The 576716-nt window shown below is 41.8% G+C and overlaps 2 protein-coding genes across 14 annotated transcripts; one reads left to right on the top strand and one right to left on the bottom strand.

The window, feature by feature from the left end:
- The first annotated feature begins 163961 nt into the window (after positions 1-163961).
- On the top strand, positions 163962-167752 carry LOC125456158 (paired mesoderm homeobox protein 2B-like). The gene is made up of 3 exons (XM_048538952.2): positions 163962-164446; positions 165305-165492; positions 166309-167752. Exons 1-3 carry the CDS (start codon positions 164206-164208, stop codon positions 166813-166815), a joined length of 936 nt encoding a protein of 311 aa, XP_048394909.1. The 5' UTR covers positions 163962-164205; the 3' UTR covers positions 166816-167752.
- A 30807-nt stretch (positions 167753-198559) lies between these two features.
- LOC125451149 (LIM and calponin homology domains-containing protein 1-like) lies at positions 198560-574478 on the bottom strand. 13 transcript variants are annotated; one of them, XM_048527931.2, is made up of 33 exons: positions 574116-574478; positions 413685-413755; positions 386722-386791; positions 351488-351594; positions 322198-322228; positions 319284-319394; positions 317477-317672; positions 315359-315611; positions 312536-312856; positions 302529-302840; positions 300149-300406; positions 295662-296045; positions 283298-283630; positions 277783-277818; positions 263675-263801; positions 261938-262092; positions 257435-257846; positions 254718-254954; positions 253934-254060; positions 249992-250164; positions 249528-249654; positions 241671-241745; positions 239664-239692; positions 230071-230184; positions 224766-224858; positions 221474-221653; positions 216562-216773; positions 213363-213481; positions 211985-212144; positions 207479-207559; positions 207150-207258; positions 204792-204894; positions 198560-202978 (listed from the first exon to the last, which is right to left on the bottom strand). In XM_048527931.2, the coding sequence occupies exons 1-33, from the start codon at positions 574212-574214 to the stop codon at positions 202953-202955; spliced, it is 5241 nt and encodes a 1746-aa protein (XP_048383888.1). In that variant the 5' UTR covers positions 574215-574478; the 3' UTR covers positions 198560-202952. The 13 variants fall into 13 exon arrangements, with proteins under 13 accessions (XP_048383888.1, XP_048383906.1, XP_048383898.1 ...); XM_048527949.2 differs by having other exon boundaries at positions 254718-254951; XM_048527941.2 differs by having other exon boundaries at positions 239664-239689; positions 574116-574477.
- Between the last annotated feature and the right edge of the window lie 2238 nt (positions 574479-576716).

Here is a 576716-nt window from a genome sequence, read left to right as displayed (position 1 = left end):
AGTCTTACAGCTACAGAGAAGGTGCATAGAAAGATCAAATTTAACATGTGAGAGGTTCATTCAAAAGCTGATAACAGCAGTGACAAAGCTGTTCTTGAATCTGTTGGTACGTGTTTTCAAACTCTTGTACCTTCTGCCTCATGAAGAGGGTGGAAGAAAGTATAACCAGGATGGGAGGAGCCTTTGATTTTGTTGACTGCTTACCTATAGGAGGAGTCAATGGATGGAAGGCTGGTTTGCATGATGGACTGGGCTGTGTTCACAGCTCTCTTAATTTCTTAAGGTCTTGGGCAGAGCAGTTGCTGTACCACACTGTGATCCATCCATAATGGATGTTTTCTGTGATGCATGTCTAAAAATTGGTCAGAGTCATTATGGACATACCAAATTTCCTTAGCCTTCTGAGGAAGCAGAGGTATTAGTGGGCTTTCTTGACCATAATGTCAATGTAGATGGTCCAAGACAGATTGTTGGTGACATTTATTCCTTGGAACTTGAAGCTGTTGATCATCTCCACCTCAGCATCATTGATATAGACAGGGGCATGTCCACCAATCCACTTCTTGAAGTTGATGACCAACTTCCTAATTTTGCTGATATTGAGGGAGAGACTGTTGTCTTTACACCATGCCGCTATCTCTATCTCTTTCCTGTATTCTGTCTCATCAGTGTTTAAGATCTGAACCATTACAGTGGTGTCATCAGTAAACCTGTAAATGGAGTTAGAGTAGAAGTTGACCACACAGTTGTGAGTGTATAAGGAATATACTAAGGGGCTAGTATGCAGCCTTGAGGATCACCAGTGTTGAGGATTACCCTGAAGGAGATGTTGTCGCCTTTCCTTACTTTTTACAGCCTGAGTCAGAAAGTGAAGGATCCAGTTCCTGGGGTGGGAGTGTGGGGGAGGAGTGGTGAGCACAGTCCGAGGTCTTAATGTTTGGAAATGAATTGGCTGGAATTATGGTATTGAAGTTAGATCTAGTGTCAATAAATAGGAGTCTGATTTAGGCGCCCTTATTGTCCAGATGTTCCAGAGATAAGTGTAGGGCCATGGAGATGGCATCTGCTGTGGAACTATTGCAATGGTAAGCGAATTGTAGCAGATCACTGCAATCTGAGAGGCTGGTGTATACATGTGTTCCGTTTCTAACCTCTCAAAGCATTTCACCGTGATGAATTTCAGAGCCCCTGCGTGGTTGCCATTAAGGCACGCTGTCTGATTTTCTTTGGCACAGGGTTGATTGTGATCTTCCTGAAGCAGATGGGAACCTCACACTGTAGTAAGGACAGATTAAAGATGTCTGCAAATCCTCCCCTCAGCTGGTCCATGTAGATCTGAGTGCACGACTAGGGATTCCATCCACTTGCTTTCCGTGTGTTCATTGTCAAGAAGGCCAACCTGACATTTGCAGCTGTGACTGTGGGTACAGGTTCACCCAAGGCTGTCAGGACAGATGACATAATTTCACTGATCACCTGTTCAAATGGAGCATAGAATGCATCGAGTTCATCGGGGAGGTACACATTGTTGTCAGCAATTCTACTTCATTTTGTAGCCCATTATATCATGTAAGCCTGCTACAGTCAACATGTGTTTGTTTGGTTAATCTGCGACTCCAACTTAGTCAGGTATTGTCTATTTGCATTCTTGATGGCTTTCCAAAGGATGTACATAGATTTCCCATATAGATCAGGATCACCTGACCTAAATGTCTCAGATCTGGATCAGTAGGGAGTGGATCTCCTGGTTTATCCATGGTTTCCATTTGGAGAATGCTCAGATTAACTTCTTTGGCATGCAGTCCTCTGCACACCTGCAGATGAAGTCTGGTCTGCACAGATAAGTCGGGCTGAAGGGTTTGTTTCTATGCTGTATGACTATTACTCTAAATAAGCATAACTGGGAGTACTCTCTAATTACAATGTTAGTATCATTGTATAAAATGGAATTACTTGCTAACATAAAATCAAAACAGAAATTGCTGTTAAATCTGAACTGGTTGGATATCATCTGTAGAGAGAGGAACAGGATTAATCTTTCAGGCCGACTGTGCAAACCTAATAGGTTTTAACCAGTACAAAGACCAAGAAGAGCATTGAAAGGTGAAATTTCTTTCACTCTTTCAGATAAAGGTATCTGGCAGTATGCTCTGAGAAAGTCCAAATTAGAAATATAAGTTGCTTGTCCCACCTTCTCAATGCAGTCTTCCAAATGTGGAATAGGATAGGAGACAGATTTTATTATTGCATTGACTTTGCGATAGTCCACACATAATTGTTGGGTACCATCTTGTTTTGATACCGTTAGTATGGGTGAGTTCCATTCACTGCAACTCGCTACAATTATATTGTCCTTCAGCATGCTTTCAAATTCTTTTTGAACACATGCCAATTTTAGAGGGTTGAGTTGAGAAGGATGTTGTTTGATTGGAACAGCATTTTCCTATATCTAACTCATGCAAATTTAGTTGATTCATTAGGTGTATCCATAATTACAAAAAAAACACATGGATGTCCTTTATCCCAAATCTTTGGATGGTCTTAACTATAAGTCCTCAATATGGTTTTTAAAGCTTGATGTCACTGTTCTAATGCTAACTGCAATTCTGGATGGTATGCAATGGATTTGAATTGTTTCATTCCTAAGCTATCCATATCCAGTTTATTTGTTATGGATCAGATCAAACCACCTCAAGCTATATTAAGAAGGTATCCTAGACCCCAACATTTCTTATTTTTAAGGGTAAGTGTAAGGCATTGTGTTCCAGGTGTAATTCAATTTGTCAAACTACCAGGACTGAAGCAAAACACACTTCATCTTGCGCTACCATTAAAATACAAATAAAAGAATTAAGAACTGGAATAACAACTCTGTTGGATATCTTAACAGAATATTAGATTATTTAACTACTAAACAGCAACTGTTCCAATATTGAAACATGCTGTAAACACACGCTTGACAAAGGCAAATTCAGTGAAATACATTGCCTCACATGCATTTCTCCAGTCCAGGAGGAAAGCACATCAAGAAAAAAAACTGAGAGAGAAAACAAAACTGAAGCATTGTGCTGTAGCAAAGAAAGATGTATAGCAGCCGCCAAACCCCAACAACTACTGAAAGCCTGGTTCTGTGGCAGCTTGACCACACCCCTTCATGCTGCTTCTTTTGTTCCAACTTAACAAAAAACCAAGGTCTCACAAGCTATTTATTTTATTGGTTTGGAGCAGACTGCTTGTTACCTCCATCTCAACCTCCCTTCATAAAAAGAAGGGACAAAATACATCTCTTGAAGCCATAGTATCATTACAAGAGGGCAAGTAATGAATAGTTCAGAAAGTCTGAGATAGGTTGGTAGTCATGTGGGATTCAGTGACTTGAGATTTCCAGCATTTTGCATCCTTAGCATTTTTTTCTAGCCAAGATTTTGTCAAAGGCTACATCCCAGTATCTACCCATATATCTTGTTTCCAATGTAAATTCAGTAATTGGCCGTAGTGAGGTTGGAATTGCCAACATCTAAAGAACAATATGTCTTAAGAAGTAAAGTGAAAATCTTTTGATCATTATGGCGACTTATTGCCCAAGTATACTACAATTGATTTTCATAGTTTAAAGCAGAATAATGCAAGTAGTGCCTATTTGGCAGTTAATTTAGCTATTGAATAAATAGGAAGCAGTCTAAAATTCAGCTTTGCTTCCCCAGTTAAGAACATATTCTCTTCAATTACACTTGAGAACAGTAAATTCTGAATATTGATCAACATTATACCAACGTAGTTAAAATCAGGAAATACAAGACTTAGTGTCATGGTGAATTTTGGTGGTCATCCTGCCAACTTCCTTTTCTAATACGAGCTTCTACAATATTGGCTTGCTAGAGAATGAAGATATTAAGTTACAAGTAAATGTAAGAGAGTATTTGCCTTTAATTATAGATGTTGTGGCTGATTGCTTACTCCAAAACATAAAGTTAGACCTTTGGGCTCATAAGCTTGACTCATGCAAAGAAAAAGAAAATAAGAATAAAATGTTTTTTGAATTAGATTTTTTGGGATTGAAGAAACTAATCTTCCACTCTTTTTTTCTACAATTCTACTCATTTTATTCTTCACTGTCCCATAAGAATTGTTCCTTACATTGTGTCTACGTTCTTCTGAAATGCATTGTGTTCACATTGCTTTCTTTCTTGCCCTGTCTGTAGTAGTACTGGATTTGCTATTAACATTTCAGTTCTATTTCCTTTTCAGGCTTGTGGCCTGTTGTTCAGAATTCATCCCCACTCCATTCTAGGCACAGGCATGACCATTCTTTCTTCTTCCTGAGTTTTTTTTAATGTAATGTGGGGTATAGCCCTCTTTATTGACTTCACGAGTGATTGCTACCATACACTAAGGGACTGGAAAGGTGTTTTGCCAGTAAATGCCAATGATTAACCTAATGTGACCAGTTGGCTCAGTTGGTAGGAAGAATGGTGTGGATTGGATCTGTACAGTGACATATAGTTGGAGTGACTATAAAAGCAATTGGAATATTTCAAACCAAATATTAGAGGGAAAAATACAATTTTTGAAATAAGTTGATGTGAAATGAAACAAAATACAAATAATTGCAAAATTACCAGTAATTGTTTTTCATGTTTTAAAATATTTTTGTACTTGGGCAAAAATTAAAATCACTGTTAGTTTAATTAAATGTTAATATAAATTCCTATAGTTATTGATCTTCATTGCAGGCTCAGTGGTGTTCTTTTCCTGAAAGAAAAAGAAACTGTTGAGAAATTAAATGGCAGACATCAACACTAATGAAATTGATACAACAGTTTGTCTAATAACAATATGGACACAGTAATCATTAAGTTTTCTGAAGATATATTTAAAGAATGTGTCTCTATATAAATTTCAGCACATTGATTTATTGGAGGGAATTAGCCTCCAACCTGGGAAATGCAGAGGATGCATGAGTTTGGAGGTCCATTACCTCAATAACCACATTTTCACATATTAACCTAATTGTCTAGTAAGTCACTACCTAAAGAAAAAGTGACTATTTTCCCTACTGTAAAATCATTTATAATTTGAACGAAAAAAGCCCCCTCAAACTTAGAATCCAAATGTCAGCTGACCTTTGTGGTCATGCTTTACTTTATGAATTTGAGGTTTGGATTGCCTCAGGAAGAAACAGAAACCAGACCATGAGATATCTATCTGCCACATTCCAATGTATCTCATGGTACAATGACTCAAAAAAGCTGGATCAGCTTTGATTACAAATCAGAATTATCTTATTCTACATCCTAATCAAGAGAAGACAGGAGGAAAAGAAAGGAGATGAGAGAATAGGAGAAAATATTGTTTCTAATGACACATTTAATCAAAGGTTATTACAATTGTTTTGGTATTGGTATTTAATATGAAGGTAGCCATTAAATAATAGCTACTAGTTGCAGATCAACAAAGTTCAATGTGAGCCTTAGAATGATGCTTTGATGTATCTTCTGCAGACTGAAGATCAGTGAAAGAAACGCTATGCATGACTTTGAAATGTGTGGTGTGCTCTTATTCTCTAGGGGCTGTTGTTCAAAGCTGTGAGGAATTATGGGGCAGCATGTGATTTCCTTTCAATTTTTATGGAGAGAGATAATTGTTAGAAAACAGCAAACATAAAATTACCAGAAGTTCATGGGGGCCAGAGGGTATATTTTTCCAAATGTGTCTGAACACTGAGACGGGGTCGCACGTTTCGGGTACCTAACCCGAGCGGGGGAGTCCTGTTAATAGCTATGGCCTGACAATTCCTCAGTTGGGCTCTTAGGGCACTGTGGTAGTGTCTCTACCTCGGTGCCAGGAGAACCGGTTTAAATCCCTACCTGCTTCAGATGTGTATCATACGAAAATATCTACAATTCCTTGGCTCAGCACAGAGCCATCCAATCTGCTGATTTGCATCGCTGCTTTCAGACTGACCTGCAGCGGTTTAACCTTGGGAAGCGGCAAGAGCAAGAAAGCCTAAAGTTCACGTCAAAAGTGCAAAATAAAGTTAAATGTTACGGCTAACAACTGGCACGTAACCCATTTCTACACGTGGTACGTTACACATTAGATTTCTCGAATACCTGGAATAGAAGTGGCCAGCCCCATATATTAACGCAGTTAGGGCGTGTGATGAACGTTGCAAATACAATTCTCCTCTTCCACTTCACTAGATGCAGAATGCTTGTTCATTTATAACTGTAGACTACACGACCAATCATATTCATTCATATCACGATGACCCTCTACATTTACAATAATTGGTTCCAGACTTGAGGTCGATTTCATGAACAGTGAATCATTGCGTTTCACATTTACCTTGTCCATGCGATCGAAAAGGGCGATTTCGCTTAAATAATCTTCACGGTGGTGTGTTTTGCGGAACTACTGCGAACACGCAAAGTGCCCTGATTACTAACGATAATGCCGCGAATTCGCCATGCAGCAAGCTAGAGTTTGGAAAAGCAAAAATGAAATCTATCCTGTCCCTTCAATCTCTTTACCAATAGTTTTCCAATGGGATCAATGAGAACATTTGAGCGAACCTCTCTGTGTTATCAGTATTTCTGGCGGGTAGCGACGCGGTGGAGAACCGCACGGTTCCAGTCCAACAGGCTCCTTTTGGGACCTGCGGAGCTGCTAGATTAGGGTGAAAACTATATGATCCAGTCGAGGTTTAATGAACTTATTGCTTCCCCTGAAATCGAACATATAGTTGCTTGCGGGCTTGTTTTTTTTTATTCTGCGCTGACAATATATGTTTGGAATTCCATCCCGCTTGTCGCAATGCAATAAAGAATCATCAGAAACTTAACTTGGTGCTAATTTGTCACAGGTAAAAATGAATATTGCAGGCTTACTTACACATTGGAACATGGAAGTTGGATCAAAGAGGCCATTCAGCCAGTCAAGCCTGCTTTCCCGTTCTATTAGATATCGGCTAATCTCCCTCAGTCATCTTTCCCCAGTATCTCCATAGTCTCGCTGTCATTCGAGTTCAGAAAGCCTTTCTATCTTGAGCCTGCTCAACGAATGAGTCTCCACAGCTGACTAGGATAAAGAATTCCGAAGATTCACCGACCTGAGGGAAGAAATTCTTCCTCATCTCCCTTCTATATGATATAGAAGCTTTCACGTTTGAACGGCGCCTCAATATTTTTCACACAGAATTAGAAATATTTGTTCAAAAATACACGTGTAGCAAACAATGAGCTCTTTGTTTTCCGAGTTTAGTTTGGCTTCCTCTACATCTGGAGCTGTTAACAAAAAGAACACCTTATTTGTTTGTTAGAAACAATGACATAATATTCAACCAAGGCCTGGAAGCGGACTGCTCGCCATATGCATAATTTAGATTTTTAAATAATCAAAGTTATTTGAAGTGGAGTGAATAATAGATTGATGCAATGCGAAGAACAGTCGCAGACGAAATACATCTCTTGATATTTCAGTAAGATTAATTTCCTCCTGGGTTCCTAGGTGACACAAGCTGTAAATGTCAAACTGTAAAGGAAAACATTTTTTCAATAATTTGTACAGAATAAACATGTCCTCCGATGCGACCGTGGAAAGGCTGTGATTGAAACAATGACCAGGTCAATCTGTTTCTCCGGAATTTCAAGGATGGAAATAATCCAATTGCTCGAGAGGCATTAAAGGAGGATGTGTCCACAGGGGGGCGCCGTGAATCTCTGGCTTTCAAGTAATTGACAGAGGCAGCAGCGGATTCTAATTAGTTTATGTGTATAATATTAGCTCGTAGAGTTGGTGAATAATCACAACTTATTTCTAAAGAAACAAATATAGCAAAAACTGAGCGTGTGTTAAAATGTAAAGTTGTATGTTACTTTAGAACAGCTGGAATGCTTTTGTACTGTTAATATTGCAATGTGACTGGAAATAGCTTAACCATCAACAAAAATGGTAAGCAATGTAGAATCTAATTTTTCAGTTCAAAACTTAATTAGCCATTTTAAAAGGTTAACGCCAGCGCCTGAGACTGTTTTTTGTTTAATAATCCTATTACTGATGGCTCATCATATATAAAATGGTGCGGTATGATGCAAAAAAAAACCCACATTAGTTTATGTGTGGTTTGTAACAGAAATATGTTACATATTCTGTAAGGACAAAATGCAATAATTTCGAACTGGACGTTTGCCTGTTCACTGTGTAAGTATTAGTACTTAGCTTATTTGATTCTTTCTTATTCTTGAACATCAACCCTAAAGTTAGGTTCGGACCAGCTTGGTTTTTTCGAATAATTGTAGTTTTAAACCGCGATTGTGGTCTTAATGCTTGTCTCGATGTGGATCGGTAACATTAGAGATGAATCATTTGCTTTGCGTGTTTTTTCTGAAGTACGCAACATTTATACTCTCAAAACAAAAGAAAAATCAGTTTGTAGTATTTCTTTAAACCAATGAAAGCGAATGAAAATGTATATATATCCCGTTCACTCGCTTTGCCAAAAAAACCATCCCGCTGAAATCAAATAGCTAAATGTTTTTGATATTCTTTTCGCCCTTCCGGATTGATTTACTTCTGATGGTTCTGGATAGATTATTGAAGCATTTATTTGGAAATCCAAAAACACTAAGTTAGGAAACAGGTCGATATGAGGTTTCATTTTTATTTTTAGAAGGCTTCTAACCTATTAGCGTTTGTGCATGTGAATTGAGAAATAGTTTATCAGAATTATTAATGGCCGTGTTAATTGTCTATTTTAAGACACAGCCCTCCAAAAGGTGATTTGGTTTGAAGTTTTGTAACATATACATTTTAAAATGTTCAGTCTTTTAATGTATTTCTCTTGTGAATTTTCCAGCTTTCTTTGAACTCATAGTTTTAATGAAAATTATTAAAAATAACATTCAGGTTTTTCAGAGTCAAAAAGATTAATTTCCTCACATTGTAGGGTTGTTTATAATCAAATGAATGCTTTTACCTCGGAAATGTGGAATGCATCGTTTGAAAGAGTGGAATTTTGTGCTCGATGCTTTTAAAGTGAGATGGGGGAGGGGATTCATTCTGAATGCATTACTTTTTATTATCTAACCTGATCCAGTCTTTCTGTATGAGTTATTACATAGCTACAATAACAGCAATGTCGAAAAAAACTCTGCAGATTTCCTCGACATATTTTGATTAAAATTACAGTATATGGATTTCTGTAATCTTACAAAATCACAATCAATTTATGTTCTTGCTCCAAAAAAATTGAAATCCCAGTGTAGCGCCGGATTGATGTTATTTATCACCTTGAAAACAATAAAGTCAAACGTCAAATGTGAGAAAACAAAGCAAAGAATATAATATCTTTTGGTAAGGTTAAATAATAAAATGTACTTAGAGAGAAAATGTATTGCTCTGTTTATGCCGATGTAAATTTGTGGCGAGACAGCTGACTTGATCTGTGTAATACAGTGCAAAATGGTTAAATGCTGCAGTGATATAATTTTCAGACAGTTGAATTATTTTGCAACTTTAAAGAAAATTATTTTGTTTCTTTGTAAACCGCCACCTTGCTGTGGTTTTGAAATTCTAACAAGGCCTCTAATAAGTGATAGTCTATAGTGCAATAGGGAAAAATCAAATTGGATAAGGACACGTTTTTGTTCTAAATAATTCTTTCTTTAAAACTGATTTAACCTGCGCATACTTCAGAATGAATAAAATCGAATAGTAGCACAAAATAACCATTCCTCTCTAATCTTTATTTTAAAACCCCTGCTGTTATGATGCACCAACAATGAAGGGAATATATGCATTTTCACCAAAACAAGAGCAATTACTAAGGAAACCAACTTCCTCAGTATTCGTTTCATTTGCTCCGTTTTAAAGCTGATTCATCACCGGGTACCAAGCGTTTTCTCAAGAATTTCCTATAGAATATGTGGGAGGAGACAAAAGAATGCAGCCCGACACGACTGACAAGAGAAGTCAAAGCCAGTAAATGGAAGAATCAAAGCTACAAAAAAATAGGAATTCAGATGAAATCGAAAAATAAAAGGCTCCGATTCTTTTCTCAGCTGTAAAGAAAAGTTCACCAAAGCAAACAGAGCGAAGAAAGAGGACCAGAGAACACAAATGAGAAAATAGAAAGAGGAGAAAAAAGGGGGAAAGGAAACATTCATATGAATACATTTCCTTTGTAGCTGAATACAGTGGCAGCAAAAAAAAGGAGCAGCAACCCCATTGGAAATGTCAAGATAGACAAAGTTTAATACAAACATGTCTTCTTAATGTTAATCGAATTATACACTTTATCGAGATCTCATCGGATTGATATCCTTCCTCTTTCTTATCTATAATCGGCAAATGCATCAAAGAACATGTAACTGACCGTACAAACGATTTCATTATCGAATCTAAAGCGTTTAGAGTTTATTTTCAGAGATGTTTATTTTCGCCTTGTTTTGAACTGCGCTGCAGCAGTTAGTTTCCCTGTTAAGCACTAAAATATTTTCAATTGTTACCCAACAATAGACGTCTTCTCTTCCCGTATTTATTTTAATTTGCCATTGGTTTTCCCTATGATTTTCAATATTTGCAACTTCAGTTATACATCGACCCAACAAACAACACACACAATGGACATCATTATCTTGTATTAGTCTTTAACCCTGGTTGCAGGTGCTCAATGCTTTTACTCCGTAGTGTTTGATACGAGAGGATAAAGAGAACGCCATGTGAATGGTGGAAGAGGAGAGAAATTTGCCTCTTTCAGGCGAAGTGGTTTTGTCCAGTCTCTGCATGTGTTCGATAATGTGACAGGATTCAGTCGGGTTAGTCCTAGGGCAGGGAGGAGCTTCACAGAGTGAAGACATAACACGTTCCGTTTTGGTTTCAGATTGAACATTCTGCAACGAAAAGACATCATTGAAGATGCAAGATTTTCGTAATTAAACTGTATATATACCAGACTGTTTATCCACACCAAATCCCGCCAAAACAGCAGGAAAGAACTTTACCCAGAACCTCTCTTTGAATTAAAATTTTCCATTATTTGTCGATGAAACATAAACTAACAAGGGAAGGGGGACAGGTTAAATGTTGAAGACAGCCAGAGTTCTTCATGTAGGTGTATATTTCACTTCCCCGATGCTGTCCCTTTGGCTGGATAAACCTAGCTGGTTGTTAGTTATTCATTCCCATGTCAGACGTTAGATTGCTTTTACAAAGGGGAAGCGCGCTCTATTGAACCATTTTGAACAGTGCAATCGCAGGTCGCATCTCATCAGTGTTATTTTGCGGTGTTCGCCTGCCCGTGCGGTACGACAGTGTTGTGGGCGCTGAGTATTAGTGTGTCACTCGATCAGTCAGGTGTAAAGGTGTCTCAGAAAGCATAAGGTCCAATGCAATGACCGACAATGTAGAATGCCACCGGGAAAATTAAGAGTAAGCGCGAGGATTTCACTAAATCAGGAATTAGGAATGTAGAGGTACCGTAATTCCACAGCAAAGGTGGACAAAAACGGTCGAAACAAAATTATGCCAGAAAGATATGAATTGCGTTTTCCATTGGAACAGACCGCTTTTCTAGCGAGAAGTGACAAAAGGCAGTGAGAGAGCACAGTGGGAGGTAATGTTTTGTCGGGCGTGGATAGATGGCAGTAACCTGCAACCTCTCAACATCCAGATAAAAGGCTTCAGTGAAATGCGTGCACATAAACGGTGCATTCAGCACCTTGTACTTTTACCTGTCAATAATTCCAGGGAATTCCATTGTCTTCCGACTCTTTGAACTTAGTATCTCCTTGACCTGATCTCCGACTATTTTGCAAGACCGTATAAACATTCACTTAGAATTTAAAAACAATCCACCAATTATGACATTCAGATTATATTAGGGAGGTCCTGTGAAGGTCGGAACTTAGTCCTTACCCAAATGAGGATCCCGAAAACTTATTACAAGCTCTCGCTTCCATGCATTGTCTCTGCTAAATTATGGAAGCACATGACAACTTGTCAAACACGTGTGTCAGAAAGTAAGTTGCAGTGTTTATTTGCGTTTCATGCGATGGGCATCATTTCTCATTAGTTCGTGTACAGCATTGAACTTGGCGTGGAAAATGCTCCCAGCGCCATTAACCCCCTTCTCGTAAGTCAACCGATTCCAATCTCAACTTCGGAAATCAGATTTCTCAGGAATGCAGGTGTTCAGTTCCCCACTCCGATTCTGCTGTGGAGACTGCTATTTCTTTTTGTCCTGTGCCTAGCCGCTGCCTATGTTATCGCTTGGAATTCTTCGTCCCGATTGCTGACTGTGTGTCTGTATACATTTGTTTTCTCTGAGAGCAATGCTGCATTGAAGTGCTATCAAACATATCAATATTATAAATAAACATACTCATTGTTTACATTAGACGGTGGAGAAACTTAGAGCCGCATGTGTAGTGAATAAAGATGTTCCTTGTCAATTTCCCTGGGTTTCATTGGGGTTTGGTCAATCTCTATAAAAAATTGATTATTTTTCTTTTTTTGCAAAGCAATGTGGAAAATTAATTGCAAACAATTAATTATTAATAACGCTTAAACAGCTTCATCATCTCACTTTAATGAGAGATATTCGCCTATGTGCCCCCAGTGAAGAGCAAATGTCAGGCTCATCGTAATACTTATTGCTTTATCAAAAATAATCTGCAAATAAATTAATCAAAGTTAAATATACCATGCGTGTAGATCATTTGTCAGTAATAGATGTATATTAAGATTTGCCGATATTATTTTCTGTCATTCATTGTAACAAAGTGAACATTTATTGCATATATATTAAAAATTATCCCGTAATCGACTGTTGCAAGAATTGACGTTATTGGAGAGTTCCTTGAGGTGAAGTCCCGTTGGAATAATTCTATGCTGGCGATTCCCTTCGGAAAAATGCTTCAAGAACCGCTTGAAACCACTGCTAAATTGAGCTGTTTGACTAACAGTCCATCATTAAACTATAAACTGTTTGAGTATGTAACAGACGAGGGATTTTACTGTAAAACATTTATTGTAAAGAAGTCATACATTATATAAGTTCATTTGACAAATTTTTGGAAGAGTGAACAGTTCACTTTCTTATTTGGTGCAGGTTACGTCATGTTCCAGACCAGCATAAACTCTCATTAATACATAGGAAACATTGGTCCATAAACATGATCGGTTAGGCACATAAGGGTGCATTGTATATAGTTGTTGACCTAAAAATCGTCCTAAAATAGACAGGGAATTGGACATTCATAAAGAAAAGCCGGTCTTTGTTTTCGGTTCCTGGGTAGATGAATGGAGTATGTCATGCAGATGATTAGTTTGTACTATTAAATTGTCAGAAAAGGAAGGGTTTCTCTAATAATCACATTTTTATGAAGAAATATGAAGCAAGACAACGAAGGAGACAGAAATGGTTGGAAATGTGGAGACTGAGAGGGTAAGGGAAACTAAGTGGTGAGATGTGTGGAGACTGGAAGTTTAAAAAAGTTACTTGGCGTACTCCGATTAAAATACCGAAATGCATTTAAAAGAAGGAAATTACACGGAAGGTAAAGATAAAACGAAGAGATGGAAAACCCGGGAAAAACGGTGGAAAGTCAAATGAAAAAGGTTATATACGGCAAAGTCAATTCAGAGTAAATAAAACTGACAGATATCCAGTGCACCAGATGAAAAGACAGTCAAGATTGTTGTGACTTTATGCTTAGACGAAAAAAAGAAAACAAAACATTAGCGTTGTACAGACAAATCCTTGCTCAGCTATTGATGATATGGCCAAAATATAAGTAAAATGTTGAATTGATGAGCCGGATTAGCAAGCCGTGCACAATGGGATAACTGGATGGAGATTGATGGCGTCTCCAGAAGTGCACGACATTCTGTCAGACCTGAGGCAATTACTGTCTCCTAATGGATGGACTGACTGCCACTGACCTCAGCACACGGTGGAACATACCACCCAAATGATCTAATCTGTAACTTTCCGCATTTAACAGATATTGCACCCCAGAATTACACTGGAAAATAGGAATATTGTGCGCTGTGTCCGAGGCAGTGAAGCAGGAACTTGTACGGCTTTTGAAACAGAGGCGAGGCTATTCCTGACCCTGCAGCAAGCATCAGCAGGTGTATACAGACAGATGTGTTGCTCTTACAACTCGTTTAATCGGATCCGTTTAGAGCCGTTCACTGAACAGAACTCACTTCACTCCTTACCATGAGGGACTCTCAAACTTCTGAAGAAAACTGTTGCGGCCGCAGCTCCCACCACACCACCATCCCGCCCCCACCCCCTCAATAGTACAGGTATATTTTAACAGCACTGCCAGTGTTTTTATCTTATTTTCAGTCAAACCTCAATATTGCCTTGACTCGATCTGGTGCGTCCGGTGGCACGCGTCAAACTGTTAAAAAATCTTCACCCCACCGGTTTGTGAGGGGTTGATTTTGGTTTCATCTATTTCAGCTTTCTCAATAATTTCTCTTGGTACAATCAGTTATAAGTTGCGTATTATTTTCGAATTGCCTTTTGCTGTTTGTTTTGTATGAAGCACAATTTAGGTGCATACATTTGTATGCTGACATCCTTCGGACTACTCAAAGCTTTTTAACCCGTGTTAACTTTTTACATCGCATGTTAACAAGGGGAAATCCCTTTCCCTGCTATTATCAAATCAATGTTGACTCGGACACTCGTCCTTTTTTGTGTTCATAATGTCGTTGGCCTCATTTGAAGATTTATGTATTTTTGATATTAAATTCCTTCATTCATTAAACCTGCTCTCTTGTTGACTTTTCTTGACCTCTGCCCCATACCTAAACTTTCCCATATTTAATACTGGATCTTTTTTTTCAATGTCATGCGCTTTGTTGCCTTCCAGTTGACTGCCGTTCCCCTTGGCATGTGCTGTTTGTTCTGTTCTTGAACTTCATAGGGTCACCTAGTCAGTGTTGTGATGTTGCCTGTTCCCCTGCAATCTGAACCTTGCCTTCCCCCAGCGGTATCATGTCGAACAAACCACTTGCCCCACCCCTCCCCCCACCAACTACCAGTTCCCCTAATTAGTTAAACAAACACCTTCACTAATGATCCCACAGGCCTCCGTGTCCCTCTGGGTTTTGTTTCGTTCAGTTCCTGGTGTATTTGTAGTCCTGCTGGAAGCTTGGCCTCTCTGACCTGAGGCATCCCAGTTGTGCTCCGCAGAGCGGTATCCCTTGTCCAATCCTCCCGGGCCAAAGGCCAGGACCATGGGAGAGTTGCATGCCACCAGCTGCTGGAGGTGACACTGGTCACAAAGGACGCGGGAAGGGGAGAACATTTACTCGTAGATGATAAATAATGTCTTCATTCATCTTCACTGGTACATGGTGCGTGCCACAGCCTAGGAGCCTGGCAGATCGAATGAGGACATGCACTGAAAAGTCTTTGCATGAGCTCTGGAGAGAACACATTCACAAATGGCCCCTCGTAATCTGCTCAGCTTCATTCGAGTTTCCGGCCGTTTCTGGGTTTGGCTTTGCCTGTTGTTTTGTTTCTTACTTGGCTGTGCATTTGTGCCCTCGGGGTCTCTGTAAAAATTGATACTAATTGTAGGGGCTGCACACTGCTGGCTGCTCAATGCCCCAGGGCTGGTGTGGACCTGCTTGTCAATGCCTTAATTGACAAGAGCTTGTCTGTATTTAGGAGCAGCTGTTCCTGAACATTGGCACACCAACACACTCTTACTCTTAACACAGAACCCCCGCCCCGCCCGAAGCAGTCGAAGGGCAGAACTGGTTAAAACTTAAATAAGATTTATTGAAACCCCTTTGGTAATGTGACAAGAGACAGCATCCAAATTCCACCCACCCACCCCCACCCCCCCCCCCCCCCCGCAGTAGGATTGCATTCATCAACTTTGCAGTCTATCAGCTTGTCTGGGAGCTATGTTCCCTTTATTAAGAGGTGGCAATTTAGAACCATTAGGCAGGTGTCAATATTCTGCAGCAATATATCAAAGCAAACAAGACAAGACATGCACGGTAACGATCCGGTTAATCAGTGCATTACCGGGTCGCCGAATAGTTTGTCTGCATGCTATACACTAGGAATACTAACCGCTTTGTTCCAGATTCAAAGCTCAAATATACCAGAGGTTAGAAATCTACTTTAACGGCTACAACCCAACTTGTAGCTCACTGAAGCTACAGAGGTTACTTTTCACAGGCTGTCTTTGGCACAGTTTTCTTAAGTGATTAACAAGTTAAAAGTATGTTAGATTTTTAAGTAATTGAAATGATGATTACAGAATTTTTATGCTCGTTTGCTTATAAAAGTGCTGGTTTAGCATTTGGGGAGGCGTTCAGTGAAGGACAGCGAATTTCCACATTTATATAAAACAATCAGATCTCAAGAGTCGAATTTTAGCGTTGTACTTTACCTTCACCATATGATCAATAAGGTCCAACTCTGACTGTACAGCGTTCCAGAGCAACCAACATATATGAGTCAATTTCGATAGTATCTTAAAGACCATTCAATAATACGCAAATTCTCGCCCCTTCGTTATTTATGTAGCGACCGATGAACGATATAAAAACAATAAGCTTATTTATTATTTTTGAAGGCGACCCCTTTGGTATTTCTATGTACTCTTTGAGAAACTGTTATCATCAATTACGGGGAGAATATCATTGAACCGAACAATTATGTTTTTCAATACACTCAGACGTTTCCTTAAGGGAATAGTCACAGTCCAATGAAAATTGTTGTCGATTGCATAAAAACAGTTACATTGTGTAAATATGTTTATATGCGGGGTAGGCAGAAATATATTTCGAATACACACAGGGATAATATGCCTGTGTGACGCGTGAACATGAATAATAAGCTTGTTATCTCCTCTTGACGTTTGTGGATTTTTAACAAAAAATCGCTAACTTTTTACCCGTTTTCCACTTTTTTTTCTGCAGGGACAATACCAACATTGATGCACTCAGTTGGAGTTCCACTGCTGGGGATCTTTGGTGCCGTTTTAGGCGCCTTTAGATTTCATCAATCAAACTGACTGCAATTTTCCATAAAAATGCTGAATTTGGGTCAGAATCTGGGCAAAGCAGATAAAGATCATTGAAGCTGTCTTGTGAATGATAAATGGAGCGCCTTTCAGGCAAATAAAACAAGAGTTTTAGTTTGGTTTCACTATCATTGATTATGGATATACTCGTTATATATATAATATATATATGTATATACATCCCTTTGATGCTGATCTTTGTGCCCTGTTTGGGCTCCAGGAAAGCGTTTAAATGACCAGGCGTCTCACTCCAATCTTAGGTGTTGGAAACTTTATTCATTTTGTTGAAGGTAATTAAGATTTAACAGCGAAGGTGCACTGGGCGGACGTGTTGAAACTTTAAACAGTTCTGACCCAGATGACAATTCTTCATTGAAGCATCCTTCTTAAAATTGTTAGACATTTTGCATTGAAAGTTTTAGTTATTCCGGCATTCTTCGTTTGAAACAACTCAATTGTATCTCATGTGTGTTTAAATCTCGGAGAAAATAAAGGACAAAAGAAGCCCGGACATGAATTAGAAGAAAGGGGTCATCTTTTACAAAGTTTGAAACGATTACCACGCTGCCATAGATAATGACACACTATAGCAACACGGTATCAATGAATGTAATCCCAGCTCCAAGTTTGTATTCTTGTAGCTTATCAAAGCAGTTAAGAAGAAAAATGCCTGAGCGCATCACACCAATAAATCACATCCAGTCACAAAACTGGATCTTTACTTTCTGAGAGTTACAAAGTCTTTTCAAGGATCTAGGTCACACATTATATGATTGTGAATCTGACATGGCTTTACTGTGAGGTTGTAAGGAAAGAGGGATAAAGAAAGCGCCGAATGGAAAAACGATGCTTAATAATGTTACAGAAACAAAACTAGGCACAACGTATGAAAGCGAAGGAAATGGAAGATCCAGAACACGTGGGAGGGAAGTGTGACCATCAAACCATACAATAACATGGACCAGAGTTCAAGAGATGAAAACACGAAGAATCCACATGGAAGCTGAGCAGTGAAAAAACTAATATTGCTTAAATAACAGCAAACTGGGAAAGGGATAAAAGCGATTACATAATGTTTGACAGAAGAAATATTTCATGGGCTTCGAATTAAATAATACATAGAAAAGCAAATCAGATTATTAGCTACAAGGCGACCATTGGAGATCCACAAGGAGCAGAGGGGAACTGGGAGAAGGAAGGAAACAGCAAAGGGTGCACACTACAGGGAGAAAGAAATAAATAGATTAGAATGAGAAAAGGGTACTGATAATTGCCAAGGTACCGACAGGAGAGGGGGAGAGAGAGAAAGAGGAAGGGATAACAGTGGCGAGGTGTTTGCGGTCGCGGTGAATTGCTCTTGGAAATGCGCATTTTAAATAGGAGGCTCCTGCCGCAGTCGAGGTGCTGCACGCAGAGGAAGAGCAGCCCCGGTCGGGGCACTTAGTGCCACTCACTTCGGCGGGGGGTTCGCAGCTCCGAGCTGCCCGCCTCTGCTCATTCTCAAAGACTCTTTGACCAGCTCTGCGGGCTCCTCACCGGAGGAGTCTAGCGCAACATAAAAGAGCATTATGAAAATTATAATATTAACCACAGAGCATGTCCATCTTAGCTGCTTTGCAGCTTTTATGCATTGACCAGAGACTTCAGCTGGTTTTATTTGTAAATATCCATTTCAATTCACTGCCTTGAATAGAGCAACAGTACTTTCTTTATACACAAACTTTTCTGCTTCGCGAGTTCCTTGATTTTTTTTGCTTAGTTTATCGCAGATTCGGTCTTTGTCACTGTAAGGCAGAGACACAGTTGTCATACTGCCAAACTATCGTTGATGATAAATGATCTCGTCTGTTGTTGGCATTTTTTTTGTGTGAAAAGTACTTGATTTTAGTTATATGGAGCGAGAAAAAAGACATTCAATGAACACCAAACAAAAGGTGAGTATCTTTAGTGCAGTATTCGTGCAAAAGACGCTATTGTCAAATTCAAAGTTTAAAAAGGTTGCCATTTGCTCTTCAAAGGTTTAAAGCACTGACGGCAGCAGTTAGATATAACTGAGCCAGCTTCATCTCGACCCTTTGAAGTTTGATTGAGAGGTTTTGATCAATGCATTTCACTTCATCAAACAAAACAGAATTTAGGTGAGTACTGACCATAAGAAATGTTAGTTGCAGTTGAGTGATTTAAATGTAATTGTATTTCATTTTAAGATTCTCTTTTCTTAGTTAAAAAGTTTGTTGTGAAGTTAATAGAGCTACTCCAATGCCCTTAGAAGGTTTGATACTCACGTGTGTGGTAAGATATTTGCTTGCTCAACATCTAGACTGTTGTAAATGGTTTATTTTCAATTAAACAGTCGTAAATAATAAAGTTGACCGCCAGTAGTGGGATACACGATATTTTGTACTTCACAGTAAAGGAGCTGCAGTTGGAAATGGTGAAGCAATTAGATTTTTCGACATTAGTGGAAAGAAAGGATGCATGAGATGATTTTCTTTGGTGCATTAGAGGCAAATCTGTTGTGCAGGTGCATGGGGAACCTCATCGTACAGCACTGTCGTGTATTTTTTTAAGGAGGGCGTCGTAAGCAGGTGCCGTGCTAAAAACAAAGGGGTTGTTTGGGTTATATTTCGAACCATGAAGAATTGTTTAATTTGACGAGAAAGTGAAAGCAGTGGATGTTCCTGTGAAGTGACATTTCCTGTGGCGAAGCCTGCATTGGCTGCTAATAGATATCTAATTGATGGGTGAAGTCCCATTTCCGCGCTGTTTGCTTTATTGCTCCATTCCGTCTGGTGGAAAATATAACGTTAATCAGATCTTTAATTCCTCCAGGATTTCGTGTGAGCTTGCTCCACAGAAAACAATCGTTATTAAAAACGTTTAAGTGGAGACCCAGCTCCCCCTTTCCCTCTCCTTTAATTTTGCTCGCTATTTAACCAAAATCTTTGGACTTAGAGACGTATTTGAGAGAACGAAACATCTTTGTGAATACAAATTAGCTTGCAATTAAAACGTAGATTATAACCATATCAGGATTCGACAGTTAGTTTATTTTGGAATTGCAGCTCAACACCTATTGAAATAGATAGTCCTGGAGGGAAATAAGCTAACACTTTGTATCCCGGGCGTTAACAGATGATTTGAAGTTCACCAGCTCACTGAAACGTCAGTACAGGCTCTCACAATATGGCGATCTGAAGTTGGCTTTTGCAGCCTGGCTGCTATTTTATAAACTTCATAAAGATGCTTCAAATTATTTAAAGGTGAGCCGCCTCAATGTAACTTTGTACATTGAAGATCATATAAGAGGTAGAACAATCAGTCGCCATTTGGATTCACAGGAGAATCATTTAAAAACAAACCTGACTTTATTTCCGGTAAGGGGAAAGAAAGATACGAAGAGGCCTGCGGCTTACTTTATGGCAGTGTTCAAGGCCATTCCAGTGTTTCAGTATTGTTGAGTATTTACTGTAATAACTTACCTCAACCTTTAAGAAAATTATCAAAATGGATACGCTAGAGGGGGGAAATAAAGTAATAATGAAAAGCACGTTTTATTACTTGTGTTATTTAAGATTGAAATTATAAAATTGTTAAATTTTGACGTTGATTTTAATTTATTCATTACTTTTTTAAATTAAGGACTTTTTTTTTCTATTACCAGCAACTTCAAGCACTGAAGCATTAAGTGTACAGGCATTCCGAGCTGCACAGCCTAGTTCTGATGCGATTAATAAGGCACGATTGTATGAAGGGGATCTGATCTGATCTAAATGATTGATGAAGTCCAGGGCAAGGCTGAGCCCTCGCCAGATAAAGCCCAATACAACCCCTGATAATAGATGCACACTACTTGGGTTGGACTCAGTCAAAGCCTCTTACCCAACTACATAGAACTTAAACAGCGAGGGAAGATGCTCAGTTGTTAGTTAATGATCCTTATGCATTGAACCACCAGCCGTCTGCTACAGGAAAAGTAGTGGTGAGGAAGTAACTGGGGTGAAAGGGGCGAGCTGAGACATACGGTCCCTCCCCCAGCTACACAAGTGCATGGTTTGTTTTCCAGCTGCCTGAGAACCCAGCATGAGACCAAAATGCTTATTTCATCCACGGCAAGGCTAGAATGAAAAAGAGGCAGTAACAGTTGTGTATATGGGTGCAATACTTCTGTACTTATGTCTGGCAGTAGTACCTAGAATTACTCGGAGGCCAGTTACGATATTACTGCATCCCAGGGGATGAAATCTACAAAATTTCTCCTTCCTAGTTGGAACAAAAATGCTCGCAATTATGTTACTATAGGCAAATTGCATCACTACATATGAATGCGTTCTACAGTTGACTGGTACTAAATATGACCTCTTCTGTAAAATGAGTCATAGGGTTTGTTTGGAATATCAACACACTTGCAATTTGAGCTGTTATTAATGTAACCAGAAAATGCTTTGCCCAGTAAAACAACCCGACTGATGTAAATGATTCACAAAATTTTCAAATGTATAGAAAGCTAGGAACAAAACTGTTGAACAAACCTGTGCAGAAACGTTTTGTGAAGTTCACAGAATAGATATATAACGACTTAACTCACTTACTTACAATGGTTTGTGCTGTATTCTTGTCTAATAATGTGAGCGCCCTTAAACCGCGCAAGAAAAAGGATGCGGTATTGCTATGGGAGCGTGCATCCACTCAGAAGTTCTGCTACTTCGGTCAAGAACGAAAAAGTTCAAGATGATGAAGAGACATATAGGTATTATGGTTACATTTGTTCGAGATTTTGCTTATTGTTTTGCTCATGGGATACACACAGACTCGTGAAGTGTCCAAAAAAATCTTCAAAGTAGTTTCTAATTCTATGGGGACAAATTCTTGTGTAACTTACATTGATTAAAACACTGTACAAAACTTCACTTTCCGTCCTTACTGTAGGACATGCTTAATACAGAAATAGTCTCTCTGTAAACTGGTAACTGATCTATTTTGGTAGATGGTAGATATATTGGTCTTGACAGGTATGGTCGTGAAAAGCTATGAACCAAAAGACAACTGTACAGCATTTCCTGCAATTGCTAAATAAACTGTGATCAGCAAACTGAAATTATTGGAAGCAGAAAATTAAACAAAACTGACTGGTAGCTCAGGCAAACGAATACTTTTTTTAAATCCCCGCATCCATGGACATTGGCATCCATGTGCCATCCTCTATGAACCATTGGAACACATCTCCCATCCATTTACATATTCTTCTATGCTTCGGTGATGCACCTCTGGCCTCATCAGCAACTGTTAATGTAATGCTACTGCAAGGACACTGTGTTCTCAAGGCCATGAACCCAGCTGATGAACTGGACCAGGCTGGTTCTTCAAGCTCCTTACTTGCTGTCATAGCACATGCTCATACTGAGCCTAACAGGATGCTCACAGCATCCCTGCCTTGCATGGCTTTGGCTTACCTTTGAGCTCATCACCACCTCAGCCAAACGTACCAGGCTTTGCCATTCAATGCGGACACAAAGCCTCAGTCAAGGGTGTTAGCTTTCTCTCAGAGATTCCTGACACAGTAAGTCAAGTGCAATCTCAATGCCAGTCCATGCCCTGTTTGGGTGGGTGTCAGAGCAAGGTTCCTCTGCTGAGAAGATGCTAGGGGCAACTAGGGACAGCCCACCACCCGATTTGACTCTTGCTGCACTGGGAGTTTTTTTTTGCTCCTGGAATGAGAGAGAAGCAGGTATTATGGGAAGTGAAAGTGGGTGGCCCAGCTATTATTAGTGGTGTAGATGAAGAGTTTATCTGAATCAGTGGTGCAGGAGGCATGCAAGGATATTGGTATCATGGATTGGGGTAGGTGAAAGAGAAGAGAAAGAAGTTGCAGGCAATAAAGAGAGTAATGGAGCATTAACCTTGGTGGGAGCTGGATCCAGTAACAGAGATAGAGTGAGCGTGAGATATCAGGGAGAAGATAAAGGTACTTATGCAGGCAAAGTGGAGAAGGATTTTCTTCCTACACTGTGGGCCATTCCTCCAGATGGCTAAGATTACATTGACCTGGTCAGTGAATTTGAACCAGAATGGCACAGTTTGATGTAGTTGACCTTATTGCTGCTTCTTGGTGTAGCAGAAGTCCTGCCTATGCACCACCACATTCAACAAGAGCCATGCAGAGTGGATGCCGGTTTCCCCCTGCCTGCCAAGCCCAGGACCCATGCAGGGCAACTCAATACTTGTCCAGGTGCGCAGCAATCTTTAATTATGGTAATGGTGCCAGGGATACTGATCAATTCCAGGATCTCCAGTGAGATGGGGCAGAAGTAGGAGATAATATTTGCTCTAAGTGCTGAAATGCCGATTCATGCACTCTTTGGGAAGATACAGTAGAAAAACCCATTTAGCTTTACAGTGAGAACCATTCCTCCAAGCTCATCACAACTTGCAGTTAGCCAAAAAGCGTACAATTCATCCTTTAGTTTCACATCCACAGATGCTATCAGCCTGCTGAGTTTCTTCAGCACTTTCTGTCTTATTCCAAATAATGGTGGTATAATTTATTAATCCCTTCTGATAGTATAATTCTTTCACCTTCGGATTCAGTTTGGTAAACCTTTACTGCACTCTCTCTGTTTGAATATTTTCATTTCAAACATACATCTACTGAATTGGTAGACTGAAATGGGAAGTAAACAAAAGATAACGAGAGTGAAAATAAATAAGACAGATGCCAACACTTCCATGAGATTTTGAATGCACAATGGAACTGCATCTCTTGGACTAAAAATGCCAATGTTCACAATAATTTTAAAAAATAGTCTCTTTTGATTGCATTCAAAGTCACTGCTCAGAATTTTCAATAACTAGACAGGGAACATATCTTTTTGGAGTATTAAAAACTACTGCCTATAAGCTCTGTGTAAATTGTAATAAATAATTAAATGGACCAAAATAAGTTATAGAAAATGTTTCCCTATTTAATTGAGGATACATTGTTGGAAAAACACCTATTGGGAATTTCACCAGCCTAGGGGGTACAGTTCAAAAACCTTTTGTCAAATTAATATTTTACATAGCAGGAGCATTTATTTACCTGGAATTGACATTAAAACATTGTGACTATGCTCTGTTGTATAATAATGTGTATAATTTAAGAGACTTCAACAAATATGCACTATTTAATGGCATTGTTATATTTGGATGCAAATAATATTGCAATGCACAAATTCAGCATACACAGAAACTTGACAAATCTGGGCTTAAACTAATAAATACCAGACATTTTGTGCCACCAACTGAAACAAATTTGTAGCTCTAAGATTTTATTAATGAAAATGGAAAACAATAGGTCAAGTACATGACAATGAAAAAAACACAAGATTTTTATGTGGTACTAATATTTTGTACTTATGAAGCCTGAGAAACTCAGAAAGCTTTGACCATAGGATGTTCTTCACAGTAGAAAATAATACGTTCTTGTTTGTTAGAAATTGGATTCATTCATTCTATGAGAGCATCTCCTTCCCTGATATAGATTATTTGTGATGACGAAGTTCTCAATCAATAGAAAAGCTGTATAGGTCTATCTTGCAATGGCCTCAGTTAACTATTGGAAAGCTATGCTATTTTAACATGCTATGCTAGTTTGTATTTTGTTGATGGGATCTTTGGGCCTCAGGACAAAACAGTGAAATGGAATTTAAAGTAGCCTAAAGGGAGGGGAGGGGTGGAGGTAGGATGTGAGTGGTGTGGCAATGTTAGAGAATTGGAGGTGTGGAGAAGGGCCAGTAATTGGTGGAATGGGACTTGGAGTGCATGTGAGGGAAACCTCCTAATTGGGCACCCTCTGGCCCTCTGTGGGTGCCCTGGATGGCAAGGACCTCCCCCTTACAGAAAAACCCGTTTGCTTGTCATCAATGACTCACCTCATCACTTGGGCCTGCCTGACTGCAACTCTGTTGCATTAAAGAAGACTGAGTGTTATTTGCCCAGAGCAGGGTGGACTCATTCAGTGTGATTTTCCTCTTGCTGCTCATTATCCTGGAGACAGCTCTGGAGGTTGCCTCTGTTTGATGTGCAACTTATCAAACATTGTCACCTCACCAGTTTAACATCTCATTGTTAGGTCTGCCCTCCTGCACTCTACATTAAATCCAGGTGGATCCCTGGCTAGTGGTAGAGTGAAGAATATGTCAACAATGAGATTATAGATTGTGTTTCAATACAATTCTGCAGTTTTTGATGGCCTGCATCACTTCATGGATACTCTCATATTTGCAAATCTATCCCAAGGGCTGCACAGTGATCACTCTCATTGATATTACTATGGACAGGTGTATCTGCTATTGATGTGTTAGTGAGGACAAAATCACTGAGAATTTCCCTCTTGTTCCTATGTTCGTTAGGGCCAGTTCAGTCTATGATGGCGCTACCATGCCAGCCTTGGTGGTGGGTATTGATGTTCCTTACGCAGAGTAACGTTTGTGCACTTGTTGCCATCAGTGCAGCCTCCGAACGTTGTTCAATGTGAAGGAGCATAGATTCATCAGCTGATGGGTGTGGTATGTAGCAATCAGCAGGATGTTTCCTTGCCCATGTTTGATCTGATGATGTGAGGCTTCATGAGGCCCAGACCTAATGACCCAGATATTCCACTGGCCAAATAATCGTTAGAAAAGCATAAACCTGATTTGCACATCAGGAGTATGCAGATCCTCTGACCCAGCTGACAATGAGGTGAATTTGCTGGACAAATAAAAACACCAACGTATAATTCCCCTGAAACTGGAACCCTTCGGGAAAACCCCTTGTCAATGATTTCCGAAGGATTTGACTCACTTAAGTTCAACAGTTAACAGAAATTGAGAAATCTGCTCCAAATGCTGGGTAACTGTTAAACTGAACCCTGACTCACCACTAATGCCCACAACCCTAAACTCCACAACACCTGACAACCTCTGGCCTCGACATTCAACACTGCTCGAACTGATTGCCACCCAGCTGATCTAGCTCTGCTGGATGAGACATTTTCACATCCACCCCGCTGCATAACCCAGCATCCCCCCTGATGTGATAACCAGCTGAACCAAAATCCCACCAACACATTCCAAACCTTCTTCCTCACACAGCCCCTCAACCTAACACACCACTGCCAGATACAGCACTCAACTGTCTGAGCCAACACTATACCCTGACCCAGCCAATGCCTCCCTTCAACCTGATTGACCCCTGCTGGATCTGACCCCGATCTAACTTGACACTCACCTCCTACTAGCCCTGACACTCCTGACCCAACCTGATACCCACCCTTATTTGACACCCTGACCTAAGCACTTATCCACATATCTGGTACCCTGTCCACCTCGCACCCTATTCACCTGGTACCCTGCTCCTCACTTTCCTCACATTCTTACCCTTCCGCAATAGCTATCACACAGACATTTACATTGCAGATTATGGCACTCAGTGCTGTAAAGATGTGTCTACAATGATCTTCTGCACTGCTGTATTCAAGGATTCTTGGACTGGTTCAGATCAGGAGCCACTTTTCCAGGATGTTCCAGCATAGAAGCCATCAATGTGGTTGACTCTTAACTGTCCCATGGGCAATTAGGGATAAACAATAAATGCCAGCCTAACCAGGGACACCCACATCTTGTGAATGAATAAGAAGACATCTAAAGTAGGTGGGCATTTTTCACTAGGAATTTCTGGGCCAGCATTGAGAATTCCTAGGCAAGTTTCTTCCAGTTGTGTACCACTATGCCACCACTTCTGTGGGATGTTGCACATCTGGGGATTGTAATGGTATAGTCTATGAGGTTTGATTCAGGTTGTTACTTGACTAGCCTGTGAGACAGCTCTCCAAATTTTGGCATAATGCTCCCAGATATTAGTAAGAAGGACTTTGTAGGGTCATCAGACATTTCTGTGCCATTACCATTTACTGTGCTTTGATTTATGCTGGCTGGTCTGTACAGTTTAGTCACTTTTATCAGATTGTGTGGCAGTTAGATATAAATGAGGGGCTTATTAGGTCAATTCAGAGGGCATTTAATCAAGCACTTTGCTGTGGATCTAGGCTCCAGATCAGGTGTAGAGTTTTGCGAACCAGATGTGGTTTTACAACACTCAATGAGGGTTTCATTGACTCCATTTGACTAACTTTGAACTGTAAACTTATTAATAGAATTTAAAGTTTACCATGTGTCATGGTGAGTTTCAGAACACTTGGCCTTGATGATTAATTCCAGTGACATTACCACTAAACTCCTTTTGTTTGTCCATATATGTGTTCAACTTGTAATAAAAAAAAGATTTGAAAGACAAGCAAAACTATTTTTACTTTTTTGGAAGAAGTAAACTATTCTGTAGCCACCCAATGAAGTCAAAACAAAATATCGCCAAGGCTATTTGAAGGATCAATAGTAATTATCCCAACCTTCCAACTGTACGAACTGCATGAACTTTAGCTCAGTGATTCTGAATTCAATGTTAAAATCTGCGACATGTTGCAATGCCTACAGTATGAAGGCTTTGAGTAAAGAAGAGGGCACCATCCAGTAATTTTCCATAATATGGTGAGCACATGTCTATGGCCTGAACATGTGCAGAGTCAGAAAGACATTCCCTAAAGATCTTACTTCCTGAAATTGAGCATTTCAGATATATGCAAATTTCTCAAAACATTAGCGTGCTAAAAACATCAGGAAACATGAAATGGAAAAAACCACATTGTCCATCAATCTATTCCTTCTATCTATATTTGTCTATATTTTCCTCGCCACCATCTGTTCTGAGGAAGTGTTACCGGGCCCAAAACTTTAACCCGTTTTTCCCTTCACAGATGCTGCCAGACCTGCTGAGCTTTTCTAGCAACTTTGTTTTTGAATCTATTCCTTTTATTGCCTATGCAGAGTTGGGAAATTTAACATTTTTAATTTCCTGAAGAAGAATTCTGTGTTTTTCCCACTTCACTGTCAGTCAGAAACAAAACAAAACTAGAATGGTATTGAAGTTTTATTCAAAAATGAAACACCTTACATTCTTTGTGTTCAACTTTAAACCTTAGGCCCAGGTTTTGGTGAAAGTAATTACGGTGGGCTGTCAGCATTTTTCTCCGAAACTGGCAGCAACATCTGGAGCCCTACATGTGCAGTTCATTGTAGAAATCAGAGATTTCTCTGAGTGATGCTATGCTTTTCTGTAGAGTGCAGTGTTGAAATCTCCAAAGACTGCAGTCAAATATAAATCAGTAAATTAACTTTAACTGTCCTTTTATGCTGTTAGTCTTGCTGTAAAAATGCTTGAAAAATGTTACATTTTTAAATGAGTTATGATTGTATTTATAATAGCCGAGTAAGTTCATAAATATTGTTGAAAGACTCCCTTTGCTGTGAAAAACTAATTGCAGAATTATGGAATGTCAAAATTCTAAATTATCATTTTAAAATATATCATTTTGATTCTCTTTTAGTTGAGTTTTGATGTATCAATTTCTACATAATTCCAGATACAAGTCCCAATTGTTTATTTCCTTTACTGGAAAATGTAACTTGAAGTGAAAAATAATTACTACATTTTCCTTCCTGTTTGTCTTCTGTGCGAAAACGGCACTGTAATTTGTCGGTTACTCTGATACTTACATTCCATGCCACCAAGATCACTAATTCTGTGTGGGCAGCTTTCTTCGAGGTTGGCAGTGAGTGCCTATTGTTTGACGCTAACTGTGAAGTCCAAACCAATATAATCATTTGGTATTGAGACTACCATAAGGGATGAATGTTTACAGCCTGGTAATGGCAAGCTTGGCGGTGGGGAGAGGAACAGGCTGGGAAAATAGGGGTGTTGCTCTCAGGGACAGATTTATGGGATATTCCTACTATTGGGAATGTTTCACAGGCCTGACTTGTGAAGCAGATTGGCTACTTGCTCCAGAACGGTGGCAAGCCAATTACAAAGTTACTAACCAATTAAGGTCAACATTATGGGCATACCAGAAATTTTGCTGGCATTGGAACACTGCTAGATGTATAAGATAGAAACAAGCTCAACCTCCCATCAGTAGGTGTACCCTGTCAATTCCAAAAACATTAATGGCTTCATGCATCAGAATCATCCATTTTACTTTATACAACGGACTTGCCTCTCTCGTGCCACTTTTCTGACATAGATCTACCAAACCTGTGGAGTTGCTGATCCTTTAATTGGACTGGCAGCATTGAGATTCTGCTCAACCTGCACAAAGGAAGTCAATGAGGAAGCTACCTCAAGAAAGGTTGTTCTGCAGTCTCAGTGTCAGCAAGTGTGGGCTTGGGACTCACGTTTGTTCCTAATGTCAGGGTCAGAAAGGCAGTAGAAAAGTGCTGCTGAATTTGTATTTCATCCCTGTCTGAATATTTTAAGTATAAATTCTAGTTGCCTTTGTTTTGAAAGTGCAGTGATTATTCTTCAAAAGTCTTAAAAAAAATTGTGGCCATCCAGTTAGGAAATGTCCTGCAGTGCTATTTTCGACCGGATATTTGGAATATAAAACAATCCTGATAAAGTGTTATGTGGAGACTGAATTACATTTCAACAAGACATTTCCAGCATATTACATACTGATGTTGTTAACCCGAGTACATGGAGGCATAAAAAGCTTCATCAGTAGCTACTAGCTATAACATTCAATTAGTAGCTATATATTAGTTTAATAAAGTACAACAGCAACCTTGATACACATTATTCACAAAACTAAACAAAATCCGATTGTAGCTTTCTTGAAAAGAATGCATATTGACTTTGCTACTTATTTCTGTCAAAATTAGTTACTTTATAACAACAAATACCACTCAGTGGTTAAAAGATTAATAAAAGGGACTATAATAGGGTCAAAATCCTAAAATTACAGAATCAGGTGAGCCTATAGTGAACTTGCAAACAAAGCACGCCAAATTGTTAATCACTAATGCAGCATCACTACTTTTATTTCTGAAAGCTGCAAATAATAAATATGTCAAATAATTTTTCAGCTAATAGTATTAAAAAGGAAAATTGAAAATTTATTTTGTCAGAAATATTCACTTGCATTCAACACATTGACTCGCCATTGGCTATGTCTTAATCAGAACATGAAGATCTTTTGGTATCCTCAACTTGTGAAATAACCAAACAAACAGGATTATGCTTTTAAATGTTTGTGTCTGTGAAGCTTGGAGTAGTCCATTTATACAAAAAGATTGCAAACATCAGCACTACCTCAAGCATGAAAGTGCATTACTAAATTCTTTGAAACTTATTTAACCACAATTATATTGCTGGGATCATGTTCTCTAGATTTTTAAATTCTTCAATGTGGAGCAGTTACCTAATTTATCACCAGTTTTATGTTTTAAACAATTAGAAGCTAATTAGAGCTGAAACAGAAAAGGGAAACATATAAATAACTGAGATTCTTGCAGATTCACAGAACGATCATAATTCAAACTAGATATTTTATGAAGGGTCTAGGCCTGAAATGTCAGCCATTACTGCTCCTGAGATGCTGCTTGGCTTGCTGTGTTCATCCAGCTCCACACCTTGGTATTTTTTGTACTTGCTTCAATACATTCTCAATGCAATAACATCGTCACAATATTTACTATAGTTTGAATCCAGTCTGCACCATGACAGTAAACAGACCATGATAACAAAGTGTGGAGCTGGATGAACACAGCAGGCCAAGCAGCATCTCAGGAGCACAAAAGCTGACGTTTCAGGCCTAGACCCTTCATCAGAGAGGGGGATGGGGAGAGGGTTCTCGAATAAATAGGGAGAGAGGGGGAGGCCGACCGAAGATGGAGAGAAAAAAAGATAGGTGGAGAGGAGAGTATAGCTGGGGAGGTAGGGAGGGGATAGGTCAGTCCAGGGAAGACGGACAGGTCAAGGAGGTGGGATGAGGTTAGTAGGTAGGAAATGGAGGTGCGGCTTGAGATGGGAGGAAGGGATGGGTGAGAGGATGAACAGGTTAGGGAGGCAGAGACAGGCTGGGCTGGTTTTGGGATGCAGTGGGACGAGGGGACGAGCTGGGCTGGTTGTGGGATGCGGTGGGGGAAGGGGAGATTTTGAAGCTGGTGAAGTCCACATTGATACCATTGGGCTGCAGGGTTCCCAAGGGGAATATGAGTTGCTGTTTCTGCAACCTTCGGGTGGCATCCTTGTGGCACTGCAGGAGGCCCATGATGGACATGTCATCTGAAGAATGGGAGGGGGAGCTAAAATGGTTCGCGACTGGGAGGTGCAGTTGTTTATTGCGAACTGAGTGGAGGTGTTCTGCAAAGCAGTCCCCAAGCCTACGCTTGGTATCCCCAATGTAGAGGAAGCCACACCGGGTGCAATGGATACAGTATACCACATTGGCGGATGTGGAGGTGAACCTCTGCTTAATATGTAAAGTCATCTTGAGGCCTGGGATGGGGGTGAGGGAGGAGGTGTGGGGGCAAGTGTAGCACTTCCTGTGGTTGCAGGGGAAGGTACCGGGTGTGGTGGGGTTGGAGGGCAGTGTGGAGCGAAGAAGGGAGTCACGGAGAGAATGGTCTCTCCGGAAGGCAGACAAGGGTGGGGATGGAAAATTGTCTTGGGTGGTGGTGTCGGTGGGGACTTCACCAGCTTCAACATGTCCCCTTCCCCCACCGCATCCCACAACCAGCCCAGCTCATCCCCTCCCCCCACTGCATCCCAAAACCAGCCCAGCCTGTCTCTGCCTCCCTAACCTGTTCTTCCTCTCACCCATCCCTTCCTCCCATCTCAAACCGCACCTCCATTTCCTACCTACTAACCTCATCCCACCTCCTTGACCTGTCCGTCTTCCCTGGACTGACCTATCCCCTCCCTACCTCCCCAGCTATACTCTCCTCTCCACCTATCTTCTTTTCTGTCCATCTTCAGTCCCCCTCCCCCTCTCTCCCTATTTATTCCAGAACCCTCTCCCCATCCCCCTCTCTGATGAAGGGTCCAGGCCCGAAACGTCAGCTTTTGTGCTCCTGAGATGCTGCTTGGCCTGCTGTGTTCATCCAGCTCCACGCTTTGTTATCTTGGATTCTCCAGCATCTGCAGTTCCCATTATCTCTGATACGGTAAACAGACCATTTTTTTTACAGGTGCCAAACCTTGCAACAAAGATTAAACCAAATATGTGATTAGTAGTTTGGATTTTACTTACTGTTTAAGAAATAGGATAGTCATTAATTTATTTTCTTTGTTAAAATTTGATCAGATATCGAATTCAATTATGTGAACATGCAGCTTTTTAACCAAAATGAAACTGAATAGTTTAATACAGAGCATAAGAAATAAAAACTGAACATACTGGAAATACTGAGCAGGATTTGCAGCATCTGTGGAGAGAGACGCTGGGTGGATGTCTCAAGTCAAATACCTTACACTGTTCTGTAATTGATTCTAAAATCTATTCTTCTTTCTCCACGGATGTTGCAAGATATACTGAGTACTGTGTTTTTTTTCTGATTTCTAGTATTTTGTTCTCATATGAACAATAAAATAGATTGGATGGGTAACATAGTCCATTTACATAGAGAAGAACTCTATTTGCTTTTTTTGGAGAAGTTATGGAGAGCTTGTCCACCTGGAAGAGACATTGGCTGGAAGCTGACTCACACATTGGAATCCCATACTGGAATTTTAATAGTCTTGGGAGAAGGAACATTGGTAATCTGTGGGACTTACCCTCACTCAAGTGTTTGATAGCTGGAAGCTCCTTCACATGCAGTAGTGCCTAAGTTCAGTTGTGGGTGCTGCCAGTCATATAGGAAGAAGTCCAAAGAGGAACTGGGCTGTTACAGAAAGGTAAGTCTCAGGCTTTCACAGTGAGGAGACATCGTGAAGCCCAGGAAAGTGAGAGAGGCAGCAAAGATACTGTGGAAGAAACGGTGGGGTGGCATAGCACCCCTGTTGCATGCAGGACTCTCCTTCAGTGAAGCACTGTTCCTTCCTTTCACATGTAGGTGTTTAAAAATGGGCTGCCCGCTCCCTGTCCAAACACCCACAGCAGCATATTTGGGCATGGTCTGTATGTTATCATGATCGCTTGAGCTCTTATCCACATTTGTTAAGTGAGCTGCCGATTCCAACACATATAGACGTACATAGAATAGTGTAGGTTAGATGGGCTTGAGATCGATATGACAGGTCGGCACAACATCGAGGGCCGAAGGGCCTGTACTGTGCTGTTATGTTCTATGTTCTATATATCCACCCTCTATGTCATAGGAATAAGTTCAAGTGTCAGAAGGTGACATGCTGGGCATCTACCCTATTTTTGATGCAGCAAGCCCCCAGCAAAATCACATCCAACAAGTGCATATGTTATACGCAATCCGTAATATGTTATGGGTCTCCATATATAGACATACTACTGTTTAATCAGCTGCTAGAAAGTATTAAAAAATTCAACTCCCTGTTAAGCAGCTGCTTTAAGAATATCTTAAGTCTTAAAGAGATGCAAGTTCCTGAGAAGCTGGCCGCTGAAACAAAACTGTGAAAAAAAGGAAAACCAATGGCACTATATATTTTCCACTCTTAAAAAGCACACTTTTCATCTTTGAGTAACTGTAACAACATGACCTGCAGAAGGCTAATTCCAAATATCATGCAGTAGAATTATTTAACATTAGAGAATTACTATAAAATGTATTACAATTCTCCAATCTGAATTACTTTTCAACTGTCCAATTTACAGTTCTGAAACAAGTCACATCAGTCATGTCCATTATGCTAGTGTTTTCCTCCACATGAATCATTCGGACTAACTTGCTTCCCAAAAGCCCCTACCCCTTCAGCTTGCTTCACACTACATTAATATTTTCATTTGCTAAACAACTACTGATTCCACTTTAAAATTTAAAGGCTCTGTTTCAACAAGTACAATAGGTTTCAGCCTCATAGAAACTGCAGGCCGCTGAGGATAAATAAATATGATACTAAAACACATCTTTATGTATTTCAAAAATGCATTTTGGTCTTAAATATTCTTTTAATTAATTATATTATTGTGATATCTAGGCTCACACTAATGAAAGGCCCTTGTGCGGGAAGCTTTTAAAACAAATAAGGTGATTTTTTAAAAAGTTGAATTTAAAATAGTTTTGTCCTTTTCCATTGTAGGCAAGGAATGAAGTGGATGCTTTGATTTAGATTATGTTCCTTTTCATTTGTGTTGTGACTTCACTTGAGAAACAGGCACAAAAACTCTTGTTAAAACAAACTGCTTTAGACTCATCACTATTTCTTTGTGAGACTCTTATTTATACTTTTGGAATACTTTCTACAATAAAGTAAAAAGAAAACACAATATTTGAGTGTACTGTATGATATAGGTTTCAAATGCATTCATTTTACAATGTACTTATAACATCACATTTATAAAAAACACAGTTTCTAACCTAAATGTTGAAGAAGGTTATTTAAGCTTTTCAAACCAGATTCTTTCTATGACTCTTTTCTTCTTTCCTGATGGGGCCACTTTTTTTTTTCTGTGGTCAGTTATCATAAAAGAAAGCGCAACTTCATGGATGTTTGAAGAAAAGCTGCCTGTGGTTCCATTCAAATACTTTGTTGCCCAACAAGCGGACAGACAGACCAGCCAGCTACCAGCAGGCAGACCTTGGCAGACACACTTCAAAACTCCAGGAGCAATCAATAGATCCATAACTTTCAACCCTCCAGATATGGGGTCATGCTTCAATACTATCCCACAGCCATGCATTGCATTTGTCTTGTCCCACATTCATGCCGATATGTCAGACCATGGGGCAACTATGTCTACAATAGCATAATACAAGCAATAATCTCTTACCCAGCGCCTCTATTTATTTAAGTGCTATTACACAGTTTCCTGCAGTAGTGGGTTGCTGAGAACGTACAAAACCATCCTATTTGTATATTTGAACCCCTACTTAGAGAGGCCATGTTGTTGGGAGCAGCATTCTTCTCATTAGCATTAAATATAAGCTTATCCAGTGTTCATTATGTCCAGCATTATGTTAACTCCAGAATGCAAACAACAATTCAATGATATACTCTTGTGTGTATATATAAATATATCGATATACATACACATTCAATTATTGTTGTCTTGTTGCAAAATGTTAGTGCAATATATTTAAACATAGTACACAAAAGACATTTAGTATTACTTCATTTATCGTTCATATAATGTAATATAAGGCTACTACTTATTTGTACTTTAACCTTTCACAGTACTAAATATGTCTTCTGTATAAAATAATTTTTAATTTTATCCCAGTTGATTGATATTACACGTACAACAATTCTTTAAAATGTTTATATAAGGTATGTATTTAATCTCAGCTTAAATATTTAAAAAGAATAGTGCAATCTGTTACTCACGTCGTGCCCACTTATTGAATGTACACAAACATCCGCCTCTCAGAAAATAATTGTGAGTAATTCAATTTCAGATCCGATAATGGATACTCAAATAAATAAAAAAAATTCCAGGCAAATTTGTGCAAATGAAAAAAGATTTCCTGTGACATAATGGCATGGTGTAAGGCTGTTTGTAATGAGCTGTAATTTGTCTGAAACAGCATTTTAGATGGTTTGATCCATCTATTGGAAGACCAGGGCCTGCTTTAAAACTGGAAGCAATGAGCCTGACTGCCTTGTCTCTGAGGAAATTATACCACCAGCAGTCCAAATTTCTGACAACTTCCATAAATTATTTTGGATTTTCATATTTCAAATTTCATCTGCATTCATCAAGCAACTTTGACTGGAAAAGATGTCTAGGAGGAGCTATCCTGGTATTCAGTGCAGCAGCCTCAGGAGCCTGTCCTGGGAATAGATAATTGAATTTAGTTTTGATTAGATTATTCTTGCTGCAGCCTGCTGCCAATCTGAAGTATTGTGCCTTCTTCTGTACTTAACCTTCCTGCCCCATGCCTGCTCCAGCCTGCGTGGAGCTTTCTGTGTTGTAGAATATATTTGAACAATCAGACTTGGGAGATATTATTTTGCTTTTCATCGTCCATCTCCATAAAAGCACCCATCGTTCACTGGAAGCCTCCAAAGCTGTAAAATCTTTCCAGAAATTTGATTATTTCTTTTTTTGGCTTGTAATAATGTCTTCGATTTTCTGGAGAAAGGGGGAGAGAGAGGCCTGTAATTTACGCGGTATGTCAAAAATCATTATTAACCCTCTTGGTAATGTCAGTTGGCAAATCAAGGGTTACTTCTGCGTATGTAGTGGAGGTGATTATTAGCAGAAAGTCTACAACTACAGAAGTGAATGCAAAGCTGAAGTAAGTTATATATTGGCACCCATGTTTGATGGAGCATCCCTTATGCATATTTTCTCAACAATAAGGCTTATGATTAATAAAAATCTGTAAGCAGTGCTACTGAAATAAAAGTAAATTTATTACTCAGAAAAATAATGCAAAAGTATGTTTAATAATTTCTTACGTTATCAATATAAAATACAACAAATATCACATTTCTTTGTGCCCTTCACTTAAAGCCACATGGATAGTATTGCCTCACATGTATAATAGATCCATTCATTCTTATAGTTTATGGCAACACCACAGGCTTTTTATTGTCATACTGACAAAATAAAACAAACAGATTGCTACAGTATTGCTTTTGGGTACAGGAATCCACTACACCTACAGTAATTTTCTTCTGTTAAAGATCTCTTAGCTAAAAACATATGAAGTGAAAAGAAAGTAAATTTATCAACTAATGCAGTCTTGAAGGTAATATCTTACAATTTTCCTTTAATTACCTGTTTCCTCAATTCACAATGCATGCTGCTGTTTGATACGTGTCTGAATTGAAGCCTGTTGGATCTTTATTGTTTCCACTGTGATGAAAACGATTGAACTAGTGTCTGCAATATTCAATTTTGTTCAATAAAATATACTGAAATCTGATTCTTTTTTGTTAGAATCTATCAGTCAATCTTATATAAGGAAAGTAATAAGATACAAATATCAACAGGAGCTTTGCTAAGGAAATATCTGCAGACAGTGTCCTTTGAAAATATTTCAGGAATATTAAGCCAGTCCAAATTATCCCAGTTGTCTTGTGGATAAATGCAAAGAACCTATGTTTTCCCTAACAAAATCTTTTCCTTCTAACAAAAGTAAAATCAATTTACCAATAATTCAAGTGAATTCAGATGTCAAACAATGTTAGAAACAACACTAAGAACATACGTTGGTATTTACAGTGGCAGAATTGGGATGGCTACTTTGTGTTTTACTTTCGGGTTAAATCCAGGGTCAATTACAAAAGCAATGAGCTAAATCATCCCTTGCCTGGCATAAATGTAGAAAAGTAAAGCTGTGATATTACTTTTCAAAGGGTTTTTTTTTGACAATTTTTAACAATCTGTCATGGACAATCCAGCAATCTTATACTAGCTCTACCTGCCTTAGTTAAAAAGATGTTTCATCATCTGCAATTATATTTGAGATTATTTGAAACAACAATATGATAAAGATGTTGCAATTTTAGTGAAGAATTATTTCAGCTTTCTTAAAATGTTAAACATTTGCTTATGTATAGGAAGATCACTATAGTGACAGAATGTTACTCCCTTTGACTCAATGTCCCTCAATGTTCTTAAGCAGACTCTATGTTCATAGGATACACTCTCTTTATCCTATTGAAGTATGCCGTGGCCTTGGGAATGATCATGTAGACAACAGTAATGAGCTCTGCTCACAAACAGTGTCCAAAGGAATTAATTTCTTTTTGGTTCAAATGTGCTTTTCTGGACAGAAATTGTTTCATCCAAGAGGACTTGATTTATCTTAATGGAACATGGTTGAACATACTGGTGAAGAAACAAACATCAGGAAAGCAATATTAAATTAAAGATAAGAATATTCTTGCTAGCAGCATTAGTGAAATTATTGAAAGGAGACAGATATGAAAGCTCATAGAAAGGGTATCTCTGTGCTACTCAATAATATCCCGTTAAAGTTTACCCAACAGGTTTACAGTAAACAAACAGATATATGACTGAGGGCATTCAAAATAGAAATCATTACAACAGCTTCAATTTAATGCTGTATCAGGATGTTAATGACTAGAAAAGATCCATTCAGCCTAGGTATTGACTGATAGTTGATCAGTTTTTAAAAGGAAGATTCTATTTTTGTTGTAACAAAATGATAATCAATAGTGGCCAGCAATGCATTCCCAAAGAATGAAAACATTTTACTTTATTTAATTTTATAAAATCATTTATAAATTAAAGTTTTAGTAATATGATTTATAATAAAGGCAGGCACACTGTATCTTCCAAAATTTCTATTAATGCATTTTTCAGTAGGTCTAATGCAGCTGGATATCTCCATTATCTCATTGTGCAACAACGGCAATTTCACAACAATATAGGCTCATGACAAAAGTGGTATTGAGGTGATATGCATGAAAGAGAGCAGCAAGGCATGATAAATATTTTACATTAGTGAAGGTGATCAGAACTCATTTATAACGTAATTACTATGCAGTTACCTGCTGAGGCACATATGCACACTATTAGAATGTAACCTACTGCCATCCAAAGCATCAGTACATAAAACCTATACTTTTATAATGTAAACATCATGTGTTACTAGTTAGAAACTGAAACTATTTACTTATTTATAAAGTACGGTCTGCTCTTTTATAATAGATTTTTACATAAATATGCAGTGGTCTGGATAGCCCAAAGATATGTTTTCTTTAATTCTTTCATCTTAATTCCAGCACTAAGTGACTATCTACTTAGGAAGATGGCATACTTAACAACTTTTTCAATACGATTTCTATTAATAATTATTAAATGCCATTGTCAATAATCAGCAAATTATAGTTTTATTGATTGCAATATTGCTTATGTAATTTAAATTTTACATCATTTTTTCAATTACAAAGAATGTTGCTTTTGATCTGTATCTGAATCACGTGGGCTCTTTAATGATTCTACTAGAAAGGACCTAGTGTCTGGATATTACTTCTGCATATTTGGTGTGAGATTCCTTATAAATGCATATGTCACTTTGGACTTTGTGTTCGTATGTTTGAAAACTTGAGTTGGCTGGAAATATTGAAGCACAGATAATAATTTATAATTTTAGAATTCAGATATTCTTTATTACTTTCCGTTCGAGCAAACACTTTTATTGTTTTTCAGCAAATGAAGTGAAAATATAAAATTGTTGACTTGTCCACCAAACTTGCTTGCTTTCGTTCATACATTTCATCACTGTGCTAGATAACATCACCAGTGAGGCCTCTGATGAAGCAATGTTGTTCTACGCTGCTTGATATTTATGCTATCCAGTCCATTATGGTGAGGTGTGTCATTTCCGGTTTCATTCTGTATGGGCTTGTATATGTGGCCCAAGTCTGTATGTTTGTTGATTGCATTATGGGCTGAGAACCATGCCTCTAGGAATTCCCGGACGTGTCTATGTTTGCCTTGGGCTGCTATGGTTACATTGTCCAATTAACTGATGGCCTGCATTGTTCGATTTTACTGATAGTCAGCAAAGTGTGTCATGTTGTTTTGCTGCTAGCCGATGTTCATGTATTCTGATGGCTAGTTTCCTTCCTGACTGAATGATGTAATGTTATGGCAATCGTTGCATGGTACTTTGTAAACTACATTGGTTCTGCATGTCTTGGGTATGGGGTCTTTAATTTCTGTGAGTGTTTGTCATAACGAGACTGTGGGCTTGTGTGCCACCTTGATTCCTAATGGTTGTTGGAGTCTCGTTGTCAGTTCTGATATCTTACTGATGCAGGACAGTGTGGCCAGTGGATTAGGGCATACTGTAACCATTTATTGTTGCCTATTTAGTAGGCATTTGCGGATGACATTGGAGGAGCATCAGTTTGGAGCACAGATTTTGTATAGGTGCTCTTCCACTTTGATATATAGTTCTGGTGTGTTGCTGTGAGTCGTGACCCATTTCAATAGTGATCTTTGTTTGTGGATATTGCGAAGGTTGTCGTGGAAGTTAAGGATTTGGCCAGTGTGGGATACTTTTCTGTATACCAAGGTTTGGAACACTTCGTTGGTCATATGTTCAACCCTGACATCCAGAAACAGAAGTTGGTTATTGTTTTATTCTTCTCTTGTGAATCTGATTCCGGCGAATAAGTTGTTGATGAGATAGTGGGTCTATTTGAGTTTTGTACATTTGATAAAGATAAATATATCGTCTACATACCAGATCTACAGTTTAAGTTGAGTGAGAGGGCAGAGTTGCGTGTTCTCGTCTTTTCCTGACTGACTCTGATGAGTCTTGAGATGAATGACCCCATGTGTGTGCCATTGATCTGTTTGTATACTCGACCATTAAAGACAAAGTGTGTGGTGAGGCACAAGTGTAGTAGTTTGAGTATGTTGTCATTGCTGATGGACCCGTTGGTCTGCGTTCCTGCTTCCTCTAGTAATGTGGCCAATGTTTCTTTGGCTAGTGGGATGTCAATTGCTGTGATGCTGAAGGATACCATGATCTTGTTGTCACTGATTTTTATGCTCTTGAGGATATTGAGGAATTCATCGGCTGAGTGGATGAAATGGAGTGTACCATCAGCTATGTATTTCAGTGTCTGTTGGAGGTCATTAGCCAGTTTGTGTGAAGGTGTGCCTGGTAGGCAGACAATGGGTCTGAGCGGGATGTCTGGATCGTGTACTTTAGGGAGTCCGTAGAAGCAGGTACTGTTTGTGCCGTCTGGTTTCATTCTCGCGTAGTCCATCTCAGCTATTTGTCGTGCATCCTTTAGCCTCTTCAGTGTTTGGATGATCCTATTTCCTAGCTGCAGTGTTGGGTCAATTGCCACCTGTTGGTAAGTGTTTCCATCTGCGAGCAATACCTGTGATTTCTCAACTTAGATTGGTTTGTTCATAATGAGAGTTATGTGCTTATTGTCCACTGCAAGGGTTAAAATGTTGTCGTCTTTCCTGAGTTTTGTGTGGCTTAAATGTCACTTTCATTCAGAGGTTTCATCACCACACTAGGTATCACCATCAGTGATGCTTCCGAAGCAATGTTGTTCTACTCTGCTTAGTATTTATACTGTCTGGTCTGTTATGGTGAGTTGTGTGATTTCCAGTTCTGTTCTGTATGGATTCGTATATGGGGTCAAATTCTATTTCTTTGTTGATTGCATTACGGATTGAGAACCATGCCTCTAGGAATTCCCATGAGTGTCTATGTTTGGCTTGGGCTACTGTGGTTATCTTGTCCGAGTTAAACTGATAGCCTTCGATGCCTGAGAGTCCTGATATCACAGAAACTTCTTCATGTTGTTGTGCTGCTATCCTATGTTAATGTATTCTGATGGCTAGTTTCACTCCTGTTTGTCTGATGTAATGTCTATAGCCAATGTAATGATGCTCATAACCGACTCTACAAGTACAATTGGGAAATTTTGCACCAAAAATCACAGTACCGAAACACTACAGACCAGCAGAGGACTACACCCTAGAACAGGCTATCACCATCAAACAATACGTGACCAAAACAAAGAAGAGACACAAGCTACAGGAGAAAATTACCAAACTGATCCACCACAAAGTCAAGGATAACAACAAACTGGACACTTGGATAAGAAACCTATCCAGCAGACGACTCACAGAAACTGAGAAAGCTGTCCTATTACATGGACTGAACTATAACCACAAAGATGCGAACAGAAGGGACTTCATGGCCGCCCTGGAAACTACTGTACAAGACAATAGACTCACGGACAAAATGCAACAAGCCATCCGACAATCCCCACACTAAGGTGAAGGAAAGAATGGGACACCCGGAACACATGAGAGAGAAAAACATGAGAAAAGCTCATAATTGGCCCAACACTGCAGCTAGGAAATAGGATCATCCAAACACTGAAGAGACTAAAGGATGCACGACAAATAGCTGAGATGGACTACGCGAGAATGAAACCAGACGGCACAAACAGCACCCGCTTCTACGGACTCCCTAAAGTACACGATCCAGACATCCCGCTCAGACCCATTGTCTGCCTACCAGGCACACCTTCACACAAACTGGCTAATGACCTCCAACAGACACTGAAATACATAGCTGATGGTACACTCCATTTCATCCACTCAGCCGATGAATTCCTCAATATCCTCAAGAGCATAAAAATCAGTGACAACAAGATCATGGTATCCTTCGGCATCACAGCATTCATAGCAATTGACATCCCACTAGCCAAAGAAACATTGGCCACATTACTAGAGGAAGCAGGAACGCAGACCAACGGGTCCATCAGCAATGACAACATACTCAAACTATTACACTTGTGCCTCACCACACACTTTGTCTTTAATGGTCGAGTATACAAACAGATCAATGGCACACCCATGGGGTCATTCATCTCAAGACTGACTCATCACAGAGATCATGCAAAGACCGGAACACACTACCCACCCCCTCATTCAACCTAAACTGTGGATCTGGTATGTAGACGACACATTTGTCATTATTAAAAGTACCAAACTAGAAGAAACCCACCAACTCATCAACAACGTATTCGCTGGGATTAAGTTCACAAGAGAAGAATAAAACAACACTCAGCTTCCGTTTCTGGCTGTCAGGATTAAATATATACCAACGGAGCATTCCAAACCTTGGTATATAGAAAAGCATTCCACACTGACCAAATCCTTAACTTCCACAGCAACCACCTCAACATCCACAAACAAAGCTGCGGCTAAGACACTATTTAAACAGGACACTACTCACTGCAACATGCCAGAACTACGGAAGAAAGAGGAAGAACGCCTCTACAAAATCTTTGCTATGAATGGATAGCCCCTCAATGTCATCCACAAATGCTTACGAAACAGACAACACCAAAAGGACACAGTACACCCTAACCCATGGCCACACTGCCATACATCAATAAGATATCAGAACTGACAATGAGACTCCTATGGCCAGTGCAAAGCATGTTAGTACACAAGCCCACAGTCGCGCTACGACTAACATTCACAAGGATTAACGAGACCATACCCATGATGTGTACAACCAATGTAGCTTACAAAATACCATGCAACAACTGCCACAAGCTAGCGAGTTTTGAGAAGATTTGTAGCTCAGGTTGAGGTTCTGGATGTGAGTTTGCTCGCTGAGCTGGAAGGTTAGTTTTCAGATGTTTCGTCACCATTCTAGGTAACATCATCAGTGAGCCTCCGACGAAGCGCTGGTGTTATGTCCCGCTTTCTATTTATCTGGTTAGGTTTCCTTGGGTTGGTGATGTCATTTCCTGTTCTTTTTCTCAGGGGGTGGTAGATTGGCTCCAAGTCAATGTGTTTGTTGATGGAATTCCGGTTGGAATGCATTACATTGGACAGACAGGAAGGAAACCGGCCATCAGAATACACAAACATTGGTTAGCAGCAAAACAACACGACAAACGTTCCCTAATATCAGAGGGAGAAATGGAGAAAGCCTTCAGAAAACTGAAGCACAAATGGATTTAGGTGTCCTAGTTCAGGATTTTCTTAAGTTTAACATGCAGATTCAGTTGGCAATCAGGAAGGGAAGTGCAATGTTAGCATTCATGTCAAGAGAGTTAGAATTCCAGAGTGGATTGTACTGCTGAGGTTGTATGAGGCTCTGGTCAGACCACATCTGGAATATTATGAGCAGTTTCAGGCCCTGTATCGAAGGAAGCATGTGCAGACATTGGAGTTTTAGTAGAATGATCCCAGGGATGAAGGACTTGTCATGCAAGAAGTGATTGAGCCCTTTTGCTGTGTATTCGATGGGGTTAAGAAAAATGAGGGGAAATCTGATTGAAACTTACAGAATCCTGAAAGACATGAGTAGAGTGCACTTGAAGATGTTCCACTATTAGGAGAGGCCTGGAACCAAGGACACAGCCTCAGGGTGAAGAGATGATCCTTTAGAACTGAGATAGAACATAGAACATAGAACATAGAACATTACAGCACAGTACAGGCCCTTCGGCCCTCGATGTTGTGCCGACCTGTCACACCAATCTGAAGCCCATCTAACCTACACTATTCCATGATGCCATGAAAAACAAAACCACAGAACACGATGCAAACTGCAGAATGCAACACCAACCACAGACACCTCACCCCAGAATGCAATGCTGTAGGGAGTTCTGGTCTGTGTGACTGGTAACCCTGCAGGAGCACTCAGGCAGCCTAGATCACCCACCAGGTCACTGGTTCAGACACTGCACTTAGGTTAGTGAAGGTAGAGTAATAAATCAGGAGGAAGGTGTTTCAGGGCAAAGAATCTCTGCTTTTATTAAATACTAAGGTGTATATCTCAAGAAATAAAAAAGGCAAAAGTAATAAACAGGGAAATAATACTAAGGTGAATGAATTGCAAGAGATAAAAAACAAAGCAAAACAGTGAAACTGACCTACCAGTTATTATTAACAGTAGCCAATTACTATTATAAACTAAACAGTAGTTTAAACACAGATGCTTTAATCAGCATTTCTGACCCTAGGGTGCCCTGTACTGTCAACAACCCACCTTTCCCTCCCTGCTCGCTAGGTTGGATATTTTGGGTCTCAAGGAAATAAGCTTAGCACTGAGGATTAATGCATTTTGAATTACAGCTGTCCATTCCCGCTTGTCGTAGCCAGGGCTTCGGTGAAGACTTCAGACGATGTAGGCCTTCAGTCTGGGTGGAGTCCATTGACGCGGAAAGGCATATTGTGGATGTATCGGGTGAGTACTTTGGTTTTCTTATTTTTGTTGAGTTTTGCGAGCAAGTTTTCACCTCAGGACGTGTCTGAGGCCTTGTGGTGTTGATAGTGTCAGTGGTTCTCGGAGATCGTTGGTTGTTCGATCTGCAGGTCATGGTCAGTGGCCAGTAGTTGCAGATGGCTGTAGGAGTCCTTCTCAGTGCCATAGCTCTATGGATTCCTTCTCCTGTTGGTGGCTGCTAGGGAAAGCTCTTGAGGCAGATTGTTCTCCTTTCTGCTCTTCTCTTTCTTTCCTTTCCCCTGTCTCCAGATACGATGGGGGCCTGCCATTATATTAAACTGCAGGTCTCTTATGTTGGTGCCTAGTCTGGCTATAGCGATACTATTACAGTTGATCTTCTGGAAGTGAATTGTCTTCTTGATCCTTAGTGTAGGTGTAAATATTTTTCAATCAGGGCGAATAGGTATTCTGATTGTTTGGAGTAAGTGTAAATATATTTCAACTGGGTGGAATTTCTGGTAATTCTTTGAATCTATATCCCACAATCAGACTTACCAGGGGCTACTCTTTAGAATGAGTCTCACTCTTAGACACACATCTCCAACAGGGACGACACCTCAGTACATCACTCTACTGCCAGCCTACAAATTATCTCAGGATGCTGCACTTCTCTAGCTTCCACCTGAAACATGTTAAAACAGCTGAACAGACAAACCTACAGGCCAGACAAACCCTGCGCATACACAGAATCTGTTCGGATGCAGAGGAACAAGGCGGACACTTTAAGGTGTTGAAGGATGCCCTCACAGGAACATGTTACAATGCTCAACTCATAGATCACCAGTTCCAACGTGCCACAGCAAAAAACCATAATGACCTCCTTAGAAGACAGACAAAGGATACATCCAATAGGGTCCCCTTCGTCACCCAGCATTTCCCAAGAGCACAAAAAACTATGCTTGTTCTTAGCTGCCTTCAACACATTATCAATGACAAATGAGTGCCTTGCTAAGATCTTCGCCACGCCTCCACTTCTCGCCTTCATACAACCACCATTATTCACAAAAAAACTACCCAGCCTTCAGGACAACATCGAAAAAAACATTCTAAAATATACTTGAATACTTGACTACGGACACATACATATAAATAGTTGATCTTGAACTCCCAGGAATATGTCATGACTTAATTCAAACACCAATCAATGCCTAAGACTCTGAAGCTATTTTAATAGATGTTCAACCCTTTCTTTTCTAAGCAAGCTATTCCTGTTAAGATACCAGATAAGAAAATTACAACTCAATGCATTAATCATTTATATACTAATGTTTACAGATACTTCAAGGCCTAGCTGTTATAAGATAAATAATTTCTTGGCATTGACATATTAATAATTAAACCACCAAACAGTAAACCAGAGCCCATGTCTCAATTATGCAGCTAACTTCAGCCAATACTCAACATTGTATATAAATACATATACAAACTAACTAGCACATGTTACAGTTACTTTGCGAATAGTACTTTCGCTAATGCTTTCATCCTTTGAAATTTATTGCTGATACTAAGCAAGCATTCCTAATGGAAATCATATACAAATGTTTCAGATAGAAACACTGCATTTAAACAATTTTCTGTTGTGGATGTTGTTATAGTTTTCAGCCATAATTGAGCTTAACTGTCTCCCAGGATCTGTTAGCCATTTTGCTTTTCCTAATTCTCATTCGGTGAAAATTTAACAGGCAATTTTCTGTGTGGCATCCAATAAACAGGACAGGTAGGACCCTCTTGCTCTTTTGCAGTTCTCTACCTGCCACCAGAAGCTCAATTTCAGGGTAATGTCTACCTGACCCTTTTCTGAATTGTTCCTGGTCCAAACACCCACATTGCCTGGATGGTGTTACTGTAACAGATGACTTGGTGAATTTCTGCACTGCACCTTTGCAGCCACTGCGTGATGAGGAGGAATTTCTTCAGCCAGGGTGTACTCAATGCTGCAGACAGCTATGGAGGTCAAGTTATTGTGCATCTCTAAGACAGAGATGGATGACTTCTTGATTGATAAAGAGGTCAAAGGGTTATAGGGAGAACGCAGGAGAATGAGACTGAGAAACTACCAGCCATGATTGAATGATGGAGAAGACCCTATTGCCTGATTGGCCTAATTCTGCTCCTATGTGTTATGGTCTAATAGACATTGTTCATCTGTCTTCACTATAGACGATAGAACAAATATTCCAGAAGTAACAATAAAACAGGAAATGGAAGGGAGGGGAAGACTCAAGTCTCCACAGAAATGGTACTGAGAAAACTGTTGCAGCTGTAGACTGATTGGTTCTCAGACTGTGATGGAATTCATCCTATGTACCTGGAAGGAGTGGCTATGAGATAATTGATATATTGATTTTAATTTTCCAAAGCCTTCTTGATTTGGGACAGTCCCATTGGAATGGAAGGTAGAAAATATAACACCTTTGTTTAAAGTCCGAGGGGACAAAAGGCAGAAACCATAGTCCAGTTAGCTTAACATCTGACAGAAGCAAAATGTTAGAAGCTATTACTAAATAAGCTGCAACAGGGCACTTGGATAAAGTTGAAGGCAATCAGATTGAGTCAACACAGTTTTGCGAAAGCGAAATGATGTTTGACCAAACAATAGGAGTTTTTTGAGGAGAGGTCACATGTTTAGGGTTAAGTGCAGACAGTGGATATACTGTACTTTGATTTCCAGAGACATTTGGGAAGATGCCACATCAAAGGTTATTGTGGAAAATAAAGACTCATGGTGTAGAGTGTGGTATATTGGCCTGGATAAAAGATTGGCTGGCTAACAGGAAATACAGAGTAGCTATAACTGGGGTATTTTTTGAGTTGGTAAGATGCAACAAATGATGAGCCACAGGGCTTTGCACTAGAACCTCAACAGTTTACAGTTTATTTTAACTTCTTAGATACAGGGATGGAAGATATGGTTGCCAGATTTTTTGATCTTAGAAAGTTAGTAAGGAAAATTAGTTGTGAAGAGGCCACAAGGTCTTTGGAAAAGATATAGATAGGTTGAGTAAATGGGGAAAGATGTGGCAAATGGAGGGTAATGTTAGGAAATGTGAATCTGTCCATTGTGGTGGGAAAAATAAAAAAGAAGCATATTCTATAAAGAATGAACGATTGAAGAGCTCAGAGATGCAGAGAGATCTAATTGTTCTTATGCATAGATTACGGAAGGTTAGTATGCAGATACAACAAATAGGGAAGCTATTAGTACATCATTGATTGTGAAGGAAATTGAATGGAAAAGCAGGGAGGATATGTTTTAGTTATGTAGGACTCTGGTGAGACTGCATCTGGAGTGTTGTGCACAGTATGGGTCTTCTTATGTGAGCAAGGATAGAAATGTGTTTGCGGTAGTTTAGAGAATTTTTTTCTGGACCAGTGCCTGGAAAGGGTGGATTACCTGAAAAGAAAATGTTGGACTTGTTAGGCTTAAGTCACGAGAGGTGGAACATAAAGAGATGACTTGGCTGAAGAGTCTTAACAAATTACGCAGGGAAAGTATGTGTCCTCTCCTGTGAGACTCTAGAACTAGGCGTTTCCATTTAAAAATCAGGGCTGTCGCATTTAATGCTTGGCTGAGGCAAAAAAGTTTCTCAGTGTCATGAGCTTTTGGAACTCTATTCCTGAAACACAGAAAGAAGTGAAATCCTGAAATATTTTTATGCAGAGGTTGGTAGATTCTTGTTAAGTAAATTGTTGAAAGATGATCAGGGCTAGGTGGGAATGTGGCTTTAAGATTACAACCAGATCAGCCAGAGCAGGCCCAAGGAATTGAACTGCAAAGTAATGTGTGTGATTGTACAATACTCATTCTCAGATGACTTCAACCCTTCAACATCTCACTTTGGAGCTCAGGGGCACCTGCAATTTCTTTACTTCTGCCAGGTCACCCTGCGTGTAGGACATAAACATACCTCATGCATATACACTGGAAGTATCTTGTGCTCTTGGCTTGCTTTCTGAGCATTCACTCATTTTGCATTTACTTGGAGTTGCTTCTAGCCACCATCTCCTTCATTTTGCTACCTTAGCATCCACCCACAGACTGCGGCACTGACTTACGAGCTGCCAGTCTGTGTGCGGATCATGTTAATTTGTTAGTACACAGGGTCTTCCTTGGTCAGTTATCCTTTGTGCCTTACACTGCCTTTTAGCACAGATGGAAAAACAAGCAGCTTGTGGATGGTGGGAAGCACAGAACAGTCACCCGGGTGGATATACTGCTGTACAGCACGGAATACGTCAATGTCATGTCTGCAGAATATACCAGCAGCTTACATGGGTAAATGCAAATGGTCATGTGTTGAAGCCAACAGTCATTAGCAAGGTCAAGTGGAACTACATTCGGTTGGGGGAACCACCATTGTCAGCCAAAGGGCTCATCCCACTTCTGTGCAGGGAGTTGGCCACAGTTAGAGAGGCTCAGGGATCCATGACTGAGGACCGGGCCATGGTCAGTGCTGCAACTCAAGTGCAAGCAGTTCAGGAATTACAGGTTTGTTGAGGTTCTGGGGATGGGAGGGGATGGTGTTTATCCTGCAATGAGGTAAATGGAGACATTGATTTTGATGAAAGTGATTGGAAGAGCATTTAGAGGTGATGAATGAGCAGGAGTAGTAGGGAATGTTCTCCAGTGAGTGAGCAGGAATTCTTCGTAATTTGGAAGCATGAGATGGGTCAGCACTCTGGGCTGGACATGCTGTAAGCAATGGTGAGGGTTGTTGTCTATGTGCTTTAGTAAAAGGTGTGTCGAGTGGAAGGGCTAGAGTGGTGTCCTTATGAGTGTGAGATAGCAGAGCAAAGCTGATGATTTTATTTTTATTTTTCCACAGCGTTGTAGACCATTGACTTTCTTCCTGCTGGGCATTTAATTTGGCTGTAATTTGGGTCCAGGATGGGTCCGTCTGATGGTGTGGCCTGTTTCGAAGAAAAAAGCACTCTGAATACCACCACCTTCAGGACCTTGTCCATGAGGTTGAGAGTGAGCTTTCCTTTCCTCTGAATCATGTGTTTGGTTAGTGTTGAGGACCACAATGTGGGGCATCTGAAGTGCAGCTTATTTTTAAATATGATGCCAGCAGCATGAATGCCAGGAGGTTCTGGAAGTGGAGGGCATTTTGACATCTCCAGCCACATGATTCCCTGGGAATGACCCCCAAGAGCCCAGTAACATAAGTAACGAGGTGGGGAGCAGAAGATTACGTGAGAAAAGTCATTTCAAACCATGGTGGCTGGGCACTAGAAATCTCACTCAACAAAACACTTGACGAAATACAGGAAAATTTCACCCTAAATATTCTTTCTGATTCAACAGAAGAGCTATTCAATTAACCTCACACCACTGCTCTCATCCTTTAGTTGATTTTCTTTCCTCATCATGTATCAAGCAATTCTGTCTGGTCAATGTTACTATTGAATCTGTTTTCACCGCTCTTTCCGGGAATACATTCCAGGTCACAACAATTCACTGTATAACAATAAGTGATTTTGTTGCTTCTCATTCTAACGCCAAACATTTTAAATCTGTTTCCTTTAGTTACTGTCCTTTTCTTCATTGGAAAATATTACTCCCTATGTATCCTGGCAAAGCCCTTCATGATTTTGGGTACCTCTATCACATTTCCTCTTAAAGCCTCTCTACTCAAAGAGAAATAACTTGTTACTCTATTCTCTCTGAATAATGGACATCCCTCATTACTGGAACTGTGCACCCAAGTCTCATTTGCTCTCTGTCCAAGACTATGACTTCATTCCTGATATGGAGTACCAGAATCATAAAGCTCTATCCAATATTTTATAAAGCCTATGTAGCAACATTTGATAATGAGCTCATTCGTCATTAAAATTTGATTTTGATGAAACACAATTTTGAAAAGTTTTGTATTAATGAAGTAAAGGATATTCATAGTATAATGAATGATAAAGAGAATGGACAATAGCATCATACTGATCATCTTAGATGGAATAAAAGTAAGGTTGTGGGCCTCAAGGAACTGCCTACCTGCTGTGGGGTACAAAGAAATATTCTAAGATTCAGGACGCAATCAAGAAAATTTCAAAAATCACACAATATCAGAGCTGCCAACTTCTGAAAAAAATTATAATTTCTATTTTAGCAACTGTAGTAAAGCATTGTTTTATTATTTTAAAAGCAAAATCCAAAAGTTATTATAATGGAGCTTGATTTAATTTATAGGAATCTCATGTTGAATTCAAAATTTAAGAGTTAGAATTCCCTAAAGATTGTGCACCTAACCAAGTCAAGCAGTCCTGCATTATAGGGCATCTGCTTTCAGACTGAAACATTAAACCTTGGCCTCAACTGCTTACTTTGCTGGATGTAAAATGTGCAATACTTGCAACAGAGCAGCAATTCCATCTGGTGGTTAGTACATATTATGAAATCCACACCATGTAATATGGGATATTTTTGGATACAAGCATGGTATTTGGTCATGTCCACTGAACCATCTGCAATGTCATAGGTAGATTTATTGCTCTAAACTTTCTTATTGGTAAAAGTCTACGTTATAAATACCATTTAGGAAAGGATACCCATCCAAAGTTCTTGTCAGAAGTAAGGCTTAGTTTTAAACAGAATAAGTTCATTACATAATACTTAATGGCTAGTTATACAATAGGCTCCTTAAGGCATTAGAATATACTTAAGAGTAAGTAAACTTTATTGTTAGCATGAAACTTAGAAATACCGGTTAGCTTCTCTTTATATCCTAATTGCTGAGCTTATCAAATGTCAGTTAACTCTTTGAGGAATTAACTGCCTTACACTACAATGTTGTGCTCAGTTATCTACTATGAACAGAATATGTTGGCCTGGAGTTTTCATTAGTTTGCATAAGTTTTATCACTAAAATCTTGCTTGTGTAGGTCACACCAGTACAAAAGATTGTGGAATTTTACAGACATAACACAGTGTGGAGCTGGAGGAACATAGCAGCCCAGGCAACATCAGAAGAGCAGGAAAGTTAACGTTTCAGGTTGGAACCCTTCTTCAGAAATGGGGAGGGGGAAGGGAGCTCAGAAATAAATAGGGAGAGGAGTTGTGGGGCTGGGGAAGGTAGGTGGGATAGTGATAGGTAAGTGCAGGTAGGGAGAGGTGAGGATTGGTCAGTGAGGTGGGGGGGCGGATAGGTGGGAGATAAGAAGGACTGACCCTGAACCTCCCCGCTAACCTCCATTCAAGGCACAAAACAAACCTTCCACATTAGACAGGGGTTCACCTGCACATCCATCGACTCGGTCTACTGCATCTGCTGCTCCCAACGTGGCCTCCTCTACATCAGTGAGACCAAGTGGAGACTCAGAGATTGCAAACAGATGCTCTGTAAAACAACAAATGTCTTTGTGGCTTTCTCTACCCAAAAAAACCCCTTAATTTTGTCATAATTATTTATTGCTAGACATATTGGATGAACGTAACTACATGTACGACATGTTCATGATATTAGCAGCCAGCATTTAACACATTAGTGATAACATTTCTTTTTTGTTACTTCAATGATTACGTAAATCAGTTAGTGTTTATGTTAAAATGACAGCTGCAAGGCCCTTATAATATCACCAACAGTAATGTCTTGCATCAAAAATGATGTAAAAAGGACATTATTTTGCAAATAAAGGATTATCATAATGTATCTGATTTCTTGATTCAGCAAATTGCAACAGCTTCTTTATCACATAGGAAATAAACGTCAGAAAATATTTACAAATGCAAGATGACTGGCCCAAAGCACATTAAATAAAATGTAAGAAAAATCCTTGGGGAACAGGCCTTTTCCATGTTATACTCACACATTGCATCATATTTTCTGTAGAACAGCAGATTTGTGACTAAAGTTTAAAAGTCCTCATGGCTGTAACAAGACAACTTTCCTTGCTTCATCAGGTTGAATTATCCCAAGTCCTTTTAAATAATGGTCACTTTTCACTCAAACTCTTGAGCATACTCAAATGGGTTTCAATCATGAGGTCCTCTCTAGTGATTCCAAGGTCCTTAATCTTCACAATCCTCAGTTCCTCATGAGGCCTTTGTCAGGTGAATAAGATCAACCTGTTCAGGAATGTAAAGATATACCAGAAAAGCTGTTATTTTCTTCGGCATGGCATAATCGCAACTGTAGTGGATCATCCAAAACTCTTAGTCTGACTGACTCTAAGAGTCTACAAGCAGCAAGCATAGCTGCCATCCACTTTATGTTCAAATGGTAAAATGCTCATTTTACTTTCAGTATCATCTCATGGTAACCAGGCCATATGAATTTACCTCTAGACAGTCTTTGCATGCCCTGTCCAATATTCCCTATTCCTTTGAATTAAAGGAGGCAGTTTAAAATATAAACATAGCTACCAGTGATCAGACCAGTATTATTTGGGGGAAGACAGAGGATATGAGAAAATCTAAATTGGGCTTGCAATGCACAAACCGTGTGAAATGAGTCTGGTGGGTTTTAAGCAGAGGAAATGGCTTGGTGGTACTCTTGATAAATTATTAATCCATAGACCCAGGTAACTTTCTGGGGACCAGGGTTCAAATCCCACCATGGCAGATGGTGGAATTTGAACTTAATAAAAAAGAACTGGTATTAAGTGTCTACTGATGACCATGAAACCACTGTTTCATAAAAACCAAACTTATTCACTAATTTTTTTTAAGGAAGGAAAGTGCCATCCTTACCTGGTCTGGTCTACATGTGTCTCCAGACCCATAGCAATATAGTTGACTCTTAACTGCCCTCTGGGAAATTAGGGATGGGCAAAGAATGCTAACTTAGTCAGTGTTGCCCATTTCCTGCGAATGAATTTAAATAAAGGCACCGGGAAATATGATGTTGTGGTGATAATGGAGACCAGACTTCAAAACAGGGAAAGTTGGGTAATAAGTAATCCTAGATGCAACGTTTTCAGGAAAGATGGGCTAGGAACGAGATGAGGGGAAGTCCTACAATAAATTACAAAGTACATAAGACCATAAGAAATGGGGACATTAGGGCCAATGATTCTACTCCACCATTCTATGAAGTTGTGCCTGATTTGACAATCATCAAGTCCACTTTCCTGTCTTTTCTTAAAAATTTGTTTATCTCAGCTCTGGATATACTTAACAAACCAACCTTGAAAACCCCTGGGCAGTAAAGAATTCCACAGATTCACAAGCTTTTGAGAGAACAAATTCTTCCTCATCTCTCTCTTTAATGGGCAGCCTCTTCTCTGACATTATGCTCTCTAGATTTAGACTCACCCATACAGGAAACGACCTTTAGCATCTACCCTGTTGAGACCCCTAAAAATCTTACAAGGTCTCCTCTCATTTTTTCCAATCTCCAAATTGTGCAGGTCCAAAATATTCAACCTCTCCTTGGAAGAAAATCCCTCCATACCTGGATCAACTTCCTCTGGATTGTTTTCAAAGTTAGTAAATCTTAAATAAGGAGACCAAAACTGTTTATAGTATTTAAGATAAAGTTTAACTAGTGCCTTTAATAGTTTGAGCAGGACTTCCCTATTTTTATATTCCTTTCCCTTCAAAATAAAGGCTTACATTCTATTTGCCTTCCCAATTACCCTTTGGACCTCGATAACACAGTGTGTAGCTGGAGGAAAACAGCAAGCCAGGGAGCATCAGAGGAGCAGGAAAGTTGATGTTTTGGGTCGGAGCCCTTCTTCACAAATGGTGGCTTCACATTCTTGAAATGAAATGTCAGCTTTCCTGCTCCTCTGATGCTGCCTGGCCTGCTGTGTTCCTCCAGCCCCACACCGTACTATCTCTGACTTGAGCATTGAGGGCCGAAGGGCCTGTACTGCACTGTAGTGTTCTAAACTGCACTTCTTACTATCTCTGAACCCATTGAACCTAGATGTGATTGATGGGCAATGACTCCCAAATCCCTCTATGTGTAGCTCTCTGCAATCTTTGTCCACTTAAATAATACTCAATACCTCTAACCTTTCTGCCAAAGTGCACAATTTCATATTTTCCCATGTTATATTCCATCCGCAAAGATTTTGCCCACTTACATAACCCATAAACATCCCTCTGTTGACTCCATCATCACATCACCTTTCCATCTTTCTCTTCATCAGCAAACCTGGCTATAGTACATTCACTTTCCTCATCCCAGATGTCAATTTATATTGTAAAGAATTGTAGCCCCAGCACTCATCCCTGTGACACTCCACCAGTGACTAGTTGCCACCCTGAGAATGCCCCCACTTACCCAAACTCTTGGGGCTAAATATTACTTGTTTTGGCTAAGTGCCAGCCACCTTGGGCTTTTTGGAGGTATTTTCATTGCAAGGTCTAGAGAGGTTTCTCATTGTGCCATCCTACCCTCTGGCATCCCTCTCACAAAACTCCAGCCCTATCTAACCAAGTACCATTCCCAGAATGACTCAGCACTCAGCGACATCTGCTTAAAGACTAGCATCCCTGGCACTGGTGCCATCTTTAAAGGGCCGCTGTGCACCTGACACATACTGGAATTCTGAAGCTGCCCTGTTTGGTGATAGACAGTCATTCTGAAGATGTTGGAAAAGGGGGAGATGGCACCATTTTTCTCAAGGGGATTTCGGATGTCCCTTTCTCCAGTGCCAGGGTAAGTGCCAAGCTCTCTTCCCTGTGATTTGATATTCACTATATCTTTGCCGTTGTGCCCATCTCCAACCAAGGCTCATGATCCACCACTCTCACTATTGCCTTCACTATCTTCCCTGACTTGCTCTTACCTTCCACCCCAAAACCCAACCCTTTCACATCACTAGCCCTGCGTGGCCTCTGCACTGCCATCTTAGTTCCTTAGAACTGCTCTCCATCTTTTTGATCACCTGCACCAGCTGTGCTACCCCACTCACTCTCATCTCACTCATGCCAAACTTTCTCTCATTTCAGGAGTAGATAGAAAGACCCTGGATGCATGCATGACATCAGAATCCTCACCTTTGCTGAGGAGAGAATTCAGGGCCTCATATGAGAGTACTGCTCCTGTGGGCATGCCAAAACATTCATGTCCCAACAACCGAGTACATGCCACTCCTCATTCCACTGCAACTCTCACAAGTATCCTGCTGTCAGGTCATTCATTGCAAAGCACTTCTAACCATTGGTTGCAACATCATGTTATAAAGCAGAGGTTGGCCCCCCTCTGATAACTAAAACTGAAACATCCAAAAGGTCTTGCCTCACCCTATGATCTGTTAAAAGAAATGTGAAAAGTTTCTGAAGAAGGGTCTAGGCACGAAACATCTGCCTTCCTGATCCTCTGACGCGTCTTGGCCTGCTGTGTTCATCCAGTTCCACGCCTTGTTATGTGAAAAGTGGTATATCCTGTCTCTCAACTCCATCTGCTTTAATGGAGTGGTTTTATGAAATAAACTCCTGAAACTTACTCTATAATCAACAAGTAACAATCTATTTTTCTAACTCTAACGCTGAAGAAATTAACTGAACTATTAACAAATCAAACAATTCTCCTCTAATTACCAACTATTCTTGAATGAAACGAGATTCTAATGGTATGCTGTTCCAATAAATACAAAATCCCATGTGTCTGATGTTGTGCCCTAACTATACAGCCTTTAATACAAATGTTTCAATTCAGATAGCTGCTCTACACCTGCAAACCCACAAGCTGCCTACAGAACTTCTTTTTCTCTCCAAGCCCAGAAAAAAACACATCAACTTTTAAAGGGACCATACACCTCATTCTCCCAGCTATTATTTTACAAACATCAAATTCTAATCTCCTACCTTCCAGTTCACAAATACTCTATTCTCAATTTCTCAACACCTCACCCTTTGGAGAAAAAAAACCATCACTATGGAAAGATGGTTTCATTTTTTTAAACTTAAACACCATTATTGCTAGATCTGTAGTTCATTAATCTAGAGTTACACCTTTCATACTAATTCTGTCTACATAGAACATTGAACACCACCCTTTCTATCTTATATGTACATTTTCTGCTAAACCTGCGATAAAGCATCCGCAATAACATTTGCATGACTGCAACATATACAACCTGTAAATTAATTGCTTGTAACTGAAGATTCCAACAAAATAATCTGGTGTTCTGGAGATAGTAGGAACTACAGATGCTGGAGAATCCGAGATAACAAGGTAAAGAGTTGGATGAACACTTAAGCCAAGCAGCATCATAGGAGCAGGAAGGCTGATGTTTCGGGCCTAGACCCTTCTTCAGAAAATGGGCCTGAATTTCTGAAGAAGGGCTTAGGCCCGAAACATCAGCTTTCCTGCTCCTATGAGGCTGCTTGGCCTACTGCTTCCTCCAGCTCTACACCTTGTAGTCTGGTGTTCTTATCCTTAAATATTGCCAAAAATGTTAAAAGATTGTGATTAGTATACACAGCCATCTCTGATGCATTGTTTGCAAAGTAAACATTAAAATGTTATAATGCTAGTACCAAACTCGTGAAGTCCTTTTCAGTGACTGAATATCATTTCTGGTGGATAAGGAATTTCTTTGGTAAACAACCAATTGGCCTTTCAATTTCACAATCATCCACCTGTCACAGCACAGCTCCAACACCGATTTTGCTCACATTGATGGCGACTTTAAAAAGTTTGAAAATATTTGGTGTGGCTAAAACTGGTGTGGTGGTTAACATCGCTTTTAAATTCTCAAATGTCTCCTAGCATTGTTCTATCCACCAAAAATTCATGCTCTTTTTTAACAAACCTGTCAATGGTGCCACCATGCTACTAAAGTTTGGTACAAATTTCTTGTGGGATCAGCTCAATCTAAAAATCATAGCACTTCCTTTTTCAAGGATGGATTGAAAATTCCTCAATGGCCTTCGTTTTCATGTTCCTTGGTGCTGTCTGCTCATATCACTTCTGCCTTCAATTCTATTTTTGCCAAGTTTATGACCAACTTTGCCCTTCGTAATCTCTCAAAGAGCTATGCCAAATGTGCCAAGTGATCTGCCCACGAATGGGGAAAGATCACTAAGCTGTCTATGTAGATGCACAATTAGTTAATTGTGCAACAACTCCGTTCATAAGTCTCTGAAAAGTGACTGGTGTGTTTTTCATTCCAAAGGGCATTACTTTAAATTGATGTAGCCCAGTTAGGGTTACAAAAGCAGAAACCACTTTTGCTGTCTCCAACAAAGGTACTTGCCAGTAACAGCGAAGTAAGCCCAACTTTGTGATGTAAGTGGCTTGTCCTACCTTTTGCATACAATCATCCAGCCTTGGAATTGGGTATTGGTCTGATTTAGTCATGGCAATGACCTTTCAATAATCCATGCAGATTCGTTGAGTACTATCAGGTTTGGGAACAAACATGATCTGCAAACTCCATTTGCTTTGACTTGGTTCTATGATGTCTTCTTGGAGCATCACTTCCACTTCCTTCTGAACCTGTGCTGCTTTGAGAGGATTAAGCCTGTAGGGATGTTGTTTGATCGGCACAACATTCCTACGTCAACCTCATCTACTAATGCATTAGTCCTCCCCTTCCTATTACTACATATGTCCTCATAATCCTGCAACAAGTCTTTCAATGCAGTTCCCTGTTCTTGGGATTGTTAGCACATCAACCTATCCCATTCTTTAAGGACTTCCTCATTTTTCAATTTATTCTCAGGCACATCAAAATCTGAATCATCTGGATTGATTCCTCATTTTGCATGGCTGTAACTAATACCTGTTTCTCAGGCTCCCTTTCCCTGTCATTGTAAGGTTTCAACATGTTCACATGACATACCGTATAATTTTTTTTTCCTATCTGGCATCTTTACCAGATAAATCACCTGACTTAACTTCTCCTCAATATGATAGGGGCCACTGAAGCTTGCTTTGAAGGGTCACTGGTAACAGCACTAATAATTTATACCCATGGGCAAAGGTATCAATTTTAGATTTCTTATCTTCTTCTTATTTTATTATATGCTGTGCCACCTTAAAATTTTGGCTAGTTAATTCACCTACTCTGTTTAATCTTTCTCTCACCTCAGACACATAATCCAACCTTGAGGCTTTGGACCTATCAACTTTTCCTTAATTATTTTTAAAGGCCCTCGTATTTCATGTCCAAATATCAATTCAAATGGAATAAACTGAGTTGATTCATTTGGAACATCTCTAATAGCAAATAATGTAAATGGGATACCTTTATCCCAATCATTTGGATAATCCTGGCAATAAGCCCTCACCATTGTCTGTAAGGTCTGATGCTTCCTTTCCAATGCTCCCTGGGATTCAGGATGTTATGCACTTTGTGTAAAGTGTTTGATGCCTAAACTATCCATGATCTCCTCAAATAATTTGGCAGTAAAATTGGACCCTTGATCTGACTGAATCTCCCTGGGTAGGCCATAAAGGGCAAAGGAAGCAACCAACTCTTCCTCAACCTTTTTTGCCTTGACACCCTGTGATGGAATTGCCTCTGGAAATCTGGCAGACAAATCCATTATGGTTAGCAAATACTGGTTCCCACTTTTTTTTTAAGGAGGGGATCTACACAATCAATCATAACACGTTCGAAAGGTTCTTCAAATGCGTGAATTGGATCAAAGGTGCTGGTTTATCACTACCTGTGGCTTTTCTATCATCTGACATATATGACCGATACAGCAAAATTCAAGCACATCTTTAAGTAATTCAGGCCAACAGAATTGTTTCTGTATCTTAGCCCGAGTCTTCTTTGCTGCTATATGACCTCCTACAGGTAATTTGTGTGCTACCTGCAATATTTCCTGTCTGTTTTTTACTGGCATCACAATATGTTGAACTTCTACCCATTTCTCATTTGCGCTAACCTGGAATACATTCTGATTTTTTTTCCTGAGTAGGCTTTATGATATAAATCCATTATTGTCTCATCTTTTTGTTGTAACTCCATTAATCTTTCAGAACTAAGCACCTCTGCTTGACCCACTATCTCCTTAGATTATAAAATGTGAGGCTGGATGAACACAGCAGGCCAAGCAGCATCTCAGGAGCCCCTGAGATGCTGCTTGGCCTGCTGTGTTCATCCAGCCTCACATTTTATTATCTTGGAATTCTCCAGCATCTGCAGTTCCCATTATCTCCTTAGATTGTTCCGTTACAATTTCAGCAGTGTCAGCTAACTAGATGTCAACTCTTTCATCTTTCTCTTTTCTTTTCCTTTCTTGTTTTAACTTGTGGCTGTGGGATCCTGTCACCACAGTCTGGAAAATTTCCAAGATATTTTGCTCAGTTCCCTGGTTTTCTTTTGGCTTCTCCACTACAATAGACATCATTCCACCTTTAACTCAGTTATATTATTTCCAAGAACAAACTGTATTCCTGGATTAGTCACTCTTTCAATCACTCCCACTATCACTTCCCCAGTCGTGATTGGACTTTCGAGACATCTTACACAGGGGAACACCAAATATCTCTCCATTTATACCACCGATCATGACTCTCTCAAGCAACATTTCAGAAGGAAAGCGAATATTTTCATCTCTTACTATTAGAGACTGACCAGCTCCAGTGGCTCTCAATATTTTAACTTCTTTACCTCCTCCCCCTGTTCTTCCTGAGTAAGCCTTACCTATAGAGGTGAAGTCTTTGAAGAGATCGAGTGCGATTTTTTTATCCAGCCCAAGACTAGGCTGTGCACTCTCCTGCAGCTCCTCAACTCCTCTTGGGATTTCCTTCACTACCTCAACTAATCCCACTGGTTTAGACTTTTTTACTGCAACAGTTTTCTCAGTGTCTCTTTTAAACCACCAGCACTGTGACTTTGTGTGTCCCACTCTATTACAGTAAAAACACCTGAGGTTTTTCTCCTCTTTTCCACACTCCTAGGTTTCTTTTTTCACAAATGGTAAACTGTTCACAGTGTGATCAACACTGTTTCTGTTCCTCAAAATGAGTTCTTATCACTTCTCGAATGGAGTTTTTAAACTCCTCCAACAGAATAACATCTCTAAGATATTTACAAAGCATCTACATTGCTGTGCTTCTCTAACTGTCAGAATCTGATTTCATATGAATAGGCTGGTATGCCCAATGCCCATTCAGCAGGCAAGCTGCCACTATTGACGGTATTCCCATATACCAGCCAAAAATGTAAGTTAGCGACCTGTGGTGTGTCACAGCGTGCTGTAAACGAAATGGGTGAACCTCTTAACTTCGAACATGATGCCCAATTCTTCGCTTTCTACTTGAGCATACTTCTCCTTCATCTTTGTTAGTGACCATGATGCAAACACAATGGACCTTTCTTCTCCATTCAGTAAAATGTGTGATAGTACAGCACCTCAAGGCAAGACTTCACACACCAACTACCGTGGCAGTTTTGGGTCAAAATGAGTCAACATGTATGACTTTCTTTTAGGGCTGCCTTCACCTCCTGGTAAGCCTCCTCACATTCCTGGGACCATTTTCAGCAACCGATGGAAGGGTTTTAGAAATTAGCAAATCAGACACAAACTTGCCATGGTAGTTTACAAGTCCCAAGCATGATCTCAGTTGAGACATTCTCTGATCTAGGGGCCTTCATTATAGTCTCCGCCTTCTTGGGTTCCATGTGTAGTCCCTCACCATCTTCTACAGAGTAAAGTTCTCCCTTTTTAGTTGTAGGACGTGCTCAAAAGAGAAGAACAAAGAGAACAAAACAGAAACATGACATAGGAACAGGCTTTCAGCCCTCCAAGCCTGTGCTGATCATCAAGCCCTGACTAAACTAAAAAAAAACCTTCTGCCCTTATTTGGTCTGTGTCCCACTATTCCCTCCCTACTCAAGTAACCATCCAGGTGCCTCTTAAATGTCACCAAAGTACCTGCTTCCGCTACCACCTCTGGCAGTATATTCCAGGCTGCTACCACTTTCTGTGTGAAAAACTTCCCTCGCACATCTCCTTTGGGGTGGCACCGTGGCTCAGTGGTTAGCACTGCAGCCTCACAGTACCAGGGACCCAGGCTCGATTCCACCCTCGGGCAACTGTCTGTGTGGAGTTTGCACATTCTCCCCGTGTATGCATGGGTTTCCTCTGGGTGCTCCGGTTTCCTCCCATAGTCCAAAGATGTGCAGTCTAGGTGGATTGGCCATGCTAAATTGCCCATAGTGTTCAGGGGTGCGTGGGTTATGGGGGATGGGTCTGGGTGGGATGCTTCAAGGGGTGGTGTGGACTTGTTGGGCCGAAGGGCTTGTTTCCACACTGTAGGGAATCTAAAAGAAAATCCTCTTTCCTATCTTTAATGCTCTCAACCATCTATCAACATTGCTCTGTTTAATTCTTTTAAACTCGGTATAAGTCTGATCTGATTCCTTTCTTGCATTTCTGAATCATTGTCTACATGCTTCTGGTAATAATTAATAGGCCCTCAAAATAGCCTGTTGTACTGCTTCATATTTTCTTGACAGCGCTGCAAGCACCTCATTAGCCCTGCCTATCAACTTGGTCTGCATTAAGATTACCCACAAAGTCTCTGGCCTGTTCATCTGTTTAGCCAATTTCTCAAAGGAAATGAAAAAGCCTTCTTCATCATTTTCTTTGAATTTTGGTAATGTTTTGAATGTTTGTATATATCCCTACTAGGCCTTTGGTACAATGGGTTTGCTCATCATCAGTCTCCTCTTCTCTAAGACAACCTTCTACCCTCATCTCCATCCTTTTAAATTGACTTTGCTGCCTAATTGTTAACTTTTGAAGTTCAAACTCTCCCTCTTTTCCCCTTTCATGTTTAAGCTGCTTCATGCTTTCCAACTCCAACATTCTTTCCTTTTCTTTCTCTTCTGCCCTGGCTCTCCTTTCTCTTCCTCTACTTTTAACCATAATTCAAACTGTTTCATTTCCTTTTTTCTCTAACTGTAGCCTTTTAAGTTCACTTTCAAACTCCAATTGTCTCATTTGCAGTTTTTTTTTTCTAACTCCATTGTACCTAGTTGTTTCTTTGGAATACCTAAATGTTTGACTAACTCCACTTCAGCTTTCTTCTTATCCTAGTTAAACCCAAAATTCTAGCCTGTCTGCTAATTCTAAAAATTTTTCCTTTTCCTGTCTTACTAAACTTTCTTGGCAAATTTGAGAAGCATCTTCAAACCCCAGAACCTCTTTAGCGAAGTTGAGAACTGTTTCCTCGCTTTTGATTTAACCAACTACTAACAACCGAAATTAAACAGATTTTCCACTTCTCACCTGAATATTATGTAACAATATAGGACTCTAGTCCCCAAGTCTGTTTAAATATGCTGGGACCTTTCATACTCCAAATCTGTTCAAATCTGTCCAGAGTGCTTCAGATCTGTCCAGATCTGTCCAAACCCCAGACCTGATCTTTCCCATCCTGTCTAAATCCCATCCTCGACCTGACCAGATCCTGGACAAGCACCTAATCTGTTGTAAAGCGGAGGATGATCTCCCTTCTGATAAATAAAACTGAAACACTCAGAGAGGCTCACTTCACCCTATAATCCATTTAAAGAAATGTGCAAAGTGGTATTCCCTGCCTCTCACTCCAATCTGTCATAAAGGAGTGGTTAAATGAAATAAACTCCTGACAATCACTCTATAATCATCAAATAGCAATTTATTTATCTAACTCTCTGTGGATGTTCTCTCTGTGAATTCTTCTCTCTGGATTATTAGCTATGAGTGCTGTGGTACCATTATTAATTAGATCATGCTTTCTCTAAGAGCTGAGGGAGCTGATCTCTTAACAGATGGCAGTTAGTTCTGTACCGACTTTTCAAATGCCCTCATTTTATACCTTTGATGACATTTCAATTTCTTACAATAAGATTGGTCCTATGTTGTCAATACCATCAGTTTCACATTTAATTGGTTTCTGTCTCTAAGTGCATGGTGAAAATTAATTGGCTAAATTTAAACTTGTTGTGTTGATAACAAAACAAAACCTGTAGATTAGACTACTAACTACACTGTCTTTTGATACAAATATTTTAATTTAGCTGTCCTCTGTGCACCTGCATACCCATAAGCAACCCAAAGACATTTTTTTCTCTCCAAGCTTAGAAAAAGCACATCATCTTTTAAAGGGAGCACACACTGCTTTCCCCCCTACCCTTATAATTTTACAAACATCAAATTCTAACTTCCTGCCTTCTAATTCAAAGTACTTGATCCAACTTTGCAACTGTCTTTTCTCCACAGTGTGCAGGGAGCAGCAGGATGTCAGAAGGCACCTCCTTGAGCTATGAGGCCTTGGCATTGCCATCCTCAGTGGAAGCATCAGCAAGGCTGCCTCCTGCAGCATCCACACCAGACCCCCACCACCACCCCCCCCCCCCCCCCCCGCCACACTGCATCCCCGCCCCCGACTAGCCCTGATACTGACACCTTAGTGGGAATATCACACTTGGAAAGTTTGAGAGCATAAGACAGTGAATGCCTCACTATTTCAGAGGTAGCAGGAAATGCAGATGCTGGAGAATCTGAGATAACAAGGTGTAGAGCTGGATGAACACAGCAGGCCAAGCAATATCTTAGGAGCAGGAACGCTGACGTTTCGGGCCTCAACCCTTCTTCATTTTCTGAAGAGGGGTCTGGGCCCGAAACGTCAGCCTTCTTGCTCCTCTGATGCTGCTTGGTCTGCTGTATTCATCCAGTTCTACACCTTGTTAACTTGAATGCCTCACTGTGATAGCTTTTCAGCTGGCTATGGAAGAAACGCCCCCTGTCACTAACACTCAGAGGACCACTAGACATGTTGAGGGTCTTCATACCAGAGGCAACTGGATGATTCTTAGCTTAAACTTCCATGAGTTGGAGTGGGACAGAGAGAGTAGAGATGGAGTTTCCACCCATCTCAGGAGTTCCTAAGAGAAGATCTTTAAGGGTCTATGTATGGTTTGCCCATCAACTGGGTATCTCCTGGCACTGCCCTGTCTTCTTGTAAGGAGACTGCCAGAGAGCAGGCCCCTGCTTAGCCCCAGGCAGAATGGAGCCTGTAGTATCAGCAACTATCCACCTGCACAGGGAGGAACAGGTCTTACAGATAGTTGTGTAGGACACAATGGCCCTTATTGTACAGAACATGCAGGAGTGTAGCTATACTCTGCTGCTGCAGCTCCTCTGAGGTTGGTGCCTGCAATGGAGAGTCAGGTCCAGCACCCTCAGGGTCGGCTGAAGAGGCACACACGCCTACACTCCAGGCCCAAGGCACAGCAACAGTGGGAAACCTGGTTCTAACTCCCAGTGGAACTTGCTCACAAGGAGACAATCCAGTCAATTTGCTTTTCCCAAACTACGAGAAGGTCTAAATCACGATTGATCTACTGCGCTTCTGCATACCCATGTTAACTCCAGATTTATTCATTGTCCTACCGGACAGCTACAGTTGGGGCCCTATAAACTACACTCACCAGTGTTGCATTCCTTTCTTATTTATTACCTTCACCCAAATGATTTCTATGTCATCCAATATGATTTCTTTCTATTGTACCAATTCAGTTCCAACAATGCCATGTCACCATCCTTTCTTTCCTGCCTGTACTTTCAAAAATTCACATAACCTGAATGTTTAGTTCCCAGATAATAAAATGTGAGGCTGGATGAACACAGCAGGCCAAGCAGCATCTCAGGAGCACAAAAGCTGACGTTTCGGGCCTAGACCCTTCATCAGAGAGGGGGATGGGGGGAGGGAACTGGAATAAATAGGGAGAGAGGGGGAGGCGGACCGAAGATGGAGAGTAAAGAAGATAGGTGGAGAGGGTGTAGGTGGGGAGGTAGGGAGGGGATAGGTCAGTCCAGGGAAGACGGACAGGTCAAGGAGGTGGGATGAGGTTAGTAGGTAGCTGGGGGTGCGGCTTGGGGTGGGAGGAAGGGATGGGTGAGAGGAAGAACCGGTTAGGGAGGCAGAGACAGGTTGGACTGGTTTTGGGATGCAGTGGGTGGGGGGGAAGAGCTGGGCTGGTTGTGTGGTGCAGTGGGGGGAGGGGATGAACTGGGCTGGTTGAGGGATGCAGTGGGGGAAGGGGAGATTTTGAAACTGGTGAAGTCCACATTGATACCATATGGCTGCAGGGTTCCCAGGCGGAATATGAGTTGCTGTTGATTTCTTTAAGTTCTGTCTCAGCAATGGTGATGCAATCATTCCCATGAAGCTCTCACTCTACCATTGATTCATTTGTTTTATTTTGAATAGTACATCAGAGCCATTAATTCTGCCTATTTTTAAATGAATTTTTCCCATCTTTGACCCGATTTGCTGTTACTTCCTATGCTTGTATATTCTGTCCACCCAGGGTATAATCACCTAAATAGCTGTCTTACATCCTTTTCCGTTGTAAGCCTCCATATTCAATATAGCATCCTTTCTCTACCAACATCCCTTTTCTCCACAATACTCCTTCACAGCACTATTTAATTTAAAGCCCTCTTTAGCTACTAAGTGTGTGATTTGCGAGGATGCTGGTCTGGACACAGTTCAAGTGAAGCCTATCTCACTGAATCAACTCACCTCTGTATCAGTGCTAATGTCAATGCCCCTTGCACTAAAATTCATTCAACCCACATTGGTCTTTGAACTATACATTTATCTTGACTTCATTTATCCTGTGCCAATTTGCCCCTAGCTCAAATTGTGATCCTGAGCTTATTACCTTCTGCTTTTTAATTTAACTCCTAACTGTTCAAATTGTTTCGGCAAAAGCTCCTTTGATGTCCTTTCAGTGTTGTTGGTCTACCATAGATACTGACAACTATACCCCTTCCCTCCCGCTCAAATTTTCTGTCACAACCCAGATGTTCTTCATCCTGACATCAGACTGGCAACACAGCCTTTGGAACTCATGCTCACAGTATCGAGCCTCTTAATGATACTGTTCCCTACCACTACAACGTTCTTATTTCCTCCTACCACTCGAATCGGTTCCATGTTAGTCCTCCCTTCAATCTATACTCTCATCTACTCAACTTACATGGAAATTTGCAGGAACTAAGGGTCCTTGAGCACTACTCCCTCATCCCCACGCCTCTCTCATTGACATTCACAACCTCCTAACCTGATCATTGACCAAATTTTATTATCTAATCTGAGGAATATTAGCACATCCTAGAACAAAGTGTACAGGTAAATTTCCCCTCTCCTTCATGTGGTGCAATGTCTGAGTTCAGATCCCAGTTTATCAACTCAGATTCATCGTTACTTGAGCTGTGAACACTGTATTCACAAGGATTACCTTAGTGCTCAGCTGTTGACACATACTGCAGCAGCAGCAGTTCACTTGTCCTGCCATCACTACCATATTCTAGTTAATTAATTTCTGTAGTATCCCTGCTCTATACACTCATGCTCTTTACAGTTTATCCTTTTTTCTATACCAAATAAAAATAGTATCATATTAGACTTGAAAAATTAACTGAGTTCCTCTCACCACAGATGCTGCAAAACCTTTCTTCAACATTTCCTCTTTTCATTGTTAATTTCCAATATCTGCAGTATGTTGTTTCATCTTGAGGAGTTGTTTAAGAGATTGGAGATTTCCCAGCCCATACAAATATCCTGCTGGACAAACTGCCCTTATAAGAATGCAGAAGACCCCACTGGATGAAATTGTGAAAGTTGATCAGCAATGGAAGAATGACGATCTATCGAAGAATGATAATCTATCATGTATTGCCAAAAAATATTCCAGCAAATTTCCAGAGGCTGATGAACTCAGTGGTAGCCAATGTACCTAACCATACAAAAATCAAAAAAAACTGTGGATGCTGTAAATCAGGAACAAAAGCAAAGTTGCTGGAAAAGCTCAGCAGGTCTGGCAGCATCTGTGAAGGAGAAAACAGAGTTAACGTTTCAGGTCCAATGACTCTTCCTCAGAATTTCGGGCCCGAAACGTTAACTCTGTTTTCTCCTCCACAGATGCTGCCAGACCTGCTGAGCTGTTGCAGCAGCTTTGCTTTTGCACCTAACTATATGTTTTACATTGATAATGTACAGGTATACAGTGAGATTTGAAAGGACAACTTGGAACAATAAACTTTGTTTGGAAAATTAATCATCTGATTTGTTGATAAACTTTTCCTAAGTTATCAAAAACACAGACAACCTATCCAAGGGTACAGGTAATCTATCAAGTGAATGAAAAAGTGGGTCCAAGAACAACAAAAGTACAACCACTAATGGAGTTTATATCTCCTGAGACTAAATGACAAATTATAACGTTTTTATGATGTATGATCTCCACCACAAATTTATACCAAATGTCAGCATTAAAGCTGCCCCATTGATATGTTTAATATCAAAGAAAGTTATGGTAATGTGACTAGAGGACTGCTAAGCACCATGTGAGAAGCTGAAAGCAATTTCTATCATCGAACCAGTGTTAGTTTTCCCAAATTTCACTGAGTCCTTCAAGGTGGAAATCAATGTTAATGACCTGGAGTGAGGTATAGTCCCTTTACAAGAAGATGGTTGGGCACAGCAAAACCAGTGGGATATTTTGACAAAAACTAAATCAATTCCAAAAAGAGATATTCTGTCATGGAAAAATAAACCTTGGGATTGCTACTTACTTTTAAACATTTTGAAATATGTGTCCATCATGCTACAGAAAGACAATAGTGTATGTTGATAATAACCCCTTAGCATATGTGGAATATTTTTAAAAAACACAATGCTAGGCTATTTTAGTTGAGTTTACTATTATAACCTTATCACGCAGAGATAGGGGTCCTTCCAGGCAAAAATGTAAATAGTGACATTTTGACTTTTAATTATCTGAGCATTAACGATGGTAGTTGCTATCTTAATATTTTTCTATATTTTGTTTTATTTAGCTGATATAATGAAAAGTTTGTAACATACTATTGCATTCTTTCAAGCGTAGATGTGTTGTGCAGATACTTCCTTTTTTAAGTATTCTTTGAGGACTCGTGCCTAAATGATTGTGAAAACAGGTTCATTTGAAGAACTGAAATGATACCTGAGCCTTTTTGTTTTTTAATGGTCACAGAAGAAACATTGTGGGCATTTGTTTTAAGAAACACACTTACTGGAAATGTCATGACTTAAGCAAAATGCTTGTACCTGTTTACTGGAAGTCACATTTCTTGATTTAATTGCTCAGATTTATTGGAAGTCATATGCTCAGTTTTTGGCTATCAGGAGTCACTGTCAATATTTCAATATTGCTGTAACGTTCTGTTTAGGTTGAAAGCTGTGAAGGGATGGGAGCCCCAGCTCAACCTTTGCCACTCTTCGAAGAAATCCTCTTGAAGATTTCATGCAAGAGTTGAAAAGCAGAAAGAACTAGTTTCCCTGCAAGGCTTTGAGAAGACTTCCTTGTGACCGCTCCTGAATAAGCTGTGTCAGAAGAGATCACAATGACAACCGTCTGTGCTTAGTGACCCCTCTACATAAACAAGAACTTCAGACTGAAAGCAACTTTAATTATTTCATATCTTATCCTTTCTTATCCTTTTATTCTCGGAGAATTAACACCTATTTAACCAAAGTACTCTTTAAAAATAAATTTCATGTCTGCATTTTTTCCCTTTAACTGCAGTTGTAAATATTATTCTGTGTATTTAAAACCATTACTAAATATTGCATCTTTATTGAAGAATTTTTTATAATTTATAATTACATTCTCTATGATAAGTCAATAATTTTGTTGGATTCTAGTTTGATGGATCTCTTTATTCCGAACCTAATGCTGAGAAAGTGTGTTATTGGCCATATGAGTAATGGGGTAAAACATTTAAATATATATTACACCCAGTGGAACAGTGGGAAGGAGACAGACAGTGCACTCATTCAACCTTGAGCATAACACAAGAACCAATGAACTCTTATGTCACTAAAATTGAAGCCATCCAAACAACTGCCTCTACTGTTTCCCTCCATTGCCCTGGTCCATTTAAAGTTCTACTTTGGATGGACTTCCCACCTGATTAAGTCCCAACAGATATTGCTGCTAGCTTCTGATCAGGTACCCTTACATTGTCTGGAAGGATTAAACATGAAAATCAGTCATACACAGTACCCCCTATAATCGTAAACAGAATTTCAGGTGCCTGCCAGCACTGTTACGATATCTTTGTTAATGGAAACTGATATTGGAACATTCCATGTATAATTGAATATTCCATGTATTAAATTTTATGCATGATAACATGTTTACAGCTGACAAGTTTTAACCGCATGCATCAACTCCTGCCCAGATTGTTTAGAGCAAAGAAAAATACACATCAATATAGCAACAGATTTGCTTTCTACAGTCTTCCTCTATTTAAATAGTACTTGCTTTCTCTATTCTTCTGCTCAGACAAGACTACTTCATAAGACAAAAGCTCCTGGTGTTGAGGGTAGTGTATGAGCATGGAGAGAGGATTGGCTAACTAATACAAATTTGGATAAGGGGGGTTTTTTTCAGCTGACAACCTGCAATAGTGGACTGCCACAGGGAAAATTGCAGGAGCTACACTTATTTATAACAGATATATAGTAATGACTTTGGTGAAGAAAATGAACATACTATTTGCCAAGTTTGCAGATAACTCAAAGACTGGTGGGAAATATTCACTGAAAAGATACTTCTCAGGGCCAGTTTCTGCATGAAATGTCAATGTGATGTGTGAGCAATCCTGCTAATCTTGTTCTTAAGGGATACCAAGGATAATTTATCATTGTATTATGACTGAGATGAAAGGAGAACACAGTACCAAGTTTGCAAATGATACAAAAATAATTGGGAAGGCAAGCAGTGAGGAAGACACAAAGCATTTGCAGAGGAAGAGACAGGTTGAATGAGTAGACAAAAGTTTACAGATGGAGTATAATGTGGGGAAATGTGAGGGTATGCACTTTAGCAGGAAGAATAGAGGAGTTGCTGTTACTTAAATGGAGAAAAGCTGCAGAAATTTATAGAACAGAGGGTTTTGGGTGTGCTCATTAATGAATAACAAAAAAAGGCAGCCAGTAGGGACAACAAATGGAATGTTATTTTTGTGTATAAAAGTCAGAAAATTTTGCTAAACCTATACAAGGCATTTGTCAAACCACACTTGAAATATTGTGAACACTTTTGGACCCCTTATTTAAGGATAGGTTTTCTGATACTGGAGGCATTCCAGAGAAGGTTCACCAGACTGATAGGGGCTATGGAGGGACTGTCAAATGAAGAGAGGTTGAGTAGTTTGGTCCTGTGCTCATTGGAATTTACAAGAATGAGAGGACAATTTATTGAAACATACAAATACTCTGTAAACTTGGACGTGTGGATGCGGAAATGTTGTTTCTCTTGTGGGAGAGCCTGGGACCAGAGAACATAATCTCCTGATAAAAAGAAGCACATTTAATACAGAGATGAGGAGGAATTTCTTCTCTCAGAGGGTAGTGAATCAGTGACATTCTTTACTGCAGAGGGTTTATGAGATTGGAATGTTAGTATAATCAAGACTAAGGTAGACAGATTTTCAATCATGTAACAATCAATGATTACAGGGTTAAGGCAGGAAAAACGTGCTGAGAATTACCAAATCAAGCACAAACTAACTGAGTGGACGAGTGGGCTTGATAGGCCTACTTCTGTTCGTATTTCTTATGGTGTTATGATATACATATACATATATGATATGACATATCTTTTGCAATCACTATGGCTTCAGCGAAGATGACTGTCACATCCCTCTCCAGTCCATTAGAAAAATGTGAAATCTCAGTCTTTGTCCATGTTTAAAGTACAGATTGATAAATTTCTTATTGCTCATGACATACAACATTATGGGGATGGGGTGGGTAGAAGCATATGATCAACCACAATCGTAATGAATGGTGACTCAGATACATCAGCTGAATGACCTACTCGTTTTCCTACGTTTCTTGTGGGAGAGACAGGAACTGGAGAGCTTGATAGATTGATTGATTTGTTGCCATTTGTACCAAAATATAGTGAAAAACTTTGTTTACGAGTGGTACAGGCAGATCACAGCAAGCAAAGGATGTATAGATCAAAAAGACCTAGAAGCATGAAGATTACATTGCAAGTTACAATATTTGAGAATAGAGTCCATTCAATAGTCTGATAAAGGCCAATAAAAGCTGTTCCTGAACCTGCTTGTGTGTGTGTTCTGGCTTCTGTATCTTCCGTCTGATGGAAGAGGTTGTGGGAGGTCATTACCAGGGTGCAATCGGTCTTAGATGATGTTGGCCACCTTTCCACAGCAGCAAGCCATGGAAATAGAGTCCATGGATGGAAGGTTGGCTTCCATGATGGCCTGAGGTGTGCACACATCCTTCTTATGGTCCTGGGCAGAGCAATTGCCATACCAGGCTGTTATGCACCAGGACAGTATGTTTTCAGTGGTGCATTTGTAGAAGTTGGAGAGGGATATTATGGACATGCCTAATTTCCTGAGCTGCCTATGAAGAAGAGGTGTAGTTGTGCCTTCTTGACTGTTGCATCTACGTGGAAAGTTTGGGGCAGGTCTTCAGTTATTGTCACTCCAAGGAACTGGATGCTCTTCCCTCTCTCAACCTCAGCTCCGTCGATGTAGATATCCTCCTTTCCTTCTGAAGTTGATGATCAGTTCTTTAGTTTTGCCAACATTGAAAGACAGATTGTTCTCAATGCACAACATCACCAAATCCTCTATCTCCCTTCTGTACTTGACTCACCGTTGTTAGATATCTGTCCCACTACGGTGGTGTCATCAGCGAACTCGTAGATAGCGTTAATTCGGAATTTGGCGTCACAGTCATAGGTGTTCAGGGAATACTGCAGGGGGCTGAGGACGCATCCTTGAGGGGCTCTAGTGTTGTTTTATTGTGGAGAAGGTGTATCCTCACTGATTGTGGCCTATGGGTCAGAAAGTTGAGGATCCAGTTACTTGAGGGTGGAGCTGAGACCAAAGCCACAGTGTTTTAAGATCAGTCTAGAGGGGATAATGGCATTAAGGACAGAGCTGCAGTAGCTGCAGAAGTCTGGCATAGGTGTCTTTGTTGTCCACATGTTCCAGGGAAGACTACGGACTAGGGATAAGGCATCCTCCGTGAGTCTGTCATGTCGGTAGGCAAACTGTAGGGGATCGAAGCAGGTTGGGAGATTAAGTTAAAGTGGGCCATGACCAGCCTCTTCAAACACTTCATGATTATTGAAGTCAGAGCAATTGGGCCATCGTCATTAAGGCACACTGCATGCGTTTTCTTGGGTATAGGGATGATGATGATCTTCTTGCAGCAGGTTGGGACTTAGGCTTGTAGGAGGGAGAGGTTGAGGATGTCAGTGAATACCTCCTCGATTATTTGAATAGCAAGACATTTAAATAAAATTGAACTCCTCTATTCTACTTGCCAAAGTGCTTAAACTCACATTTTCCCTATTAAATTTCATTTGCTACATTTTTGCCCATTCACTTAACCTCTCTTTATCCCTCTGCAGAAAATTGTTATCCCCAGTCCTTGTCTTTCCATTAATTTTTGTGTCAACTGTGAACTTCATAATAATACATTCACTTCCATCATCCAGGTCATTAATATATTGCAAATACTTGTGGCCCCAGCACTGATCACTGCATTAAACCATGAGTTACAGATGGCTATCCTGAAAATACCCTCTTTATCCCAATGCTCTATCTTCTGGTGGTGAGCCAATCTTCTATTTATGTTAATTTTACTGCACCTATCATCTTGGAATTTTAGCTTGTTATGTAGCCTTATTGCCTTTTGGAAATCTCAATATATTACTGATTCCCCTTTATCTATTTGCATGTTTTATTCCCAAAGGACTGTGAGAAGTTTGTCAGGCATGATTACTCTTCATGAAACCATGTTGACTGTACTGGAGAATATTATTTATTTCTAAGTGCTCTGCTGTTTCATCCTTTATAATAGACTCTAGCATTTTTGCATTAACAGATGTTAAGCTAACTGGCCTATGGTTATCTGTGTTTTGTCTCCATCTTTTTTTAAATAAAGATATTACATTGGCAGTTTTCCAGACCTCTGGGACTTTTCCAGAAAGTAAGGATTCTTAGAAGATTATTACCAATGTATCCACTACTTCATTTTCTAAGAGCCTTATGGTCAGAGTTGCCTATGTCTTCATTTTAAGTCATTAAAGAAGCTTTTACTGTGCATTTTTATGTTACTTGCTCATTTACTTGCCCTATTAGTTTATTTTTCCCTCATTTTTGGCATCTTTTGTTGGTTTTTAAAACTTTTGCAATCCTTAAATTTAGCACTAATGTTTACCATGTTGTAAGTTTTTTTCTTTTAGCATGAAACTGTCCTTAACTTCCCTTGTTGGACATGGTTGGTTTATCCTCTTACCACTATCTTTCTTCCTCAGTAAGATATATTTTACTGCGAGTCATCAATCATTTTTAAAAATATCTACCATTGTACGTCATCTGCTAAATTTCTTTCCTAGTCCAATCCAGCCAAGTCTGCCTTCATTCTGAAATAATTATATTTATTTCAGTTCACCACAGCTGTATTCAACCCAAGGTTCTCACTTTCAAACTTCATGCTAAATTCTACCATGTAATGGCCATTGCTCACCAGGGATCTTTTATACGGAGATAATTTACTAAACCTGCCTCATTACAGATTACCAGATCCAAAGTAGCTTGATCAGAGATAATGGGAACTGCAGATGCTGGAGAATCCAAGATAACAAAGTGTGGAGCTGGATGAACACAACAGGCCAAGAGCATCTGGTGCTTGGCCTGCTGTATTTATCCAGCTCCACACTTTGTTACCAAAGTAGCTTGATCCCTGGTTGGATCCAGAACATTAGTACGACAGGAAGAGAAGGAGTAAAAATTGTAGTTGCGTGAGTGTATGAGCTGCATGGATATTATTCACTTACATCACTTTTCCCTCATACCAATTTTGTCTGTTATCTGCCAAGTGGCTTTTTCCTTTGTGAAGAATGATAACATATAAGGATGGGCAATAGACACAGTTATAGGAATACTTGTTTGATAGCAGAATTGCTTTATGTTGGGGAAAGTTTGGGTAGCCAAGTGAGTTTAGTATGTGCCATTGGGTTGTTTCACTGCTTTTACTTAACAGAATTCTACTTGGGTACCCCAGGCAGTATTGAGTACCAGGATCATCCATTGGCCCCGTTATATTCCTCTTTCTTCTCCAAAGGAATTCTGTGCTATGTCCCTAGCTCTCTCTAATGATCCAAACCTTGCTGCTGCGCAATATTGTGCAGAATGCAGCACAACTTCATCTGTCAGCAGACTGATTAGTGCATGTGAAGGGCTATTCCAGATTAGTCATAGGCTAGTCAGAAGCGCAAATCCAGGTGCCCACTCATTCATACTGGCATCAACAGTAATGAGGTGTACATAACTACCACAACAGCTGTCCTTCCTGCTCACACAGTTCTTTGATTACTTATCCTTCTAAGCAAAATTTTTAGAGCACAAAGCTGGGTTAAGCAGTTCTTTTTTCAATTTCCTTCTGATCAATGAATTGCCCCGACTTAGGATCCATTAACGCCAAAAAGACAAGTAATTTTATGGCCATATTCTTCACAATGTCTTTTGTATATTTTCTCACTATTGTTGCGAACAGCTCTAACTTTGATCTTGTTGATGTGAAGTATTTCAGGTAAAATTTGTGGTTGAAGGTAATGGTTCTGAAAAGATTAATGTTGGAGGCTGCCTGATGTTCCACCCAATCTGATGATGCCATGCAGGTTTTGGTGAACATCAGATGTCCACCTAGATATCCCAATAGGATTAGATGTGTCATCCCTGATTCCTGATAATGTCAGAAATTATTTTTAACAAGCCAAAGTACCTTGCGTTTCTATCATTCAATTGAGTACATCATGTTGTGAAGACAAGAGCCTTTTCTTATCAAGACTCAATTGTGGTTTTTTGTCCACTGCTATTAACCTTAGATCCAGTATGAAAAAGCAGCAATCTACCCCAATCAATAGCTGGTAGCAATTAGTTCCACAGCAAGAACAACAATATTATTATTGATCTATTATTATTCATTCTTGGGATATGGGCATCTTTGGCGTGATCAAGATTCATTTGTTATCCATAGCTACCCTTGTGAAGCTGCTGGCTTTCTGTCCTTTTCAAGATTTGATTTTTCTTGGCATCACAATGATTTAGCATGTTCCATTCAATGGAATGGCTGCTATTTCAAATCATAACTCAGAGATGGTTCTTGGCAGGGACTAGATTTGGGGCTAAAACCACTGTGTATATTCACAACTGTGTGTCCATTGGCACTGGTGTTGTGGAATCTGCTGTGAAATATGTGCATCAGATTTCACATCATCAGATATTTCAGTGTATATGAGAAACACTTATAAGTGACAAGTCTTTTTTATGTATAAATTGAAAAGGAAAACATTGCAACAATACGAGCAAAAGATAGGGAAGTGGAAGTAATGGGATAACTGTTACAAAGATCAGCACAATGGGCCAAATGGCCTCCTTCCACATTGTATAATTTAATGATTGATTTTTATCACTATTAAGTACCACCTATGAAGGTCACAAATTTTGAATTTTTCACAGTAGCTGTCAGGTTCTGGGAAGCATACTGTTTTGTTAATTTAATTAAAAAGTCTCATAGCTGTCAAACTAATACCTGCAATACATTAGCAATACAAAACAGAGTAATTGTGAAGTATCCTCGCATTTCCCTTCAGATATGTCAGGGATATTATTCTCGGAAGCAGAATACATTCAGGACAAATTTACTTTATGAATTGCTGTAAGTATGTCTCATTCATTGACAAATGGCTCTCTTTCAAGCAAAATTAAAGGCATTGCTTTCTGAATTTCAATGCACAAAGTTCTGTTTTACATACGACAGATTTCTTACCCTATGTAATGCAATTTTTAGAGATTTAAATCAAAATGGATGATTTTGGAACAAAGAGCCATATCAAAAGATTAACAGAAGTAAAGGCAATGAAATCTTAATAAAATGAGATCATATTCTATTCCATGGATTAACAAAAACAAAGCAGTGAATGATTTTATATTCAACAGATTTGTAACATAAAACTGTGAATAATGTTAGCCATCTTCTACTAATGGACAAGTGAAGCAGAAGAAACCTACACAGGCGCAATAGGTACAGGGATTAACTTTTTAAAGATTCTTGGTGGTTCCAGGATTTCACATCAATTAATTTCAATAGTTGAAAAATCAGATCACAGACATCCATTTCTGATTCTCTGATCCTGTCTCTCTCTCTTTCTCAGGTAGTCCCTTGAGATCATTTGCTTCCACTTTTGTTGGATGGAATGTGAGATAACTGATAAATCCATTCTTTAATCTGAGCACTCTGCCATGAGTGAGGCAGCTGCTGGCTGAAGCATCAGATAGCTGAGTTTTAGAGAATAGAATCATACAGCACGGAACAGACACTTTGGTCTTTGCCGACCACATTCCTAATTAAACTAGTTGCACCTGCCTGCAACATTAATGATGGAGGGAATGTCGTAGATGAAAATGGTTGCGGCTAGGACACTGTCCTTAGGAACTCCCGCAGAGATATCCCAGAGATGACAAAAGTTGACCTCCAACAATCAAAACCGTCTTCCTCCGTACTAGGTATAACTTCAACTATTGGATTATCTTCCCCCTGATTCCCATTGATTGTAGTGTTGCCAGTGCTTGTTGATGCCACACTCAGTCAACTGTGGTCTTGCTGTAAGGCAATCACTCTCACCTCACCTTGAGCCTTGTCATTCAGTTTAGGGAATCAGGATACGAGTCATCGACTACACAATTTTTAACCTCCGACCAGACCTCATAGCCACAGTATTTAAATGGCTGTTTCTGCTCAATGCTAACACTAAGGATGTTGCTAGTGAAAAAATACAGCAATGGTAACGCCATTAAACATCAAGGGAAGGTGGTTAAATTCTCTTCACAAGTATGGTCACTCACTAGCAGTTGTATGGTACCTGAATGTTCCTTGCAACTTATTAGTGTAAGACAGAATGTTATAAACAAAATCAGAAATTGTTGAAGAAACTCAACAGGTTGGCAGCAGCTGGAGAGAGAGAACAAAATTAATGTTTTAATCCAGTGATCTTTCTTGAACGTTGTCGTAGTCTTGCTGAATATGGGCATGATTATTTCAGTATCTGAGGAGTAGAGAATTTCACTGAACCCTGTGAAATCATCAGTAAATATCTCAATTTCCAACCCTACTAGCACGCTGATCAGTATGTGACGATCCTCAGAGTAGCTCCACAGCCTTCCAGTCTCAGAGCTTACACGGAATCTTGAACTTGAGCAGGCCTACTGTCTCCTCCACAGTGGGGCCTGGTTGAAGATTGGGCTGTATTGTATTTATATTCCCTCTCAGTTGGGGCTTGGAGCCGTGGCTGTCGAAGGCAGCCCTTATCTGCCAACAATCATCCTTGTACGACATCCAGACCTTGAAATGAAGCAGAAACCTTAGAATTCTCAAGTACATAGGTAAAACTGCAGCTCCCAGGGTTCCTGGTACTAATGATCACTAACAACTTTTACACTGGCTGCATATAAATGTTTTCTGTCGATGATGTCAACTGCATAATGATATAACACTCTCGACACAGCATGATTACAGTCTAAAGCATGCCATACTTGAGGGAGTACAACTTTGTTGCCAAAGCTTACCACACAAGAACAGCACTAACTTCGAAGAGGTATGATCTGACACACATTGTGTTGAGAACAACCTTGGTATGTTTGCGTTGGGGACTGAGCGATCCCACACAACTCCCTAGTGGTTCATCAGATACAGCCAAGGAAATAAAAATTTAACACAACTGTCAATTTGATGGCCCTGGGATAGGATGGCCACCCACTGTGGAATATATAATTAGCAAGTTTGCAGGTGACATGAAAATTGGTGGTGTCATTGATACTGAGGAGGATGATCTGTATCTGAAGAATGGTCTGATATTGATCAGCTGTTAAACTGGGCAAAGCAATGGCAGATGGAGTTTAATCCTGATAACTCCGAGGTAATGCATTTTGGGAGGTTTAATGAAGGATGAACAAACACAATGAATGGTGGGTCCCTAGGAAGTACTGAGAAACAAAGGGACCTTGGTGACCGCGTCCATAGATCCCTGATGGTGTCAGCACAGGTAGACAGGATGGTTAAGAATGCAATACAGGATGCTGGCCTTCATTAGCCAGAACATAGCATATAGTATCAAGGAAGTCTTATGCTAACTTTATAGAAAATTGGTTAGGCCATCTTTTCTGTTCTGTTCATTTCTGAAGAAGTGTCTATGCCCAAAACGTCACCTTTCCTGCTCCTCTGATGCTGCTAGGCCTGCTGTGTTCATCCAGCTCTACACCTTGTTATCTCTTTTGTTCTTCAAAGCTGTGTTTTTATGAAGAGAAAATTACTTCATTGACTGAGTACCATTTGACCACTAGCGACATTGCAGAGTCGCTTAGACACTCTTTTAGATGGAACGGTGTCATCGATTTGTATATAGCAATGTTCCACAAAAAGCAAGTAAATGTATTCATACATAATCCGTTTTTGCTGAGGGAAGAATGTTGCCCTGAAAACTAAGAGAAACTGTTCTTCAAATAATATTATTGAATTTTAGACAGAGAAAATAAGGTTAATGTTTTGTTTGGAATATTGCACTTCAAACAACTCATCATTGCATCACTGTTGTTCTGAAAGTCTAGCCTAGTGGAGGTTTAGAGGTCTGTACTGCTGCTGGAATCCACATCCACCTGAGTTGGAGATCAGCTTAAATTACAATGGGCCTGTAATTTGTGACCTGTATTTGTAGTGTTTCAGGATTCAGAAGATAGATCCCATAGTTTTTCATAGCTTCCAAGAGAAAAGCAGTTACAATTATGTAACATTTCTTGACACAACTTCACAATATCAAAATTTGTGCAACATTTATTTCAAAGAATATTTAAAATATCTTTATCTCCCATAGCTTGTAGTATGCACATGGCTACAATCATTTGCAGAAGAATGAATTCTTCTACACTGTTTACACTACATTTTTGGACTATAATTCTTCCTCTCAACATGTGTTAGGGAGGGATATTTCAAACCACCTGCTTCTTCCCATAATACATGTTTTGTGTCACCAAGCTTTTGAATATGCTTGTCCTAAAAGCTATTTGACTTCCTTATAATAAGGACACAGCAGGGCCAGAGGCAGGCTGCATGCTTGATATCTAAATACACCAATGTTACCCTGACAGGTTTTTTTCAGTTATGAAGAGTGTGGGTGTAAGGGTTACCCATTATGATGAGATCAAGGGCAGTTTATATTTGAAACAAGTTGTTCCCCTGCTGCTGATGGCTAGTTTAGAGGGTGTGTAGAGAACTTGTATCTCTCCAGGAAATTTGAAATGAAGGTAACCTTGTTTGACCTTGAATGGCACATGCTGCAGGACACTACATCAAAAAGGATCTGAAAGAAAAATATGAAGCATGACTTCTATTGTTATTCATAACACAGGTCATGCATTAGCATTTAAAAGAGATACCAATTATTGACCAAAGTCAAAGAACTTTGAAACTTGCAAAGGTTTTTTTTTCTTTCTATGTATGGTATCTGTCTCCTCATAACGTTCAACAGATCTGCAGTAAGTGATCATGGCAGTGTAATTACAACTATCATGTAGTGTCATTGTAGAACATGCCTGAGCGCAGCACTTAGATTTCTTTTAGAAGGCATTGTGCGGACTTTATCGTGAGACCCTGGGTCTTTTAAAAGGAAATCTATGGAGGCGTGACTTTAAATGCAGCCTAAGCAGGCCAAGAAAATAATTACTGGTGAAGTATATGAAATCTTGAACTGAAAGGAATATCTTAAGTTGTACAGCTCTGCCTCAGTACAGAACAACACACAGTTTTTTGGACTGGTTTAAAATGTTATTGATTAGAAGCTGGGCTGCAAATTTTTTTTTGAATGTGTCGGTGATAAATTATGCAGTAATGCATCCTGTGAACATAACCAATGATACTACAAACAAAGCATTACACTTTAAAATGTACAATTAGTGTCATCCATGATTTCTACTCAATGTTACAGATTTGGATATTGAAACTGAGGAATCTGCTAATGAGAGCACATTAAAAACTCTAACAGAACTACCTATTCTCAGCATCATGCCATTGATCATCTGACTTCACAGCTAAGATTAAAATTTAATTTAAATATTGAATAAAATAAATTTTGCAACTATTTCTCCAAAATCAAAAATAAAACGGGCTGGAAGAAAACCACTAAATTTTTTTACCATCTTTCCATTTTCCCAAGTGTGTTGGCAAAAAACAAAGTAAGACAAAAGTAAATTAGTTATAATTTGAAATTAAGATTTGAATATACAGGGTATTACAATATGAATGTTCAAATAAGGCGCAGGAGTAGGGCATTTTTCTCTCGAGCTTGCTCTGCCATTTAGTAAGATTATGGCTGATGTGGTTGTAATCACAAATTCATGTTCCTGATGACAAATTAACCTTTCACCTCTTGCTTACCAGGAATCTATTCACGTCAGCCCTAAAAATAGTCAAAGGCTATTTCCATCACCTTTTCAAAAAGACAGTTCCAAGGACTCACCACTGTCTGTGAGAAAGGAATTCATCTCAACTTTGTTTACGTGGCCACCCCTTTACTTTGGAACATTGACCCATAGTTCTATATTCTCCCACCAGAGGAAACATCCTCTCCACATCTAACCTGTCAACACCTTTCAGGACCACATATATTTCAATCAAGGTGCCTCTTACTCTTCCAAACTCCAGCAAATAGAAGCCTACACTGCTCAAACCTTCTGGGTATGTTAGCCAGCCCATTCTAGTTTAAACCTTTGCTGAACTACTTTCAATGTATTTACAATCTTCCATAAATTTGATGACCAGTACTATTCAGTCTCTGGATGTGGTCTTACCAGTGCCTCACATGTCTAAAGCATAATCATTCCATCTTTGTATCCAATTCCCCTTGAATAGATAATAACATTTTATGCTTATTGTAAGCTATGTTTTCACAATACATGTACTGAAAGTTTAGGAAATTAAAATCAAGGCATCAATTAGCTAACTAACAACTTTGTTTTTTCACAATAGAATAGAATAGCCTTTATTTAAAACCTTGGATAGGGTTATTCAGGACCCGAGTATTTGTCAGTCTGCAACTCCAACACACCATTTCCCTGTGATTATAATTTTCCTGAGTTCCTCCCCTTTTCCTACTTCCTGACTGATTACACTTCTGGAATATTACTTGTATTCTCAACAATGAAGACAGATGCAAATTACTTCCTCAATTAAAATCCCATTTCCTTAGTTTCCATTCCACTTTCAAGAGGACCATAGCTCATTTGGTTAACTTTTTTCCTTTCAAGAATATTTATAAAAATCATTAATCTCTGTTTTTAAAATGTTAGCAACTTTTCTTTGATGCAGTAATTTTTCCCTCCTTAGATATGTTTTAGTCATTGTTTGCGGCTTTTTATGTTCTATCCGAACTTCTGATGTGTCACACGTCTTTGCACACTACATTACAATACGTGCTTTTTCTTTAATTTTGAAACAATCTTTAATTTTTTGAGTTAACCATGGAGGATGGGCCCATCTCTTGAAATTTTTTGTACTCATTAGAATATATCTATTTTGTGTATTCTGAAATATCCACTTAAATGTCTACCGCTGCATCACTCAACTCTGCCTTCTTTTTTTCTTCTTTATTCATACACAGGATGATTGGATCATAGTTGCTTTAAGTTTCAGTAAAGTCACAAACCCTGCCCATCTCCCAGACTGAATGTTAAATTCAATCATATTATATTCACTGCCTTCACTGTGAGATTATTAATGTTTTCACATTGTATCATAGTGGGTCTAATATAACTTGCTCTCAGGTCAGCACCAGAACATACTGTTGTCAGAAACTAGACTGAAAAGATTCAAGAACTGCTCACCCAGGCTACCTGCACTCTCCGCTTATGGATTGAAATCTCCAACTATTGACACTATGCCTTCTGACAAGATCCCATTATTTCTTCTTTTCTGCTCAACTGTATGTGTGGTTACTGTTGGGGGACCTGGACACCACTCCCACAACAGACATCCTGCTTTTATAATTTCTCATCTTTACCCAACATTTTGATTAGATTAGATTCCCTACAGTGTGGAAACAGGCCCTTCAGCCCAACAAGTTCACACTGCCACTTGAAGCATCCCACCCAGACCCATCCCCCTATAACCCACACTCCCCTGAACACTACGGGCAATTTAGCATGGCCAATCCACCTAGCCTGCACATCTTTGGACTATGGGAGGAAACCGGAGCACCCGGACGAAACCCACGCAGACATGGGGAGAATGTGCAAACTCCACACAGACAATCATTCAAGGCTGGAATCGAACCCGGGTGCCTGGCGCCGTGAGGCTGCAGTGTGAACCACTGAGCCACTGAGCCCTTGTTTCCACATCCTGGTTTCCTGAGCTCAGGTCATCCCTTTCAGTTGTGCTAACATCATAGTTACCTATGACATGAAAAGAGCACATGGTGCAGGGGACATAATCATAGCATTGATTAAAAAATTGGTCAGTTAACAGGAGGCAAGGAGTAGAGATAAATCGGTCTTATTGAATTGGAAAATTGTAACTAGTGCAGTGCCATAGGGATCAGTGGGGGCTTCAACCATTTACAATTTCTAACAATGACTTGATTTGATTTATTGTAGCCATGTGTACCCAAGTACAGTGAAAAGTTTTGTTTTGTGAACAATATAGGAAGAACATGGCAAACAAGGACATACCGATCATAAGGTGTTAAGACAAAACAAGGCATACAAGGTTGTAGCTGCACGGGAGGCGCACAAAACAAGATCAACATTATATTTGAAATTAGAGAGGTCCATTCAGCAGTCTAATATTGGTAGGGATGAAACTGTTCTTAAGCCTGTTGATGCATGTGTTCAAGCTTCTGTATCTGCTGCCTGACGGAACTGCTGCCTGATGGAACTGCTGCCTGACGGGAGAGGTTAGAAGAGAACATTGCCTGAGTGGGAGGTGTCTTTGATAGTGTTGGCAGCATTTCCACAGCAACGAGAAGTGTAAATGGAATCCATGGATGGAAGGTTAGCTTTAGTGATGGTCTGAGCTGTGCGCACAACTTCCTGTAGTTTCTTTCAGTCCAGTTCAGAAAAGTTGCTGTGTCGGGCTGTTATGCCCCTGGATAGAATGCTTTCTATGGTGCATCTGTAAAAGTTGGTGAGGTCCCTGATGGACATATCAAATGTCCTAAGCAGTCTGAGGAAGAAGAGACATTTTTGGTCCTTCTTGACCATCATATCTATGTGGGAGATCTAGAACAGATTGTTGGCTATGGTCACTCCTACAAGCTTAATGCTTGCCCTCTCCACCTCAGCTCCTTCATGTAGATGGGGAATGTGTGCTCCTCCTTTCTTCCTGAAGTCAATGGTCAGCTCTTTTGATTTGCTGATATTGAGAGAGAGATTGTTACCACTGTACCATGATACTAAGCATTCTATCTCTATTTTGTATTTTGACTCATCGTTGTTTAATATCCGGCCTACCACAGTGATATCATCTGCAAACTCGTAGGTGGCATTCATACAGAATTTGGCGATATAGTTGTGGTTGTACAGGCAGTACGGTAGGGGCTGAGGATGCACCCTTGTAGAAGAGGTGCTGTTGCCTGTCTTCACTGACTGAAGTCTGTGTGCCAGGAAGCTGAGGATCCAATTGCAAGGGCACAGCTGAGACCTAGGTCTTGAGGTTTTGAGATTAGTCTGGCAGAGATTAATGTGTTGAAGGCTGCAGTCGACGAGTAAGGATCTGACGTAGGTGTCCTTATTATCTAGATGTCCCAGGGTTGAGTGTAGGGCTAGGGAAATAGTGTCTGCTATGGGCCTATTTCTCCGGTAGGCAAATTGCAGGGATTAAGGCAGATTGAGAGACTGGAGTTGATGTGGGCCACAAACGGCCTCTCAAAGCACTTCATGATTACTGAAGTCAGAACCACTGGTAGTAGAGGGAACAGGTGCATCCGAGGCTGTTGGGAGCAGGTGACACTGCGCCACTGGCATTCTGCTTGAACCAAGCATAGAAAGCATTAAGCGCATCAGGGAAGGATGTGTTGTATTAGGCAGTTAAATGCATGGTAGTAAAATCTGCCAATGACACCAAAGTAGGTAGGAAAATAAGTTGTTGAGATTTATAGACATGTTAAATGAGCAGGGCAAAAATAATAGATGGAACATCTGTCTGCATTTAGTTATCCTCATGATAGTAAAAGCTTCTTTCTATACATAAGAAAAAAACGAGAGGCAAAAGTAGACATTGGGCCGCTCCAAATTGATGCTGGAAGGCTAGTGATGGGAGATTAGGAAATAGCTGAAGAACTTAATAAGCACTTTGCGTCAGTCTTCACAGTGGAAGACATGAGTAGTATGCCAACTATTAGGGAGAGTCAGGGGGCAGAGTTGAGTATGGTAGGCATTACAAAAGAGAAAGTGCTAGAAAAGCTAAAGGGTCTAAAAATTGATAAATCTCCTGGCCCCGATGGGCTACATCCTAGAGTTCTGAGGGACGTGGCTGAAGAAATAGCGGAGGCTTTGGTCGTGATCTTTCAAAAGTCACTGGAGTCAGGGAAAGTCCCAGATGATTGGAAAAATGCTGTTGTTACTCTCTTGTTTAAGAAAGGATCAAGGCAAAAGATGGAAAATTATAGGCCGATTAGCTTAACCTCGGTAGTTGGTAAAATTCTAGAATTCATTGTCAAGGATGAGGTTTCTAAATTCCTGCAAGTACAGGGTCAGATTAAAACAAGTCAGCATGGTTTTAGCAAGGGGAGGTCGTGCCTGACGTACCTGTTAGAATTCTTTGAAGAGGTAACAAGTATGTTAGACCAGGGAAACCCAGTAGATGTTATCTATCTAGACTTGCAACAGGCCTTTGATACAGAGCCTCACAGGAGGCTGCTGAGCAAGGTGAGGGCCCATGGTGTTCAAGGTGAGCTACTGGCTTGGATTGAGAATTGGCTATCTGACAGAAGGCAGAGAGTTGGGATAAAAAGCTCTTTTTCAGAATGTCAACCGGTGACAAGTGGTGTCCCGCAGGGTTCAGTGTTGGGGCCACAGCTGTTTACCTTGTATATTAATGATCTGGATGAAGGGACTGGGGGGCATTCTGGCGAAGTTTGCCGATGATATGAAGATAGGTGGACAGGCAGGTAGTACTGAGGAGGTGGAGAAGCTGCAGAAAGATTTAGACAGTTTAGGAGAATGGTCCAGGAAATGGCTGATGAAATTCAATGTGAGTAAATGTGAGGTTTTGCACTTTGGAAAAAAGAATACAGGCATGGACTATTTTTTAAACGGTGAGAAAATTCGCAAATCAGAAGTGCAAATGGATCTGAGAGTGTTGGTCCAGGATTCTCTATAGGTTAACTTGCAGGTAGAGTCCGTGATTAAGAAAGCGAATACAATGTTGTCGTTATCTCAAGAGGGTTGGAATATAAAAGCAGCAATGTGCTTCTGAGGCTTTATAAGGCTCTAGTTCGGCCCCATTTAGAATACTGTGTCCAATTTTGGGCCCCACACCTCAGGAAGGACATACTAGCCCTGGAGCGTGTCCAGCATAGATTCACATGGATGATCCCTGGAATGGTAGGTTTAACGTATGATGAATGGCTAAGGATCCTGGGATTGTACTCATTAGAGTTTAAAATGTTGAGGGGAGATCTAATAGAAACTTACAAGATAATGTATGGTTTAGAAGGGGTGGACGCTAGCAAGTTGTTTCCATTAGGCGGGGAGACTAGGACCCGTGAGCACAGCCTTAAAATTAGAGGGGCTAAATTTAAAACTGAAATGAGACGACATTTCTTCAGCCAGAGAATGGTGGGCTTGTGGAATTCATTGCCGCAGAGTGCAGTGGAGGCCGGGACGTTGGATGCCTCCAAGGCAGACATCGACAAATTCTTGATCTCAGAAGGAATCAAGGGCTACAGGGGGAGTGCAGGGAAGTGGTGTTGAAATGCCCATCAGCCATGATTGAAATGGCGGAGTGGACTTGATGGGCCAAATGGCCTTACTTCCACTCCTATGTCTTATGGACTTATGGTCTTATGATACAAAGATAGGTGGAGGGACAGGTAGTATAGAGGAGGCAGGGAGACTGCAGAAGGATTTGGACGGGTTCGGAAAGTAGGCAAATAAATGTCAGATGGAGTACAAAGTAGGAGAGTGTGAAGTGATGCACTTTGGTAAGAAGAATAAAAGCACGGACTATTTTCTAAATGGGGAGAAAATTCAGAAGTCTGAAGTGCAAAGAGACTTGGGCGTTCTAGTCCAGGATTCTCTCGAGGTAAACTTGCAGGTTGAGACAGTAGTTAGGAAGGCAAATGCAACTTTGGCATTTATTTTGAGAGGCCTTGAATGTAAAAGCAGGGATGTACTTCTGAGTCTCTGCATGGCTCTCCTCGTGCCACATTTGGATAATTGCATGCAGCTTTAGGCCTTTACTTCAGGAAAGATGTACTGGCCCTGGAGCAGGTTCAGAGGAGGTTCATGTAAATTGTCCCAGGAATGAAGAGCTGAATATATGAGCAATGTTTGAGGACTCTGGGTCCATACTTGATGGAATTTAGAAGGATGAAGGGGGATCTAATTGAAACTTACAGAATACTGAATGGTCTGGACAGAGTGGATGTTGGGAAGATGTTTCCATTGTTAGGAGAGATTAGATTCCAAGGGCACAGCCTTAGAGTAATGGGAAGACCTTTTAGAGTGGAGAGAAGGAGAAACTTCTTCAGCTAGACAGTAGTGAATCTATGGAATTCACTGTCTCAGAAAGCTGTGGAGGCCAGTTTATTGAGTAGATTTAAGACAGAGATAAACAAGTTCTTGATTGTCAAGGCGATCAAGGGTTATGGGGAGAAAGCAGGAGAATGAGGTTGAGAAACTTATCAGCCAGGATTGAATTGTGGAGCAGATTCGATGGGCTGAATGGCCTAATTTCTGCTCCCATGACTTTTGATCTTATGGTCTTATGTTGTAATCAAGATGCTCTAGACACATGGGTAGTCTAGATATTGAAGATCCTTCACCTTTTGGGAAGAACAGAAAAATGGGACACTTTGAAAATAAGAAGTCAACCTTCTAAATGCAGAAGATGAAGTGAATTTTTTCCCCTAAAATTTGTTATTCTCTGGAATTTTCTTCCCTAGAAAGTAGTGATGGCTGTGGCAGTGGATATAGTCAAGGCAGGATTAAATAGATTTTTGATAGAAAAGGGTACAGACAGAAAAGTGGGGTGAGACAACAACCACATCAGCCATGTTCTTACTGAAATGTGAAACAGTTTCAAAAGTCTCATTAGCATTCTCCTGTCACTGCATTATGTTCCTATGTTGTAAACTCATTCTACAGGAGTATGAAGCATATTCAAGTCACCATAAATTTCATTCCCATCACAGTGTATATGCTGCATAATGAAAAGCCATGTTATTTTCACTTGCAATCTTTTTCCTATGAATTGTTCTTAAGATGTGGACCTTATAGGCAAGGTAACATTTATTGTCTGTCAACTGTTGGCCCGAACTTAGAATGATGGATACGTTCTGCTTGAAACTTCTACAGTCCTTGTGGTGATGGTATTCCTGCAATGGGGTTAGGAAGGCAATCCTAGGATACCGGCCCTTCAGTGATTTAGGAATGATAGTAAATGTTCAAGTCAGAAGTATTTGTGATTTGGAATGAATATTAGATTAATTAGTTGTCCCTCAAAATGTCTCATTTTGTCTCTTGCAGTCGTACAAATCACAGAAGCAGAGGGTGCAATCAAAGTAACGTTGGCAAGCTGCTGCAGAGAATTAAGCATATATTGTATCTATAGTACAGGACCTTTAGGACTTCACATAGTATACCACAGCACTGGTACAGTACGACATCTATATAGTACACTCTGAAGGTATGCCCTCCAGTAAAGCCAGGAGGATTTGTGATTTGCAAGGGCACTGTCAATATGCAGCTGTTGTGGAGCCACATTTTTGCAGATGAGGTCTCAGGTTGCCCTGTAATAGATCAAGTTCTTTTTACTTTGGACCTGTACAGACATGTAAGAGCTGGCTGCAGGAAAAAAGTGAAATCCAATTCAAGCATAGTGGATGACTCCTGACAGAAATACAGCAGTGCTATGGTGATTTAGCACCACTAGGTGTGTAATGGAACAGGCTGTCAGCATGTTGAAGATATACTTCAGTTGCTTAACTGGATCTGGAGACACCCTTGAGCTAGTCAGGGTGTCCTGAATAATTTTGGTGTGCCACAATCTGAGCAATATTGAGCAGCAGTGAGCTTTGAATTAATTAACCCTGCAGGAGGAGCAAGGCACAAAATGCCTATCATCTGTAGATAATTCTGAGGAGGGGGAAGGGGAGAAAGAGGTGAAAGGTGATGGAAGTAATGCAGCTACAGGAATGTATAGTGTTAGCCAGATGTATTTATTAATACATAATTCACTTTAGTTGCTCCAGTGGTTTGATGTCATAATCACATGTGATGGACACACTTCCTGCCACCCCACACCAATCACCAGGCCTATGGTCATGACACAAAGCAGTCCTGCAAATAACCAAAAACTCCTTACATACCCTTCAACAATTCATGGTTTCTCATTCACCATCCAACAGGTTAAAAGGTGTCTTATCACCCAGAACTCAGAAATAGACAAAAATAGAGAAACTGGTGCAAACTAACAAAGCCTAGATGGTTCTGCTAAAGCATGAAAATATTATAATAAGTGGAGAGATATGACTTTGTGGATTTGCATTTGCTAAATAAATTAAATAAGTTCATAACATGTTTTTAATAAACTTAGAGTCATGCAGTAATACAGCATGGAAGCAGGCCCTTCGGCACAAAGTGGTCCATACTGAACATGATGTCCACTCAGCTACTCACTTGTGCATGTACACTGGTGCAAGTAACAATGCTCCTTCCTTTTCTGCCTTTTACATGGTACAACCCCTGGATCTTCAGCAAAGGTAGAGCGTAAGATTTCATGGACCTTGCAATGTCCCTGTACTGAATGCTGAGATGCCTTTGGCCTATTTCTCCTCAGTCATGATCCTGGAAAAGATTGCTCCACCTGCATCTCTGCAGGCACAAACTCAACCATTGGGATCAAAAGCAGCATTGAGTTACTGACTAAGAATGGGCCTGGGACTGTGCGGTAATGGGTGTGAAATATTAATGCTTGGGGTGGAGCTTCCACTTCTATCTCCTCTGTTGCCCATCTCTGTGAGACAACAGTAAAATATTGACGGAGATACAGCGAAATACACTGAGAGCTCTATAAAAATCAATTAATTGATTAAGCACTTAAATGAATAATACACACTTTTAACTTCTAGAGATATCTCAATAGCCATCTTTCACTGTCCTGGGTTCTGTAACCAACCCCAAATATTAATGCCCAGGAGAGTTGGCTGCTTGGCCAGGCCGGAACTCTTCTCTGCATCTTCACCAAGCCTCCTGACATAGGGTACCCCATCACAATGGTCAGTCTCTGGAGTTCTGCTGAAAAATCAATGATTTCCCAGGCTGCTTTACACACAGACCTCTATGCCAAGTATCTGCCTTATTTTGAATTGTTTGAGCATGTAATGAATCCCAAATGTTTTGTCCTTATTTGGTAAAGACAGCAGTTGGTAAATTTCTGCAATCTTAGCTCTCAGCAGACCTGAATGACTCAGCGTAACTCCATGTAGGAGCAATTACTGCACATGTTAGAATCTGTACTGAAAACAAAAACTCTGGAGATCACAGCCAGTCAGGCAGCATCCATGGAGTTTAAGTTCACTTACATAACAGCCCATTGTAAGGGATCTCATTAGCTCCTCTATCTCCAGCCTTCTCCAACACCTCTTTTCCCATCAGGGCCCTCATAGGCCAGGCACAGTTCATTGCTATCATCGTGGTGGAAAATACATTGGTAAAGATGTATTGTAAAATCAACATTAAGCTGTCTGGTAAGCAAGTAAGGGGTGGCAGGCATTTTAGCATCCAGACTATGCACAGTCATGGTAAAGGAATTTGTGGACTAATTTGATTTATGTGTTTGGTGTATTATTGGGTTGGCCACTATATTCATGCAAGAAGTAACTGTTGCAATTTCCTGCATCACAATCCCAACTTTGCAGAAGATGCTTGAATCTATTCTCCCTGCATCATTGTCTGTCTGCTCAGAAGACCACACTTAAGATTGCACATTCTCTACTGCTCCTCAATGACTCACTTTAGAGTCAGGAATCTTTGGAACTCTTCGCCTCAAAAGGTGGAGGAAATAGAGTCTTTGAACATTTTAAAGGAAGGGGATGAAAGATTATTGGGGTTAAGTGGGAATGCGGAGTGATCAGATCAGCTGTGATCATGTTGGATGGCCTTGTAGGTTCAAAGGGCAAGTGCCCTACCTCAGTTCCTAATTCATAAGTTCATGTGCATGGATGTTCATATATACCTTTCAAGAGTAGCCATCGGGATACAGCATCTGTCTCTGCCTGGGCAAAACATGGAGAGTCTGTGCCCTCAATTACAGACCCAATAGGTGCCTTGCCACCATCATCTGCTCTTTCCCAACTCTGCAGTGTGGGATGCCTGATGAAAATTGAACTACTTATCTAGTTTGTATACATTGTGTAAGTCTCTGAGTTGGTGCATGGTGAGTGTAATTCCTGTGACAATGCAACTTCGGAAGGAATCAGCTCATCTTAAAATTCAACCTCCATGAGGGTATGGACCGCTTCTGTGCACATGAAGTCCTGGGAGAGAAAAACGATACAAATTAGTACTGACCAGGCAAGTATGTTACAGCTTAGCTGCATGAAAATGATTACATTTCATGTACTTTTGAAATCACATCAACACAACTGAGTATTGTATGACATTTGACTGCCAATGATTTTTTATGTTTCCTTGCAGATGGGAACACCAAATCACCATCGGTCGGAGATGATCACCAGTGCTTCTTCCCCTGCTATTGTTACTTGGGAGGACAGCTTGTATTTTACTTCCTCTTCCTAATGGTCCTGTATCACACTTTCTGTGCAACTCCATCTCTTTTTATTTCTTGTCTGTACTTCCTAAACATTGAATATGCTATAATACTCAGTTCCCTGTCCTGGTCACCATACAGCCATGTTTCTGTAAAAGCAATTATATCACACCATTTAGCACTATGTGCATTTTTAGATTATCATCTCATTGCAAATGCTGATGCATTTATGTAGAATGCCTTTAACTTTGTTTCTTTGACATCATTTTCACATTTGCACTATATTTGATGCTTGATTTAATTTTTCCTTTCTTCTAGTCTCTCTTGAAATTTTTCCACTTTCTGTTACCAGTTTAATTCCCTTTGAGATTCTGGTCACCCCTCACACTTTCGTTCTTCGGTCATTCTCTCCTTAAGTAATATTTGTTCTTTTTATTCTTTCTGACAATGTAATCAACTTCACAGTTTCCCACATTATGCTCCATCTGCTAGATTTTTATCCACTGTCTCAATCTATATATTCTTGTATTCTCCTTATGTCCTAAGATCTTAAATGAAATGGCAAATGAGATCATTGAAACATTGGTTTTAATCTTCTAAACAACTGTAGATAGTAAGTATAACTCCTTTATTTTAAAAAGAGGAACTAAATAGCAAACAGCAAACTACAGGCCAGTTAGCATAACATCTGTCATAGGAAAAATGTTAGAGGTGAGTATTGAAGAAGTCATAGCAGAGCACTTGGTAATCAAACAGAAGCAGTCCGGTTTTCTGAAAGGGAAGTGATTTTTAACCAATCTATTAGAGTTCTTTAAGGGTGTAACACATGCTGGGGATAAAGGGGAATCAATCAATATATTATATTTAAATGTCCAGAAGGGAATTCATTAGGTGCCACATAAAAGATGTCGACAGAAAATAAAACTCAAGGTGTACGGGCAGCATATTGGCATAGATAGAATAGGGCTGGCTAACAGGAAGCAGAATATGATCCATAAATAGGTCTTTATAAGGTTAGCAAGAAGTAATAAGTAGCGTGCCACAGTATTGCGAACCGAACAATTTACAATATAAGTCAGTGATTTCATTGAAGGGATGAAAGGAATGGTCGCCAAATATGCTGATGGCACAAAGATAGGTAGAAAAGTAAATTATGAAGAGGACATAAGGAAGCTGCAAATTGTTAGTGGTAGGTTGTGATTTGACCAAAATCTGGCAAACAGATTGCATTGTGGGAAAGTATAAACCTGCGTTTTTGGCAGAAAATATAAAATAAGTACATTATCTAAATGGTGAGGGATTGCAGAGATGTGAGATGCAAAGAGATTTGGGTGTTGTGCTGCCTGACTTGCAATAGGTTAATATGCAAATACAGCAAGTGATTAGGAAAGTTCATAGAGTGGTATCTTTTATTGTGAGATAAATTGAATAAGAATATGACTAAAAACTTGAGTGTATGGCTACTCACATGGGTCCTAGTTATGCCTGCTTGTTTGTTGGGTATGTGAATCATTCCTCATTTGAATCCTACTGGAGACTCTCCCACAACTCCATCTCTAATATATCAATTATGTCAATGGTGCTGGTTCTTACTTTTATCTGGAATGGGAACAATGAATAATTTTGCTTCCAATATCCATTCTTCTGTTATCTTCATGTGGTCAATCTATGACTACTTCCTTCCCTTCCTTTGCTTCACTGTTTCCATTTCTGGGAGAGGTTGGCTACTCAGATCCATTGCGAGCCCACTGAACACCACATTTACCTTATTTACACTTACTCACACTTCGACTCCTGTAAGGATTCCATTTCATTCGCCCAGATTTTCCATCTCTGTCACATCTGTTTGATGATGTAGCCTTAATCGAGATTACATACCCATGTTTAACAGGGCCTTTAGCAACGTCCAATGCATCTCCTGCACTTCTGCCCTGACCTCTTCCTTTCCTTCCCAGATCCATGACAGCATTCCCCTGGCCCTGGCTTTTCACCCCATTTGTAGGAAAGAATTGGCTCAGTTATTTCTGCTACCTACAGCAGGATGCCATCGCCAAACTCATCTTCCCCTCCCCTCTGCTGCCAGTATTCCACAAGGACCACTCCATGACATTCTGGTCCACTCCTCTATCACTCCAATCACTTCCCCATTTTCCAATGTTATCTTCCCATGCTTTCACAGGAGTAACATTTAACCTTTTACTTCCACCTTCCTCGCTACCTAAGACCCCATATCCAACATACAGGTAAAGCAATGACTTATTATGCTTCTTTCAATCTAGTCTATTATACTCACAGTTCACAATACCATCTTTGCAACATTGGTGAGACTAAAGAACAATTGGATGTCCGCTTTGTGGAACACCTCCCTTCAGTCCATCAGATTGACCACAGTCTTATGTTTGTTATCATTTCAATACACCATCTTCTTCTGGTGCTAACTTTCCTATCCTAGTGCCTGCTGCAAAATTCCAGAGAAATATACTACAAACTCATAGAACAGCACCTCATTTCCTGTTTGGGCACTTTACAGCATTCAGGGCTCAATTGAGTTTAGCAACTTCAGAACATAAACATTGTTTTTCATTTTCATTACATGACCTGCCCACCCAACCCTGCCAATGTTTTGTTTTCATGGGATTTCGCTCACCAAATTGGCCTAATTTTCTCCTCTTTATATCTAATGTCACCACTTATTTGGCATCTCACTTATCCCTTTAACTGTCATAGCATTCCCTTTGTCTGTTGCTCTGGGCACACTCACATCTATTCCATTTGCCTTCCTCACCTTTGTCAACATTTTCCAGCCTCCTTCAGTTCCAAAGAACAGTTTTGAAATGATAATTCTGTTTCTACCTCTGCAGCTGCTGCCAGTTCAGTTTCTCCAACACTTTCCGTATACAAATAAAATTAAAAAGGTTTTTTTTTCTAGTTATTCAGGGCACAAGTGAGACCACATATGGAGTACTGTGTATGGCATTGGTCACTTTGTTTAAGAAAGAATGCAAGTAGTCTTGAAACACTTCAGCAATGGTTTTCCATGAAATACCTGGAATCAAAAGGTTGTCTCATGAGGAAAAGCTGAAAAAGCTGGGCTTTTAAACCCTGGTGTTAAGGCAAAGGGGATGCTTGATTAAAACACATGAGATGGTGATGGATCTTGGCATGTTGTCATAGGGAGGATATTTCATCTACAGAAGGATCCGGAACAAGGAGTCATTGTTTAAAAATAAAGGGTCACCCATTTAAACAGAAATGAAGCCATTTTATTTTCTTACAAGAGTTGTTAGAAGCAGAATTTTTGAATATTTTTAAGACTGAGATGGGTAGATTCATGATAAGCAAAGAGGTTGAACCATTCTCAGGTTCAATAGAAAAGTGGATTTGCAGTTACAGTCAGAGCAGCCATGACCTGATTAAAATGTGCAGAAGGGTGAGAGGTTGAATGAAGTATTCCTGCTCCTTGTTCATATGTTTATATGTTCAAATGTAACATTCTTTCATTAATTTCTTCGTGTTATATGCAAATATAGGTACCACGCCTTTGTTCCACTCATTTCCATCATTGATATAAATTATAAAAAGCCGTGGCCCCAGTAAAAAGTGCCATGGGACTCCATGGTCATATCCTGCCAATGAAAAAAACCCACCCAATCTGGTCTTCGATCCAATCTAATCTAATATGTCACCTTTACACGATGAGTGCCTATATTGGATATTTACCAAGGGACCCTGTCAAATACTTTCTGGAAATCCTAATTGCAACACATTTATTTGCAGGATCCTTTTATCCACAGAACATGTTACTCCTTCAAAGAACCCCAAATACTGTAGTTAAAATGAGATTCCTTTCGCAAAATCATCTTGATTTATCTTAAGTGTTCCACACACCCAGCTAATAACCTCCTTACTGATCGATTCTAACACCTATTATTCTGACTTTTACATGGTCTTTAAATCTCTTTTACTTCCCAAGTACATGTTTCCAGGAAAAAATAATGAATGGTTCAACTGCAGTGGAGGGCTCTGTTAAAGGGAACATTTTATTTTCGGTTTCTGACAGCAAAGTGAAGTCACTGCTGAAGGGGAATGAGTAAGAGTCAAGTTACAGGGAGGAGAAATATAGATCTATGATACATCCAAAATTAGTCAGTAAATTAGTGAAAACGTAATAAGCGGGATATACAAGGATGCATCTCAGCTTCAGTCTATTTGTGATCCACTGAGTAATGTTTCTGCTGTGAATGTTAACCTACTAGCAAATCTACTAAATAACATTTCGTTTAAGTAATTCAGTGCATGCATGAATGTAGTGAGTAAACCGTGATGTAAATAGTTGCATGGCAGTGCACTTGGTAATAACAAATCCAGAACTAATCCTTCGACATAGCATTTTCTGGGTGTAAACAAATATTTTGATGATCACACAAAATAACATGTTCTCTCTCTTTCTCATAAACTCGACAAATATTTTCAGTAACTCACCCTCACGAACAGACCTACAGTGCCGCAAAGTTACTATCAGCAAAGTTTACAGTGAATGGCTTGAATAAGAAACACAACAGGAAGCTTTACTTTCCAATATCAGAGATCCTCAATTCAGTTTGCATAAAATAAAAAAGAATGATGAGCATTTTAAAAATAAATTTGATCTAAGAACTCATGCGCTGCAAATGGTTAATAATTAGAATATTTCAAAAATGAGCCAAAGTGCAGTATCCCATGAGACCAAAAGGTGCAGCAGAATTAAGCCATTTAGCCCATTGAGACTGCTCCACCATTTAATTGTGGCTGATAGGTTTCTCAACCCCATTCTCCTGCCTTCTCTCCATAACCTTTGATCCCCTCACTAATCACTATCTATCTCTGTCTAAAGTACACTTGATGACTTGGCCTCCTCAGTCCTCTGCAGCGATGAGTTCCATACATTTACAACACTCTGGCTGAAGAAATTCCTCCTCATCTCAGTTCTAAAGGTCGTCCCTTCACCCCGAGGCTGTGCCCTCAGGTCTTGGTCTCTCCTGGTAGTGGAAATGTCTTCTCCATGTCCACTCTATCCAGATCTGTCAACATTCTCAAGTTTCAATCAACTCCTCTCTCAGCCTCTTAATTCCATCAGGTACAGACTCAAGGTCTTCAAACACTCTTCATATGACAAGGTCTTAATTCCTGGGATTATTCTTGAAAACCCTCTCTGGAGCCTCTCCAATGCCAGCACATCCTTGCTTAGAAATGGGGCCAAAAACTACTCACAACATTCCAAATGTGGTTTGACCAAGCCTTATAAAACCTCAATAATACATCGCTGCTTCACTCTCTAGCCCTCTTGAAATGAATGCTAACATTGCACTTCCTTCCTAACTTCCAACTGAACCTGTACATTAACCTTAAGAGAAACATGAACAAAGGCTCCCAGTTCTCTTTGTGCTCAGATTTCTAAAGCCTTTCCCTCTTTAGAGTGTAGTCTACATCTCTATTCCTCCTATCAAACTGCACCACCTCCTATTTTTCCACATTGTATTCAATCTGACACTTCTTTGCCCACTCTCCTTGCCTGTCCAGGTCCTTTTTTACCTCTCTACTTCTTCAATACAATTTAGCTCTCCACCTATCTTTGTGTCATCTGCAAACTTAGCAACAATGCCTTCAGCTCCTTCATCCAGATTGTTAATATATAATGGGATTTGTTGTGGCGTCCCAACATCAGCTGCCATCCTGAAAAAGACTTCTTTATCCTCACTCTGCCTTTTGCCAGTCAGCTAGTCCTCTATCCATGGCAGCTCCTTGCCCAAGCACCACAAGCTCTTATCTTATTTAACAACCTTGTGTGCAGCATATTGGCAAAGCCCTTCTGGAAATCCAAACAGATCACACCCACTGGTTCTCCTTTGGTTAATTTGCTAATTACCTCCACAAAGATTTCAAACATTTGTTAGACATGACATCCCCTTAAAAAAATCTTACCAATCAGTCAAGCTAACCAGCCTATAGTTTCCCGTCTTCTGCCTCTCTCCATTCTTAAACAGGGGTATTACATTAACCATTTTCCCGTCCTTTGGGACCCTCCCTGACTCCAGTGATTCCTGTAAGATCACTACCAATGTTCCACAATTTTCTCAGTGACCTCCTTTGGAAGTCTGGGTTTGGTCCATTTGGTCTGGGTGATTTATCCGCCTTCAGGATTTTCAGCTTTCTCTCCACCTTGTCCTTAGTGATGGTTACTACACTCACCTCTGCCTCCTGACTGCCTTGAGGTTCTGGTATGTTGTTGAGGTCTTCCAGTGTGAAAACTGATGCAAAGTACCTACTCAGTTCCTCTTCTATTCCTTCATTCTCCATTACTACTTCTCCAGCCTCATTTTCCAATGGCCTATGTCTACTCTGGCCCCTCTCTTGTCATTTATCTGTCAAAAAAAGCTATTGCTACCTAGCTTACTTGCATATTGCTTTTTTAGTTATCCTTAGCTGGTTTTTAAAGTTTTCCCAATCCTTTGATTTCCTGCTAACCTTCACCACTTTGTATGCTTTCCTTTTGTTTTTATACTGTCCTTGACTTCCCTATTTATCCACAGTTGCCTCATTCTCCCCTTAGGATGAGTATTCTTCTGTTGGATGAATTTCTGCGGTGCCTCTTGAAATACCCTCAAAACTCCCAGCATCACTGCCCCACCTCCTTCCTGCTAGTCTTCCCTTCCAATCAACTCTGGCCAGCTCCTCCCTCATGTCTTTGTAGTTACCCTCTTTTAATTGCAATACCATTACATCCAATTCCAGCTCCTCCCTCTCAAACTTCAGGGTGAATTTATCATATTGTGGTAACTGCCACTTAGAGGTTCCTCCACCTTTAGCTCCTTGATCAAGTGTATCCCATTACACACTACCACCAAATCCAGAATTGCCTAGAGTGAAATCTACCACAAGCCGCTCCAAAAAGCCAACTTGTAGACACTCCACAAATTCATTTTTTTATGAACCGCTACCAATCTGATTTTCCCCATCAATCTGCAAGTTGAAATCCTAATTATTGTTGTAATAGTGCCCTTCTTACATGCCTTTTCTAGCTTCAATTTTCTTCCCCACATCCTGACTACTGTTCGGAGACCCGTACACAAATCCCCCCAGGGTCTTTGGGCTCCTTAACTCTACCCGCACAGATTCTAAGCTTTGCAACCCTGTATCACTCCTTGCTATCAGTTTATTTCATCTCTTTCATCAATTTCATCTCTTACTAAGAAGACAACCCCACTCCCTCTACCCATCTGCCTGTCTTGTCAATAGGATATGTAGCCTTGAATATTTAGTTCCAAGCCCTGATTCCTTTACAGCTACATCTCTGCTTACCCACAACATGGTACCCACTCATTTCAATCTGCACTACCTTGTTTTATAAATGGATGCATTTAAGTACAATATTTCAGTTGTGTGCTGACTGCATCTTTTCTCATAGCTGTCCCCCAATGTATTATGCCTGAAGTTAGATTCCTGACGTTTTCCTTACTCTCTGTCCTATTACTTGTTCTAGAAACTTTAATAATCTCTGCTGAGTCCTCCCCACTTTAACCTTTTCAATAATTTTCCATTCAACTGCCTCCCCCAATGCGCCCCCCATCACAATATTTAGTTTAAAGTTTTAGTTTAGTCATATACTTTAAAATCCCAGTCTTTCTGTGATAATTGATTTATTATATCTTTGAATGTTAGCTTATTTAGTACGGGAATATAATATATAAATTTATATAATATATAAATTATAATTATATAAATTATGCCATAAATTTGTGACAGAGAGAGCAATAGCTGTTATTTCATTTCCTGAAGCTTTCGCTCCTGTAACGTTGCAAGGTAGGACTGATTTCCCTGGGAATAATGTCCAGAAGTACATGATCAGAAGATGCAGTCAGTCAGTAACATGGCTGAAGACTTGCACTGCTGGATTATGATTCCCACTAAACTGTCCACAAAAAATTCTGCCTCTCTGTCTAAGCATACCTTTGCAGCTCTATGCCTGACGGAGGCGCAGGGATTCAGTTCAATTAGGGTTGTCATATTTATGACATTAAAATGACCTGCGACCTGATTTCCTGTCCCAACGCCAATCACAGGTCGTATCCTGGCTGCCCTCGTAAATAGTGGCCGACAGCAAATAACAAAGGGCTTTTTGAGTAAAGCAAATCCTGAGCCAACAAAAATTCTGAAGTTCAGGATCTTTGGTTACTGAGAAAATTTCATTCCTTTTTTTCTGCTCTTGAGATTCCAAGAAATAGAGGTTTGAAGATCCATGATGGCTTTACCCTTTAACACCCATTTCCTCGTGGTTCCATTGATGGTATGATTGGGCAAACCTCTGTGGAATTTTGACTGGTAGTATCCAGAAATGACGCGGAAGCAATGAATACAGTTGCTAAATATTTAAGATAAAGCCCTTTTTGGAATTTATTCTGGGGCAGAGAAGCAGGAAAGAGGGTGGTAAAGAAGGCAAAGGGGGAATGTAAGTATGAAGCTTTCTTTGCATACAGTAGCAACAGAGCAGCTTCAGAAAAGAAGAGGACCAACTCATCGGCATCTGTTTGAGTGCCTTTATGAACTCCAGTGGACATTCCTGGAGCTTGCTGAGAATCAATGCTTCCAGTGGCTGTGGTTGAGTGGGAAGATTACCTAGAGAAACTGCCGCTACCGACTCACTCAGTGATAGTGAAGATCATCTCAGAACTCATTTTCTACAATGTGCAGCAGGCACCAAGGACCCAAGGCAAGGGCCTTGGAAAGAGGCAGACACCTGACAGTGTTAAAGTACATATGAATCATGACATCCCCAAGTATATCTGATGTAGATGACCGAAATGGCATTGATGGTCACAAACTGGTTGAATGTTAAGGGAATGGAATCCTATCATGTTATCAAATGCCACCAGTTGGCTGTCAAAGCAATATTGGGTAAAATCATTAGCATCTTGAATTTGTGGGAAGATGAAGTTAGCAGAAAATCCTAATGTCCTTGCTGTTCGACTCTCTTCTTCAAAATTGAAGACAATGAAGAGATTGGTTCTTGCGAAAATGGTATTGGTAACATTGGATGCACGTATTAGTGGGGCCTGGGAGATGGTACCGACATTCCCAGACACTCTCTGAACTGAGTTGCCAGAGTCAAATTGGACAAAGGATTGACATTGCATCCGAGTGAGCACCAATCCTCATCCATCAAGATTTAGAAGAAGGTTGCCAGGATTGGAGGGTTTGAGTTATAGGGAGAGGCTGAATAGGCTGGGGCTATTTTCTCCGCAGCATTGGATGCTGAGGGATGACCTTTATAAAGGTTTATAAAACAATGAGGGGCATGGATAGGATAAAATGACAAGGACTTTTCCCTGGAGTGGGGAGTCCAAGACTAGAGGGCATGGGTTTAAGATGAGATGGGAAAGATTTAAAACGGACCTAAGGAACAGTGCTGTCATGCAGAGGGTGGTGAATGTATGGAATGAGCTGCCAGAGGATGTGGTGGAGGCTGGTACAAATAACATTTAAAAGGTATTCGGATGGGTATATGAATAGGAAGGGTTTAGAAGGATATGGGCCAAATGCTGGGCAAATGGCACTAGATTTATTTAGGATTTCTGGTCAGTATGGACGGGTTGGACTGAAGAGTCTGTTTCTATGCTGTACAGCTCTCTCTCTGACTATCAGTTGGCATCAATCTGAGGGATATCTTTAGTCTTCTGCAGCATTGTCATTTACACATTTGTACATAACTGCAGCAAAGCCAATAAACACTAATTCTCACCATTCCTGTGGGCCTCTTTGTGCTTCTGCTTCTCTTTCTTGTGGCTGGCCAGCAACCTCTGGAGATTGGAGATAATGGGAACTGCAGATGCCGAAGAATCCAAGATAACAAAGTGTGGAGCTGGATGAACACAGCAGGCCAAGCAGCATCTCAGGAGCACAAAAGCTGACGTTTCGGGCCTAGACCCTTCATCAGAGAGGGGGATGGGGAGAGCTTTCTGGAATAAATAGGGAGAGAGGGGGAGGCGGTCCAGAGGGAGGAGGGTAACTTCTTCAGGTTAGGTATCCCTGGAAGTGGCTTCGCAGTAAGGTTAAAATATCTTCCTCCATTACATCGATGACTGTATCGGCACCGCCTCTTGCTCCCCAGAGGAGCTCGAACAGTTCATTCACTTCACCAACACCTTCCACCCCAACCTCAAGTTCACCTGGGCCATCTCCAACACATCCCTCACCTTCCTGGACCTCTCAGTCTCTATCTCAGGTAACCAGCTAGAAACTGATGTCCATTTCAAGCCCACCGACTCCCACAGCTACCTAGAATACACCTCCTCCCACGCACCCTCCTGCAAAAATTCCATCCCCTATTCCCAATTCCTCCGCCTCCGCCCCCAGGATGATGCATTCCACTCCCGCACATCCCAGATGTCCACGTTCTTCAAGGACCGCAAATTTCCCCCCGCAGTGGTCGAGAACACCCTTGACCGTGTCTCCCGCATTTCCTGCAACACATCCGTCACACCCCGCCCCCACCACAATCGCCCCAAGAGGATCCCCCTCATTCTCACGTACCACCCCACCAACCTCCAGATACAACGCATCATCCTCCGACATTTCCACCATCTACAATCCGACCCCATCACCCAAGACATTTTTCCATCCCCACCCTTGTCTGCCTTCTGGAGGGACCACTCTCTCCATGACTCCCTTGTCCGCTCCACACTCCCCTCCAACCCCACCACACCTGGCACCTTCCCCTATAACCACAGGAAGTGCTACACTTGCCCCCACACCTCCTCCCTCACCCCCATCCCAGGCCCCAAGATGACTTTCCATATTAAGCAGATGTTCACCTGCACATCTGCCAATGTGGTATACTGTATCCATTGTACCCGATGTGGCTTCCTCAACATTGGGGAAACCAAGCAGAGGCTTGGGGATTGTTTTGCAGAGCACCTCCGCTTGGTTTGCAATAAACAACTGCATCTCCCAGTCACGAACCATTTTAACTCCCCCTCCCATTCCTCAGATGACATGTCCATCATGGGCCTCCTGCAGTGCCACAATGATGCCACCTGAAGGTTGCAGGAACAGCAACTCATATTCGGCTTGGGAACCCAGCAGCCCAATGGTATCAATGTGGACTTCACAAGCTTCAAAATCTCCCCTCCCCCCACTGCATCCCAAAACCAGCCCAGCTCGTCCCCTCCCCCCACTGCATCCCAAAACCAGCCCACCTTGTCCCCGCCTTCCTAACCTGCTCTTCCTTTCACCTATCCCTTCCTCCCACCTCAAGCTGCACCTTCATTTCCTACCTGCTAACCTCATCCCACCTCCTTGATCTATCCGTCTTCCCTGGACTGACCTATCCCCTCTCTATCTCTCCACCTATACTCTCCTCTCCACCTATCTTCTTTTCTCTCCATCTTCGAACCCCCTTCCCCTCTCTCCCTATTTATTCCAGAACCCTCTCCCCATCCCCCTCTCTGATGAAGGGTCTAGGCCCGAAATGTCAGCTTTTGTGCTCCTGAGATGCTGCTTGGCCTGCTGTGTTCATCCAGCTTCACACTTTGTTATCTTAACCTCTGGAGATTGCTGTTCTTGCTGGGCTGGCCAAAGTTCTTGTGTTTGCTGTCTCCTTCTCTGGTTCATTGCCAATAGGGACAAGACTACAGGAAATTCAGGGATGGTATTTGATATTTCATCTCCAAAATTTCAAACCAATGTGACAAGGTTCCAATTTTGCATTTGCATGAATAACTTGCAACCTCTATCTGAGACCCATGATTTTCCAATCATTCCTCACGTTCCCTCATGTGGTGTTCTACCATTGACAAATCGATACATTTCAGCAAAGTTAACCGTCATGCTTTAACATTCTACACTTGGTATTGCAGCTTAACAAGAATACAACAGAATAGTTAATTTAAACAAACCATAAAAAGTCATTAAACATCACAGACTGGAGATCTATGAAGATGCCATTGTCATCTGCATTGCAAATTTTCTGCCTGTGTCAGAGTGCTGATGGTCTGAGGTTCATAGTTCTTGACTTCTTACGTCCCTCTGGCACTCAATAACCATTAGATCATAAGTCAGAACAGGCGTGGAATATTCAGCCCATTGAGTCTGCTCTGCAATTCAGTCAGATGATAAGTGATCAAATGACTACAAATTCCACTTTCCTGCCTAATCCCCATAACTTGTGGTGCCCTTATTGATTAAAAATCTATCTCAGCCTTAAATATAATGACCCAGCCTCAGTAGACTTCTGCAGTAAAGAGTTCTGCAGATTAACTACCCTCAGAGAAAAAAAATCTTCCTCGGCTCTGTTTTAAATGTCCATCCCTTTCTCTGAGACTATGCGACTGCTCCTAAAACAACCTCTCAGTCTCTATCCTTACTGCTCCTCTGTTGCTGCTTGGTCTGCTGCATTCATCCAGCTGTACACCTTGTTATCTAAGACCCCAAAGAATCCTTTTTGATAAGGTCATCTTTCCTTCACCTAAATTTCAATGATTACAGGCCAAAACAATTCAGCTATTTCACAGTAGAAAATCCAAGAAGCAAATTAATTCCACTAATACCAGTATAACTTTCCTGAGATAAAGGGCCCCAAACTGATCTCAGTTTTCCAGTTGTGCTACTGCCTTATATCATTTGAGCAAAACCTTCCTACTTTTATACTCTATTCTCTCTGAAATAAAGACCAAACTTCTACTTGATTCCTGAACTTGGAAGTGAGCTTTTTGTGATTCATTCGCAAAGACACTTAAATCCCTCTGAGCTGCAGCTTTCTGCAGTCTTTCTTCATTTAAAAAATGTTCAGCCCTCATGCTGTTCCTGCCAAAGAGCATAATGTCATATTTTCCCACATCCTTTTCCATCTGACATGTTGTTTGTCTATTCACTTAACCTGCTGATATCCATCTGTAGACTCTTTCTGTCATCCTAACTGCTTGCCTTCCCAGCTATCTTTGGGTCTTCTACAAACTTAGATTAAGTACACTCACTTTCCTCATCCAAGTCATAAATCTGTACTGTGAGTAACTGTGACCACAGCACTGATTCTTGTGACATTTCACTATTTACAAGATGTCATCCTGAAAATGCACCTCCCCAATTCCACCCCCCCACCACTGCGCATCCCCCAACACCGTATCCCAACTCTGTTTTTAATTAAATATAACAAAGTGTGGAGCTGGATGAACACAGCAGGCCAAGCAACATCTCAGGAGCACAAAAGCTGACGTATGAAGGGTCTAGGCCCGAAACGTCAGCTTTTGTGCTCCTGAGATGCTGCTGGGCCTGCTGTGTTCATCCAGCTTCACACTTTGTTATCTTGGATTCTCCAGCATCTGCAATTCCCATTATCTCTGTTTTTAATTAATTCTGCTTTTCATTCTAATATACTAACCCCATAACCATAGCATTTTATCTTATCTCATTAGGCAGCCTCAGTACCTTATCAAATGGTATTTGGAAATCCAAATATTTAACATTTATACTTTTCCCTTTATCTGTCCTGCCTGTTAACTCAAAGAGCTGAAAAGAATTTCTCAGGCATGATTTTCCCTTCATGCTGACTCTGCTTGATTAAATTACTTATTTCAAATGTTCTGCCATTAAATCCTTTAAAGTATACTTGAACAATTTACCAATTACAGCTGTTAAGCTAACTGGCCCATATCTACCTGTTTGTTGTCTTCCCCCAACCTTTCTTACATTAAAAACGGAAGGAACTGTGAACACTGCAAATCAGGAACAAAAATAGAAGTTGCTGGAAAACTTAGTAGGTCTGTGAAGAAAAAAATCTGAGTTAACATTTCAGGTCCGGTGACCCTTTCTCAGAAGTTCTGAGGAAGGGTCACCAGACCTGAAACATTAACTCTGACTTTTTTCTTCACAGATGCTGCCAGACCTACTGAGGTTTTCCAGCGACTTCTGTTTTTGTTCCTCTTATACATTAGTTGTTCTCCATTCGTCTGGAACTTTTCCAGAATCTAAGATTCCTTGGAAGATTACAATGGTGCATCCATTATCTTTAAGCCACACTCCTTCATATCATAGCATTCAATCTATCAATTCCAGAACCCTTCCGTCTTTAGCCCAATATATCTTTTTTCATATTCATTTGTGGGATAAGGGAGTCATTGGCTGACCAGCATTTATTGCCCATCCCTAGTTGCCCTTGTTGGTGGTAAACTTCCTTCTTGAACTTCTGCAGTCCACCTGCTGTGGGTTGACCCACAATGCCCGCAGGGAGAAAATTCCAGGATATTGGCTGAGCGACAGTGAAGGATTTCCAAGTCAGGATGGTGAGTGGCTTGAAGGGCAACTTGAAGGTTGTATTGTTCCCTTATATCTACTGCCCTTGTCCTTCTAGATAGAAGTGGTCATGGATTTGAAAGGTGCTGTCAAAGGATCGTTGGTGAATTTCTGCAGTGCGTCTTGTAGATAGTACACACTGCTGCTCCTAGGCATCAGTGGTGGAGGGAGTGGATGCTTGTGGATGTGGTGCCAATTAAGCTGGCTGCTCTGTCCTGGATGTTGTTGAGCCTCTTGAGTGTTGTTGCGGTTGCACTCATCCAGGCAAGTGGGGAGTATTCCATTCACACTCCTGACTTGTGCCTTGTAGAGGGTGGACATGCTACAGGGAGTCAGGAGGTGAGCTACTGGCCAAATAAATTCAGCAGTATACTTTTGAATTGTGATTGCATGAACATAGCACAGGAGTAGGCCATTTGGCCCTTGGAAACTCTTCTACAATTCAACCAGATCATGGCTGATTTATGGCTTAACTCCATATATTTGTTGTGGCCTATTACCCTCAATACCTTTATTTAATAAAATTAATTACTTAATTAATTTATTTATCTCAGATTTAAAATTACTAACTTATCCAGCGCACATTGACATTTGTGGAAGACAGCTCCAAACACCTGTTATGTGTAGCAATGGTTCCTAACACCTGCCCTGAATGCCTGGCCCTTAATCACAGACTATGGCTCTCAGGTCATGGAATCCCTACAGTGTGCAAACAGGCCCTTCAGCCCAACAAGTCCACACTGAACCTCAGAGCATCCCACCCAGACCCATCACCCTTTAACCTACCTAACCTACACATCCCTGAACACTACAGGCAATTTAGCATGGCCAATCCACCAAACCTGCAAATCTTTGGACAGTGGGAGGAAACTGGAGTACCCGGAGGAAACCCACGCAGACACGAGGAGAATGTGCAAACTCCATACAGTTGCCTGAGGGTGGAATCAAACCCGGGTTGCTGGCGCTGTGACGCAGCAGTGATAACCATTGAGCCACCGTGCCACCCATAGGTCAAGAATCTCCAGCCAGTGCAAATAGTTTATCTTCATCTACCCTGTCTTTTCCTGTTAATATCTTGAAGACTTCGATCAGATCACGCCTTAAGCTTCTAAATTCCAGAGAATACAGGCCTTCTTCCTGCTCCTGTGGTGCTGCTTGGCCTGCTGTGTTCATCCAGCTCTACACCTTGCTTTCTTAGATTCTCCAGCATCTGCAGTTCCTACTATCTCTGAACCAAGAGGCCTGTGTTCAGGCCCCATCTACACTAGAAGTGTATAATAAAATCTTTGCACAGGTTGGTTAGAAAATGTCTGCAACAAGGGTTGGTTTTCTATGTCCTTGATGGGAAGTGGTTGATGTGGTGGTTATTTCGTTATTTAAAAAAAGACTGGTTTTCTGCAGTCGTGGGAATGAGTCAGAGAACGGAGATTTCAGTGAGCTATTGAAATGCAAATAAAATGTTGTGGAAGTCAGACTGACTCCTCCTTTGGCTAGCAGGTGACTTGCAACATAACACTCTTGACTCTAAAATGGAATAACTCCTGATTGGAAACAGATCCCAATCCTGTCACTTCAGACTACCTTCTCTAATTGGAGGCCGGTGAGTCAGCACTCATTGTGTCTCAGCTGGTACCATCCTGACACAATGTCATTTTAACAGTGAGAGGGATAAATTAGGCTTTATCACATGACTCACAAACCGGTCTTCTTGATGCTGGTGAGACTGAAGAGCTGCTAGCCTCCTGATGATGGGCAGCTCTCAGAGGTGGGAACGTTCTGCCTGTTAGAGGCAAAGAGCTCTTAAGCCAATCAATGATGAGGCAGTCAGAGGACGATAATGATACCATGTATCCTGCTTAAAAATCCAACCCAGCATTGCCACATCTCTTGTGTTGCTTAAGCTTCATGAGCTTCCCTCATGACAGGAAATAATTCATCCCTGCTCTGTTCAAGCTTCGACTAATAACTGCTCAATGGTGAAGCTCATATGTAACTAAGTGCCTTCCCTTATATGCCAATGAATTGTGTTTTAGATGGCAGCCATGAAAAAAAATGGTCATTGATAGCAACTATTACCTTGCAAATATTACTTCTCAAAAGAGACAAGGGAAGTCAGGGACAGCATAAAATTCAAAGAGAAAGCATTCAAGATGGCAAAGATTAGTGAGAAGCCAGAGGATTGGGAAGCCTTTGAAAAGCAGCAGAGGATAACCATAAAAGCAATAAGGGAAGAGGAAATGAAATAGGAGATTAAGCTAGCTTGTTATACAAAGAAAAATTATACGATTTTTTTTAGATACATGAAAAGCGACGGAGAGACAAAAGTAGACATTGGACTGCTCGTAAATTATGTTGGAGAAGTAGTAATGGGGGACAAAGAATTAGTGAAGGAAATGAGCAGATACGCTGCATCAGTTTTCACTGCGGAAGACACCAGCAGCATACCAGAACTTCAAGACAGTTGGGGGGTGCTGCGGGTTTAGATGTGAGTGTAGTGGCCATCACGAAGGAGAGGTGCTGAGGAAACTGAAAGATCTGAAGGTGGATAGATGATCAGGCCCAGATCAACTACATCCCAGGTTTCTGAAGGAGATAGCTGAGAAGATTGTGAATGCGTTGGTCATGATTATTCAGGAAGTACTGGAGTCAAGGAGGGCCCCATGGGACTGGAAAATGTTAATGTAACACTCATGTTTAAGAATGGAGGGAGAACGAAAGGATGACTGTTTAGAACTGAGAGCAGGAGGAATTTCTTCAGTGAAGTGATTGTGTACCATGGAATTCATTCCTGCAGAAAGCTGTGGAGGCCAATTCATTGAGTGCATTTAAGACAGTGATAGATAAGTTCTAAATTAGTAAGGGAGAAGGCAGGCGAATGGCGTTGAGAAACGTATCAGTCATAATCAAATCATGCAGTAGACCTGATGGGCTAAATGGCCTAATTCTGTCCCTACATCTTATGGTCTAAGCATTTCAATATGCAAATTGTCTGTTCCAGTTGTTTATTCAGGCACAGGCTTTTTTGTCCCTCACCAGACTCATTGAAGTTCTCAGTGGGTTTCAGCCTCATAAAACAGCTACAAACATTTAAAGTTGTAGCTGGGGTGCCTTGTTTAATTTCTCCAAATTTTTCTTTAATTACAGGCAAGTCTGTTCATTAGCCCAAGGTCGTTCTATTCTCTCCCACTTCCAATTGCTTGTTTGCTTTGTCCATGGGTGATATTAAGCCAATCGAGACTCCCAGGATAAGTAGGGTGGAACTTATCAGAAATATAATACATGAAACCACAATTTGTACTGCAGCTTGAGGGAAATCCAACCAGTAGACACACCCCACAGATTGCACAGTGGCCTGAAGAGCAAAGCTAAATTTTGGACGTTTTCCTTAACGACTAGGAGTAATAAATGCCCTCCTAATCCTACAGGGGCACTTTTGGCATTCTTTGCCTGGGCACTTCCTCCCCTTCTCACAAATAGCAGTGGGTCTGCAAACCATTGCCTACCCCACTCCCTTCCAAAACCAGCAATACCACCATCCAAAACTCACCTCTTTATTGAGGACCCATCCAATCTATGCCACTATCCAAATTCCATTTGTGCTTCCATCGACAGGTTCTGAACTCATTCCTGTCAATTTTGGACCAAAGTCAAATGCAAACCATGAATGGGAGGCCTAGCAATTTAAAATTGAACATGCTTCTCTTACTTGCTTCATTCCTGGACACACAGAAATTGACCCAGTTAGAATTGACCCTCCTATAGACATTTCTTTGGGCCTAGAAAACTGGGCCACATTGATACATTTTGTATCATTAGGGTGATAACAGTGGTGTTTGGAATTACACAACATGGACTTTATTCTGAAATAGTAACAAGAAAATTTGCATAAAATTCGACTGTGACCGTTTCTCCATCAAAAAAGAAGCCTGTATTTTACTTTTATTATCAATGATAATAAGTCTCTTGAATTCACTGAGGCACTAATCCAATCTTGGGGTTCAGATGACAATAAACCACTCAAGTATCACTCTCAGGGGATTATGACATCACCTGAACCCCTCGATTGGATTACTGCCATGTAATTCACTTACGGTATCCATTACATCCTCTATATATAGTGGAAAAAGAGAGAGGCAGCATATCCCTATTCAACCATTTCTATGTTTATTTTAATTCCTTATAAGATAAGTTATCGAATCATGTGTTCACTATATCTGTGCAGCTATTTATCTGTGTGCATCTACAAGAGTTATTGCTGAGCATGTGTATTTATCTATTTATATGTCCAAGTAAATGATTGCACCAGGAAATGTCCAGCAAAAATATCCATGTGAATTGGGAATGTCATCTGTATAATAAGGGTTAAAAGTTGGAGAATGAAGATAAACTGTTCAGAACTTGAAAGGCACATGGGCCACTCAGATGGATAACGTCTGCAGGGCCCAGACCCCCTCCCCAACCCTTGGGGAAATGGAGGGCCAGGTGCATCTTTTTCTAAATCAAATTAACCACAAGATGCCACATCCAATCTTGGTAAATTGATGTGAGACTTTGTGCTGCCTATAGTGGATCTTACAGCAAAGGTCAATGCTGGTGTGTGCTCAGACACAACGCATAAGCCTGCTGCATGGCAACACATATAATGGAAAGAAAATATCTGAAAAAATCCAGCAATCAGTAAAAATGGCTCTTGGAAAATTATGCCTGCAATTATGTAAGTGATAATATTTCTTCATTAGCCTGTAGTACAACCTAAGCACACTATAAATTTTATATAATCGAGTAGACTTGTTGAAAAAGAATGTAACATGCCAATAAATAAATACATCCAAGAAGGCTTTGTTATTACAATACTGTTGAAATGATGTGATAATATCCAAAGAAAACATATTTACACTTTCAGCATAATGCGATCCCACTCTGCATCTGGTTCCTCATTTTTTCTCCATTTTTTGTTCGCTCTATCACTTCACTCCACGTTAAACATAAAACTTACCTTTTTCTGTTGCATCAAAAATCTCTTAAACTGACTTCAGATTTCCTCTATAAAATGGAAATGATCTTGATACATCTATTTATGATGGATGTTCTCTGTTGACTATAATGTACAGCTTTCAAAAGGCTGCATTAAAATGAGAAAAATGAGTGTAGTGTTCGCATCACTTGCCTTCTGTGTTGGTTGTTTGACTGAGAATGTGTGAACTGTTTAGTAGATTTGACATCTGTGCTGTAAGTCACATTGGCACAGTTTAATAGAAATTAATTTAAATCCTGAATCCAATGACACTGGTTCTTCAGCGAATGCTGCAGGACTCACTTCTCGATTTCTATTGATCCAGAAAGGTTTAAAGGGCCATATTGGCAAAACAATTCAAATTAATAACTTTCATCAGAATTTTAACAAGCCTGCAACTGCAGCATCTTTTAACCATGAGACAGTTGTGGAATAGCATGCTTTATTAATTTTAAGATATATATTGCACATCTTATATCCAACACTTTGGTTCTATGACCTAAATATTTTGTTTATTTTGCAGTTTTATGAATTTATGATGTTATGTATTTTGCAGCTTGTGTTAGAAAATGCATTTACTGTTTAGGTTTTGACAATCATCTCTAACATATAATTTTATGTTGTCTTGTTTCTGAAATATGTATTTACTATTGATTTTTCAAACATAACTAACAAGCATATTTTTACATGAACATCTTTTCATCCTTTTTATGATTTTGGCCAGTGCAAGAAATATATTGCTTCCATTTTGAAGTAATTTTGGAAAACATTGATGACTTTAATGTGCTTATAAAAGCATAATTAACAAATTTCTGTCACACATAGGCAATGCATTTGTTAAATTATAAATTCCCTTATTAATTATTATGCAAAAATAAGACTTCCCAGTTAATCAGAAATCCTAAATTGCAATGCTTGCCTGTATCAATAAGGTTTTCACATAGCATCATTCATTTTTTGTCATCTTCTACTTGAATTCAATTGAATTTGGAGAAATTAAATGAAGCACAGTTATAAATTATGCCTTTCCATTGCAGAGTCTAAAGTGGTCACTGCAGACCATTAAAGATCTTTTAACCAATTCATGTTGTTGGAGAATGTTACAAACTGAATTTTGTATGGTGTCCCTATCCTGAATTGAGCAGGATAGGGGTAGATAATCGAGTAAAATGAGGCAGGAAAATTATTGCTGCAACTCTACCTCAAGATGAAGTTTCCTCTACATGGTGCCACTACAATGCTTGTCCTTTCACTTTAGAACATAGAACATAGAACATAGAACAGTACAGCACAGAACAGGCCCTTCAGCCCACAATGTTGTGCCGACCATTGATCCTCATGTATGCACCCTCAAATTTCTGTGACCATATACATGTCCAGCAGTCTCTTAAATGACCCCAATGACCTTGCTTCCACAACTGCTGCTGGCAACGCATTCCATGCTCTCACAACTCTCTGAGTAAAGAACCTGCCTCTGACATCCCCTCTATACTTTCCACCAACCAGCTTAAAACTATGACCCCTCGTGCTAGCCATTTCTGCCCTGGGAAATAGTCTCTGGCTATCAACTCTATCTATGCCTCTCATTATCTTGTATACCTCAATTAGGTCCCCTCTCCTCCTCCTTTTCTCCAATGAAAAGAGACCGAGCTCAATCAACCTCTCTTCATAAGATAAGCCCTCCAGTCCAGGCAGCATCCTGGTAAACCTCCTCTGAACCCTCTCCAAAGCATCCACATCTTTCCTGTAATAGGGCGCCCAGAACTGAACGCAGTATTCCAAGTGCGGTCTATCACCTGTTAGCCCCAGGACTGACCAGAGGAAGGGTGGCAATAGGTCTGTGGCAGCAGTGACAAACCCATGGTCATTGGATGGGTGAGAGACCTCTGGTAGTGGTCCATTTTCCAAGATATAGCACCATAAATATTGCCCGTAGCTTTCTATTCTAAATGTACAAAACATGCAAAGTTCTGTTACAACAGTTCTCATCTTGAATTTGAATTTCACATGGGTGCAGTTTCATAACTTCATATGTGAGTATTGTTGGAGATTTAAAAAAAGAAAGTGACATGTTTAATTCGTTTCTGATTCTTATCACTCTTATCAATATCCCTTGGTAACACAGGAAATATTCCACTGTAACAACACACTTTGTACTTTTGCACTAGTGGAATATTTCTTGATGACAGAGATTTCACCAGGATTTAATCCTTGGAGATAATGGACAGTGCAGACGGTAGATTTGGAGCAACCTTTGGGTGAGATATTGAGGTCAAACATGACTGCTATAGTTAGACTTGTAAAGACAGATCAAGTAGATTATTTCCATGTATTATTTCTCCTATTTAGCTTAATGAACATCCTATCTAGTACCTATGCCCTGACTTTGCATGAAATAATATGGTGAGGTTAATGGTGCTCAATGTTACTATTGAATACGTTATAGATTAGTCATGCTTTTTGGGCACAGGGCATACTGGGCATTTTTCGCATGTTGCCGTTTTGATGGCAATGTTGTTGTCACTGTACTTGAACAGGGATGCAACAGTTCTGAAGCACAAATCTTGCTGGAATCTTGTCAGGGCCCATAGTATTCATAGTGTCCCATGTCGTTGCTCTTCATCACATAGAAACAATCAAATTGGCTGTAGACTGGCATCTGTGTTGTTGGGGATCTTAGGAGAGGGCTGAAAGAAATTATCCACTAGGCATTCCTGGCTGAATGTGGGTGCCATTGAATGTGGGTGCCATTTGGCCCATCGAGTCTGCTCCGCCATTCAATGAGACAATGGCTAATCTGTCTTTTTCACGTAACTCATCATTCCATTACGGATTAAAAAATCTAATCATCACAGCCTTCAGTTAATTAAGGGTCCAGCTTCCACAGTCTTCTGTTGTAAAGAAATACTGAATCATTTTAAAAATGTGATTGCTATTTATTTATTTTAATGCTAAAATTAAAGGGTAGGTTTTCTGAGTTTATACTGCACATGGGGATTTGTCTTTTGTCATATTTATTAGATTATAGTGCATTTCATGTTAGTGCAAGTGAAACTAAATTTAGGCAATACAATAATAAAACAATAATTCAATACAGACAGGAATCGGCCCTTTGGCTGGCCAATTCAATTCCTAATCCTTATTTAGAACCACTAGTGATTGCCCATATGCAGTTTCTACCCGACTATTCACCTCCTCTTCATGCTTATATCAAGATACACCTTAAATGTTGCTAACGTGCCTGCTTCCACCAACTCCACTACCAGTGCGTTCCAGACACCCAACAGCCTCTGGGTGAAAACTTTTCTCTGCACTTCTCCCCTAAATATGCCCCCTCCCCTCACCTTGAATCTGTGCCCTCTTGTAGCTGACTTTTCTACACTGGGAAAAAGCCTCTGACTATCCACCATATCAATGCCTCATAATTCTGTAGAACTCTATCAGGTAACTCCTCAACCTTTATCCTTCCGGTGAAGATAGTTGAAGTTTATCCAACCTCTCCTCATAACTGAAACCCTCCAGACCAGGCAATGTCCTGGTAAATTTTTTCTGCTCCCGCTCCAAAGCATCCATATTATTCTGGTAGTGTGGTGATCAGAGCTGACTATTATAGTTCAAATGTGGCCTAACTCAGGTTTCATACAGCTGTAACATAATTTGCTAGCTTTTACGTTCCACACCCAGCTGTTGAGAGCCAGCATACTGTATGCCTTCTTGACTGCATTACCCACCTGCATTGCCACTTCCAGGGATCCATGGACCTGTACACCCAGATCCCTCTCTATGTCATAGCGCCTGAGCGTTCTGCCACTTATTGTATAATTCACACCTGAATTTGATCTTCTAAAATGTTTCACCGCACATTTGTCCAGATTAAACACCATCTGCCACTTCTTTGTTCAAATCTGCAATCTATCTATATCCTGTTGTATCCCCCTTGACAAATCTCCTCACTATCAGCAGCTCTGCCAATTTTGGTGTCATCCACACACTTACAAATTAGACCACCTACAATTTCTTCCAGATTTTTTATATATATATTACAAACAACAAAGGTCCTAGTGCAGATCCCTGTGGAACACCACGAGTTACTGATCTCCATTTCGAAAAGCACCCATTCACAGCTACTTCCTGTCTTTTATGACCATTTTGTATCCATCTGGCCTGCGCATCTGGGATCCCATTAGACTCTACCTTTTGTACCAGCCCACCAAGAGGTATCTTATCAAATGCCATACTAAAGTCCATGTAGACAACATCCATTGGCCCTCCCTCAATCATTCTTGTCACCACCTCAAAAAACTGAATGAACTTGGCAAGACATGACCTTCCCCATACATACCCATGATGCCAATCACTAACAAGTCTATTGACTTCATCTATACTTCCTGCTGCATCCGAAAAGCAGCCGTAATAGTCAAAGATCCCGCCCACCTAAAATTATACTCTCTTCCACCCTCTTCCATTGGGCAAAAGATATAAAAATTTATACACATGTATAAACAGATCCAAGAACAGCTACTTCCTGGGGGTCATCAGACTTTTGAGTGGACTTGTAACACTGTATCCTGCACTCTGTTCTATTACACTGATGCACTTGCACAGTATGATCTGTGTGTAAAACACGTAAAACAGCACTGAAAATCTGTAATTAAAATACATTTGTTTTGTCTTTCTTATTTATTAGGTGTTATTCACAAAGCCAGCACTTCCCTGGTATATGTGACGGTAATAATCAAATCAAACGTTTAGCTTCCAAATGTGAATAAATCATATCTTTCTTCTCCAGCTGCTTCCCCAGCACTGAGAATGGGAAGTGCAGATGCTGGAGAATCCGAGATAACAAAGTGTGGAGCTGAATGAACACACAGCAGGCAAAAGAGCATCTTAGGAGCACAAAAGCTGATGTTTTGGGCCTAGACCCTTCATCAGAAAAGGGGGAGGGGCGGAGGGTTCTGAAATAAATTGGGAGAGATAGGGAGGCGGATTGAAGATGGATAGAGGAGAAGATAGGTGGAGAGGAGGCAGACAAGTTAAAGAGGCGGGGATGGAGCCAGTGGAGTTGAGTGTTGTGGGGAGGTGGGGAGGGGATAGGTCCGTCCGGAGAGGACGGACAGGGCAAGTGGGTGGGATGAAATTAGTAGGTAGAAAATGGGGGTGCGGCTTGAGGTGGGAGGAGGGGATAGGTGAGAAGGAGAACAGGTTGGGGAGGCGAGGACGAACTGGGCTGGTTTTGGGATGCAGTGGGGGGAGGGGAGATTTTGAAGCTTGTGAAATCCGTACTGGTACCATGGGGCTGCAGAGTTCCCAAGCAGAATATGAGGTGCTGTTCCTGCAACCTTCGGGTGGCATCGTTGTGGCACTGCAGGAGGCCCAGGATGGACATGTCATCTGAGGAATGGGAGAGCGGAGTTGAAATGGTTCGCGACTGTGGTGTTCTGCAAAGCAGTCCCCAAGGCTCTGCTTGGTTTCCCCAATGTAGAGGAAGCCACAATGGGTACAGTGGATGCGGTATACCACATTGGCAGATGTGCAGGTGAACATCTGCTTGATGTGGAAAGTCTTCTTGGGCCCTGGTGAAAGGCTGACAGACGAGTTATGGGGGCAAGTGTAGTACTTCCTGCGGTAGCAGGGAAAGTGCCAGGTGTGGTGGGGTTGGAGCGGACTGTGGAGCTGACAAGGGAGTCACGGAGAGAGTGGTCCCTCTGGAAAGCAGACAAGGGTGGGGTTGTAAAAATGTCTTTGGTGGTGGAGTCAGACTGTAGATGTCAGAAGTGTCAGAGGATGATGCGTTGGATCCGGAGATTGGTGGGGTGGTATGTGAGGATGAGGGGGATTCTCTTTTGGAGGTTATTGCAGGGGCGGGGTGTGAGGGATGAGATGCAGGAGACACGGTCGAGGGCGTTGTCAACCACTGCGGGGGGCGGGGGGGGAGGGGGGAAGTTGCGGTCCATGATTAACGAGGACATCTGAGATGTATGCGAGTGGAATGCCTCATCCTGGGAGCAGATGAGGTGGAGGCGAAGGAATTGGGAATAGGGGATGGAATTTTTGCAGGAGGGTGTTTGGGAGGAGGTGTATTTTAGGTAGCTGTGGGAGTTGGTGGGCTTGAAATGGACATCAGTTTCTAGCTGGTTACCTGAGATGGAGACTGAGAGGTCCAGGAAGGTGAGGGATGTGTTGGAGATGGTCCAGGTAAACTTGAGGTTGGGGTGGAAGGTGTTGGTGAAGTGGATGAACTGTTTGAGCTCCTTATGGGAGCACGAGGTGGCGCCGATACAGTCCTTAATGTAACGGAGGAAGAGGTGGGGTTGAGGGCCAGTGTAGGTACGGAAGAGGGACTGTTCCACGTAACCTACAAAGAGGCAGGCATAGCTTGGGCCCATGCGGGTACCCATGGCCACGCCCTGTCCCGCAGGCCCGAACAGTCCCCCTCCACCGACACCCTCATCCACCTAGCCAAACTCATCCTCACCCTCAACAACTTCTTTTTCGATTCCTCCCACTTCCTGCAGACAAAGGGGGTGGCCATGAACAGATGTGCAGGTGATATGTGCAGGATTTCACAAGCTTCAAGTGCTCCCCTCCTCCCACTGTATCCCAAAACCAGCCCAAGCCGCCTCCCTAACCTGTTCTTCCTCTCACCTCTCCCCTCCTCCCGCCTCAAGCCACGCCCCCATTTCCTACCTACTAACCTCATCCCGCCCTGTTGACCTGTCTGTCCTGCCCAGACTGACCTATCCTCTCCCTACCTCCCCACCTATACTCTCCTCTACTGGCTCCATCACTGCTTCTTTAACTTGTCTGTCTCCTCTCCATCTACCTTCTCCTCTATCCATCTTCGATCCACCTCCCCATCTCTCCCTATTTATTTCAGAACCCTCTCCCCCCACCTTTTCTGATGAAGGGTCTAGGCCCGAATCGTCAGCTTTTATGGTCCTAAGATGCTACTTGGCCTGCTGTGTTCATCCAGCTCCACACTTTGTTATCTCGGATTCTCCAGCATCTGCAGTTCCCATTATCTCTGGTGTTGTACAAGTCTTGATGCAAGTGAACATGAACTATTTCATTAATAGACAAATTGTGAAAAGAAATGAACATTGTACAATCGTTAGCAAAGAGTCTCTCTTATGACCTTTTGAAGGAGGAAAGATCATTGTTGAAACAATTGAAGATGGTTGGTTTGAGGACTACCCTAAAGAACTCTTGCCGTGGCTTCTTAGGCAACTTAATTGACCAAAAGTCTGATGCTGTGCTATTAAGTATCCGGTCCTGTTCTGGCTTGAGCCATGTTTCTGTCAATGTTACTATACCATTAACCCCCAGAGTGATTTTTGCTTCCAGTTCCCCCACTTTGTTCACTATACTCCATGCATTTAATTCTGCTCTTGTTCCTTTGTTCCCCATTAGAAGGTGACCAATTCTTTGTTCATTATCAATACTTAGGCCTTCCCTCACTCTTTTTCTCCATTCCTTCCTCTTTTGCCCTGTCTGGTGCTTCCAAACCAGGAAATTTGGTCATTCTGCTCCCCAGCACCTTCTCCTTAGTGATGACCACTACACTCACCTCTGCCCCTTGACTTTCTTGAAGTTCTGGTATTCCTCTGGTGTCTTCCACTGTGACATTTGATGCAAGGTGTCTATTCAGTTCCTCTGCCATTTCTTTGTCCCCCATCCTACTTCTCCAGCCTCATTTTCTAGCAGTCCAATCTCCACTCTAACTTCTATCTTACCTTTTATAAATCTAAAATTACTCTTGCTATCTTATATTATTAACTATCTTACCATCATATTTCATCTTCTCCCCCCTTATTGCTTTTTTAGTTATCCTCCTCTAGTTTTTAAAGATTTCTCAATCCAATGTCTCCCCACTAACTTTCACTACATTGAATGCTTTTTTCTTTTGCTTTTATTCTGTTCAGAGCATGGTGTATAAATGCAAGCTATATTTGCTTTTTAGGTGTGGGGTTAATCAAGAATAGTCTAGATGAGAGTGCATTTATTCCACTAATAGCAATCATGTTGCATGTTAATTTCAGTGAATGAGGAGCATCATGAAAAGCAGTTGAAATAAGTGAGTAAAAAATATTATTCTGTCCTTTCATCTTATTGTTGGTTAAATGAATCAGCCTCTGTGAAGAGTGATCCCTTGGGCAAGGTATTGGAGCAGCTAACACTTCAGCAGCAGACCCCAGCTGAAGTCAATACCTTCAGTGAAGCAGGGGAGAAAATTAGAAAATATAGATTAAACCAGAAACAAACTGGACATATTAGCCTCCATTAAGTCAATCATCTCATAATCATTTTTTTACAATTCAACAGAATGCCAAGGAGTATGCTTGTCTCAAGCAATCAGTGAATTAAATCAAAATTATGAGCTATTGAAATTACAATACATAAACAGTGCATTCATCCATAGTGTCTGTGCCACGTCTTAAACTGGAGCTACTTATTCTATCGCATTTCTGAGTCTTCTCCTCATTATACCTGGCATGTGACTGATCTCGTAGTTCATTGCTAAATCTGGCTTGAACAGCTGAGGAATTGCCATGGCTCCTCTCTCTGGCATAATCTACTGTTATTCTAAAATTATCATTCATAGTGGCAGCAATTTCAAAATTTCTATATTTTACTATCAGGACACATTTTGTCGTTTCCTTTTACATGATCCACAGTTGCCTCACTTTCTAAATTCAAAGATCTCATGCAGTTCGTGAATTTACATGTGCTGAATCTTCTGAGTCACATGGCTGCCTTATTGTATCCCTTAACTGTAATTTTTAAATTCATTTGTGGGATGTGGAAACTGCTGGCTGGCCAACATTTATTGGCCATCTGTTGTTGCCCTTGAGAAGGTGATGGTCGGCTCCCTTTTTGAACCACTGCAGTCCACCTGCTTCGGGTTGACCCACAATGCCTTTGGGGAGAGAATTCCAGGATTCTGAGACCCAGCAGCAGTGAAGGAACGGCAACGTATTTTCAAGTCGGGATGGTGAATGGTTTGGAGGGGAACTCGAAGGTGGTGGTGTTCCAATATATCTACTTCCCTTGTCCTTCTAGATGGAAGTAGTTGTGGGTTTGAAAAGTACAGACTGAGGCTGTTTGGTGAATTTCTGCAGTGCGTCTTGTAGAAAGTACACAATGCTGCTACTGAACATCGTTGGTAGAGGCAGTGGATGCTTGTGGATGTAGTGCCTATCAAGCGGGCTACTTTGTCCAGGATGGTGTCAAGCTTCTTGAGTGTTGCTGGAGCTGCACTCATCCAAGCAAATGGGGAGTATTCCTTCACACTCCTGACCTGTACCTTGTAGATGGTGGACAGACTTTGAGGAGCCAGGCATTCCCATCATTTCTTCTCTTCCAAAACTACACCCACCCATTATCCCGCTGATTTTCCCAAAACTAAGATGGTGTTATCATTGAAGTCCCCAGTCTGCAAAATCCACTATCTCACCATCAATTAACCTCCTTATCTCCACTTTATTGTCCAAATTCCCCTTTTCATTCTTCTGCTTGGTAATAGCATCCAGCAACTATCATCACCCAGTTTTGTCTCCATCTTGTAACCCATTCCCATTATCCTGTTTTGAGGAAGGGTCACCGGACCCAAAATGCGAACTCAGCTTTTCCTTCATAGATGCTGCCAGACCTGCTGAGCCTCTCCAGCAATTTTGTTTTTGTTCCTGATTTACAGCATCCACAGTTCTTTCAGTTTTTATCCTGTTATCAACAAATCTCAAATCTTCTTTTTCTCTCTAAAATCCTCCAATGTACTATTGCCTCATAACCACACACCCAGCCCGCTTACTATTCTTTACACCATGGTGCTTTGGTCAAAGAGACATATTCTGCACTGTACCTCTTTATCCTTTTTGACCTCATTGCTGTTTTGACAATGTCTTCATTCAATTGTCCTCAGAAGTTTCTTCACAGCATGTTTCCACTCTACCCTGTCCTTCATAAGTGTCTGTAATAATATTATGGATCTTCACATGGCTTCTCCTCTCATGTCTACACAGTCAATAAAGTCTTTATAGTGATAACACCCAGCTTAATACTTTCAGTCTTTTGGTTTCACTTTAAGGTCAGTGTTTGTGCAACTGCTATTCTGACATTCTTATTGATAAAATTCTACATAGCCAAAACTGGAATCATCCCCTTTAATTTAGGAACTATATAGCTTTGCTCTTCCAATCCATCTAACCTCTTTGATTGAAATTTCTGCCAAATTTAATGATCTGAAACTTTGAAGTAATGTCTGATCTAAGACTCAGATTTCTCCCAAAGTTGACCAAGAGATTACAGTCTATCATGTTTTGTGACATAAATCTGGTTCATAATTGAAATGTTATGGTATAGTGCTTTTAGTTATATGGGTTGAAGTTTAACTGTAGAAAATTAGGACATCCATTTGATAAGGTGGTGAAATGAAACAGTTGTAAATGTAATTCAAACCAGTCTGTGTTTTCTCCACTTAAAATGTAACTTCTGTTGTCTTGCAAACTCAGAGTTGACAGTTAAAAAAAAACTTAGGTAATACATGTTCCATCTCCAAGCTTCTAAGCCTGGGAAAGTTAAAGATGTCATAAAATTCCATTAGCAGTAAGGTAAGGGAAGTCACCACAGTGTCACCAAACCATAGGGCTGCTCTCTCTTTCTAGAGCGATGACTGCCGGTGGACAGAATCAAAGGGCAGAATATCACATTCACAGGTGGAGGGGAACAGAGTATAACATTTCTCAAATAGACCTCCCACTGGCCTTTCACCCAACCAATACTTTCCAACATTTTATATTGGGACAGGTGAGGCCTAGGATGGACCACATTTCACCTATTTAGACCCATAAGCAGTCAATTGACAATGATGTAAGAGCTGTTCCCAGCTCTACCTCAACTTTCAGTCTGGCAGGAAGAGTTCAAGGCTGAGTGGGTACCTGAAATGTGACCCTGATCAGGCCATAGATGGGGAAGGATGGATGGGTGAGGAGTACGTCCTTCAACAGCCTCCTTTCAACATTGTGTGTCCAGTCCCACTAGGCCTTCCTGTTGCAGATACTTCCTTCACTCAGCTTTGCCTTCAACATCCTTACCGTCACCTCCTCACATACATTCCCCGAACCTCAAGAAATTACCTCCCCTTGGTGACCTGAGGTCCACTCACCTCATCCTGGATTCCTAGGACTGAGACAAGGAGGCTGCTTGTAGGCCCAGAGTTATCCACTGCAGCTGCTAGCACCACTGTGACTCGAGAGCTGCTGCCAATCAGATTGAGGTGGGATTTCCTTCTAATTAATGGACACAAGTCTCATCTCCAGCCAAAGGCTGTGGAGCAGTAATTATAGGAAGCGATAGTATTGGCATTGTCCACTCATTGGGCAGTCACAAAGCCAACCTCACCACCACTAAAACTGTGGCCAAAGAATTATGTTGAAAGTGAAAGAATTTCTTTACATTTCTGTTTGAGTCAATCCCAAAGCAGGCCAGCTTTCCAAGAGATAGTTAATCAGGGTTGAACCTTGGTGAGAAGATCCTTCTGTTTAATTTGTTTAAATGTGTTTACTGTCAGAAGCAAGCAGTTCAATTTGGGAGCAGATAGACGTAGTTAAAGAGCTAAAGGAAATGAATATTAGTCAGACATACTTTTAAGCTGAGAAGCTACCAACTTTTTCGGTTATTATGGTGTATGTGTGGACATTTGTACACAGGTTAGGCATGTGAAAGGGAATGAATTTTGAAAATGTGCCAGGTTTGAAGGTCCTACAGTGATCCTCACAGAGCTGAGTAGAGGAAATAAATCAGCTCGATTAGTTAACTATGAAATAGCTGTACACAAGTTACAGAAAGAGCTGGGAAAATTAATCTATGTATGTCCAAAATCAACATAAGGGGTTGAAGAATCCACTGGCATGACGTTTTGAAGACAATGGAGAATCACTCAACCAAAACCTAATGGAAACCAAAAGAACCGTGGATGCTGTAAATCAGGAACAAAAACAAAGTTGCTGGAAAACCTCAGCAGGTCTGGCAGCATTTGTGAAGCAAAAAAATGAGTTAATGTTTCATATCTGGTGACCTTTCCTCAGAGTTTCCCAATAAATCATGCACCATGAAGAAAGCTAAAATATCAAGGAGAATCAAAATCATTTCCAGACGTCTGTGGCATACTTTTTGTCGCAGGAAAAATGAAGTTCAAGGTTCCATAAGAAACTCTTTGGGGTAAGTAAAAATTAAAACTGTTTTCACAACACATAAAATGTAAAAATAAATCACAGTATTAATAGTCTTTACTTTATTTAATTACTTTTGATATACAATAAAGTTTGTTTAATTGAAAACTGTACCATTTGTGGTATAGTTTAATCAGTTAATTGATAGGTGTTGGTCCATAATGGGCTGGTAAAACTTTCAGACATGGCTTGTTTACATTGCTGAATCTCCTCTACTTTTGGATCTTAATTCACCCCCTGACCACCTCAAAACCTGATGTCTATAATGTTGTTAAGTACATCTCCCATGCTATCACCTTGCATGAATTGGAACTTGTTCAGATAGCTGTAATCAACATCTTGACTTTCACACTCCTCCTTCTGAATGCAGCAGTTTCTTTCTGCCATATTGAAATGTATTTAAGGTCTTTTACCTTCTTAGTCTGACCATATCCTATCTCACCAGCTTCCTTTAGGATCTTCTTTCTTTAATTCTGCATATATAACTTCACAACTTGTTTCACCTCTTATTAACATCAACAATAAGGATTATTATTTCAGCACTATTCTGTACTAAAGCTTTACCATTTTTCTCCCAATTTCCAAACCATTTTCAATACTTTTTTTTCACTTGCTCCATTGGCTAATTCAATTTTTTCTGCTCTTCCCCTCTAGGTCTATAATGCACACTAAAACACATTTCCAATTTTAAGAGTAGTAAGTAAACATAAAGACGAAAATAATGGAGAAAGTCAGCAATCAGAGACAAGGATTCCAACAGCGTGGCAAGGCGGCTCAGTGGTTAGCACTGCTGCCTCATAGAGGCAGGGACCTGGGTTTGATTCCACCGTCAGGTGACTGTGTGGAGTTTGCAGGTTTTCCCCATGTCTGTGTGGGTTCCCTCCAAAAATCCAAAGATGTGTTTGTTAAGTGGATTGGCCATGCTAAATTTCCCATAGTGTCTAGGGATGTGCAGAGTAGGTCGGCTATCCATGGGAAATGCAGAGTTACAGGGATAGTATAGGATAGGGGGCGTGACTCTGGGTGGGATGCTGTTTGGAGAGTTGGTGTGGATTTGATGGGCCAAATGGCCAGCTTCCACACTGTAGGGATTCAATGGTGATAAATCCCTACCATTTTTAATGATGTAGGCAAAGCATCTTGGTTCAGAATCCCTATTTCCAATCCAAATGAGATTAAAAATTTACAATCGTCTCCTCACATTATTTTACAGGCCCGTTTTCTAATACCGGATCTGTCCCAACAAACACATCCTAACAATCCATGCTGGCAAGGAAATTTTGCCTGAGCCACATTACCTTTTTACAGAAATGGCTGCTGTATTCTGCAAGTAAAATGCTGAAAGGCCCAAAACCACTTTGGCAGTGACTTAGCGAAGCTACGTGTGTCAGGTAAGTGGGTCGAGGGCAAAAACAGAAATAGCTGGAGAAACTGAGCAGGTCTGGCAGTATCTGTGAAGAAAAAGCCACGTTAAAGTTTCAAGTCGAGTAACACTTCTTCACAAAGTCCAGGATCGTTAGATTCTGAAATGTTAACTCTGGTTTCCCTCCAAAGATACTGCAAGACCTGCTCAGGTTCCCCAGCTATTTCTGTTTATTTCAGATTTCCAGCATCCATTGGGTGAAGAAATTGCTCCTGATATCAAACCTAGATGGCCTATCCTTATTCTTAAACTGTGACCCCTGGTTCTGGTCTCCCCCAGTCATCAGGGACATACTTTCTGTGCTCAGCCTATCTTGTCTTGTTAGAATTTTGTAGGTTTCTTTGATTCCTCCTCATTCTTCTAAATTCCAGTGAATAAAACCCTAACTGATCAAGCTTCTCGGCAAATGTCAGTCCTACCATCCCAGGAATTCATTGCACACCTTCCATAACTCTGATTCTGTACTTGAATTCTCTTACTGTGAAGGCCATCATACTATGTGCATCCTTCACACTTGCTGCACTTGCACACGTCTCCACAGTGACTGATCAGGCCTCATTACATTCCTCCCTTTCTCAATGAATCTCCATTCCAATAATAGTAAGTCTTTCTTTATTTGCCACCAGAGTGGGTAACCTCACATTTATCCACATTATACTTCACCTGTCATGGATTTGCCCATTCACTCAATTTGCCCAAATTACATTGAAGCATCTCTGCATCCTCCGCAGAGCTCATCCTCCCACCCAGCCTTGTATCGCTCTTATGTGATGCTTTTCACCATCTTCCACTGCATCAGAAAGGTGAGAGATACTCTTAATGCCAGGATAGGAGATGGCTCATTTTATTGTCTCTGACCAGAGAGAAGCAGGTGGAGACTGCATGTGGCTTTGCCAGAGCAGTAGGCAATCCCATATTGCAAAGTCCTATCAACGCACAGATATGACTTTGTCGGCACTGCATTGCAATCCTGAGACGTTCAGCAACTGTGGAAGTTGCCACTTGCTGAGCATATGTGAATATGTGACTGTGCTGAGTAGTTCCTGGAGTGTTAATGCTAATTTGCTTGCATTTCAAGAGCTATATGAGTAGCTAGAATTGAGGAGAATAAGGCTGCTTTCAGTTAGAAGTAACAAGTTTTTTTCATCTTAAGCGAAACACCTAAAGATTAGAACGTAGTTTGGTTTGAATTTGTAGGAGCCCTAGTTCATGTTAGAAGTAAGGAAACAGATCTCCTGCAACAAATAGTTAGGTCAGAAAAGTTTTTTTAATAAAGGGTACCTCAGTGTAAGTTCTAAACCAGAAGTATTTGTTTTGAGCCCTGATGGGGTTATTAGAGGTTTACAGTCAGTTATAAGACTTTTTTTATTATTCCTTCATGAGATGATGGTGTCACTGGCTAGGCCAGTATTTATTGTCCATCCCTGACTACCCAGAGTGCAGTTAGGATTCAACCACATTGCTGTGGGTCTGGAGTCACATGTAGGCCAGGCCAGGTAAGGATGGCAGTTTCCTTCCCTAAAAGGGCATTTGTGAGCCAGATGGGCTTTTCCCCAACAGTCTTTCACAGACTTTTAATTCCAGATTTTTAAAAGTTGAATTCAAATTTCACAATCTTCCTTGGCAGGATTTGAACCCAAGTCTCCAGAGTTTTACTGGTGTTACTGGAATGGGATACAGGGGAACTTAGCTGCTTGGATACAGAATTGGCTGGCCAACAGAAGACAGCGAGTGGTAGTAGAAGGAAAATATTCTGCCTGGAAGTCAGTGGTGAGTGGAGTTCCACAGGGCTCTGTCCTTGGGCCTCTACTGTTTGTAATTTTTATTAATGACTTGGACGAGGGAATTGAAGGATGGGTCAGCAAGTTTGCAGACGACACAAAGGTCGGAGGTGCCGTTGACAGTGTAGAGGGCTGTTGTAGGCTGCAGCGGGACATTGACAGGATGCAGAGATGGGCTGAGAGGTGGCAGATGGAGTTCAACCTGGATAAATGCGAGGTGATGCATTTTGGAAGGTCGAATTTGAAAGCTGAGTACAGGATTAAGGATAGGATTCTTGGCAGCGTGGAGGAACAGAGGGATCTTGGTGTGCAGATACATAGATCCCTTAAAATGGCCACCCAAGTGGACAGGGTTGTTAAGAAAGCATATGGTGTTTCGGCTTTCATTAACAGGGGGATTGAGTTTAAGAGTCGTGAGATCTTGTTGCATCTCTATAAAACTTTGGTTAGACCGCACTTGGAATACTGCGTCCAGTTCTGGGCGCCCTATTATAGGAAAGATGTGGATGCTTTGGAGAGGGTTCAGAAGAGGTTTACCAGGATGCTGCCTGGACTGGAGGGTTTATCTTATGAAGAGAGGTTGACTGAGCTCGGTCTCTTTTCATTGGAGAAAAGGAGGAGGAGAGGGGACCTAATTGAGGTATACAAGATAATGAGAGGCATAGATAGAGTTGATAGCCAGAGACTATTTCCCAGGGCAGAAATGGCTAGCACGAGGGGTCATAGTTTTAAGCTGGTTGGTGGAAAGTATAGAGCGGATGTCAGAGGCAGGTTCTTTACACAGAGAGTTGTGAGAGCATGGAATGCGTTGCCAGCAGCAGTTGTGGAAGCAAGGTCATTGGGGTCATTTAAGAGACTGCTGGACATGTATATGGTCACAGAAATTTGAGGGTGCATACATGAGGATCAATGGTCGGCACAACATTGTGGGCTGAAGGGCCTGTTCTGTGCTGTACTGTTCTATGTTCTATGTTCTATTAATAGAGGGATCGAGTTCCGGAACCAAGAGGTTATGGTGAAGCTGTACAAAACTCTGGTGCGGCCGCACTTGGAGTATTGCGTACAGTTCTGGTCACCGCATTATAGGAAGGATGTGGAGGCTTTGGAAAGGGTGCAGAGGAGATTTACTAGGATGTTGCCTGGTATGGAGGGAAGGTCTTACGAGGAAAGGCTGAGGGACTTGAGGCTGTTTTCATCAGAGAGAAGAAGGTTGAGAGGTGAATTAATTGAAACATATAAAATAATCAGAGGGTTAGATAGGGTGGATAGGGAGAGCCTTTTTCCTAGGATGGTGACGGCAAGCACGAGTGGGCATAGTTTTAAATTGAGGGGTGAAAGATATAGGACAGATGTCAGAGGTAGTTTCTTTACTCAGAGTAGTAAGGGAATGGAATGCTTTGCCTGCAACGGTAGTAGACTCGCTAACTTTAGGTACATTTAAGTTGTCATTGGATAAGCATATGGACGTACATGGAATAGTGTAGGTTAGATGGGCTTGAGATCGGTATGACAGGTCGGCACAACATCAAGGGCCGAAGGGCCTGTACTGTGCTGTAATGCTCTATGTTCTATGTTCTATGTTCTATGTTAATATGACTTGGATAGTTATATGTGTTAATAAGCTTGGAGGGGAAACTGCAGGTGGCAGTGCTCCCATGCATCCACTGCTCTTGTCCTTTTCACCGGTGTCATGGCATTGGAAAGTTCTGTCTAAGGAGCATTAGTAAATTTCTGCTGTGTATTTTGTAGATAGTCCGCACAACTGCTCCTGATCATCGACAGTGGAAGCGGTGAATATTTGCAGATATTCTGCAAATGGGCTGCTTTATTCTGGATGGTGCTGAACTTCTTGAATATTGTTGGAGCTGCACTCATTCAGGAAAGTGAGAGGTACTGGTGGACAGGCTTTGGGGAGTCAGGAGGTAAGTTACTTGCTGTAGGATTCCTAGCCTCTGCCAAAATTTACTGAAAACTTTTTGCGCTCTAAATAACTCCATGCATCAACTTTTGACTGTAATGTGCAAGGGTGAATATCCTGGGCATGAAGCTGGTTTAAAGACAGTGGCAAGAGAAGTTTCTAATTTTCTGGACTCTATGCACATGAATCCCCATCCAACCACATGTTATGAAGCTATGACTGTTATTTGAGTAGCCATTAATTGACATCGTACTATAAAGATAATTTTGGTGGGTATATAAGTAGAAATATAAATGTGAGACAACCTAGCCTATATTGTGAAAGTGTGTAAAACAAATAGAATGTGTACTTACTTTCCCAATAATACGGATTGCAAGTTCAATCCGGGCAAATGCGAGGTGATGCATTTTGGAAGATCAAATTAAAGGGCGAACTATACAGTAAATGAAAAAGTCCTAGGGAAAATTGATGAACAGAGAGATCTGGGTGCTCAGGTCCATTGTTCCCTGAAGGTGACAACGCAGGTCAATAGGGTGGTCAAGAAGGCATATGGCATGCTTTCCTTCATTGGACGGGGTATTGAGTACAAGAGTTGGCAGGTCATGTTGCAGTTGTATCGGACTTTGGTTCGGCCACATTTGGAGTACTGTGTACAGTTCTGGTCGCCACATTACCAAAAGGATGTGGATGCTTTGGAGATGGTGCCGAGGAAAACAGGAACTAGGACTGCTGAATACAAAATCAGAGAGATAATCTTAAACAGGTACAAAGCATTGGTTACATACCGATGGAGGGTGATAGCTCTGAAGAGAGGTTGAATAGATTAGGATTATTTTCATTAGAAAGACAGAGATTGAGGGGGGACCTGATTGAGGTCTACAAAATCATGAGGGGTATAGACAGGGTGGATAGCAAAAAGCTTTTTCCCAGAGTGGGGGACTCAATTACTAGGGGTCATGAGTTCAAAGTGAGAGGAGGAAAGTTTAAGGGAGATATGCGTGGAAAGTTCTTTACACAGAGGGTGGTGGGCACCTGGAACGCGTTGCCAGCGGAGGTGGTAGACGCAGACACGTTAGCGTCTTTTAAGATATATTTGGACAGGTACATGGTTGGGCAGGGAGCAAATGGACACAGGCCGTTAGAAAATAGATGACAGATTAAACAGAGGATCTTGATCAGCGCAGGCTTGGAGGGCCGAAGGGCCTGTTCCTGTGCTGTAGGTTTCTTTGTCTTTGTCTCTTTGTCTCTTCAACAACATTATGACTGTGAATATTAGTGATATTTTGCTGACAATATTACATTCAATTTCAGCCACCATATCTGATTCAGGATATTGGCACATTAGAAAAGGTGCAAAGGAAAGCCACAAAGGTAATTCGTGGACTCTGCTGCCTATAGTTCCTATAGGATAAAATACTATGGTCAAAGATTTAGTCCTATTGTATAAAATAATTTAAATGTCTTCATTGCATACTACCGCAATAAATAAGTGGAGAAAGAGTGTTAAATTTGGAGATAGAGATACAAGTGAAACTTTTAAATATAAGCAGGTAAGTGAGTTTGATGCCAAAGGAAATTCACTAAAGTGCAAAATCTGCAGTAAATTATAAAACTTGGTGAGGTAAAGAAATTATTGGTTTGGGTACTTAAACCTTTACAAGTAGGTGAATAAATTGAATAAATCTGTAAAGAAAACAGGAACTAGGACTGCTGAATACAAAATCAGAGACATAATCTTAAACAGGTACAAAGCATTGGTTACATACCAGTGAAAAATTGAGACTAACGGGTAAGTCATTTCAGTGGATCTCTGCCAAAATTCTGGTGGGAGTCCAACCGACTGGTTCAAAAATTTTGGACTGCAATTTTCAATTGCCCTTATTCAGAGTGGAAATCCTGGCCATCCTTTACAAAGTCGCCAACATGCAGTGGGAGGAATTGGGTGGGAGGAATGTTAGTTCTGGGAAGGTGGGGAGCAGAAAGAGACAGCAGCTGATACATCCAGTGTTGTGAGTTCCTACTGCGTTAGCGTTGCGTAACTTTGATCAGATGGGATCTCGTAGACAGGGTGGGTATTGCCTCTGCCATCTGCATATGGTGCAAATAGGCTGCCTACAAGAAAGATCGAGATCAGGCTTAATGGTCCTCTGAAGCTGAAGGCAGTTAAGAAAAACCTGAGCAGACCTGCCTGATCACAGAAGCGCAGGAGTTTACAGCAAAAACGAACTTTTGGGCACCCATGTTCTACTGGTAGACTCCCACTGCATGCTACAAATAGCCTTCTCACTGAGCTCATATACTCTGATGATATGGAAGCAGAGGCACCAGTGAGCAAAATGCTGGCCACATCTCATAGATTCTTGGTCGTGCGACTAAGAGAAGGTGGGGAAGATTTGTAAATTGACAAAGGCGGCAGCCCTTGCCTCCTCGCCTTTGATCTCTCTCCTGCCTTGATTTTTGTTTTGCTGCATCAAGGACAATACACCAAAGAAAACATTTATTGCCATCTCCTAGTGGTCTTTTCAACCTCCCATCAGGCACCCATGTTATTCCCAGAAACAGCTTTCCCTCATTAGAAAATGGAAATGTACATACTATGATGTTATTAAATGCCATTTTGAGACAGGACAACACAGGCTGCTAAGCACTGTCTCTGCCCACTTGTTATGAATGCTCTAGCCTGAAATAGTCATTTCCATTGCAATTTAAAAGGTCACTGACCTGCAATTAGTCAGATCATTGGAATGTTTTGTGAGGAATTTTGATTGCAATACTCTGATACTTATAACTGGAAAATTGCTGCAATTTAGTTTAAAGTTATACGAGATCTCAAGGAAGCTCAGAAAAGTATAGGTTACCACAGCTGTCAATCATTTTTGACATTTAAGTCTAGTTGGGTGAAAAGGAGGAAGGCCATAGAGTCACAGAGACACACAGGGCTGAAACAGACCCTTTGGCCCAACTCGTCCTGACAGACCAGGCATCCCAATCTGACTCAGCCCTATTTGCCAGCATTTGGCCCATATTCCTTTAAACCCATCCGGATGCCTTTTAAATGTTGTAATTATATCAGCCTCCACGACTTCCTCTGGCAGCTCGTTTCTTACAGGCACAGCCTCTGAATGGAAAAGTTACCCTTCAGGTCCTTTTTAAATCTTTCACCTCTCACCCTAAACCTATGCCCTCTAGTTTTGGATGCCCCTACCTTGGCTATTCAGCCTATCCATGCCCCTCATGATTTTATAAACCTCTATAAGGCCACCCTTCAGCCTCTGATGGTCCAGAGAAAAGACCCCCAGACTATCCAGCCTCTCCTTATAACTCAAAACCTCCAGTCCCAGGAACATTCTTGTAAAACTTTTCTGCACGCTTTCAAGTTTAACAACATCCTTTCTATACAAGGGCGATCAGAATTGTATGCAGTATTCTAAAAACAGCCTCTGTGGTGACAACATGACATCCCAAATCCAAAACTTAATGTTCTGACCAATGAAGGCAAGTGTGTCAAACGCCTTCTTCACCACCCCGTCTACCTGTGACTCCACTTCCAAGGAACTATATACCTGCACCCCTAGGTGCCTTTGTTTGGCAATGCTCCCCATGGCCCTAATATTAAGCATGTAAGTCCTGCCCAGGTTTGCCTTACCAGGACAGAGGACAGAGTCCTGCGCATCAGGCCCTCTTTTTAGTACACACCATTGTTGGCATCAGATTCTATTTCCGCACTGCTCAGGCTGTCTACTTACACACTGTCCTGAGCAGCACACTCCCTAGCTATGAAGAGGACACACGTCCTGAGTATTAGATAAAAAGCAAAAAACTGCAGATGCTGTAAATCAGAAACAAAAATAGAGATTGCTGGAAGAGCTCACCAGGACTGGCAGAATCTGCATAGAGAAATCAGAGTTAATGTTTCAGGTTGAGTAATCCTTCCTCAGAACTGGCATGTCTGTGCCAGAGGCAGTCACTGAAGAATGTGAAGTGGCTATAGAGACGAGTTGTAGCAAATATTTTGTCAAACACCAGAAGTGACAGCAAAATTAATGTCGGTGAACCAGAATAACGATTGGAACAGAAATCCTCTCTGAGAGAGGAACAGTACTTCTTAGAGGGGGGTATGCCTAGAAGTAAAGTGGCAGTGAATTGAATACTAACTAAAAGACAGAAAGAATCAAAGATGCTGTAAATCAGAAACAAAAATAGAGATTGAAAAATGGAATATGAAAATAGAAAACTGAGTTTTGAGGAACTGTCACTCGACCTGAAATGTTAACTCTGATCCACAAATGCTGCCAGACCTGCTGAGCTTTTCCAGCAATGTCTATTTTTGGTCCTGAGTATTAGGTTCTTTCTTTATGAAGGAGATACTGTTTTGGCCATTAGGCTATCTATTAACAGAAAGGGCACTATCCTGTGCATCAGGGATTTCTATTTATGGCGAGGACAATGATCTGGGCATTAGGATCTCTATTTCTAGTGAGCAGAGTGTCCTGGGCATTAGGATTTCTACTGACTATAAGAACAGTGTCCTATGCATTGGGAGGGAGGATCACATGGAGCAGCATTTTAAGCTGCAAGGAATCTACAGGCATTACAAATGAGGCCTATTAATCAAATAATTTATGCCTCTTATTTTAGTCAAAGAAGCAAATGAGAAAAACTTAAAACAATTGTTTTTGTTATGGCAAAAAGAATTAAAAGAAAAAAATTGCATTTATATGAAAGTTTTCACAAATTTAGGACATGCCAATTTGATTTTACATTATTTCAATACACTCTATAACCAATGAAGTACTTGTCAAGTGTGGTCCCTGTTGTAACATAGGGAACACAACAGCAAATTTACACACAGCAAGCTCTCACAAACAGTATGATAATGACAAGATCATTTTTTTATGTCAGTTGAAGGTTAAATGTTAGGGTTAGTCCATGGAGATAATGTCCCTTCCGTGTGATCTTTTCTACTCACTTGACAGAAAGCAAATGGGGCCATAGTTTAACATTGTGTTAGAAAGATCACAGCGCAGCACTCCCTCAGTACTGAAGTGTCTGGGCTCAAATCCTGGAATGGATCTGAAACCTTCAATCTTTTGGCATAGTGGCAAAAACATATACAATGCATTTGATTTGAAATGGATCAGTCTTTGATTTTAAAATAGAATATGCAGGGAGAGTACATTGTATGGCATCTCTGCACTCAGGGCCCATTATGCAATGCTTTTTCAGTGAACCAGCACAAAATGATGATGGTTCAGAAGACCTCCTGTGTTGTAATATTCCATTGAGTCAATTGTAACATTTCAGAATTGACAGAAATGGAACAGGAATAGCCACAAACTGGAGTTGGGTGAGTTTTTCCACTTAGATGATTGACCAGCTGCCAGTGTAGGGCAGTGAGGAACCTGCCTAGATTAGGAGATAGGGCCTTGCAATATGATTATAACATACACAGGAACTTGCCACTTTAGGGCTGAAGTGGTTGGAATGTGAACTGTCTATTCTTAGACTGGTGCCTCTGTTAATAGGGCAAAGCAGGCCCTTAGTTGAAATGCAAGCTTGAATTTATTTGGCTTGTGCTGGGAGGAGTGGTAGCAAGCTCCATAAACATCATTTTAAACAGTTGCAAATTGGACATCACCCCACACCCTCTCCTGTGAGAGTGACCCATTCACCTGTCATTTACAGACTTATTGTGTTGCAAGATGATTGAGATTGCAGTGGTCTGAATCTGGTGACATTATGCAGCTCACCAATTGTATAATTAAGACCTGATCTTAAAGTGCCTCTCACTGCTTCAATCAAATTCAACCACCACTGATACCATTGTTTCAGCTTTCTCCTCCAATAATCAACGTGCATGATAAAACTGGACAGCATGGGGAAAGTTTACTCTGATCCGCAAGCCTAAAGGTAACAAATCCAGGATGGCAATCACTGGGACATTTACACCCCTTTGGGAGAAGCAAACAACATCCAAATCTTGTAAAAATTCAGAGACCTTTTACTACAAAAAGGATCTAATTATCAGTTTCTAAATAATTTCCAGATCAGGAAAAGTCCAGGAGGAATGCTTTCAGACATGAGCAGTTTAGAAAGACATGGATCTCAGAAAATGAAAACACACAGCAATTCACAGTTATTAACTTGCTCACTGATGAACTGCTGCTGACCTTCTTTTGCTGCATTCTTTAGAACATAGAACATAGAACAGTACAGCACAGAACAGGCCCTTCAGCCCACAATGTTGTGCCGACCATTGATCCTCATGTATGCACCCTCAAATTTCTGTGACCATATGCATGTCCAGCAGTCTCTTAAATGACCCCAATGACCTTGCTTCCACAACTGCTGCTGATAACGCATTCCATGCTCTCACAACTCTGTGTAAAGAACCCGCCTCTGACATCCCCTCTATACTTTCCACCAACCAGCTTAAAACTATGACCCATCGTGCTAGCCATTTCTGCCCTGGGAAATAGTCTCTGGCTATCAACTCTATCTACGCCTCTCATTATCTTGTATACCTCAATTAGGTCCCCTCTCCTCCTCCTTTTCTCCAATGAAAAGAGACCGAGCTCAGTCAACCTCTCTTCATTAGAGAAGCCCTCTTTCTGTAACAATCAAGAGGGACGAGCAACTAACTACTTAATTCAAATATCTAATTTTAGGAACAAAAACAGAAATTCCTGGAAAAGCTCAGCAGATCCTGCAGCATCTGTGAAGGAAAAAAAAAAATCAGCTTAAACATTTCCAGGTCTAGTGACCCTTCCCCAGAACTGCTAGTAGCTAGAAAACTGTCATTTATATACAGAAAACAGGGAGGGGAATGGGGTAGGGAGTAGATGAGAGGGTAATGGATAGAGCCCAAAGAGAGAGAACAATTGGATAGACAAAATAGTTGATAACAATCTGGTTAGCAGGGTGATTAGCTGTTAATGGGGCCTGTTAGTGACTAACAATAGCTAGTGTGTAATGGCAGGCTATATGATAACCCTGGCTCCCACCATCAGTTTTCAGGAACTGTCACTGAACCCAAAATGTTAATTTTTTCTTCACAGATGCTACCAGACCTGTTGAGCTGTTCCAGCAACTTCTGTTTTTGTTCCTGATTTGGAGCCTTAGCAGTTCTTTTGGTTTTTATTTCATTTTACTTGCTTTACTGAAAGTTCCAGATAACAGTGGTCAGAGCAGGAGTTGTGGCCTACTTAATTAGTCAAAGTATATCTAGAGACAAAAGCTCACAGCTGCAGGAGAATGGAATCATGCGGAAATGTGCTTCAGCGGCAGGAGTGGTGAGAGTGACAGCCCAGTGACAGCTGGGTAAGTGAATCACTATATTCAGGCAGTGGCTAAACCCGAAACACTACACATGTTTATCCAGACTTCACCAGTTTCAAAATCTCCCCTTCCCCCACTGCATCCCTAAACCAGCCCAGTTCATCCCCTCCCCCCACTGCACCACACAACCAGCCCAGCTCTTCCCCCCCACCCACTGCATCCCAAAACCAGTCCAACCTGTCTCTGCCTCCCTAACCGGTTCTTCCTCTCACCCATCCCTTCCTCCCACCCCAAGCCGCACCCCCAGCTACCTACTAACCTCATCCCACCTCCTTGACCTGTCCGTCTTCCCTGGACTGACCTATCCCCTCCCTACCTCCCCACCTACACCCTCTCCACCTATCTTCTTTGCTCTCCATCTTCGGTCCGCCTCCCCCTCTCTCCCTATTTATTCCAGTTCCCTCCCCCCATCCCCCTCTCTGATGAAGGGTCTAGGCCTGAAACGTCAGCTTTTGTGCTCCTGAGATGCTGCTTGGCCTGCTGTGTTCATCCAGCCTCACATTTTATTATCTTGGAATCTCCAGCATCTGCAGTTCCCATTATCTCTGATACATGTTTATCCAGGTCCACACCTTGTTATAACACTACATGTGTAGTGCTTCCCACCCATCCTCCTCCTCTAACTGATAAAAAGACTGTGTGGAGAGTTGATAAGGGAAGCTTTCTTTTTTCCTTTTATATCTCTTTGGCAATGTAGAGTAGAGGGAATGGAAGCTAGGGCAGTTGCATGCTTGTCTTATAGGATGTGGGAGGTAAGGGCCACTACTAGTGTCCATTCTGACTTCACCTGCAAGAAGTGCACCCAAATCCAGCTCCTCGCAAACCACAGTGGGGAACTGAAGCTGGAGCTGGATGAACTCCGGATCATTCGGGAGGCTGAGGGGGTGATAGAGAGGAGCGACAGGGAGGTGGTCACACCCAGCTTACAGGATAAAGGTAGCTGGGTGACTGCCAGGAGAGGGAAAGGGAATAGGCAGATAGTGCAGGGATCCCCAGTGGCCATTCCCCTCAATAATAAGTAACTTAAGTCTGAGGTCAGCAAGGTTTTGGAAAGAATTCTGAGGCTTAGGATTTATGAATATTTGGAAAAGCATAGAGTGATTAAAGGGAGTCAGCATGGCTTTGTGAGGGGCAGGTCATGCCTTACAAATCTTACTGAGCTCTTTGAGGAAGTCACAAGACAGGTTGACGAGGGTCAAGCAGTGGATGTGGTGTACATGGACTTCAACAAGGCATTTGATAAGGTTCCCCACAGCAGGCTCATTCCCAAAGTCAGGAGGTATGGGATACAGAGTGATTTGGCTGTCTGGATTCAGAATTGGTTGGCTGACAGGAGGCAGAGAGTGGTTGTAGATGGTAAGTATTCTGTCTGGAGGTCAGTGCTGAGTGGTGTCCGCAGGGCTCTGTTCTTGGGCCTCTGCTCTTTGTAGTTTTTATAAATGACTTGGATGAGGAGGTTGAGGGGTGGGTTAGTATGTTTGCTGATGACACAAATGTTGGAGGTGCCGTTGATAATATCGAGGGCTATTGCAGGCTTCAGCGAGACATTGACAATATGAGGAGCTGGGCTGAGAAATGGCAGATGTAGTTCAACCTGGATAAATGCGAAGTGATGCATTTTGGAAGGTCGAACTTAAATGCTGAATATAGGATTAAAGGCAGGATTCTCGGCAGTGTGGAGGAACAACGGGATCTTGGTGTTCAAGTGCATAGCTCCCTCAAAGTTGCCACCCAAGTGGATAAGGTTGTTAAGAAAGCCTATTGTGTTTTGGCTTTCATTAACAGGGGGATCAAGTTTAAGAGCCACGAGGTTATGCTGCAGCTCTTCAAAACCCTGGTGAGACCACACTTGGAATACTGTATCCAGTTCTGGTCGCCCCATTATAGGAAAGATGTGGAGGCTTTGGAGAGGGTGCAAAGGAGGTTTACCAGGATGCTGCCTGGACTGGTGGGCTTGTCCTAGGAGGAGAGGTTGACTGAGCTCGGACTTTTCTCTCTGGAGAGAAGGAGGAAGAGAGGTGACCTGATCGAGCTGTACAAGGTAATGAGAGGCATGGATAGAGTTGATAGCCAGAGACCTTTCCCCAGGGCAGAATTGACTGCCACGAGGGGTCATAGTTTTAAGGTGTTAGGAGGAAGGTATAGAGGAGACGTCAGAGGGAGGTTCTTCACCCAGAGAGTTGTGAGCGCATGGAATAGTTTGCCAGTGGAAGTCGCAGAAGCAGAGTCATTAGTGACATTTAAGGGACTGCTGGACATGCACAAGGACAGCAGTGAATTGAGGGGAATGTAGGTCAGGTTATTTTATTTTTGGATTAGGATTATTCCACGGCAGAACATCGTGGGCCGAAGAACCTGTACTGTGCTGTACTTTTCTATGTTCTATGTTTTATGTAAGTATACCGTTTTGGATACTGCTGGAGGGAACGACCTACCAGGGGAAGGCTATAGCTGCCAGGTCTCTGGAACTGAGCCTGGCTCTGTGGTTGAAAAGGAATGAGGGAGAATAGGAGAGTGTTAGTGATAGGAGATTCTATGGTTAGAGGAGCCAACAGGAGATTCTGTGGTACTGAGCAAGATTCCCAGATGGTATGTTGTCTTCCGGGTGCCAGGGTCAGAGATATCTTGGATCAAGTCTACAGAGTCTACAGGATTCTTAAGGGGTAGGGTAAACAGCCAGAAGTCATGGTTCACATTGGTACTAATGACTAGCTAGGGAACGGGATGAGGACCTGAAAAGTGAATGGAGGGAGTTAGGTTGGAAGCTAAGAGGCAGGACAAGCAGAGTAGTAATCTCAGGATTAGTACTGTTGCCACAGGATAGTGAGGCCGGGAATAGAGATCGAGTGCAGCTGAACACATGGCTGGTGATCTGGTGTGGGAGGGAGGGCTTCAGCTTTGTTGATCATTGGGATACCTTCTGGGAAAGGTGGGACCTGTACAAGAAGGACGGATTTCACCTGAACTGGAGGGGCACCAATATACTGGGCAGAGGGTTTGCTGAGAGCTCTTCAGGAGCGTTTGGCAGGAGATGGGATATGGAGCTATGGATCAGAGGATGGGGTAGCTGGTGTACAAGCAGATGCAGCATGCAAAGAGTCTGTTAGGAAGGATAGATAGTTGATAGAGCAAAGTTATAGTCAGTGCAATGGGTTGAAGTGTGTCTGCTTTAACACTAGAAGTGTAAGGAATAAGAGAGACAAACCTAGAGTATGGATCAGTACTTGGAGCTATGATGTTGTGACCATTACAGAGACTTGGATAACCAGGGGCAGGAATAGTTGTTGGATGGTCCAGAGTTTAGATGTTAAAAAAGAAATGGGGAGGGTCTCTCTACTGAGTATGGGTGGAAGTCAGAAACAGAAAATGAGCATTCACTTTGGGAGTTTTCTATAGGCGCCCCCCAAATAGCAACAGAGACATCAAAAAACAGATTGGGAGGCAGATTTTGTAAAGTTGCAGAAGTAAAAGGGTTGTTGTCATGGGTGCCTTCAACTTCCCTAACATCGAATGCAACCTCCGAAATGCAAATAGTTTGGATGGAGCAGATTTTGTCAGGTGTCCAGGAAAGATTTCTGACTCAATATGTAGATAGGCTGACCAGAGGGGAGGCCATATTGGATTTGGTGCTTCGTAACGAACCAGGCCAGTTGTTAGATTTCTCAGTGGGAGAGTATTTCAGTGATAGTGATCACAAATTCCTGACTTTTACTATAGTCATGGAGATGGACAGGGGCAGACGGTATGGGAAAGAATTTAATTTGGGGGAAGGGAAATTACAATTCTATTAGGCAAGAACTGCAGAGCATAAATTGGGAATGAGTATTCTCAGGGAAATGTAAGACAGAAATATGGAAGTTGTTTAGTGCGCACTTGCCATAAGTACTGGATAGGTTTGTCCCACTAAGGCAGGGAAAGGATAATAAGGTGAAGGAACCTTGGATGACAAGATATGTGGAACATCTAGTGAAAAGGAAGAAGGAAGCTTATTCAAGATTGAGGAAGCAAGGAGTGGACAGGACTCTGGTGGGTGACAAGGTAGCCAGGAAGGAAGTGAAGAATGGACTTAGGAGAGCTAGGAGGTATGAACAAACCTTGGTGGGTAGGATTAAGGAAAACCCAAGGCATTCTACACTTGTGTGAGGAACAAGAGGATGGCCAGCACAAGGGTAGGACCAATCAGTGCCTGGAGTTGGAGCAGGTTGGGGATTTCCTTAACGAATATTCACTGGTATGCTCAAACAATTTGATGTTAGGAAAGAGGATATGCTAGAAATTTTGAAAAACATGAGCATAGACAAGTCAGAGATAGTAGGAACTGCAGATGCTGGAGAATCTGAGATAACAAAGTGTAGAGCTGGATGAACGCAGCAGACCAAGTGGCATCTTAGGAGCAGGAAAGCTTGACGCTTTGGGCTGAGACCCTTCTTCAGAAAATGATAAGTCCCCTGGGCCAGACAGTATATACCCAAGGTTACTGTGAGAAGTGAGAGAAGACATTGCTATGCCTTTTGCAATGATCTTTACATCCTCACTGTTCACTGGAGTAGTAACAGTTAATTGAAGGGCAGCAAATGTTATTCCCTTGTTCAAGAAAGGGAATAGGGATACTCCTGGGAATTACAGACTAGTCGTCTTTCTTCTGTGGCAGGCAAATTATTGGAGAGGATTCTGAGAGATAGTATTTATAATTATTTAGAAAAGCACAGTTTGATTAGAAATAGCCAGCATGGCTTAGTGAGGGGCAAATCATGCCTCACAAGCCTTATTGAATTGTTTGAGAATGTGACAAAACACATTGATGAAGGTAAAGCAATAGATGTGGTGTATATGGGTTTTAGCAAGGCATTTGATGAGGTTCCCCATGGTAGGCTCATTCAGAAAGTAAGGAGGCATGGGATTTGGGGAAATTTGGCTGTCTGGATACAGAATTGGCTGTCTAATAGAAGACAGAGAGTGGTAGTAGATGGAAGATATTCAGCCTGGAGCTCAGTAAACAATAGTGTTCCGCAGGGATCTGTTTGGGACCTCTGCTCTTTGTGATCTTTATCAATGACTTGGATGAGGAAGTAGGAGGGTGGATTAGTAAGTTTGCCAATGCCACTAAGGTTGGTGGAGTTGTGGGTAGTTTGGAGGGCTGTTGTAGGTTACGGGACATTGACTGGATGCAGAAGTCGGCAAAGAAGTGGAAGATGAAACTCAACTTGGAAAAGTGTGAAGTGATTCATTCTGGAAGGTCAAATTTGAATGTAGAATACAGGATTATTGGCAGTGTGGAGGAACAGTGGGATCTTGGGGTCTACATCCACAGCTCCCTCGAAGTTGCCACCCAAGTTGATAGAGTTGTAAAGAAGGCATATGGTGTGTTGGTTTTCATTGGTGGGGGAATTGAGTTTAAGAGATGCAAGGCTATGCTGCAGCTCTATAAAACCCTGGTTAGACCACACTTGGAATATTGTGTTCAGTTCTGGTCGCCTCAGTATGGGAAGGATGTGGAAGCTTAAGAAAGGGTGCAGAGGAGATTTAACCAGAATGCTGCCTTGACTAGAGGGCAGGTCTTATGAGGAAAGGTTGAGGCAGCTAGGGCTTTTCTCACTAGAGAGAAGAAGGGTGAGAAGTGACTTGATAGAGATGTACAAGATGATGAGAGGCATAGAGTGGATAGCCAGAGACTTTTTTCCAGGGCAGAAATGACAATTACGAGGGGGCGTAATTTTAAGGTGATTGGAGGAAGGTATAAGGGAGATGTCAGAGGTAGGTTCTTTACACAGAGAGTCGTGGGGGCATAGGATGCACTGCCAGTGGTGGTGGTAGAGTCAGATACTTTAGGGTCATTTAAGCGACTCTAGGATAGGCATATGGATGATAGTAAAATGTAGGGTATGCAGGATAGTTTGATCTTAGAGTAGGATAATAGGTTGGCACAACATCACAGGTGGAATGTCCTGTACTGTGTTGTGCTGTCCTATGTTCTATGGTCTATCGATGTGATTTGCTACCTCACAGCCATTTGTGAAGCCAGCCCCATTTTAAATAGAAAGGTTTCATAATGTAACTGGTGCGAAAACCCAGACTTGGGTGTAATCACAAGCTCAGTTTCGTTAGTTCGGGTATTGATCCTGTTATTGAGGTAACGTAAATAGTTTGTAAAATGTGCTCATGCAAAAGTCAATGCATGGAGTATACCGTTAGTCATTTTTTCCCGATTGTTCACAATTTTTTAAACTTTCCATGCTGAGATTAAACAAATTAAATAGAATATGCAGCTCAGAAACAGACCATTCGGCCCAACCAATTTATGCTGGCATTATGCTTCATACAACTCACATCTTTCCTATTTACTTCTATCATCAAAACTCCCTATTCCTTCCTACTTAATGGATACTTTTGGCTTTTGCTTAAATGTAACTCAACTATCCCCTTACCCATTTCCTGTTGTAGTACATTTTGCAGTGTGAACACACCCTCCAGGTAAATTGTTTCTTCCTGAATTTCTTACTTGACTTCGAGGTAAGATTCCTCCTTTGATGACTTATAGTTTTGCTCATCCTCTCAAGTGGGAGACACATTTGTCGTATCTACTCAATCATAACTCTTCAAAATGTCATGTCCCCTCCCTTAGCCTTCCCCTGCCCCTAATTCTCCCAGCCTTCTCTCTTACAGAGAAAAGGAACTCAGCTATTCATTATTTCCCAATTTGGTATAGCCTAACAATTCTGATTTCATCCTTGGAAATTTCCTTATGCACCTTTTCAAGTGTCTGCACTTCCTTTTTATAAACTAGCAGTTGGAAATACATATAATACGTTGCAAATGGTCAAATTCAAGTTTAGTATTAAATCCATTATTTTTAATCCGATCTCTCAAAATAAAACCTGTGCATGTTTCATTCTTGTTATGCTTTATTAATCTATATTGCAACTAATACTGATTTGTGGATTTGTATTCCACTCATTACTTGCACTGTGCAACCAAATTTAATCCATTGTGATTTATCTGCTCATTGCAAGATCTCTCCCCTTTGCCAGAAGTAACAGCATACAGCATCACTCGATACCAAACTGTCCTGGTTCCTACTTGATTATAGGACTACCGCTCATGCAACTACAGGGACAGCTACAGCGCTGTTGCTAATGGAGTGAAGGCTTCACAGGATGTAGAACCTGGTCTTCCTGGACCAGGAAGGAGGGGAGGGTGAAATGGCATCAGGAACCCCAATACCAGATACAAGACTCTGCTAAGCAAGAGGGACAATTTACTTCAGGGATCAAAGTTTGGTGTCGAAACCAGAGGAATGGCCCTGCATGGATAAGAGCCATGGTTGACGTGACGTCAGGTCCAGTGGTGTACAAGGTTCGGGTCTGAGAGGGCAGTTCTGAACGAGCACATGGACCACATGAAAGCTGCAACCTTGTAAACAGGGCAGAAGCAAAACCTACCTGGCTCCTCAGTATCCGTGTGTTCTCCCCCTCCACCTATCATCAAAGAAATTTGCCAGGATGAAATTGACACTGCAGATGTCGCAGCTTCAACATCATTACCTCCTGAAGAAGTAGATGAATTTCTTCCAAGATGCTCCAGGCACAAGGGATGAGCTATGGTGTAACACACACTGCCACTATCCGAGGCAGAGTCAGAAGAATTGGAGCTGGTCTAAAAATGTCCCACGAGAGGCTACAGGAAAAAGAATGGGCCTATGTCCCTAGAGGGGGACGAAGGTAATGATTGGAATGAGGTCATAGAATATGAGTTCTGTAACTGGGCCTGTTAACCTGGTCCAATCAGGGAATCCTGGCTGACAGATATAAACAGGAGTCTCAGGGTTTCCAATCACTCTAGGACCCAGCTCTGATCAAGCTGGATAAGTGTCATAAACTACGCATGTGTAAATAAAGGGTGGCTTGGTACTAGGATGATGGGCTTCATGAATTTATTTCATAGTGGACAGTGAAGAATATTACCTAAGAATACAAAGAAATTAGGTCAATAAACTGAGAAGTGGCAGATGGAGTTTGATTTGGATAAATGCGAGTGTTACACTTTGGTAATACAAACAAGTGCAGGGCTTATACAATTAATGGTAGGACCCTGGATATTGTTGCCGAATAGAGCAAAGTTGTGGTTCAGGTACATAGTTCTTTGAAATTTGTGTCACAGACAAGGGGGTTAAGAAGACATTTAGTATGCTTGCCTTCATTGCTCAGACCTTTCAGGTTAGGAGTTGGAACATCAAGTTGAAGTTGTACAGGACTCTTCTGGAGTTCTGGTCACCCTGATACAGGAAGGGTATTAATAAACAGGAGATTTACCGGGATGTTGCCGGGAATGGAGATTTTCAGATATAAAAATAGACTGGAAAGGCTGGAACTTTTTTCACTGGAATGTAGGAGGTTGAGGGTTCTTTAAGTTCAAATGTCATCATCATGTTAAACAAGTTTAGAAAGCAGCGACATGACCATAATTGGATCTAAGTGGAGAAAAAGAGCAGAAAATGTGCAGAGGAAACCAGGTACTAGGACAGTGAGGAAAGAAGAAGATGAGTGGAAAGAATGGGTCATTTTGGTAGGAACAATGAGGCTGCCTTACAAACACTTAATTCATTTAAATATTTACTCCAAATTTTCACTGTGCCAACCTGCCTGATGTTAAGTTATAGGGATGGAGGATTTTTTTCCTTCTAGTCTAGTCCAGCACTAATCCTACAATATTATGTACAGTCAGTTCATTTGAATGTCACGTGTACCTAGTCACATGTAACAGACTGGCTGGAAGTTTCAGGTGCTGTCTTCAAATAAACAAGTGGCTGAAAATTTCAGAAGCAGGTTGCTGAGGAGTAAGGTAAACAGCGAGCCTTTGGCATGAATGGGTTGTTTGATAGGTTATTACATTAGATCTTTCAAATAAGACTTTGTGACGCTTAAAAAAAATCTTCAAATGGAGAAAAAAATCATCAGGTGACCAAATAGAGACAAGTAAAGGATGGCAGAGGAGGAAATCACATGTTTATACCAAGGCCAACCGTCAGATATATCTTGATGAAAAGCAACAAAGAGGAAAAAGTTTGTTGGGTGCTATGGGAGAAAACTTCCTTTCTTAAAATGCTTTAAAGCTGAGGAGATCAGAAAATGATAGACAAAAAAAGTAATACCAAATACAAGGGAAAGGTAGAAGTCTGTCTTTGTGGCCTATGTCAGTGATTTTGAGTACAGGGGGTAGAGGAGTAGCCATATCAGTATATTTGTAGGGGGAGGGGATCAGATGATAAATTGGACAACATAGGCCAGTTAGCTTAATCTCAGTTGTTTACAAGCTTTTGAAATTCTTAGTCAAACTTAGGGCACACTTAGAAACATATCGGTTGGCCGAGGGAAGACAGCATGGATTTATTAACACAAAATAAAATGCAAAAATGTTGGAAAGACTCATGTTCAAAAATACTCACTATATAAGAAACAAACAGTCTTCAAACTTTGAGTCAAAGACTGCCACCAAAATTCTCCCTAAGTGCTGCCTGACTTGCTGAATATTTTGAGGATTTTCAATTTCTTTTACAAATTTATCAAAGGTATTTTTGCCTAATTAAATGTGCTTTTACTTAAGAAGTTATCAATCAGATAGATAATGGAAATGCAGTAAATCTCCAGGATTTTCAGAAACTATTAATGAAATACTTAATGAGAGATGTTAGGAAAAATGCTATGTATATGATATAACAGAAAATGTAACAGATTAGATGTTGGTTGACAGACAAGAAGCAGAGAGTTTGGGCAACTGGGTACTGGTTGCACATAAAACAAAATCAATAATATCCCAAGGGTGAGTTCTGGGTTCACTTTTGCTCCTGAAGTTAAAAATAAAGAGTATGAACTCAAAATTGGTTGATGATACATTAGTGTATCTGGTGACCAATACAAAACACTTCGGGGAAAAATTGGACAGGTTACTAGAATCAATATTAAATGGATATATAACAACTAGCACTGTATTACTAGATTTAGCCACATTAGTCACAGAAAAATTGCTAAAAATTAATGCTAGTCCTTGATTCCACTAGAGTTGAATTTACAAAAATGGCAGAGGATTTAGCTAGGGCAACTTGGTGTTACTGTTAAGGCAGGGCTATTACTAATATTACCGCACAATTTTTTTTTTAACAAGAGTATGACGCTAAAATAAAACTCTGTACATCACTGAAGTTAAAAAGGATATTTTGTAAAGAATGTCAATGGTGACTGGTCAAAGGCAGGGACAAATCAGACTTAAACCAAAGTATTTTTATAGATTTAAAGGTAAAATCCCTCAGGACACTCATGATAGAATTTATACCAAGCTTAAAGGCAACAGAAATTGTTACCAGAGATGGCTGGAAATCAGTAGTCTAGGAGCACATAAGAGGTCTCAAATCAGATTGTATTGCTGATCCAGACAACATTTACACAAGACAGCTGGAAGAAATGGAAGCTGTACTCAGTGAGCTCCTTATTAATATATTTGATAATTTCTTCGTGTCTGGCATTATTCCTAATAACTGGAGAGACTCACTACATCAACATTAAAAAGCACCGACAAGCCAGAACATGGAAGTTATAGGCTTATTTGCTTGAAGTCAGTTATAGGAATATTTTTATAAAGGATCATTGGCATTTACTTGGACAGAGGGAAGGTCAATAAGGGCAATATGACTTTTAAAAAAATGAAGATAGCCATTTCCAATTAGATGAATTCTTTAAAGAAGTTTCTGATGAATGACAGAATTCATATGGACATATAGTTGACTTTCAATGAGTCTTTGAGAAGGATTTTCTTTAATCAAAGACTCATTAAGAATCACAGCACAGCTGATCTCTGAAAGCTGAAGAATGAGAGGCAGTCACACCTTGTGCGACAGTGTGCTCTGAAATGGTGAGTGGTCGGGGACAGGAGGGTACAAGCACAGCTGAGACTGGAAAGGGATTCAGACGACAGAAGTACAGGAGTGGCAGCCTCTGCAATTGTCCAAATATAGAATCGTTCAGCCATGCAGCACAGAAACTGAGCCTTTAGCCCACTATGTCAACGTTGACCAACAAACACCAAACTACACTAATCTCATTTGTCTGCATTTGGTCCATGGCCAATTATGCCCTCTCATTTTAACTGCCCATCCAGATGCTTCTTAAATATAGCAAGACTATCTGTATCCACCACCCCCTCAGTTCTGCTCTCCTCTATACCACTCATTCCCACCTTAAACGTATACTCTCTGCTCTTAGACATGTCTGCCATGCAGGAAAGATTCTCATGATCTACTCAATCAGAACACCCTTCAGCCTCCACTACTCCAGGGGAAACAAACTTTTCATCCCAGGCAACATCCTGGTGAATCTACTCTGCACCCTCTCCAGTGCAATCGTGACCTTTCAATAGTGTGGTGACCAGAAATGCACACCATTTTCCATCTGTAGCCTAACCAATGTTTTATAATGATTTAACCAGAATTCTTGTTGCTATGTTCTACACTCCAGCTAATGAAGGCAAGCTTCCCATATGCCTTTTCACCTCCCTGTCTATCTATGCTGACACCTTGAGGGAGCAATATATAGTCAGTTCTGCTCTAACGCGTGTTCCATCAATGATGAATTGGTTGTAATGCAATTGACGAATAGGGCAACGCTATTTCTAAAATGCAAACTTGTGTTGGCTACAACGTGATTCCATCAGTGCTTGGAGGAGTGTGCGTTCACATCACAGGATCGTATCACAGCTTTTCGTGAACACATACAATGTTAGCGCTAAAAGAGTCTCCACACCAGCATCACATGATAATTTCGCAGGCTTTGTCATGAAGTGCTTTCTGTGAGGGGTACATCACAATCTCCTCCCCCATCAAGCCATCTTGACATTTCTTCAGGGTAAAGTGTTAAATTTACTTTTATTTCATGAAGAGATACGAATTAAACATTTATGCAAATTGAGCTATCCTTTGTGTTAGGCTTTTGAGTGATTTTTGAGCAATTTTGAGTGATTTCCTTTGGCGGTCCGCCCCTAACCCCACTTTTCCCAGAAGCCCCATTATTTTTATAGTACGATTTTCTAAAACACGATGTTGTACAGGAATGCAACTGTTACCGTATCGCAGGACTGACTATACCTATATACCAAGGCCCTTTTGATCTCCAGTACTCCCTTAGGGCTCACCATTCATTGTGTATATCCTTCCCTTATTAGATCCCAAAATGCATCAGCCCACACTTATCAGCGTTAATCTCCACCTGCTATTGCTCTGCCCAATTTAACAGCTGATCAATATCAGACTGTAGCCTAAGACCAGCCTCCTTACTATCAACAAGCAATTTTTGTGTCATCTGCAAACTTACAAATTATACCTTCTACATTCACATTCAAGTTGTTAATGTACATAACAAACAGCAAGGGTCCCAGCACTGATTCCTGTAGCACACCGCTGATCACAGACTTCCAATCACAAATCACCATCACCCATTGGTAAGCCAATTTTGGATCCTGTTACTGACTTGCGTTGGACCCAGTGGGCTCTTGCAACTTGTCAAAGGCCAACTAAAGTTCATGTCAATCACATCAATGGCACTACCCTCATCAATACGTCTCTTCAGTTTGACAAAAAAAACTCAACTAACTTAATCAGACTGGACCTCCCTCTACCAAATCTGTGATGACTGTCCCTGATCAATCCTTGCTTTTTGAAGTGTTTATTAATCCTGCTCCTCAGAACTTTTTCCAATAATTTTCCAACCACTGACATCAGACTAACTACTCTGGAATTATCTGGCCCACCCCTAATGCTCTACTTGAACAAAGAACACATTAGCTGTCCCACAGTCAATTGGCACGTCACCTGTGGCCAACAGTATATTAAATGCTTTCACCAAAGCCCCAATAATCTCTTTCTTTGCCTCCCATGGCAGCCATGGATACACCTCATCAGGCCCTAGGGAATCCATGCACCTTTACGCCTGATAAGACATTTAATACCTCTTCCTTTATCAATAGTGCAATGCTCCACCTTTCCTATTATCCTCCCTATCATGCCTGAAATTTCTCTATCCCGAAATGTTTATCTGCCAGTCCTGTCCTTCCTTCAACCTTCTCTCAATGATTGTGCCAATATCATATTCCCACATACTGATTGATGCTCCAGGTTAATCAACCTTACCAGTCAGGCTCCTTGCATTAAAAATAGTACAATTTAACTTTCTGAACTTCTCATATGCCTCACCCTGCCGAGGAAGTTCTCTCGCTTGCTTAGTTGAGAGTGGGGAGCTGTGGGAGGGATAAATAAAGTGACCAAGGCACTATTCATTATACAGGGAGCCTTCAAGAAGGGAGGCCAAAAGGAATGCATTGATATTAGGAGGCAGCACAGTCGGGTTGGGGGGCGGGCGGTGGAATGACACTGTTCTTTGCAGCAATGAGTGTGAGTCCAGATGGCTGTGTTGCCTGCTGGATATCTGCTCTGGATTGGAGAACTTGCAATAGAACATGAAGGATCCAGTTGTTGTGGTCCATGTAGACGCAGTGGCACATGTAGAACTAGGAAAGAGGTTCTAGACAGCCAGTATGAGAAGCTAGGAACCAAGTTAAGGAGCAGAACTTCAAGGATAATAATCTCTGGATTACTACCTAAACCATATTCAAATTGGAATAAGGTAAACAAGGTTAAATAAGTGAATACGTGACTGAAAGACTGTTGTAAGAGAAGTGGGTTCCTGTTCATGGAGCAATGGCACTGATACTGTGCAAAGTGGCATCTACACCAGTGGGACAGTCTACACCCGAAACCACACTGGGACTGGTGTTTTCACAAATCACACAATTACGGAAGTAGATCAGATTTTAAATGAAATAGCGGGGGGAAAGATCCAAACGTGGGAAGTTGTGGTGAATCAATAAGTGGATAAAATGCAAAACAGGAAGGAATTAATGGGGGAAATGATAAACAGATAATGACATGAAGGGACGGAGAATTTAGATCTAAGAGCAAATCAGCAAATAAGACTATAGGTTACAAAAATAATTACAGGACAAAACTTAAGGCACTGTGTTTGAATGCACATTGCATTTTGAAAAACAAAACAGATGAACTAGTTGAACAATTTGAGATAAATAACTATGATATCATGATCATTATTTAGACGTGGCTGTGGGATGGCCCACAGTTCTGAATATTGAAGGACATGTGACATTTAGGAAGAAATTGAATCTAGGAAACAGTGGAGGAGCTGATGCATTAATTAAAGATGGTAGTCGTACAATAGGGAAGGATGATGTAAATTTAGCAAAACTGGGATATAGAAACAATCTGAGTAGAGATCAGGAATGATAATGCCAAGAGGTCACTTGTGGGAGTTGTCAACAGGCTGCCTAATAGTAACCACATGGTAGGACAGGCCATCAAAGAAAAGATAATGGGTGTTTGTCAAAAATGTACAATAGTTATCATAGGGGATTTTGACTTACATATAGAGTGGAAAAATCAATCTGGAAAACTAATCAAAATAAGGAATTCATTGAATACTTTTGAGACAATTTCTTAAACAATATATTATGGTACCGACCAGAGAGAAAGCTATACTAGACCTGGCTTTGACCATGAAATGAGATTAAATACTGACCACATAGTGAGAGCGTCCCTGATTAGCAGTGACCATAATATGGTCAAATTTTACATTTAGTTTAAGGGAGACATGTGTGGGTCCAAGAGTTTCAACACTGGCACCAACCAGACAATGTGGAAAATTACCCAGGAGGTTCTGCACATGAAATGTAGGACAAATCCAACATGGCCAATTACAGCCCTATCAGACTACTTTCAATCATCAGTAAAGTGATGAAAGGTGTTATCAACAGTGCGATCAAACAGCACCTGCTCAGCAATAACCTACTCCCTGGTGCCCAGTTTGGGTTTCACTGGGGCCACTCAGTTCCTGACCTCATTATGGCCTTGGTTCAAACATGGTCAAAAGCACTGAGCCCAACGATAAGGTGAGAGTGAAAGCTCTTGACATCAAGGCTGTTTTTGACCAAGTGTAGCATTAAGGATTCCAAGCAAAACTGGAATCAGTTGTTATCAGGGGACAAACTCTCCACTGGTTGGTGTTGTACCAGGCACATAGGAAGGTGGTCGTGGTTGTTTGAGGTCCATCATCTCAGGTCCAGAACATCTGTGCAGGGCTTCCTCAGGATAGTCTCCTCGGCCCAACCATCCTCGGCTGCTTCACTAATGAACTTCCGTCCATCATAAGGTCAGAAGTGTTGGATATTTGCTGATGGTTGCACAATGTTCAGCGCCATTCATGACCCCTCAGACACTGAAGCAGTCCACATGCAAATGCAACAAGATGTGGACAATATCCAGGCTTGGGCTGACAAGTGGCAAGTAACATTCATGCCACACAAATGCCAGATTATGAACATCACCAATGAGAGTCAATCTAACCACTGCTCTTTGACATTCAATGGTATTACCATCATTGAAACCCCGACTATCAACATTCTAGGGATTACCATTGACCAGGACTGCAACTGAATTTGCCACAGAAACACAGTGGGCACAAGAGCAGTTCAGAGGCTAGGAATATTGTAGTGAGTAACCGACCTTTTGTCTTCCCAATGTCTGCCCATTATTTACAAGGCTCAAGTTGAGAGTGTGTTGGAATACTCTCACTTGCCTAGATGGGTGCATCTCCAACTACACTTAAGAAGATTGACATAATCGAGGACAAAGCAGCTCACTTTATTGACTCCACATCCACAAATATCCATTCCCTCCACCACTGATGCTCAGTAGCAGCAGTGTGTACTATCTACTAGATAAACTGCAGAAATTCACCAAAGAGCCTCAGACTGTACCTTCCAAACCCATGACCCAGAAGGTCAAGGGCAGCAGATACATGGGAACCACAGCACCTTCAAGATCCCATCCAAGCCACTCACCATTGTGACTTGGAAATATATTACTGTTCCTTCACTGTCACTGGATCAAACTCCTGGAATCTTCTCCCTCTTGGCATTGTGAGTTAACTCACAGCAGATGGACTACATGGAGTCAAGAAGGCAGCTCATCACCACCTTCCTGAGTGCAGCTAGAGATGGGCAATAAATGTCAACAACATCTGCATCTTGTGAATGAATGAAAAAACAAATCACTTCCTCAAAAGGCACAGATACAGAATGAATAAATATTTTTGGGGCAGAGATAGATAGATACTTGATTAACAAAGGAATAAAGGATTATCAGGGGTTCACAGGAATGTAGAATCCAAATTAAAATCAGATCAGCCATGAACTCATCGAATAGTAGAGCAAGCTTGAAGGGCCAAGTGGCATACTTTAGTTCCTCACTTGATGGAGAGAGACAGCCAGGAGTTTAAATCCAAAATCTGCAAAAAGTGCTTGGTAACCTCATAGGATCTTGGCTTATATAAATAAGGGGAAGAAATGTAAGAGTAAGGAATGAGTGATGAATTGATTGGTCAGGATAGACTGAGAACTGAGTTTGTAGCTTTGGGCACTCCATCACAGAAAGATCACTAAAGCAGCAGGGAATTTTCAGCATAGCTGCATTGGGATGATGCCAGTTAAGAATGGATAATTATGAGAAGAGAATTGAGATTTTTCCACTTGAGCAGAGATGGCTGAGAAGAGAATTAATCAAGTGTTTTTTTTTAAATTATATAGAGTTTTTTATTGTGAAATGGGAGGAAAACATTTCCTCTGGCTACAGCTTCTGCAATTGCAGCATCATCAATTCAAAATTTTCACTAACAAAGGAGGAGAGCAGGCATTTCTTTACACAGAGCACTGTTCATGTATGGAATGCTTTGCTACAAAGCATGGTTGAAACAGACAGAATCTCACCTTTTAAAAGAGATTGGATAAAATAATTGAAGCAGAATAATATGCAGTGGAATAGGGAGAGAGTAGGGTTCATCATGCAATATCCTATTTACCTATCTGTGCAGAAAAATTAACTACTTTCCCTTTCCCCTAATTCTGAAGAAGCGGCACTGAACCCAAATGGTTAATTCTGCTTCCTCTCAACAGATGCTTTCAGACTTGCTGAGTTTCTCCAGTAATTTCTGTTTTTTCTTCCTCTTTGGAATGTCTACAACAAATCTGCACCCACTGCGTGACTTGGTAATTAAACTGATTTAGGATTGTCCTAGCAGAGAACTTGTACTTACATGTTGGACCATATGGCCTCATTCCAGCTGTAAAGATCCACCATAGGCATGTCATTGAAGAGGAGGGCAGTGAAGAGGATCAGGCCATGCAGGAGCAGTATACATTCCTCTGTCTCAACTCATTTCAGTGTCATTTCCTTTCTCCTCCCATGCAACAGCTGAAAATGGTAGGTAGGGCATGGGAGACGAAATATATTAGGTGATGCTGATAAAAATTTGGCACTGGATGATTTACAGAGCTTGAGATAATGAGGATATATCTGCTTCATCTTAGACACTGCAGAATCAGATGTCTTTGGTTTTAGGTCTTGGAAACAGTATCTCCTGTACGCTCGATTAAAAAGATACATAAGGAAGTCAATCTATATAAAGAGTCAGATGAGTCAGTTTGGCAATTGATATTTGTGATTCTGTAATCTGCAACGCTCATTTGCAGTAATATTAAAGAAGAGCTACTCTCTGTGTAGATATGAATGGTAGTTGACCGAGTGTGGCATCAAGGTGACCAGCAAAACTCAAGCAAATGGAAATCAGGGGAAAACTCTTCACTGGTTAGAATTAAACTTGGCACAAATGAAGATAAATCTGAGCTTTAGGATATTGTTGCAAGGGCTTCTCAGGGTTATGCCCTAGGTCTAACCATCTTTAGCTGCTTCATAGAACATGGAATATAGAACGGTACAGCACAGTACAGGCCCTTCGGCCCACGATGTTGTGCCAAACTTTTACCCTAAACCTAAGGTCTATCTAATCTCCACCCCTACCTTGTACTATCATCCATATGCCTGTCTAATTGCAGCTTAAATGCCCCTAATGAGGCCAACTCCACTACCCTCTCCGGCAAAGCATTCCACACCCCTATCACTCTCTGAGTAAAGAACCTACCGCTGACGTCTCCCCTACATCTACCACCACTCACTTTAAAACTATGCCCCCTTGTAATAGTTACCTCCACCCTAGGAAAATGTCTCTGGCTGTCTGCTCTATCTATACCTCTGATCATTTTGTACACCTCTGTCAAGTCACCTCTCATCCTTCATTGTTCTGAAGAGAAAAGCCCTTGATCTCTCAACCTTTCCTCATAAGACCTTCCCTCCATTCCAGGCAACATCCTGGTAAATCTCCTCTTCACCTTTTCCAATGCTTCCACATCTTTCTTGCAATGAGGTGACCAGAACTGGACACAACATTCTGGATGTGGCTGAACCAGGCTTTTGTATAGCTGGAGCATAACTTCACAGCGCTTGAACTCAATCCCTCTATTAATGAAAACCTTCTTAACAACTCTATCCACCTGGGTGGCAGCTTTCAGGGAAACGTGAACATGAACATCAAGATCCCTCTGCTCCTCCACACTGCCAAGGATCTTTCCGTTAACCCTATATTCTGCTTTCAAGTTTGTCCTTCCAAAATGAATGATCCCAATGATATTCACAGCATCATATGATCAGAATTGGGTATGTTCTCTGATTAATCCATAATTTGGAACTCCTCAGATACTGAAGCAGTCCATGTTGAAGTGCAGCCACACCTGTTCAATATCCAATAAAACATTCACCTCACTCAAGTCTCAGACAATGATCATGTCTAACAAAAGAGACTCTGATCTTTTGCACCTTGACATTCCATAGCGTTAACATCACGAATCCCCACAATCAAGATCTTAAGTTACTATTAACCAGAAACTGAATCGTACTAGCCATATAAATACTGCAGCAAAAAGAGCAGGTCAGAGACTTCTCTGATGAAGGGTCTAGGCCCGAAACGTCAGCTTTTGTGCTCCTGAGATGCTGCTTGGCCTGCTGTGTTTATCCAGCCTCACATTTTATTATCTTGGATTCTCCAGCATCTGCAGTTCCCTTTATCTCAGGTCAGAGACTGTCATGAGTAATTCAACTCCTGACTCTCCAAAGTCTGTCCACCATTCATAAGGCCCAAGTCCAGAGTGTGATGGAATATTCCCCACTTGCCTGGGTGAGTGCATCTCCAAAAACACTCAAGAATCTTGACACCGTCCAGAAGAAAGGACCTCATTCATTGGTACCACATCAACAAATATTCACTCTCTCCAACACTGATGCTCAGTAGCAGCAGTGTGTACTAACTACAAGATGCACTGTAGAAATTCATCAGTATTTCTTAGACAGCACATTTCAAAAGCATGACTAGTTCTATCTCGAAGGACAATGGCAGCAAAAACATGGGAACGCCACCACCTGCAATTTTTCCTCCAAGCCACTCACAATTCTGACTTGGAAACAGAGTGTTATTCCTTCAATGTTGCTGGGTCAAAATCCTAGAATTCCCTCTCGAGCAGTATTTTAGTCTAATTATAGCATGTTGACTGAAACAGTTCAAGAAGTTAGCTTCATACCCGCTCTCAGTCTAGGACAGTGGGAAAGAGATTAGGCAGATATGTATGCACCAGCTTTGAGGTCCTAAGAGATGGGATTGCTTCTGCTCTTTCAAGACTGTCCTTTGACGAAGCTTCCAGCTATCTAATCTGCTCTATATGAGGCTTGTTCATGGCCACATGATACAATGTGGATCATTTGGGACCAAGATAAAGAAATACTCCAAGCAGAGGGTGGTCCCACTGCGTGATTCACTGTGAGTGAAGGCTGTGGGGGCTGTTTCTGAGCATATGCAAGAAAGATTGATAATTGATTAGATTTTAAAGGCATCAGAGAGTATGGAGAGGTAGTCCGAAAACGGTGTTGAGACAGAGGATCAGCCGTGATCATATTGAATGGCTTTCTCCTAACTCCTGGTTTCTATGTTTCTACATCTGTTCACGTGTTGCAGTGTCACGTTTTGTTTGATAACAGAGAGTCATATAATCGTCAGCGACTAGTGGTCTTGCCTTTGCTGGTCAGTGCTTCCAGGATCTGCTCGCGTCCCGATAGCTACATGGTGGCAACGGACAAGCAGACGCTAGGGAAACACAGGTAACAACTGAAGCACAGCTAGTGCCATGGACAACAGTAGATCAGTTTGTTATTCCGAGGCTGCAGCATTGGCTAAAAACACAGGTTTGTGAGCATTTACGAAGAGCGGGTTACAGCCATCTAACAGCCCGAAAACACCAAAGCCGAACACTACCGTGTGCATTTAATGGCGACACTCAACTAACAATATCGTATTGACTATAGCTGAAGGTTATTATTAAGCTAAGGGTTACAGAAGTGACCTGACTGTTTTATATGGTGTGCGAAGTCAAAGCCTGAGGATATTGCTGAGGGTTGAAAATCACACCCATAATCCACAAGAGCCAAAGGTTCATCAAGTGTAGCTCCCAAACTGGAGATGGAATTTGTTCTATTGTATCCTTAGACTAAATTAGTTTTTGCTTGAAAGAAGTTGATGAATGAGAAACGTTCAGTGACGCCAGCGGTCTGTATTTTTAAATCAAAATGTCAGGGTCGAATATTGCTCCATATGCTACCAGCGGGGAGGGGAGATGGTACACGTTTCGTTAAAAAAATAAGATTTTTCAGTTGCTCATGTTCAACCTGAACAGCCCAGGGACGTAATAATGTGAAATTTTCACACTTTACAAGTTTCGCCTGTCATAGAGGAGTCGCATTGGCTTTAAGATTTCCCGAAACACTTAATGCCCCTACCCTCAGGCGTTTTAATCTTCACTTTAAAAGATACTTCGATTCAGTGAAAGCAATGTCTGGCTGGACACTGTCTCCCAGTAGTATTCGCATTTTTAACTCGGGGATTCTATAAAACAAAGTCGGGTCTAGCATGTGGGTGTCAGCTGTTGCAGATACTCTGGTGGACCAGCATTGTGTGACTGTTCTGAATAGGGGCCTAGTTCTTGCAACAGCATGCTGATAACAGTAATGTTGGCCAAAGTTACGTGGATGTGTTTCCCGCTAATGAGAGCTGTGCGCATTCTCAACAACATTGTGAATCAATGTCTAAGTTCATCATTTTCTCTACTTTTGCTTACGCTGAATTGCAGAAATTAGAAAGCACAACTTAATAGGTCAAAGTTAAGGTCATCAGCCAAAAAGCAGAGAAAGCAACCCCCACTGTGAAACTCCCAGCTTTATTTAAATGTTAACTCTTATGTTAAATGAATGGCACGGAATTGTGAACAATGTTTTAACCTTAGAACTGGAAAACAGTAGAGAGAATCATTCACTTTCATGCATAATCGTTTTACTCTGCTTGTAGTCGCATAGATCACTTATGAGGTTAATAAATCGACTGATAAGACCATTGTAGATATGATTTAAAATATACATGAGTTACACACACAATTCCAGAAATATTAATATCGCAATGCTACGAATTAACCACCTTCAAGTAGTGTATGCGTTTTTGTTTTTCAGGTATGTTGCGATCGAAACTTTTACTTACAGATTTACACATTGTACTTAACTCACCACAGAAACAGGAACGAAAATTTTGCAGCGTCATAATTTGTTTACGCATCCATTTAATCTGCGCCTAAGGTTTACATTAAACGCTGCACCATGAATTAAAAGTGACTATCATTTTCTTCCTCGTAGGCGGAACACATTGTGTATGGTGACACTAATCAGTTAATTCCACTGAACCTCTGGATAAACAATAGCTGGTTGTTGAACAGTAATGGATGTGGCCAGCCCTGTGGATGTCCTTGCTGTGTGTGTATCCATACAGCTCTATGGCAGCCAGGTTGCCTGAGGGGTTGTACATGCAAAACTTAGGACAGAAGCTGGTTAATGAGCCTGACCCAGACTCCCCCAACAGCACTTCAATTGATGCTTAATAACGATTTGACAGGTGATGTGAATAATACTAATAATAACGTCAATTACTAATACAAAGGCAATTTGACAGCTTTAGTGCGATAAAGAGACCCCGTGATCATATATTTCTCTCCGTCTATCTGTCTGGCCTTCTGTGTTTTTAAAGGATATTTTATTTTTTCACGAGCAATCAATTTCATATTCAAGTGTTTAACTGGAAGTAAAATAGACCATACCGAATAGTGTGGCCACACGACACTTGCAAATATATTTTTCAAATATATATTTACCTCTGTCAGATTCTACACTTGGAAAGGGTGTTCTCTGATAATATAAAATCGAAACACACAAAACGTGACACTTCTTCGGACCACTACTGAAAGTTATCCCTGATATATAGGTTTGATTTCTTCCTAAAACTCTCTGCGAAGTTAAACAATCTGAATGCAAACTCAGCGCTGTGAGCAGTGTGTTTAGACTTTCGAAGATTGTTTTAATCACAAGGCTCTTTAAACACGGGTGCTCCTTGCAAAAAGTCCGTATTTAGTAGTATCATATTGTAACAGTCTATGCTGTGTTGTTCCAGATATAAAATTCAACGATTCGTGTTGAAACTCCAGTCAGAATAAGTTCATCCTTCCTTATTTTTGTTTGTCATGTTACCTGGTTGTGAAGACTGAGTGTCAGTGTTAAACCGTGCCACACTATATATACTTTAAATTGAAAGGCACGGCCATTTTGAACCTTAATGTCTTTATCGTAGTGATAAAGGGATGTAACATCCAACTCCGATTCAATTCTAAAGCATTGAAATCATGTCAGAGCACGGGATGCTAAATCGCTGGGAGAATAAATGAAATGTTGACAACGGATTCCGTTGAAAATTAAATTCCATCATATTTGTGCAGTTTCTTATGAATCAGCCTCGTGTTTAGTACTGGGAGATTTAATGATCGCAGATTTTTATCTCTCTGACTAAGGTCGATAGCAATTTTTGTTCTGTTAATGTCCACTAAAAGCTTAGGGTAATTTAGTAATTGATTCTAAGCACGGCGACTCTCCATTGCTCGGCCTGCATTTTGGGGTAATAACTTTGCTAATTTTATCCATCAGAATGAGATTACCATGCTAATTCATGGGCTGCACTTGTCTTCAGGTCACAAGGGGCACTGGGATGTAAATTGTCTGATTAAACACAATCCTTTCGGTGAGGACAGGCAAAGCAGGGAACTAAAATCACGCATGTGACAAATATCCAGCAAATTCCTTTACAAAATACCTCAGTTTGAACAACCACCCCCACCACACTGCCACCTTGTTATTGGAAATGCTCTGCTGAACGTCGATAGTATTATTTTTCATATTGCAGCAGCAAATGTAGATAATTGTATCGGTGGTAAAGCATGATTAAGAATGGTCTAGCGATTAGTTACTAATTAAAACCAGATTTGGGGGAAATGCAATGTATTGCTTAAAAGAATTCTTAAATGCGCCGTTTCCTGTATATTAGAGTGACATTTATTCTGGGGAGGGGATTCTCGCCCTCTAATTGTAAAACTGGTCATATAAAAATGAGCGTGATCTTGAGTGGGTACCGCCTTCAATACGATTGCGCAAGAGCAGGACTCATATACATCTCCTAATGATCGGTGCAATGGATAATCCAGTTCATAAAGATAACAAACGCGAAGAAGGAGAGAACACGAAGGCGAGTTGGTGGGTGGGGGCTGCCAGTGTGCCGGCTTGATCTTACAAGTTTAGGGACTGGTTCATGGCAGCCGGCAAAAAAAGGCCTCTCACTAATTGAATTTCGTTTTTCCTCCTTTGTCATGGGCAGATGTCACTTTACATCTGTGCCTCTGTTCAAACGCTCTGCTTCTTTAAGCTTAGCAGATGTTCCCTCTCTTATAAATACTGTGAAGCTGGCCGGGAGCCGATGCACAGTTTTTACATGCATTTGGAATCCCTTTTTCTTGAAAAAAAGGTCGGTGTAGTGGTAATAACCTGAATCATATACTTCGCCATAACGACCTCAAATAAGTGGAAGAAATTTCGATAGGACAATTTGCTTTCCATTATAACTTAGCGGAAACTGCTGATTGTTCATTTTCAAAACAAATTTAATGCCAATAGTGGATTAAAACTATTTCCAGTGATGTTAACCATGATGTTTCTGGTCAATATAAACTGAAAGGAACAAACATCCACGAGAATATATATCAAACACTGGTGAGGAATTGAACACAATAACACGAATAATGAACAGTCCTTTTTTGTTGCATAGTATTACCATTGTTGCAGGATGGCTGCATTGAACGGCGCTTCTTTTTAGCCACTACATGTTGATGAATCATATCTAATTGAAGAGATAGGAATATTTTCATATAATTCTCACTGGGGCTGCGATATTATAGCGGATCCCACGATGTTGTGTTTAGCCTCGGGTGAAACATCTCCTTAAAGTGAGACGTTATGCTGGCCTTGACAAGGCGTTTTCAGTCAATACATAACCGAAATACAAAGGCATTTTGTTACGAGTTGTTTTGTTTCGCTGTCTTTCAACATTCCAATCTCTTCTTTTAAAAAAAACACAAGGAAAGAGGGAAAAGAAAATGCTTTCTCCCTGATTCACGCCTGGAATGGAAAGAACAATTGCTATTTGCTCTCTATTTGTTACAAATCATAGCAAATACCTAAACTTGTCACTTCGTGCGTCCCCGTTCAAAACGATTGCTATATTTCTCAAATATCACTGCCACTCCACTGTATGATATTTGTAAATAGATTTTTATTGAAATATATTAGAAAGTTTTGTATTGTGTTTAAAAGGTACTGCGTTTGAATGTGAAATTAATAGACACTGCTCCCCTTTTTCCAGAAAAGAACCCCTTCAACTGATTTATTATTTGTGCTTCTCAAAGTTTCTATTCACATCTGGCACCAAAGTCGGTTCTGAGCTTTTTGTTTGTTGTTTTCCCGAGTTTGCAGACAACATTCATGGTCTGGCCCCTATTCGCGCCTTTAATTATGTTGGTCCCGGCTTAAAATTCGAAACGGGTGCTCCAGCTTTCAGTTCTATTAAATTATATTTGGCTCGGTCTTCCCCCCCTCCACCTCCCTCTCCCCAGACGCGTGGTGGATGCCTGCTGGAGCAGTTGGTCTATAGTTTTAATAATTGAATTAGCCATTTGGTACAACTTTTTAGCCGGAGCTAGGTCGCCAGAAGCTCGCGTGGAGAGCGCAAGTTTAACAAAACAGAGGGCTGCTGATTGTCAGCCCCAGTCATTTATCCTACAACTCCATAAAACGTGGCAACAAAAGATTTTTCTCCTTTTGGAGGCAAAGCAAACTTACAAAAACTAGAAAGAAAAGCAAGATGCAAGAAAAAACGCCTCCAATTGCGCAGTGGAGGCATTTCTGCTTTCACGTTGCTTTGTTTTTCTATTTTGTTTGATGCAACTGGGTTCCATGATTTGTCGGTTAGGTTCTGAAACGAAAAAAAAACGAATGTGTCAAATATACAGCGCCAAACATTGCTACTTGTCTCAAGGATTTTATACACCGGCCAATGATGCAGAATTAGACCCACAATCACTCGGTGAAAGACATACACATTGTTTTGTATTTTTTCTGGACGGGATTAACGGTTATCTAACAATTCAGGGGGGAGACGGTGGTGAATTTGACGTTATTTTATGGTAACAAGTTGGTAGTAGCAGCATTGATGAAATAACATTTTGAAACAAATCTCATTTGTCCTTCTGGTCTGCTTACAGGTCAATCGAAGGATTGAATAAGCAGCTTTCAGCTATGAGACAGGGCGAAGGCACTGTTGATCTTTGAGCAGGAGAGGTGACACGTGTCAAACATTACCACCTTCAAATGAGAATTCTCATAACCGGGCTCAATGGAGGTAGATTTCCACGTCTAAGTCTGTGCAGAGGTGGACAACTCAGCGTAAAGCCTCCCCTGGCGCTGCTACCTAGTGTACCTGTGCAATCAGACCAGGCCATTGTGGAGCTGCTCCATTCGGCTAGTTTGGTTTGTTGACTATGATCGGTACTAGCCAGTGAAACATTGCTGGTTTCTGCCTCTACTTCACCGAAATATTCAAATTACCTCAAACTTTAAATGGAACCTGAAAAGCAAGCGCTTATTCCTATTTATAACATTACGATGCAGCATTTGGAGAAAAAAAAACTTCATTCTTTTTCGCAGGACTATTTCAACATCAGCCATCGCTGTTTATTGTTACTCCGCAGAATGGGAGGAGGAGAGAAATGGCATTCATATTCATGACTGGGGGAATAAATAAAGATAAATTCTTGTAATAATACTCGGATTCACATTCGTCTTTGCAGCTCTTTAGGTTTGCGACTGAACAGATTTGGAAGACAGATGCTTCCCTCGCCTTTGTCGTCTGGCTGGAGACGGATGATGAGAAAGCAATTTAGTGCAATGTGCAATTTGTTTTCCAATGTCACTGGTAACTTTGTTTTCATTTCCCCGGTAAACAACAAAAAAAAAACAATGTGCACAAAGCACAAAAGAAAGCTCTTCTTTATCAAAACCACAACTCAACACGGATTAAATCGGCCATCATCAATAAGCCTACAGTTCTCCATAACCTACCTGCTTCTAAATCCTGCTGTTTTCATTTGTAAAATGGGATACAGCCTCATCAATCCAACCTCAGCCTCTTTAAATATTGTTTGTTGTACAACATTACCTAAAAATGATTTTTAAAATTCTGCTCCCTACTTTTACTTTATGCCCTATTTATCTTTACAGCCACTATTAACTAGAATACACCTACACATCTGAATAAGCTGTTTTTAAAATAATCAGGTTTTGTTTTCAGCTATTTGATGTTTACATTTTAAAAGTAATGTAAGCCTTTTATTTCCGGTTTTGTGCTGGTATTTTTTGTGATCCATCATGTGAGATGCGATTCCTCTTGGATACCAATAAACAATATATTGCATACTCTACACTTGGAATAATGTTTTTCAATTTCGCTTCGTATTTAACACATAAAAGACTCATTGATGTAATTACACTAATTTTCTAATTATTTAAAATCACATCAACTGTTGCCTTATATTAGAGTGTTTCTGTGTAAAACGCACTCTTCACAGTTGAAGGATTAATTAAAGAGTAAGAATATCCCGTAGAGCGTTGGATTAAATAACATTGTTCTTTTGATTCATGTTTTTAACCCAATTCAATTATTTTCCAAAATACTTCAGAAATTACCCGTCGGTGTACGTGGAGTGGTCCACGGATTTACGTGATTTACGGATTTTATACTGAATAGCTTCTTCCCGTATGTACAGTTCGGTTTTGTTTAAAGTACATAAATTGATAACTGGGCAATTTGGTCAAATCATATTCCTAATCTTTAATTATGTCGATGCAGAGTCATCTTTTTGCATTTCCGGCATTACAAATCGTCATAATATTTCCCGCACCCATTACAAGAAGCGCGGGATCTGCTGGCGACAGTCAAACGAAAATATTTTTTTCCCCTTTTATTGTTAATTATTTGAACAGATTAAACAAATGAGAAAACATTACTTCTAAAAACTATACCGTCGCATCGCAGAAAGATGTTCGAACTGGTTACCCTTCAATGTACACTATCGCCTTGCCCGCACATTTCCCAGCCAGGTGTGTTTAAAATAAAATCTCTTTATTTTTTTTCCCCTCTCTGTTTCTCTACGCCGGCTCTGTTTATGCACGGTGTCAGCGTCCAGCGAATGTCCACCCGTGATAACATTTCACGCACAACAGGGAAGAGACTTGTTGTTAAATTGAGCGTGTAACATTATTACAAAAAAGGCGGACCATGACACCCGGCTTCCTCTCCGAAAACAGAAAATATCTCAATTTGTGCCCTAGCTATGATCGCTTAAAAAGCTTAAAAGCGTAGGGAAATTGGATCAGGGAGAATCGTCACCCAACTTTCATTATTTAAAAGTAGTCTGATTGAATTAAGGGCAGGGATATGGTTAGAGGGATGATGGAGGGGACTCTGTGCGTAATGGTGTGGTATTAAATTCTAATTAGAGATGCAGGAATCAATGATAGGGAGGTTGGGCAGCTCAGTCCCCCTGTGCCAGCCCAATAGACTGATGAGTTATTGTCATGTAAAAGCGAAGGCAATAAGACCACCGCTTTGCTATTGTCCAAGTGGAAACAGCCAAGTTTATTATGAGGACTATATGCTCTAGAGACCTGAGGCAAGGCAGCTCATAGGAGGCATTTTGATAAAACTAAGCTCTCCTCTTAGAAAGAAGCCCAGTTTAAAGCAGACTCTGTGCTGTGCACATCTACCCACCAAAGGCACCTTCTTTTATTCTCTCTCTTCTCTTTCTCTTCTTCTCATTTTTTTTTTGGCCAGATATCCAGAGCCTTTTCAATGTATAAAATGGAATATTCTTACCTCAATTCTTCTGCCTACGAATCGTGTATGGCTGGTATGGACACTTCAAGCCTTGCTTCAGCTTACGCTGACTTCAGTTCTTGCAGCCAGGCGAGTGGATTCCAATATAATCCTATAAGGACCACATTCGGGGCCAGCTCGGGATGTCCATCTCTAACTCCAGGATCCTGCAGCCTTGGAACTCTTAGGGACCATCAGAGCAGTCCATATGCAGCAGGTAAGGACCCTTCGCAATCCTTTCCAAAGAGTACCCCTTCTACCCGCAACAAACATGTATATAGGAAGGTTGATTGCATTTGAAAATTGAAATGTGTTTAGTATTTACCAAACGAAATTTGCTTACACAAATGAAAGAATTTATCACGTTAGAAGCGATTGCAGGCAATGGGTAATTCAGTTACAGGGTTACACTATACTAGTCACACCCGAACCGCCAACAAAATTATCTTAAGCTGCCAAAATGATAGGCATAATTTATTTACTTTGCGATGATACGTAAAGCTTAGAAAATCTGTCCTGGTGTAATTAAATAACCAAAGACTAAAGCTCATTACCAGAGTGTCTTTAAAGCAGAGTGGCTTGGACTGGATACGACGATCATTTTAAAACGTTAGACGAACTTTAATGGGCATAAAATTTAGGAAAGGGAATTTATAGACAATTTTGCACAAAAAAATATATTTAAGCTAAATAAAAACATTAAAATGCTAAATCGTCTGATTCTATTTCCAGTTGCATTTCCCCTATATTTTGAAAGAAAACATTCTGAATAATTTCTTCATTTTTGTACCATTCTTCATTCCACTAATTATGGCTTGATTTAATCTCAGGTCGTGTCATACACTTAACTACACTTTTTGATACCTGGCTTCTCTTCAGCGAATTATACAGCGTAGTTGCAAACTGCCTCCTCATACATCTATCTTTATATTTAAGTACAGATCTCAATTTCAATGTTTTCTGGAGAAGAGCTCATTATGTTTCCCTACGTTATTTTAAGTGTACTTGCATTTCTTTTTGTTATAATTGCATTGATTTGTGGACTTGTCCCTTGGCTCTCTGCTTTCGCACCTAGTGCCATACAAGCTGTTCACGGATCACGGCGGCCTGAACGAAAAACGGAAACAGAGGCGGATCAGGACCACTTTCACCAGTGCTCAGCTGAAGGAACTGGAGCGGGTGTTCGCAGAGACCCACTACCCGGATATTTACACACGCGAGGAGCTGGCTCTGAAGATAGACCTCACCGAGGCCAGAGTGCAGGTATTATTGGGGAACACTTATTTAGGACAGCACCATTTCCGTTTAACAACTGCATTTTCTCAACTCTAAGTTACTACAATATCAATAATACTGACAGTAGATTGGTGCGTTTCTACACATCCAGTGACACAATTGCATATTTGAATAACGCCTTACTCTTGTATGCATTATTGACTACCGACTGTCCAAGAATTGGCCTTGTTAGAACGGAAGTAGAGTGACAATTTATGCGTACATATCTGTTTTGCAGGGTTATCTTATAGAATGTGCAATGTAATATTCTCTCTGCGGCTATGTAAGTTACTGCAACATAGAAGGGAAATTACATCAGAGATAGACCTCACTGAGCAGGGAAAATCTGAACTGTGAAATAAAACGGGACAACACGGACACTCTCCAGCATGTTCCTGAAACGTTCATATAGACGTAGAAGGGGACAATACGTGTGTATTTATACAACCGATAAACAACGAGTTAGATGGTGTGAGCCCTAAAGGAGCTAGCAGTTAACTCCTGAAATGCTTACACGGGAATGTCACCGCTCTTGAGTGACAGGATAGTCTCTTCATGCACTAACAGCAGGCTCAGGAACCCTTCCCCTCGACAAGTACACCATTAACCTTCACCCTTGACTTGTTTCTTTATTCACGCTCAGGACTGTCCAACGTTTGAGCACTTTCTGCCCATTTAGAGTCACGAGTTGATAGTGCGATTTGAGTCAATCTGTTCTTTGGTCGCATCGTAATTTCTCATTTACCAACGCACAGTCCGTTCGTGCCTCCAACTCTTCTGTTTCTATCCTTTCTCCTGCTTCAGGTTTGGTTTCAGAACCGGCGAGCTAAATTCCGCAAACAGGAGCGAGCGGCAGCGGCGGCTGCGGCCGCGGCGAAGAGCAGCGGCTCGACCAAGAAATCCGACCTGCGCTCCGAGGACGACAACAAAGACTCGAAGCCGGCCGACCCCGACAGCACGGCTCCGGGTAGCTGTGTGCCAACCCCAGGCACTGGCGGCGGGGTGTCTGGCAGCGGGGGAGGGGGAGGAGGTGGAGGCGGTGGGGCAGGAGGGGGTGGAGGTGGAGGAGGTGGTGGTGGTGGGAGCCTGGGGGTCGGGGACTCCGCCAAGGCGGCTAGTGCAGCGGCTGCAGCGGCGGCGGCGGCGGCGGCAGCGGCGGCTGCGGGAGTAGCGGGTACCGGCTGGGCCACAGGCCAGGGCGGAGTGAGCGCAGTGCCCGACTCAATAGGAGGGCCTTTCGCCAGTGTGCTGTCCTCACTGCAGAGACCCAATGGAACCAAAGCCACTTTAGTAAAAAGCAGCATGTTCTGAACCCCTTTCCCCTTTGACCTTTCAGCACTGGGATTTCAAAAAATGTTTAAAGAAAAAAAACGACAAAAAAAAATTTTGTGTGTCTTTCTACAGCAGTGTTCTGTGACTAAACTGTAAGTGTTATTCTCAGTATAAATTGTCTTCTCTAGTTGACCTCAAAAGTCCCTCCTTTCCCTATCCCCTTTCCCTCCCACCCCACACACACCTTGTAGTCTATCTAGAGTGTGTTTATGGATAATTCAATACAAAACAGATCATCACGGGTTGAGTTATTTTGTTTAGGTAAAAGCTGGTTCATATAATAATAATAATAATGGTATATATTTTTGTTAAAATGCATGTTGCCGTCCTCCCCGCCCCCACACCTCTCTCCCGTTCGAAATTATGGTGAGCATAATCTTCATAAATTATGTTCAGGAGTTCAGAATTATTTATATGTGGTATAATGGATGCTTATATTTAAATAAGGGAAATATTTCTACGTGTGCATATAGTTTTCCAAAAGTGTACCATTAACTTGATTGTTGATAATAAAATGCGAAGCAAAGGTTGGAATATGTTTCTGTTTTTTGTTACTAAAATTGTGGCGATATAACCTAGGAGCTGAGGGATGAAAAGTAACCTAAAACAGGGTAGCAACTGTGTGTTGTCAGCTTCAGGCTATAGGAGAATGTCAATGTGAATTTCTTAAATATTGTTGGCCTACCTAGAGTGAACATTATTCTAATATATATTAACATCTGTTTCGTCTTGTGTGGAGAAGCTCAAACACATTTTTAAATGGAGTGGTTTGAATTACGGTATTTATAAACAGATTGTGATTGTATTAGTTTTCATTTTTAAGTGTCATCTTTGATGGAAATACCAGAGACGACAGAAGCAAAACTGTGAAGTCATAATAATAAAAAAAGCAAAACCCATTTGCTGATTAATGCTACAGTTTCACTTTGTGTTGTCTGCATATTCGAAACGTTAATTATCAATCCGTTGCATTGACCCCTTTTTTCTCGAAGACGAATATTTCAGCTAATGGTAGAAAACAATGTTTCAATCTAAATAAACAGCTACTACATTTCGCTCGTCTTTTTTTAAACTCTCAGAATTATGTTGGATTTTCCTGATAAAAATACAGTGAGATCTTACGACGAATAAAGATGAATCGATTGTTTTTGCCACTTAATGTAGAATCAATCAAACTGATTTCAAATTTGTTGCACAAACATCCAGTATAGCAAAGCAATAGTTATTACAAGTTAATACCATAAAAACCGAGGGTTGAAAAGAAAATTAAACTTGCATTTATTAAATCCTTTCAGCGTCTTAATATGTACAGTTTTGAATTGTGCTCACTGTCATCATGACAGTCAAACCTCCCCCAGCATGATCCCACAGACTGCAACAAAGTATATGATCAGATCATAACAGCAAAATGCTGCAGAGCTAGAAATCTGAGGTAAACATTGAAAAACACTGAACAGGTCAGAACAGCACCTGTGGAGAGAAACAGCTTCTCCGTAGATGCTGTCTGACGTGCTGAGCATTTCCAGACTTTTCCCTGATTGTTGTACGTAATCAAACGGATGTGTTTTTGTGCTGGCGCTGACCGTGGTGAGGGAGAATCTATTTCCTGTTTGGTAATGAGGCCAAAGGAAGCACCAATTGGCCCACTCGAGTTATTTACGTACTATTCAGATTTAACTAATAAAAAGGTTATTAAGTCTTTCCTTCTGTCTTATGAAGGACGACCTGTATATGCCCACCATTACCTCGTTAATTAAAAGAAAGTGCGAGATCAAATGAAATGCAAAATTATTGATTTTGTCACATATTCCTCGAATATTAATGAATATGCATAAACCATGCACAATAGGAAACGACTTGTAATAACCAAAATTCATTAGGTTTTTCAAAAAGAAAATAGTATTTTGTTTTGCAGATTTGACTGCCCAGGTACAGTATCTCATCGACTATCAATATCCGTGAAAAATAGATCAAAACCGGGCATGCTCCCCACTGAGTTTAGGAAATGCGAAGAGATCTGTAGTACAGTACTGAATCTGGACGTTATTTGGTTTGTTTTGGATTAATTGAACCTAAGAGGTGGCTATTGGTAAGTAGTTGGTTGTCAGTAGAAATAAAGAGCGGTGGAAAAGATATTTTGTAATCGACCAGTTCAGAGGTGTTATTACAAAGCCCTGGAGCAAGGTGGGACGTGAGGCCGGGTTCTCTGGCTCAGAGGTTTATTCATTACGCCACATGAACAGTTAGGGAAAACAAACCGGCCCAATCTACTGTTAATAGCAAATAATTTATATCAATCATGGCCAGATTGTTTAAGGAACTTGAAAGATAAAATGCTCACACACATATGATAAAAAGGTAGTACATCGGCGTGTTCAATGGCACGGACAGTAATTGGCGCACAGCATGCAGCATCTATCAAAGAAATCTTTTCCATATCCCGAGACTTTTTAGCACATATTTAAAAAAAACACATCCTGCAAATAAACCTACAGATTCGAAAGGAATCTACTACGAAAAATGTTTGCAACGATTTTCACCTTTTCCCTTTTATATGAAATAAGGTTGGAATGATCCTCATTCAGGAAGGCGCTTTTGCCAGAAAGTTAGCACTCACACGACGACCAGTGCAACGAAGAAGTAGGACGCTTTTGGGCAAATCAAATATATTTTCATTGCTGGCTTCGAAAATCTCTCGAATAATTGAAGCAATTTCCTTTTTATATCAAAAATCACATTATTAAAGAAGAGTTAAATTCCGCACCATATCACAACATTTCAACACCCTGCTCAGACACCTTGTGCAAAAACCTGTGGCCAATAAAATTAGTGAAACAACTATCCTATAACGGATCACAAAAGAAAAGGCTGCTACACTATTTTCTCAACATAAAGCAATGATAGAAATCGAAGTAACGGGCTCTCCTAGATTGGTGCTGATGATTCCTGGTATGAGAATGAAAAATTATCTTGTATCCCAGCGATGTCACAGATTGCAAGCAGGTTGCAGAAGCAGCCATTGATATTTCTGTGCAGATCCGATCAAATAGATTAGGTGCCACTCTCCGATGTTCTAAGGAACTCCCGTCAGGTTTGAATTCTTTATATCTCCCAATAGCGATTTCCATCAAATAGTCGGTGTCAGACTCTGTTAAACTGCTGGGGATTCATGTCAAACAGTTTTGGTGCCGGTGGGTGATTCTCATCAAATAGACTGAGTGCGAAACCCTGATACAGTATTCCAAGACAGCTTCAATCAATGATATTAGACGCTAGTACAAGTCCCCAGTGCCTTACGAAAGAATGTGATCAAATAGATGAAAATGAGCCAAAATAGAGCCAATTCATAAAATCCCAAGAGCCGTTTCAAACAAAATGAACGGATTTCAATATTTGATGTTACAATAAAGTTTCCATAGAAAGGTGCCAGTCAGTAATTCGGTAATGGAATTTCCACCGGCTGTTAATCTCAATCTCAGTTTACCGATGGAGGTTTACATCATGCAAATTTCTTACCAGTCATTGGAAATCTATATTCTAGACAGCCTGACTGTGAGTTTTCAAATATTGTGACAGATTCCCTTTTTATCCAGAGTACTAGTTTGTGATAACCAATTAGATGTGATCATCAAACTGACTAGCTACAATTCCTCACTATTCCAAAAGAAAATTCCTCCTCAAAATCACATTGAAGTGTTTATCATCATCGTGCTAGCTATGATTCAATTGGTAGCATTCTTCCCTCTTGGCGAAAAAGTCGTGGATTTAAGATTCCCTTCAGAAATGTGAGCACAAAGCTCTAGGCTGACACTGGTTGAATACTGGGAGTACTGCACTGTTGGAGGTCCCTTCGATGAGATATAAATGGAGACCCTCTGTGTTCTCTTAGGTGGGGATTGAAAATCTTGTGATCAATCTTTATCCTTCAATCAGCATTACAAAAACAAATGGCCAGGTCATTATCACATTGCTGCAGGACAATCTTTTAGAAGAAGGTGAAGAGGCAGAGGTCATAGCCCACATTTGCACCAATGGCACAGAATGAAGGAGGAATAAGGTCCTAGTTTTGAGGCATGAGACAAGAGGCTGAAAATCAAGACCTTTATACAGAAATATTATGATTACTCCTGGTGTGACATGATAGTAAGAAGTGTGATGATTGAATGAGCACATCACTGAAAAAGTGAAGTAGGATGGACAACTTTAGATTTCTGGGGCTTTGAAATCTATAATGACTCAAGTGTGATCTCTTACAAGAGGGATGGCTTGCACTTTAGTACAAATGGGCTTAATATCCTCACAGGGAAATTTGTTGGTGCTATTGGTGGGGGTTCCAATTAGCTGCTCAGGGCGAAGGGAACCTGAGAGTAAACTCAGATAGAATCAAAACAAAGCTGATCATGACAAGTAGAAAAGACAAAATGAAAGTGGACAGAAATGGAAATGGTCCTAGAATCAATCAGGGTCAAATTACAGAACAGCGTCTTTTAAAAAACTGAAACAAATCACTCTACCTGAATTCACACAGCATTTTCGAAATGACAGGTGAATTGACCATGCTCACTGAAGTAAACGAGAATGATTTGATTTGATTTGATTTATTGTTGTCACAAGTGCCTAAGTACAGTAAAAAAAGTTTTATTTTGCAAGCAGTACAGACAGATCATTGCAAACAAGGACATACAGATCATAGGGTGCTTAGGCAGAGTAAAGCATACAAGGTTACATCTATACAGGAGGTGCACAAAGCAAGATTGTCATTTGATTTAAAGTTAGAGTGGTCTCTTTAGCAGTCTAATAATCACAGGAAGAAGCTTTTCTTGAACCTGTTGGTGCGAGTGGTCAAGCCTGCATTTCTTTTGCCACTGTGGATCTACCCAAAACACATGGACAACAGCAGTTCAAGAAGGCAGCTCACTACAACCTCCATAAAGGTAGCAAAGACAGGGCAATAAATGCTAGTCAGCTAGCAATTCCCTAATCCCATAAGAGGTATAAAAAAAATTACAAATTTATGGTAGCAAACTGAGGACTGAATATTAAAGTATACTCAACATTTTTGAAGGAAAGTCAAAAAGAAAAGTGGGTACTGCTAATAAGAAAGGGAACTGGTGCATTAAGGAAAGAGAATATCTGATCAGAAGGACAGGATATACTATCTGTTTGGATTGAGCTAAGAAACAGCAAGGGGCAGCACATGTTGAAAGGAGTGGTTTATAGAACACCAAAAACAGTGGTAATGCAGAGTGCAGTATAATACAGGAAATTATGTTCCCATGTAGGAACAGCATTCATTAATCATGGGTGATTTCAATCTATAATAGATAAAAATAAGACTGTATAAATCTAATGTGCACAAATTTTGTGAAGTCAGGATTTTTTAAAAGTGTTCAAAGTAGCTTGCTGAACTTTAGTGTTAAGGAACCAACTAGGGCACAGATATTTTAGATCTAGTACATTGCAATTCAACGAGAAACAACTAATTAAAAATCTTGTTGTAAAATAATCTTTAGGAAATAGTAACAAACATATGATAGAATTTCCAACAAGGGTCAAATTTTCTTCTTCTTTTATGAATTTTATCCCAGTAAGGATGTTGTTCATGTGTTGGTGGGTTTCTTCTAGTTTTGTGAGCTTTATAATCATGAAGGTGTTGTCTACGTATTGGACCCAATGTTTGGGTTGTACAGTGCGGAGCACTGTCCATTTTAACCTTGCATTACTGAGACTGCCATCAGTCCTGATATTGGGGATCCCATTTACTGCTGGTCGAGCCAAATAGATGGGCAAACCAGGACACCAACAACAGCAATAAGGACTCCACCATGAAACTACTTAATCTGTGCTTCATAACCCATTTCACCTTCACAAACAGCTTATACAAACATATCAATGGACCATCAATGGGATCCCCAATAGACCATACAACAAGGACTTTTCAGAAATGACCACAAGACTAGTCAGACCCATAGGTATCAGAATAGCCCACAAACTGACAACCATCCTATGACAGCTAATGACAAAAGTAAAGGATCCTATACCCAAAACCAACAAAACAAGTGGAATGTACAAAATTCCATGCAAGGACTGTGAGAAAGACTTCATAGACCAAACCAGAAGAAAACTGACAATACAGATACATGAACACCAACTCACCCCCAAGAGACACGACCAATTCTCATTTGTCTCACTACACACAGTCAATGAAGGATACAAATTCAACAGGAACAATGCATCCATTATTGTATAAGTCAAACAGAGATGTGCCTGGGAATTCCTGGAGGCCTGGTATTCCAACTGGAACTCTATTAGCAAACACATTGAATTAGACCCTGTGTACAAACCACTGAGAAGTAGAACCGGAAGTAATACCAACCACTCCAAACCCCAGCAAACTGAGGCATATAAATAACAAATGGGGCAGAGCACCGACACTTCACTGGACGCACACTGACAATGTTACCCAGCAGGGTGATGAAACATCTACAACCAAACCCATTGGCTCAGCGAGCATGTCTACAACCTCAGTAGAAAGGGATTTAAAGAAACAATGCTTGGTTTTAAAAAAAATTGAGGGGAAAAATACCCAACAGGAAAAGTGAGAGAATCATGGTGAATATGAGAAGTTAAATATTCGGTTAAATGAGGAGGCTTATAAAGTTGCAAAATTGTAGTCAGCCTGAAGATTGGGAGAGTTTTAGAATTTAGCCATGAAAGACAACAGAATTGATAAGGAAAAGTATCAAGAATGAATGTAAAATGGTATGAAGCATAAAAATGGATTTCTGAAGTTTACCAGAGATATGTAAAAGGAAAGATTAATGAAGACAAATGTGAGTCTGTTACAGGCAGAGAGATGAGAATTTATAATTGGAAATAGAGATATGTTATAGAAGCAAAATACATAATTTGCATCTGTCTGGATAGAAGAAAATGCAAGCAGTCCACCGGCAATAATTAAGTTCTAAGTGTCCGGTGAGAATGTGTGATTGGAAGAAAGCAGTATTGCAGCAATTGAAGGGATTGAAAGTTGCAGAGTCCCTCATGCTTAATGACAGTGTGTAAAGATGACTTTCAAGATAATGGGCACATTAGTGATCATCTCTCAAAATTCTATTAATTCTGCAATGGCACCTGCAGATGGGAAGTCTATAAAAATAATCCCATTGTTTCAGAAAGAAGGTAGAGAAAACTGGGAACTTTAGATAAATTTAGTTGTAGAGAATTATCAGAATCCATTATAAAGGACGTGACTACATGATATTTAGAAAATAATTATCTGATTGAGCAATGTCAACATGGTTTTATGAAGGGAAAACCATGTCTGACAACCTTGATTAAGCTTTTAAGGATGTTATTAACAGAGTTGATAAGAGAATATTTCAAAGCAGTAACGGATGGAATGCAATGTGGACATGTGTGAGGTTATCTACTTTGCTAAGAGGACTTAAATGGTGAGGAATTAGGAAGAATTGATGTCCAAATTGACTTAGATGTTTTGTTCATAAGTCACTTAAAGGTAGCATGCAATTACAACAAGTAATTCAGAGAGTGAGCAATATTTTAACCTTTGACATAGATCAATTTGAGACATGGGCAGAAAAATGGCAGATACAGTTTAATTCAGACAAATATGAGGTGATACATTTTTGAGGGTCCAGTACAGGTGGAAATTATACAGTGACTGGCAGAACACTTAAGAGCACTGAAATGCAGAGGGATCTGGGTATGCAGGTCTGCAGATCATGAATGTGGCAGTGCAGGTAGATATGGTAGTATGGCATGCTTGCCTTCATTAGAAGAGACATTGAGTGTAGGGATAGACAAGTTGTGCTGCAGCTACATAGAACTTTAGTTAGGCCACACTTAGAATATTGCGTACAGTTCTGGTCTCTATGCCACCAGAAGAATGTGGATGCTTTGGAGAGGGTACAGAAAATGTTTACCAGGATATTGCCTAGTGTGGGGATTTTAGATATGAAGAAAGGTTAACCAGAGTGGGTTTGTTTTCACTGCAACAGAGAATGTTGAGGGGTAACATGAAAGAAGTTTAGAATATTGTGAATGGCATGGATAGGGTAGAAAGTATAAGGCTTTTTCCCAGGGTGGAGGGATCAATTACTAGCGGATACAACTTCAAGGTGCGAGGGGGTAAGTTTAAAAGAGATGTGAGAGGTATGTTTTTCATACAAAAGGTGGTTAGCGCCCGGAACATATCAGAGGAGACAGTGGAAGCAGACCTTAACAGCAACACTCAAGAAGCATCCGGAAGAATACATGAACAGGAAGGGAGTAGAGGGATATGATCCTGTAAGTGAAGGCAGTTTTAGTATGGAGGGGCAAAATGTGGCAACACAGGCTTGGAGAGCTAAAGGGCTTGTTCCTGTGCTGTATTGTTCTTTGCTCTAATCACAAGTGGATTTGGTTATAGGAGCAAAGAACTCTTACTTCTATTGTATATAACACTGCACCTGGAGTAATGTGTACAATAACAGCCCCAAAGCCTAAGGATGAATACATTTGTCACAGAGCAAGTGAGCAATCATATTTGGTGATGATTCACTAGACTGATTCCTTAGACAGTGGGATTAAATCTAGGTCTGTATTCTTTGAGATGTAGATGAACGAGAGGCCATTTCATGGCAACTTTCAAACATTCTTAAAGAATTACTGAGTGGATGTAGAAATGACATTCCCCCTGACTATGGGATTTAGGACCAGGAGAAGCCGGGTCATGACCAAAGACAAGCTATTTAAGGCTGAGATGAAGAGGAATTTCTTCCCTCGCGGGGCGGTGACGTTCTTGAATTGCCTATCCAAGAAGCTCAGTAAATTCAGGAGAGAGACTGATGGACTTCTAGTTACTAATGACAGCAAGAGTTATGGCGGTAGTGTGGGAATATGGTATCCAGGCAGATCATTAGCCTTGATCTAGAATGACTCAGCAAGTTTGGCAGCATCAGTGGAGACAGAAACAGAGCTAACACAGTTCCGAAGAAGAGTCGGACCGAACTCGAAACGTTAACTCTGTTTCTCTCTTCACAGATGCTCCGAGACTTGCCAAGTTTTTTTTTCTAACACCTTGTCTTTATTTCAGACTTCCAGCATCCGTAATATTTCCGTTTTATTTAGATAGGTGGAGAAGGTTCTATGGACTGAATGACCTCCTTCTGCTCCTGTTTTCTTTATGGGTAGTTTGTTGTGTACAATTTAGCTGCATTTCAACAAACCCTACACCGCAAACGTAAAGTACTTAATTAACTTCAAAGTGAGTTAAAACTACTGTATTCGAAAAAGGCCGATATGAGTAAAACTCTTTCTTCTCATCCTAAAAGCAAATCCCAATAATGAACCTCCTCAGATGTGGTATATTCTGTTCTGACAATCTGTTATGTATCAGTGGAAATTCTCATTATAAGTCCGAACACGGGTCCATTATATCCCAACAGATCGTGTACGGGTCCTTTATATCTCAATGGATACTCCTGTCAATTTGTGCTTTAATTATATTGACAAAGTGACATGAAGTCCATTTCTGGACGTTCCTAGCCGCTGGCCGAGTTCCATGATCTTGCTGTGCGCGTCTGTCGCCCTCTGCAGTGTTTCTGAAGCATTCAGGTGCTCCGGCTGCACGCTGTCATATTTCTCCACGAGGCGAGTTAATGAGATTTTGTTCACATTTGCTTAAATAATTCATTGTTACACCTGATTAATTCAGCATCAACTTGATACTTAACGAATTTTAGCGAATAAGTGAGGGAACATTGAGAATCCCAGCCTAGATTAACTGTTCTCTAACATAAAGTACAATGAATCCTGGAGATCTAGATTAGGCGAATGACAAATTTATTACGCGCACCTTATTAATAAACAGCACATTTCTATGTCCCCATGTACAAGTATTGCTTTGAACTTTGGAATTTTGTCAAGGGATGGGTCCCATCTTTAGACATTCCTTCAACATTTTTATTGGAAAGAAACAGCCAGGCGCAGTTTAGGTATCAGAGAATGCGTGTAGTTGTTGAAGAAGGAGCTGACCCTGTATTGAGATCATTTCGATGTCCGTACTTTGTTAATTGAATTGAACTACTTTTGGTGCCAGGTTCCTGTGTACATTTCAGATTGCAATGAATTTCGGACACATTTGGAGATGGCTTTGTGAAATGGATTTGTATGAAGTGTGTGCCTGTTTCAATGCAAAACAAAAACATAATTTCACCGATACAATGTCATTAACTCGTAACTTGCTTTAATTTAAATTGGTAAACTTAGAGGAAACAGCACAATCAAAGGAACTGTACAAGCAATGCTGTTTTTAGATGTGTTTGAGTTAATGACGATAGAATGAATTTAAAATAACGCCTCTGGCGGAAGAGAAAAAAAAGCAGTTCCAGTGATTAAAACAAGCGAATGACACTCGGCTGAGGACTGCACCTATTAAAACTGATGTGGGAGAAGTTGGGTCGGGGAATTTGCAACGTCTTAAATGTTTCTGGGAAATGTCAGATGGAAAGGAATGTAGAAGATTAGTGGTGTTTCAACTAGCAATAATCGAGTTAAGTCAAAGTGACTGGCCTGTCATCCCTGATCCAAGCGAAGGGGATGCGAGATTTCTATGCTGTACCTTAGGAAATGCAAACAGTTTGCTCCTGCTCCCGCGGTCTTTCACAAGCGTTTCCGCCGTTTCCACGCCACAGCCTTGACTTGGACAACTGGACTGATGGTGGACTCAATGAAGTTTTCTACAAATGAAGCAGTGGATTGGATTCCGAATTGTCAGCCAGGGCATCAGGTTTGGGTATCAAGAATAACTGACAATGCTGGAAACCCATCTCAGGCCTAGCACGATCTCCAGAAGGGTCACTGGACTCGAAACATTTAACTCTGCTTCTCTCTCCACAGGTACTGCCGGACCTGCTGAGTTCCTCCAGCAATTTCTGTTTTTGTATGTGTGTGTGAGAGAGAGAGAGACAGCGTTAACGTTTCAGATTGATCGTTCTTGAATGAATAATTCATTCTGCCATCCCTTTCTCTCATGCTGCCGGACATGCTCTGAGCATTTCTGGCATTTTCTATTTTTATTTCAGATTTCTAGCCCCCGCAATACTTTTGTTTGAAGGTTTTGTCACAATTTAATACAACTGAGCTGTGTCAAGGGTCTAGGCCCGAAACGTCAGCTTTTGTGCTCCTGAGGTGCTGCTTGGCCTGCTGTGTTCATCCAGCTTCACACTTTGTTATCTTAAAGTACATTGTTGTCGCTCAGTGGAATTAAATTAAAGACAACGCCGTGTGCGGAAACAGAATTTACGAGCACATAACTGCAAGTCTAATGCAAATATGCCCAATTTCTTCTGTCGCATTAATGGTGAATTACACTGTTAAAACATTTTTCACTTTGCCTACGTGTATTATAACTTGTCTGTTTTCTGCAATTCTCGGTCTTTGCAGAAGTAGAAGGCCTAAATTTACATTTAAGTACGGAAACAGCAACAGTCGGGAGCCATGGAAATGGACGTAAACTAAAATATAAAATGTAAAGCGTAAATAGTACAAATTCAAATTTCAATTCAGAACATCTTGTCAATTAAGGTAGGAATCATAAATAACTGAAGAGACAGTGGCATAGTAGTCCTGGCAGATGGTGAGATTTAAGTTCGATTAGTTAAATGTGAAATTGAAAACTGACTTTGACAATGATACTGTAAGAACTATCTGGTTCACTAATAACTAACCTTTGGCGGAGGAAGTGTGTTGCCCTCACTAGGTCGGGCCTACATGTGACTCCAGGCCAAAGCAATGTCTTTGACTCTTAGGTGCCCTCTGAAACAGCTTAGTAAGCCATTCAGATCAAGCGGAGCCAGTGACTACATACTCTATTGAAACATTACTTTTAAAAGGTCAGAAACAAGCAGCAAATAAGGTAACATTTATGCACATTCTGAATATTTGGGATTCCATGTTCATAGTTGCACCCCCAAACATTTAACTGTAAGATATATACAATAGCAGTAATGTTTGCAGACAAAACACACACATGGATATTTTCCTAAGCAACCTGTTTAGAGATGCTATTACGCTAGATGAGATTTCAACTCCTGACTCAGAGGTAGAGACACTGCCACTGCACCACAAAAGCCTTCACACATGCACACGTATAGGACTGATTGTCCCATCTGATTTGTTCCAGGAGTATCCCGTAATGAAAAATATCTAAAAGGCACACTGCGTTCACACCAAAGCAACTTCCAAGGCTAGCTACAATGAATAATTAGTCTGAGTTCCCAAGAGAATTTTTTTCTCATCCTTGAAGGCTGGCCAAATTTGATATGTACTCAATTTGATAAACAACAGCAAGTTTGGATGCTGTGGCCACACATGGAGTCAAATATTGTTTTATCACTTAAAATACACTGTATCCATTCCATGCATTTCCTGGCCTTTGTGAAGATGTTAAAGGTGGTGGAGTGGGTTTAGGAGGTGCACGGGTGTGGTGGTAGTTTGGGATGGGGTTAGAATTCTTGTGAAAAATCCCCCTGAGAACAATTAAGGATATGGATCAAGGGAGAGTGCTCCTTAACTAAATTTGGACAGTAACCAGTTTCAACAGATAGTTCTTCCTGGTTAAAGGAATTAACATACCTCCTATAATGCAAAAGCATAAATGTATCTAACCAATCAAGAGATTGTTATGCTTAGGAAAGGATGAGCTTGCTTAGAACCTTATGGAAACCAGACCACATTCTGTTTTGTTTTCCTGGAAATCTTAATTTTGATTGAAATGTTGTGATGAAATTCATTTATTGCACCTTCCTAATGGACTGGGGAAGTGAGCAGTCTATTAAGGGCACTCAGTCCTTCAACACACTCTCAGTTCCAAGAGTTGTAGAGTAGCTACATTTAATTCTGCCTGGCAATAGCAACAGAACTTATTGCAAGCGTTTCAGTACATCACTCAGCACAGCTCAGGGGTTGCTGAAGAGGAGTTCAGACATTACAGGAGTGGGTAGGTCAGTGGGAATGTGGAGGGCAGACAGGGGTAGACATGTTAGGCTGTTCTATGTTTAGTCGTACTGCTGTGAAGATAACAGCACTATATGGGTCCTGTGTAGGGATGTGGTGAGATGTCAAGGCTAGTTTGATATCTCTGTGCAGCTGGAACTCTGGTAGATTTTTAGCAGCATTAGGCAGCTGTGTGTTGGAGTCAAGGCTTAGAAAAATTCTAGAGAACTGTAGGGGCTCAGAGGAAGCCCTGTGATGGATCACAGAAGTCCTATCGTGTGGAAAAAGGCTATTTGGCCCATTCAATCCACACCACCCCTCCAAAGAGCATCCTACGCAGACCCATTCCCTAGTCTAACCCACCTAACCATCCTGGGACACTAAGGGCAATTTAGCATGGCCCGTCCACCTAAACTGTACATCTTTGGACTGTGGGAGGAAACCACGCAGACACAAGGAGAATGTGCAAACTCCACACAGACAGTCGCCTGAGGCTGGAATCAAACCCTAGCCCCTGGCACTGTGAGGCAGCAGTGCTAACCACTGAGCCACCATGCTGCTGTGACACTAAAAAGTAAAATTCATGTTTATTTCAAAATCTTGGAATTTTGTGACTCTTTAAGTGAGTCACTGAGATTTCATGAACAAAAACAAAGTTGCTCGGCAAGTTTGGCAGCATCTGTGAAGGAGAAAACAGATTTAACATTTTGGGTCTGAGGAAGGGTCACCAGACCTGAAAAGTTAACTCTGTTTTCTCCTCCACTGATGCTACCAGACCTGCTGAGCTTTTCCAGCAACTTTGTTTTTGTTCCTGATTTACAGCATCCACAGTTCTTTTGCTTTTCACTGAGATTTCACATTTTGTTTACTTTAAAACAAAACTTATTTGTCTTAGCCAGGTCATAACAGAAATTTGGTGGTTTTGTCTGGGATCGTAGCAATGTCCTGCCTACAATCTGAGAGTAAAGCAAACTAATGTACTTGATCAGGTCAAAGATTCTGATGTAATGTACATGACCAGATCTTTTGTCTTTACTTTATCTTCTGTGCTCTTAGCTCTACATACAAATTCTACATACTCAATTTTGGTTTTTGGCAGTTATGATTGGGTATAGCGCTGATATTTTCTAAAAGGTTACCATGATTTAAGAAAAAAATCACTCATGGGATGAGGGTGTGACTGCTTGGGGCAGCACTAAATGCCCATTCCTAGCCAGAATTCAAGTCATAGAGTCATAGAGCTGTACTGTACAGAAACAGACCTCTCGGTCCAACTCATCCAATGCCAACCAGATTGTCTACATAAATCTGGTCCTATTTGCCAGTGTTTTGCCCATATCTCTTTAAACCCTTCCTATTCATACACACATCCAGATACCTTTTAAATAATGTAATTGCACCAGCCTCCATCAATTTCTCTGGCAGTTCATTCCATACATGCTGTATGAAAAAGTTGCTCCTTACGTCCCTTCTAAATCTTTTGCCTCTCACCTTAAACCATTGCCTCTCGTTTTGGACTCTCCCACCCCATTGATATATTCACACAACCCAAGTCCCTCATGATTTTATAAACCTCTGTATTATCACCCCTCAGTCTCTGAAACTCCAGGAAAAATAACCCCAGTCTAAGGAAATCATAGAATCCCTACAGTGTGGAAACTGGCCCTTCGGCCCAACAAGTTCACACCGACCCTCAGAGAATCTCACCCAGGCCCACCCTGCTATAACCCACCTAATCTACACATCCCTGAATACTATGGGCAATTTAGCATGGCCAATCCACCTAGCCTGCATATCTTTAGACTGTGGGAGGAAACTGAAGCACCCGAAGGAAAACCAGGCAGACATGGACAGAATTTGAAAACTCCACACAGACAGTCACCTGAGGGTGGAATTTAACCCCGGTTCCTGGCACTGTGAGGCAGCTTATTCAGCCTCTCCCTATAGCTCAAACCCTCTAACCCTGGTAACTTCCTCATAAATCTTTTCTGAACTCTTTCAAGTTTCACAACATCCTTCCTAAAGCAGGGAGAACAGAATTTGCATGCAGTGTTCCAAAAATGACCTCACCAATGTCCTAAACAGCTGCAACATGACCTCCCAACTCCTGTACGCAATGCACTGACCAATAAAGGCAAGCATACCAAACACCTTCATCACTATCCTATCTACCTGCATCAACACTTTCAAGGAGCTATGAACCTGCATGCCAAGGTCTCATTATTCATCAACGCTCCCCAGGACCTTAATTTTAAGTGTATAAGTCCTGCCCTGATTTGCCTTTCCAAAATGCAGCACCTCACATTTATCTAAATGAAACTCCATCTGCTTTTCCTCAGCTCATTGGCCCATCTCATCAAGATCACATTGTACTCTGAAATAACCTTTATTGCTGCCCACTACACCTCCAATTTCAGTGTCATCTGCAAATTTATTGGCCTTATGTTCACATCAAAATCATTTCTATAAATGACAAAAAGCAGTGGACCTAGCACCAATCCTTATGGTATACCGCTGGCCACAGGCCTCCAGTCTGAAAAACAACCTTCCACTAACACCCTCTTTCTTCTACATTCAAGCCAGTTCTGTATCCAAGTGGCCAGTTTCACTTGTATTCCATGTGACCCAACCTTGCTAACCTGTCTACCATGAGGGAACTGTTGAACTCCTTACTGAAGTCCATATAGATCACATTCACCACTCTGCCCTCATCAATCCTCTTTGCTACTTCTTCAAAAAACTCAATTAAGTTAGTGAGAAATGATTTCCCACAGACTAGGCCACTGCAGAAGGCTGTTAACAGTCAATCACATTTCTGTGGGTCTGGAGTCACGCGTAGGCCATTGTAAATAAGACGGGAGTATCCTTCCATAAAGGAACTAGGTGGCTTTTTGCAATAATGGTCATCACCAGATCTTAAACTCTAGATTTTTGTTGAGTTCAATTTCTACCATCTACCATGATAGAATCTGAATCAAAGTATTTAGAAATTACCTGAGTTCATTATTACTAGTCTAATGACAATACCACTAGGCCATTGCCTCCCCTTAATTATGTATAAAAAAACTGAATATTTGATATAATTTGTACATAACTGGCACAAGGTACTTGAGAGATGTAATTGTTAAGAGACATTAGAGGCATCAGTAAAATTAATGCAAATTTCACCATTATGAGAGCTGAATTTCCAAAGAATTTCTGTTTTCCTTTGTTACCTTACAGAGTCTCAGGTTCTATATTAAAAGGGAAAACCTCTTGACCACTGAACAAATATTTTGTCAATTATTTTCAAAGATTTTTTATATTCCCAGCAATGGCACCATGACTAGCAACAATAATAGCATTGTGACACTTTGTTGAGCTAGAGGAAACATTTTATATTGTTTCACCAACCTCTAGGGCTCGAAACTGTCAATTTGCTAGGAATAGTATGCATTTCTTAAATTGCTTCGTAACCTATTTATGTTTTTTTCCCCCTCAGGTAATTTAATGTGATTTCAGTACATTAAGGCTTTACGCTCTTTAGAACTATGTTTGGAAATGTCCTGTGCTTCGTACTTGAAAAGTTGTTAATGAAGAAAGAGCATCAGATGCATGGTCAATTTGATCAATCCACTAATCTGACAAAATTGTACATAAAGTACAATTCAGGAGCAAATATGATTCAACTATTTTCAATTGCTTCAAGATCTGTTTCATTGGCTGGGACTGACTTGGCTTTTATGCATAATTTTGTTCCATCACGGTGTGCTGGATAACTTGAAATTGGGTGAACTGCAATCTACATTTCTTGGGATTCAAGTGTTTGGTATGTGTTCGTTTCAATTAAGAGTATGATGACATTCCAAAACAGGTAGATAGATTCATCTGTTTTTACTGGACTATAGCGCATCTCTAATAATCCTTCCTGGAATATTTCAAATGATTTCTGAATTTAACTGCGCATAGCTGTGTTTTTTAACGGACCAGATTATTCTGATCAGGAACGTACTGCATAAAAGGTAAGCAGAAGCAGATTTCAAAGGGGAATTGGAGAAATAATTAAAGGAAAGAAAATGTAGGGCTTTCGGAAACATAAGAGGAAGATAAAAAGGCCAAATGACTCCTTTGAACCCTTGCCAGGATTCAATACAGTAATTGCAGCCCTTCTGCCTCAGCTCTATATATCATCATATCACCATTTTTCTTGATTTCCTGAGTGCCCAAATATCAGTTGATCTCAGTGATGTCCTCTACTGTGAATTCAGAGTGAAAATATCTATCCAACAGCTCTAGACATCTGCTTCTGCTCAATATAATTTTCCCCGTCTCCAACTCCAAGGCAAATGTTTTCACGGTGTGGGTTCTAACCTGAACCGGAGTCAATGAATCAGTAAGTCTTCAAGTTGTTTTTTACATAGTAAGTTTGACGCACGGCAGATGCCTGAGAGGTACTACCACTGCAGTCACATTAGTGTTACGCTGGCAGCTTCAATGAACAGAGAAAAATTCTGTGTATGAGACGTCTGATGGACATGTCTGGCACCCACATCCTGTGTTACAGTACTCTGCAGCTGCAACCTTACTATGCTAGCTCACGCTCAAGGGGACGTGCAGAGTAGGTGGTGTAACGTACTCTGGTGGAGTACAGCAGGTCATTCATCATCTTATGGTACTGCAGCCAGATCCTCCCAAGTTACAGGTTGATACTGACCTCTACAGCAACCTCTGTCCACTGCCTTCGCCAGTTGGGATGGCCTTTTAGTGCACCCCATAGGGAAAAGTATTTCCCTTCTATCCTGGACAGCCTTCAGGAGAACATCTAGGGAGGTGTCACGAAAATGTGGCATCGTTTATTTTCATTTGGTTTCTGACAACTGTGGGGCTGGATAGGATGAATATGCAAGGATTGAATGATGCTTGTGGATTATACACATGCTTGATGAGAAACTTTTAAATTTGGTGCCTCAGCGGTGATTTTGGGAGGTCCAGCAGGAGCTAGAACCTCTTGCCCATTAAAAGTGGTGTTTTATCCTTATATGCACATCTGAAGAAGAATGCACCCAAGCAGGAAGGCCTGTCCTCCGCCTCTATAATTAGTCTCAAAATTCCTCCCATTGAGTTTCTCCACCCACATTTCATTCTTCTCCAATTGAATCTTTCCTGGCACTGGCAGGACATTTTCTCAAAACAATTTAAATAAGATCACTTGAAGGGCGCGTGTGTGTGTGTGTGTGTGTGTGTGTGTGTGTGTGTGTGTGTGTCTGTGTCTGTGTGTGTCTGTCTGTGTGTGTGCGTGCGCACGTGCGCGCGCATGTGTGCATGTTTGTGTCTGTATGCTCGCGTGTCTCTGTATTTATTTATGTGCGTGTGAGTGTGTGTGTGTATGTGTGTGTGTCTGTGTGTGTGTGCCTGTGTTTCTGCATGTGTGTGTGTGTGTGGTGTTTCTGTGTGTGTGTGTGCGAATGTGTGTCTGTTTCTGCGTGTGTGTGTCTGTGTGTGTGTGCATGCATCTGTGTGTCTGTCTGTTTCTGCGTCTGTGTGTGTGTGCATGTGTGTATTTGTTAGTGTGTGTTGAAAGAGAGAGAGAACAAAGGGGCTTCACTGATTCATGGCATTTTCTGAACTAGGGAATATGAAGAGCTTGATTGAAATTGCAGTGGCTAATAATTGTGCACACTATGTTCGAAGCCTGTTCAAAAGCATTCTGTTCCCTCACAAAGTCCACTCCTGTGTTAGGAGCAGCATGACTCCAGATGCAATTTACGTACCCCTGAATTATATCCATTTTGTTTGAAAGTTGCATCACGTCTAGTACAATCTTCAGTGAATCTCTGGGATGATGAATAACATTTTATTTCATTTCATTTCAAATTGTCCATAGGATCCTGGAAGATGACCACAAATACATTCACTACCTCTAAAGCTACTTCCTTAAGTGTTCCGGGGTGTAGATTATCAGGCCTTGGGATTTATCCAAACCTGACCCTGTCGGGTTGTTGCGTCCCCGGACAAGCACTGTCAGTCTGGAGCTGCCCTACACAGTTTGTGACAATCGTCCCACACAAAGCAGAGAAGGGGTGATTAGTGCTCTATTTTGCAGACAGGCATTTGGAGCTCATTGTGCGTGCGGTGGTGCAGAGGAAAATTGTCCTCTTCCAGCAGGCTTATCAGAGAAAGCAATGATACCAAACCCTGCCATCCTGGTCCAAGCCTGCCACTCGGCTCATTGTGAATTCAGCCATCTGGAGGAATGCTCAGCAGTGTAGGAAGAAGGTCAATGACCTTTCTGGATCTGCAAGTGTAAGAGGCACTATCGTCTCTCTAGTGCCTCCCCCACTATCCCTGAATCTGTACCCACCTCCCATCGAGGCTCATGGTCTCTCATTCTCACTACTGCCTGCAGTATCTTACCTCACTCAATCTGACCCACTCTAATCGGCAGTCCTCCCCCACCCACACCACTAACCCTGCAAACCCTCGTTACAGCCAAACACTCCTATGGGTCAACTCATCACCCTTTCCTCTCCTGCACCAGCAGTAATGGCTGTACCAGCCACTTTCACTCTGACTGTGTCTTCTTTTCTCTCATTAAAGAGAAAGCAGCCCCGAGGAGGACATAAAGAGCCAATGTGGGTGGTGGCCTGTGTGATAGTTGTTCCTCACCCTTTATGAGGAAAGGATTCTGACCCTGATTGTCCCAAGTGGCTGACCGACTGTGTCCAAGCCCCAGGTGTCTGAAGCTGCCCTTACTTAAGTATGCAGGAATCCCCTGACTAAGTCTCCCTTGACTTGACTGATGACCGCTGACAACTATCACAAGCTTCTTGGCTTTGCTTCTGCATTAAACAGCCAGGCAAGTCAGAAATACTGTGAGCCTGGTAACTCTGGCTGAGAGGACAAAGTACAAACAGGCAGGGCATGAATGCTTGAGAACCCAGAAAGACTTAAATTGAGTAAATGCTAAGAGAGCAAGCAAACAGCTCGGAGATGCAAGCTGTTCCAATCCAGAGCTGGGTGGCAATCCTTGGATGTACAGTGTTCTTGCAGCAGCATTCCAAAATTTGTTGCTGGTGTGCCCCAAGGTGCAGCTTTAAAAGGCAGAAGTGTCCTGTTAGTGGATCATGATGATGCAGATGGACTAGAAAGTGCTCATGCCAAGATTTGTGGCCCTGGAATAAATGGAACGTGCTTTGTGATGGTGGTGGCAGGTATCCAAGAAGGAATCAAGTGGAGAGTTGGAGTCACCAGGTACTTGCACAGATCTCCATGTTGAAACTCCTGTGTATCTGCTTTGTTCCCAGTGGGTGACACAATAGGATGCTGCATATTATTGAGGCAGGATCTACAGTGAATTAGGCTAACAACAAACAATAAACAATAATGCCAAATAGAAACCAAAAGAACTGTGGATGCTGTAAATCAGAACAAAAACAAAGTTGCTGGAAAAGCTCAGCAGGTCTGGCAGCATCTGTGAAGGGAAAAACAGAGTTAACCATTTTGTGTCCGGTGACCCTTCCTCAATAATGCATAGACATCAATCTACTGCCTAGCAGGAATCTTGTCTTGATGACCAGAACTCTGTTGAAAGATACACCTAGTTGCTCCTGACATTGAGATACACTTTGCTGGATTTCTCCCATGATTTTTCCAAATTTCCTGCCATAGCTCACTATATTCTGGTCCCTATGTTGTCAATATGGCCATTTGGGAAATGCTGGTGTGATATGTTTAGAGATCAGTAATGCTAAATCAAACCTGATCATCCAGAATATGTGCAGCTGCAATGTTAACAGGGTATTGTCAGAACAGAGCAACTTTCTGATCAGAGAATCCGTCATGGATCTCAGGTAATCGAGGCTAAACAGGTTTCCATCACCTTGAGTAAGCAAATTGACATCATCAGTAGTTGACCTGGCAGTAGCAAAGAGATTGTGTCAAAGAGTGTCAATGCCAGAACACAGCCCTGCTTGACACTTCTGTGGATCCCACACAGTTTGGACGTTGTTTTATCATGTCTGACCTTGTCGATCAATTCATAGAAAGGGGAGATCACATTGAGCAGCTTTGACAGGCAGTCAGTTTTCTCCCAGAGCTTAAATAGACTGGTTTTGTTAACGTAGCAAGTGTTTTTGTGACATTAGGTCTGTTTTGTTCATAACTTTTTCCTTGGAACGTGAAGATGAAGATTTTGTCAATTCATAGAATCCATAGAATTCCTACAGTGTGGAACAGGTCCTTGGGCCCAACAAGTCCACACTGACCCTCAGTGAATCCCACCCAGATGCCTTCCCCAAACACATCTAATCCACACATCCCTGGACACTATGGGCGATTTAACATGGCCAATCCACCTAACCTGCACATCTTCAGTCTGTGGGAGGAATCTGGAGCACTCAGAGGAAACCCACACGGACATGGGTCGAATGTGCAAATTCCACACAGACAGTCACCTGATGTGTGAATTGAACATGGGCCCCTGGCTCTGGGAGGCACCAATGCAGGAATGGCTTCTTCTTGTGCAGGATACAGCCTCTGCACCTGGAATAAGTAAAACAATAGCCTCATTTCGCTCCTCTACTGTGGGTTCAATATCGAGCACTGCCATGGCAGCCAGACTCTCTAGGAAGCCTAGTGTTCCTTGATGACAATGCTCTACATAGAATATATCTCAAAGTGGTGTTTCACCCACCCCTCCAACTGTTTATTGCGGTCAGTTGTGACCTCCCTTGCCTTTGTTTTCAGTTTGCTTTGGTCACTTTGCTAGTGGACCTGGTGCCTTCTTGATTTCTTTGTACTCACTTCTAGCATGCCCTGTCTTGAAGGTATCTGAATATTAATAAAAACTTGCGTCAAGTGCATTACCCTTATAATAGTGGCAATCTTGACGAGCTTGGGTGCACTTCATTATATAATAGAAGTTGCTGGAGTCTAAGGCCTTTCAAGGTATTTATTTACACACTTAAATTTAGCATGAGGTCACTGCGGTTACATCTTCTTTCAGAGCCTCTCCATTATCATGTGATTTCCTAAGCACTGCTGGCAGTTTACGATGTACATTTCAAATACTAACCCGAAGGTCTACTCCACCTAGAAGTTGGATTTTACTTCATGTGGTCCTTAGCATAATCAGTCTTCTTGCTCTGATTATGAGAGATGACCACTTGACTTCAATGAGAGGTTCAATCAGTGATTTTCTACTTCACAGCCATCGGAATTTTGCTGACCTTGTCTCCCAAGTGTTGAGAGTGCAATGTTGTAATTGGTGCCTCAAAGTACGCTCCATTTTGCTCTGTGTGGGAACATGGGAGAAGGCCTGTTCAATCAACACAGAAGTACTGGTTTTTAACAGTATGGCTGATGGTGATTCAAGAAAAGGATTTGAATGACAGGTTTCAAGGTTTGAACCCTCACCCTGGTGCAGCCCACAAAGTGATTTGTACTGCAGCTTCCACTGTGGTAGCTGCATGTACTGAGAATGTGATTTAGAGAGTTACATTACATGAAATAATGATCAGACCAAACCGGTGCCAATGCCTTGATCTTGAAAGTATAAACAAAGAATAAGAGAAACGATCATAGGCTACATGGCCCTTTGAACCTACCCCACCATTCAAAAAGATCAAGGCGACCTGATTTTAACTTCAACTCTACATTTATGGATATCCCTGATAATCTTTTATCTCTTTGGTAATCGAACATTTATTGACATTTGTCTCAAATTTTTTTATGTAGATTCCACATCCATTGCCTTTTGAGGAAGGGGATTCAAAAGACTTACAACTCTCTGAGGTAAGACTATGTTTACTTATCTCTGATTTAATTGGGAACTGCCTTATTTTTAAAATCATGCCCCATAGTTCTAGATTGTCCCACAAGAGGAAACACGCTTTCAACATCCATTCAATCATTGGCAGGAGCTAAAGTTAACCTATTTGCATGGGATTTAATGTTTAAAATCTGTGGAAGAGTTGGGAGTCCAACTTGCAGTCACAAAGATTTAAAATGGTCCAAATAAAGATGACACATGGGGCAAATTAGCTCAGCCAACCAAATGCTGAAAATGAAATCTCTGAATTAGTTTTTATTTTGACCTGGACAGGATTTAGTAAGTTCAAATAGAGTCATAGAGCCATAGAGATGTACAGCATAGAAAAAGATCCTTTGGTCCAATTCATCAATGCCAACCAGATATCCTAAATTAAATTAGTCCCATTGTCAGCATTTGGCCTATACACGTCTAAGTCATTTCTATTCATGCACCCATTCATCTGCCTTTTAAATGTTGCAACTGTATCAACCCCTATCATGTCTTCTGTTAGCTCATTCCATACACACACCACCCTCTGTGTGAAGAAGTTGTCCTTTAGGTCCCTTTTAAATCTTTCCCCTTTCACCTTAAACCTGTGCCCTCTAGTTTGGGACTCCCTCACCCTGGGGAAAAGACCTTTGCTATCCACCCTATCTATGCCCCTCATGAGTTAATAAACCTCTAAAAGTTTACCCCTTAGCCTCCAATACTCCAAGGAAACTTGCCCTAGTAAATTCAATCTCTCCCTTCAGCTCAAATACTCAAATCCTGGCAACATCCTTGTAAATCATTTCTGAACCCTTTCAAGTTTCATGACATCCTTCCTATAGCAGGGAGACCAGAACCTAAACAATGTCCTCCACTGATGCAACATGACCTCCCAGCTCCTAAATTCGATGCATGGACCAATAAAGGCAAGCATACTAAACACCTTCTTCACTATCCTCTCTGCCTGTGGCTACATTTCCAAGGAACTATGAATCTGCACTCCATGATCGCTTTGTTCAGCAACATTCCCTGCAACCCTACCTTTGATTGTATAAGTCCTGTCCTGCAGCACCTCACATTTATCAAAATTAAATTCGATCTGCCACTCCTCACCCCGTTAGCCCAGCTGATCAATATCGCATTGTACCCTGAGGTAGCCTTCTTCGCTGTCTGCAAAAGCTCCAATTTTGGTGTCATCTGTAAACTTATTAACAACACCGCCTATGTTCACATCCAAATCATTTATATAAATAATAAAAAGCAATGGACCCAGCACCAATCCTTGTGGCATACCACTGGTCACAGGCCTCCAGTCTGAAAAGCAACTCTGATTGAAGGATGGGTCAGCAAGTTTGCAGATGACACGAAGGTTGGAGGTGTCGTTGACAGTATAGAGGGCTGTTGTAGGCTGCAGCGGGACATTGACAGGATGCAGAGATGGGCTGAGAGGTGGCAGATGGAGTTCAACCTGGATAAATGCGAGGTGATGCATTTTGGAAGGTCGAATTTGAAAGCTGAGTACAGGATTAAGGATAGGATTCTTGACAGTGTGGAGGAACAGAGGGATCTTGGTGTGCAGATACATAGATCCCTTAAAAAGGCCACCCAAGTGGACAGGGTTGTTAAGAAAGCATATGGTGTTTTGGCTTTCATTAACAGGGGGATTGAGTTTAAGAGTCGTGAGATCTTGTTGCAGCTCTATAAAACTTTGGTTAGACCGCACTTGGAATACTGCGTCCAGTTCTGGTCGCCGTATTATAGGAAAGATGTGGATGCTTTGGAGAGGGTTCAGAGGAGGTTTACCAGAATGCTGCGTGGATTGGAGGGCTTATCTTATGAAGAGAGGTTGACTGAGCTCGGACATTTTTCATTGGAGAAAAGGAGGAGGAGAGGGGACCTAATTGAGGTATACAAGATAATGAGAGGCATAGACAAAGTTGATAGCCAGAGACTATTTCCCAGGGCAGAAAAGGCTAACACGAGGGGTCATAGTTTTAAGCTGGTTGGAGGAAAGTATAGAGGGGATGTCAGAGGCAGGTTCTTTACACAGAGACTTGTGAGAGCATGGAATGCGTTGCCAGCAGCAGTTGTGGAAGCAAGGTCATTGGGGTCATTTAAGAGACTGCTGGACATGCATATGGTCACAGAAATTTGAGGGTGAATACATGAGGATCAATGGTCAGCACAGCATTGTGGGCTGAAGGGCCTGTTCTGTGCTGTACTGTTCTATGTTCTATGTTCTAACACCCTCTGTATAATATTTTTGAGCCAGTTCTGTACCCAAATGGCTAGTTCTCCCTCTATTCTGTGTGATCTAACCTTACTAACCAGACTACCATGAGGAACCTTGTCAAATGCTTTACTGAAATCCACATAGATCATGTCCACTGCGCTGCCCTCATAAATATTCTTTGCTACTTCTTCAAAAAACTTAATCCTGTTCATGAGACACAATTTCCAATGCACCAAAGGTATATTGATTATCTATCATCAGTCCCTGCTTTTCCAAGCACAGGTAAATCTTGTCTGTCAAGACTTGCGCTGACAACTTGCCCACCACGGATGTCAGGCTCACTGGTCTATAGTTCCCTGTCTTTTCTTTACCACCTTTCTAAAATAATGGCACCATGTTAGCTAACCTCCAGTCGTGCGGGACTTCGCCTATGGCTATCGATGGTACAAATATCTCAGAAAGGGGCCCAGCAATCACTTCTGTAGATTCCAACGGAGTTCTAGGGTACACCGGATCAGGTCCCAGGGATTTATCCACCTTTATGTGTTTTAAGCTGTTCAACACTTCCTCCTCTGTAATACAGACATTTTTCAAGATGTTGCTATTTATTTCCCCTTGTTCTCTCTCTTCCATATCCTTCTCCATAGTAAACACTGAAGCAAAATGCACATTCAGTATCTCTCCCATCTCCTGTGGTTCCAAACATAGATGAGCCTGCTGATCTTTAAGAGGCCCTATTCGCTCCCTAGTTACTCTTTTGTCCTAACTGTATTGTTGAATCCCTATGAATTCTCTTTAACCCTATTTTCCAAAGCTATCTCATGCCTCCCTTTGCCCTCCAGGTTTCCCTCTTACGTATACATCTACTGCTTTATGCCCTTCCAGAGATTCACTCAATCCCTGCTGTCTATATCTGATATATGCTTCCTCCTTATTCTCGACCAAAACCTCAAATTTTCCAGTTATTCGGCACTCCCTACATCTGTCAGCCTTACCCTTCACCCTAACTGGAACATACTGCCTCTGGGCTCTCGTTATCTTATTTTTGAAGGCTTTCCATTTTTCAGCTATCTCCTTACTTGCAAACATCTGCCCCCAATCAACAGTTGAAAGTCCTTGCCTAATGCTGTCAAAATTGACCTTCCTCCAATTTAAAACTTTAACTTTTAGATCCGATCTCTCCTTTTCCATCACTAGACTAATAAAATTATGGTCACTGGTCCCAAAGTGCTCCCCCACTGACACGTCAGTCACCTGCCCTGCTTTATTTCCGAAGACTAGGTCAAGTTTTGCACTTTCTCTAGTAGGTGTAGTTGTATACTATTCTGATCGCTATTTCTCAGTCCTAGTGAAGGACTCCACAATACCGTGTGTTATAATCAGTAATACCTGTATAATTAATAGAATGAGCTAAATAAGTATTGTCGAATAGAATTTGAAACTTGCTATGTGTTTGGTTACAGCATCATTGTGTTAGCCACATGCACTAATTATAGTAGAACCTGACATAAAGACACTTATAAATACAAGTAAATAAATTTTATACATATATTTTTCTAAACAGCAGAAAGCAAAGAATTAAAGCATTTATATTGACCAAAAATAACATTCACACATTCTGCTTTTCATTTTACAATTATTAACGAATGCACAAAAAGGTTAAAGCACACATGCACATGTTGTATTACGATCACATTGCACAAGGACAGTATATATTAGTCATTTATGATTTATTCATTCAAAATACAATTAGTCATGTTTCAGTTCACAATTAGTCTCATGTGGCTTTTGACTATCATATTGGATGACATAGTTTGAGGAAAAAACCAGACACTTTTTAATATCAGTTATGTAATCCATTTGAGTGAAGATGAATGGGCATGGTCTAAGAAATATAAAAGAAAGGTGAAACAATAGCCAGGATTTTATTGATTTGATGTGTGGGCTAGAAAAATTATGGGGAGTTGGGTTGGAATTCAACACCCCTCTCCCACATTGTCCTCCAACAACTGAAGAATGAATCAGAAATATAAAATTTAGAAGTTCACCTTCTACTATTCAGGTAAGGTAATATGGAGGTACTTAAAAGTTAGATGGAATTCTTCAGAAAAATATTGAAGAGGCTTACAAAATCTAATAGAAATATATAAATTGATTTGAGTGATTAGGCCAGGAAAAATGCCTTTGACTACATATTGAAATTAATCTAAGGGTTGCTTTGCCCATAATATAACATCCTTATTGACTCCATTCAGCAAAGTTATCTCAAGTGAAGAAAGAGATTAAGCTCATGGTGGACAATTACGTTACTGAACAGAATTATAGCAGCTGAAGTTCACTTAGGAAAATAGTGTCAAAACAATGGGTTACAAAGATTATGCTTTGATTATTGCTTGGTAACAATGTTGAATTTCCGATTCCAAAACTAGAAGAGCCCATTGAAAGAATGCAACATGCACAATACATCACCAAAGCTGATTTATCAAAAGGCTATTGTCAAGTTCCTTTGACTAATGGACCCAAAAAATTATCCTTTGTAACACAGAATGGGCTTTAGCAATGTAAAGGCATGCTATTTCGAATGAAAACAACGCTACAACTTTCCAATGATTAATCAAAAAAAGTTATTGAAGGATGGTGTAACTGTGCTGTTGATATCAATGACTTGGTTACATTCAACCAAACCTTTGGAGAATATTTGCAGTATTTAATTGAACTGTTTGGTAACAAATAGCCAATTTGATCATAAATCTAGCTAAAAATGAATTTTGCAAATCAAGAGTGATTTATTCGGGCCACATGGTGGAGCAAGGTAAAGTAGCCCCTGGAAAAACACAAGTAAAGACACTTTTAGATTTTTCCAAGCTTAAGTCACAATGGTAAAATTTGTAATATTTTGCATGAGTGGATTATATAAGGGCTTATTTTTGAAATTACCCATGGTAATGTCTGTTTTGACATATGTATTGTATAAAGGCAACACATTTGAAAAGGCAAAAGCATATCAGGGTGCCTTTGACACATTTGAAAGCTATGATGACAAAGGCACCAGTTCTAGGAGCACCAAACTGTTAAAATAAAAGCTTTCAAATTGTCCATTTATGCCAATGACATCAGTTAAGTGCCATTCCACTACAAGAAGATGAGAGGGGGGGTCAAATGACCAGTCAGTTATTTATCAAAAGAATGAAATGATTGTCAGCAACAATACTCAATGATGTGGAATGAAACATTGAATCTCATGCTGGCTCTACAGCAGTTTAAAATTTACAAGATTAATAACTTTGAAGAACCTTTTATACACGGCACAATGTCTTTAGAAAGATTTCATGACAAAAAATAAAACTGTTTCCTTGGAGTTTAAGCTACAGCTACACTAATTAAGAATCTGTAATTTAGCCGACAAGGACAATATTATAGTGAACATTTTGTCAAGTGCAAATATTAACCAAACTAAACGTTGTGATCTTTGCTTTTGTTGTTGCTGAATTCAAATTAACATTTACAATGTTTTGAAGGCTTTCCCAGTGTGTGATGGTCCCCCACTGAGCAATGAGAAGATGTTAGACAACACTGGACTTTGGAGAAGCTGTAACATTTCCTTAAACAGGATCTAGGATGAGTTGACAGTAAGGATCAGTATAGCTTGTTTCTAAAACAGTCATACATTTACAAATATGCACTTGCATTCATGATCAAGTGTCAGCTGTACCATGCATTTGGTCCCTTTTGCACTTCATGCTGTGTGCCTGGCGGGACTCTTAATTTGACCTGGTTCATGTTTGGGCTTTAAAAATAATGCCACGACAAGGAATCATGAGAAGTGGCTAGTACTTCAGCCGCTGGTGAGAGGGACGATATAATGAGTGCCATGTCATAGAGGCATGGCATGTAGGGAATGAGGCTATTACATAGAACAGAATCCCTACAGTTCTGACGCAGGCTATTTGGTCCATCAAGTCCACACCTTCCCTCCATAGAACATCTCATCTAGATCCACCCTCACCCTCTATTCCTGTAACCCTACATTTCCCATGGCTAACCCACCTAACCTGCACATCTTTGGAGGAAACCAGAGTACCTGGTTGAAACCGTATGCAGACATGGGGAGAATATGCACAGTTGCTGGAGGCTGGAATCAAATCCAGGTCTCTGGTGCTGTGATGAGGCAGAGATAATGAATGAGCCATTGTGCATGCCTGTGTGAAACTCACAAAGATTCATGGACAGAAACCCTCCATGGAACTCACTAAGAATGACATTTAACCAATTCCTAGTAAATTTCAGCCCAGTGTTTATACAGTTGGATTTATGGCAGGCAGAGGTAACACATTAAGACAATTAGTTTAGGTTTTGACAACAGAACAGAAGATTTAATCTCTTAGTTCAGATGAAGCCAGAGTTCAGTTCAGAAAGTAGAAAAATGTCTCCAATCAGAAGAATCAAGTCAGGTCAGGAAAGCCAGTCTCCTCAAGCAGAAGTGGTAACCAGCCTTGGGAGCTTCCCTGCAGGAGCATTTGAATAGAAATCTTCCAGTTATTAGAACTTGAGTAAGTTTACACCATCAGAATTATAAAAAGAATGGAATCAAGAAAGTGTTTCCATAGTTCAACTGGGGAGAAACTGGGGCCAGTCAGTTAAGTAAAAAAATTAAATAGGAGTGACATTTCTCTGGGATTGAGTCTCTGTGACAGATAATGTTAGCAAACAAGTTGGAACTTTATTTTGAGGTTTTTCAAGATCTTTATGTCCCTCGTATATATATGCATATAGTGTTGGGTTACTTCCTACTTTGTGTAATAAACTAATGTTCTGTATGTAAAGAACATCTGCAATCTCATAGGTACGTTTCAGTGTCTCATCATGTTAACTGATTGCAAAAATTAAATATATGATCTATCAAGACACGTTTGATTCTAGGATCTGCCCAGGTCCTCCTGACCGTCTTTGCAATAATATAGAATCTATTATAATAACTTGTAAATAAGTTGCATAGTTTCAATAAATTACAGTTTAGTTATTCTAAAAATCTTTCCTAGACTAGATGGTGACTCCCCTCAAACATCCTGAACAGTGTAAGTCCTGAGAGATCGAGACACCTAGAAGATACAGACAGAAATATAGGTGATCAATATAGGATCTGAAGGCTTAACTTCCCAGCACCAGTCCCAACGAAACAAATATGCTGGTAACCCAGAAGACTTCAAACAAACATTGCTGATTGTTGATGACATCAAATCCCCCCCAAAATCTTGTGCTGACAATACTGAACATTTGCAAAATACTTCAATGAAAGACACAGAATGCATTTCACACCGGCTTACAGAAATACAAGAATGGATGAAATTGATAACTCCAAGGCAGAACAACAGGCTGCATTGTGAAGCGGTGGTCTGTTGGACAGATCCTATGTCTGGGTTCTGCTGGTGACCAACCAGACATCAGAGTGTGCCTGAGGTCAAACCAAAAATTCCAGCAGCACAGTAAAAGCATGGGAATTCAGGCTGAAAGAACTGAATTTAAAGGACGAGTTGCAACTGGTGTTGACATTATTGCATGTGGGTGCCATGTGACAAAGTCGGAAGAATTTCAGTCTCAAAGAATGTTTACAGCAAAGAAAAAGGTCTTTCAGCCTGTTGTGCCTGCAATGGTTCTAACGCATAGTGTCAATCTCCTGCCTTTTGTCCCATATTCCTGTAGATCACTTCTATCCAAATAATCAAAAGCACTTTAAATGCTTCAGTTGAACCGGATTCAGAAATTCAGCCCAACATTTCAGCAATATCCTTTGGAAGACCTTCAAAGAAAGTTTAAAGCCAATCACCCCAAAGGAATTCTAGACTGCTAATACAAATTTTGAACTCCATCATAAAAGCAAGGACAGTTGTGTCATTCTCAAGGTATTGCTCATTGAATGATTTCTTTATCCTTTCTGATTTTCTCTCTTGGTGTGTGTTGGCAAGTATGCCTGTGCTATGAAGCTCCCCCAGACTACCCCACCCACCCATTACATCTGAGAGTGGGTGAATTGAACCGCATTTTGGATTTAACCTTATAACAGTGTTATTGCAAGGTCAGAGTCCACAAATGGAGGGAATGGGAAAATATGCCACTATTGCTTAGGAAAGTGAAAAATTAAATAAAAATCTGCTTACAGAATGACAGTGAGGATAGGGAATTTTAAAATTTGCAACCAGTCTTACTCCACATAGGCACAGAGACATTACTGGCTGAGGAAGAACCAAGTTTCGTTTAGTCATACTTCGATCACCCTGGTAGTGGCAGAAGATGATATTGAAGTTGTAAACAAATGCTAGCACTCAGGTAACAAAATGTAATTTTCCACAACAATTACATTTGTATTATAATGGTAGATTACTGCAAGCTCCAATCCTGTATTCTGGAGGATTAAAGCCCTCATTTTACATTGGCATGGATATTCCAAATTTTCCACCCCTGTGAATATATGGGCAGGTGCTCCAATATTGCTTTGGAGTGACATAGCCCAGTAGCACACTAATTCTGAAAATATGTGTGTGGTTCTCCACCTAGTGGCAGCAATGGCTTCAAATACAATCTAATTTTAGATGCACATAGAAGTGTATAATGGCTAAGTCTGCAGAAAGCTGGTGCAGACCTGAGGCTTTGAACATTCTAAGAAAAATGTACATTAAGATGGCTCAATCAGCGGAAAATAAAACATTGTAACAATATTATTTTTAAACGTTTTATTTATAAACGACATACATTCACTATAAAAGCTGTTGTATTATTTGAACACAATTTATTTCTTCTTTCAAGAGGCAGATCACTATACATGTGGCACAATAGTTGAATGTAGCATATACCAGACTACTTCAATTATTTACTAGCCCCAGCTACAATTATTCATCTAAAAATCACCAGTCCAAGTCCATATTTGGTTAAGTATGATTTGGAGAAGGGTTGTTAGTGGCATACAATCAGACCCAACAACTCTCTACACAGATGATAGTAGACGCTGGCAGAGATACATCACATGCTTCTAGAAGGACACTGCGTCCAATCATGCAAGCATGAATTGACAAGTCTTGCTGACAAAATGAGAAGAGTAATCACAAGAACAGGTATTTTACGAGAGTTTTATTGATTTATAAACCAAGTATGGACTTCCTCAAAATCAGTAAAAGTCAACCATACATACAGTGGAATCTTGTAAAACAAAATGTCATTTTCCAAAGAAAAAAATGATTATTTTGTTATTGAGTATGTATTTTCATATGCATTTTGGTAATCCAAAGTGTTCTTACCTCTGTTATGGCTCACTTCTGTAAATAGCTATATTAACATTTTAGTTGAGAATTTGCTGTTGTTGCTCATTGATGAGCACAATACATTTTATGATGTTCTACTTTTTGTCTTAAATGAGTTAACGTCTTTAAGGTAGCATGTTACAGTTCTGTTAGGGAGTTTGAGTTGCTGTAGCATTATGCATTTTTTATATGCAAGCTTTACTCTGGGGCTATGAATAGTGATGGCAGGGGCTCCTTTTCATCACACAGTTGACCAAGAATCTTTCCTACTTTTATAACCTGCTACTGATGAGTTGCAAAGATTTACAGATTGATACTCAACTCGTCAATGCTACAAATGCATCTCTTTTGGCCTTCAAATCCTGACATGGAGCTTGAATCTAAAACATATAAGGGACACTATCTACTGAGCCATAAAACTTTCTTAAAATAGTAGATGAATATCATACAAACCTGTTTATCATTCATTTTCAATATTGCTTACTGTATCATCCAGCCCATATTCTAAGTACTATTACTCATTGGCTTTGAATATTAATGCTTAACGCTGTATTAAATATAAAGCTGTACTGAAACAGTTTACTGCACAGGTAAAAAGTTTCAATATTACCACTTAAATGCTTAGTGACTATTGCCATGTTCAAGTTGTCACAACTTAAACTTTTTCTTAAGATGAAGAGAATTGCAAATGGGGCTACTGGAACAGGGGTACAATGTGCTACAATATATGCATTACTACTTCCTCTGTACTTCTTTAATTTCTGAGGAGAAAACAATGTACAAGAATATGTAAAAAGTCCTCTTTAAAAATCTTTTGAGTGCTGAACCATATATTTTACACAAAAGAGAGACTGCAAGATAAACATCAGCCTTTGCTGAAACCATGCAGAAGAGTAGGAAACTTCAGTTTAATATGAACTGGTCACATGAGATAAATCAATTAGGCCTCAGCTTCATGTCATTTCCTTTGCAGTATCACTTGTACCCAGCTCACTTGAGAGCTGATAAAGATGCCTCTCGAGTCGGATACCAATTATTTCACATTCACTGCAGATGCTCAACACTTTGACAGTCCATGTGCAACAACCTGCATTTTCTAAGGCACAGTTTTAATGTGGAAGAAATAAAATATTCTTCCACTAGTTAATCCAAAAATGGTTACAAATAAAAATACAGCAAACATTTATCACTTAGTACTTCAGCATAAGGACTTGACTAGCATGCAAAACATAGCTTTATCTATTTCAATAAATAATTGTCAAACATGTAACTTCAAGAAATAATTATAGCTGAGCTAGAGAAGAAGGGATTTATTTATTTGCATGTTAAATGATTATGGACTATAACATTTATCCTACTGAATGTAAATCAAGAGCTTCAGCGAGTATGGAGCTGACTTTGTATTGCTGTTGATTAAAGTAAGAACTATGTAGCTGGCTAATTAGGTGCTTTCCTTCTCCTCAGCATCACTTCATAGGTATCTGCCTGAAATATAAGTGTATTGCTAAGCAAGGAATCATGGCAAATCTCAGACTAGTTGTGATTACTTGGCTAGCCTCATTTGACTACAAAATAAGAACAGTGACATTTGAAAAGTCTGTGGTATCTCTAATGGTATTTTTTTAAAAAAAGAATTGCTTTCCTCAGCAGCTTTGCAGAATGTTCCATCAGACAGATTTAGAGATGATTTAAAATTGCTGAATGCAATCATTCTTTTTCTGCTTGGAAAGCTTCACTTTTTAAAATGTTTCAGAGTTTCAATGGTTCATAATAGGTAGAATGTTTTAAAATAAAAGGTGTAATAAACACCAAAACATTTGATACTATTTTGTAACCTTAATTACTTCACGTACTCACCACATACAGGGATGCTTGCACTTTAGACAAATCACTGGACTTAGTTTGAGGCAAAAATGTAAAAGTTCAAACTTGTGGCTCATCGTTGTCTCGCCAGATTCAGAATGTAAAATGGCACCATAGGCCATATTCATAGCTCAAATGGTAAGAATACATGCAGGAATATTGCATTTGAGTTACTTGAATTTTATTATATTAATTCTTGGCGCATCTTAACTCTGAGGAAATATACCAGATTATGGAAGAAAAAAAATCCACAGGTACCAAGCCAACATAAAACTTAGGGACTGGGGTCAATGCTGTACCAGAAAAACTCAACAAGGTGTGGAACAGTCAATTCTTTTTGTGATCTTGAATATGAATTGCAGCCTGTTAGTAGTCTACTAATTAATCATTAACTTGAAGATCATATCCACCTGGATGCTCCTTTATAAAAACTTAGCTCAACTGGCTAAAAATAGATGAGAGGAAGCCTGTGATGAACATGTGCAAAAACCTGATGCAATGTTAGAACCATTGGCCATTCACATTTGAAAACAGGTCCTTCCTAACACAGCAAATTGAAGAGATCTCCCTCAGACTGGGGCACTTATTTCCCTAAAAGATAAATATCTCAACTTTCTTTTTTCAAAAAGAAATACAATGTCTGGTTCATTGCTAAATCGTGCAGACGTATGCTGGTGAAATCTTGTATCAAAATACTTGGTTATTGCCTCATTATTCATTTATACAGATGCCAAACACAATATTACTTAGCAATCTATAATATCAAAATTAATGCAAATCTATCCGTTTAGAATGATCTCTATGTCTCCTCAGTGTTACACAGATGGCTCAAGTTAGTTCCAGAAAAAGGAAGACGACAGGTATTATCCACTATACGGGACAAACATAGGGCAGAATCTTGTGGAGGCAAGGGAGTATCTTAGCTATTGGTTAGAGAGACAATGAGGTGCTCATGTCATGTCATTTTAGGAGGATCTTCTGCCAGGTACTGAACCAGGTACTTTACCCCAGGGGTGGGTAACCCACCGGCCAACAGCTACTGGCCAATCGGAGGCTGGCAGCGCTTCTGCATTCAGAACTGGCACAATGGGGGCTCATACTACTGTTGACATGATCTACCCATTGGAGGCCTTGGATTGAGGGGGAGCCTGAGCACCAATGAGGATGGGGAGAGTGGGTTCAGGGTAAGAATGGGTTACAGCAAAGGCAGTGTTATGGAGTCAAAAAGCCCTCATTGCTGATAGCAGATCTCACAATCAGGCACTGAGTGCCTTTAAATGAGGGATCCACACATCACTCTTCTACCGCATCACCCACACCCCAGAGTCTGAAAGCAAACATGTGGTATGGTAGTTGTGCTCCTAGCTTGACAGGTTTCACCACCTTTTCCTACCCTAGTTTTATGCCAGTGCTGGGGGCATTAGGCCCTGAAATGGGTAGTAAATGGATTTAGTTGTGACGAAAGCAAGTTCCCATCTTTCCACCAAGTCATCATTCCCTTACCACTAAACTTGTCATGGGTGGAGCTCACAAGATTCAGTCCCCATTTTTATTCATCTACTCCAATAATCATTGCACCTTTAACGTGTTTTATTAATTGGAAGAGGCAACAAATAAATTATATATCACACAACATTAATTAAATAGGTGTTGAATCCAGTTAAAAGCTTTTATTTGACAGGAAATTTAGGATGCTACTTCTGTAACTCTGAGCAAAAAGAATGGTGGTTCCACTAAGTTTGAAAATGAGCCAAGGCGTAGACTGCCAAAGTAACAATGTAGGTAGAAGCTACTTTGGAAAATGATAGCTCTTCTAATGAGGAAGCCAGTGCATGACAGTTTCTATCCACGATTGTCCATGAAACAATCGTCACAATGATCAGCGTTGAGCATGGGCCATCCGTATTCTTCCCAACATCCAGTTGCTGTTGCTGATTGACATGTGGCACAGTCATAAAGTAGTGGGTTGTCCAGCAGCTAAAAAATGTAAGCATTTTTAAAGTAAGCAATATTCAGTTGAAGTTCGTCTCAGTCAATATATACATATGGACATCGCAATGCTGCAAATACAGCATTGAATAGAAGTCAAATACAATGATGAAATCACTCAGTGATTTAAGTTCAACTAACATCATTGAGGGCATCAAATTCTAACATTGAAGGGACTGCCATTTTAGAACTGGGATTCTAAACAGCTTGGCTCCAGTTTTGCAGGGGCAAGATTCTACTACTACTTCACTTTCATTATGAAGCATTTTAATTTTTTACTGGTATTCTATTCATTTTTAAAAACAACTTTGGAAATGATTAAGAATTCTTTAAATAGGTAACTAAGAGTAGAGAAAGTATTTCTATTTTGTGCATACCTCAAATAAATACTGCCAAACTACACACTTGAAGCCCACAATTTCCCATTCAGGAAAGTTGAACATTTCAAAATCATGAGCAGATGTTATTTCTTTTCTTGTTATAAGCCAGGAGTAAGTCAAGAGAGCTTTTGCTCGTAGGTTAAGGTCATTTAGAAAGCCAAGTAATAAATTTACAGGTTATACAATGTTCCACAAGAAAATCCGTTAATGAAAATTAAGTTTTAAATAACTGCTGAATTAACCAGATCACTTTTAAAAATGGCCTGCTTGCAGAAAATAGAATGCAAGAAGTAAATAGAATAAGCTTTGAACCAGGACGTTTTGAAGAAATCTGTTCTGAGTCCCCTGTTATAGGTATTTGTCATAAAGCACAAAGTAGAGTGTTTCATATAGTAAAAAAAATTTATTATTAATTTTCATCGTCACATTATCAATGTTAAGTTTACCATCTGTGATAATTCAATGGATAGCTAGATATGACAAACGGGTTTAAAATGTGAAGCATTGCATTTCAGAACAGTTACCAAGAAACTCATGAGGTCAAGGATCGGCAACTAGAGAAGGTGAAAACAAGGGTGAAAATGGTTGCAATAATGTACTATTCCTTTTTTTTCAATCAATGTGAAATATTTATCACCAAGACCGAAAGGTTAACAGGTGTAATGCCATTGCTGTAATCTATACAAAGAACTTTTTATTATTTATTACTATAAATCTGTTTGATTAGCATATGCTGTAATGTTTACCAGAGGTATTTAACTTTGGGTCTTGCATTGTTTTTATTTATAATCCTTCAGCTTTGTAACACAAGAGTAAAATTAACAAGAACACAGGCAAGCGGTGGAAGCTTGTAATCAAAATGGACGACTGATGTCAAGCTCTTGTGGAATTCAGTACTGTGATCACGAGACCATATGACCATGTGACCATATGACCATAAGAAACGCACACAAGAGTAGGCTGTTAACTTTGGGTCTTGCAGCCTTTTTATTTGAACTTCTACTTATAACCTGGGATAGAAGTGTTCTTTTATGAGTAAAAGGTTGGACAGACTGGGCCTATATTCACTGGAGGCCGCACAATTCAAAAATAATGTGTTTCCTGTTCACAATGCAGGAGGATTTCTTTCTCTCACAGTGTTGTACATCTTTGCAACTGTCTTTTCCACACAGCGGTGGGGGCAGGGGCATTAAATACTTTTAAAGCAGTGATAGACAGATTCTGGATTAACAACGGAGTCAAAGGTTATTGGGGGAAGGTGGGAATGAAGAGCTGGTAATAGAGTTAGATCAACCATCATCTCATTAAAGGATAGAGCAAAGCTGAATGTTCACACACATATTTGGATAGGACCTTTGAAAACTTTCAGCATGAAACAAAGGAATATTTTACATGAAACACAGTGCTCAAACGTAACTCACTTCTGGACCTGATGTAACAATCATTACAATTAAGAAGCCCATTCCGAATCCGGACATCTGTCCCAGTGGCTGCATCTCCAAGTTGACCTTTACAGATGCCACACTGTAATATCACAAAACAAGTTGATAGGCCATTTTAATTCTAAAAAAAAATTATCAGTTTATCAGGATTCATTATAAAATAAGAAATGAACAAGTATTAATTATGAAAGTACATGTGCAAAAACAAATTTGCTGGAAAAGCTCAGCCGGTCTGGCAGCATCTGTGAAAGAAACAACAGAGCTAACGATTTGGGTCTGCTGACCCTTCCTCAGAACTGGGGAACTGAGGAAGAGTCACTGGACCAGAAACATTAACTCTGCTTTTTCTTTAACAGATGCTTTTCCAGCAACTTTGTTTTTGTTCCTGATTTACAGCAAAGCAGCTCTTTTGGTTTTTATGAGAGTATATATGCTTTCTTGCCCTCATTTTAGGTTACATGTGCTTCTGAACACATCTCTTCTGTGAGCACATATGCACTGATAATTACTCTCTTTTCCTTTAAAAGAAGTTGATGAATCTCTCTTACATCTTTGACAAGGAAAACATTTTGTTGATGCATCCGAGGACGTGGCATAGACACCGATGGTAGTTACATGCACCTTTGAAATGGCTTGAGGAACATATTATTTGCATGAATAAGTGGGCAAACAATATAAACATCACAGAAAAACAAGGCACCTTCTGTGTATTAGGATAACAAAGTGTGGAGCTGGATGAACACAGCAGGCGAAGCAGCATCTCAGGAGCACAAAAGCTGACGTTTCGGGCCTAGACCCTTCATCAGAGAGGGGGGTGGGGAGAGGGAACTGATATGTCACACACCACCCCACCAACCTCCAGTTACAACGTATCATCCTCCGACACTTCCGCCATCTACAATCTGACCCCACCACCCAAGCCATTCTTCCATCCCCACCCTTGTCTGCCTTCCGAAGAGACCACTCTCTCCGCGACTCCCTTGTCCGCTCCACACTCCCCTCCAACCCCACCACACCCGGCACCTTCCCATGCAACCACAGGAAGTGCTACACTTGTCCCCACACCTTCTCCCTCACCCCCATTCCAGGCCCCAGGATGACCTTCCATATCAAACAGATGTTCACCTGCACATCTACCAATGTGGTATATTGTATCCATTGCACCCGGTGTGGCTTCCTCTACATTGGGGAAACCAAGCGGAGGCTTGGGGACGGCTTTGCAGAACACCTCCGCTCGGTTCGCAACAAACAACTGCACCTCCCAGTCGCGAACCATTTCAACTCCCCCTCCCATTCCTCAGACGACATGTCCCTCATGGGCCTCCTGCAGTGCCACAATGATGCCACCTGAAGGTTGCAGGAACAGCAGCTCATATTCCGCTTGGGAACCCTGCAGCCCAATGGTATCAACGTGGACTTCACAAGTTTCAAAATCTCCCCTTCCCCTACTGCATCCCAAAACCAGCCTAGTTCTTCCCCTCCCCCCACTGCATCACAAAACCAGCCCAGCTCGTCCCCTCCCCCCACTGCATCCCAAAACCAGCCCAGCCTGTCTCTGCTTCCCTAACCTGGTCTTCCTCTCACCCATCCCTTCCTCCCACCTCAAGCCGCACCTCCATTTCCTACCTGCCACCTCATCCCGCCTTCTTGACCTGTCCGTCTTCCCTGGACTGACCTATCCCCTCCCTACCTCCCCACCTATACTCTCCTCTCTACCTATCTTGTTTTCTCTCCATCTTCGGTCCGCTTCCCCCTCTCTCCCTATTTATTCCAGTTCCCTCTCTCCATCCCCCTCTCTGATGAAGGGTCTAGGCCCGAAACATCAGCTTTCGTGCTCCTGAGATGCTGCTTGGCCTGCTGTATTCATCCAGCTCCACACTTTGTTATCTTGGGTTCTCCAGCATCTGCAGTTCCCATTATGTCTGAAAGCTATCAAGTTTGTCAACTTTATCAGTGATGTAACATGAAAGCATCATCTTACCAGAAGCCTGAAAAGCCTCACTGCCAAATCTAGTTCACTATAAGTTTCTAATACTGTTTTTATTCCAGATTCCTAGATTGCATTGAGATTTTCAATATGCTGAAACTAAAAACATAACATGAAGCTGCAGGTGTCATCACAAACGCAAGAGTATCAGAGCAACAGGCTTGATGGGTCAAATAATCTGTTCACACTTTTTGAAATTATCAATTCTATGATCATTTCTACAAATAACTTTTTGTAACAAATGGTGATCAGAATGATATACTTATGATATATTTATGATCACCATCAACACAGACTTCTATCCAATTAGTTGTACAGTTTCATGAGCTAGGACAGGCAGGCAAACTCACCGTGAAACACTGAATATGGAAATATAGACTGAGTGTTTCAATAATCATGGCTGCACCTTTTCCAAGAGGAAGTCCACAAGTTGAGCATAACTTCTTCCCGCTGATTGATCTACAGACCAAGAGTGAGAAGCAATGCTCAAAGTTATTTCTTCAATGAATGAAACATTTTAAATATCTTTTATTGCTGACCTCAATATTCTGAATCATATTAATAGCAGTAATAGCAATCTTATATGCTTATATTTTGAACTAGTGTTAGGCAGTAGTGATATACTACAACTTAGCAGAGGTTAGTTGGTTGTGCCACAGCTCCATCCTGTGATGCCCACCTACTGGGTGCCTGAAGTTGAAGAGATGAGTGTGGGAGTGGCAGAGATTGGCCTGACTGTAAGTTTTCATGAGATCCCGACCTAGGAGAAGAAAAAAACAAAAATCTTGTCAATTTCTTCACGTACTTCGATTTATATGAGATCAATAATTAATTTGGTTAATAACTGGAGAAAATAGTAACAAATCAAGTTAAATGAAATTCTTCAGAAATCCGTATATAAATGGATACTATCTACCACACTGACAGTGCATAAAGGCTCAGTGTACTGTTTGAAGCTCTGACATAATGGCAGCTTTGGTCAAAACATAACACTTGGCCTTGACCTTTACCTCCTTCAAACATGCTATCTTCCTCTCTGAGAAGGTGGAACATCATGGGTTTATGCTGTGAGTTGTCACATGCTACAAAAAGGAAGGAATGTGTAGCCCACATAAAAAAACAACTTCAAAGTAAATGGCACCTAATGAGCACCATGGAATGGTTTGAGGAGAATGTGACATCCACCATCCCTCGTCAACCTGAGCATGGATGAAATTCTCTGGTTACCTATCTCATCAAAAAAACAGCACAGACATCAAGAAATGAGACTGGGACCCCTTTCATAAGACTGCTGTCAACAATTTAACGAGCCAGGAAAAGCATATGGATAATGATTCTCTATTTTTGAGAAACCCATATACTTTTTTTAAAGCTTTACATTAAGTTTGCAACATTAGAGGGGGTCAAATTATTTCTCAACAAACACCTCCAAAGTTCTGTGTTCAACACAGATCTCCAGACTATCAACAGATGCATTGTCTTAAAGGCATTTGCAGACTTCCAAACAACCAAATAAATGCTTGTTTGAACTTAACAATTGAATTTTGAAGTCTAGTACTTTAAGAACCTTTAAAACTTCATTTGCTATTCAGTGGAAAGGGACAGCATTATTGAATCCTCAGTTGTGAAGTGTGTACTGAATGAGTATGAATAGCAAGGTTTATTATCCAGAATAGGCTCTCCATGAGTCAAGGATGAAACTGGCAAATGATAAACTAGGCGTATGTTAGCCCAGCTTTTGCAGTAGTAATGAAGACAAGACAGTTAGTGTTCATTGCCACTGAAGAAAAATAGCCTTATATCTATATTGTAATTTTCATGACCACAGGATATCTCTAAAGTGCTTTACAGACAATGAAATACTTTTGAAATGTGGTCATCGTTACAAAATAGGCAATGCTGCAGTTTATTTGCGCTCAGCAAAATCCACGATTAACACTATTACAAGAACCAGATAATGTGAGTGATATATTTTGGCCCAGGCACAGAAATCACTCTCAGTTATTTTTGAAGTAGAGCTTTGAAATCTTTCATGTCCATCTTAGAAAGAAGGTAACACCTTGGTTAAGTACCTCGTCTAAAACATTACACCTTTAACAAAACAGCATACCCTGAGCAAATTAGCCTACACCTTTATGCTGAGATTGTGGAGCAGAACATTGTCATTTAAAAGTGAATGCTCTACCAATGCAAACCACAGCTGACGCAGATCCTTTGAAAATGATAATGACCTCTCGAATATGCATATGTGCAGTTCAATGTAGAAATCCAACATGTGCTGTCAGTGTTCCTACGTTTCTTCATAGGATGCACTGTTGATGTTCTTACACACTACAACCAAGTAGATATCATTGAACTATAAGAATTTTCCGCACTATTATTCTCAAGATAAAACACCTTTGAAAATGTTACATCTTGTTGAATGAAGTGTAACTGAGTTTTTAAACAATGTACGAAATTCATAATTAATGCTGAAACTTTTCTGTCCCTGGAAAACTAGCTTTAGATGTATGTCATGCCTTTTTTATGATTTTAAAAATATCCCATATTATAGAAATAATGTAACATGAGATTTGGACACAAGGACAACTGAAAGATCATGATGCAGGGATTCATTAGTCCACTAGCATCATCAGGCCATTACAAAGATAAAGGGAAATTAAGGTCAGATATGGAAAAGATAGTATTTCCATGGAATCAAGCATGTGATTTGTGTCTGGTTGAGAAAATCCTTTGGCTGTCTGAACCTTTTTCTCATTATGCTTCCATCCCCCAAAGATACTCTTTCCTCCTTTCAAAGCGCCCCAGCTGCCCTGCTCAATGCCCTCTGTCACGACTGCCACCTGCTGTTGAAGATTCCAACACAACTGTATGAACTATTCTCTCTTAATACTGCCACCTGCTGATGCAGGTTCCATTAAAATAATATTTTTAAAATTTATATTTCATCTTCTGCCTTAATCCCATGCAGGTGTCCCAATCATTTTCCACTGTCTGTAAAATTGGAAATGAAGGGTATCGGTGCAATTTAATTCCTGGCACATAGTTCTTTGAAAGTTGTATCACAAGTGGACAGAAGAGTTAAATAGCTGTTTAGCACACTTGCCATTATTCCTCAGGCCTTGGAGTATAAGAGTCGAGATGTCATGTTGAGGCACTTTGATAAGGCCGCTTTTGGAGCACTGTTTTCAATTCTGGTCACCCTGCTATGGGAAAGATATTATTCAACTGGAGAGGTTCCCAAAAAGAATGACCAGAATGTTGCCGGGTCTGAAGGGTTTGTGTTATGAAGATGGCCTGGATTGGCTGTGATCTTTATCACTGCCGTCTAGGAGGTTGAGGAGTGACCTTACAGAAGTTTGTAAAATCATGAGGGGCATAAACAAGGTGAATAGCAAAAGTCTTCTCCCTACAGTGGGGGGTTCAATACCAGAGGGCATAATTTTAAGGTGAGAGGAGAAAGATTTAAAGGGATATGAGGGGCAACTTTTTCACACACAGGGTGGTTCGTACGTGGAATGAATTACCAGTGAAATTGGTGGATGCAAGTGTAGGTGCAACATTTAAAGTGCATTTGGATAGATCCAAGCCTCTGCTTGGTTTCCCCGATGTACAGGAGGTCACAATGGGAACAGCGGATACAGTATACCACATTATCAGATGTGCAGGTGAGCATCTGCTTGATGTACAGGGTCTTCTTGGGGCCTGGGATGGGGTCGAGGAGGGAGGTGTAGGGGCAGGTGTAGCACATCCTGCGGTTGCAGGGAAAGGTGCCGGGTGTGGTGGGGATGGAGGGGAGTGTGGAGCGTTCAAGGGAGTCACAGAGAGAGTGGTCCCTCCGGAAAGCAGATAAGGGTGGGGAGGGAAAAATATCTTTGATTGTGGGGTCGTATCAATGTGGACTTCACAAGCTTCAAACTCTCCCCTCCCACTACACATCCCAAAACAATCCCAGCTCGTCTCTGCCTCCCTAACCTGTCCATCCTCCCACCTGTCCCGTCCTCCCACCTCAAGCTCCACCCCCATCTCCTACCTACTAACCTCACCCCACCTCCTTGACCTGTCTGTCCTCCCTGGACTGACCTATCTCCTTCCTAACTCCCCACCTACACTCAACTTTACTGGCTCCATCCCCGCCTCTTTGACCTGTCTGTCTCCTCTCCACCTATCTTCTCCTCTATCCATCTTCTATCTGCCTCCCCCTCTCTCCCTATTTAATTCAAAACCCCCTTCCCCTCCCCCATTTCTGAAAAAGGGTGTAGGCCCGAAACATCAGCCTTCCTGCTCCTCTGATGCTGCTTGCCCTGCTGTGTTCATCCAGCTCTATACCTTGTTATATCAGATTCTTCAGCATCTGCAGTTCCTACTATCTCTAAAAGGTTTAGAGGGATATGGGCCAAACCCAGGCAAGATGGACTAGTTTAGCTTGGGAAAGTTTGTCAGCACGGACAGGTTGGACCGAAGGGTCTTTTTCCGTGCCGTATGACTCTATGGTTTCCTGTTTGTGAAAACACTCAGCATTGTAGGTTGCTTACCATACTTGATGACATCACTGTTGCTGATTTCCTGGAAATCTCGTTGACTTGTTGCCAGGTTTAAACTGATGTCAAATAAATAAAAAAACTTACTGCAAAGAGCTCATGCAGTCAATATCTGTCAAGATCAGTGAAAAGTTGTATAGCTTCACCACTGAACACAGTATCTAAGTGAATTTGTCTCAATCCACATTGTTGTAGCCTGTAATAACTTGAACTTATGTTGCACCTTTAACAAAATAAATGTGCTGAAGTGTGGTGAATATAATTAAAACCAAGAAATAGAGGCTGCAGGATTTGATGATGACCAAAAGTGAGATCAAATATGAATATTTTGAGAAGGCCGCTTGATAGGAGTAGACAAGCACAAAATAAAAAGGGTTAAGTGATGGAATTCCAGAGTTTGGGACCACAGCAGCTGGAGATATTGCAGCATTAATCTTGTCACAACTGTAGCTTCTATTCCCAAAGCATCAGCAGATTTGTCCAGCATCATCAAGAGGCACAGTATTGTGCAATGCATAATGGAACCCTATGGCTTCACACCTTTTTAGTCAGAAGAATTTACTGCCAAACTAATACAAGGTTCACAATATCAAATATAAAATGCAGTTCTGGAAAAAATCGAACAGAATACTCTGACCACCAACCAGTTTTTTCTTTCCATTGTATTAGACTGAAGAGCCCAGCTTCTGTCCAGAGACCCAGTCTTTACTACATCTCCTTGTTGTTGCTTTCTTGGAATTTCAAGGAACGAAGGAAGTTCCTGTGCATTCCATGATCTGCTGGCAAATACTGGGGATCCCGCAGCTGAAATTAACATAAAAGGGTATGTGTGACATAAATGGGGATTCCCATGAATTAACATGCATCCGAAAACAATAAATTGTGTTTGAACCTACAGAATGATTTCATCTCAATTAAATGAAACTCCTGGTTGTAGGCACAGTGGGAGTTGGGAGACGTAAAGATGTAGGGAATCCAGACCCGCCAATGCCCTCTTCCTTGCATGCTGATCATCATGTTAGGTAGAGGGATGGCATGGACAATAGCCAGATCACAACATCGTACAGCATTAAACATGTCATTTTGGACCACAAACACCCCATTAATACCCTTTCTTAAACACATGTAGCCCTGCTCAAATGATCTCTTGTATAGCATCACTTAATATAATTCACCAAGAAGGTAGTTACTGACCAGTGTCATCTCTGTGAACATGATATTTATCTGCAGCATGTCAGTAGTTGTACATTGTAAACCTAGGCTTGCTAAGAGGCCTTGCGAATAATGTGTTGGGCTAAGTCCATGCAGGACCTACTGTTCTCACCATATTCACATTTTCATTGTGCAGCTATCACTATTGATTCCACTAGTATATGTACAACCACCCAGCTGAAATATCACTCATTTATACAGGAAGCTTTCAGAGAATTTTGAACAGGTTACTGTAGAATGCCAGGGGCTGTACAAGCCTAACAACTTCAGTTGATGAGTAGTTTCTTGGCTGGACTAGGCAAAATTTGTCCAACACAGTGCTCATTAGCCTAAGTACCAGGAAGAGATCATGAAAAATACTGGATAGCGATGGCTTGTGTATTACCAAAACAATCTACATTTTAAAGACTTACTTGTAGTGTTCAGTTCTGACAAACCCTGGAGACGAATTAGAAGGAATTTGTACGTACATTGCACCATTTTCATGAAAAAGAAGGCTGTAGAGACTTCCAATCCATGCTGTATCACCATAGCAACACCCTGCTAGAATCTACCTGCCTTTGCCTGAGAATTAAGATTGACAGTTAACTGTTCTTGCTATATTTCTGTGCTAATGATGACCCCGACCAATTAGCATCCTCTTCTCATGCTTTATACATTGGTGTCCCTTTCTTCAAGTCGGTTTCTTGCATCCTAGTCCTGATGAGTGCAAAATGAAAAGCTTTGACCTTTTGTCTCCTTTTAGCAATTTGTCAACAAGAAATTCAAAAAGCAAACACAGATCCAGAAGATATGTAGAAGATGCCTAACCTTGAGCTGGTAGTTTCTCCTGATCTGCAAAAGGTATTTGCCAGTCTGCCTGGTTCTGTCTTTCACGAATGGTCTCTTCATCCATTTGTAAAGTGTGTATTTCAGATTGGGCATTCAACCTGTTGAGACAGAACTCAAGTGTTATTGGAAATTATTTCATAAATCCAAGGTCAGTTGTTCCCTTTTCATACTTTCAGCAAGTGCAGTAGTGGAACAATGCATGTTGAAGCATTATCGAAAAGAAAAGATCAGTTTAAATTTTATCTGCACAGTCTTCATACCAGTTGCTCCTAATGTTCAGATCCATGGGAAGTTTGAATAACTTGGGATAGAATTAATAGTTACATAGACAAATGTGGTTCATTAGGACGATCCAGCATGGAATTTAGGGTAAAATTGTGTTGAACTGAGTTGTTGGAGTTTTTTGAAGAAGTAACAGAGAGAGTTGCTAATGCTGCTGAGGTAATTTACACAGACTTCCAAAAGAGATTTGTTACAGTACTGCTCAACAGATCTGCGAGCAAAGTTTTATGTCATGGAATAAAAGGGATAGTAGCAACATGGATACTAAAGTTACTGAATGATAGGAAACATAAAGAAGAGCAATGAATCAAAAATCAGAAGCATTTGTACTTAGAAAAAATGGTAAATTAACTTTCAAATGGAGGTAGGCAAGTAGACAACAGTAACAATGACTGAAGAGTATCTGTCCCATGGCCAGAAGCAACGGTGAGTTAGGTGATTGAGATAGCATTGAGATAGGCGCAAAAATAAAGGTATGTTAACAAGGACATGAGGGGAGGAAGGGACACAAAGATCCAGGGAGGTGAACCATCCCATTTCCTCGTAGGAAATCCAGAGATTTCCTTAAATCAGCCCAAGGGAAGAACAAAGTCTATTGGCATCGAGACCAAGGGTGTAGGAAGACTAGGCCATGGGAGTGTGCTGCCTCTACTCTTTCATTCTGTAGGACAGTTCCAGGATCAGTAAAATGTTCTAAGCTGTCAAGGGTCATATAGTTTCCTTCTTTGTCTAATTAATTAATGCACCACATCTAAACTGTTGCTTATCAAAAAATTATCCAAAAATCGTAATAATTGTTGCAATAAAAATGGGGTGAGTGCCAATTTTGTCTTCCAGTGAAATTTATCTTCCAGTTAAAATACAGAACTTTAGCTACAAAGGCCATTCTAACCATATTGGTTGAGTTTGTTTGTACAGACTAATGAAGGTTTAATTTTCAGTGGCACAACACAAGTTAACATTTCTCATGAAAACTCTTTTAATATATTCGCTTACATGGTAGGTTAAAACAAAATTAATTTTAAAAATAATTCTGCATTCCTGCAACACCGGGGTGAGACAGTGCTTTCAAACAAGGTTATTCACCTACATCTCATTTTCTTTAAGCTTCATTTCTGTCTGGAGGCATGGAATTTTTATTTAAAGAATGTGAATATGTTAAACAGCAGAAATTAAACTTTCTTGATCTTAGGGGCAAAAATCTAAAACCTTGTAAATACTTTGATACACCGCATGCACAAAAATAATGAATGATTGGTTAATTACCTAATGGGAGGTCAAAATATTCACACGTTGTGCTTTTAAGAATGCTAGGGAGATAATTTTCAGAGTTAGGCACCAGACCATAACGGTAATCCTGTGCTGCCTAAAATCTAAACATACATACCTGCGTTTGAGGAGATAGCAAGGACTATAGATGCTGGAAGTCAGAGTGGATAAAATGTGGAGCTGGAGCGGCATAGCAGGTCAGACAACATCTGAGGAGCAGGAATGTCAATGTTTCAGGTCAGGACCCTTCATCAGGACTGGGGAAGAAGAAGGGAGCTCTGAAATAAATAGAGGGAGGGGTGGAGCTCAGGAAAGGTAGGTGGGATGGTGATGGGTGGGTGTAGTTTGGGGGTTGCAGAGATTGGTCAATGGGAAGGGTGGGGTGGATAGGTGAGGAAAGAAGGCGGACAGGCTGTGTCAAGTTAAGGAGGTGGGGTTGAGAGGGATGGCTGGTCTCATATCTGAGTTTGAACCTGAAGAGGACCCACCACACTGTGGTGAAATAATAGCCATTGATCAACCAATGCTCATGGTGTGATTGTGCTGAAGATTTTGCACATTTTTAAGACAAATGTACTTGTCAAGGGAAGGAGACTGAGATTTGGAATACTTTGGACATCCAGTATCAGCACAAAACATTCATCAGATTATTCCTTACTTTAGCCCAACTGTGTCCTACAGTTGCAATCTCAGAAGAACACCCTTTCCCTGAGTGAAAGTTCATATTTTCTATCATACCTGTCCCACAGTTTCTCTATGTGAGATTCTCTGTCAGTGCCATATTAGGGACAATCTTATATGATGGGTCCATGGCCAATATGAATTAGTTGAGTCAACTCAAGCTCATTTCATACAGGAAAGGATTTGGGGCCTATAGACAGGGACCATTTTTATTCATTACGTAATAATTTCCTGTTTATGATTTTAACGCAACCTTATTTTTTTGATCTAAATGCTGTGTTGGGAATATTCCTTGTCTTTAAAGCTCAACATTGAAAAACTCAGAACATGAATTTTCAGACACTTCACTCATGCAATCTTGCTTAATGAGAGTACAGTTTGGATAATAAAGGTGTACAGGCCAAAATTCCTGCTTTGCAGCTTTCTTAATGCTTTAGTCAGTACATTTTCAGGGACTTCACGCCTGCTGCTGGGTCTGGTTCAATGGCAGCACAGACTGGGGAATGTGACCGAAGCACGATATTTTCGATTTAAAATGCACTTGGTTTTCCAAACACTAAATAGAAAATCAATGAGGAGAAATTGCAGTAATCAGAAAATGAAGTGTGTCTTACATTGAGCTCACTGATCTCCTACCCTTACTACGATCAAATGAACTCATACTAGAAACAGATGTTATTTGTTATTTGCCTTTGTTGTTAATTGATTACTCCTTTTCTAAATTGATCTTTGGCAGATTTAAAAGGCTCCAGGTCATTAGTATGTCAGAATTAGATATATCTAATTGGTACTCTCAGTGCCTAAACAAATAATGACTTATTACAAGCAAATCAAAATGTGCCTGCTATACAACTATAAAAGTAGTAATGGGAAATAAGCAGTGATACAACTATAGTATAGATCTAGAGAACTAGAAAGTTGCAAACTTTTTTCTACTTATACATACTTTTGCTCTTCAGGTTCTGGTTGTGTACTCTCCTGCCAGTGCTGTGTCTCCAGTTTGTTCTTCCAAGTTTCATCCCAGTTGTCCTGTTGTTCCGTCTCATCCTTTTTAAGGGTCTGTGACTCTGCTGGTTCCCACAGCTGTTTTTGTTGCTCCTCTTCTGCTTGCATTTGTCCCTTATCTTCTGCTTGCCAACTCTCTGCTTCTACCATTTGCTAGCAATTAAAGGCACATTTGCGTTTTTGAATTAAAATAGTATTCATTTGTCGACTACAAAAGCAAAATAATGTGGTCACTGAAGATTTGAAATAAAAACAGAAGTGCTAAGCACCACTGGCATTCATACAACATTTGGTACCTTAGGTAATGAGAAATAGAAGAGGCCGTGGGCCGGTGTGGCATCTCCCACACATGGGTGGAAAGGTACAATGGGAAAGGGATGGAAGGTAGTGAAAAGGGCTAGGTATCTCAGAGCAAACAGACCCTTGCTGAATGGCGTAGCAGCTTCAAATTGCATTTGGTGTGGTATTACACTGGAAGGGGCAGAAATGTTGGAGGATGATATGTTAACTGTGGAAGCTCCTAACTAATGTCCCTGTACTGGCTTTAAATCTGCTCCATCTCAAAATGTTTCCATTTCTGAGGAATGTCAATGACCTAAGGCATTGACTTCTCTGTTCACATATGCTGTTAGACCTGTTGAGCATCTCCAGCATTTTCGTATTCATTACAACTATTATCTTTTGATAACTAACGAATTAGCACAATGACAAACCATGGTTCATGCTAAACATCAGCTTTGCTTTAATATTGTTTCAGAGATAGCAGGAATTGCAGATGCTGGAGAATCTGAGATAACAAAGTGTAGAGCTGGATGAACACAGCAGGCCAAGTAGCATCAGAGGAGCAGGAAAGCTGATTTTTCAGGTCTAGACCCTTCTACAGAAAAAATATTTCTGTAGAAGGGTCTAGGCCTGAAACGTCAGCTTTCCTGCTTCTCTGATGCTGCTTGGCCTGCTGTGTTCATCCAGCTCTACACTTTGTTATGTCTTTGCTTTAATATTGTCCACGTGGCAGCAATACACTCTTTAAAGTTTGAAACAAAATTGATTGATTGATTAATCGTCATGTGTACCAAAATAGTTTTGCTTACGAGCTGCGCAGGCAGATCACAGCAAGCAAAGGATGTACAGATCAAAAGGCTTAGATGCATACAGGTTCATTATTTGAGGCTAGAGTCCACTCAACACTCTGATAATGGACAGAAAGAAATTGTTCCTGATAACAAAATGTGGAGCTGGGTGAACACAGCAGGCCAAGCAGCATCTCAGGAGCACAAAAGCTTCCAGAGGAAGGAGGGCAACTTCTTCAGGTTAGGCATCCTTGGAAGAGGCTTCACAGTGAGGTTAAAATTGTATCAGAGATAATGGGAACTGCAGATGCTGGAGAATCCAAGATAACAAAGCGTGGAGCTGGATGAACACAGCAGGCCAAGCAGCATCTTAGGAGCACAAACTTGCTGATGTGTGTATTCAGGCTAATGCATCTTTTGCCTGATGGAAGAGGTTGAAGGAGGTCCTTACCAGGGTGTGATGGGTCTTTGGTGATGTTGGCAGCTTTTCTGTGACAGCGAGCCATGCGAATAGGGTCCATGGATGGAAGGTTGGCTTCGTGATGGTCTGGGCTATGCACACCACCTTCTGTAGTTTCTTATGGTCCTAGGTAAAGCAATTGCCGTATCAGGCCGTTATACACCCGGACAGTAGCTTTCCGTGGTTCATCTGTAGAAGTTGATGAGGGACCTTATGGACCTGCAAAGTTTCCTGAGCTCCCTGATGAAGAATAGGCGTTATTGTGCCTCTTTGACTGTTACATTTATGTGGGAAGTCCGGGACAGGTCACCTGTTACTGTCACTGCAAAGAACTGGATGCTCTTCACTCTCAACCTCAGTTCCATTGATGTAAATGGGGGGGGGGGGTGTTCTCCTCCTTTCTTTCTGAAGTCGATGATCAGTTCTTTAGCTTTGCCAATGTTGAGAGACAAATTGTTTTCACTGCACCACATCACCGAGTCCTCGATCTCCCTTCTGTATTTTGACTGATCGTTGTTAGATATCCGTCCCACTACAATGGTGTTGTCAGCGAACTTGTAGATGGTGTTTGCTTGGAATTCAGGGACACAGTCATGGGTGTGCAGGGAGTACAGTTGGGGGTTGAGTGCTATTGTGGAGTTTATCCTCACTGATTGTGGCCTATGGGTCAGGAAGCTGAGGATCCTGTTGCAGAGGACAGAGCTGACACCAAAGTCATGTTGTTTTGAGAACAGTCTGGAGGGGATAATGGTATTGAAGGTGGAGTTGTAGTCAACAAGCAGGAGTCTGACGTAGGTGTCTTTGTTGTCCAGACATTGCAGGGATGAGTGCGGGCTGGGGACATAGCATCCTCTGTGAACCTGTTATGTCGGAAGCAAACTGTAAGGGATCGAGTCATGTTGGGACACTGGAGTTGATGTGAGCCATGACCGGCCATGACCAGCGTCTTGAAATACTTCATGGCAGAGAAAGAAAAGAATTCTACACTACTGGCCCTTCATCCTGTAACTGTGATGTAACTCATACTAGTCACATGCTGACTTCAAAGATGAAATTTGCTGACTCTACGCTAAATATTTCTACACTAACTCCTTTACTTAATAAGACAACATCTAGTCCATTAATAAGGCTTAAACTCAATCACTTTCACAGTTCAATGAACTTGTCTGAACTCGTAAGGTTTTACAAGACCTAATCTCGTTCTCCTTTTAACTTATCATTTGTCTCGGTTACTGTGGGATCATACTTTTCTTTTAATTCTTGCTAAACTACAAACTTCAACATGTTTGTTCCCAGACATCTCTTATCAGACTGTCTCTTACAGACATCTGCAGCTATGGGTTGTACAAAACTCCCTGTATATTAATTTGTAAGATTCTTTGTTTTGCCTAGACCCCGTTACCTTGGAATTATCTTCTTCTCAAAGCTATTATTGTCCTAGCGTATGATCTCACTGTAATGCTGAACCAGGCAAGCTAATTATGTCACTGCAGCTAAAAATCTTCTCTGCCGTATTTATGCTAACTAAAAGCCCACAGGTAGCCATCATGTGCTACCTCTGGCCATGGGATGCCCCAATAAGGCTACATTTGACTGAACACAGCATCAAGGAACTCTAGCAAAACTGAAGTCAATGGGAATAGGAGGAAAACTCGCCGCTGGTTGGAGCTGGTGAAAAGAAAGATGGTTGTGATTGTTGAGGTTAACTCCACAGTATCTCTTCAGGAGTTCCTTAGGGTAGTGTCCTAGGCCCAACCATCTTTAGCTGCTACATGAATGACCTTCCCTCCATCATAAGGTCAGAAATGGGGATGTTCACCAACGATCACACAATATTCAGCATCATTCATAATTCATTGGATACTGAGGTAAGTGTAGCAAAAATATGGATGATGTCCAGGCAATGGCTGACAAGTAGTGAGTAACATACATAATATGCTAGGCAATCATCATCTTCAACAGTAGAGAATCTAACCATCATCAGTTGATATTGAATAGCGTCATCATGACTGAATCCCCTACTATCAACATCCTGGGGGTTTATATTGACCAGAAACTGAACTGAACTAGCCACTTAAATACAGAGGCTATAAAAGCAGATCAGACACTCAGAGTCCTGCAGTAATTAAGTTCCTATCCAAGGAATATTCTAACTAGGATAACTGTTGGTACTATACCATATAGATGTTTAAATGATAGGCAAATAAAGGGTAATGTTCATCCTATTTTGTAACTCACCTCCTGACTTCGCTACAGTCTGTCTGCTACATACAGGACACAAGTCAGGAGTGTGTTCCATTACTCCCCACTTGTCTGGATGAGGGCAATTCCAACAACACAAGAAACTTTACACCATCCAGGATAATGCAGCCTGCTGATCGAACACATTCACTAATATTCATTCCTTCCGACACTCAGGAGCAGCAGTGTGCATTATGTATACGATGCACTGCGGAAATTCAGCAACCTTCCTTAAATAGCACTCTCCAAACCCACAACCACTTCAATCTGGGAGACAGATACAGCAGATATATGGGAACACCACAAGCTGCAAGTTCCCCACCAAGCCACTCACTGAATTGAAAATATATCACCGATCCTTCACTGTGGCTGGATAAAAATCCTGGCATTCCTTCCCAACTGGCATTGTTGGTCCATTTACAGCACAGGTGCTGCAGTAGCTCAAGAAGGCAATTCACCATCACTTTCTCAGGAGCAATAGGGATGGGCAATACATGCTGACCAGCCAGCAGCAGCTATGTCCCATTAAAGAATTGATAAACAAATCCAGCAGTTGTGATTCCAAATCCCACATGTTAAATTGTACAGGCAACATTACTAAATCTGGCACCATTAATAAAAATGATTATGAATTGCTAGATTATTGTAAAAACAAGTGGTTCTTGAATATTCTGCTTCCCCTGATCCATATCACTTACTTATTTATATCTCAGCTTTTATGATCATTAATTAAGAAATGATAAATGCAGATAAATACATTGTGGGATCCACTAAGAAGACAGGGCCTTGTCACAACTACTTTCCTTTTATTTGTGTGTCTGAGGGGACATTTCTTCCTGCTGCTACATGAGCACACTGAGATGATATGGTCTTCTTAGTTATTTTTCCTAGAAATCCAATAAAAGTTTAAACAATTTGTCTTTCAGATTAAGACGAGATTATTAATTAATTAAGCAAACGTCATGCACAGGGCTAGAATCAAATGAGGAATCTAGTATTTCTGATAACCGTAACACTAAAATAGTCAGTGATACATTTACAGAATTAAATGTTTCCACACACTCTAAGCAAAACCAGCTTACTGCATCTTTCTGCAATTGGACATTCCTGTTCTCCAGGTGCATGGAGGAATCCTCAATGAGCTCAGAATGAGAGTCTCCCTCAGTTTTTGACGGGCAGATCCACTCATTGGGATGACTGATAGGCAATGCTGGTGATCGTGGAGTCAGGGGTGGCACTGTTTCCTGAATGATTTTACGTTCCTAGAAAATGTAAAGTTGGAAAGATGTGAATCACAGTTGTGTATAAGTACTCTAAAGTTTCTTTGCAATTCTTTTTGTTCATGGGATATGGGCTAGCCGACTAGACTAGCATTTATTCCCCATCCAGAGGGCAGTTAAGGGTGTGAAGACACATGCAAGCCAGACCAGCTAAATATCTCAGGTTTCCTTCCCTAAAGAAAATGGGTGAGCCTGATGGTTTCTAAGAGCAAATTATTTTCATTACACAATCATTACTGGGCTAACTTTTTATTCCAGCTTGTCACTAAATTACAATTTCTCCATTGATCATGATGCAGTTAATAGGATAATCAGATTTTGTAGTGCTTGTGTTCATCAGTAGATATCACTATCACATTTATTAAAGGGATAACCTTATATATCATAGACAAAATATTGGCCATGAGATTGTGATGAAAACTATGATAAAATTATCCATGCTCACTGTCATGATTGCACCAAAAGTGACAGCAATTCTGGAAGAAGCAGAATATTGTGCAAACCAATAACTATTCTATGTTTTCCCAGAGACCTTCTCAAACTGCAATCAATGGAAAACCAATGAACTTACAAAAATTCTCACTCTTAAACACATATTGGAAAGTGAGTTTTGAGAAGATTTGTAGCTCATGTTGAGGTTCTGGATGTGAGTTTGCTCGCTGAGCTGGAAGGTTAGTTTTCAGACGTTTCGTCACCATTCTAGGTAACATCATCAGTGAGCCTTCGACGAAGCGCTGGTGTTATGTCCCGCTTTCTATTTATCTGGTTAGGTTTCCTTGGGTTGGTGATGTCATTTCCTGTTCTTTTTCTCAGGGGATGGTAGATTGGCTCCAAGTCAATGTGTTTGTTGATGGAATTCCAGTTGGAATGCCATGCTTCTAGGAATTCTCGTGCATGTCTCTGATTGGCTTGTCCTAGGATGGATGTGTTGTCCCAATCAAAGTGGTGTCCTTCCTTATCTGTACGTAAGGATATGAGTGATAGTGGGTCATGTCGTTTTGTGGCTAGTTGATGTTCATGAATGATGGATGCTGATGGATGGACCAGAGACATGACCTCAAATCCACTCGGGTAGCCATGGGAATTTGCTAAATAAATCAATACATTTGGAATAGTTTGATAATGATCATGAAATTACTGTATCATTGTAAAACTCTTTCAGAGGAGGAAATTTGCTGTCCTTTGGTGGTCTAGCCTACCTGTGAGTCCAGACCCACAGCTATGTGGTTGACTCATAACTGCCCCCCGAAATGGCCTAACAAGGCTCCCAGTTGTAGCCAGCTCACCACCATTTGTTGAAGTTCAATTAGGGATGTGCAAAGAAATGTTGGCCTCAGCAACGATCATACCCATAGCATAGGATTTAAAAAAAACAATCATTAGACGGCTGAAAGTTATGAGAGACTTTTTCTCTCAGAGATAATGGGAACTGCAGATGCTGGAGAATCCGCGATAACAAAGTGTGGAGCTGGATGAACACAGCAGGGGAGATGCTGCTTGGCCTGCTGTGTTCATCCAGCCCCACACTTTGTGATCTCAGAGACTTTTTCTCTCTTTTGTTTTGAAGGTAATGATTTGTGCTGGAGAAAGGTTCATGCAAATGATCTACTTTCTAGTTCATTTGTCGAGTACCTATTTCTGACATACAGATTAGTAATAAGTGTCAGTCGATTGTTTGACTGTGAGGTATGTCGCATTGAAACATAATCAAACCCTCATTTTAGAAATGACCATAAATGGGTCATTTTTTTAAACATTGTTTATGTTATGGCATTTTAGTGTGCACACTCTTACTCGGATGCTCGGGAAACAATGAAGACAAGGTAATATGTCTGTCCCTTTCCCTTTGTTATTGTCAGCAAAGATAAACACCCTAGTCTCGTCTGACCTTCAGCCATGTCCAACCCATTTCCTGTCCAGGCCTCTTCTCTTCTCTCCCATAACATCAATGGCATACCCTGGTCCTCACTTTCCACCCCCCTAGCATCCACATCCAGAGAATCATTTCCACCATCTTCAGTGGTATAACACCACCAGATACATATTCCCCTCCCCTTCCCTGTCAACCTTCCACAGGGACCAGTCCTACAGGGCACCCTGGTTCACTCCTCTTGACTCCCAACACCTCCCCAAGGCACCTTCCTATTCAATCACAGAAGGTGCAACATTTGCCCATTTTCTTCCTCCCTCCTCACTATCCAAGGTCTCAGACACACCTTCCAGGTGAAGCAGCAATTTACCTGAACTTCACTCAATGTGGTCCACTGTATTTGCTGCTCACAGTGTGGTCTCCTCTACACTGGGAGATAAAATGAAGACAGGATGACCACTGTGCAGAACACTTATGTTCTGTCCGCAGAAATGACCCTGAGCTTCCAGTTGTCTGCTGCTTCAACATACCACCAAGTTCCCTGGTCATCTCTCTGTCTTGGGTTTGCTGCAGTGCTCCAGCAAAGCTTAGTGCAAGCCGGAGTGACAGCATCTGATTTTCCGCATGTGGGCTCTGCAGCCTCCTGGACTCAATATCGAGATCAAAAATGTTTGGGCTTGAGCACCTTCCTCCATGTCCTTGCCCTACTCCCACACACCAGGCTTTCACCACGGCCGATTTCATCCATTAATGATCCCCATTAGCAGCTTTTCTTTCTCTCCAGCTCATCATTATCCATTCCTTTGTCTGCCCAACTACTGTCTTCGCTCTCTGGGCTCTACTGCCTCTTGTTGATTTGTTCTATCCCCTACCCCCATCACCATCACCCCAATATTTAACATTTATAAAAACCTTTTCCTAGTCACAATCAGTTCCGAAGAAGGGTCACTGGACCTGAAATGCTAACTCTGCTTTCTCTTCACATATGCTGCCAGACCTGCCAAGTTCGTCCAGCAATTTTTGTTTTTGTACCCTAGCCTTGTACCCTAGATCCAAAGGAAGGATAAAAGCTCATGCTGTACTAAATAATATTTGTTTACAGACCAATTAAACATATTGTCAGTGGGATTATATAAAGCGACTGAAATTTTAGTGACAGCAAAGTGATTTCAAAACTGAAGTTGAGCATTGGTCCACAAAACAGTGGATTGATTCCTTGCTTACCTCTTCATGATATCTGCGTTCCTCTTCCTCAACCTCTCTTTGTGCTTTTTCCCATTCCTGGCGGAGTTTTTCTTGCTCCTTTCTGTACCTTTCCTGTCACAGAGTAAAACATTGATGTCACTTTTCATTGCCAATGAATGAGTTAAACTTGGAGGAATAGATCAGTTATTAAGCTTTCCTCGCACAGACTCATGCCTTTGTCTCTTTTGGTGAAACTGTCATTAAGCTAGTTATTAAATGATTTATTTGTTGCTTGTAATGAAGTGTATGGAAATTTAGCAAGTTCATTACTTTCCTTGTAATTGCATTCAGCATTTCAGAGTACATTCAAGCAAGACAACCAAATATATTAAAAGATTATTAACTAGAGTGAGAATGCTAATTGCATCCAATATTACTGCCACCACCAATTTTAAAATACATAACATGTAAGATATACTTACAGAACAGGTATAGTCCATCCTAAAATAAGTTGGAGCACCCAGAAAATATTTAAGTATAATATTTACATAACTTTGCAAATGTATAATTAGGACATATTACAGTGAATGTTAGAAATGTCACAAAATTATTCCGATGGTCTTTCATCTTGGCCCTGAAAATGCCTGATTTTAAAACAAAGTTGAAATGTGGAATAACAAGAAATATGGATGACCAATGTCATTGAGCCGCATGCATGGTCTCAGATCTTAGCACAAACATTTGATATCCCATTGCTTTATTACCGCATCAAGGCCACAGACCAAGGTTATTGAGTATCAAAGGTTAAGTCCCATATGACCAGCACATGCATGACTGTTAGCAATCAGTCTACCTCTTAACATAATTCCATGCACTAAACTGTGACATAATTATGTTTAAATCGAGCCTAGAGAAGGAGGACATGTGGCTAGGATCTCATGATTGAAAAGAAAACTCAATTTATGGAGAACTCATGTTTTAGCACATGTATTGTCAATCTAATACTGAGCTTATTGTGTCAAATGTACAATCAATTCAGCATGAACATTATTAGACCAGCGCAGTCACATTTGACTTCTCCATCAATGATAACAATATGGTTTGTTGGCTTGACAATGTACTGGCATAGTTCTATCTTCACTGTGATAGCTGAAGACAGTTAAGTGCCTCAGAAATTGACTTTTATCATGCAATGCATTTAGCCATATCTATTCATGACCATGTTCTGACCCCACGGGCAGCTGGATTTAAATACATTTACAACCCTAAATCCGTAAACTGAAAAACTTGGCACTGCGATTGATTGCTGTGTCACTCTGAAGCCCTTTTAAATATTTTTGTGGGACGGAAGTTGCCAGTTGCTGGCTAGGCCAGCATTTATTGCTTATCCCTATCTAAGTGGCTACATGTGCAACGACGATATTTTTGCAGAAAGACAGACTAGTGTTGTCTATAGCAATTAAGGCCCTGTTAGAGTAAATGAGAGAGAATTTCCAAAAATGCCTCATTTGTGCCTGCAACATTCACACATGAATATTCAATGAAGGCAGGGGCTTGATGTTGTAATGCACTCATAGGAAGGGTGGAGAGTTAGCATTTCTTGCAAAGTTTGTAAGTGATGAATCAATCCTAACTCCCTCAACTTCACACTTGGACTCCTAAAGTATTTCATCTATACCAATTGCCCTTTGTCCCTGAGTAAAACATGCATTCTACAAATAGAAACCTAAACCATTGAGTATTCTAGAGAACTTCAGCTTGATCTCGCATACAGAGGAGTTACTGGATAGTATGCATGAATACAAATGTTGGTCAACTTCTCCTTCCTCCAGCATAATGAGTATCATTATACATACATCGGATATGGAGTTACCAGGGTTCATTGTTGGGAGTTTATTGATCCATTTTCTTTTTTCACATCTGTGTTCTCCCTTCAATAGTCCTAAACTCCATCAGGTAAACTGTGTCTAGAATATGCTTTAAAAATATTTATAGATATAGGATGACAATTATTGTCCCATATAGGTGAATGATATGGGGTATCCTCTCCAGAACTAATACCTCTAAAGATTCTGACCATACCATAATAGTTGAGGCTTATATGTTCACAGAGATAATTATTCTATATTCCCTTTCACTTTCAGGCCAAGGTCAACAGTTACTGCTCCACCCGAGTTACTCAAGGAAGCTGGTGCCAAGACTTCATTTATAAACCGCTGATAGTTTCTCTACGTTTCGATTTTACACAACAGTGTGACTTGCCTGATGACAGGCAATCAGAGTGCAGATGAGAGTCAACTAGGTGAAGAATCAACCAATTAATTTAAACCAGTGTAATACATGATTGATGTATATTTATAATATTGCTAAAAGTTTAATTCAAGCAGCCTAGGTGAAAGTTAAGAAAGCCAAGGATTTAACTATTCTAACTTAGATTCAATTTTCACAAGCCCTTAGCCCAGAGGTCACACTAATGAAATGATGATTGGGGATTTGGCAAAGCATCACGTTATTGTTAACCATGTCACCATCCCTGCTGAAAGTCAGGAGCAGTTATTTAGCTCTCACTAAAGGATGCAAGGCAGTTGCTTTGTATAGTTGATTAAGACAGCTCCACAGTACGTCCCTCTCTCTGTCAACTATGCCTAGTAACTTTTACTTCTGACTGTGTTGAGCTAATATGTCCAGCAAAACACATGCAGACATTTATGTTGATTGGAGACTGTGAATATCATGAGAAATATGCTCCATCAACTGGCTTCACAGATTAGTTTGTTTACCTACTTGCACTGGCGGGCACATCACACATACGCATCGCTTTAAGGATGTATTAAGCAAAGATGGTGACTACATGATCGACAAAAACAGATACATTTTATGCAGCAATGAAAAGAAACTAAGATCATGCAGAAAGTCACAATTATAGCTGCCACAGTTTGTATCACCTCACACAATACTAAGTATCTTTCCACTGAAGCAGTGCTGTCAGCCTTTTTCATTTTTTTAAGAAAACTAGTCATTCACCTCCCTATATATTTACAAATGTAAATCACTACAGTAGTCAGTAAATTACTGTTACAGTGAAGTTTTGTATTTATGGACAGTACAACTCTGTACTATTAGCAACAAGTGGAATCTTCCCAGGCCCTGAACAACATGGTGAATGAAGATGGGAAAATTGGGAGAGATGTCTCAGGAGGAATTTTTTTAACATTGAGTGCAAAACAAGTTACAATTTCAACCAGGTGTTGAAGTTCTTGCTACTGAGTGGTGAGAGGTTTATTTGCACAGATTAACACTCATTAATAGCATCATCATGACTGAATTACTTAGGCCTCATTAATATGCAGTTTCCTTTTCTCCCAGCTGCCAGATAGAAGCAAGTTACCTTGAATTCCTGACAAAAATGTTAGAGGTTACCTGACAACTCCAGCTTGCTGCTTGCTCCTCTAGATCTCCATCTTAGACACCTGGCACCAGCAGCTCAGGGTACACTCCATGACAAATGTGGATGTGCACATTCCACATCCATGATAGTTGGCACCCAACACATGCCAATTTCAGTGGGTCATCATGGCACATTGTAGATACTCAATGCACACAGCACACTCACTTTGCCTTTTTGAGCTTTGCACCTGTCACCTGGAGCTTGAAGATTCACAGGACTTGTGCCCTGCCAAAACCGGAAGTTTGTCATGGATGTCCACCGTCATAAATCCAGGGATTAGTCTTGTTGTTCTGTAGCACTGTGCTAAATCAATCTCTCAGCTTCAGCCAACAGCTCACATGGCAAATGCACTCCATGTGCATCAACCAACTGACAGGTCTCAACACTGAAGTGAAGCAGTCCTCAGTCAAGGTGGGGGTAGGGCTGGTGGTTGCGGTCAGTCAGGGGGAACATGGTACAGTCAGTCAGAACATCATCTGTTCACAGTTCAAGAGGCTAGGAATGATCATTTTTCTGCTTGGGTCAGTCAGTGTCAGGGAACTCTGTCTAACTGAAGACTGGGGAGAAGGCCATTCTTACTCCTGCACGGCCAGTGCAGACAGTGAGGGGATTCACAGAACATCATTTAGGATGGATCAGGGGTCTAGTCAGTGAATAGTCATGACTGCCTGTTCAAGCCACTTGTGAGATGAGCTACACTAAGTCTGGGTATAATTGGAAAGGTAGTGAAGGGAATATCAAGGGATATTGCTGTGTTAAGAAAATGGGGGAATCCACTGCTGGGGATTGGAGGCAGTAACTCGTGATACAGAAGGCAAAGGATGGAAAGGGGAGGAAACGTGACATTCTAGGTGGGGTGGGGGCACATAAGATGACAATGGGATACTTTAGGAAGGGTTGTGAGTGGAAATTATAGATTTTCAACACTGCAGTGGCCGTGATGGTGGGTGTACAAGACAGTGGTGGGCTGAGCAAACTGTGGGGATGGGGCTCGGTTGGGGGGGGGGGGGGGGCGGGAGAGGATGAGAGTTGCAGTTGTAATTTCCAGTGGTGTGTCAGACCATGTGAAGGAAAGGTACTGATGGAGCAAAGAGGGAGTGTTAATAGAAAGAAACAGGAAGGGTTGTGTTATAAGGGGGCCTGCTTATGATGACTAAGCTGAACCTGTGACTCATTGTCCAAATCGTGGCTTTGGCTCCTTATATATTCACTCAACTCCTAAACGCAAACTGTGAATCGTAAATGGCAGTGACCACTTCAACAGTAGGTGGAGTCAGGGTTTTTTTTTCCTGTTCCACTTATAGCGAGTGGGGCAGTAGGCTAGTATCAGAAGAACAAGGTGCTATAGGAGCCTGGTGCACAATTAATGAGGCAAGTTTGGGACAATAGTGCAATCAAACTCACTAGGCCTCATGGAGAGTTAATACAAGTGTCACTCTATCTCAGGGAAGTCATGAGTTAGAACATTAATAAAAGCTTTCAAACTTGAGTCAATTGCCCTGGAGCAGCTGGGCTGGATTTAATAAGTTAATGATTGCATGATTGCAAGTAGTATCAATTGTAACTCAATAAAATTTATACCAGAATCACATTTCCAGAAATATATTTTATTACATTCCAGTAATTTGCTTCCTACTGTAGCAATTCTATCAGTCATTTTCACATCAATTTTTTTGTGGCTCTGATCTGCTCAGTAGAACAATGATACACTGCATCGCTTTCATTACCATCTTCTAATTGGCTAATCAGAACTACATTTATGGAAAAAGCATTGAGGAAGGATTAGTGTTAAGAGCCATAAGGAGGGTGCACCATATCTACCGAGCCTATGAGAAAAGCAGCAGCAAAACAACAGCACTTAGTAGCAGAGGGTCAACGCAAGTTGTGTTAATGTACCTGGAGCAAGCGTTCCTGCTCTTTCTGCCATCTTTCCTGACGCTTGCGTTCTTCTTCTGGATCCCAATACCAGCAGTCAAAACGTTTAGGGAGATTTAAAGGAGCAACTGGGATCTAACAATCCACATCAAGAGAAAGTTGTGTGACAGACTGATGTCATTTCATGATTTGAGAAATGTTATTTAAGGTGATGCTTCCAGTAAGCAAGAGAAACAATGACAGCTACTGAGGAAGGCAAACAAAAGATTACAGCCAGGAATGGGGCAACCAAATTATCAGCAAGAGTTTATAAGAGCAGCTTGTTAAATATGAAGATTATTACCAGACATTTTTCACAATGAAACATTTTAATAATGTCACTTATGGTCATTCCTGACTGTTATGATGTAATCTATGTTGTACAATAACACTTATGCAATGAATTAAGAAAAGACAAGAGTGATATGAGCACTAATAATCTTTATTCCTTTCCCCCACTTCTGAAGTGATTATTTTCCTTTCTCCTGGGCATAGTCAAAGGAATTGCCAAGAGCCACGGCCTTCACCCCTTCAAGAAGGCACAAAAGAGGAACACGGCATGACACATTCTCTCCCATACCTCTGTTTAAATAGTTATGCTGTTTATGGAATCTCCACTAGATGACACACTTGAGATTACAGAAAGTAACATAGATCTTACAGAAATAGGCTACTTAGCCCAGCTGCTCTAGGCCAGTGTTTACAGTTCACTCAAGTCACCACAGATTCTTTGATCCCTTCTCTTTTTGTCTTTTTTGCGCTTCAGGTACAGCTTCACTTTTAATCAAATCTGTCATTAATGCACGTCACATGAACAGACCCACCGTTGATTCCTCTGCCTTGTCATAACTCTCTCCACCCTCCTATTCTTCCAAAAAGGTCCTTAAATGCACTATTGGCTCTCAAATCCATTCTCATCTTTCTCAGAATGGTGTCTGAATCTCCAATATGGTCTCTGCATGTAACAGATTACCAAAATCTCCCTTATCAACATTATAAATGAAATTCTCCCTGCCCTACTCTGACAAATTTTCTCCTCATCCCCCTCAACCTGGCTGCAGGCAATAACACTTCCATCAATGCCTCTGTACTGTTTCTCTGATAAACAACCTCATATCACTTCCATGTATGCTCATTATTCTAGGCCACTGCCGTGCTCTGTTATAACTCCCTTGTCAACCACCCATGCTCACTCATATCTCCTTTGCTAACTTCACTGCCACTCATCCAGAATCTACTAAAGGTAGCTGTCAGGATCCATATGGTGATGTAAGAAAATAAAACTTTTAACAATCTAAGATGATCCAAATATTTACAAACTGCAAAAAATGCCCCTAAACACTGCCAAATATTTTGGATTACCTGAAGTGGTAAAGCTTTTATAAAAATAAAGTTTCTACTCACTAACCACATTGAAGATGATTAATCCTTTAATAGCACCTCCAAACTTTCAAAATGTATATTAGTAATTGGGTGGCACGGTGGCTCAGTGGTTAGCACTGCAGCCTCACAGCTCCAGGGACCCAGGTTCGATTCCAACCTCGGGTGACTGTCTGTGTGGAGTCTGCACATTCTCCCCGTGTCTGCGTGGGTTTCCTCCGGGTGCTCCCGTTTCCTCCCACAGTCCAAAGATGTGCAGCTAGGTGGACTGGCCATGCTAAATTGCCCGTAGTGTTCAGGAGTATGTGGATTATAGGTGAATGGGTCTGGGTGGGATGCTTCAAGGGGCGGTGTGGACTTGTTCGGCGAAGGGCCTGTTTCCACACTGTAGGGAAACTAATCTAATCTAATACACCACTGCAGAGATAAGCGGTTTTAAACCCTGCAAAACTCAGACTAGTAGTCATCATGGGCTCAGCTGCAATTACGTTCCTTTGGAAACATCAATAATGAATATCTTGAAACTACAGAACAGATGGCTTTTTCTGTCCTAAGCTACACCAGACGGCCTGTAAATCAATGTACTCTAGCAGCAGTAGTCTGTTTATTTTTAACTCTAACTGGCACAGCATCTTACTTTTTATTTCATTTTTAAATAGCTGTTGCTTTAAATAATTTCAAATCACAAAACATAAACAGACCTTATCTATCGTTTACAAACCTGCGATGAGGTCAGCCAGGTGACCATCATTGATTGAGTTCCCTGATTGGACCAGGTTAACAGCCCCAATCAGGGACCCCTGGCTGACAGACATAAACAGGACTGACAGGTTGTGAACAATCAGAGCTGGCTCTGAGGAAGCTGGACTAGTGTCAAGTATGATGCATGCGTAACTGAACAGTGACTTGTTGATGAAATACCAAACTCTGCGGAGTTATTTCAAAACTTTAACATAACCTCCCCACATTTGTGACTCCAGGACTGTACTTGATACTCTTGCAACAATGAAAATGGGCCCCATTTGAATTCAACATTAATTTCAAGTGGCCCAACTAAGATCAGGTTTCCTGCTTGTGCACGTTATATTCAATCCCCCTTTCGCTGATGGCAAAAATAGAATTGTTCAGATGCGGAGTTAGGATCTCTGCATACAGGTTCCACCAGCAATTTTTAAAACCTCCGGAACCAGCCCAACTCTGAAAATTTGCCATGCAGTCTCCATACCTATTTTTTTAAAAGAATATATTTTGGTCTCTGCTATTTGTTATCTCATCTTCTAGAAAAGATTCAAGTGTCCTTCCTACTGCTGATAGCAAGAGGTTGATAGTTTACTGATTTAGTTCTATGCCCTTCTTTGAAAATAAGCACTGCAATCTCTGCTCACCAGTCCTTTAGATTTATTGACTGTTAAATTTAGATGTATGGATGCAATTCCACTTCCCATCCCTTCACATTCTATATATTCAGGAGCATCAATATTACATATTGCTGATATTAAAATATTTGTTCCTTAAATGTAACACTAAGTTGAATATTTTGAATTTTCATTTGCAAACTTGCATTGTGTGCGAAAATGATTTCTAGCATGCAGCACGTTTAAAATATGCAGCTGTATTTTAAGTCTTATTTTTGGGTACTCTGTTCAAATCGCATTTAAAATGTCCTTGATGCTCTACATGTGTCTTAGAATTTTAATGTGTACAAATGTACAAGAAAATGCAGCTAGTTTAAGAATACAGTGGCATAGAAATCATTGTGAGGTGGAAATGGAACAGAATATTGACACTCCAATTTAATCTTTGCTCTGAGGAGCTGGAAGAACACAGCAGGCCAGGCAGCAGCAGAGGAACGGGAAAGGTGATGTTTCGGGTCAGGGCCCTTCTTCAGAAATGGGCAGGAGGAAGCGAGCTCAGAAATAAATAGAGGGGTGGAGCTGGGGAAGATAGCTTTGATTGCGATCGGTGAATGCAGGTAGGGAGTGGTGGGGATTGGTCAGTTGGATGGATGGGGTGGATTGGAAGGGAGGGAAGATGGACAGGTTGTGTCAAGTCAAGGAGGTGGGGATGAGAGGGAGGGTTGAACGAGGGATGAGGCCGGGGGTGGGAAGATTTTAAAACTAATGAATTCCATGTTTAGGTCATCGGGCTATAGGCTCCTGAGGTGAAATATGACGTGCTGCTCCTCCAGTTTGCATGTGGTGTCATCGTGGCACTGGAGGAGGCTCAGGATAGACGAGTCGCACCGGCTTCCACCACCACCACCACCCTGTCACTTCTACTCCCGAGACAGTCTCCATTCCCACTGCCAGCCCCAGCCACAAGACCTGCTGGGTCTTCGCCATCCCCCCAGACCTCCCCCGCACTGAGAACGAACAGTCAGTCCTCAGTAAAGGACTCACCTTCATTGCCCTCCACCCACACATCAATGAATTCCATTCACGTTTGGACATCGAACGGGTTTTCTGCCACTTCCACCTCTGCACTTTATTCTTTAATCGTGAGTCTAACCCACCCTCTACAGACCCCTTCTCCCATCTCCAGCAGAGCCCCTATCCTCCTGGACACCACCCCAAGGTCTACTACACTCCCTCGACCTCTTCATCTCCAACTGCCATTGCAACATCAATTGGCGCAACCTCTCCACACCCTCACTCACTCCAACCTCTCCCCCACAGTACAGGCAGCCCTCCACTTCCTCCACTCCAACCCTAACCTCACTATCAAACCCACAGATAAAGGAGGTGCAGTGGTGGTCTGGCACACTGACCTTTACATAGCCGAGGCCAGGTGCCTCCTCACTGACACCTCCCCCTACGACTATCCCCTCAATTATGATCCCACCCCTAATCTCGAAACCATCGTCTCTCAGACCATTCATAACGTCATCAGTTCAGGTGTCCTCCCAACCACAGCCTCCAACCTCACTGTTCCCCAACCTGGCACCACCCGTTTCTATCTCCTTCCCCAAATCCACAAACCTGACTGTCACGGCCAGCTCATTGTCTCCGCCTGCTCCTGCCCCACTGAATTTATCTCTGCTTACTTTGACTCTGTCTTTTACCCCAGTCCAGGAACTCCCCACCTACTTCCAGGACATCACCCACACCCTCCACCTCCTCCAAGATTTCCAATTTCCTGGCGCCCAACACCTCATCTTCACTATGGACATCCAATCCGTACACACTTGTATCCCACACAGTTGGCCTAAAAGCCCTCTGCTTCTTTTTCTCCCCCAGGCCCAACTAGTCCCCTTCCACTTACATCCTCATCTGTTTTAACAAACTCATCCTCACCCTCAACAACTTCTCCTTTAATTCCTCCCATTTCCTACAGGCTAAGGGGGTGGCCATGGGCACCCACATGGGCCCAAGCTATACCTGTCTCTTCGTAGGTTACATGGAACAGACCCTCTTCCACTGTTACACTGGCACAATCGCCCACCTCTTCCTCTGCTACGTTGATGAATGTATTGGTGCTGTTTCGTGTTCCCACAAGGAGCTTGACAGTTCATCAACTTTTACAAACACCTTTCACCCCGACCTCAAATTCACCTGGGCCATCTCCGATACCTCCCTCTCCTTCCTGGACCTCTCTGTCTTCATCTCTGTTAACCGCCTCGAAACTGAATCTATTTCAAGCCCAGTAACTCCCATAGCCACCTGGATTACACCTCCTCTCACCCACTCTCCTTCAAGAATGCGATCCCCTACTCCCAATTTCTCTGCCTCCACCACCTCTGCTCCCAAGATGGAGGGTTCCACTCCCGAACATCCCAGATGTCCTCCTATTTCAAGGATTGCAACTTGCCCCCTCCAGTGATCAAAAATGCCCTCAACCGTATCTCTTGCATTTCCCACACTTCTGCACTCAAACTCCCTCCCCAACAAAAATAAAGACAGAATACTCCTTGACCTCACATACCACCCCACCAACCCTCACTTTCAGCGCATCATTCTCTGTCACTTCCCCCACCTACAAACCGACCCCACCACCAAAAAGCTATTCCCTTCCCATCCCTTTCTGCCTTTCATAGGGACTGCTCTCTCTGTGACTCTCTTGTCTGCTCCACGCTCCCCACTAACCCCAACACACCCGGCACACTTTTCCCTGCAACCGCAGGAAGTGCTACACCTGCCCCTACACCTCCCCCCCTCACCTCCATCCAAGGCCCAAAGCAAATCTTCTACATTACAAGATAAAAAAACTGTGCGGCTGGATGAACACAACAGGCCAAGCAATATCTTAGGAGCACAAAAGCTGATATTTCGGCCCTAGACTCTTCATCAGAAAAGGGGGATGGAGAGAGGATTCTGAAATAAATAGGGAGAGGGGGGAGGCGGACTGAAGATAGATAGCAGAGAAGATAGGTGCAGAGGAGAGTATAAGTGGGGAGGTATGGAGGGGATATGTCAGTCCAGGGAAGATGGACAGGTCAAGGGGGCGGGATGAGGCTAGTAGGTAGGAAATGGAGCACCTCTGCTTCCTTCCACATTACACATGGGTTCACCTGTATATCCGCCAACTTGGTTTACTGTATTCGTTGTTCCCAATGTGGCCTCCTGTACATCGGTGAGACCAAGCATAGACTCGGAGACTGTTTCATGGAGCATCTGTGTTCTGTATGCGTAAACGACAACACCTTCCGGTTGCTAACAATTTTAACTGTTCCTCCCACTCCCTGAGTGGCATGTCGATCCTGGGCCTCCTCCAGTGTCACAATGACACCACCCACAAACTGGAGGAGCAGCACCTCATATTCTGCCTCGGGAGCCTACAGTCTGATGGCCTAAACATAGAATTCACCAATTTTAAAATCTTCCCACCCCTGGCCTCATTACAAGCCCAACCCTCCCTCTCAACCCTGCCTCTTTGATCTGACACAACGTGTCCATCTTCTCTCCCACCTATCCACCCCATCCATCCCAATGACCAATCCCACCACTCCCTACCTACACTCACCTATCACCATCACACCTACCTTCCCTAGGCCCACCCCTCCTCTCTCTATTTATTTCCCAGCAACCTTCCCCCTCCCCTCTCTGAAGAAGGGTCCCAACCCTAAATGTCAACTTTCCTGCTCCTCTGATGCTGCTTGGCCTGCTGTGTTCATCCAGCTCCTCACTGTGTGTTGTCTCTGACTCCAGCATAGGCAGTTCTTGCTGTCTCCTAACCTATGCTCTGCCTGTTTTTCTGTGGAGGAAGTTAAAATTTGCCCTCAAGTTTCTAATACGTAGATTCCCTGTAGATTACTTTCATTCATGTTTCACTGAGCAAAGATAGTTTACCATAATAACTCACCGTAGCAAACTCTTTCAAGGGCCAGTCACTGAAAAATGTAATTCAACATTAACTTTGTACTTTTACTCCATGCTGTGGAAGTTTTTAATTATACTGAATGTTCCTTGCTGTATTTTTAAAAATCATATTGGGTGAACACAGGAATAAAGATAAACGTATTTTAATACTTATATTAATACTTACATTTTATGAAAATTCAATTTGAGTGCTTTGCATCAATAGTTTCTGTTGTTTATACTTAAAACTCAATAGGTGGAAGGGCATTTTTCTGTGCTATACATCTCTATAATCAATGACTCTATAAGGTGTCAAAGCTGTAACAAAACATCTAAGAGTGATTTTAAGGCTAAATCTCAATAACTACTAGCAGAATATCAAAATTAATCAGGGGATATTTTTTCTACTGATTATAGTGACTAGCACAAATAATTCAGGTGGGGAAGTTGCACATCCATTTGTCAACATGTTCAATTTTTGTCTATTCTTTTGTTTAAGACTTGCATGTTGGCAGTAAAGAAAGAAGAGCAGAATGTTATTTAAATGGATATACTGCTGCAATCTGTGGTCTAGATGGATCTGGGCGTTCAAGTATATGAATCACAAAAAGCAAGCATGCAGTGACAGCAAGTGGTCGAAAAGGGAAACAGAGTGTTTGCCTTTATTGCAAGGGGAATATAGCAAAAAGTCAGGAAGTATGACTACGTCTGTGCAGAGTCTTCATGGAACCACACTTGGAGTTTAGTTTACCGTTTTTATCGAATTACCAAAGAATTATATAATGTGTGCTGGAAACAGTTCAGGAAAAGTTCACTCAGTTAATTCCAATAACAAGACATTGTCTTCTGAGGATTGGCCGTGCAGGTTGGGCCTGTTGTTACTGAAACTCAAAAGAACAAGAGATCAACTTATTTGAATCTGTCAGATTCTGAGGGAGCTTATTTATACTGAGCTGAGGATGTTATTTCTTAGCAAAGTGTTTTCAAACTTGGAATTCTCTTCCCCACTGAGCAATTGAGATTGGGTCATTATATATATTTGAGGCTGAGGGAGACAGATTATTGTTTGTCAAGGGAAGTAAGGGTAGCGGATAGACAGGAAAGTGAAATCAGCTACAATCATACTGAGTTGCAGAGCAGCTCACATGCTTGAATTGCCTCCTACTGTTTCTATTTCTGATGATCTTTTTTGTGGTCAATTTAAAAATGGAAATTTGGCAGTATGTGCAAATGGAAGTGAAATTGGCTAGCTGGGTTGAATAGTTTGTTTCTGTGCTGTATATGCTGCATAATGTAACGTGCAATTTTCTACCAGCCTTCCCCTCATCTCCATTAGGAAGTCCTTTCCCAAAAGGTTCTATGTACCACTTTGTCCAGATAGAAGCTAATTCTTTTCTAAGTTCTGAAACTGACAAAAATGAATCTGAAAATAATTCAGCTTTCTCAAATCCAGGCTTTGTAGGCATACTGTCAATATCACATCTGCCTCAAGCCCACACCAAAATTTTTAATTTTGGAGTCTGCTGTCCCTAATTTCAGCCAGTAACTGAGGTTCCCTGAAAAGTGTCCAATTTCAATTTCAGCACCTTGATATACCGGATCACTTGTTGCTTAATATTATTTTACTCAGTAGCTTTAGGAGCAGAGTATTTAGCAATGTGTGCAAGTGGTACTTTTGACTACTGAAAGAACGTGCCTGTGGCAGGATCTTCTAAACTAAATAAGCCAATGAAATAGAACAAATTTAGAGTAAATCTGGAGAAAATGTTTTGTGTGAGGCAAAATAGCAATATTCAGATGGGTGAGGGGAATTTAGGGGAACTAAAGCCAGAAAGAACATTTTCACACATACAGCAACCAAAATTTGAAACAAACTTTAACTAAAGGAGATAAAGCAGCTTGATACTGTGATGGGGAGAAGAACTGTGGGTATTTGCTTTTGATTGAAAAAGCCTAAAATGAACTTTTCTTTCTTAGGATCTTGTGACTTCTGATGCAGATAAGACTACTTTAAGCCAAATAATCAAGATCCAAAGTTATATGCAGGTTTTCTGATGTGAATACATTCTGAGAGCAAGCTCCGTCGATGATTTCTAATTTTAACTTTGAAATTATGGTTCATTTTGGTTAGGAAACACAGAATTAAAACTGCTTAAAAGTCCACTTATGTCTTGCAGGAAGATAAAATCTGCATTCATTTAACAGAGATAATCTGCAAAATCAGAGGACACATGAATCATGAACAGGAATGGTGCCATCGTGGCAACAACCAAACATGTGAGGCAAAGACTGTGATGGTGTTAATGCATTCTGCTACAGAATAATGAAGGATGATTCCCATAAAGGATCCCATTACAGCAAGATCCTCTTATTTATCATGGAGATTTACCAGCACAAGACAAGAAGTCTACCCACTGTGCAAAAAGGAGGGAACCCAGTGGGTCCAAAGCAGACCATCAGGCTCTGGTCCGTTGCTTGGTAGATTGGTCTAGATCACGGTATATTGAGAACTAAAAAGATGTTCAAGATGAAATTGCACATTTGATAAAATGACTGTGTGCTACTTCAGTGTCAAATGTTCCAAAAGATCTAGAAGATTGTCTGATTCAGCAAATTTCTTTGGAACTTGAACAACATTCCTGGTGTGTCTTTGAAAGGCATCAGTTTTCACAGCATTGTGATTAACATTGTTTGAATATTCAACAACTTGAAAATAAAGTTAAAAACAGCTCCGTATGATGCTCAGAGATCCTGCATTGATCAAAGTGATTGTTCCATGTAATATTGAGATGCAAACCCCAACAATGTCACATAACACTACACTGGCAATGCTGGCTGTTGAGAACTGTTGCTCTTTCAAGCTCACATGACACAGATAAAATAATAATGTTACATACTTACATTTACATTTTCACTGTTTTTCACTTCTGCTGAAAGATAAAGAAAACGTATTTAATAAAAGGATTGAAAATGATGGGTTGAGGTTCCACCTGTCCATGAAGGAGTTCTACATACAGTGGGTAGTAACACTGGAAATATCTTTTTTCCAAATGGTTTATTGAAAGAATTTATTTTCTTTAGCACATGATGTTCAAATAGTCTGCCAACTACAATCAGGTTCATTAGTAGCCAATCAGCATCACAATGCCAGGCCAAAAAAGATCATTTAGAAATTTGTCATGAAATCTTTTGTAAATGCATTAGGTCCTGGAATTTGCAATCAACAGCACAAGTATGAACACGGATCGTAAAATACAAACATCAACTAATTTGATAGTGATCTTTGATTGATATTTTATTGTGATTAGTGTTACCAAACGGACAGGAAAGCAAAACTTGCATTTATTTTAGACGTTAGGACATTCTAAAGCTCTTTACAACAAATAAAGTATTTTTGAAGTATAGTTATTGCTGTAATGCAGAAAACATAACTGATTTAAATACAAGGTTCTATAAACAGCAGTGAAGTAAGTGACCTGAACATCTATTTCAGAGGTTAACTGAGGGATAAATATTGGCTTGGATACTAGGGAGCGCTCCCTGTTTCTTTGGAACTGTTAGAACCATCGATGGACAGGTGGAGCTCTAAGGTTAAATAACGTGCAAAATGTAAATAACGTGGAAACTTGCAGGACCCACCACCAACAGAATGATTTCCAAAAATGACAACTGAGCAGCAAGTGATGGTACAAGAAGTGAGCCAAATAGCCAGAATTTACCAACAACAATTGGCAATAACCAGTAGCTACTAATTTAAGCAACTTTAGGACACAGGCATGGATTGTGTAAAGATTTTATGCTAACACCATGCTGTCGTGATTCATTTCATTTTTGAAGTCTATTATTACTTGCCACCTGAAACAGGGAAACAGGCAAATTAGTAGGGAGAACACATTCGAGTCCCAAAAAGTTTGCAATGAACATAGTTGCCAACCTACCAATTTTAGGTATGGTTTTCTCTGGGTATCAGTACAGTGTTTTATGTAAAGGCAAATGATATCATTAGATTTAAAAGGTTATATAATGGCATGTATTGCTTATCTTACAATAATTAAATTTACCACAAAAAGAAATTGTTATGATGGACTAATTGTGTCTCCTTGCCCATCTCTGCACAAGTAGTTCAGAACGTTACGATGTTGATGCTCAGCATATATCAGCATAACTAGCAAGGGCTAGTTCTGACATTTCTTTTTTATATAATAGCTAGTTTTGACTGGTACTTCAATTCTCTGTGGGCACTAGATGCCCAGAAATACCAATTATTACTATTTTTACAAACAGTCCTCATATGGTGGTCAAGAGTAATATTCATTCTTTGTTCGGTTATCGTACAATAGTAATGATGGCCATTTTTGTTAAAATTAAAATTCTGAATCAAATCAATATGTTCAGATCACAGCATATTGAACAGAATTGTAAGAGTTTCTAAGTGGGTTCTAATTACAATAGCATTTTATAAATGAGTTAAAAAAGAGAAGTTATTGAAGTCCTGTTCAGTTGACTTTTTGCATTCTCTGTACATTTATGGACTTATTGTGTGCCAGAGATTTTTTTCTTTAACTCCAATATCCTATGTAGAAAAGGCACCAATTTTTATATCAGAAGAGAATAGGCAAGTTCCATTCAAAAATCTCCATCCATAAAGTGTTTAACAAGTTGTATTCAAGAAACAAAATTTTACTGGAAATCCTAAGAGTTGACATCAATGATAAAAGACAGCTATTAAGGATCTATTTTTAAGGCTGCTTTTTCCTACATTGGTATGCTTTGGCAACTATGCAGTTCATAATGAGAGAGGCAAATCTAGAAAAGCAGGGAATGACTCGTGATTATTAGTGTGTCCCAAAGCACTCCTGGGTTCAGGAAGCAAAACAGAAGGAGGAAATTACTAAGCACAACTTTTACCTGGCTGAGAGAAAAACTCTGAGCGTCGCCAAGAGTTCCGAACTGTGACCGGAACACTGGCAGTGTTAGGTGATTCTAAGATGGGTAGCAGAATAAAATAAAACAGGAAACAGAAATCATAAGCAAATGACTGAAAACAAAAATTTATTAAGTGGGTATTGAAATTACAAGAGAGGTTTATTTTTAGACATTGGCGTCTTAAATATATATAAAATTATCTAACATTATACATTATTCCAGCTGAATTTGACAAATAACCAATTGTGATCCAAAGATTTTGATGCAGAATTTACTGCCATGGAATTAGTTAGGTTTATGCTGCTTTGCATGCAGATCTGTGTTTACTTAAACCTATACCATAGAAATGTCAGGCTGTACCTCACTTCTTTTTTGGCTTTATCTGAGTTGCATTGAGTTTTTTGAAGGGTTTTTTTGCCACATGGCTTTGTAAGATTTCTCGCCATCTCATGCTAAACTCACATAATTAATTATCAAACTGCAATCCCCGGTTCCATGACATCTACCACATCTGATTCTAGGCCTATTTTACCACGCCCTGTTCTTGAACCAACACGCCATTCAGTGGATATCCACAAAAAAACTGGCATCCATTGCACCTATACCATTTTTGAAAGGCCACTGTGCAGCCAGATGAGTAATGGCATTCCAAAGCTCGCTTGCCTGTGAGCAATCAGAATCTGAACACTGAGAAGGGCAAGATGGCAGCCTGATTTTCTGATAAGGGACCAGGAAGTCCCCGTAGAGGACGTGTTGCAAAAGAGAGCAGTCATTTTTCCAGAGGGCTGACAGAGAAGGCTGTAGCACAAGACACTGACAACCGAGTGCCAGGTTGCCACCTGCATTAGTGTGGTCTCAATGGTGCAGAGAAAAAGCCAGCAGTGCTGTAAGAATGCCAATGATCTTCTTTACTCCTCCAGGCAAAGTGCCACACTCCTCTGTCTGCTACTTCACACTCAATCAAACTCTGGCGCTGTGCACACCTCCCTCACCCCGTCTCACCCTCCCCAACCTCCCAACTGTACTGCGTGGCTTCTGCATAACCTCCTTTAGTCTCTTTGCACCTTTCACCCACCTACACCAGCACTAACAGCCATGCCAGCCACTTCCACCTCATTTAATTCCTCCCTTTCTCTCATTAGGAACACAGGAACAGGAGTAAACCATTCAGCCCCTCGAGCCTGTTCCACTATTTAATGAGATCATGGCTGATCTGTGGCCTAACTCCATTGACTGACCTTTGGCCACATCCCTTAAAACTTTGCTTAACAAAAATGTATTCATCACATTAAAATAACAGGAGAAGACAGGTCACAACAGGGCACAGAAAGCCCTTTTGGGTGGAAGGGTGACATCATGAGCCTTATCAGCACCTACAAGCAGAGAATCCTGGCCCTCTCAGGAATAGACTGGGATTGCTCCGCTGGGAATGCTGAGACATCCATGTCTCACTGACCAAGTAGGTAGCACTCTTCATTCCAATGTACCTCTCACAGTAAGTAACCCTGCTGTTAGTCCTCATTCATTACACACCACTGTTAACTACTGGCTGTGGTGCCCGCTCGCTCACATTTTGCACGTGCAGCGAGCATCTCCACGGCCTCTGCGGAGAAATGACCAGCTCCCCAGAAGTTACTTCCTGGGTCTCTAAGGACAAGTATACCAAGGCCTCAGAGGAAGCATTGGCAAGGCTTCCCACCAGCCCAGGTGCTGTCATGTTTGTGGGAACATTAGTCATGAAAAGAGGGCGAACGCAATCATGTGAAGACCTCACCAATGACAGATCCATTGCTGGGTGAAGGAGAAATGCCCCAGGTCACTGGCATTCAGAGGACTGCCAAAGGCCAGGCACTTTCTCAGTGCTTCCAGTACAGTCTCACTCACATGTTTTGGGTGTTGCTGTTACATCACAACACACCTCAGAGGCTCACCTGCATATTCCTTAAATCCTATCTTGACAATGGATTCCACACATTGCCACCCAGAAAGCAAAGTTGAAACTCATCCCACAAAGTCCAGAGAAAAAAATACTTCAAAACTGGTCATCCAGAGTCAGCTAAAGTCCATGTGGGAGAAAGGACAGGTGTTACAATTAGCCTGGACCACGAATGGGAAAATGACAACAGATGAGGAAGAAATATTGGTACTTCAGAAATATTTCCTCAATACGATAAAGTTTATTTTGACATTTTTCTTTGGGAATTATTGGTTCCATCATTGTACCTTGATCTCAGATGCACAATTGTGAACGCAAGAACAGCAATATTTGCACAAAGGGATAGCAAGGCATGGAGTTGGATGAACACAGCAGGCCAAGCAGAATGAGAGCAGTAAGAAAGCTGACGTTTCAGGTCTGGGCCTTTCCTCAGAAATGTTTGCACAAAGTTGTTTTAACTGGTGTTTCACTGGTGAAACATATTAGATTCATAAGCCCTCACTTTAGAAATAGTTGGTCTCTAATGAAACTGTAATTATGATGCAAATATTGAGCATAATAAGAAATCTAGTAGTAGATCACTGCACTTACCTATTTCTACTTTGTACCATATAGCCCTGTCAGGTGACAGATTTTATTAGCATTTTTTTTAACAGGAGGCTGAGAAAAAGACTTGCATATATGTTTAAAAAGATTGTATTGTGACAAGGAATGGTTAAAATGTTAAAGAGTTATGCTTTGAAATTATTTCCCTTAAGATGATTATAGACTTTGTGGTGGTAGTGATGGCAAAAACTTTAGCATTCATACTCGTTATGTCCCTGAAACTGGCAACAGCTTCTGGTACCGCCAGTTCACAGTTAAACACAGAGGTTTGGGAGTTGCCGTCAGTAATGCTACATGAGCTCCTCCTGAGTGTGTGTAGTAAAAATTTCCCAGTGTTCAAAGTAATACAGAAATCAACATTCTGCCATGAATTAACTGTTGCACTTAGTTTCTTTGCAAGAACAGTTTAGAATGTACTAATGAAGTGCAGGGTGATATTCAATTAAGGTCATAGGATCTTTTCCCTTGGCTGGAAAGCCAACAAGGGTCCCATCTCAGATAAGAAAGTGTGAAGCTGGATGAACACGGCAGGCCAAGCAGCATCTCAGGAGCACAAAAACTGATGTTTCGGGCCTAGACCCTTCATCAGAGAGGGGGATGGGGAGAGGGCTCTGGAATAAATAGGGAGAGAGGGGGAGGCGGACCGAAGTTGGAGAGAAAAGAAGATAGGTAGAGAGGAGAGTATATGTGGGGAGGTGGGGAGGGGATAGGTCAGTCCAGGGAAGACGGACAGGTCAAGGAGGTGGGATGAGGTTAGTAGGTAGGAAATGGAGGTGCGGCTTGAGGTGGGAGGAAGGGATAGGTGAGAGGAAGAACAGGTTAGGGAGGCGGGGACAGGCTGGGCTGGTTTTGGGATGCAGTGGGGGGAGGGGACGAGCTGGGCTGGTTTTGTGATGCAGTGGGGGAAGGGGAGATTTTGAAGCTTGTGAAGTCCACATTCATACCATTGGGCTGCAGGGTTCCCAAGTGGAATATGAGTTGCTGTTCCTGCAACCTTCGGGTGGCACCATTGTGGCATTGCAGGAGGCCCATGATGGACATGTCGTCTGAGGAATGGGAGGGGGAGTTAAAATGGTTTGCGACTGGGAGGTGCAGTTGTTTATTGCAAACCAAGCGGAGGTGTTCGGCAAAGCGATCCCCAAGCCTCCGCTTGGTTTCCCCAATGTAGAGGAAGCCACACCGGATACAGTGGATACAGTATACCACATTGGCAGATGGGCAGGGGAACATCTGCTTGAAATGGAAAGTCATCTTGGGGTCTGGGATGGGGGTGAGGGAGGAGGTGTGGGGACAAGTGTAGCACTTCCTGCGGTTGCAGGGGAAGATGCCGGGTGTGGTGGGGTTGGAGGGGAGTGTGGAGCAGACAAGGGAGTCACGGAGAGAGTGGTCTCTCTGGAAGGCAGACAAGGGCGGGGATGGAAAAGTGTCTTGGGTGGTGGGGTCGGATTGTAGGGTTCCATCTCACTACTTTTACAGAAGGGCTGATAAAGCAAGTGTCACTCAGGCACTTAACTAGATAGCAGTGGGCCTTTTTTTTGGGATCAAAAGGCCCTGGTGACTGAAGTTCTGCCCAGCAGCAGCTGCTGGTCATTCAGTGCCACTGAGGAGGTAGTGCCTGCTGCTGGCACTAAACTCACCTCAGGTCTCAGATCATTGCTGCATTGTAGGCCACTGGTGAATAATGGCAGGTTGAGCTGAGGCAGGAGGGAGTGGATCACAGACAGTGGCAAGGCAAAGAGAGTGGTTCTCAGTCAGCTGTCTCCCCACTCCCAGTGCTAGATCAGGAATGAGGGCAACCTAAACAGAGGCTGGGCCCCAAGTAACAGCATGCAATGCCACACAGGTCTGCTTTCTACACGGTGAACCTCCTGTTAGTTGCTGGGTTCATTTCAGCATCTATGGGATGAGGCTGTTATTCGCCCACTTCAGTGCTTGTACTCGTAACTGGGGGCAGGAAGGCAATCCATAGACATTTCCCTCATAGATTCAATGGAGGTAGATGCAAAAAGGTCCCCACTGTCACCCTGTCACCCGATCACACGTTCACCGTCACCAAATCCACAGGGGTGAGGGGTGAGGGGAGGGGCATGCTTGGGATGGAATTAAATTCCATCCAAGTTATCTGAACTGATATTTGTGAACAGTTAATGAAATTACCATCATATTATGAAGAGATTCATATGGAATAACAAAATAGTTGCAAATTACTCTTCAGAATTACAAGTACTTTTAATTTTGCTTATACTTACATCAAATTATCTCACAAAATTTTGCCAATAAATTTAGCACTTCTAAGTGCATTGACGTTTAATGCAACTGCTTAAAAAAAAATTCCAAAGTCTATAACTTTTTATCGTGCTTTTAGCAGCTTCTAAAAGCCACCAATGCTGATGCCTCTCCAAGGTCTAGCCTGGATTTGTGGGCATCACTTTCCCAACAGTTCTGCCAGACTTTATGCCTCTTTTCAATGGGCCCATGTGCTCAGCCATGTTATCCAATGCTGCTTTGTTCCATGAAAGTTGATGTCGTACTAGAATCTCTGGGCTTGCCCTTGACAACTTCATCAAATGGACAGTCCTAATTTTGTGAGTATTTCCCTTCACGGTCAGAATCAAACATGATTGCCGTGTCACTGACCACATAATAGGCATAAAAGCTGTAAGACATTTGAATCCTGGCTGAGCAACTAATAATTCTCAGAAGGTAAACAAATTAAAACTGGCATATTAGTCGTATCGGGCTGGCAGTATACTTCAAAATAGAGGTCCAGTATGACAGTGAATTCATTTCCCTGTGTTACATTTTATTAATGTAACCTTCTTTCACTCTGTGGAAAATACCTCGCACCTTTTGTTTGAGAATCGCTGGTCTTGGGTGCTCAGCAGTGCACATGTGGCAGGGACCACACTTGACCATAAGATCATAAGATATAAGTGTGGAAGTAAGGCCATTTGGCCCATCAAGTCCACTCCGCCATTTAAACCATGGCTGATGGGCATTTCAACTCCACTTCCCTGTACTCTCCCTGTAGCCCTTGATTCCTTCTGAGATCAAGAATTTGTCGATTCGATCTCTGCCTTGAAGGCATCCAACGTCTCGGCCTCCACTGCACTCCGTGGCAATGAATTCCACAAGCCCACCACTCTTTGGCTGAAGAAATGTCGTCTCATTTCAGTTTTAAATTTACCCCCTCTAATTTTAAGGCTGTGCCCACGGGTCCTAGTCTCCCCGCCTAACGGAAACAACTTCCTAGCGTCCACCCCTTCTAAACCATACATTATCTTGTAAGTTTCTATTAGATCTCCCCTCAACCTTCTAAACTCTAATGAGTACAATCCCAGGATCCTTAGCCGTTCATCATACGTAAAACCTACCATTCCAGGGATCATCTGTGTGAATCTCCACTGGACACGCTCCAGGGCTAGTATGTCCTTCCTGAGGTGTGGGGCCCAAAATTGGGCACAGTATTCTAAATGGGGCCTAACTAGAGCTTTATAAAGCCTCAGAAGCACATCGCTGCTTTTATATTCCAACCCTCTTGAGATAAACGACAATATTACATTCGCTTTCTTAATTACGGACTCTACCTGCAAGTTAACCTTTAGAGAATCCTGGGCCAACACTCCCAGATCCCTTTGTACTTCTGCTTTACGAATTTTCTCACCGTTTAGAAAATAGTCCATGCTTGTATTCTTTTTTCCAAAGTGCAAAACCTCACATTTACTCACATTGAATTTCATGAGCCATTTCCTGGACCACTCTCCTAAACTGTCTAAATCTTTCTGCAGCTTCCCCACCTCCTCAGTACTACCTGCCTGTCCACCTATCTTTGTATCATCGGCAAACTTCACCAGAATGCCCCCAGTCCCTTCATCCAGATCATTAATGTATAAAGTGAACAGCTGCAGCCCCAACACTGAACCCTGCAGGAGATAAACAAGGATTTCTGCAAATTTTCCAACTAGTTAATACCTGCTACAGCTATTGATGACTAAAAATCCAGGAGAATTTATATAAATTCTTCGTAATCACCAGGACAAAATATCTGAGAAATCCTTTCAAATACAAGTTCATCACCAGTTATTTCAGAATGTCTTTTAATTCCTATCAAGTTCCAATTGAATAATATGAAGGGTCTCGACCCGAAATGTCAGCTTTCCCACTCCTCTGATGCTGCTTGGCCTGCTGTGTTCATCCAGCTCCACACCTTGTTATCTCAGACTCCAGCATCGGCAGACCCTACAATGTCTGAATAATTTCTGTTGTATTTGGGCCATTCTTCCTTCACTTCTAAAACAGATCTTCACACTTTGGATGTATATAACCTGAATCATTTGGTACCTACAAGTTAATTCTGCCAGTCATTTGGTTTGTTTTTAAAATTGGATAGTCGGTCACTCTTAATCCTAAGTGTCAGAATCACGCAGTCCCAGACCACACATGGCATTGGTCTGATCCAGTGTAAACCCCAGGAATGTAAGCAAGTGAACACAATCCTCTGCAGCAACAATATGATAATTTACAAACAGACCAGCTATCCTTGTAACTTAAGCTAGTTCTCAAATTGTCAGTCACAAAATCTATCAAGAGCTCAAAAGAATTATACTGCAATTTAAAATATGAATTCAAGATCAAATTTTGTGTTAAAAGATATTGCTAGAAATACTTAAGTGGCAAGCATTAAGTTTAATGGATGAATTGTTTTTGCAGCAAAAAAAAACACTTTTAGATTGCCATCTCATCTCAACACTTCGGTAATTTGATCTGAAAATGTTTTCTCGTCAGTTTCTTAAAAAAAGACTTTAAAATGTGTCTATCCATGTTTTTGCCCACAAACATTCCACCTTAATGTTTACAGCCTCCTCAAACGTCTGCAATCAGGCATGATTAGTGAAAACTGCAAACGGTGATTGCTTCTGCAGCCATCGCCAGTTTTATGGATGGGGCTGCTTATAGCATCATCGGCTCAAAACCAGTGCACAGGATCATGAAAACGCTGAACACAATTTGCCTTAAAATTAGGGAAATTCCGCCAAAACAATCATTGCAAAGTAGAAATTTTACTCCGTAATGTATCAATAAAGAAACAATTTTTGAAAAATTAATCACTGCTCAACAATGCAGCACATTTTCCACAGAATTTCTGAAGAAAATTGTTCGCAAAATTATTTTTAGTCAATTTTTACAGCTTCATTAATGAGTTAATTCGTAAATTAATTTACTAAACACTTGTGTATTTAAGATAATGGCACCTTACAATGCAACAGGCATGTTGTCCATGCTTTTTGATGTCTTACCTTGATGATTAATACCATCAACAGGCTGACTGTCCTCTATAGTCTCTTCCTCCACTTCACTTATCCTCTGAGTGGAATCAAATACATCTCCTCTTTCACCATGTTGAAGTGTCTCTGATTTTAATGTCTGTTTTGTGTTAAACACAATGAGTGACCTTGGCATTGCAAATATTAAATTATATGAGAAAACAACTGAGACCTAGTGAAGTTCACTTCCTGAAGTGAAAAACACAATTAAAGCAGACTGTTGGCTTCCAGCTTGATGTTACAGCTTCACAATCTCTTTTCAATAATAATTTTTAAGTTATTTAATAAAGTCATTTAAATATGAACATTTCCTGAAAATGTTCAGAAACTGAAACCTTGAATTACAGTAAAATGTTACAATTAGGTAATAATATGAACTTATTGCAACAATAAATGTAAGTTTTGAAGCTGGTGTGTTAGATTCAATCAGCGTTTACCTCTTGTTGGAGTTGTATCTGCACACTTTCACTGGGCTTGTCTTTCTCAGGAGTTAAACAGGCTTCATCAGTCATTAGAATTTTGCAATCAACTGTGTTCTTTGTTCCTGATCCTACATTATTTGACAGGGCAATGTGCAGTGTCGATGTTTCCAAGTTCCAAGGCTGATCTTCTATAATAAAATGAAAGTACAATTAGTCATTAAGTCGAAGCAAACAGATAGTTGTGATTGGAACACAGGAACAGCAGTAGTTCATTCAGACACTTATTTAGCAATTCCACATTGTTTAGCAATTAGTAATTCTCAGGGAATACAACAGTTACAATGGGACATCATGATGCTCCAAACTGGAGCAAGTGTCTTCAAATTCTAGACTTAACTGACATAAATGAAAAGCTGCAAGTCGGCAGCGTGCAGGTTTACAGGGGAGCAGGCTTCCCAGTTTCAGATGAAGGTTTTTCAAGGAGACTTTTTTTGTACAGATTACATTTCAGTCCAAGCAGTCTTAAAAAGAGATTGCAGCAAAGGTCATAATCCAGTCTCTTTCCCCCTCAAAAAAGAGGGAGGGTGGATTTAGGAGACAGGAAATGTAAGCTTACAAGGCAAGATGATATGGCAGCATTACAGGCCGGTTATGGGGGATAACAATACCCAGAGTGGGACAGTTAGGCACAGAGCATAGAAACATTGAGAGATGCAGGAAATAGGGTTGTAAAGATAAGGAAATTATTATTTTCTTTAATTTCCTAATCAACAATTTTAGAGATGTTATCACACATCAATAGAGCAGATGGGGCTTGAACCGATTCAAAGCGCTCTAATTAACCCGTTAGGAGATGATGAATAGCTCTCAGCATGAACAAATACATGTTAGTTCATATGATCTCATGGAATTACAGAGGAAAATTTACAAGGACATCAAAACTGAGTATTAAATATTCCAAAGTACATAACTTTTTCGAAGGACAAGGAGGAGCGAGAAGGTTGGGTTGCTTTGTTAGTATGGGCTGGAATAAACATGATAGCAAAAAATGATCTTGGATTAAAATGGGCAAAGCTAAGAAATAACAAAGAAGTGGCAGGAGTAGTCTTTAGTCTCCTGACAGTAACCATACTGTAGAAAAGAGAATAAATCAGGTTATAAAGATGACTGACTTTAATCATCATATAGATCGGGTCAATCAAATTGACACAGGTAACCAAGAAGGAGAACTTTCTGGGTGTCTTTGACACAGTTACCAAGAATAATATGTCATGGGTCCAAGCAGGGATCAGACTATTTTGTATCTGGTGAGGTAGAATGAGATAGGTTTAACTAACGATTTCAGAGTCAAGCATTCCCAAGTAAACAATGACTACAATAAGATAGAATTTAATATTCAGGTTGACAGGGAGAAACGTGGATCCAAACCACACATCCTAAACAGAAATCAGGGAATTACAAAGGAATGAGGGTAGATCTGTAGTAGACTGGGAAAGGATTTACATAGAAACAAAGAAAATATGAACGGGAGCAGGAAATTTGGCTCTTCAAGCCTACTCTGCCAAACATGGCTGATCATCCTACTCCATTCCCTTTTCCTGCATTCACCCTAATGCCTTTGATCCCTTTAGCCCAAAGAACTATGTTTATCTACTTCTTGAAAACATTTTATGTTTTGGTCAACAAATTTCTGTGGCAGAGATTATTACAATTTCACCACTCTCTGGATGAAGAAATTTCTCCTCATCTTAGTCCTATGTTAGACCATGACCCCTGTTTCTGGATTCCTGGTCATTGGGAACACCTGCTTGCATTTTACCTTGTCTCGTCCTGTTAAAAATTTACAAGTTTCTATGAGATGCCCCCCCACCCTCGTCATTCTTCTAAATTGCAATGAACATAGTCCTAACAAATCTAGTTTCTCTTTGTATGTCAGTACTGCCAGCCCAGGAAACAATCTGATAAACCTTTGCTGCACTCCCTCCATATTCAGAACATCCTTCCTCAGATAAGGAGACCAGAACTGCACACAATTCCAGGTGTGGTCTCACCCCGGCCCTGTGCAATTAGAAACCGAAAGAACTGCAGATGCTGTAAATCAGGAGCACAAACAATGTTGCTGGAAAAGCTCAGCAAGTCTGGCAGCCTCTGTGAACCCAAAAACAGAGTTAATGTTTTGGGTCCAGTGACCCTTCCTCAGAACTGATAGTGGCTGGGAAATCGTCAACTTATATGCGAAAAATAGGGAGGGGTTTAAGATGTGGAGTATACGATAGGATACAGCCTAAAGTGAGAGAACAGTTGGAGTAACAAAGGAGTTGCTAATGATCAGGCTAGGAGGGTGAGTAGTTGGTAATGGGGGCAGTTAGTGACTAACAACAGGGGGTGTGTAATGGCAGGCTATGTGATAACAAGGTCTGGTGTGTGGGGTCGGGGTTGGGATATGGGAGAGTTGAGGCCCTAAAATTATTGAACTCAATATTGAGTCCAGAGAGCTGCAGGGTCCCCAGGCAGAAAATGAGCTTTTGTTCTTCAAGCTTCGCTCAACTTTCAGTGACTGGTGTACAAGGTGACAAAGGTCTTGTTGCACCTCCCCCTTTCCCAACATGTTGCCATTCAGATATTAAACTGATTTCCTGTTTTTGCTATCAAAATGGATAAAGCTCACATTTATCCTATATTTCACCTGCCACACATTTGCCTGCTCACTCAACTTGTCCAAGACACAGTGAAGTATCTCTGCGTCTCCTCACAGTTCACCCTCCCATCCAGATTTGTATCAACTGTAAATGTGGAGGTATTACATTTAGTTCCCTCATCTAAATCATAATATATATTATGAAAAGGTAGGATGCAAGTACTGAGCCATGTGCTTACCACTCTTTATTGTGTGCCACTCAGAAAAATGACCTGTTTATTCCTAATTTGTTTCCTTTCTGCCAGTCAGTTCTCTCTCCATGTCAGCACACTACCTCCATTCCCATGCACATTAGATGCAGAAATATTATTTCCTTTATGGGAGAGTCTGGGGCGAGGGCATAATCTAAGATCAAGAGGGTGCCCATTTAAGATTGCAATAAGGAGAATATTATTCTCTCAGGAAGTAATGAATCTATGGAATTCTTTACCGCAGATGATTATCAAGTTTGGGTGGTTAAGTATAATCAAGGTTGAGACAGAATAATTTTAATCAGTAAGAGAATTGAGGGTCATGGAGAAGAGGCAGGAAGGTGTTGAGGATCACTGAATCAGCCATCAATTGAATTGTGGAGCAGACTCAATCGGTTGGATAGCCTTATTTTGTTCCTGTATATTATGACTTCAGATTCAGCCCTCAGAAAGATGTTTGAAAGCAACAAAAGAATGAATTGAAGGGACAGAGGTGGGGAATGGGGATGTGTGGTGGAATGATCTAAACATACAGAACAAATTTTAAAAATTTAATGAACTGGAATTACATCAGACATCACTTCCTTCATTGTAGAATTAAACCACAAACTCCAACACTGCCAATTTAGTATTGTTACAATCTCAAACCATCAAGGACTACTTCAGAAGCCTATTAACAGTCACTCCTATCACAGTTCACACATAGATTTTTTGCTTCTAGCCTCTAAGATAGCTTTTTTAAACTTAGTTTATGAGATATGGGTGCTGCTTCCAAGGCCAACAGTTATTGCTGATTTACAACTGCCCCTGAAAAGATAGTGGAGAGCTACCTTCTTGAACTGTTGCAGTCTGTGTTGTGTAGTTACACTCACAGTGAAGTAAGGATTTGGTTTCCCACTGGAAACCTACAAGGTGAGGCACACAAGTTAGAAAGTGGTTTCATTTTCATTGAGCCTCTCAGGTAAAATATTTCAAAATGCCAGACTTCAGAAAAGTCTGACGTGTTATACCACAGCACACAAGAGAGAACCGATACTTATTGCTTGCAGTTTGAAAGGAGCCTGACACCTTCTTGTGTTGCATCTTTTATTGTCGCTGTTGCAGTCTTATTGCAGCAAGATTTTAAATCAAATTCTTCTTCTGTGTTTGATTGTTGACTGGTGCCAGTGGTGATTGGCATCTCAGTTCGTTCCTCCTACAGGAAAAAGATGCCCCACACATTTATTATGAGATACAAACAACACAGTGGCACATCATGTAAGTGGAGTCTTTAGGAAGACAGTGCCACAAGTCCAGGCCATTTCAATTTTAAGAGCCTAGTTAAATATATTAAACGCGATTCCCTGTCAAAGCTTCTGATGGATGGGAGATGAATGCTTTATCTCCCTGTGGCTTGCTCCTGCACTCACCAGGTTTGCCGAATTGTACCAGAAACAGGCACCAACCTCATGACACAAATTTAATACAGCATTGGAGTCAGATTGGTGTTATTGATATTTGTACTTTAAGTTCTTACCCACCAGCCAAAAAGCAGGAAACAAATACCTTTTAACATGAGTGCAGTGTCAAGCTTCAGGGAATGACACTGCCTCCCTTTGAATTGCCACAAATTTTGTTCTCTTCAGGCATGGTGGTAGTAGGGTTAAAATTAGCTCACATTGTGAGGATTTACAAGCGGGAACACTCACAGAATGATAACATTGTGAGAATTTATTATCCATCTTAAACATCATGACTTGCAACAACTATAAATACTGTTCTCAAGGGGAGCTGTCATCTGGCATCGCACTAAAGAAATGACTCACTGTGCAGTGATGAGATACTGGTTTTTGCTTGTTGAGGGGATACTTACTTGCCCTGTATCTTCAGTTTCTGGTTCTTTTATGGATGAAGAAATTTCCTGTTCTGCTCCAGTAACGTGGCAGTAATCAATCTGAGACTGTAATGTGGGCGTGTCCTCACTTGTCACACTTTCAAACATCTGTGATGATGTAAAGGATGAGGAAGATATTGCAGATGTGGGCTCCCTCTCTTCAACTCTGGTGAATGTTGGGCTGGTGTCTCCATTTATTCTAATTTTCCCATCCTTCTGCACACAGGCATGTAAAGAAAATAACCCAGGTCCGATGTTAGTTCCTCAATTACAAAGTTCTACCAAAAAGCAAAATTAAATAATTGCCCAAGAGTCGGCCATGTTAGACACATGCCTGCTTTGATGATGGTAATACCCAGGTTGGATTCTGATGGAGTGAAAATGTTTACACTGACATATGTCCCTAGCTGACACAGCAGAGCTTTGTTAACCACATGCATGCCATCTGTCACACCCTGAAACCCAGCAATAGACATGCTGCTCCTCACTCTCTAGGGCTGACTAACTTCATAGATGAATGAGATGGCATTATTTGCTCACTTAAACATTACATCTGTCATGACCTTTAAGAAATGCTGTTTTGAAGTTTGTGAATGTGCTGCAAAGGTTAATAACGAAATAACCTCAATCCATAGAGGTTCAAGGCCACAGTAATCATAAGAGTGGCAAATATAGGGTCCCTACCAACACAAATTGCACTGATCTTTCCAGCTAGCAACTCACAAAGGAAGGTATTTGTCTCCTTGGAGAGACACAGTTTGTAAAATCCCTGGCACTCTGAAAGCTGAAGGTGATAATTCTTTACTTAGATTTCGGGCAGGCTAATGCCTTCTTCTACCCCTGATTGGCTGCTTTTGTTCTCAGGAGGGGTTGCTGGAGCCGAAATGTTAATTCTGCTTTCTCTCCACAGATACTGCCAGACCTGCTTGGATTTTACAGCAATTTCTGTTTTTGTTTCTGATTTCCAGCACCTGCAGCTCCCTGGTCTTTCTGAATGCTTTTTTTCTCTGTTATGGTTTTGACCTTGGGCAGAAGCAAGTCCCTAACTTGGCTAGACCACATTACCAGATACCAGTTCTTGGGCAGCTGAACTCTTCTGTCTCCTCATCCCCATTTCCCCTACTCACTGAAGGTACTTCCTCTAATGTACACAACGCCAAAAGGGACAGCGCGACTCTCTGGTTCCTTTGCTGGAGTTCTTGACTCCCAGGATATCTCCACCTCCAGACTCCCTTCTCTTTCACTCTCTCATTAACAATAAATAAATAAAGTTCACTAACAGTCACCTTCTACTACACGATCTGCTGCTACATGTAGTCACAGCCCCTACTTACATGCTTTTTCACTCAACCTTGTACTACCTCTTTAACATTTCACACCCAATGGCATGAGTTCTTATCTCCTGTAGTGACCTTTCATATAGTACCTTATTGTATACCCTTTAGAAATCCAAATACCTGTGCATTCTACTTACTGCCTCTTATTTATTCACCCAGCTGTTAATCCCCAAAGAACACCATTAAAGTTGTCAAAAATATGACTTATATTTCACAAAACCTGTCCTATTGTTTTATCATTTTCCAAATATCTAGCTACAACCTCCAATGACAGGTATTAGACTAACTAACCTATAATTTTCATCTTCTGCCTCCTTCCTTTTTTGAATCGTGTTGCTATATATGCGCTTTTCCAAACCAATGATACCCTTCCAGGATCTAGAGTATTTCGCCAGATTATAGCCAATGCATTCAATCTAGCTGTAACACATTCCTTTAAAACCATAGCCTGCAAAATTTAATTGATCTATCCAATTAGTCTTACAACCCTGTAAATTGTTCCTTTGAGGTATTTATCCAATCAAATATTTATTAATTTGTTCACAGGATAAAGGTTATGCTTGCTAGGCCCACCAATGATAGCTGTGATGGGTTACCATGACTAAAACTACCTTTATATTATAAATTTACTAACTGATTTTAAATTCCAACAGCACTATGATGAGATTTGAAATCATATGACCAGATAATGAACCTGGGCCTCTGGTTTACAGTCTAATCACATTACCATCTATCTCTGAGATGTCCTCTTTGTCCTTCTAGGTGCTAGAGGTCAGGTTTGGAAGGTAGTGTTGAAGGAGCTGTGGTCAGGTGATCTGATCTTTTGAATGTTTCTATTGAACTTGATTCCGCAACCCTTTCAGCCAATGTGTTCTAGAATACAACTCATTGTGTACAAACAAACAATTCTTCCTTATGTTGGCTCTATTTTACCACTTACCTTAAATCAGAATCCTCTGACAGCCTATTTTCTGCCACTGCAAACAGTTTCAACTTATTTACGCTGTCAAAACTGTCGATGATTTTGAACAGCTTTATCAAAGTCCCCTCTTAAACTTCTTTGTTTAAGGAGAACAATCCTAACTTCCTCACTCTTTCTACAAAATCTGAAACCCCTGATCCTGGCATCACTCACAGAAAACTCTTTTGCCCTCTCTCCAATGTCTTGTCATCCTTCCTAACTCTGATGCCCAGAACAGAAATTGATACTCCAGCTGAGTCCTAACCTCAAGAAGGAATCTCCTCCAATGGATTAATTGGCATTGAGCAATCTACCATTACATAGCGTAGAGACTAATGTCAGAATAGGTGGTCGGTCCACCAGCACATAGATCAAATACATTGGTTTTATTGGCTCACCTTAAATGATTTCAGCACAGTTTGTGAATCTTTTGGTTGTGAATAAGGCTTGGGGGTCAACATAGGCACTGCCTTACAGGCAACAGTTCTGGTTGGGGATGTTACTGTTGCAGAAACGTTCTTCTGGGACTGGCTGCTGGGAATGATCATTGCTTCAACAGTGGCAGTATATTTTTGGATAGGCAGTGATTGTTGTCGTAAGTACTTCAGTGAATTAGGATCTTTTGTTGGTGAGGATGGAGCCTCAGAATCCACAGATCGACTTCTCTCCAGGAATTTTGGCATCACAAGGTTTTCAAGAATAGGTTCACTGATGATAAATCTCTGTGAATATTTTTTTAAAATGGCTTCAGCCTCTTCTGGAGTCCTTGCATTTTTATACGCTTCTTGGAGAGCAAGTTCTCTGCATTCCCTGAGGTTCAAAATCGAATAATGATACATAGTTTAAATACTTCACTTTATAATCAAGCTTTCTCAGAATCTGTTTGATGCATTGAAGATGCAGATCATTGAAGATGCAGATCATTTTAAATTACAATGCCAATTATACTCCATTTCTAATTTTATTCTCTTTAATGTCTCCAATAAAACTTCCCCATCTGTTTATCTTGCGGTAAAGAAATACAGGAAATTAATATTCACTTTAAAGTCTCCTGGCGAGTACAGCGATTCTACTTCACTCTGCAATAAAAGTTTACAGAAGTTTTTGGATCTTGTGTTTTGCTGGATATATGGCAGACTTGCAGTCGTCTCAGGCTCAAACTCATGTCTAGCTCACAGACACACCAAGAGCTAGGATGTTGGAAAATGCACTAAAGTTGAATAAAATAAATTTTCAAACTGGAGAATGTTGCAGTTCTCCAAGGGTCAGTGCCAGGGCCTCCATTTTTTTAGATATAATATGTATATAAAATGGTCCTATTGTAAAAGCTGTGCAAGGACAAACATCCAAGCAGTTCATGAGTATCAATATTTTTAGGTGATAGAACACACATAGAGTAATTAGCAAAGTATATGGATATCATTAATAGCGATATTGAGTACAAAAGCAGAGAAGTCATTCTGCACCTTTTTATGCTCTGGCTAGGCGACAATTGGGTTTTTGCTTCCAATTCCGGCAGTCACATTTTATGAAGAATGTGAGGTTTCTTGAGAGGGTGCAAAACAGATTTACCTGGACAGTTCCAGGAGTGAGCAATTTTAGGTACATGGTTAGACGAGAGAAGCAGGTTGTTCCCCGTGGAGCCAAGAGGATTATGGGAGATTTGATAGAAGTTGACAAAATAATGAGAAGTTTGGGTCATGTGGACAAGAAAAGCTGTTCGCATCAATTCTTGTTTCAATGACCCAGAGAAACAGATTTAGGTTTTGGGCAATTAATACACGGGAAATATGAGGAAGAACATTCTTCTGCAGTGAGGGATAAGTTGGAACCTGTTGTCTGTCTTTATTCCCATTACCCTCATAATGGTTGATTTCAAAAGTATATTGTATGATACTTGAGGAAAATAAGCTTACAAGATTATATCAGGGAATGGGGCTGGTTGGCTGGCTTTGTGCAGAATTAGTATGAAGTTAATAAATCCAATGGCTTCCTTCTGTACTGTAATGACTCTCTGAGCTGGGTTTTGCTGAATTAAACATGGGCAAACCAGTGCCGCTTAGGGGAAAAAAAGACATAGGAACTGGGACTGAACTGATTCCCACCAGCCACAACTGAAACACGGTAGTCATGACCCAAAAAGCACAAAAAAGGATATCTTACTGCCTACTTCATTTGCCTGAATCTTTCCTGTAATTTGAAATTTTCAGAGAGATCAGTGGGCTTCCAAAACTTATTTGAACTATATCGGGTGAGAGGATTTGATAACTATGAAGAAATCTGTTCTGGAGTCAGAAACATTTGAAAAGTAAGTTTAAAAGTTGTTGTCAACTTCATAAATATCAATTAGATGCTAAATGATAGTTTTGGTATATGTTTAATGCAGTGATTAATGATAGGGTTTCTTTCTTAAAAGATATGCAACCTTTAATTGATCAGCACTACGAATCTCCAAATGTATTACAGAACATTAATTCACTGGATAAATTGCATTCTTGCATTGAACATGATTGAGATCTAGGTTTCACTGTGCTGTTTGGACACTGTGCTCTAAGTATTACATTAATTCACATTCCATTACTCTGTTAAACCTTTGAAGCAGTAGGCCAGGTGGCCATTTGGTCAGTTTATGTCAAAAAGTATTTAATTGTAATCAACTCAAACATGTTCAACCTTTGAAACATCAAACAGAGGCCATTTATTTCACTACTTCACAAGTTTTAATACTTTCTTTATTCAGCAACATAACTCCATTATAATGCCCAGTTGAGCTCCAAATCTCACTAAGTAAATTCAGCTCAGCAGGAGTTGATGCCACAGCTGTCAAACAGACTGTGCACATGAATCTGATTGGCAGGTATATGAGCAATTCAATATATACTGCTTTATTCAGAGATTTCTGAATGGCTGTTCTTTTTTACAGTTTCATAAGCACTTAAGAAAATTATTCTTCAAGTGGAGTCTGAACTTGTCTGATTGACTGTTTTATGAGCTCCAATAATGATCGAGGTGCTTTTTAAGAAATTGTTATATGGCTAATTTTTTTATGGTCTCATGAATATCCCAAAGGCATCATAACATCATAAATATTATTATATGACTTCTTCACATAGAGAATGGTATGTATATGGAACCAGCTACCAGCGAAAGTAGTAGAAGTAGTTACAAATATTATATTTAAAAGACATTTGGCCAAGTATTGGATAGAAAAGATTTAGAGGGATGTTGGCCAAAAGCAGGCAAATGGGACTAGCTCAGTTCAGGAAAATTGGTCAGCATGGATGAGTTAGGCTAAAGGGCACATTTCCATACTGGAAATCTATATGACTTTATGACTAATAAGTCTATTTTCTTCTAGTCGTTGTTGGCTGAATGGACATGGAGGTATAGAGAGGGCGTGGGAATGAATAAGGATGGGGATGGGGGTGATGAGTGAGGGATAGACTGTCTTGTACAAATCTTATACAATATTCTTGTACAAAACTGAGCCAATGTCCTAGTGAAGGACATAAAATCTTTTGGTCTGCTCTGCATAGCATCTTGCTACCATAATTCCCACCTAAGTCCCGTTTCCGATAGCCCACACTACAAAGTATCTCCCTCACCTCATGATGAAGACATCAAGGCCAGATACTGCTGCCCAGGAGGCAAAATCAGGTCTGAATACTCAACAAAATATGGGCTAAATTATTCACTATCTTTAATGCCTTCTAATTATGCTGTGGTATGTTAGTAAAGCATTATTATTCTTCCATTCTCACTTTTTAAGAAAATCTTTTGAGTTTTGAAAGATATTTGTTGGATCTAATTCAGTGTGATATTTAAGAGAGTATATTAAATACTTGGTATTTAAATACTTGGTAGGCAATAGGGCATCTAGGCGAGCTGCCTAATATTTGTGGGACCAAAGGCGAAACCTGGTTGGCATATGCAGGGTGACATACACTCACTAAATGGCTATGGCTACTAGCTTCAAATAAGCACAATATCAGCAGCAAACCCACATGCCAGAAATACAAGTTCTGCATTGTTTCTTTCTTTTTTGGGCGTATGTGAGCTGAAGACTTTGGGGTGGGGTGGCAGATACTCAGAGTGAGCAACCCACACTATTTTGCTGGAACCAAGAAGAGCATGCCTTCATCTACTTGCTCCAGAAAAAAAATAATTTTGAGATTTACCTTATCTCCATCCCAGGAAATCCAATCCCAGAGCTGCATGTGAATCTGATTGTGCACGCGAGTGTGCATGAATGAGCTTGTGTGTGAGTGTGTTTGTGCATGTGTGTGTGTGAGTTACTGCATGAGTGTGCATGTGTGAACATATGTGTAAGCACTTGCATATGCGCATGTATGAGTTTGTGTATGTGTGCATGTGTGTATGACTGTGTGTGTGTGCGAAGGGGTGGAGGTTGTTAGGAAATGGAGGTCTGCTCCCAGAGTTGGGTGAGGGCAGGATTGTCAGAGATGTGCCCTGAGGGATTGGAACACTGGGGCAGGAGAATAGTAGGAGGTGGATGTTTGGGAGACAGAGGCCTTAGGAAACAAGGTCTCAAGATGAAAGAAAGCAGAGTCATTGGGGTACTCTTAGGGACTCAGAAATGTCAGAACAGTGTGTCCTGTTGCAGGGTTTTGGTGAATTCACTGCAGAAATAACACAACACTTAGATCGCACATTCGCCTCCTTCAGGTGATTTGATCATTCTCCCACCCTACCTTCATTGAGAAGCTAGTTGTGGCAGGCTGCAGGCAGAATATTTCAATCCTTCAACCTCCAAGGTGACCCAAACCTACCATTTTTTGAGGGTTTAAAATTCATTCTGTGCACTAGTTTTTGGCAAATATGCTTCGCATTGATTGGAAAACAAGGTCAGGTTTGTACAATGTTATATTCAAAATTCATACTTCTCCTCCACAATTTCTCTATATGTTTTAATGCTCTTCCGCCTTTCTGAGCTGCGCTCCCCACTCATTATTTTTTCCACAATATCTCGTTCCTCCTTCCGTTTGATGAGATCCTGGGATGCACTCCTCCTCCGGTTCTTCCAGCGAGCCAGATCCTGCAGAAAGATAACGTTGGTCTTTACATTGTGTCACATAAATGTAAATGTCAGCCCCCTAAGCAGAAACAATTAACTTGCATTTATATAAAACTTTCATTTTGAAACAAAAGTTACAACTTGCTTCAAGAGGCATAAGGGACAAATTGATACCAAATCAAAGAAGTTAATTATCAGAAGAAAGATTCATAATATGGTTGAAGTAATGGGTTACTTCGGGGGGGTGGGGGGGTGGCAGAGTTTGGATAAGACTGGTAATGGTTACAAGAATTACGATGTACTGAAAACTACATGGCTGACCCAGTGGCTCAGTGGTTAGCACTGCTGCCTCACAATGCCAGTGACCCAGGTTTGATTCCAGCCTTGGGTAACTGTCTGTGTGGAGTTTGCACTGTCTCCCCATGTCTGTGTGGGGATGCTCTGGTTCCCTCCTCAGTCCAAAGATATGCAGGTTAGTTGGATTGGCCATGCTAAATTGCCCATTGTGTCCAAGGATTAGCCATGGGAAATGCAGAGCTACAGGGATAGTGTGTCGGGGTAGACTCAATGGATCGAATGGCCTACTTTTCCTCACTGTAGGGGTTCTATGTATCTTTAACCTACATCCAATCATAGTTCTTCTGGCATCACACTAACACTGCGCAGTTTGCTAATTTAAGGTAGTCTCTGCTGTCAGCACTAAAAAGGTTTTTATTACATGTGTGCAATAACAAATAAGGGCAAGGTTTATGGGAATGTTTCATGGTGTCAGCAGACACAGACGTCAAATATGCGAGTACAGTTGAGCCTAGTGCTTTAGGATTGGCCCCTCTGCTGAGACATGCAGCCAAAGGTTGGGTAAAGTTAGTTCCTCTTAACACTGGTCTACATCCATTTAAATTTAGTCTGCACCTACTGTCGGCAGACGCAGATGGCGGGAAAAGCTGGGGAAGGGTTTATATGCAGAAGGAGAGGGAGTAATCATGCATAAAACCAGAGAGATGCAGACCTGGAAGACCCGGTGTAAGAAGTGTAAAGGAACACTGAAGTTGTCAACCCTGAAAACATGAGGAGTACTCATGAGAGACATTATTAAGGCAGTGGGAAGATGTAGTTTTCAAGCAGCCTAGCAGTGTAGTATTGTGGAAATAGTGCCCATTAGCAACTATTAATTCTCCCAGGCTGACCTGTATCCGGTCCTTTCTCTGTTTGTCTCTCTCCTTTGGCTCTGTCTCTACCTATCATTTACACTGCACCCAACCAAATCTTCTTCATAAAGTCCAACTTTTTCCTAGCTTCCATCAGTTCTGAAGAAAAGTCACTGCACCCAAAATGTTAACTCTGTTTTCTCTGTGCAGATGCCGCCTGACCTGCTGAGTTTTTCTATAATCTTCACAAACTGCTCTTTGGTTCTAGTTGTATGGGCTGCAGGTAAAACAGAATGGTGAGCAGGGGTGAAGGTTATTAGATAAGAGAGGAGCATGAGGCCAGTGAGAAGCCAGGTTGACAGAGACATAAGACAAGAGGTGGTCTGTGTTATAAATGCCGCTTTAGAAGACATAGATAGATAACAATATCAAGCAGTTTCATTTTCTAATCTTACTTCTTGCCATTTGTCCTGGTCTTCACGTAGTAGGCTATGAATGTTGTGCAGTTCCTCATGGCGAGCTTTACTATGGGGCTGGACTGCAACATCTTCTTCAGGTCTCATATCATTCATACTAACGCTTCTGGAAAGCAGAGATATAAACGAGCAATGTGAGAATTTTTTTTCTTTCCTCCTGAAGATGATTTAATTAAGGTATATTCCCCCTCCACATAAGGGTACTAGGATTAATCAAACAAAACCCTATTCAGCATGAATAATGCTTATTCTACCCATGTGGTGGATTTATTTGTAACAACACACAGGATTTCTATAACAATCGACTAGAAATGTTAATCAAGTTTAAACGGTTTCTGACAGTTTTTAACTAACTCCTGATGTCATTCATGTGGATTAATCAAGTATCTATCTAAAATTAAAAAACAGGCAAAAATTGTGTTCAAATACATGAATAGATTTGCCTAACAGTGCATTTACAAAATACAGCAGTCTTTGTTTTAAACAACATACACTGATCTGCAGTTTAGTCCACAGGCTTACCTAATATCAAACAGCAACAGATAAGATCTGCTAAAACTTTCATTATCTAGAAACACATCTCTAAGGTTACAAGGGACTTTTTTTTGATTATGCAAGGTGTAACTGAATATTAACCAAATTGGTGGATAGTTCTGAAGTTAGAAGAAATTGCTTTTTATTTTATCCCCCATATCATATAATATCCCAGCTATGAAACAGTAAGGGGATTTCAGGCGATTGTGAAATTATGTCATGGGATTTCTCATTCAGAACTTGGACATTCTTCCAGGATGTTCCTGGAAAGGAATTACATTTGAATCAGATGAAAAATCCATTAGCCAGGTTTACAAATGTGTTCATAATCTGACTTCTCCAGTGTTTTCAGTTAAAAACAGATGGCTAAATGATTCATGTTCAAAACCTTTCTCATTATTCAGTGTGATTCATGATTTTAAAGAGGATGCAATGTCTATGCAAAATTTACAGATTTTTTGGCATTAGATATTCTCAAATGCTTAAATCCACAATGGGAAATGATCATGCATGACATTTTACACAGAATCTATTAAAATTAAATATAATGTTACAAGCATGCGTTTTAATAAAATGCGAGCCAAACCAAAGAAAGAGCCAACATGACAGAAGCAGCACCACATTCACACTAATGCAATTTTTCATAGAATGCAAATACCAAGTGAGTCAATGCACAAGATCAGCATCCACTTCCAGCCTACATCAAACCTGTTGCCACACAACATATGAGACAGGTATCTGCAAGGAAGATTTATAGAAGCATTTATCATTGTAAATACCCATAGAATGTTCTGTACAATAAGAATAGTGATATAAAGGGTTGTGCATGAATGGACATTAGGGTGCTTGTGATTATCTGAAGAAGCTAAGTAGGGCAAAGGTGATATTGCTTATTATTCTTTGATTTAGAAGTTTTGATAACTTCAGTGGTTGATTTTTTAAAAAAATCATAAGTACTTTGTGTCAGAGATAATGGGAACTGCAGATGCTGGAGATTCCAAGATAATAAAATGTGAGGCTGGATGAACACAGCAGGCCAAGCAGCGTCTCAGGAGCACAAAAGCTGACGTTTCGGGCCTAGACCCTTCATCAGAGAGGGGGATGGGGGGAGGGAACTGGAATAAATAGGGAGAGAGGGGGAGGCGGACCGAAGATGGAGAGTAAAGAAGATAGGTGGAGAGGGTGTAGGTGGGGAGGTAGGGAGGGGATAGGTCAGTCCAGGGAAGACGGACAGGTCAAGGAGGTGGGATGAGGTTAGTAGGTAGCTGGGGGTGCGGCTTGGGGTGGGAGGAAGGGATGGGTGAGAGGAAGAACCGGTTAGGGAGGCAGAGACAGGTTGGACTGGTTTTGGGATGCAGTGGGTGGGGGGGAAGAGCTGGGCTGGTTGTGTGGTGCAGTGGGGGGAGGGCTGGGCTGGTTGTGTGGTGCAGTGGGGGGAGGGCTGGGCTGGTTGTGTGGTGCAGTGGGGGGAGGGCTGGGCTGGTTGTGTGGTGCAGTGGGGGGAGGGCTGGGCTGGTGATTGAGAACGCCCTTGACCGCGTCTCCCGCATTTCCCGCGACACATCCCTCACACCCCGCCCCCGCCACAACTGCCCCAAGAGGATCCCCTCATTCTCACACACCACCCTACCAACCTCCGGATACAACGCATTATCCTCCGACACTTCCGCCATTTACAATCCGACCCCACCACCCAAGACATTTTTCCATCCCCTCCCCTGTCTGCTTTCCGGAGAGACCACTCTCTCTGTGACTCCCTTGTTCGCTCCACACTGCCCTCCAACCCCACCACACCCGGCACCTTCCCCTGCAACCGCAGGAAATGCTACACTTGTCCCCACACCTCCTCCCTCACCCCCATCCCAGGCCCCAAGATGACATTCCACATTAAGCAGAGGTTCACCTGCACATCTGCCAATGTGGTATACTGCATCCACTGTACCCGGTGCAGCTTCCTCTACATTGGGGAAACCAAGCGGAGGCTTGGGGACCGCTTTGCAGAACACCTCCGCTCAGTTCGCAACAAACAACTGCACCTCCCAGTCGCAAACCATTTCCACTCCCCCTCCCATTCTCTTGATGACATGTCCATCATGGGCCTCCTGCACTGCCACAATGATGCCACCCGAAGGTTGCAGGAACAGCAACTCATATTCCGCCTGGGAACCCTGCAGCCATATGGTATCAATGTGGACTTCACCAGTTTCAAAATCTCCCCTTCCACTACTGCATCCCTAAACCAGCCCAGTGCATCCCCTCCCCCCACTGCACCACACAACCAGCCCAGCTCTTCCCCCCCCACCCACTGCATCCCAAAACCAGTCCAACCTGTCTCTGCCTCCCTAACCGGTTCTTCCTCTCACCCATCCCTTCCTCCCACCCCAAGCCGCACCCCCAGCTACCTACTAACCTCATCCCACCTCCTTGACCTGTCCGTCTTCCCTGGACTGACCTATCCCCTCCCTACCTCCCCACCTACACCCTCTCCACCTATCTTCTTTACTCTCCATCTTCGGTCCGCCTCCCCCTCTCTCCCTATTTATTCCAGTTCCCTCCCCCCATCCCCCTCTCTGATGAAGGGTCTAGGCCCGAAACGTCAGCTTTTGTGCTCCTGAGATGCTGCTTGGCCTGCTGTGTTCATCCAGCCTCACATTTTATTATATAAGTACTTTGTGTAATGTGTATGCTGATGTATTATCCAAATGTGTACTTGTCAATGGACCAGTAACCATGTCGTATTTACATGATTCTAAGGTAAACAGAAAAGAATATCTAAATATCATGTCCTTGGTAAAAATCAGAGAATTTAGCAATGGTGGAAGATGATCTATTCTTCTATTCTTATTCACTCACAATGCCATTCTTAAGTAGTACCGTCAGTTCACTCTTTAATGAAATGCTTATTGTTTGTTCACCTATCAATTCAATATTTATTTTACTACATTGTGATGGTACTGTGCCTTTAAGAGGGATTTATTATGTGTGGTTAGTCTTGCAGAAAGGTGTTGCCAGTAGTATCAGAAAGTCTGCTTCAGAAGCAATGTGTAAACAGCTTTGAGATGCCTGAGCATTTCTTTTTCAAAATTAGACAAAAGTAGTATGAGCAGGTGGAGTCAGGCTCACATAGACCCAGAGTTTTAGTCTTGCTTGCACGTGGCATGTTTGGAGTTGAAGCTGATCATTTTAGGTCTCTCTCTACTGCAGCAAAAAGCTTGAGTTCTCTCTCTCTGCTGTGAGATTGTTTCTTTCAGCATTCCCTTCTCCTAGGCCAGAAGGGACATAGCATGTGAGAAAATCTGTTTTGCTGAATTTGCCTTTGGCGTATGCTTATGGGTTGCTGCTATTATTGGAACAGTTGATGATTAGTAGTTAAATAATATATAATTTTAAAGTATTTTGAAAGATCTAAAGTTATGGAAATTCTACTTTTTCTATTTATACTTTAACTGTGTTGTAAGAATAAATTGTGTTTTTCTTAAAGCCTAATAGTGGACTATTCGAACCATACCTCGAACACAGTGACTTACACTTGGTTTTAAATAAGAAAGAAGTTAGGGTCTAGGCTATCTCCCTTATATGTTTTGAAGGGGTTTAGTGTGGCCCATATCAACTTTGATTAAACAGGCTTATTTCTGAACCATACTGAATTCTCTCTGCTAATCTCTCCTATTAAAAAGCCATTCCTCCCTCCCTGTGTTTAACTGCTGTAACTTCAATTTTGTAAAACTTTGAAAATAATTCCAAAATAACAATGTACTCTAACCTACAGGAAGTAATCTAGTCTTGTCACCCAGAGCTGGGGTGAGTTAGTCTCTTATTAGAGAGATGACTGGTGGTGGGTTAACCGGAGGGTCACCACACCCCAGGTGAGAGGAACGATTGAAAAGAAGAGTAACCTCAATAACATCAATCAATGTATGCACTGATCACTTGCTGTTGGTGTCACTCTTGCATTGCAAACAAACTGCTCAATATAATTGAACTGACACTCCCATTCCCTCAGAAAGTAGAACTATACAACATAAGCCCAATTGCTCTGTATAGTCTAATGGCTTGTAAGCAGCACTATAAATATTTTATCGATAAGACTTACTCAGAGGCTGTGACTAATTTAAAGTTAGCTCCCACTCTACATGTCTGTCACCTCATCATTCCCTTCAACAGCTTCTCTTAGTTCCAACCACTGCCATTGAAGTCTCATCTCCTCCTAACTGTAACAAAATGCGTAATAAGAACATAAGAACTAAGAGCAGGAGTAGGCCACCTGGCCCCTCAAGCCTGTTCCACCATTTAATAAGATCATGGCTGATCTTTTTGAGACTCAGCTGCGCTTACCCGCCCACTCACCATAACCCTTAATTCCTTTACTGTTCAAAGATTTTTCTAGCCTTGCCTTAAAAACATTCAGTGAGGTAGTTTCAACCGTTTCACTGGGCAGGGAATTCCACAGATTCACAACCCTTTGGCTGAAGAAGTTCCTCTTGACCTCAGTCCTACATCTGCTTCCCTTTAGTTTGAGGTGATGCCCTCTAGTCCTACTTTCACCTGCTAGTGGAAACAATCTCCCTACCTCCACCTTATCTATTCCCTTCATAATCTCTTATGTTTCTATAAGATATCCCCTCATTCTTCTGAATTCCAATGAGTATAATCCCAGTCTACTCAGTCTCTCCTCATAATCCAACACTCTCAAGTCTGGAATCAACCGAGTGAATCTCCTCTGCACCCCCTCCAGTGCTAGTATATCTCTTCTCAGGTAAGGAGACCAAAAGTGCACACAGGACTCCAGGTGTGGCCTCATCAGGACCCTATACAGCTGCAGCATAGCCTCCCTGTTTTTAAACTCCATCCCTCTAGCAATGACAGACAAAATTCCACTTGCCTTTTTAATTACCTGCTGCACCTGCAATCCTACTTATAGCGATTCATGCACAAGGACACCCAAGTCCCTCTGCACAGCAGCGTGCTGCAATTTTTGCCATTTAAAACATAGTCCATTTTGCTGTTATTCCTACTAAAATGGATGATCTTACACTTATCAACATTGTACTCCATCTGCCAGACCTTTGCCCACTCACTTAGACTATCTATATCCCTCTGCAGACTTTCAGTGTCTTCTGCACACTTTGCTCTACCACTTACCTTAGTGTCATCTGCAAATTTTGACACACCACACTCAGTCCCCAACTCCAAATCATCTATGTAAATTGTAAACAATTCCAATCCCGACACTGATCCCTGCGGCATACCACTAGCCAGTGACCGCCAACCAGAAAAACACCCAATTCATCCAGCTTCATACTTTGTTATCTTGGATTCTCCAGCATCTGCAGTTCGCATTATCACTCACAATTACCCCTACTCTTTGTTTTCTACTAGTCAACAAATCCTCTATCCATGTCGTCAGTTGTTCAGTGGTGGGAGTCCAGGAGAGAGTGCGAGGGCAGCTGGGAAGGTAAGTTTTCATTATAAAAGTCTTACCTTGCGTGACTGCAGCCTTCAGTTGTTCAGCAGGGAAGGAGTCCCAAAGCGAGTGGTAGGGGTAGGCTGCGTAACGGTTATCTTTCACCCAATAACTTTGGGAAGTAACTAATATCCGAGTAACTAATATCTCCCACCCTTCCACCTCCTCTAATCTAATAATAAAGACTAAATGAGGTGCGCAGGAAAGCTTTTTGCATTTTTTTTGTCATCTCTTTGTTATCTTTCAGGGAAGTCACCAAGATGTCAAATCGTCTGGGAGCAGTTCGGAAGACAAAACCGGAGTCTGTTTGAGTGTATAATGGAGTAAACAATTTACAGTTTATATAGCCGGAGTTGGGGACCACGTGTAGGGTGTCAAAGTTTCGGATGACACTCAGATGAGCGGCAGAGCAAAGTGTGCAGAGGACTGTGAAACTTTGCAGAGGAACATAGATACATTGAGTGAGTGGGCAAAGGTGTGGCAGATGGAATACAATGTGAATAGATGTGAGGTCATACATTTTGGTAGGAGTAATGCTAAAAAGGATTATTACTTGAATGGTAAAAAGTTACAGCATGCTGCTCTGTAGAGAGACCTGGGTGTCCTTGTGCAGGAATCACAGAAGGGTGGCCTGCAGGTACAACAAGTAATTAGGAAGGCAAATGGAATTGTGTCCTTCATTGCTAAAGGGATTGAGTTTAAAAACAGAGAGGTCATTTTCCGAGGATGATGACTTCAGCTTGTACAAGGAGACATAGCTACAAATTGAGGGGTGGTAGATTTAAGACAGATGTCAGAGGCAGGTTCTTTACTCAGAGAGTGGTAAGAGCATGGAATGCCCTGCCTGCCAATGTAATTAACTCAGCCACGTTAGGGGCATTTAAACAGTCCTTGGATAAGCATATGGATGATGACGGGATAGTGTAGGGGGATGGGCTTAGATTAGTTCACAGGTCGGCACAACATCGAGGGCCGAAGGGCCTGTTCTGTGCTGTATTGTTCTATGTTCTATGTTCTATGTTATGTGCAGCTGTACCAGATGCTGGTGAGGCCACACCTTGAGTACTGTGTGCAGTTTTGGCTTTGTTACTTGAGAAAGGATGTACTAGCACTGCAGGGGGTGCAGGGGAGGTTCACTCGGTTGATTCCAGAGTTGAAGAGGTTGGCTTATGAGGAGAGCTGAGTACACTGGGATTATATTCATTGGAATTCGGAAGATTGAGGGGGGATCTTATAGAAACATATAAAATTATGAAGGGAATAGATAAGATAGAAGTAGAGAACGTTCCCACTGGCAGGTGAAGCTGGGAGAAAATGGCATAGCCTCAAAATCAGAGGGAGCAGATTTAGGGCTGAATTGAGAAGGAACTTCTTCACTCAGAGGGTCGTTAATCTATGGAATTCCAAGCCCAGTGAAGTAGTTGAAGTGTTTAAAGCTAAGGTAGATTTTTTTGAACAGTAAAGAAATTAAGGGATACGGTGAGAACACAGGTGAGTGGATCCGAGTCCATGAAAAGATCAGCCATGAACTTATTGAATGGCAGAGCAGGCTCGAAGGGCCGAATGGCCTACTCCTGGTCCTGATTCTTATCTTCTGTGTTCTTATGTAAACTTATTGGTGCAGAGAACACTGGAAAACTAAAACAAAAACCTAATTAATTTTAAATAATTAACTAACTACAGATGGCAGGCCAGGTGATGTAGCTGTATGATGTGGGAGCTGGCTGATCCCATTGAAAATGGCAGTGACCACATCTGCAGCAAGTGTTGGCTGCCTGAGGAGCTCCAGCTCAAAACTGACGAGCTGGAATCCGAGCTCCAAACACTGCGGCACATCCAGGGTGGGGAGAGATACCTGGATGTTGTGTTCCAGGAGGCAGTCACACCTGGCAGATTAACTAATGTTAATTCGATCAGCAGCCAGGGACAGCAGTGTGTGACTGCGAGTGGGGCAGGTAGAGGGACCCTGCAGACAGGAACACAGGAGCCACCATTATCTCTGGATTGCTGCCCGAGCCACGTGCAAATTGGCATAGGGAGGCGAGAATCAGGGAAGTAAACACGTGGCTAGAAGACTGGTGTGGGGAAAGAGGGTTTCCTTTTCATGGGGCACTGGCATTAGTTCTGGGACAGGAGGGATCTATACCGCTGGGATTGACCCCACCTGAACAGGGCTGGGTCCAGTGTTCTGGCCAAAAGGGTAAACAGGGTGGATAATAGGACTTGAACCTAGTAAGTAGGGGGGAAGGGAGAAGTGAGTGTAAAGGGAGAATAACAATTAATGTAAGGCAAAGCAGCAAGTTAGCAGGTGATGAGGAAGCTTCAACTCCACTGAAAATTAGGTCAAAAGTTAAAGGGAAGGAGAACTCGAGGTCTGTTAGTAATGGCGGTAAAAGGGCCCAAAAGGGTGTAAGGGCAATTTACCTGAAAGCTCGGAGCATTTGAAACAAGGTGGATGAGTTGATGGTGCAAATCATGGCAAATGGGTATGATTTAGTGGCCATTACAAAGACATGGTTACAGGATGGTCATGACAGAGAGCTAAGTATCCAGAGGTATCAAACTGTTCGGAATGACAGACAGGAAGGTAAGGGAGGTAGTGTTGCTCTGATTTTTAAGATGATATCAGGGCCATGGTGAGAAATGATATAGTTCAACTGAACAAAAGGTTGAATCCATTTGGGTGGAAATTAGGAATAGCAGGGAGAAAAAGTCACTGATAGGTGGGGTCTATAGGCCACCAAATAATGACATCGTGGTGGGGCAGGCAATAAACACAGAAATAGCTAATGCATGTAAAAATGGTACAGCAATTACCATGGGAAATTTTAATCTACGTATCGATTGGTCAAACCAGGTCGGCCATGGCAGCCTTGAGGAGGGGTTCATAGAATGCATCCGCGATAATCTCCTTGAACAATATGTAGTGGAACCTATGAGGGAGCAAGCTGTCCTGGATCTAATCCTGTGTAATGAGACAGGAATAAGTAATGATCTCACAGGTAGGGAACCTCTCGGAAGGAGCAATCACAGTATGGTCAAATTTAAAATACAGACAGAGCGTGAGAAGGTTGAATCCAGTACCAATGTCCTGTGCTTAAACAAAGGAGACTATGAAGGAATGAGGGAGGAGTTAGCTAAGGCAGAATGGGAGCAAAAACTTTAGGTTGGGTCAATTGAGGAACAGTGGAGGGCTTTCAAAACACTTTTTCACAGTGCTCAGCAGAAGTATATTCCAGTGATAATGAAGAACTGTAGGAAAAGAGATAGTCAGCCATGGATGTCTAAGGAAATAAAGGGAAGTATCGGTTTGAAAAAAAAACACATACGAAAAAAAAGAGTAGTGGGAAACTAGTAGACAGGGAAAACTTTAAAGGTCAAAAGAAAGGCACAAAAAAGTTATAAAGCAAAGTAAGATAGATTATGAGAGTAAACTAGCTCAGAATATAGAAACAGACGGCAAAAGTTTCTATAAATATGTAAATCATAAAACAGTGGCAAAGGTAAACATTGGTCCTTTAGAGGTTGAGAAGGCCAATTTAATTACTGGAAATGAGGAAATAGCCGAGACATTAAACAGTTATTTTGTGTCGGTCTTCACGTTTCAGCTTTTGTGCTCCTCAGATGCTGCTTGGCCTGCTGTGTTCATCCAGCTCCACACTTTGTTATCTTGGATTCTCCAGCATCTGCAGTTCCCATTATCTCTGGCAACAAGGTTATAGCAGGTGAGGACCTGGAAACTGTCACCATCATTAAGGAAGCAGTGCTGGGCCAGCTAATGGGGCTAAAGGTAGACAAGTCTCCTGGCCCTGATTAAATGCATCCTAGGGTACTAAAACAGGTGATGGGAGAAATAGAAAATGCACTAGTAATTATTTACCAAAATTCACTGGACTCTGGGATGGTTCCCGCAGATTGGAAAACAGCCAATGTGACGCCACTGTTTAAAAAAGGAAGTAGACAAAAAGCAGGTAACTATAGACCAGTTAGTTTAACTTTGGTGGTGGGGAAAATGCTTAAATCTATCATTAAGGAAGAAATAGCAAGACATCTGGATATAATTTGCCTCATAGGGAATACCCAGATTGGGATCATGAAGGACAGCTCATGTTTAACTAATCTGGTGGAATTCTTTGAGGACATTACTTGCATGGTGGACAATGGGGAACCTGAGGATGTGGTGTATCTGGATTTCCAGAAGACATTTGACAAAGTGCCACCCCAAAGTCTGCTACATAAGATAAAGTTGCCCAGTATTACAGGTAACGGCTGCTGTGAGACTGTACCTTTGGCAGGCTTTAGTAAGTAATTTAGGATCAGTGCAATTCTCAAAGATTTCACAAGACAAGATTTTTAAAGCTTTCACAAAATGCCCTGTGTCTCTCCTTCAAGTTGATTTTTTAATTGCAAGCTTTGTGGCATGTTGTTCCATTTCATGGTGTGCCTTCTGTGATCCTGACTCCATTCAGAAATGCTTTCGTAAAGTTTGCAGTCTGAGTAATATTGAACTCTGTTTCAAGTAGTATGTCTCACTCAATTTGCATGGTCATACTAGGACAGAATTTGCATGGTATTTCTCCAATTTGCATGGTATTTCTCCAAGCCTTCCTTTAGTAGGTGATTGGTGGACACCTTGCAGAAATGGCATAAGCTGGTGGTTTTCTAGTGACTGCGTCAAATGAAACTTTCGCATTGTGACAGCTGTATAATCCCTGTCACTGTCCTAGTATTGTTTAAGTCCTGCAAATACAAGAACAGAACTGCACTGCTCCTTTTTAAATAAGATAAAATGTGCTGGAAACTGTCCATCTGAGACATGACCCAAAATAAATCAAATCTTATACAAATCTTTACAAAGGTGAATATTATTCTACTACAAAAATTACATGGGTTATCTTTATTGGCACAAAGTATATACTAAGCTGGCACAGAGTCAAGGAGTATTTCATTAGTTTGGAAGGATCTTGATTATTTCAGGATCTGAATGAATCATATCATTTGTATCAAATTTTACAGCACAGGATTAGCTTGTTTACTCAAACAGGCCTGTGCAAATGTTTACACCTCACTTAAGTCTTCTCTCATCTCACTCCAACTACTCTTATCAATATATACTTCTCTTCTCCTCCATATACCTAATTAGCATTCACTGAAGCCTCAACTACTCCTTGTGATTGTTACTTTCATGCTCTAAGGGCTTTTCTTGTACAATATATTTTGTTAGTGACACATATGTTTATGGTCTCTAGTTCTGAGTTTGAACTTTTGCTTTTGGTTTGGGAGCTGAGAGTGGGGTTATTTCCGTATGCCGCAGTGTCAACTTCTAAAAAGCAGCTTGTTTTCATATATAGGTGTCTCGTGCAACTGAAGTCAGAGATGATACCTGCTTAGGCAGCAACAGAGGTGGGATGATGACATGGCCAACAGGCTGGAAAGTCCTTCTCCCTGTGCTGGGGCACTATCCTTGTATTCATGGTTGTTAGGCCCTCTGACCCTCATTATCCTGTCACCACCTCACCTCCACCAAATGCCCTTTACATACCACTCCTCCAGTATGCAGCTACATACAGAAAGAGTGCACCATATAAAACCAGCAAGACTTTGAAATGTTCATAATTTGTTTGAAGTCAGCCATTCAAAAATTCCCTTGAAAAACACTGCCCCTTTTGCATTCTCATAAATCTACCAAATACTGGCAGTGAAACTGCCAATGAAAAATCCGTTGATCGTCTTCACAATTTTCAATCTTGAGCAAGTAAACACACAGGCACTGAAAGAACACTTCAAGGTGAGATAAACATATTGCAAACTAACATGATGTGGAAGTGCGAGTGTTGGACTTATGTGGACAAGGTCAGAAGTCATGCAACACAAAAGCTTGTGATTTCGAATAAACCTGTTGGACTATAACCTGGTGTTGAGTGACTTCTGACCTTGAAAATTAATATGACTTTCAGTCAGACAAAGCCCTTCAAGTTCCATAAGTAACATATCACAGGGCTGTTCGCCCTAATCAGGCTTGTAGTTCAGTCAAACATTCATAATGAGGTCACCTGACAACTTCATTAACAAAGCAAGCTTAACAAATGGCCAGACATTTTGGTTTGTGATATTTAACAACACATTCTTCTTGGGCCAATTTTCTTTGATAATAGGATTCAAATTTGTTTGAACTCTATGAAACCTCATTCTTTAATATCTTTCAGAACAGAACGTTTTCCTTGTATAAACTGCTGGTTGAGTTTTGCACGCTGCTATATCCTCACTTCAGGTGTAACTTCCTTTTGATTGTTTTAGTGAAATGGTAAACATATGTTAAAATAATTATATTGTTACCATGATTCTTTATTTCATATTTACCAGATTTGCCAAAAGAAATCATAGTCAAATCTTTATCATCTGTTTCTTTTTTGTTCCCAAACATTTACTATAATATTTACGAAGTTTAAAAATTTCATAAAGTAATTTTGTTTTATTTTAGTCATATTAGTCATATTCAGAATCAATAATTGGCTGATGCTTTACTTGATTCTGTGTATCTAGGACATTTTAAAGCATTGGGTCAAGGAAGAAAGAATGCCAAATTGGAGCTAGGTAAGCTGACAAAGACTGAGAAACCAAATACGTAAGAAATGCAGAAGAAAGGTATGAGTCACTCTTCAACAAAACTGCATAAAATATACAGTATTACCCTACTTTATCTGAAGTTCTTGGGTGTTGTGTGAAATTCAGGTTCAATACGAAACTGATAACATTCTCCAAGAAATGGAACTTCATATCATAGCCATTCAGAGCTGAACAGTTACAATTCGAGCACCACTGCGAAGATTCACAAAACAAAATGTCTGGCCGTCTGTTGAGCTTGCTTTGTGAATGGAGTTGTCAGGTGACCTCATTATGAATGCTTGGCTGAACTACAAGCCTGATTAGGGCAAACAGCCCTGTGATACCATTGCAACTTAACATCTTACCCATGTAGTTGTGCTTTGAAAAGCATCTGGCCCCCAGCCAAAACCTCCGCCAATCCATACTGTGTTTTGAATATTTCAGTCAGACTGCAATGTGGTGATTATATCAAGATATTGGCCAGAGCTCAGAACTACCATTTCAATTTTGCCAGAACATTTAACCATCAATTTATTTCTCGTGCAAAGCAGCAGCATCCAAAATTGCATGCAACAGCAAGGAAAGAATTAGCTTGTCAAAAATTGTATTTTCGCAATTTTTCGAAAGCTGGCATATTATCTTGTTTTAAAAAAAAATTGAATTACAGAATCATACAACACAGAATGAAGTCAACTGGCCCTTCATAACAACAAAACAGCTGTCTAATTAATCCCCATACCCTGAGTCTTTCTCTATATTTCTAAGTTAAAAATAAGAACTGTTGTAAGCCTTTAGACTCTTGAGCATGATAATGCCATTTATTAAGAGGAGGTTGACCTTTTCCCAAGCAACCATGCATTTCACTTCCAACAGCTTCTCACATTTTTTTGGTAACCTATTTCATATTTGTGCAGATGTAAGAATGGAATGGAAAATTAAGTCATCATGTAGAGAATAAAAAACTCAAACCCAACTATGCAAATATAATATGTTTCAGGAACTGGTGCTCCTGACTGATCCTTCTCTCCCATCACGTCTTTCTCATGCATCCCAACTTTCCCACTCCCAAACTCTGATTGCTTCTGAGCCCGGTCTGTGCTTGCATTGTGCAATTAGTTGATATTAAACTTAAAAGGGCCAGATTCCAGCTGCTGTACAGTGTGTTTTGCACAGAGAATATATATAGAAATTTGTTTTGCAACAGTCTAATGACAATTGGCAATCACTACTATGAACTCCCATTGGAAAAACTGTTCCACATTCGGATCGTCCGAAATCTGGTGTCAAGTTTGCAAGTAAAATTCACCTGTTTTTGATAAAATGTTCTGTTGTCAGTAATCCTCAGCTGTGTGATTATACACAGTTGAAGTGGTTAAATATGCAAGGCCAGAGAACTTGTTATTCTTTGTGGTTTAATAAGCATTTGCAAATACTGATCAAGCACATGCAGTTCCACAAACTTCAGACACAAGTTACCACTTACCCTGCATCATCAGACAGTGCATCTGTAGGACTGTATCTACAGGAACAAATATAAGAGCACACTAAACATTTACAATAAAGCATAAGGAAAATCAAAATTCATAAAATTGAAACTTTCAAAATTGCACTTTGGAGAATTGTTTGTGTAATAGGTCTTTAATGTTTTGGTTCAACGTGGGTCCAGGGAACCTCCAGTCTCCCTGGGACTGTAAGTAGTAAATTTCCAGTTCATTTGGTGCTAATGTTTAAGATATTACTCAGATAACAGGATTAACTTAATTATTGCAATACCTATTGCACATTATAAACATGGACACCCGAAATATTCCCTGTTGCCTCTCTCCTTCAGTGGTTCTCCTAATTGGCCTTTATAACTTTAGCAGGAAATCAGCAAATGCTTGTTAAAGTTTCTAAAGTTACAGTGACCAATTTGGAGAACCACATGAAAACTCCCAGTGTTTTATGTTGAAATGCGAGCTTGTTGTTGCCTAACTGATCTATTCTGAAGGGTTCTCAGGAAGGGTCACCAAACTCGAAATGTTAACTCTGTTTTCTCCTTCACAGATGCTGCCAGACCTGCTGAGCTTTTCCAGAAAATTTGTTTTTGCTCCTGATTTACAGCATCCGTAGTTCTTTCAGTTTTTATTCTGAAGCATTGCTCGCTTTGCAGCTATGTTAAAAACCATTTTTTATGCTCTCCACTCAGTCTTGGACCAAACAATTTGGAGATTGATGAGAATTGCAAATCATTGGCTGCTCAAGGATAGAAGCTGGTTTTAATTGTTGATTTCCTTAACAAATAAAAGCCAAAACCTATTGTAATGACAAAACATGGGTGAGCCAAAACTTTGAAACAGAATTCTATTTGGCAGCAGGATCAACATATCTGTATTTAATAAAAGAATTTAAATAAGACATGTATTTTAATCCATTATAAACGCAGCACCATAACCTGCGTGTGGTACAAAATTGAGGGAGGAAATTGTTGAAGGGCTGACCAATCTTGGTGAATTTGAGTGGTCTCAAAGAGATACTGATAGCAATCAAAATCAGAAAATCCTCCCTGTGTTACGCAGGAGAGGAACTAGATAAGACAAAGAGGAGAAAAAAGACTTTGGACTGGATTTTCCCATCTCCTGCATCAGGCAAATTTTCAAAGTGGCACTTGTTATCAGTGGTAGATGGGAAAATGGATTTTGAAACACAAGCAAATTGCCCATTGCCGTATTAAATAGCGGAGCAGGCCTGAGGGGCCAAATGGATTATTTTTGCTCCCATTTTGTATGTATTTTAGAAAAAAACAATGACAGCGAGCTAGACTCTTAGAGCAGAATTAATTGAAAAAAAACAAATATTTTGTATCTATTTTCATAGTAAGTATCCCAGGACCAGTAGAAAACCATGGGGCAAAAGGGACAGTGGAATTTACAACAATAACAGTCACAAAACAAAAATAAATTCAGCATAGCTGAAAAACTACACATTTTGTTGAAGCATTTCATTTCGCAGTGATCAGGACAATTTGCAAGAATATCGAACTAAAGGGAAAACAACACTTATACAGTATGACAGGACAGTGTTGACTGGTTAGCAAGCACCTTTTGATTGGTAGAGACGTTGCCGTAGAAAGTACACTATGTAATGCTAACTAGCAGTTAACTTTCATGATTTGTTCAAATTTTAAATCAAGCAGTTTTACTCTGATTGGTAAAATTATCGCCTTGAGAAATGAACCAGAGAATGTCTGTCACCTATTTTGGGTGAATAAAGAACAAGACACAGTCTGTAGATGGTAGGAACTGCCGATGCTGAAGAATCTGTGATAACAAGGTGTTGAGCTGGATGAACATAGCAGGCCAAGCAGCGTCAGAGGAGCAGGAAGTCTGATTTTTCGGATCTGGACCCTTGTTTAGAAGGGTGATTTTTGAAAAAGGCTCCAGACCTGAAACATTAGCTTTTCCGCTCCTCTGATGCCACCTGGCCTGCTGTGTTCATCCAGCTCTGCACCTTGTTATCACAATATATAGATGCGTTTTTTTCTGCCTGTAAAGATGAGGGTCCATGTCCATGCTAATGATGATGAGTAAATTCAACTTTTAATTAGGATATTTAAATTACACTCTTTCAAACCCCTTTCATGGAATGTGGATGTCGCTAGCTAGGCCAGCATTTACTGCCATCACTGACTGCCATTAAAGCTGGTGATGAGCTGTCTTCTTGAACTGCCGCAGTCTGTGTAATGTAGCCACCACACATAGTAGTGTTCAGGTGTATGACCAGTGCAACTATGCTGAGAGTGAGGTGAAGCAATGAATATAAAGGTATGAGTCTCACAGAGAATGCTCGCAGGTGATTGGTGGGGTTGTGGTACATTGCACGTTTCAGGCTAATGTTCAACTGCAAGGCTATTTAGATTTGAGTACTGTATAGTCAGTAAAGTTGACAAAGACTGCACTTACAATCTGTGCATCATTAATTAAAGTGTAAAACTGTTTATGTCAACTCCCCTATCATTGAACTTGCTCATTGTTTCACACAAATTTCAAAGTGAATGTTCTGCTGGATGTGTACCTCACAGAATATGGTAACTACTGCCCTGTAAAAGGGGCGGGTGGTTTGCCTTCCCCAGAATATCCTGCTCTATGTGGACACAGTTGTATTTAAGGTATGGTCTATATTTCTGCAGGATCAGTGATTGAAACCTTCTGCTAGAAAGGCAGATCTGTCTTACAGAGGTGCAGAGAGGTAATCTGACTATGATTGCTACTTCTCAAAAATTCTAGCCCATTAAATTTGTTGGAAAGAATCAACAGCGACTGAGCAAAGAAATATAACACAAGAGAAAATGCAAAAAGTTTTTATTTAACGTGGACAAGAACATTTCACTTCTAGTTTTTTAGAAAATATTTGCCATGGAAACTTTGTGAATGACATTTGTAAGTATGACCTCATGCACAGAGACCTAGTACGTGCATTATCTATTTCCTCTGCCCTGGTTGCCGGCACTCGTGCCCAGAGACTCACATCATGTAGTTACCACTCCTCTGCCACTCACGAAATGACATACAGTGCTCGTATCTGAGCCATTGGCTGTGAGTAAGATCAAATGACTGTGTCTTTTCATCATCAGTGTATTGTTTCATAATACTGTGCCACCACCCGGCAAGGTGGCAGTTCTTGGGAACCTATAACGTTAAGGGTTCAATGATAGGATTGTTATGAAAGTAAAGGAGAAAATAAAAGGTTCATGCTCAGATCAACTTACTTGTTTATTACCTAGAAGAGATTATGGAATGACAGAAAGGCTGTATGTGAGAAGATGTAAGCATGTGTGAGCATTTTAACATCTTCTATGGTCTCAGCCCTACATAGTATCAGAGATGGTTACTCCAATTGTGGCAACCATTACCTCCTTCATAAGAATGAGGACACACAGCCGCGCCTGTCACCTGTGAGTTAGCTGATAATGTCGCTGATTGTGCATCACACTGGCCTGCAAGAGTGGGGACAATCAGTCAGTGAGTGTGGTGCAATGATTGACAATTTGGTCATCATGGTTGAATAGCTGGCAGTGTGTGCAAGCTGTGTGACGTGGGTGCAAGAACAACACTAAGTGAATGAGGGTGATGTGAAGCAATGAATGTTAGGTATAAGATATACTTAGGAATGCTGGTAGATTTAAAATGGAGGCAGTAGGTGTATAAGGCTAGTGGTTCACTTATAAAGATGTGGCCTTTGAATTTGAGTTCATTGATATTGGCCACTCATGTGACGCCCTTAAGCTTCTTGTGATATTGCTGCCATATCCTCAGGGTAACGTTGTTCACTTCGACCTCTGTTACCATCTGCTCCTTCTCACAATCATTGCTGAAATGTCCCTCTGAGTAGAGGGCTTCGCCCCATCTGACAGTCTCCTGTATAAGGAACTTGAGGGTGACAGTAAAAAATCAAGCTCGCTGTTCTCTGTTACACCATCTTCATTCTCCGTATGGGCCAGGCAGTCTTCCACAATGACTTCCTCCGACTGCTGCAGGACTGTGCAGTCCAATATTTAGTGGTACAAGCTTCGTACAAAGTTGGAGACTCTTGTTGAGTGAAGCAGCCACTCAACAGCACATTTGCTGCTGGGCCGTACACCACAGGCATTTAAATTAACAGGCAGCACCAAGTTTGCATGTTACCAGCATTATTTTGAAATGGTGCAGATTAATTTCACATTGTCTCCTTCTATTGATTGCAGAAACCATCGAATTATTAACATTTAACAGCTGGAGGAAGGAGAGCTCGGTTACTCAAGTCTATAGGGATAAATTGACGACAATACTGCCCAATATAGTCAGTATGTTCAATGTCTACTGAGCAGAATTATAATGGACTCAGGAATTCATATTCACAGCTTATTTTTCTCAGAGCAAAGCTTCACAAGTCAGGATTGCAGAGTCATGAGCACTTTCTGGTCTTCATTTTCCCGCCAGCTATTTTAATGTATGTGCCCAAGCTCTTTGGCAGGAACACAAAATATTAAAATTCATGTGCATTATGGGCTACTTATAGGTACATTTGCCTATAATTCATATTGACAGGTAATGATATTTGAACCGTTCAAAAACACATTAGCTGCTCAAAATATCCAAGGAAGGAAGGCTTTTGTGCAAAATGGATTGTTCCAGGGTTCATTCATGGCTGGTGATTCATAATTGGTCAAATATCAGTTCAAAATAGCCCAAAGCAATCAATCTCAGTCAACAGTTCTACCTGAATTAGAACTTTTCTCTATTTCATTCCAAATTTCTAGCTTCTCACATATTCTTTCAGAAAGTTATGTTGATGATCACTGTAGAAATTGGGTGAACTGTTAGAAATAAGTGGTTTTACATAAAATAAACCAATTACAACATTGGGTCAAATTAAATCAAAATTTGGTTTCTGTAAATTCAGCTAGAGCCCAGTGTCAACCACTGACATGCCTATTGTCTCATTATTAAAGACCTGGGACATTATCTCCTGATTTCCCTTTGTTACTCTGTTGTAACTTCAGAAATGCTGGCTAGATCTGTAATATTGAAACATTTTGCATAAAACTTTCCTATATGTAGCAATGGTTCCCTGGCAATACATCCACTTGACAAAGCAGAACTACTTCATTTTTAAGGCTGACATAGGTTTCAGTTAAAGTAACTGCTCACCTTTTGAATGGTCTAAGACAAAGGAATTTCCAAAGTGCAAAAAAGTTGCAAACTAAATGTTAAGATATAACAAACTACTAAATTTTCATTCTCATTACTCAAAGACATGAATATGTTAAAAATGCAATGCCATTTACCTTTATATTATTTTTGTGATTATTTCTACAATGGCACTTAACAATCACAATGAGTCACACAGATCAAGACAAATTCAGACATGTGCAAAGTGCTACTTGTTATCACTCAGGCTTTCCAAGCTTGCAGTTAGTTCACGTCAGGCTCCACCCCCACAGCAAACACTTAGTTAAACAAAATAAAACAGAAGCTCACGTCGCCAGAGATTCCTCCTTGGATTTGTTCATTTTCTTTGCAGTTTTCTCAGGTCCTTTATGAATTCCACCTTTGTACTGTGTTCGCTGTGAACTGGGGACTGGGAGGAATTTATTAAAGACAGCACTGCTCTGTTTGGAGGCGGCTTTTATCCGCCTGCTCATCATGTCATCTTTCTCTAGATCCGGGGTCTTCCCATCATCATCTTCATCACTGGAATCCTGACTGCTTTCACTGAGAGTTACAGTCTGGGCAACTAGGACAGGAGAAGGGGTTCGTCGAAAATACTCAGCCATGCATGTATCACTGTGGCAAGTTTCTTCAGATTTACAGCTATGGAAGAAGAGGTAAATTAAGGAAGGAAGGAACTAACTAGTAGAAAATAAGGTAACAACAGAACAAGATTCCTAGACAAGAATAAAACATTCATGTTTACAATCTGCTGGGTTAAAGCTTCAGCCAATAAACATGTTAAAAAAACAAATCTGTTCCTTAGCGTGTTCTGTGAGAATTGCATATCACATCACATTAGCGGTTATGACGGTAATGTTGACATTAATGGCAGTTGCATTGACAGGTCTAGAATTGATCCTGAACTGTGGCCACAATAAGCGGATGGAGGTTGGGATGTCGGGACGATTAAACCATTAAAAACCAACATTTCCCCAACCCACCATGTACCCAACAGTCATATGTTACAAATTACTTTGACATGATCAGATACTTAGCTATCAAGTTTCCAAGTTGCATTGACAGCTTGTTTTGGATACAATTTCAGCTGACTGGGTTTTCTGAGGCTTGGAAAATCCATCAGTAAAAAGAGACAGAAGCTTTTTATAGCACTCCATTTCACCCAGCAGGAGCTGAAGAGCTTCACTGGCCCCTCAGCCAACGTTTAGCTTCCTTTCTGCTATTCACAGTCTCACTGTAACCCCAAATTCATGATTAGAACAGACTATCACTATGAGCTCCTGGCTGCAGCCTTCCACCACTTCCATCCAGTAAGTTGGCAGCCTATCAGCTTGGAAATAGAGATAAATTACAGTGAGGTCCTGTTTCTAAGTTCATGTTACCCCTGCCTTGACTCACCTTATGGCACCCATACTCTGCTGCCTGGTATCCCCATTAATATTGGAACCCTTTATTTTTAGGGCCTCATGCAAAATGCAGATTCTTCTGATTCGCAACCAAATAATGACCAGCACCCACAGTCACTGTCTAACAGCATACAGTCAATGTAAAACCACAAGGCAGCAGGTAGGGAGATGGGAATATAAAAAGAACAAAAAACAAAGAAAAATCTATTAAGGATTAAACATGAATTAGGAAGTACATTCATGGTGAAATCTAAACTTCGTGAGTACTTAGTTTGGGGAAAGTTATTGATTTAATTGCACAGAGGTTAGTTTGATCCTTGGATCCTAGATTGTTAAGGCTTGCTGTCAACACCAGGGAATGACTTTCCTGTTTTATTGAGACTACATTTAAGGTCAGGCATCACACAGTTCGGAATACTTTAATGGCACACGGAGAATCATTGACCAAGTCTCAGTCTCCTCGGCCCATGCAGTATTCTGTTCTACTTTACTAACACAATGCTGTTCCGATGCTGGTAGGCAAGTGTATGTTATTCTAATATTTTTTATTATGAAAATTTTATTTTACAAAGTTGCTACTGTAGAAAAGAAATATTGGCTTCAATTTATTTTAGGTTTTCTACAATTAGTAGTAACAGTTATGTAGTTTCCTAAAATTATGAAGCTGCATAAAATTGAAATGTCTGTATAAAATCAAAGGTGGACATCAAGTTTAAATCAGTAATGATGTCGCCTATGACAGCAACACAATACCTTGAAAGATGAATATTGTATACTTTAGAAAAGTCTAATGTATGTTACTAGGATGCATTTGGTGAGATGTGAATGTTGAAACGGCTTGTGGACCAAGGTGAGCAAGAAGTCAGCCGGCTGCTCTCCTCCTGACCCTACGAAATAGAGTGAAAAATTTGACCATCTTTGGAATCTGCTGGCTAACCTACTCCACAACAAGCCCAATGCAGGGGAGTGGCTGCATGGTGCATTTCATCAACATTGCTCTGCAAAAATTTTTCCAATGGTCCCATATTGGTTAATTTACTTGGACTTAATAATTAAGAAGTTCTATTAACTTACATTACAACTAAAGCGAGAGAAAAACAGATGTTTTGCTTTTTAACTGGTTCTAAACCGATAGCCCAGAATATTGCTGTCAGTAGCAAGACTGTCAGTAATCACCATCATAACTAATCTGAAACTAAAAGCAACATTCAGAGTCTGTATAAGTCTGGGTTAAATGCAGAAATACTTGCTTCCAATAGGGTGCAGTGTTGAACTCATCTGCAGGCAAGTATAAAATCTTTGAACTAATTAGAATTTCATCATCTATGCATGAACTCATTGTAAAAACCGTTAAAACGCCTTGTGAATTATGTGTAACTGGGCTTTTACCAGTCTACTATGTTTGTAATTATTTCTTAATAGTTTCATTGACCTTGAGAAGCTAATCTTACATTTGTTGAATGTCAATCATTAATGAATGCCATTCACATAGTTTTTAATTATCATTTTTAAATGTTTACGAAACTTCAATTTCTACCCTAATCCTATTGCATGATTTTATTTAGATTCAAGAAAATTCACAGCATTTTCTTCCCTGTTTTGCTATCTGCGATAATACTTCAATCTGGTTGCCTGAAAATCATACTCGGTCATCTCTGCTTCTGGACTCCTGACAACTCCTTAACTTTTTGATACCAGATTCACAGTGACATTGTGTAGGGAAAGGTCCTGATCACAGAGATCGCTAGATGATTGTGGGCAGCTTTGCCTATGGTTCGTGATGGAGGCTACCAATTCAGCACAGATCATAAAATCAGGGTCAGACTCCAGATAATCAGAACCAGGAATAAACCTAAAATAGTGATAATGGGAACTGCAGATGCTGGAGAATCCAAGATTATAAAATGTGAGGCTGGATGAACACAGCAGGCCCAGCAGCATCTCAGGAGCACAAAAGCTGACTAGTATTCCGCATGCAAATGGCCTCAAGGCCTCCGCTTCTTCCTGTCCCGCAGGACCGACCAATCCCCCTCCACCGACACCCTCATCTGCCTAGCCGAACTCGTCCTCACCCTCAACAACTTCTCTTTCGATTCCTCCCACTTCCTACAGACAAAGGGGGTGGCCATGGGCACCCGCATGGGCCCCAGCTATGCCTGCCTCTTTGCAGGTTATGTGGAACAGTCCCTCTTCCGCACCTGCACAGGCCCCAAACCCCACTTCTTCCTCCGTTACATTGATGACTGTATCGGCGCCGCCTCTTGCTCCCCAGAGGAGCTCGAACAGTTCATCCACTTCACCAACACCTTCCCCCCAACCTCAAGTTCACCTGGGCCATCTCCAACACATCCCTCACCTTCCTGGACCTCTCAGTCTCCATCTCAGGCAACCAGCTTGTAACTGATGTCCATTTCAAGCCCACCGACTCCCACAGCCACCTAAAATACACCTCCTCCCTCCCACCCTCCTGCAAAAATTCCATCTTCTATTCCCAATTCCTCCGCCTCTGCCGCATCTGCTCTCACGATGAGGCATTCCACTCCCGCACATCCCAGATGTCCAAGTTCTTCAAGGACCGCATCTTTCCCCCCACAGTGATCGAGAACACCCTTGACCATGTCTACTCCCTTGTTCGCTCCACACTGCCCTCCAACCCCACCACACCCGGCACCTTCCCCTGCAACCGCAGGAAGTGCTACACTTGCCCCCACACCTCCTCCCTCACCCCTATCCCAGGCCCCAAGAGGACTTTCCATATTAAGCAGAGGTTCACCTGCACATCTGCCAATGTGGTATACTGCATCCATTGTACCCGGTGTGGCTTCCTCTACATTGGGGAAACCAAGCGGAGGTTTGGGGACCGCTTTGCAGAACACCTCCGCTCGGTTCGCAATAAACAACTGCAACCATTTCCACTCCCCCTCCCATTCTTTAGATGACATGTCCATCATGGGCCTCCTGCAGTGCCACAATGATGCCACCCGAAGGTTGCAGGAACAGCAACTCATATTCCGCTTGGGAACCCTGCAGCCCAATGGTATCAATGTGGACTTCACAAGATTCAAAATCTCCCCTTCCCCCACCGCATCCCAAAACCAGCCCAGTTCGTCCCCTCCCCCCATTGCACCACACAACCAGCCCAGCTCTTCCCCTCCACCCACTGCATCCCAAAACCAGTCCAACCTGTCTCTGCTTCCCTAACCTGTTCTTCCTCTCACCCATCCCTTCCTCCCACCTCAAGTCGCACCTCCATCTCCGACCTACTAACCTCATGCCACCTCCTTGACCTGTCCGTCTTCCCTGGACTGACCTATCCCCTCCCTACCTCCCCACCTATACTCTCCTCTCCACCTATCTTCTTTTCTCTCCATCTTCGGTCCGCCTCCCCCTCTCTCCCTATTTATTCCAGTTCCCTCACCCCATCCCCCTCTCTGATGAAGGGTCTAGGCCTGAAACGTCAGCTTTTGTGCTCCTGAAATGCTGCTGGGCCTGCTGTGTTCATCCAGCCTCACATGTTATAAACCTAAAGTAGTCAGTTTAGCCCATTACACTAATTTACAGAAGTTCAATGAAGGAAAAGCCAAAACTGCTTTGCACTTCCATTGAAGCTGTAGCGTAAATGTAGCCAAGAAACAAATGCAATAAGTTAGATGACAAAACTAGCCTCATTAAGTTCACTTCTGACAATGATAGTTTGGAATAAGGAGAAAGCTGGCTCATTCTGATGGCGAGATTGAATGTTTAAGCTATTAAAATTTATTAATGATTTTATTTAATATGACCTATGATTTGCAAATTCCATTTACTGACAATTAGTTTCAGTGAGGCAATCTAAATTTTAAAACATAAAATGTTCAAAAACTCAGTCTACTTATTCATTGTTGCACAATTGTGTAGCAGCATTTACAATTGCTTTCCCCGGATTGTTAATAGAAAACTCCACATTACTGCATTATGTAGAATTACAGTGTAAATAATTTGTTTAATCCATTTAATAATACATTAGCATTCTACATATCCTCTTCCCCTTCCTTATCAGCTTTCCAGAGGGACACTTTGGCTACTCCTCCTTTATTCCCAACACATCCCCACCCTCTGTGGCAACTTCCCATGCAATTGCAGAAGGTGCAACATTTCTCTGTCTACCTCTTCCCTCCTCACTATCCAAGGTTCCAAACACACCTTCCAGGTGAAGCAGCGATTTACCTGCACCTGCTCAACTGTAACCTACTGTACTCACTGCTCATAATGTGGTCTCTTTTACACTGGGGAGGTGAAACACAGTCTGCGTGACCGATCTTAAGCTTCCTGTTGCCTGCTGCTTCAACACACCAACATGTTCCCTGGCCAATATCTCTTCTCAGGCTTGCTGCAGTGCTCCAGTGAAGTTCAGCGCAAGCTGGAAGAACAGCATCTCATTTTCTACTTGGGAACCCTGCAGACTTCAGGACTCAAAATCAACTTCAATAATTTTGGATTTGAATACTTTTTCCCATATTCTTTACCCAATCCTCTCCAGGTCTTGTGAAGACTTCAATGATATTAATTTATTGAGTAAATGTTGCTATATAAACATAAGTCTTTCCTTTTCCTAGACCTCATCTTTCAGCAACGAACGCCAGGGAAAGGTAGTGAGCAGGAGGTGGTCCTCTTGTGATAGCCAGTTGCAGAGGAGGATGTGATGGGCATAAACTGGAACTCAGCAACCCTTGCCACTGAGAGATGGAGAAATGGATGTCTCCTGGTTATCTGGTTACAGAATTGGATGTAACATAGCACATGGCATTAAATATTCAATCATGCTGACTTGAAATCAGCAGTCAGTGCATGGTGATGATCCAATACAATTACGCCTTGGAATCCTTTTATCCTGTCATTTTTGATCCATGTCTCCTCTCCCGCCGATCCATCAGCCATCTCTCAGAAGGGCATGCAGGAGGTGAGTGAAGACCCCGCAAGGTAAAGATGCACCGTCTCAGGACATGTTTGATATGCATGCAGCTCGGATATACAAATCATAGACAAGACAGCGAAACATATGGTTTTGCAGTGACACAGTGAAATGCATATCACATGTTAGCTGAATCTGATGTTGCAAACAGGAACAGCAATGAATCCTTTAGGGTCTGCTCAGCCTGATGTCATGCTGAGCGTCCAAGATCATCAATGAAGAGGACAGTTTGAGAGTAGCAATGGGAAATGTGTGATTTCAAAAGTCTTTCAGGCTGCAATCCTCACCGCTGGAGAATTTGGAGGAGTCCACATTTATGATGAATGCATGGAGTCTTGTGGGGGCAAGGTGGCTCAGTGGTTAGTATTGTTGCCTCACGGTGTCAGGAACCCAGGTTCAATTCCACCCTTGGGCGACAGTCTGTGTGGAGTTCGCACATTCTCCCGATGTCTGCGTGGGTTTCCTCCGAGTGCTCCGGTTTCCTCCCAAAGTCCAAAGATGTACAGGATGTGTGGATTGGCCATGCTGCTAGGTGGATTACCCATACGAAGTGCAGGGTTACAAGGATAGGATCAGGGAATAGTTCTGGTTGGGATGCTTTTTGCAGAGTTCGTGGAGACTTGAGGGGCTGAACAGCCTGTTTCCACACTGTAATGATTCCATGATTGTTGAGCCTTCACACTGATGGCTTTAACCATGGAACGCCTCTGCATGGATAAATAAAAACGCAGCAGACAGCCAAGTGCATGCTGGCCTTGAACACTGAGACTGCCACATTATTGACGATTGATGCAAAGCTTGTCATGGTCATTCAGAACCATACTGATACAAAGCAGAACACTTTCTTGCTGTTCACTAGCAGTAAAGTTTAGGTAGGCCATGAGACAAAAGATGGAGAAAGAGGTCACACAAGTGGGAACTTCACTCAAAGCTTTCCTGTTTCGGGTGCCTTGCCCCACAACCAAACTCCATCCTATAACCAGAGGAATGGGATTGTGGGAGATATAGCAGTTTGCATCAGAAATTGGCTTGCTGAAAGAAGGCAAAGGGTGGTAGTTGATGGGAAATGTTCTTCCTGGAGACCAGTTACTAGTGGTGTACCTCAAGGGTCGGTGTTGGGTCCACTGCTGTTTATCATTTTTATAAATGACCTGGATGAGGGCGTAGAAGGATGGGTTAGTAAATTTGCAGACGACACTAAGGTCGGTGGAGTTGTAGATAGTGACGAAGGATGCTGCAGGTTGCAGGGAGACATAGATAAGCTGCAGAGCTGGGCTGAGAGGTAGCAAATGGAGTTTAATGCAGATAAGTGTGAGGTGATGCACTTTGGTAGGAGTAACCGGAAGGCAAAGTACTGGGCTAATGGTAAGATTCTTAGTAATGTAGATGAGCAGAGAGATCTCGGTGTCCATGTACACAAATCCTTGAAAGTTGTGACCCAGGTTGACAGGGCTGTTAAGAAGGCATACAGTGTTTTAGCTTTTATTAATAGAGGGATCGAGTTCCAGAACAAAGAGGTTATGCTGCAGCTGTACAAAACTCTGGTGCGGCCGCACTTGGAGTATTGTGTACAGTTCTGGTCACCGCATTATAAGGAGGATGTGGAAGCTTTGGAAAGGGTGCAGAGGAGATTTACTAGGATGTTGCCTGGTATGGAGGGAAGGTCTTACGAGGAAAGGCTGAGGGACTTGAGGCTGTTTTCATTAGAGAGAAGAAGGTTGAGAGGTGACCTAATTGAAACATATAAAATAATCAGAGGGTTAGATAGGATGGATAGGGAGAGCCTTTTTCCTAGGATGGTGACGCGAGCATGAGGGGGCAAAGCTTTAAATTGAGGGGTGAAAGATATAGGACAGATGTCAGAGGTGGTTTCTTTACTCAGAGAGTAGTAAGAGAATGGAACACTTTGCCTGCAACGGTAGTAGATTCGCCAACTTTAGGTACATTTAAGTCGTCATTGGATAAGCATATGGACGTACATGGAATAGTGTAGGTTAGCTGGGCTTCAGATCGGTATGACAGGTCAGCACAACATCGAGGGCCGAAGGGCCTGTACTGTGCTGTAATGTCCTATGTACTATGTAACCACCTCCTCCAGACAGAACTCTGTATTTTCCAATACTGAGTCGACCCTGCACAGATGCACGTGAGGCAATCTTTGATAACAGGCTCACAGGTTTTAAACCCTGAAGGACATTGGCCAAGACTATCTAACTAAGAGGAGGGATCTAAGCATTCTGGTCTGCAAAGGGAAGTTGACCATGTCTTAAACTGAAAGTGTTGATATGTATTATGGTACTTTTCCCAATGGAGAAAGTGACATAACACATCCACAACTACATAAAACTATGCGGGAAAGCTCTCCTCTTATGTTCTGGGCTGAGAGTTAAATATTCCATAATTTTTAATTATAATAAAAATGGACCTGCTATTGACAAAAATAATCTAAGCAGTTGTTTCATGTCATTGACAAACAGGCAACCAGCTTTGAAATGGAACTGAATGTCACCTACAGCTTTCAAAGAGGTGACCTGGTATTTCAATTTCAGTTGACTACACTGATAACACTTCTGGAGCTATTCTTTGATAAATAGGGCTATTGTGATGTTTGGTGTTTCAAAATATCCAGAACTATTTTTTAAGAAGGGGCTATGTTCACGTTTTAACTGACAATTTTAGAAAATTAACAAAGGAACTTTCTATGAAGTAACAGAGAAGGTTGATGATGGTAATGCTATTCATATATTATATATGGACTTCCAAGTGGCATCTAATTGACTGCTACATAACCTACTGGGAAAAATGTAAAGAGCTCGTGGAAGACAACTGATAGTAACAACATAATTGTAGAATTACCAAAGTGGTAGAAAACAGAAATAAGCGACTAATGGTTGATTTTAGTATGGTGGAAAGTTTATTGTGGAGTTCCCCAGGGCTCTGCTCTTCCTTATATATATTTATGACCTGGACATCTATATAGTGAGCACAATTTTAAATTTTGCAGGTGATACAAAATTAGGGGGTATTTTGGACCATGATTGGATTGTATAGAACTTTGAAAGGGCATAGACAGATTGGTAGAATGGGCAGACCAATATGAAATTTAAAGCAAGGAGAAGTGAATCATTTTAGAAGGAAGAATGCAGACAGTCAATATCAAATAAAGGGTACTGAAGAGGAAAAAGAGACAGAATAAGCTTTCTAGTAATCACAAGTACATAGCTCTGGTTTGAGGATGTACTTACAGGTGGAAGATATGAATATCTTACAATAGGTCTTGATAATATAATCACATGTATTTATTTGAACATGATTGAGTAATATAGTAATGTGTACAAAGCTGGAATGTAGATTATGAGACTACTGTTTGATAGCAATATGTGTAAATGTGTAATGTTTTGATTGGAAATTATAATTTATAGAAATAGCTGTTTGGAACATTGTTTTCAACAGAAATCATGTAAGGCTTTTGTTTTTGGTAATACAGCTTGAGCAGTACATCATCTTTTGACATGCAAAACTCCCCTGTATGCATCAATAAAAGTTTAAACGAAGCAAACTAACTCTCGTCTGGTCTACAGAGGAAACAAAGGATTAAAATCACACTTTCAGGTACAATTCAGGGTGTGGGAACAGAGGGGCCTACATCTACATATATATAAAATGTGGAAAGTGGCAAGATGTTGTCAGAAAACTTAAGCAAGTATATACCACGCTGAGCTTTAATAATGGGGCACAGAGTACAAAGGCAAGGAGGTAACAATAAACTTGCATAAAACACCAATTCAGTCTCAATCAGAGTCCAACTGCATTCAAGTCTGGGCACTAAACAGCAAGAAAGATGTGAAAGCATTGACACACACACAGATGGTTCTAGGGATGAGGACCTTCAGTCAAGCATAAAGATTGGAGCAATTGGAACTGTTCTATTTGATGGGCAGGTCGAGTGGAAATTTGATAGAGGTTTTTGAAAATCATGAGCTGTCTGGACAAAGCAGATTGGGGGAAACTATCCTATGAGAAGAAGAATCAAGAAGCAGCCAGAACCAATGTGAGTGTGTGTGTGTGTGTGTGTGTGTGTGTGTGTGTGTGTGTGTGTGTGTGTGTGTGTGTGTGTGTGTGTGTGTGCACGCACATATATAGGAGTGGGCCCTTGAGTCTGTTCCATTATTTGATAAGATTGCAAGATTGTAACCTCTGCCCTCCTGTCAATCTCCCATACCCTGTGACTGACTGACAGTCAAGATTTGATCTATACAGGAAAATCTTCTTCACACAGTGAGTGGCTAGTTTCTAGAATGCACCGCCTGAGAGAACGTTAGAGGCAGTTTCAACCAAGGCGTCCGAGAGGAAATCGGTATCCCTGTGGCAGGACCACAGGAGGAAGGCAGGCTCGTGGCACAAAGTGAACTGCATTCTCAGAGACATTACTAAAACAAAAAGTCCCGGCCTCCCCTGTGCTGTAATCTTTCTACAATTCTGACTTTGATATTGTAAGTGTATAAGTATTTATAAACAGCTTAACCACTTGAGGAAAATTCAATTTTTCTGTTCAGGTTTTATGCAAGAGTTTTTTTTCAGTATGCAATACATTTGCATGTAACAATTCTATTAGAATGTCAGAAGCTTTATTTTAAATTCCTATTGCAAAGATAACTTGAGATCCGTCTTCAGTACATACTGATGAGTGGCCATGGAGAATACATGGACTGGCTATGGAGAATATGTGGACAGGCCATGGAGAGGACATGGTGAATGTGAGGGTTGAGGGTTAATGAATAGAAGCTATGTTTGTGAGATGTCCTAGCAAACCAAGACAGCCCTTACAACCAGCCCACTTGGTACTCACATTCATCTGACGCTGCCTTGGGATTTGGAAAACCCAAACCTGAACTATCCAGGAGGTGAAGAGATGAAGGGTAGACGAGCAGAGGTGAGTTTTTAAATTTGGGAAACGGTCTAACTAACATTTTCCAAGCCCAACAGATGAAAATATGCCATGTACCTTCCAAGTTTCCACGTTCAACATACTGAATTAAAATGATGCTGATAACATTGAGGGACGGCTTGAGACTCCTCAACAACATTTCAGATGACTCGCAATAGATTTGCTCACTGGAGAGGCTATTGTTGGGTGCATTAACTCATGCTAGCTGCAGCTGTATGTGAATTCCCTTTGTCCAGTGGAGTAACAGGGGGCTAAGGAGAAAGCTGGTGTCCCTCCTGGATCCACAGTAGATTGAATCAGTGGATGATCTGAGGGATCGCAGCTATGAAGTGTAGCAACTGAACAAATCCAGCGAGTGAAAGCCTAAAAACCCAGGCAAATGAGCAGATGTCAGATCTCAGTATTTATAATGCTCACACCCAGCAAGCCCCTTTCTAGTTTTACCTTCTTTCTCTGTCAGGTCCTGGGAAGGCCAAAAAACAAACATACACACAATTAAACTCAAATTCTGAGTTAAATGGACAAATGATGAGCACCTTACACATTTAAACGAAAGAACTGCCTGATCTCTGGGGGATTACTGTACCTTATAGATCATGCTTGGATTAAGGGCAGAGATTAATTTGTCCCTGCCACCTGCACAGGAGCTCACACGCTCTGCAAAGTTGCATTTCATTCCAACATCTCGAGTATATTTTCAAGGAAAGATTGTTGAGGAGAGGGTGATTGTACCTTTCATCCTATAGTCTGGAGGCTTTGAACCAGCCATGTTACAAACTGTTACTATAGATTGTTTTCACTGTCCGTAAATGGCAATGAGCTATGATCTGAGACATTCCAAATGGTACTAAAACAGATCAGAGCAATTCATAATCCTGAGCCAATATTTCCCATTCTACAGCAACATATTTTCTAATATTACAAATGGTCTACTATTAAAGTAAACAAAATATAGCCCAAACGTACAATGAAAAGGATTAAGTACAGCTTAGCAGTGAGTGAAACATAACTGAGCGATTAAAAAAGCACTTACATTTCTGTAAACTCTAGTGAAGCAGTAATGGCTGAACTGCCTACCAGCACAAATGATCAGTGAACAATGTCTAGGCTACTGCAAGATCCACTTTCATATCTGTTATCGTTAAAAAACGCACATCAAACTACATATATAACGCAGAGGTGAAGTTTTAATAAAACAAAGCTATTTATCAAGCTAGGTTTTGTGAAGAAAACAACAGCTGTACAAATAGGACAATTCAGCCCTACATTGCAAATGCCATGCTCCATCAAAGGTTTATTATACTACATGCAATTACAATTGCTGAACCACACTTGAACCAGACTAACTAGATAAGTTGCGAAATGTACCTGGGGAGCTCAGACTGAGAATCAAGATTGACATCGCTGCCAGAAGTGGCCTGGGATTCACCTCTTATTACATTGTCCTGAGAACTGAGGATAATTGTTGAAGCAACTGAGGGTAAGAGATGGCATGTGTAGGTTTCGATGGTATTGCCATCTGCCCCTTCCTGTGCTTCACTGTCAGGATTGGCTCCAGCAATATTTAGCTTCTCCCAGTATTGCTGATCTATCTCCGTCACGGGGCCAAAATGCACAGAACGTTGACAGCTTCCTGAAGAACTTCTCCTTGCCCTACGGCAGGAAGGATTGTCTTGCGTTGTTTTTTCTACTTCAATTTCAGATATTGGCTTCACTTCGGAAACATTTTTATTTGGCTTGGAAGTCTCCTCACTGGAAGGTGTTGTGGAGAATAACGAAGATCAGAAACAGTCAACATAAAATCACTAGTCACTAGCTTGTATTGTTTAATAATAACAAGAGTCACTTTTTTTTAATGAACATGGATAGCTTTCTACAAAAAAACCCCTGAAGAACAAATACTTAAATGTGCACTGACAATGCCAAGGCATACAACGCTGTGGGCCAAGTGTTGGGAAATGGGATTCGTATAGTTGGGTGTTTGTTTTTGTATGGCGTTGACTCAATGGGCCAAAGAGCTTTTTTTCTGTGATGTAGACTTCTCAGACTCTTCGACCAGGACAGTGTTACTTAGCCAGTCCTTTGTACTCTGAGGACATTAGGTTATTTTATTATGAATCCTTTGGCCATTTTAGCAATAAAAATGAGTGTCTGGAATTGAAGGCTTTCATCCTGAATTGGTAGGAAATGTAGAAGAAACATACCAAAACAAAAGGAGCAGAAGTATGCCATTTGATGCTTTGAGCCTTCTCTAAATTCAATATGATCATGGTTGATCATCTAACTCAGTACCTTGTTGAGAGGCAAGGCTGGATCTTATAGTGGTGTTGAGCGTCCTGACAATGGCATCTGGCCAGTTAGATACTTCAGGATTATGTCCTCAGCAATCATGCACTGGGGCAGGCAAGAAGTAGACAACTCATGGGGCTGTAGGTCCAGTTGCCATATTTAAAGGAGAACTGGGCAGACATTCTTTCCCTTCAACTAGAAGTGTTACTTTGGTTGTGAATGGATGCCTCGAGGTCCCGTGTTTCAATAGCAGCAACAACAGGAGTATCCTCCTGGCACCAAAAGCTTTGATCTGTGGGCAGTTCTATACTTTGCAATGGCCACATCCTAGTTTTCACCTGCTCCATTATGGATATAACCAGACTCAAACTATACTTCAGAGAAGCCTGCATATTGTTGCAGGCATGCTACTGGACAGTCTCACACTGAAACTTAAAGCTTGACACCATCACTCTGCACCCTCTTTTGACCTTCCATCATCAATCTTCAGTCTCATGCAACACTCTTTTGCTTGCTCACTATTATCTCCAACTGGCAGGATCTCACCATTGACCTTCCCTCAACAACCTTGAAATATCCCACAATTGTGATTGATCTGCTGTCTATAGATATTGACCTTCATGACACAGTCTGGCTCCCTCTGTCTACCATGAACTCTCATGGGTCTGCCATGACCAAAGATCCTTCTCTCGAACAGCCAAGGCCTGATGCTCTCGGACAGGCAACACTTAATCTCAATGCATCGCCGCTTCTTCTCTCATGGTCCCACAAAGCGTCCTAAGAGAAACTGCTACGGAGTCCAATTCCACCAAGAAGACTATGTCACCTGATGTATGCTGCATTTAACCAGTCGTGATCCTAGAAGGCATGTGTTTCTTCTTTACTGCTCAGATTTTTTTCACAGGTACTGTTTTACATGGCAAAGTTGTATTTTAATGAATATGCAAGCATGCTAATACATTTCAAATTGGTTCCCACTACTTATTGTCAGGAAGCTTGAGCCCACTTCAATCAATATTAACCTTAATTGCCTCCTAATATCTCACTGTTCAAAGCTGAGATTTCACTTCCCACGCAACTGTTTGTACTCGCCCAATTCATTATCGCTGCTGGTAGTGACATAGTAACCTGCCCAGAGAGTAGAAAAAACGGCTATGTACTCAAATTAGCCCAATACAATTACTAGTGCCCCCCACACAGGATCTATGTGGTGGTGATGGCTTTTCACGGCATTTTTCAATTATTTGGATTATAGATGAATGAAGGATATATCCAAACATGCTTTTGAAACTAAGCAAGGTAGCACAAATAAATAGTGTAGATGGGGACAGAAAGCTGTAAAGGGGCATTGATAGATTAAATGAGTGAATAAAATTGGGGCAAATTAAAAACGTTGGTTCAAAGAAAAATAAATTTGAACATTTTCTAAATGCTGGGAAAATTGGAACTGTAGTTGGGCAAAAATACATAGAGGTACAAACATAGGAACAAACAGAAACCAGCTGACAGGCATAAAATGTCATTTAAAAGGCTGTTACAATGTTGGACTTTTCTCAAGGAAGTTAGAATAGAAGGGGTAGAAATTATGTCACAGCTGCATGAGGTTTTCAAGAGATCCTACTGGACTAGTTTATTCAGATCTAGGGATTGCAATTCAGGAAGGTTTGGGGGAGGGTGTAACACATAGATTAACCAAAATTATACCAGAGCTAAAAGGATTAAGTTATGAGGACAGGCTGCATAAAATGAGATTGTATTTGTTGTACAAGGCGTTAGGCTCTGAAAGGGTTAATGCTGAGGAGTGCAGTAAGCATCACCCATTCTGATGACATCATATAGACTTGGGTGGGATCTTGAAGGAGAGGGACCTACCATTTAGGCTTCTCTCACAGTCTCAGGAACAATGTAACATAAATGATTGCCATCATGCAATAAACTATATTATGTGTATATATATATATATATATATATATATAAAACATTTATATATGTGTATAAAAATCCTGTTTACGAGATAAGCATCTACTTCTTAGAGTGATTTTCCTCTCCACACTAGAGTTACTATGCCCGTTAGATCCCAGACTAAAAGGAGGATGATGGCAGAAAATCTACCTGACAGATGTTTCTCCAGGGAAAGTGTGAAGACGATCCAACAAACAATAGACTCTATCAACTGTAGAAGCTTAATTTAGTTGCCAATCTTATCATTATTCAAGTACCTGATAGCGTAATAGGGAGAAACTATTTTCTCTGGCAGTGGTGGAAGGTGGAGGGGTAGGGGGCAGGTCCTGTGAGAACAATTGGAATATCTATAAAATTACATCTAGTCTATTCAAGGGTTGATGTCCAAAGCTGTTGTACACAAGAAAGGTTTATAGAAATCTGGAAATCTCTCTTCCAAAAGCTTTTGAGGCTAAGTTAATAATAAATTTCAAAAATTTAGTTCAACTAATATCTGTCAGGCAAACGTTTATGGCTTTCAGAGCCAGGTTGAATAGATAGTATTAAGATGCAGATTACCCATGATTTATTTGAATAGTACAGCAGGCCTGAGAGGCTGAATGGCTTACTCCTATTCCACAGGCTGTAAAATTGTACCTTATATCTGCCTGCATACTGACTCAATGGATAGTTTTAATTCAAACCTCGCAGATCTGAGTGTTAGTAAATAAAGTTCCATTTAGTTCACCATTAACAAAATTTCGCTGACTGTCCTTGGTAAGGATGAAAGGCAGACAGAAATAATGTCAAAACGTCACCATCAATGGAAGGAAAGTAAGGAACAATACCCTAAAAATGATTGCTTGTCTTCAGGAAAGCATTGAACAATTTTAATGCGAATACACAGCAAAACTGTCAACAATCTTCCTTAACAGTATTGTTCATTAGCCAAACCTGATCACACCAGGATGATAATTTTAGTCCACAGACAGAACAGCCACCTACAAACAAATGTAGGCAAGTTTGTGTTGTACTGCCAAACATACAAAGCATATTTAATTCACTTAGTATTGTTAAAAACAAGCAAACAAATGATATTTTCATCCTAACCAATATGCCAGGATTAAAGCATTTATCCCAGGATGCTGCCACCATCCTCCTTTTAGCCTGGGATCTAAAGTGGGGGGCGGGGGGGTGGTATACTAACCCACGGCAATACAGTCTCCCACAGGTCAATTACTGGTAATTTTGATTTTGTTTTAAGGTAGGATTGGTACTCTATTAAAAATATTTAAGGCCAAATAATATTGTGAGATGTATGTAAACAAGCTACATATTTGTATTTTCTTTGCTTCTTAGAGGGTCAGTGTATGTACGGGAAAGAAGAAACGTAAACACTATACCACTGATATTGCATAATAATATAATGAATTTGGCTGCATAAATTGAAATAAAATTTGCAACAATTAACTGAGGTTCTCACACAAGCAATTATCACGTTTCCAAGTGATAGTTTGAATATTACAGAAGTACATATTATTCAGTCGTAAAAAATAGCTGAAGCAGGAAACATGAAAACAGCACCTCTCTATTCGAAAAAAACAGCACAGAAGGCGGGTAACAACCTGGTGTCAGTGGAGAGCTGAAGCTTCTGCCACATTTCCATATCAGCTGATGTGATCGAGGAAGGACTGAAGGTATGAGGCTTTTGTCGACCAGTAAAGCCAAACAAGGCCTTTCGCCGAGCCAGGTCATCACGCTCTATATCTGGGCCTTTCAGCCTCTCTTCCACTTTGGAGTCAATCTCCTGCTGTGACTTCAGGAGCACACTTGCTTTTTGTGGGACAATCAACTCACTCTCTGTAACTTCAATATGACTTTGGCTGAACAATTGTATGTAGGTCAAAGGAGGAAAAAGCACAGAACATCAAGTCAGAAGAGAGAAAACAAATTGGTAAGAAGAGAAGTTTTGTGGCACGTGCTGAATTGCAATAGATTAGTAAAATATGGTGGGAATAGGTGGCAGCATAGCTATTGCAGTGTGCATTATTGAGAATTAAATGATGTGAGTTTGTACAGAAACAAGAATGTATGTGAAATTAACTAATATAGCAAAACATTATTTTCTGACGGGGAAATCTAGAACATGGAACATAATCTTAGGAATTATAAATTATTCCATTCGGGAGCAAAATCAGGAAGCATATTTTCACAAAGTGGAGTAAAATGCTGGTCTTAGATGTTGAATCAATTTTCAATTTTTAATTGATCATCTGTTGTTGGCTAAGAACATGAAAGGGCATGGAGCAGTGGCAGGTAAATAGAGTTGAATACACGATCTAATTGAATAGAACAGCCTTGAGGAGGTGAATACTCCACTTACTCTGGTCACTATATTCATGAAAATAGTGTTTTTTTCATGTAAAAGCTAGGTATTCGTTCACAACTGTAAACTTGCATGGCCCACACATATCTGCAGTAACTCTCTTAGCCAGCATTGGTTATGCATGAGTGTGGAATTAGGGATATATCAGCTAAATATAATTCGCAATCCATATGAAGATTTTACATTATGAATTGGAAACAGAATACAAAACTGGGTGAAGTTTTATATGACTGAATGGCCTACACTCAAAAGGGAAACGTAAGTTCAAATGAACATGCAACCGTGGCATTTCTCCTCCATTGCATATGCATCTTTAGGATGCACTACAAACCTACGGAAATTCTGATGAAACTTTTTGAATATTTCTTTAATATATTTGGGACGTTACACTTTTTGGTCCATAAAACAAATGGAAATAATTGCATAATTTTCAACCGCCAACCACCCTGTTCTCAAAACACCCAGCAGATAAAAATAGCAGAGAAAGCAATGACTGTCGCTTTGACTGTCAAGCCCTCCCTGATGTAACTTTCAAGTGAGCATTTAAATGGTACTCACTCCACTTATTTGCAACAACTGGTGAGAAGGCACATTCCAATCACGGAATCTCAAAATCACAGATGGATTACAGCGAAGGAGGGCATTCAGCCGTCATGTCTGCACTAGCTCTCCAAATGAGTATCATGACTTAGTACCATACTCCTGCCTTTTCCCATAGTCATGCACATTGTTTTTATTTAAATAACAGAATTACACAGCATTAATCATGGCCAGGAGCTTTGTTGGGGGGGGGAACACTTAGGAAGAATGCTTCACCTAGACCCACATAAATTTTTACAACTGCCTGTGGGTTGCTGGATAGGCACCCCACCCATGAGCCTTCCCTCAGTGTTGACTCGAATTAAAATTTGCCTCCCACTAGTGAACTAGCCAGGAGCATGAATTGATCATTGAATTAATTGGGCAGTAATACAGCTACACTACGGAATTCATGCTCATCCTGATGGATTGTTCGGAACAGGTTCCTCCTCTTACTCTCAAATTGTCTTTCAGTGCTAAAGGGTTACAAAATAGAAGCAAATTCCTAAAAGAAAACTGAAGCTAGAAACAACTTGAGTGTGCCCAGTGGATACACGAGTCAAGTAAATAATGCTGCCTTCCCCATTTTAAAAAAGATAGTGAAACACACAAAGAGGAAGGGGTGAACACTAACGAGGTGACCAAAATCCAAGTATACAGGATATGAGTAGATAAAAGCATAGGATCCATCAGATTGTGACAAATGACTGTGATCCAGTCAGCCAGTCACAAGGTTAAAAAAGCTTACACATTGCACCATTTCTCCAGCATCTCCATTGCTTTCTCTGCTAAATATCTATCCAGCTTACTGATGAATTTTTTGAAATTACAGTTTACATTTTAACTGATGTAGACTTCAAGCAGCCTCACTGCGCACTCAATGACCACTCAATGGTCTAAAGAAAGCTTGGTCCATCTTGAAACTGTGTTAGTAAGCTGTGACCAAAAAAGTTGTTACGTAGATTTTAGGGAGGGATAGAGAACAGGAGGGCAGCTACATTGTCGGAAAGATACCAATTTGCATCTAATATAATGCACACCTGTCCATTTTCTGCTCTTTACTCTGTGAAGCTCTGACAGCCTCATTTGCAGATTGCTTAATACTCTCCCAGCGCTCCCTATCCTTTTTTGTGCATGGTCCAGGTAAGAATTGATTGACCGCAACTTTGGACTTGCACTGATGCACCTGGGCTTTTCTCAAAGCGAGGTCGTCTTTCTCAATATCTGGAACTTTTTGTTCTTCCTCCTCAGAGTCTGACTCATTGTCCTGATAGCTTGTCAAAAATGCATTCTCCCTGCGGAGGATGATATCTGGAGTGGTTTGCCCACAGCTTTCATCTTGCCGCTTTTGTCTACCATAAAGAGGCAAAACTTGTAAATATTTATCACCCAATAGAAATAAAAGCATTTTTCACAGGGTAAGTGCAAAGGCATGTGCTGTTAGCTGAAAAGCTTTTCTATTCTATTACTATAAATGTAACTGTCAGTGTTTTAATTTTACTCAGATGGATTCTTCATGCATGTTTCCACGCTGTCCTTTATAACTTGAGTTCCACTTTCATGCATGTTATTTTATTCCACATTGGCACTAACAAAACAATATTCAAAAAATTTAAAGTGTTGGAGGTGCCTTGCACCAAGTAAGAGGTTTAGGTGAAACATGAGAGCAAATCACTTGTGTTTTCCCATGTCTTGATTACAATTCTGCATCCACAATTTTGTGCTAAGTTGTATGTGATGGCTTGAACATCTTGAAAAATTTTAATCTTGAATTTATTAGAACACTATTGCATCACTTACTGCTCAGCTCATACCTAAACAAATGAAGTGTCTTAGTAGAAATTGATGCAATGATTAATAACATCACTATTGTGGTGATTTTTTTTGTATGCATCAGTTTGTATACTGTCAGAGCCAGCACTTGATGTGAGCTGTAGCATTTAGGGAAAAAGTGCAAAGTGCATACTGGAATACTATATAATTGTTATCGCATAGTCATGGTTAAGGGAAGGGTAAGGCTGTTAGCTCTGGCATATAGCACCTTGGCGGGGTCTGGAGGGATGTAAATATGTAATCCTGTATGATTGGGTTTTTGAGGAGGTGACTAGGTGTATAGATAAGGCTAGTGCACTCAATATAATCTACATGAAGGCAGACAAACAGGAAGCAGGAAGAACACAACAAGCCAGGCAGCAGGAAGGAAAAGTCAATATTTTGGGTATTACCCTTCTTCAGGACTGGATGTGGGGACATAGAGAGCTGCAGATAAAGAGAAGTAGGGGGATAGTGGAATGGTGGTGATTGGTGGGCACTGGTCATAGATATGACCTGGTTGGTCGATGGGAGGGCAGAATCTGGTTGGTGGCTGGAAGGAATAGCCAGAAGGTGGAATGGAAGGGAGGAGGTGGGGCTGGAAAGGGAACCGGGGGATGGGTGGGAAGGTTATTTGAAATTAGAGAACTCAGTGTTGAGTTCCTCCGGGCTATAGGGTGCCCACGTGGAAGATAAGGCATTGTTCCACAAATTTACATTCCGAGTTGTTGTGACACTAGAGAAGGCTGAAGATGGACATGTTGGAGGGGAGTGGGGGTGGGGTTGAACTGAAATGGGCGGTGACTAGGAGGTTAGGCTGGCTGTTTTGGGCCAGGCCAAGGTGCTCGGTGAAACGGTCTAGTCTACGTTTGGTCTCACAGGCGTAGGATAAAATGTATCAGGAGCACCGGATGGAATAGATGAGGTTGAAGAAGATGCAGGTAAGCTATGCCTCACCTGTTTACGGCCCTGAATGGAGGTGAGGGAGGTGGTGTGAGGGCAGGTGTTGCATCTTTTACGGTTTCAGGGGAAGGCACGGGGGTGGGAGTGGTAGGGGGTGTGGTGCGAACTAAGGAGTGGCAAAGGGAATGGCTCTTGCAGAAGGCAAAGAGGGGAGGGGAGTGGAAGATGTTCCAGGTGGTGGGGGTCTGACTGGAGTTCATATGTGTTTGAGGCTGATACATTGGATGCTGAGGTTGATAGGGTGGAAAGTGAGGACAAGGGGGACCCTACGTTTATTATATTTGGAGTGTGAGGGTGGTTAAGAGCTCTGGAGCAGGGAATGGAGGAGGCACTGTGGAGGGCTGTCTGGATGACAGAGGGTGAGAAAAGTGTTGTTGAAAAACGTGGAGATCTGGGATGCTCGGGAGTGCAACATCTCCTTGTCAGAGCAGATGTGATGGAAACTGAGGAATTGGTATAAAGGGATGGAATTTTTGCAGGATGCAGAGTTGAAGGAGGTGTAGTCTAGGTAGCTATAGGAGTCTGTGGGTTTATAGTAAATGTCAGTCTGCAAACAGCTGCCAGAAATGGAAACTGAGAGGTCAGGAAAGGGAAGGAGGTGTCCAAGATGGACCAAGTGAATTTGAGGGTGGGGTGGAAGTTGTTAGTGAAGTCTATGAACTGCTCCAGTTCACCCTGGGAGCAGGATGCAGCAACAATGCAGTCATTGATGTAACAGCAGAAGAACTGGTGATCAGTTCTTGTGTGCGTACTGAAGAGGGACTGTTCGACATAACCAACAAAAAGGCAGGTACGGCTGGGGCCCATGCGAGTGCCCACTTCAACCCCCTGGATACGGAGAAAGTGGGAAGAAATGAAGCAAAGGTTACTGAGGGGGAGGACAAGTTTGGTGAGGCATTGGAGCGTATTGGTGGTAGGGCACTGGATGGGCCTGTTGGAGTGGAAAAACTGACGGCCTGTAGGCTGCCCTGTGAGAATAAACATGTACTAGGGCTGCAAGTCCATAGTAAAGATTAAGCGCCAGGGACCAGGGAACTGGAAGTTTCCAAAGAGGTGTAGGGTGTGGTTTGAGTCTCGGATGTAGGTAGGGAATGTCTGGACCAAGGGAGAAGAGAATGGAGTCAAGGTAAGAAGAGATGAGTTCAGTGGGGCAGGAGCAAACGCAGACGATGGGTTGGCCGGGGTGGTTGGGCTTGTGGATCTTGGACAGAAGGTACAACTGGACAGTGCGGGGTTGGGGAGCAGGTAGAACTGGGCAGTGCGGGGTTGGGGAGCAGGTTGAACTGGACAGTGCGGGGTTGGGGAGCAGGTAGAACTGGGCAGTGCGGAGTTGGGGAGTAGAATTTGCAGGTGGAACATGAACTTCAGTAATGCTTTAGACAAATTTCTGCATGGGAGAACCCTGGAATCCAGAAATATTTGGCAAATTCAATCCAAAATCAACCTAGTGGCAGAAGGCCAAGGGTGAGAGTTGAAGAATGTTGTTGTGACTAGAGGCCTGTGTCCAGTGGCAGAGCACTGCATTCACTGCTGGATTCTTTGTTATTTGTAATGGACATTACTGATCTAGAGATGAATGAAGGAGCTATGATCAGCAAGTTCACTCAAAATTTGATCATGTGGTAAATATCGAGGAGGAAAGCCTTAGACTGCAGGGAGAATATGGCTACGTTGGCCAGATGTGCAAAACAGTGGCAAATGGGATTTAATCCTGAAAGTATGAGTTGATGTATTTTGAGAGGACAAACAAGGAAATGGAGTAAACCATAATGAGGAGCACCATTGGAAGCACAGAAGATCAGCGGAACCTTGGTGTGCATTCCCATCCTTGACAGCAGCAGGACACATGGTTGAGAAGGTATATGGGATACTTGTCTTATTTGATGAGGCACTGAACAGGCAAGTTATGATGCAGCTGTAGAAAACATTAGTCAGATCAGAGCTAGGGTACTGTGTGCAGTTCTAGTCACCACACAATAGGAAGAGTGTGAATGCACTAAAGACGATGTAAATTAGGTTTACCAGGATGTTAGACAGATTGGAGTATCGAGCCTTGAAGTGAGACCAGATTGACTGGGTGTTCTTTTTCCCTTTAGTGCAGAGAAAGTTGTGGGGAGGACATAAATAGGGTAAATCTGACCTTAGTACAGGATCAATAACTAGGGGGCAGAGATTGAAGTTACAGTGCAGGGAATTTGAGGAATTATTTTTCACCCAAGAGGGTGGTATCAAGACCTCACTATCTGAGGCAGATATAGAGGCAGGAACCTTCATAACATTCCGAAGTCTTGGAGTAACACTTGAAGTGCCTTCTCTTTGAGACATTCACAGACATGCAGAGCTGGGCTGAGAAATGGCAGATGGAGTTCAACCTGGATAAATGTGAGGTGATGCATTTTGGAAGGTCGAACTTAAATGCTGAATATAGGATTAAAGGCAGGATTCTTGGCAGTGTGGAGGAACAGTGAGATCTTGGTGTTCAAGTGCACAGCTCCCTCAAAGTTGCCACTCAAGTGGATGAGGTTGTTGAGAAAGCATATGGTGTTTTGGCTTTCGTTAACAGGGGGATCGCGTTTAAGAGCCGCAAGGTGATGCTGCAGCTCTACAAAACCCTGGTGAGACCACACTTGGAATGTTGTGTCCAGTTCTGGTCGCCCTATTATAGGAAAGATGTGGAGGCTTTGGAGAGGGTGCAAAGGAGGTTTACCAGGATGCTGCCTGGACTGGAGGGCTTGTCTTACGAGGAGAGGTTGACTGAGCTCGGACTTTTCTCTCTGGAGAGAAGGAGGAAGAGAGGTGACCTGATCGAGCTGTACAAGGTAATGAGAGGCATGGATAGAGTCGATAGCCAGAGACTTTTCCCCAGGGCAGGATTGACTGCCACGAGGGGTCATAGTGTTAAGGTGTTAGGAGGAAGGTATGGAGGAGATGTCAGAGGGAGGTTCTTCACCCAGAGAGTTGTGAGCGCATGGAATAGTTTGCCAGTGGAAGTTGCAGAAGCAGAGTCACTAGTGACATTTAAGCGACTGCTGGACATGCACATGGACAGCAGTGAATTGAGGGGAATGGAGGTTAGGTTATTTTATTTTTGGATTAGGATTATTCCACGGCAGAACATTGTGGGCCGAAGGGCCTGTACTGTGCTGTATTTTTCCGTGTTCTATGTTACCAGGCTACAGGCCAAGTGATGGAAAATTGGGAGTATAGCAGATGGACGCTAGATGACCAGCATGGACACATTGGGCTAAAGGGTCTTTTTCTGCGCTGTAAAATTCAATAATTCTAACAACTCTAAGGGCTTAAGTCTAAAACGTTTGAGTCTCATTGTTGACTGCTACATTGAACTGTTCCAAAACATTAGCTTCATTCTTAGGAACGAAGGTGGGTTGTGTTACAATGTATTCAATGGATCACACAAAACAGTATGTGGTTATAATCAGTTGAAGAAGAAAACAGAAAAAGACAGAAGCATGTTCCATGCAGAAAAGAACTGTTAAGCTGTAAAGCTGAGAAAGCAACTTAGTAAATGAGTCTTGTGTGTCTGCAGCCTCAATGAGAGGGAAAGTGCACTGGGATGTATTTGTATTATTAATATTCAGGAAGAAGCTCTACATATTACTAGGTTTTCATCTCCAAAGGCCCAAGGTGCTTGAGCTGTCTTCATGTAACAAACTGATCTTCCCAAGAACCAACCTAGTGAACCTTCCCTGTACTTCCTTAAATGCAAGTACATTCCTCATTAAGAGATAACAAGGTGTAGAGCTGGATGAACACAGCAGGCCAAGCAGCATCAGAAGAGCAGGAAGGCTGACATTTCAGGCCTAGACCCTTCATCAGAAAATCTGATAGAAGCAGGCAGTGTTGGGTTGGGGAACAAGAGGTTGGAAGCTGTGGGTGGGAAGTCACCTGAGGTGATGAGGTTGTGGATTGTTGGGGAGATAACGATTTGGTGGTTGGGGACGGGGTCTTGATCAAGGAGGCGGTAGGAGGAGGTTTCGGAGAGTTGGCGCATGGCCTTGGTGATGTGGAGGTCAGTGAGCCATGCTACAACTGTGCCTCCCTTGTCCGCAGGTTTTATGGTGAAGTTGGGATTGGAGCAGAAGGAGCAAAGGGCTGCATATTCTGCAGGGGAGAGGGTGGAGTCAGTGAGAGGGTTGGAGCGGTTGAGGCGATTGATGTCTCGAAAGCAGTTGGAGATGAAGAGGTTGAGGAAGGGTAGGGGGCCTTGGGGCGGTGTCCAGGAGGAGAACTTGTGTTGGAGGCAGGAGAGGGGGTCAGCAGAGGGATGGTTAGGCTCACAGTTGAAGAAGTAAGCGCGGAAGTGGAGGCGGTGGAAAAACTGCTCAATCTCCAAATGTGACCGGTATTTGCTGATGGGGTGGCAGAGGGGGACAAAGGTGAGCCCTTTACTGAGGGGTGACTGTTCGTCCTCAGTAAGGGGGAGGTCTGGGAGATGGTGAAGACTTGGCAGGGCTGGGTGCTATTGTATCGTCTGGAGCTGCTGGCTATGGAGGCGGTGGGCAGAGCATTGTTGGCATCGGCAGTGGGCGGAGTTGCGTGGCTGTGGGCAGAGTTGTGTTGGTGGTGGGCAGTATGCCATCGGTGGTGGGCGGAGCAGGGTAGGAGGTGGCAGCAGCGGTGATGGTAAGTTTGTCCTCAGTGTCTATGGTGTTGGCCTTGGAAATGGAGGCGGTGGCACCAGCAGCGGTGTCATGGCATTCGCTGTCCCGGAAGTGGTGTACCCAGCGGTGGTGGATATGACATCATTTGTGGGTTCTCCGACAGTGGCCACATGGCCAACGGTGGCGGGCACATTGTGGGCATGTCCTGGGTACGGCTGGGGATTTGGGAGATGGAGGAAGCCCATTTTGGGTGGTAGGCACCAGTAAGTTTACTGTACTTACAGTTTTTAGTTTCCAATAAAGCTGAGTAGATTTGTGAGTTCAGGATGTGGATCCTATGAAGAATAAAAAACAGGAGAGGTCCTTTGCAGGTCTGGGAGAGAGAGGCTCTGAGCTGGGGTAGGCTGGATTGCAGTGCCAGTAGATGCCGGCGCATTGTTGCGAGTGTGCGTTTCAGGAGTTGCAGGGAGAAACGCTTCTGAAGGATCTCAATGTTCTGAATGTCGACATTGTCACAGTTGGGGAAAAATTGGGAAGGCCTGAGTGTGGACTGTAGTCCATTGGGGATGATCTGAAGAAGGATCTAGGCCTGAAACGTCAGCCTTCCTGCTCCTCTGATGTTGCTTGCCCTGCTGTGTTCATCCAGCTCCACACCTTGTTATCTCAAATTCTCCAGTATCTGCAGTTCCTACTGTCTCTGAAACATTCCTCATTAAGTAAGGAGACTAAAAATGTACACAGTTCTTCAGGTGTGATTATTCACAGGAATCACTTTACATCTTCTTACTTTACTACAAACACTGCTTCACTCTTCAGTTTACCTCCTGTGCCTTACACAAACATATTATATGCCTTCTACTTACTTCATGATTACAAACAACAAATCGGTCCTGCATAGAAAACCTGTGTACTCAATTTGTCATCCTGATGTCGTACACTAGGTCCCTGCCTCAAAAAACCACCCATTGGATAACGCTACATTCCTGTGAACAATATCAGGCCAATTCAGTTTGCTGTCAATTTTTTCTCATGAGAAGAATGCACTGAACCTAGTTAAGAGGCAGCTGCAACTGGAAGGGGATTGGTCTCCCTTTACATACTTGGTCCATGTGAAGGTTGTCATGTTGGCCTTTCTGAGCAAGAAGGGTGCCATGGCCTTTGCATGTGGCAACATTGGAAGAGGGACATTCAGACTTTCTTCACACCTTACCCTGTTTTTCCTTGCCTCCTTCTGTTTAATGTCATGACAAACTGCAGCTACTTTCATCCATGGACTGCTCCAAGAAAAGCAGGCCATCCTTAAAGTACACACATGGCAACATTCAATTTGACCTAGCAAGCACCCACTCAAAAATGAACACCATGTCTCTTTAGAGGGTAAGCTAAATGAGGAATCATCACATAGTGCTTTGACGTGCAGAAGCCAGGATTGATTGTTAAAGATGCCAGTTCACTGGAGAGCAAGGTCACATTAAAATGCTCTTGCACAGGGCTCAAGTACCGATCTCGATGAGGACAATACATCAGGAAATGCACTGGACTAACTCCCAGCAAGCGCACTCACATAAACCAGAGCACTGAAGAGTCTAATCCTACTGGTGTTAAGTTTCGCACAGAGCAAAGAGACCATTCTATTCAATAGTCCCCAATAAGACAATGGCCGCAGTGAGAATTCCATGGTTTCTTCTCCTCACCCCCTCCACTCCAAAGGTAAACCTATCAGATCACCAATGACTGTAGCCGAACTGCATTCCAAAAACAAAGTTCCAACACCAGCACAAAGTTGTAGTTAGAAGCCACTATTTGTCTGAAGAATTAAGAAAAGAGCCAACAACAGACTTAACCAGCATCTTAAGAGGACAAATCAGTTAACAATGAAGGTAAGAACACATGAGCCTTCTAAAGGACACTACTACAGGATCCTTCCTAACTGTTACTGGCATGGTTCACTGAGCAGCTTAATCACACAGTGAAACATGCACTGGGGTCATAAAAGAATCCTACAACAAACTTCAGACTCTTAACACAAATATTCATTTGATCGGCCCAACCTCATAACCAACAGCCATTGTGGACCTTGAGCTGTCCATTTTACTGCCATAAATACTGGTGCAGCATGATCTAATTTCCTATTGGGAAAAATGTGGAATTTTGACATTTTCTTGTCAGAAAGCTGTGTTTATCTTGCAGATATAAATAATTATATAGAGAATAACATGCAGCAGGAAATATTAGAGAACAATGTGATATAGCACATGGGACCCAAACAGCATTCGTAATCACTAAAGCTTTCTCCCTGGCCATTTTCTATAATTACAATACTGGATTATAATCTCAACAGAAGCAGCTTGCAATGCAGTAAAGTCCAAAATTACTGTGGTGCACACCAAATGATTCAGTTCCTGGTAGTTCGTCATCTGATACTGATATGTGTTGTTGGCAAAATTAAATCCTAAAGAATTGAATAAGACCATCAGAATATGCCTGTGTATGTTGACAATTCCAGGACGAAATAATTACAGTTTCTTACTACATGTTACTATAAAGGATATTTTCCAATTTTGTCACCCGTGGGAAGCTCTATGTACCAGCGAGTTCATAGGAATTCAGCCACATGTTACTCAGTGTTATTCTAGGCTGAGAAGATCTCTCACAGCACAAGACTCCCATTAGGTGTGTCTCCCAATGGACTTAAAGTCAGAAAGGTATCCTTTGTATGCAGCACACATTTATTTACTTGATCCTGTATGTTACATCAATTCACCTCATACGCCATTATTTTGAAATAAGTTGAATTATATTAAAGTCAATTTTACAGTGTGCATCTCCATATTCATCTGCTGAAAAAGCACTTAAGAATTTGGGAATATACCCCCTTGCGATATTCAATTCATGAACATTTTCAAAGTGCATGTGGTGGTAAGTGTGTGCTGGGTGTGAGAACTCCTAAAATTGTATTTCTATCATGTCCAAAGCGTGTTTGTTCAATGGTGACAGCATTACAAATCCATGTTCAGGTACTACAATAACAAAAATTTACAAAATTGGTATCAAATTCCTAGATTCACAGTGTGCCATGAAAAGATGAGTAACCCAGTTTGGCTGTTTCAATAAATAGCAACATCTGCAGTACATATCTATTGTGATTTATGTATTCAAACACAGCACAAGAGTCATCGACTGAGAACCTTTCCAGATTATTGCAGAAAACATTGCATGAATGTGCTCCCATTAACAGTTAAAGACATTGCCAAAATGAGCATCAAGCAAGCACACTTATGTTATACTGATGCATTCCACAGCCTCATCACTTATTCCTATTATACCATGTCAAGATCAATAATTCAAGATCATTAAAACAATCATTCAAGATCAAAATTGTAAGGATGACTTTTCCACTTTCCATTTTAAAAGCACTTTATGTAACTACCTTCAAATTTAAATGAAATGAGATCTCCTTACGCTTAAATATTTTCTCTGATCACAATACCCCCCATGTTTAGTTTAAAGATTGACTTAATTTACAGAAATATCACAGAATATCACACCATGGTATAATAAAATCTTTATAAAGCTCAAACACATCGTGTCTCATTACAGAATCTCATGCCCTTACTTCATGTCTGAGAGCTCAACACAATGTTTCTGACCTGCAGTATCGTTTAGATGCTGGCATGACTGTGATACCAGCTTTCTGAATTCTCTTCAACTTCTTGATTTCTTCTTCATCTTTCCTCTCCCATTTTGCATCTTCTCTGGATACTCTGTGCCCTGAGTCTTCAGCCACACAAACTTGTAAATGCTTCTTAGGACTCCCAACATCCCCAGTAAGAGCTGGTTCACATTTCACTGCTGCCTTGGTATCATCAATGCCTTGAACTTCAGTAAATGTAGATGATGGCTGGCTAAGCTTTTCATCTTTATAGAATTCTTCATTTTGTTCCTCTTCTATAGTCTCTGGGTGACTATGACTAATGAGTTATATATATAAATATTAAGGTAAAAAAGTTGTAGATCTTACACAAACCTCCAACTTACATTGTTAGCACACACCATTTTTGCCCTTCTTTAGGATATCATTTATCTATAATTACAGACAGTGGAAACCTTTCCAAAGGGATTGCTTTAAGCATTCTATGTTATTACCTTAGAAGCAAGCAGTTAAGGTAGAAGCTATGTGAAACTCAACAACAATTTTTTCACAGCAATATTTTCACAATGGTCTGTAGTACCAACTAGATTTGGAAGTTTCAGGTTGAAGGCTCCTCTATGAAGGAATGTTGTTGAGACTATCACACTCACCTCCTCGTTGACCAACATCTTAACATTGAGCATGCCTTTTTCTCACAAACCAGGATTACAGAATATAACCAGAGATAATGGGAACTGCAGATGCTGGAGATTCCAAGATAATAAAATGTGAGGCTGGATGAACACAGCAGGCCAAGCAGCATCTCAGGAGCACAAAAGCTGACGTTTCGGGCCTAGACCCTTCATCAGAGAGGGGGATGGGGGGAGGGAACTGGAATAAATAGGGAGAGAGGGGGAGGCGGACCGAAGATGGAGAGTAAAGAAGATAGGTGGAGAGGGTGTAGGTGGGGAGGTAGGGAGGGGATAGGTCAGTCTAGGGAAGTCGGACAGGTCAAGGAGGTGGGATGAGGTTAGTAGGTAGCTGGGGGTGCGGCTTGGGGTGGGAGGAAGGGATGGGTGAGAGGAAGAACCGGTTAGGGAGGCAGAGACAGGTTGGACTGGTTTTGGGATGCAGTGGGTGGGGGGGAAGAGCTGGGCTGGTTGTGTGGTGCAGTGGGGGGAGGGGATGAACTGGGCTGGTTTAGGGATGCAGTAGGGGAAGGGGAGATTTTGAAACTGGTGAAGTCCACATTGATACCATATGGCTGCAGGGTTCCCAGGCGGAATATGAGTTGCTGTTCCTGCAACCTTCGGGTGGCATCATTGTGGCAGTGCAGGAGGCCCATGATGGACATGTCACACACCACCCTACCAACCTCCGGATACAACGCATTATCCTCCGACACTTCCGCCATTTACAATCCGACCCCACCACCCAAGACATTTTTCCATCCCCTCCCCTGTCTGCTTTCCGGAGAGACCACTCTCTCCGTGACTCCCTTGTTCGCTCCACACTGCCCTCCAACCCCACCACACCCGGCACCTTCCCCTGCAACCGCAGGAAATGCTACACTTGTCCCCACACCTCCTCCCTCACCCCCATCCCAGGCCCCAAGATGACATTCCACATTAAACAGAGGTTCACCTGCACATCTGCCAATGTGGTATACTGCATCCACTGTACCCGGTGCGGCTTCCTCTACATTGGGGAAACCAAGCGGAGGCTTGGGGACCGCTTTGCAGAACACCTCCGCTCAGTTCGCAACAAACAACTGCACCTCCCAGTCGCAAACCATTTCCACTCCCCCTCCCATTCTCTTGATGACATGTCCATCATGGGCCTCCTGCACTGCCACAATGATGCCACCCGAAGGTTGCAGGAACAGCAACTCATATTCCGCCTGGGAACCCTGCAGCCATATGGTATCAATGTGGACTTCACCAGTTTCAAAATCTCCCCTTCCCCTACTGCATCCCTAAACCAGCCCAGTTCATCCCCTCCCCCCACTGCACCACACAACCAGCCCAGCTCTTCCCCCCCACCCACTGCATCCCAAAACCAGTCCAACCTGTCTCTGCCTCCCTAACCGGTTCTTCCTCTCACCCATCCCTTCCTCCCACCCCAAGCCGCACCCCCAGCTACCTACTAACCTCATCCCACCTCCTTGACCTGTCCGTCTTCCCTGGACTGACCTATCCCCTCCCTACCTCCCCACCTACACCCTCTCCACCTATCTTCTTTACTCTCCATCTTCGGTCCGCCTCCCCCTCTCTCCCTATTTATTCCAGTTCCCTCCCCCCATCCCCCTCTCTGATGAAGGGTCTAGGCCCGAAACGTCAGCTTTTGTGCTCCTGAGATGCTGCTTGGCCTGCTGTGTTCATCCAGCCTCACATTTTATTATCTTACAGAATATAACCACACGTTTTACAACAATGCCCATTCAGCAGCCTGCTCATGTAATCATTGCTGGACTATTACCAAATACAGTCACTTGGTTCCCTTAATTGCATTTCAAATGAAAGGTGAATTTGTATCCGAATTCATGATGATGGTAACAAGTCCATTTTCATTGGACAAAAATGTAAGATGTTGTCTGCTGGGAACTAACAGACAGCAACTGGCATTGCTAGAACTAGGCATACTGTCCAACTAATAAAATCATCAAATGAACAACAAAAACCATTTGTAATCATATCAAAATGTTGAAATGTATAATTGAATCACATTGTAATAGCTCCACAAGTGGATAGATTAGAATTAAATTTTATTATCATGCAAATTGATTTGTGAATCCTGCTTAGCACCAGTAATTCACAACACATGACCTAATGATAGCACCTACCTGAACGGTCGCTCTGTTGCTATAGGTGAGGTAGTGTTACTCCAGCTTTTCCGATAATTTTCTCCTCGCTCTGCCCGTTTCTTCCGAAGAGGTGCTGGCATATAGGCTGTATGGTTGCTCTTGTTGGGTAGGTATTGGTTAAATGGCAAGGATGACTTGGGTTCACTGTAGGAAGTCCGTCTTACCGACATGTCGTCTCGTTTCATGTCAGGTGCCTTCTGTGTTACATCTGATTCAGAGTCACTGCCACGACCTTTCAGAGCACGCAAAAGAATGGAGTCAGAAAATGACACAACACCTTTCAGTAATGTGCACATAAATTTGCACGAATGGTGCTAGTCCAAAGGTTAGCTGTCTCCTTTTCACCTGCAGCTTGCCAGACCTCATGATCCATATAGTCCTGAGCCTCCATCCAGAACCTGCCTCTTCACACTCGGGGAAATGTAGAACCAGGACTGTTCTTTTTCCTGATTTTCTCTTGCCATCTAGAATCAAGTGGTGAGGGAATGATGTCAGGAAGCAGGATAATCCTAACTTCCTTACAGTGACTGAAAGAGTCTTAATGAAAACTATCCTCTGATCCCCTACAGTATAGCACATTGGAGAATACCTGAAATTGGCCCTTTTTCAGGATACTAGTTCGAAAAATGGCTCTTGTCAAAATATTGTAACATACATCATGGAGTCACAGGTATATTCTACATATGAACTTTTGTTTTTCTCTCTGAACTATATTTTAAATCTTTGTACAGATCAATAAGCTCTGTACAAAACTTTTACTCAGACCATCACTACGTTGGTGAGAAGGAACATTGTCCTGAATGAGAATACTAAGTATTAACACTAAGTAATATCTAAGTATGTTCGAAGCATTATTTTCCAAACGGCATGTTTTTACTGCTATTCAAATTTGCTGACTGTTTCATACAGAGAGCTGTTTTCTTTGTTAGTCTGTTCTAATGGTCAAAAATGAAACGTCCCACTCCCAATCCCTCATTTACACAACATCTCCAGAAATACTATCCAGGGCAAGGCTGTAATATGCTCTATTTCCCAAACTAACTCTAAGTGTATGTTTTCTTAAATTACAATTGGTGAGTTTACACACTTTGTAATTATATTTCCACTTTAAAAAGGGTCACTGACACTGGGTAGCACAGTGGCTCATCACTGCTGCCTCAGAGAGTCAGGGACCCGCATTCGATTCCAGCCTCAGGCTGTGTTGTTTACTCTCATAGTCCACCAAGGTTAGGTGGATTGGCCACGTTGAATTTCCATCAGTGTCCAAGGATGTGCGTGCCAAGTGGATTAGCCAGGGGAAAAGCAGGGTTACAGGGTAGGGTAAGTCTGGGTGGCAGGGTCGATGCGGACTTTATGGGCCAAATGGCCTGCTTCAACACTCTAGGGATTCTATAATTTCTGGTGTGGGTGTTTTCTCCTCTTCCGTCTATGACTTTTAGTGAAGGTACAATGTTCTTGTAAAGCACAAAAAACATTACAATTGAGTTGCTTTCTTTCTTATCTCTGGCAATTTAATCAGTTATAGTTATTGTCAAATATCACCTTTCATAGATAAGGTTTGCATGTATATCACATTAAATTGGTCAATTATCCTTCAGCATACATCAATGTAAAGCAGTTTAGCTTTGTAACAACACACGCTCATAGTATAACTTGTACCAGCTTGTCCAAATACAGTTTAACAAAGCAGTACGAAACTACTGCCAGGAAACTGTCGTACATTACTTCAGTGTCATTCTTGTTTCCAAATAACTGGAGCCCAATATGAAATAACGTGTAAAATCTGTAATATTAATAAAGGCATCAGTCTACCAATTAAAACAGCATTCTGATGGCACTCAGCAGATCTCCATGTACATGTACAGGTTTCCATGCTCAAGGCAATAAGTGTCCAAAGAGCAATACACGAGGTGCCCGTATGGCCAAGATGTGCTTGTTCCCTGTCACTCTCCATTCGAGTGGTGAGCTACAGGTTCATGTAACTACACACATCTTGGCAGATTTACCCAGTGCACCAAAGGTTGTAAACAATCTGAAATTTACTACAACTGCTGAATTTGCACATAGCTGATACCCAGGACATTCCTCATGACCTACCGTCACTGCTTCCTCTAAATATCACCTCTGGGGATGGTGTCTGCTGTGACCGTGATCCAAACGAATCCAGACTATCAAATGAATCGTCCCTGGTATGTCTGGGAGGTGACAGGGAGTCACTGCGTTCAGAGTCCCAGCTATCAATGTAGCCACTGTCACGGATGCTTCTTTTTGGACTGTCTGTATCGTCCATCTCCTGGTGACAGGCAGAACATGTCATATCACATTAAGATTGACCGGGATTTTTAATAAGTTACTTACCCCAATCTTCAATGGTTAAAACAAGGAAACAAAATCACCAACTCAAACATCATATTCCATTTGTGTACTATGGTCCAGAGAAGTAGATAAAATAAAGATTACACTGGCTGTGTTTGGTCTAGCTGTGCATTTTCCAACTTTGACGTTCTTCTAATGAAATATCCTCTTGTTTTCAAATTGCTCTCCAATTAGGGGCAATCGATCTTGCACTCCCCCATGTCTAGGACCCTGCCCCTGGCCATTCCCAGCACAGAGCAACAACTTGCAAATTGCAGTGTGACGAAGTCTGTTCTCAACTTGCCAGTGAAATGAAATTCTTGGATTAAGGAAAAGTAGCTTTCAGAGGCAATCAGCAATTAAAAAAATGTAAAAGCTTTTCCTCTTCCCTTAAAAAGAACTCGCTCCAGTGCTTTGCTGCTTGCCAACAATTGGCTTTGAAGGCTATGAACGCAGTTGCATCTGACCCGCATGGTTGGAACAGTGAGAACAATTGCTGCCTTTCACAGACCCTGATTATAAATTCTTTCCAAGGCAAGAAGCCCATACTAAACACTGAAACTCTAGCCCAAGGAAAGGTCAATGGCAGCCATCCTACATTACACTCAATCCACTGCCTTGTCTCAATTAAAAATTACTTCAACGTTAATTGTTACAGCAAAGAACTGATCGACAGATGCATGCTCAGGAGAGCGCAGTTTCACTTTTCAAACGTCTCCATTAATTGTTACAATTTAATCACGATATTTTCCAGGACTGAAATAAAAGTTACATCTGATATCTCGCCACAGAATTAACACTGGTAACATGTTAACAAGATATTCAGAAACAGCACACGATTGGAATACAGTGGTGTTTTTGTTCACTTCAGTACTCCTATCACATGGCTCAATGATTTAGTCCTTTTCAGATTTTGTTAGTCATTCTTTACCTCACCAATTGATTTTAATGCTTAAATTAAGAATGTTGAGAGTGAACTAAGAATGCAGGGATTGAGTACAGCAAGTGATGAAATGATATTTTTGTAAACGTATGAAATATTCAAAATGTCTCACACTGTGCCTATTTTAAAAGCAGTGAATGAAGGCAGTTATTGTCAAATTCAGTTAGACAGTAACGACAGTGAAACTTTCCCTCTCTCACCAGTTATGGGGAAAGCCTCTGACAAAAATGACATAAAAAATATGGAATTAAAAACTGGGACATCACTGGAGGTATTTATCACACAGGTTTAAAAACAATTACTTAACATTTTTAATGACTTTATTGTGCTAGTCCCTTGGTTACATTTGTAATGTTTAGAATGAATTTATAATGAATCCATCAAGCAAGCATTAGTACAGTAATATCACTAAGCATAATTTACATACGAAATTTCTTTTCCTGCTTAATATTAACCAAATACAAGGTTGATGTTTTTCTTAATTCCTACTTTTTCCACATTGTATTAATAATAACAGAAGTGAAAATGAGCATTTTGGGGGTTAAAGTTAACCGTCATATACATTAATTGCAACAATGTTGGCAAATGAAACTGAAAATATATTACCTTCTGGATCTGAGATAACAAGCCTTCAAATTCTTTCAGGTTCAGTGTCGGCCCACTGTAGGATGTGCAGCTGTTTGCTGTTTTTCCTAACCAATAAATAGTGATCAAAACCTGAGGGGTATAATAATGTTAGTGAATGACAATGCAGAATACTTTCATTGGGAAAAAAACTGTATTTCTAAAAATAGTTATTGCTAAATGAAGAGTATTTTCAATGATATACAAGACAGAATTTAATGAGGGTAGTGACCAGAGAGGTCAGGGAGAGCTGCATTTATCACCAAACTGGCTCCAGCAGCCTTTGAGAACCCAGGACTCCTGCTGAGCAGTGACCCCAAGGACAAGGTCGTTTAGGTGCAGTTTTGTTGTCAGATATGGGTGTTCTCTCTCATTCTTTCACGGTATGTGGTCATCTACTGGCAAGGACAGCATTTGTTGCTTATCCCTAGCTGCTTTTGTGAAGGCTGCAATGAACTCTTCTTAAAGCACTGCAGTCCATGAAGGGTACATACACCCACAATGCTTCTGTGAAAGGAGTTGCAGGATTTTGGCCTAGTGACTGGAAAGGAATGGCAGTATATTTCCAAATCTTTTTGCTGTGTGGCTTGTAGGGGATCTTGCAAATGGCAGTGTTCCCATGCACCTGTTACCCTTACCCTTCTAGCTAGGGTTAGGACGTTGTAGACAAAGGAACCTGAGTGATTTTCTGTAGTACCTCTTGTAGATGGGACACACTACTGCCAATGGATGTTTTATTGGATAGGATGCCAATCAAATAGGCTGCTTTACAAAGTGACCCACCATCCAGGATTTGATGAGGAAGGGTCACTGGATCCAAAACATTAACTCTGAATTTTTCTTCACAAATACTGCCAAGTCTGCTGAGCTTTTCCTGCAATTTCTGTTTTTGTTCAGTATTTTCTGGGATTGACCTGGAGTTTGGCTTGCCGGGCCACATCCCAGGCCTGGGATTCCAGGGATGCCATTTGTCCTGGTATCTCAGGGCAGAAGTGAGGAGAGTGCTCAAGGCCTCGACTTGTCACTGCCCAATCAATCATCACTGGTGTCTGTCCAATCCAGAACTGGGAAAGTGTCTTGCCAAGAGAAAATAGTGCATTAATATCCAGCACTATGCTCTTCCTGACATCACTATTTCACCAGCTGGATGGTTGGGGTCAAGGAAGTGTAGAGTTGGGGGAGCAGGGCCTCCAGGGGCAGGGGGAACTTTGAAATCAGGCATGGTGGTGGTAGTAGATAACATAGTGTGGAGCTGAAGGAACACAGCAGGCCAGGCAGCATCAGAGAAACAGAAAAGCTGATGTTTCAGGTTGGGACCCTTCTTCAGAAAATTGCAGTGGTTCAATTTGAGGTAAATCATTTTGGTACACAGAACATGGGGAGACAGTGTACAATAAAGTGTACTATTCTAAAGGTTCTGCAGGAGCAGAGACACCTGGGTGCAAAAATACATGAGGTATTAAAGATGGCAGGATAGGTAGAGAGATATTACCACTGCATTCTAGGATTCATTAATAGGAGCTTTGAGTGCGAGATCTAAGAGGTTAAAGAAGACACTGGTTAGATCATTGCTGAAATAATGAATATGGTTCTGGATGCCACACTTTAGGAAGGTTGTGAATGCTTTGGAGATGGTGAAGAAGAGGTTTACAAGAATGGTTCCATGATGAGAAGCTTCAACTATGAGGATAAATTGGAAGGATTTGGGCTGTTTTCCTTGGACAAGAGGAGGCTAAAATGACATTTGATAGAAGCTTTCAAAATCAGTACAGGACACCATAAATAAGAGAAACTATTCCCGCTCATAAAAGGATGGTGAACTGGGGGCACAAGAAGCAAACGTGAAGTCAGGAAAAAACTTTTTCACACTGCCAGTAGTTAGGGAAAAGAATGGAAATGATTTGTGGCATTAATGAGAGTATTGGATGATTAATACAGCAATCAATCATCAACCATTCACATAACAACTATGTCCAGCGTTATAGATTAAGGGCAGAAGTCAAATTGCTCAGAGAGCTGATCTAGACACGACAGGCTGAATGGCCTCCTTCTGTATGCTAAGTATTCTATAAGCGTGTGAAGAGAGGACTGAGATGTCACAGTTCAAATGGTGCATCTTTGACCCACTTCATCCTTGAGTACTGGATGATTTTCATGCTGCCCCTTGCTATCCTTCACCTCACAGACAGCCTTCCAGGTGTCCTCCAGGTCCCAACACAGATCTGAGATACAACTTTAAGGGGTGGCCTTATGATGCACAGTCCCTTTAAATTGCGCAGTCAGCTTTTCTGTTTCTAGCTCAGCACATTTTTCCAGTGCCAGGACTCTATCGCCAGCAAGTTCAAAAGACACTCACAGGAGGTTATATGCAAGTCGCCAGCTTTCACTGGGCCAACTGTAGAAGGCATGAAAAGCATGTGAATTTCAGTAAATTGGAGACACAGGATTAATTCATGTTGATTTATATGACACTTGTATTTAAATTACAAGAAAGTGGGATAAGAAATGTACCAATGAGCTTCCCACTGCTAATGGGCAAGTTTCTAGTTTTGTTGCCTTCCTGCTGTTGACTTGATCACCTATAATTTCTGATGCCGAGACTCTGACACACAGCCTGCAGCACACTTCTGCCTGCCACCCACCAGCTTGCCCACTCCAGCAGGATCTAGTCCAATGTCTCTACCTCGACACACATCAGCTGGAACAAAGTAGGCATTAAGTATACTATTGTACAGTACCCTCCCTTTCAGATTCTTCATATACCCATGCATAGAACATAAGGGACAAACCAGTGCAATATCATCGATGCAATCACCTTGAAATAACTTTGTAGCACTAAATCAAACAGGCTGTTCATCTCAATTTTCATAGAAAAGTGTATATATAAGACACTTACATTTTTCATTTTCCTGCCGAAATCTGATACCCTGAATTAATAAAACAGATAAGATAGTTAATGTATGCCATTACTCTCTTACTAATGAATTTGCTTACGATACAGTATTTTTAAAAAATTGAGCTGCAAAAATAAACAGGACAAAATAGGAGATAAACAGGAGGTTTTGGGCGTCTTGAAAAACATTAAGGTAGCTAAGTCCCCAGGGCTTATGGGATCTATCCCAGGATACTGACGAAGGCAAGGGAGGGGATTGCTAGGGTCTTAGCACATCTTTAAACACTGACAAGGTATCAGAACCTGGAGAATAGCCAATGCTGTTCCTTTGTTTAAGAAGGGCAACAGGGAAAATCCAAGAAATTATAGGCTGTTGAGCCTTACAGCAGTGGTAAGGAAATTATTGGAGAAGATTCTTATGGACAGGATTCTCTCACATTTGGACAAGAATGGATTTATTAGAAATAGTCAGCATGGCTTTGTCCAGTGGGGTGGGGTTCTTGTCTAACAAATTTGATTGAGTTTTTTGAGGAAGTGATGACAATGATTTATAATGCTAGGTCAGTGGATGTTGTCTACATTGACTTTACTAAAGCATTTGACAAGGCCCGTCATGGTGGGCCGGTCCAGATGATTAAGTCGCACAGAATCCATGGTGTATTAACAAACTGGACACAAAACTGGCATGGTCATAAAAGGCAGAGGGTAGTTGTGGACAGGTGTTTTTTCTGTGTGGAGGCCTGTAACCAATGGTGTTCTGCAAGGATCAGTCCTCAGACATGTTGTTTGTAATTTATATAAATGATGTGGATGAAAATTTAAGTGGTCTGCTTAGTCATTTTGCAGACAAAAGTTGGTGAAGTTGTGAATACTGAGGCAGGTTGTCAAAGGATACAGCAGAATGTAGATCAATTGTCAAGCTGGGTGGAGAAATGGCAGATCGAGTTTAAACCGGAGAAATATGAAGTGACATGTTTTGGGAGGTTAAATGCAAGAGTAGATGATACAGTTCAAATTATAATTCGTTACTTATATTTATTACTATCATATATTCATGTAATAAATGAACCAATATGGTTTTCTTATCGTGATCTTCTTGAGTTAGCCTTTGGCCCTTCTCTTGAAATGTTATATTGTTTCTTTTCCCTCTGTCTGGCCTGATACCGCCTAGCTGGATTTCAGATATGAGGCATTTGTTAACAAAGCCCGTTGAGAATTCCTGTGGAAATTGTTTACGGAGCGTGCTATGCGAATACAGAACTCATTGCGTGAAGGAGCCAATGATGTAAATATTAGTTATGTTTAAAGGGAAGCTAGACGAATACACATGGGGGAAGGAATGGAAGGGCAATTTGTTAATGGGAAAAGGGGTAGGTTGTCGAATATCAGCACTGGCACAGTCCAGTTGGACTGGGTGGCCTGTTGCCTAACTGCGAATGTGACATAATATTATGAATTTGCCATCAGGTTTGGGCTATTTTTCTTTAAATACAGTTATAATATCAATATTTCCTATGAATGATTATACATTTGAAAACAGAAACATGAATGGCAGTTTTGTTCTAATTTTTTTAGTTAATAAATGTTGCTGTATTAAAGACGCAGTAGCAAGAGATTAACTATTATTTCTACCACAGTGTGCAGTTTTCTTATGAATTCCAGCTTAACCTCGAGGAGGCTACTGTATTCAGAATGATGTCCAGACCCAGAACAAAGTTTTATGTTTAGTTTAAAAACACGAGTACATTTTCATTTCAGTATCTAACAATATGGCACTTTTTTGTTGATTTAACAAGGTGCTGCACAGAAGGTTAATACATAAGGTAAGATCACATGGCTTAGGGTTAGTTTATTAGCTTGGATAGAGGACTGGCTAAATCAATAGAAAGCCGAGAGTCAGCATAAATGGTCCTTTTCTGGTTGGCAGGATGTAATTGGTCGGGTACCACAGTGATCAATCCTCAGGCCCCAACTATTTAAAATCCATATTAATGGCTTGGATGCAGGCATAGAATGTACTACAGCCAAATTTGCATTTGGCACTAAAATAGGTGTGCAAGTTAGTTGCAATGAAGAAATAAGAAAGTTACAAATGGATATGAATAGGTTGGGTGAATGGGCCAAAGTTAGGCAGGTGAAGTTTAACATATATAGATGTGAGGTTATCCACTTTGATCGGAGGAATAGAAAGGTGCCTAATTTATAAATGGAGAGAAACTTCAGAGTGCTTCAGTGCTGTGGGATCTGGGTGTCCTCATGTATAGCTCAGAGAAGTTAGTATGTAGGTACAGCAGATAATAAAGAAAGCAAATGGCATTTTGCTATTTATTTCTAGAGGAATGGAGTACAAGTGTAGTGAAGGACTGGTGCCATGAATTAGTGAGACCACACCAACAGCAGTGATTTTAGTCCTGCTACTTGAGAAGGGATTATAGTTTTTTTTAACTGCATTGGAGGCAGTTTGGAGGAGTCTCACTAGGCTTAATACAATGACTGGATCCACCAGTGAACATCGCCTTCTGGCCTTCTCTAGCAAAGGCCATGCTTTGTACTTTCAGTCTGCAGAGCAATTGGCCTCTAATGGGCCAGCAGTTCAATGAGGCAGGACTTCTTGCTGGAGTTGGAGGTAAGTCCGACCTCATATGAATTAAGTGATTAGCCAGTCAAGCAGAGATAGACTTGTCCCATAAATTTCCACAAGGAACTCCTAAAGTTCAGCCCCAAGTTACAATTGTCTTCAAATATGAAAGTGTTCATTAGTTAAGATGAGAAAAAATCTTCGTTAGTAAGGAGGTGGTTTGAAGATGGCTGATAAACATAATTTGCATTCTGCAGTCTCTGCCGCACAAGAGGGCAGGTAGTGGAGGGTCATGAGTTTTTGGGAGGTTTGTACATTCTCCCAAAACATTGACTTTGCCTCTCCAGAAGCAAATTTCTTGATCTGTTCAGAGACTTCCGAAGACAGCCATCCCCAAATTTATTGGTCACAAGCTAGGGATGCTAATGGGTTGGCAAGGATGTTTGACCTTTTCAGAGATGTGTTGAAATCATCAGTAAGACATCTTAGCTGTTCTTCTGGGAATTTGTTACCAATGGCTGATTTCTAAGTAAACCAGTCACTTGGGAATCTGCTACCTGATGTATAAATAAAAGCTCAGACCCGCAGAGTGGGTTTTGAGTGATTAGCACCTCAGGTTAAACTCCCTGCCAGCTATGTCCCTCTAATGAGAGAGGGATTCGCTGCAGCCATGGTGCTTTTCAATAGTGGCTGTGTTGGCTCAGGCTAGGATGGTGTTGCTGGTTGTCTTTCTTGCCAGTGAATTCAGTGGATCTTGTGAATGCACCATGATGATACTTGCCCAGTCCTTTGAGGTGCCTGCTGTCAGTTGTCTAAGTCTCTGAAGCATGTTGGAGGACAAGGATGACAGCTTGCCAGAAAACCAAGACTAGATTAGTCTCAGTCTTAAATGTCCTTCTCTTCAATCACCTAAAGGCTAAGCTGTTACAATAAAGGTAATGGTGAATTTTGAATGTCATCAAGGGAAAATGCCCAAATTATGGAAAATGGTTTGCCTGTGCTGTGGCAGCTTGTTCGAAGAGGACTTCAGTTTTCCAGATGTTTAGTGAAAAGTCCATTTATCCAGATGCTTCAGAGAAGGTGATGACAATCAACTAGAGCTTAGTTTCTGAGTGAGAGCACAAAAGTCTCAGCTGCATACCGGTGACCTGACTGAAGCTGACTTTGTTTTTGGATTGAAGTGGGTAGACCAGTTGCCCAACTCTTCTGCGAATTATCCCCACGTCTGGAAGGTAGTTTGCTGGAGGTAAGGTGTGGTATTGCACTTAGGAAGATGGAGGAGACGGTTGGTACATTGATGGAACCTTATTTGATCCCAGTCTCCACTAAGATAGGGCACATGTTAGTTCCATTGATGTAAATAAGAACATAAGAACTAGGAGCAGCAGTAGGCCATCCGGCCCCTCAAGCCTGCCCTGCCATTTGATAAGATCATGGCTGATCTTTTTGAGACTCAGCTCCACTTACCCACCACTCACCATAACCTTTAATTCCTTTACTGTTCAAAAGGTTTTCTAGCCTTGCCTTAAAAACATTCAGCGAGGTAGCTTCAACCGCTTCAGTAGGCAGGGAATTCCACAGGTTCACAACCCTTTGGGTGAAGAAGTACCTCCTGACCTCAGTCTTACATCTGCTTCCCTTTATTCTGAGGCGATCCCCTCTAGTCCTAGTTTCACCTGCTAGCAGAAACAACCTTCCTGCCTCCACTTTATCTATTCCCTTCATAATCTCTTATGTTTCTACAAGATCTCCCCTCATTCTTCTGAATTCCAATGAATATTAGCTCAGCCTACTGAGTCTGTCCTCATAATACAACCCTCTCAACTCTGGACTCAACCGAGTGAATCTCCTCTGCACACCCTCCAGTGCTAGTATATCTCTTCTCAGGTAAGGAGACCAAAACTGCACACAGTACTCCAGGTGTGGCCTCACCAGGACACTATACAGCTGCAGCATAGCCTCCCTGTTTTTAAACTCCATCCCTCTAGCAATGGCAGACAAAATTCCATTTGCCTTTTTAATCACCTGCTGCACCTGCAATCCTACTTTTAGCGATTCATGCACAAGGACAACCAAGTCCCTCTGCACAGCAGCGTGCTGCAATTTTTTACCATTTAAAACATAGTCCATTTTGCTGTTATTCCTACCAAAATGGATGATCTCACACTTATCAACATTGCATTCCATCTGCCAGACCTTTGCCCACTCACTTAGACTATCCATATCCCTCTGCAGACTTTCAGTGTCTTCTGCACACTTTGCTCTACCACTCACCTTAGTGTCATCTGCAAATTTTAACACACCACACTTAGTTCCCAACTCCAAATCATCTCTGTAAATTGTAAACAATTGCAGTCCCAACACAAATCATGGCTTGCAATGGGATAATGCATAAAGAGAAAATGTCACACTGACCGTGTACTATACAAATAGCAGAACTGCCATTCAACCTCAATATTGTTCAAATGCATTGTACTCCTACTGGATATTACTTTAAATAGAAAGCAGTCTATTGGTCTGTTTGAAGTAGAAATAAGAGGTGGAAAAGCAGTTTATCTTGGCCCTTAAACTGTGAAGGAAGCTGATCCATAAAACACTGAGTAAAGTGTTGTGACAGTTTTCATTGCATAGATAGCTTCAAACAGATTTTTTTTTCTGAAGACAAAGGGTCATCTCAAAGAACTGAACAACAGCTTCTGTCCTGGTTAAGTGGGATTAATTAGCTAATGTTACATAGAAACATGAAAAGATTCTTTATGATTTGCAAATGTAGCAAGATTTTTCTTCCAAGATTCTTCTAAGCTTTCTCTTATTTTTGAGATTGTGATGGAAAATAATCCCATGGCTTCTGGCAGGCCACCTCAGCGCAGTCATTTATCATATGAATATTGGAAAATTGTGGAAGTTTTCGCACAGTTCATCCTATTCCCATACTTACATTAAATCCATACAGAATGGTTGACATTTTTCTTCCTTTACCCTAATGGTGTTGAAGTAACTGTAGCATTCCCACCATCATCCAGTTTAGATAAATTAACCCAATATAAAGAACCAATCCCACTTGGGGTCCAAACGATGTTACCTCCAGATAACACCCAAGAGACTGCTAAGCCATGGGTGGAATTCTTGACTACATACAGATTTCATAAAAGAGGATGAAATATTTTATCTGTTAACTTTATCAATTAAATCAATGTGAGCAGAAAGCAAAATGTCCTCCTTTTATTTATGCAGGTTTCTTTTGCTAAAATTAGCAACAAAGATACATTTTTTCTTCAAAGTAGGAATGATTTTGAATGATTCACGTCTTCTTCACAGCAGGCTTCTGTGCTTTGCAAGGAATGCTATGAAAGAATTCTTATGCATTTCATACATTGAGGGTTTTAAATATTAGAACTAATATTCTTTAATTCATTGCATATATCCTGGTTGCCATCTCTCCCAGTAGTCTGAAACCATTAAATGCAGCTGTAATAATGAGGTTACTTGGCATCTCCCCAGGACAATGGAGTATAATGGGAGTAGTGCCAAATTGCATCCTTCACAGTGAATGAGTTAACTGAATGGCTAAAGAGACTAATGAAGTGTAGAAATGCTGTGTTATTGCATTCTAGCTCAATTATGTAACTGCTCTGCTTTTCTTGTTTTGTCTGTTGATTAATAACTGCATTCCGACATAAAGGAAATTCAATCAGCTTCTGATTCCAGAGACACCGTTTAAACATCAAATTCAAGCACACAGTCCAATCAATCTATAAAGTTGTCCTTACTAAATTATCAGGATCGCTCAAAGTTGGGCCAGGTCTCTCACAAACCAGTCCAGCAGCAGCCTGACATAATCATACTAATAGAAAATACAAACGATCTAAATTCCTGCATCACTATCACGTCTGTTCCACCAATCAGACAATGGCAAATCAGCATACCGTTAATGTGGAGCAACACTAATGTCATCAACATTGACGCACAGCTTCAGGTCAAACATAGAGATGACAATTCCTTTCTGATCACTGCTTACCAGGCCTCCACAACTGATTTGGTGCTCCTTCATTTTGAACACAAGAAGCACAGGGCGTAGCAGTAATACAACATATTGTTACGATTTCCAATGAGGCCAACAATGTTATAATAGGACAAGATTTCATATCTTAAGATATTTACTTCTACAAACTGAAAGTTCTTGTGGCTAAGCATTGTTTTTATAGGAAACGTATACTTTAAACCACCAAGCAAAACTTTTAACACAACCTGAAAAATCCACTATCAGTTATACATTAAACTGACTTTTGAATTATCCTAGAGTAATTCCAACATGACGTTTAGCACCCAAGGATTTACTTCCAATACAACAACAACTAAAACAGAAGTTTCTGGAAAAGCTCAGTAGGTCTGGCAGCATCTGTGAAGAAAAAATCAGAGTTAATGTTTCAGGTCTGGTGACCCTTCCTCAGAACTAATGGTAACTGGGAAATCGTCAGTTTGTATGCAGAAAATACGAAGGGTGCGGTAGGGAATAAACGATAGGATAGAGCCTAAAGAGAGAGACTAATAGTTGGACAGGCTAAAATTAAAAGAATTGATAACGATCAGGCTGGGAGGGTGAGTAGCTGTTAATGGGGACTATTAGTGACTAACAACAGGGTGTGTGAAATGGCAGGCTGTGTGGTAACAAGGCCTGGTGTGTGGGGCGGGGAGGCTAGGGCATGGGAGAGTTTAGGCCCTAAAATTATTGAACTCAATATTGAGTCCAGATGGCTGCAGGGTCCCCAGGCAGAAAATAAAGTGTTTTTCTTCCAGCTTGTGTTCAACTTCGCTGGAACACTGCAGCAAGGCAGGGACAGAGATGTTGGCCAGGGAACAGGGTAGTGTATTAAAGTGGCAGGTAACAGGTAGCTCAGGGTCTTTTTTGCGAGCAGAATGTAGATATTGTGCAAAGTGGTCACCCAGTCTACGCTTCGTTTCCCCAATGTAGAGGAGACCACATTGTGAGCAGCAAATGCAGTAGGCTAGTTTCTGGGGACTGCAGGAGAAGTGTTGCTTCACCCGGAAGGTATGTTTGGGCCCTTGGGTACTGGGGAAGAAGGAGGTGAATGGGCAGGTTTTGCACCTTCACTAGTTACAGGGTAGTGTTCCTTAGGGCTGTGGGGGAAGTGGGGTGTGTTGGGGGCGAAGGAAGTGTGGATTAGGGTGTCCAAGAGAGAACAGCCCCTGAGGAAAGCTGACAAGGAGGGGAGGGGAGGGGAGGGGAATATGCATTTGATGGTGGCATCTTGCTGGAGGTGGTGGAAATGGCATCTGATGATCTTCTGGGTGTGGATGCTGGTGGGATGGTAGGTAAGGACAAGGGGAACCCTATCGCTCCTGCGAGAGGGAAGAACAGTGGTGAGGGCGGAAGTGCAGGAAATGCATCGGACCCGGTTGAGGGCCCTGTCAATAACTGTGCTGGGGAATCCTCAGTTGAGGAAGTAGCTGGACATTTCAGACGCTCCCTTGTTGAAGTTAGCCTCATCTGAACATATACTTCAGAGACAGAGGAACTGAGTGAATGTACTCATTGAGTACATTTAAGACTGAGATAGATTGGTTCTTGATTATCAAGGGTTACAGGGAGAAAGCGGGAGAGTGGGGTTGGGGAACTTATCAGCCGTGATTGAATGGCAGAGCCGACTCGATGGGCCGAATAGCCTAATTTCTGCTCCTATGTCTTATGGTCTTATGGGATGGAGTCTTTACAGGAAACAGGATGTGAGGATGTATAGTCCAGGTAGCTGTGGGAGTCAGTGGGTTTATAGTAGAAGTTAGTGGCCAGTCTATCCCCAGAAATAGAAACAGAAATGTTGAGGAAGTGAACAGAGGAGTCAGAGGTAGACCAGATGAAACTGAGAGCAAGGTGGAAACTGGAAGTAAAATCGATCAACTTTTCCAATTCCGGACGAGAGAGGGATACAGCACTGATGATATTGTTGATATATCAGAGAAAAAGTTGTGGATGAGGGCCGGCATGGGACTGGAACAAGGCATGTTCATAGTAATCCATGAAGGGACAGGCATAACTAGGGCCCATGTGGGTACCCATGGCAACCCCTCTTACCTGAAGAAAATGAAAGGAGTTGAAAGAAGTTGTTGAGGGTGAGGACAAGCTTGGCCAAGCAGAGGAGGGTGGTGGTGAGTGGGAATTGTTTAGATCTTTTCTCCAGGAAGAAGCAAAGCCCTTCCTGTTGGGGAGTAGATGTGTAAATGAATTGCACATCCATGGTAAAGAGGAGGCATTTGGAACAGGCAAACTGGAGGTTTTGAAACCGGCGTAAGGCTTCTGAAGAATCATGGATGTACGTGGGCAGGGATTGGACAGGGGGAGAAAAGACAGAGCAGGAAGAGATGAATTCTGTGGGGCAGGAACAGGCTGAAACAATGGGTCTGCCTGGCAGTCCTGTTTGTGGATTTATTTCCAACCTTGACTGTTCTCAGTCTGGAAACTTCTCACTTCAGAAATATCTTTCACAGTGGAGTTTTCCTGAATAAGTACATATTTCAGGCTTGTTTTAACTCTCATGAATTTGGTCTTTCCCATCTTTACACAAATAGCCACCCACGTTGTTGCATGCTGACCAACAGAGACCTTTGGCCTCTGGCTGCTGTCTCTTTCTCTCCCGGAACAATAATACTGTCTTGAGTTTTTGGGGATATCTTGGAAAAACTTCCATTTCAAAGCCCATTCCCACGGCAACATAAAGCATACAGAAATTGTATTGAGGTAAAAATACTGATGAGCATCCTTTATTCATCGTGACATTAAATAATCCTGCTAAATCACAACTGTTTACAATGCAACATTTTCAACACTGTTCTGAGGCATCAGAGACTCATGGTATATCCACCATCTGCACACAGGCTGTTACCATTGTCTATAAATGTAAACACCTTGGATCTTTCTCCCAGTAAAACAATTTGGACCGTCTTTTATCTCTAACAGCCAAATCACCCACACTAACTATCGGGCAGACTTCACAACAGGTCGCAAGATCTACTTCATTTTACATAATTTGAAGTCATAGTCCCAAAACATAAGAACATTATTTTACAATTATGACAGTACCCAGTGGGGACTTTGATGTCTATGACTATGACTATCTCAGGAGTGTCATCTCAGCCATGATAAATGAATTGGTTTAAGACGGACAATAGGATCCTCATTTGGACTGCAAATGCACAGAGACCAGTTGGGTAAATGGTTCTTTTCTCTGAGCCAAACTTCAGCCAGACTGGGGTAAGGTAAAAGCATCAACTCAAGGGAATGGCTTCCATGCATCATCCTTACTAAGCTAAATGTTGCAAATTTTTATTAAATTTTTTTCATTATTCATCCCTAATTACCCAAGGTGGTGTTGAGCCACCTTCTTCAATTGTTATAATCCATCTGGTAGAGTTCTTGAATCTTGACTCCGGGACAAAGAAGAAAATGAAGCATATTTCCCAATCAGGATGCTATGTGATGTAAAAGAAAACTTGAAAATTGTTATGTTGTGTATACATATTGCCCTTGTTCATCCAGATGGTAGAGGTCCTGAGTTTAGAAGGTGATGCCAAAAGGAGCCTTGGTTAGTTGCAGTAGGATATTTTGCATCTGATTCACACTGAAGCCACAGTGCACTGGTGGTGGAGAACATACAGCCATAGAATCATACAGTACAAAAACGGGCAAACTGCTAGTTGCGGTCCCAATTATGCAGGTTGTCTTGTTTCTTGAGTCTACTGGAGTTGCACTCATCCAGACAAATGGAAAACTTTCTATCATTATCCTGACGTATGCCTTATAAACAGTCAAAAGGCTTTGTGGAATCTAGAAATGAGTTACTTACCACTGATCTGCTATTGTAGTACCTGTATATATGTTTCCCATCCAATTAAGCTTCTGGTCAGCAGTGACCCCCAGAATGATCATGCCATTAAAGGTAAAGGTGAGGTTGTTTGACTTTTCTAATTTTGGGGGTATAAGAACATATAAGAATACAGGAGTAAAGAATTTGCCTTTCAATTTAACCTGTCAAGCCTGTACAAAAAAGTTTTTTCAAAGAAATCTCGTTCCATTCTTCTAAAATTCAGGAACAATCAGTTGACTTAATTGCATCTCACAGAACAATTCTGTCTCGCAGGAGCAAGTCTAGTGGAGCTTTGTTGCTCCAGGTAAGATAATAGCCTCTGGTATTGGAGGAAGCATATTAGCATGGATAACAGATTGATTAAATTAAAAGAAAGAACTGTGGATGCTGCAGATCTGAAACAAAAACCGAAGTTGCTGGAGAAACTCAGAAGATCTGGCAGTATCCGTGTAAAGAAAGCAGAGCTAATGCTTCGAGTCTGGTGACTCTTCATCAGAACTCTTCATCACAAAAAGCTGGCACGCAAACTCAGCGTGCAACAGGGGAAGAAAATGGAAGGTTGGCCTTTATTTCAAATGGAATGAAATATAAAAATAAGAGGTCTTGCTAAAATGATACAAGCTGCAACGAGACCACAGATAGAACTCTGTGAGCACTTATAGTCCCTTATCTAGAAAAGCAATGGAGGCAGACAGGAGGAGTATCCTAGGTATGGAGGGATTTTCTTTCGAGGAGAAGTTAAGTAGGTTGAACTTGTACTTACTGGAGCTCTGAAGAATGAGAGGTGACCTCACCGAAACATGAGATTTGTAGGAAGCTCGGCTGAGTATCTGTGGAGACGTTGTTCCCTGTTGCAGCAGAGTCTAGGGCTGGAGGGCATAATCTCAGAGTAAGGAGCCACCCATTTAAAACGGAGATGAGGAAGAATTTTTTGTCTCAGAAAGTTTGGAATCTTTAGAATTCTTTACCACAAAGGGGTGGTGATTAAGCATATTGCGAGACATGGATTGACCAGCAGTGGTCCACAGGGATTGGTTCTGGGTCCTCTTCTGTTTGTGACTTATACAAATGAAATGATTTGGATGCAAATGTGGAAGGCATGGTCAGTACATTTGCGGAAGACACCAAATTTGGTGGCATAGTAGACAGTGAAGAGGGTTTGCTAAGATTAATGGCAGCTGGAGTTCAATCTGGATAAATGCATGGTATTTGCATTCTGGTACAACAAACAAGGACAGGGTTTATACAGTTAATAGTAGTGCCTTAGGAAGTGTTGTAGAACAGAGGAAGCTAGGGGTGCAGGTACATAATTCTTTGAAGTTTATGTCACATATAGGCAAGTTGGTTGCTTGCCTTCATTATTCAGTCCTTTGAGTATGGAAGTTAGAAAGTCAAGTTGAGGTTGTACAGGACATTGGTGAGGCCTATTCTGGAATACTGCATGCCAGTTCTGGTTGTCCAGTTATAAGAAGGAAATTATCAAGCTGGAGAGCGTTCACAAGAGGTTTACCAGGACGTTGCCAGGTATGGGAGGTTTGAGTTATAAAGAAAGGGTGGATAGGCTGGGACTATTTTCACTGAAGAATAGGAGGTTGAAAAGCAACCTGATAGAAGTTTACGAAATAATGAGAGGTATAGGTAGAGTTAATGGTAGGCTTCTCCCTCGGATGGGGAATTTCAAGACGAGGGGACACATTTTTAAGGTGAGAGGACAGACATTTAAAAAAGATATAAAAGGTAAATGTTTTAGAAAGAGGTTGTATCACATGTGGAATGAACTTCTTGAGGAACTGGTGTTTGTGGGTACAATTACAATGTTTAAAAGACATGAGATAGCAGGAACTGCCGATGCCGGAGAATCTGAGATAACAAGGTATACAGCTGGATGAACACAGCAGGCCAAGCAGCATCAGAGGAGAAGGAAAGCTGACATTTCAGGCTTAGACCCTTCCTCAGAAATGGAGGAGGGAAAGGGGGGTCTGAAATAAATAGGGAGAGAGGGGGAGGCGGATAGAAGATGAATAAAGGAGAAGATAGATGGAGAGGAGACAAATAGGTCAAAGAGTAGGGGATGGAGCCAGTAAAGGTGAGTGTAAGTGGGGAGTTAGGGAGGGGATAGGTTGGTCCAGGGAGGACGGACAGGTCAAGGAGGTGGGATGAGGTTGGTAGGTAGGACATGGGGGTGGGGCTTGAGGTGGGAGGAAGGACAGGTTAGGGAGGCAGGGACGAGCTTGGCTGGCTTTGAGATGCGGTAGGGGGAGGGGAGATTTTGAAACTTGTGAAGTCCAAACTGATACCATTGGGCTGCAGGGTTCCCAAGTGGAATATGAGTTGCTGTTTCTGCAACCTTTGAGTGGCATCGTTGTGGCACTGCAGGAGGCCCAGGATGGACACGTCCTCCAAGGAGTGGGAGAGGGAATTGAAATGGTTCACGACTGGGAGGTGCAGTTGTTTGTTGCAAACCGAGCGTAAGTGTTCCACAAAGCGGTGCCCAAATCTCCACTTGGTTTCCCCAATGTAGAGGAGGCCACATCAGGAGCAGCAGATACAGTACACTGCATTAGCACATGTGTGGGTGAACATTTGTTTGATGTGAAGTGTCTTCTTGGGACCTGGGATGGGGGTGAGGGGGTGAGATGTAGGGGCAGGTGTAGCACGTCCTATGGTTGCAGGGAAAAGTGCCGGGGCTGGTAGGTCTGGTGGGGAGTGTGGAGCAGACAAGGGAGTCACAGAGAGAGTGGTCCCTCTGGAAAGCAGATAAGGGTGGGGAGAGAAAAATGTCTTTGGTGGTGGGGTCGGATTGCAGATGGCCGAAGTTTCGGAGGATGATGCGTTGGATCCGGAGGTTGGTGGGGTGGTACATAAGGGCGAGGGGGATGCTGTTTTGGTTGTTATTGCGGGGAGGGGGCGTGAGGGATGAGTTGCGGGAAATGTGGGAGACACGGTCAAGGGCAGTTTTGAGCACTGTGGAGGGGAAATTGCATCGTTCAAAAACGAGGACATCTGAGATGTCTGGGAGAGGAATGTCTCATCTCTGGAGCAGATGCGGCAGAGTCGAAAGAATTGGGAATGCAGATGGCCTTTTTGCTGGGAGGTGGGTGGGAGGAGGTGCATTCTAGGTAGCTGTGGGAGTCGGTGGGCTTGAAATGGATATTGGTTTCTAGGTGGTTGCCAGAGATGGAAACAGAGAGGTCCAGGAAGAAGAGAGAGGTATCAGAGATGGTCCAGGTGAACTTAAGGTTGGGGTGGAAGGTGTTAGTGAATTGGATGAACTGCGCAAGCTCTTTGTGGAAGCTGAAGGTGGCCCCAATACAGTCATCAATGTAACGGAGGAACAGGTGGGGTTTAGGACCAGTGTAGGTACGGAAGAGGGATTGTTTCACATAATCTACAAAGAGGCAGGCATAGCTTGGGCCCATGTGGGTCCCCATGGCCACCCCCTTTGTCTGCAGTAAGTGGGAGGAATGGAAGGAGAAATTGTTAAGGGTGAGGACGAGCTCAGCTAAGCGGATGAGGGTGTCAGTGGCGGGGGACAGGTCGGGCCTGAGGGACAGGAAGAAGCAGAGGGCCTTTACTTTACATTTGCATTCCCCATGCAGATGGCCTAAAGGCCATCACTTCTTCATCCCCCCACCCCACGCTCCACCCCATTTCCTACCTACTAGCTTCATCTTGCCTCCTTGACCTATCCATCCGCTCTGGACCTATCCCCTCCCTGGCTCCTCACCTATACTCACCTTTACTGGCCTCAACCCCGCCTCTTTGACCTGTCTGTCTCCTCTCCGCCTGTCTTCTCCTTTATCCATCTTCTATCTGCCTTCTCCTCCCTCCCTATTTATTTCAGAATCCCCTTCCCCTCCCCCATTTCTGAAGTAGGGTCTAGACCCGAAACATCAGCCTTTCTGCTCCTCCAATGCTGCTTGGTCTGCTGTGTTCATCCAGCTCTACACATCATTTAAAAGAAATGAATAGGAAAGGTTTGGAGGGATATGGGCCAGGAGCAGGCAGGTGGGAGTAGTTTAGCTTGGGTTTATGTTTGGCATGGACTGGTGAGACTGAAGGGTCTGTTTCCATGCTGTACGACTCTACGACTGGAATGACAGATTTTTAATCGGAGCAAGGAATAAGGTTATGGGAAAAGGTAGGAAAGTGGAAATGAGAATCATCGGGTCCACCCAAGTGGAACAGATGGACCAAATGGCCTATTTCTACTCTTACAGTCTCAGAGGAAACAAATTAATTCCATTGAGTCACATACCTTCCTAGTGAGCACAGTGCCTCCCCAGCTCTCATCATACTTGTTGCCAAAGCATCGCCTCACCACTGCTCTTTGCCATCTCAGAGTAACCAAGCCCCATATCAGGAATGGCCAGACTTACATCACAGCCACTGTCTGGGCTTACCTTCCTATAGCGAACTGGCCACTGTCAATGCACTTCCTGCAATTGCCTGCAGTGCCTCCACCTTTTGGTGAGCTCGGCTTATGCGATGGCCAGGGTGTATGAATCCTCAAGCTGCTGTCTGCTTAGTCCATGATTTATGCTCCATCAGAAATGGCTTTTAGCTGTGCAACTGTCTTCTCTTCTCACACTGTCCAAGTGTGCTTCCGTACATCACCTTGCCAATGTAAATCAGCTCTGAAGAGAGCTCAAGTGGCTCACTAAACGTTTCAATTGATTACTTGCCAATCTCAGCTGCCTTGCTCTGCTTCCCAAGAAGGTGCTTCCACCAAAATTGTTGGGAGACTGGAACATTGGAAAACCAGTAATCTACTCACTGCTGCAAAGGTTTCTGTCTACCTGTATCTGTCTTGTGATGAAAGCTCAGCCCCAGGAGTAGAGAGTAAAAATTACAGATACACTTTTCCAAATGTGAAATTAGTAAATACCTCGACTCATAAAAAGTGATAGGCGTGCTGAACTCTTCCTCAAACAGAAATTGTTGCTAAAGGTATCAAGAGATACTGGTAAGTGATAGCCATGACCTTATGGAATACCAAAACAGTTGTTACATTGTCTATTTACATCCTTTTGTCGCCATAGTAATTCTCACAATCTCAGGAGATCCCAAAATATTTTACAACTAATAACACAGCTTTGAAGGGAAGTCACTGTTGTAATGTAGAAAATTTGGTCATTTAATTTGGCCACATTGTTGTTCCAGAAACAACAATGCAATAACATGATAATTTTTTTCATTTTAATGACATTGGGTGAAGGGATAAATATTAAGCAGGACAACAGGGTAAATTCCCCTTGCTCAGCTATGAAAGAAACCACCAGAGAGGACAGGAAGGGCCACAATCATCAATCTAAAAGAAGGCAGATGCATCTTTGGATCTTAGCAGTCACTAAGTACTGCACTCATGTGTCAACCTGGACTCTGTGCCCAGACTTGAACCTACTGCTTTTTAACTGAAAGGCAAGAATGTTAGTACCTGTGCCAAGACTTCCACCTTGTATATTTACACCTACTGTGTTCCTGGTTTTGTTAGTCAGACAAAACACTTGCTAGTTGTACAAAAACATTGGTTAAATCTTGGCAAGATCACTTGAAGAGAGGGGCCAAACTAAAAGCTATGGCTGGCAAGCCAAGTAGTCTCATTTCAGAAGACTGTTGAACTGTTACATAATTGACCCATGGCACTGTAAACAGTAAACCCGTAATTTGCATTTGAAACTTACCAGAAACGCACAAAATGTCATGAATAGTCTGAGTGTTAGATTTATAATCTTCCATATGGATGAGTAAATTGTTCTTCCCTACAATCTCTATTTCATTGGAGATGTGTAATTTAGGTATGAATGAATTAATCTATTTATGCCACCTATCTCTGAAAGGGGAAACTGCCCCTCCAGCAATACTTGTGCAAAGCCTTTGTTAATAGGACAGCATATCTGATTTGATTCTGTGACCTGGTATTCTCAATGCACAGTCACAATCCGAGGTACTGCCATTCCTTGGTACTGTATTATGGTCAGTGATTCTGACTGAAGAATGTCTGTGCTGGGAGTGGGAGGAGTCTAACTGGTAACATAAGGCTGAATGATGAAGGAGAAGCAATGGAGCTTGTTGTGGTCACCAGCAGTGCAGAGTGGTTGACCAAAGCAAGGAAATGATTTTAACTAATCACAGTGGCAGCCATAAAGATGATCAATAGTTAATTTGATCAAGAATATGTGTTGGAATTTCCCCCGGAATTTCCTTCAATTCTCTGCCACAAATTTCAACAGAAGGTTCATGGAAATCCAGGGCAAATGGCATGAACTCCGACTGATCAGAAAAATGAATGATGTGCATCTCAGTGCAGTGAGTGTGATGAAAACATAACAACAGTATCTAAGAGATTTATCGTAGATCCTTAAAAGGAAGTAGAAAGTGGAGAAATGAGGACAGTCAGAAAAAATTTTGTGTGGCTGTTTGAGCAGTGGGAAAATGATGGCAGTTTTGATCAGTTGGTAACAGTGTCTGAATTGACAATGTCAATGGATATGGGATAGAAAGGATTATTAAGCAATCATTATTATCAAAGTGCCATTTCAAGTGGTGAGGGTGACCACGGTGTTATGACCAAGTAAGGAGAGGTCACACCTCCCCTCTTAACCTACTATTGGTTGATTGTGACAATTTTGTTTTGTTTTGGCACTTAACTATCACATGTCAATTCAATTTGAAAACTGGATGAAAGAACATAAGGAGAACCAATTGTAAGGTTTTCTTAAATAAGGTTTATTATGTATTACCCTGAAAATGAAAGAGGGAATATGGGACAGACTGAGTGAGAGAAACAGATAAAGAGAGAAGAGCTTCCAATATCCTTGCTGTTACTAGTACTTGTGTTTTTACTATCTTTTTGCTCAAAGATTGCTGCTGATATACCATTCCTTTGCAAACTCTGATGTCAATGTTATGATTTTATTTAAAACTGCACAGTTGACGGCAAGATTTCATCTACCAAAAGGTGCAGTTCCATGCAAATGTGAAGAGATTTAGACATGTTAATTACTTGAAACTTCAGAGTTTTTGCCACAATTAAAATGGTCATTCCAAACCACTCGATTCTGTACGTTCCATGTGGATCCCTTGGTCTTGTTAGATGATCACAGCTACCACTTTAACACATCAGTGTCCTCTTTATGAGCAATTTTTGTCCATGAAAGTCTCAGGAATTAAAGTAAAATAATGAAAGTTGAATATTGCTAGTCCATTTTCATTATAATAATGACTGGTTGTCCAACCTTTCCAATCACTGCAAGCAAGGATGATCTAGAAGCTGGAGTATTAGTTATTTTGCTGCTTCTTTATCTGTTGGCCAGTTATGTAAAGTCCACTTTTATTTTTTGAACTGTGGACTTTAAACATGGGAAAACATATTGCTTCCAAACAAAGAATAATGTAAGGTGTTAAAATTTTAAAATAAACTTAAGTATTAGAATTATTATTTATCCACAAGCTCAAACATACAACGTGGATGTTAGACACCTCAGCTCCATAGATGTGTATACAGATAGTTTGCCCAGTGATAGACATGATTAGTTTTCCAACCAGGACTGATTGTGTTTGTTGAAGAATACTCATCAATAGTAACAACTTGTTGACTGGTTCTTGAGTGAGCAGCTTTATGTTTGGACAAACTAGCAGGGACATCTGGTCTGGGAAAGAGAAAATATCTCACTCAATTGCCTTCTGTGTGTGGAGGAGTAATAATCTAGTTCTGGGTAGGTGGCTACACTATATCACTCTCTCTGCAACTTCCTTTCTTAAAAGGATAAATGGAAACAGCATTTTTACATACACCAAAAGAGCAAGTCTTCAAGTGATAAAGGTCAAGTTGGGAATCAGTGTATCTACATGTCTGCATCAAAGAATCAACATGAATCTGAAGGGAGCTGATGGCCAACAACTTTTCACTGCCTGTAACCCAGACTCATGCCAGAACTGTGCTTCACTGACTCCCTCGATTCTTTCCATTGGTATTATTAATCTCTTATCTATTTCATTTGGATTTTTTAAAAAAAGGATGCAATTTAAATGATAGGGAGTTATGTGCATTAAATACCTATATTCTTGTTAAGTACGGAACTCTGGTGAGGATTCTTTTCTTTTAACTTGGGATTGTCAGGCAAATTGGGCCCTTTGTTTAGTTTAGTTGAGCAATGGTGTACTGAACTTTGCTTTCATTTATAGCGATATTGTTTACTGGAATGTCCTTTGTCTTCATTGTTACCATAATGCACATTTTCCTGAAATGAGTGTAAGCACAGGTTCACCACTTTCTTTCACGTCTGGATTGATTAATTTTTAAAAGTATTTCCTTTTATAGTTGTCTTAAGTTGGGAGTAAATTTAGAAAGGAGTGGTTCATATGATGGAGGTTAACTACACAAGTGTTGTAGCGGAAATAGGAGATAAAATACAGAAAATTATAGGGCAATACCTGGGTTGGACCAGGTCAATATGAAAGGGCAAACACACTTGAGTAGTTAAGTGAATAGCATTAATTTTGAATACGTTCCTCACATTTGGCATCTTTCTAATGTCCATTACACTGTGTTTTAATGTCCTAACGCATGTTGATAGTTTAGTTTTATTTCTTCATACTTGATCTGCTATTTAAACCCAGACTTACCAATGCTTTACAAAATACTGCATAACATATTGCTGTCTAATGAAACACCATGATCAATTTGATTGGGCAGGTTTTAAGGGATATGAATTGAGAAACTGGATTAGAAAAATCATGTGCCAATTTCTCTGCCCTCAAGTAAGCTTGTAGTTTTGGAACATGTCGGAGGTGATGCACTCTCAGGAGAATGTAGCACCGACAGCCATGTTTCAGGTACCGGGACTCGCTCAACTGTAACGAGGGGTATGTCAGGTTCTATTTGATCAATTGTGATATGGGACTCTCTAGTAAGAGGCACAGATAGACGTTTCTGCGGCTGACAATGAGGCATCAGAATGGCATGTTACCTCCCTGGTCCTGGGATCAAGGATGTCTTGGAGAGTTTGCAGAATATTCTCAAAGGAGAGAGGGGCCAGCAGGAGGTCATTGTACACATTGGAACTAATGACACAGGACAAGAATAGATCAAGATTGTGAGGACAGAAAATAGGGAATTAGGCACGAATTTGAGAAGTAAGTCCTCCAGGGTAGTAATATCTGGATTACTCTGGATGTCACGAGCTAGTGAGGGTAGGAATAGGAGGATAGAGCAGATGAATGCATGGCTGAGGAGTTGATGTAGGGGTCAAGGATTCACGTTTTTGGGTCATTGGGATCTCTTATGGGGTAGCAGTGACATGTATAAGAAGGACAAATTGCACCTAAATTAGAAGGCGACTAATGTACTGGCGGGGAGATTTGCTAGCACTGCACGGGAAGATTTAAACTAGTGGTGGGGGGGGGGGGGGAGCTCAGGGAGACAGTGAGGAAAGAGATCAGTCTGAGACTGGTGCAGTTGGAAAAAGGAGCGAGTCAAATAGTCAGGACAGGCAGGAACAAAGCAGAGAATGAGGTCGAACTGATAAATTAAACTATTTATTTCAACGTGCGGCCTAACAGATAAGGCAGGTGAACTCAGCACATGGTTGAGAACATGGGGCTGTGATATTATAGATACTACAAAAACATAGCACAGGGATGGACAGGACTGGCAGCTTAATGTTCTGGGGTACAGATGCTTTGGGAAGGATAAAAAGGGGGACAAGAGAGGAGGGAGAGTGCTGCGTTTGCTTAGGAATTACATGACGGCATTACTTTTGGATGATATTCCTGGGAGTGCATCCAGGGAAATTATCTGGATGGAACTGAGAAATAAGAAAGGGATGATCATCTAATTGGGATTGTACTTTGAAGCTCCCAGTGGTCAGTAGGAAATTGAGAAGAAAATTTGTAAGGAGATCTCGGTTATCGGTAAGAACAAAAGGGTGGTAACGGTAGGGAATTTTAACTGTCCAAACATAGACTGGTATTGCCACAGTACTAAGGGCTTGGACAGAGAGGAATTTGTTAAGTGTGTATAAGAAAATTTTCTGATTCAGTATGTGGATGTACCTACTACAGAAGATGCAAGACATGACCTACTCTTGTTTCAGAGTTAGCACTGCAGCCTCACAGCACCAGGGACCCGGGTTCGATTCCAGACTCGGGTGACTGTCTATGTGGAGTTTGCACATTCTCCCCATGTCTGCGTGTGTTTCCTCCGGGTGCTCCGGTTTCCTCCCACAGTCCAAAGATGTGCAGGCTAGGTGGATTGGCCATGCTAAATTGCCCGCAGTGTTCAGGGGTGTGTGGGTTATAGGGGCATGGGTCTGGGTGGGATGCTGTAAGGAGCGGCGTGGATTTGTTGGGCCAAAGGGCCTGCTTCCACACTGTAGGGAATCTAATCTAATCTAAAACTGTAAGTTGCAAAGAAAGTATGCTGGACATAGAACTTCTGGTTATCAACATAAATAATTTCAAAAACACATTTACAGCATCATAGACAGTGGTCAGAGTAATTATTCCCCTTCACCTACCATGATTCAAATACAAAAGATTTTGATACATACAGTAGTAATGTGATAATTACTGGATAGATATCCAAAAGCATTCTTTGTCACAAGCAGTGACTAACCGCTTGAGTAGATTCAAAGAAAGGGTTGACAGAAGCCAGAATATAAGCCACACTTAAAAAACAGATTCGTGAAATAGAAAATGGCTGAGACGGTGTTTTGGAAAGACTAATGAAATGGATTGACAGACCATATGCAAACCTATCCTGCAAAATTTTGCTCATGTGATGTAAATGAAGTTATGTTCATTACACCAGTGTATTCAAAGCACAACACTACACTTGTATAAACTCTGGTCTACTCACTCACTTACACAGTTTACAATGTGTAAGACTTTACTAATTTAAGTGTGGTCTCACGGTGGTATTTTCTCAAATACAAATAATAAAAACAGTAACTCACAAATAACATTAATGAATAATACTGCCTGCAGCACAGTCATATCCGTTAAACTGGCCAAACAAATTAGGTGTTTTATTTCAACTAATTCAGCGAAAACAACAGAAATCATGAAATAAACTCCAGATGTCTGGCAATTTTCAATTGCCTACATTTTTGGAGGCTATGTGTATCTATGGAACTCTGAATTGCTGGGCACATATTTACAAGCTGAATTATATGTATTACATATAAACTGATGGTTTCCCAGCCACCACCAGTTCTGAGGAAGGGTCAACGGACCTGAAACGTTAACTCTGCTTTTATCTTCACATATGCTGTGAGACTGGCTGTGCTTTACCAGCAACTTTGTTTTTGTACATAGATTCCACATTGGTGTAGGCTTTAACATGCACAGATGAATGTCTGCTGGAAGTGCGCAGTTGCCATTTTGAAATTTTTATAGTATCAGTCATGACCACAGGATATATCAGATCTCTCTATAGCTAATGAAGTATTTTTGAAACACAGCCACTGTTGCAATTTTGGAAACAAAGCAGCCAATTTTCTCACAGCAATGTTCCATATAACCAGATAATCTGTTTGTGTGGTAAAGAGATAAGTATTGCCCAGAACACTGCTCTTTTGAAAGGCTACCATGTGATATTGAGCGTACACTTCACAAAGCCTTCACTTGCCCAATGGCTTGTTAGTTAGCACTGCTGTCTCACAGTGCCAGGGATCCAGGTTTGATTCCAGCCTTGGGCTACAGTCTGTTTGGAATTTGCGTGTTCTCCCTGTGTCTGTGTGGTTTTCTGCTGCGTGCTCCAGTTTCCTCTCACAGTCCAAAGATGGGCAAGTTAGGTGGATTGGCCTTGCTATATTATCCATAGTATTCAGGGGTGTGTAGGTTAGGTGCATTGGCCATGGGAAACACAGAGTTAGGGGGATAGGTCTGCGTGGGATACTCTTTGGAGGGTTGGTGTGGACTTGGGCTGAATGGCCTGTTTCCACACTGTAGGGATTCTGTGGTTCTAAACTGATAATAGGCACTGGAAAGACAGTAGGTATGTGACACTAAAAAGTTCAGTCAAACTTGATCATTGCAGAGTCCTTAAAGAGGAAGATTCTGTCATGACTGGGAAGCAACAGTTTCAGAGTTTTGTGAGTAACATTAAAATACTCTGCAGTCAAGTGGAAAAAAAACTTTAAATTAACCACACAAAGCACGAGGCTGGGAAGAATAGGTACATAGGACCAGGAGTAAGACATTCAGAACATTGTGCCTGCTTAGTAATTTAGTATCATCATGGTCAATTCAATATTTCAATGCCTTTTATCCATACCATCTCCATAACTCTTTATGTCATCAGTAATCAAAAAAAATCAATCTCTACTTCAAATATACTCAAAAGCTGAGCTTTTACAGCCCTCTGGGTGAGGAATCCCAAACATTTACCACCCTCTGAGGAAACCAATTTCTCCTCATCTTGGCCCTAAATGGCATCCCTCTCATTTTTAAATTGTGCCCCCTCCCCCCCCAGTTCAAGACTTCACAACTGGGTAAACCATCTTTCCTGTATCTACCCTGTCTATGCCTTTCAGTATTTTGTAAGTTTTAATGAGCTCAATTCTCATTCTTCAAAACGCTCGAGAATATGGGCCCAGTTTTCCTGATCTCTCTTTATAAGTCAGTTCTCCCATCCTGGGTAACAAAGTGTGGAGCTGGATGAACACAGCAGGCCCAGCAGCATCTCAGGAGCACAAAAGCTGATGTTTCAGGCCTAGACCCTTCATCAGAGAGGGAGATGGGGTGAGGAAACTGGAATAAATAGGGAGAGAGGGGGAGGCGGACCGAAGATGGAGAGAAAAGAAGATAGGTGGAGAGGAGAGTACAGGTGGGGAGGTAGGGAGGGGATAGGTCAGTCCAGGGAAGACGGACAGGTCAAGGAGGCGGGATGAGGTGGTAGGTAGGAAATGGAGATGTGGCTTGAGGTGGGAGGAAGGGATGGGTGAGAGGAAGAACAGGTTAGGGAGGCAGAGACAGGCTGGGCTGGTTTTGGGATGCAGTGGGGGGAGGATACGAGCTGGGCTGGTTTTGTGATGCAGTGGGGGGAGGGGAAGAACTGGGCTGGTTTTGGGATGCAGTGGTGGAAGGGGAGATTTTGAAGCTTGTGAAGTCCACATTGATACCATTGGGCTGCAGGGTTCCCAAGCGGAATATGAGTTGCTGTTCTTGCAACCTTCAGGTGGCCCCCACTCAAGTCGCACCTCCATTTCCTACCTACCACCTCATCCCACCTCCTTGACCTGTCCGTCTTCCCTGGACTGACCTATCCCTTCCCTACCTTCTCACCTATACTCTCCTCGCTACCTATCTTCTTTTCTCTCCATCTTCGGTCCGCCTCCCCCTCTCTCCCTATTTATTCCAGTTCCCTCTCCCCATCCCCCTCTCTGATGAAGGGTCTAGGCCCGAAACGTTAGCTTTTGTGCTCCTGAGATGCTGCTTGGCCTGCTGTGTTCACCCAGCTTCACACTTTATTATCTTGGATTCTCCAGCATCTGCAGTTCCCATTATCACCTCCCATCCTGGGATCAGGTCTGATGAATCTTTATTGCACTCCCTCTGTGGCAATTATAAATCTCCTGAGGTAGGGTGATCAAAACTGCACACAGAATTACAGGTGTAGTTTAATTAGGCTCCTGTACAACTGATGCAAAATTTCACTGTTCCTGTACACAAGTCCTCTTGCAATAAAAGCTAATGTCCATGAGCCATCCTAATAGCTTGCTGCATTTGCATGATAGCCTTCAGCTACTTATCGACAAGGGCACCGAGGTTCCTTTGTACTTCTATACTTTTACCATTTAAGGAATTTTTTACACATCTGTTCTTCCTACCAAAGTGGATATTCTCATATTTTTCCACATTAATCCCAGAAATCACCGATCGTCCTGGCAGTGGTTAGTATTTCCACTGCAAGCAAAGGCAAGATAGCACAAGATCGTTGTCATGGATACACCTATGAGGTGAGCAGCAGATAATTTGGTAAAATTCAGCTCTATGATTGGCAATGTAATATTTTTGGATATTTTTTGTATTTGTTGATGTTGTATTTATTTATCAACTTTTGTCACATTTGTTGTCGTTGAAAGATTACTGATGTTGGAGAAAACTATTGAAATTGTATTGCAAGATGAAACCAGGAAGACTCATAGACAAATCCTGTGAAGAGAACAACCTCCATGACACAGCACAGCAACAGGACTTATTCATTTTTTAGGGTATAAATGACCAATAGACACATGACAAGCAAACACAAAAGGTAGACCCAGCAGCAGAAGTACTATGACCCACTGGGAAAGTACATTGATTCTTAAACTCCATTATCCCTGGGGTTATCATGAAAAGTTAACTTTTAATCAAAGTACATGAAGTCCCCAATTTCCTTTCCTGAAGTACACAAGGTAACAGAAAATGCTGACCAGGTTTCTGTACTTAACAAGAACTATAATTTATTACAAATAAATAACCATACGTAAACAACTAAGAAGCACATACTGCTACACGAAACTCTAATCCTCCTTTTAAAACCATTAGACATACTTAAGAGATAAACATTAATGTTATGAGTGGAGGAAAATTACAGTTCAGTAGAAGCAGTCCACAGTCTTTGATGAGGTTATCCTTTCTTTTCCAAAGGCATTCTGTTCTCTGATCTCCTTCCTTTCAGATCCTCAGTGTTTTTTCTGAGGGCCTATGAGATTTACACATTAAGTGTTCAATGTCAGAGTCACTGGTTATAGGCAACAGAAAACTGGGGAACAGAACAACTCGCTGCTCTAGACTTGAGTTACTTTGATGCAACGGTATATAGACAGACCCTGCTTTTCCAAGCCTGGACACGTCTTACACTCTATAAACACCCAAACTTTTCATTCACCCATGAGCCAATTGGAAAGTTGTCGAGAGGCTGATGACTTTCAGAATCCATGACTGGCCAGAGTCACACAAACCTATCAGCAATCTATTGCTGGCTGAATCTCACTGTATACACAGAACATGGTGAAATTCTGCCTTATCTCTCTGCACCCCACCGCTTGTAAAGGAATAGTATAAATACAACGCACAATGAGGTCCAGTAAGCTGTTATTAAAAATACAGCAATTCCTTCCTTAGTACTTGGTTTGAAAATAGTTTTTTTCCTATTTTGTTAGAAAATTGGAAATACAGCAAAATATAAATGATGTGGTCTTTACCGGTGCCATGCTGTGGAAGGATAAAGCTGCACAGGCACAGCTATCCCCAGCTGCAACAGGTGAATGCTCCCTCTGTGGAGCTGGAGGTCACTTCCAGAAGATGAGCAGAAGTCCGATGCAGTTTCAAAGCAACAAAAATGGTGATGGTTATACACTGAAGGAACTTAGTATGGTAGAATAACCACCACTGAAAAAAAAGAGGCATTCCTAGGGGAATTTGGTGGTTCAACTGACTTGAATTTGACAGAACTTGTTTATGTCAATGGACATCTGATTGATTGTAAGATTGATCAAGGGGTTACTGTCATTGTCTTATCTGATCAAGTACATTGACTATTGACCAAGAGTTACAGCCTGCAGGACAAAACTACATTTTCGAGATGGAATAATTCTCAAGGTAAAAGATATGCCACAAGTAACACTGTAATACAAAGAATTTGAAAAAGTAAAAATGATATACATAATCAACACTTATCATTCTTAAACCTACCTGCATGCATTATTTGACTAATGTTGTCTGCAAGTAAGGTAATACACTAATCATAGTATTGAGTTTAGCGAGAACAACATCTTTTTTAGTGAATATCATCCAAGATATGAAGCATCCTCCAGCACAGAAATGCTCTACAGATGATCTGTATCGAGATCAACAGTCCTCAAGCCAATGAGTTACCAATCTTCTGAAAAGAATGCATTCTGGAAGAATTATGAAGCCTTGAGATCACCTGAATTTGTTAAGTCAGAACCAGGGGAGATGGAGTGTTAAGTAGATATGTACCTGAATGCGTAATCATTACCTGAAGGGTCTGTTTCCGTGCTGTCCAACTCTATGACCCTATTAACTATGGGCAATGGAGGAATGTTGTATAAGGTAATGGTTCTGAAGCAGTTAATGTTGAGACTATGTTATGCTCCACCCCATCTAATGATGCAATTCAGTCTTCCGGTGAGAATCGAGGAGTATTGACTTGATGGGGTCAGATATGACATCCCTGGCTTCTGCTTGGCTAATTGAATATAATTAGCTAATGTAAGTTATAGTTGTCACTGTCATGCAATACACTATATTTTGTTCTTGCTGTTAGTTGATTCTGAAACGCTGATCATGCCAGCCTCTCCCAGGTTAACTCCCAACCTATGAATAGCACAGTTAATGCTTTCTGTGACAATTCAGTTTAACCACTGATCTTGTTTGCAAATAAAAATGCATAACATACCACAAAGACAACAGATCCTGTTACATACAGGTTGAGGATCCACAGGTCTGGGGAAAATCTGACAACTTAACCCCGACCTTGTATGGCGCAGAGATAATGGGAACTGCAGATGCTGGAGATTCCAAGATAATAACATGTGAGGCTGGATGAACACAGCAGGCCAAGCAGCATCTCAGGAGCACAAAAGCTGACGTTTTGGGCCTAGACCCTTCATCAGAGAGGGGGATGGGGGGAGGGAACTGGAATAAATAGGGAGAGAGGGGGAGGCGGACCGAAGATGGAGAGTAAAGAAGATAGGTGGAGAGGGTGTAGGTGGGGAGGTAGGGAGGGGATAGGTCAGTCCAGGGAAGACGGACAGGTCAAGGAGGTGGGATGAGGTTAGTAGGTAGCTGGGGGTGCGGCTTGGGGTGGGAGGAAGGGATGGGTGAGAGGAAGAACCGGTTAGGGAGGCAGAGACAGGTTGGACTGGTTTTGGGATGCAGTGGGTGGGGGGGAAGAGCTGGGCTGGTTGTGTGGTGCAGTGAGGGGAGGGGATGAACTGGGCTGGTTTAGGGATGCAGTGGGGGAAGGGGAGATTTTGAAACTGGTGAAGTCCACATTGATACCATTTGGCTGCAGGGTTCCCAGGCGGAATATGAGTTGCTGTTCCTGCAACCTTCGGGTGGCATCATTGTGGCAGTGCAGGAGGCCCATGATGGACATGTCATCAAGAGAATGGGAGGGGGAGTGGAAATCGTTTGCGACTGGGAGGTGCAGTTGTTTGTTGCGAACTGAGCGGAGGTGTTCTGCAAAGCGGTCCCCAAGCCTCCGCTTGGTTTCCCCAATGTAGAGGAAGCCGCACCGGGTACAGTGGATGCAGTATACCACATTGGCAGATGTGCAGGTGAACCTCTGCTTAATGTGGAATGTCATCTTGGGGCCTGGGATGGGGGTGAGGGAGGAGGTGTGGGGACAAGCGTAGCATTTCCTGCGGTTGCAGGGGAAGGTGCCGGGTGTGGTGGGGTTGGAGGGCAGTGTGGAGCGAACAAGGGAGTCACGGAGAGAGTGGTCTCTCCGGAAAGCAGACAGGGGAGGGAATGGAAAAATGTCTTGGGTGGTGGGGTCGGATTGTAAATGGCGGAAGTGTCGGAGGATAATGCGTTGTATCCGGAGGTTGGTACACCGGGTACTCCAGATACAACGCATTATCCTCCGACACTTCCGCCATTTACAATCCGACCCCACCACCCAAGACATTTTTCCATCCCCTCCCCTGTCTGCTTTCCGGAGAGACCACTCTCTCCGTGACTCCCTTGTTCGCTCCACACTGCCCTCCAACCCCACCACACCCGGCACCTTCCCCTGCAACCGCAGGAAATGCTACACTTGTCCCCACACCTCCTCCCTCACCCCCATCCCAGGCCCCAAGATGACATTCCACATTAAGCAGAGGTTCACCTGCACATCTGCCAATGTGGTATACTGCATCCACTGTACCCGGTGCGGCTTCCTCTACTTTGGGGAAACCAAGCGGAGGCTTGGGGACCGCTTTGCAGAACACCTCCGCTCAGTTCGCAACAAACAACTGCACCTCCCAGTCGCAAACGAATTCCACTCCCCCTCCCATTCTCTTGATGACATGTCCATCATGGGCCTCCTGCACTGCCACAATGATGCCACCCGAAGGTTGCAGGAACAGCAACTCATATTCCGCCTGGGAACCCTGCAGCCATATGGTATCAATGTGGACTTCACCAGTTTCAAAATCTCCCCTTCCCCCACTGCATCCTTAAACCAGCCCAGTTCATCCCCTCCCCCCACTGCACCACACAACCAGCCCAGCTCTTCCCCCCCACCCACTGCATCCCAAAACCAGTCCAACCTGTCTCTGCCTCCCTAACCGGTTCTTCCTCTCACCCATCCCTTCCTCCCACCCCAAGCCGCACCCCCAGCTACCTACTAACCTCATCCCACCTCCTTGACCTGTCCGTCTTCCCTGGACTGACCTATCCCCTCCCTACCTCCCCACCTACACCCTCTCCACCTATCTTCTTTACTCTCCATCTTCGGTCCGCCTCCCCCTCTCTCCCTATTTATTCCAGTTCCCTCCCCCCATCCCCCTCTCTGATGAAGGGTCTAGGCCCGAAACGTCAGCTTTTGTGCTCCTGAGATGCTGCTTGGCCTGCTGTGTTCATCCAGCCTCACATTTTATTATCTTGTATGGCGCAGGTGTGTTGCATCTAAAACTGGCCATTGCATATACGTGCTGCATTCAGGAATGCACTTGCAAAGAGATTTTTAAGTTCCTCAGTTTCATTGTATTACAAAATAGATTTAAATTAATCATTGGGAGAATTGAGAATAACTTCACGGCAACTCCACAATTTCCACAAACTATTTTTCATGAATTTAAAATTCACTACTATTTGTTCTTTTCTTACTTACTTGATTGTGGCCCTATTAGTCATATCTTGAAGATCACCCGGGTCAAAAAGCTGTGATCCCTTAAGTCCAAGCTCTTCACATGCTCTCAAAAATAATGTAATATTGTCCTGTTAAAGACATAAACAGAATGATGTTATCAGAATCAATACAGTGTCTTTGACTGCATCAGTGCTTTCCGTGGTTTTTGCTTGCAATAAATGGCATAATCTTACATAAATAGTCTGTTATTCTACAGCCATCCTTTTCATTTCAGCTCAAATGTAGAGTATCAAATAATATTTGATCATGCAGATAAATAATCTGATAAACATTCAATCTATTTCAAGGAAAATGTATTAATTAATGTAATTCTTTGCAAACATTTAATTTAAAAAGAACGTGAAATTATTGAGTCAAATTTGCTTTTTGATTCAGTTAAACTAACATTTGTGACTGCAAGCAATGCCGTTAAATAAACCTAAAGCTTCCTCCAATTTAAAAGCTGTCAGAAGTGAACCATGAATTGATATTTATGCCAATTGTTCAATCTGACCTGCAAAAGAGACAAAACATGTTTCATTGGAAGTGCAAAAGTGCTGGTGGTGGGGAGATATTTTTTATTGAGTTGTAAAGGTCTTCTGTTGGGCCCTGCAACATTGACATGGACTCATAATAATTTCCCTAGCTCGAACAGCCATGCCCAACCTCGCGGGAAATTTAGATAAAATGCTGTTCACATAATTGTTTTGTACATTTGCCCAGTACTGTTGCAGCAATTCACAGCAGTGTTTTACCTGATTAATTCTATGCTAAAACATATTGGTGTACATGTTGGAATTATGTCTGTATAGAGAAAAAAATAAGCACAGAGAACCACAGAATTACAGAATCCCTACAGTATGGAAGAAAGCCATTTGGTAATCCACACTGACCCTCTGTAAACATGCTTCAGCACACTGACTACAGAATGAGATGCATTCTTCAGGATGGGCGCATCTTCAATGGAGCCTTCAAAGCATTCGACAAACAGATGAACCTCATCCTATGTGACTGCAATGAATTTTGGAAGGTCAAGCCAGAAAACCCAGACCCATCTCCCCTACCCTATACCTGTTACCCTCAATTTCCCACAGCTAATCCACCTAACCTGCATGTCTTTGGGCTGTGACAGGAAACCTGAACATGTAGGGAAAATGCTGGAGAAGCTAAACAAGACTCATACCAGACTTGAAATGTTAATTCTGTTTCTCGGTCCACAGATGCTGCCAGACCTGTTGAATTTCTCCAGCACACTCTATGTTTGTTTCAGATTTCCAGTATGCTCAGTATTTTGCCTTTAGAGAAAGTAATAACTTGAATGGGAATTGTTTGCAATAGCTGTGAAATTATTAATTAATCGGCATTTTACTTTGACAGTGAATGGAAACCAAAATCTGACAGTGTGAGACAAATTTGCTATTAATTATTTTGGTCCTATCATAATGAGGAGCCGAGATACTTTTTTGACACTTCTGATGATAGTCTGTGCCACACTATTCCAGCAATGACACCAAAGACAGGATTCCTATCAGTATCAGAGATAATGGGAACTGCAGATGCTGGAGATTCCAAGATAATAAAATGTGAGGCTGGATGAACACAGCAGGCCAAGCAGCATCTCAGGAGCACAAAAGCTTTTGTGCTCCTGAGATGCTGCTTGGCCTGCTGTGTTCATCCAGCCTCACATTCCTATCAGTAGTTACATTACGTGCTAAAAGATACATACATTTAATCAAAGTCACTTCTACCTCAAAGTTTTCAGTTATCAACTTAGCCCTGGTCTCACAGGTCTCACCTGGAGGACATTTTCCATCAGTGTGACAAACCAAGTTAATCCTTACCTTAACTTCCAAATATACTCCAAAATCTTCCTAGTTCTGTAATTTAGTTTAGCCTCTTTTAGCATTCTAGCTTCCACTCTACATGCTGCCACTAACACTTACCCATCACAAGAACCAAAAGTTTATGTCTGTGCACATTCTAATCATGTAAACACCAGCACAGACTCTGGGATTTCTAGATTGAACTACTTCAATCTTTTAGATAAGCTCTCAAACTCTACAATATATTCCATCATGGATTGATTGATTGATTGATATTAAATTTAACAAATATTGACCACATCTTTCCAACAGTCTTCATTTTTGTAAATTCATTCTTCAAATCCAATTCAAGTCTCCAATCCCTTTTTGGTCAGGTGTGTATACACAGTTCTGAAAATACGCCATGCTGAGTCCGAGCTGTGTCAAGATTTTTTGAAGGGTTTTCAGTCATGAGACTCAGTGCATTTTCTTAGCAAACTCACCTCCTTGACTCCTACTTACCCTAGCCCATTGCCATCTGTCACATTTGATTCCAGCCCTATCTTACCAAGCAACATTCCCAAAAGAATTCATCACTCGGTGAATATCCTGGAATTCACCAGCAGTCCTTGAAGCGACACCATATTTAAAACGCTGTTATGCACCTGGAGAAGCACTGTCAGTGCAGGATATTTGCCCCAGACATTGCAGACAGGGAGAAATCAGCATGCCACTTTGCAGCAGGCATTTGGAGGTCCTGTTGGACGGGGTGGTACAGATACCCTCTTTCCCAGGACCAGCAAGGGAGACCACAACACCAGAATTGGTTGCCATTAAGGATAAAGTAGTCTCAGCTATCTGGAGGAATGAGCTTCATTCTACTAGGGTAGGTACCATCATTTTCTCTCTGATACTTTTTCTCACTCACTTTTTCTCTGCTGCCATGATCACCTCCCACCAAGGCTCATGCTCAACCATTTACATCATTGCCTGCAATATTGTCTCCACTCACTCTCACACACCCCAAACACCATGACCATGACCCTGCATGCCCTCTCTCAACATGCTCACTCACCCAAGACACCTTCACAGCTGCACCAACAGTGACAGCCACGTCACAAACTTTAAATCCCCGTAATACCTGCCTGTCTCTCACTCCAGGAGAAAAATAGCCCCCAGTGGAGCAGAACAAGTCAAGACAAGTGGTGGGCTGCCTGACATTCAGCTTCTCACCCCTGATATGGAGACCTCTGACTGCCCCAGTTGGCTGCCTGGCTGTGTCTATGCCCATGGTACAGGAAGCTGCCCTTAACTTGCCATACCACGACCCTCTTAGCTCTTCTCCTTGATCTGACTGAGCCCTGCTGACAATCATGATAATCTTCCAGCTTTTGTGTCTGCACTAAATGACAATGCAAGCTAGAAGTAATGTGAGCCTGGTATCTGCATCTGAGGGGGTTAAGTTTACAAAAGCAATGCAAAGAAAGGGATGCTATGTGCATCCAGGCAGGCTCACAGTGAGTGAGTGAGCACTATGACAATGAGCCAAGAAGCCAGAGATGCAGCCTGCCCCAGTCCACGAGCTGGGTGCATGTCCACAAGCACAGTGACATTACAATGATAGCTGCTGGTGCAGCCCAAGGTGCACATCGAGATGTACAGGATCGTCCTGAAAGGAAACCTGAGTGTTCTGAAAGGCTGTCACATTCAAATGCCAATGTCCATGGAAATGGGCTGCATGTGCCCATTGTCCATGGAGCATCCCCGAGATGCTCTAAGACTAGGATCCTTCGGACCGAGCAGTGAGCTGACTTGGCCAGGTTGATGCCATGATTTTCAATATTTACTGTCTTGACATCCTTTTTAGTGCAGTTGTAACGACAGAAAGCTGAACAAGGCAAGACTGGCCATTAACTAGATGTTTACCTAGCAATAATCCATTTAATTGACAACTCCTTGCTACAACAAGGGCGGCACGGTGGCTCAGTGGTTAGCACTGCAGCCTCACAGCACCAGGGACCTGAGTTCGATTCCAGCCTCGGCTGACTATCTGTGTGGAGTTTGCACAATCTCCCCCATGTATCCCTGGGTTTCCTCTGGGTGCTCCGGTTTCCTCTCACAGTCCAAAGATGTGCAGGCTAGGTGGATTGGCCATGAGAAATTGCCCATTGTGTTCAGGGGTGTGTGGGTTATGGGGGGTGGGTCTGGGTGGGATGCTTCAAGGGGCAGTGTGGACGTGTTGGGCCGACGGGCCTGTTTCCACACTGTAGGTAATCTAAACATCAAAAACAAGCTGCACAATTTTCAAAGACACCAAAAGAAAAATGCTCCCAAATAACAAGGAGGGCCTTGCCAGGCTTCTCGTCTGATTCTGCCAAAAATCTCACAATAGCCCACATTGTTCAGGCCCCTGAAGGTTTCACCCTTTATTTCTCCAATTTTACATCTTCCTGCTAAGGATTAAACCAAAACTAATATCTTGTTTCTTCTTCTTGGCTAGAGATACGACCCTCATCTCCTTCTCATTCTTCCATTGTTCATGTGACTTCAACTCTGCAAACACCAGTGGAGAACCATAATTCATGATCCATCAGTGAGACACAGTCATTTCAAATTAAAACAGCCACTGGGACTCAGAAACAGGAATTATATTCTGCTTTGTTTATGTTCCTATCTGAAGAGATCGGGACTAATCCTCTGCCAACCTGTTTCATATACTGATTTCCACATTTTGAATCTGGCCAAAGACTTTGAAAATTAAAAAAAGGCTTTACTGCAGATCTGTGGTATAGTATGAACATCGGTTTTCACTTTTCCCATCTGGAGCCTATCCATATCCAGAATCCAATACTCCACTGGGGAAAAAGAAATGCGGCCTTCTTTCATTAAAAAAATCTTTAAGTGAAATAAATCCAATTGCCCACTCACCAAATCACCAAATTACAAACACTACTCACCACAGCCAGTGTGACAAAACACAAAACAGGAACTCAGCAACTATTCTTATGAAATAAGCCAGTCACCACATTTATAAAATGCCCAATTAACAAATGCCACCCAGTCTGGGCAGTAGACCTCAGTGAGTATATTTTTTAAGCAGAAATTTCAGAACATACCTCTGGGAGCAGGTAGTACTTGAACATAGATCCTTCAGCTCAGGCATAGGGACACTACCACTCTCTCCGTGACTCCCTTGTCCACTCCACACTGCCCTCCAACCCCACCACACCCGGCACCTTCCCCTGCAACCGCAGGAAATGCTACACTTGTCCCCACACCTCCTCCCTCACCCCCATCCCAGGCCCCAAGATGACATTCCACATCAAGCAGAGGTTCACCTGCACATCTGCCAATGTGGTATACTGCATCCACTGTACCCGGTGTGGCTTCCTCTACATTGGGGAAACCAAGCGGAGGCTTGGGGACCACCTTGCAGAACACCTCCGCTCGGTTCGCAATAAACAACTGCACCTCCCAGTCGCAAACCATTTCCACTGCCCCTCCCATTCTGTAGATGACATGTCCATCATGGGCCTCCTGTAGTGCCACAATGATGCCACCCGAAGGTTGCAGGAACAGCAACTCATATTCCGCTTGGGAACCCTGCAGCCCAATGGTATCAATGTGGACTTCACCAGCTTCAAAATCTCCCCTTCCCCCACCGCATCCCAAAACCAGCCCAGTTCATCCCCTCCCCCCACTGCAGCACACAACCAGCCCAGCTCTTCCCCTCCACCCACTGCATCCCAAAACCAGTCCAACCTGTCTCTGCCTCCCTAACCTGTTCTTCCTCTCCCCCATCCCTTCCTCCCACCCCAAGCCGCACCTCCATCTCCTACCTACTAACCTCATCCCACCTCTTGACCTGTCCGTCTTCCCTGGACTGACCTATCCCCTCCCTACCTCCCCACCTATACTCTCTTCTCCACCTATCTTCTTTTCTCTCCATCTTCGGTCCGCCTCCCCCTCTCTCCCTATTTATTCCAGAACTCCCACCCCATCCCCCTCTCTGATGAAGGGTCTAGGCCCGAAACGACAACTTTTGTGCTCCTGAGATGCTGCTGGGCCTGCTGTGTTCATCCAGCTTCACATTTTATTATTCTATACCCAGAAAGGTTATTACACACAACTGAGTGACATTCCAATCAGCAAATCACAGAGAACTTTTTGAAAAATTTTTTAAAACTATTAATCCACCGCCAGAAATCACCCGTGTTGCCAACTAAATATTCCCAAGCAAAGCCCATTATGGGCAATGGGAACCATTAATAGTGAGGGGACAGTCAGGGAGAGAGGGAAGAGACTAAATCAAAATGGAGTTGGAGAACACAGCTTTTTATCCCCTAACCAACCTGTTCAGCGATGTTATTACACACCTCTGCAGTAGGTGGCAATTGAACCCTGGCCTGGAGTAAGGACACTACCACTGCACCACAAGAGGGCCACAAATGCAGGTACTGAACATGTGGCTTGAACTCACACTCCTGAGATTACTCTACTGACTGTGCTAACCGGGTACACTCTATAAAAGTCCAATGCGCAACACATGCTCTCAATCAGCTCATCTGTCTGAGCTCTAAAGAGTGCTGTGTTTCTAACTCTGATGCACAATTCAGCTTAGGAAGACAAAGTGAGTCAAGAGAGCCTTGAGCTTCAGCTGGATTTTGTGCCACTGGAGACAAATTGGTTGGAGGAGGGATGGAGCAACAGGCCAGTAGGTGGTGTGAGGACTGTAGACACCTAAGGATGCTGCTACCAAGGGGGCAGCGATGCACTAAGTGCTGGAATATCATCGCAGGTGGGGTGACAACCTGCAAATATCAAAACTGCAATCTCAGAGTTTGCTGTAAATGTCCAACGCTCCCATCACTCACCCACATCAGCCCTTTCAGAAAGACCTACACCCTCAAGCATTGTGAGGCAATCCAATATTGTTAGCTTTTGAAGACCCTACAGCAGCAAGAATCTACACTAGCAGGTCTTTCCAGGGCTTCACTTGAATCTGTGTGGCATCTCATAGTCAGCCGCTCACAAATGCATCAGGTGTTCACCACTGGCCTGTTCACAAGAGTCAATAAACTGTGCAACTCATTGCAGATCCTGAAAGCCAGCCAATTAGAGCTATGGGGCTAGTAGCCATCACTGGATTTCCACAGGTACCAGGAGAAACAATTGCAAACATGTAACTCCCTGAGATATGACAGTGAGCTCTCATGATTTCTGCATTCTCGAACACACTTCAGGTCCTCTAAGTGCCTGTTCCCCCTCAGCTCATACAGTAACAGCAGGTAGCCACAGAACAGCTGCCTCATGACAACTGTACAGATCCCCCTAAGGAGAAGTACAATGTCACCCATGTTTCACCAATAGATCAGAACAACTTTCTGGACACAGGTATATGAAACATGAAAGGTGCAGCTACCATGAACTCAGTGTTGTCATGTTGCCTCCTTCTGTGACTAATGACTTTGTGGATGAGATTCCAAAGTGGGGGGGCTGGATGAGATTCTCATGGGTTGGTGTGATCTCCATGTCCCTAGTGACCTTGGAGGGGTGGGGGTTGACCTCTGATAAAATCAGAGACCCCTTAAAGGAGGTAACATAACACTCTCATCCCCTTCTACACTTTGACTAGCCAGCAATGAAAGCTATCCCATTTCACACTTGGCACGGGCCTCTTCCACCACATGTCAATTCCACGGTGATGAGAGGGGACCTTTAAGCAGCTTTTACGGGGCTCAGTTGGCCAATGGGTGGGCAGGCCTCCCACAGACTCCCAGCCCTGCTGGTAATTTCACAGTAAGGGGCAGAGGAAATGAGTTTGTATGGAGACCAGGGCATGGTACCCAATTTCATGACCAACATATTGCCCTCCCCCCACTCCTCCCATCCGCCCAGAACTCCATGGCATCCAGTCCCATGGCTTTGAAGTTGTTATGTTCTCATTACTGATAGAGATAGCTTCAAGGTGGGTCAATTAGAGCCATTTCAAGTCATAAATCAAGAGCAATTAACTTATTCACAGCATAGTTAGTCACTGTTAGTGTCACATAGTTGGTAACAAAGTGACAAAATAAAACTACAAAGAAACTGAAGTAAGAATCTACTAAACTGCTCACATCTTTTCAGATGTTTATTCATTGCTCTGACTTAGCCCCAGAAACAGCCAATAAAAATACCCAATCAGGATATTTAGTACATCTGATTACAGTTCTGTAAAATTACTAGATAGCCAGGGAGAAGTATCTCATCAACCAATCTAGTGTTCTCACCACTAAAGAAAAGTAATAATTGATTCAGCCCCTCTTTTGCACTTAAACACTGCTGTGACTGAACTGTTTCAGCATAATCTTTCAACTGATGCCCATAAGAAAACCGAAGACTTCAAACACAAAGAGTTACGCATCAATGGCATTGCCGAGGGGACACGTGAAGATATTCAGGTTCAACATTTCCCTACTTCAGGCTTAAAGAAGTTGTGTTTTACTGACTTTATTGTCCAAGCTGAGAAGTATATCCTGTGTAGAGTCTCTGTAGTTCTGGTTTAGCAATGAATGATCATATTGTATGTACTGCAGCTAGGTGGAGCCCAATGTCTTCAGATAAACAGTGCACAGCTGTCAATGTTTGGCTGAGGCTGGAGCTAAGGTTTGGCTCCCAGACACAAGGAGGAAAATAACTTCACTGCCAAGAAATTTTATTCCTGTACACTGTTTGACCCTGACGAAAAACAAACGAACTTCTCCCTTTGTTTGCTTTGAGGTACTAGTCCCATTCATGCCATAACCAAATAGCCTTTTAAAACTCAAGACATTTTAATATTTACTTCACAATAAAATGGTCATTTTTGATAAAACTGAGTGCAAAACCCATGGAAACCATAACTTGTTTACTGAAAAGTTATCCAAAAATATAATGAAACCTTGTTGTGTTTTGATCTCCAGTATTAGTTTTTGGAGGTTGCAACTGTGCAATTTGGCAATGATTATTCCAAGCATCAAGATTAGCTGAATGATTCCATTATTTTAAAACAAACAGATTAATGCCTCCTTTAAAATAACACAGACTGTAATTTGACACAAACAACATTCAGATTTCAGGAAGACCAACAGCAATTTCCAACATCAAGTCTTTCTCAACAATAGTTTACCCAATTTTCTATGGTCTGTCGTCCTTGGTCTCATCATATTCCTGGTCATGATGTTTAATGTTAGAGAACACAATGCTGTCCCAGGCACTGCTAGGACAGCAGGAGCTGCCAGCCAACTTCTGTGGGCAGTGCATTTCCCCTAGTGAGGACCTAAACTCCCACTCTGTCCTCATTAATGCTGGAAAAGTATGTAATTTCTGTGGGGTGGAATTTGTTTTTGACTAACCTCTTATTTGGACAGGATGGTGGGAGTAACAAGCAGTCTGCTCCTGCATTATTTTTGCTCCTTGCTAAGAAATGGAGAGTATCATCTCAGTTGCCAATTCAGTACAATGACCTATGGTATTATTGGTAGACTACTGATCCAGAGTCTCAGCTGATGTTCAGAGGACCTGGGTCAAATCCCAACATGGTACAATGGTGGATAATAAAATGTGAGGCTGGTTGAACACAGCAGGCCCAGCAGCATCCCAGGAGCACAAAAGCTGACGTTTCGGGCCTAGACCCTTCATCAGGGAATTTGAATATATTAGAGAACCTGGAATCAAGGGTCTGATGGTGACCATGAAACCATTGTTGATTGTTAGGGACAACCCTACCTGCTTCACTAATAATAAAATGTGAGGCTGGATGAGCACAGCAGGCCAAGCAGCATCTCAGGAGCACAAAAGCTGACGTTTCAGGCCTAGACCCTTCATCAGAGAACAGGCTCTCTGATGAAGGGTCTAGGCCCGAAACGTCAGCTTTTGTGCTCCTGAGATGCTGCTTGGCCTGCTGTGCTCATCCAGCCTCACATTTTATTATCTTGGATTCTCCAGCATCTGCAGTTCCTATTATCTCTGCTTCACTAATAACCTTGGGAAGGAAATCCACCATCCTTGCCTAGTCTGGCCTACAATGTGACTCCAGACCCACAGCAATGTGGTTGACTTTCAACTGCCCTTTACGTTATGAATGCTGGCTTAGCCAGAGACATTTGGGGGTGGCACAGTGGTTAGTACTGCTACCTCACAGTGCTAGGGACCCGAGTTCAATTCCACCCTCGGGTGACTGTCTGTGTGGAGTCTGCACATTCTCCTGGTATTTGCATGGGTTTTCTCCAGGTGCTCCAGTTTCTGCTCACTGTCCAAAGATGTGCAGGTTAGGTAATTGGCCATGCTAAATTTCCCAGAGTGTTCATGATGAGTAGATTAGGTGGGTTATAGGGGGATGGGTCTGGGTGGGATGCTCTGAGGGTTGGCGTGGGCTTCTTGTGCTGAAGGGCCTGTTTCCACATTGTAGGGATTCTATGATCCACCAACATCCTATGACGGCTACAATATTACAGGCACTGCCCTTTTGCTCAGACTTGAAATCCATAAGACTGCTCAAGTGGACATAAAAGATTATAACATGAAAATCAGTGAAATTCTTCCCAATTCCTAAATAGCATTCTTACTTCAACAGAAAGCTTATTCATTTATTGGCTATCATGGAACTTTTTGAGTCTCACAGAGAGATTTGTTCCCCTTGTAGGAGAGTGCATAACAAGAGAGCATAATCTCAGAGTAAGAGGTCATCCATTTTAGACAGAGGAGGATTTTTGCTCTCAGTGAGGGTATCACTGAATCTGTGCAATTCTTTCCTGCAGAGACCCATTCAGGCTGGGTAATTAAGAATATTAAAAGCTGAAATAGGCAGATTTTTAATCAGTAAGGAATCAAAGATTATGTAGAAAAGGCAGGAAAGTGGAGTGAAGTTTATCAGATCAGCCATGTCCTCATTTAATGTCCTGGTGGATTCAATGGGGCCAAACGGCCTCTTTCTGTTCCTCCGCTTTATGGTCTTATGATAAACTGGCTGCTGAATTTCACAATATCAACAGCTCCAAAAACAATATACTAGTGTTAAAATATTTTGACATGACACGTTATTTCTTTCTTAAAAAGTGATTGTACTTGTTCATCATGTTTTATTTGAGAATGTTACAACTGCTTGAAAAGACAGCCTGGAGGAGTAATTTGGCAATGACAGAAATTGCGATGGTTGAGTTTTGGTTGAGTTTGGAGACACATTTGGGTAACTGGAAAGGAACAATTTATCACAGAACAATCTTAACAAACAGCTGGTCTTCTGAGGGAGAGGAATGAGATAACGTTAATACATGATTCACATTCTGCACTCACAACCTTTTATACAGCCAAGGAGACCAAAAGCTAAGCCGTTCCCCTACCGCCTGCTACATGCCTTAATGTATGGTAAAGTTGTGCAATCAGAAACAGACTGGAAAAATGTTTCAGCTTTGGCAGAGCTACAGTGTAACACCCTTCTGATCTGTCCAAGCATCTGAATTGTGTTTCAATACCCTCAAGGTATATGTAACAAGAATACTGATGTCTGCATGTACTTTATTATATCATCGTTCTGCTCTGGTTCACGGCTGTTTCAAGGGAGAATACATTTGCTCTCTAAGAGGCCATCTGTTATGTCTCCACATTATATACCACTGATTGCCATAAAATGTTTGATTAATATTAGGGTAATAATTCTCATGAATAATATTACGCCTATATTCATAGTCCAGTTGCAGAACAATGGAGTGGAAACACTTCTGTTTGTGGAGGCTACATAATTTGTGTCAGATCTGTGCAGATAAATCCCTGCCACCAATAATGGCCAGTGCTTTGGGAAACATGCAACTTGTAAAATTCACAATGTTTTCCCGTGTTGCTGATTTGGAGAAAGTAAGATGGAATTAAGGAAGAATGAGCTTGCATTTGTACTGCAGCAGCTACATAAAACAGCTCTCATAATATGCAATAATGAAGCAGTTAAGTTCAAGAACCTGAAGCAAATCAATGTAAATAAATGATGCAGTTGATTTTCAAGCAGGTTCAAAACAATATTCCATTCTGGAAGAGGTAAATAATAAACAAAAGAATGCTATGGAGGTCATCACTAGATGCTAGAACTGTACTGGCCTCACTTACACATTATGCCCACAAATAGAGCTTCAAATCAATGCACATTTACTCATTAACATCTGAGAGAATCTAATTCTACAGGAACCAAATTGGTAGGGAGTAAGCTGCAAGATTTTATTGTCTACTACAAGGATACCAATAGAGACAATAGTAACAAGCGCAATTAAATTCAAATGAACGCCAACAATGCTTTTTTCTTTCTATCACATCTTTATAGGGATTAACAACATCACAACCTAACATTGTGATGACAATGCATCTGATATCCAGCACTTCCATTTCTCTTACCAAGTAATAGCAGCAACATGACAGAGAGGCCATTTGTCACAGTACTGCCCCAAAGGCACCTTGCACAACAAACAACTTGTACAAAACTTCATGCTGTCTCTGCATGCTGGGCTGTAATTAGATGAAATGAAACAAAGCTGTTTCTCTCTCTCTCTCAGTCAGATGGTTGCACTAATATTCTTTGTGCAGCAGTGAACCTATCTCCAACAACAGTAATGAAAAGGTCCAGAAGCATAAAAAGTAAGAGCCATGGTCACCTGAATAGCCAAAGGTAATGCGATCCTTGCCTTGCCGTGAGATTGCAATCGTGGCTACAGTACTTCACCATTTTTAGGCACAATCTCTTTAGTGAAGCAATGATATCTCGTGCATTGCTCCTCACTGAAGTTGAGTTAAGGGAGTTTTTCCTGAAACTGTGTTAGAAAAGGCCCCATATCGAGAGCTCCTCTCTTTCCAACTCCTTCTCCACACCCTAACAGCTTGTCCAAACTTACATGACCTCTCTTCATTCTCCAAATGATGTTCAAGTTCCAGAGGATGGCTTACTAGACTATCTTCAGCACAAGTCTTTAAATGACCAAAAAGAAAGTACTTCAGTACCACTGCCTGGAAATTACTGATGCATTGGATCAGTACAGGACTGCGCCAAAACTACATAAATTTACACTAACCGCCAGATGAAATAATCCAGCAACCTATGAGCTGATCATAATGGGGAAGGTGATCATGGCAAGGAATGAGGTTAACTCTGTGCTGCCATGTTAACTGCTTAAGATTAAAATAGAGAAAAGGCTGGAATGTGACATTTAAGGATTGCAGGTCTGGCATAAACTCCATATTGCTGACACCATAATTTACTTGTCTACATGCTGCTCGTGATAACTAGGTGTGCATTTACACAACCTTAATTCAATGTGATATCCTTTCCATTAGAAATGTGCCTGCAAATTCTGGAGTTCATTGTTAAGCATTAGGACGCTGTAAAATACCAAAAAATTGGTTTGATAGAACCTATGCTGGTTGTGCAGGTGCCAAACTCTTCACACAGGAAGCAAACTGGAAGTTAGATCCAGTGCTAGGGATAGGCAATAAATGTTGTTTTAGGCAATGATGGCCATTCATATGAATGAATAAAACACTCCAACGTGGATTGCTGACTTTTTCAGTCGATTCCAGGCACGAGGCAATTGTCAATTAGAATTTTTACATTCCCAGCCAATTAGAGTCATACCACACGGAAAAAGTCCCTTCGGCCCAACTCGATGATGCTGACCTGGTTTCCTAAACTGAATTAGTCCCGTTTGGCTCAGATTCCTTCAAATCTTTCCTATTCATGTACCTGTCCAAATTTTTTTTAATGTTGTAACCATATCCGCATCTACCACTTCCTCTGGCAGTTCATTCCACACATGAACCACCCTCTGTATGAAATCATTGCCCCTCAGGTCTCTTTTCAGTCTTTCTCGTCTTAACTCAAACCAATGCCCTCCAGTTTTGGTCATCCCTACTCTGGAGCAAAGTCCTTGGTTAATCACCTTATTTATGGCCCTCATGATTTTATAATTCCCAATAAGGTCACCCTTCAGCCTCCTTTTCCCACATAGCCAATGCATTGGGATTTCACAGGGTCTATATGGTTAAGTTTGATCTCCAGATATGTGGAGACTCAAAGATTTGGGCCAATTATTGCCTTTAGAATTCCATAAAAATGTAATGCATGAACTGCAGGACTTCTTGTCTAATTACTGCTTTGCACTGTAACCTCTGTTTGAACCTTAATGTAAAGAACCCTAAAACTGTGCTCAATTTCACCACTGAGATGGAGCTGTAAATATCAAGTCGCAATCAGTGAGGAGTGTAATATCAGTGCATAAATTGCACAATGGATTTTTACTGAAGGGGTCTGTGTTTCAGACTGATTTTACGAAGCAGTATCTGCTTCACTAATCCAATCCAGCGTCACCTTTCTTTGACACATGTCAGCTGCATATGATAATCAAGTCAAGACAAGTGCCTTTAATGTTAGGGTAATACTCCTCAAAAAGACAATGCTTTTTGTGAAATTCAAAATATTCCAAATCAGATCAAGAGATGTCAATACTGGAGACTGATGCAATCCACGCAACAGAAGAACTACGGAGAGTTCTCCTGATACATTAAGGGAATGCCAACAATGCAATGATATAGTAAATAGAACATAGAACATAGAACAGTACAGCACAGAACAGGCCCTTCAGCCCACAATGTTGTGCCGACCATTGATCCTCGTGTATGCACCCTCAAATTTCTGAGACCATATGCATGTCCAGCAGTCTCTTAAATGACGCCAATGACCTTGCTTCCACAACTGCTGCTGGCAATGCATTCCATGTTCTCACAATTCTCTGTGTAAAGAACCCGCCTCTGACATTGCCTCTATACTTCCCTCCAACCAGCTTAAAACTATGACCCCTCATGCTAGCCATTTCTGCCCTGGGAAATAGTCTCTGGCTATCAACTCTATCTATGCCTCTCATTATCTTGTATACCTCAATTAGGTCCCCTCTCCTCCTCCTTTTCTCCAATGAAAAGAGACCGAGCTCAGTCAACCTCTCTTCATAAGATAAGCCCTCCAGTCCAGGCAGCATCCTGGTAAACCTCCTCTGAACCCTCTCCAAAGCATCCACATCTTTCCTATAATACGGCGACCAGAACTGGACGCAGTATTCTAAGTGCGGTCTAACCAAAGTTTTATAGAGCTGCAACAAGATCTCACGACTCTTAAACTCAATCCCCCTGTTAATGAAAGCCAAAACACCATATGCTTTCTTAACAACCCTGTCCACTTGGGTGGCCATTCTAAGGGATCTATGTATCTGCACACCAAGATCCCTCTGTTCCTCCACACTGCCAAGAATCCTATCCTTAATCCTGTACTCAGCTTTCAAATTCGACCTTCCAAAATGCATCACCTCGCATTTATCCAGGTTGAACTCCATCTGCCACCTCTCAGCCCATCTCTGCATCCTGTCAATGTCCTGCTGAAGCCTACAACAGCCCTCTATACTGTCAACGACACCTCCGACCTTTGTGTCGTCTGCAAACTTGCTGACCCATCCTTCAATCCCCTCATCCAAGTCATTAATAAAAATTACAAACAATTACAAATGAGTTCTATTAGATTAGGAGAAAGAGCTTCACTGAGCAGCAAAGTTTGTTAAAGCTTGAAATGCCTTAAAAAAGCAACAGGATTTAGAAGATGTAAGTATAAGATATTGACAGTAGAAGCATGAGGGGAAAGAATGGGGTTAAACTTTGAAAAGTAGGATAGCTCAATAAAATTGATTGAAAAAAGGAAATCTGAAAAACATTCTTCATTTGTTTGGCAACTCAGGCTACATTATAGTTATAACTGCAGAATCTCCCACTCATCCAAGCTGAACTATTGCCAGGAACCCAGCACAAATATTATTAGCCGCCTGTCCAGAGTATTCTATGTGGTTCAGAATAGAGAGAGATGGCAACAGCATGTAAGGCAACGCTGGGTCGGACATCCAATCCAAATATTGGAACAAGCTGAAACCAAGAAAAACAGCAAAGTTACAGGATCACAATACATTGCTGCAAACCAACCCTTGCAAAGATTACCTTAAAAAGAGTTCTTAAGACAAGAACAGAGGCAGAGAAAGCAAAAAGTAGAAAGGGGAAAGGAATGCTTTCAATCAAAGAAAATCTGTAAACTCACAGTTGATTCAAAATTGTTGTTGTTATGCTGAGATAATGCAATATGCAATCCTTTAAATATTCTCTGTTATTTGTTTCCTGTATGTCTCTGCTCCCTTCCAAAATAATAGCAGTAACAAACTGTGTTTTGTTTAAGTCTGCAAGCTCTTTTTTCCCAGGATCCTGTTTTATTTTCTCAGAGTATTCATATTTAAACTCTGAAGGTTGGTCACCAAGACTTCCTGGTATTATAGTCTGCCTGGACCTTTATACGTATAAAGTCTGAACAACTAACATTAATTGCAACTGATTTAGTGAAAGATGCTGACACAAAATTTTTGCTTTAACAATCTCATTTAATCCGAGAATTAAAAAGTATGCAACGACTAAAATATTTGATCGAAAGCTCCACTTAAAGGTAAATGGCTATTGTAAAACCTTGTACAACTTTTAAAACATTTATAATAATTCATGAGAACAATGAAGTAAACAGTTGATTGGATCCAGCATCGCAAGCTTGCTATGGCCTAGAGCCCTGGAATTCCCTTTCCAAATATCTGCTTCTACTCACCTCTCTACCTCTTTCTCCTGCTTCTTTGGCTGACATCAACTATTGTCTGTTATGCTTCTGTGAAACATGCTGAAACATTTATTGCATTAAAGGCACATCATAAATGCACCTCGCTGTGAACCAGTCTCAATTGGAGCAGGTGTTATTGCTTATGCAACATATATTCACTGCAACAACAAACATGGTGGAATTGTAGCAGAGTTTGTACAATCAGTCGTCCAGGGGCTGTTTTTTGGGGAAATTCTTAGGTCTTTCTTAGCTCTGGGAAGCAAATATTTGAGAAAGTCATAGATAAAACTGTATATGATTACTTAAGCGACCGGCACATTTGAAAAGCTTTCAAGGCACAAGATATCATCGAAAATTCAATAGGACTGTATTTGTTCTTCGTTGACGTGCTCTTGAGCCAATCTGCTCCCCTTGAGGTGCACACATTTTGAAAATCAGCCAGATATAGGAATAGATTACAACTCCACAATTCTGGGAGTTCAATGTTGCCACCAAGTTTGTGATTCTGTCTGCTGAGTTAATTTTAGCTGATGTCGGTGACACCCAGACAATGCATTTTGTTTTTTAAAGAAAAGAATTGCACTTATATAATGCTATTTAAAACTTCAGGAAATTGTAAAGTGCTTTACAATGACGCACTTTTAAATGTACTGACACAGAATATGTGGCAGTCAATTTTTATATGGCAATACTTCCAAAACAGCAATTTCACAATGAACAGATAATCTGGACCAACAAGGATGATTGAGAAATACTGGCCAAGAAACAAAGGAGAAATCCACAACTTATCATCAAATGGTACAAAGTGATCTTGCAGGTGGTGTGTCTAACTTTATTTTAAAAGTTCTGAAAAAATGGTAACCCTTAGGTATAGAAAGCAACTCATTTGTAAATTTCATACATTATACGAGAACTGCTGGTGGGAAATTTTTGAGCCTCGTCTCCCTTCTCCAGCTACAGTTTTGTGAAAAAGCATAACTTGCTGACCTTTAATCTTTCGTGGCCTTTTTTGGACTGAAACTGTGAGAATTCTGAGTTGAAACAAAAGCTTCTCATGCCTGCGCTGCACTCAGCACATTCATCTGTACACCATCAAAACAAAACACAACAACCGTCAGGAGACCTCCCCAGCATGCTGCAAATTTCATACAGTTATGGTTCCAAACAGGCACACCAAGAAAAAAAAACAAGGTTACCATAACATCCTGCTTTGACAAAGACCATGTGAAACCCGAAACAGGAGGGAAGCAAAGTGCTGAAGTGGCATTTCTGCCTTGGTAAGTTGTTGCTTTGCATGTTTTATTAACAGATAACATGGGCTTAGCCATCCTTTTTATGACAAAGTACAGATTAGGTCGGAATTTATATCTGCCCCCAACCCCCAACTCCACCCTGATCTCAACTCCATTCCCTCCCTGCCTATGGGGTTATTTCACTTGGCCACCATACCTTAAATGGCAGTCCAGGGGAATGGTAGTAGTTGGAACGACAGGAGTACAGTATCTAACAAAGAGTTAGGCAATGTTAGACTTGGTTGTGGGAAGACAAAAACATAGCTGTAGCGAGAAATAGCAGGCCTCATCATCATATACTGCCTGATTTTTCATATGATTCCACCTCAATTTGGGGCAGGATCATGGAGGAGAATTCAGTCCCATAAACACTTGACCATTTCTGAGCTGAAATGTAATGCCTACATTATTGTCTTCATCAGGATTTCTCTACAAAACTGCTCACTTCCACTGTTAACTTATCCCCCAACTGCCAAAAGTCTCAATTTGCTTTTTTTTTACCCACCTTCACCTACTGGATTATTCCATCATTCTACTTTGCTGGCTCCACTTTATCCATCTTTCTAAAGTTACTGCCCAAAATGTCCTTGCTCATTGTAATCATACATTGAGGCAACCTCATCCACCTTGCCATGTTTCACTGGTTTATATTGTGTTTCTCAACACATTAGAATGGAAATGAAGCGGGATGAAGGAATTTGTGGCAGAGCCCATTTCAGACTTCCAATCTTTTCTGGCTACTTTGCACTATCCTACCATATTGTGACATTAGATTTGCAAGGAAGACTAGTGGGATGACAGGTACCCCTAGAAATCCTACAACATGCAGCTCCAGGCTGATAAGAAGAATATACTTGGTATAATTAAATTCCAAATTCATGCCATTTTGGGCTGTGACTATTTCAGTCCTGAGAAAGCAGTCATCATGCAGCAATCACCAATTCCATTTGCATTCAGCACTTGACCCACTTTGAGGCAGTTATTACCATGCTACAAAAACAGCTTGTCTCACCCAGAAGTACCAACCACACGCTTCTTGTCTAATGAAAGCTGCTGTTGTCAGATGGAAAATTCTTATAAATGGTTGCTGGGGTAAATGCACTGTGAGAGGTCTCTGAATGGTTTTATCCTTATGAAGTTGTTAAGATTTTAAAATTTGCAGTTATTGAAACAACCCAAAGCTTCAATGTTATGGCCTGGAATTTAGTGTGCAGCTGTGCTTCAATGTGAGGTCGGGAAAGCAAGAAAGACAAGATTCCTGAATGTTTATAACTGTTGGGCTCCTTCAATTTATGTTCTGTTGGTTTCCTGACCCAGTGAAGCCTGCTCATTAGGCTGCAGGTCTTTCTCACAGGAAGTATCAAGGCAAGGAGATCAGATAGCTCTAGGGGTTGCAGGCAATGTTTCCTCTCAGTTGCACGATTGATTGGCATGTGGATGTATTAACTTCTTTCCTGAAGTCACTGTCACTGTATGATACTTGAGGGTCCGTGCAGCAGCAGGAAAAGTTAGAGGGGACATAATTTGCAGGGTGTGGAGAGGGGTCCTAAATCCTGTGAGAGGTTGAAGGCCAGAGGGTGGGCCGAAAAAATTCTGGGTCAAGGGGAATAGTGGCCAAATTGCAGGGATACAAGGGCCAGATTGCGGATGTGGTAATTCAGTACTGGTTGCAGCGAATAGACAGAGGTCAGGAGGTTCAATTGCTTTTCAAAGGGTGGGAAGTGGGTTGGGAAACAGACAAATTGTGATGGCTAGGAAGGGGCAGGAGGGCGGGCACAGGATAGTTTGTTGGCTTTGGATGACGCATTTGCCCTCCTCCTGGCCCACAAGCCATATGCCTCGTGGGCTCGTCCATTCCTGCCTATTTCAGGCTATTGAGTTTGCCGAGTTCTGGAAAACCCAGGCAAAGTGAATTAAAAATAAAATGAAGACAGACAGTCTCATGGTAATGTTGAAATTGCTGACTCTCTTCTTTTGAGGGAATCAATCCCTTGGCCCTCCACAACTTGGCCCAGCACCTTTAAATACAGAAATGGCCATTCCCAAGGCAGGCTGCAATCCCCATTCACATTTTCTCATTTTAACCTCGGATCCAGGAACAACCCAGTCAATCTTGGCAGTTAAGATTCAGTCCTCTCTTTCTTATCCTGATGTTTATGCCTGCTTTACCAAAATAATCATGGATCTTTAAATGAAGTTGTGAACGTGGACATAAATTCTAAATTTCCTCTATGGAAATAATGGAGAGAATAGTATTAAACATAAATAAGGATTTCTAAGTCAGCATTATATGATATAATTCCAGTACCTGGGTGTGTTTTCAATACAAGATGTAACAGTTAATCAGGTTTAACCCAAGCAGCTTAATAAGACTTTCATTATTAGCAGGTGGTGTCATAGCTATTACTGAAGATTCTGAGAAAGGGTCACTGGACCTGATCCATTAACTCTACTTTCTCGCCACAGGTGCTGCCAGACCTGCTTAGTTTCTCTGTTTCTCTTTCAAATTCAGAAATCGAAGTCCTTTGACTTTGTTTTTGTTTAGCCCTTATTGTCACTGGACTTATATAACAGAGTGGCAGGCTAACGGTCTGCGGGCATGGGTTTGAGTCACAACATGGCAGACAGTGAAATCTGAATCTAAAAAACCAATAAACCTGAAATTAAAAGTTCATCTAATGGTTGCGATCAATAAACCTATCTGGCTTCACTAAGAGATAGTAGGAACTACCGACGCTGGAGATTCTGTGATAACAAGGTGTGAAGCTGGATGAATACAGCAGGCCAAGGAGCATCAGAGGAACAGGAAAGCTGATGTTTTGGCTCTGGACCCTTCTTCAGAAATGGGGGAGGGGCAGGGGAGGCCAAAATAAATAGAGAGGGGGAGCCAACGATGGAAGGTGGATAGGGGGCAGAATGATGGAGAGAAGACAGACAGGTCAAGGTGGCAGGGATGAAGCCAGTAAAGATGAGTCTAGGTAGACAGATGGAATGGGGATTGGTCAGTTGGGAGGGAGGGGCAAGTGGGAGGGAAGACAGACAGGTCAAGGAGGTGGGGATGAGGTCGGGCATGGGGAGATTTTGAAGCTGGTCAAGTCCACATTGATACCATTGGGCTGCAGATTTCCCAAGAAAATAGGAGGTGCTGTTCCTGCAACCTTTGGGTGGCATCATTGTGGCACTGGACGAGGCCCAGGATGGGCATGTCGTCCAAGGAGCAGGAAGGGGAGTTGAAGTGGTTCGCAACTGGGAGGTGTAGTCATTTGTCACGAACTGAGTATAGGTGTTCCACAAAGCGGCCCCCAAGCCTCCGATTGGTTTCTCTGATGTAGAGGAAGCCATATCGAGAACAGCAGATACAATATACCACATTAGCAGATGTGCAGGTGAACATCTGCTTGATGTGGAAGGTCTTCTTAGGGCCTGGGATGGGGGTGAGGGGGGAGGTGTAGGGCTAGGTGTAGCACTTCCTGTGGTTGCAGAGAAAAGTGTCAGGGGTGCTGGGGCTGGAGGGGAGTATGGAGCGGACAATAGGAGTTACGGAGAAAGTGGTCCCTCCAGAAAGCAGATAAAGGTGGGAAGGGAAAAATGTCCTTGGTAGTGGGGTCAGATCACAGGTGGTGGAAGTGGCGGAGGATAATGTGTTGAATCCGGAGGTTGGTGTGGTGAGACACGGGAGGGTGATTCTGTCTTTGTTGTTATTGTGGGGAGGGGGTGTGAGGGATGAATTGCGGGAAATGCGAGAGATACGTTCGAGGGCATTTTCAACCACTGCGGGGGGGGGGGGTGTTGCGGTCCTTGAAAAACAAGGTCATCTGGGATGTCTGGGAGTGGAATGTCTCATCTTGGGAGTAGATGTGGCGGAGGTGAAGAATTGGGAATAAAATTGGGAATTTGCAGGAAGGTGGGTGAGAGGAGGTGTATTCTAGGTAGCTGTGGGGGTTCAACATCCGAGCGTGAGTTGTATTCATCGACGTGTGGGCAGAGGGGGACAAGTCACTGAGGACTGACTGTTCGTCCTCAGTAAGGGGGAAGTCTGGGGGGGATGGTGAAGAGCCAGCAGGGCTGGGTGTTACTGTATGCTCTGGAGCTGCTGGCTGTGGAGGCGGTGGGCGGATCGATGTCAGCGGTGGGTGGAGCAGCGTTGGCAGTGGGCGGAGCAGCATCAGCCGGTGAGTCCTCGATGTTGGCGGTGGCGGCATCGGCAGGTGAGTCGCCGATGGCAGTAATGCGATTGGTCTCGGAAATGGAGGCAGCGGTATCAGCAGTGGTGTCGATGGTGGTCACTGTACCGGAAGTGGTGTGCCAGGTGGCAGCAGATGTAACGTCATCCATGGAGTCCGTGGGTGCCGCGATAGTAGCCACATGGCCAATAGCAGCAGGCACATTGTGGGGAAGGTCCGGGGTAGGGTGGGGACCTGGGTGTGGAAGAGGCCTGTGTTGCATGGCAGGCACCAGTAAGTTTAGTATACTTACAGTTTTTAGTGTCCAATAAGGCGGAGTAGAATTGTGAGTTGAGGTTGTGGATCCTGCGAGTTCTTTTAAGGATGGAAATCTGCTATCCTTACCTGGTCTGGACTATGTACAACTCCAGACATACATCAATGTGGTTAATGCTTAATGACCCTCTGAAATAGCATAGCAAGCTGCTCAGTCGTATCAAACTGCTACAAAAGCTGATTACTACCAACAGTCACCATCGACTGATGAAACAGTACTCCTTCATGCTAAACACCAACTGGAAGGAGCACTGTGGGTGGCAAGGATAAAGAATATACTCTAGGCATTAGGGCTTCAATGCCCATTACCAAAAGTGGCTCAGTAAAAACCATTAGTGACCAAACTAGATGAATGCTAAAGAAACAAACACCAAGTGCTGGAGAAACTCAGCCAGTCTAGCAGCACCTTTGGAGAGAAAACAGAGTTAATATACTGGGTGCGATAACCTTTATTTTCAGAATTCCAGCGTCTACAGCTATTTATTTTAGTTTTGAGTGATAAAGGACATATCTGCGAGGCTGGGTTTGCAGAGACATCAGAGAAGGTGGAAAAGCATATTTAACATTGTCCTCACCAATCTGTTAGTTGTCGGTATGCCTGTCCATGGCAGATTCAATAAGAATGTCTACCCCCACCCCGCCCCCCCGCAGTCATGGTAGAGTCAAAGTCCCATCTTCACACTGGGTATTGATGAAGCTCTGTGTACTATCAGCATCACAGTATTACAGGTGCTAGTCTTCAACAAATTCAACTGGCTCCAGATGATATCAAGAAATTGCTGAATACACTGGTTGCTACAAAGGCTATGGGTGCTGACAAAATTCCAGCAATTGTACTGAAGACCTGCACTCTAGAGGGCCAACACTGCCCCTCGCCAAGCTCCTCCAGTTACAGCTACAATACTGGCATCTACACAATAAGGTGGAAAATTATCTAAGTATGTCCTGTATACAAGATGCAGGACTAGGCCAACCTGGATAATTTCTGTCCTATGCTTAATCATTGTCAAAGTAACAGAAGGGGTTACAACAGTACCATCAAACAGCACCTACTAAGCAATACCCTGCACACTGACACCTTGTTTGGGTTCCAGCCAGGCAACTCCTGGCCATATCACAGCCTTGGTCCAAACAGAGCTAAGTGCTGAGCTTCAGATGTTAGGTGAAAGAGACACTATTTGGCATCAAGGCAGCATTTGAATAAGTGGGGCCAAAAGGAGCTCCAGCAAAACTGGGGTCAACGGTAATGAAGAGGAAAACTCACCGCTGGATGCAGTTGTACCTGTCACAAAGGTACATGGTTGTGTTTTTTTTTGGGGGTCTGATACTTTAGCTCCAAAACATTTCTTCGAGATTTCCTCAGGGCAGTATCCATGGGTCAACTTCTTCAACTGCCTCATAAATGACTTTCCTTCCATCATTGAGGCAGATGTTTGTGGATGATTGCACCGCATTCAGATTCACGACTCTTCAGATACTGAGCAGTCCATACCCGAACGTATTAAGACCTGATTAACATCAGTTTCAGGCTGCTAAGTAACAAGCATTGACCAACTCCAGCAGGAGAGAAACTAACCATCTCCCTTAACGACATTCAACAGCATTACTATCATTAACCCCTCAATATCATCATCCTGTGATTTACCATTAACTGGAAACTGAGGTGGACCATCTATACAAATACTATGGCTACAAAAGCAGGTCAAAGGCTAGGAATCTTATACTGAGTACTGACTTCCTGACTCCCTGAAGCCTGTCCACCTTCTACAAGGCACAAGTAAGGACTGGATTAAGACTGGGTGCAATTCCAGTGCACTCAAAAAGCTCAACATTATCCAGGACAAAGCAGCCCACTTGATTGGCACCACTTCCACCACCTTCAATATCCTCTCTGCAGTAAGTCATCAAAACTTGCTCATCAGCACCCTCCAAACTCATGACTTTTATCACCTAGAAGGAGATGGGTAGCAGATATACGAGAACTCCACCACTGTAAGTTCTCCTCCAAGTTACACACTATCCTGACATAGAATAATATCACAGTGCCTTCATTGCCACTAGGTCAAAATCCTGGAATTTCCTCCCGAACAGAACAGCCCAAGGAGTGCAGCAGTTGAAGATAGTAGCTCAACACCACCATCTCCAAGCCAATTAAGGATAAGCGTTAAATGTTGGCCCAGCCAGTGACATCCTTATCCTGTCACAGTCATGCTAATATAGACATCATGAATATTACACAGACTGGTTTGAATTTTATCTGTACCTGAAGAGCATCAGTAAGATGCCAGTGAAACCAAAAGCATCAGCAAAGACATGCAGTCGCTGAACTGAGACATCGATTCACCATTGTACAAGTGGTAGGGAACCATCAGAGGGTGATGGTTGAGGGATGTTTTACCAACTGGACGTGTGTGTCCAGTAGGGTCCGACAGGGGTCAGTGTTGGTACCCTCGCTGTTTGTGGCTTATACAGATGATTTATACTTGAAAGTAGGAGGGTTGATCAGTAAGTTTGCAGAAGATACAAAAATCGGTACGGTGCTAACTCATGAGGAAGATAGCCCTAGATTACAGGAGAATATGGATGGGCTGATCAGACGGGCTGAGCAGTGGCAAATGGAACTCAATCTGGATAAATATGAAGTGATGTACTTGGGAAACACAACTAAGGCATGGGAATACATGATGAACCCTGGGACACACTGAGGATTGGAGGGACTTTGGTGGACACGTACAGAGGTCCCTTAAGGTAGTTGGACAGGGAGATAAAGTAGTTAAGAAGGCATATGATATACTTGCCTTTATTAGTTGAGCTATAAAGTTTAAACAGGGAGGTTGGTTAGGCCACAGCTAGAGTATTGTGTTTAGTTCTGGAATCCACATTATGGGCGGGTTGTAATAACACTAGACAGGGTGCAGAGGAGATTAACTCGGAGATTAACCTGGTCTGGAAAGTTTCAGTTATGAAAAGAGATTGGACAGCCTGGGATTGTTTTTCTTTGACCAGAGGAAATGGACAGGGAACACCATTGACATGAATACAATTATGAAGGGCATAGGTAGGATAGAGAGGAAAAAAGCCCTTGATGGTGGGACCAATGACCGGGGGCATAGATTTAATGTAAGGGGCAAGAAGGTTCAGAGGCAATGTGAGGAAATACTCTTTCATCCAGAGAGTGGTGGGTAACTGGAACTCACTGCCTGTAAGGATCATAGAGGTAGAAACCCTCATAACATAAACAAAGTATTTATATGTTCAATGTCAAGGCATATTATGCTATTGATTAAGTACCTGAAAATAGAATTCGAATAGTTAGCTGGTTGAAAGGCATGGGCTGTGATGGGCCAAAAGGCATTTTCCTGTGCTGTAGATCTCTTCCTCCCTAACTCTAAAGATTAGGGGCTGACTTGCCTCTGTCACGCAGTGGGGTACTAATTTACTTTGTTTAGAAGGTAATTATGATGAATTTGGAAGCAACTGAATGTGATTTAACATACCATTGTAACCTATAAGAATAGGAGGTTCTCAGTTCCACTAACCGGTTAAAGGCTGCAGCAATGAGGTGACTGGAGGAAGGTATAAGGGAGATGTCAGAGAGGTTCTTTACACAGAGAGTGGTGGGTGCATGGAATGCACTGCCAGTGGTGGTAGAGTCAGATACTTTAGGGACATTTAAGAAACTCTTAGATAGGCACATGGATGACAGTAAAACGAAGGGTATGCAGGATAGTTTGAATTTAAGATTAGGAAAACAGGTCAGCACAACATTGTGGGCCGAAGGGCCTGTACTGTGCTGTACTGTTCTATGTTCTACGTTCTATATTCACTCATGGGATGTGAGCATCATAGGCTGGCCAGCATTTATTGCCCATCCCTAGTTGCACTTGCCAAGGTGGTGGTGAGCTGCCTTTTTGAATTGCTGCAGTGCATGTGCTATAAGTTGACTCACAATACTCTTAGGGAGGGAATTCCAGGATTTTGACACAGTGACAATGAAGGAGCGGCGATAATATTTCCAAGTCAGGATGGTGAGTGGTTTGGTGGAGAACTTGCAGGTGGTGATGTTTCCTTTAATGGTGTGAGTGCCTGGTATGAGTTTTCATTGGCTCAGGTTTGATGAGCATGCAGCAGGGGTCAGAGCTGGCCGGAAGTAGGAGGCGTCTAAGAGTGGGACCAACTTCTTATGGGGGCCCTACAAGGGTGTGAGCTAAAACGGGTGGAGTGGGCAATCTACAAGGGACGGAGAACAGCAGTGCCACATGATCAAAAGGGAGCAAGGGCAAGATTCTGGGGAGTTCAACAGCAAAGATGGCACACAAAAGGAGGAGACATATGGGACTGATATACCGATCGTGATGAGGAGGGCAGTACAGGGAGAAGAAGCAGGCAGCAGCAGCAGCAAGAATGACTGGAGTGAAAAAAGGACCAAGATGCACTGGCTGATTGGAAAGGAGTGAGAAGGGGAGAAACCTCCTGCACCGGTAAATGCCTATCCCTCAGAGAAAGTTTACAATAACATTTCCAGACAGCAGTGCATGTGAAAACAAAGGCTTTCCAGGGAGGCCAACTTGTGTGCCATGCTTCAGGAAGAGCTGAGACACAAGGGGTGAACGAGGCACACTCACAAAGCCATAGGGATGACCAACATTGTCTGTTCCAACACCGTCTGTCCACGGAGTGAGTGAGAGAGAGAGTGAAGATGACAACCAATAAGGCAGTAAGAAAGCGTGGGTGACTAACAACAGCGAGACTATTATTAATTGAATGGCACTATTTTACAAAGTCAAAACTCCCAAGAATCCAAGTTTCTCTTGGAGTCCTTATTAACTTGCCTGCGAGTGCTCCAATGAGTTGAAACTTGTGCACCCACAGCTCCGGTGGAGGCAGTTGCTGACTCTTCCCCAGTGACTGTGAAGGCCTTGGTGGCCATCCTCGGGCAGCCTTACACCTGGGAGGGTCCTGCATTGTGGTGGATCCTGCACAGGTTGTCATGGCCACTTGAAGAATTGACAGAGGGGCCGAGGAGCCACCAACTATGCAACACCCAGAGAGCTATCCAGATCCAAAAGGTAGCTTCTCTTCCTCGCCTGCAAATTATCTATGTACATCCCTGCTGACCTGAGATGGATAAGGACTTGCCCAGCCTCACCCTGCCACTGATGCTTTGCAGGTTTGCTTGTATTACATCTATAGAGCACATGGCAATTGCCACACACACACACACACGCACAGAAACACACACACATACATACACGCTAACAGAAACACATACATACACATACACGCACACAGAAACACACACATACATGCACACAGGAACACACACGTACACACACACACACACATACATACACGTACACAGAAACACACACATACACATACACGCACACAGAAACACACACATACATGCACACAGGAACACACACGTACACACACACACACATACATACACGTACACAGAAACACACACATACATGCACACAGGAACACACACGTACACACACACACACATACATACACGTACACAGAAACACACACATACACATACACGCACAGAGGAACACACACATACACACACGCACAGACAGATGCACACACATACACACACGCACAGACGCGCATACACACACACACGGACAGACAGACACACGTGCACACACACACACACACACACACACATGCACACAGAAATACACACACACATGTACTCACACATACACACACACAGAAATACACGCACGCAGAAACACGTACACAGAAACACTCACATATGCACGCACAGACAGACACACACGCATAGACACACACACACACAAACTTACACAGAAATACACAGAAACACACACACACACACACACACACAGACACAGAAACACACACATGCACAGACAGACAGGCAGACACACACACGCATAGACAGACAGACACACACACATACACAGAAACACACGCACAGACAGACAGGCAGACACACACACGCATAGACAGACAGACACACACACATACACGGAAACACACGCACAGACAGACAGGCAGACACACACATGCATAGACAGACACACACACACTTACACAGAAACACACACACATACAGAAACACACACAGACGCCACACAGAAACACACACACACACACACACAGACACGTACAAAGAAACACACGCACACAGAAACACACACACTCACACACACATACACGCACACAGAAACACACATGCACAGACACCACACAGAAACACACACACGCACACAGAAGCACACATGCGCACAGAAACACACACACACACACACACACACACAGACACACACACACGCACAGACGTGCGTGCACACACACACACACACACACACACACACACACACACACACACACATGCACAGACAGGCACACACACACCCACATACAGAAACACACACACAGACACCACACAGAAACACTCACACACACATACACACACACAGAAACACAAACACACAGACACGCACACAGAAACACACACACGCACACAGAAGCACACACACAGACACCACACAGAAACACTCACACACACATACACACACACAGAAACACAAACACACAGACACGCACACAGAAACACACACACGCACACAGAAGCACACACACGCACAGACGCACACACACACACGCACAGAAACACACACAGACAGACACTCATGCACAGACAGGCACACACACACACACACAAAAACACACACACACACACACACACACACACAGGAACACATGCACAGACAGACAGACACACACTCACATACAGAAACACACATACAGACACCACACAGAAACACTCACACACACATACACGCACACAGAAACACAAACACACACACGCACACACACACACACACACACACACACACACACACAGAAATGTCAAGGGCAGGTTGTGTCTCACAAACCTCATTGAGTTTTTTGAGAAGGTGACCAAGCATGTGGATGAGGGTAGGGCAGTTGACGTGGTGTACATGGGCTTCAGTAAAGCCTTTGATAAGGTTCCACATGGTAGGCTATTGGAGAAAATACAGAAGCATGGGATTGAGGGAGATTTAGCAGTGTGGATTAGAAACTGGCTTTCTGTAAGAAGGCAACGTGTGGTGGTTGATGGAAAATATTCAGCCTGGAGTAGGGTCACTAGTGGTGTGCCTCAAGGATCTGTTTTGGGACCACTGCTGTTTGTCATTTTTATATATGACTTGGACGCAGGCACAGGTGGATGGGTTAGTAAGTTTGCAGATGACACTAAAGTCGGTGGAGTGGGGGACAGTGTGGAAGAATGTTGCAGGTTGCAGGGAGACTTGGATAAACTGCAGAATTGGGCTGAAAGGTGGAAAATGGAGTTCAATGCATAGATACATTGATACATCGAACATTACAGCACAGTGCAGGCCCTTTGGCCCTCGATGTTGTGCCGACCTGTCATACCGATCTCGAGCCCATCTAACCTACACTATTCCATGTATGTCCATATGCTTATCCAATGACGACGTAAAGTTGGCGAATCTACTACCATTGCAGGCAAAGCGTTCCATTCCCTTACTACTCTCTGAGTAAAGAAACTACCTCTGACATCTGTCCTATATCTTTCACCCCTCAATTTAAAGCTATGCCCCCTCGTGCTCGCCGTCACCATCCTAGGAAAAAGGCTCTCCCTATCCACCCTATCTAACCCTCTGATTATTTCATATGTTTCAATTAAGTCACCTCTCAACTTTCTTCTCTCTAATGAAAACAGCCTCAAGTCCCTCAGCCTTTCCTCGTAAGACCTTCCCTCCATACCAGGCAACATCCTAGTAAATCTCCTCTGCACCCTTTCCAAAGCTTCCACATCCTTCTTATAATGCGGTGACCAGAACTGTATGCAATACTGTAAGTGTGGCCGCACCAGAGTTTTGTACAGCTTCACCATAACCTCTTGGTTCTGGAACTCGATCCCTCTATTAATAAAACCTAAAACACTGTATACCTTCTTAACAGCCCTGTCAACCTGGGTGGCAACTTTCAAGGATCTGTGTACATGGACACCGAGATCTCTCTGCTCATCTACACGACTAAGAATCTTACCATTAGCCCTGTACTTTGCCTTCTGGTTACTCCTACCAAAGTGCATCACCTCACACTTGTCTGCATTAAACTCCATTTGCCACCTCTCAGCCCAGCTCCGCAGCTTATCTATCTCTCTCTGCAACCTACAGCATCCTTCGTCACTATCCACAACTCCACCGACCTTAGTGTCGTCTGCAAATTTACTAACCCATCCTTCTACGCCCTCATCCAGGTCATTTATAAAAATGACAAACAGCAGTGGACCCAACACCGACCCTTGCGGTACACCGCTAGTAACTGGTCTCCAGGATGAACATTTCCCATCAACTACCACCCTCTGTCTTCTTTCAGCAAGCCAATTTCTGATCCAAACTGCTATATCTCCCACAATTCCATTCCTCCACATTTTGTACAATAGCCTATTGTGGGGAACCTTATCGAACACCTTGCTGAAATCCATACACACCACATCAACCGGTTTACTCTCATCTACCTGTTTGGTCACCTTCTCAACGAACTCAATAAGGTTTGTGAGGCACTACCTTCCCTTCACAAAACTGTGCTGGCTATCCCTAATCAATTTATTCTTTTCTAGATGATTATAAATCCTATCCCTTATAACCTTTTCCAACACTTTACCAACAACTAAGGTAAGGGTCACTGGTCTATAATTACCAGGGTTGTCTCTACTCCCCTTCTTGAACAGGGGAACCACATTTGCTGTCCTCCAGTCATCTGGCACTATTCCTGTAGACAATGACGAGTTAAAGATCAATGCCAAAGGCTCAGCAATCTCCTCCCTGGCTTCCCAGAGGATCCGAGGATAAATCCCATCCAGCCGAGGGGATTTATTTATTTTCACCCTCTGAAGGATTTCTAATACCTCTTCCTTGTGAACCTCAATCCAACCTAGTCTAGTAGCCTGTATCTCAGTATTCTCCTCGACAACATTGTCGTTTTCTAGAGTGAATACTGTTGAAAAATATTCATTTAGTGCTTCCCCTATCTCATCTGACTCCACACACAACTTACCACTACTATCTTTGATTGGGCCTAATCTTACTTTTGTCATTCTTTTATTCCTTAAATACCTATAGAAAGCCTTAGGGTTTATCCTGATCCTATCCGCCAACAACTTCTCATGTCTCCTCCTGGATCTTTGAGCTCTCTCTTTAGGTCTTTCCTGGCTACCTCGTAGCCATCAGGTGCCCTAACTGAGCCTTCACATCTCATCCTACCATAAGCCTTCTTCTTCCTCTTGACCAGAGATTCCACCTCCTTCATAAACCATGGCTCCCGCACTCTACAGCTTCCTCCCTGCCTGACAGGTACATACTTATCTAGAACACACTGGAGCTTTTCCTTGAATAAGCTCCACATTTCTAATGTGCCCATCCCCTGCAGTTTCTTTCCCCATCCTATGCTCCCTAAATCTTGCCTAATCTCATCAAAATTGCCTTTCCCCCAGCTATAACTCTTGCCCAGTGGTATACACCTATCCCTTTCCATCACTAAAGTAAACATAACAGAATTGTGATCACTATCACCAAAGTGCTCACCTACTTCCAAATCTACCACCTGGCCAGGCTCATTACCCAGTACCAAATCTAATGTGGCTTCGCCCCTTGTTGGCCTATCTACATACTGGGTCAGGAAGCCCTCCTGAACACACTGGACAAAAACTGACGCATCTATAGTACTCGAACTATAGTGTTCCCAGTCAATATTTGGAAAGTTGAAGTCCCCCATGACAACTACCCTGTCTCTCTCACTCCCATTGAGAATCATCTTTGCTATCCTTTCCTCTACATCTGAGGAACTATTCGGATAAATGTGAGGTGATTCACTTTGGGAAGAATAATAGGAAGGCAGAATACCGGGTCAATGGAAAGATTCTTGGTAGTGTGGATGTGCAGAGGGATCTTGGTGTCCATGTACATAGATCCCTGAAAGTTGCCACCCATGTTGATAGTGCTGTTAAGAAGGCTTACGGTGTGTGAGGTTTTATTGGTAGAGGGATTGAGTTCTGGAGCTGTGATGTCATGCTGCAACTGTACAAAACGCCTGTGGCCTCATTTGGAATATTGCGTGCAGTTCTGGTCGCCCCATTACAGGAAGGATGTGAAAGCATTGGAAAAGGTGCAGAGGAGATTTACCAGGATGTTGCCTGGTCTGGAGCGCAGGCCCTATGAAGAAAGGCTGAGGGACTTGGGTCTGTTCTCATTGGAGAGAAGAAGGCTAAGAGGGGATTTAATAGAGACATACAAGATGATCAGAGGATTAGATAGGGTGGGCAGTGAGAGTCTTTTTCTGAGGATGATGATGTCAGCTTGTACGTGGGGGCATAGCTACAAATTGAGGGGTGATAGATTAAAGACAGATGTCAGAGGCAGGTTCTTTACTCAGAGAGTGATAAGGGCGTGGAACATCCTGCCTGCCAATGTAGTGAACTCAGCCACAATAGGGGCACTTAAACAGTCTTTGGATAAACAGATGGATGATGATGGGATAGTGTAGGGGGATGGGCTCAGATTAGTTCACAGGTCGGTGCAACATCGAGGGCCGAAGGGCCTGTTCTGTGATGTATTGTTCTATGTTCCATGTTCTATGTTACACACACACACACACACACACACACACACACACACACACACACACACACACACACACACACACACACACACACACACACACACACACACACACACACACACACAACGGCAGCACTCTTGGCCTGAATGGACTCCTCCATGATCTGTGTATAACTGTGCATAGCCTCTGGCGAGTCCATCAGTTGCCCAGGGCATTTGTACAGTCTTAAGACAAATTGAATGTGCATACTCACCGACATGAGAGTATCCACGTTGATGGAGAGTGCAGAAAAATTATGTAACGCTGCATCTTCTGATGAATTGGAGGAGGAGGATTGCAGGCATTGGGGCTTGTGAGCTTCACATCTGTTCTTCTGTTTCCTGTCCCCATCCCTGGTCCTGCACTTCCAGGTCATAATTTACTGGCTGCCACATGATTGCAATTAATCAGCCACATTTCACACCTGCAGCAATAGCACCCACTTCTGATGCCACCATCAAAATCAGGCTGTGCCCACAAATTTAAAGGACATAGCCTGGATTTTCATTATGACAGAAACCCTCTCCAACAAAGTGAGGAAGGAGGCCAAGATCCAAAAGTCTCACCCAGATGGAACCTCTCATTTTCATGGGGTCAGTAATAGGAACAGGTTGTGTTTCGTGCATGCTCATTCCACATATAAAGCAGCAGGCACTTCTATCCATCTCTGATTTTAGTGACTTGGGTATGTGACCATGACATGTGCATGGTACAACCCTGCAGGAGCAGGTCTGAACTTTGAAGAGTTGTTTGGATAGGTAGGATATTCCTGTGGAGAGTAAATGTAAAATCTCGTTGTGACACATCATCAGGGAGGTCTTGTTCCCTTAAGTAGAGGGAAGCTCCTTCCTGGAATCGTTAAAAGTAGGCTCTGAACGGTGGAGGAAAACTGCACAGACTTGGCACTGTGAAACTGATTCAAACTGTCAAGAGCAAACATTTTAAAAAATGCCAAGTTGTCAAAATGTTTAAAACAGTTACCATTTAAATATTTTCATTAAAAACTATCTGCAGTGTCAAAAAAATAGAATTCATTCTGCCTGTTGACACAGGCCGAGGATTTGAAACACAGGAGCGATTTCATGGCTTTCCATTAGCACAGTGGGGTGCTGGCTATTTCACAATTTGATTGGCAGCTCCAAGCCATTCGAGATTCTTTGAAATGGGAATATGAAGTCCAGCGTTTGTCTTTATAAGGGGCTTAGCGCTTGAATGAAACATACATTTATAGAAATTATGATGTAGTTGAAGGAATGTAAATGTAGTTAATCAGTTATCTTGAATGTTTTTTTTAGATGAAAGTTTGCAATGAACACTTATAACTTTATTTTTTTTAATTTCTTCATGGATCCTGAGGTCCACATGGTGAATATGGGAAATCTGTCATGGAGGGCCTCAGAGCTGAGGATGGTTGGCATGTGTTAACACTAAGTTGCCAGAAGGGATATAAAACACTTTGGGGTGTAGCGAAATAGCTTGTCACAGACACTATGAAGAAGGAGGCCGGGTTGGCGTGAGGTGTATGAGGGGTCAAGGAGGTGGGTGCTGAACATGAAATGGCATGCGTTCACTTGGAATTGCACGCGGGGATTGTGCGTGGGGCTAAAGAGGGAGTGTAACTGGACTTTTTAAATTGTTTTTAATTATTGAAACTTTTATGATATGCTAGAGCATTGAGCCTTCTGCCTCGCCTGCCTTTGCACCCAGCATCGTCTGTACTTGTTCTAGGGTTGCCCGGCCCAACTCTCAGAGAACTCACCACTCCAGAACAAAAATTCCAATGGCCAGGAAAGCCTCTCAGGTCATGTTCACAGAACCAGGAAATGTACCAACACTGAGCTTTCAACATGGGGAGAAACGTCAGGCCTTTAGTTTTCATACTGTGCATTAAGTTCAAAACCCAGACACAGAAAGTGTGTGAAGATAGTTGCAACAGTCTCAGCCACCAAAACAAAATGTGCAATTTGTGACAATCGTGTCATTGCTCAAGTGTTTACATAAATAGGAATTCTCTGACAGGAACAATAACCATAGCTGAGGTATTTCAGGTTTGAGTCCACTAAGCTAAAGAGTTTACTGAGCCAGTCACAGTTTAAAACAAAAGACTTGCATTTCCTGGCCTGGGTATATTTGCTTAAATCATAAAAACCTGCATATAAATGTAATTCATCATCAAGATGTTTTCTTATGTTTTAAGAAGAAAGAAGCGACTCAGGTAAGGATAATGATGAGCCTAAAAACTCACCAGTCCCGCAATGGGAGTCGGCAAACGATTGATCTTCTTCACTGCCCCAGGCTTAATAGCATTTAACAACCTGGAAAGAAAAAAAAAACAATTTTTAAAAACTCATCCGGATTTTCCTGGCTGCGAAGTTTGAACTGAAATCAAGCCAATCAGGCTTATGTACTGTCACATACTGTAATCATCAATAAGCCTGTGTGGTAAAGTTTATCAGTAACTGCTGAAAATTCATTATTTTAACTGGTTACAATTTATGAGTCTTCCACCTTTACAATGCTTACTCCAATATACTAATCTCACAACCAATTGAATAAGCTAACTTTACAGAGCTCTATTAAATGACCCCCATTTCCTGGCACTAAAAGTACCATGGAACAGCTGGCAGTTTTTCAAATTTAAATGTAAAGGAGACTTCAAAAATACTAATTTAAATGCTGTTACTTGAGAGACAAGAATACAGAATCTAAAAGCAGGCTTTTTGGACTACAGTAAAACTGGCAATAAATAAGACAGAACGGTGCCCTGACTTTACAGCAACTTTTGTGACTAACGGTCCCAACAGAAAATGTTTCTCAAATGAAATAAACTTTGTGCCTGCATTGTTAGTTAATGTGAATCTTTGTCCAAATGGCAGTCTGTAACAGTTAAAATCTGGCTGTTAGTTCTTCACATTATGACAATTTATCAAGATGATCACATGAAATCACCGTTATAATATTTAAGTGCTTGCAAACACAAATCAGACTGATAGCTGTCAATCTCATTTTCTTGTTGAACATGATCATCTGGTTTCTATCTTCTCAGCTGTTTTAAAACTAGAGTAATTTATTACATTATATTAAACAAACAGTTATCTGATGGTGTTTCAAACACCTTTGATAGTTCACTGGGGGATACTTTGCTGACTCAGGTTTTGGCAGTTAAATGAGTTTGTATTGGCTCTACACTATGCAGTGGAATGTGGAAAGAAAGCATAACTTTTGGTCCACGTGGATTCAAATTCATGCACGCTGCTTTCTGACCTCTGGTTGTTTGTCAGGCAGCAACAGTAATTGGGAAGAGCATTAAAATACTCAGTTCTCCCACATCATTCCGAACAGGAGCGCTATGAATTGTGAGCGGTTAAGCTTTCATTTGAAAACTCATCTATATGGCGAGACTTGCACTAACTGCACAACGAAATTGTTGTCCACTGGCACTGGTTAAAAGAAAAAAATCCCTTCCAGGTGACCTTTCTATCAGTGCACAATATCAGGGCCCATTTGAATTGGGTAGCTTCACACTCAGATTCTGGCATTAAATCAGTAGCCAAGAAACCATTATAGTATAGTTTATAAAAGTGGTATTAGAATTTCAAATTACTTTATGGCCTGTACCTGGGGTTGTAGCACAATGGTTTAATATACAGCACACTGCACCAGTGTTTGGTTTACAACCTATTACTTTAAATCCAGAATACATTCTTATTTTAGGATTAGAAAGCACAAATGAAAAATATAACATATTTTCACAACTATTTCCGTAACAAATATTTGCTTGAGTCAAAGAATATATTGTGTTAATGGGGTCTGTCACAAACACTTTGCCTGAAACACCAACTGTTCTATTTTCAGAAGTGTAATTTAAAACATATCATTTGGTAATTCACTGTTCATAACCATTTCCCCTCTCATTTTCTCTGGTTTTATGGGTTCCAGGCAAGTATTTTCCAGAAAGGCTCACCTATAAATTCTTAAGGTTCAGTCAACAAAAGTAAACTGAGAGAATGTGAATATGGAATGGGTCCTGTTAATTTACTGCCCTCTTCCGTAAGCGGTGGTCAGCATTGGACATAAAGGAGCAGGAATATACGTTTAACAATTGAACCAAGGCTGTGATGGTCAATCCTAATGACTTGCTGCATGACTGTGCTCATAGGAAACTTCCTGAATTTGGACTGTACAACTTCTGCACTGTCTTTGGTTATTCTGAGTCACTGTGCTGCCCTACAGTAAATCTCTATGGTGGAAATTTCCTATTTGCAGTTGAAGTGTTTTGTCAAGTGAGATTAGCATCCAGATTGCCATAACACACAATGACTTTTCTCATGTCATCTGTCACTCTTCACCTTATTTATTGGTGTGGCTAAGCTCTTTGATGCTCTTCTCAAAGAATTATACAGCAGGAGAGAGGGACATACTCACCTTTGCCAGGAACTTGTTGCTGTCTTAGCTCTGGTGCCACCTTTAAAGCCCAGTTACACAGCACCTCAAGTCAAAACTATCTTCCACACTGCGCTGTTCTACCATAATGGCACATCACAGAAAGGAACCTTGAGGTGCTAATGGTCAGGATTGCAGAATAGAGAGCAGTCATTTTTCCTGTGGACTTTCACAGGATGCCAAAGCCACCAGATCAATCCATCCTGGCCCTAGATAGCAACTGGGTCAGTGCTGTTTCCCAAAAAAGAAGAGAAACCCAACAGTGCGGGAAAAAGATTAATAACCATCTGTATTCTGTAAGATTAAGTGCCACCATCTACTTTCTACTGCCTCACACTTCTAGGGCTTATTACTCACTCTAACTGTACCACTGAATGCACTTCGATCAAGTCTCATGGGCACAACTCTCACAACCACATGCATCATGCTCAATTAATGGCTCTCTCCCACACCAGCCTCCATTCACCCTTTGTGTTTTCTACTGATTCACTGGGGATCTGTCTATATCCCACTGTAGACTCTGTGTCATTCTCACAACTTGCCACCTCATCTATTTTTGTCTCACCACAACTTGGCCGTAATACATTCACTTTCCTCACTGCATTCATGAATATATATTGTAAATAAGGTGTGGCAACACTAATGACTGTGGCACTCCACAAATTACAAGCTGGAAAATGCCCGTCCCCTCACCTCCCTCCCCCAGCCCCCACTTTTTATTCCAGCTCTGTCTTCTGTTAGTTAGCCAATCCTCCTTCCGTGCTCATACACTATCCCCAATACCTTGAGCTATTATCTTGTTAGAGTTGAAAATAGAAATTGCAGGTCTGGCGGACTGAAATCAGGGTTAACATGTGGGATCGAGTGGCCCTTCCTCAGTCCTGGGCAAAAACTGGACAACTGCCTCCAGTTCTGAGGAAGGGTCACCTGACCCAAAACATTAACTCTGATTTCTCTCCACAGACACTGCCAGACCTGCTGAATTTTTCCAGCAATTTCTATTTTTGTCTCTAATGCAAAGCATCCATAGTTCTTTACGTTTTTATTACTTTATTATATACTATTACATGTGGTACCTTATCAAAGGCTTTTTGGAAATCCAGATACATAACATCTATTGGTTCTTCTTTATCTATCCTGCTTGTTACCTCCTCAAAAAACTGTAAATAATTTATCAGGCATGATAACCTCTTCATGAACCCATGCTGACTTAGCTGGATTATGTTATATAACTGCCCAAAAGTAACCTATTTTTTGTCTCCCTCTTTTTAAGTAGTGTTATATTGGCAGTTTTCCAATCTTCTTTGACTTTTCCAGAACCTAAGAATCCTTGGAAGATTTCTACTAATGCATCCACTAACTCTGTAGTTACTTTATTTAAAATCCTAGAATGGAGCCCAACTAGCCAGTATTCTTTTTGCTTTGTCCAGTGATTGATAGTGTGTTCATTCCATCCATCTTGACCCCTTGGTTACTTAGTATATTTGAAATGCTATTAGTATCTTCTACTGTGAAGACTAATGCAAAATATTTGTTCTAACTTTCTGCCATTTCCTAGTTATCCATTATTTTCCCTGTCTCATTCTCTCAGAGGGCTATGTTCAACAATGCTTCTGTCTTCTTGTTTTCAAACTTACAAAATCTCTTAACATTTCATGTTACATGCTAATTTGCCCTCATAGTTTCTTCTTTCACTCTATTATTTTTTGGTCATGTGTGGTTAGCTTTTAAAACTTTCCCAATCCTCTGATTTACCACTTATCTTTGCCACATCCTATGTTTTTCTTTCAATGTCATACAGTCCTTATTTCATTATGGGAGCACTAAATTATACATTGCCCTGTGATTGCAAACAACAACGCTGTTAATCATAGCTCTGCCCCCTTGAGACATTGTTACAAAGCCAGATTTATAGCATTATCAGATCAATTGTACTGGATAGACAGAGGTCATTTAGCTCAGATGGCTGAACCACTGGTGTGTAAGGCAGAGTGATGCCAACAGCATGGGTTCTAGTCTTGTACCAGCTGAGGTTACATGAGGAAATTCTCCTTCTCAACCTCTCCCCTTTCTTGACGACACAACTTGCCAGTTTTGAGATGTGGGGAACCGCAGCTAAGACCCTTACCAATCATCACTCTCTAATGAGAGAACAGTGCTGAGACAATGATGACTACTTTTTTTAACTGAATAACATCCTGTTTGAAAGCAGAAGTGTTAAAAACAGATACAAAATTAAATTCTTGGGAATTCCATGTAACAATGCATTTTAATCTAACAAATCCTGTGTGGCTGAGTTGCTGCTGTTGCTAGAGTACAGCAAAGGGATAGATTCATCTCATTGCAACTGCTGAACTTTGCCAGCTGGCCACGACATAAACTTGTAAAGGAGATATTTCCAAATCTGGGAGTGACTCAACTACCACTCTTGTACCACTTCAAGAAAACACACAAGTTCAACAGGATCAAAGCTGGTTACCTGATGCACTCTGAATCGCTAACAAATTTAATCATCGCCAACTCCCACCACTTACATCACACCACCCACGCCTCTCACCCACTTTTACTTTTCACATTCAGCCCCACCCCCACCACCATATCATCCAATTTACAAAGGCTTACTGTTGCTCTTAACCCATTTTATGGTAATCCATTACAATTCCCTGGATTAGTGATTACTACAATAGGAGAAGATATATGCAGCTAAGATTATAAAGAGATTTTATTGTGTCTAAACACATAATACTGAAGCATAAACAGGATTTCAGTTCACAACTGCATTCCTGATTTTAACAGGCATTATTACATGAGCAATTGTTTAAAAGAAAACACTTTCAGTTACATGGCTGAGAGCTGGAAAAGCAAGAAGATTCCCACTCTGGGAGAGAAGGAAATGTCGTTCGAGGTTTCAGTTGATGAATGTTTTTGATGCAAAATAACATGCTCAAAATTACCCATAATTGTTCTGATAGTGAAGGGTGAACAAGAACCGATCACTATTCAAACAGCAGCAATTTCCCCATTTGAAGTCTTAACACTTCCTATCAACAATTCCTGTTGAAAAACAGATTCACTGGTCAGATGGTCATTTACTGTTTGTTGGGATGTTATAGACACAAGACTAAGGCAATTGTCCAAACTGACATGAGTCATTGTACTTCAGCAGAAAGTCTTTACATGTTAAAAATTTTAAGATTAATAAAGAACTTGCATTTTATACAGCACCTTTCATAACCGCAGGATTTCCCAATGTGAATTACTCGTTACATACAAATTGTTGCTGTAATGGAGAAAAATCCCAACAGTGCATTTGTACATAATGAGGTCCCATGAACAACAACGAAGTAACGGATCAGATTTTTTTGCTCCTTTTTAGTCGTGTTAGTTAAGGGATTAATAGTGGCCAGGACGAGGCCAGGATGAGATCTGTAACATCTGCCTCAAGTTAATACCTTAGCCTGAATTCTGAGGATGGGTCACCAGACCCAAAACGTTAACTCTGCTTTTCCTTCACAGGTGCTGCCAGGCCTGCTGAGCTTTTTCAGCAACTTTTGTTTTTGTTCCTGAATTTTTGGTCCCAGGTCTGATACGTGATCATGACCTCAGGAAAAAAATGCCTTAGTTACTCCAGTTTTGTTTGCAGAGAGGCGGATGAAATGGATGTCAGAATTACTGCCCCAGAAAGAGTGACAAGTCAACCCAGAGGCTGCTGTGAAGATACCTGTCTGCTTTAATGTTTCAGTTCTTTATTGCAGATTAAAACAAAAACACAGGCCTTATCTCTCAAGCTCTTCCCATATCACATCAATGCCAACCCAGGCTGCATTATGCCCTAGCCCCATTGCTCCTCAAACCCTCCTTGTCAACCTATTTCCCCGCTGTCCAACCCTACTGTCCTTCATTCCCTCCACGACAGTAATTTAATTCTCTTCAGCAGCCCCCAAGGGGTACAGACATTCCATGGCAACTTAGGGTCTTTTGCCAGCCCTTCATGTCCCTATCAGAATTAATTTAATGCCAATCCATGCCCACAATGACCCCACACACTGCCATATCCTTTATAGCTTCCATACCAATCCAATCAGCATCCATCATGCACAGACCTCAGGACCTATGTAGTGATGCAATAGGATCAAGTTCTTCAGTTTCTATTGATGAATTATTTATTTTAATAGAACAGTCTCATTGTTAGAATAAAACCTTCAATACGTTTAACTGCCTTCAGCAACTTAATTTTTTGTAAGCACAAACATTTGTGTTCATAATCTCACTTCAGAGAGTTTATACACACTTGGAACTGCCAAACTGTGAACAAACAGGTACCCCACTGTGATAACAATGGGTTGTGAACCCAGGCCTGCAGCAAAAATCTCACAATGAGATCCTCAGGCTGATGTCAGCAAACTGAGTGAAATAACAAGGAATGTCTTTTTTTCCAACACAGAAAGATCTTTCAACAATTTGCAGGCCTGAAGAGCTAATAGCTTGGCAATTCGTTTGATCACTCCTTTGACAGGATGTCGGTTCCCAATACATTTAGCCACTTATTACACACATTAATTTGTACTTTTAACAATCCCAAATATCATTTAACCAATCCAACGGAGATACTGAATCCCAAAGGGCACCTGACCTCATCCAAAGATAACCCTGAACCTCTTCAAAAGGATATCCTCATTCTCCAAAGAATTTCAACAAGTTTAGACCTTTTCCTGAAAAGTCTACAGCAATAAGTTGTGTTTTGGAAATGTCACTAGTGATAATTGGATCCTACTGAAGGCATTGCACATTAAGATGCACAGCTACCTTGGTTAACCAAAGTTGCACAACACAACTTGCCAGTTTTGAGTACAAAATTACTGGGAATGTGCTTCTGATGCCATCTTGAGCTAAGCTGCCAATCCTGCCAAATTTTTATGAAATTCAGACTGATACCTAATGAACAGCATCTCTGACATTGCAACATACTTGCCATATTGCTCCAAGATGTCAGCCTTGTGCAATATGTGCAAGTTTTGAAGTGCCACTTGAATTAAAGATAAGAACACAATGCATAAGCCAAGTCTGACCTCCAAAGATACTTAACTTTGAGACAAAAATATGTTTAAATGCCTCAGTATGTTGTTTCTGTGCAGCTATACAAGTTGTTTTCAGTTTCTATTGTCAATGCTGTCAGAATGTTGAACTCATCTTTCATATTATCTTTGCCAATTTGATTTGTCCAATTAAGATGAAAATTAAAATTACCCATGACTAACTCTTAAGTAAGAGTTAACTAAGCAGCAATAAATATGGCAGATTGAGAACAATCTGGAAAAATGTAAGTGATAATGGGAACTGCAGATGCTGGAGAATCCAAGATAATAAAATGTGAGGCTGGATGAACACAGCAGGCCCAGCAGCATCTCAGGAGCATAAAAGCTGACGTTTCGGGTCTAGACCCTTCATCAGAGAGAAGGGTCTAGGCCTGAAACGTCAGCTTTTATGCTCCTGAGATACTGCTGGGCCTGCTGTGTTCATCCAGCCTCACATTTTATTATCTTGGAAAAATGTAAGGTTGTCCACTTTGGTGAGAAGAGCAGAAAAAGCAGAATATTTCACATGGAGAAAGACTACAGAATACAATATTAAAAGAGATTTGTGTATCCTTTTATAGGAAATTGCAAAATGCCTGCATACTGCTTAATGATTAATTAGGAAGGGAAAAGAAAAGTTGCCCTTTATTGTGAAGGGGGTGTAAAAAGGAGGTCTTAGTACAACTATACAAGACATCAGTAAGTCACACCCAGTACTGAGTACAGCCTTAGTCATCTTGCTTAAAGAAGGACATTCTTACGTTGGAAGAAGTTCAGAGAGGCTCCGTTAGGCTTATTCCTGAAAGTGAGGGTTGGGCTCAATGGAGTATAGAAGAATGAGAGGTAACTTTATTGAAACATATGTTATTGCAAAGGGGCTTGACAAAATTGATGATGGGAGGATGTCTCTTGTCAGAAAATTTACAGCTAAACAGTTCAATTAAAAAGAAGTTATTGATGGTGAAAATGAAGAGGAATGCCTTGTCTCAGGGATCATTTGTCTTTGGAATTCTGTACCCCAGAGAGCTGTGGAGGTTAGTTCATTGAATATATTCAGGTTGGAGTTCGACAGTTTCTTTGATCTGCAGACAAATATGATGGGGAGAGGCAGCTAAGTGGCGTCAAGGTTACAATCAACTGACCATAATCTCATTTAATGGCAGAATATGCTTATTAGACCAACTGGCCTACTCATATTTCCTATGATGTTAGATCAGTGTTATCTCTCAAGGCATAGAGGTCGACAAGATGTTACTTTAATGGGATGCCAAATGGTTTCAGCTCCAAAATTGCTGATAAACATAGAACATAGAACAATACAGCGCACAACAGGCCCTTTGGCCCTCGATGTTGCGCCGGCCTGTGAACTAATCTAAGCCCCGCTGTTTAAATGCCCCTAATGTGGCTGAGTTCACTACATTGGCAGGCAAGGCGTTCCATGCCCTTACCACTCTCTGAGTAAAGAACCTGCCTCTGACATCTGTCTTAAATCTATCACCCCTCAATTTGTAGCTATGCCCCCTTGTACCAGCCCAACCCTCACATCCTCAGAAAAAGACTCTCACTGTCCACCCTATCTAATCCGCTGATCATCTTGTATGTCTCTATTAAATCCCCTCTTAGCCTTCTTCTCTCCAATGAGAACAGACCCAAGTCCCTCAGCCTTTCTTCATGAGGCCTTCGCTCCAGACCAGGCAACATCCTGGTAAATCTCCTCTGCACCGTTTCCAATGCTTCCACATCCTTCCTGCAATGAGGCAACCAGAGCTGCACGCAATATTCCAAGTGAGGCTGCACTAGCGTTTTGTACAGGTAATGTACATAAATATATGAAGGTACGTAAGAAAAATTCAATGTTTGTTCAAAGTCAGAAGGCACACAACACCGGGTTATAGTCCAAAATGCTTACTTGAAATCACACAAGCTTTTGGGGCGCAGCCCCTTCCTCAGGTGTAGTGAGAGCAGGGCACACAAATACCGAGTTTATAGGCATAGATATTAAGAGCAGAGAGATCAAATGATCATACAACTGGTGTGAGTGGAGTGTCATATGATAAGTCTCTGCAGGCGGCCAAGAATGTTTGACGATGTGTAAAGTATTTATAAGGTCAAAAACAGAAGTTTCTGGAAGAGGTTGCAGCAGGCCTGGTAGCATCTGTGAAGAAAAAAAATCAGAGTTTACATTTCAAGTCCAGTGACCCTTCCTCAGAACCAGATCTGAAACGTTAACTAAATAAGCAAACATCTTGGATGAAATGATTCACGCCATAGATTGTGTGTGTGTGTGTGTGTGTTTGTGTGTGTGTGTTTGTGTGTGTGTGTTTGTGTGTGTGTGTGTGTGTTTGTGTGTGTGTGTTTGTGTGTGTGTGTGTGTGTGTGTGTGTGTGTATGTGTGTGTGTGTGTGTGTGTGTGTGTTTGTGTGCGCGCGCGCGTGCGTGTGTGTGTGTGTGTGTGCAGAATCAGAGGACACAGTTTATAAATAAGGGGTAGGCCATTTAGAACAGAGTTGAGGAAAAACTTCTTCGCCCAGAGAGTGGTGGATATATGGAATGCTCTGCCCCAGAAGGCAGTGGAGGCCAAGTCTCTGGATACTTTCACAAAAGTGATAGATAGAGCTCTTAAAGATAGTGGAATCAAGGGTTATGGGGATAAGGCAGGAACAGGATACTGATTGTGGATGGTCAGTCATGATCATAATGAATGGTGGTGCTGGCTCGAAGGGCCGAACGGCCTACTCCTGCACCTATTGTCTTCTGTCTGTGAAGGAGACTTCACAAAGCGATAGACACCTGAAGGTTTTGAAAGATGCCCTCATAAGAACAGGATAAGATGCTCAACTCATTGATCGCCAGTTACAATGCGCCACAGTGAAAATACACAATGATCTCCTCAGAAGACAGACACATGATTAGTCCAATAGAGTACACTTCATCGTCCAGTACTTCCCTAGAGCAGAGAAACTACACCATGTTCTTCACAGCCTTCATCATGCCATCAATGACAATGAGCATCTCTCCCCTCGGCCTCCACTTCTCAATTCAAACAATCAGCAAACCTGAAGCAGACCATTGTTTGCAGCAAACTACTCAGCCTTCAGGACAGCAATGACAACAACACCACACAACCCTGTTATGGCAACCTCTAAGACATGTCAAATCATCGACATGGACATTACTGTCACACATGGGAACACCACACACCACGTGCATGGCAGATACTTATGTAATTCAGCCAACGTTGACTATCTCATGCGATACAGGCCAGGATACGCCGAGGCACGGTATATTGGCGAGAACCTGCAGACGCGATGACAACGGATCAACGGACACTGCAACAATTGCCAGGCAGGGACGTTCACTCCCAGTTGGGGAACACTGCAGCAATTAAGAGCATTCAGCCTCTTATCTTCAGGTAAGCATCCTCCAAGGCGGACTTGAACATACACAACAATGCGATTCAACAAGCAGAGACTGATAGCCACGTTTCATACCCATGAAGATGGCCTCAACTGTGTTTCAGTTTCATGTTGCGCTACAGGTGATCCCACCACACTGTTCTGTATCTTTAAAATCTCCCTAACTCTCCTGTTTTTACAGCAGTGCCTTAATAAATTATTATGATCTCTTTACCTTAATTAAATAGTACAGTTTTGAATTACTTATTACACTCTCTCATACACACACTCTCACACAGTGTCTCACACACATACACCCTCACAATCCCACAAATACACACACACACCCTCACAGTCACATACACATACATATACTCCCTCATACACACACATACACTCTCTCTCACACACACACACACACACACACACACACACACACACACACACACTTTCACATGCATACACTCCCTCACATGCACACACACAATCTCTCTCTCGCACACACACAATCTCTCTCACACACACACACACACACACACACACACACACACACACACATACACACAACGGGGTGAATCATTTCATCCAAGATGTTGATTTGCAGATACATTATATTTTGTTCTAAAACCACACAATGCATAGTCACAGCCAGTGTGGCATCTTATAAATACCAGATTTCAGAATAAACCCAGCCTGATTCCAGGTTAAAACTCACACAGATTCTGAGCAAAGCCTCACATCTACAACTCAGTGTCTGACCTGAGATGTCACCTTTCGTATATTCCTAAGGCTCTGCCTGATTGTCATGACAGCACAGCACTGACATTGACTTCATAAACACTTTAAACATTATCTAACACGCTTGGTCACTTGCAGAGGCTTATCATGTGACACTCCACTTGCACCAGTTGTATGATCTTTTGATCTCTCTCCCTATAAACTCTGTATTTGTGTGCCCTGCTCTCTCACCGCTCCTGACGAAGAGGCTGTGCTCCAAAAGCTTGTGTGATTCCAAATAAACCTGTGGGACTATAACCTGGTGTCATGTGGCTCCTGACTTTTCCACCCCGGTCCAACACCAGCGCCCCCCACATTATAGTTGTTGATCGACATCAATGACCTTAATTAATCCTTTTGTAAATGTGTGCTTAATTTGTGAATAAATGCTACAAATTACTCACTCCTTCATTTTGACACTCAAGGGCTTTCCTTAGTGTGATAATTTTAACCCACTGACTTACAAAGATCCCTTTATGTACATTTTTTTTCACTGAGGCCATCAACCTACTTGAAATAATGACTGTGTGATAATATCCAGAGCAATCTGTATTGTGGAACTTTGCTCATTCCTCACTCCCTGAGATTTACCCAAACTATTTCAAATTCCAGGCCCTTGAACTGTTCATCATTTACATTCATGATATCAACTTTTGAAAGCTGGTAAGCAAAGGTCAAAGAAAAGTCACCTAAAAACAGATTTACCAGTTTTATTGCTTCCCCATTAAAGCAGAGGTTTCGCAAACAGAGTGAAATGCACAATGAATGAGGAGAAATTGACTGAATCAATCAGTGTTGCTCATCTTGAAAGAAAATGCACTTTAAGGTAATAATACTTAAAACCTCTAACAGGTTCACTTCATTCCCCAATAGTTTTTCTTTGTTCTTTCAGAGGCTATGGGTTTAAGGTGCAAGGGGCAAAGTTTAAAGGTGATGTACGAGGCAAGTTTTTTCACACAGAGGGTGGTGGGTGTCTGGAACTCACTGTTGGGGAGGGTAGTGGAAGCGGATACTATCGTGACTTTTAAAGGGCACCTTGACAAATACATGAATAGGATGGGAATGGAGGGATACGGTCCCCAGAAGAGTAGGGGGTTTTAGATGTGATGGGCAGCATGTCAATGCAGGCTTGGAGGGCCAAAGGGCCTTTTTCTGTACAGTAATTTTCTTTGCTGTAAGAATAAATTTATTGTCACTAATCCCATCTTCTCTTGTAACTAAAGAAAACCAAAAGCTTTCTTTTATTTTGAATAGTAAAGATTATTCCAATGTCCTCAATATTTTATACAATTTGCTGTCCCCAAATGGTAATCATTCAATTACAGATGAAATCTGTGGAATTCAGAAACAGAGGAATTTTCCACTGCCTTGAGTAGAGTGGACAATGGTGAGAAAGTTGGGAAAATATGATGAAGATAGAAAAATTAGTTTCTTTACGTTGATGAACCTAGAGTAACTTAATTCCATCCAGTTGAGTCTCATGAACAGCTAATCTTGCCTCATTTCTCCATGGTTCCCTGAGAAACTAGATGGCATGAATTCCTGGCATAAACGTTGCAGCAGCTACCTGGCAGCACCAGTTTGTTGATAATAAAATGTGAGGCTGGATGAACACAGCAGGCCAAGCAGCATCTCAGGAGCGCTGCTGGGCGTGCTGTGTTCATCCAGCCTCACATTTTATTATCTTGGAATTCTCCAGCATCTGCAGTTCCCATTATCTCCAGCACCAGTTTGTTGTTTACTTCTCCAGGTCTACAGACAACTCTGTCTTCATCACCATGTTCACAAAGCCTGCACAAGGACCATCCTTTTGCACCCTTCATCTGCCCAACATGGTGTAAGCAAACTACCTGCCGCACCGCATCATCATTGCTGCTTTCAGACCAACGCTTGTAACACTTTAGCCTTTCAGGATTTCACTTTGCAGCTCAGGCACATTTATCACTTGTGTGCTTCCGCCAAACAGCAATCCTGAGGCACACCCTTCCATCTTCAGCAGATGAAAGCCTTGCCAGTGAACCCTGTGAGAATTGAGCGAGTTCTGCTTCAGCACTGGAGGTTGAGCTAAGAGTAGGCTGCGCTTACCAGTTTGTAGAAGCTTACTGGGTTCCACAAGTGCTTCGAGAACAGGACTTGTGCAACATAAAGGCCTGTGCAAAGTAAGGGTGGATTTGAACTGTGCTAATAGGAGACAGTGCAGCATAGCACAATGAAGTTTACTAATTTGGTTGTCCATTGTGGCCTCTTGTGAACAACATTAGAGCTAATGGAATAAAACAGAAAAGACCAATATGGTGACAAAATTGGCAGCAAATAAAAAGTAATAATGAACTGTTGTTTTTCAGACTGAAAGAAATATTACGGTGGAGATTCATGAATTAGAGGTTGGTCTAGAGGTCACAATTTCCAAACATGTGGATGATATGAATCTTGGAAGTATTGTACCAAACATGTGGATGGTATGAATCTTGGAAGTATTGTACAATGAAGGGTAAGGCTGGCAGGATTAAGGAACAATGGATGAATAAAGGCATTGAGGTTCTAATCAAGAAGAAAAGAGAATCTTATTTTAGGTATAGATGACCTGTTTCAATTGAATGTCTTAATCAATGTAAAGAATGTAGGGGCATTCTTAAGAAAGAAATCAGGAAGACAAAGAGGGGATATAAGATAGCATTGGCAGATAAGTTAAGGATAATCCAAAGAGATTCTACAAATACATTACGAGCAACAGGGTAACTAGAGAGAGGGTAGATCAAGGAGATCATCTTTGTGTTGAACCCCAGGAGATGAGAGAGATACTAAATGAATATTTCACGTCAGTTTTTACTGCGAAGGAAGAAATGGAGGCTAGAGAATTCAAAGAAATAAATTTTGATTTTTTTTAAAAACAGTTCACATTACAGAAGAGGAATTTTGGGAGGTCTTAGAGGATATAAAGGTGGACAAATCTCCAGGACCTGATCTAAAGTATCCAAGAATGTTGTGGGAAGTAAGGGAGGAAACTGTGAGATCCTTTGCAGAAATATTTGCATCATCTATAACTACGGGAGTGAGGTGCTTGATGATTGTAATGTGGCTATTGCTGTACCTTTGTTTAAGAAGGGTTGTAAAGGAATTATAAACCCGTGAGTCTGACTTCGGTTGTAGGTAAATTGTTGGAGGTGATTATAAAAGTTGGGATTTATGGACATTTAGAGAGGCAAAGATTGATTAGGTACACTCAACATGGTTTTGTGTGAGGAAAACTGTGTCAAACAAACTTCATTGAGTTTCTTGAGGAAGCTACCAAAAAGATGAGGGCAGAGCAGTAGATGTTGTTGACTTGGTCTTTAGCTAAGTCTTTGACAAGGTTCCACATGGTAGACTAATTAGTAAAGTTAGGTTACATGGGATTCAGGGTGAGCTTGCCAATTGGATACATAATTGGTTTAACAGTGGGCAACAGAGTTGTGGTGGAGGAGGGTTGCTTTTCAGACTGGAGACCTGTGACCAGCGGTGTTCCATAGGGATCTATTCTGGATCTTCTTTTGTTTGTCATTTACATAGATGATATGGATAAGAATATAGCAGGCATGGTTAGGAAGTTTGCAGATGACACCAAAATTGGTGGCATAGTACTTTAGTGAAGAAGGCTTTCTAAGATTACAATGAGATCTTGATCAAATAGGTCAATGGGCTGAAAAATGGCAGATGGAATTCAATGTGCATAAACGGGAGGTATTGCATTTTGAAACGATCAACAAGAGTAGGGCATATACAATTAATGGCAAGTCCTTCGGTAGGGTTGTACAACAGAGGGAGCTAGGAGTGCAAGTGCAAAATTCTTTGAAGTTTGTGTCTTTTGAGTACAGTAGTTGTGAAGCCATGTTGAGGTTCTGCAGGACATTGGTGAGGCCTCTTCTGGAATATTGTGTCTAGTTCTGGTTGCCCAGTTATAGGAAGGATATTATTAAGCTGGGGAGGGGTCAGGAGACATTTACCAGAATGTCACCAGGTATGGAAGATTTGAGTTATAAAGAAAGGTTGGGTGAGCTGGGATTTGTATCACAGGTTGAGAGGCAACCTTATAGAAGTTTATAAAATAAAGAGGTGTATAGATAGAGTTAATGGTAGTCATCTTTTCCCTAGTATGGGGAGATTTCAAGACAGGGGAGCACACTTTTAAGGTGAGGGGAAACTTTAAAAATGCATAAGGGCTAAATGCTGTACACAAGGTGGTTTGTGTGTGGAATGAACTTCCAGAGGACATGGTGGGTGTAGGTAAAATTAGGATGTTTAAATGTCATTTGCAAAAGTACATGAATAGAAAAGGTTTGAAGGGATATGGGCCAGGAGCAGGGAGGTGGGACTAGTTTAGTTTGTGATTATGGTCGACATGGGCTGGTTAGACTAAAAGGTCTGTTTCCATGCTGTATGACTTTTTGATTCTACGAAGAGGATAGTGTGGAACTGGAGAAGTACATAGAGGGGTGGAATTGGAGGAGAACTGGTGGATGAACTATGATGCAAAGACTATTAAAAAGTGATTAATTTGGTATAATACGAAAAAATGTACAAGTCTAATGGAAAGCTGCAAAGTGACCTGGGTGCAATGTGTGTAAATCATAGAAGGTGGCAGGATAGGTTAAAGACAAAGCTAATAAATCATGGTATCCTGGGCTTTATTAATATCGAATTAGAAAATAAAGGTGATGGAGTTACTTTAAACCAGAATGAAACATTGGTTTAGGCTCAACTGGAGTAGTGTGTCCAGATCTGGTTTCCACCATACATACTGGCCATCAGGAAAACTCAACAAGGAAACCAAAATGGGTTAACAAGGTGTAAAGTTGGATGAACACAGCAGGGCCAAGCAGCATCTTAGGAGCAGGAAAACTGACATCTCGGGAATGTGTGCTTGTGGGTTCAAGTCACCACGTGTTTCAAAACGAGTCCATCTAGTTCACGAACAAACTACAGCGCACAGCACATCCAGCTGCACCAGCCGTACATACCTTTCCAGCACAAATATCGGCACTCCACTCTAGCAGAGCACAGCAGCGAACAGCAAAGTATCGCTGCATTCAGTACACATCCATCTGGTTACTATAGCATCTCCTCAGCACACATGCCTTGACTTCCACTGTCAGGCCTTGCATTGATAAGCTGGTTGTGGTGTTGTCCAACTCTGTTCCTCCAAGTCATTCATACAGATTGTAGATCATTGTGGTCCCAGCACTGATCCCTGTGGAACATCACTGGTTACAGGTCACCAACCTGAAAAAGAACCCCTTACGTCCACTTGTTATGTCCTACACATGAGCCAATTCTCTATTCATTCCAATATACAACCTCCAACATTGTAGGCACTTACTTTTTGACATTACCTTTTGTCAGGTATCTTGTTGAAAGCCAAGTGGAAGTCTGAATACAATTCATCTACTGGTTCACCTCTATCCACTCCAGTTGAGACTTCCTCAAAACACTCTAATAAATTGGTCAGACATGATTTTCCTTCCATGAAGCCATGCTGACTCTGCTTGATTAGATTGTGATTTTCCAAAAGTTCCGCCGTTAATTTCTTTCTCATTGATTCCAAACTATAGTTACATGTACATGTAGTTGAGGAGAACAGCTGCAGAGAGACTTGCAACGGGAAGAGTAACCGAGCCAATTTGTAAGTGAGGGTGCTGCATCTGTAACCACTCCCTCAGTGTTCACAGGGAAACACCTTTGTCCTGCAGCACATGTTATCACCGCAACACAGGCATGCAGGGTCCTTAATCCCTGATCCTCCTGCAATGTGAAATGTCTCATCTGTACCTCCCTGTCAGCATCAATGTGAGCTGATGCCACGCGCTCACATTGCTACTCTGCTGCCTGGGATGTACTTGGCGCTTGTTGTACATCCCCCAATCACTAGCCTTTGCTCATGGCCAAGGTGTGATGCTGCAGAGTGCAATGCAGTGTTTACAGAATTAGGGACAACAACATGAACAGTGAAACACAAGGGTTTATGAGGTAGGAAAACTATTGACATAAAATTGTTAGAAAACCAAACTTTCAATTTGATATTGTGTGCAAATTAAATTATGTACATCATATTGAATGCTAATTATGCAAGTTTTCCAGTCAGCATCCCTATGTATCATGAGTGTTTTCTCTATCTCTCTCTCCCGCTTTGACGGAATTCCCCTGTTCCACAGGTGGAGTGGTAGGGGCCTGCTCCAAAGTGAAGGCGATTGGCCCTGGGAGTTTCGATGGCCACGCCTGAGTGTGGGGAGGTCGGCATTTCTGTCTTGATGGGCCTGACATGCCACGGGTCTCCTTGCCAAAGGCAAACTGAGTGTCCTCAGCTGGATCTTCCAAGGGTCAGAGAGGGACAGGGAGGATGGAGGTGGAGGATGTAGCCAGCACACTCCGTCTCCTAACTGGAGAGTGTCAAGAGAACTGTGGGTGGCTCCACATCTAGCTACAAAACTAGATACAGAATTGGCGGACAATTGATGACAGAGGGTGGTGGTAGATGGAAGGTATTCAGCCTGGAGCTCGGTGACCAGTCGTGTTCCGCACAGATCTGTTCATGGGCCTCCATTCTTTGTGATCTTTATAACTGACTTAGATGAGGAAGTGGTAGGGTGGATTAGTAAGTTTGCCGATAACACGAAGGTTGGTGGAATTGTGGTCAGCGTGGAGGGCTCTTGTAGGTTGCAACGGGACATTGGCAGGATGCAGAGCTGGGCAAAGAATTGGCAGATGGAATTCAACCCAGAAAAGTGTAAAGTGATTCATTTTGGAAGGTCAAATTTGAATGCAGAATACAGGGATAATGGCAGGATTCTCGGCAGTATGGAGGAATGGAGGGATCTTGGTGTCCACATCCATAGATCCCTCAAAGTTGCTACTCAAGTTGATAGGGCTGTAAAGCAGGAAGGTCCTTTGTGTGAATTAATTGCCCACTGGCGAGTAGGCTGCCGAATGGCAGGTTTGTTACGGGAGTAATTGCAATGAAGGCAGAGGTGAGTGAACATAGGCACTGGGCAGGTCACGCGCTGGATTTAAACAACCTGTTCATCTTCAAGCCTGCCGGTAGGAGACAGTAAATCCAACCATAGATCTCTGACAAGGCCCACCATTGTGGACCTAGATCAAATATTGGTAAGCGTGGTTTTTAGCTGAAACTTGCTTTGGCCTTGTTAAACTCAGTTATATTCATTTGTAAGGGGAAGTTGGTGACACAGTGGCAATTTTACTGGGCTAGTAATCTAGATACTCTTGGACTTGGGTTCAAATTGTGCCATGGCAGATGGCAAATTTGAAATCCATAAAAAATCTGAAATAGCAGAAGCTAATGCCAGCCACGGAATCCCTGCTGATTATTGTAAAAACTATCTGGTTCCTAAGGGAAGGAAGTCTGCCATCCTTACCTGGCCTGGCCTGGCCAACATGTGACTCCAGACCTACAGCAATTGGTTGACTCTGGGCATTTAGGGATGGGAAATTAATGCTGGCCGAGCAGGTGGTACCTAAATCCCATGGACAAATAAAAGTTCTTCTCCATTATTTGATCTCATTTGCTAGATAAATTGTGTGAGTTATGACATCACAAAAATTGTTTACAAGAGTTTTTGGAAGTGCTGGTAACTTGAAATCAGCTAAAATTAGTGAAGGCACAGGAATGCGAACAACAATCTATTGGTCTCAATACTGGACACTTTATTTAACCAAGCATTCATACCTTTCTGCTGTAAGAGTTCCAGCTTCCTGTTCTGTCTTGCCTGAATCAGGTCACGACTACATGACTGAACTATACTTTTAGTGTCACACTCCTTGGTTTTTGATTTCCTTGCTGGAGTAAACAGCTTTCTCCGTCTACTTATACTTTAAATACCTTGAACAGGTATGCATTCATCTTAATTCTAAATTCAACAGAATGCAAGATGAGCTTCTGTGGCACATTGTCATAATTTAACTCAGTATGTCTGTTAGAATTCTGGTCAATTGGCTCCATTCATTTCCTGTACTATTTTATTGGTGCCATACCTAACAAAGGATTCCAGATAAATCGGCTGCACAACTGAAGTATCACTTTCTTATTATTGAATTCCTAAATACCCTTAAAATAAAGATCAAAATTCCAAGATGTCTTTTTGATTACAAACTATATTAAGGGGCACAACCATTTTCACATTTGATTATCGAAACCAATTTTCAATCTACCACTGTCTCCCCAGTGTCCAATTAATTAATTATCAGTATTCCACACTCCTGTTTCCTAGGAACAGTACAAAAAGAGTGGGCCATTCAGCCCATTCTGCCTGTTCTAGCATTAGATCATTGCTGATTTGTAGCATCACTTTATTTGCCCTCCTCCTTTGTCTACATGTGGAAATGTGTGGAAATCCTCATCCACACAAAAATCAACATCTGTCTTGAAAATTAGAAATAACCCATGGGAGAGAGTTCCAAATTCAAATACTATTTTTGTGTAAAAATACTTCTGATTTCACTCCTGAACGATCTGACTTTAATTTCAAATTTATGTTTCCTCGTGACTGACTCATAATGAGCCCCACCATTTGTGGCTAAAAAACATCTATTAATTGCACCTTCATTAAGTCCATATTACTCACTGTCACAAAGTACAAACACCAGCATTTACCCAAAGCATTAATTGAATATTGACTAAAGAATAAATCAAATGAACACTGACTGAATACAATTACTTCCCACCATTGTCTTTCAAAAGATATTCTGTCAATATACTAAATATGCATTACTTCAAAATCATGTCAATAGTCGCATGCATCACAAATGCATATCAATAATGTACACAATCAAATTGTGACTAAATCTACGAATATATGAAGCTGGCAGCCAGTTACAAAGCTGTAATTCAATCCAGACTATCTAACAGCATTGTAAACCATTAAAACAACAAGCAAGAACTTTGAGGTTTTCACCAAATCCACTGGATTGAATAAAATTAGAAAGTACTGGAGAAATTCAGTAGGCTGGACAGCGTCTTTCACTTGTGGAACATGAGTGTTGCTGGCTGACCAGCATTTATTGCACATCCCTAGCTGCCCTGGAGTTGGTGGTGAGCTGCTTTTTAAACCACTGCAGTTCATGAATGTAGGTAGACCCACAATGCAGTTTAGGAGGGAATTCTTGGATTTTGACCCAGTGATGCTGAAGAAATGGCAATATATTTCCAAGTCAGGAAGGTGAGTGGCTTGGAGGGCAACTTGCAGGTGGTGGTGGTCCTCCCACTTCCTACAGACAAAGGGGGTGGCCATGGGCACCCGCATGGGCCCCAGCTATGCCTGCCTCTTTGTAGGTTACGTGGAACAATCCCTCTTCCGCACCTACACAGGCCCCAAACCCCACCTCTTCCTCCGTTACATTGATGACTGTATCGGCGCCGCCTCTTGCTCCCCAGAGGAGCTCAAACAGTTCATCCACTTCACCAACACCTTCCACCCCAACCTCAAGTTCACCTGGGCCATCTCCAACAGATCCCTTACCTTTCTGGACCTCTGAGTCTCCATCTCAGGTAACCAGCTAGAAACTGATGTCCATTTCAAGCCCACTGACTCCCACAGCTACCTGGAATACACCTCCTCCCACCCACCCTCCTGCAAAAATTCCATCCCCTATTCCCAATTGCTCCGCCTCCGCCACATCTGCTCCCACGATGAGGCATTCCACTCCTGCACATCCCCAGATGTCCCAGTTCTTCAAGGACCGCAATCTTCCCCCCGCAGTGGCCGAGAACGCCCTTGACCGCATCTCCCGCATTTCCCACAACACAACCCTCACACCTCGCCCCCGCCACAACCGCCCCAAGAGGATCCCCCTCCTCTCACACACCACCCCACCAACCTCCGGATACAACGCATCATCCTCCGACACTTCTGCCATCTACAATCCGACCCCACCACACAAGACATTTTTCCATCCCACCCTTGTCTGCCTTCCGGACAGACCACTCTCTCCGTGACTCCCTTGTTCGCTCCACACTGCCCTCCGACCCCACCACACCCGGCACCTTGCCCTGCAACCGCCAGAAATGCTACACTTGCCCCCACACCTCCTCCCCATCCCAGGCCCCAGGATGACTTTCTATATTAAGCAGATGTTCACCTGCACATCTGCCAATGTGGTATATTGTATCCATTGTACCCGTTGTGGCTTCCTCTACATTGGGGAAACCAAGCGGAGGCTTGGGGACCGCTTTGCAGAACACCTCAGCTCGGTTCGCAACAAACAGCTGTGCCTCCCAGTCACGAACCAGTTCAACTCCCCCTCCCATTCCTCAGATGACATGTCCATCATGGGCCTCCTGCAGTGCCACAATGATGACACCCGAAGGTTGCAGGAACAGCAACTCCTATTCCGCTTGGGAACCCTGCAGCCCAATGGTATCAATGTGGACTTCACAAGCTTCAAAATCTCCCCCTCCCCCACCGCATCCCAAAACCAGCCCAGTTCGTCCCCTCCCCCCACTGCATCCCAAAACCAGTCCAACCTGTCTCTGCCTCCCTAACCTGTTCTTCCTCTCACCCATCCCTTCCTCCCACCCCCAAGCCGCACCTCCGTCTCCTACCTACTAACCTCATCCCACCTCCTTGACCTGTCCGTCTTCCCTGGACTGACCTATCCCCTCCCTACATCCCACCTATACTCTCCTCTCCACCTATCTTCTTTACTCTCCATCTTCAGTCCGCCTCCCCCTCTCTCCCTATTTATTCCAGTTCCCTCCCCCCATCCCCCTCTCTGATGAAGGGTCTAGGCCTGAAACGTCAGCTTTTGTGCTCCTGAGATGCTGCTTGGCCTGCCGTGTTCATTCAGCCTCACACTTTGTTATCTTGCAGGTGGTGGTGTTCCCTTGTATCTGCTGCCTTTGTCCTTTCAGGTGGAAGTGGTTGAGGGTTTGGAAGGATGAGGGAAAATCAGAATTAATGTTTCAAATTCAGTTACCCTTCATTTGAACAGAGATTGAACGGGAGTGAATTCTAATTAAAATCTCCGTTGACTGATTATCACTACATACATTATCACTTTGTTTCCCCCTAATTCTCATTGACTCCAGCTTTCTCCTTGATTACAGACTCAGTCAAATGCAGTTTTGATGCTACAGCTAAGTCAGCTCAGCTCACCTCTGGAATTCAGCTCTTTTTTCCATGTTTGAACCAAGGCTGTAATGAGGTCAGGAGCTGACTCTCCCTGATGGTACCCAAACAGGGCACCACTTGCTGAACAGACGCTGTTCAATAACACGACTGGTGACACGTTCCATCACTTTACTGGTGATCGAGGGTAGACCAAGTAGGTGGTAATTGGCTGACATGCTTTATCATACTCTTTAATTCACAGGAAATAACTGGGCAATTTTCTACATTGTTAGGCACAAGCCAGTGTTGTACAGGTGTCCAGAACAGCTTGGCTCGAGAAGAGGCAAGGTCTGCTGCACAAGTCTTCAGTACGAATGCCGGAAAGGTGTCAGGTGTCATAGCCTTTGCAGTATCCAGCATCTTCAGCCATTTCTTAAAGCAAATGCTGCACCTGCCCCTATACCTCGCCCCTCACCCCGAACATGTGTAATTGTTTGTTTGTTTGTTGCAAACCGAGCATAGGTGTTCCGCAAAGCGGTCCCCAAGCCTCCGCTTGGTATCCCCGATGTAGAGGAGGCCACAACGGGAACAGCGGATACAGTATATTACATTAACAGATGTGCTGGTGAACATCTGTTTGATGTGAAAAGTCTTCTTAGAGCCTGGGAACGGGATGAGGAGGAAGGTGTAGGGACATGTGCAGCACCTGCTTCGGTTGCAGGGAGAAGTGCCGCGTGTGGTGGGGCTGGAGGAGAGTGTGGAGCGGACAAGAGAGTCGCGGAGAGGGTGGGCCATCCGGAAAGCACATAGCGGTGGGGAGGGAAAAATGTTTTTGGTAGTGGGATCAGATTGCAGATGGCTGAAATGTCGGAGGATGATGCGTTGGATTTGGAGGTTGGTGGAGTGGTTCGTGAGGATGAGGGGGATTCTGTTTTGGTTATTATTGCAAATAGCGGGGGTGAGGGATGTGTTGCAGGAAATGCGGGAGACACGGTCGAGGTGAAGGAATTGGGAATAGGGGATGGCCTTTTTACAGGAAGGTCGGCGAGAGGTGGAATATTCTAGGTAATTGTGGAGGTCGGTGCGTTTAAAATGGATATCGGTTTCCCGGTGGATGCCAAAGATGGAGACAGAGAGGTCCAGGAAGGAGAGAGAGGTGTAAGAGATAGTCCAGGTAAGCTTAAGGTTGGAGTGGAAGGTGTTAGTGAAGTAGACAAACTGTTCGAGCTCCTCGTGGGAGCACAAGGCGGTACTGATACAGTCATCAACGTAATGGAGGAAGAGGTGAGGCTTAGGACCAGTGTAGCTTTGGAAGAGGGATTGTTCCACGTGTCCTACAAAGAGGCAGGCATGGTTTGGGCCCATGCGGGTACCCATGGCCACCCCCTTTGTCTGTAGGAAGTGGGAGGAATTAAAGGAGAAGTTGTTGAGGGTGAGGACGAGTTTGGATAAGCGACTGAGGGTGTCAATGGAGGGGTCTGGTCGGGCCTGCGGGACAGGAAGAAGCGGAGGGCCTTTAGGCCATCTGCATGGGGAATGCAGAACCATTTCAACACCCGCACACCCATCTCCTACTCACTAACCTCATCCTGCATCCATGACCTGTCCCTCCTCCCTGGACTGACCTAACCCCTCTCTAAGTCCCCACCTACATGCACCTTCACTGCCTCTAACCCCATCTCTTTGACCTATCCGTCTCCTTTCACCCTATCTTCTCCTTTATTCATCTTTTATCCAATTCTCCCTGTGTCCCTATTTATTTCAGAATCCCCTTCCCCTCTCCCATTTCTGGAGAAGGGTCTCAATCCGAAACGTCAAGCTTTCCTGCTCCTCTGATGCTTCTTGGCCTGCTGTGTTCATCCAACTTCACACCGTGTTATCTCTAATGTTAGCAATGAATTGATTCTACAAGATGGAAATAAAATCTAATTGATAACATAGTCAGGTGAGACCGATTTGACAGGAAAGTGGTTTCATCGAACATTGCATATCAACGACACCCAAGAGAATAAAATGAGCCAGTCACAGGGATGGTGGAACACAAATGAATTGTTCAAGGCAGGTATCCACACCTTGGAAGGGTCAACATTAATACTAGCAACATGCCAGAAATGTTAAACAGTGGGGTTAGGAGACACTCACATGTCAAATTAGCCAAAAATAATAAATTGGGATGAATCAGAATGGAGGTAATTTTAAGGAAGTTGATTACAATTAAGAATGACTGAGAGGAATGTCTGAAAAGCTTGTCAGAAGTGTTATACTTAGAGGAAGCAGTGGAGTGCAAGACTTTTAACATTTTACGGATATAACCTGGATATACCTCTACTATCCTGACCCACCAGGCCAGATCATGGAGGAAAAATTAAGAAACTGGGAGAAAGACCAATTACCATTGCCCTAAAAAATGATGTTCCCAAACCAACATCCCTGTCAAACTAGCCTCTGAGCTGCCCCATCCCTGCTCACTGCTTGTAAGATTTTGCAAGGAGACAGAACTGAGCAAATTGCTACTTCCTTGTCTTCCACTTATAACATTGCAATTTGAAATGGCTATTAGGCAGACAGGCTGGAGAGTGGATGTGTCAGGAGGGAGATGATAGCAGTTCTCCCTGGTGCAGCAGCCCAGTTTCTGTCATTCTCTTTTAGGAGATCGCAACTATAACCAAAGTTACCCTAATCTTATGGTCTCTTGTCATCTGTTAAACCTGTTCTACTTCTTCAGGTGCTTCTGCAGTCTCCCTGAAGCTGTGCCAGGATTTTTTACTGGGACAGTGATGGGCTCAAACTGCTGGCAGACAAGTTGCTGGGAGACTGCCTTCGACATTTGCCAATCTTCATCTCAGAAGATAACTAGAGAGAGAATATGATCCCTCAAGGACCAAAGTGGACAAGTATGTGTGGAACCGCATATTCCATCACTGGGGAATTGAGGGCTGGCAGGCATCACTTTAAAGTGAGAGGGGAAAGAATAGATGGGAACCTGGGGGGGCAACTTTTTCACACAGAGTGTGATACACATATGGAATTAGCTGCCGAAGGAAGTGTTTGAGGTAGGTGCATTAACAATATTTAAAAGGCGATTGGACAAATACATGGATAGGAAAAGTTTAAAAGGATATGAGCCAAAAGCAGGGAAATGGGGTTAGTGTGGATGGACATTTCAGTCAGCATGGACCAGTGTGGACCAAAGGGCCTGTCTCCGTGCTGTAGGACTCTCTGACTCTGAGGCTACAGCAGGGTCATGGCAGGGTCAGGGGAGGAGATGAAAGTTCTGCTCTGACCACTCTTCAATTGGAAGAGAAGAATTCAGGCAAAATTCTTAATAAAATAAGCATCATGCGACTGCAACGTGGCATTAATGACATTCTTCTCATCTGATGCATAATGCAATGTACAGATTTAATTCCTTAGGTTGATTGATTCTACATACATAAGAATACAAAACATTTAATCTGTTACAGGTTGATTTATTGCCTTGGTAACAACTAGTTTTTTTTAAATTGCAGCTGAGTGCATTTTCACTCTAACAATATCTGTTGACAAATTCTCAAAATATACCAAGTAAACTATTAGTTCACAATCTGTGCTCGCAAGATGCAAAGGAACAACTGAATTGGCTCATAATCTGGCTGTTTGAACTAACTGTTCTGTGGCTTTGTGTACACACCAGCTGTCAGGAAATTGTAGGATTAGTTAATAATCTGAGATTTTAGAATAATTGCTTTTTCCTGCATAGTGACCAGGCATTACCAATCCTATAGATCGAATCAACAAGCATAATGCATCACTTAGTATAGCAGTATCAGCATATGCATCAACAGAAGTGGAGTTTAAACTAAAGCACTCTTACATAAAACAGCTCCTAAAAAGGCAGGCTGTCCATTGACAAGCACAACAACTTTTAAGAAGGCAAATTTCTGCTGCAATCCTGTCCGGGGAGGGGGTGGCGTAAACCATAAGGGCACTCTCTGGACGAATGGTTTACTTCTTACTGATAGTGGAACACAGTAGAAGCTGGGCTGTGAATTCCATAGCTGATAGTTATTTACATGTGCTTGAAAGCATCTGTTATTATGTCACTTATGAAAGATTAATTTATGGACCCACTACTTTGAACAACAGAAAACACATTATTCTTAGCTGACAACACCCAGCTCGACTTTCTATTCAATCAGAAACAGGCTCCGATTGATCAAACTGTAGTTAGTAAATCATAAGTAAATATACTCGATGCATATGGCAAAAACATTTCAGACAATGTGTAAAAGATGTGAGCACGATATGTCACAGCTCTAAGTGCACTTAAAGAAACAGCGAAAACCTTAATTAGTCTTAGCACCCACAGTTAAGCGTATTGTTAATTTATCTGGTTGATCTTTTTACAAATATGTGGGAAAGGAAACATTAATTACTTACTCGCAAAGCAAAATTCCATTTTCCAAACCCGTTCGAAAGTCCTTATCACCAAAACTTCTGCCTGTTACTTGCTGAAGGCAAAAAGGAAAATACATTAGACAGAGTTTAAATAGGAAATGCAATGTTATTGGTGGTTAAGAAGCAAATTACAATGACATGAAGCACCATGTATGTTATTGGCCGTGAATATTTAGTCCATAACTCAATGCATGTAAAATACTCTATATGGCAATTTAGAATTAACAAGGAGCTTATTTCCTAATAAAAAAAGCTTTAATATAAAACAGTGCAAAATATAGCTGGCATGTGTCACTTCTGAAATAATAATAATGTTTCTTTCTTGGCGTTGCAATTTTGCACCTTTACGAGAGACCACGAGGAAACCTGCAAATTGTCAACACGCTCTAGTTTCTAACTACATGTGACTGACATAAGAGACATAAACTTGAAAATTTATGAATGAGTCTATTACTCATTCACTTTTTACTGATTGTCATTTGAAAAATGTTACAATTTCTAAATTCCTCCTTGATCATGGCAAGCACAAATCTTCCCTTTTAAATAAATTCACTTATTCAGTATTACTAATGATGGTGGAAACTTCCCTTGTCAGTCATTTTCCGTTAGCATCAAAACACTCAAACATCACACAATTAAATCCAAAGTAAAGCTAGCTCTTATCTTGCAACAAAAACCTCAGACAGCACTACCTTGGCAGTGCTATAAATAACATGGGCCCCAGATGAACTGCTGTGCAATATCTCCAAGTTCGAGCTGCCTATTATGAGATTTTCCCAAGTAGCTCCCTATTAACCAAGATATAAAGAAGAATTCCATTCCATCTCTTTGATTAGAACCTAAATGGGCAAAGCTCGATTTAACCCAATGAACCTATCAATTCAACCACAAACTTCACTCCTAGACATGAAAGAGAAATGGCGTACATGTTATCAGACATCTTCCATTGACAAAATGAGATCAGTCACCAATAAGTACACGGCTACAGGCTATCCCTTCAATAGCTTCTAGAGTAGATCTGCCTTCACAAAGCAGGTTTTTTCTTCCTTTTTTTGTGTATTTTTTTTTCTTCTTCCCTCTTCTTTCTTCTAACCATGGGCTCCAGGCCCCTGACCCAGTGCAGACGTGGCGAGGCAGCCTCCCAGCCCAGCATGGTGATCTTTCAGCAGCACATGGAGGTCCCTTAGTGTGGACTTCCAGTCTCACAGTGATCCCACAAAGTGCTAGCCCACTGTGGCTAAGCAATTAAGAAAGACTATAATATTTGAACTTTACACTTTATTTCTTTATTTTCTACTTAAAACTCAGAAGACTTGTAATGCGTACTTTTAACTTAAGTTTGTATATTTTATGCAGCACTATAATTACTGTGATGTTTAACTTTTAATTTTATTCTTAAGATTCTGTACCTAGGTACTTGTAGCTAAGACGGTACCTTGTGTGGCAACATTGTACACTTTTCACGGTACTCCTGTACTTATGTTCTTGAATATGTGTGACAAAATCAAAATCAGAATCAAAAGATTATGACGCATAGTGCTGACTTTGGGAACTCAGCTCATAGGATCATTCTGGGCTAAACCTAACAACAAATCATTTGCATCATCCTACCAGCTCTTTGGTAGGGTCACGCACCTAAATGGCTTCAAAGGAGAAAAAACAACTTTTAAAAATGGAATATATAGTGCACATGTTGAAAAAATATTTTCTATAAACTCCTGAAACATTCTAAAAATCCAAAAATATAACAGCAAGGTACAACTGCACCAATGTGGATTTTATTGCTGCTATTCTGATAAGCTCCAAGATTTCATGATTTAAAAGAAAACTAATTAAAATGATTCATTGGCAAAAGAAAATGCAGCAAGGTTCTTACCTACACAGAAAAGAAATCTGGGCCAGCGTGAAAGATTAGAACCACAGCATTTAAAGAGGATATGTACACACAGAGCTACCAAACAACATTAGCGTAACTGGGTCATCTTTCTTTCAGTGGGTAGACGATGTGTTTTCTCTTTATTCAATTTCTTCTTACTCAGATATCTTTTGGTTAATTCCCAAATGAACCACTAAAGGGAAACATACTCAACACCAACCTGTAATCATTTGCTGAATTAAGGCCAATGACTTTCAGCTTCACAAGCTTTATTTTTGTAAAAGGTCAGCACTAAAGGAATATTTAAACATAGAAACTAGAAGCAAGAGCAGGCCTTCGGCCCCTAGAGCCTGTTCTGCCATTCGTTATGATTATGGCTGACACTATCTCAATGTCATATTTCCATTTTGTCTCCCTACCCTTTGATGCTTTCAAAATCTAAATATTAATCTATCTCTTTCTTGAATATATTCAGTATAATGGCCTCCACAAGCTTCTGTATTTGAAAATTCCATAGGTTCACTACCATTTGAGTGAAAAAAAATTCCTCACGTCAATCCTAAATAGTTTACCCCATATCCTGAGACCGTGACCCCTCCAGGGATTACCCCACCAGGGAAAACACCATCCCATGCATCAATCTGTCTATCAAGCCCGATTAGAACTTTATATATTTGAATTGGATCCACTTTCACCCTCCTAAACTCTTGAGAAATCAGATTTAGTACAACCGATCTCTTCACAGGACAGTCCTGCCATATTCAGTAAGAGCCTAGTGAACCACTAGTACACTGCTCCAATGGTGAGTATATCCTTCCTTAGGTCGGCAGCACAATACTCCAGATATGGTCTTATCAAGGTCCTACATAGCTTTACAAAATTTAAAACTAATTTGAAATTGTAAACAAAACTACATTGAAGAATACTGATTGGAAAGATTCTATTTTTCCCCCGAGTACTGCATTTGTTTTAAGAATAGAACCTTAACTCAGCTTATTGATAAGCAGAATGACAGAGTACAGCAGTGAGCCTCCACCATGTGTTCCCTCAGAAATAGGTCAACGCTGCAGCATAGCTGCAGAGCTACAGTTCTCTTAGTTGGAGTCAAATATTAAAGTTCTCCTTTATTGACATTGAATACTGGCTTTTAAAGTGTTGTATTTTGTATCCTGAACAGATATTAAAGCTATGATGTTACAACCACACTTCAAAATTACTGCATTGTTTCTAAAGTGCTTTAGTATGTTTTAAACTCATGCTCTGCGAAATTAACAGAATTCAATTTAATCACTCCAGAAAACAGACATAGTGACAGCAATACAGCATTAACCTTCCAGTGCTTCCAGTGTAGACAGCTCACTAAATTCAAACTGCTAACTCGCAGGGTTTGTGACATGGAGCCAATGCTACTGTAGTGAGGCTGCAAGCATCAGGAGGCACACCACTAGTCACAGGCCTCCAGTCTGAAAAACAAACCCCCTGTCTCCTGCCTTCAAACTAATTTTGTATCCAATTGGCTAGCTCCCTCTGTATCCCATGTGAGCTAACCTTACTAGCCAGTGTGCGATCTGGAACCTTGCCAAATGCTTTGCTGAAGTCCATGTAGACAATGTCTACTGCTCTGCCTTCATCAATCGTCTTTGTCACCGCTTCAAAAAAACTCAATCAAGTTAGTGAGACAGAATTTCCTACATACAAAGACATGCTGACTATCCCTAATCAGTTCTTGCATTTCCAAATGCAAGTTAATCCTGTTGACTGAATTTAGTTTTAAACATTTGTCATAAGCCTTGAATTCCCTCAATTGCTCTGTACTTCAACCACCCTTTCCCAGCTTCCTTCTTAAATCATTGAAAATAAGCCCTTCCCTGATTGAGCATTTTTACCTTCTATATTATAATGTCTCTACTCATAGTTATTTTAAATCATAGTATATTGTGGTCACCATCATCTAAGTGATGTCCTACTGTAACACAACACTGGCTGAAAGTCATTTCCCTGAATCAGATCCAACACTGCTACCTGCTTTACTGTACAGGAGACAAACTGACCATCAACTCATTAATATTGCTGATATGCGCTTCCTGTCTAATTGCCTCAAGTAAGCGGATGGGAGTGTGAAATATTTAGGAAAGTCACAGTTGTTAAAGTAATACTTCTCACACTTAAAAGAGGAAACAAACCTGATTGGCAGCAATTCAGCCACCGCACAGTGAGTGAAGGATAGAGGGCCTCGACTGTATTCTGAGTCTGCTGCTATACTGACTGTGTGCAATAGAGGGCAGCCTCCGACTGCCAGGGGCTGAGTATCACATGTAACATTCACATATGACCAAAATGGTAGTGAAATATTAGGCATAGAAGTTAAATCCGATTTGTAGTAAATTATATTAGATAGGCAAATAAGCATTAGGAATTGAACCTTTTAGTTATAGAAGTAAATAAGTGCTTATACTTTAAATATCTTTTGAAGATGTAAATTACAATAATTTCAGAATCCTTTCAGCAAAACACATTCCCAAATTATTAAAGAAAAATCGGTTCTAATTTCTTCCATATGTGCTTACAACTTAAACTCCTCCAATAATGTGCTGCATTTCTATGCCAATTGGTGTTATTGCTAACTGCTATATTGCCAAAACTCCCACAGCCGCTTGCCCCAACAGACCTATCATCAGTTAAATCCTGGTCATTTCCTCCAGTCTCTTCAAAAGCGCATGCAGCAATCGAAGCTTACAATTATTGTAAAACATGGTTTAACTGTGGCACTGCACTGTTCACTTGTCTCATTTGCCAAAACAGCATTATTGCATATTACTAACATATGACTAATGAAGTGGCCAAGCATTCAACCTTATACTTACAGATGTACATCTGCAAGATGGACACAGAGGCAGTTTAGCACTTACGTCATTGTGCTTGACAGAGCAGTGCTTGTTTAGAGTGGGCTAATACTTTGAAGTATGAAACAATAACACAAGCTAGTTTCCTTTCCCTTGTCCAAACACCTGCTAACTGCATCAGTCTGCTTCATCCATTATGCAGGAATGAGAGGACAGGAATATTCTAGCTTGTTTTCCTCAACACTTCACAATCAATTGCAAATTGAGAATTCCATTCTGCCAACTGACTTGTCTCATTGTTACTAAAATCTAAATAGGGTCAAAATACACTGGCCGCACTTCTCAGCCTGTGTCTTTTTCACTGGACTGTCCTCGCATTCCTATTTCACTGAGCAGTAATTTATCTTTGGAAAAGAATGTTGGGGTGTTATAGATTGCCATTGCCTCAGAGAGATGGACAGCAAACAAAAAGATTATCAATAAGCTGAATGCATTCAAGGAGAAGATGTAAAGGAGGATTTTCCGCATTTTCTACTCAGAAGAACTAATGACGAAACTCTGGAAATGGCAAAGTAAAAAGAAATTACAGCATAAACACCAAAGGGAGAAATATACCACATTTTGGGCAAATGATTAAAGAGTAAGATAGAGGCAATTATTAAGTGGAAACATTGACAGAAAACATAGCAGAGGGAAACAGAGGAGAAAATGGATGATGAATATAAACAGTGATAATGGGAACTGCAGATGCTGGAGAATCCAAGATAATAAAGTGTGAAGCTGGATGAACACAGCAGGCCAAGCAGCATCTCAGGAGCACAAAAGCTGACGTTTCGGGCCTAAACCCTTCATCAGAGAGGGGGATGGGGTGAAGGAACTGGAATAAATAGGGAGAGAGGGGGAGGCGGACCGAAGATGGAGAGAAAAGAAGATAGATAGAGAGGAGAGTATAGGTGGGGAGGTAGGGAGGGGATAGGTCAGTCCAGGGAAGATGGACAGGTCAAGGAGGCGGGATGGGGTGGTAGGTAGGAAATGGAGGTGCGGCTTGAGATGGGAAGAAGGGATGGGTGAGAGGAAGAACAGGTTAGGGAAGCGGAGACAGGCTGGGCTGGTTTTGGGATGCAGTGGGGGGAGGGATCGAGCTGGGCTGGTTTTGGGATGCAGTGGGGGGAGGGATCGAGCTGGGCTAGTTTTGGGATGCAGTGGGGGGAGGACCAGCCCAGCTCGACCCCTCCCCCCACTGCATCTCAAAACCAGCCCAGCCTGTCTCCGCTTCCCTAACCTGTTCTTCCTCTCACCCATCCCTTCCTCCCACCTCAAGCCGCACCTCCATTTCCTACCTACCACCCCATCCCGCCTCCTTGACCTGTCCATCTTCCATGGACTGACCTATCCCCTCCCTACCTCCCCACCTATACTCTCCTCTCCAACTATCTTCTTTTCTCTCCATCTTCGGTCCGCCTCCCCCTCTCTCCCTATTTATTCCAGTTCCCTCCCCCCATCCCCCTCTCTGATGAAGGGTCAAGGCCCAAAACATCACCTTTTGTATTCCTGAGATGCTGCTTGGCTTGCTGTGTTCGTCCAGCTCCACACTTTGTTATGATGAATATAATCGACTGGATGCAGCTGACCTATATGGAATGTGTAAGGGAAGCACAGGATAGACAGAGGTGGAGATTGATGGCAGTTAATCTTCTGGGCAAAAAAAGACACCAGTGATAGAATGAATAAATGAACAACCGGGTTTAGCTTAATTCACAAAACAAAAACATTTGACATTGACACTAAGGTATTTCCTATGATGATCAAACACTTAAGATGGCTTCACATCTTTTCATGCATGGTATGCTGCTGAGAATATTTTAGAATCACTGGTGAACAAAATAAAATTCATCCTAACACAAGAAATTTGTATCTGCATGCATTGAGGGGCATAGGGAAACTAGATACCTTATGACTGAGGATATGACTGAGGATCCAAACTAGGCCATTCAGCCCTTCACATCTATTCCACCATCTAAATTCAATCTGTTGTGCTCTAAATTTCTTGTTACCCTATACACCCGATAACCTTTGAATCTTTTGTCTAACAAGAATCTATCTACCTCTGCCATAAAAACGTGATGTCCCACCTCCATTGCCATTTGAGGCACAGAATTCTAAATTTTTGTGACCCCCCGACAGAAAATAAATGTCCCTTCATCTCTGTCACCCCAAATCACCCCTACTCTTTGAGCTCCAGTGAAAGCAAGCCCAGGCTGTCTAATTTTTCCTCCTAAGATAGCTCGCTTATTCCAGGTATCAATCTAGTAAATCTCGTTAGAACTGCTTCCAATACATTTACATCCTTTTACACATAAGGAGACCAAAGCTGTAAACAGTATCTGAGATATAGTCTTACCAATGCTCTTTACAACTGAAGCAATAACATTCTTACAATTGCATTGCTAAAAAGAGAGTAGAACTTGAAGCTTCTCATTGTATACTCATCAAAACTTGGAACCTAGAAACAGATGTGCAAAAATGGACAGCACTTTATACAGAAGGAGAAAGGTGTACTGATTGGTCGGGCCATCGTTGACAGATGCAAAATATTATTCATTATACCTCACATTTTCTCATAACCTACAGTTAACTTACACTGACACTCACTTTCCGTACTCTTGTCTTTTCAGGTATCTATTGAAAATTTTGCTATCTGTTTCCTAATTTTCAGTTAGCTTTTCCTCATGACCTAATTTATTTCTGATCAACTCTTTCGTAATTCTCCACCACTCTGTGGATTCGGGCCAGTCATCTAACTTGTCACTCATGTTTTCCTTCAGTTTGATGTTCTCCTTAATTTCTTTAGTCCATCCTGGTTGGTGGATCCTTCCCCGATTTCTTTTCTTTATAGAGAGAATGTACTTTATCTGAATATTTTCAAATATCCCTTTAAATATCTGCCATTACCTCTCTGCAGATGGACTGCTAGCCTAATATCCCAGTCAGCTAGCTTGGTTAACATGCCCACATAGTTATTCTTGTTCAAGTTTAAAATACTCGTCTAAGACCCACTCTTGTCCCTCTTAAGCTGCAAGTAAAATTCAATCATTTAACGATCATTGATAACTTTTATTGTCTTTACTCCCTGAGATCATTAATTAATCCTGCCATACACATAACACCAAGTCTATTGCAGTTTGTTTTCTGTTTGTTTACAGTGTTGCTGCCCTAAGAAACCATCTCAAAAGCATTCTATGAACTCACAGACGGTATTATTTGCCTCTCTGATTTATCCAGTTTATATACAGATTAAAATCACCCACGATTATTGATGACCCTATTTCACAATATTTCCTCTTTAATAATTTATCCTACATTGTGGCTACTGTATAGGGGCCTACTATTTGTCATTGCCACTGAAACAGAATCAACAACCTGATCTCCTGAACCAAGGTCACATCGAACTATTGCACCAGTGCCATCTCCTCCTTCAAAAAAGACTGAAAGAACTGCAGATGCTGTAAATGAAGAACAAAAACAAAGTTGCTGGAAAAGCTCAGCAGGTCTGACAACATCTGTGATGGGAAAAACAGAGTTAATGTTTCGGGTCCAGCGACCCTTCCTCAGAACTTAGATTTGCCTTTACCTAGTTATATACTCTTCTTAATTACATGCCTCAAAATTCAGGACCCAGTTGCTGTTTTCTTGCAGCCATTTCCCCCGTGATGACTATCAGTTCATATTTATTCACTTCAATGTGCACTGTCAACTCGTTTGTTTTGTTATGATTGCTACTGGCATTCAGATACAGAGCTTTTAGATTTTTTTCTTCTCTTTGTCACCTCTGGTCATGACTGCTGATACATTCTTAGGGTTACCCTTTCTGTCCTTTCCTGTTAATCTCTGACCTTCATTTTCTGTCAGTATTTTGCACTCCTGCTTTGAATCTCCCTTCGATTTGTTATGATTACCCAAGTTAAATCCTCGCTCCATATTCCTAGATAAACTTACTCGGCTGCTGTCCTACTCATGTGAAGTCTTCTTCATACTGACCACACTCCTTGATGTCCATTGCTTTCCATGGGAGTGCCTGCTATATTCAGGATGGCACTCTTTGCTATAGTTTTAGGGGTGGAACAGTGGTATGTTACAGGAGTGATCTTCAGATTTTTCAATTTGTACAAATATACACACACAACCAATGAAGCTTTGTCTTTATTTTATAAGAACAAAGCTTTTCTTGGCCCACAACCACCGCACTGGCCCTCCACCGCTCCACCACAGCACCCTAACATCCACTTAGCACTGGACATGCACACCACACCGTATTTGAAGCAAATCTATAAACATTCATTCCTCAGAAACCCTCTGTCTATCCTGACTTGCACGAAGATCCACTCACTCATCATCCAGGTGAATGCAGGCACAGTTACAACATTTGAAAGATATTTGATGAGGCACATGAATAGGAAAGGTTTAGAGGGATATGGGCCAAATGCAGATGAGCGGGATGAGTCTAGTTTGGGAAACTTGGTTGGCATATATGAAGGGTCTGTTTCCGTGCAGTATGGCTCTATGACTCTTCCCATACTGTCAAAGTACGCTAGCTCATGGTGCACCAGTTATCTTTGGAATCCTTCCATCTATAAAGATCTTTGACATGGAGCTTTGGGAGAGCTACTGGTTTTCTGGATGTGGCTACCACACCATACAGAAAGCCCTTGGGCAGGCTGCCATCTTCCATCCTCGGGAGCATGTACCTGATCCACTGAAGGAGCCTCTGTTTGACTAATGCCAGTGTATTTAGGAGACCTGCCTTCGAGAAGCTGCTGAATTCTGAATTTGTTCTGCCAGGATTTATCCACAATGCACCACACATGGGAAAGATGAAAACGAGTAAGATTTTGCTATCAGCCATACAGCAAGATATTGAGAACATAGGCCTTTTAAACCATCAGGTTAGTTCTAATAACAGCCTGGTGTTATCCCATGGTTTCCTGAGTTGGCCTAAGCTGCAAGCTGCTTTCCCTGTGTTTACATTGAGTTCTACACCAAGAGACAGATTGCAAGTTTGGATGCAAGATAGCAGAATTTGCTAACTACTTCAAGTGGCATGTTGTTTGATGTGACCATGGACAGGAATGCAACACATTATTCAAACATAATAAAATGTGAGGCTGGATGAACACAGCAGGCCAAGCAGCATCTCAGGAGCACAAAAGCTGACGTTTCGGGCCTAGACCCTTCATCAGAGAGGGGGATGGGGGGAGGGAACTGGAATAAATAGGGAGAGAGGGGGAGGCGGACCGAAGATGGAGAGTAAAGAAGATAGGTGGAGTGGGTGTAGGTGGGGAGGTAGGGAGGGGATAGGTCAGTCCAGGGAAGACGGACAGGTCAAGGAGGTGGGATGAGGTTAGTAGGTAGGTGGGGGTGCGGCTTGGGGTGGGAGGAAGGGATGGGTGAGAGGAAGAACCGGTTAGGGAGGCAGAGACAGGTTGGACTGGTTTTGGGATGCAGTGGGTGGGGGGGAAGAGCTGGGCTGGTTGTGTGGTGCAGTGGGGGGAGGGGATGAACTGGGCTGGTTTAGGGATGCAGTGGGGGAAGGGGAGATTTTGAAACTGGTGAAGTCCACATTGATACCATATGGCTGCAGGGTTCCCAGGCGGAATATGAGTTGCTGTTCCTGCAACCTTCGGGTGGCATCATTGTGGCAGTGCAGGAGGCCCATGATGGACATGTCATCAAGAGAATGGGAGGGGGAGTGGAAATGGTTTGCGACTGGGAGGTGCAGTTGTTTGTTGCGAACTGAGCGGAGGTGTTCTGCAAAGCGGTCCCCAAGCCTCCGCTTGGTTTCCCCAATGTAGAGAAAGCCGCACCGGGTACAGTGGATGCAGTATACCACATTGGCAGATGTGCAGGTGAACCTCTGCTTAATGTGGAATGTCATCTTGGGGCCTGGGATGGGGGTGAGGCTCCCACGACAAGACATTCCACTCCCGCACATCCCAGATGTCCAAGTTCTTTAAGGACCGCAACTTCCCCCCCACGGTGATTGAGAACGCCCTTGACCGCGTCTCCCGCATTTCCCGCAACACATCCCTCACACCCCGCCCCCGCCACAACCGCCCCAAGAGGATCCCCCTCGTTCTCACACACCACCCTACCAACCTCCGGATACAACGCATTATCCTCCGACACTTCCGCCATTTACAATCCGACCCCACCACCCAAGACATTTTTCCATCCCCACCCCTGTCTGCTTTCCGGAGAGACCACTCTCTCCGTGACTCCCTTGTTCGCTCCACACTGCCCTCCAACCCCACCACACCCGGCACCTTCCCCTGCAACCGCAGGAAATGCTACGCTTGTCCCCACACCTCCTCCCTCACCCCCATCCCAGGCCCCAAGATGACATTCCACATTAAGCAGAGGTTCACCTGCACATCTGCCAATGTGGTATACTGCATCCACTGTACCCGGTGCGGCTTTCTCTACATTGGGGAAACCAAGCGGAGGCTTGGGGACCGCTTTGCAGAACACCTCCGCTCAGTTCGCAACAAACAACTGCACCTCCCAGTCGCAAACCATTTCCACTCCCCCTCCCATTCTCTTGATGACATGTCCATCATGGGCCTCCTGCACTGCCACAATGATGCCACCCGAAGGTTGCAGGAACAGCAACTCATATTCCGCCTGGGAACCCTGCAGCCATATGGTATCAATGTGGACTTCACCAGTTTCAAAATCTCCCCTTCCCCCACTGCATCCCTAAACCAGCCCAGTTCATCCCCTCCCCCCACTGCACCACACAACCAGCCCAGCTCTTCCCCCCCACCCACTGCATCCCAAAACCAGTCCAACCTGTCTCTGCCTCCCTAACCGGTTCTTCCTCTCACCCATCCCTTCCTCCCACCCCAAGCCGCACCCCCACCTACCTACTAACCTCATCCCACCTCCTTGACCTGTCCGTCTTCCCTGGACTGACCTATCCCCTCCCTACCTCCCCATCTACACCCTCTCCACCTATCTTCTTTACTCTCCATCTTCGGTCCGCCTCCCCCTCTCTCCCTATTTATTCCAGTTCCCTCCCCCCATCCCCCTCTCTGATGAAGGGTCTAGGCCCGAAACGTCAGCTTTTGTGCTCCTGAGATGCTGCTTGGCCTGCTGTGTTCATCCAGCCTCACATTTTATTATCTTGGAATCTCCAGCATCTGCAGTTCCCATTATCTCTGACATTATTCAAACAGACTAGTTTTGTTGATGCAGTATACAGGCACTGGAGGAGTTTCTGAGTGGGTGACTAGCACAGCATTATTAGCTTCAGGGAGGTGGCTGATTGGGGTGTGATGTGCTTTTTGTCTTTGCTTTCAGTCTTGATAAATTGTAAAGCTTGCCATCTGATTAGTGTACAGTCAACCCCCTCCATTTCTCCAGGGCAGGCAATGGTCAGGAGCATGGCGAGCAAGCTGTCAAACAGAATAAGGCATGGTCACTGCCTTGTTTTCAACTAGTCTTCACTCCAAAACTGTCACTAGTGAGGCTGTCACACTGTAGAGTGCAGTGTATGTTGTCATGAAAACAGCTGGTGAGACGGTGGAGTTGGTAAGCCAAAGGTCCTCCAAGAGAACAATTTGAAAATCTGCAACCTTGTTTGGAAATTCCTGCCTCTGTCACATCCTCCAGCCCTACTACGACCCACTAATAACTCTGTTCTTCCATGGCGCTTTGCACTGGAATTCCTTCTTGAAACCTCAATACCTCTTTCCTCTTTTAGTGTATTGTTTAAAAGCTACCTTTTTGATCAAATATTTGGTTGTCTGTTTTAATGTAGCCTTTTTTGTGGCTCAGTGCCGAATGTGGTTTAATCCAGTGTTCCTTCAAAGTACCATGAGATGTTTAAACATGTCCTACCTGATTATGCCCGTATTTCAAGATTTAATTTTTTGAGTAGCCTGGTCCCAAATCCTGGAAGTGTCCAACACTCAGAAACAAGTGTTTAGGCTTGATGAACTACATTAATGCACTTGGCTGCATCCTTCTTTGACAATCAAGTCAAAAAGCTCCATTGCCTTAAGATATACTGTCGGGCCCAAAGAAAAAAAAGTTTTATTTTTTATTTTCAGGACATATTAAAAGAGGGCAGATGCCTAACATCATTCAGCACTATTTCTCGCACAGTGCACATAGGAAAACAGACCCTAGAGTCTGCTACTCAAATCATTATTAATTCTCTTCATGTTTATATTTTTGGATGATAGTGAGCTAGCAAGTGTCCACATGTACAAAATTCTGAATCCTGATGATATGGAAAATTCTCATAACCTCAGAAGACATTGCAGAATCCTCTGATTTGCCCCACGTTTTTGGAACTCTGCTATCATGCTAGGATAATAAATAATGATGAAGAATAAATCCCCGACAGAGAAACAGCCTTTAATAACAACTTTACAAAGGCTCGAAGAATAAAGAAAGCAATCTTTGAAATTGAGATGTGTTGTATTTTTCCTTGTCTGGACACCCAGGGCACCTACACACCAGAAATCAGCAATTTCCTATAAGATGTATAAAGAACCATACACAGAAAATATTCTAATACCAACAGCAACATAAAAGGTGCAGTTATGTTACTGTAGTGTTGACAATGAATAAAACAAAATATCAGCCATAGGTTGCAAGCTGCATCATTGTATTTTAGAAAGTAGTTCTAAATACACAACAAACTGAACAATTGAACCAGAAGATCAAGTAACATCACTTTCTGATGTAGCAATATTGAAGGATTGGTACTTGTGATGATTCTCAACGCTGCGAACATTAACCATCTCATATGAGATTTGTCAGCAACACATATTCCCCCCAACAACCTCATACACCAAACACTTGGAGTCGTCCTAATTATATGTTCATAGTTCAACAATTACTGTCTCAGCAAACTGGTGTATGTAATCTTGCTTTGGTCACCGAATATAACTTCCAATGGCATTACGTGAGAAATAAAAATTCTTCTCAGCCAAATATGTTTTTGCACAAAGGCAGCCATTAAAGAAAGCTCCAAGCATGAATTTACAATACACAACCTTATGGGAAAATTACGCAAAGCTACCTGGGCATCATTACTTAGATTATTTACTGGATAAGAAGAGGTTAAATACAGTTATGTGTCTCAAAACAGATCCCCACATAATACTAAAGATTTAAGGAAAAATGTTGACTGCGTGAAGTTGCAGAAGGAATCAAATGGACAGTTTTCATAGTTTTCCTGAATGCGTCAAAAAAGGTAGATAGGTTAATGCTACAAACAAGGAGCAACAAATCAATGGGACATTTTACAGTGAACTGATATCTGTTCCATTCAAAACAGAGCACCAAAAGCAATCCCTTTGAGATAATTGGTTATTCATCTTCAAATATTGAATACAAAGAGGTAACATTGAAGTTGGACAAATACTGGCTACAACACAGTTTTGTGACCTGTATGATAAGTGGAACCAAAAACACGTGAAAGGCGATGTAATTTGCTGTGATGTTGCAAAAAATGAGGAGTTGTGACTGTGAAGAGAAACTTGAAGTTTTAAAAACTGAAGTAGGAAATTTTGGTCTGTCAGACAGCATCAGGGAAGTACAAATTTAAGAAAATTATGAAATGAATTAAAGGGAAAGTCAGAGAAAAGTTCAGACAGACAGAGTTTGTGTAAATTTCAGCCACAGACTTGTGTTGAGTCAGAGCGCTGTGCTCTATTAAAAAGGAATTAGACCCCTGCTTTACAAAGAATAAAAAAGAAGAAAGAGTGGAGGGAGTGAGCATAGAAGTGGGATGGCTCACTGGTGCCAGTTACAATCACATTCCAACAGCTTTGAGTTGTAGGGCTGAAGGAGACAGGAAGGTTTGAGACCACGAGGAGATTAAAGCAGACTGGATTGCATCTGCAGCCTTTTGAGGGGAAGAGGGTATGGTACTTTTAACCACCAGGGCATTTTAACCATCTTTATGTGAAAATGCAGCTTACTGCTTTCACTCCTTAATGGCCAAGCTCTAATTCTAATATTGCGCTGTTGTTCTGGATTCCCACTTCAGAGGTAACAATTTCTCTTTCCATGCCATCGAATTCTTTTATCACTTCAGACCTCTATCCTCCATACTCTGTCTGCCATAACTCTACCATCTTTTCATAAAGCTGCATGCTGCACACTAACATGCATCTCAAGTCTTCAACTCATCACAACAAGCTTATCGATAATGAGGACAACCTCTAGAATTCTCAGTTCAGTGGTTACCATTCCTCTCAAATATCACCCTTTCCTCCATTCAATTGGATGTTGCAAAATGCAAAGAGATAACTTCTTTCAGCAATGACTTGGATCTCCCCAGGCACAGAGAACGTCTATAATGCCCAACTCACCACATGACTTCACAAAACCCCTTCTGGGCAAGAATGAGTCATTTTCAACTCCACAACACTACTTAAAGCTGGAGGGAAGTTTGGGAGAAAGGAATGAGAGGTGATCCATTGAAACTTATACATTACTTAAAGGGCTAGCCAGGATAAATGTGGAACGGATGTTTCCCCTGGCTGGAAGATCGAGAAGCAAGGCCCCAGCCTCGGAAAATGGGACAGACCATTTAGAACTGAGTTGATGAGGAACATCTTCACTCAGAGGATGGTGCATCTTTGAAATTCTCTACCTTTGAAGGTTGTGCAAGTTCACATATTAAATAAATTCAAAACAGAGATTGATAGATTTCTAGATAATAAAGACATCCTGAGACACGTGAATAAAATGGGAAAATGAAATTGAGGTCAATTACCAGCCATGAGCAGGCTTGAGGGGCTGAATGGCCTACTTCTGCTCCTATGCTTCAGCTGTGTCCTCTGCCTGTTCAAGACCTAGCCTTCTGGCCCTCCTTTTGACATCTGTTGCACGATTTGTGTATTTCTAAACAACTGTCAGGTTCCCTTTCAAGTTCTCTGTAAAATGCTTCATACTACAAACTGGACTCAATGTCATTTCTACTGCTGTCCAATCCATGTAAAAACACCACTGTTCTTTCATCAAAAGCCTTTCTGAGAAGATGGAAACATTAATAACTGACGTATTTCCTGGGTTGCAATCCTTATAGCTATGTATGTGACTCTATAGATGCCATATAGAGACAGAATTGTCTCTGTATCCGCTTGAATTTGTTTCAATTATTACTTCAGTATAAATATTGCGCTTTGGAGCATGGGTCTTACCACGACTGCTGAACTTCCTATCTAATTAAAGAATCTGTTGAATACTATGGGGTAATAAAATATCTCACTAAATATACCCACTATGAGATTAGGTTAAACCTGAGTCAAATCACATTTGTTACCAATGTAATTAGTACCAGCCAGTTATAATCTTGAATGTGATTATATGTTTCTTGTTATTATCTATTTACATGATTATAAAGCAAGAAATCTTTGAATAGGATATAGTTACTGCTTTGCATTGTATGCTAGAAGTATGAAACATCCTACATGTAACCATGAATGGGATCTGAGAGTGAAAACGGCCTGAGCTTCTTGCTGTTAAACATGAAGAGTCGCCAATGGCATACCTCCACTTGCCGCTCACCACCAACTAAAATCATTAATTAAAGATCCAAATCAATTCAAAGAAATCTAATGAACTTGGATCCATCTGGGAAATAACCTTTGATGCCCTGTTCTTTTCCCAGGCTCATGGTCCACTGTAACCTGCCCCACTTTGCCATATTTGTCTTTTTATTTTTATAGATTGTACACCAATCCCTCAGTCAGTCTCATAAGTGCCCGCTTTTTTAAAAATATTTTTCTTCGAGCCTCCTATTTCTTATTCAAACATCATCTGAGTCATTTAATGGAAATTTCTTAAGCACTTTATATGTCACTGTGCTTCTCTCCTTCGTGTATATATTTGTTCCTTTTGTTCTTGACTTTTGAAACATCACTCACTGAAGTCTCCAAAAAGGGAAGTCAACGTCCCTTGCTAATGAAATGTGAGGCTGGATGAACACAGCAGGCCCAGCAGCATCTCAGGAGCACAAAAGCTGACGTTTCGGGCCTAGACCTTTCATCAATGTCCCTTGCTGCAGTACCAGCCTAGTTGGAAAGTATAGCACTTCTGCATTTCATCAGTACCATTTCTCACCAGCATCATTACCAACCAGTGCTCAATACAGACAAACAGCATCTTTAATGAGGGTGACATAGGGCTAACGGTTGCCACCATATCCAGGAGTCCGGTGGGGAGGATTAAGATCCTGATTGGCAGGAGGAACAGTGCTGCTGGGGCTCCCAGCTCCACAGGGGATATTCAATTGTTGCACTTGCCCCAGTAAGACAGAACTGTGATGTCTAGAGCTGTTGGTGACTCACACATTGGCAGTTCTCTAATACTAGTGGCACCCCGGGAGCACTGCCAGATGGTAATTTACTTTGGCCTTAACCAGAGCTGATTGCTGGATCCCTAGAAAATGCTGAGTGATGCTATAGCTATTACAGCTATACAAAATCCTGGTTCGGCAACATCTAGAGTATTGTATCCAGTTCTGGTTGCCTCATTACAGGAAAGATGTGGAAGCGTTGGAAAAGATGCAGAGGAGATTTACCAGGATGTTGCCTGGAATGGATGGAAGGTCTTACGAGGAAAGCTTGAGAGAGGTAGGGTTTTTCTCTTTAGAACAACGAAGGATGAGAGATGGCTTGATAGAGGTGTACAAAATGATCAGAGGTATAGATAGAGTGGACAGCCAGAGACTTTTTCCTAGGGTGAAGGTAGCTATTATGAGGGAACATAGTTTTAAAATGAGTGGAGGGAGATATAGGGGAGACGTCAGAGGTAGGTTCTTTACTCAGTGCGTGGTAGGGGTGTGGAATGCATTGTCGGAGACGGTAGTGGAGCTGGCCTCATTAGGGGCATTTAAGCGGCTATTAGATAGCCATATGGATGATAGTATAAGGTAGGGGTGGATGTTAGATAGACCTTGGGTTTCGGGTAAAAGTTCAGCACAACATCGTGGGCCAAAGGGCCTGTACTGTGCTGTACTGTTCCACTGTTCCGTGTTTTATGCCAGGATAGGAAGGGTTGCTGATGAGGACAGAAGAGAGATCCATGGTGAAGTGGGAGATGTGCTGGGAGGAAAGGATATGGATTGTTCATTTAAGGACTTTGAATGCTTTCCGAGTAGGAAGGCCACAGGCCTCTGCATTTATTCAGAGGAAGCAAGGGGTCAATGGGATCAGTAGCCCCATCCTGCCTGATCAAATGGATCACCACCACTTCACCAGCATCCTGGACACATACCTCCAGCATGGCAGTATATTCCAGCCGGTAATCTACTTTCTACGTGTATCTGTGCCACTGGCTGGCTCCAGTGTGAATGATGACTGTTGTTGGTCCAGCATATGTTATTACTGCAGGGCAACAGTGCTCTACAAACATGAGTATGAAGGTCAGAGTGAACATGGTCTACACTGCTTCAGGAAGCAATGACTGAAAGGCAGCCTCATAAAGAAGACCTCTCAGCTTGGAAGGAGAATGAAACAAGAAGCTCTGTCTCCTATTATGCAGCCCATTCAGTTTCTCTTTAGATTCAGTAGTCTTACACTACTGCTAACCTCACAAGCTTCATCCTGCGGAGAATTGGGATGGAACGGGAAACAGTTTGACTCAACTCAATGGCGGCATTTTGCTTCTGGTAAATTGGCTTGTGTTTATATCCCATCCCAGTGATTGAGCACGTAATTTAGGGCAGCACTTTCTCAAGTTGTCATTTTAGTTTCAGAGATGCCAGCTTTCAGAAGACTCATTCAAACATCCTTTGAGTTTGCCAAGGAGTTTTTTTTTTAAATGGCAATTTTTAGAAGAATGTCTGGAGTTCTGATCTACATACTTTTGTAAGCAACATCTGTAAAACAGATTATTGCTCTTTGTGGAATCATACTGTGAGCAAACAGGCAGCTACATTTGCCTCGAAAACAGCAGTTGACTACATGTTGAAGAATAACTGTCTGGGTTTCGAGGATGCCAGCACCATGTCTTTAGAAAGCAGGATGTTTATCAATTTAGTCGGGTGGCCAGCCCACCACCTTTTCAGCCATCCTGACTTCCATATGACAGCAGGTGCAGAAGCACCAGGAGCACTCTCCCCCGGGCCCTATTCAGTCCCATTTGTGACTGTTGCCATGGCCACATAACAGCCTCATTCTGCCTCCATGCAATGTCATGTGAGGAAGGAGAACAGTCAGGATGGCAGCCCGGCAGTTCTCACGGACAGCCACCTGCTATCAGGTATATCAGAAGTTTCGTTCCTGTGTGTGTGTGTGTGTGTGTGTGTGTGTGTGTGTGTGTGTGTGTGTGTGTGTGTGTGTGTGTGTGTGTGTACGCACGTGGTGGGGGCGGGGGGGTGTGGTGTCCAATGAAAGTATTTTACTGCCCTCAAGATCATATCTCCTCTTTAAGTCTCACTCATCCAAATCACTTTGTCTCCTCAGGATCAATCATATCCAATTGAATTGGCACACAGCTCTTTAGGGCAGGATCTTTTCCTCAGCAGGAATGGCAGTCCCACTCTGAAGCCGCTGAGGGTGCTCCCACCACAACATTGTTGCTGGGCTTTGGTCAGACAATCAATTTTTTAATCAGTGGGGGAGATGGTGTGGGAAATGCAGTGCCCTTAAAATCCAGGCCAATAACTTTACCTGAAGATGTGAAAGACAATAGATAAATGCAAGCTCACTCTTCATGTAATTATTTATAGCAAGGATGCAGAGAAGATATGTAATGTGCAGTCCAAGGTAAATAAGCCACTTTAAGAAAATGGCTAGGCTGTTCAGTAATCCTTGATTTTCCACAAAGTGTAGTTCTGTCAAGCAATGCAGCTATAAGAGGTTGTACTTTGTATTTATATCTTGAAAATAGCAACATAGGAGACAGGGTAACTTATGAGACAACTCATTATGTCAATTACATAAAGTAAGTTCAATGTTGCCATGAGCTATGTTTTCCACTGTTTAATACCTAAAAATGTCACTTTAAAGTCATTTGACTGACACACCTAAACTTGGCATTCAGATGGAATTTTTAAACACCAACACAAGTATGTTTACTGCTCTCTGTGGATCTCACTCTTAAGTTAGTGTAATTTAATTTGTTTCCTTTAACCAGCTGGGTCTCTATCGGTAAGAAACACGCAGGTTTTCCTTCCTTTTTAAATTGTCTCTATAATGTGGAAAACCAATGAAGTTTTCAAAACAAAAGAAAACACATCTGAAACTTAAATTGCCAAACTTGTAAAATGAAACCAAGAAGTTTATTTAAGTTCCAATTGTGGCATGCAACAAAAGATGTCACACACATATAACAGTTTCTGAGCTAAATATTTTCTCACTTTTCATTATCTATTTCTGTTATATTTCTATGTTCTATGTGATGCAGCAATCCATGGCAATGGTCCATTAATTTAGCAAGGTATCAAAGCCAATCTGTCCAAATCTGTTCATAACAGACTTGTCAAAAGTCGACATTTCGAACAGGCACGCTGACAGGTTCTACCTTTTCCCCATAACCCTTTTTCTCCTTCAGATAATTATCCAAATTCTTTTCAAAATGCCTTGATTGAATATGCCTCTGTCATGCTCCCAGCCAATGAATTCCAGACACTAAACACTAACTTTGTAAAACAGATTTTTTTTTCTGATGAAGGGTCTGGGCCCGAAACGTCAGTTTTGTGCTCCTAAGATGCTGTTTGGCCTGCTGTGTTCATCCAGCTCCACACTTTGTTATCTTGGAATCTCCAGCATCTGCAGTTCCCATTATCTCTTTTCCTTAACTCACTGTTTCATTTTGCCAATTTTACCCACTTTTATAACCCACCTGTTGAAAGATGTTATTGCACATCTCTGGAGCAGGTGGGTCTTGAACCCAGGCCTCTTGGTACAGGGGTTGGGAGGGAGGTGGAGAGGGACAGTACCACTCCACCCCAAGAGGGTCACTGTTGCATTTTTATCAATCACTTTAAACTGGTGCCTTCTGGTTCTCAAACCTTCCATCAATCGTAGCAGTTTCTCCTGGTGTGATCTGTCTAAACCCTCAGGATTATGAACCCTTCAATCAAATCTCCCCTTAATCGTTAGATCTCTTCTTTTTCTTTCCTTTTCCAAAGAGAACACTATTGGCTTCTCCAATCTAGCCACATAATTGACGTTCCTCATCCAAGGAACTGCACTCGTAAATTTTTTCTGCACCTTCTCTAATGCATTCCTAAAATGTGGCACCCAGAATGCAGAACAACACTTCAAGTAAGGCCAATCCACTGTTCTGAGATTGAGCATACCCTAAACGTTCATGAACAAATACTTCTCAGAAATTCATATACACCCACTTGATGCAACTGCATTACACCCATCTACCCTCTCCCTTTACAAAACTCAAACACATTAGTTAAACATAACTGGCCTTAAAAGTCCCCCGCAGTATTTATTCAGTTACTATCATGGTTACAAAATCCCCTAGTTCCTGCCTTTTGGAGCTGTGTGTTTTGATGTTGTACATTTAAGTACAGTGTTTTTAGTGCTTTATTATTGCTTTGCATTGAAATGATGATCCAGACATTCCAGTCGCCAGATTATCGGAGACCAAATGTACAACCCAAGGTGCATGGTGGGGCCTGCAGAAGTCCTAATGCACTGATCTCTGAGGACACTGCCTAGGAGGGCTGAAACTATAATGGGCAATTCCCCTGAGTTAGAGTCAGACAAATCAGACAGCCCCAAAGTATATACCCAGATAGTTAGTCAGGAAATCTTAGACAAAAAGAGTGTTACTCCTGAATAATTTGAAAGTTGAACCCTTAACACACACACTGACCCCAACTCTATCCCACCTCGATTCCCCCAGCTACCTGATCTCCTCCTGGTCAATCCACTTGATCACAAACAACTCACACAACCCGATCACCCATCCCAAACAGACGACATCGCCTCTCCTTCCAGACCTGATCCAATTACCCCACTCACCCCCAAACCTACCCAGCTAGTTGCTGACCCAGTGAACCCTCCGGCCCCAACCACCCAACAACCCACCTACCAAGTCACCCTACACACATACCTCTGTACCACCCTAACGCTCTGCCACCTTGCCCACCTACCACATGGTAGTTCACCTGCCAGTCTACCCTACCTCAGTCCTCATCCCATTACATACTCACTTCTTTCACTCACCTTGCACATTCACTAGCATTCACACTGAGGACTTAAACTTAACAGATAACAGCCAGTGTTTCAAGATGGTGCTGGGGAGGAATGCCTGTTGTCCCATCAACATTCCAGCACTGTGATGAAGCTCTTTGATTCAATGCCTTCTTTCTGCCTTTATGTAGAAGCCAGGCTTGGAAGAACAGCAGAAATACAGCACAGCATTGGGTTAGACAGAAGTATGATGATATTTGTCACTTTGCATCTAGATCTGGGCCAATCTAACCTGTATTCATGTTGGCGCCTAGTAATTTCCTTAATGCTTCTGGAGCTATTCACGCACAGCTGGAAGTTTGCTTCATCAGTGCCAAGATAATTCCTCCTGGCAGGGGGATATTGTATTCCTGGGGGCCAAACCTCCTCCAAAGCTTTAAACTGGGGTCATATCAGAACTTTTTTATTCATTTACAGAATGTGAGCATCACTGGCGTGGCCAAAATGTATCGGCCATCTCTAATTGCCCAGTGGGCAGTTAAAAAGTTAACCAAGATAATAAAGTGTGGAGCTGGATGAACACAGCAGGCCAAGCAGCATCTCAAGAGCACAAAAGCTGACGTTTCGGGCCTAGACCCTTCATCAGAGAGGGGGATGGGGAGAGGGTTCTGGAATAAATAGGGAGAGAGAGGGAGGCGGACCGAAGATGGAGACTAAAGAAGATAGGTGGAGAGGAGAGTATAGGTGGGGAGATAGGGAGGGGATAGGTCAGTCCAGGGAAGACGGACAGGTCAAGGAGGCCGGATGAGGTTAGTAGGTAGGAAATGGAGGTGCGGCTTGAGGTGGGAGGAAGGGATGGGTGAGAGGAAGAACAGGTTAGGGAGGCAGAGACAGTCTGGGCTGGTTTTGGGATGCAGTGGGTGGAGGGGACGAACTGGGCTGGTTTTGGGATGCGGTGGGGGAAGGGGAGATTTTGAAGCTGGTGAAGTCCACATTGATACCATTGGGCTGCAGGGTTCCCAAGCAGAATATGAGTTGCGGTTCCTGCAGCCTTCAGGTGGCATCATTGTGGCACTGCAGGAGGCCCATGATGGACATGTCGTCTGAGGAATGGGAGGGGGAGTTAAAATGGTTCGCGACTGGGAGGTGCAGTTGTTTATTGCGAACTGAGCGGAGGTGTTCTGCAAAGCAGTCCCCAAGCCTCCGCTTGGTTTCCCCAATGTAGAAGAAGCCACACCGGGTACAGTGGATACAGTATACCACATTGGCAGATGTGCAGGTGAACCTCCGCTTAACATGGAAAGTCATCTTGGGGCCTGGGATAGGGGTGAGGGAAGAGGTGTGGGGGCAAGTGTAGCATTTCCTGCGGTTGCAGGGGAAGGTGCCGGGTGTGGTGGGGTTGGAGGGGAGTGTGGAGTGGACAAGGGAGTCACGGAGAGAGTGGTCTCTCCGGAAGGCAGACAAGAGTGGGATGGAAAAATGTCTTGGGTGGTGGGGTCGGATTGTAGATGGCGGAAGTGTCGGAGGATGATGCGTTCCCAGGCCCCAAGATGACTTTCCATATTAAGCAGATGTTCACCTGCACATCTGCCAATGTGGTATACTGTATCCATTGTTCCCAGTGTGGCTTCCTGTACATTGGGGAAACCAAGCGGAGGCTTGGGGACCGCTTTGCAGAACACCTCCGCTCGGTTCGCAATAAACAACTGCACCTCTCAGTTGCGAACCTTTTTAACTCCCCCTCTCATTCCTCAGACCACATGCCCATCTTGGGCCTCCTGCACTGCCACAATGATGCCACCCGAAGGTTGCAGGAACAGCAATTCATATTCCGCTTGGGAACCCTGCAGCCCAATGGTATCAATGTGGACTTCACAAGCTTCAAAATCTCCCCTTCCCACACTGCATCCTAAAACCAGCCCAGTTCATCCACTCCCCCCACTGCATCCCAAAACCAGCCCAGTTCGTCCCCTCTCCCCACTGCATCCCGAAACCAGCCCAGCCTGTCTCCGCCTCCCTAACCTGTTCTTCCTCTCACCCATCCCTTCCTCCCACCTCAAACCACACATCCATTCCCTACCTACTAACCTCATCCCACCTCCTTGACCTGTCCGTCTTCCCTGGACTGACCTATCCCCTCCCTACCTCCCCACCTATACTCTCCTCTCCACCTATCTTCTTTTGACTCCATCTTTGGTCCGCTTCCCCCCTCTCCCTATTTATTCCAGAACCCTCTCCCCAACCCCCTCTCTGATGAAGGGTCTAGGCCCAAAATGCCAGCTGTTGTGCTCCTGAGATGTTCCTTGGCCTGCTGTGTTCATTCAGCTTCACACTTTGTTATCTTGGATTCTCCAGCATCTGCAGTTCCCATTATCACTAAAGAGTTAACCAAATTGCTGTGAATCTGGAGTCACATGCAGACAAGACCTGGTAGGGATGCCAGTTAACTTCTCTAAAGGGCATTAGGCACAGGTAGGCTTTTCCCCAAAAATCAACAATAGTTTCGTTGGCTTCCTAATTCCAGATTTTTATTGAATTCAACTTCTACCCAGGATTGGAATCCATGGCCCAAGACCAATAGCTAAATCTCTAGATTAACAGATGAGTGGTGAAACTGCTAGGCCATCCCCTCAGCTCCTTGAGGAAGCACTGTTGACAGACTCAAAAGTGGAGAGCATTCTAATCCTCTTCACCCACACACTGATGTATCACAGCCACCTGTTGGACATATCAGGGCCATTACTGTCTCGTAGCTAGTCTTCAACTGACTTCATCACAAAGAGAGGCTTGGTCTTGACATTTCACTTTGAATGTCCAATTTGGGGCAAATAAAAGTCAAGTAAAGTAAAGAGCACAAGAAGAAATCAGAACTTTAACACTATGTTTGTATGAATATTAAATAGATACTGTGCACAGCCTGAGTATTTTCCCCCACTTGGGTCTACTGATTGAGGAAGGTTCAGGTGAAGGCAAAGAAACAGAGGCACCAGGTAAACAGCAGGACATCAGGAAGGATAGCAAACACACAGGATCCTAAACAGTACCTTGGTCAGTTAGGATTCCTTTTGTTTTACAAAAACAGAAATTGCTTGAGAAGCTCAGCAGGTTAGGCAAGATCTTTGAAGTGAAATCAGAAATAATGTTTCGGGTTCAATGAACTTTCCTCAGAATGGATGGTGGTTGGAAAATGCTGGTTTTCATGCAGAAGATAGGGAGGGGGAGGGGCTAAGGAGTAAATGACAGGTGGAGACAGAGAAAGAAAAGAGTTGGACAGACAAAGGAGTGGACTACAGTCAGCCTAGGAGAATGAATAGCTGCTAATGGGGACTTCTAGTGGCTAACAACAGATTGTGTGTAACAGCAAAACCATGTATTAACAAGGCCTGGTGCGTGGGCGTAGGGGTGAGCGTGGGGAAGGTACTCAGCCCGAAATCTGTGGAACTAGATAATGAATCCAGAAGGCTGCAGAGTTCCCAAGTGGAAAATGACGTGCAGTTCTTTCAGTTTGCGCTGAGCTTCACTGGAGCACTGCAGAAAACCAGAGACTGAGATGTTGGCCAGGGAACACAGACATGTGTTAGTGTGGCAGGGAACAGGAAACTCAGGATCGTTTTTGCAGACAGAATGTAGATGTTCTGCAGAGCAGATGTCCAATCTAGGCTTTCTTTCCCCAGTGTAGAGGAGACCACATTGCGAGCAGCGAATGCACAGACTAGGTTAAGTGAAGTGCACGTGAGTGTTGCTTCACCTGGAAGGTGTGTGCTTGGGCCACTGGATACAGAAGAGAGAGGAAGTAAATAGGCAGGTGTTACACTTTCTGTGGTTGCAGGGAAAGGTGCTGTAGGAATGTTGGGGGGATAGTGTTGAGAGTGAATGAGGAGTGGACCAAGGTGGCTCAGAGGGGATGGTCCTTGTAGAACGCTGACAAGCAAGGGGAGGGGAATATATATCTGATGGTGGCATCTCGCTGGAGGTGACAGAAAATAGTGTTTAATGATCTTCTAGATGCGGATGCTGGTGGGATGGTAGGTGAGGACAATAGGAGCCATATCACTTATGTGGGAGGAAAGGGAGGGAGTGAGTGCTGAAATGCGGGAGATGGGTCAGACTCAGCTGAGGGCTCTGTTAACCATGATGCTGGGGAATCCTCAGCTGAGAAAGAAGGTGGATATTTTGGACATAGCAAGGTGTAGAGCTGGATGAACACAGCAGGCCAAGCAGCATCAGAGGAGCAGGAAGGCTGACGTTTCGGGCTAAGACCCTTCTTCAAAAATGGGATACGGGAAAGGGATTCTGAAATAAATAGGGAGACAGGGGAGGCGGATAGAAGATGGATAAAGGAGAAGATAGGTGGAGAGGAGACAGGCAGGTCAAAGAGGGCTGCAGGGTTCCCAAGCAGAATATCAGATGCTGTTCCTGCAGCCTTCGGGTGGCATCATTGTGGCACTGCAGGAGGACCATGATGGACATGTCGTCTGAGGAATGGGAGGGTGAGTTGAAATGGTTGGTGACTGGAGGTGCAGTTGTTTGTTGTGAACCGAGCGGAGGTGTTCCACAAAGCAGTCCCCAAGCCTCTGCTTGGTTTCTCCAATATAGAGGAGTACACATCTGGAACAGCGGATACAGTATACCACATTAGCAGATGAGCAGTTGAACATCTGCTTGATGTAGGAGGTCTTCTTGGGGTCTGGGATGGGGGGTGAGGAGGGGGAGGTGTAGCACTTCCTGCGGTTGCAGGCGAAAGTGCTGAGGGTGGTGGGGCTGGAGGGGAGTGTGGAGCAGATAAGGGAGTCACAGACAGAGTGGTCCCTCCGGAAAGCAGTTGAGGGTGGGGAGGGAAAAATGTCTTTGGTAGTGGGGTCAGATTGCAGATGGCAGAAATGTCAGAGGATGATGCATTGGATCCAGAGGTTGGTGGGGTGGTACAGGAGGACGAGGGGGATTCTGTTTTGGATGTTATTGCAGAGAAAGGGTGTGAGGGATGTGTTGCGGAAAATGCAGGAGACACGGTCAAGGGCGTTCTCGGCCACTGAGCGGGGGAAATTGCGGTCCTTGAAAAATGAGGACATCTGAGATGTCTGGGAGTGGAATGCCTCATCCTGGGAGCAGATGCGGTGGGGGTGGCAAAGAAATTGGGAACAGAGGATGGCATTTTTGCAGGAAGGTAGTAGGAGGATTTGTATTCTAGGTAGCTGTGGGAGTCAGTAGGCTTGAAATGGATATCAGTTTCCAGGTGGTTGCCAGAGATGGAAACAGAGAGGTCCAGGAAGGAGAGAGAGGTATCAGAGGTCATCCAGGTGAACTTAATGTTGGGGTGGAAGGTGTAAGTGAAGTGGACATTTTGGAGGTTCCCTTGTCAAAGTTGGCATCATCAGGATAAATGTGATGAAGACAGAGGAACTGGGAGAACGGAATAGATTATTTGCATGAAGGCTTTTGTTTTCCAATTGTTTTAAGAGGACTTACAAAATGAATTGGAGCAGTCTCAAAACTCCTCCATTTTCTGGTAATGCTATTGGAATCAAAATGAAAATGCCAACTTCTTGGCTGGGATCAACCAAGCATTGGCAGACTGAGAATGGATTGATTGTTTGCCCATAACATGATATTAGACATTGAAAATAACTGCATACAGAGTGTAACACAGAAAACGGGTGTAGGAGAAGTCTGCATAGTGTCAGCAAGACAGGGCGGAACTGTAAGTTCCATCCAAGTAACAGATTCACCCAATCCGACCACACTCTGAGAGAAGGCTGTGCTGGAATTTCCTGTGCCAGAACAAGGGAGCATTGGCTGTCCATGGAATAATGAGGTAAAAAGTTAAACTGTACTGTGTACATGGAGGGTCTGGGGGCCAAGGACAAAGTAATTCAACTGATAAGAGTAAGATAACAAAGAGTGGAGCTGGATGAACACAGCAGGCCAAGCAGCATCTCAGGAACACAAAAGCTGATGTTTCAGGCCTAGACCCTTCATCAGAGAGGCTCTCTGATGAAGGGTCTAGGCCCGAAATGTTAGCTTTTGTTATCTTTGTTATCTTGGATTCTTCAGAATCTGCAGTTCCTATTACAACTGATAAGAGTATTGTGTATCAACTGCTGTAAGGTATTACGTGTGTAGTAATCAAAGCTAACCTATTGTATGTGGTACCTTTTGCTTTACTCCTGTTCAGCCTTTTAGATTTGGAACATGGGAAATTGTTTTCATGTTATAACATGTTCCAGTGAAGGATAAAATCAGTAAGATGTTACAGAGTTATGTTATAAAGTCTTCCTGAGCAATTAACTGTGTTGTCTAATGAAATTTGCCTGTCTTGTTAGCATTATTACCAAACTCAACAAATGTCAATTAGAAGAAAAAAAAGTGATAAATTCAGCACTGAATCTATTTGGTCTACAATTTGGCATTGTGGAGTGAATAACAAGGTTCATCCTTAGACAAGGGTTATGTGACTTGGTTCATCAGATGAAGAAAGGGAAAGGAAAGACATGAAAGGAGTTAATGGCCCAGGTATTCAAAGAGCCTGAGTCTCATAATTGTAAAGACACAATGTTTATGTGAATTGAAAATGTAAAATTACCCCTTACAGTGTATGACAGGTACCTTGGGGGTAGGGTTAGGAAGGCATCAAAGGGCTGGTAAAAGATCAAAGCATTGCTCATTATTTGGAATTGGGACAGGTGTGGTATGGTGGCACATCTTGAACTGAATAGAACAATTTACACTAAATAAAATGACTTACATTGAAATAGAACAATTAATCACAGCAAACTAATCAAAAGTGAGCAGATAATCACAGTGAGATAGCAAGAAGTCTTTATGTGGTTGAATGAATGCAGGTCATCTTGGGAAACCGCTAATCAGCCAACAGTCAATTGTGCAGCCGACTAATCAATCAGTATCCACAGAAGGAGACTGTGCAAGTGCACTTTCATCAACTGTATTCTGTATGTAAACTCCTGTAAAAGTCCCACACCACACAGGAACGCTTGAAGAAAGAAGATAGGAGATACAAATTAATAGGAAGGAGTCCCAATGAATCAGCAGGACGATCTCAGTCAAAGACTACTCTAAGCAATCTCCAGTCATCTCTAGTCAAAGTGACTATCCTTGTCTTTCTTCGCTGTACAAAAATGCAGAGCTGCAGCAAACAATCCATTTCAGATGGGATCTCTTCATATGGCTCTGCCTTGCTACTGGCTAAAGAAACTGATTCCTAAAATGAAAATTCTGCCACAAGTGTCACATGTGAAGCTTCATATTTTTGTCCCTTTTCCCAACTTCTTCCTTCTGTAGAGGGTCCTCAGCAATTGCCACTTGGAAGTGTCATGGCTTGCTGTTTTCATTGTGTCGAGATGCTGTACTCAGTGGGCATTGCGGTGCTGCCTGCCAGCCTAAGTGGAGGCCCTCAGCTGTGAGAATCAATAATTGGGGCCTTTATGTCACAATTTGTACTGGATCTTCAATCATGTGCCTCCGGTTATGTCACCAGATAGAATGTGCTGAGATACACAATCAATTCCATCCTTTAGATGTGGATGAACCAAAAAAGCCATCTCTTTTTGATGAGTGCTAACAAATTGAGTCTCCTTTATGGTTATGTACAGGGAGGACAAGTTACAGGCACAAACTTTAATAAAGGTGAGCAGCACACACGGAATTACAAACCGAGGGTGAGAGTATGAAGATAATCAGTACCCAAATATGGACACAAAGAGAAAGTAAACAGAAACAGATGGAGCAATACACTAGTCTCGTGTGGAGAAGTGGACAATCGCTCTCAGGAAGTGGTCTATTGGCTGAAAAAGATCTATAATCTGGAAAGCTGCATGAATAACTCAGAGATACTAAAGAGCTGAATATAGCCAGAGTGGAGTGTCTATGGTTGGCTGAAAAGTAAGTCAGCAAATCTATACCATCAAGATTGTTGTGACCCACGGGAGTGAGAAATCATAGAAATGTGTTTGCTGATCATAATCAGCAACCCGGGAATTCAAAAGTGCCAGCCGATGTCAAGTAGGTTTCCTACCCAATAGGAAGGTTTTCGAATAGTGCAGTAACATATTCTGCTTCAGTAAAACTGCAACTTTTCGGATTGTTGATGATGTAGTGGAAACATTATATTGTACATGTTGAGGACACGAGTAAAACTCTTCTCGCTATTGTGTCAGGTGGGAGAGGTCTGCTCTACTTGTCGAGAGAAGAGATGGTTCAGAAGAATCTTTCACCGATAATTTACTCGCTGGCTCCTGTGCACTCAATATTGCTGTGTCGTACTCCTCTACTCCACCTCTTTGCTCTGTATTCCTGTTGTTGTCCCTTTTCTCCACTTTCTCCTCCTCTAGCAGCTCCTCAGCAATTGGCACCTGCATTGAAAAATTGTGTAGCATCCGCAAATGAAAATGGATCCTAGGCCGAGCTGAAAGATTCCCCTTGAGCTCCCCAGACGCCAAGACATTTATCTCAAGGTGCAAATGGTTTGCTAAATCAGTAGATTTCTTGTTACATTAAAACTGGCTTGTGCTTTGGTGCCCAGGCTCTGGAGAGAAGTTATAAAGCATTTGCTAAGGGGTTGATCCTTGTTTTCTCACAGCCAATCAACTACCCAATTGTCCATTAGGAACAAAGATAGTCTTGATGACTGGCAATAGTATGAAAGCATCATGAATTCTGATTGTAAAATGGGCACTGAACCGTACAATGGTCACAAACAAGTTGAACATTCAACAAACGAAAGCCCTTCCTATTGAGAAACAGTGCTGCATCATAATGGAGAGCACTTAAGACTACGTGTGCACTCTATGACTCTCTGCACTTATCAGAATTCCAACAATCCAGGAAAATTCCAATGCTTTTTTACCCTTCGTCGTGGTTAGAAATGCAAGGTTCTGCTTCTTCTCCTCAATGGACAAACTTATGAATGGCTGTCACCTCACAAACAGATCAGTGACCTTCCAGACTGGTGTGTTCACAACAAGCACAAAGGAACCAGAGACTTGGCGATTACAGCCACTCTCACAGACAGTGCAATGTAGACAGAGACAATGGGATCTGCAGATGCTGGAGAATCCAAGATAACAAAGTGTGAAGCTGGATGAACACAGCAGGCCCAGCAGCATGTCAGGAGCCCAATGTAGACAATGGTGTTGTCACCTCAACATGGGGGATAAGCAACTGACCATCTCTGATCCAGTCACCTACCCGTTTGTTCTCTTCGAGGTTCAGCAATTATGTTCCATTTCTAGCAACCTATTCGTTGTGCTATCCCTCTTTCACTTTCTTCTCAGAACTGTTGCTGATCGTTGTGATCTTCCTTGGCTGCTGTTTTCCTGATTTGGAAGCCTCAAAAGTATCCTCAGCAACATTCCCACGTCCAGCCGAAGCAGAAATTGAAGCTGAGAAAGAGTTCAGGATTTTTGAAGACAGTTACTTGGTTTACTCAGATACTTCCAAACCCATTGTGATTCATTAGAAGTAAGTATGCTCACAGTATCTTGGGGTCAGGTTTCACATATTTATCCATTTAGTTCTTCACCTGCTCATTGGGCGCCAGATAAAATTGCTCCAATGTTATGCATGATATAAATTTCTATAGCAATAGACATCCACCATTGAGCCACCTGGTACATGATCGTACAAGACTCATGTTATTCAGAACAATTTTGATGAGTACAACCAAATAATGTTTTTTCCTGTTTTTGCTAATTTTGATCCATCAATTTATATTGCAATCAACAACAAGTTATACAATACACAGGGAAATTGGAATGGAAAGATGGGTTGATGGGGTTAAATTAAGTAGCATGGGAGGAGACTTATCTGGAATACAAACACCAGAATGGGCCTGGTGCAACAAATGGCCAGTTTTCTGTTTAGTAACAAAATATGTAACATTATTCCATTCATAAATGAACTATAAGCTTAATGTTTTAGTACCTCAGATTTGTGAGACAATAACTGACAAATGTATTGCCCACTGTCTAAGTGGTGATGAAAGGTGATATTTTATAATTGGTTAAAAAAGCTCCTGCACGTGAAAAACCTCCAAAGATATGTTGTACACAATTATGTGTAAACATTAGCTCATAAATTAAGTGCTAAGCCTTCAGATCTCATCCTCAAAAGAAAAGGAGTTGGATGTGCTAACTATCAAATATCAGTATATTGGCTAAGGTGAATAAACTACAGTGCGCAACATGTACAGGGCAAAAGATTTCTGAATTCATTCACATTGTTTCTTTTGTTCGAAATTGTATGTGACAGGATGAGTCAGAGACATTTGCTATGATGACTGGTGCATTTTCAAAGAAGAAATTTTAAACTGCCTATGCTCCTCTATATCTATTTGTAAATCGAATGCTCAATGACTTACAATCAAGTCAGTTCAAAACTGACCACTCCCTGTGTTCAGTTGACAGGAAAATCCTAACAGATGTGAAACAATGGATTTGAATTTACCTCTCACAAGCTTGTTCAATGTGCACAACAAAGAGGAAGCCTACCTTTATGTTTAAAGTGTACAAATTTGTAAAATACTTCTCTCAAGAGATACTAATTGAAGGGAGAGATAGTGAGAACTGCAGATGCTGGAGTTAGAGATAACACAGTGTGGGGCTGGAGGAACACAGCAGGCCAAGCAGCATCTTAGGAGAACAAAAGCTGACGTTTCGGGCCTAGACCCTTCATCAGAAAAGGGGGCGGGGGAGCGGGTTCTGAAATAAATAGGGAGAGAGAAGGAGGTGGATTGAAGATGGATAGAGGAGAAGATAGGTGGAGAGGAGACAGGCAAGTTAAAGGGGCGGGGATGGAGCCTGTACAGGTGAGTATAGGTGGGGAGGTAGAGAGGGGATAGGTCAGTCCGGGGAGGATGGAGAGGTCAAGGGGGTGGGGTGAGGTTAGGAGGTAGGAAATGGGGTGCGGTTTGAGGTGGGAGGAGGGGATAGGTGAGAGGAAGAACAGGTTAGGGAGGTGGGGATGAGTTGGGCTGGTATTGGGATGCAGTGGGGGGAGGGGAGATTTTGAAGCTTGTGAAATCCACATTGATACCATTGGGCTGCAGGGTTCCCAAGCGAAATATGAGTTGCTGTTCCTGCAACCTTCAGGTGGCATCGTTGTGGCACTGCAGGAGGCCCATAATGGACATGTCGTCTGAGAAATGCGAGGGGGAATTGAAATGGTTCGCGACTGGGAGGTGCAGTTGTTTGTTGCGAACCGAGCGGAGGTGTTCTGCAAAGCGGTCCCCAAGCCTCCCCAATGTAGAGAAGGCCACAACGGGGACCCTTCTTCAGAAATGCGGAGTGGGAAGGGAGCTCAGAAATAATTAGAGGAGGGGTGGGGCTGGGGAAGGTAGGTAGGATGGTGAAAGGTGAGTGCAGGTAGGGAGTGGTGGGGATAGGTCAGTGAGGTGGAGGAGCGGATAGGTGGGAGAGAAGATGGTCAGGTTGTGTCAGATCAAGGAGGCGGGGATGAGAGGGAGGGTTGGTCACAGCATGAGGCCAGGGGGTAAGGAGATTTTGAAGTAATTAAAGTGTTTTGTTCCCAAATTCTTGACAATTTACTGTGGGAATCCTAAAGCAGAAATCTGAGTGTTGAAAGAGTACTTCTCTGCTGTATGAGTGCTACCCTCTGTTGTCTCAGGGTACAAATACACTATGAGAATAAACATCAGTGGGGCCGGTGTAACTTGCTGAAATAGTACAAAGTTTATTGAGCAGACAAGAAGCAAAAAAAAAATTGAGAGATAAATAATAAGGTGTTAAAAGGCTAGATTTCAACTGTGGTGCCTTCGCTAGACTGTGCAAACAAGGAAAAATCGAAAACTGAATTTGAAAATTTAAAACTGGAAATGGTTGTTGCAGAAAGAACCTCCAGTACCTGTAATCTAGATGATGAAAGCATGACAGTAGTTGAACCCAAATCCATTGTTGGAAATCTTTTGGGATTTTCTACTCCGTTGAATATAAAGGGCACACTTTGAATTTCTCTGATTGTGACTCATTGGATGATATTCTTTCAGTATTATATGTATATAGACCTAAAATCTGTATAGATTAAGATAATGATTATGCCTGACACAACATTTCACTTGAATGATATCCTACGTGTATATCTCAGTGAGTTTCACTCAACACTACGAGACTCGTTGGCTTGAGGAACTGGACACTAACTCACATTCATGAACACTTCAAACTACCACGCAATATGTTTAGGAGAAACAGGAAAATGTACAGAAGGGTCCATCATTAAAAAACTGCAACGCCTTTTACTCCCATAAGTAAACTATTACCCAAACATTCATAAATTTAGGAATCAATTCTTGCATGCCTCATCCTTTAAAAGAAACCAAAAATGTGTGACTTACATTTTATCGCACATTATAATCAGCAGTAGAATGCAGTACAGGCTGTAGCTCCTAGTTCAACACTCTCTGATCTGACAACGTCTGTGGTCCAGCACCCACAGTGGTCCTGGCACCCAAAGTACTCGCAGTACCTGCATACTTTACCCTAGTATCTCTTACCCTAGTTTGCACTCGCTAAAACCAGAAGGCCATGAGCAAGAATGAAGACCCCAATATTGATATAGTTGGAATTGCACTAGCAGCAAAAAACTCCATTCTGCAAAATAACATCTTTACATCTCATGTTGCACAGCGCTTTTTAAACTTACTTCAAAGCTCCTGTGCTTTCATTTAATTTTCTTTGGTCCAGTAAAGTCTCTGGTCCAGAAAAGACCTGCTAATAGGCTGCTGCATTACAGAGGTACAAATTGTAGCACAGTGATTATGATACCAGAGACCCCAAGTTTAGATCCAACCATGAGGAGTTGTGAAAGTGAACTAGAACCAACAAAAATGACTGTGAAAGCTGCTGAGTTATCATAAAAACCAATGGAATGCTGTGGCTCAGTTATTCGTTCATTTGTCCCTGAAACATAACATTCCACATGGCCATCCCATTCCAGGGCTGGAGTACATAAATAAAAAGAAAGCGACCGCTCCAAAACACAGAGCGCTGCACTGTCAGACATGCTGTCTTTTGAATGAAAGTTAAATCCAGGCCCAATCCATCTACTTGGGTAAACATAAAAGATCACATGAAATTTTTTGGAATAAGAATAGAAGAGTTATCTCTGGTGTCCTGGTCAACAGTCAAGACTGGCTGTAAAGTGTCTTAAGGCATCCCGAGATGACGAACCATGCCATATAAATGTAAGTCTTCTTTCTTGTTGCCTCACTGATGTGTTTCAGGGATGAGACTTTGTCATTCCTTCCAAGTCTATTTTAATTAACTTCTCATTTTTACAAACAACTACTGCCTAAAAAGGAAGAGAAACTAGAGGTGGGTAATAAAGTTGACACTACCATATCCTGAGAACAAATAAAAAGATACCATTTACAAGTTCTACAAAGTAATGACGTGGCACTCTGCCAGCTGTCTGTTTGGGCACTATTTGCTGTTTCCTTTGTACTGGCAGCTTAGTTGGAAGTCAGCAGTGGTGAAACAAGCTAAAGAGTGTCCTCCAAACCAATACATTAAAAAATAGTGTGGAATTGTGACTATTAGTACAATGGACATGATTGTAACAATGACTAGCTTATGTCATAGGGAACATGTTATTCAAGGTAAGTGATACACAAGAATTTATTTTCATGTTTACTGTAGTGCACTGTATTTTTTTTAAGTTCAGACATTTACCACACATGAAGCCTTGCTGTTTAAAAGATGTACTATTGATTTTCGTTATTTCTTCAGAATAACAATAATTGAGTTATAGCAACCGTTCTCACTTAAAATTCTCTGCTTAACAATATTTTTCTGTATTTGTAGATACTGTATTGCAGAAAAACTATTTGTTGGGAGTTACAGAAAAATTGAAAAGCCTGACAACTAAAGGCATTTATTCCTTGTTCCTTCATCCTTAAATTACATTAATATAAGTGCCTTACTTTTTGTCTGAATTGATAACACTATCTTGCTTTGTGTTGAACAAAACTACTTCACAGTAGTTTACAGTATTTGGTAGACTGCCAGATCCAAAAATATTTTAGTGCTGGTGATATTGTGTCAAGGTTAAATTTCTGCCCAGAAAAGATAGCACTGATTGTAGGATATCCAACCATGATTTACACAGAAGTGTAATTCCCTTCCCTTGCCACCGTGGACCCATCACAACTTGGTAACTACATGACAATGATTCTCTGTCCCTGGTTTAATCACCTCAGCTACAGTCTGTCACTGGCATAAAGCATTTTGAAAAATAGTGCTCCTCATGAATGATTTATACAAACCTAAAAAATGCAAAAGCATGCATCTAAACATGTCCTTTCAGCATGCACTTTTGTACATGAATTACACGAGGATAGGAAGGTCCCAGCACACAGCCAGCCTGTCTTCACTCCTTGTTTTAAGAACAAAACTAAAAGTGCCATTCAAGCCACATGTCGCTGTGCAAAAATGTTACTCTAGGTTGTTGAGAATTCATTATACAAACAGATTAGCTGGAGATGTCAGAGATAACGTTCGTTCATTCTTTCTGTTTTCACAGAATGTGGCTTTATTTCACAGAACAAAGCAAAATTGTTCTGCCATAGAAAAGGAAACCAATTATTACACATAGAATGGAAAATGCTTTTTTTGTGCTGGATTACTCCATACTACGTGCAGCTGTCTGCAGTGAGAAAAGCAAACGGAGGTATAAGGCGGAACATTTGAGCAGATAACTATATGCGTTGCTTGTAATAGAAAATCAAACTGAAACATGTAACCATCTTTTGTGCTCATTTGCCATTCTTGCTTCATTTTAACAAGTGACAAACAATGCAACAAGTAGAATGGCAGGGATTACTTACAACATTTTACAATGTCTGACCTGAAAGTATAAATTCTCTATAAGAGAGGACATACAATTGTATGATACATGGAAACCATCAGGCATGCAGATAGGCGGATCTATGGACAAAAGGAATAGCCACACAGAATGATTGATAGATGGTAAGATGGATAACTTTTGGGATTCCAGCTTATCAGAAGTAGCCATGCTTCTTCTCATGGAGTAAACCTCCTTTCTCAACAGAAGCAGGAATTGTTTGTTCTTTCCATAACTAATCCTACACTAGCACAGTCACACTTGATCAAATCACACACTGTGAAGCTGTGCATTCCCACAGCTGCTTACTATAAAGAACAGCTGATATTCTCAAACGGTTCATAAAAGAGGAATTTCCTCTCAAAACTGATGATCTCAACCCTCGCTAAGTGTGAGGAAATTGTTGCAGCTCATTTCAGCTTATCTTCATATAAGTTGCACAATTCTTAAGTAGGAAATTTGTATCAAGCTTTGGTTAGACCACACACAGTACTACATGTAGTCATGGTTGTCATTTTATGAAAAGGTCGTGAAGACAATGGATAGATGCTAACATATATGTTTCATTGAGATCACCTCACATTCTTCTAAAACTCCAGTGAGTAGAGTCCCAACTCATTTAGCCTTTGACAATAAGACAGTCCGTCCATCCAGGAATCATCCTAGTAAACCATCTCTGAACTGCCTGCAGTGAACGCTATCTTTTCTTAAATATTGGGACCCAAATTTGGGGCGGCACAGTGGTTCAGTGGTTAGCACTGCAGCCTCACAGCGCCAGGGACCCGGGTCCAATTCCAGCCTCGGCAACAGTCTGTGCAGAGTTTGCACATTCTCCCGTGTCTGCATGGGTTTCCTTCGGGTGCTCCAGTTTCCTCCCACGGTCCAAAGATATGCAGGCTAGGTGGATCGGCCATGCTAAATTTCCCATAGTGTTCAGGGGTGTGTGGGTTATAGGGGGATGGGTCTGGATGGGATGCTCCAAGGGAGAGTGCGGACTTGTTGGGCCGAAGGGCCTGTTTCCACACTGTAGGGAATCTAATCTAATCTAATTCGCTTTGGACATGGTGATAGAGGGACGTCCTGGAACTGGGGGGCCTCTTATTCCCCGAGGACCAGGAGTGGAGGCCGTGACACTAGGAAATGCCAGTATGGTCTGAGGTTACCACCCAGCTTATAAGAATCGCAGCCATGGAGGAATGGTCAGCACTGTAGGAAGAAGGTCAATGTCCTTCTCCACTCCACCAAGGTAAGTGTCACCATCTTCTCTATCTCTTCTCCTGCACCCACCTCCCAGCAAGGCTCATGTTTGGCCTTTCTCACTACTCCTCACTTGCTCTTACCAATCCCAATCTCAACACCACGAACTCTGCATCTGCCTCTGTACTACTTACACATTCACTTGGGATACTGCCCCACTTGCACAAACAGTAACACTTTCATCTCCTGAAATACCTGCCGCTCTCTAATTCCATGAGGAAAACAGACAGCAATACGGCAGAAAGAGCCAAGGCATGTGCTATGCTGCCTATAATTCAAGATCTTTAAACTTTATGTGGAAATATCTCGACTCTGACACCCTTGGAGGCCATGAACTGGTATTGGGGGCTGTGCTTGACTTGCTGTGCCATATTCCCTGAGCAATGGCTTATCTCCATTGACTTGACTGAGGTCTGCTCACAACCATGAAAAGCTTGCAGTCTTTGTGTTCATACTAAACAGGAAGGCAAGGCCACAGCACTGTGAGCCTCATACCTCTGGCTAAAGGAGACAAAGTGCAAAAAGAAAGGGCAAAGCAATACAAGACAGGGATGCCGTGAGCATTCAGACAGGGTCAAAGTGAATAAATTCTATGGCAGATGGTAACAGCCTGGAGATGCAGCCAGGACCGGTCGATGAGTTGGGTACATGACCCTGAGCACGTGGTGCCCTCATTGAGTATGACAATGATAGTTGCCAGTGCAGCCTGAAGAGCAGCATTAAAGTACAGAAGTGTCTGTATTTGAATCAGGGATGTGGCATGGGGGTTTTCAGAAGCTGGTATATGTCAAATGCCAATATGGATATGGGATACAAGTGACTGGTGCCCCATGGAGACTGCCCTGAAATATTGGTGCCTGATGACGAAAATAGAGGTCTTTTGAATAATGCTCACTCCTGTTTCCTTGTCAACCATCAATTAGCTAGCCACTGCTGCGAGTGAGAATCTCAACACTCTGCTTGGAAAAGAAACAAAGATGGAGCAAGTTGTTTCTGATGTTGAAACAGGCCTCACTGCAGTTGTCACCCAGTTCTGCCTCATATCTTGCCAATAGCCCATGTCATACAGACTCCTGGACAATTCTGCCCAAAGAGAATGTTTCCACTCATGGGGAACAACATAACTCAAGACCATAAATATAAGATAGTTATCAAAAGAAATATAACTGAGTGTGATTAGAATGTGGAACACACTGCTACACAGAGACACTTGTCAAGTATATTACAATGTGGAGGTTGATCTCTCTCTGGTAACTAAAACCAATAAACCCAGAGAGGCTCGTCCTGTCCTATAGTCTGTTAAAGAAATATGAAAAGTGGTATAAGCTGCCTCTCACCCTCTTGCTGTTATAAAGCGGAAGTAACATAGAATGACCTCCTGATAGTCACTTGAAAATCAACAAGTAATAATTTATTTATCTAACTCTAAAATTAAACAAACTAACAGAACTACCAACAAACTGAACAATTCCCTCTCAACTACTAACTATTCTCAAATGAATCAAAATTCTAATGGTATGCTTAAAACTTAGTCTCTTGAAATTACAGCCAGGATACATGTTCTGGAATTACTGTGGTGCTGAACATTGCACAATCATCAGTGAACATCCCCACGTCTGCCTTTTTAATGAAGGCAAGGTCATTGAGAAAGCAGCTGAAGGTGGCTGGGCCTGGGGCACTACCCTGAGGAGTTAAGGCTCTTATTGTGCAGTGGTAATGTCCATACCTCTGGATGAGGAGACTGAGGTTCAAATCCCACCTGTTTCAGAGGTATGTACTAACATCTCTGAACATGTTGATTAGAAAACATCTACTCTGGGGAACCCCTGCAGAGTTGCCTTTGAAATAATGTTGTAGAATCCTACAACATGCAAATGAGACCCTTCGATCCAACTCATGTGTGCTGACCACACATCCCATTTCCCAGTATATAGCCCATATTCCTCTGAGCCTTTTCTATTTATACAGACATACCTTTTAAATGTTGCAATTCGATTGGACTTACTCTTGAAGCAATTTTTACACAGTGTCAGGTAAGTGCCAATGCTGTAGCTGTACTGGACCAGCTTGGCTAGTTAGTTAGTTCTGGAACACAGGTCTTCAGTGTCATTGGCAATCTGTTTTCGGCTCATACTGTCACCAGAGAGTAGATGATTTTGGACCATAACAACTGACGGTTAGATTGTAAATAGCATGTGGGCTATCAAAAACCCTTGCTCACCACCAGGCCAGATTTTGAAAGCAGGAGCAAAAACAAATTTGCTGGAAAAGCTCAGCATCTGTGAAGGAAAAAACAGAGCTAAAGTTTCAGGTCCGGTGACCCTTCCTCACAATTACTGATGTATTGTCCCTGTTGAATTTGTGTCCCTTGTTGTCTGTGAGTAGCGAGATAAGGGAGAATTGGTCATGTCTCTTGGTGGCTAGTTGATGTTCATGTATTCATATTGTCAGTTTTCTTCCGGATTGGTCAGAGCTGACCACAAGACTACCCAGACTCCTAGGTATCTGAGTAGCCCACAAACTATCAAACACCCTACGACAGCTACAGTGTGGAAACAGGACCTTTGGCCCATCAAGTCCAACACTCGGAGCATCCCACCCAGATGCATTCCTCTATAATCCACCTAATTTACACACCCCCGAACATTACAGGCAAGTTAGCATGGCCAATCCACCTAGCCTGCACATTTTGGACTGTGGGAGGAAACCAGAGCACCCAGAGGGAATCCACACAGACACAGGGAGAACATGCAAACTCCACACAGACAGTCACCCAAGGGTGGAATTGAACCCAGGTCCCTGGTGCTGTGAGGCTGCAGTGCTAACCACTGAGCCACCATATCATTTTGTTGGAGCTGTAGCCATCCAGGGAGTATTCCATCACACTCCTGACTTGGTCACCACATCACGATTTTCCTACAGATTGTATGTAACTGAGGCCTCAGCATTGATTTTTGTGGTACCACTGCTCAAAAGGATGGAAGAGGCAGAAACTGTCGCCACCTTTAAAAAGGAAGTGGATGCCTTCTTGAAAAGCTTTGAGCTGTAGGGATAGGGACCCGGTGCAGCAATAAGATGTTTAGTGTCAAATATTTTCCATGATTCTACCATACCCTACTAGTTTCAGCCCATGAATCTAAAAATGACTTGTTTATCTCTTCTCTCCATTTTCAGCCTGTTAAACAACAGGTCAATATATTACTCCCAATTCAATGAGCCCCAATTTAGTGAACCAACCACACCTTTGATTCCTTATCATGTTAGTAAACATGCAAATTTTCTATACCCATTAACTTAATTCCATTGTATCTGTGCTACCACTTACAAAGGTAATGTGTATACATCACGATGTCAACAGACAGCCTACCAGATACATTCTAAATGGGGTTGACACAGCTCAAAAATGGTTTACTGCATCCTTTACATCATTCATAAAGGTGCTTACCATGGGTCTTTCAGTTCATTGAACATTTTAATCTGCAAACAGTGCTGGAATGGCCTACATGGGCGCATACTACAATTATCACAGAAAATATTTAATAGAAAATATAAAGTCATAAAAAATAAGGTTAAATTTATTCACAGAAATTTTCAGGAAAAAAACCAACAGCTCTGGCAACATCTGTAGAGAGAAATCAATGTTAATGTTTTGGCTCCAGTGACCCTTCCAAGCTGAAGGTGGCTAAGAAAAGGTTGTTATTTATACAGAAGATAGGGTGGGGGAGGAGGTAAGGTGTAAACAACAGTTGGAGATGGAGGCCAAAGTTCCTAGGAGTAACGATAAGTAACAATAAGTTATGATGAGTCCTGGATTTCCCATGAGCAGATACAATGGTCAAGAAGGAGCAACAACGCCTCTTCTTCCTCAGGTGTCTCAGGAAATTTGGCACGTTCACTAGGTCCCTCACCAACTTTTATAGATGCACCACTGAAAGCATTATGTCCAGCTGCATAACAGCCTGGTATGGCAACTGCTCTGCCTAGGACCCATAAGAAACTACAGAATGGTGGTGTGCACAGCCCAGACTATCACAGAAGCCGACCTTCCATCAATGGACTCCATTTACATGGCTCATTGCCACAGAAACACCGACAACATCATCAAAGATCCATTGCGCTTTGGTAATCCTCTCCTACAACCTTTCGTGTCAGGCAGAAGATACAGAAGCTTGAACACATGCACCAGCAGGTTTAAGAACACCTTCTTCCTTGACTCTCTAACTTCAAATAATGCTCATCTTGTGTAGCGCATGCCATGTGTGATATAACTTGTATGCCTCTGTCCAGTCTGGTTTTCACCTTATGATCTGTATGTCCTTGCTTACCATGATCTGCCTGTACAGCTTGTAAACAAAGGTTTTCATTGTATCTACGTATGCATGGTAATCAATCAATCAAACGAAGAGAGAGAAAAACAGTTGGGCAGACAAAGGAGTGGCTAAAGGTCAGCCTGGGAGAGTGAATAGCTGCTAGTGGGGGCTATTAGTGGCTAACAATGGATTCTGTGTGGTACTGGCCCATGTGATGACAAGGCCTCGTACGTGGGGGGTGAGAGTAAGAACACGGCCTCAAGCGCTAAAATCGTTGAACTCAATATATAGTCCAGAAGGACTGTCGAGTTCGCAGGCGGAAAATGAGGTGCTGTCCTTCCAAAAAGCGCTGAGCTTTGCTGGAACACTGCAGCAAGTGTGAGACAGAGATGTTGGCCAGAGAACAGGGTGGTGTGTTGAAGTGTCAGGCAACTGGAAGTTCAGGGTCTTTCTTGCAGGTAGAACGTGGATATTCTGTGAAGCGGTCACCCTGTCTACACTTCATTTCCCCAGCATAGACAAGGCCACATTGTGAGCAGTGAATATTGTACACTAGACTGAATGAAGTGCACGTAAAGTACTGCTTCACCTGGAAGGTGTGTATTTGGGCCCATGGATACTGAGGAAGGAGGAAGTAAATGGGCAGGTGTTACATATTCTGCAGTTACAGGGAAGGTGCTGTGGGGATATTGGGGGCGGGAGTGGTGGTGTGAGTTTTGGAAGAGAAGGAGGAGTGGACCTGGAAAGGCTATTCCATTCTCCCAGTTCCTCTCTCTCTGTCTCCATCACATCTGTTCTGAACATGCAATCTTTGACATGCAGTAATGTCCATTCTGTAATGTCCACCCTCACCTTCAACCTAAGTTTCCCCAGCACCCTACCTGACAGGGCCCTCAGCTGGGTCCAACCCATTTCCCGCACATCAGCCCTCAACCCATCTCTTCCCTCCCACAGCAGCGATAGAGTCCCCCTTGTCCTCATTTATTCCCCCCACCATCGGAGGATCAACCAGAGAATGTTTACCACCACTTCTCCAATCTCCAGTGGGATGCCGCCACCAGATACGTATTCCCTTCCCCTCCCTTGTCAGCCTTTCGCAGGACTGTTCCCTCTGGGACACCCTGATCCACTCCTCCTTCACTCCCAACATGTCCCCATTGCCTCCGATTTCCAGCATCCATAATTCTTTTGGGTTTTTGGTTAGGTATACTTTTGTGGAGTTGGAAGGAGTTACAGCATGCTTCTACAGCAGCAACGTTGTAACCTGCTACACCTTCCTAAAAGCCTGTCCGCTTAAAGGGTTGTTGTGGCACAGAGGTATTGTCTCTATCTCTGAACCAGGTAACCGAGGTTCAAATCCCATGTGTAATAACAGCTTTGAATGAACTGACTTTAAAAATATTTTTTTTAACCAGTCTTCTGACATTGTGTTCCCCAGCTCTCAGAAGTAATTGAACAACTTCCTTCCAGCAGAATTCTCCATCTACCATTTTCTGCCAGTCTACCAGGTAGAAAAAAGTCTAGCCCACAAACTCTGTTTTGTCAATAGTCATGGGTGAGTAATAATATAAACTGAATTCACACATAAATCAGATAATTCAACAAATTTATGTCCTTGTTCCTCGCAAGATATGACAGTCATCCAAAGTACCTCCTCATACCAGGTTTCTGTCTACAATGTTAATTACAATGTACAATTGGTGTGAAAATCATAAAAAATACATATCTGAATTGCTAATATCTATTTAGCTGGTAAGATTTCGAATCAGTGTTAATTTAGAAATTCTAAACTATGTTATTTCATTATTTGTAATTGTTTTTAAATTTAAATAAATAATGGAAATATCATTTATCCGACCAGTCACAGTAGAAATCAATATTTACACCGCAATAAAATTGCAATCATTTTTACCAGGAAAAATATTAGCTCTTACATTGTACATCTTGTTTTTATTTTCATAACAGACAGAACAATAAAGTACTAACATATTTACAAAGAATTCAAAACACATTCTCTCATTGTGAGTTTGCAAAAAAGGCAGACACCAGTCACTATATGAAACACTGTGCAGAATAAGGAGCTTTCAAACAATTCTCATTTCAGTTCTTCTTCAGTGAGTTGTGGAACATTCTGCATTTTACATCAAATTTTAATTGCTTGCCCTTTGATATGAAATTGATCTCTGTGGCTTTGCTTTGTTACATAGCTCCCTTCTCTCATTCTCTCAGGGTGATAGGTGGGAGTGGAGTTCGGAGTGAGTATTGAGAATGAGATCACTTCCAGCAGATAGTCAGGGGTTAGTAGCAGGCTGTCGGTATGTACTGTTCTTTACTGGAATATGTGTTATATGCCCTGCACTAAAATTAAAGGAACAGTCATAAATTGTATTTGTTACAGAGGACTACTCTTTCAAAGTATGTGAAAAAGTTAAATTCCATTTCATTTTATTAATTAACAAGATTCAGATGTTGCAGAACAACAGGCATTTGTCATCATCCCTAACTGTCCATGAATGGATAATGTTGAGCAACATTTTTGAATGCAATTCGGTGTCTCAATAAGTTATTTCAGAGGGTATTTTAATAGTCAACCACATTATTTAGGATCTGGAGTGATATAATTGACCAGACTTGATAAGGAAAGCAGATTTACTTTTCTAAAGGTCATGAGTGAACTAGAAATGTTGGATACAACAGCTCAGAAGTTTACTGATCATGAATACAGATGCCAGCTTTTTAATTCCATTTGTTTAATTAAAATTGAATTCCCTGGCTGCCTTGTGGGATTTGAACTCATGCTTTTGAATCATTAGTCCAGAGATCCCCAGATTTTATTTGGACTTTAGGAATTGTATTCCCTGATTCTATATTCTTATGAGTAAAAATGGTTGGGGGGGAGTAGAAATTTGTTCACATGAAACAGCACGACACAGATTTACAGCTGAATTGTGCTTGAGCTGGGAGTGAAAATTCCACTCAGAGTCCTGTCCTAATGGGAGTTAGATACAAGAACCTCAAAAAGAGCTCAGACCCAGCCATGGAGGCTGCCATGTACTAAGGGGAGCTGGATGAATGGCCTTCCTCAATGCTGTATAATAAATAATAAACCCCTCAACTCCATACTAGGCAACATATATGCCAACATGTGACTAAATAGCCCCCATTGACACTCTATATAAGCGCCTTTGGCAATTTAGTGCCATCTCATAGAAAACCTTTTCTGCTACATACCGATCCTTTCCCTTTAACCCTACATGCCATCTCACAGAACATTCAAAACAGACAGATCATAGAAGTTCTATAGGGTGGAAGCAGGCCATTCAGCCCAAAAGATCCACATCAACCCTCCAAAGAGCATCCCGTGTCTCACCCTATTCCTGTAATGCTGTGTTTCCTGTGACTAATCCACTTAGCCTACATATCCCCTGGCACTATGGGCAATTTACCACAGTCAATCCACCTAACGTGCACATCTTTGGACTGTGGGAGGAAACTGGAGCACACAGACACGGGGAGAATGTGCAAACTCCACACAGACAGTCACCTGAGGGTGGGATCGAACCTGGGTCACTTACACTGTGAGGCAGCAGTGCTAACCACTGAGCCACCATGTCACCTCTCAGGAGCCCTTCTGAGATGAAGTAAAAGTGACAGGTGTCTGCGGCAACTTTATCTTTAAATAAAGCACTCTAGTTGATAAAATCCTAGTGTGTACATTGATATAGTCAATCTCTGATGAAAACAAATGTTTCGTTCAAGTGCAATCCTTTCTGGAAAACACATCTGCATTCACAGCCTGGCATCAAAAACATGGAGCTGTCAGTCGATCTGTGAACTTGCAAGACCTTCACTGTTTTAATGATAGGTTATGGGATCAATCATGCAGCACTAATCCCATATTGATAACCACTGACTTAAGTCAATAGCCAGCTAGAAAAATTGCAAACACTTTCTTTTCAACTGCATGCTGTTCTTCTTAAGGACACCTTAACATGTTTACCTTTAACAATCTCAAAATGCACTTGACATCTTCCAAAAGGGATACCTGGACTCTCCCAAAAATCAACCTACCTCTCTAAATATCTCCTGGAGCTTTAGACCTTTCACTTAGACATATAAAGCCCAGAAGCCATGTTTTGAAAATCCCTCGAATGAAAATTGGAGCTGGCCTTGAGGCAGCTGTTCTTTTACCAACCCAGTTGCCACTGTGAACCACAGATATTCAAATTACACCTCACCCCCACTCCTCCTCAGGCAAAAATGGAGGGTGTCAGTTTCAGCAGTGGGACAGTGTGCCAGTTGGGCTAAGCGAGATACACCACCCTACCAACCTCCGGAAGCCCATTTCAAGCCCACCGACTCCCACAGCTACCTAGAATACACCTCCTCCCACCCACCCTCCTGCAAAAATTCCATTCCCTATTCCCAATTCCTCCGCCTCCGCCGCATCTGCTCCCACGATAAGACATTCCACTCCTGCACATCCCAGATGTCCAAGATCTTCAAGGGCCGCAACTTTCCCCCCACAGTGATCGAGAACGCCCTTGACCGCGTCTCCCATATTTCCCGCAACACATCCCTCACACCCCGCCCCTGCCACAACCACCCTAAGAGGATCCCCCTCGTTCTCACACACCACCCTACCAACCTCCGGATACAACGCATCATCCTCCGACACTTTCGCCATTTACAATCCGACCCCACTACCCAAGACATTTTTCCATCCCCAACCCTGTCTGCTTTCCGGAGAGATCACTCTCTCCGTGACTCCCTTGTTCGCTCCACACTGCCCTCCAACCCCACCACACCCGGCACCTTCCCCTGCAACCGCAGGAAATGCTCCACTTGCCCCCACACCTCCTCCCTCACCCCTATCCCAGGCCCCAAGATGACATTCCACATTAAGCAGAGGTTCACCTGCACATCTGCCAATGTGGTATACTGCATCCACTGTACCCGGTGCGGCTTACTCTACATTGGGGAAACCAAGCGGAGGCTTGGAGACTGCTTTGCAGAACACCTCCGCTCAGTTCGCAACAAACAACTGCACCTCCCAGTCACAAACCATTTCCACTCCCCCTCCCATTCTCTAGATGACATGTCCATCATGGGCCTCCTGCACTGCCACAATGATGCCACTCGAAGGCTGCAGGAACAGCAACTCATATTCCGCCTGGGAACCCTGCAGCCATATGGTATCAATGTGGACTTCACCAGTTTCAAAATCTCCCCTTCCCCTACTGCATCCCTAAATCAGCCCAGTTCGTCCCCTCCCCCCACTGCACCACACAACCAGCCCAGCTCTTCCCCCCCACCCACTGCATCCCAAAACCAGTCCAACCTGTCTCTGCCTCCCTAACCGGTTCTTCCTCTCACCCATCCCTTCCTCCCACCCCAAGCCGCACCCCCACCTACCTACTAACTTCATCCCACCTCCTTGACCTGTCCGTCTTCCCTGGACTGACCTATCCCCTCCCTACCTCCCCACCTATACTCTCTCCACCTATCTTCTTTACTCTCCATCTTCGGTCCGCCTCCCCCTCTCTCCCTATTTATTCCAGTTCCCTCTCCCCATCCCCCTCTCTGATGAAGGGTCCAGGCCCGAAACGTCAGCTTTTGTGCTCCTGAGATGCTGCTTGGCCTGCTGTGTTCATCCAGCCTCACATTTTATTATCTTGTATTCCAAAAGAATTGTATAAGAACTTTCCTAGTTTGCATCTAATACAAAGAAGACAAAAACCTCATCTAACTGTTTAACCAAAATCACACTTTTTTGAGCATATATTTTATAATTCTTAAATTATTAAGCGAAAGTGTTTTGAACTGATAAAATAATTTGGATTCTGTTTTAGTTAAATAGAATTTCCAAATTTTCTCTGCATTCAATGGGTAGGATTTGCTAGAGTGGGCATGTTGGGTGGGTGGCTGGCAGAAGTGGACAGAAGTATATGTACCCAATTCCCCACAGCGTAAAAGCTGCCCAGAATTGAGTGAGAAAGGGAGAGTGGAAATGGGCCAACACAAGAATACCATGTTCTACCTGTAGAATGTCAATTAGGCTTATTAATGAGGGACTTAAAACCAATTAGTGTGGGGCTTCATCAGGCTGGCCAATAGCTTACAACCAGCAGCAGCTACGGCTCCCAAAGGCGCAGCCAACAACGGACAGCTGCTAATGTCTATTTGGCCAATTGTCCTCGAGGGCAGAATTTCCACCCTAGTGGGGCTTCATTCGAGTGGAAAGCCTGACATTGGCCTGGTAAGTGCCTGACTGCACTTAAGAAGGGTCAGGCCCCCCATGGGGAAGTGACACAATGTTCCCAGCTCTTCTGCACCTGGTGTTGGAGAGCTGAGGATTCTATCTTGAGGTTTTGCCATTTTACAATTAAATAACTACAGGTTCCCATGGTACTGGGTGCTGCCACACTCCATATTCCCATTATTTAGTGATCAAAAATCTATCAATCTTGGCCTTGAATATATTCAATGATTGAGCTATCCACAGCTATCTGGGATAGAGATTCACAACCACTGTAGAGAAAAAGTCCCTCCCCTTTTCAGTGTGAAATAACAAATACCTTGCCCTGAGATAATACAGTGTGGAGCTGGAGGAACACAGCAGATCAGGCAGTATTAGAGGAGCAGGAAAGTTGACATTTTGGGTCGGGACCCTTCTTCAGAAATGCCCACTTCTGAAGAAGGGTCCCGACCTGAAGTGTCAACTTTCCTGCTCCTCCGATATTGCTGGCCTGCTGTGTTCCTCCAGCTCCACACCTTGTTATCTCTGACTCCTCTATCTGCAGCTCTTGCTACTTACCATATGCTAAGGCCCTGCTCACTTGCCTCTGCAGCCATGAGAAAAGAGTTTCTATTTGACTCCGTTAGTCATAGAACCAGATCTCTAACCATCAATACCAAACAAGAGTGTGTGCATTGGGCATATTCTACTGACTGACAATAGGCCTCAGGCATCTGAATGAAATGGCTCCTTCAACTGTAACTGTTACTGTTGTGGGATTCATGTTTCCTCATGGCTCTCCAGGATCTGCTCATGGAAACTCAATGGGCTCCTTAGAGAGCTTCCTCCTCCCCCTCTACAATTGTTTATGTCAATAGCATGAAAATTTCACAACTTTGGTGTAGTTAGCAACACCTATATTAGTAAAGAAGGAACAAAGGTCCTAGATTTTGTCAAGGCATTAGTGGTCCAATGATGAGCCAGCTAATGTACTCGTCTGAGGGCTCCGGTGCCAACAAGAGGACTTCTCAATTAGGAGAAGTTACTTAATCCAAGCCTGCAGGGTTTATCACTCACTCCAATCGCCTCCAACAAAGTAGTAACAGGATGAGGCATTTAATTGGGGACTTGTGTGGCACATTGGTCTCTAGGCCTGACGACCAACTTTCATCTTCGCTGCCCCGAGACGGAAAGTGAAAGGGACTCCTCAGCCGCCTCCCTCCTAATTTTTCAAACCCTTCTCTGCCTCCAACACTGCTCTGGTTCACCCCATAAAAAGCAACCTAAAATATAAGTGCCTTTATACTTCTTGATTAACTTCCTTGATAAGTGGAAGACTGAGCTATCAATTATTTCCCACTTGATATTTAGAATTCAAATACAAACATCCATTCTTAAAAGATCAGTCACTCAAAATTATGTTCGAATCCTTCTTTAGTATTTGACACAAATGAAATTAAATGGTATTTAGATGAGTCAATCTTTACTTAAAATGGGAAATAATCCTGATGCTAATTGCACAGACATTGTTCAATCCAAGAAATGAAGTGCATGCTTCTCTGACAGGAAAGCGATTCACACCTTTCTGGATAACAATAAAATCGTCCTGTGTCAGATAAATTATTGCAGGTATTTTGAAAAAATCAGCAGGTGGCTCTGTAGTTTTGACCACTGGGGGACAAGTAAGCCACAAAAGGGACTGCAAAAGAAACAGTAGACGATTTAAATTGATGAATGGTTCAGGAAGTTGTGGCCTACTTTCTACGGATAAGCTGATGAAGTGCACACAGTGATACTGCTCCTTAATAAGTCATAGAGTCCCCAAAGTATGCTCTGCTGAAATGTTATAAATATAGAATGATAAATGATAAGTTGAATGCAACTTTTCCTTAAAAAACTTTAATGACTGCTGATCAAGTAGATAACACACTCAGTTTTCAGGCTTGGGTTAACAACCCAGTGCAGTGCTGTGACACACTGTCTGCTGAACGAGACATTAAATTAAAGTCTGTAGGCTAAGCTAGCCGGTAAACACCCTGCCAACATTTTTCGAGAAAGGGAAGGAAGACCTTTTGGCATCCTCTTCAGTTCTTTTCTTTGCCAAGAAATAAATCAAGAGAAAACATTGGAGGGAAGCATGCACTTTAATTGCTGCAAGATCTTAGTGTATTAAAGGCAGATCTTGAGGGTAGAAGGTGATAAAGAAACAGTCACTAAACTGTGACAAAAGGTGAAAGGTCAGTTACACAGTTTGCAAAAAGCGTTCCAAAAGGAAAGAAAGTTTAAGAAGGTCATTCCAAAAAAGTAGATCTGTGGTAAGTGAACTCCCTGCCTCTACAACTGAAGCAAAGGAGGCAAGGCAATATGCAGAATGTCAGAATCATGTATGGTGAGCAAGGGGATAAAAAGATACAAAAGTCTGCAGAGCTATAATAGGCTAAGGATACATTGACTTGAAGAAAGAAGCAAAAACTGAGAGAAATAAGGAGTATAAGAGGAAACAAAGGGTACAAAGAGGAGGATAAGAACAGAAAGAAAGATAATAAAAGATAGATCAGCATATAAAACCTTTTGCAGATTGGAGAGACAGTTCTAGATATCTACAGGGGCAGGTTTTAAAGGGGGATTAGCTGCTGAGGGGTGGGGTAGGTAGCTGGCAGAGTTTTAGTTAGGAAACCCAAAGGATTTCTTTTCATTTCATGGAATCCAGTCAGTGTGTGGTCTGATCCACAACTCCAGGTTGGACGAGGGATCTGATTGCAGAAAGAGTCCCAGTCCCCAAACCCAGAAAGAATCAATCCCTGTTGGAAGGTATGGGGATTGGATGTCAGACAGGGGGTCCATGTGGGGATCACTCCTGCTCCTCCGTACCCAAATACAATGCTGTAAAGCTGCTGACATTCTCCCCAAAGATAGTAGGAACAGCAGATGCTGGAGAATCTGAGATAACAGATTCTGGAGAACCGACCGGCACAGTGGCTCAGTGGTTAGCACTGCAGCCTCACAGCACCAGGGACCCAGGTTCGATTCCAGCCTCGGGTGACTGTCTGTGTGGAGTTTGCACATTCTCCCCGTGTCTGCGTGAGTTTCCTCCCACAGTCCAATGATGTGTAGGCTAGGTGGACTGGCCATAGAGCTTATGGGCATGGGTCTGGGTGGGATGCTTCAAGGGGTGGTGTGGACTTGTTGGGCTGAAGGGCCTGTTCCCACACTGTAGGGAATCTAATCTTAAAAAAAAAACAAGGTGTAGAGCAGGATGAACACAGCAGGGCAAGCAGCATCAGAGGAGCAGGAAAGCTGACATTTTGGGCGTAGGCCCTTCTTCAGAAAAGAGGAGCAGGAAAGCTGACGTTTTGGGCCTAGACACTTTTTCAGAGAAGATTTTCTGAGATTTCTGAAGAAGGGTCTGGGCCCGAAACATCAGCTTTCCTGCTCCTCTGATGCTGCTTGGCCTGCTGTGTTCATCCAGCTCTACACCTTGTTATCCAACATTCTCCCCAAAGCTGTCTTCAGCTCCATTCATCTGCTGGGTTTCTCAAGGCTTCCAAAGCCTGCAGCCCACGGTAAAACTTGCAAAGGTTCTGCCAATTTCATTAAAATGATTGAACTGCTGATCTGTCTCCATCACAAAGGCCTCGTCGCTGCCTTCTGTCCCAGCTCCATTAAATCTAAAGCCGCAGCTTAGGTTAGGTTTCAGTTTTTGGAAAAAAGCTTCCGAACCCAACCCACAGATTTTTGAACTCATCCCATCACCTGAATAAAAGTAAGATAAACAGTTTGTCTTGTAAATTAGAAAATTCGGAGAACCAGTGACCACACACATATTCATAAAAGTGAAGTAGAAGACTGAAGGCCAAAAATGAGACCCAGATGATCGGGAGATGGGTTTATGGAGATGTCGGGTAGTGGAGCAAAAAAAAGGTTTTTTTGTTTAGTCTAGTGTGATCCTGTTCTAGTGGGCAGTTTCAGCAGAGGACAGTGAAGTCTTTATACACTTGATGCAACCTAAGTGGTTTTGGTTAAAGATTGTGAGAAGGGTTAATTGCATAATTTAGATCCAATAAAATGAAGAGGGCAAAATCATGGACTATACTGGTCTGGAAAGTGACTCAGAATGCAGTGTGAATAAATTCACTCACAATGCAGCAGTTAGTTTATGGATTCCTTATGCTTCCTGCCAGAGTGAGCTTCAAATGAAGTCATAACGACAACAAGTGAAAAGTGTTCAGTGTCATTTGCCAATTCTCAGGTACTGAAGTAGTCCATATCCATACGGAGCAAGACCTGAACAGGGTGAATGCCCTCATCATCAACATCCTGGAGTTAACATTGACCATAAACTGAATTGGAGATGTAACATATAAATACTGAAGCTATAACAGCAGATTAGAAGTTGCAAATTTTGCACTGAGAGACTCAAGTCCTGACTCCCCGAAACCTGTCCAGCACTTACAAGGTATAAGTCAGTTCTGCAGTAATGGCACCACTTCCATGAATGAAAGCAGCTCCAACAACATTTGAGAAGCTCAGCACCATCTTTCAATGATTCTATTCTATGAAGGATTACGTCAGGATTATGGAGGGGGATATGTTAGGTGCTTACACTGTCTGCAACATTAACCTCAGAAGCTGTTATGTGATGTGGGAAAAAGGAACATTCACGCCCATTATTGCTTTGACCTAGATTTATTCAATGGCTATCGAGAAACTCACATCTGCAGAGCAGGAAATGAAGAGCCCCAATATGAACAGGGATCAATCAGCAGAGGTAAGAACTGAGCCATTTTGCATGCACAGAAAGATGTGGAATGGCTGAAATAGTGGCTTATCAACAACGTTATATCACTCATATGCTTTCTGCATTCTGCTAATCAAAAATTAAAAGTTATACAAACTCAATTAAAAACAACTTGATCAAAACACACAACGTTTGCACCAACATGTTTGCATTTAAACTGCAACTTAGAACAAGGTGCTTAATAACTGAATTAGACTAAGAAGATCAAAAGTGTTAACAACTTTGAAATAGTTTATTAGTTCCAGGTCGTATCCTTCATAAGATAAATATTTTAGTCAAAGACTGTAAATTCTAAAACAGGATGCATGTTACTATCTACTCAAGAAGGCAAAGCCCCAAAACGCAGGCCAAACGGATCTGGAGCTAGATCTTGATCATGATAAACACAAAAAAAATGAAGATTTATGTCTTCCTGTTTAAAATTTCCTTACAGATCCATCAATATTTGGATCGCCAATGTGACAATGATTCATGGGTAAATCAAAATTTAAACAAACATATTTAATCCATCAATGTAGAAGACCTTCGTGTATTTCAAATTTATACAAGTTATCAGACTTTAAAAATGCACTCTATTGCCTAATAAACATTTTGAGATACCCGCCTCACATGACCATATCAAGTGATCTGAACCTAGAAAATTAGCAGCTGGTAAAGATGGAATCATAGTCAAGTCCAATTATGCCGTGCACAGTCAATCACTTGGAATCAAGTATTCTGGCTATTTTCCTGATCTGGCCTCGGAAGTGCAGAGGCTAATTTTAATGCCCCAACTGCAATGTTCATTCACATTAATCAATGCGATAGAGATTGGGAATCAAACCTAGAACTTTGCTGATCTGGATAGCTGAGTTATGCATGCCCGTTTTCAAATGAACCATTTGGAACTGTGTCTGCAAAACTGTGAAAGCAATGCACTAACAGTCAAAATCTCCAATGAATTTAATGAGATTTTGGATCACAAGATACTGCAGAGTTTAAAATGAAAGGAAATTACAATGACGTGATCAATGATCCAATAATGTCACTGAATTGCAAACTGTGTCCAGCATTACAGAGGTCAGAATATCTTACAGACCAGAGGACACAATGGATTTGAGATAATGCAAATGGTTACACTCATATCATATGCTAGTAAAATTTATTGGGAACATGGAAATACACAAAGACATTTGGAGGATATTCCTAATTGGATTATTGATGTGAGATGATGACTTGTAGCATCAAGTTAATGTGTGGACATGAAAAATATCCAACACCATTGTCACAAGACAAAAAAAAGTTGCTGATTACAAAAGCAAACTTACACTTTGAAACAGCCAGGCATAACCTGGACAAAAAAGATGACCCCAAAGGGAAGAGCTCCAGAAAATGAAAGAACACCATTTGGAAATCATTATGGGCAGAGACTGCATCTTAATCTTCGCTACAGAACCTAATTTCACAACTTTTACCAGAAAATCCAGAAACTTCCAACCGCCATCTTTTTTTTCAGTTGAAACAAGCGTATCTATTTCAGTACAGACAACATCAACAGCTAAGCTGAGGTCTGCAAACAGAAATGGCTTGGGTGACCCTTTCATTAATCTAAATGCATGCTACATCTTTTTCTAGTGTGGCATATGTATGTGTGCATAAGGAGTGTGTGTACATTGAGTTTAAACTTCAGATGTGGTGACAGATAAATATTTATCCCTTCTTTTCAGTTAAACTTAAAGCCTAATTAAATCTTGCATCTGTTCTCAAAAATCAGCACTGAAAGAGTTAAAACACTCCTCAGAAATACATCTTATTGCGGTCAATCAAAAAGTAAGGACGAGGGGAAATTATCTCACATCACTTCCTTGCCTGTAACTAAACTATTTGGGTGAATTGCAAATATTTGACATGTTACTGCCAAGGAACTTATTTCTGAATGAGTAGGGCATTCTGCAATATGGATTTTTAATCCATTTTCAATGTGATAAAGTTTTATTGCTCCATGGGAAAACTAACAATTTGCAAATATAATAATTAAATGGTTGTACAAGCAATTGATCTTTATCCAAACGTGTTAATTGCAGTTTCCCTTAATGAGGGGTAAATAGAAATAGGAAACCTATATGAAATCTATTTGAGCTTCAGCAGATACAGCCTGCAGTCAATGAGTAATGTAAGTCAATGTCGTACTTCTGCTTCTGAGTCTTAAGGCTTGAGTCTGCCTGGGAACAATAATACAATGACACAGTCAAAAAAATTTAATCATTGACCCTCCATCCATCATGGTATTTCTGTTGTTCAAATACTCACTTACCTCGATTCCTGACTATCTTGTACCCAACAAAACATTCACTTTCGCCCATCCTGACCAACTGTATAGACCGTGATAATGGGAACTGCAGATGCTGGAGAATCCAAGATAATAAAATGTGAGGCTGGATGAACACAGCAGGCCCAGCAGCATCTCAGGAGCACAAAAGCTGACGTTTCGGGCCTAGACCCTTCATCAGGCTCTGATGAAGGGTCTAGGCCCAAAACGTCAGCTTTTGTGCTCCTGAGATGCTGCTGGGCCTGTATAGACCATGATTTTGTTTCCTTCATTCTATTGGGTATCAACTGTGCAACTAGTCAATAAATGGTGTCACCATCTAAAATCATCTCCGGATGTGCCATACCAAGCATTTTTAGACTTCAGAGTCTTTTGCTGAAACTGCTTACTAGTTCAGAATAACACTAAAGAAAACAAGAAAATCCTTATCCTTTTTCTCCATTACCAACCATCTCCATAAACCCTTCTCCCTATCCCCTCTACCTCCAAAAACATATGTGACAAGCTTTGACACTGAGATTGAAACTATCCATTCAGCTGTCTTTGCTTTTTATCCCTCTTTCTTGTGAACCAATAGCATGTCATCACCAGCCCTCCCATGCATTATCATTGACCCTATAACCTTCTCTTCTTTTCCCTCTCATGCTAATTCCAAACAAGTCTTGTCCAGGAGATAACACAGTATGGAGTGGAGGAGCACAGTAGGCCAGGCAGCATCAGAGAAACAGGTAAGTTGACATTTCGGGTCAGGACACTTCTTAAAAAATTTGTCTCCATTGTTGATTCCATTTCCATCAAACTGTTGACTATCCAATCTCTCTTCAAGGTCCTTATGCACGCTGAAATTGGAAATTGTTCCCTGTCCTCAGTATTCTCCCTTCCTTTTCAAAGGCCCTGTCATCACTCTTTTCCTCAAAAATCAACTCAAAATACCACTGTACCGGCAATGGACCAGTGAACCATCACACTTTCTTTCTTGATCCTTCCCAAATCTGTTCCCCCTTTTCATACAAGATTGTGGTTGAATTTCTTCTTTGGTTCAGGATTTGTTTTTTCTTGTTTATATTTCTGTGAAGTGCCTTAGGATGTTTTATATGCCAAGGGATCTCTGTAAATTCACATTGTTATTGTAAGTAAGAACTTCCCCAACTTATCACTGCTGTCATTATGTGGCAACAGCTATGAACACTGGCCAGGGAAAGGGTCAAGGCTTGCAAACAGCTATTCTGCATGCTCCAGGAATGGCTGGGATAACAGTCATTTGCTCCTCTTATATTGGAAAGAGCATCCAGTCAGCATTCCTATTGGTCCATGGCAAGACAACACCACACAACATTCTCATTATTTTCATTTACAGGTACCAAGAGAGGTACACACATCCTAAGAAACAAATTGGTTCAGGAAAGCAGAAAAACTGGTAATTCTCTTTACCCAAAAACTAGATACACACCAACCTGTTGAACATATAGATGGAGGACAAAAGCATTGTCCTGGATGTTGCCAAATTGCTGCCAGCTATCAGCATTTACAGTTAGAACAGAGAACATTACAGCACAGTACAGGCCCTTAGGCCCTCGATGTTGTGCCAACCTGTCATACCGATCTCAAGCCCATCTAACCTACACTATTCCATGTATGTCCATATGCTTGTCCAATGACGACTTAAATGTACCTAAAGTTGGCGAATCTACTACCATTGCAGGCAAAGTGTTCCATTCCCTTACTACCCTCTGAGTAAAGAAACTACCTCTGACATCTGTCCTATATCTTTCACCCCCTCAATTTAAAGCTATGCCCCCTCGTGATCGCCGTCACCATTCTAGGAAAAAGGCTCTCCCTATCCACCCTATCTAACCCTCTGATTATTTTCTATGTTTCAATTAAGTCACCTCTCAACCTTCTTCTCTCTAATGAAAACAGCCTCAAGTCCCTCAGCCTTTCCTCGTAAGACCTTCCCTCCATACCAGGCAACATCCTAGTAAATCTCCTCTGCACTCTTTCCAAAGCTTCCACATCCTTCTTATAATGCGGTGACCAGAACTGTACACAATACTCCAAGTGCGGCCGCACCAGAGTTTTGTACAGCTGCAGCATAACCTCTTGGTTCCGGAACTCGATCCCTCTATTAATAAAAGCTAAAACACTGTATGTCTTCTTAACAGCCCTGTCAACCTGGGTGGCAACTTTCAAGGATCTGTGTACATGGACACCGAGATCTCTCTGCTCATCTACACTGCTAAGAATCTTACCATTAGCCCTGTACTTTGCCTTCCGGTTACTCCTACCAAAGTGCATCACCTCACACTTATCTGCATTAAACTCCATTTGCCACCTCTCAGCCCAGCTCTGCAGCTTATCTATGTCTCTCTGCAACCTACAGCATCCTTCGTCACTATCCACAACTCCACCGACCTTAGTGTCGTCTGAAAATTTACTAACCCATCCTTCTACGCCCTCATCCAGGTCATTTATAAAAATGACAAACAGCAGTGGACCCAACACTGACCCTTGCGGTACAGGTACCAAGTTCTGAGAAAGGGTCACTCGACCCGAAAAGTTAACTCTGATTTCTCTCCCCAGACACTGCCAGGCCTGTTGAGCTTTTCAGCAATTTCTACTTTTGCTTCTAATTTAAAGCATCCACAGTTATTCCAGTTTTTATTTAGCATTGACTGTGTGATGCTGGAGGTTACTTATAGCTGCATATATTTAGACTCCATTACAGATACACCTCACGCAAGGGCAGCACGCTAGAAGTCAAGCCTTGCCATTGTCTGACTTATCACGAGACAAAGATTTTAAGAAGCGTGCAGAATTTCCCAATTTACCTTTCTTAAACCCAGGTTGACAGAAAGTGTGGGCCAGATCTCTATATTTAACAACTGCTGCTATTTATTACAAATTAATAGATCTGAGCAATAGGATTCAATTATGAGTGACATTTAACACGGCTGGTTAAAATCCATGGGCGTTTTTGGGTAGAGGGTAAAATTGGAAGGGCAGTTCAGTGGACCCTAGCTGCAGCGTTTGATGAGATGTTTCTTGTGCTGATCAGAATGATGCTTCTTGGTCTTCTTTCTCAGGATATTTTAACTTGTTTGCAGAAGGCACGGGATAATTGCTTCAAACTTAGAAAGGGCCTCTGACTTATCAAATAAGAGTCACTTTACAGCAAGTGCTGTGGATAAAATAAATCAGTTTCATCCAGGCTTAGTGTGCTTTTTACTGTAGAGAACAGAGACAGCTTCTGGACTTGTGGAAGTCTGAAGGCTTTTCCATGTCTTGTTCACAGCCTCACAACTACCAGGCAAAAAGTCTTTGTCACCAATAACTGGTCTCTAGCCCACACATCAATCAGCAATTTGTTTGCTTGCTGAATCTCCATTTGTTCACAGCCTTGGTTCCAGCTTGTCAGCACCTACTGCTGCTTGAACCAGTAGCTGTGTAAACAGTACTAATAATGAGTGTCAGGCTATTCGCTTTCAAAAACATGCAGCAACCCTCATTTTCCAAAGCAGTTTTTTTTTCTCATTTCAGTCCACAATTAAAAATACATCATCTTTACAGAAGCACGGGTAATCTGCAGCTTCATGCTTAAATCAAGACACATCACAAAAGGTGCAACTGAGTAACACAGAATAAAACAGCAGCAAGCCGATTAAAAGACCAAACTCAATCCACCAAGTTTGCACCCTAAGCATACTCCTGTACAGTGGTTAAGCTTGGACAACATGTGCCAGGCTGAAGTAATGACTTCACATTATTAGACTAATCCTAGACACCTTGTGGTAAGACAAGGTCATTAGTTCAGAGGTCCTGGAGTGTGCTAATTCCATCAACGTACTCTCATACTAACTCAACATCTGCATTGGTTTGGTTGTGTTCAGCAGAAGAATAGTGGCCATATAGCTACAGACCTTCTGTACAATAAACTGGCCATTGGGTCATGGCATCCCAGCATCCAAACCTCTGCTACAGAAACACCTGCAAGTTGTAAATGAAGATGGACAACTGGGAGACAGTTGCTGACATCAAAAGCTCTGGGGGCTGACTGTTTAGAAGGGCATGAAACACATGAGCAGAAACAAAAAAAGCTCAGCTAGCTGAGGAGAGGATGTAGAGTGACTGTGGCCAGTCAATCCTGCAGCTTCTCACTGAGTTCTTTCCTCTCTGCAGCACAGACTGTCAATGCCAATGTAAGACTCCTGAGCCGCACCAGGCTCTCATAACAGGGGGTTGACCACCATGGCACATAAAGCTATCAGACATGATGGAAGGCTAGCACACACATCCAGAAAGATACAGTCTGTTCACTTAAGAAGGTAGTATCCTGCAAGTCACTGGTGAAAAGAAGCAAGTGGTGGCGGCAGAGGAGAAAGAGGAATTTACTCGTTAAACTCTTATCAATGTTGAGCTTTGACTTTTTGAACACAAGGTTGTGGTCAAATTGGACAGCCAATTAACACCCTGTTGATTATCTGTAGTTATACTTACAATGCATTTTGCCTTTCAAACAAATGCGATCTGCATAATAGCTTATCCACCATAGCACCATGGAAACCAGTGAAAACAAAAACATTGAAGTTGGTGATGATCTTGAGCACCATTAGCAATGTCATATTTACCCTGTCAGTCTCTTGGTTACAGTTACTGCTGCAATAGATAACATGATTCTGTAACTAGAGAATAATGACCTTATTCATTGGCTAGCAGGTGGGATGGTATTGTAAGTCTTCCTCTTCATCTGCCGTTTTATTCAGCTGTTCCTATTCTGTAGAAGTCCAGTGTTGAAAGGTTTTTGACAGAGGCCAAGTAGGCAGGCTGTTAAAACTGTCCATGGTATTTACCCAGAAAGGTATTACGGTCTTCATAGCAGTTCTAATAACACCTACTCTTCCATTCAGATGAGAGGGTCACCCACCATGAAATGGCAAATACCCCTTCAAATATGCAGATTCAGGATATGCTGATGTCACTGTGTTAAATACTATTTCAACCAATGCATCTGCAGAGGGAAGCCTGAAGTTTTCCCCTAGATCAACCCAATTGAAAGGGGAGTTGGCACCACCCTAAAAAGAGGCCCAAAAAGATTTAGGGGGAGAAAGTGTATTTGTATAGCACCACTTCAATTCCCTGAGTAATGGAAGTTTGCAAACCAATATCAAAGTGATACATATATGCAAAACATTGTGCAGGCAATGCAGGTCACAATCAGCAATATTGTCTGCCCACAGGCAACAAATTTATGCCTGCACAGCTTCATGTTGTGAACTAACTTATTTTCCCCAATATATTTTTACGTTTTGACTCTCCTTGAGGCTGGAAGGGGCAAACATACCTCCTTCACTGCCATATAAAGAAACTTTTAAAACCCCGATCCTAAATCACACCCAAACATGAGGTCCTTTCCAGGCTAATCTTCCTCCCAGCCATCTTACTGGAAGCTGGGTAGTGCTCCTAGGGTGGCCCTTGTCATCTGGCATCCTGATCCCACTCTTTCCAAACACCCCCACCTCCCTTACAGATCAGAAGCCATTTGCTGTAGATTTTGGTTGGGAAACAGTTTTTGTTCATTCATTCTGTGCTCAAAGCTGAGCATGGCAGATGGTGGAATTTGAATTCAATAAAAATTTGGAATTAATAGTTTAATGATAACCATAGAACCGTTTCTTATTGTAAAAGCCCATCTGGTTCACTAATGTCCTTTAGAGAAGGAAATCTGCCATCCTTACCTGGTCTGGCCAATATACAATTCCAAACCAACGGCATGTGATTGACTCTTAACTGCCCTCTAGGCAACTAGAGATGTGCAATAAATGCTGACCCAGCCAATAATGCTTCGATCTTGTGAACATATCAAATAAAATACAGGATGTAGGCTTTGCTGGTTGGGTCGGTCTGTTTGTTTATCCCTAGTTACCCTTGAGAAGATAATGGTAAGCTGCCTTCTTGAAATGCTTAAGTCCTTGTGCTGTAGACAGACCCTCAATGCCCTAATGGAGGGAGGGACTGAATTTTCACCCCATGTCGGTGAAGGAATGGTGATTTATTTCCAAATCAGGGAGGATGCATCTTGGAGAGGTCCTTGCAGGATAACTTTTGAGAGTTAAAATATAGCAACCCTTGCAATCCTGAGGTCAAGCCAGCTGTACACACCTCGCCCACTCAGTATTAAGAAACAACATTCCTACCACAGAGCTTTTATTGCATGACAAGTGGCCACCACTTTTCAGCAACATAAAATTCTTCACCAGGAGTGATGTTTATTGCACTATTCCTCATACATGAATGTGATATTATCAACCCATCCTCTAAAACAGAAGCCTTCTCTCACACAGAGATGAATACTTCAAAAGTGCAACAATGTATAAGGTGGTAAAGCCTGTTAAAGTAAAATGGACCTCATTTTTGTGATTCAGTACATTTGCATTTATCATTATCTTCCACTCAGATTTTCTCACAAATCTGCTACTACACAAAATTGTAATGTAATATTCTTTACAATAGTAGTCTAGACTGATGCCTGCGATTAAAAATAATGTAGCTTCCGGCTCAAAGAGATACTGAGCTGCCATTTCCAATTCTATGCCAACAACACCTCTAGCATAATTTATAATTATGATCTTTAACACTCAAAATGATATCCAGCTCTTAAATAAGTCTGTATCAGAGAAAAGAACAAGACTCATAGATTGCCAGATCTACTCATTCACTTATGTGATGCTATCACCAGATCATTGATTATTTAAGAGAGTGTTTTTTTCTGGAATTTAAGGGTAATAGAGACATACAGCACAGAAACAGACTCTTCTGTCCAATCCATCCTTGTCGACCAGATATCATAAGTAAATCTAGTCCCATTTGCTAGCATTTGGCCCATATCCCTCTATCCTATTCATATACCCACTCAGATACCTTTTAAATGTTGTAATTGTACCAGCATCCACTACTTCCTCTGGCGGCTCATTCCACACATGCACCACCCTCTGCATGAAAAATTTGCCCTTAGGTCCCTTTTAAATCTTTCCCCTCTCATCGTAAGCCTATGCCCTGTAGTTTTGAACTCCCCCACTCCAGGGAAAAGACCTTGTCTATTTATAATCCATGCCTCTCATGATTTTATAAACCTCTTTAAGATCACCCCTCAGCCTCTGGTACTCCAGGGAAAATAACCCCAGTCTATTCGGTCTCTTCCTATAGTTGAAACCGTCCAAACCTAGCAGCATCCTTGTAACTTTTTTCTGAATCCTTTCAAGTTTCACAACATCCTTCCTATTTTGGAAGACCAGAATTGCAGACAGTATTCCAAAATGGCTTAACCAATGGCCTTTACTGCTGCTACATGACCTCCCAACTCCTACACTCAATGCACTGACCAATAAAAGCAAGCCTACCAAACACCTTCATCACTGTCCTATCTACCAGCAACTCTACTTTCAAGGAACTATGAACCTGCAGCCAAAGTCTCTTTGTTCAGCAAAATTCCCTAGGACCTTACTTTCAAGTATAGAAGTCCTGTCCTGATTTGCCTTTCCAAAATGCAGCATCTCACATTTATCTAAATTAAATTTCATCTGCCACTCCTCAGCCCATTGGCACATCTGATCAAGATCCTGTTGTACTCTAAGGTAAACGTCTTTGCTGTCCACTAAACCTCCAATTTTGGTGTCATCTATAAACTTACTAAACATTCCTCCTATGTTCACATGCAAGTCATTTATATAAATGACAAAAAGCAGTGGACTCAGCACTGACCTCCTGCTGGTCCTTCTCACCTTTGAGAATATTCTGCACCTTCTCGGAGATACCCTTGATCTTGATTCCAGGGAGGCAACGCACCATTCTGATCTCCCACTAACGGCCACAGAAATATTTGTCTATACCTCTGACTAGAGAGTCCCCTATCTCAATTGATAGCTGAGGACCTGATGTATCTCTTGTTACAGGAGCCAGCCTCAGTCGCAGAAACCTGGCTGTTAGTGCTACATTCACCTGAGAGTCCATCACCCCCTACATTTTCCAAAGCAGCAAACTTGCTTGAGATGGGATAGCCACAGGAGATTCCTGCACAACCTACCTCCCTCTCCTATCTTTCCTGGAGGTCACCTTTTACCTGACTGTATCTTCAGTTTATCTCTCTTCCTGCAACTGCCATCTATCACACCCTCTAGCTCCTGTAAATTCCTCAATGCCTCTTTCTGTCACTCCAACCGATCCATGCGATCCAATAGGATTCACAACTGAACGCACTTCCTGCAGACAATCACTCACAAAGCAATTTCTTCTGCACAGCAATGGTAATGTCCAGAATAATTAAATATCATGTAGACCAACCTGAATCTGTGCAGAGGTGATTTGGGATCCGTGGCATGGATGTTGGTGAGGTGCATCTCATGCCACTTGGTTTCGACATTGAACAGCATTTAACTGAACCAGTTATGCCAAAAATAATATTAAAAGGGCACATTGCGGGCCCATTTGAGCTTACTGAAGTGTATGGAACACTACAAAAGGAGTAAGAAACAATTTTTAATGCACGTTTATATATGTATCTTGTGACTTTTAAACTGCATAACAAAGATGCCTGTTAAAATCTTGTGACTGGATTTAGCAATAACCTTCCAGAACCTTTTCAGATGTCAAAATCATCCAATCTATCAACACTCCATGTATCCCCGATAGGGGTGGAATGCTAACTACTGCTAAATAACCTGCAAAAGAGATTATCCTGGCCAAGAAAACACTCTTACAGAATAGAATTGCAAGTTACACCCATCCTACAAAAAAAAAGTTCTAATAACAATCCATTTAATCTCTAGAATAGACCATAGATAGTTGGCTATTTACAAAGCAAGCCTTTGTGTCAATGGTAACTGCTTCTCCCTCTCAACAAGGTTTGATCACACAACTCTCTCAGAACTGAATCCAACTGGCTTTATAACATTACAATTTTGGAATAGGAGTTTAAGGATCAGTGCTATTCCTTACAACATTGTCTGACAATATTAACACACCTAACACTGAACTGCAAAGGAAAAGTCTGCACCTGTATAAAACAGTCAACGACCTGTATCTGGATTCTCCACAGATCAAAATTCTTCTAATTAAAACAGTGAAGCAGGGACTACATTTCAGCAAAATGTCCTCAGATGACTTTCAAAGTGAAGGAGCAGTCTTCAACTCCCTATTGCTGGTTAGCCAATTACCTGTCCACACAAGAAAATTCCAGACTGTTAACTCCAATTTTGGACTTTATCTTAAAAGGAAAGACATTGTTGAATGTGTTTGCCTCAAATGTTTTTGCACCTATGTTACTACTAATAGAATAATCTCTCTATCCTTTCTGATTCCATCTCATCATCTATGTTTGTAAGCACGTCTGGGTCACATAGTATTCTCCCTACATCTATGAATGTGTGAATTAAACTCTATTTTTGGTTTAACTTTATACACTGACTGCAACATCAGCATTCACAGACAGTAGGGGAAGTATGTCTCAACTGTTTAAGAAGAGGAAAGATTAGATCACAACTGGCTAATAGTTCAACAGGGATAGAAGAGCTGAGGAGTGTTTATGTGGAATTGAGGAACAGGGAGAGTGCAGGGAGTAAATAAGCTGAAGTGTCAGACTATCATCTGTTGGAAAATAATACCCAATAGCAGGCTATTGCTGACACCGTCCAGCTTCTGCTCCATCTGTCTTCGTCACCAGTTAGAGAAGATCTTCTATCTGTATTGATTGTGTTTCATAGACAAGCTCAGCAGATAGCAATATAGCTGAGCAAAATGGGACACTCTATTGACTGTACTGCAGAAATGCATAGTCCAGTTTCAGAAGTGTTTCAGTCTCTTGATGGTGTGTTATGTGATGGCTCTGCCAGTCCTTTATCCTTGGTTGTACTGCTGCTTGGAAGGCCTATATGAGTTTCATCCAGAAGTCATGAATCTATTATATGGCTGATAATACTGTGCCCTCTGAAGTGCTGAACCAGGTCAAGCAGGGTGGGAATATGGATTTGTATGGAATGCACAAATATCTCTTTTTTGTTCATTTCTGGGATGTAGCTTGCCAGCATTTATTGCCCATCCCTAGTTGCCCTTGACAAGGTGGTGATGAGCTGCCTTCTTGAATCATTGCAATTTACCTGCCCTGGGTTAACCCACAATGCCTTTAGGGAGGGAATTCTGGGATTTTGACCCAGCAACACTGAAGAAACAGTGATATAATTCCAAGTCAGGATGGTGAGTATTTGGAGGGCAATTTGCAGACGGTGGTGTTCCCACGTATCTACCACCCCAGACCTTCTAGATGAGAATGGTCATGGATTTGGTAGGTGCTGTCTGAGGATCTTTGGTGAAAACCAGGAAACCAGGCATAGAGCTATATGATTTGTTTACAGTGATTACTCAGTAGGTGACAGTTGATGGGGTAATTGTCTTTCCTTTACTTGAGGCTACTGGTTGATTGTGAGCTGCTCCCATGACTACATGAATATAGTCAGTGACAGTCTGCACTTTTGGGACCTTTGACATGGTAGCACTTCCATGTTGGCTGACTTAGTTCTCGGATATTGAGAATCATGATCACATGAGCACTCCCAGTTTTAACTCTGAACAACTTGACTGGAAATCCTTGATTCAACAAACTAATTCATTTGACAGCCCAGTATAAGTGGTTCAGGTTTTTCTGTGTCCAAAGTTTATACTATGTGTTGAAATACAGTGTGGGGTATTTGTTTGTGTCTGCAATACTTCACACATCAAATGTTAAGCCTGTGAGTGTTGTAAAGGAAACCTACTCAAGGCAGACTACTCTATCTTCCACAGGATGGAGAAATCAGATGGTAAGTTTCCCCAAGCCACTCTTATTCCTCTAACAGTCAATTCAAGAGCAAACTATCACAATTATTTTCTCCTAAAATGACTGAATCACCATTACTCAATTCTGTGAAGTTAATTTTTTATGCTATCAAATGTATCAGAGATTTGTAACAGTAAAGAACTGTGTTTATCAGCTTATATATGGTGGTAGATCATAAAGGGAATAGTCAATCAATGCTGTATAATTACCAAACCATGGAGGGGAATCCAGCTGGCTGTGTTTTGGACAAATTGAATATTCCATTAGGTCTTATAATCTATAACAGCTGAAGTTATCCCTGATGTCCACAGAAGGCAGAAATGTTCCTCCAGGATCAGCATTAATCTAGTAGTATAATACTACAAAACAAATAAAGGAAAAATAGAATATTTGTTTTCGCTGGTCATTTAAAAAGTCAATGATTGAAATATTATCTGCAAAATGAATCACAAATCTACGTTCAATCACTCTGCCATGACACATAGTTATGGTCAAGTCCGTCTAACATATTTCGCTCACATCTTTCACTGTGACTTGATTAATAAAATATATTCTTTGTTGCAAATGTAACAAATAGTATGTGCAGAATCACCAGATTACACTACCACTGGCACTGTCTCCAAAACAGCCGTTGAAATCAATGAGGAAATTCCTGTGGAATGTGCACAGTTTAACATGCCTTATGTGAAAAGTTGAGGCCAGTACTTTAGCTCTTCTAATGCATAACTGTTCCCACACAAGGTTTGAATTAAAAGACGAAATAAAAAACAAAAGAACTGCAGAAGCTGTAAATCAGGAAACAAAATGGGAATTGCTGGAAGAGCTCAGCGTGTCTGGCAGAATCTGTGAAGGAAAAACAGTGTTAACATTTCGGACCTGGTGACCTTTCCTCAGAACTTAAATGAGTTCTTTGACCTCTTTGAATTAAAATACTTTTTTTGAACTACCTTGGTAGAATGAATATTGAATGTATAGATCCACAGGAAATCTTAGTTTTGTTTTATATCACAAGTACGGTACAGTTATTTACTTATTCCAATTCTATTGAAGAATCCTGCTAGGTTATAGTTACAAAGAGAGCCTACATGTGACCGTGTACATTGATTGTTTGCATGTTATTTGAACAAAGAAGCACAATAGGCAAGTCTGAGTTTGTCCTCATTCACTCAAGTAAATGCATTTCCAATAAAGTGCACAAGACAGTAATGAACATCGTAAATCCTGGATCAGGAGAGATTGACATTGAGGCCAAATCTCCACTTCTCTCAGATGTAGCAGAGGACATGCATGGAAATTTGCTGAGCTCTATGAATTACTACCGTATCGCATGATGTATTTAGGCAGCAAGCCATCATAGAAACAGGGGTAGGCGACTCAACCCTTCCAGTATTTTCAACCATTCAACTGAATAATGGCTGATCTGTATTTCCCATCGATCCATCAATTGTAGCTAGTCAGTCCTTTTTCCAATATCAGAAAATGTAGAAATGTGGAACAGGAACCACTGCCAAAAGAAAGTCTTTTATTTACAATACTTCATTTTAGGGATGTTCATCTTCTCAGTCAGATTACACTAATGAGCTCTGAAAGTTTTAAAAGTTTTTCTTAAACAGGACTTTCCAATTCCAATGCACTTCTGACCAGCTCCCACATTCTGCTCTTTGTAAATCTGAAGTCAACTAAAACCCTACTTCCTCTGTGCTAACAGCAGGAAGTCCTGTTCATCATTACCCCTGTACTTGCTGGCTGATGTTGGCTCCCATTCAAGATCAGTTCCCCGCTGCCTGAAGCATGATTCTTGTGGGCTCAGAGAAGGCTATGGGAGCTGCAACTGTTGCCCCTCTTCTCCACTAGCCACCTGGATCCCTGAAAGGGCCGGCATTCCTTACAAAAGTGGCAAATGTCTGAGCACAAACAGTAACCCTATAATTCATCAATGTCCCCTGCATGTTCTTCTAGGGACCTTCTGGGAATAGCAAGCGTTCCAGTTTCCCAGAGTTGCCAATAGCCATCCCTGCCTATTCTAAGCATTTAGACCAACAGGGGGCCCTATACTCAGTTTTATTCACACTTTGGGTTCCATCTAATCCACCTTGTACAACTCCATCCGCAAGGTGTACTTCAACAAACTCCTTATTGACAATGCCATCATCCTGCACCCTTTCTCAATCACCTTTGACCTTCTCTCCATCAGCCTTGAACCCCATTCCATCACTTTTGCTCTGTATTCACTTACTTTCAACACCCTTTATCATCCTATCTATTATCATTTACCTTCAAGCCTTCCCCCCCCCACAGAACAAAGAAACTGCCCCAGCTACCCTCAACCTGCCATCCGTTGACCTCAACCATCCTTCTATCACCTTTCCTCTGTTCTTGTTTTTCTTAATTTAGAGATCTTACATTTAGTTTCTTCATCTTAATCATTAATATATATTGAGAGCAGTTGGAGTCCTATCATTCATCCCCGTGATACCTCACTAATCACTACCAGCCATTCAGAACAACACCCAATTATTCCTCCTCTTTGTTTCCTGTTCGCCAGCACAGTTGTCTATCCATGTCTTTACAGTACCCCCAATCCCATATGTTCTAATTTTGCACGCCAATCTCTTATGTAGGACCTTAACAAATGTTTTCTGAAGATCCAAGTAAACCACTTCCCTCTGATCAAATCTACTAGTAACATCCTCAATAAAATTCCAGTAGATTCTTCTTTCACAAACCCGTGCTTGACATGGTTTTGAAAGCGCAGATAATGTACAGAAAAATGGTGAGTTATCAATGGTTCTGTCAGCGCCCATGAGTAATTGTAATGAAGACATCATCTTAAATAAGGAGATATTAAGAGAGTGAAGGAAAAAAGCCTTGAGGATCCTTTTAACATACATTCGCTAAATTGTGCAACTGAATGGAAGAAACCTTTATTTGAAATTTAATGTATTTAATGTACTCCTCATCAGCTTGTCTTCATATTTTTCAGATTCCTTGCCTTCTCCATTGGAACAACTGCACAGAGGCCAATATCCTGTTACCCTTTCTTTACATTTGCACACTACACTGGTTTTGGCCAGCAAGCTCAGGGTCAGTCCCTAAAGCAAGGAGATTTTGAATCTCCTGTTTATATCTATCACCCAGGGTTCCCTGATTGGCCCAGGTTAACAACCTCAATCAAAGATCTCACAGTCAATGAGATCCACCTGGTTCCAATCATATGTCCATATCATCAGAAGATTTTCTTGGACAGAAATTGGAAGATATACTTGCTATCTACATGGCTGGAAAAATGGTACAGGAGGGAGGGTTTTAGATTCTTGAGGCATTGGGAACACTTCTGGTAAAGTTGGGAATAATACCAACCTGATGGGTTAGATATTGACAAAGTCAAGACCAACATTCCATTCAAGGTTTTGTGGGAATATTAACTAGTTCAGCAAGGGAAAGGACACCTGAGATCATATTCAGAAAGGAGAGAAAGAAAAGCAAGTTGAAGGCACAAATTAGATTGTGTAATTCAAAGGCAGAGGGAACAAAGGCTAGAAAACAGATAACAAGGGAATTTGGCAGTGCCATCATGAAATGTGCCATGCAAGAATTCAAGATAATAAGACCGATGAGCAGAATGCGCACATTGAAATATAGAGTATGATATCATAGCAATTAAGAGAGATGACAAAAGAAGCATGAATAACAGCTCAACATCACTGAAAGTTCAGACAAGTTAGACAGAGGATTAAAACAACGAAAGGAGGTCAGCAACAGTGCTCAAATAAATACTAGTTTTGACGAAGGATGTTACGGCATAAAGATAATCAAATGAGCCATATATATGTTAGATACAAACAAAAAAAGGGCAGCCACACTACTAGGACTGCATCATGGCATCACAAGCACTCAGAGGTAAACAAAAAATGAACACCGGAGAAAAGTAAAAGCAATACGGCAGTCATAGTGGGGTATTTCAGCTACCCTAATATTAACAGAAGCACAATTAGTGTGAAACATTCAAAGAATGGAACATTTCTAAAATGAATTAAGGACAACGTTTTAAATCTGCACATACCAGGCCCAAAAAGAGACGGTGAGGCTTCGGACCTGGGTTTAAGGAATGAACTGAACAGGTGAAAGGACATTGCACTTTCTGGAAATTATCATAATTACTGTAGTTTTTGTAAGACCACTTTTATTTTGGACTGTGGACTAAAAAATCGGGGTGGGGGGAAATACTGCTTTAATCAAGGTAGGTTTTGAAGGAGCTATCAACTCATCAACCCCTGCTACCATTGAACCATTTTGCCATGTACTTTTTTCCCCTTCTTTCTACCCTTAATATCCTTCTTTTGTCCCTTTGTATGTTTCAACATGCCAATCAGCATTTTAAAAGGGGGTATAGGTTAAATTATGCAGTTAAAAATTAGCATTTTGTGTGTCTTTCTTGCCATTGGTTTAAAAGATTTTGATTGTAAGAAATAAGTATTATCATGTTAATGAAAAACATGGTGTGCATATTCTTTTAACCTGAATTAGATAGTTAGGCCAGACTGGGCAATTCAATTGTGAAATCAAATTAACACATTTGTGACAACTATGCGAATCGTGAGGCTTGATTTCCAGCACACTATCTCAGTGTGGCATGAAATTATAGAAAAGGACAACGGTGGATCAGAATAAAATTTATCAAGCGGGGGAAGTTAATTTTAATAAGCTCAGATGTGATTTAGCCAAAGTGGTGTGGAAACAACTACATGAAAGAAAATCAGTGCTAAGGTCAATGAAAGGCACTTAAAGAAGAGCAAGTGAGGATTCAGAAGCAATATGTTGTGTAAAAAGAAAAAAGGTGGGATGAGCAAAGCCAGTAACCTCTAGATGTTTGAGGGCTTAAAGAATAAAGTCAAGAAGAGAAGCTAATGACAGATGCTGCAGATTCCTCTATAAGTATAAAAAGTCTAGAGATGAAATTGAAAGGGAAATTTTATGAAAGCAACAAGATGGAAAGAAAAGTTGGCAAGTAAAATTAATGAAAATCCGAAGTGTTTTTTAAGCAATCCATATAACAAATATTGTCCAATCACAGAATTTCACCTATTCTGTGTTTTGAAAATGCCAGCAGGTTGGGTACAGTCAGCATCTTACTTGTGGCAAACAGCTGAAGGGATTTGTTCTTACATACGAACATGCAAATGTTTGATATGATCTACTAGTCTTGGGGATATATGGCCACACATACTGGAACCGAAATTCATGTACCATTTTGCTCAATTGCGTGATGAGCATACCACATAATCTTGATTGGAAGAGTTAAGCTGACAACCAATTTAAGATCGACAATCAGGTCTGCAGTCTGATGCATCAAGAAGGAACAGAGCTATCACCACCAGGAGGCTTCTCAACTTCTTCTTCACTTGCAATTTCCCAGATCCCCCAGTAATGCAAACCTAAAAATGTTTATCTGAATGCTTGAACTCTTTCATTGGCTTGCTGTTCTATATCTCTATAGCCTCCTCCAATCCTCATCTCCTACCTGTCTTTGGTATCTTTTGCATTCTTACCTTCACTGAGCAATGACAGCCATAACTTCCACCAATTAGATTTCACTTTTTGGAATTTCTCCTTGAAATGCTGTACCACATGTTTTTCCTTTCCTCTTCCTTAGAATAATCCTTAAAACCTACCTCTGTTCCAAGTTGTTGAACATCCCACCTGGTATCTTTGGCTGACCATTCTTTTTCATTTGATTACACCTTGCCATATGAAAGACACGAGATATTGTTGCTGACAGATGTTCCAGCGTGTGTTCCACACTCAGTTTTGCAGCAGAGGGCAATTAATCAATAAAGATTCTATTTGTTTTTTTGGAATCACGACTGCAACCCAACAACTGTCAAGCGTTTTTTTTTGGGATGATGCATTGTTTCATGGGACATAATTAGGTCATACAGCATTAAGAAGATCTTTTCATGCCTCATCTGTGGACTGCATCCAAAGCTGAAATGAGTTTTAGAATATTACAAGTTAATGAAACATCTAACACTGCTGAGGAAGTAGCTCTTGTGTTGTAATAGCTGAGTTTTCTTATTCTATATAGGTGCTGGTGACACTTTCTGAAATGCAGCTGTTTTTTTTTAATCCTAAGATTAGTTTATGTTTGTTTTCTTTTAGCTGAAATGGTCTTGTCAAGATGTATGAAGCTTTTAACTAATTCCAAAGCACTTCTCCCAGACATTGTACAATCAGTAATGGGCATACATCCATTATTCATAGCTTTCTTCTTTGCGTACTTGAAATTTTTTTCTATTCATTTGTGTGATGTGGGCATCGCTGCCTGGTCAGCATTTCTTGCCCATCCCTAGTTGCCCTTGAGAAGGTGGTGGTGAGCTGCCTTTTTGAATAGCAAATGCAATCCATCTGCTGTAGGTTGACCTAAAATGCTTCTAAGGAGGGAATTCAAGGATTTTACCCCATGGCCACAAAGGAATGGAGATATATTTTCAAGTCAGGATAGTGAGTGGCTTCGAGGGAAACTTGGAGTTGGTAGTGTTCCCATATATCTGCTGCCCTTGTCCTTCTAGATGGAAGTGGCCATGGGTTTGGAAGGTGCTGTCTGAGGATCTTTGGTGAATTTCTGCAGCGCATCTTGTAGACAGTACACACGGCTGCTACTAAGCACCAGTGGTGGAGACAGTGGATGCTTGTGGATGTAGTGCCATGCAAGTGGGCTGTTTTGTCCTGGATAATGTCAAGCTTCTTGAGTATTGTTGGGGCTGTGCTCATCCAGGCAAGTGGGGAGTATTCCATCACACTCCTGACTTGTGCCTTGTAGATGGTGGACAGGCTTTGAGGAGTCAGGAAGTGAATTACTCACCGCAGTATTCCTAACTTCTGACCAGCTCTTGTAGACACTGTGTTTATGTGGTGAGTGCAGTTGAGTCTCTGATCAATGATAACACCCAGGATGTTGACAGTGGGGGATTCAGTGATGGTAACACCATTGAATGTCAAGGGGCGGTGGTTAGATTGTCTCTTATCGGTGATGGTCATAGTCTAGCGTTTGTGCGACACGAATATCTCTTGCCATGTGTCTGCCCCCAAGCTAGGATATTGTCCAGATCTTGTTGCATTTGGACATGGGCTGCTTTAGTATCTGAGGAGTCACAAACAGTTCCTCATTGTGCAATCATACACTTTTAGATCGTAAGGTCACTTTCCTGAGTGCACTTGGAAATAACTGGTCCAATCATTTATTGTCTGATCCGGCTGAATCATGTCAAACACGATCATGTCTTGCTCGCTTCAATTGCTTTTATTACTACAGAATCATCCTTTAGACCAATAACAACCTTCATTAATGACAAGTACTTTCTGAAACCCTTTTCCTCACTCAGTCCACCCTTATCACATAATAAATTGGGAAGAACTCACAAATACGTATGGCTTGGACCAAGGCTACCTGTGCTTTTGCTTTCATCACCACTTTCCCAGCTGCTCATCCTTTATTTCTGACCTCCCCAATTGTTTAACATCTTCTCCTACTCCATTTCTATCCTGTCCACTACCAAATCAATCATTTTAACAAGATTTTGTTGCGGTCCTCTTGATTCACTCTTTAATACAACTCCAATCACTTACCTCTCCTGGGTCCTAAGCCGGCTGACACTGTGAATGGTGTTTTCATTTTTATTTTACTTCTCTCCCTTCCAACAACTATCTCACCTTCATCCACTTGTCCCTGTCAAATGGGTGATTGATTCCCAAGTCTATTACCACCGCCCTCAGAACTCCATTTTAAAATTCTTCCAAGATAATAAAATGTGAGGCTGGATGAACACAGCAGGCCCAGCAGCATCTCAGAAGCACAAAAGCTGACGTTTCGGGCCTAGACCCTTCATCAGAGAAGGGGATGGGGGGAGGGTTCTGGAATAAATAGGGAGAGAAGGGGAGGCGGACCGAAGATGGAGAGAAAAGAAGATAGGTGGAGAGGAGAGTATAGGTGGGGAGGTAGGGAGGGGATAGGTCAGTCCAGGGAAGACGGACAGGTCAAGGAGGTGGGATGAGGTTAGTAGGTAGGAGATGAAGGTGCGGCTTGGAGTGGGAGAAGGGATGGGTGAGAGGAAGAACAGGTTAGGGAGGCAGAGACAGGCTGGACTGGTTTTGGGATGCAGTGGCTGGAGGGGAAGAGCTGGGCGGGTTGTGTGGTGCAGTGGGGGGAGGGGACGAACTGGGCTGGTTTTGGGATGCGGTGGGGGGGAGGGGAGATTTTGAAGCTGGTGAAGTCCACATTGATACCATTGGGCTGCAGGGTTCCCAAGCGGAATATGAGTTGCTGTTCCTGCAACCTTCAGGTGGCATCATTGTGGCACTACAGGAGGCCCATGATGGACATGTCATTTAAAGAATGGGAGGGGGAGTGGAAATGGTTTGCGACTGGGAGGTGCAGTTGTTTATTGCGAACCGAGCGGAGGTGTTCTGCAAAGCGGTCTCCAAGCCTCCGCTTGGTTTCCCCAATGTAGAGGAAGCCATACCGGGTACAATGGATACAGTATACCACATTGGCAGATGTGCAGGTGAACCTCTGCTTAATATGGAAAGTCATCTTGGGGCCTGGGATAGAGGTGAGGGAGAAGATGTGGGGGCAAGTGTAGCATTTCCTGTGGTTGCAGGGGAAGGTGCCGGGTGTGGTGGGGTTGGAGGGCAGTGTGGAGCGAACAAGGGAGTCATGGAGAGAGTGGTCTCTCCGGAAAGCAGACAAGGGTGGGGATGGAAAAATGTCTTGTGTGGTGGGGTCGGTTTGTAGATGGCGGAAGTGTCGGAGGATGATGCATTGTATCCGGAGGTTGGTGGGGTGGTGTGTGAGAATGAGCGGGATCCCCTTTGGCCGGTTGTGGCGGGGGCGGGGTGTGAGGGATGTGTTGCGGGAAATGCAGGAGACGCGGTCAAGGGCGTTCTCGACCACTGTGGGAGGAAAGTTGCGGTCCTTGAAGAACTGGGACATCTGGGATGTGCGGGAGTGGAATGCCTCATCGTGGGAGCAGATGCGTCGGAGGCGGAGGAATTGGGAATAGGGGATGGAATTTTTGCAGGAGGGTGGGTGGGAGGAGGTGTATTCTAGGTAGCTGTGGGAGTCGGTAGGCTTGACATGGACATCAGTTACAAGCTGGTTGCCTGAGATGGAGACTGAGAGGTCCAGGAAGGTGAGGGATGTGTTGGAGATGGCCCAGGTGAACTGAAGTTTGGGGTGGAAGGTGTTGGTGAAGTGGATGAACTGTTCAAGCTCACAATGACAATTTGTTTTCAGGGATAAACGTAGCAGTAAAAAGTTAAAAATCAATCTATGTTCGTCAATGTGCTCTACTTGATGTCCTCACCTGCTTTGTGTATTCAAAGCTTCGGCTGACCATTTTCTATGCTGCACTAAATCCTATTTGTCTGTTAGCCTTTCCTTTGAACTAACATGGTTCCATATCCTCAACAAAGAATATTTAAAATCCATATCCTCATTTTCACAACTTTTCCCAAACTCATTCACCCAATCTTTCAAATCTGCTCTGGCCTCTCACACACTCCACACTTTTTGATGTTCTGATACTGGCATTTTCCACATCTTCCTTTATCATCTTGTCAACTATTTCAGCCATACTGTCTGGAATTCCATCCCGTAAATCGCTCCAGTTTCCTCACATTTTTAAAACCCTTCCAAAGCCCACTGTTTTAGCCAAGGTTTTGCATTCCTTTCCTGACTCAGACACTAAGACCCAGCAGCTTTTCCCTATTACAGTTGGAATGAATTTTTTTCTCAATTGTCTCAAAGAATGACAGGTCCTGGGGGGACAGAATGGGACCCACAAACAGGAGAAGAACCAGGGCGATTGAATTCTCTCCATCGCCCTGTTCTTGATGAAGCAAATGTTTCGATGGGGCAGGTCAGTGCCGTCAAAAGCTGTTTTAAAAGCAAACAATGTTGACTTCAAGAGAATATTGGGATTTCCCTGTAGACTCAGTTTTAACTCTGTATAAGTGAATGCATTTTGAGTCAGTTAAAATTGGGCCCAAAAATGTTTTGCACAATGAAGCCTGGAAACTTTGAACAACAGAACTGCCCTTTTTGTCCTTTGACAACAGGCTCAATGCCACTCAAATAATGTTTCCAAATACACTGCCAACAACATTTAAAATAGATTTCTTGGCCTGGGGTTTGTGGAACGTGCAGTAGCTTTACCGTTTTTGGTACCTTCCAACACGTCTTTCCAAATGATGATTTGTTTGTTACTTATATGTGCATATGCTATCAAGAATCAAGGTTTATAGTACTTAACATCTTTTTTAAATTTCTTCATATAAATTCAATTATTTATTTTACTACTAACAAACTGGAATAGATATGAATTCATTAATGGGGGCTTTTGTAGTCTAGATTTAGATAAATTGCTATAAAACCCCATAGTGAGAACAGAATTTTTTAAAAATGGTGAAAGGAACTTTCAATTTAATCATTAAGAAGATTGGAGACCAAAGAGCTGATTTGCAGGTAAAAGATAGGAATGAAAATACACTGTTCCAATTGTATTTAACTTGAGAAGTGTCTCAGTCAAACTAGTTTCACTAATGCCTTTCAGAGGAAGAAATTTGCTGATCTCTCTTCTCTCTAGTTATTTCTGAGCTCCCTTCCCCCTCCCCATTTCTGAAGAAGGGTCGTGACCCAAAACGTCAACTTTCCTGCTCCTCTGATGCTGCCTGGCTAGCTATTTTCCTCCAGCTCCACCCTGTTATCTTTAATCTGCTATTCTTACCTGGTTTGGTTTATATGCAACTCACAGCAATCTAGCTGACTCTTAACCACCCTGTGTAGCCCTAACAAGCCACTCAGATCATGACAGAAAAGCTGAAAAAGAATGAAGCTGGGCTGATCATCCAGCGATGACCTGGTCACTGGAAATGCTAGAGGTACACTCTACTCAGTCAACGCTGCGTAGATCTCCTCAGAAGCATCAAGGTACTTATGCCAAATATAGAAGAGCTGTCCCACAGATAAGTCAAGAATTAGCCTAACAGAGTTGTATTCGTCAAAGCATACCTTACAGCCATTGTAGAAGCGCCATCTATCACTGCAGGGTAGACCACCTGAGGTGGCAACAAAGTGCTCAACAGTCAGTAGGGAGTTGGTGTAGGAGCCTCCAACATTGATCTGGATCCCAAAAATGTCTCATGACATCAGGTCAAACATGGGCAAGGAAATCTCTTGCTGATTGTCACTTACCATCCTTCCTCAGTCAACAATGCAGATCCTCTCCATGCTCAATGCTACTTGGAAGAAACAGCAAGGGTAGCAAAGAAACAGAGTAATTCTCTGGGTAGGGAACTTCAAGATCCATCATAGGAAGTGGCTCAGTAGCACGACTGTTGACCAAACTGAGTCCTAAAAACATGACTGGTCCTGCAGAACCAACAAGGAGGAAAATTCTTTATGCACCTACAACAATATTTAGAGGAGTCACCATAGCATAGTCTTTTCTTCACAGTAAGGCCAGAATCCACTCTGCTGGGTGTGCCAGATGGGATATACTTGGAACAGATGGAGCTGCTCCAATCTGGGCAATGAAGTGCTGTGGCCCATGCTGTGGCCAACTGCATATACGTATCCTCTAAAACCAGTATAACCATCACTCTATAAATACCATCAAGCCAGGGGACCAATCATGGCTCCAAAAGGAATGTTAATTAGCATACCAGGAGCAACAGCAGGCACACCTGAGAAGGAGACTACAACACAATGAGGCTACAATAAAGGACCATGTGAATGCTAAATAGCTGAAGCAGCCTACTACAGATGAAGTGAAACAATCCCTCAACTAACTAACCCTACTCTTTATCATCTTGCCTTAAACAGTCATGAATGGCAACAGATACGTAAACAAGTAACAGGAGGAGAAAGCTCTACAAACACCAATGAAGGGAAGCCCAACTAAAAATTGCAAAAGACAAGGCAAAGCATTTGCAACTGTCTTCAGCTGGAATGGCCAAGTGGATGAACTATCTTGGTCTCCTCCTGAAAGCTCCAGCATCAAAGGTGTACATCTTCATCCAATTCTAATCACTCCACATTATATCAAGCCGAAAAAACTGAATACTGCAATGATTATGGGCCCAGACAATATCCTGTCAATAGAACTGTGCAACCAATATAGACAAGTCTCTACATAAACACGAGTACAGCTGCCAAACCAACCTCCACCCACAATGAGGAAAAATGTCTGTGTATGTCCTACCCATAAAAAGGAAGGAAAATCTAATCCGGACAACTATCATCTTTCAGTCCACTCTAAATGGCCAGTAAAGTGATGGTCATCAATGACATCATCAAGGAGGACTTACTCAGCAATAAGCTGCTAATCCTTGGTCAGTTTGGAGGCCACCAAGACGACACAGCTACAGAATCCGTTACATCATCAGTTTAAACACAGACATACAAGACTGAGATGAAAGAGATCAGGTGAGAATGACTCTCCTTGACCACTAAGGCAGCATTTGACTGATTGGTACGAAAGACTTCTGACAAAACTAAGGTCAATGAGAATTGGGGAATTGTCTAAACAGATTGGAGTCAAACTTAAAACCATTTGTGGTTGCTGGGAACCAATCATCCTTGCTCCAGGTCTTCTCTGCAGAAGTTCCTCAGCGTAGAGTCCTGCCCAACCATCTTCAGCTATCTCATCAATGACCTTTCCTCCACCATCATAAGGTCAGAAGTGTGAATGTTCACTGAGAATTGCCCAGTGTTCAGCATCATTCTCAACACCTCAGGTACAAATAGATGTTCAGTCAATGACCATCTTCCAGAAGAAAGAATCTAACTATCGCCAGCTTGACATTCAACAGAATTGTCAATGCAGAATTCCCCACTATCAACATTCTTGGCATTACCTTTGACAAGAAAGTGAACTGGAATTACCATATAAATACTGTGACTAGAAGAGCACATCAGAGGCCAAGAATTGGGCAGAAAGTAATTCTTCCCCTGACTCCCCAAAGCCTGTCCATTAGCCATAAGGCATAAATTAGGATTATAATAAAGTATCTACTTGGACAAGTGTAACTTTGACAATGAGCAAGAAGCCCTGAAACACCCAAAGCAGCTCAATTGTTTGTCACTCCATCCATCACCTTAAACATTCGCTCTCTCTATCACCGACACACAGACGTAGTGGTGAATACCATACACAAGATGCACTAGTACAACTCACCAAGGCTCCTTCAATAGCATTTTACAAATCCAAGGCTTCTATCACCTATCAAGTTCCCTTCCAAGCCACACACTATTCTGACTTGGGAACTATATCCTGTTCCTGCATGAGTTTTGCAACAAAATGGTCACATTCAGTTTTGAAATACACCCTACACACTAGGACTGCAATGGCTCAAGAAGACATCTCATCACTTCTTCTTTAGCATAAATAGGGATGAACAATGAATGCTAGTCTAGACAGCCCGGCGCACATGTCATGAATAAAAGTTATGACAACAGCAATAATTTGGAGCCAAGGAATGTTACTGAGAAGATAGCATTTGATCATTACTGTTTCAAACAGGAAAATATTGCAAAGTTCAATGGTAATTTTGGCATGACTGTCATGTGAAAATGAGATGATGTTTACAGAATGCAAATGTCACTTGATAGAAAATGGAGAAGAGGATTTTTTCCAGCAGTGTTAGAGCTTACTGATAGCTTTTTAAGAACATAGCACATAGACAGCTCTGTGAGTCAGTGTACCACTGCACAGATTTGAAAAATATATCAGAAAGTGGGAAGCTGACCATAATTTCCATATGTTGGATCTTTAATCTCACAGGACTACATGTCCTAAAGTCCAAAAAACAACTCTGAGCAATTCTTCAAATGAGCTCATAAGATAGAGAAAATAATGAACATTGCAAATAGGCTGAAAGGAAGAAACAATACTGGCCACAGTCGTCATACTATGATCTGGAGGATTCCAGAAATACAAAGCCAGTTAATAAGCTCCAACTCTATGTATCTCACACCAATCACCATGTGTCACATGTTAGTATATGCAACCCCACATAGGGGAAGGTACTGCACAGCATCATTTAACATAATTTTGGAAAATATTATGATAAAATTCCAAAGTGTTCAGGAGCATGGCTTCAAATTTTCCAAAGTGGCAACACAACCATAGTACTGTTAGTTGGTGTTCTAACATTTGTCCTGCTGAGTGCACAGCTTCAGCAGCAGGTCATGCTTTTCGGCAACTTTCCAATGTTGCACTGCAAAGTGTCTGTTATTAATAATAGAACCAAAATTATTCTATATTGAAGCTAATAAGTGAATCAAAACTCTATTGTATATTCAGCATATTAATTTTAACAATATTTCTAGGATTAATTATTTTCATTGATACATGAAAAATGTTCTAAGTACTCAGATCAAGCCATCACTAACAATAGCCGCTTGCTGTTTGTTAGCATGGAGCTTAAATTCTGCTGCAGAGACAGGCACATTTCTGAAGCTTTTTTATCTTATACTTAGCAGGACAATTTGCTAGATATAACAAAGAACAGGAAAAAGCATTGCATTATACCGTACAAGAAGTAAGTGTGATTGGTGAGCAAGTGGATGCACCAGATGACTGGCAGTTAACTATGAAGCTTTGTTTAATACAATTATACCATAAGAAATTGGAACAGGAGTAATCAGTTCAGTCCCTCGAGCCTGTTCTGCCATTTAATAGGATCATGGTTGATCTGAGATTCCTCTCATCCACTTTCCTGCCTTTTCCTTGCAACCCTTGACTCCCCTACTGGTCAAGAATCTATCTCAGCTCTAAATATACACAAGGACACTGCTGTCACAGCTGTCTGTGGCAAGTAGTTCCAAGACTCACAACACTTGGAAAGAAGAAATTCCTCTTCATCTCAGTTTAAATTGGTGCCCTTTATTCTGCAGACTGTGCCCTGTGGTCCTAGACTCACCTATGAGTGGAAATATACCCCCATCATTTACCCCATCAAGCTCATTAAGAATCCCATATGTTTCAATGAGATCATCTCTCTGTCTTCTAAACTTCAGTGAATAGACTGTCAACCTATTTAGCCTTTGATCATAAGATTATCCCTCCATACCAGGGATCAACCTAGTGAACCAGGCAGGCTGACTCCATTTGGTCAAGGCATTGTCCTAAGGCACAAACTGAACATTGGCAGTTTTCTGTTTTGCTGATTCTGTCACAAGGTGGAATGGGGTAAAACGAAATCACATTTGGTTTTCCCTTCTTAAGCCGAAGACAGTGAGGTATTGTTTGATTTATTTCTTTCAATTTTAATTTCCCTCCCTTACTGCCTGAGATAGGTCAAACAACGTTCCCCAAATTCTAGTTTCAGATTTCTGAAATTTTGAAAAAAATCCACAGGTAAAATTTTTAAGTTGAAACCAATGACTGAGTTTATTAACTAGACATTCAAATTGCAAGGGATTTGCTTCACAACTTTATCCATAGACTCAAGTGCTCATGAAATGAAGGGAAACTGGACAGAACATTCTTAACATCCGAGATGGAAGTTAGCTCTATCCTATGCCATTCTCCTGTTTGTGTTTTCTATTCCAATTATTCATGATTTTGTTTTTCTTCTTAAAATCATCTCCAGGATATTTCCTTGCTACTTATAGGAGAGATGAGAAAATGAGTATATATTGTGGCTGCTTAATGAAGCTCTCTGTGACACTGTTCTGTTCAATGAAGAGTAAACTAAACTAGTTAGAATGATAGAAATCAAGAAAATTCTCTTTTGGCACAGATTTGCTGCTCATCTTTGATACCTAGGGAGTTTGGTTACTGGCTGCCTGCTGGATTTTCTTGTGAATGGCAAGCTGTCCTTTGATTCTCCCAAGAGTTTCCTAACTTCCAATAAATAGTCAGTGAAGGCTGCAAAAATATCCAAATGTCCTACAACTGGATTTAAGGTTACAATTTCTACTGACGCCAATGATAAGAAACAGGCCAGACCTAAAGGAATCCTTTCCATCAAAGTGTCTCTCATTTGGCATCTCTACTCTCCACTGAATGCAAGTAATGTCGAAAGAACTGTTTTGCAAAGGCAACATTTTTAATGCATTTTCCATAAAAATTAAGTTGTCGAGACGATTTCTAAAAATGATAAACATTATGTGCCCATAAATTTAATTTCTGCTTCCAAACTATTTTCAGTTACTTCTTCCAGAACAATTTTCTGGCAGTTAATGTGGCCTCTTTCACCATACTTAGTCTAAGAAGTATGGGGCAGGGCACCACAAGATGCCATTCAATTCTGATGTGACACTTGCAATCCTGCATTTTTAACACAGATTTATGGATATAATAAAAAAAACTTCTGTTGCATTGCCCTGTTAATTATTCATTTGTTGCGATTATAATTGAACCGCAGGCCGTAAGAGGTTTGCAGTTGTGAATTGTTGCCAGTGGCTTCAATTAGACTTCTAATTCTTTGACTGAATCCAAATTTCCCATCTGCCATGGTCAGATTTGAACATGAACATTACCTGAGTCTCTAGGTTGATAGCCCCTTCAATAATACCACTGGGCCATCCCCCACAAGGCTTAAAAATTTTTAATCAACCTACACAGACGCATTACTGCAAAACTCCAGGACTGGTGGGACTTGAATCTTGGACTTCTGGTCCCAGAGATAGAGGCACTACCATTGTACCACGAGAGCCTTCTTTCTAGCAAAGATGCACACTTCAGGAATTCACCACATTCCCTCCACAATAGACAAATATAAGACTCTGTCTAATAATCAATCAATTAGACAAAAAGGCTTTGAACATTGGCTAAAAGTACTGGCACCACCAGTACCCAATTCAAACACAATCCAGTGTTGCTCTCCTCTTGGATGTTTTATTGGATGGATACACTACTATTAGGAATCCCTGGAGGACTTTCACAAGAAAAACAGCAGGGACTGCAAATGTTTAAAACTGTCGCAGAGTGTTAAATGGTTTGACAGTTCAGCTATCATATTTTTATTATGTAAAAATTATGCTGTTACTCTTGCATACAAAATGTACACAGCACAACAATACATTTGTTCGGGCATAAGCTTTGCCAGAAATACTTTTTCCACATCTGGTTTATCATCCAATTTATTGTAATGTTGATTTGTTTGTCAATTTTATCAGTATACAAAGTCAAAGTACTGGACAGTTCTTAGACTGTTCAAGGTCGCAGACATCACATGGCAGGTCATGTGCTGCAGGCCAGAATATTTCAGATGCCATTCACTCTCACTGCTGGTTACTATACACAGAATAATAACATTCCAATAAAATTCTAACAAGCAGATTTTGCAAACACAGATCAGATTTAGAGACAATAGTTTATCTATGTGACAGTAATTATTTATGGTTTTCTCAAGGTCTGCACAGCAATACCGGAACAATTTTACAATAGAATTTAAAGAATTCTAAAATATGTGTGATCGATGCCACAATGCCTTTTTAATGTGTCAGTCCTAGCATTTATAAGATGCTTTGCCTGGGCTGAACAATTTCAACTGAAAAATGTTTACAGTTTCATTCAACATGCTTTCAACTGATATTTTATATCCCTTTCATTTAAGTATTAAAAGATAAAATCATATACTAACCTCATGCCAAACCTCCAACCCCACCATGTCTTCACAACATCTAAAGTGCTTGGGCAGAAATGTGGACAATTAGTCTTCCCCATAGACATTATTATGACACAGTTCTGGTTAACCTGAAGGTACATTAATGCGGTAAGATATTACGTACCAATTTCTTTTGCCCAAAAGTTTCGATTTCAATTCACCATTACTCCTCCAGCCAGCCTAATCCAGGAAATAGTTCAGATTTTAACCTAATTTGTAGTCAATGATCAGGAAATCTAGGTCACTCTCTCCTACCTCTAGTTACGAATACCCTGTTTTTTGACTTGATAGGCTAGTCTCCGAGTTAGCGGGTACCAAATATAATACAAATGATACAGGTTCTGTTTGTCACGCAGACCAACAGCAGCAACTTTTTTAAAAAAAATTCATCTGTGTACACAAGTTGTTGCTGGCTAGGGATTTATTGCCTTCATCCGTGATTTCCCTAGCGAAGGCAGTGGTGAGCTGCCTTCATTGATCACTGCAATCGTTGATGTAAAAGACACCCAGTGCTATTAGGATGAAAGTTCCAGGATTTTCACCTGGCAACAATGAAGACATGGTAATAAAATTCCAACTCTGGAGGGTCGGTGATGGTGTTGCCTTGCATTTGCTGATTTTTCTCCTCCTAAGTCGTTGTGGTCATGGGTTTCAAAAGTACTATCAAAGGAACCTTGGTGAGTTGCATAACATTGCCACTTTTTGTCAATGGTAAACAGTGTTATGTTGAAGGTGGTGGATGGGGTGTCTTACTTTGTACAGTACAGTAACTTTAGTGATCATTGGGAAAGGCAAGGAAAGACCCCGAGAAAAGAATAAATGCAGTTGCAAAGTGTGCCGTTTCAAGGAGTGCTGTGCATGAGAATGCTGGGGAATTCAGAGTGTGAAACCTGGTGTCTCAAGTTTATGTCACTCATCTGTCATGTCTTCCCATGCCTTGGGTCCTCATTGTGCTGTGTCTCCAAGCTGGAGGAACCTGGCATCTGTTGTCGCCATCATCAGTCACTTGCATCCACATCTGAGAGACTGGAGAGATTGTGCTGTTCTTCCCTTTTTTGGGAGTCTTTTTCTCACTGTCAACCCTTATATTCAGCTGCAAGCCCTCAGGTAGGAGCGAGAGACCTAAGGAACAGTTTTCCAAAGTCCCTCCTCCGTTCATGCGGTTTTTCCAATGTCAAAAATCCAAGTTACCATCCAAAGAGTATAGACACATTCTACTCAATCTATCCTTACAGGAACAGCACTTTTCTTCAGCTATGAAAAATAAACTGTACACAGTATTCTCAATATGGTCTCCCAAAGCTCCATGAAATCACAGCAAAACCTTATTCTTGTACTCCAATTCCCTTGTAATAATGTTGAACAAATCACTTGCACAAACATTTTGTGATGCATTTACAAACACAGCCAAATCACTCTGCACACTAAACTTTAATAGCATATCCCCTTTAAAAATATTCTGTCCCTTTATTCTTCCAATAATTTAAATAACTTCATACACCCTTCTCTCCACTATATTATACACCAATGGCCACTTTTTTCTCCTCTTACATCCATTGTATTTGAATAAACATTTAAGTCATTAATATAAATTGTAAAGATCTGAAGCTCCAGCACTGATCCTTCTCACATTCATCAGTGAAACTGTATCAACTTGAAAATTAACCATTTATTCTAAACTCTATTTTTTGACCTTCAATCATCTAACTACAGGCCAAACTCATGAGTCCTAGTCTAATTTCATTTTGAACCTAATAAATGCTTTTGAAACACCAAGACAATATGTATACTAATCCTCTATATCCTTAAAATATTTTAATAGATTTGTCAAACACAATTACTTTTACATAAAAGCTCCTGACTCATTATGATTTTTGCCTTGTTACCGTGCCTTAATAATAGATTCTAACATTTTTCTCCAAAAACCTGATGCCAGGATAGCTGACCTGTAGACCAAGTTTCTTTCCTCTTCCTCCATTTACAAAATAATGGTTTATATCTGCTACCTTCCAACACAGGGTGATTGTTCCAGAATACAAGAAAGATTCGAAGACTAGACTTAATCCATCCACTCTTTCTGCAGTCAATCCTTACAGAATCTTAGTTTCCTAAAATCCTGAAGCCTTTTTAAAGTGTCAGTCCAAAGGATTTCTTAGTTATTAATTCCATTACTTTTTTTGAGCACTTCTACTTTATTCATATTATTTGTACTAAGTTCACCCTCTGTTGCTCATCCTCTGCTTCTGCCCCTCTGCTTCTGCCCCTCTATTTTGGGGTCTTTCTAAGGTTTTCTACAGTGAAGACAGATACAAAGTATGAATTTAATGTCTTTGCCAGTTTTATGATTTTGTTTTGTTATGCAGTCTCAAAGGAACCCAAATTCATTTCCATCCTCTTTGAATACAACTGGAGAAACTCTTACAATCTGTTTTTGTTTTACATTTCTTGCAAGTTTATCAATAGCCTATTTTCTCCCTCATTATCATTCTTTCTCATTATTCTTTTCTTTGCTCCATTTCTTGGCAACACTGCAAGTCCTTTATGTGAATCTAATACTGTATTTCACTGTTTCATTCGTCCACAAATGGGTCATTTTTCCCAAAGAGGTTTTGGAATACAGGTTTCAGGATTATAAAATATTTTTTGCTTTTTTTTTGCCAATGCTTATCCACCACCTTTAAATCTAATTTCTTAATTTATCTGAATCAACCACACCTCTTAACTACAGAATTGGATACAAAATTAGAAATTGCTGGAGAAGCTCAACAGGTCTGGCAGCATCCATGAAAACACAGTTAATCAGTTGGATCTGGTGACCCTTTCTTAGAACCTTCACAGATGCTGCCAGACCTGCTGAGCTTTTCCAACCATTTCTGTTTTTGTTTCTGACTTACAGCTTCTGCACATTCTTTCGGTTTTTATACAGAATTGGATGGCTTTGGTGAGCTTTGCCATTGCACTATAACTCATTGCCATATATCAAGAAACAGTTGATAAAAGACTATTTCATAATGCCTGAAGCCACCAGAACTAACCTACAAATTGTACAAGGGAGGGAAGGTGAGATTAAGGCATGCCAGAGATGTGGGGTGGAAGTACAGTGGGCATGATCAGAGTTTGTGGATAGGAATTTATTGTGGGACAGTTCAAAATTGAGGTCTAAAAGAAATTGGGAGATCAGGGTTAGTGGCACTGAAGGTAAGATTAGACCAGCTGAAAGTTGGAGGTTGTGCGCTGGTTAGGGCAGGCTGGAGGTCATGATAGCTAGGAGATGCAGTGATCAGTAGAAGATCTGCTCTAGAAGGAGATTTACTCTTAGCTTTGGAGTAATATATAAGATATTAACAGCAAAAGACAGGCTAAAGATAAAGATAAAATATTTCCATTGTTTGGGGATTCTAGTACCAGGAGGCATAGTCTGAGACCTGGGGAAAAGTGGTCAAGACAAATGTTAGGAAGCACTTTTACAAAAACAATGGCGGTAGATGTATGGAATTCTCTTCCACATACAGCAGTAGACATGGGCTCAATTATTAATTTTAAGTCTAAGATAAATATGTTTTTGTCTATCAAAGTTATTAAGGGAAACAGATCAAAAGATGTAGATCAGAGAGCAGTCACCATCTTATTGAATGGTGAAACAGGACTGAGGGGCTAAAGTTTGAGCTATCTTTATATGTCACCAGGTTTTGCAAGACCTATTACATTTCTATTCATACGAGCTACCTTGCCAACTCAGTAAATCAGGTATCTTCGGATTTATTTCAGATTTTCAACATCCACAATATTTTGCATTTGAACTATCAAAGTTCAAGTCGGATTCTCAAATGCACTGTGTGAGCCTGTTTTAAAAACTGCTACAACACATGTCTGTATGTGGTAGATTGCTGATGCATTCTCTGACTATTCATTTTCAACCGTCAACCAACAGACTCCCAACACGAGGCCACTTTTGGAATACTGCGCAGAATTCTGATCGCCCTTCCTTAGAAAGGATGTTGTTAAGCTTGCTAGGGTGCAGAAAAAATTTATAAGAATATTGCCGGGACTGGAGGGTTTGAGTTATAGAGAGAGGCTGAATAGGCTGGAGCTATGTTTCATGGAGACTCAGAGGCTGAGGGGTGATCATCCTGGGATTCCTGGTGTCATATATGAATTATACCAAATGAAGTGCTACCAGTCCAGAGCTGCCCTGCATCTTTATTTGGTCTTTTAAAATGAAGCTCCCTCCTTCACGGATTGAAACTTCCCTGCACACCCACCTAATCATCTCTATCTAACAAGAAAAACAGAAAATGCTAGAAAAACTCATCATGTCTGGCAACAGCTATGGAGAAAGAAACACAGTTGACATTTCGAGTAAGGTAAGAATTTTCTTCAGAATTATCTATCTAACTGTTTTATCTATCAAGCATCTAGCTGTTCATCTCCTCACCACCACTGACCCTCAGGCATTCTGGGTTAACATGTCAGGTATAGTAATGCCCTTTCCTCCCATCGCAGCCGCGGTGTTTCTAACTGTCAATTACTCCCCTTCTTCATCACTACCAACCAACATTACTCCTTTCCCTCCCCATGCTAAATTGTCTCCCTACCTTATGTATTGAGTTGCTGCCCCACCCTTCGCAATTGTTATCTCCATCTGCATCCCACCTTTCTGACTCCAATCTCCCACAATTGAGTTGTCTGACTTCCCTCCCTGAGCAGCACCCCCTGATAACTCTCCTTTGACTAGTAGTGAACAGTCTCCCAGGACTGACTGCAGCCCAGCCCCTTAACCAGTTTGGACAGACAGCCCCAACTGATGACTGACTAGATCACTGACTGATCTCTGTGCAGCTCCCAACTGATATCCAACAATTCCCTGGGCTGTTTACACTAGACCCAGTTCAGGATGCACAGTGCCCCACTTCTTCGCCTTCACACGTACAGATTTCCTGACCCAGACCACCCCAAAAAGTCAACTGACTCTGCCCAAGCATCTTGATAGACATTGGATGCTGCCTCTGTCTCACTGTGGCAGGGCCCGCAAATGGAAGGGTGTCTCCTTTGACTTATTTGAGGAATACTGCCCTTAGACATTGGAATATGACTATTCAGTTCAAGTGTATGCAGTGTGTTTACTTTGTGCACAGTAGGCACACAATGCAGGTGAGAGACTCATGTCCACATGCCCAGTCCTTTGATTGATGACAGCAGGATTCCAATAAAAAGGAGTCAATGACCTCCAATGTGTATCACAGAAGTGCAGAATCAACCTGCTAGTGGATCGGAAATGTGCCACAAGGGTACAGTGAGGCTGGTACATGTCCAATGCCAACATCCATGGGCATGAAGGGAGTGGTGCTTGAAAGTCACTGCCCATGCAGTGTGCCCTGAGATGTCGACAACTGGTATCCAAGAAGGATAACCAGAGGAGCAAATGGCAAACCAGGCAACCTCTTTGATCTTCATGTCAAGAATTGTTGCTGAGGGTGGGAGAATGGGAAACTGCAAGGCAATGAGACAAAAGTAACCAATAATAAATTTATTAGTACAGAGGCATCTCACTGCTCACTGGTGAGACTGTCTTTTGGCTCTTAACATCAAGAGGCTCATCACAGCCAATATCACACAATTTCCCCTAATTTCTCATCAATGCCAACACCATGCAGGGGCTGGGAAGATTCTGACCTCAGTGGAGTGTCTAATAAAGACAAAATGATAAATGTAACATGAGGTTAAGGGAAATATTACAACAGTTAAGACGGACAGAAAGGAAATACGAGACAAACTGAAGGAGGATGAAAACCATGGGTTACAGATTGTGTCTGTGTATACTTCGCAGGCCACTACCAAATAGAAGACAGCCAAGAGACCCATGGAGAGCAAGTTTAATTTCAACCATACAACAAACAAAGAGTTGGATAATAAATTTTCAATGTGAATTTACTCACACTCTCTGCCATCTAATCCTTGTAGCCTTGTAATAATCAAACAAGACAATGTTTATGGATTGGTTCAGTTATACAAAGTGGTATCTAGCCAACTACTAATGTTACAAACAGATGAGTGCGGTGGATTTTTTTCAACTTCCTTGGTTGACAGAAACAAACATTTGTGCTACTTTTAGCACACAAGGCTACACTTTTGCATACAAAAAAAATGTAGTTAGCCAATGTCTATTATATCAGTAAGGAGCTAATTGAAGGAGTCCTTGAGAAAAAGAAAGAATACTTTTATTATCTGCTAACCCTGAGAAAAATAATAAAGATACAATGTCCACCAGGCACAAAATTAAAGTGGGATCGTGTACAATACAAAAAGAACATGAAAGAAATACACAGTCCTTAGGATGTCCTACAGGTGTAAAGCATTAAGATGATGCTATATCGACACACTCAAAGGGAGAACTCAGATATTTACTACTGTGATACCTCAAACAACAGTTAAACAACCAAAAGAATAACGGATGCCGTAAATCAGAGACATGAACAGAAATTGCTGTTAAGGTTCCTCAGGTCTGGCAGCATCTGTGGAGATAATCAGAGCTAACGTTTCGGGGTGAGAAACCCTTCCTCAGAACTCAACCCAAAATGTTTACTCTGACCCTCTTCACATACGCTGCTAGACCTGCTCAGTTTTTCCAGCAATTTCTGTTCGTGTCTCTGATTTATGGCATTCGCAGTTCTTTCGGTTGTTTAACTGTTGTTTGAGATATCACACTAGTAGTAAATATCTGAGTTCTCCCTTTCAGTTCTTGGTTCATTGATTTTCTTTTAATGTTTTCATCAATTCTCTCAATGGTCACTTCTCACGTGAGCAGTCAAGAAGAACATTTTCTCTTGTTGAACCCGGTTGCAGTCAAAACTCCATCTCTCTTGCACTGCCAAAACCAGTTCCTTGAAATACAAGGTTGATTTGTGTATTCTGTTTTCAAGTGATGGTTCTTTAGGTTTACTAACGGTTGCTGATGTTCCATCATCAATATGTGAAATTTCATGTAAAGGTGTGACTCAAAACAAGGAGGAGGGTTTCTTCATACACGACTGATTTCATAGCCCTGTGAAAAGCTATTAACTTTGTTTCAAACTGCCTTTGTTTAGCCTCCATTGGTTTCATTGTCCTGGCCAACCTGTAGTTAGGTCATTGTTGTGGCCATTTTAAGAGAATGCTTTTTCCGTTTTTAAACCATTTCAGTCCGTAAAAGTCCCAAATATTAAAATCAGGAATTTGAAAATCAATAGTTAATATTTTACACAAACAAAAACAGAAATTGCTGGAAAAGCTCAGCAGGTCTGGCAGCATCTGTAGAGAGAAATCACAATCCATTGGAGCCAAAATGTTAACTCAAGGCCTGCTGAGCTTTTCCAGCAATTTCTGATTTTAGTTTTTGATTTCCAGCATCCTCAGCTCTTTCTTATTTTAGTTGATATTTTATTCCTGTCAGAACACTAAGCTTTCTTTTGTTATCTTCCATCAAACCTGTTATATGTAAGACAGAAGAATAAAAGAACAAAGAAGTGAAAGCTTTTTCCATCACGGGATAGAACAACATGGACCACAATGAAGGCATTATGTTGATATGACAAATGTTATTTCACTTTAGCAGCCAGCCAGTCACATATGTAAGACAGCCAGATAAAAAAAAACAATGCAGAGATTAAAACATTTTCCATCATAAGATGGAATAAAAAGGGGACTGTAATGAATATAGTATATTGATTGTATTAATATTCAGCAGCAAGCTTAATTATGGCTAAATTTGACAAGCACTTCTATTAGAGTGCCCATAACATTCTGCATTAGGGTTTCACAGAATTTTATTACTAAGCCTGGGACAGTATCAGAAGGAGTCAGTCTTTTGACTCCATTAACTCACCATCCTGTTCTCTGGCCAATATCTCTGTCTCAGGCTTGCTGCAGTGTTCCAGCGAAGCTCAGGGCAGGCTGAAAGAATAACACCTGATTTCTATTTTCTGAAGAAGGGTCCTGACCTGAAACGCCAGCATTCCTGCTCTTTTGATGCTGCTTGGCCACCTATCTTCTTTTCTCTCCATCTTCGGTCCGCCTCCCCCTCTCTCCCTATTTATTCCAGAACCCTCACCCCATCCCCCTCTCTGATGAAGGGTCTAGGCCCGAAACGTCAGCTTTTGTGCTCCTGAGATGCTGCTTGTCCTGCTGTGTTCATCCAGCTTCACACTTTATTATTATGCTTGGCCTGTTGTGTTCCTCCAGCTCCACACCTTGTTACCTCAGCATCCGCAGTTCCTACCATCTCATCTGATTTTCCACTTGGGGACCCTGCAGCCCACCAAAATCAATATCAAGTTCAATAATTTTAGGTCCTGATCTCTCCCCTGTCCTGGCCCCCACAAACCAGGCCCTTTTATCACATAGTCTGCCATTACACACTACCTACTGTTAGTCAGCAACAATCTCCGATAACAGCCATTTACCCTCCTAGCCAAATCCTTACCAACTCCTTACACTGTCCAACTGTTCTCTCTCTTTTGGTTCTATCCCCACCAATCATTTACTCCTTACCACCTATGCCGAACCTTTTAGCTGCATATAAACTAACATTTTCCCAGCCACCATCAGTTCTGAGGAAAAGTCACTCAAACCGAAATGTTAACTCTGGCTTTCCTTCTAGATGCTGTCAGACCTGCTGAGCTTTTCCAGCAACTTCTGTTTTTGTTGTGGAATATGATCATGGCTAATCATCAAGCTTAATACCCTAATCCTACCCTGACCCTATGTTTCTTGATCCCTTTAGCCACAACATCCATATGTACATCCTTCATGAAAAAACAATGTTTTGGCCTCAGCCACTTTCTGCAGTAGTGAATTCCACAGGCTCATTACTCTCTGGGCGAAGAAATTTCTCCTCAGCTGAATTCTAAAACCTCTTATCCTTCAACTCTGACCCCTGCTTCTGGACTCTCCCACTATCAGGAACATCCTCCCTACTTTTAACCTGTTGAATCCTGTTAGGCTTTCACAGATTTCAATCGGCCCCCACTCATTCTTCTAAACTCCAGTGACTACAATCCCAAACGACTCAATCTCTCCTCATCCCTCAGTCCTCCCACCCCGGAATCAATGTGGTAAACCTTTGCTGCACTCCCTCTGTAGCAAGAGCATCCTTCCTTAGAGAATGAGACCAAAACTGCACACAATATTCCAGGTAAGGCCTCACCAACACCCTGTATAATTACAGTAAGACATTCTTCTTTCTGCACAAGAGATACTGGGAGGTTCTTTACTCAAAAGAGAGAGTGGTCAGGGCGTGGAATGCATTGCCGGAGAGGGTAGTGGAGTCAGCCTCATTAGGGGCATTTAAGTGGCAACTAGATAGGCATATGGATGATAGTATAAGGTAGGGGTGGAGGTTAGATAGACCTTAGGTTTAGGGTAAAAGTTCGGCACAACTTCATCGGCCGAAGTACTGTGCTGCACTGTTCTATGTTCTATCTACTTGAATCCTTTCACTGTGAAGGCCAACTCACAAATTGCATTCTTTACTGCCTGCTGCATCATCGAGCTCACTTTCAGCGAGTGGTGTACAAGGACACCCAGGTCTCATTATTTCCCTCTCTCAATTTCTCAGCTATTTAAATAATGATCTGCCTTCCTACTTTTGTGACCAAAGTTGATATCCTTATATTTATCCACGTCACACCGCAAGTGCCATGATTTTCCCACTCACTCAGACTGTCCAAATCACACTGCAACATGGAACATAGAACATCTCTTCATCCACCTCACAATTCACTTTCCACCCAGCTTTGTGTCATTTGCAAATTTTGAGATATTATATTTAAGCCCCTCTAAGGTTTTGGAATAGATATATAGCTCGGGTTGTGAATGTTGTGGTTGGTTGGCTCACCGAGCTGGTTTAAGGTGAAACATCTACAGAACAACAAACCAGCTCAGCAAGAAAACCAACCATGATGCTGCTTGGCCTGCTGTGTTCATCCAGCTCCACACCGTGTTATCTCACAACATTTAAACCTCTCATTCTCAATCATTCTCATATGTTGCGAATTGTTGCAGTCCTAGCACTGAGCGCGCAGTACTCCACTAGTCATTGCCGCACATTCAGAAAAAAAAGGCACGTTTATTCCTATGCTTTGTTTTCTGTGAACCAATTTTCTATCCATCGAAATATACTACCCACAAATAACATTAATCTGTCCTTTATCATGCTGATGCAGTTGATAAGTCACACCAGGATTAAAGATTAGTGTATCTTTTTTCAATATATTGTCCACAACAAACCAATATCTTGCTACTTCAGTGACAATTCTGTATAACTTGAAGTGCATCAACAATGTATCCCAGCACCACCTGTTGTTCTAATTCAGAGAGAACAGGGAAATAAAGAACAACTCACAAATTCTCAGTCTTGACTCATTAAACTTAGACACATTAAACTGTGGCAACTGAGAAGGGAATCAGTCTTTGATACTGATTTTAAAAATGGTTTACCACTTTACTACCGATTAAAGCACATTGGGGCTGTTGAACGTTCAGGCATTTAAAACAAAACTAATATCTCTGAACAATGTATTAAAATATTTAAATTAAGACTCAACAATTAACTCAAAGGATGAAGCTAATTAGTTTTGCAAAGCTGACAACATCTTACACTTGACCAGTCGAATAAAGGGCCCAATATTTTTTAAACTGTGGACAACGACGAATAATTTTAAACTGAGCTTTTATCAAACTAATAATGATTTCCAAGATTGTCATGTTTAAGAAAAATGCACCTTTTTGTTATACACGACAATTACTCTTGGAAAACATTTAACATAACTTATTATCAGAGATAATGGGAACTGCAGATGCTGGAGATTCCAAGATAATAAAATGTGGGGCTGGATGAACACAGCAGGCCAAGCAGCATCTCAGGAGCACAAAAGCTGACGTTTCGGGCCTAGACCCTTCATCAGAGAGGGGGATGGGGGGAGGGAACTGGAATAAATAGGGAGAGAGGGGGAGGCGGACCGAAGATGGAGAGTAAAGAAGATAGGTGGAGAGGGTGTAGGTGGGGAGGTAGGGAGGGGATAGGTCAGTCCAGGGAAGACGGACAGGTCAAGGAGGTGGGATGAGGTTAGTAGGTAGCTGGGGGTGCGGCTTGGGGTGGGAGGAAGGGATGGGTGAGAGGAAGAACCGGTTAGGGAGGCAGAGACAGGTTGGACTGGTTTTGGGATGCAGTGGGTGGGGGGGAAGAGCTGGGCTGGTTGTGTGGTGCAGTGGGGGGAGGGGATGAACTGGGCTGGTTTAGGGATGCAGTGGGGGAAGGGGAGATTTTGAAACTGGTGAAGTCCACATTGATACCATATGGCTGCAGGGTTCCCAGGCGGAATATAAGTTGCTGTTCCTGCAACCTTCGGGTGGCATCATTGTGGCAGTGCAGGAGGCCCATGATGGACATGTCATCAAGAGAATGGGAGGAATTGGGGAAACCAAGCGGAGGCTTGGGGACCGCTTTGCAGAACACCTCCGCTCAGTTCGTAACAAACAACTGCACCTCCCAGTCGCAAACCATTTCCACTCCCCCTCCCATTCTCTTGATGACATGTCCATCATGGGCCTCCTGCACTGCCACAATGATGCCACCCGAAGGTTGCAGGAACAGCAACTTATATTCCGCCTGGGAACCCTGCAGCCATATGGTATCAATGTGGACTTCACCAGTTTCAAAATCTCCCCTTCCCCCACTGCATCCCTAAACCAGCCCAGTTCATCCCCTCCCCCCACTGCACCACACAACCAGCCCAGCTCTTCCCCCCCACCCACTGCATCCCAAAACCAGTCCAACCTGTCTCTGCCTCCCTATCCGGTTCTTCCTCTCACCCATCCCTTCCTCCCACCCCAAGCCGCACCCCCAGCTACCTACTAACCTCATCCCACCTCCTTGACCTGTCCGTCTTCCCTGGACTGACCTATCCCCTCCCTACCTCCCCACCTACACCCTCTCCACCTATCTTCTTTACTCTCCATCTTCGGTCCGCCTCCCCCTCTCTCCCTATTTATTCCAGTTCCCTCCCCCCATCCCCCTCTCTGATGAAGGGTCTAGGCCCGAAACGTCAGCTTTTGTGCTCCTGAGATGCTGCTTGGCCTGCTGTGTTCATCCAGCCCCACATTTTATTAACATAACTTATTGTCAACATTGTGCACCTAGTCTATATCGCACAGTTATTATGCAACTCATTAAACACCTTGGTATTACTGTTAGGAAGCCATCAGTGAAATGTGGCATATTTGACCAATCTTGTTATCCAGATAAACAAACTCTTAAACTGCAGTGACAAGTCTCTGGGCAAAAGCGATTCCAGCTTATACAGAACTAAAGTATCGTCCAACACACAGAGTGCTTTCTATTCTATTGTTCACAGTATTCTTCTAAAATCGGGCCAATCTTAAATAGCTGATTGTTAGCAGACTCCTGGAACTGCAAACACAGATACTGCAGAGGGTCAATCAACATCATGCGAATAGATCTTTTATAAATAGATTATCAACATAATTTGAGGTTTGTGTTAAGTGATGGGTTGTTAATAGCTGACGAATGGGGCAAGCAGAATAAGATATCCTGAACTCAATACTATCTAAATCCGGGGCAACAATGTACTGAGTAAACAGGATCAGGAAGACCTAATGCAGAACCCACCTACAATTTCATTAATAGCAGCAAAAGCTTGAATTACTTAGTGGGAGTACAGCATTTTAAAATCTCAATTAGTTCAGTGCTTTTTGTCAGCTTTCAAAAACTTCTGTTCACTCAAAATACTGCTGTTTGTACTAAATTTCAAATAAAGTTCAACTTTCCCATCACTCCTGACCTTGCTAATCTGCATCAGAGATAATGGGAACTGCAGATGCTGGAGAATCCAAGATAACAAAGTGTGAACCTGGATGAACACAGCAGGCCAAGCAGCATCTTAGCAACACAAAAGCTGATGTTTCGGGCCTAGACCCTTCATCTTGCTAACTTACACTTGCTTCTTCAAGGCTGAAAAAGCAAATGAGTTATCCTCGTCAATAAATTGGTCTCTGAGCTTGCTGCTCTTTACTTCTTTGGTCTTTTTTAGCCTCACTGTAGCAGAAGAATTTATGAAACAAAAACAGAAAATACTGGAGAAATTCAGCATGTCTGCCAGCATTTGTGGACAGAAAGCAGTGTTAATGTTTCAGGTCCAGTGGCCCTTCTTTAGAACAGAACTTATGAATTTAAGCTCATGACTCTCTAACTTCCTGTCCATCCAATGTTCTTCACCCACCATCAGCAGCTCCATAGGTTCCAGTCTCTGAAATTACAGCTTCATGATGATCCTTAAGCACCCTTTATTCACACAGTTCAAAAATGCATTTTTATCTATCTCTCCCACTTAAGTAAAATAAAGTTGACAGTCACAAAAGACCACAGTTCTGCTCTTTCATTAGCGAGAGACAAATAGTGGTGGTTTAACCTGAGGGTCAGGATACCTCAGTCAAGGGAAATAAGTGAGAAGGAAGAGTCCTTCATGACAACATCAGCCAATGTGAGAACTGAACCCACACTGTTGGTGTCACTCCGCATCACAAACCAGCCATCCAGCCAATGGATTACACCTCTACTGAAAATGCTAATTTTTGACCATTTACTTAACCTTTCTATATTCATCACAGACTCTTTGTATCATCCTCACTATTTGCCTCCCTAGCAATTTTTGTGCCATGCACAAATTTGCCAACATGCACTTACTTTCATCATCCAAGTTATTAATATATAATATAAAGAATTGTGACCCCAGCACTGATTGCTGTAGCAGTCCACTGGTTACTGATTGCCATCTTGAAAATAACTATTTCCTTTAGTTAGCCAATCCTCAATCAGAGATAACTTACTACCTCCAACACCATGGGCTACAAATATATTATGTAGCCGAACGTGGTAACTTGTCAAACTCATTCTAAAAGTACAAATATATTCATTCCACTGTTTCCCTTTATTTATGCTGCTCATTATACCTTCAAAGAAGTCCAGTAAACTTGTCAGAATTTCACCTCAATGAATCCATGCAGCATGTGTTTGATTATGTTACATATTTCTAAATGCTCTGCTATTACATGCTTTACTGTAGATCCAATATCATCCCCGTAACAGATGTTGAGGTAACTGGCCGATAGTTAGAGATGATGGGAACTGCAGATGCTGGAGAATCCAAGATAACAAAGTGTGAAGCTGGATGAACACAGTAGGCCAAGCAGCATCTCAGGAGCACAAAAGCTGATGTTTCAGGCCTAGACCCTTCATCAGAGAGGGGGATGGGGAGAGGGTTCTGGAATAAATAGGGAGAGAGGGGGAGGCGGACCGAAGATGGAGAGAAAAGAAGATAGGTGGAGAGGAGAGTATAGGTGGGGAGGTAGGGAGGGGATAGGTCAGTCCAGGGAAGACGGACACTACATTGGACAAACTGGCAGGAAGCTAGCCACCAGGATACATGAACATCAACTAGCCACAAAACGACATGACCCACTATCACTCGTAACCTTACATACAGATAAGGAAGGACACCACTTTGATTGGGACAACACATCCATCCTAGGACAAGCCAAACAGAGACATGCACGAGAATTCCTAGAAGCATGGCATTCCAACCGGAACTCCATCAACAAACACATTGATTTGGAGCCAATCTACCAACCCCTGAGAAAAAGAACAGGAAATGACATCACCAACCCAAGGAAACCTAACCAGATAAATAGAAAGCGGGACATAACACCATCGCTTCGTCGGAGGCTCACTGATGATGTTACCTAGAATGGTGACGAAACATCTGAAAACTAACCTTTCAGCTTAGCGAGCAAACTCATATCCAGAAGACGGACAGGTCATGGAGGTGGGATGAGGTTAGTAGGTAGGAAATGGAGGTGCGGCTTGGGGTGGGAGGAAGGGATGGGTGAGAGGAAGAACAGGTTAGGGAGGCAGAGACAGGCTGGGCTGGTTGTGTGATGCAGTGAGGGGAGGGGACGAACTGGGCTGGTTTTGGGATGCAGTGGGGGAAGGGGAGATTTTGAAGCTGGTGAAGTCCACATTGATACCGTTGGGCTGCAGGGTTCCCAAGCGGAATATGAGTTGCTGTTCCTGCAACCTTCAGGTGGCATTATTGTGGCACTGCAGGAGGCCCATGATGGACATGTCATCTAAAGAATGGGAGGGAGAGTTAAAATGGTTTGCGACGGGGAGGTGCAGTTGTTTATTGCGAACTGAGCGGAGATGTTCTGCAAAGCGGTCCCCAAGCCTCCGCTTGGTTTCCCCAATGTAGAAGAAGCCACACCAGGTACAGTGGATACAGTATACCACATTGGTAGATGTGCAGGTGAACCTCTGCTTAACATGGAAAGTCATCTTGGGGCCTGGGATGGGGGTGAGGGAGGAGGTGTGCGGACAATTGTAGCACTTCCTGCGGTTGCAGGGGAAGGTGCCGGGTGTGGTGGGGTTGGAGGGGAGTGTGGAGCAGACAAGGGAGTCACGGAGAGAAAGGTCTCTCCGGAAGGCAGACAAGGGTGGGGATAGAAAAATGTCTTGGGTGGTGGGGTCGGATTGTAGATGGCGGAAGTGTTGGAGGATGATGCGTTGTATCCGGAGGTTGGTGGGGTGGTGTGTGAGAATGAGGGGGATCCTCTTGGGGCGGTTGTGGTGGGGGCGGGTTGTGAGGGATGTGTTGTGGGAAATGCGGGAGACGCGGTCAAGGGCATTCTCGACCACTGCGGCGGGTAAGTTGCGGTCCTTGAAGAACTTGGACATCTGGGATGTGTGGGAGTGGAATGCCTCATCCTGGGAGCAGATGCGGCGGAAGCAGAGGAATTGGGAATAGGGGATGGAATTTTTGCAGGAGGGTGGGTGGGAGGAGGTGTATTCTAGGTAGCTGTGGGAGTCGGTAGGCTTGAAATGGACATCAGTTTCTAGCTGGTTACCTGAGATGGAGACTGAGAGGTCCAGGAAGGTGAGGGATGTGTTGGAGATGGCCCAGGTGAACTTGAGGTTGGCGTGGAAGGTGTTGGTGAAGTGGATGAACTGTTCGAGCTCCTCTAGGGAGCAAGAGGCGACGCCGATACAGTCATCAATGTAACGGAGGAAGAGGTGGGGTTTGGGGCCTGTGTAGGTGTGGAAGAGGGACTGTTCCATGTTACCTACAAACCTGTCTTTTGTCTCCTTGCCACTTTGAATAAAGGTGTATTGAAAAGTGTTTAGAAGAAAGTGAAACAATCTTATTGAAACATGTAAGATTCTTCATGGACTTTGCAAGGTAGATGTAGACAGGCTGTCGCCTCTTATGGAAGAATCTAGGGCCAAAGGACATAATCTCACAACAAGGGACCACCCATCGAAGACAGAGACAAAGAGGGACTTCTTTTCCCAGAGGGTAGTGAAACTGTGGAATTATTTACCACAAAGGACTGTTGAGGCTCGGTTGTTAAGTGTATACAAGGCTGATAACAATGATTTATAATCAGTAAGTGAATAAAGGGTTATGGGAAAACGGTGGATTTGGGGATTATCAGATCAACCATGACCTCATTGAATGGCACAGCAGACTGAATAGGCTGAATGGCCCACTTCTGAACCTACATCTAATGATCTTAAGGTCTTTGAGTGAAGTATTTGAAATGATACTATCCTCTATGTTTCTACAAAAGGCTATGAGGCACAAGATGAAGAATACAGTCAGTTCTAATGCTTTCTAATCAGTCAGTTCTAATCTTTAACTCACACCTACATGTGATACTTTGGATAGTGCTATTCCCCCAGTAAAGATTTGAAGTTTGTAGAAATAACCTACAGGGAGCAAAGAATGACAAACGGCCGACAGTAATTTTCAAGCAATAACTCAGTCCCGCAAAATAGTCTTGTTATTTATGTGAGAGGCAAACTGTGAACTTCTGCTTTGTTGCCCTTCAGCTAGCCCCCTAACTGCTATCTATATATAGAGAGATTTGATCCACGTTATATTCTAGTGAAATCTGATTTGGAAACATAGTGTAAACTCCACAAATAGTGAAAGGTAAAATGAACAGTTTATAATCTGTTGAACATTTTCCCTGAAACTTGGTCAATAAAAACTTTATTGTTAGAATCCAAAGTTACAGACTAATCAGATGCAGGCAGATTTGACAGGCTGTCTAGAGGTCAAGTCTACCATGTTTACATATGTATTGGCAGCAATTAAAATAAAATATGTTCACAATCACTTTTAATCAGTGAACACCCTTGAAATTGTGATGCTGTCATGCCTCATCATGGAGATTTATTGCAGAAATTCACAGCCTAGGCAAAGTCTATTAGTCTTAGCCATTATGGATAGCGGCATGCAATCAGACAGACAAAAGTCCCATTCAGGCACAAGAAAAAGTTTATTATTTATGTAACTAATTTAAAATCTGAATGCTTGTTGAAAGAGACAGTTTTACTCAGATTAAGAGGAACTACTGTGTTCTTTCATAAATAAGCAAGCATAAACATAATTAATTTCTTATCTGTAAATAGTTTGTAACTAAATCAACTACCTCCATCCTTAAAACTAAAGTGTGCAATATTATCATTCAAGCACTTAACATATATTTAATTCTTCATTTGACTGTATAACAGGGATTGACCTGTTTAAAATAATAAATGGTACCACTTGATACAAATGCACTTTATTGAGCTTTCAAATAATGAAACTGAACAGTTTCATATCAGGATTAATGTGATTTAAGTTTGTTATTACAGATAGAAATATATTAAAATATTAGCCTAAATTAAAATGTATTGATCATTAGCTTTCCAGGATTAATAGTTAGATAGTAGTGAGCGTAGCTTGTGTAATAGTATAATGGTCAGATTGTGAATCCATGGTGAACATTTTGAAAGCATCCAGACATGAAACATTGGCTTGCTTCCTCTCCATGGATACTGCCTGACCTGCTGTGATCTCCAGTACTTTTTTTCAGTACACATTCCAACATCTGCAGTAATTTGCTCCCATATCCTATGGTCTTGGTTTTGTTTTAAAATCTTATGTGACTAATACCTGGATATCTTTGACTATTACAGGTAAAGAAAACTGAATAGGTCCATGTGAACCATCAGACCAAAATAAACCATGCTCATCTTCTGGTATTAGTATCATGTGAGCATGACACAGTAATAATGCAGTTTTTGACAAACGACGGCAATAAAATTTAGCAATGACTTGGAACAATGGCTGGGATTTTAACCCTCCCCTGCCCTGGAGAGAGTCTTTCCATTTGTTTTTCACCAGCACCTCAGGTTAAAAACGAAGTCACAACAAACGGAAGGGCAGGCAGGAGAACAGGCATTGAATGTTCCGAAGTTGTGGAGATACTAGTACAAGATTGCAAAGGTAGAGGAGGGGGAACTATGTTTTGAGAGGGGTCCAGGGGTTCATCAAGTCAAATCCAGAGAATGAAATAGGAGCAGGTAGAGACGGTAGTCAATTCTGAGTTTGGACCCCTAGGATGTAGCATCAGGTGCTGAGAAAAGAAACATGAGTGGTCAGCACACACAAGGGGCCCTTCTATTAACACGCTTAAAAGTATATGTTGTAGGCTATTACCAAGTCAGGAGAGAGCATCCTGATTGATTTTTTTTTCTGTGTGAGTCTTCCTGAACCCCAATATCAGATACACTGCAGAGTCCAAGTTCGGGTCTGGTGAAATGGAATTTATCGCACGAGCTTCTCCCTGTAGACCCTCGCCACATATTATTAATTATTTTCATCTACTCAACTGGGATTTTCATAAAGTGATTAAGATAAAATTTTAAATACATTTAATTAAAATTGCATTAATGAGCTCTTTAAAAGGTAAGTTGAAGGGAAGTTTGCTCAATTTTTTCCCAATGAAGTCACGCTGATATTGAACAATTGCTAAAATGGAATGAAAGCAATCCCAATTTTCAGCTTTCGGTGTTTTTAGGGAGATGGAGGCATAACAGCTATGTCACGAGATTGGAGGCAAATAATCCCAGGTAAATTCTCTGGGGTCATGGGTTCAAGTCTCACCATGACAGAGATAAAGACAGTGCATCCAGGTTCAGCACCTAGTGAGAAACTTGACAGACAAAAAAGCAGAATATTACTTACAGTACAGCAGGAACCTTCTGAGATGTTCTGGTACATGAGTCACAAAATGATGGAATTCAGGTACTTCAATTATTCAACTATTGGGATGCTGTCCTTTGGGTTTGTGGAGCCAGAAATTTTCACAATTCTGCACTCAACACTCAAAAATGAAAATTCAATTTCAGTCCTTCATTTGAACTCGTGTGCTAAGGCACATTCATGATCAATAGCCTTAGGAACCCTCCCTTTTGCCTGTTGCTCCAATTGCAAAACAAAAGCACAATGCTTTGCCACAGTTGGCAAATAACAAACAAGAAACTGCCTTTGGAGAGAAAAGCAAAAGGTAGCAGTTGCTGGAGTCTTGAAAGTGGATATGGAAGCTCTTATTCCTCTCGCTGTTACAGCTAAAAGATGGGGCTCTCTTCCTGTTGCTAGAATTGTAAGTGAGTTACATAACATAAGAACATAAGAAGTAGGAGCAGGAGTAGGCCATCCAGCCCCTCGAGCCTGCCCCACCATTAATTAAGATCATGGCTGATCTTTATGAGACTCAGCTCCACCTACCCGCCCACTCACCATAACCCTTAATTCCTTTACTGTTCAAAAATTTATCTAGCCTTGCCTTAAAAAGATTCAGTGAGGTAGCTTCAACAGCTTCACCGGGCAGGGAATTCCACAGATTCACAACCATTCGGGTGAAGAAGTTCCTCTTGACCTCAGTCCTACATCTGCTTCCCTTTATTTTGAGGTGATGCCCTCTAGTCCTAGTTTCACCTGCTAGCGGAAACAACCTCCCTACCTCCACCTTATCTATTCCCTTCATAATCTTATATGTTTCTATAAGATATCCCCTCATTCTTCTGAATTCCAATGAGTATAATCCTAGCCTACTCAGTCTCTCCTCATAATCCAACACTCTCAACTCTGGAATCAACCGAGTGAATCTCCTCTGCACCCCCTCCAGTGCTAGAATATCTCTTCTCAGGTAAGGAGACCAAAACTGCACACAGGACTCCAGGTGTGGCCTCACCAGGACCCTATACAGCTGCAGCATAGCCTCCCTGTTTTTAAACTCCATCCCCCTAGCGATGACTGACAAAATTCCATTTGCCTTTTTAATTACCTGCTGCACCTGCAATCCTACTTTTAGCGATTCATGCACAAGGACACCCAAGTCCGTCTGCACAGCAGCGTGCTGCAATTTTTTACCATTTAAAACTTAGTCCATTTTGCTGTTATTCCTACCAAAATGGATGACCTCACACTTATCAACATTGTACTCCATCTGCCCGACCTTTGCCCACTCACTTAGACTATCTATATCCCTCTGCAGACTTTCAGTGTCTTCTGCACACTTTGCTGTACCACTCACCTTAGTGTCATCTGCAAATTTTGGCACACCACACTCAGTCCCCAACTCCAAATCATCTATGTAAATTGTAAAGAATTGAGGTCCCAACACTGATTCCTGAGGAACACCACTAGCCAATGACCGCCAACCAGAAAAACACCCATTTACCCCTACTCTTTGCTTTCTACTGGTCAAACAATCCTATATCCATGCCAATACACTACCTGTAAGACCGTGCAACTTTATCTTATGTAGCAGCCTTTGGTGTGGCACCTTGTCAAATGCCTTCTGGAAATCCAGATACACCACATCCACAGGTTCTCCATTGTCCACCATGCAAATAATGTCCTCAAAGAATTCCACTAAATTAGTTAAACATGACCTACCCTTCATGAACCCAAGATAACAAAGTGTGAAGCTGGATGAACACAGCAGGCCAAGCAGCATCTCAGGAGCACAAAAGCTGACGTTTCGGGCCTAGACCCTTCATCAGAGAGGGGGATGGGGAGAGGGTTCTGAAATAAATAGGGAGAGAGGGGGAGGCGGACTGAAGATGGATAGAGGAGAAGAAAGGTGGAGAGGAGAGTATAGGAGGGGAGGTAGGGAGAGGATAAGTCAGTCCGGGGAGGACGAACCCATGCTGGGTGTTCCCAATGGGATAATTTATATCCAGATGTCTGGCGAAAGAACATAGAAATAGAACATTACAGCGTAGTTCAGGCCCTTTAGCCCTAGAAATTGCACCAACCTGTTAAACCAATCTGAAGCCCATCTAACCTACACTATTCCATGTACATCCATATGTTTATCCAATGGCCATTCAAATGCCCTTAAAGTTAGCAAGCCTACTACTGTTGCAGGCAGGGCATTCCACAGCCTTACTACTCTCTGAGTAAAGAACCTACCTCTGACATCTGTCCTATATCTTTCACCCCTCAGTTTAAAGCTATGCCCCCTCATGCTAGCTATCATGATCAGAGGAAAAAGGATCTCACTGTCCACACTATCTAATCCTCTAATCATCTTGTATGTCTCTATTGAGTCACCTCTTAACCTTCTTCTCTCTAATGAAAACAGTCTCAAGTCCCTCAGCCTTTCCTCGTAAGTCCTTCCCTCCATACCAGGCAACATCCTAGTAAATCTCCTCTGCTCCCTTTCCAAAGCTTCCACATCCTTCCTATAATGCAGCGACCAGAACTGTACACAATACTCCAAGTGCAGCCGCACCAGAGTTTTGTACAGCTGCAACATGACCTCATGGCTCCGCAACTCAATCCCTCAACAACAAAACCTAACACACCATATGCCTTCTTAACAAACCTATCAACCTGGGTGACAACTTTCAGGGATCTATGCACATGGAAACCCATGACTTGCTATTTCTCCCTTAATGATGGATTCAAGCATTTTCCCCACAACCGAAGTTAAGCTAACTGGCCAATAGTTACCTGCTTTTTGTCTACTTCCTTTTTTAAACAGTGGCATCTCATTGGCTGTTTTCCAATCTGCAGGAACCACCCCAGAGTCCAGTGAATTTTGGTAAATAATTACAAGTGCATTTGCTATTTTCCCCCGTCACCTCTTTTAGTACCCTGGGATGCATTTCATCAGGGCCAGGAGACTTGTCTACCTTTCACCCCATTAGCTGGCCCAGCACTGCCTCCTTAGTGATAATGATAGTTTCTAGGTCCTCACCTGCTATAACCTTCTTGCCATCAGTTTTTGGCATGTTATTTGTGTCTTCCACTGTGAAGACCAGCACAAAATAACTGTTTAATGTCTCAGCTATTTCCTCATTCCCAGTAATTAAATTGGCAGTCCCATCCTCTGAAGGACCAATGTTTACCTATGCCACTCTTTTATGAGTTATGTATTTGTAGAAACTTTTGCTGCCTGTTTTTATATTCTGAGCTAGTTTACTCTCATAATCTATCTTACTTTTCTTTATAACTTTTTTGTGGCTTTCTGTTGGCCTTTAAAGATTTCCCAGTTTACTAGTTTCCCACTACTCTTTGCTTTTTTTGTCTACATTTTGTTTTCAATCTGATACTTTCCTTGATTTCCTTAGACATCCATGGCTGGCTGTCTCTTCCTACAGTTCGTTGTTATCACTGGAATATACTGCTGAGCACTGTGAAAAAGTGTTTTGAAAGCCCTCCACTGTTCCTCAATTGACATAACATAAAGTTTTTGCTCCCATTCTGCCTTAGCTAACTCCTCCCTCAAGCACAGGACATTGGTACTGAATTCAACCTTCTCACGCTCCATCTGTATTTTAAATTTGACCATACTGTGATTGCTCTTTCCGAGAGGTTCCCTAGCTGTGAGATCATTACTTATTCCTGTCTCATTACACAGCATTAGATCTAGGATAGCTTGCTCCCTCATAGGTTCCAATACATATTGTTCAAGGAAATTATCACAAATACATTCTATGAACCCCTCCTCAAGGCTGCCATGACCAAACAGGTTTGACCAATCGATACGTAGATTAAAATTCCCCATGCTAATTGCTGTACCATTTTTACACGCATTAGCTATTTCTGTGTTTATTGCCTGCCCCACCACAATGTCATTATTTGGTGGCCGAGAGACCCCACCTATCAGTGACTTCTTCTCCCTGCTATTCCTAATTTCCACCCAAATGGATTCAACCGTTTGTTCAGTAGAACCTGTATCATCTCTCACTACCGCCCTGATATAATCCTTAAAAATCAGAGCAACACCACCTCCCTTACCTTCCTGTCTGTCCTTCCGAACAGTTTGATACCTCTGGATATTTAACTCCCAGTCATGACCATCCTGTAGCCATGTCTCTGTAATGGCAATAAATCATACCCATTTCCCATGATTTGCACCGTCAACTCATCCACCTTGTTTCGAATGCTCCGAGCATTCAGATAAAGTACCCTTATGACCGTTTTTGCCCTTCTTTTTGGGTCTTATTACCTCCATTGCTAACAGCTCTTGAGTTCTCCTTCCTTTTAATTTCTTCCCTAATTTTCAATGTAGTTGAAGCTTCCTCGTCACCTGCCAAACTGCTGCTTTGCCTTCCATTAATTGTTATACTCTCTCTTCTCCCTTCCCCCTACTTACTAGTTTCAAGTCCTATTAACCACCCTATTTACCCCTTTTGCCAGAGCACTGGACCCGGCCCTGTTCAGGTGGGGACGATCCCAGCGGTATAGATCCCTCCTGCCCCAGAACTGATGCCAGTGCCCCATGAAAAGGAAACCCTCCTTCCCCACACCAGTCTTCTAGCCACGTGTTTACTTCCCTGATCCTCGCCTCCCTATGCCAGTTTGCATGTGGCTCGGGCAGCAATCCAGAGATTATGACCCTTGAAGACCTGTTTTTCAATTTTGTTCCTAGCTTTTCCTAATCCTGAGACAGGTATTTTTTCCTATTTTCCTGCCTATGTTGCTGGTACCTACATGGACCACAACAACTGGATCCTCTTCCTCCCCCTCTTGTATCCTCTCGAGCTGGTCAGAGATGTCTCGTGCCCTGGCTCTGGGCAGGCAACACACCATGTGGGATTCTTTATCCTGCTCGCAAAGGATACTGTCTATCCCCCGATGGTGGAATCCCCAACATCTACAATCTGTCTTTTCGCTCCCCCTTTTTGAATGACCGCCTGGACCATGGCAGTTGACTCCTCCTTCCTGCAGCCCTGTTCCTCTTCCACGCAGGCAACAAATGCCTCATACCTGTGGGACAATGTCAAGGGCTGCGGCTCCTGTGTTCCTGTCTGCAGGGTCCCTCTACCTGCCTCACTCGCAGTCACACACTGCTGTTCCTGCCCGCCGATCGAATTAACACCAGTTAATCTGCCAGGTGTGACTGCCCCTAGGAACACAGCATCCAGGTATTTCTCCCCCTCCCGGATGTGCTGCAGTGTTTAAAGTTCAGATCCAGGTCATCAGTTTTGAGTCGGAGCTCCTCAAGCAGCCAACATTTGCTGCAGATGTGGTCACTGCTGTTCGCAATGGGATCAGCCAGCTAACACATCATACAGCTACATCACCCGGCCTGCCATCTCTATTTAGTTAATTATTTAAAATTAATGAGTTTTTTTTAGTTTCGCAGTGTTCTCTGCACCAGTAAGTTTACTCTGTTATATACTCAAACAGGTTCCGGCTTTGCCTTCCGACCCGCTCCCAAAGGATTTGGCAATTGACTCTTTTATTTTTATTCTATCTGTATCTTAACTGTACTGTAAAAGAAGGTATGTTTTGCTTAAAGTCAAATAACTTTACCAATCAAATTGCATCTGGAATACAATGTCTTATATTTTAAAATAAGTAAATGTTAAGGTCTAAGTTGTCTTCTTCATATATTTGAGGGTGTTTCATCTGGTCCATCACATTAGATATGGAGATGATGCCAGAGGACTGGACACTTGTATTTGTTATTAATTAAAGTTTACTGACTTGGAATATTGTTGAGTGCAAAAGCTATTGAAGGGATACAGAAAACGTTTACCAGACTGGTTTCCAGGGAAGTGAAGCTTCAGTTACTTGGACAAGCTGGAGTTGTCCTTCTTACAGAAGAGATTTAATAGACATTTTTTATATCACAAGGGTATATAGAGAGTCATGAGAAAGAAAGCATTTCCATTGGGGAAAGGATCAAGATACAAATTCAGATGGTTGGTAAATGCAACATGAAAAAAATTGTTTTTACATAGTTATTGGTTGAGATCTGGAATGTATTGCCTCGAAAGGGTGTGGAGACACATCGTAGGTTTAAAGGGAAATAAGATAAATACCTGAAGAAAAGGAATTTGTAAAGCCACATGGAAAGGGTCGGGACAGAGAATCCAACCAGCTAAATCGCTCCTGCAGACAGCCAGCAAATGTATGGTTAGTCAAATAGCCCCTGCTATGGGATCTAACAATTTCTTTCCTTCCAATCATGGTCAATTTCAGTTTACAGTTAAGTATCCAAATTTGTTCTTTCAGTAATCTATGCAAAAAATTAAACGTTTTGTAATTTTTACAAAATAAGCACTTTGTACATTTTCTCATACTGGGACATACGCTACAGTTTTACTTTGTTGATTATTTTGAACATCCTAAGATTACTCAATGATTTATTTCAGTTGGGTTGCGTTTTGCAAATATCTGACCTTATCCAAACAAAATACTTTCATTTTCCTTCAAGCCAGTTTAAACAGAACAGTCCATGAGAACAAGCATCAGAAGTTCTAAACACTAGACACATATAACAAAGACAAATATCAATACAGTTTCTATTCCCTTCACAGCCTCGCCTGACTCTGGCTGACTGCTACACTCAACAACCTGGCACATCTCAGTGAACCTATTGTCAGTGTATTCTATCCCTGCAGCATCCTCTTTGCAAATTATAATCTTCAATGAAAATGATGGAATGTGAAATTCAGGCCAACAAACTTAAGGTTGGGAATAAAATGGTAGTTAAACTGAGATTTTTAACCTATTTTTAACCTATTCACCACCACCTCAATCACTTCAGTCCTGCCCATTTTATGTAATTTCTCTAATTAGTATGTGGGCCAAGATGTATTGAAGGCTATTTTCTATAAAACGTAATCCACATCATAATTAAAGTTTTGTTGCTCATCTTTTCTTGAGGAAACACCTTATTATTGACTCAACCTGAAATCAAATAGTTAGTTTATTGTGACCTTTATACCATGTACAGTTCTGCAGAACAAGATGTAGCACAGACATTCAAACCCTGGAAACAGTACAAAGAAGAACCAGGAGACTAGAGATTAGGACAGACATAGAACACTTTGGGAAAAGAAATTGATAAAAGCTCTTGGAGACAAGTCTTTTCGACTTATACTAGTAAGAGTCTAGGAAAGAAAATTTTAGAACATTTCCTTAGAGTCAACCAAAAAAAAACGTAAGAGGGGAACATAAGTTCAAGTAAATTAATGGCAAATTTAAGTCTGATGTCAGGAGATCCTTTTCACACAAAGAGTGATTAACCAATTAAAACTAATAAGGAGGAAATATCAAATGCGCTGGTCATACCTAAAATAGATAAGGTACCTGGACTGGATCAAATGAGTCCAATGATACTGAAGGAAGTGAGAGTGGAAATTTTAGAGGCACTGGCAAAAATCCTTCCATGTTCCCTGCTTTGACAATGGTGTCAGAAGAGTGGAGAATTGCAAACATAATGCCCTTGCTTAAAAAAAAATCTATGCCCAACAACTTCAGACAATTCAAACGTCAGCACTGGGGAAATCCGGAAAAAGAATTATTCTGGACTGAGTTAGTAAACACACGAAAAAGTTGGGCTGATGTGAAAGAGTCAGCATGGATTTCTTAAGGGAAAAATCAAATCTAACCAACTTGCTGGAGATTTTTGAAGAGCAATTTGTTCTCTGAGGGCAGTGAATCTGTGAAATTCTTTACTGCAGAGGACCGTCAAGGCTGGCTTATTAAGTATATTCAAGGCTGAGATAAACAGATTTTTAATCAGTAAGGGATTCAAGTATTACAGGGAAAAGATAGAAAAGTGGAGGTGAAGATTACCAGATCATCCATTTGGGTAGACTAGTGGAAGAAAAGTCAATGAAGTTGATAAAGGACTATTAGTTACACTAGCAAGTTGGGGAGAATTACAAACATGGAAACATTGAACTATTGCAGCTCAGAAGGAGGCTATTTGGCCCAATGTGCATATTCAAGCCAATAAAGAGAAATCAAGCTTATCCTAATATTTGATTGTTGATCTGTGGAACTCTTTTCCCAGAAAATAATGGAAGCAAAGTCATTGAATTTGTTGAATTAATGAGGCAGAATTGTATAGATTTTTGATAGACCAGGACGTCAAAGGCTAAGGGAGCAAACAGGAAAATAGGGTTGAGACCACACTTAGATCAGCCATGATATTACTGATTGGCAGAGCAGTCTCAAAACAGGTGAACAATCCAATCCTCTTACTTGGTCATATGTTCCTATTCCTGAACATACTCTCAGGCTGTAGCCCTGAATTTTGTCTCTTTTTACATGGGATGACTAAAAATGGACCAAAGAGACCTTATTATCTATAACATCATGTGACCTTGATATCAAATACCTTTAAGAGTAAAGGTGCAACAATTACAACCAAATTTTTGGCAACTCAAAGTTTATTACATAAATATGTTGCATTTCGGAAGGCTATGTAAATCATTTGAAACAAACCATCATGTATAATTTTTCGTAATAAATTCCCAAGGCATACAGGCTTCTAAAATTAATAATCAAAGATATCAAACTTTATTCAATTCCAGTTCAAAGCACCAAGAGACACCAACTGTTTGGAACTGAGATGATAAGGTGTAGAGTTGGATGAACACAGCAGGTCAAGCAGCATCAGAGGAGCAGGAAAGCTGACATTTCGGGTCTGGGCTCTTCAGATATGGGGAAGGGGAAGGGGATTCTGAAATAAATAGAGAAAGGGGGGAGGCGGATGGAAGATGAATAAAGGAGAAGGTAGGTGGAGAGGAGACCGACAGGTCAAAAAGTGGGGGATGGAGCCAGTAAAGGTGAGTATAGGTGGAGATTTAGGGAGGGGATTGGTCAGTCCAGGGAGGATGGACAGGTCAAGGGGGCAGGATGAGGCTGGTAGGTAGGAGGTGGGTGTGGGGGTTTGAGGTGGGAGGAGTGGATTGGTGGGAGAAAAGGACCAACAGGTCAGGGAGGCTGAGACGAGCTGGGCTGGTTTTGGGATCTGGTTGGGGGCAGGGAGATTTTACCAGTTCAACTGCACCTCCCACTCCTTGGACAACATGTCCATCCTGGGCCTCCTGCAGTGCCACAATGATGCCACCCGAAGGTTGCAGGAACAGCACCTCATATTTCACTTGGGAACCCTGCAGCCCAATGGTATTAATGTGGACTTCACAAGCTTCAAAATCTCCCCTCTCCCTACCGCATCCAATCCCATCCCAAACTAACCGGCAGTGAATACCTTTCTAATAATCTTTGGATTGGATGTCAATGTTATGATATCTGAAGCTGGTCTCAATGTCATTTCAATTCAACCAGGAAGGAACAGGAAGTTACTTTGTTTTATGATGGAAACATTTCTTGTTTAACAAATTACCAAATCTAGGAAAATGTCTTCAAAACAGAAATCAAACATGAAATCATTGCAAAGTTGCTGAAAAAGCCCAGCACATCTGGCAGCATCTGTGAAGGGAAAAACAAAGTTAATGTTCGGGTCCGGTGATCCTTCCTCAGAACAGTTCTGAGGAAGGGTCACCAGACCCAAAACGTTAACTCTGTTTTTTTCCTTCACAGATATTGCCAGACCTGCTGAGCTTTTCCAGCAACTTTGTTTTTTGTTCCTGATTTACAGTATCTGCAGTTCTTTCGGCTTTTATGATGCTTAGTCATATTATTTAAGCACTAGAGCAACATTTTAAAAAATAATGTTAAGTAAAAGCATTTCCCATTGACGGATTCAGCACACTTCTTCACATCATTTAGTTGCTGTTGCAGAAAAAGATACTTTGGAACAAAACCAGAACTGATGTTGATCGAAAGTATTGTCAGAGCAACAACTAAAATTTCAGCAACTTTAAACCTAAGTGGAATTTAAAAATCTGTCATGGTTTTATTCTTGTTACTGATTCTTTTTTTGAAGTTGAATCTTTGCGACAGGTAACGAAGATTTTCTAGCCTACACAATGACTATACCTGATGTTAGAATTATTGTACCACCCTTGAGGATACTGTGACTCTTCTGTATGAAACCATTCTTTGGTCCAGCAAATATCTCCACAATTGAACAATTTAGAAGAAGAATTCACTGTGCTCCTCCCAACCTACGCACCCACAGCGAACACCAAACACACACCAGCCTGACACAAAAAAAACTCTTGGCTTTGTCCTTCTAATCCCACTACAGAAGATTTATGTTGCAAATGTCCACCAGTAAACCAAAATAATTATACGCTGCCCCTGCAATTTCCCATTAATTATGTCACAATTGCAATTCTCCTGAACTTCATCAACAATTGACTGCAAGAAAGGCTGTGATTACCAGCATCAAATGTGGCATTGCACAGCAGCAAAGAAAACAGATTCAAGGCAGAAAGGACATGCTCCACAAATGCTACACATAGTCTTAATGCAAAGAAAAATCTGGTGGTGAGTTCAAAGATTTTTAACATCACATTTCTGCAAGTACTCATTAATATCCAATAGGTACTCCCAGTTCTAAGAATCATTAGGTATCCTATTGAAAGCTATTTTTATCATGCGAGTTAATGCATTCATCTAAAATTCCTTTGCAAATCATTAACTTGCTTTACATAGATTGGCCAATGGATTAATTAAAACAATTAAATTTTACATGCGCACTTTTTAGAATTTTGACTGTACATTATGCATCATAGAACTAATTTTTAATTACTTATCTGTAAACTAAATCCATTAACAGTGCAGTGTTCTCAACAGCAAATTGCCACAGGAAACAGGAAGGGATGAAAAATAGTCCCACAAGGACCATAAATTTGCAACAAAAGTGACCTCATCTACCTCAAGCTTATTTTTATAAACAGTAATGGAGAAGGAAACTTTGGTTGGATCAAGTTTGGAGTACAATGAGCAATTTTATTCTCATGCCACAGAAAGGATGTTGAATAGGGCAAATTACCACAATTCAGAACATGCAGCTATCAACATCAGAATTAAACAGCCTGTGTTTCTGTATTTTCTTGAAAAAGAGGCAAGAGAGACCTGATAGGAGTCTTCAAATTTATGAAGGATTTGAACAGTGCCAATTAAATCAGTTCCACTTGTCAGTACATTTAAACCGAGGGAAAATAAATATAAGGCAGTCACAAAAAGATCAAATTAAAAAATTAGAATAAGTTGCTTTAATCAGCTTTTAACAAAAATGTGAAACTTACTACCACATGGAGTAACTGAAGCATGAGAAGGGACTTGAAGCATACATCAGGAAGAAGGTCTATGAAGGCACAATGGGAGGAAGTAATTACAGTGGGAAGAGATTTATCCATTAACACATGTACAAGCTAGTTGGGCTAAATGGTCTATTTCTGTGCTGCAAATCCTAATAAAGAATTTGTACTCCTACAAATAACATGAACACAATATGTTTTCAAAATTCTAATGCCTGCCAACCTAACCACAGCCTCTTCAATGCCTACAGACGCAACATAAATGTAACATATTGTAAAAGACTGAAGCTTTTTCAACAGGCCATTTTTGGTTAGTCAAACTTTATTTCACTTATGGAACAAGAAAAATATAATGACATTAATTTATGCTGTAGAATTTGCAACAAAACGTGCTCTGGTTCCAGTATTACACCAAAGTAGTAGAAATGTTGTAGGGATGCCCTGGAATATTTCCACTCAGCAGACTCCAAAGCACCCAGCCCTTCTACCACCATCTTACTGATAATCCCTGTCAAAGTTGCAGCCAGTGAAGGTGAGCTGCATCTAGGTAGAACACTGTCTGCATGTCAGGGCCCTCCAGTCACAAATGGCCCAGAGTCTTCCAGGCCACCAGCTTCCACAAAGGCAGGGAGCCTCCACCCCAACTGCTAAACCCAGGAAAGCGCAAGAGATGTTGAGAGAGAGGAAGGGAAGGAGATAAAAACGCTCGAGGACACAAAGGTGACACATCACTGTAAAGCCCCTTTCACACCTCTAAATATATACACATCTTCAATCTTCATGTCATTTTAGCTTTGGGACCTGATTAAGTGGTTACCATTTCAGAGTCAAGCAGCCTCTTCATCCATCCCAAGGATAGTGGAAGGTATATTTATGAGGCATGCAATTCTTGAGATGCATCGTCAGGAGCAGCATATGTCTGTGATTTGACCCTTACGTCCATGAGCACAGGTAAGACTTTGCACTTTAATGTGAAGAATACTGAGACCAAATGTTTTAAAATAGGGCCTTGCTTACACTCATACTCCACACTCGTAGCCAGCGTGTGTATGTGAGCACATGACCATTCACAAATGCACCTTCTCTGGAACAAAGGCTCATTGTATCTCTGTGTTTTACAAAACTGCACAGACTCATCCATGGTGGATGATGTCAGGTGCTCAATTAGCATCCAAACTCGACCTTCTAGCACCAACATGTGCAAAAGGCAGAAATGAAGAACCTTACTCTACACAACGTGAATGTGATGGCAGCCATTTTTCTTCCTCATTGCACAGATAAGGTTTGGTTGGAGATGGCACAGTATCCGATCCATGCTCCTGAGTGAGAGTTTCAAACCCAGCCTGATAAATACTGCTCTCCTCTGATACCTTTCATGTTCTGTGTGGTGCTGATACCCCTATCAATCCATCAGCTATCAGGCTCCCATATTCTCATCCAGGTCCTTTTTAACATTTCCAATCTATCCCTCAGCCCTTGGCTTGCCACAAAGATACTGTGTCCATCTTTATGGTAAAGTACATTAATAGCATTTCAAAAATAATAAATAAATCAAGGAGCTAAGAAAGAAAGGAAATAAACATGAACACATCACACCAAGCAGCATCTCAGAAAGATGCTGCTTGGCCTGCTGTGTTCATGCATCTCACACTTTGTTATCTCGGATTCTCCAGCATCTGCAGTTCCCATCATCTGTGAAGAAAATAAACACAATAGCTATCACTAGAGAAAAAGTACTCAGGAGTCTAATGAAGCTAAAAACTGTTAAGTCCTCCCTGCACCTGATAGGTTGCAAACCAGGATTTTAAAGGTAGCAGCTATAGAGACAGCCAATGTACTGGTAGTAATCTTCCAAGAATCCGTAGATAGGGAAAAATGTTTGAAGGATTGAAAAATTGCCATTGTAATATTGTTGCTGCAACAAGGAGGGCATCAAAAGACAGGAAATTATAATCCAGTTAGCTTAATATCCATCATGCATAAAATGTTAGAGTCTATTATAAAGGATGTTAAAGCAGTGCATTTGAATGGTTGAACAAAATCAAAAGACTGAATCATTTACTTCTGCTCCTACTTGTTAAGTTTTTACAGCTCAACTGTCTTGTGCCAAGTTACATCTTCTATTGTCTTGAAATTAATGCTTTCCTTGTGTATTCTAGCTTTACAATTAGCAAAGTGATGACGATGATTATTGGGGATATTGTTGAATTCTTCTAATTCTGCTCCTATGCGTCCAAATCTCCCATATGTCAACACAAACAGGTAATGTTACCACATGATTGCATCAACTAATAAAAGCATTAGTGAGAATGAAAAAGTAACCACCAAGAAACAAAACGTAACCCCTAAGGAAATCACAAGTGGACACTTCAGGGGAAAAAAAAATTCCTTAAGGCTTATATCTTCAAATTTCTGAAGTGGCGCAGGAGCTCACAACTTTCTGCGTCAGAGGTGAGAATCCTACAAATAAATCAGAATAGATACTGTTGAGATTTATAAGGTGATGTTTATTTCCTTGAATCTTGAACTTTGAGCCATTGTTTGACCATTGATCGATCACCTTGATTCAGTTGACGGTACTCTTGGCCCGAGTGAAGAGCATGAAAAATTATATCTACTCAGAGATATCACAACTCGCCTAACTGGAGCAGACTGGGTCAATGGGAGGACTCATTAGGTTAATGCTAATGGTGAGTGCATCTGGGTGCCTGCCAGACCACACAGGCTGGAAAATCTGACCCCTGCTGCCTGAGGGGAGGAGTGTCATGTTTCTAAGCTAAGAAGATTTCATGTAGCATTTGGCTTCCATGATGTAAGGGCTGAAATATTACTTTTCGATAGAGCAGTCCCCTGTCACAGCCAAGATCTGGTCCCCTGGGTGAAATCCTTTGAACCAGAGAGAGACCTTGCGTGGTTCTTCAGCATTAGACCTCAGCGGTCCTCGCTATGAAAATCAGCAGTGTACCAGCACTGTAACATACTCTCTAATGTTGGTATCATGGTAAAGGGCAAACAAAGAGAGTGCAGCAAACAGGATTAAGTTGTATCTTGAGTGTCTGCAGATGAGACACTGAATTTCAATACTCCTCAGAATGTCAAGTTCCATGGGTAGACCTGTACACTGCCCAGGCACGTTTGTCAGGGGAGGAGGATATGGCTGTAAAATACCAAGGATAATGTTACAAGCAAGGCAGGAGGGAATTGGTTGCCTACCTGCTATCCTGCCAAATAATAGCCACTCCCCTCCTTCACTGTATTTAAGCAGTGACAGACTGAGGCCAGTAATGTCTGTGGCAGAAAAGGAGGGAGCTTCCTTTAAATGTCCCTTGTTTCAACAGAAGATGCCTCTCACAAGCTGCAAAAACTCTGCATTTTTCCTCTCCACATCCTCTCCACCTCCATTCTCCCGTAACGGCTCCACCAATATGCTATTCGCACTCAGCTTGCATCCAGCCATTGCTCGGGACTGGGATTCACTTCCAGAAGCAGCCACCACTCCTGGTGGTGCTGTGACAGCAAAGATGGCTGCCAGTGATTTACTCACCTCCAGATGGGGGCAGAAGTCTTGCCTCAAAATAATTAACATCACCGTGAACATTAAATTACTACAGGGCCAGGGTCCTGGATAGGAGAGGACAATGCACGTGGTGCCACATGTTGAACAGAAACCCATCCCCCTTACATCATTCACAGGAAAGTGGAGACTTGTCTAAAGCAACATTTCTCTCTATCAAAAGCACATCAACTGGTCATTTGACCATGGTTCTGTCAGAGTTTTCTGTCTGCAAACTGCATGTTGCACTTAGATAATAACTGTGACATTTCAATATGATTTAATGCAAATGCAGGATTTGGGTCACTTTGTAAATTGTAATAAGGTGCTATATAAAAGTAATATTTTTCCCAAGCCTTAATTTCCATTACTGCCAGCCATGGCTCTGTTGGTCACAATCTCAACTCGAAGTAAAAAAATTGAAGTCCCTTTGGTTTGTGGTCCAAAATCAAGGCTGACATTCCAGTGCAGTACTGAGGGACGACTGCACTGTTGGAGATACAATCTGTACGGTGAAACAGTGAATAGAGGGTGTGTCTGTCCTGATTCTCCCACAAAGAAAAGCTAGGAAATGGCAGATCTGCTTCACTAGAGCAGAACACTGAGCAAAATGTGGGACAGTCCTGTTAAATTATTAATCTGAACTGTTTTATAAATTATATCAAGCCAATGTTTTGGCAATTTTATCCAACTGAGTGGTTCATTTATACTGACCGGGGATTCCAGGTTTAATTCTCTGCCTGATGTCAGTTAATTGATCTCAGGAAGTTCAATAATTAGATTAAGAAAAGAAAGTGTCTAGGATTCTTCTCGTGCCTACTACTGAAAGAGCCCCTGTTGCAAATTACATTGGATAGTCATTACGTAAAACACAATGATGTTTATTCTAATCCACATCTCAAACAGCCCTGCAGAGACATCCAGGAAGAATAGGGAGGTAAGCAAGTATTCAGCAGACTGTATCAGAACAAGGACAGTAATTTTTACTCTGCCAGTGATCAAACAGGCAAGCAGTTAAATGGAGTGACCTTAGTTTCAAATAATTTCTTATCAGAATCCAAGTGGCTTGTGTGACAGACATGGAGCCTCTTGCACTCAGGCAGAAGCTTCATGCATAATTGATGGCTTGGATCCGATGACATTAAAAATACCACTCAAATATTAATTTGGGTACGGGAAACTCAGAGTTAAATTCCATCCCAACAACCTGAGTGGGTTAAACAAGGCTGGCTAAAGAACTTGCGAACAGGACTAGGTCACCTAGGGTACACAGGCAGCAAAACATTGGGGCACATACAATTGGACGGGCCCAGTCTTACTGTGTGACAGGGGTCAATGTGTCATTGACAGCACTGGCCCCTCACACAGTGACACACTATCTCTCACACTGTGTGAGGGGCGAGTGCTGTCAGTGTTGAGAGAGCATCGTTGTGTCAGGGCCAATGCTGTCACTTGGAGGAGACAGTGTGTAAAAAGATACCTGATTAAGAGTGGGGTGGAATTAAAACTGGTTGAAGTTGTATGAAGAGATAATTGCCTGGAAACAGGAGACACTCCAGGACCCAGAATTTCTCTCCCAGGCCCTGTGGTTGCAGCCAGCAGACTAAATTAAAGAAATGCAGAAACCAACCTTTCCATCCTATGTTCAACAATGTTGTCTGACTTTTAAACTTACATCCAAGTAGAGATCCAAATTAATGAACAACTCTACATTTTCTTGGTTTTCCCAATATTTAACAGGATAAACTGTAGATCATCTAAACAGACAACTGTACGTTAATGACAGATAATGGGAACTGCAGATGCTGGAGAATCTGAGACAAGAAAGTGTGGAGCTGGATGAACACAGCAGGCCAAGCAGCATCTGAGGAGCACAAAAGCTGACGTTTCGGGCCTAGAAGGGTCTGATGAAGGGTCCAAGCCCGAAACATCAGCTTTTGTGTTCCTAAGATGGTACTTGGCCTGCTGTGTTCATCCAGCTCCACACTTTGTCAACCGTTAGTTAATTATATCTATAGAAGGTCCAGACTTTTATTTTTGATCGAGTTAATGTGAATTTATATTTGAAATGCTTTGTATCTAATTCGTTTTGAAACTTGTTTTATTCATTCACAGAAAGCGATGCAGCATTGCATAGGTTAGGCTAGCATACATTATCAATTCCTAAACAGCAGTTGAGAGTCAAACATATTGTTATGGGTCTGAAAGCCAGATTATTTCAAGATATATTTTTCTGACAATCAACAACAGTTTCGTGGTCACCACAAGACAACTCCTCACTTTATTGATTTATTGATTTCATATTCCACCATCTGCCATGGCAAGGTTTGTAACCATTCCCCAGAACCTGGGTCTCTGGACTAATAGCCTATTGACAATACCACTGGGCCATTGTCTCCAATAAATTTGAGCTACTGCAGATTTTTACTCAATACTGACAACGGACCTCACTAACATTGCCAGTCAATATAATGGGCTCCCAAAAGATATGCACAATGTTATGCTGTAACATGATTCATCTCTGATTTCCCTGAAGACTTAGGCACAGACAATCATCAATGACATTTCCCAGGGTTTAAGCCAATTCTGCATTTACCTGCCAGCTTCTCATTTGTAATGCAGTGGCCTCTTCCACAGAAGAACCATTGTATACAGTAGTTTCCTCATCTTAAAGCAAAGGAAATCTGTCATTATCCATCAACCCGCTATTCAGCAGTATTGCTAAACACTAATAATATTAGATACAGTAACATTATAACTGATTCCATTTTTAAAAAACTCTCCCCTGCTGTCGATGAAATTCTCTTTAGGCTCTGGTAAAGTTTTTTGCTCTGCTACCATTATTAGCTTTTTTTTAAAGATTAAATAGTGCAAACATTTTGAGAATCCAAAATCACAGTTCTTCCTGCTAGAATTGCACTGCCCTGTCAATACTTAACAGCACAAATGGCAGATTCAAATTCCACAAGGAAGATTCAGAAACCAGAAACAATCAGATGTGCACAACTTGCACGAAAACAACCAGAACAAGTGTATTTGAGATGTAACATGTTCTCTGGACACAAAAAACTTTGTTATCTGCTCTCACTTTCCTTTTATAGTCTATGCCACTCAAGTGTATGGCAGCTCCTTTAATTTTCTTCACTGGCCAAATAAAACAAAATAAAATGAAGTAATGAAGCTTAATGTAGTTGTCAAGCGTCTCACTATTACTTAGTATCAACTATTTCAGGCTATTAACTGAAATACCACCATCAACAAAGTCACTTTTTATTTACAAATGGCGAGTCCCTGACACTGATGCAGCTTTCTCAGAGCCTCCTCTGAGTGAGCAGAACCTCTGACACTCCTATTCATATCTGACATCCAAGATGCCCTGATTCGACCCGATTAACAGCTCCATTCAGGGAATTCATATTCTATGAGCTTCAGCTGGCTGCCCTTGTTACAATCACTACATCAAAAAAATGTTATATTACCTGCACCAGAAGTCTATGAGTTATGTTTCAATAGTACTTGAACATCACATGTGGCCTTTGTTATAAATGGATTCAAACTAATTTATTTTGGACTTTTACCATCTCTTTGCCGAATAAATTTCTACGAAGCAAACCCCTGTTCCTCCTGCATTGTTGGATTATTTATAATTGGTTTCTTCTTTGCTGGCCATTGTTTCCCCCTGGAACCTCAACTCACTCTACCAACATTTTAATACTAGTTTGAGGTAAGATATCAATATGCAGTGCAGCTTTTTTTAAAAATGTAAGTGTTTATGGTCATTTCCCTGCTGAACTCAAGTTCCAGTAACACATTTCTCTTCACTGTTGAGCGATCCTATTCTCATTTGCTCCTCTGATCTACAGAAAGTAGAAAGTACCAAAAGTAGAAAATGCCACAGAAAGTAAACACAATGCGACAGAAAATGCTGACATACTCACCAGGACTGGCAGCATTTGCAGAGAGAGAAACAGATTTAATCTTTCACATTGACCACTTATGGTCAGAACCTGTATCTTTGGCCCCATCTTTGTAACTCTGTTTAAATAGATGGTTTCTCATTGAGTTAAAAACTTGACTGTTAACTCTGTTTCTCTCTTTACATATCCTGCTTGACCAGTTGGGCATTTCCAGTGTTTTCTAGTTTTATTTCAGATTTCCAGCATCTGCAGAATTGTGCTTTTACCAGAAGTAGACAGAACTTTCTCCTCCATTCAACCTTTCGTACCTAATTTGTATATTTTTTATGTTGAATTATAATGCTGCAAACGAAACTCAAGATATTCTTATTTAGGACAGCATATATGATTACATACACTTTTAAAATCAAACATTCTATAGTCGTATAAAATAATCATTGTTTTACTTTCATTAGAGAATAGCCACAAATTCCAGCCATTTTTCCTATTCAAATTTTCAAGCATATGAAATTCTTTTCAATAATTGGCTACTGTTTATAGCAAATCAATGAAAATGGAAGAAATTCATCGAAGCTACCTGTATAAGTCCTATGAATTCTTTCAAGCACTACACTGTAGCTGATCATAAAGAAGCCTGTACAATGCTTTGGATGTTGAAGACCAACTAAATTGTGCTCATTCAAGGTTGGACAATTTTAAATAAAAATTAGGACTGCGATTTATGATCGCAATGTATGTGACACAAAAGGAACTGCATACATCTATTAGAGTGACGGATAGCAAACAGCTTTACAATGAAATGAATATCTTGTTTAATGAGTGAGACTTGATAGGAGGAGTTTTCCAAACATCAGATGATGAAGTTGGAGGTGAAGATGGAATTCAGGTGAGTGAGCATTTGGAAATGACCAAAGACTTGGCAAATAGCACTTCTTCCAATTACAAATAAATGTTAAAGAAAATAAGGTTTATGTAGCAAATTAAAGGAAAAAGAGAGACAAAAACATTGTAATATAGTCTTAGGTAGAAAATTCAAAATGTTTGAAGTTAAAAATGTTTTAAAATATTTAGGGCGATGTAAGTACAACATTTTCTTGCTCGTGTTCAACACTTTTAATCATTTTTTTTATATTCATGTTATGCTTTTTAATCTGGTTTTGTACGTATTTTCCCCGCCTTTTTTGAGACGAATCCTTGAAGAATGTTGCATATCACGTAGTAAAGCACAAATAGAAGCAACAGAATCAATGAGCCAAACCTCACATCCTTTTGGGGTAAATGGCAATTACATTGAAATTTTTGGAGGAATTTTCATCGTGAGGTGTAGCATAATTTCTTGCCATATCGTACTAAACTCACCTCATTAACTACCTACTCTGTCCCTACAGGATCCTTTTCATCCAGTTCTAACCACATTGTACTATGCACAGCTCCCAGATCAACTTGACGCTGCTGGCATATCCCAGAATTGACCAGCATCCCTGACATGGCATTTAAAACAGATTTGTCCAACGGGACAAGGAGTCATTCCACAGACCCCTGCGCAGTTCCCAACATCTGTCCCAGACATGGTAGATCAGGAAAAATTGGCATTCCCCTTCGCAGGCAGGGGTTTTGCTACTCCCAGGGCACAGCGTGCACTTACACTACTTACAAGATGCACAAATGGTGATCACATACAAAACCATACGTTCAGGAAATACCCCTGTCCTATGATGCCTTAATGAGTGCAACCAACGGCCCTTTGCACTTTAATGAACCCTGCAGTGGCCCTTAAACCTCTTGTTCTCTTGGCGTGGCAGCTGTTTTCAGCAAGCTACATGGCTGCCTCACCATGACACGAATGACATGATGATTGCTGGTGCCCCCTGGCCAGCTTCCCTTCTGCCCCTTCATCCTATTCCTTTTTCCTGACCTGAGAAGCCTCTACTGAAATAGACTATTCTTGTCGCTCCTCCTGCCCTACAACGGTCCCTCCTCGGCAAAGATTCTTTATCCTTGTGACTTCTCTGAAGCTGAACACTTCGTTAGCTCAACTTCAGCTATTTTTCCCAAAGTGCTCTGAACACAACTTCTCTGCCTTTCCAATAATCTTCACTGCAACCTCCTACCCTTCGTGTCACTTCTCCACTGATGTCTTTTACTTCTATCGCCCTGGTGTCCTTTTGACCTCCCACTGTAATTCCCACTATTCTATGCAGCTGCTGCAACCACCATCAATTGCTTTGGTTTCAAACCGTTCAGCAATTCGGCATCTAATTTGTGACCGAGTGGTGATAATTGGCCCATTACATAAAGGTGCAAGCATAACATTAGATTTGGGTGTAATGACACCAGGGGGCTGATTGTCGTCTTTATACCCAGTTTTACAAGGATCAAAAGAGAGATATGTCAGTTGGCCAACCACAAAAACCTTTCCATTAAGTTCATTCATTCACAGGAATACTTAGATCTCTATGTCTGAATTAAACAATCACAGTGTCATTTGGTATGTCATTGTTACCCAATGCTGCTTAATGTTGGTCAAAAGCACCTAAATCACAGTGTTACAGATAAAGAAACTATATCTGAAGTATCAGCAACAAGTTCCATTTGGGTAATGAGCTTAAAACAAGGAATCTCCCAGAGCAATTTCAGATTGCAGGGCCCTAGTAGCTGTGAGCTCTACTGCAGTAAACGTGGGTTCCGAAGAAGGGTCGTGGAACTCAGAAACATTAAGTCTATTTTCTCACCCCAAATGCAGCCAGTTTCTCCAGCTACTTCTGTTTGCAGCAAAAGCAGGTTGTTGTGCTGAATTATATCAAAGAGTGAGGAGAGGCCACAGCCAAATCGGGATTATACTGCACCAGAGTCATAACAGGAGAACTATTCATGCCTTCAGTTAGGGCACTTCTGATATGTAGAAGAATTGGAAGTTGGGCTGAGGAATTCTGATTGCGAGCTGCAGGACAACGAATCTAGAATTGGAAGCCATGATGCACTGCAGAAGAAAAACGGATTAATGATGGGACAGTAATTGGGAAAGGTTTAGGTTAGGTTTTCAGCAGATACCCAGAAAAGTTCAAATTTCTTTGATATGATATGCTTTGAACAGGACCCTGACAATAATCATAAGGAATTGGCTGCAGGAACATATCTGCAGCCAACCAGAACCATAACAACAGCACTATGCCTGATGGGCTAGGTGAACAGAGCACTGAAATTCTATACCTTCACTGTCTTATGGTCTTTTAACTTTCAATTATTGTGCATCTCACAGAGACATAGAAAAAGTGACTACTGCATCAGGCAATATAACTGCTTTCTCAATGTTTTTGTTATTAATCTACACTAGATGTATGGCATAGACATCATCCCACTGTCAGTCACCAAGTACAGATACATTAATGGTAAATTATACACTTAAAGAGATATGAATGGAAGGAGATAACAAAGTGTGGAGCTGGAGGGACACATCTGGCCAAGCTCAGATGCTGCCTGGCCTGTTGTGCTCCTCCAGCTCCACACTTTGTTAACTCTGACTCCAGCATCTGCAGTTCTTACTATCTCTGTGAATAGACAGAATTGGGTAATGGTGGGAACAGGTAATCAGAGTGTGAGGGGACTTGTTTGGAGTATAAATATCAGTATACATCAGTTGGGCTAAATGTCCATTTTATATGCTTAAGATTTTGTGCACCATTATGTGATGGTTGTTCTGCTCTGTGATTTACATAGTTAAACTGCATGCTTGTTAAATGGTTGAATGAGTAAGCCTACCATAGCCATTTCCGTAACTTAAGTCAGGTAGATAGGTTCAACAGCATTCAACTGGTCTCCAACGTGTGCCACCATACTTTAGTGCTGGACATCATTGAAAGTGCTCTGAAATAACACTAAGCCAAGTTCCACTCAGCCAGCACATGCAGCAACCTATTCACCAAGAATCCAGAAAGGACTTGGCCTTTACTGCATCATCATTTTCCCAGTGACGACACTGCATACGCCTTGAGAGTCATTGCTTTATTTCCCCCCACATAGACTCAAAACTATTCCAAACTTCTGGACATTAAGGTAGTCGTTACATAGGATACTTCCAATCTGGGTTGCAATTTCTCTTTAACTGGTCGATTCCATCGATTGTGGTTTGAAAATTACGTTACTAATTACACCTCAATCCTAAAAGTAAATGTAGCTCCAATGGGGTGCTCATCTCAATTAGGAGATGGAATTTGTTGCAGAATCTACAGTCCTAGCTGAGCAAGTTTAAATGTTGTGTATAGTCCACGAAGTGCTGTACACTGGGTTCCAAACAGCAAGTGAATCTGAAACAGTCTTATAAAATTTGCCCGTCTCCTCCCGTCCTGGGTCTTTAACAGCAATAACATCAGGAAGATGCTTGTTTCATTTGTATCCAGTATTGTCAGGGCACAAATAGTTGAAAATAAAACATATGATGCAATATTCTCATTTTCATTCCAACACAAAATGCCAGCCCACACATTTATGACAAGTACATAAAGGGCAAGGCATCATTGCCATAAATCCCATCCCAAAATCTGTCCCCATTCAGCCAGTTGAAAAGATTTCTGGACTGCCTCACCCCAGGAATTTCGGAGTCTCAGTGCTTAATTTGATTTTATGAAATCCTTAATCGAAACGATTTGTGAATAAATTTACTATGCCCTGAGGTTATTTTGCATAGAGAAACAATCATCTGTTTATTTTTAGACTATGACTTTCAAGTTGCAGACAATCTGATTGATGCGAGTTAAATTCTGGTTAATGATGTCTAAGTGAAGCAGTCAGTTTCTGATTGCACAGCTAACAAACAGTTGGAAAAATTGAGCACTCACAGCCGGAACTTATACTTGAAACAGATCAGGCTGCAACACTGTAGCACCGACTCTCTGACCTGTACTGAATGGTGTTTGAGTGGTGAATTTATTATTGCCTGTAATTTAACACGGTCAAAGTGATATGAAATATTGTCACTTACCGAAGCAAAGGCATTAGTAAAGGTTCGTAATATATCATTATACACTCCATTACCATTACTTGTCTCATGCATTCATGTATCCATTTCACCTTTGGCCCAGACGTTTAAACAGGCAGGTTAAGAGATTTACACTAGGAATAGCAAGCAGTTATTAATTTTACTTACACTTATGAAAATCATTTCAAATACAATGCTGACCTGTTTAAAACTTCTACTGATTTACTCATTTACAAACGATACAGAATAGGAAGACTGTAATTACGCGCCAATTATAGCCAAGGACCTGATTTGGGAGGTTACATCAGAGCTTTAAATTTTGATTTCTTCAGCCATACATCGGGTTGGGTGGTGGGGTCTGATTGTAGATGGCGGAAGTGTCGGAGGATGATGCATTGTATCCGGAGGTTGGTGGGGTGGTATGTGAGAACGAGGGGGATCCTCTGGGGGCGGCTGTGGCGGGGGCAGGGTGTGAGGGATGTGTTGCGGGAAATGCGGGAGACGCGGTCAAGGGCGATCTCAACCACTGCGGGGGGAAAGTTGCGGTCCTTGAAGAACTTGGACATCTGGGATGTGCGGGAGTGGAATGCCTCATCCTGGGAGCAGATGCGGCGGAGGCGGAGGAATTGGGAATAGGAGATGGAATTTTTGCAGAAGGGTGGGTGGGAGGAGGTGCATTCTAGGTAGCTGTGGGAGTCAGTGGGCTTGAAATGGACATCAGTTTCTAGCTGGTTACCTGAGATGGAGACTGAGAGGTCCAGGAAGGTGAGGGATGTGTTGGAGATGGCCCAGGTGAACTTGAGGTTGGGGTGGAAGGTGTTGGTGAAGTGGATGAACTGTTCGAGCTACTTTGGGGAGCAAGAGGGCGGCGCCGATACAGTCATCAATGTAACGGAGGAAGAGGTGGGGTCTGGGGCCTGTGTGGGTGCGGAAGAGGGACTGTCCGTGGAACAATCGTACGATCCCACCACCCAAACTATTTTTGCATCCCCACCCTGTCTGCCTTCCGGAGAGACCACTCTCTCCGCAACTCCCTTGCCGCTCCACACTCCCCACTAACCCCACCACACCCAGCACCTTCCCCTGCAACCGCAGGAAGTGCTACACTTTCCCCCATACCTCCTCCCTCACCCCCATCCCAGGGCCCAAGATGACTTTCCATATCAAGCAGATGTTCACCTGCACATCTGCCAATGTGGTATATTGTATCCATTGCACCAGTATGGCTTCCTCTACATTGGGGAAACCAAGTGGAGGCTTGGGGACCGCTTTGCAGAACACCTCCGCTCGGTTCGCAACAAACAACTGCACCTCCCAGTCGCAAACCATTTCAACTCCCCCTCCCGTTCCTCAGATGACATGTCCATCATGGACCTCCTGCAGTGCCACAATGATGCCACCCGAAGGTTGCAGGAACAGTAACTCATACTCCGCTTGGGAACCCTGCAGCCCAATGGTATCAATGTGGACTTCACAAGCTTCAAAATCTCCCCTTCCCCCACTGCATCCCAAAACCAGTCCAGTTCTTGCCCTTCCCCCACTACATCACAAAACCAGCCCAGCTCGTCCCCTCGCCCCACTGCATCCCAAAACCAGCCCAGCCTGTCTCCGCTTCCCTAACCTGTTCTTCCTCTCACCCATCCCTTCCTCCCACCTCAAGCCGCATCTCCATTTCCTATCTACCACTTCATCCCACCTCCTTGACCTGTCCATCTTCCCTAGGCTGACCTATCCCCTCCCTACCTCCTCACCTATACTCTCCTCTCTACCTACCTTGTTTTCTCTCCATCTTCGGTCTGCCTCCCCCTCTCTCCCTATTTATTCCAGTTCCCTCTCCCCATCCCCCTCTCTGATGAAGGGTCTAGGCCCGAAACGTCAGCTTTTGTGCTCCTGAGATGCTGCTTGGCCTGCTGTGTTCATCCAGCTCCACACTTTGTTATCTTGACTTTTTATTTTATTTGTTTTAGTTGATTTTCAGAATATGGGTCTCACGAATGAGGATATCATTTACTCTCAACCTTAGATGTCCTTTTTGGTACAACTGTGTGGATTGCTTGGCCAGTTCAGAAGGCAGTTCTGATTTAACCATATTGTTACGAGAATGTAGTCACGTGTAGGCCGGATCAGATTAGGGCAGCAGCTCTTCTTGTTGAAAAACATTATCAACAGTCAAATAATTTTTTACAAAAACTGGTAATTCATCGTATTACACTGAGGTTACAGTCAGGAACCCCTGTTGATGTCTTTTTTTAGAGAGGACATAAGACAAAGGCAGGGCATGAGCTGGCATGGAGGTAACAAGGGGCTCTAAAGGACTTGAGGATGATCAGCTACAAAAGTATGTTAGGGATGACAACTGCTAGGTTTAAGAGATTCTAAAGCAATCAGAATGAAGTGCCGGGGAACTTAGGCAGGGCCTTCTCAACAGTCTGCCTAGGCACTGGCCTTCTCACTGAGCACCTAGGATCTGTCCCTGGAATGGCCAGTTTGATCCTAGCTTGCCCACACACCTGCCGCCCTGGAGCTAAACTTGGGCACAAAGATGCTCTTTAATCTGAGGCCAGTCAGCCAGGTTGAGAAATTTCCTGAACCTGAGCTACCCACCTCAGTAGCAAAATCTGACCCAATGTCTCTGCCCCTTGCCCCTGGGTAAGTGGCATCATCATCTCTCTGCTGGCTCATACTCACTGCATCTCTGCCTCTGCACCCAGGAACACGTCCCATGCTCTGCCAGTCTCACTAATGCGTGCGTCATCTTCTCTCACTCGTTCTCAGCACCCCTGAACCCACCACAACGTTAAGTCTGCAAGGGGCTCAGTGCTGCCTGCTCACTCACTCGGACAGCTCACTGCCTTGCCCCACCTGCAGCAGCACTATAAACAGTGCCCCCAACTTTCATCTCCCTAAATACCTACTTTCACTCATTCCAGGAGAAAACAGCCCACAGTAGGGCAGCAAGAACCAAGATGGGCAGTGGGCTACCCAAGATTCACCTCCTGATCCATTTAAGAGGACAGCATCTTGATCCTGAGCTGCCCCAAATGGCTGACTGACTGTGTCCAAGCTGTGTCCAGAGGCTGCCCTTGACTTACTGTGGAGAGACACCACCAAATGAAGGCAGCTCCCTTGACTTCACTGCAGACTGCTAACATCCATGACAGACTCGCTGGCTTTGTGCCTGTCCTAAACAGCACGGCAAGACAGAAGTGCTTTAGCCATGTAGCTCTGACTGAGGAGCCAAAGCACAAAAAAACATGACAAAGCAGGGATGCAGTGAGCATCTAGGTGGAACCCACTGAGTTTCAGCTCTAGAATTCACAATGTCTAGTTTCCTTGCATTGCTAGAATTCACGTAGACAATGTTTATCATTCTGCCTTCATCTATCTTCTTGATAACCTCTTCAAAGGCTCAAACAAATTTATGAGACATGATTTCCCATGCACAAAGCCATTCTGACTAGACGTCCTTACTGGGTCAAGCAAATGTTGTCCCATAATGATGTCAAATATTTCAACTTTTCTTTCCCACCTATTCAATGATTGATTTATGCTTTGTCTATTTCTACATTAAACCATATGTTTTCATTTTAAAGTAAACAAGGCTACACCCCAGCATTTCTTCCTTTGGATAAGAGTGCAAACCATGACAATATAAACAGCTGGTTGCAACACAGTGACTGCCCCAAAGCGAGAACCCACTTTTAGCAGGATAAGTGAACAGTGTTCATTCATCTCTTTTCACTCACTGGGTGCAACAATATATGGATAACAATAACATGCCTGTCAAACTGTCTCAGGCTTTGTAAACAAAAATCATGTGGGTGACTTTTAGCAATCCTCTCCTCCCTACCCACTCACCAATCAATCCTCCCCATTGACACACTAAAAATAGGGCCATAAGGAATGGAAACTTGGGGAGGGGAAGGAAGATCTGCCACTGCATGATCATGTATCTGTGGAAATTATCTCCCATGTCTACATGCTACACGATGCAGAAAGAGTACAATATTTATAGAGGAGGAGCTGGTGAAATGAGGACACAAAGGCACACATTCAGTGTCACTGAGAGGAGCAAGCAAAGTGAGGAAACTGTGACAGGCAGTCAGTGTCACCGAGAGGATCAGGATTTTTGCTGGGAAACATATCAACTGGCTGGTGAGGGGTTGTGAGGAGAGACAATATTTTGAAAGGATCAACAAATGTGGCTACAAGGGTAGAATTGCAAAAAAACAGTGGAGGATTGTGATGGTGAAATTATCGGAAAGAATCCTGAAAGACACTTGAAGAGGAACAAATTAGTCAGAGCTGATCAGCGTGGGTTTAAGGGAAGGCAGTGTTTAACAAATTTGATTTTTCTTGAGGTGTTAACTAGGAATGTTTGTGAAGAAGGTTCATGGGATCTGAAACATTAACACAGTTTTCTCTCCCCTCCTGCTGAGATTTTTTCAGCAATTTCTGTTTTTGTTTGGTTCAGATCTCTAGCATCCACAGTTCTTTGTTTTATTCTAGTGATGATGAGGGTATTGTATATGATGTGGTCAGTTCGGATTTCAGCAAGGCTTTTGATACAGCCTTTCGTAGCAGACTGGTCTATAAACTAAGAGCCCCTTGCTATCCAGGGCAAAGTGACGCACTGGATCCAAAATCAGCTGAGAAGCAGGAAGCACAGTGCGATGGCCACAGGACGTTTCTTTGACTGAAAGCTTGTTTCCAGTGGAATTCTGCAGGGACTGGTGCTGGACCCCTTGCGATTTGTGGTGTATATTAATAATGTGGAGTTAATATAGGGGCTGTGATCACGAAGTTCGCAGGAGACACTTAAATTGATAGGGTGGTAAATAATGAGGAGGATAGCTGTAAACTACAGGAAGATATCAATGGTCATGTGGGCAGAGCAGTGACAACAGCAATTTAACCCAGAGAGATGAGGGGTTATGCACTTGGGGATGGTTAACACAACAAGGAATTACACTATGAATGCTCAGACCCTAGAGAGTGCTGACGATCAAAGGGACCTTGGTCTGCGCATTTACAGATCCTGAATGGAGTACAGCAGGTAGATATTATGGTTAAGAAACTATATGGGACACTTGCCTTTGTTAGCCAAGGCACAGAATACAAGAGCAGGGACACGATGCTGAAACTATATAAAATGGTGGTTGTGCCACAACTGGAGATCCCTGTGCAATTCAGTTACCATATTAGACAATGCAGAGGAGATATACTTATTTGTTGCCTTGGCTGGAGGTTCTGAGTTATGAGGATAATTGGATAGGCTCGGATTGCTTTCCGTGGAGCAGTGAAAGCTAAGAGGTAACCTGATAGAGGTATATAAGACTATGAGGGGCACGGATAGTTTGGATAGGAAGGCACTTTTGCCATTAGGAAAGTGGTTAATAACTGGGAGCACTGTTTTAAGCTAACAGCCTAAAGGGCAGCTTTTTCACTCACAGGGAGATGCATGTATGGAATGAACTGTCAGAGGAAATGGTGGAGATTGGTATGATTACAACAGTTAAAAGGCATCTGGATGGGTTTATGAATAGGAACGGTTTACAAGGATATGGGCCAAATGCTGGCAAATGGGACTAGATTAATTTAGGATATCTGGTCAGCGCAGACAAGTTGGACCAAAGGGTCTACTTCCATGCTGTACATCTCCAACAGAAGAGTTGTGAAGAATTTATTTTCACTCAAAGGGTGTAGGGAGTCTGGAACTCACTGCCTGACAGGGCAGTTAAGTCAGAAACTCAGACAACATTTAAGCAGTATCTAGCTATTACATTGTATTGCCATAGCCTCCAGGGTTATGGGCCAAGAGCTTGGATTAGTGCAGTTAGATCTTTGTTGACCAGCACAGTAACAACGGGCCAAACAGACTCCTCTGCACTGTAAAGATTTTTGATACTATGAGTCTGATTGCTGGATGTTTCACTCGGTGAAAATACTACTACTTGCTCTGCCAAAATTTATCAAATCTTGAATATTTCACAATGAAGAACTGCAAAGCAGCAAAAGCACATCTCTCCCAATGGCAGCTGGAGTCTTCCGTATCTGTGCTTCCCTAATTAAAATCATACCACCTTTAATCAAGAAATATAATGCTGCCAGATGATCCTGCAACCATTTTATTTTTAATCCCATGCTGTCTGGTGGTTGCTGTGATATGTCCAGCTGTACTATGCCAATCTCTTCAGCCCTCCAAATGCCAGAAATCCCTGAGGACAGCTGCTAGTTCCCATTTTAGAAATGCTCTGCGTGCTTTGGTAGTGTTGGAGGCCAGCATTGGAACATTCCACCACCCTGATGCTCTGGACAAACATACACGAGACAAAGTGAATGGTACACAGCTATGAAAGCTGCATACTACAGAACGAGAGGTATGTGGAAGGGTAAAAACTTCCCCCATGTCTTCACATCCCCTTCCCATTCTTCAACACTCTCACATAAACAACTGTCAATAATTACTAATATAATACTCATGGCATAATAACACAGCTATAACTGTCCCTATGCTGTTGATCTAGGAATGGGGAGTGAGTGGCTGGATGGATGGGTGTCCAGGCAACACCGAGTCGGGATTCCTGATCACTTCACTTATGTATTATAACCCCTGCTGCTATCCATGTTGTTTATTACTCCTCAAATTTACAAAAACAAACACATTTCAATCACATTATTTAGAGCAGGCAAAATATTGTTCTATTACTCCTTGCCTCTTCTGTCAAGAATGGTCACAAGGTACACTGATAGAGCACTGTGTGGAGTAATCCACAAGCTAATAATACCTCCAGTGTGTCTAGCAACTGCAGTTATTTTAATGCTCATCATTACACCCTTCACAGCACAGACACAGCCCATATTAAAATGTCATTTCTTCTGCACTGCTCCCCTTTCATGCTACAGAACTGGTACTGTCATTGAGTGCTAATTGAAGGGATAAGGAGTTGTGGAAATGACCAAAATGCATAAAAGCTGATGTCACACCCCAAGAGAAGAGACCGTGATATTTGACATGATTTTATCAAGTCTTCTGTAGCTTTATCTCTTTCCAACTCCCAAAGCCTATCGTTTTTACATCTTTTGGATGAGAAATCATATTGAAGCCCTGTTCGCCAACTCAAAATAATACTAGTTTGAGAAAGAGAGGGGGAATTACTCTGGTGACCTCAACCAGTCTGAATCCCTCAACCAATGTCACTGAAAAACATAGAACATAGAACATAGAACAGTACAGCAGAACAGGCCCTTCAGCCCACGATGTTGTGCCGACCATTGATCCTCATGTATGCACCCTCTAATTTCTGTGACCATATGCATGTCCAGCAGTCTCTTAAATGACCCCAATGACCTTGCTTCCACAACTGCTGCTGGCAACGCATTCCGTGCTCTCACAACTCTCTGTGTAAAGAACCCGCCTCTGACATCCCCTCTATACTTTCCTCCAACCAGCTTAAAACTATGACCCCTCGTGTTAGCCATTTCTGCCCTGGGAAATAGTCTCTGGCTATCAACACTATCTATGCCTCTCATTATCTTGTATACCTCAGTTAAGTCCCCTCTCCTCCTCCTTTTCGCCAATGAAAAAAGTCCGAGCTCAGTCAACCTCTCTTCATAAGATAAGCCCTCCAGTCCATGCAGCATCCTGGTAAACCTCCTCTGAACCCTCTCCAAAGCATCCACATCTTTCCTATAATAGGGCGACCAGAACTGGACGCAGTATTCCAAGTGCGGTCTAACCAAAGTTTTATACAGCTGCAACAAGATCTCACGACTCTTAAACTCAATCCCCCTGTTAATGAAAGCCAAAACACCAAATGCTTTCTTAACAACCCTGTCCACTTGGGTGGCCATTTTAAGGGATCTATGTATCTGCACACCAAGATCCCTCTGTTCCTCCACACTGCCAAGAATCCTGTCCTTAATCCTGTACTCAGCTTTCAAATTCGACCTTCCAAAATGCATCACCTCACATTTATCCAGGTTGAACTCCATCTGCCACCTCTCAGCCCATCTCTGCATCCTGTCAATGTCCCGCTGCAGCCTACAACAGCCCTCTATACTGTCAACGACACCTCCAGCCTTCGTGTCATCTGCAAACTTGCTGACCCATCCTTCAGTCCCCTCATCCAAGTCATTAATAAAAATTACAAACAGTAGAGGCCCAAGGACAGAGCCCTGTGGAACACCACTCACCACTGACTTCCAGGCAGAATATTTTCCTTCTACTACCATTCGCTGTCTTCTGTTGGCCAGCCAATTCTGTATCCAAGCAGCTAAGTTCCCCTGTATCCCATTCCTCCTGACCTTCTGAATGAGCCTATCATGGGGAACCTTATCAAATGCCTTGCTGAAGTCCATATACACTACATCCACAGCTCGACCCTCATCAACTTTTCTAGTCACATCCTCAAAGAACTCGATAAAGGTTTGTGAGGCATGACCTGCCCCTCACAAAGCCATGTTGACTGCATTTGATCAAGGCATGCTCTCCCAGATGGTCATAAATCCTATCCCTCAGAATCCTTTCTAACACCTTGCAGATGACAGACGTGAGACTTACTGGTCTGTAATTGCCGGGGATTTCCCTATTTCCTTTCTTGAAGAGAGGAATTAGAGAGGAATTACATTTGCCTCTCTCCAGTCCTCAGGTATGACTCCAGTGGAGAGCGAGGATGCAAAGATCCTCGCAAGTGGCGAAGCAATTGCATTTCTCGCTTCCCAAAGCAGCCGAGGACAAATCTGGTCCGGGCCTGGCGACTTGTCAATCTTAATGTTTGACAAAATTTTCAGCACATCAGCTTCCTCTATCTCTATCCATTCCAGCATGCACACCTGCTCTTCAAAGGTTTCATTTACTACAAAGTTCGTTTCTTTCGTAAAGACAAAAGCAAAAAACTCATTTAGGGCTTCCCCTACCTCCTCAGACTCCACACACAAGTTCCCTATGCTATCCCTGATCGGCCCTACACTTTCTTTGACCATTCTCTTATTCCTCACATAAGTGTAAAATGCCTTTGTGTTTTCCCTAATTCGTTCTGCCAAGCCTTTCTCATGCCCCCTCCTGGCTCTCCGCAGACCATTTTTGAGCTCCTTCCTTGCCTGTGTGTAATCCTCTCTAGCTGAACTAGACCCTAGCTTCCTCCACCTTGTGTAAGCTACCTTCTTCCTTTTCACAAGAAGCTCCACCGCTCTCGTCATCCAAGGTTCCTTTATCTTACCCTTTCTTGCCTGTCTCAGAGGGACATATTTACTCATCACTCGCAACAACTGTTCCTTAAACAGTCTCCACATGTCTATAGTGCCCTTACCATGGTACAATTGCTCCCAGTCCATGCTTCCTAACTCATGTCTAATCGCGTCATAGTTTCCTCTTCCCCAATTAAATATCCTCCCATTTTGCCTAATCCTCTCCCTCTCCATAGCTATGTAGAATGTGAGGCAGTTGTGGTCACTATCACCAAAATGCTCTCCCACCACAAGATACCTGATACCTGCCCCGGCTTGTTTCCAAGCACCAAGTCTAGAATGGCCTCTCCCCTCATCGGCCTGTCAACGTACTGCGTTAGGAAACCCTCCTGAACACACCTTACAAAAACAGCTCCATTCAAATCTTCTGCTCGAAGGAAGTTCCAATCAATATTAGGAAAGTTAAAGTCACCCATTACAACAACCCTACTGCGTGCACACTTTTCCAAAATCTGCCGACCTGTGCTTTCTTCAATCTCCCTGCTGCTATTGGGGGGCCTGTAGTAAACCCCTAACGAGGTGACTACTCCCTTGCTGTTCCTAATTTCCACCCATACTGACTCAGTAGGCAGATCTTCCTCGACAAAGGAAGCTTCTGTAGCTGTGATACCCTCTCTGATTAGTAGTGCTACACCCCCTCCTCTTTTTCCCCCCTCCCTATTCTTTTTAAATGTTCTAAACCCTGGAACATCCAGCAACCATTCCTGCCCATGAGAAACCCATGTCTCTGTTACGGCCACAACATCATAGCACCAGGTACTGATCCATGCTCTAAGTTCATCACTTTTATTCCTGATACTCCTTGCGTTAAAGCAAACACACTTTAACTGATCCCTTGGTTCCTTCCCAGCAAAATCCTTCCCACTAGCTGGTCTACCTCTTGCTACTGCCTCACCTGCATCAACTCTCATCTCTGGTATACAGCTCAGGTTCCCACCCCCCTGCCATACTAGTTTAAACCCTCTCAAACTAATCGAGCAAACCTTCCACCCAGGACATTGGTCCCCTTCCAGTCCTTCTTGTACAGGTCCCACCTTCCCCAGAAGGCATCCCAGTTATCTACATATCTGAAGCCCTCCCTCCTCCACCAGCTGCGTAGCCACGTGTTAAGCTGCACCCACTCCCTGTTCCTCGCCTCGCTATCTCGTGGCACCGGTAGTAAACCAGAGAACACTACTCTGTTCGTCCTGCTTTGCAGCTTCCATCCTAACTCCCTGAAATCACTTTTTATATCCTCAATCCTATTTCTGGCTATATCATTAGTGCCAATATGTAACATGATTTCTGGCTGTTCGCCCTCCCTTTTTAGAACCTTATACACCCGATCGGAGACGTCCCGGACCCTGGCACCAGGGAGGCAACATACCTTCCGGGAATCCCAATCCTGACCACAAAATCTCCTGTCGATTCCCCTAAATATCGAGTCCCCTACCACGAGTACTTTTCTATTCTGCCCCCTTCCATTCTTTGCCACAGTGTCAGGCTCAGCGCCAGAGAACTGACTACTATGGCTTTCCTCTGGTAGTTCATCCCCCCAGCAGTATCCAAAACGGTATATTTATTGCTGAGGGGAATGCCCTCTCCCTAACTGTAACCCATCTATCCTTGTCCCGAGCCTTAGGAGTGACCAACTCCCGGTAACTCCTCTCAATTACCCCCTCTGCCTCCCGAATGATCCGTAGTTCATCCAGCTCCAGCTCCATTTCCCTAACACGGTTTTCAAGGAGCTGTAGCTGGGTGCACTTCCCGCAGATGTAGCCAGCGGAGACGTGTGCCACGTCTCTCAACTGCCACATTCTGCAGGAGGAGCAAGCAACTGCCCTAGCATCCATACCCCACGTATCTGAACACCCACTCAGTACTAAAGTAGAAAGCTTACTTCAAGTAATAATAACAAATTAATAACAAACTTATATTCAATAGAGAAAGTTTAGAATGAACCTTACCTTATTAACTAGGTTAGAGGAGGAGTGCGGGTGGAATAGAATGAAAAGAATAGATTTATCTGTAATTTATCGAATTCTTGATTGTGAACCCTTGTTATTTGTAAATTAGCCACTGTATTTCCTACATCTCAGGAATGACTACACTTCAAAAGTCTTTTATTGGCTACAAAGTACTTTTGGATGTCTGACTGAGTTTTTGACAAACCTAAGTCTTTCTTTTCCTCTTCCAATTACCCTGTATATTCCTTCCTAACTTGAAGATGTCAGCCAATTTTGAGATCCAAACCCATAGATGGGAGATGGGCCTATTTTTTTCTGTGTAGGCTTTCAACATCATAGTTAAACATAACACAGTGTGGAGCTGGAGGAACATGGCAGGCCAGGCAGTATCAGAGGAGGAGGAAAGCTGATGTTTCGGGTTGCGACCCTTCTTCAGAAATGGGAAAGGGGGAAGGGAGGTCTAAAATAAATAGAGAGGAGGAGTGGGTCTGGGGAACGTAGGTGGGACGGTGATAGGCGAGTGCAGGTAGGCAGTGGGGGGTTTGGGCAGTGAGGTGGGAGGAGCAGATAGGTGGGCGAGAAGGCTGACAGGTCAAGGAAGCAGGGATGAGAGGGAGGTTTGGTCACGGGATGAGGCCGGGGGTGGGGAGAACAGTTAGGTTGTTTTGTCAATTCAAAGACCTCTGATGAAGAGTCACCAAACTCAAAACGTTACCTCTACTTTTGTTCCACATGATGTTGCCAGGCCTGCTGAGATTCGGCAGTAATTTCTTTTTTAATTTAGAAGATTTTTCTGCGTTCAGTGTGCTTTGGTGCACCTTAATGTCGCATGGAATGAACTAAGTTGGCTAGACACAGTTGTCTATGCTTCTGGGGAACCTTGTGAGGAAGCAAAATAAGATCAATCAGTCAACACACATGACTGAAGGTGTTCTCAAAACACTTTTTGCACTCACACCCAGGTTTGTACCATAACTGAGGTGCCAACTCCTCCAGCTGTCAATTACCATTCTCAATTCAAGGAGGAGGCTTAAATACACTTGATTTACTGCATGTGGGAATGTTCAGCTCTGTCTATAGACTGCCACTACAGCTGATTAGCGTTCATGTAGATCTATATAATCACACAGTAACGCATTCTAAAATGTATTTGTTGCTGTTCAAATGCTTTTTTATGCTCCCCATAGAAATTTAGTTTATCTCCCAGTTAGACGATGTTAGGGAAGCGATTGAAATGCAGGGTTAGCTGGCTGCAAATTGTGCTCGTGCATATTTCAGCTGCCATTGATGGGTCACAGTATCTCAGTGGGAAATTGTAGACCTGTCCTTATTCTGACACGGACTGTATGAAACAATGTGGATCCAAGATATCGTCTTCACAAGTCATTTAGTGATGTCCAAAATGAATGTAATTATGGAAATTTAGATAACTGAGAGCAAGATCACTTTCTTGTACTTCCTCAACACAACATTTTCAGTATGAGCATGTTGACTTCAAGAAACTCCATTAGTGTCATGGCAAAAAGATACTTACTGAAAGATTCAGAGATAAAGGGAACTGCAGATGCTGGAGAATCTGAGACAACAAAGCGTGGAGCTGGATGAACACAGCAGGCCAAGCAGCATCAGAGGAGCACAAAAGCTGATGTTTTGGGCCTAGACCCTTCATCAGAAAACGTCAGCTTTTGTGCTCTTAAGATGCTGCTTGGCCTGCTGTGTTCATCCAGCTCCAATCTTTGTTGTCACTGCAAAATTCAGCCTGGTTTTTATTTGACAATGCCAGTGTTTATTTATGTTGGAATTTAACTCAGAAAGGAATAAAATGCAGAGATTTAAGATTTAGCATAGTCACTTAATCAGGTATGTAGCTACTCTTTATTTGTACAACTGCTGCATTATCATCACATGATTAGCATTAAGTGTGATCTTAAATTTGTATCTGTCCGAATGCCAATTTATATCAATAACACTATAGACCCAAGTCACATCTCAGATGTCCTCGTTTTTCAAGGACCTCAACTTCCCCACCTCAGTGGTCGAAACCCCCTCAGCCATGTCTCCCACATTTCCCGCAACTCATCCCTCACACCCCCTCCCCGCAATAACAACCAAAACTGAAACTCCCTGATCCTCACAAACCACCCCACCAACCTCCGGATCCAACGCATTATCCTTCGGTACTTCTGCCAACTGCAGTCCAACCCCACTATCAAAGACATTTTTCCCTCCCCATCATTATCTGCTTTCTGGAGGGACCACTCTCTCTGTGGCTCCCTTGTCTGCTCCACACTCCCCTCCAACCCCACCACACCTGGTACCTGCCCCTACACCTCCTCCCTCACCCCCATCCCAGGCCCCAAGAAGGGCTTTCCACATCAAGCAGATCACGTGCATATCTGCTAATATGGTATACTGCCTCCGCTGTACCCGTTGTGGCCTCCTCTACATCGGGCAAACAAGGTGGAGGCTTGGGGACCATTTTGCAGAACACCTACGCTCGGTTCGCAATAAACAACTATACCTCCCAGTCGCGAACCATTTCAACTCCACCTCCCATTCCTCAGACAACATGTCCATCCTGGGCCTCCTGCAGTGCCACAACAATGCCACCTGAAGGTTGCAGGAACAGCAACTCATATTCCACTTGGGATCCCTGCAGCCCAATGGTATCAATGTGGACTTCACAAGCTTCAAAATCTCCCCTCCTCCTACCACATCCCAAAACCAGCCCAGCTTGTCCCCACCTCCCTAACCTGTCCTTCCTCCCACCTATCCCCTCCTCCCACCTCAAGCCCCACCCCCATCTCCTACCTACTAACTCAATCCATCCCCTTGATTTGTGCGTCCTCCCTGGACTGATCTATCACCTCCCTAACTCCCCACCTACACTCACCTTTACTGACTCCATCCCCGCCTCTTTGATCTGTATGCATTCTCTCCACCTATCTTCTCCTGTATTCATCTTCTATCCACCTCCCCCTCTCTCCCTATTTATTTCAGAATCCCCTTCCCCTCCCCCTTTTCTGAGGAAGGGTCTAGGCCCGAAACAACAGCCTTCCTGCTCCTCTGATGCTGCTTGGCCTGCTGTGTTCATCCAGCCCTACACCTTGTTATCTCAGACCCAAGTAACAACTGACTTCTTACCTTCAGACAAGATGGATGTCTTTTATAAAACAACATAAGAGATAGGAGCAGGCTCACTCCACCATTCAACATGATTATGATTTATTTTCATTCTCCACTCTACTTTCCCATACTGTTCTAATAGCATTTGCTTTCCCTAAGAGCCCAAAACTTTACCACGCCTCAACCTCTGTCATTATCAACAACTAAGCCTTCACAACACTTTTTGTTGTTGAAAATTACTGAAATTTGCAACCCTCTAAATTATAGCATACAGTACTATTTCACACATGCAAATTTCAGCAAATTCAAAGTGATTCCGATTTCTTGAGTTCCCAAATTGCTATATGTTTTGCTATACAGCTATACAGGACTCCAAGAGAAAATCATATCATATAAAATCAAGATTAGCTGATTTGAACATGGAAATTAAACTACATTTGCATGATTTGGTCCAATAATTCTACGTTGTCTAACCACACTTCAGAAGAGGAAGGGTCACCGGACCCAAAACGTTAATTCTGCTTTTCCTTCACAGATGCTGCCAGACATGCTGAGCTTTTCCAGCAACTTTGTTTTTGTAATGAATAATGGACTCTGTTTGGATAATGCAAACTTTCTGTACAGTGTAATGACTTTCTATCGTGCAAGGTCACACAAGATCACAACTATCATGTTCTAGGAGAACTACCTGTACTACCATTGAGTTATAGTTGAAAAGTGCGCAGCACAGATGCACATTAGTAGCAGTGAGTACCAGCTACAAGACGCATTATAACAATTTTCCAAGGATCCTTAGACAGCACCTTCCAAACCCGGGACTACCACCATCTAGAAGAACAAAGACAGCAGATACAAGGAAACACCACGACCTGCGAGTTCCCTCCATGTCACTCACCATCTTGGCTTGGAAAGATATTGCTGTTTCTTCACTGTTGCTGTGTCAAAATCAAGGAACTCTCCCCTTATTGGAATGAAGCTCTACCTACACCAAATGTATAGCAGTTGTGTAGTAATAGAAGAAGGAATATTATATTCGAGCCTGGGTCTCATTGGAGAGGGAGCATGCGGTGTCTGTCAATACACTTGATGCCTTTAGGGACAGGTGGGCACCATGCGGGGTGGAGTGCGTTATTTCCCCCTCTAATTCTATTTTAACTTCGTCTCTACCCTCCTGTTTCACTTTGTATTCACATAAACATCACCCATATATTGGATAAAATTGTTTTCACAACAGTATCTTCACTGAGTCCCTGAACTTACACACACATAGCACGGGTGATGTAGGGAGGAAAGGGAAAAAAAACAGGAATATCAGATAGTCTCCTCACTTTAGGCACAGACTCTGAGCTGGCTGGTCAGAGCCCCTGTACTATGCATATGACTTGAAGATGAGACACCAGCCTCTGTGCAGTTATTTTAAGTGGTTCAAGAAGACAGCTCATGACTATCCGCTCTAAGGATGGGCAATCAATGTTGGTCCAGCCAGCGATGCCTATAATCCCTGAATGAATTTTTTAAAAGCCTAAATATGCTTGTAAAAATTATTTAATAACAGACATCTTGACTAGTGTCATGACTACAGAAATTTTATCAAGTGAGTTCATCTTGAATGGGACATTTTAATGTATCACCTTTTAAGTGACATTTGATTGGAAACAACAATCAGATTGCTTCTTTAGCCAGCAGGCTAATTTGCAGTGAAATATTTGTATGCGTCTGGTAGTTGCAAATCTCTCCTAATGTGTCAAGATAAAGTGAATATTTTGATATTCATTGATGTGCTACGCCTTGTCTCATTATATTAAAATAAGTTTTCACCAGGTAATCAGAATTTACAGCATAAGTGGGGTATGGAAACATCAGAAATGGAATCTTTGTTAAAATAATTGTCACTTCAAAAGGAAACTGATGGAGCTAAAATGCTTTTAAATCTGGAAAAGACTTTGTATACCTTCCTTCTTTTATCTTTTGTCACTAAAAATCTTTCAGTTCACAATAAGTATTCGATCACCCGAGAATTAAAACCAAGTACTATCTTCAGAGGAAGGGTCACCACACCCGAAAGGTTAACTGTGTATTTTCCTTCACAGATGCTGCCAGACCCACTGAGCTTTTCCAGCAACTTTGTTTTTGTTCGTGATTTAAAGCTTCCGCAGTTCGTTCAGTTTTCATACACTATTCATTAAATGCTTTATAGCCAATTCACATCAACAACATACATGTTATAGCAGAAATATATGTATTCTCACTGCTGAGTCTGAAGGATGGGAGTTCATGTCCTCCATCAGAGCCTGTATCATCTATGATCGTGACCAGCAGAGTAGAAAGGCTGTGTGAAGTGATCTGGTCAAGAAGGAGCCAGCAAATGTATGTAGCAGGGTTTATATTCAGGGGAAGGTAGTGAGAGGACAGGAAGACACTAAAGTCTTCTTCTCATAGGAGAAAAGGCAAGCAAAGTTCACATGGGGTTAAGTTGGGAAAACTGCATGGATACACCTGTGAGAAACTTAGGGTTGGGCATTGGAAGGCAATAGCAAGGTTATTTAAGAGGCGTTAGGAGTCAAACAAACCAAGGTTCTTCAAGCAGGCAAAATCTCTAGACCAAAAGTAACCTTGCAGGGAGGCTTCAGTAAGGGGTAAAAAGTGTTGCCATCCATAAGTCTAGCATTTGTTAATGCTATTCTGTTTATGCAATCAAGCATACTAAGCTCACGGATGGGAATGGGCCTTGTTTATAACGAGTTTGGCGTTTTGGAGTGAAGTTTAGTGAGAGTGTAGTGATTGTTGATGTGCTATAGAAATGGATAGAGTGTCCAAAATAAGTAAGGCCTTGGGAAGGTCACGGAGAGAAAAGGATGAGGAAGCTGTAGTTGTAATTCACAAGGAATCAGTGACTGGATGGACCAAAGATTTTAAGGGATTAAGGAATATGGCCCAAAGGCAGAATTAGACCACAGAACTGCCATTTTCTATTGAATTGCAGAACATGCTCAAGTGGCTGAATGGCCTACTCCAGTTCCTATATTCCTATCTGGAATGATAGAGAGAAGCCATCGCTTCATCCCACAATGATACAACCCTGAAGAGAAATAGAGGGGAGAAAAGGAGAGATAATTGACAAATTGAAGTTGGGATTAGGACCATAGTATCCAAGAGGGGATAAATGAAAGGCAACCAGCTTCTCGCATTATTTCTGAATACCTCCTCATCTCCAATTTTCAAACCTCATTTGAGACAAACAGGACAGGATTGGGAGCATAAAAGGATATAATAACCTAAAAGGAATCAAGAACAAAAAGAAAGAAAATGGATTCAGATCCATAAGGAAGGCTAAGTGAATAGTAGAGATCTGAGTGGACATGATGAGTTGATCCAATGGAGGGGAATGACCAAGCCAAGATGAATAATGATCCCTCTAGCTGTGAGTGCTGTTAGTTTCACTGTCATCACCACCATAAAATTTAGACCAAACTGTCTGTGAATGCTTCACAAAGACACTTTATTACAATATCAATAGACCCGTAGGTTGACTTTCAATTGTAAATTTCTGCTAAATTTTCTGTTTTCAAGCAAATGATTCATAGGATCCAAATGCCAAATTCTCCAAACATGAACAAATGTACTGCAAGCTGAACAAATCAAAACAAGTCAATGCTTATAAAAGGTGCTCATGACATGTGCTGTTTTGCGACTCAATGTCAATTTTGTTTGACATCACTGCTGTGCAGTTTCACTACATTGAAGACATTATATAAATGTAATTTATTGTTATTACTGATTCAAACTCAAGGATTTCTTTGGAGCTGATATTTTTGTTAATGAGAAATGATAATGTAATTATAGCTAAATCCATACTAAAGAGACTTCCATTATTTTAAAATGTCATATTCCAAATTTCCATGGCATGTAACTAGTTAAAAAGAAAGGCATTAGTCTACCTTTTCTCGTTAAGAGAGAAATTTGGAACCAATATCACTTGCTTTTTAAAATTTTCCTCAATTAATTGGCTACTTCATGTTTGAATGCACAGCTTTAATTGTAACCTTGAGTCTTTTTATTTTATGCATTTCCTAAAGGCTGCTTCAGTGATTTTGACTATTCTTGCCATTGAGAGCAACCTATTTTGAAAAGTTTCACAGCCACTCTGTTGGTGGCTGCAATAGCTCATGCTGCTCCCGCAGCATCTGTTGCCATCCTGAAGTATTTTGACAATGTTTTCTCTTGGGATCTTTTAATAAATGTTTAATGACATTTTGTTAGCAAAGACACAGCTGGTAAAGTGACAACACAACAGTGTCACCAGTTGAACCACATCCTGCACTTCAAATAAAATAACATTAATATAATTTAAGCAAAATTGCAATTGTCCGCTAAAAATTAAAGCAATTACAAAACTGAACCACACAATCAATTATGTATTCTGTAAAGAAACACTACAGTCTTCAAGTTGAAATAATTTTGGCTTTGATGCAGTACAGGAGGGACTCAGATTTAATAATTTTACTGAAATTCATTTCTGGAGCTATTAGTTATTCAACAAATACAAACTGTTTTCATGGTTGGCTGTATAATCAGAAATAAATGACTTAGGCAATAGAACAAACATTTCAAAAATTATAAACTTTCTTGAAACTGTGGGCCAATGAACTAAATTGTTTTTCATGTGCCAGCAGCTGGATAAGCATTTTCCACAAACAGACTAAACCTCTTAGGAAGCAAATCTGAAAATCTAGTTTCATAGTACAGATCTAACAGTTAATCCTAATCTCGTAAATTGTATAATATAAAATATGCAAGATGTCCTAACCTTCTACGACATCAAACAATGGAAAATGCTAGAGCATATGCCAATTGATACAGGCTATATCACTGCTCTGGATTAATTTACAAGTCATGTTCATCATAAAATGGTACATAAGTTAATATAATACATACAGAATAAAACCACATAATACTTTGAGTATGTATAGAGGATACCACACAACAGGGTCAACTGCAATAAATCCACAAGGTGTTAATTTATCTTTGCAGTCTCTTGGAATATAACAGCTCCTTTACAAAAAGTAGCAGAAAATCCTCTTCTCATACAACAATTCACAATCATTCAGGATAAGATACTGGATAAGAAATACATGTGATTCCAGCCTCAGGAAATTCAGGTGCACCTTTGCTAAAATTGTTTACCACTTATAAATTTCTAAGCAGCTCAAACTTCAAGGGTACATAGTTAGCAATGATTCACTAATAAAAGCACAGTACTATGAAAACAATTAATAGAAAATCTTAATGAGAAGTTAAAAGGAATTTCATCCAGATTTGATCACCCATCAAAGTTAGAGCGTACAATTCAGTTCAAAAGTGGAATAAAGCAATGAAATTAATTTTTTAAGCTCATAAACTTGCCTAGTACATATGTAGGGTTCCCTGTTTACCACTTAGTAACATCACTAACACCTAGCATCCCTAAATTATCTTCCAACATACAAAGATAGACACTAACCTGATCAGTGACTGCACAGTTTCTAGTGCACGATGACATGAAAGACAAAGTGATGTTAAATGATCAATTTCACATTTCACAAAGGCCTAGGGAAAGACTTGATTAGGCAATAAAAATGCTTAATTGGTTCAATACTGAAGTTGAGGTTTTAAATACAATGTGTTGAAATTTCTGTCCTTCTGAATTTTAACCGCAAAATTACTGTACTCAATGCCATTCAATCAAATTGGTAAAGACAGAATTTACATTGAATTTACAGTTTGGAAAAGGAAGAGAATGTTTCACTATTTTACCTGTAGGACATACTGTGGGAGGTCAGTTTCTATGATTAACTATCCTGACATTACATCCCACTGACCTGAGTTCTGAAGGAACCCACTTCTTTGAAAGCCAACTTGGAAGCTCATTGTTAATATTTTGATTCAAGGCCTTAGAACCAGAGAACCATAGAACCCCTATGGTGTGGAAACAAGCCCTTCGGCCCAACAAGTCCACACTGACCCACAGAGCATCCCACCCAGACCCATTCACCTACAACTCACCTAACCTACACATCCCTGAACACTACAGGCAATTTGGCATGGCGAATCCACCTACTCTGCCCATCTTTGGTCTGGGGGAGGAAACCAGAGCACCCGGAGGAAACCCATGCAGACACAGGGAGAATGTGCAAACTCCACACAAGAGACACAAGTTTTCTCAAAGAGTGCCTTAGAAATGTGGGGTATAATTTGAAATGGGCGTGTGTGCTTGTGACAATTTTTGAACTTCAAACCCAAACTTGCCCTGAATTAAACTCACTCACATAAAGTTTTAAAGGAGGTGGGACAAAAGAAAGAACATCAACAAACTCCCCATCACCCCACCTCAGGAGGTGAGCTCTTGGTTTGTATTTTCAATGAGCTGTGGGCTACATTTTTCTCATTGGCCACCTACACTTCCTAGTTACAAGAGGTCTAGCCCACCGACTCCCACAGCTACCTAGAATACACCTCCTCCCACCCACCCTCCTGCAAAAATTCCATCCCCTATTCCCAATTCCTCCGCCTCCACCGCATCTGCTCCCACGATAAGACATTCCACTCCCGCACATCCCAGATGTCCAAGTTCTTTAAGGACCGCAACTTTCCCCCCACAGTGATCGAGAACGCCCTTGACCGCGTCTCCCGTATTTCCCGCAACACATCCCTCACACCCCGCCCCCGCCACAACCGCCCTAAGAGGATCCCCCTCATTCTCACACACCACCCCACCAACCTCCGGATACAACGCATCATCCTCCGACACTTCCGCCATTTACAATCCGACCCCACCACCCAAGACATTTTTCCATCCCCAACCCTGTCTGCTTTCCGGAGATACCACTCTCTCCGTGACTCCCTTGTTTGCTCCACACTGCCCTCCAACCCCACCACACCCGGCACCTTCCCCTGCAACCGTAGGAAATGCTACACTTGTCCCCACATCTCCTCCCTCACCCCTATCCCAGGCCCCAAGATGACTTTCCATATTAAACAGATGTTCACCTGCACATCTGCCAATGTGGTATACTGCATCCACTGTACCCGGTGCGGCTTACTCTACATTGGGGAAACCAAGCGGAGGCTTGGGGACCGCTTTGCAGAACACCTCCGCTCAGTTCGCAACAAACAACTGCACCTCCCAGTCGCAAACCATTTCCACTCCCCCTCCCATTCTCTAGATGACATGTCCATCATGGGCCTCCTGCACTGCCACAATGATGCCACCCAAAGGTTGCAGGAACAGCAACTCATATTCCGCCTGGGAACCCTGCAGCCATATGGTATCAATGTGGACTTCACCAGTTTCAAAATCTCCCCTTCCCCTACTGCATCCCTAAACCAGCCTAGTTCGTCCCCTCCCCCCACTGCACCACACAACCAGCCCAGCTCTTCCCCCCCACCCACTGCATCCCAAAACCAGTACAACCTGTCTCTGCCTCCCTAACCTGTTCTTCCTCTCACCCATCCCTTCCTCCCACACCAAGCCGCACCCCCAGCTACCTACTAACCTCATCCCACCTCCTTGACCTGTCCGTCTTCCCTGGACTGACCTATCCCCTCCCTACCTCCCCACCTACACTCTCTCCACCTATCTTCTTTACTCTCCATCTTCGGTCCGCCTCCCCCTCTGTCCCTATTTATTCCAGCTCCCTCTCCCCATCCCCCTCTCTGATGAAGGGTCTAGGCCTGAAACGTCAGCTTTTGTGCTCCTGAGATGCTGCTTGGCCTGCTGTGTTCATCCAGCCTCACATTTTATTATCTTGGAATTCTCCAGCATCTGCAGTTCCCATTATCTCTCTCTCTCCAGTACATACTACTCGTTTAGAAAAGCTTCTCCGACACTGATTGTGGGCCAGGCGATTAAGAGTCATTTTCCCCCAGCCCAAGAAGCTACCTTGTTGAATTCCACTGTACACCTACCACTTTCCCATAAATAATGGGTGTATGCGACCAGCATCCCTTTAGCCAGACTCACAGCAAAATTTCAACACTCTGAAGACAGACACAGCAAGATTCAGTGTTATAGATCATGTGCCAGCCATATAGCAGCAAAGTAATGGTGATTACAACTAATGGGTACCAAATCTCCATGATAGCAAGCTAAATGGACTTGGAAACACATTTAATGCTAATATTTTGTCTTGTTAATTTTCCCCCTTGCTCTCACACTGACATCTCTGTCCTTGGTCTGCTGCAATGTTCCTGTGAATTTGAATGTAAAAGCTTGAGGAACAATGCCTCATGTTTTGATTAATGACTTTACAGTCTTCTGGACTGAACAATGAATGCAACAACTTTAGACATAAATTCTGTCCCTCCATTTTGTTTGTATTCTTATTTTCACTTTCTGATACCACAAACCGACTTAGGCACACATTTCAGTATTTTTTGCTTTTCTAGACCAATCACAAGTCTCTTTAGCTCTGTAAGACAAACTTTTCTACGATTCTATTTCACCTGTCTTCCAAACATAATTGGACCTTCCTTTTGTCCTTACTTTGGAGCATGGGGTGAGTTAAACATTACATCCCTGACTTGTAACAATTCCGAAATGTGAACTTCACTTATCTCTTCATAGACCTGATGAACACTTCCAGTACTTTATGTGTTAGACCTGTATACACTGCTTTTGCCCCTCCCATTAATGAACATCAAACTCAGACAGGGTAAATTCCAAGAATAAACAGCCATAAAATTGACTCCAAGATTAATGCCTTTTCCACTGAGAAGGAAGATGGTCCTGTGACTCAGTACGCAGTGTCCCTTTCTCTTATTCAGATGCTCTGCGTTCAAGTCACATTCTAGTACTTTTTGACCATAGAAGGAGTGTTCATGATGTTTGATCATTACTGTGTTAATCTTTCCAACATTTTCACAAATCCACAAGGCAAGTTCCAAAAGAAGAGTCATCAGGCACAAAACGTTAACTCTCTCTTTTCACTGATATTGTCAGATCTGCTGAGATTCTCTATTACTTTCTGTATTTTTTTTCAGACCTCCAGCATCTGTCGCATTTTGCTTTTATCCACAAAGATAGAATCTGAGTGAAGATACAAAACAAACAACTGTGGTGCAAAATTGGTCTTGATGCAGTCCCTGCTTGAAGGAAGATTGATGGCTACCCATCAACCACAGATGAAATCTAAACATGCTGAAAAGATTAAGAAATCCTCTCCCCGGTGATAGCTTCTGGCTGCACAGTAATATTCATGCCTTTGCTTTAATTCCTAATCCTTCTTGTTTGCCATTTCTTCATTCTTCACATTCCTCTCCTCTCCTCTTCTCCTTCGCCTCCTCTCCACCTCTCCTAATATCATCCCTCCTCCTATCCACTCACTTTTTATTCTTTCCCACTCCATAATTCCCTTCACCTCTGTCTCCCCACTTGAATCAAATTGGTCAGCCAAATTTGGTGTTAATCTCCTGTTTGCAATTTTTCAGGAGATCAACAACAATTTGGGCTTATTATTCATTAGCTGGATTTGCATATTTACAAGGATCCCGTGGAAAGTGACTTCTTACTGTAAATTTTACACAGTCACATAATTCGACTGAACCTAAGACGCAAAAGGAAATACTCAAAGGCAAATATGATCACATCAGCTCTATCCACTGGCACAGTCCATCTCTCCCTACAACATAGTTCCTCAGGGTACTGTCCCAGGTCAACCCATCTTCAGCTGCTTCATCAATGACCTTTCATTCATCATAAGGTCAGAAGGAAGGGTGTTTGCCGATGACTGCACAATGCTCAGCACCTTTCGCAACTCCTCAGATACTGAAGCAATTCATGTTCAAATGCAAAAAGATCTGGACAATATCCAAGCTTGGGCTGACAAGTGTCAAGTAACATTCATGCCATACAAATGCTGGGCTATGACCATCTCCAATGAGAGACAATCTAACTAATACCCCTTGACATTCAACAGTGTTACCATCACTGAATTCCCCACTATCAACATCCTGGAGATGATCATTGACTGGAAACTCAACTGGACTCACCACATAAACACAGTGGCTACAACAGCAGATCAGAGGCTCGGATTGCTGCAGTGAATAATTCATCTTCTGACTCCGAAAGCCTGTCCACCATCTACAAGGCACAAGTCAGGAGTGTGACGGAATACTCCCCACTTGCTTGGATGGGTGCAGATCCAAAAAGACTCAAGCAGCTTGACACCATCCAGGCCAAAGCAGTACACTAGATTGGCATTACATCCAATAACATCACTCCCTCCACCACTGATGCTCAGTAGCTGCAGTGTGTACTGTCTACAATATGCACTGTAGAAATTCACCAAAGATCCTCAGATAGCACCTTCCAAATCCATGACCACTTTATTGACTGATGATTGATGGATTGATTGATTGGTTTATCATCACGTGTACTTAAGAACAGTGAAAAGCTTTGTTTGTGAGCAGTACAGGCAGATCATAGTAAGCAAGGACGTACAGATCATAGGGTGAAAAAAGTGTTGGACAGAGCAAGGCATACAGTTTACATTGTGCACTGGACAAGATCCTCTTTAACAAGTTCAGCATTATTTGAAGTTAGAGAGGTCATAGAATCCCTGCAGTGTGGAAACAGGCCCTTTGGCTCAGCAAGTCCACACCAACCCTCAGAGCATCCCACCCAGAACTATCCCCTAAATACACATTCCTAAATACAACAGGCAATTTAACATGGCCAATCCACCTAGCCTGCACACCTTTGGACTGTGGGAGGAAACCCACATAAACACAGGGAGAATGTGCAAACCCCACACAGACAATCACCCAAGGGTGGAATCAAACCCGGGTTCGTGGTGCTGCAAGACAGCAGTGCTAACCACTGAGCCACCGTGCCCCCCAGGTCTAATCAGCAGTCTAATTATGACAGGAAAGATGCAGTTCTTGAACCTGCTGGTGCATGTGTTCAAGCTTCTGTATCTTCTGCCTGACAGAAGAGGTGGTAGGAGAGTACTACTGGGGTGGGATGGGTCTTTGATAATGCTGGCCGCCTTTCTACCAATGAGCCGTGTGAATGGAGTCCATGGATGGCTTCCATGAAGGTCTGGGCCGTACACACGACCTTCTGTAGTTTCTTATGGTCCTGGGCAGAGCAGGTTCTGTACCAAGACATTACGCATCTGGACAGCATGCTTTCTTCCATTCAGAAGGACAGGGGAAGCAGATACATGGAAACACTTCAATCTGCAGGTTCCCCTCCAAACAACTCACCATCCTAACTTGGAAGTATATCACTGTTCCTTCACTGTTGCTAGGTCAAAATCTTGGAATTCCCTCCCTAAGCGCATTGTGAGTCAATGCACAGCAGGTGGACTGCAGCGGTTCATGAAGAGAGCTCACCACAACCTTCTCAAAGGCAACTAGGGACAGGTAATAAATGTGGGCCGGCCAGCGACAATGCCCACATCCCACACAGGAGAGAAAAAAAAATCAACCCATCCAAGCATTATTGCTCCATGAGAACCTTTTGGACCTTTTATTCACCTTACTGTTTGAGTCCATCTTTCCAGTAAATGAAATTTATGTCATTTCATTATTAATGCCTCATTAATATGCTTTGTAAAATGACCAGAGATACACATTTCTGGAACAAAGAGAAGCATTTTCTTACTCAGTTACTATAACCCACCATTGTCAGCAAGCTGCGTTTAAGTGGTTTCATATTTTATCCAGTAGCACCATTTGCAAACCTGCTACTCTGAATGCTACTCTGCACCTCTCACTGGCCCTATAAAAACTAGGGCTTGTTCGTTGAAAAGCTGCAGCAGTTTCACTCCTGTAAGAATACATTTGAAACTAATTTATGGGAGTTGGCAAGAGAAATTAAGGAATCTCTCCAGTGCTAAACAACATATGTATCTTTGAATGATACAGATGTTATTTCTATATTCTCTTGGCAAAAGCAGAACATCCTGTAAAAGTCCATCACTGCCTGTAATAAATTGCAGAAATGTAGGCATTCCATGCTTATCATTCTTCCTAAATAAATCAAAATATTGTTAATTTGTGAAATTGTCATTTTAGTGCAAAGAAAATGCTGTTTTTTGTCCCATGGTGTATGTAGTCCAGATGTTTTGATGCAGTTTATTGTAGACCATGTCTCAAGCCATTTATCCAGTGGGCCCCACACCACTCAGGTAAGAAGATCCAGCAGCTGCTTAAGAGGAATTTAATTATAGGGAATAAACCATAACCAGGCACATCAAAAATGTGGAATAAGGTATTTGGTTGTTTGACTTAGTTATTATCCCCATCCATGTTAGCGCAAAGCAAAGGATGTGCTTTCAGCCACCTACAGGTTTCATTTTGCTAACCAGTAAGTAAATAAAGAATGCAGGCACGTGTTTGTACTAAATGCAGACCCTCTGCAGTTCTCACTTTGGGGAGAAGATAATAAACTTAGTTCAATAAGGGCTGCTTGCAGCTGAGCACGTGCACATCTTTGTCAGTGCGATGCACAACACCAGCCCCAGCCCAGCCGACAGCAGTCTGACCTTTGAGTCAGCCGACTGGAGTGTAGGTTTCACTCTAGGGACTACAGCTCAAAAATGTGGGCTGACATTCCAGTGTTGCACTGAGGGAGTGTCACATTGTCAGAAGTCCCATCTTTAAACTGACACTCCACCTGCCCTTTGAATTAAATTAAAATGGTCCCACGATGCTGCATTCCTCGTCTCTCACCACTTTCTCAGTTGCCTTTTCTAGTCCCCCTGTCACTGCACTCCCCGTTCTCCCCATTTACTCTGACACTTTTCCTGACCATTCTACTCCGTTCACTCTGGAGCTGAGCCAGAGGACTTTGGGCAGAACTGCAGGGAGTGGTAAGATGTCAGGGGAACAGCGAGGGTAGTGTAGCAACTGAGAAGGTAGTAGAGATACAGCAAGGGAAACAGGGAGAACAGTGAGGGGAACAGAGAGAACAGCGATTGGTGCATGGGAGGTGGGGAAGGGCTGTCACTTTTAAAAATTAATGAAACTGTTATGTTTCCAAATGTTTGCCAATCACTGTGTCTGGAGGCAGCAGCATTACGCCTGCATTAGGAGCTCCCTATGACGACCCAAGACCTCATACTTTGTTGTCCATGGTGGGAACAGGCTCTGACACAGCATCTGCCCATGATCAAGAACTGCACCCCCTGCTATTGATTCAAACAAATTCAGTCAAATTACTTTTGGACATTCGGCACTTTTGCAAAGTTCTATATTAATGCAAGTTTGTCTTTCTTTCAGGAAGCTGGTATTCCCCGTGGTATTATCTAACAAAAAGGGAGGAAGAGATGCTTTGGCAAACTGTCAGGTGAAAAGCTTAGATCTTGCTCCAATAGAAAAATCTTTTAAGAGTCACTTCCTTCACTCGCAACCAACATTCATCAACTGAGGAAAATCATAGATTCATAGAGCACAGGGGACCACTTGATTCACTGTGCCTGATCTTTGGTAGAACTATTCGATTGGTCCCATACCCCTAGTCTTTTCTATTCAAAATAATGCCTAAAATACAACAATCATCTGTGAGGCAGATGGGCCTGGTTTCAAACAAAAGGCAGCTTCTCCCACTCTCTTGCGCTCCCTCACTTTTACAACAAGCATGAACAAGTCATTGGAGTTTAGCTTGATCCCATAACCTTCTGCTACAAAAATAATAGTGTTACCATTGTAGTAAGGCTGGCATGTTTGAAGCTCACCAGCCCAGAAACAAGTATTCCCTGACTTGCATTAAGATAGCACTAATATGAAGGATTAATTTCCACTAAATGTTTAATCTCATGAATGATGCATTTCTATGATGGTATCATTATAAAACTGCTGATATCTGGATATTCAATACCAAAAGTATTTTTAAAAATTTGGGTAGTTTTCCCAAGTGCATGTCAACAGTGTAAAATCTCACTTACTAGGAGCATGACTGTGCCTATGATCTTCCAATAGGAGGTGACTCTGTGTCAGGCTTCCTTCCAACAGCACATGCATGGAATGTTGTCTGAAATGTATACACACACATGTTCTGACGTAGTCTGTCTTTTACAGTAATCTCCTACAGTGTGGTAGCAGGCTATTTGGCCCATTGGGTCTGCACTGACAATGGGAAGAGCAACCCACCCAGACCCACCCCACCATCTTAGGACCATGAGAGAAACTGGAGCACCCGGACGAAACGTATCTAAACTAGGGGAGAATGTGCAAATTCCATACAAACATTTGCCTGAGAGTGGAATTGAACCCAGTTTGCTAACCGCTGAGTGCCAGTCTCCTCTTCCAAGGATGACATTGATCACTTGCTGAGTAACAATCTACAAATGCTGTTTGTCCTCAGATACCTTAACTAAATGGGAAATATTGCTTCTGTAAGGTCAAGTAGTGATTCCTATTTTATCATCTCAGACTAGCCTCATTTTGATCCTCACATGTTAACCATGTGCATATACATTTCCAGCAGGCATTACTCCATAAGAGTAGGGGTCGTTACCCGAGGTCAGGAACAGTTCTGCCAACATTACTGCATTTGTGGGTGCCCAGGGATTAGTTAGATCAGAAACACATTTTGTCTCCCTTCTGGTCTATAACCTCAGTTAAAGTCACTGCCTTAACAAGCTGAATTAGTGAGAGAGTTTATTGTTTTCTTTATAAAGAATTGTGAATTATTAGACCTGTAGGAAATTCTTAAATTCGCAAATTACTCTACGTCTGATTTAAGTTTGTCAGTATCATTAAACCAATCAACAAAATGTTGACTTGTTGGAAGCCAGTAGATTAGCCTTTCTTTATTTTGACTGCTGCAACCAAACCTGTATTATTTTGGTCAGAACTAGTACTAAACTTGCCTCTTTCCAAGCTGCTGGTAATGATAGATCTCTTCAGGTGACACTTATTGGCTCATTCACTTGTAAGTAATAGAAACAAAGATTTGTGTTTCCTAAGCATTTTGGTAATTTTTCTTTCATTGTTTGGTAAACCTTATGAAGAATGTTAGTAGTTAACAGTAGCATAATTTCCAACTTTAATGAAAGGGTCAATCAGCCCAAAGAAATGTGTGATATGGCCAGTTTCAGCGTTTAATTCCAACTAACGGGTCAATTGCTACAGCACATTAAGGAATTGGATGTGTAAAAATGCATTTGCCACGTTCCTGGATCATTACTTTGAGGACAAAATCGTTTTTGTTGTTTGTAAAAGAGAGCATATTTTCACAAGTTAGCAAAGGCAAATGCAAATATTTGGAGAATTAAAGTCATACTGAGGACAATCAAAATCAATGAATGGGTATCACTTGAGCAAATGGGCTCTCAACAAACATCAGCACCATTGAGAAAAGAATGTCCTTTTCTTTTGGCTATTTCATTAAACTGTGTTCAAAAGGAGGTGAAACCATGAGAGGTTCTACTAAAATCTTTCCCTTACTTGGAATAGGGAGAGGGATATCAGGAACTCAGCCCCAACTTCCGGCCGGGACTGGACAAAGATTGGCAAAGGTGGTAAGGATAGTCAGGCTGAATCAATGTGAAGGATGTGAGAGATTTTTCCTGAAGCTAAAGAAGCTAAAAATGTTGGAGAATTGTTCCAGGGTACCAGCCTCCAAATTTATCAGCACAATTCCAGTGGGTACCAGATGGAGAAGCCCAATTTGATCTTTAAGCTTTATAATCTTGATTCAGGTATCATATGGGCAGCTTGATTGCTACAACAAGCCTGTCCCTTACAGGAACATAGGAACAGGAGTAGGCCATTCAGACTCTGGAGCCTGTTCCACCATTCTATAAGACCATAGGTCCATAAAATATAGGAGCAGAATTAGGCTATTCTGCCCATTAAGTCTGCTCTGCCATTCAATCACAGCTGATATATTTCTCAAACCAATTCTCCTGCCTTCTCCCTGTAACCCTTGATCCCCTTACTAATCAAGATCCTATCTATCTCTGTCTTAAATACACTCAATAACATGTCCTCCACAGCTTTCAGCAGCACTGAGTTTCACAGATTAGCCACCCTCTGATTGAAGAAATCTTCCTCATCTCAGTTCTAAAGGGCCATCCATTCACTCTGATGCTGTGCCCTTGGGTCCTTGTCTCTCCTAGTGGTAAAAATATTTTCTCGATGTGCACTTGCTCCAGGCCTCTCAGTATTCTGTTAAGTTTCAATCAGATCACCCCTTATCCTAAACTCCACTGACTACAGACCTCATGAAGATAAACTCTTCATCCCTGGGATCATTCTTGTAAACTTCCTCTGGACATCCCACAAGGCCAGCACATCCTTCCTTTGAAACAGGGCCCATAACTACTCACAATATTCCAAATGTAGTCTGACCAGAGCTTTATATAGCCTCAGCAATACATCTCTAGTCTTGTACTGAGGCCCTCTTGAAATGAATGCTAACATTGTATTTTCCTTCCTAACCACAAACTGAATCTGCATGTTAACCTTGACAGCCTTGAAAGTCTCCCAAGTCTCTTTGTGCTTCAGGAATCCAAAGCCTTTCCCCATTTAGAAATAGTCTGCACCTCTATCCTTTCTACCAAAGTGTGTAGCCTCACACTTTCCCACATTATATTCCATTTGCCACTTCTTTGCTGATTCTCCTAGCCTGTCCAAGTCTTTCTGCAGTCTCCCCACTGCCTCAACACTACCTGGTCCTCCACCTATTTTTGAGTCATTTTCAAGCTTAGTAACAATGCTCCCAGTTCCTTCATCCAGAATATTAAAGTACAGCATGAATAGTCATGGTTGCAACATTAACCCCTGCAGAACGCCTGAAGAAACCCCTACAATCCTGAAAAAGACCCCTATATCCCTCTTCTCTATCTTCTGCTAGTCAGCCAATCCACTTTCCATGCCAGTACCTTGCATCAAATTTTGGAAATCTTGTTTACCTTATCTTATTGAGCAGCATTCCGTGCAGTATCCTTTCAAAGACATTCTGGAAATCCACAAAAATATTGGCTGTACCACCTGCTGTGTCCCCCTCTCTAAACATGGTGAGGTCGTTAGCTCCCTCTCCTATGACAACTGGGTATTAACATAACCATGGAAGAGGGGTAGGCAGTGAATAGAGATGACCCCCTCTATTGCCCGCTACCTGGAGCTGTTTGTAGCCAGCCTGACCAAACCCGGGGGCAAATTCACAAGGTGATCTTCCGATCTGCCCACATCCCTCTGTACCAGGTGTCCAAATAATGGCACAAGGCTGAAGTGCAACCAAAAGCAAAGTAAAGGAGCAGGTCCTTTCTTAAAGAGAGTTGAGCTGAAATGACTCACACTAGTTAAGCTTCAATCATAATCACAACCTGTTAAGGCCCTATTCAGATGACTGATAACTGTCCCTCAGTAAGCTGAGGAAACTCTCTTCTTAAACATTTCACACAAATACTGAATTTTAAACTTTTTCAAATTGAGGAAGAAAGATTTACCATTTCCAGTCCTCCAAATTCCCAAAATGAGATATTGTGTCCTACTTTCTGATCCCTCCTATATGATCCCTCTTTCCTGAAGCTTACTGAGATCACCCAGCTGATCTGCAGCCTAACTCCATGTACCTGTCTTTGACCCATTTCCTTAATACCTTCTCTTAACCCAAAAAAACCTCAGATTTCAAATTAACAATTGCTTTCCCCTTCCCTGCCCATAGTGGAAAAGAGGTCCAAACTTCTCCCAACCTCTGCGTGTCGAGGCGCTTCCTAACATCTCTCCCTGAATGGTCTGACCCCAGTTGGTGAGTTTTGTTCCATGCTGGGGTGGACAGATATGTCGAAGGGGAAAGACCACGATTAGGTTGAGCCACCAAGGGAGAGCTGGCAGCAGCTCGAAGTTATTTTACAGATCGTTCCAGCTTCTTCCGAATCCTCGTGAGATTATATTCCTGTCAGTATGTGACACCGTCGGAATATGTGATTTAAACAAATCTTGTCATTGTTCCAGCACAAGCTTTTGGCAGGGACGTGAGACGTTTGTTTTAGGAGGTGATATTTTAGACATGATCCCTGCACCAACCCCGTCTTAATAAGTCAAAAAAACAACAGCCAGTGTTGGAGAAACCCAGCAGGGCTGGCAGCGTCTGCGGGGAAGAGGGTTTCTAGTCCAATCTGACTTCGGAATTCTTGTAAAATTCTGAAGGCTGGAGCCCAGCGCTGCGCCGGTGTCCGCATGGGAGGGGGCGGATCATGGAAACCTGGGCAGGCTTCTCAATAGCAAACAGGCTTCAGTGAGATCGGCCTGCTCAGTCACCGAACTCCTTCTGCCCACCCTCACTTTGCAGCACCTCCTTCTGCGGCGTATCTGCCAGACTTGGCCCGGAGCCCCCAAATACTGGTGCCACCGCCAACGCGTGTTCTGCAGCATCCTACTGTACTCTACAGAACTGCGTGTGCACATACACAAAGTTTCTTTTATTCATAAAATATATTTTATAAATAAAGAAGTGTTCTGCAGCATCAGACTATGGGGGTCCCTCCCTCCTCCTCAGGGACTGAGTCCTCACTGGGCTGTTCGCTGTAGTACCTGTCCCTGACAAATTGGCTGTTTGGAGGCTGCTGGAAATGGAGCAATCCAAATATCATCAAAATGCCGCATGGATCCGAACTCTCCCCCCGACACACACATATGCACACACACGCACACACACACACACACATACACGCGCATACACACGCACATGCACGCACAGACACACACATGCACACACACACACATGCACACACACACTGCTACTTGTCACTGAAGGGGCGGCCAGGCACTGAGTCCCTGTCTCAGTAACAGCAGGAAAAGGCTCCATTACAGCCGAAGTGTCCGCCCCTTCTCCGCAGAGAAGGTGCCCGGTAGATTCTAAATAAAACTGCGCTTCAAATCGCAGCTTCAATAAAGTTGCCAAACACACACATTAAAAACACAAACACAACGCCACTTTGACTCGGTTTTTGCAGCTGCCTTGGTAAGAAAAACGTTTTCATTTCAGGCACACGAGTGTAATCTCGAACAACACAGCATCGAGCAGTCAACGTTGAGTTTTTTTTAAGAAATGCAGCTCCGTGCACTTACTTCGATCCAGTGCTGAGCTTCGGTGAAAGCTGGCCCGGGTCCGGAGTCTTGCTGCTGGCTTTCTCCCCATTCGGTGTCTTTGGAGCTGGGGCTGGCCATGTTTAACTTGCAGTGTTCAGACACTCGGTCAGATCCCACTGACACACACCGCTCTCTCACAGCGACTGAGCGTGTGTGTGTGTTTTAAAGAGGGAGGGCTGATAGCCTCTGTTCTTGTCTGACTGCCACCCCCGCGCCTCCCCTCTTGTGCTGATCAGATGTAGTGAGCCGTGCACTGAAGCAGTGCGAAAACTAAACAGGGCCAATGCAGCCGATACAAATCCGGGCCAGACAGCTCGAGTAGCCGTCCTGTCAGTGATGCAGCCCGGTACATGGATCCCGCTCCTGTTATCAGAGAGGATTGCTCAGTGAGATTGGAAAGGGAGCAGCCCACTGCTCAAGCAGTGAATTGGTGCCTTTTTCATTAGAGAGCCGAAACGTCAGCTTTTGTGCTCCTGAGATGCTGCTTGGCCTGCTGTGTTCATCCAACCCCACACTTTGTTACCTTGGATTCTCCAGCATCTGCAGTTCCCACTATCTCTGGTGCCTTTTTCATTGCTTGTTTTGGCGTGTGTGTGTTTGAGAGAGAGAGAGAAAGTGCTCCAAAACCACAGCAATCAAGAAATGAGTTACATCTACATTGCATTAATTAATTAACTTGACTCAAAGAGTTTATGTGGTTGGCTTCACCATAGAGGCCAACACTATTCTGCCGGAGTGGAGACCATAGCCCCAACGTTTTCGCCCCAACCCCCGAAGACATGCTGAAATCAAACCCTCTCCTCTCTCCTTCCGGTCTCTTTCCTGCGATCTCTTAGCCTCGTGACAGAAATCTCACAGCATCAATCATGGAAACTTATTATTTGCGGAGCTGCGCTATGATTTAAAAAAAACTATGTAACACCCTCCGGCGATTTTATACATTAAACAAAATATATTTGAGCTACACGGAATAGCCTTCCCTGCACCGGCTCTCTCCTCTCAGCTGTGAATGCATCCCCAAGTATTGGGATTGTACACATAATTTCGTTCGCATATTTACAAACACCCGATGTCTCCACTGGCGACGCATGTTATGAAACCACAAACTGTGAATCAATGTCCATTCTGTGACAGATAAAAAAGGTGGGTTAAACTTTCTGACACAATCCTCTGGCCAGAAAAGGGGGTAGGTAGCTGAAATGCTGAGTGATCAATTCAGAAAAATGGCAAATCTCTTTTCAGTTATCGAACATTTGCCATGTTCTCTATTAAGCGTGCATCATCTTTGTTATCGTGGTAAACATGCATGGTGTAAACATTGCGCTAATCCGCCTAATGTTGCGGTTGCAGCCATTCCTGACGTGTCCTGTTTCTTCAGGCAGTACAGTGAGACAGACTTTACCCTGTGCCTTTCTGCGTTTCCCTCTCACTATGGCAACAGAACAGGCCGGTACCTGAGGGAAGATTGCCCCCTGCTTGTGAACCAGGAACAGATAGTAACTCAAACCTCCTCAATGGTGTTTGCCCCAAACACCTGGCTTCCAATTTTGGGTGAATTTCTCTCTGGCAATCTATTTCCACGAAAAGAAAAACAGAAAATTCGATCCTACAAAATAGCAGCAAAAATATTTGCACAGCTACATCTGTCTTGTGCTAATCGCGGATTCCCGCATTAACACCTCGGATTTTGTCATTTTCTTACGCGTGCGCTGATCCCTTTCTGCTATTGATTTTATGTCTCATCTCTTCGGCACGTCTCTTTGTTGCTTCTTTCCGCTTCATTCTCGGTCTTCCCCTCTTTACCTTTCAGCCAGGAGGTGATAGATAATTGGGAAAATAAACAGCCAACAATAGAGCTTGAACAAGTTACATTTGGGGCGAGGCTTAAAGAGCTCTCATCCCCTCCCTCAATTTCCTCATGCTTTCACCAGTTTACCCCATTGTATTTCTAATCCTTTCACCCTCTACTCTTCCATCATCCAACTGCCCAGGCCCTTCATTCCACTGTGATCCACTCAGGCCTGTATCTCCAGTTCCCATCTCATTTGGCCCACTCTGACTCCCTCCCCCGACAATTGATACTGGGAAAACCGCCATCACTACACGTGATCAGTTTGCCATCTTCTCCAGCCCTCCCTTCCTTCCTACTTGTCCCTTCAAACATTTACCAGCGGAAAATAAATTGGAATGAGGGGGAAATCGTTTGTCCATATTTCTCTCGATTTGTGACGCTTTGTTGTGTGCCATGTTTCAGGAATGTTGGGAATTTTAATGTCTCTCTTGCTGGTGTAAACAATTTGCAAAAAGGTTTTTGAGCTTTATGGGGCCATAATTACTTGGCTTCTTAATATAACTGGCATTTTAAAACAATAAATTGAAGTAAAATTAAACAAATTCATCTCACATCTTGCCATAGCTCAACACACTCCACCACTGCTCCCACTCTCTCACTCATAGAACATAGAACAGTACAGCACAGAACAGGCCCTTCAGCCCACAATGTTGTGCCGACCATTGATCCTCATGTATGCACCCTCAAATTTCTGTGACCATATATATGTCCAGCAGTCTCTTAAATGA

Source organism: Stegostoma tigrinum, chromosome 1 (genome assembly GCF_030684315.1).
Source record: "Stegostoma tigrinum isolate sSteTig4 chromosome 1, sSteTig4.hap1, whole genome shotgun sequence".
NCBI classification, from domain to species: Eukaryota; Metazoa; Chordata; class Chondrichthyes; order Orectolobiformes; family Stegostomatidae; genus Stegostoma; species Stegostoma tigrinum.
This window is presented reverse-complemented; position numbering and strand designations above follow the sequence as displayed.

Bases quoted from the DNA above. Each gene is read 5' to 3' on its own strand.
- LOC125456158 (XM_048538952.2), top strand. From the start codon at position 164,206: ATGTATAAAATGGAATATTCTTACCTCAATTCTTCTGCCTACGAATCG. The intron at 164,447-165,304 runs GTAAGGACCCTT...TTTCGCACCTAG, and splicing joins GAGCAGTCCATATGCAGCAG to TGCCATACAAGCTGTTCACG. The intron at 165,493-166,308 runs GTATTATTGGGG...CTCCTGCTTCAG, and splicing joins TCACCGAGGCCAGAGTGCAG to GTTTGGTTTCAGAACCGGCG.
- LOC125451149 (XM_048527931.2), bottom strand. From the start codon at position 574,214: ATGGCCAGCCCCAGCTCCAAAGACACCGAATGGGGAGAAAGCCAGCAG. The intron at 249,655-249,991 runs GTAAACGCTGAT...AACACAAAACAG, and splicing joins AGATACAACTCCAACAAGAG to ACATTAAAATCAGAGACACT. The intron at 216,774-221,473 runs GTAAGCTGGTTT...TTTAATTGCTAG, and splicing joins TCCAATTGCAGAAAGATGCA to CAAATGGTAGAAGCAGAGAG.